At 37.2% G+C, this 454,850-nt stretch overlaps 4 protein-coding genes, 5 long non-coding RNA genes, 2 other non-coding genes and 3 pseudogenes across 23 annotated transcripts, besides 11 other annotated features; 5 read left to right on the top strand and 9 right to left on the bottom strand.

Annotated features, from left to right (window-relative positions):
• Positions 1-15,126: 15,126 nt before the first annotated feature.
• Positions 15,127-119,616, bottom strand: ABCA9 (ATP binding cassette subfamily A member 9). Of its 11 annotated transcripts, none has more exons than XM_017024013.2 (40): positions 119,599-119,616; positions 91,670-91,778; positions 89,922-90,129; positions 85,811-85,975; positions 85,136-85,239; positions 84,128-84,354; positions 76,299-76,440; positions 75,885-76,070; positions 74,365-74,512; positions 72,747-72,915; positions 69,808-69,866; positions 69,174-69,284; positions 68,279-68,454; positions 67,969-68,088; positions 67,615-67,753; positions 67,016-67,106; positions 64,853-64,992; positions 62,381-62,500; positions 61,027-61,225; positions 59,052-59,218; positions 58,295-58,428; positions 56,892-57,029; positions 52,615-52,722; positions 48,701-48,874; positions 48,398-48,511; positions 36,534-36,653; positions 33,655-33,723; positions 32,814-32,905; positions 31,476-31,596; positions 30,452-30,569; positions 29,666-29,757; positions 26,803-26,963; positions 25,692-25,767; positions 25,524-25,618; positions 24,695-24,814; positions 24,348-24,488; positions 23,201-23,280; positions 16,774-16,829; positions 16,590-16,652; positions 15,880-16,043 (listed from the first exon to the last, which is right to left on the bottom strand). In XM_017024013.2, the coding sequence occupies exons 2-40, from the start codon at positions 91,763-91,765 to the stop codon at positions 16,002-16,004; spliced, it is 4,881 nt and encodes a 1,626-aa protein (XP_016879502.1). In that variant the 5' UTR covers positions 91,766-91,778; positions 119,599-119,616; the 3' UTR covers positions 15,880-16,001. The 11 variants fall into 11 exon arrangements, 10 of the variants coding, with proteins under 10 accessions (XP_016879500.1, NP_525022.2, XP_016879502.1 ...); XM_024450529.2 differs by lacking the exon at positions 119,599-119,616 and adding an exon at positions 102,648-102,742; XM_024450530.2 differs by lacking the exon at positions 119,599-119,616 and adding an exon at positions 102,235-102,470.
• On the top strand, positions 45,353-58,962 carry ABCA9-AS1 (ABCA9 antisense RNA 1). The gene is made up of 4 exons (NR_126414.1): positions 45,353-45,432; positions 52,622-52,742; positions 52,891-52,992; positions 58,743-58,962. It is a non-coding gene; the product is annotated as an ABCA9 antisense RNA 1 (long non-coding RNA).
• Positions 52,223-52,423: a silencer, noted in NCBI's record as "peak2963 fragment used in MPRA reporter construct". NCBI's record gives its function as "represses an SCP1 promoter by STARR-seq MPRAs in K562 erythroleukemia cells {active_cell/tissue: K562}" and the evidence as "EXISTENCE:reporter gene assay evidence [ECO:0000049][PMID:32103011]".
• Positions 99,778-100,731, top strand: LOC124904051 (uncharacterized). Its single transcript, XR_007065889.1, has 2 exons — positions 99,778-100,154; positions 100,327-100,731. It is a non-coding gene; the product is annotated as an uncharacterized LOC124904051 (long non-coding RNA).
• Positions 119,341-182,534, bottom strand: ABCA6 (ATP binding cassette subfamily A member 6). Its single transcript, NM_080284.3, has 39 exons — positions 182,384-182,534; positions 181,247-181,387; positions 177,935-178,139; positions 176,731-176,889; positions 175,278-175,381; positions 174,280-174,506; positions 170,249-170,390; positions 169,258-169,443; positions 165,527-165,674; positions 163,878-164,046; positions 158,537-158,595; positions 156,015-156,125; positions 155,401-155,576; positions 154,257-154,376; positions 153,861-153,999; positions 152,822-152,912; positions 151,440-151,579; positions 148,335-148,451; positions 146,667-146,850; positions 146,101-146,267; positions 143,474-143,607; positions 141,436-141,573; positions 138,559-138,666; positions 137,267-137,440; positions 136,879-136,992; positions 131,782-131,901; positions 130,104-130,181; positions 128,806-128,897; positions 127,992-128,112; positions 127,257-127,374; positions 126,264-126,355; positions 125,667-125,821; positions 125,071-125,146; positions 124,900-124,994; positions 123,851-123,970; positions 123,512-123,652; positions 121,705-121,784; positions 119,849-119,904; positions 119,341-119,713 (listed from the first exon to the last, which is right to left on the bottom strand). The coding sequence occupies exons 2-39, from the start codon at positions 181,340-181,342 to the stop codon at positions 119,612-119,614; spliced, it is 4,854 nt and encodes a 1,617-aa protein (NP_525023.2). The 5' UTR covers positions 181,343-181,387; positions 182,384-182,534; the 3' UTR covers positions 119,341-119,611.
• On the bottom strand, positions 134,739-136,145 carry SEC24AP1 (SEC24 homolog A pseudogene 1; annotated as a pseudogene).
• On the top strand, positions 140,181-140,295 carry MIR4524B (microRNA 4524b). Its single transcript, NR_049834.1, has one exon. It is a non-coding gene; the product is annotated as a microRNA 4524b (primary transcript).
• Positions 140,203-140,271, bottom strand: MIR4524A (microRNA 4524a). The gene has a single exon (NR_039750.1). It is a non-coding gene; the product is annotated as a microRNA 4524a (primary transcript).
• Positions 144,287-144,581: an enhancer, noted in NCBI's record as "tiled region #12590; K562 Activating DNase matched - State 5:Enh". NCBI's record gives its function as "activates a minimal TATA promoter and a strong SV40 promoter by Sharpr-MPRA in K562 cells {active_cell/tissue: K562}" and the evidence as "EXISTENCE:reporter gene assay evidence [ECO:0000049][PMID:27701403]".
• Positions 158,702-158,891: an enhancer, noted in NCBI's record as "active region_12652". NCBI's record gives its function as "activates an Ori minimal core promoter by ATAC-STARR-seq in GM12878 lymphoblastoid cells {active_cell/tissue: GM12878}" and the evidence as "EXISTENCE:reporter gene assay evidence [ECO:0000049][PMID:35858748]".
• Positions 182,427-182,721: a silencer, noted in NCBI's record as "tiled region #12537; HepG2 Repressive non-DNase unmatched - State 3:PromF". NCBI's record gives its function as "represses a minimal TATA promoter and a strong SV40 promoter by Sharpr-MPRA in HepG2 cells {active_cell/tissue: HepG2}" and the evidence as "EXISTENCE:reporter gene assay evidence [ECO:0000049][PMID:27701403]".
• Positions 185,593-185,793: a silencer, noted in NCBI's record as "peak2964 fragment used in MPRA reporter construct". NCBI's record gives its function as "represses an SCP1 promoter by STARR-seq MPRAs in K562 erythroleukemia cells {active_cell/tissue: K562}" and the evidence as "EXISTENCE:reporter gene assay evidence [ECO:0000049][PMID:32103011]".
• Positions 188,646-285,487, bottom strand: ABCA10 (ATP binding cassette subfamily A member 10). Of its 2 annotated transcripts, NM_080282.4 has the most exons (40): positions 285,168-285,487; positions 269,220-269,499; positions 267,784-267,924; positions 265,964-266,168; positions 263,172-263,336; positions 262,431-262,534; positions 260,184-260,410; positions 256,856-256,997; positions 256,454-256,639; positions 255,343-255,490; positions 242,139-242,307; positions 237,703-237,761; positions 235,024-235,134; positions 234,453-234,628; positions 234,132-234,251; positions 233,749-233,887; positions 233,202-233,292; positions 231,815-231,954; positions 230,997-231,116; positions 228,320-228,518; positions 226,116-226,282; positions 223,314-223,447; positions 222,792-222,929; positions 216,045-216,152; positions 215,246-215,416; positions 214,920-215,033; positions 205,603-205,722; positions 204,713-204,793; positions 197,471-197,562; positions 196,444-196,564; positions 195,658-195,775; positions 194,874-194,965; positions 194,470-194,648; positions 194,110-194,185; positions 193,944-194,038; positions 193,001-193,120; positions 192,682-192,822; positions 190,623-190,702; positions 189,672-189,727; positions 188,646-189,564 (listed from the first exon to the last, which is right to left on the bottom strand). In NM_080282.4, the coding sequence occupies exons 4-40, from the start codon at positions 265,995-265,997 to the stop codon at positions 189,466-189,468; spliced, it is 4,632 nt and encodes a 1,543-aa protein (NP_525021.3). In that variant the 5' UTR covers positions 265,998-266,168; positions 267,784-267,924; positions 269,220-269,499; positions 285,168-285,487; the 3' UTR covers positions 188,646-189,465. The 2 variants fall into 2 exon arrangements, with proteins under 2 accessions (NP_525021.3, NP_001364250.1); NM_001377321.1 differs by lacking the exon at positions 285,168-285,487 and having other exon boundaries at positions 269,220-269,463.
• Positions 220,313-220,513: a silencer, noted in NCBI's record as "peak2965 fragment used in MPRA reporter construct". NCBI's record gives its function as "represses an SCP1 promoter by STARR-seq MPRAs in K562 erythroleukemia cells {active_cell/tissue: K562}" and the evidence as "EXISTENCE:reporter gene assay evidence [ECO:0000049][PMID:32103011]".
• Positions 253,620-254,540: an enhancer, noted in NCBI's record as "H3K4me1 hESC enhancer chr17:67209122-67210042 (GRCh37/hg19 assembly coordinates)". NCBI's record gives its function as "activates a minimal SCP1, AML or CMV promoter by ChIP-STARR-seq in naive H9 embryonic stem cells {active_cell/tissue: H9 hESC(naive)}" and the evidence as "EXISTENCE:reporter gene assay evidence [ECO:0000049][PMID:30033119]".
• Positions 273,383-273,583: a silencer, noted in NCBI's record as "peak2966 fragment used in MPRA reporter construct". NCBI's record gives its function as "represses an SCP1 promoter by STARR-seq MPRAs in K562 erythroleukemia cells {active_cell/tissue: K562}" and the evidence as "EXISTENCE:reporter gene assay evidence [ECO:0000049][PMID:32103011]".
• Positions 273,614-275,651, bottom strand: PRO1804 (uncharacterized LOC100133319). The gene has a single exon (NR_130736.1). It is a non-coding gene; the product is annotated as an uncharacterized LOC100133319 (long non-coding RNA).
• ABCA5 (ATP binding cassette subfamily A member 5) lies at positions 284,950-367,772 on the bottom strand. Of its 2 annotated transcripts, NM_172232.4 has the most exons (39): positions 367,691-367,772; positions 354,953-355,069; positions 353,731-353,935; positions 349,901-350,062; positions 348,919-349,007; positions 347,364-347,593; positions 345,308-345,449; positions 343,357-343,545; positions 341,778-341,925; positions 337,830-337,998; positions 335,294-335,352; positions 331,855-331,965; positions 330,501-330,676; positions 329,816-329,935; positions 328,252-328,390; positions 326,860-326,950; positions 326,537-326,676; positions 324,592-324,711; positions 318,280-318,481; positions 314,598-314,767; positions 311,801-311,928; positions 311,252-311,389; positions 308,582-308,695; positions 305,374-305,544; positions 302,274-302,387; positions 301,764-301,898; positions 300,977-301,051; positions 300,345-300,436; positions 296,796-296,922; positions 296,372-296,489; positions 296,182-296,273; positions 294,954-295,129; positions 294,433-294,508; positions 294,212-294,306; positions 292,386-292,505; positions 291,111-291,260; positions 290,544-290,623; positions 288,901-288,956; positions 284,950-288,283 (listed from the first exon to the last, which is right to left on the bottom strand). In NM_172232.4, exons 2-39 carry the CDS (start codon positions 355,052-355,054, stop codon positions 288,176-288,178), a joined length of 4,929 nt encoding a protein of 1,642 aa, NP_758424.1. In that variant the 5' UTR covers positions 355,055-355,069; positions 367,691-367,772; the 3' UTR covers positions 284,950-288,175. The 2 variants fall into 2 exon arrangements, with proteins under 2 accessions (NP_758424.1, NP_061142.2); NM_018672.5 differs by lacking the exon at positions 367,691-367,772 and having other exon boundaries at positions 354,953-356,272.
• On the top strand, positions 359,329-359,766 carry SNRPGP4 (small nuclear ribonucleoprotein polypeptide G pseudogene 4; annotated as a pseudogene).
• Positions 367,459-367,548: a silencer, noted in NCBI's record as "silent region_8905". NCBI's record gives its function as "represses an Ori minimal core promoter by ATAC-STARR-seq in GM12878 lymphoblastoid cells {active_cell/tissue: GM12878}" and the evidence as "EXISTENCE:reporter gene assay evidence [ECO:0000049][PMID:35858748]".
• Positions 367,679-368,058: a silencer, noted in NCBI's record as "silent region_8906". NCBI's record gives its function as "represses an Ori minimal core promoter by ATAC-STARR-seq in GM12878 lymphoblastoid cells {active_cell/tissue: GM12878}" and the evidence as "EXISTENCE:reporter gene assay evidence [ECO:0000049][PMID:35858748]".
• Positions 368,139-368,278: an enhancer, noted in NCBI's record as "active region_12653". NCBI's record gives its function as "activates an Ori minimal core promoter by ATAC-STARR-seq in GM12878 lymphoblastoid cells {active_cell/tissue: GM12878}" and the evidence as "EXISTENCE:reporter gene assay evidence [ECO:0000049][PMID:35858748]".
• On the top strand, positions 372,483-399,600 carry LOC105371878 (uncharacterized). Its single transcript, XR_934949.2, has 4 exons — positions 372,483-372,549; positions 375,847-375,965; positions 383,939-384,132; positions 399,519-399,600. It is a non-coding gene; the product is annotated as an uncharacterized LOC105371878 (long non-coding RNA).
• Positions 395,772-395,922, bottom strand: LOC124900401 (uncharacterized; annotated as a pseudogene).
• Positions 399,568-403,568, bottom strand: LOC105371879 (uncharacterized). The gene is made up of 3 exons (XR_934950.3): positions 403,051-403,568; positions 399,746-399,855; positions 399,568-399,657 (listed from the first exon to the last, which is right to left on the bottom strand). It is a non-coding gene; the product is annotated as an uncharacterized LOC105371879 (long non-coding RNA).

Here is a 454,850-nt window from a genome sequence, read left to right on the forward strand (position 1 = left end):
TGCTCCTCATTTGTCTTCTGCCATGATTGTGAGGCTTCCCCAGCCATGTGGAACTGTGAGTCAATTAAACCTCTTTCCTTTATAAATTACCCAGTCTCAGGTATGTCTTTATTAGCAGCATGAGAGCAGACTAATACAGATACCATCTCACACCAGTCAAAATGGCCATTTTTAAAAAGCCAGTAAATAATAGATGCTGGCTAGGCTGCAGAGAAAAGGGAGTGCTTATACACTGTTGGTGGGAATGTAAATTAGTGCAGCCGCTGTGAAAAGCAGTTTGGAGATTTCTTAAATAACTTAAAAAAAGAATAACAGAATAATCATTCAACCCAGCGATGTCTTTACTAGGTATATACCCAAAGGAAAATTAATCATTTTACAAAAATGACACGTGCACTTGTATGTTCATGGCAGTGCCATTCATAATGGCAAAGACTTGGAATCAACCTAGGTGCCCATCAACAGTGGTTTGGATGAAGAAAACTTGGTATATATACACCATGGAATACTACACAGTCATAAAAAAGAATGAAATCATGTCCTTTGCAGCAACATGGATGCAGCTGGAGGCCATTATCCTAAGTGAACTAACACAAAAACAGAAAACCAAATACTGCATATTCTCACTTATAACTGGCAGCTAATCATTGAATACACATAGACATAAATGTATTTTAACACATTATTATTCCCACTTAGATTCTGTGTAATATTTAACCATTTAATTACATCAACAAATAAAAGCCTTTAGAAATTGATGTATCTAGCACAATTAAGGGGTAATTTGTTTATGATTACAGGAGTCATTTCATTTACACTAATTTGATGTGAGGAGACAATCAAATTCCTTTTTTCCTATAAGAAAAACTTAATTCCGGGAGGCTTAGGCAGGAGAATCTCTTGAACCCAGGAGGCAGAAGTTGCAGTGAGCCGAGATTGCACCATTGCACTCCAGCCTGGGCAACAAGAGTGAAACTCTGTCTCAAAAAAATAAATAAATAAAATAAAATAAAAAGTAAAACTTAACCCTCACATTTTTTCTTTAAAAACATTACACTATTGAAATAGAATAGAATTTTGGACCTCAATGTTTCTATGCTTTTTGACAATGTAAAGATTATATCAAGAATAACATTGACTCCTTGTGCACATGTGTGAAACTATGTCGAGCTGATGTATCCAGAAAAGAAATTGCAGCGATATTGGGTATAGAATTTCCAATCTCAACCTCCTTCTTGTTGTGGAATAGAAATTTAGTTCCACCTTCTCTGTTCATAATACATAAGAGTAGATAATCAGATATGAGGTGATTAAATATATAAACTGATTTCACAGTTACCATGGAAAGACCATAATATGTTTGGACGAGGTGGGGGAAAGAGTCTCCCTCTGAACTGAGATTTGAATAGGCTTTAGATAGACTAAAAACCCATGGCCTGTCTTCTTCAACTTCCCATCATTGATCATCTGGGAGAATCAAAATGGCCTGGATTATAAAGTGATTACAATTAGTAGGGCAGGCATACTAAATAAAAATGGGGTGAGTGTGCTTGGATGGGAAAAACTGGGGTGCAGAGAAATATTTCCTGTTTTGGAGGCTTCGTTCATAGCGAGCCTGAGGATGCAGATGATATGGAACATGAGCCCCACCAGGATATACATCCTCCTGCACAGTCTTCCCTGATCAGTGCTGTCTATTGCCCTAGGCACCATCCTCAGCCACTCTGTGTTAGGCACTTAGGACAGTTCTGTTCAAAGCATGATTGCTTTCTGGTCAGTGAAGAAATAGTAAAGAAATGAGAGTCTGCTTTTGAAGCTTTTGTAGCAACTTAACATTTCTGCAATGTCGTGGTACATGTTTTATATTTTTTAAAAGTATTCATCTGCAGACTAGAAATAAAAGAGTCCTTCAGCACAGATAGTTTGAGAGATGCTACTGTAGAGTGCCCTGGGAGGATGGGATTCTTCTAGACATTGACGGCTCCCTGGAGTGGTGCTGGAGCTTGCTGAGATAGGGACGCGGGGATTGCTGTGGAACAGCATGTTGTGAAAACAGGCACAGATGGGCTGTTGCCACGTACTCAGTATTTGGCAGGCCCAGGCACCCTGCCCCGGGGAGACAGAGCAACAGCTGTCATTTCCAAAAATGTGACACAAATATGACTTTCGTTTTTTATTGTATGTGTATGCATGTGTGCATGCGCATGTGTGGTTGGTGTGTGGGTAAATAATATTGGTGAGGGAGTTAGCAGTGCAGAGACGCAGAGATGAATCTAATGAATTTATATTTGGAGGCCCTTGAAAGGAGCCCTGTGCATGCATAATCAGGAAGCAGAAGTGCAGTCGTAGGCCAGTCCCATCCTCTGGTGGAAACAGCAAATTACAGCCTTAGCACTTCTCACCTGTAGCAAAAGAAATGTATGCTGCACCTGGGAGGGGTAGGAGAACTTCTTAGAATTTGGTGGGTTTATTAGTCAGGGTTGTGTAGAGAAACAGAACCAATGAGATAAATATGTTAGATAGATGATAGATAGATAGATAGATAGATAGATAGATAGATAGATAGATAGAGATGATAGATGATATAGATAGATGATAGATGATAGATAATAGATGATACATAGATAGATATAGCAAATAGATCTATAGATATGACAGAGAGAGAATGAGAGAGATTTACATTAAAGAATTGGCTCACATGATTGTGGGGGCTGCAAATCCTACATCTGTAGAATTTGCTGGCAGGATGGAAATTCAGGTAAGAGTGGATATTGTAGCCTTGAGTCGAAAGTCCACAGGGCAGCAAGCTGGAAACTCAGGCAAGGTTTCTAGGTTGCAGTCTTAAGAAGAATTTCATATTCTTTAGGAAACCTCAGTCTGTGTTCTTAGGGTCTTCAACTGATTGAATGAAGCACAAACATTATGGAAGGAAATCCGGTTTACTCAAAGTCTGCTGGATTAAGCATTAATCCCAACTAAAAAACGCCTTCACAGCAACATTTAGACTACTGTTCAGCCAAGTATCTGGGCACCATAGCTCAGATAAGTTGACGTATAAAATTCACCATCACAAGGGAGGAATTTATATATACACTTTATTGCAGCAAAATCTTTACAGTTTAACGTTTTGTACTTTTCCCAGAAGGAAACGTTTCAGTGCAGAGTTGAATATCGCATCTTTCCGTAGCTCATACAAATCCCATACAACTTTGATTTGCTGAGCCTCTCCTGAAAACTGGACAACTTAAGTGTTCATGAAAGGTTTTAATTGCTTAAGAAAATAGACTGTTTGTGTGAATTACAAAGAAAAAGGGATTTTAGAAGGAACATTGGTACTCCGGGAAGCAGGTTGGGGCAAGGCTTGCATAAGTGAATCAGAAGTTTTAGGCACGAAGTCAGCACCTCTGTCATGGCCTATGTCAGTTGAGTCTTTACCTTTGCCTCGTGCCTGGCCTTCAGACCCTGTGAGCCCGCTCCGGGACAGGGTTACGGCCAATCCAGCAGAGATTCTGGCAAAGCATCCCGGGAATGAGAGTGAGAAAGGCCCAAAGCAGTCAAGGCCCAAAGACAACCCTCGACCCCATCTCTCCAAATGTCAGCCCTCAAGATCTCAGGCTCTCTGGACCTCAATCTCCATGCCACTTCAAAGGCCCCAAATTTCAGCCCCAGCAGCTCCAGCTCATAGCCCTAGGTCTTCAGAGATCACTCCAGTAACTCCCAAATATCACCCCAGGGATCCAGTTCTGACAGCCAAGACCACTCCTCTCATAAAATAATCGCAGATATTAGGTGAAGATCCCCAAAGCCCCAAGGAAACCCTAAATCTCATCCTGAGGACACCGATCCCACCAAAGCCCCGAGGAAACCCCAAATTTCATCTCGAGGACACCAGTCCCACCGTTAGGAACCGGGACCTCAACCCACAGCACCCGGATTCCGAGAACAGAGGCTTCGGGGCCAAATGGGCTGAATCCAGTACCTCACTCCCACGCCCCCGGGTGGACAGCAACCCTCCTCCACCGCGTCCCCTCGTGGGTTTTAGGTCCTATATTTGAGGGATGTGGCCTCCTCCTTTTATATCATGTTGGCCAAGAATGATCTACACAGTCATCATGGAATATTGCATGGAGATAAGGAGTGGCTGTGCCCCTGCCTGAAGGGCTCATCCCATTCATGAGGCAGGATGACCCTCAAGGCAGTGCTACTCACTAGAGTCAAAGCTCAGGTAAGGTGTTTAGGGGCCAGTTGCAACATGAAGCACATTAGCCAAGGCAGTCTCAAAGAGTATTGCCAGAGGAAGAATCTACACCTGGCTGTTTAATGAGGTTGAAAGGCAAATCTAGGTCAAGCAGGCCAAGTAAAGAGGTCAGCCCAGCACTTTGGGAGGCAGAGGCAGGTGGATCACCTGAGGTCAGGAGTTCGAGACCAGCCTGGCCAACATGGTGAAACCTTGTCTTTACTAAAAATACAAAAATTAGCTGGGTGTGGTGGCACGCGCCTGTAATCCCAGCTATTCAGGAGGCTGAGGCAGGAGAATTGCTTGAACCAGGGAGGCGGAGGTTGTGGTGAGCCAAGATCAGGCCACTGCACTCCAGCCTGGGTGACAGAGTGAAACTCCGCCTCAAAAAATAAATAAATAAATAAATAAAAATAAAAAAGAAGTCAGAAAGCCCATGAAAAACATTTGGAGGGAAGAAGTTAGTCCAAGAATAAAAGCATTAGGTCAGGGCGTCTAAGATCCCCAAGGATTGGTCCTGGCTGTGTAGACACTTAAAGAGATTGTGCAAGGCTGGACAGGAGGGTGAGCTGGCCAAAAAGGTGATCTGCTAACTGTGGAATCAACCACCGCCCAATGTCCTGGATAACTGAGTCTGACTCGCAATGGTTAGGCTTACCATTGTAAATCAGTCTTGAAGTATAAACAAGTTCATTAAACTACCCCTCCTGTTTACATTTTCTTTTATTCCCTGATTCATGTAATCTCTGTAGCTCATATCTAAATAAAAAATAATAACATGGACTTGTTATTATGCATGTCGTGGTTTACTTCTAACTGTAAAGTTTCTGATTATTCTCCTGTCATGCTGATCTTCATGTCAGAAGAAAACGCTTTGCTATTCACCATGAGTGCAGAAAACTGCTTACTAGAAACGATTCTAAACAGCAAAGGATGTATATTTGAAATAATAGGGTTGTAATGAAAAAGTACATATTTCTCAATCTCATTCAATACATTGTACCCGTAGAGTAAAAGATATAGAAAAGCATCTTATGTTTTAAAAATGTAAGTCTGAGAGTGAAAAACAGAGACAATAAAAACCTTTCTCTAAATATTATTGGTGGAAAAGTCTCAAAGCAATAGAAAGTATATATAAAATGCCTGTGAATTTTTGTGCAATAAAATCATATATATATATGTGTGTGTGTATGTATATTTGTTTTTTTTGTTTTGTTTTGTTTTTTTTTTTTTTTTTGAGACGGAGTCTCGCTCTGTCGCCCAGGCTGGAGTGCAGTGGCGGGATCTCGGCTCACTGCAAGCTCCGCCTCCCGGGTTCACGCCATTCTCCTGCCTCAGCCTCCCAAGTAGCTGGGACTACAGGCGCCCGCCACTACGCCCGGCTAATTTTTTGTATTTTTAGTAGAGACGGGGTTTCACCGTTTTAGCGGGGTTGGTCTCGATCTCCTGACCTCGTGATCTGCCCGCCTCGGCCTCCCAAAGTGCTGGGATTACAGGCGTGAGCCACCGCGCCCGGCCAATGTATGTATATTTGTAACTCAGATTTGTAAATGCAGCCACATTCATATCCACACATCAAATGCACCAAAAAGATTCACTAAGTTCCTCATAGTCAGTCCATAAATTCCCAGCTTCTTCACATATTCGCATTTTTTGTCTTAACATGATATAATAGTTAAAAAAATTTAAAAATTAATAATTAACCAAGTTTTTTTTTCTTGTAGACTATATCAGCCATTATTCAGAAACATTAATTCATTGTTTTAAAAATAATTTCTCTAGAGATGTTTGGCACTTAGTATATGAAATCATTTATAATTGAATAATACAAACAAAACAGAAAAAAGAACTTACTTTTGGGACATCTGAAGAAAGTGACCTACAAACTCAGTTTATCCCTGAGTCTCATTATTTTTAGGAAAATGGTCTCTATGTCATCTCTATGTTATGTTTGACTTGTCTTGCTTGAGTCTGTTTTCCAGAAAGATTGTGATCCTTGGCCTGTTGAATATGAAATTTACATGATCACTCTTGGGAAAAATTCCTTTTTTAGTGACTGCAAGCCAGGTCCTGTGGCCGAGAAGCATCAGCTGTACTTGGTTGACTGACTGTATTACTCTGTTTTCATGCTGCTCATAAAGACATACCTGAGACTTGGCAATTTACAAAAGAGGTTTAACAGACTCACAGTGTCAAGTGGGTGGGGGTGCCTCACAATCATGGCGGAAGGTGAAAGGCATGTCTCACATGGTGGCAGACAAGAGAAGAGAGCTTGCGCAGGAAAATTTCCTCTTATAAAACCATCAGACCTCATGAGACTTACTCACTATCACAAGAATAGCACGGGAAGGACCCACCCCCATGATTCAATTACCTCCAACCAGGACCCTCCACAACATGTGGGAATTATGGGAACTACAATTCAAGATAAGATTTGGGTGAGGTCACAGCCAACCATATCACTGACTTTCATCATATTATAAAGAACTATCTTGCAGAGAGAATCTGCTTTCCATCTCTAATAATTTGTTTATTCTGGATATTTCACATAAATAGAGTTATATAATATTTGTTGCTGGCTTTTTCATTTAGTGTAATGTTTTCAAGGTTCATCTGTGTTAGAGTATGTACCTTTGCTTCATTCCTTTACATCACTAAATAATATTCGATTGTATGGATGTGCCACATTTTATTTGATCTCTTATCAGTTGACAGACTGTTGGGTTTTTCTACTTTTTGGCTATTACGAATGATGGTACTATATGAACATTCACACACAAGTTTTCATGGGTATATGTTTTTATCTTTCTTGGGTATATACCTAGGTGGGGGATTGCTGTCATATGGTAACTTTATGTTTAACATCCTGAGGACCTGCCAAACTTTGCCAAAGTGGTTGTACCATTTTACATTCCTACCAGCAATACATGACTATTCTAATTTATCCACATTCTCACCAACAATTGTTACTTTCTGCCTTTCTGATAACTGTCTTAGGAGCTGTGAAGTGGTGTCACATTGTGGTTTTGATTTGCATTTTCCTAATGTCCAGTGATATTGGGCATCTTTTTATATGCTTACTGACCATTTGTACAACTTCTTTGGGGAAGTATTCTTAGAGGTTTTATTGAAGTGGATGCTTTTTATTTCATTTCCTTAACTAACCACCTAGCTAAAATATTGAGTATAATGTTGAGTGGAAAGCAGACATCCCTTTATTGTTCTTGATCTTAGAGGAAAACATTCATTCTTTGATCAGCATGTTTTTAGATACAGATTTTCCAAAGGTTTCCTTTATTAGGTTGGAAAAATTCCCTTCCATTCCTACACTGTTGTTCTTATCATGAAAGAATGTTGAATTTTGTCAAATGTTTTTCTGTTTCAATTGAGATGACTATGTAGTTTTGATACTTGTTTTATTTTTAAATTTTTTTTATTTCCATAGGTTTTTGGGGAATAGGAGGTATTTAGTTACATGAGTAAGTTCTTTAGCGGTGATTTGTGAGATTTTGATGCACCCATCACCTGAGCAGTATACAGTGAAGCTAGTTTGTAGTCTTCCATTCCTCGCCCCCTTCCCACCTTTCCCCCTTGAGTCCCCAAAGTCCACTGTATCATTGTTATGCCTTTGTATCCTCATAGCTTAGCTCTTACTTATGAGTGAGAACATTCGAAGGTGGGTTTCCCATTCCTGAGCTACTTCACTTAGAATAATAGTCTCCAGTCCCATCCAGGTTGCTGTGAATGCCATTAATTCATTCCTTTTTATGGCTGAGTAGTATTCCATCATATGAGTATTCCATCATATGATGGAATATATGCCACAGTTTCTTTATCCACTCGTCGACTGATGGGCATTTGGGCTGGTTCCGCATTTTTGCAATTGTGAATTGTGCTGCTATAAACATGCGTGCACAGGTATCTTTTTCATGTAATGACTTCTTTTCCTCTGAGTAGATACCCAGTAGTGGGATTGGTGGTCCAAATGCTAATTCTACTTTTAGTTCTTTAAGAAATATCCACACTATTTTCCATAGTGTTTGTACTAGTTTACATTCCCACCAGTAGCATAGAAGTGTTCCCTTTTTACCAAATTCACGTCAGCATCTATTTTTTTTTTTTATTACGGTCAATCTTGCAGGAAGAAGGTGGTATCACATTGCGGTTTTGATTTTCATTTCCCTGATCATTAGTGATGTTGAGCATTTTTTCATATGTTTGTTGGCCATTTGTATATCTTCTTTTGATAACTGTCTATTCACCTCCTTAGCCCACTTTTTGATGGGATTGTTTGTTAATGCATCTGTTTTCGTCTGATATTTATTTTATTAATGTGATGTATTATATTGATTGATTTTTTGGATATTAAACCACTAACATTTATGAGATGGATCCCACTTGGCCGTTGTGTATGATCTTTTTTGTATGTTGCTGAATTATTTTTGCTAGTATTTTGTTGAGGATTTTTGCATCTATACTCATAAAAGATATTGATCTGTAGTTTTCTTTTTCATGTGATATCTTTGTATGGTTTTGGTATCAGAGTAATACTAGCTTTATAAAGTGAGTTGGGAAGTTGAGAAGTATTACTTTTCTTGTATTTTTTGGAAGAGTTTGAGAAGAATTGGTATTAATTCTTATTTAAATATATATTTGGATTTATCAGTAAAGTCATCTGGGCACGGGCTTATTTTCTTTAGGAAGTTTTAAAATTACTAATTTAATCTCTTTATGTTATAGGTCTATTCAAGTTTTCTATTCTACTTGAGTCAGTTTTGCCAGCTTGTGACTTTATATGAATTTATCCATTTTACCTAAGTTAGCTGATCTGTTGGCAAACATTTACTCACAGTATTCCCGTATAATCATTTCAATTTATATAAGATAGTGATGTCCCCTTCCACCTCCTTTTTTTTTTTCGAGATGGAGTCTCGCTCTGTTGTCCAGGCTGGGGTGCAGTGGCATGATCTTGGCTCACTGCAACCTTCGCCTCCCGGGTTCAAGCAATTCTCCCGTCTCACCCCCCCCGAGTAGCTGGGACTACAGATGCCTCCCACCAAACCCGGCTGATTTTTGTTTTTTTTGTAGAGACGGGTTTCACCATATTGGTCAGGCTGGTCTCAAACTCCTGACTTCAGGTGATCCGCCCTCCTCAGCCTCCAAAATTGCTGGGATTACAGGCGTGAGCCACTGCACCTGGCCCCATCTCCTTCTTTAGAAAGCCACCACCCACCTGCCAGGCTGTACTGCCATATCCCCCTTTGCTGGTGCTCTTGCAGAGCTCTCCAAAAGGACTGTAATCCCAGGTATAGCCCTGGGTCTGGTGGCCTTTATTCTCTGCCTGCCAAGCCTTATTGATAAGGGCTGGCCCTCAATTTGTGACTTAACAACACACAATCAGTTATCGGATCCATTTTCCCAAGGGGGAAATCTTTAAAAAGCATGAAAACTAATACACTGTGGGCTAAACCTTATACAACAGGAAAATAGAAATAGGATATTGCTTGGAAGATAAATTTACTTTTCTTTCTTTCTTTCATGGACTACATCTGCAAGTACCCACTTGCAGCCATTCCAGAGAAATCCTATGAAGTGAGTGAACATACTGGCTTAGCAACCGGCTTGCTTTTTTCTCAGCTCATGATGGAGCAGCAGCCAGCCCAGCAGCGCACATAAAATCTGTTTCATATCTTTCCTTACCTTCTTCCCCTTTTTCTTACGCTCACTGCCCTAGACTTACACCTTCCAAATGAAGTTGAATTATTAGCTAAGGCTCGGCTTTCTCTGGTTGTCAGATGGGTGGGGTTGAACAAAGTGGAAGGCAAAGATCTAAGGATGAGAAGACTACATGCGGATAAGAGCTCTAGTGCTGATGGATAATCTGGGAGTCTTAGACTTTTAATGATGATTTCAGTAAACAGAAACTTGATGTGGTTAATTAGAAAGGGTTTGCTTGCTTTTGCTTTTTTTTGTTTTTTTTTGTTTTTGTTTTGAGACAGAGTCTTGCTTTGTTGCCCAGGCTGGAGTGCAGTGGCACAATATCGGCTCACTGCAAGCTCTGCCTTGCAGGTTCAAGCAATTCTCCTGCCTCAGCCTCCCGGATAGCTGGGACTACAGGTGCTGGCCACCATGCCCGGCTAATTTTTTGTATTTTTAGTAGAGACAGGGTTTCACCGTGTTAGCCAGGATGGTTTCCATCTCCCGACCTCGTGATCCACCCGCCTCGTCCTCCCAAAGTGCTGGGATTACAGTTGTGAGACACTGCACCTGGCCTGCTTGCTTTTTTAGTGGGAGGTGCATAATCAATTCCAATTACTGTCTTTGAGAAGATTGTTCCTTAGTTTGTGGTAGTGGAGTGGGAGCAGGAGGGAATAGCTGGTTTGGCCTGCAGCACATGAAACTCCAGGTATCTGCCTAGAATCCTGCTGTGGTCTAGACTTTCTTTGGAAACATATTTTAAAGTCATAGTTCCTTTATTTTATTACTTAGTGTTCATAAACCTAACACATGTTCAGCTGAGCTTTAAGAATATCAGTCTTCTGATTAGCAACGTAGAATACCTACTCTCTAGGGTGTTGAGAAAGATTTTCAATTTGAATAATAGGAGTAAAATTTAATCAGAATCCTAGTTGAGAAAAATGTAACATGGGACATTTTTTAAGAATGTAGAGTTTATTTTTTCTAAGCCAAAACAACATTACCTATACAATTTTCATGTGTCTTGAATCCCCAAGGACATTAATCCTGTAGTATATTGACAGATGCAAATTAAATACATATACACACTGTTCTATCTATTGCATTCGGCAAGCATGATAAATGATTTTCTCCAGCAATGCTCAGCTCCGACTGGAAAAGTGGAAAACTGCAAGACTTGAGTTTGGGAGTTTAGGATGGGTTTGGGGGAAGGCAAAATGTGACCTTGAAAATATAGTTTAAGTGACAAAGAAAGGAGATGAAGTTAGTTAGGGTTGGAAGGCAGGTCAAAGTATGGATGGGCCTTGAAACTGTAAGTTCTCTTTTGATTATCTAAAATGAATGACATAATTAACAAGACAGAGTTTCAAAATAGTGAGATAATAACCAAATATTTAGCAAATGGAGCTACTCAAAGTGTTAGAATAACACATGAGTTTAGCAGAAGATAAATAATAAAAAGGACAATATGAAATCCACATTATCTGATAGAAACATTTTTGCTTAAATTTTCCATCCTTTTTTTTTTTAATAGGACAGTCTTTTCCACCATTTTCAGCTCATTGCTTCCTGAACTCAACCATGTCAGTCAATGGGCTCCACCTTAAAATTTGTTCAGCATTAAGGATCCTAAATGAAGGACTGGGCAGTGTGGTTCTAGGAAAGCATGAACCTATACAGGGAAGGGTAAAAATTCAAACTAAGCCAATCATAAAAGAGACTCTTCTCCTGGTCAAACTCATTATGATTTACTATGCATCTATTAGTGAGGGAAGAACTGTAAGCCATTATCCAGCCTCTAGTTACAATCTTATATTTTATTATATGTAAAGAGATATTAAAACTGAGTTTATATTCTATAGTGCATTTCCCAAAAATAAGTCTGCAAAAGTTTACTGTGACCTGAGATAAACGTCTCTCTATTCTCTAAGAGCAAGTAATGAAATTTGTCAGGTTCTACATTTGTAAAACAAGCAAATCACAGTAGGATCGCTGAGGTCCTTTATTTTTATTTTTTAAAAGACAGAGTCTCACCTATTGCCCAGGCTGGAGTGCAGTGGTGCAATTATAGCTTCCTGCAGCCTCAAACTCCTGAACTCAAGCCACCCTCCCACCTCAGCCTCTCGAGTAGCTGGAACTACATGTTCATGCCACTGTGCTCAGCTAATTAAAAAGGTGTTTGTGTGTGAGTGTGTGTGTGTGTGTGTGTGTGTGTGTGTGTGTGTGTGTGTGTTGGTAGAGATGGGATCTTGCTATATTGTCCAGGCTAGTCTCAAGTTCCTGGCCTTAAGCAATTCTCCCACCTCAGCCTCTCAAAGTGCTGGGATTACAGGTGTGTGTCCGGCCTTCGAGGTCCTTTTCCACCAAGAATTCTAAGATTATTGTGTAGCGCTGGTTTAAATGCACTCCCAGGGTTCATGTGAGGAGTCGGTGCTGAGTCAAGGTCTTTTTTTCCCAGTAAGCTAACACATCCACTTCAGCATTAACCTTTCCTGTCAAGACAACCCAAGGAATGGCTTTTTACGGTGCCACCCCAGAAAGAGAGACTTCATTTTATTTTCAACAGTCTTTGCCACACTTGCTTTGTCAGAAGTTTTGCTGATTCAGTATATACTACAGTTTGTTGAGGTCTTTATTTTCCCTCACAGAAATAATCTACAGATTATTATGTGACATCACTGAGGCCCGTGCCGTCTTGAAAATATTCAAAGGGACGTGAACGTCAAACAAAATGTATTCCAATGTCTATAGATATTTCTATTAATTACTGAACATTTGTATTGCTAATTTACTAGATTTGTTCTCAAAGGACAATTTTTGCAGGTTGGCCGAATGTGCTAAGCACAGAACCCAAAATTTCTAAATAAAGGAGATCAACTGTTCTGAATTCCTCATTTTTTTACTAAAGATAAAATTATCGAGCAGTTGGTTTAAATAACATATAAATCTAGAGGATTAGGGGAGATTTTGGAAATTTCTGGAAATATTTTGGGTTGTCACACTTGGGGAGTGGTACTGCCATCTGGTGGATAAGAGAGCAGAGATGCTGCAAAATATTTTACAATTCACAGGACAGCCTCCCCCACCACCACTCCAACAAAGAAGTTTCCAATACAAAATGTCAATCGTGCCACTGTTGAGAAACTCACATCTCATATAAGAATAAACTAAGTATCATTAAAATTATTTCTTTATAATCCTTGTAATATTTTCATTTATTGAGGCTTCAAAATAAGTTATTCTTACCTTCTATTTCAAATACTCCAAACATTCATGCAATATAACTTTTAATCTAAGTGGAGATATTCCTTCCTAGTTTTTTTATATTAAGTTAAAGGATAAACTCATCCAAAGGCATTGTGTCTTGGGTTGGATTGTGTCCGAAGAGGGGTTTGGAGGAGACATTAAAATATTTCCACCAACTTATGATAAGAGTTTCATTTCAAGACAGTGACTTTTTTTTTCTTTTTGATGGAGTCTCACTCTGTCGCCAGGCTGGAGTGCAGTGGTGGGATCTCAGCTCACTGCAACCTCCGCCTCCTGGGTTCAAGCGATTCTCCTGCCTCAGTCTCCCAAGTAGCTGGGACTACAGGTGCGCGCCACCACACCCAGCTAATTTTTGTATTTTTAGTGGAGACAGGGTGGTCTCGATCTCTTGACCTCGTGATCCGCCCGCCTCAGCCTCCCAAAGTGCTGGGATTACAGGTGTGAGCCACTGCACCCGGTCAAGACAGTGATTTTAGCACAAGATTTCCACTCTTTTGCTTTGCAATTTCCATGAATATAACTCAGTAAATCAAAACAAGAAGATAATTTATTTTAGCACTAGTAATAGGCAAGTTACTATTGCTTGGCTAGACACTTTCAGGTTGGTGCAATGTGAATACACTGAGAATGAAGGAAGTATCCACTAGCCAGAGAGTCAACACAGATAAACACGTGGGAAGACAGTAGGAAGGATCACTCTTGCAGAGTTCTGCACCAGGTAAGGAATGGCAATAGGAAGCATGGAACAGTTCAATTGCAATTGCATCAGTGCCCTGCATGCTTGAGAGATTCTTACCCTAGGTTTTTGCTTTCATTGTTTTCTTGGCATGAACTACTGTACTAGTCGATGTAATGCTGACTATCTGTTGTAACCAACCCCTAAATCTCAACAATCTCTATATCTTAATACCTCACAGTGGTCTGTGGCAGTTCAGGGTTTTCTTTTTCTTTTGTTTGTTTTCTTTAAGTTACCACAGTAGAGGACACCCACCTTCCTTCCCCATGACCCTCCCATCTTCAAAAACAGACACAGAGCAACAAGTCTTCATGTTTCAAATCTCTATGACTTCCCCTTCTGCCACTATTCTAAGAAAGCTCTCTACGTTTAAGGCATCAGATGATTAGATCAGGCCCACACAGATAATCTTTCTTTTCCTAATGTCAAAGGTGTCATGAAATATAACAGAGACAATGAAGCAATATTGTGTCATATTCTTAGGGTCCAGAGATTAGGGAGGCAGATCTCTACTGGGCCATTTTGGAAATTCTGCCTCTCACAGTGCCAAATATAAATAAGAATATTTGTTGGTAATGTTATTATGAAGATTGCATAAAATAATCAATATATGTACAGAACCTAGTTATAATGTGTATTCTTAGTCTAATAAATAATGATAATATTGCCATGATCATATTATGCTTCCAAGTTTACTATTTCACTTTCTTTTATAGAACTGTTGGATATAAATCCTTTGCTTAACACACTTTCACTGAGATTATTATTGGCATTTTTTTTTAGCTTTGGGAACATACTCTTAGAATACTGAAATGATGTGTTTCTTCATCAGCTCCCAACATATAGCACATTGACACTTTCTTGTTGAAAACTGCTTCACTGAAGTCCTGAGTCTGAGTGTGTCATTAGTGCGGATGAACCCAGTCTTATAAAATCAAGTCTTATTTAAGGCATAGGCCTTATATACAATGATAATGGCACAGTCTTTGGAAATTTGGCTCACTGCAAGAAACACTTACTCTATTACTGATGTACGTAAAGTGAACTATAGTTTTCAATGGGTTGACTTGTATCAACTCATTTGTGACTTATAAAAGTCAAGTGACTCAGTAGGATCAGTATTAATGTCTCTTTTTTAAAAAAAATAAGAAGTCTGGGGCCCTTGGCCCAAGGTCTCAGACGAATATTCTTACGGGTTGATGGAAGTGTTTTATTTTCAAAAACTAGAAGAATATAAGAACTAAAATCAAAGCCAAGGTCTTTCACACAACTTCCTTCAAGTATTCAATTAGATAGCAATAATAATAGTATTAACAAGAAAAACTCACCTAAATAAGAGTATACAAGTTTATTTTAAGGTGTTCATAGGGTTACCAGTTGGATAGGTCATAATAATATATAGAGATATGGGAAATTAAGACCTATGAAGTTTTAATTATTTGCATAAGAGTATGCCCTTGCATCATAAGAAAACATATAAAAACAGAAATATGTTTCAAACTTGTGTATAACATATATATACATGTTCAACTTGATCAGGTTCTTACTGAAATTATTTATTTATTTTTATTATACTTTAAGTTCTGGGATACATGTGCTGAATGTGCAGGTTTGTTACACAGGTATACATGTGCCATGGTACTTTGCTGCACCCATCAACCCATCATCTACATCAGGTATTTCTCCTAATGCTATCCCTCCCCTAGCCCCCATCCCCCCAACAGGCCCCAGGGTGTGGTGTTCCCCTCCCTGTGTCCATGTATTCTCATTGTTCAATTCCCACTTATGAGTGAGAACATGCGGTGTTTGGTTTTCTGTTCCTGTGTTAGTTTGCTGAGGATGATGGTTTCCAGCTTCATCCATGTCCCTGTGAAGAATATGAACTCATCCTTTTCTATGGCTGCATAGTATTCCATGGTGTATATGTGTCACGTTTTCTTTATCCGGTCTATCATTTGTGGGTATTTTGGTTGGTTCCAAGTCTTTGCTATTGTAAACAGTGCTGCAATAAACATACGTGTGCATGTGTCTTTATAGTAGAATGATACAGATTTCAAATTTCCTTTATAGGCACAACAGACAAAACATGGACTCACAATCTAAACTCTGAAAAATGACAGAAAAGGAAAACCAGTGAATTAAGAACAAGTATTTAAAAAGGGAATTATAAAAAGCAAATACTGTGCTGCTGGGTAATCAATTGACTCCCCTTACCCGGAAGTCAATAGGGTGTCTTAATTTATACTTTAATCAAAAAAATAAATAAGAAAATATTTAATATTTTGAAGTTCAGAGAAAGAAAATTAAGCATTCTCCATGACATCCTCAGAAATGTAGACAATTCTATAATAAATGCATTTTTAAACTTAACACAGTAGGAAACATGGGATTTGGTTGCTGGCACAAAGGCTGCATGGTATGGCTTAGGCTTATGCCCTATGATCGCCCTCACTGACATCGCCTGTTGTCTCACTGTAAGAAATACTACTGAGGATAATTATTGCATGAGTTTCAAATGCATTTTGTACCACCTCTGATATAAGGCATATTAAGGCTATAAAATATTATCTTTAAAAGAGTCACAGGATTAAAGAAAGATATAGGGTATTTGGAGCTTTAAGGCTCTTCCTGCAGGAGGAGTTTCCACTTCACCGAGGGATCAAAGTCCTCTTCAAGATCACCCAGCTCCTGCTCCTTGGAGAGCTCCAGGAAAACCTAAAAGGAAGGAAAGAAATAAAGAGAGGAGAACAATGCCATACTGCCTCCTGCAGCTCCAGGCGAATGCATTATACATGTATATTCCATGGATGATATAGAATCACTAAAAATGACCCACCTGCTCCAGGGTAGACTGTGAGAGGCTGTACTCCTCCAGGTCGAAACTCTGTTTAACTGCATAAGAATGAGCATACATTAGGAATTCTATTTTTTTTTTCAGTGAGTTTTACCAAGTAACAAACCAAAATACATACAAGTAGATCTTAAACATAAAAGATAAGGTAATAAGTATTCTTAGACTAAATATGGGAAAGCAAACGCGATATAGTCATATAACAGGAGGAAACTCCATCCCTTTCATCTAGAGTATTGGTAGAGGCACCACAAAACTAGAAAGCAATATCAGAGGTTCCAGAGCATCTGTGCAGAACAAGCTAAGAGATGGTACCCTCTGTGCTAGACGATGACCACGTACCCCTCTGTACCAGCCCTCATTCTTGTCTACTCCAAAGGCTGATGTAACAGATGTCTTCTGGTGGACATCACCAATGGCAAGCCCATTAGGAAGGACAGGGGAGACAGGAGGTCAAGGCATTTATTCTTTCACTTCCTCCCTGACACCAAGTGTGTGCCTTGTTTCTCTCAAGGTAGTAAGTTCTACATGACTCTACCCTCAAGTTCAGGTCATTGCTTCCTCTCTTAGTCCCTCTGGACCTAAGAATGGTAACACTTCTATTGTTTCTCGTCTCAGGTAGTTACACTGTTCCATGTACCTTTGCAAAGAGTCTTCTGATAAACAAACGTTCCTTGAATTATCCTATTTTGAGTTTACCATCTGATACCAATTTGGACCATGACTGAGACCTCAACCATGTAGATACATAAGAAGAGGAAGATAATGAATGGAAAAATGAGACTGGAAGGCAAATATTTCTTTTGGACAGTGTCAGACTGCTGTGGCATTTTCTTTCTTCTTTCCTTGGACATAGGACTAGTCCCTATCTTATATCTGGAAACATGTGAAGAAGAAATACAGTGGGTGGCTGACTTCCCTGCACTTGTAGAGTTTAGAGAAGCAAAGATGCTTGTGTGTTTCTCATGGATTTCAAAGGGGAGGTATCTTGAGAAGATCACCTGGAAAGGGAAAGGGGTTTCAAGGAAGGGACTCAGGAGCTGCCAGGTGGTCACAGGAGCCGCCAGGTGGTCACAGGAGCCAAAAGCAGGATGCATCACCCACCCCGGGGAGCTGTAATCAGAGGTAATAGATGAGGGGGGGAAAGAAAGTCATCAAGGAACCCATAAAAGTACCCAATGAAAGAAAGGGCCAGCAATTCTTCATTTCTATACTGGAGACCCCAATGTGATATCATAGCTCTAATGATCAGATCAAGCTCTGATGCAATATTATCTCTTCTTTTTTCCACTTACACTACACCCTGGAGAGGCCCAAAACATTCGTTTATGAGTCATGGAGGAAATAGAGAAAGAAAAGACATAAAATTGACCATTTCACCTTCTAAGCTATAGGTCTTCAAATTCGAAGCAAGTCTGACCAAGAAGGGGCATGTGAGGCTAGGGTTTTGCTGGAGTTTACATTACCCAGCAGAGATTGGTGGTAGGAAAGAATGAAACTATGCAACAAGGTAAAAGGATTGCCATGGAGCAGGCATTTGGCTTGGACGACACCGTGCCTAGCCCATTCAATAAGTGTATTGCACCTGAGAATGTAACAGTGTCCAAGAACATTTGGAGGAAAAAATGCTAGCTTACATCTCCACATTTTGTACTTTGTGTCGTCTTCACATATTGGAGCAAGAAACTCTGATAAATACTTTGTTTTTCCCCCTAAATGAGAACTTCACTTTTAGCAAATTAAGTACTGCAGGAGGAATTTGAGGTGGGAGGGAATGCTTTTGAAAGCAGAAGCATGTTGATTTGGGGTGGAGAGTTCTGTAGATGTCTATTAGGTCTGCTTGGTGCAGAGCTGAATTCAATTCCTGGATATTCTTGTTAACTTTCTGTCTCGATCTGTCTAATGTTGACAGTGGGGTGTTAAAGTCTGCCATTATTATTGTGTGGGAGTCTAAGTCTCTTTCTAGGTCTCTAAGGACTTGCTTTATGAATCTGGGTGCTCCTGTATTGGGTGCACATATATTTAGGAAAGTTAGCTCTTCTTGTTGAATTGATCCCTTTACCATTATGTAATGGCCTTCTTTGTCTCTTTTGATCTTTGTTGGTTTAAAGTCTGTTTTATCAGAGACTAGGATTGCAACCCCTGCCTTTTTTTTGTTTTCCATTTGCTTGGTAGATCTTCCTCCATCCCTTTATTTTGAGCCTATGTGTGTCTCTGCATGTGAGATGGGTTTCCTGAATACAGCACACTGATGGGTCTTGATTCTTTATCTAATTTGCCAGTCTGTGTCTTTTAATTGGAGCATTTAGCCCATTTACATTTAAGGTTAATATTGTTATATGTGAATTTGATCCTGTCATTAGGATGTTAGCTGGTTATTTTCTCGTTAGTTGATGCAGTTTCTTCCTAGCCTCAATGGTCTTTACAATTAGGCATGTTTTTGCAGTGGCTGGTACCGGTTGTTCCTTTCCATGTTTAGTGCTTCCTTCAGGAGCTCTTTTAGGGCAGGCCTGATGGTGACAAAATCTCTCAGCATTTGCTTGTCTGTAAAGGACTTTATTTCTCCTTCACTTATGAAGCTTAGTTTGGCTGAATATGAAATTCTCTCAATAAATTAGGTATTGATGGGACATATCTCAAAATAATAAGAGCTATCTATGACAAACCCACAGCCAATATCATACTGAATGGGCAAAAACTGGAAGCATTCCCTTTGAAAACTGGCACAAGACAGGGATGCCCTCTCTCACCACTCCTATTCAACATACTGTTGGAAGTTCTGGCCAGGGCAATCAGGCAGGAGAAGGAAATAAAGGGTATTCAATTAGGAAAAGAGGAAGTCAAATTGTCCCTGTTTGCAGATGACATGATTGTATATCTAGAAAACCCCATCGTCTCAGCCCAAAATCTCCTTAAGCTGATAGGCAACTTCAGCAAAGTCTCAGGATACAAAATCAATGTGCAAAAGTCACAAGCATTCTTATACACCAATAACAGACAAACAGCCAAATCATGAGTGAACTCCCATTCACAATTGCTTCAAATAGAATAAAATACCTAGGAATCCAACTTACAAGGGATGTGAAGGACCTCTTCAAGGAGAACTACAAACCACTGCTCAAGGAAATAAAAGAGGATACAAACAAATGGAAGAACGTTCCATGCTCATGGGTAGGAAGAATCAACAACGTGAAAATGACCATACTGCCCAAGGTAATTTATAGATTCAATGCCATCCCCATCAAGCTACCAATGACTTTCTTCACAGAATTAGAAAAAACTACTTTAAAGTTCATATGGAACCAAAAAAGAGCCTGCATTGCCAAGTCAATCCTAGTCCAAAAGAACAAAACTGGAGGCATCATGCTACCTGACTTCAAACTATACCACAAGGCTACAGTAACCAAAACAGAATGGTACTGGTACCAAAACAGAGATATAGATCAATGGAACAGAACAGAGCCCTCAGAAATAATGCCACATATCTACAACTATCTGATCTTTGAGAAACCTGACAAAAACAAGAAATGGGGAAATGATTCCTTATTTAATAAATGGTGCTGGGAAAACTAGCTAGCCATATGTAGAAAGCTGAAACTGGATCCCTTCCTTACACCTTATACAAAAATTAATTCAAGATGGATTAAAGACTTAAATGTTAGACCTAAAACCATAAAAACCCTAGAAGAAAACCTAGGCAGTACCATTTAGGACACAGGCAGGGGCAAGGACTTCAGGTCTAAAACACCAAAAGCAATGGCAACAAAAGACAAAATTGACAAATGAGATCTAATTAAACTAAAGAGCTTCTGCACAGCAAAAGAAACTACCATCAGAGTGAACAGGCAACCTACAGAATGGGAGAAAATTTTTGCAATCTACTCATCTGACAAAGGACTAATATCCAGAATCTACAATGAACTCAAACAAATTTACAAGAAAAAAACAAACAGCCCCATCAAAAAGTGGACAAAGGATATGAACAGACACTTCTCAAAAGAAGACATTTATGCAGCCAAAAGACACATGAAAAAATGCTCATCATCACTGGCCATCAGAGAAATGCAAATCAAAACCACAATGAGATACCATCTCACACCAGTTAGAATGGCGATCATTAAAAAGTCAGGAAACAACAGGTGCTGGAGAGGATGTGGAGAAACAGGAATACTTTTACACTGTTGGTGGGACTGTAAACTAGTTCAACCATTGTGAGAGTCAGTGTGGTGATTCCTCAGTGATCTTGACGTAGAAATACCATTTGACCCAGCAATCTCATTACTGGGTATATACCCAAAGGATTATAAATCATGCTGCTATAAAGACACATGCACACGTATGTTTATTGCGGCACTATTCACAATAGCAAAGACTTGGAACCAACCCACATGTCCAACAATGATAGACTGGATTAAGAAAATGTGGCACATATACACCATGGAATACTATGCAGCCATAAAAATGATGAGTTCATGTCCTTTGTAGGGACATGGATGAAGCTGGAAACCATCATTCTCAGCAAACTCACTCAGCATGTTCTCACTCATAGGTGAGAATTGAACAATGAGAACCCATGGACACAGGAAGGGGAACATCACACACCAAGGCCTGTTGTGGGGTGGGGGGAGGGGAGAGGGATAGAATTAGGAGATATACCTAATGTTAAATGACGAGTTACTGGGTGCAGCACACCAACATGGCACATATATACATATGTAACTAACCTGCACGTTGTGCACATGTACCTTAAAACTTGAAGTATAATAATATAAAAAAACTAAAAAAAAAAAAAAGGAAGGAAATCGTGTTGTGGATGAATCTAGAGGACATTTTGCTAAGTGAAATAAGCCAGGCACAGCCACACAAATAGTGCATAACCCCACTTATATGTAGAACCTAAATAAGTCAAACTCAGAAGTAGAGAGTGGAATGATGGTTGCCAAGAGATGGCCAGGGGTGGGTGGAGGGAAGGGAAGGCAACAATAGAGGGTAGGGAGGATAGAGCAATATTGGTTAAAGGGTACGATGTTTCAGTCAGACAGGATAAATAAATTCAGATTTATTGACTGTATAACATGATGACTGTAGTTAATAATAATTTATTGTATACTTGAAACTTGCTAAGTGGGTAAATCTAAAATATTCTCAGCACAAATAAATGTTAAGTATGTGATGTGAAAAAAAAAAGAAAAAAGAAAGCAGAAACATGAGCAGCCTTTTTTAAAAAGCCTCTAGGGAGGCAGCCTTCCTGAAACATCAATCTCTGCTCCTAATCCATTATAAAATACTTCCTGTTGATCTCACTGCGGAATCCTTCCAACTGGAAAGATGCCAACCAGCCATTGGGGCATAATGGTCAGTGTGGTCAATGTGAAAAACGGCCACATAGACCACAGGGTGAGGTTGACCAACAGGATGAGAAAGTGAAACAAAAACCTATTTGGGTGATCCTAACCCTGTCTCAAGAAGAATCTCATTAAAAGCTAGGATGACCATCCTGGCCAACATGTTGAAACTCTGTCTCTACTAAAAATACAAAAATTAGCTGGGTGTGCTGGTGTGTGCTACTCGGGAGGCTGAGGCAGGAGAATTGCTTGAACCCAGGAGGCAGAGGTGCAGTGAGCCGAGATTGTGCCACTGCACCACTCCAGCCTGCCAGCCTGGCGACAAAGGAAAACTCTTTCTCAAAAAAAAAAAAAAAAAAAAAAAAAGCTAGGATGCTTGAGGCCTCTGATGAAGGCAGGTAACAAGCCAGAAAGTACAGCTCAAGAAGGGGCATGAGGTTTCATACACTAACTCATCAGATTTCATACACTAACATGACAGGGAAAAACCAAGCCCCTGATACATTGATGCAGTATGCAAAGACCAAAATCCAAGGGCCTAAAATGACTTACAGATTAACACACCTAAACAGAGACAGGAACCTCCTTATCTGCATCTATCAATAGATGGCTATAAAACAATACATAGAGGCAAAAACCAAATTCATATGTTTCTGTTTGTATGAGTTTGTGGATAATCTACCGCTGAATGTACATGGTCTCTTTCTCCCAGAGCCTTGTTCAATTACAGTAGGGTACCTTGGCCCCAGCACTAATGACGTTTTGACTGATCACTCTTTCCTGTGATGGCTGACCAATGCACTGTAGGGTAGTTAGCATCATCCCTGGCCTCCACCCACTAGAAACCACTTGCATCCAACCTCTCTGTCCGCACTTGTAAGAACCCCAAATCTTCCCAGACATTGCCAAATCACCCCTTATGGAAAAACACTGGATTAGCAGTCTTAGTAATGTATTAATGATATAACAGCATAATTCTATGTTTATGTATTTTTAAAATACTGGTTCTATGTCAGATTTAGGCTTATCTGTTTCCCAGAGTTTTGTCTCTAAACAGTCACTCTTACCTATCTCTAATTTGAAGAAAGCCTGTGATAAAGGTCGCACATCCTCAACAGGCAACTTATAGACCATCAGGGAGGAGAACCTGCGAAGAGAAGACAGTGAGGCTGAACTCCAGGTGTCAAGGTTGAAACCCCGATGGGTACAAGTCTAAAAAGGGAAACAAGGCTAGGCATGGTGGCCCATGCCTGTAACCACTGCAATTTGGGAGGCCAAGAAGGGAAGATTGCTTGAGCCTATGAGTTTGAGACCAGTCTGGGAAACAGATGGAGATCCCATCTCCACAAAAAAACTTAAAAATTAGCCAGGAATGGTGGTGTGTGCCTGTATTCCCAGCTACCATGGAGGCTGAGGCAGGAGGACCACTTGAGCCCATGGGATTGAGGCTGCAGTGAGCGGTGATTGCACCACTGCACTGTAGACTGGGCGACAGAGTGAGATCCTGTCTCAAAAAATGAAAATAAAAAAATGAAAAGGAGCAACAATATCGTCAACAATCTGTCTAAATAGTCACATCTGTGCGGTGTTAGAGAGACACTCATAATGTAAGTGCTCTTTGATCAACAAGAAGTCAATCTACTAAGAGGAGGAATGAAAGACAAAGGGAAGGAAATTAACAGCCCCTATGCCTTATGAAGGGAAGAAGCAGAACTTCTTATCCTTCTTCTTAGTGAGAAGAGAGTAGCATTTCAGTAAAAAGAACTAGATTCTACTCCTGTCTCCACACTCTGAGCCTCAGTTGATTTCACTGATAATAATATATAGAAATGTTAAGAGACACCATTCACTGAGCTTTGACTGATGCCTGGCACTCTGGCATGGGCTTTATGCAGGTGATTTCCTTTAATGAGGGATGGTTTTACCCTCTAGAAGGAACCCCTGAGATGACCTAAGTGCATGCATGCATCAGTATTTGGCATGTTAGAGCCCCCATGCATGCTGATTCTCTTACAAGGGTCAGCTTTCAAATCAGCACTTTGTTCTCTTATTTCCCTCTTGTGTGAGCCCTTGGAATTGAATTTCTCTTAAGTAAAGTACTTGCAATTACCATAGAGTTAAAGAACGAGAAGATAAAGCTCTTATTCCGTCATCATAGCAGAAATATGGAAACAAAAACCAAGGACTGTGATAAAACAAAACACCTGTGTCTACCTTTCCTGCTGAGCAGCCTGGGGGAAAAGCCTCAGGATCTCTGCATGGAGGGGCTCCATTTGTGCCAGGTTCTTCAGCTTCATCTCCAGCAGGTAGTCTTTGCCAAATTTGCTTTTCAGGTGTTGGATGGAACCAATACATCTGAAGGTAACAGAAGGATAAAGTCAAGCAAGAAAAGAGAAAAATGTATGGCTTGTGATGTTCAGCCTCTGGAGGCCAGAGTAAGGCCACATAGAGTTGGAAGCAACCATGCTAGCTCCTCACGATGGGTAGCCTGGTGCAGGGAAATAAACTTTGCTCACAGCACACAACCTAGGGGCTGAGCGCCGGCTTGGACAGGCACTCACCTCAGCCTTCCTGACACCATGATGGCCACTCGGTCACACACCGCCTCAGCCTCTGCCATGTAGTGGGTGGTCAGGAGGGCGCCCCTCTCCGTGTTTCTAAAGGTGGCCCGAATCACCTGCCTAAAGTTAAGTCAAGAGAAAACGTGAACTCATGGGAATGCTCAAGGTATTTGGAATTTTAAAAAGAAGTTTCCATCGACGCAAAGATGAAACATGCAGCGAATTCAGACTAGACAAAAAAGGGGTGTGTGTAGGGATGACAGGCACGGAAACCAAACTATTGGATAGAGTATATAATTCAGAACGTAGAAAATGATATTGGGTAAGATGCTGTTTATAAAAATACTAAGTTCAGAAATATTTATGAGAATGCAGTAGGAACAAAGAAAATTAGGAGAATTTACTAAAAAGCTTGATAATCATGACATACTCCCTATAGGTACAAGATGACAGAATTCAGAAACTTCCCAAAAATAATTTTAAAATATATTGAAGATTTGGAATGTTTCTTTTTTTCCTCCATAGGAATTGTATATCAGGTGATGTTGCAGAAAGATTTAAAGCTTCATTATAGATTGATTTGGCTGTATAAAAATGTTCCATGTAGGCACAGACACAAAAATTATTCGAGCAAATATTAGGGTGAGATAATATAGCTTTTTCTTCTCAATAAAAGCTGGTTGTGATTTGAAATCAGATAATTTTTTTTCCTAAAATATTGCTTTTCCTGATACTGTGTCTTTTCCTTTCTAAGTAAACAATGATTTTGCAGGCCAGTTTTCACAGGATCAATACACTCATGCAGAGGTTGCTCATGATAGCACCTCACCACATTTGCTGCTGCCCCTCGGGGTCCATCCCGGTCGACGGCTCATCCAGAAGCACCACTGACGGGTTCCCCAGGATGCTCAGCACAAAGCACAGCTGCAACGGGAGGAACAGCCCCTCTGGTTCCCATCTACGGCACTTGCAGAGCAACAACAAGCCCTGCCCGTACCTTTCGCTTTATTCCCTCTGACAAGGTCTTCACGGGAGCCTTCAGCTGGTCCTGCAGCTTGAGCGCATCCACTAACCTGAAGAAAACAGAGTCAATCCACATAATCCCAACACTGGCGAATGTACATGGGAGAATGAGCAAATCAGGAGAAACACGACGGTGGGGGAGGTGTTTATGAGTGGTCAGAGTGGTCATAAAATTTAAACCACCTAGGTACTTTATGAACCTTTCATAGTCATCAAACTCATATTTTCAATGATGTCTTTCCATATTAAGAATAATCAGGCTGGACCGGGCACAGTGGCTCATGCCTGTAATCCCAGCACTTTGGGAGGCTGAGGCAGGTGGACCACGAGGTCAAGAGATTGAGACCATCCTGGCCAACATGGTGAAATCCTGTCTCTACTAAAATTACAAAAATTAGCTGGGCATGGTGGCGTGCACCTGTAGTCCCAGCTACTCAGGAGGCTGAGGCAGGAGAATCGCTTGAACCTGGGAGGTGGAGGTTGCAGTGAGCTGAGATCGCACCACTGCACTCCAGCCTGATGACAGAGCAAGACTCCGTCTCAAAAAACAAAACAAACAAAAACCAAGAATAATCAGTCTGGGTGCAGTGGCTCACACCTGTAATCCCAGGTGGCTCACACCTGTAATCCCAGCATTTTGGGAGGCCAAGGTGGGCAGATCACCTGAGGGTCTTGAAAGACCAGCCTGGCCAATATGTTGAAACCCCGTCTCTACAAAAATACAAAAAGTTAGCCCGGCATGATGGCGGGTGCCTGTAATCCCAGCTACTAGGGAGGCTGAGGCACAAGAATCGCTTGAACCCAAGAGGCGGAGGTTGCACTGAGCACTCCAGCCTGGGCGGCAGAGCCAAACTCCGTCTCAAAAGAAAAAAAAAGGAAAAAAGAAAAAGAAAAAGAAATCAATAAACATTTTTCTCTCCAGGCTCAAAGTGAGAGAAAACAACACTGAACAGAGTTCTAGATGACCAAATCTTCTCCCACAAGCATGGGGTCATCAATTACAACCTCCCTGTCTTCATTTTGTGTGTATGTTATTAATACAACATCCCCTCCAGCAAAGGGGAGTGCCCCCCAGTCCCAGGTACCGTGTGATGGCGATCATTGCGTCCCCTTTCCTGAGACCTTTCACGGCAGCGTACACCTCCAGGTGCTGCCTCACTGTCAGGTTGGGCCACAGCGCATTCTCCTGAGGGCAGTACCCCAGGAAGCCCAGGGGTTCCCCTCCACCGCTCCCTTTCAAAATCACCTATGCAAAATAAGTTCATTCTTAGATTCTATCCCAAATGTCACGTATATGTATATGCATGTAAGCCGTACTTCAGAGATGCCCTTCTCTTCACACACACAGGTGCTAAGTGCACAAATGCAAATCAGTAATCACTTAACTTTGGGGAAAAGGTGGTAAAAGCCCACTTTAAAAGGCAGACATTCCATGGTTATCCATTGTAGTGTAGACTTTACTACCAATTCCATGACCGTGATTGAACTCAAGATTGCTGATTTGAGTGTCTTTTACTTGGCTTCATTCATTGATCCAAACATTCAAAGGAATAGATACTTGTTGAGAATTCTGTTTCGCCAGTGATAGTTATAATTATAGGATTTATCTTGCAATAAGGCAGTGGTTCTCAGCCAGGGGAATCCTCCTCCTAGGGGATATTTAACAATGTCTGGAGACACATTTGGTTGTCACAATTCATGTGTGTATGCATTGGGAAAACAGTATTACTGGCATCTAGTAAGTAGGGGCCAAGGGTGCTGCCAAACATCCTACTATGCACAGAACAGCTCCCCACAGCAAAATGACATTATCAAGTCCATAATATCGAGGTTGAGAAATTCTGAACTAAGAAATAAACAAAAAACTTTTAGCACTGTATCTAGCCCGTAGGAACCAATATACACATGATAGCATTTATTATTTTTATTAGCCAGGCTATGCTTTACAATAATAAGAACATCTAATGTGTCCTCAGTGCTTCCTATGTGCCAGAATCTAAGCATATAATATATTTTTAATTACATTATCCTATCCTTACAGAACCCCTGTATGTGTTAGGTGTTTGTTTTATCATTGATGTTTTACATACAGAAAATTATCACAAGCATGGATTATGAAACTTGTACAAGGTCACAACAAGGTAAATCTCGGACTTGAAGCTGGGATCCACCTTCAGAATCCAAGTCCTTGACCTTGATGCTATATTGTCTCCCCCCAGTACAAAGGAGAGAGCTAGTTAACCTTGCCTCATTGAGCTTTCATTTTGGAGAAAGAAACATAAAATATAAGTAGTAAGTAAACACGTAAGTGAACAATTTATAACCTCTGCCTTGTGCTTTCAAGGAAATAGATATGCTAAAGAATAACAGGGAGGATTTAATTTAGCTGACAGTGTAGTTAGGAAAAGGCATTTTGGGGAGATAAATTTTTAAGCGATGAGAAGGAGACAGCCAAGCACATGAGGAGCCAACAGAAGGGCACTCTAGCCACAGGAAGATCAAACCCAAAGATCCCACAGCGAGAAGGTGCCTCAAGGCCAATGTGAGCAGGCGGTCAACAGACCACATCATGCTGGGCTGGTTGCAGCCATGGTAAAGATTTTGGATCAATTCTAAGTGAGAGGTTGTACATGGGAGATTGACATGACCTCATTTGCGTTTTTTTTTGTTTGTTTGTTTGTTTGTTTGTTTTTTTGTTTGAGATGGAGTTTCTCTATTGTTGCCCAGGCTGGAGTGCAATAGCGCTATCTCAGCTCACCGCAACCTTGGCCTCCCGGCCGGGTTCAAGCAATTCTCCTGCCTCAGTCTCCCGAGGAGCTGGAATTACAGGCATTCACCACCACGCCTGGCTAATTTTGTATTTTTGGTAGAGATGGTGCTTCTCCATGTTGGTCAGATTGGTCTCTAACTCCTGACCTCAGGTGATCTGCCTGCCTCAGCCTCCCAAAGTTCTGGGATTACAGGCAGGAGCCACCGTGCCCGGACCTCATTTGCATTTTTAAGGACTGTTCTTGCTGCAGTGTGAGGCAAGAGTGGAAATGGAAGGACAGGAAACCTCTGTAGCATTGAACGCCACTGTGCGACCTTCCTTCATAAACACTCCCTCTGACATTGAGCTCATGTTCAAGGTCAATAGCATTTCCTCTTGGAAGTTGTGGTCCTTTGGCTTCTGTCCATCATTTTACCCAAACTTGGCCTAGACATACCACTAAATGGTACTCATATATTATTCTAGCTTTTGTTTTGCAATTTAGATAATTATCCATTTTTTTTTCATTAAATCTGATTTCTCTTGTCTTAAATCCTGGATCTTTTACCATTAGCCCAGAATCACCATTGTCCTTCAAGAATTTCAGTGTATCTGCAATAATACCCTCAACTGCTCTATCACTACATTACATCATCAGGGCCAAGAAATGTTTCAATAATTGTAGGAAAGTTTCTGTGGTATATACCTTCTTAAAGACCTATGAGGTTTTACTCGCTAATGGACTCTTATTGTTACACAAGTCACACATAATCTTTAATTATAGCATATAGCTAGAGGACAGTCATTAAATATGAAGACTCATGGCTCTGCAACCACATAGGCAGGAGTTGTCATTATTCTGACAGTGGTTTCTGGTGTCATGCTGGGTGAGGGCATTAAATTCGACAAAGTTCATGGGATGCATAAATCAATAAAGCAAAGATATCTGACTTTAAGGAAGATATATTTCCTTTTAAAATCTTTATTTTTCACTCAATAAAAGGCATAGTATATATGATATGTAGCCCTTCTCAGAAACAAACTGTTTTTGGAATTAAGTATATAAATTTTTAATCAATCTTCTTTATTCAATGCATAAATCACACTAAGTGATTATGGATCAACTACATAGTCTATTATTGCCATCAATATTCTTTGTAGGTAGCACTAATGACCATATTCCTGTACGTTTTACTGACCTGTCCTGCAGTTGGTTTTGTGTCTCCAGTTATCATCTTAATAGTTGTACTTTTACCAGCTCCATTGTGTCCTAACAGTCCTATAACTTCACCTGAAAGAAAGTGGTATGCTCAGAAATATACAAATAATTGCAACAAAAATAAAAGCAAATACCATTTGAGGGCTGTGTGTCAAGTGCTATGTGAAATGTGCTATATATATTATTTCCCTTATTCCTCTCTCTCTCTCTCACACACACACACACACACACACACACACACACACACACCCCTGAGCATTATAACTAGCTTCATTTTACAGGTGAGGAAGCTAAGACTTAAAGAGGATAAATAAGTTGCCCCATGTCATACAGACAGTAAGAGGCTGAGCTGGAAGTTGTAACATATTTTGATTTCAAAGCCTGTTGTACGAACCCCCCACTTTCACGAAATGGGCTGTTTTGGGGGAATGGAGAAAGCACTGTTATGCCTCCATTGGCTCCCTTCTGTGTAGTATTCGCTGCAATAACATTGTTACCTAAAAACTATACCATCCTTCTTAACAGAAAGACCGCCTCTTTTCATTGTTGTTGTTCTGTTTGTTTGTGTTACAGAACAGACATAACTGTCTTCCTATGTAAAGAAAAAAAGGTCGTTATCATTTCAACTGAGGCTTTTAAGCAGGAGGAGCAGGCTTAGCCTGCTGCGTTTGTCAATAGATGTCCCCAGATTCAGATACTCTTATTCCCTGAATAATCCAGTCTTCAGATTCAAGATTGCTCTACTAATGGAACTACTGTTTCCAACCTTTTTTAACACAAAAAGAGACATTTCTTGTGGCAATTTTTTTCTTCCTTTTAGAAAAGCAATTTTTCTTTTTGCCTGCATATTCCTTCCGTAGACAGCTGGCAATGATGACGGGTGTCTGTAAAGACAAGTAAATAACAACGGGACTTTATTCGCATCTTGAACTGAGAGGGTGTTCCACACTCTTGTCACCAAACCTTTCCTTATAAAAAATCATGAATCAAACCACTTCTTCCCCTAGAAACTGCCATTTTCAAGTGAACTCTTACAGTCTACATTCCTGCAAGGAAAGGGCATTTGCACCATATCCTGGGATTTGTTCTTTGGAGAGCAGGAATAGAGACAGTCACTGAACCAACAGATTTGATAAGACACACACTCCCATAAACAATCATGCACACAAACACACACGCACCGCAGACAAGCTCTCTCTCAGTGACTTGCAGTAAGCTTCACTTTGGTTATAAAACACAAAATCTTACTTAAGTTTTGTAATGTTTAGCTGTACTTATCAAAACCACAACCCTGAAAAATAAATCAATACAAGTCAATATCTGTGTGTGTGTATGCACATGCATGTGTTTCTTGAGACAGAATCTTGCTCTGTCACCCAAACTAGGGTGCAATGGTGCAAGTATATCTCACTGTAGCCTTGAACTCTCAGGCTCAAGTGAGCTTCCAGCCTCAGCCTTCTGAGTAGCTAGGACTACAGGCACATGCCACCAGGCTCATCTAATTTTTTTATTTTTAATTTTGTAGAAATGGGATCTTACTTGTTGCCCAGGCTGGTCTCAAACACCTGACCCTAAGTGATCTTCCCACTTCAGCCTCCCAAAGTGCATTGTGTGTGTTTTCTTTGCTCTCTTACATTTGTGGGCCTTGCATACCTGCTGAAGTCAAGTAATAAGCTGTATGTGTAAGAATGAAAGAACCCCAAGTGTTTTTCGAAAACTAAACTTAGAAAGTTTCTCACTTTATCTGTCAGAAAAAAAAATAGTTGACGAAGAACATTTCTGAGTTCTACCTCATCAAAGTCTCGCACAGCCATAGCATTCACTGTTCTCATTCTTTCCATCTGGATATCTTCCTCCTCTCCTTCAGGCTCTTCTGGGTTTGGAAAAATAGCGTTGCTTCTTGGAGAAATTCTGAAATCAAAACAGTGTGATAATGATAAACTTCGGGTTAAAAATCTTGTATCAAAATTAATGAATTTTCTCTATACTTCCAATTTTTGGAGTAGATTCATTCAGAGCACAACATCCTCTCTATTCTTCTACTTGCACCATCCGCCTTTCAAACACCCTAGTTTCCTTCAGTGAGTAGAGTAATGATATCCTTATATCATCTTCGCTTTTTACCAAAGCTTAATCCTCCCTGTTGATGGTGACAGTTTTCTTTCAAAGAAGAAAGTGGTATACACCCTCTGGCAAAGGATTGTGAAGCAGAGTTGCATGAGGAAAGGAATCTAGGAACTATAGTTTTGACAACAGATATTTTGGAATTCTGAGGTCTTTGTGAGAGCCATGAGTCCAAAGATTTGGAATCAAGGATGTGTCCCAGAGAATCCAGGATATCTAATCACCATACCAATGCCTAATTAGTTACTGAGCACAGTCACTTCTTGGGAATGTGTGACAGAATCACTCTTTCCTCTCTGCTACAGACTCGTTCTTGCCTTCATCATCCCACCATTGATTCCTGCTCATTCTTTTATCTCTCCCTCATGCCACGCTCTGACATTCTGGTTGCCTGTTGGTTTCCTAAAACATGGCTGTCATCTTGTCACTCTTCTCTGCTACCACAAACATTAGACTTAAGCTTGGTTTATATTTTATATGGAAGGCTAAGTGTTCAAGACACATTGGTGTCTTGGTTTCACATTATGTAATTTGCAAAACCTTTCCTATACTTTTCTGTTTCAAGATCCTCCAATATCTAGCCTCACTTTCATTTTTCATCATCCCCCAACATAAGCCTACAAAGGAGCTCCTGGTGCCTTCATCTCATCCTTGGTTTTATTGCACAAACTATTCTTCCTTCCCGGATTGGATTAACTTTCCCAATGCTTATCTATATTTACCCATTATTTTAGAGATTCCACCTCTTACACATAACTTTCCTCTATAGTAAAATTATGGTCTGCCTTAATTTTCCAGTGTCTCGTGTGTGCTAATATGGTTTCTCTCTCTAGATTGTAAGCTCAGTATATATTCCTATATTATGGGTTATAAGAATTTTGTATATCACAGTCTTTAAAAACCATCCTGTGAAGTGTCTTTTACTTAATTAATTCAGCACATTAAAAAGTCCTTAAAGAATGAATATCAAAATGAAACATGAAATTCGATTTGATTTTCTCAACCTGAACACAGGATCCTTTCTCATTAGTTTCTTCCTGCAGTTCATTTCTAGGCATCGCAGAATGAAAAGAAAAATGAGAAAATGAAGGTAAGGCTAGGGAAAAAGAAAGACAATCACAATTAGTATCACTATAAATGCAATGATTTCAATATTGGAATTGATTTAAAGAGTTTGATTATATAAAAATTCGATTTGATAGCATTCATTTTTACAAGGCTGAAAGACAACCTGTAATATTCTTTGAAACTGTCAAAGTTAGCCTCACTGCTATTCAGAGAGAGCCTAACAGAAATATAATAGTAGCAAGTGAAACCAGTACTACCCATGACAGATAATTATTGTAAAGATAGGAGTCCAGGGCCAGGAGCGTTGGCTCACGCCTGTAATCCCAGCACTTTGGGAGGACGAGGCAGGTGGATCACATGAGGTCGGAAGTTCGAGACCATCCTGACCAACATGGAGAAACCCCATCTCTACTAAAAATACAAAATTAGCCACACATGGTGGTGCATGCCTGTAATCCCAGCTACTTGGGAGGCTGAGGCAGGAGAATTGCTTGAACACGGGAGGTGGAGGTTGTGGTGAGCTGAGATAGCGCCATTGCACTCCAGTCTGGGCAACAAGAGTGAAACTCTGTCTCAAAAAAAAAAAAGGGGGGGGGTCCAGGTTAAAAGCCATCGTGTGTGTGTGTGTGTGCACGCATGCATGCATGTGCATGTGTGTGTTGCTTCAAATGCCTAAAATGTCCAAACCTTCTTAATTTGATGCAATTCAGAGAAACTCAAAACATACAAAAGTTGTGTTCCCTCATGCAAGAATGTTGAAAAAAAAAGTCTTCTTACTATTAGCAGTGCCAGGTATACAATTTCAGATTCTGAAGCTCCTAAGTAATCCATGGAATCAGGAGAAATCTGTAAAATGAGCAGTAAGTGTATTCAGGTGAACCTTCTTTATTTATTCATGGAATTTATCCCACTTAAGATAAACTGATGCCTATTCAATGGCCTTACAACCATTCGACCTGATGCTCCCTTGGGTATCATGTAAAAGTTAATTTCGGACTGTGCAGTATGTCTTCTTTGCTTCCAGTGTGTCTCTAGGCCGGGATGCCTTTGTATGTAACACTGTGAGTCAGCAGGAGTTGCTCTGTTAGGAGAATCCTGGGCTGGTGCTGGCAGGATCCTTTGAAGCAATGCCAAGTCTGTCTTAAGACAAACCCTCTCCCCTAACCTTACCTGTATTTCTGTCTTCATTTGTGCTCTTCCCTCGATTATGCCCCCAAGGGCCCTGGAATCTTTATATTGCTCTTGCCCTCTTACAGCCACTTTTGAGAGTAATTATGACAATCTTTTCAAACTGAAGACAAAGTTCTTCCCCTAGAGTTTCACACGTATACATATAAGTGCATTTTTCCAACATTCCCCACTCTTTTGCAAATAAAAGGTAAAAGGACAATTTTGTTTCTTGAGCTATATTTACCAACAAGTTTCCTGAGCAATTTTAAACGCTTTGCAGTAGATTTCTAACTATCACAGCCATCCACCATCTAGAAAAGATGACTTTTCCACATTGGATGATGTGCACGACCTTGACATCATTTCAAATGATTTTGTTTTCTTAGGTGCCCCAGTTGCCCACTTTCAATAATTGCACCTCATCCAAACTGAACCTCTGGCTCCCAGATCTCTACTCTCTCTGCTGATACTATATTTTTTTTTATGGGACAGAGTTTTGTTCTGTTGCCCAGGCTGGAGTGCAGTGGCATGATCTTGGCTCACTACAACCTCTGCCTCCTGGGTTCAAGCAATTCTCCTGCCTCAGCTTCCCGAGTAGTTTGGATTACAGGCACCCAATACCATGCCCTGCTAATTTTTGTATTTTTAGTAGAGATGGGGTTTCACCATGTTGGCCAGGCTGGTCTCGAACTCCAGACCTCAGGTGATTCACCTGCCTCGGCCTCCCAAAGTGCTGGGATTACAGGCATGAGCCACCGCACCTGGCCTCTGCCAGTACATTTTAGTTTTTTGGCATCCTTATGCTAGTGTTCTTACTCCATAATTTGGAATTGGAGAACCTCTAACCCACCAACTCCTTTTCCACTGTCCATAATCACCCTCATGTCCTTAACTTCATTTTCTAGCTTAGAATCCATTATATCTTCAATTCCTTTTTATATAGAACTACTGCTCACATATTCTTTTCTTTGTCAAATTTGCCTGCCAAGTGTCCAACCCTGATTGAACCCAACTCTCTGCCTTTCCTAAACTGCATTTAAAAGCAGGCTGTAATAAGAGAAACTCTCTACTTTGCTGACTTCGCTGAAAAGTAGGGCAGAGGGTCTTCGGCACTGTCTGTCCATCCTAATGACCTACGTTCTGAAATAGTTTTTCACATCTTTTTTTCTCCAAATCCCAAGCCCCCTTGGCCAAGTTAATGACTTCCCCTCTTACTTTCCTAAAAAAGGTAGAATCAGTCAGAAGAGAATCATCTCATCTTTCTACCAGCAAAGCCACTAAACTCTCTGCCTCCTATGTTCATATTCTCTGATTATAATTTCATATTAAGCATGTGGAATGTCCCTGCTTTTATGGACAGCACCCCCTCCACTTGTGGACTTTACGCTATTTTTTCTCACCTATTCATGGACTTGACTCATGAGGTAACCTCTATCTCTCTTTTCCAGCATGAGTTTCTCTAACATCAGCATAGTATTTTCCTTCTTAGCACAGACAAAAATCTACCCTCCCTATTCATTTATTCTTGAATTTTTCTGCTACGCTTTTTGCCACATCTCCTAGAAATATTTGCCTGTACTCACAGTCACCACATCCTCCCCTCACATTTTCTACTAAGTTCACTCTTACTGTGCTTTTGCATTGACACTTTCATTAAAATCGACCTTGTGAAGCTCACCAATGACGTTCGTGTAGTCATAGCCAATGGTCTCTTTTCAGTTGTCATCTTTCTAGAACTCACAATAGCATTTGATGGTTTAATCACTCCCTCCTTCTTGAAATGTTCTTTATTGCCATCTGGCACACACCCTTATGAGCGTCTGAGAAGAGCCTCCAGCACACAGAAGGCTACCATTTTTGTTCTCTTATCTCCCTGGCTCCATCTCAAATGGATTCGCTGGCTCCTCCTCTTCACCAACTCTAAGTTTTGGAGTTCAAGATCATGTATTTGCTTTCCAATCTCTAAATTTTGGAGTTTAAGGTCATGTCATTGGCCTTCTTTTTATTTCTATCTCTACTCACCGCGTAGGTCATATTATTGTCGCATGGCTTTTCATACCATTTATAAACTGATCAATCTCAAATATCTAGCTTTAACCCCCATCTCCACACACCCTGACACATTGAATTCCTGACTCATGTATCTAACTGGCTACTTGACATTTCTCAAACCTAACATATCCAAAACTTAACAAAAAAGGGGCATCTCTTTGGCCTCCCAGTAGGGTTCCCAGCAGTGAGAGTTATCATGAGAACTAAACTTCCACTCTCCTGGAGTTGCCTTTGACTTGTCATAAACCAAAGCTGGCTTCCTACTGAATCAGAACATGCCCCTTATCCATGCGTGGCAAGAGAACTGACTTTCCAAAGACAGAGACTTTTAAACTTTGCACAGCTGAGGACTCTATCTATATTTTTGCAATATTCATGGCTTTCTCAAATGACCACACATTTCATGACCCTCAGACAGAAGTGGAACTACTTACCTCAGAAAAAATGAATAGAGAGCCAATCAATGTGAAGGGAGGTATTAACATGGTGCCAAAAAATAGCCCTAGAAATCCATATTCATTTAGATCAGTAGCAACTATCGAGAAGATGACCACCTAAAACAAATGCACAGTATAGCGTCATTAAAGTGTACCAATCTGAATTTTAGGATGTTTTCTAAGAGGGTGGGAATTCATTTATAAACGTTGTTATTTTCAATTTCACTCCCCAAACCAGTATTTATATCATTTCTTTCCTTTGCAACATGGAATTTCATCACAGTTTTGTATGGGATTTATTATTAATTTCTTAAAAGACACAGTGATGCTTCTCAATCTCAATGGCATACAAATCAGGTGAGACTCTTGCTAAAATTTAGATTCTGATAAAGTGATTATTTATTGTACATTACTCTGCATTTTTCTTTTTTTCATTTCACAATAGTTCATAGACATCCTTTTAGGCTTAGGCAAACCAGCTATTTGTTTTCTTGGCAATTATTTGTTTGAATGGATGTGCAAAATTCAACAACTTTGCCTTCAGAAAACATGTTTTTAATTTTTCTGCTCCTATGAATGATGGTCTACATAGGTCTTTATGTATGGACACTTTTAGTCTGGAAGGAGAGATTCTGAAAAGTGTAACTGCAGGTTAAAATTTATGTGCACTTAAAATTTTAACAGTTGCTAACATTTTGTGTAAAGTTTGTGACATCTATTCTACAAACCATGAATTAGAGTACACGTCACACCACACATCATTGACACAGGAGGTCATATTATTTATTGTAGGCATCGTTGATTTTATTGCTGATATTAAGTAAATAACTTTATAATTTTACCATTTAATATGACATTTACCATTGGTTTGGGTAATTTGTCCCTCTTGTGTTACTATTTTCTTTATATTAGGTCTTTTTAAGGAACTATATGGTCTTTACTTGACTTATATAGTTTTCTTCCTTTAGCTGCTAATACTGAACCATTATTGTGTTCTGAAATAAATCATACTTGACTATTTTTAAATTATTCTTTTTTTCTTCTTCTTTTTGATGGAGTCTTGCCCTGTCACCCAAGTGCTGGAGTGCAATGGCACAATCTCAGCTCACTGCAACCTCCACCTCTCAGGTTCAAGCGATTCTCCTGCCTCAGCCTCCCAAGTAGCTGGGATTACAGGCACATGCCATCACGCCCAGCTAATTTTTGTATTTTTAGTAAAGACGGGGTTTCACCAAGTTGGCTAGGCTGGTCTCGAACTCCTGACCTCAGGTGATCCACCCACCTCGGCCTCCCAAAGTGCTAGGATTACAGGCGTGAGCCATTGAGCTCGGCCAAATTATTCTTTTGCAAACTTATTTCTGTGTTTGCTTTCTTTCTATTTAGAGAGTTGTCTTTAATTTTTCCAAGTGAATTTATCAATGGGTTTTCAAAGCTTTTTAAAGTTTTATTATTAAATTTATGCTTGCTTTACAAAAGGAACTCTTCAACTTTATGAATTTTTTCTATTAAATATTTAAGTATTCTATGATTCCCAAAGTTATTTGATCTTCCTAAATGTTTAAGTGAATTCAGTGGTCCTTATCAGTGCTTTTGCAATTTTTCTTTTCTTGAATTCTTTATTTCCTGGTTGTATTAATTTTAACCCTAAGTGGTTCCTCTTTCATGTGGCTGTAATTTGTTCCTGGGTATTTTTTTTCTTTTTTTTTTTTTTTTGTTAAAAGGATTTTATTATTTATTTATTCATTTTTTGGAGCAGTTTTAGCTTCACAGCAAAATTGAGTGGCAGGTTAAGAGATTTCTCATATACCCACTGCCCTCATACAGGCACAGCCTCCGCCATTATTAACATTCCCCAACAAAGCAGTACATTTGTTAGAATTGATGAGCCTTATTGACACATCTTTAACACCCAGAGTCCATAGTTTACATTAGAGCTTACTCTTGTTGTTGGACATTCTATAGGTTTGGACAAATTTTTAATTATATGTATCCACCATTATAGTATCATACAGGCCTAAAAATCCTCAGTGATCCACCTATTCATCCCTCACTCCCTATGACCCCTGGCAACCATTGATCTTTTCACTGTCTCCATAGTTTCGCCTTTTCCAGAATGTCATTTAGTTGTAATCATACAGTGTGTAGACTTTTCAGATTGGCTTCTTTCACTTAGTAATACGCATTTAAGTTTCCTCCATGTCTTTTCGTGACTTAAGAGCACATTTCTGTTTACCCAAAATAATATTCCATTGTCTGGATGTAACACAGTTTGTCTATTCACCATCTTGGACATCTTGGTTGCTTCCAAGTTTTGACAATTATAATTAAAGCTGCTATAAACATCATTGTGCAGGTTTTTGTGTGGACCAACTAATATTTTTCAGTAGGGCTTTTAAAACGTTTACTTCCACATTTTATATTTGATTATGTCTGACCTTTCCTAGAACTGCAACTTGGTAGATATAATTTTGGAAGAGAGAAATTCCATTTCCTTTCCCTCAGATGTGTGAAAAGTGACACATGGAATTGTAGGAGATAAATCTGAGGCAGTTGGAAGTTTTCTCTTTTATGATTGGTTTTCATTTACTTCTTGGGAGCCTTTATTTGGAAGTTTCATATCATAATGAATATTGATCATTCCATAACAGTTCTTTCTAAATTTAAGAATTTCTTCTATTATATTTTTATACATAGAATTATTTTAAAAGAATTATACATATGTGTAACAATGGATTTGCTACATAAAAAATATTAATTATTCTTTTGTTGGATTGGTTTTGTATTTACATCTTTTCTTATTGTTGTCTTGCTGATTATGGGGATTATCTTAATCCTTTATTTATATATGTAATTAGATTTTCAGCCTTTTTCAGAATTCATTATTAATTCTGAAATTGTGCTGATGGTTAGTGTGTTTATGTGGATCTAAAATTTCTTTTTTTTTTGTATTCAAGATGTTTTATCATTGTGACTCTGAGCTTTTGTCTTATTAAATGTGTATTCTTTTAAAAAATCTATAGAGAATGCTTGAATGGAAGTTTTATTTGTTCTGCATTGTTTTGGAATACTTTATTAATTTCTTTCTTATTGGGAAGTCATGCAGCACCTTTTTATCTTGGACATGTATAACATATGTAGGTCTACTGAGATCTTCTATTTGCTCTGATAAAGTGCTTATTATTTCTGAACAGGCTTTCTTTCTTGGCTGATATTGGTTTATCTTTTTATTATTATTATTATTATTATACTTTAAGTTTTAGGGTACATGTGCACATTGTGCAGGTTAGTTACATACGTATACATGTGCCATGCTGGTGTGCTGCACCCACTAACTCGTCATCTAGCATTAGGTATATCTCCCAATGCTATCCCTTCCCCCTCCCCCCACCCCACAACAGTCCCCAGAGTGTGATGTTCCCCTTCCTGTGTCCATGTGATCTCATTGTTCAATTCCCACCTATGAGTGAGAATATGCGGTGTTTGGTTTTTTGTTCTTGCAATAGTTTACTGAGAATGATGGTTTCCAATTTCATCCATGTCCCTACAAAGGACATGAACTCATCATTTTTTATGGCTGCATAGTATTCCATGGTGTATATGTGCCACATTTTCTTAATCCAGTCTATCATTGTTGGACATTTGGGTTGGTTCCAAGTCTTTGCTATTGTGAATAATGCCGCAATAAACATACGTGTGCATGTGTCTTTATAGCAGCATGATTTATAGTCCTTTGGGTATATACGCAGTAATGGGATGGCTGGGTCAAATGGTATTTCTAGTTCTAGATCCCTGAGGAATCGCCACACTGACTTCCACAATGGTTGAACTCGTTTATAGTCCCACCAACAGTGTAAAAGTGTTCCTGTTTCTCCACATCCTCTCCAGCACCTGTTGTTTCCTGACTTTTTAATGATTGCCATTCTAACTGGTGTGAGATGGTATCTCATTGTGGTTTTGATTTGCATTTCTCTGATGGCCAGTGATGATGAGCATTATTTCATGTGTTTTTTGGCTGCATAAATGTCTTCTTTTGAGAAGTGTCTGTTCATGTCCTTCGCCCACTTTTTGATGGGGTTGTTTGTTTTTTCTCGTAAATTTGTTGGAGTTCATTGTAGATTCTGGATATTAGCCCTTTGTCAGATGAGTAGGTTGCGAAAATTTTCTCCCATGTTGTAGGTTGCCTGTTCACTCTGATGGTAGTTTCTTTTGCTGTGCAGAAGCTCTTTAGTTTAATTAGATCCCATTTGTCAATTTTGGCTTTGGTTGCCATTGCTTTTGGTGTTTTAGACATGAAGTCCTTGCCCATGCCTATGTCCTGAATGGTAATGCCTAGGTTTTCTTCTAGGGTTTTTACGGTTTTAGGTCTAACGTTTAAGTCTTTAATCCATCTTGAATTGATTTTTGTATAAGGTGTAAGGAAGGGATCCAGTTTCAGCTTTCTACATATGGCTAGCCAGTTTTCCCAGCACCATTTATTAAATAGGGAATCCTTTCCCCATTGCTTGTTTTTCTCATGTTTGTCAAAGATCAGATAGTTATAGATAAGCGGCGTTATTTCTGAGGGCTCTGTTCTGTTCCATTGATCTATATCTCTGTTTTGGTACCAGTACCATGCTGTTTTGGTTACTGTAGCCTTGTAGTATAGTTTGAAGTCAGGTAGTGTGATGCCTCCAGCTTTGTTCTTTTGGCTTAGGATTGACTTGGTGATGTGGGCTCTTTTTTGGTTCCATATGAACTTTAAAGTAGTTTTTTCCAATTCTGTGAAGAAAGGCATTGGTAGCTTGATGGGGATGGCATTGAATCTGTAAATTACCTTGGGCAGTATGGCCATTTTCACAATATTGATTCTTCCTACCCATGAGCATGGAATGTTCTTCCATTTGTATCCTCTTTTATTTCCTTGAGCAGTGGTTTGTAGTTCTCCTTGAAGAGGTCCTTCACATCCCTTGTAAGTTGGATTCCTAGGTATTTTATTCTCTTTGAAGCAATTGTGAATGGGAGTTCACTCATGATTTGGCTCTCTGTTTGTCTGTTGTTGTATAGGAATGCTTGTGATTTTTGTACATTAATTTTGTATCCTGAGACTTTGCTGAAGTTGCTTATCAGCTTAAGGAGATTTTGGGCTGAGACAGTGGGTTTTCTAGATATACAATCATGTCATCTGCAAACAGGGACAATTTGACTTCCTCTTTTCCTAACTGAATACCCTTTATTTCCTTCTCCTGCCTAATTGCCCTGGCCAGAACGTCTAACACTATGTTGAATAGGAGTGGTGAGAGAGGGCATCCCTGTCTTGTGCCAGTTTTCAAAGGGAATGCTTCCAGTTTTTGCCCATTCAGTATGATATTGGCTGTGGGTTTGTCATAGATAACTCTTATTATTTTGAATGTCCCATCAATACCTAATTTATTGAGAGTTTTTAGCATGCAAGGTTGTTGAATTTTGTCAAAGGCCTTTTCTGCATCTATTGAGATAATCATGTGGTTTTTGTCTTTGGCTCTGTTTATATGCTGGATTACATTTATTGATTTGCGTATATTGAACCAGCCTTGCATCCCAGGGATGAAGCCCACTTGATCATGGTGGATAAGCTTTTTGATGTGCTGCTGGATTCGGTTTGCCAGTATTTTATTGAGGATTTTTGCATCAATGTGCATCAAGGATATTGGTCTAAAATTCTCTTTTTTGGTTGTGTCTCTGCCCGGCTTTGGTATCAGAATGATGCTGGCCTCATAAAATGAATTAGGGAGGATTCCCTCTTTTTCTATTGATTGGAATAGTTTCAGAAGGAATGGTACCAGTTCCTCCTTGTACCTCTGGTAGAATTCGGCTGTGAATCCATCTGGTCCTGGACTCTTTTTGGTTGGTAAGCTATTGATTATTGCCACAATTTCAGATCCTGTTATTGGTCTATTCAGAGATTCAACTTCTTTCTGGTTTAGTCTTGGGAGAGTGTATGTGTCAAGGAATTTATCCATTTCTTCTAGATTTTCTAGTTTATTTGTGTAGAGGTGTTTGTAGTATTCTCTGATGGTAGTTTGTATTTCTGTGGGATCGGTGGTGATATCCCCTTTATCATTTTTTATTGCATCTATTTGATTCTTCTCTCTTTTTTTCTTTATTAATCTTGCTAGCGGTCTATCAATTTTGTTGATCCTTTCAAAAAACCAGCTCCTGGATTCATTAATTTTTTGAAGGGTTTTTTTGTGTCTCTATTTCCTTCAGTTCTGCTCTGATTTTAGTTATTTCTTGCCTTCTGCTAGCTTTTGAATGTGTTTGCTCTTGCTTTTCTAGTTCTTTTAATTGTGATGTTAGGGTGTCAATTTTGGATCTTTCCTGCTTTCTCTTGTGGGCATTTAGTGCTATAAATTTCCCTCTACACACTGCTTTGAATGCGTCCCAGAGATTCTGGTATGTTGTGTCTTTGTTCTCGTTGGTTTCAAAGAACATCTTTATTTCTGCCTTCATTTCGTTATGTACCCAGTAGTCATTCAGGAGCAGGTTGTTCAGTTTCCATGTAGTTGAGCGGTTTTGAGTGAGATTCTTAATCCTGAGTTCTAGTTTGATTGCACTGTGGTCTGAGAGATAGTTTGTTATAATTTCTGTTCTTTTACATTTGCTGAGGAGAGCTTTACTTCCAATTATGTGGTCAATTTTGGAATAGGTGTGGTGTGGTGCTGAAAAAAATGTATTCTGTTGATTTGGGGTGGAGAGTTCTGTAGATGTCTATTAGGTCCGCTTGGTGCAGGGCTGAGTTCAATTCCTGGGTATCCTTGTTGACTTTCTGTCTCGTTGATCTGTCTAATGTTGACAGTGGGGTGTTAAAGTCTCCCATTATTATTGTGTGGGAGTCTAAGTCTCTTTGTAGGTCACTCAGGACTTGCTTTATGAATCTGGGTGCTCCTGTATTGGGTGCATATATATTTAGGATAGTTAGCTCTTCTTGTTGAATTGATCCCTTTACCATTATGTAATGGCCTTCTTTGTCTCTTTTGATCTTTGTTGGTTTAAAGTCTGTTTTATCAGAGACTAGGATTGCAACCCCTGCCTTTTTTTGTTTTCCATTTGCTTGGTAGATCTTCCTCCATCCTTTTATTTTGAGCCTATGTGGGTCTCTGCATGTGAGATAGGTTTCCTGAATACAGCACACTGATGGGTCTTGACTCTTTATCCAGTTTGCCAGTCTGTGTCTTTTAATTGGAGCATTTAGTCCATTTACATTTAAAGTTAATAGTGTTATGTGTGAATTTGGTCCTGTCATTATGATGTTAGCTGGTTATTTTGCTCGTTAGTTGATGCAGTTTCTTCCTAGTCTCGATGGTCTTTACATTTTGGCATGATTTTGCAGAGGCTGGTACCAGTTGTTCCTTTCCATATTTAGCACTTCCTTCAGGAGCTCTTTTAGGGCAGGCCTGGTGGTGACAAAATCTCTCAGCATTTGCTTGTCTGTAAAGGATTTTATTTCTCCTTCACTTATGAAGCTTAGTTTGGCTGGATATGAAATTCTGGGTTGAAAATTCTTTTCTTTAAGAATGTTGAATATTGGCCCCCACTCTCTTCTGGCTTGTAGGGTTTCTGCCGAGAGATCCACTGTTAGTCTGATGGGCTTCCCTTTGAGGGTAACCCGACCTTTCTCTCTGGCTGCCCTTAACATTTTTTCCTTCATTTCAACTTTGGTGAATCTGACAATTATGTGTCTTGGAGTTGCTCTTCTCGAGGAGTATCTTTGTGGCGTTCTCTGTATTTCCTGAATCTGAACGTTGGCCTGCCTTGCTAGATTGGGGAAATTCTCCTGGATACTATCCTGCAGAGTGTTTTCCAACTTGGTTCCATTCTCCCCATCACTTTCAGGTACACCAATCAGACGTAGATTTGGTCTTTTCACATAGTCCCATATTTCTTGGAGGTTTTGCTGATTTCTTTTTATTCTTTTTTCTCTAAACTTCCCTTCTCGCTTCATTTCATTCATTTCATCTTCCATCGCTGATACCCTTTCTTCCAGTTGATCACGTGGGCTCCTGAGGCTTCTGCATTCTTCACGTAGTTCTCGAGCCTTGGTTTTCAGCTCTATCAGCTCCTTTAAGCACTTCTCTGTATTCGTTATTCTAGTTATACTTTCTTCTAAATTTTTTTCAAAGTTTTCAACTTCTTTGCCTTTGGTTTGCATGTCTTCCCGTAGCTCAGAGTAATTTGATCGTCTGAAGCCTTCTTCTCTCAGCTTGTCAAAGTCATTCTCCATCCAGCTTTGTTCCGTTGCTGGTGAGGAGCTGCACTCCTTTGGAGGAGGAGAGGCGCTCTGATTTTTAGAGTTTCCAGTTTTTCTGTTCTGTTTTTTCCCCATCTTTGTGGTTTTATCTACTTTTGGTCTTTGATGATGGTGATGTACAGATGGGGTTTTTGGTGTGGATGTCCTTTCTGTTTGTTAGTTTTCCTTCTAACGGACAGGACCCTGAGCTGCAGGTCTGTTGGAGTACCCTGCAGTGTGAGGTGTCAGTGTGCCCCTGCTGGAGGGTGCCTCCCAGTTAGGCTGCTCAGGGGTCAGGGACCCACTTGAGGAGGCAGTCTGCCCGTTCTCAGATCTCCAGCTGCGTACTGGGAGAACCACTGCTTTCTTCAAAGCTGTCAGACAGGGACATTTAAGTCTGCAGAGGTTACTGCTGTCTTTTTGTTTGTCTGTGCCCTGCCCCCAGAGGTGGAGCCTACAGAGGCAGGTAGGCCTCCTTGAGCTGTGGTGGGCTCCACCCAGTTCGAGCTTCCCAGCTGCTTTGTTTACCTAAGCAAGCCTGGGCAATGGCAGGCGCCCCTCCCCCAGCCTCGCTGCCGCCTTGCAGTTTGATCTCAGACTGCTGTGCTAGCAATCAGCGAGACTCCGTGGGCGTAGGACCCTCTGAGCCAGGTGGGGGATATAATCTCGTGGTGCGCCGTTTTTTAAGCCCGTCGGAAAAGTGCAGTATTCGGGTGGGAGTGACCCGATTTTCCCGATTTTCCAGGTGCCGTCTGTCACCCCTTTCTTTGATTAAGAAAGGGAACTCCCTGACCCCTTGCGCTTCCCGAGTGAGGCAATGCCTCGCCCTGCTTCGGCTCGTGCATGGTGCGCGCACCCACTGACCTGCGCCCACTGTCTGGCACTCCCTAGTGAGATGAACCCGCTACCTCAGATGGAAATGCAGAAATCACCCGTCTTCTGCGTCGCTCAGGCTGGGAGCTGTAGACCGGAGCTGTTCCTATTCGGCCATCTTGGCTCGTCCCTCCTGGCTTATCTTTTTCTCTGAGTAATATTTTGATGTAGGGCCTTGCTTTCTATCAGTACCTTTGAAGCCTGGAGGCCTAGATGCATACAGCGTCCTCAGCTTAGGCTGTGTGTAGCCTTATTGCTTTCTCCTTTAGGTCATGTCCAGTGTTCTGCACCAGTTTTCACCCTACCTAGTAGGCAGTGAATCTCATTGTCAAGGGGTGGGCACCCTATTAGACGTTGGGCCACAGTCCAATTCAGTCCAGAGCCCTGTAAAATAGCAAACCTCAGCATCCCACCTCTCCAGGTGAAGCATTCTTCTCTCAAGGGTTTTTATTTACCTGTGCTAGGATGTTAACTCAGTCACTCATGTATACCTTTTTAGAGCCAATTATTAGCATTTTATCAACTAAGTTTTCCTCATCAAAATTGCTTGTTGAGGATGGAAGTAGACTTAGGAAAAGCTCCGTATCAGGGACTTCGTTCCTTGGCCACCACATTTCCACTTCGGTTTTCTTTGTTTCGTTCTACCCTGCTCTACGAACAAAGAGGTTCTCTGTCTACATACCTAATCAAATATAACTTGTATGATGTTTAATTTAAATTTCTACATGCTGGCTTATTTTTTTTTCCAACTAATCTTCTAGTTCTGAAACAGGTGATTTAAGTTCCACTTGGATCTTTGGAGAGGATTGTGTGATGTATTTTGCTGTTGTGTATTATTTGCTAAACAAATAAGGAGACTTCCATTTTCTGCATGGATTTTGCATTTTGTCAACATATTTCTTTCCTTATTTAAGACTTTAGGTCTAGAACTTGACTTCATCTGCTATTTGGGCAGCCATTTCTAATTTCCTCATTTTAAAAATGCCTGTTAAGTCATTGCCCATGACTTAGATGTGTTTATTTTAACAAACATATAGCTAATTTTTTTAACCCAGTCTGGAAGTCATTGTCTTTTCTTCTTATTTTCTAATTTGTATTTACTCATGGTATTTTATTTTAGTTTCTTTCAAATGTGAGGCATCCCCCATATCATCCCCTGGAATTCTCATACTCTGTGGGTGGTTCCACCTCTTTGAAAAACTGTTTGGCAAGATCAACTAAAGTTGAACATAAAGTTGAATACATTGTGACCTAGTAATTCCACTGCTAGGTTTACATCTCAAGATATACACACACATGCAACAAAAGACATACAAGAACAAGAAAGTTCATGGCAGTGTTATTTATAGCAGTTCAAAACAAGAAGCCACTTGAATGTCCATCAACAATGAATAAATAAATTATAGCACATTCATCAGTAGACTATTACAGCAATGAAAAGGAATAAACTATTCTGGTTGTTATCAAATGCAACAGCATGGATGATTCTAAATAACCTATTGTCGATTATATACAGATATATAATTATGCCTTCTACATGATTCCATTTTTATTAAGTTCAGAAACTGGCTACATTACCTATGTTAATATAATAGGAGTAATGATTTTTACAAGGAGGAGGGAAATTGGAAATGGGATGGAAGGGGGCTTCTAGGGTTCTAGTATTGTTCTATTTATTGATGTACCTGGTAGTTTTGGGGAAGTGCTCAAAAAAACTACCAGACACATCAATAAATAGAACATTACTAGGTGTGCTTAAAATGTGTGAACTTTTCTATAATGTAGGCTATACTTTTCAACTAAAATTTATTTTGAAAAGATCTCATTGGATATTATATAGAAAATAGTTCACAGGAGGCAAGAGTAGAAACAGAGAGACCAGTTACAGATATGTTGCGCTACTCTAGGTGACAGAGTATGAAAGCATAGGCAATGGATAGAGCAGTGAAGTTGGGACACATCAGGCAGACTGGGAAATGTCTAGAGTTTAAATGACATGCATGTGGATTGAATGAAGGAAAAAATGGGGCGTGATCAAGGATGATTCCAAACTTTTAGAATGAGAAAATAGCTAGGTGGATTCTGCTGCAATAATGTAATCTATTCAGAAATGATGAAGGCCAGGCACGGTGGCTCACGCCTGTAATCCCAGCACTTTGGGTGGGTCATGAGGTCAGGAGTTCATGACCAGCCTGGCCAATATGGTGAAACCCCGTCTCTACTAAAAATACAAAAATTAGCCGGGTGTGGTGGCGCACACCTGTAATCCTAGCTACTCAGGAGGCTGAGGCAGGAGAATTGCTTGAACATGGGAGGCGGAGGTTGCAGTGAGCTGAGATCATTCCACTGCACTCCAGCCTGGGCGACAGAGCGAGACTCTGTCTCAGAAAGAAAAAGAAAAAAAGAAATGATGAAGAATAAGATTGAGGTGACAATTACATTTCCGGTATGTGATCACTAAGGTCTTCTTTAAATATTCAGGTGAAATTGCAAGTGAATTGCTAGAAGCAGAAGTCTCTACTCAGGGGAGAAGTTAGACCTGGAGATATGTTTGAAGAGCATAGTTTATAGATAACATACACTCACTCATAGAGTAGACTTTAAATAGTACTTTGATTATCTTAGAAGAATTAAAATTTTCTAGAGAGCAATAATAATTTGCCACTCTGCTTAGCACAAAGATTAAACATGTTCTTGGATTTATGAAAAATGGTAAAATAATAGGTAGTATATGCATACTCACAATTAAGAAGAAAAATGACCAAATGCCACTATTTTTTCTCCCATTGCGAAAAATGAATGAAATCACATATGTCAAGAAAACAAGAGATGAGACATAGCCAATACTACACAGGATCTGAAAACAGAAATGTTAAGGTCCAATAAGGTAAATACTATCTAGAAGAGTACTCATATTTACTCTTCAATTTTCCAAAACTATGCAATAGCACAGGTAATTTGAAGTTCTTTGGTTTAAGATTAATGATATTACTGCATTCATGAAAAAATAGTCTAATAAAACCATTTCAAAATTGCTGCCACTTACTTGAATTAACAGGTTTTGAATTATAAATATAATCTCCTCTGGGCTAAAAATATAATCCATTATTTGCATTAGCAGGAGGATCAAAAAGTACAGGGAAACATCCACCAGTGCTTGGCCAAACCAGTATGCAGAAGGGTAGAGGCCTGAAATCCGTAGCTGGGAATGAGCTTTTTTCTGATAAAGAAATAGAAGAATCATCAAAAGGTTCTGAAGAGCTGAAGTTTGGGAAATTGCAAATATACAGTCATGAAAGCATTCATTTTTGCTTCGCCTTTTAGAAATATTATCCTGATTTAGCAAATGATACCACCACTCGCCACACCCTTGTTCAGAGGCATTGATAATGCTGCAAGCCACGTCATTATTTCATTGTCTAAAGGGAAAACGCACCAACATAACTAGCTAATGTTATGTCACAGAATGATTGGGCATGGCCTCAGTGAGAAGACATCTTTTCTTTGCAAGACTATTCTTTCCTTCGACGTGAAAACTTGCACATTGCACAAAGGTTCAACAGAAGTAGGATTACCATTTCCTGTAAGACACTTAAAATTTATGCTGAATGTAAACAGTGCATTTATCATTGGCATTTTATTTTGGGTCTAAGAAATGGTCCTCTAGTTGATTTCATTTAAAAACTGTTTAGGTTGGAATCGGCAAGACTGCCTTTAAAATGTTGCACTATTCTTATTGTCTTGCCGTAAGTCATATTTTTCATCATCACACTGTGAAAACTGGTGAGTGGATTTTGCTATTGTGACCACTATAAGTCACATTATTGCAGTGATTGTCATAACACAAGGTCTTGAAAATGTGACCTGGACTATTTTAAACAGTAAAGCATAAAGGCAATTAAAATTTCAAATCTAAAATTGAGTCTATATAAGGAGATTCATTAGCAAAAAACTGGAATGCAAATAATTCTGGAAAGGAGAGTACATCTGGAAGGAAGTAGGAAAGAGGATGATAGTGAGGACCGTTAGAGAGCTTGCTATTTTCTATTCATCAACTTATTTAATATATATTTACAGAATGTATACCGTATGGCTGGCTTCATATTGGTCACGGGGCACTTATAAATTTAAGTTGCAGGGGAAGAGGAAATAGAGGCAATAGGCAAATAAATATAGTGATAGCTACCTAAGTAAAATTGTACATGTGTTAAGAAGAATTCAGGGTTGTATTACAGCCTTTCAAAGAGAAACGAATTGTAACTCGGGGGTCAGGTCAGAGAAGGTTCCCTTGTGAAGTCATGAGTTAGGGTATGGGCAGTGAATAGGATATATCTGGGTGACCGGTCAGAAAGCACTGTGGGCAGAGAGAACAGCAGGAGAGAAGACCCTTCCGTGGAAAGAGGCTGATGTTCTGGGAAGCTAGAAAGAAGCCAGTGTGGCTGGAGCATGGTTATCAAGGTGTCAGTAGCATCAGATTAAGGGAGTAAGATACACCTGGGCCCAGATCACTCATGGCTTTCAGACAATGGCAAGGATTTCAATCCTGCTCCTTGGTATGACGAGAAACCATTGAAGAGATTTAGACAGAGAATTAACATGGTCAGCTTTGTGTTTTTAAGGTATTACTCTGTCACACTGGATGAAAAATAGAGACGACTAATATGGACTTATAGGGTGGCTGTTGTGCTCATCCAGAAGAGAGATGATGATGGCTCTGGCTGGTGTTTTGTAGGAGAGATGGAGGAAAACTTTCTAGAAAGATTCCATAAATATTTCAGAAGTATATTCCGTGACTTCACCATTAGCCAGCTATGAAGATGAGAGAGAAAGAAAGACATTGACATCGTGGGGTTGCCAGTTAAATTTGAATTTTAGATAAATAACTTTTTGAGTATAAATATGTCCCATGCAATATCTGGAAAATACTTATACTAAAAAAATTCATTGTTTCTCATATTAAATCTTAACTGGGTGTCTGTAATTTTATTTGCTTAATTCTGGCATCCTAACAAAAATAGCTCTTAGGTTTCAGTCAAGAGTAAAAGAATGAAAGGTGATCCATTATTTATAGAGATGAGTAACAACGAAGTACGTAAAATTTAGAGAAAAACATTCCTGTGCTGATGATGTTTATTCCTAGTTGACAGGAGACAGTTAATTAAAAAAAAAAAAAAGCAAAGGTTCAGATAATGATAAGTACCATGCATAGATTTTTAAGATAAGCTCATATAATAGTTATGGGAAATCTATTTCAGACTGGTTAAGCAGAGAAGGGGTCTTGGCTGAAATACTTAAATATTTGCGCTGAGATCTGAATTACAAAAAAGCCAGCTGTAGAAAGAACAGAAGAAAGAGCATTCCAGCCAGAAGAAATGGCCAATGTAAAGGCCCAGATGATATTGGCATATTTGAGAACCAGAAGGAAAAGTGGGGTAGCTAGAGGAGGAGAGTACAAGGAGGAAAGGTAGAGAGATAAACAAGAGACAAATGAGGGAGGGAGGGCTCTGCCAGACAACATAAATAATTAGAATTTAATTCTACCTGCAAAGAGAAACTGCCGGGGTTGTTAAATAAGGTAATGAGATGATCTAATTTAAACTTCTGAAAGTTTGCTCTGGTTGTATGAAAGGAATTAATTGCAAATAAGGAAACCTATGGGTAACTCTTGCAGTGGTTTAGGCAAGGAATGATGATGACTTAGACCACGAAGAAAATAGTGGAGAGGGAGAGAAATGGATGGGTTTGAAGTAGAACTTAAAAGAATTTCCAATGGATTAAATAAAGGAGATAAAGAGACAACGATAATGCGAAAATTTTATGCTAGAGCAACTGTAGACAATAGTGCCATTTGCTAAAACAGGAAAATCATGAAGTGAGCACAACTGGTTAGGAAAATAAAAAGTTTTATTTTGCCCATGTGTGAAATATCTATTACTCAGCTATATGGTAATATCACATAGGCCACTGTACATATAGAAGTCAAGAATTCTGGAACTAGCTGAAAAGGGCCCTAGAACTAAAGCCTGGACATTTAGACATCAAGCATTAACATTTATGGGAAAGTTACTATATGGCAAGTATGGTTCTAAGTAACTCATTGGTATTATATCACCACATCCTCACAGAAACCTATTTCAAATAGATGTAACTAGTATCTCATTTTATAGACGATCAAAATGAGGCATAGAGTGATTAAGTAACTTTTGAGATTCATGCAGCTTGACAATGGAAATATTGAGATTTGAACTCAGAGGAGTTTACCCCAAAAAAAGTGTGAGAAAGAGTGACAAGAGCAGGAGGAAAAAGACAGTGAATGTGTGGTCTTATAAAAGTAAAGGAAAAATAGTATTTTGTGTTTCTTATGGGAGAAGTCACTAAAGATAGGGACAGTTTAAGAGCAGAATAAATAAAAATTAAGTCAAGCCCTTCAAAAACATGTCCTGAGCATCAGTGGATGATGACAAGGACATGAAGACATGGGAGAGTAGCAGATAGACTCTGTTACAGGCTCCTCGAATTTTATTTTTTAAAAACTCACAAAAATGGAGCTTTAAATGGACAATATTTTCCAACAACAAGTCAAAGTGCTGTGGTGAGTTGGTCAGGGCTTTTAAACTGAGTAGCTTTAGCACCATCTGGAAAGTAGAAACCACCATTGAGAGATGAGATGTGATTATGTCTGTGAGTAAGTCTTATAAGTCAAATTTTAAGTGATAAACATTTGAAAGTTGTCATTCCCTGTTAGCAGATGACATCTAAGCTGTCCTTCCTGAGGTCTCACATTTGTTTCAGAAAGATAGCATTTTCTTCATATTTGACAATTATTATTAAAGTGCTTGATTATTCATTGCATCAAGTACAAAAATTAGATTTACCACTTGCATGTAAATTTATAGTCGTAAGGGTGTGGGAAGGGTTCTCTAGATATAAAAAACATGTGAAGACTTTAACTCTTCTTACTTTGTAGTCACCAATGCTGCTCATTGCAATGTATGGAGTGAAAGAGGCTGCCATCGGTATCCAGAAGAAGGTGTTACTTCGGTACCCATACTCATAATCCATATGCTCCTGAAATCATGTGGAACATGGTGAGCTGATGGCGATTGGGCATCTGTTTCATCTGTACTTTCTTAACTAAATCACTCAAATAAATGAATTGAGCTGATCACTCAAAGTGCTTCTCAAGGTCCTATATGCAACTTCTTACCCACATTCATTTTCAATCCTGTATTGCAGCAACTAGGACCTTCTGAACACGTAGCCTGATTTACTTATGAAGAAGCAAATTCAACCAAGTGATACGAATTGTCTAAGGTCATACAGTTAATAACTTGTAAGGTAGGCATGAAACGTCTTTTCTCTGACTTTATGGTTACAATCTTACATGCATTGCTTATATACATCAAGGCTGATGTTTTAAGAGACAATAGAGATTGTGGACTGTCAGTGGAGGGGCTAGGAGAAAAATGGTCAGCACGCCCTCCATGTTAGGCACTATGTTAAAAAAAAAAATCAAAACCCTGTACATATTAAAGAGGATCTTGAGTTTTGCTACAAGCCTTAATTTTGAAAAAAAAATTTAAAATTTGTGGGTACATAGTAGATGTATATATTTATGGGGTACATGAGATGTTTTGACACAGGCATGCAATGTGAAGTAAGCACATCATGGAGAATGGGGTATCCATACCCTCAAGCATTTATCCTTTGCGTTACAAACAATCCAATTATACTCTTTTAGTTATTTTTAAGTATATGATTAAATTATTATTGACTAGAGTCACCCTGTTGTGCTATAAAATACTAGGTCTTATTCATTCTTTCTGTATCTATTTTTTGTACCTATTAACCATTCCCACTCCCTTTCCCAGCCTCTGGTAACCATCATTTGACTACGTCCATGAGTTCAACTGTTTTAATTTTCAGATCCCACAAATAAATGAGAACATGCAATGTGTGTCTTTCTGTGCCTGGCTTATTTTATTTAGCATAGTGATCTCCAGTTCCATCTACGTTGTTGCAAATGACAGGTTTTCATTCCTTTTTATGGCTGAATAGTACTCCATTGTGTATATGTACCTCATTTTCTTTATCCATTCATCTGTTGATGGACACTTAGGTTTCTTCCAAATCTTGGCTATTGTGAACAGTGCTGTAACAAACATGAGAGTGTGGATATCTCTTTGATATACTTATTTCCTTTTGTGGGGGTAGCAAAGGTGAGATTGATGGATTGTATGGTAGTACAAACCTTAATTTGATCTATCATCAGTTACCTCACTACATTGCAAGTCATCTGGTATGATGAGTTTTGAAGTTTCTTTACTTCTCTGTTCTCTTACTCCCTCCTAAAACTCAGCACCCCTCTGAGACATTACAGCATATAAAACTTGCTTGTCTAAAGATGTGTTTGTGTAGATAAGGCCCTGGGAGGGGAAAAAAGGGTGCCAAAGACTACATCCCCCATCTCATATCTTTGCCTGTGGATACCATTGTTGATTTTCCTGATTTGGAAGACCTCTGGGGGAGGAAAAAATCACAATTCATCTTGACAACCAGCTTCCTTACTCATGACTGGGTTCATAAATGACATATTATGTCTGTGTTAGATCATATCCACCCACAGTCAGAGTTTGATGTGACTCAGCCTGACAGGGTCCTTCCTAAGCTGAAAGACACTGGATGCCTCCTGGGTAGTTTGGCCGGGTGATGACTTGCAGGAATGGCTGGATGGGAGTGCTGTAGGACACTCCGATAGATGATAAAAATTATTGAGAGGGATCAGCAGCAAGACCTGAGCTACAGTGAGCCTGGTACTTTACTTTAGGATCAAGTGGAATAGGCTTACAAAATTGTAACAGAGAATGCCAGGAGCTGGGTGGGGAAACCAGAGGTGGCAATTCAAAGAGATAATTTGTCTACCTATGAACTCAAGGTCAGCTGGGCTGGTGGGTAGCCAATATTCTGTAGTGAAGACATCTTTTTAAAGGTGGGAATTCAGGTCACTTGCTCATTCTTGGGAACATCCTATTCTTTGTCATCCAGATAATTGGCTAGCCTACTCAAATATAATAGATAATGAAACACAGTGACACCTCAGTGGGCTACAGTTTCCTCAGCTGTCTAATAATAACACAAGTTGAGAATCCCTAATCTGAAAATCTGAAATCTGAAATGCTCCAAAATTCAAAACTCTTTGAGTGCCAACATGACACTACAAGTGGAAAATTCCATACCTGACCTCATGTGAAGGGTCACATTCAAAACATAGGCACACAACACAGAGTTTATTAAAAACATTGAATAAAAATATCTTCAGGCTCTGTGTAAAAGGTGCACATGAAACAAACGAATTTCATGTTTAGACTTGGGTCCCATCCCCAATATATCTCATTATGTAAATGCAAATATTCCAAAATCTGAAAAAATCGAGAATCCGAAACACTTCTGGTCCCAAACGTTTCAGATAAGGGATGCTCAATCTATAATAGGAATAGTAACAACTATTTCAAAGTCTGCTTGGGACATTTAAACATGCTAATACATATAAATTACATGGGAAATATCTGGTTTTGTCCAAGAAATTTTTGAAGGAAGCAGGACTGCTGAAACGTGGCTTGAAAAAAACAATGGTATGATGTGCTTTGGAGAAGACAGGGCAATCTCCTTCACATCCCCAAACCTCTGTAGCTTTCAGGCAGCATGCAAGAAGCACTCAACAGCTCTCATAGCTCTTTCTGAGGAAGCACAGAGGTTAAAGCAAGGCAGAAGTTGTTGAATTACCTGGAGGATGGACACATCAAACAATGAACAATGTAGACTGGAGAAAGTTTGACAGTATGGACTTTCCTGCAGCAGCCTAAAGAGACTCTGCAACCCTGGGTGTGTCATCACCTACAGAAGGGTCTGGGGCCAAGCTAAACACCACCCCAAGACAATTACATGGGTCACCTGGGCTGTGGTGACCACATACGTAGAAACTGCTAGCAACTAGAGAAAGCATGATGTCTCCCCAGCACCAGTTCCATAGGAAGAGCTCCAGCTCTCCATTCTTCCATTCTGCCTCCAGCATAGCAGTGCTTTACTCAGAAGGGGAGGGAAAGGGGATTGTCTGAGAGCTAGGACACCCTCCCTTTTCTATTCCATGTGTTAGACTGCAAAGGGAAATGGAAGAGCAAATCACACCACAACTACCCACCCTCTTCCATGCCCCTTAGGCCACAATTTGACCCTGCAAAGTTTAAATTGAATAGAAAATTGAAGTTTGGGACTGCACTAGAATGATCCTTCATAACAAAAAGTAACCAAGAAGCTATAGAATATGGCCAGGGTGTCATTTTCACCAGACGAAGTGTGTTTCAACATAACAAGATGAAAGAGGTGACCTGAAGACATAGAAGTGCACACCCACATCTCTACCCCAGATCTTCTGCCTCTGGGCATCTAAGCAGGCCTGAGAAATTAGATTTTAAACAAGAACTGCCTTAGTTCTCATTCAGCCAGTCCCCAGATCTAATAAAGCTGAACATTATTTAATGGAAACTTCTTTTGATGCATCCCAAGAAAAATAGTTTTAATAGCAATAATAATGAGAAATATAATTTACTGAGCACCTGCAGTTGTCCTATTTTAGGTGCCTCATCACTCGTTCCTACAATAACTGGTCCAACTTAGCCAGGTGCTCACATTGCCTCATTTACTTCTTAAGAAACTTTTGTGATAAAGTCTTTAATCTGTTTTTTGTAAATTGATGACCTATAGCCTGTAGAAGTCAAGTTGCTTAAGAAGGTCACATAGTCTGACCTTTAAGTCTGTTTCAACAATGTCCCACTACCTAGGGCCACAGATGGTGACAGATCTAGACCAAAAGTCATAATGAGTTGTATTTTTCTGTTGCTCTATTGACACCAAGTCATCTGAATAAGGTTATAATATTGTGTGGTCAATTCTAAATTGTGTGTGTGTGTGTGTGTGTGTGTGTTATAATGTTGCGTGGTCATTTCTAAATTGTGTGTGTGTATGTATATTACATATACAGTGATTTATATATATATAAAATATTGCACACAGATTTATATGTGTGTGTGTATATATATATATATATATATACACACACACACACACACACAAGTTTAAGAATAGATTCACAAAAAGTAATATAACATTATTTTAGCATTTCAAGAATTTTCTTGAAAACTTATCATGGCACAGTATAAATGAGATATAATTATACTTACTTCAAAAAATGTGCTTCTGTCAGTCTGAATGTGTTCTGACGAATTAAAAATTCCAAGTAGTCCATTGCTAATGACATCCAGGAGGACAGGAAAGCAATTCAGCCGTTTTGTATTACATGCTATTGAAAATCTGTGATCCTGAAATACAACAAGTACCAATTCGAAGTCTTCATAAAGCAAAGACAAAATTTAATGAGTGAACATGTTAGAAAATCATTCAAGTTACTGATAATATAATAAGTCCCAAGCACTGAATGTGATTAATATCACTATCACTCATAATATTTGATTAATTCTTAAGTATACTTAAAGAATCCGGTATTTTGGTTTCTACCCACCATAACATCAACCATGTGGCTATTTATGCCCAAACATCACAAAACAAAATACTTCAAATGATATTTAGCAGCAACACTACGAAACTCCATAGTGCAACCTCAGTTTAACCTGGCTATAGACTTTGTTTCAAAATGTGACACATTCATTTTATAAGTATATAATGTTTGGATACTTGAGAAATAGGAGGCAGGCAGAAAGTTGTAATGAAAGTATAGGTTTTCATAAATCCTGTGCTTACTTGTAAAGTCTCCCTTAAAATAACGTGTGTGTGTGTGTGTATAATGTGATTATTTTTCCCTCAGAGAAAAATATAAGTAAATTCATTATCCATATTGCCCAAAATGTGGGCAAGCTTTGAGAACACATTTTTGCAATCATAAATAAATCAAGTGTATTGTATTTAACCTAATTACCTAAAGCAATGTTTATTGATGTTAAAACTATTTTACTGAGCATACTGAAAAATAAACTTAAGATATAATGAGAACTATCTTGAAGGTAATTTCTTACTTTATTTTTGGCATGGAGTTTATTCCTGAAAATTAACTGTGACAAATTACAAATGGCCACACTTCGTGACACCTAACAGCTATGATTTATGCATTTAACATAATTATCTCATCTTTTCAATTTGCCTACTGTAGAGATCTCTGACTCAAATTCCTACAGGGTCTAGGCAGGTGATATGAATGAGCAAAGCAGTATGCAGACATAGAAATCAGAAAAGCAAAGGCCAAGTCTACATTGGGCAGTTGTTCTCAGTTCCAACTGAGAATGAGATTTAATTTAATTATTGGAATGGAATCCAATTGATAATAACGATCTAAATAAATTATTATAGCAGTGCATTCAACTTAATCAGGAATAAAATCAAATAAATTTCATTTCATATTGCCATGCTGAAGGCTATGGGGAAATAATTGTAGTCCAGCTTCTTCTATAAAAATGAGAACTATCCCATTTGTTTGTGTGAAATTGGCCTTTCATTCAGCTGATATGAATTATTCAAATTGTACACCCATAGTCCACCTTTGGTGAAATGCAGCAACTGGAGTCCAGCATACCTTTTCATCACCTGACACAATGATAGCACCATTGTAAGATGGGTCATCTGTGCCATTTCTAGTTCCAAAGGCATCCACTTCTATAGCTATGTTCTGTCGCCTCAGTGAATGTAAAAAGTTATCAATGGTTGACCCTACATGAAGGCAAAGATTAAAGGAAGCAAAAATGAAATAAAACAATAGTCAAGTAATATTAAAAATACATTACATCACACAAAGCATATCACACAAAAGGACTGTCTAAGGCTTTTCTTAAAAAAGCAGAATTGATGTTCTGGTACAACAATCCAGTCTAACATCATAGGTATGACAAGGTTACTTTATCTAGAGCCTAGGCATTTCATTATAATTTCTATTAGTATAGAAATAAGAATTGCTGTTAACATTATAATCCTTGAAGCTATTAATAGTCTATCTATCTTTTTAAATTTGAAACATTTTTTTCCAGAGCCCAGCACAGCACAGATTTACAAAATGATACACAAAGACCTCAGAGGTGAGTCAATGATTTACCTCCCTACCTCCTCTTTAGTTGCTTTGTGCAACAAACATTAAGGTTAAGTAAACTTGCAGAATCTATTTCTAAAACAAACTCTCCCATGTCGTATTTTTCATTTTTTAATTTATTTTCTGTTTGGCCTCATATATGCTTTCTAAAACATACAGAGTTTATTTTTTTCTTGGCTGTTCATGTTTTTTGGGGGGAATCTCTCAACAAGAACAACATTTAACAGCTGCATTTCAGCCCCATGTTCACCTGTCTTATTGATGACCAGTAAATGGGTCAGAGGATCCTGTGGTTGTTGTCCTGGTGAGAGGAAGTATGTATTTGGAGACAGTTCCCACGGGTAACTTTTCTGATATGACTCGTAGAATAGATGTTCCAAAAGTTGAGGGATAAAGCTAATACCAAAAAGCAATAATCTATGCAGAGGAAAATGTAAAAGAAAAAAATAATTTTAGCAACTTTTGTGGGTTTTTAAGTTTGAAGGTATAATGAATATAATAACAGAAATAAATTATAATCAATAACCAAACATTTGAATCATACTTTGCCCCACTTCCTTGTTTCTAAAATGAGATGGGTCATATGTATCTACCTTTAGTCTTTTGCTCTCTCTCAAGTGCCAAGCAGGACACCTTGGCTTCGGGTTTATGAAGTCTGTGGATTATGACTCTTAAATCTCTCTTCACAATCCCTAACTCATTGCCTTATTTCAGTCATGCATTTCTTTCTTTTTCTGCACTACTGAAATTGGCATATCACTAACACCCATACTTACTACACTCTGAACTTTATCCCATCCTGTTTCCAATTTCTGTAAATTACAGCATTTTCTCATTCCCCTGGGCACCAAGAGCTCAATCATTTTCCACCCATTTCTCTCCCTTAAGTTTATTTTCTAATATTTGGAAATTCATATCTATCATAGCATCTTTATTGCTTGCCTCCAAACCTTGTTCTCTCTTCCTCTTCTTAAGTTGGGCTTTTATTAACTCCTTCCTGACTCTTCAATATTGTTCTAAATGTTTGTTTTCATTGTCTCCATATTCTACCATTACCAAACAATTTTGCACAATTACCCAATTAAGCTTCTTAACATTTTGTTGACATTATGTCAATTACCTATTGAAAATAAAAAATACAGTCTTAATACTTCCTTAGTATTCATAAAATGCAAACTCCTTAGCTCTTTGAATATATTTCAAAAATATTTTTACTTTTTCATACACTTTATGTTGCAATTAACTCAGATTAATAGTTCTTTAGATTTCTCATGTATCCCCATATTCAGTACTACTCCCTCAGCCTGAATTTCCATTCTCCTCTCTCTTCTTCAAAATCTCCCTGAGCTTTCTATTTTGACATAATCTCCCTCCTACTAAATGCCATAGTTCACAGGATTGTCTGTTATTTACTATATGTCTAATCACCCTCAAGGGTGGACTGTCATGTCTGATTTCTTTTGATATATGTTATAATCACTTAATAATAGAGTGTTGCATAGAGGTGCTCACTAATATTTTTGGATGAATGAATGTTCTCAGTGAATGAGTGTTCCTGATGATAAGGCTGAAGCTCTGGGGGTACATGTGAACCTTATAGTGGGTTCCAGATATGATCGTGAAGCCAAGGCAGACTCTTTTATAGAGCCTCAAGACTGTAACATGGAAATTGTGCCTAAGTTTCCAGTCTTCCAACTACAACATTAACTCTAACCCAAGTTTCCAGTCTTCCAACTACAGCATTAACTCTAACCCAAGTTTCCAGCCTGGTGTTCTGCCTTGTGGATTTCAGATTTGCCAAGCCCCACAATTACATAATGAAATTCCTTAAAGTAAGTATGTTTATATATGTATATCCTATTGGTTTCATTTCCCTGGGGAACCCTGACAGCTACAGATTTTGATACCTTGGGAAAAGAGGAAATGGGTCTTTAGGATGGGACCTAAGTACTAATATCCACGTGCTTTTGAAGAACTACTTCAACCCATTGGTAAAAACAAAATCTGTGTGAAATTTAAAAAAAGAACAATCCCAACCCGTATCTGTTTTAATTATATATCCACATGATTAAAAATGGTTTCTTTAATTAAAAAATGATTTCTTTGTTTAAAAGACAATGTGCATTTACTGAAATTTATTTTATCTGAGTTTCTTTTATGTTTTGCTCTCTTAAATTTATTTTTAGTTCACAGACAAAACAAATCTGAAACACTCAGATACTCACATAGTCCACAGGCTTTTTCTTTCTTTCTTTAACTTTAGGAAGCGAACTTTTGCTATTGCACAGACCTGCTGCCTCCAGAGCGCCACGCCACTGATTGTTTTCCTTGTTTCGTGGAAGGAAGACAAAACTTGTTCCAGCTCAACAAGGCTTCCTATATCTTTTGCCCCATCAGTTTGTAATTGTCCCCAAATTCCAATATCTAAAACATAAGATCAATATTTTATAAAGTGCCATTTTAGTTATGCATTATTTAGCTTTTCCTATGATAAATTTTCCTACAAAGGTGTCAAAGTTACCCTCTTGGGCCAAGATACAAGTAATCTAATGTATGACATTATTAGAGCAACTATTGAAGAAATGGGAAAGAAGCAGAAAGTATTGATATAATAAAAGAAAATCTTGTGTTTTCTGATTTTAAACGTCCTCTGTCTGCAGCTTTATAGGACTTTATTTATTCTAAGGAAATCAATGAAAAAAAACTCATTAAGAAATCTATTTGTTGTAAAAGATAAACCACTTAGTATTTCTGACCAAGGTAGGAGAGTTAGTATATACAGAAACCCCTCCTCTACCCTTCAAGAACATAAAAATGGGAGAAACGATATTTTTAAAATATAACCATGGTTAAAAGCAAGATAAAAGTTACCTGTTTTGAGGTGAAGCCTAGAGAAAATGACTAACTCTGGCTACTAGAAAGCTATAAAATATGTACATACATTAAAATTTAGTATAACACTAAAAAAGTAACAAGTATATAACTTCAAAAATGAATAAGAGAGGAAAAGGAGGATTAAAGAAAAATGCTTGATCAATCCAAAAAGACCCCCAGAAAATTGCAAAAATGAAAATAAAGAGCACAGTAAAGAGTAAACACCATAAGATGATAGTGAACCAGTAAAAAAAATTATCTTAGCAGCAATAAGAGAGAAAAGACAGAATGCTTCCCAAGGAATAAAGATGAGACAGAGAGCAAACTTTCCAAAAGCAACAACTAAATCCCAGATACATTGGAATAATATCACTGAAATGCTACCAGAAAAGTAGCATTTCTGTGAACTCTAATTTTCTTTTCTCTATAGCATGTATATTCAGGTAATATCATACCATATATTTATTGTTTGCTGCATAAGGAACTAGTGTTGTACATTGCTATATTCCACAGAGATATATTTCTTCTCTAAGTTTTCCCAAGACAAGCCTGAATCATAGCACCAACAAAAGTATATAATCTCATCATTTGGGCATATTTTCAAGATAAAATACTGCACACAAAGATAAAATCTTTCTTTCGTCCTTCCTTCCTTCCTTCCTTTCTTTCTTTCTCCCTTTCTTTCTCTTTCTTATTTTTTCTTACCTGATTCATCAATAGTTGATTTTCCTTCTAATTTCAGAAACACCTCATTCAAAGTTGTTATGGAAACACCATAATCCTCAATGCCTTGGTTAGAACATCTATCAAGATCCCTGTAAAGTTCTAAAAGTGGATACAAAAACAGATTATAAGAATATAATTTATAATGAGAACCATATTTCTCAAAAATGTAAAATATTGGTAATAGGCCAAATGTACTAATCAGAAACAAAATTGTGATACAGATGATCTCATTTCTAAAATGATCCATATAGTATGTTACTTTTCATGTCTTTTTGAGATCAAAGTCTAATCTAAACATTTATTTTTTCACTCTTAGGAAACTACCTATGTGTTTTTTGAAAAACATATTTTAATATATTTTTTAAAATTTATTTTTGTTATATTACAGGGAGTGTTTAATTCTCAATTTCAACTAATTAAAAAAATATTTTCCAGAGAATAGAGATTTGTGCTTTCTTGTTGAGATTAATTATTAGAGAATTATAATAACAAATGTAAAAGAACTAATGTTTATAGAAATAATTAAGTATAGACTCTTTGATAGTTTAAAAACATGTAAAATTTCTATTTTTTTTTTTTTGAGACAGAGTCTTGCTTTGTTGTCCAGGCTGGAATGCAGTGGCTCAATTTTGGTTCACTGCAACCTGCACCTCCCAGATTCAAGTGATCCTCCTGCTTCAGCCTCCCGAGTAGCTGGGATTACAGGTGCACAACACCACGCCTGGCTAATTTTGTGTGTGTGTGTGTGTGTGTGTGTATGTGTGTGTGTGTGTGTGCGCGCGTTTAGTAGAGATGGAGTTTCACCATGTTGGCCAAGCTTGTCTTGAACTCCTGACCTCAAGTGATCCGCCTGCCTCAGCCTCCCAAAGGGCTGGGATTACAGGCATGGGCCACCGCGCCCAGCCCATAAATATGTAAAGTTTTTAAAAGGACAAAATATGTATGTAACTTTGCACCTCCTCTCTCTGTCTCTCTCTCCCTCTCTCTTTCAACTTCTGACCATGGTGTGAAAATTCAGGAAAACTGAAAGGTGGATAAAAGATAAACTAATTCAATATTGGGATAAATTAAAGACTTCAATCTTAATTATGTGTTGGACAAAGAAAAATAGAGATGTAGTCAAAATTTCTAATGAGTCCTTAAACTTACCTAAGGGTTAATTGTTTTTCAGTCTTTCTCCAAATTTCTCATCCACTTTGGAATGCATTTAATAAGCAATCAGCTAAAACTTTGCTGTGTGATCTTCACAAAGATTTCTGTTTTTATAAGGATACATATCTCAAAGATATTGTGTATGCACTGTGAACCATTATTTCACTTATTCTAAGAGATATATTTCATCATCTTTTAATATATCTGAAATAATAATGGATCTTAAATGATAGTAGATCATATTTTAAATGGTAGCATTATTTCTTTGTGTTTCTTTCTTAGTGGTACATCCTGTAGTTGAGGGCTTCTTACACCTGATGAAATACCATAGGTTCTGCATGTCAGGTATTGTTCCAGTGCTTTATTTATATTTAATATTTCAATACATTTGAAGGTATTAAATCATTTAATCCTCATAACAACCCTAGAGTACTATTTTAATTTTCTTTTCACAAGTGAGGAAACTGAGATACAGAATAGTACTATAACCTGTTAAGGATTATAGAGCTAATAATAGCATAGCTGGTGTTTGAATCTAGACTGGCTCTAGCATTGAGTTTCAATCTCTGCACTTTATTGTCTGGTTCTGTGTTTCTTTATGGACCAAGGTTATGTCATGCTTATTGATTCAAGCATGCAGCAATGGCCCCGGTATAATTTCTTGAACTTGATATGGCAAACACATTTTTACAGAGTAAACTTAAGAAGCATTCTACCTCAAAACGCTTAGGAAGTGAAACAGTGCATTGGGAGATACCATAGAAAAGTAATAACACCAGTAGTTCTCCAAGCTTCTGTGTTTGCAGCAAAGTTGTACATTGAAGTGTTTGGCAGAATGCACGCCAATCCAAGTTATGTTCAATAACTTGGATTATATCAGTATGTGCTGGTGTTTCTAAAACAACCTATTTATTGTGTACAATTCTTTCAGCTCTTCTTCGATAGTCTGCCACTGTATTTATATACCTGTTCCTGCCCTGACCACACTCTCTCATTCATTACTGAAACAAATTTTCCAAATAATTCTTATTTTATCTTGCTGCTAGCCTACGCCTCTTAATTGCACTTAATTGACTTGAAGCATATTTAACATCTACATGCCTTGGTTTACTCATAAGTAGCATATGGATAATACTAAGGGGTAATATTATAAGTGACCTTGGAGTTGGGAATATTAAATGAGTAAACGCATTGTGCCATTCATCTAGCAAGCATTAAAACTAGCCATCATTCTTATCACCACTGTTATTGTTAATAACACCATTCCAAAACCATTCTGTCATCTTTACATTTTGTTACCTGGAAATTTGTTTGTCCTTTCCAAAGGCAAAATATATACAAGTTTTTCTTCACTTTGTGCTGTCAATTTGGCATCAGAGATGTGCTGCTTAACCAGTGATGTTATACTCTCTGGATCACACCTTTCATTCAGATGCAAACTAACATTTAAAAAGAATAAAAGTTATTTTTATCCAACTGTGTCTATAAAACAATTTCCTAATTATGTAGTATGTGCTTGTCACTTTATTAATATTTATGAGACAAAAAAATGTGTAGTTTACTGGACAAAGTAAGATGTAAAACTACTAATAAAGTCCAAACCATTAAATCTATGCAACATGGCAGAAGAATTAGTATAAGGGATGATTAGAGTGGGAAGAGGTAACTCAAGGACTCTTATTTGGAGAAATGAGATATTAAGCCAGATCTTGCCTGGGGTGAGGTAAAGGGAAATGTTTAATTTGTCAGCATCTACTCAAAAACCCAACCTCCCAACCTTGAGCTTTCCCTTTGTAGTAATGTATGAGTTCTGCCGAAACTCAGACTTGAGCATGAGAAAACAAAAAATGGAGGTGATGTGATACAGTCATTAAGAATGTGGCCCCATGTCATGCTAATGCAGATTCTGCTAAAGCTAATTTTATCATTTTGGGGCCCAAAATTTATTCAAGTGAAATCTGGCCTGTCTTTATTAAGAATATATAAAATTACTCATGAAATTATTTGATTTTTGAAACTCCACTGTTAATCACATACATTGAAAGGTGCTGAGGTGACAGAGTGGTGAGAAGATCACAATTGACTGATGATACAAACCTAAAAAATCAGTTTGAAAAAAAGGCTATTCTGTACTTACAAGGTATAGTACTTACAAGTGCTATCAAGAATACCAAATAGGAAGAATGCAGTACCTTCTCTAAAGAAGCTTCCAACATAAAAATAATATAAAGCAGCATATGACAGAAGATGTGAGGGAGAAGGAAGTTGAGTTAACTCAGTTGAGCACTTTGCAGCTTGTCAAGTATTCATTCACTCAATATTTCTTAGCCTTAACTGCAAAGTAGGTATTATTACTGCTATTACATAAATGAAGTTACTGAGGATCAAAGAAGTTAATTAAGTTGCCTAAGGCAACAGTTCAAAATAGTGCTTTCAGCGTTCCAGAAAAGAGGATACTCATTAAGGAGAAAATACTTTCAGAAATGGTTAAGACTTGGACATGGTTAAATGGGTTGAAGAAGAACATGTTTGACAGATATCCTCTCTCAAGCAGAAACAAGACAACTGAACTATGAAACATAGCTAGAGAATAGTGAGTATTCAATAGAGGGTATTGATTCTACTAGATTGTAACAAGTAGTAATGATAGATTGGTAGATTTGTAACAAGTAGTAATGATAGATTGGTAGATTTGATCAGATTAGCCACTTTGAGTAAAAAATGAGGGGATCCATTTATCCATCAGGATGAAGTGATTTGAATCATTTTTTAAAAAATATCTACATTGCAATGCAAAATATAGGAAGCCATTCATATCACACCTGTAATTTTGAAACAAAGACTATCATTTACAAGTCGTGGAGATTGGCAGATTGTTAAAACTATCTGAAGTGGTATTTTCACTTGTCAAAGGGGAATAACAATAGTATCTTCTTAAAGTTATTTAGAGGATTGAATACAATAATATGAATATTCTATATGTAAATATCTTAGTAAGTACCTAAAACATAGCCAATACTTAAAAAGTAGTAGACATTACTCAGTAATGATAATAATTATTATCAGTAAGAGAAAAAAACCACAAAAGGATGGTGGAAAGAAATGAAGTCAGGGAGAATACAGGGTATTGAAATTGTCAAGATGAACAAAAATAAAACATCTAAAATATGAGAAGAGAAAGGGTCGGAATATCAACAAATTACTCTTAGCAAGCAACACGTTGTGAAAATATTTTTCAAAAATTTTATTTAAGCCTAGATTAATCATCCTTGCATGCTCAATGTCTATAATCTCATATATCCTGCATTCTAGCTAAAAAAGCAATTATGCCTTAGTTCTACCATAGCTCCCTTGAAATGAACTTAGTGGTTATAGGGCCTACTTTTACACATTGATGCTGATACCACCTGCCTCCAGCATTTTCAGCATCTGTCAACACGTCTCCAACATTCAGGGCTGTACCTTAAATGGTAGCCTATGCCCCATTTCTTCTTAAGGAACAGAGAAGAGCCTGCACACTTCAGCTTCCCATTGGATATGAACACCTTCCTGTCTAGTTAGAAATAATCAAAAGATAAGTTACATGAAGGACTTATTTCTTTACTATTCACAAAACACAAATCTATTAACAATGTATTGTAGCAGCATGACACACTAAAATAGATATACTCTAATTCTGGCCATACGTAAACCACTTTTTTTTGTCATCCAACAGCTCGAATGAGTGATAAATTATGTCAACTTATTCTTTAGCGTATTGAGAAAAATTATACATTTAAAGGATCTGTTTCAGTTACACTGACATCAAGACTGCCTAAAACAAATTGTATCTTAGAAAGTGTGATATGTATTTTACAACCAGAAAGCTGCTCTGCAATGGGCTCAGAATATTTCCATGGGGCCAAGTACTCTGGCATGCAGACCCACAAATGAGTAAGAGCAAAATTCTCCTGTCTTGGGCCATGGCAGTTCCAGGGAGACACAGCTGTGGAGCATACCTGTTCATATTCCACACTGTCTCTAACCTCTCATGAAGATACATAAGAGAAACAAAAAATTACCCGCCAGAATGTCAGCCTCATCTATAAACTGGGTGCTGAAGAGAATTACTCTGTCTGATTTCCCCTCTTTCAGGAGATTCCATATTCGGTGCCTTGAAAGAGGATCCAATCCAGCAGTCGGTTCATCCAATAGCAAAACCTGGACAGGAGGAAAGTCCTAAAGTAATTCCACCCTTTCGGATAAGATCCTTTTAAAAAGCACTGTACTTTTAAAAGTATTTGGGAGAAACTTGTTAGTACTTAATATTTCATCCTAAAAGTTCTCTTACATTTATCATTTGAAAATTGTTTGACCTAATAAAATAATTTTATAGTCTTCAATCTGATTTCACCAGTAATTTTTGTTTGACTTACTTGAGGATCTCCTAAAATGGCAATCCCAAAAGTTAGTTTCCTATTTTGTCCACCACTTAAGTTTTGAGCAAGGATGTCTTGAATATTTTCCATTTCTAATTCCTGTACAACTCGTTGTACCTAATCAAATAAAGAATATTTAGTCCAAAACCCAGAAAGTTTATTTTAAAAACACTATCATTTTTCTGTTCTTTACAAAGGGCCTTTTTGCCTGAAATTTAGATGAGGAATTATGTATAACTTAGCACAATATTTTCTAGATAAACCGTCTCTTTTTTATGGCTATGTGACATCTAATATGCTCACATACCTCTTTCTCCACTTCATGTGGCAAAATCCCTTTTATTTTAGCAAACAGCCTGAGGTTTTCTTTCACAGTGAGAAATCCAAATTGCACATTGGATTGTGGACAAAATCCAGTGAACTTGCTGATATTTTCTATATCAGCCATTCTTGAAAGTGTGTGATTATAGACAGTGACTGAACCTGAAAGCAGAAGGCAGAGAGTGACCATCAGGAAAATGTGTCATGCTTCATTGAAGATCTTTTAAAATGGAAAACACTGTATGTCAATTATTAGATTCATTTCAACATTGTTTACTTGTAAGGAATATGCAATGAACTGATTAAAAATGTAATGTTCACAATAACATCTGATCTAGCTGGAATGCTACTTAGTAACTTAATAACCATAAAACTATTTATGACATATTTAAAACACGAACAACATTTTTCTAAATAGGTATAATACAATTCAATAAAAGAATAAGAAAAACTTCTAAAATTTTTCTCTTATATAATGAGTAATGAAACTATTGAAGTTAATTAATAAAACCAATTACATAATTTTTTTTTGGAGATGGAGTCTCACTCTGTCGCCAGGCTGGAGTGCTGTGGCACGATCTAGGCTCACTGCAACCTCCGCCTCCCAGGTTCAAGTGATTCTCCTGCCTCAGTCTCCTGAGTGGCTGGGCCTACAGGCACCTGCCACCATGCCTGGCTAATTTTTATATTTTTAGTAGAGACGGGGTTTCACCATGTTGGCCAGGATGGTCTCCATCTCTTGACCTCATGATCCACCTGCCTCGGCTTCCCAAAGTGCTGGGATTACAGGTGTGAGCCACCGTGCCCAGCCCCAGTTAAATAATTAAATGCATATTAATGTGTTTGTCCAGGTACTTGTCCTTGGATAACTGTCTTCTTACCTGATGTTGGAACTGACAACCCACTAAGTATGTTTAACAGGGTAGTTTTTCCAGCTCCACTGTGACCAAGGAGGGCAGTGATCTGGCCTTCATATATGTCAAACACCACACCTGGCATGATTTTAAAAAAAATTACACTCAGAGCCTACATATTAACTTTACAGTCTCTGAAACTGTTGTAATTTTTTGCAGCATGAATAGATTGAGCTAGCAATATTCAAAATAAAATTCATCTTAAAATTCTTTCTTTTAAAACTGTATTTCAACATTTTGTAGTGATAGTATTGTCAATATGTTATTATGCAATTAATTTTTTTGATAAAAGCAGTTTTGTCAATAAATAGAGGCTAACAATAATACAATTTTAGAGCTGGAGAATAAGATGAGCTGAAACAAAGAATTTCATAATACTATCATATATCTTTCAAACCCACACGATTTTTAATGATACATTTTAATGATACTTTTAAAAATTGTTTTATGGGTTTTTTTTTTACATTGAAGGAAACATAATGTGTTCAAATAAAGGAGAGACATATCTGGAATATCTGTGCTTAATCCCTACCAAGAAATTACAACAGTAAGGCAGCCACTAAATCAAGCAGCCCCATTAAATAAAATATTATTTTATTACCTTTCAAAGCTTCTACTCTCTCACACTTCCCTGCATATTCTTTTTTAAGATTTTTGATTCTGAAAAAAAGAGGGAAATGTTTTCAGAGAATTGTAAAAATGTGCAGAGGATTGATAAGTCAAGTCTTTGAGGCTTAATCAAAGCCTCAAAGAAAATCTGGGATTCTTTTCTTGTAAAGCCTCAAAGAAAATCTGGGGATTATTTTCTTTCACACAGGCACTGGCAGAAGCACCCAGGGCAACTAATTAGAAGCAGAATCCCTGATCTTTCCAAAATGAACAGGCTAAAATATGGAGGGCACAGCTTAGCACACGGAAATATATTGTTAGAAGAATTGTGGCAAATGACTGGATATGAGGAAAGCTGAAGATAAAATCAGTGGTGAGGAGATACTATGGTGGAAAAAAGAAGAGAAAAAACACACCATAATAGAAACAGTAGGGCTTTGGAATCTAATCATTAAATGATTCACAACTGGTGAAGTCCCAGTTGTGCTACACACCAGCTCTGTTACAAATGCTGTGTACTCAAGACTCATTGAGTTCAGTTATTCAGCAGTGATATGGGGATGACATTAATTATCACACAGAGTTGGAATGTAGAGTAAATAAGATAATATACGCAGAACACAAAATACTTGGAACCTAGTAAACTTCCAAAGAAGATGAGAGAGGAGGAAAAAGACCAGGAAAATGATTTAAAACAAAGAAAGATTCTTAAAAGAGGGCAAAGAAAAATATTTTATCAGGAAAAATAACTAATGGGTACTAGACTTAATACCTAGGTGATAAAATAATCTGTAGAACAAACCCCCATGACACAACTTTACCTATGTAATGAACCTCCACATGTACCCCTGAACTTAAAATAGAAGTTAAAAAGAAGAAAAAAGATTTTAAGTGAGTTCAAGGACTACTTACTATAAGCCAGATCCAAAGCATTTTGTCTACATTTTTACTTACATTATCACAACAAACCAGCAGGTAGGTTGTATTCGCCTGCTTGGGCTGCTATAACAAAATACCATAGACTAGGTGGCTTAAAGAACAGACATTTATTTCTTATAGTTCTGAAGGATGGGAATTCCAAGATCAAGGTGTCAATAGATTTGGCTTCTGATGAGGGCTCTCTTCCTGGCTTGCAAAGAGCTGCCTTCTTGCTGTGTCATCACATGGCAGAGAGAGGGAAAAAGTGCAAGCTCTCTTGTGCCTCTTCTTATAAATACACTAGTTCCAGCAGGAAGGCCCCACCCTCATGATCTCATCTAACCCTAATTACTTCCTAAGACTTTATCTTCAAATACCATCATTTTAAGGGTTAGGGTTTCAACATATAAATTTTGAGGGGATATAATTCAATTTATCGAAGAGGTACAATCCAGTTAAATACAGAAGTAACTGAAGAGACTGGGCATTCAGATGCAATGACTTTCAAGTTGAGCACGTATGGATTCAAATACTGTTTCTCTTTTTAAACTTCGTAGCCTTGGGCAAGTTGGTTTTTCCTAGTCTCTTTTTCCCTATCTTTTCTTTTTAAAACAATAATAGGTATCAGCTTGCTTTATTCCTTCATTTCATCTAAGCAATAGAAATGATAAATTTTTTCCATATGTTTTGATAGCATTTAACTTTCATGTTTAGATTGTAGATTATTAGATTAGAATCTATACTGTGGTTGGTATAATAATACCTTTTAATTGACATTTCACTTTTCTGCCTTCTATACTGAGAGGTGATTATGAGTCCAGCTGGCTTCACCTCTGGGATAGAATGGTGCAGTCTTCAGAACTCTGTGCACTGGTCTGTTGGGTGCCGCACCAGCCACAGTAATGACGCAGGACTGGCAGTCTTGAGTAGCCATGCCACAGATAAAATCTCCTACACTTTCCTAACAGTCAGCTATGTGAGACCCTGCTTCCAATCTCCACCCGTTGCTAGGGATAATTTTTCTAGACCATAAGACTAGTCTTATTACCCACAATTTGCAAATCTTCAATACCCTCCTCCTTGCCCAATGGATAAATTAAAACCCCTTATTTCATCATTCAAGGCTTCCTATGATCTCTCTGATAGGACCTAATTCTGTTATAGGCACTGGAAAGAACATAAAACTTAGAGTTCCAGCTTAGAAAGATGTCATGATTCTTGAAAAGATTGCTATGTTTACATGCTCATAAGGAATGAGCAAATGCTGCTCTTTGTTGTATGTTCATATTGGACCTATGTTCAGAGACTGTATCATAAATGTCCTGAGTTAAAATATTACTGAAAGAGATATATCAGAAAGGTATTACTGAGGAGTGAGATGAATACAACATTGAATGATGAACAAAATTTGAGCAAAGATCTGGGGTATTAGAGATTTCTAGCTGTTTGGAAATCAAAGCAACCAGAATTGAATAAAGCATGTCCATCATCTAAGAGGGAAGATAGGCATGAAACTAACAGTCCTGACTTCTGATGTTTCCTTCCCATCTCTCTGGAGTGTCCTCTTCCCATGCCTGCATCGCTTGCCTCTTTCTCCTCATCTAATTATAAGCCAGGAAGGGAAGATGAGAGGGACAAATTGAATTAATAAAAAAGGGGGTTGAGAATAATAGCAAGGGAGACGATGGCAGTGTTTGTCACAAAGAGAACAACTCAGGGGAGAAAAACACAAAGAGGAGAAATAAGAAAGATAATGTGGAAAATGGAAATTCAAAAATTATTTACTTGTGGACGGTTGTTACTATACCATGAAATATTAGTAAATGTAAGTGCTGAGAATGTGAGAAAATAGAGTGCTATGAAGGATGAGTATAGCCTTTGATGAGTGCAGCAGGCTGGCTGTAGGTGGGTACAGAGGGCACAGAAGGCGATCTTTGCTCCTAGTGTGTCACCTGACAGATCCCCAGTCTCTGCCTGTTCTCCATTGGTGCCTCCAAGTAATTTATTGGTTACCTGATGGCTTCTTTCCCACAGAATTCTGGAGACACTGGTTCAAAACAGTCATTAGGTGTAGGATCAGAATCTGTTTCATTCTCAAGGACCACATGATTAGCCCTTCCGTGTTGAAACCAAAAACAGGATTTCAGGAAAAACAAGGGAGAACATCGATGTCCATATTCAGCTATGTGAGCAGGAGGCAATTGAATACTGGGTCAGTCATCGCTTCAAGGATTCCATCAGCATATCAGTGCAGCCCCTTTGACATTAAACCTGAACCCACATTATCATATTAAGGTCTGTATTAATTACTGTTTTAATGTGCTTTTGACACACACAGAACAGTGAGGAGAAAATAACAGAGATGGCTAATATGACGTTTTTAACATGAGAAGCATGTAGCATTGTTAACTAACTAAAAAGCTCCTCAAAATGCAGAGAGATGTCTCAGGAGGAATTTAAATCTAATTAAGAACAATTTTCTATCTAGCTGTACTTATGTGTCCTTTTTATTTTTTATTTTTTAAGATGGAGTCTCACTCTGTCACCCAGGCTGCAGTCCAGTAGCATGATCCCGGCTCACTACAACCTCTGCTTCCCGGGTTCAAGCAATTCTCCTGCTTGTGATTTCCTCCATTTGGATTAGATAAGGTCAATACACCAAGAATAATAGTAAATGTCATAACACTAATGATACATTCCAAAATTTCTTACTTGGGAAGTTTTAAAATAATCAGCGAGTCATTATTCTGTATCAGTACTCCCAGAAACGTGATGAATAAACTATTCAGAAGGTCTCTTCCTTCCCTTCATTTCCCAATTTCCCTTTCTGCCTCTTCCTTAGCACTTACCTAGTATATACGAGGAATTGACAGACAGACCCCAGAGATGCACAGATGAAGATTTTGTTTCTCTATAGGAAAGATTGTACATAAGGGCGGCATGGTAGCTCATGCCTGTAATTCCAGCAGTTTGGGAGGCCAAAGGGGCAGATCACCTGAGGTCAGGAGTTCAAGACAGCCTGGTCAACATGGTGAAACCTCGTCTCCACTGAAAACACAAAAATTAGCCAGGCATGGTGGGGCATGTCTGTAGTCCCAGCTACTCAGCAGGCTGAGGCACGAGAATCACTTGAACCCGGGAGGCAGAGGTTGCAGTGAGCAGAGATCGCGCCACTGCACTCCAGCATGGGTGACAGAGCGAGACTTCTCAAAAAAAAAAAAAAAAAAAGGAAAGAAAGAAAGGAAAGATTGTACATCGACTATGCAATTATAATATTTTTACTAATAACCCACTATTGTATATCAAGTGAGTTAAATGGGAAAGCACTTAGAGATTTCTAAGATCAAGTATCAAGCACCAGCATTCTTCATCTAGTTCTGACATAAACACTAATAGTATCATCATCCATAATCTCTCACAAGTGTCTCTTTTTAAAAAGAAACACTCTGGAGTGTTATAGCAGAGCCAAGTCTTAGAAAGTGATTCTATAAACAAACTATAGAATATCATTAGGCTTGTTGTAGAAATTTTGAAAAACTGCTTGCTAATTTTTATTTAGTACATTGTAGAGTTGTTTTAAAGACATGCAATTATTGAAATTGTGTTAAATTACAGCCATGTTAGTACTTACCGGGCAAAATTTTGTCAAAATATAATGTCAATACCAAATACAGAAGGGTGTCAAAAACCAACATGAAAAGAGTAGCTATTATGAGGTATGGATTTTGTGAAGAATCCAAGTGGGCATTAGAATTCACATCATAGTCCAAATGTATAAGCTGAAAAAGAAAGATACAGTGAATTTTAAAAGAATTAATATGGCATTAAGAATTATTATTGTTTTATTTCTGCTACAACTGGGTTTGCAAAGATAAATAAGATATAATCTTGTCTCTACAGAGCTCTGTCTACTATTATAGAAGACAATTTTAATAGCAATGAAGTGATGTCAATTTGGGAAATGAATGGAAGTTAGTACTAGTACTGAGTACTAAGAAACCCACAGGCAGCCCCAGGTACATTTTCTAGGAGGAAGTACAAACTCAAGAAAGGTGATATTTGAGCTGGACCTAATATAGTTTACAAAACTCTGTATGTCAGTACAAGAAGTGTTTTTAAATTTTTTGTTTATTTGTTTGTTTTTTGAGACAGGGTCTCACTCTGTTACCCAGGCTGGAGTACAGTGGTGCTATTTCAACTCACAGCAGGCTCAGCCTCCTGGACCTAGGTGATTCTCCCACATCAGCCTCCAGAGTAGCTAGGACTACAGATGCACTCCACCATGACTGGCTAATTTTTTTTTATTTGTGGAGATGGGGTTTCACCATGTTGCCCAGGGTGGTCTTGAACTTCTGCCACAGGAGATCCACCCATCTTAGCCTCCCAAAGTGCTATGATTTACAGGTGTGAGTCACAGCATCAGTCTTTAAAAATTCTTTTTGATGGCTGCACATTTTCCATTGTATGGATGGACTGTAATTTATTTAACCAGTAATCTACCAATGGACATTTACGTTGTTTTCAATCTTATTACAGACTGTGCTGCAATAGGACTTTTTTGGGCTTAGAATGAGAAAAAAGGAGGGCATTCTCAACAAGGAAGTCCATTTCAGAGTGAAAACATGAAACAGTAAAATACTTCAGTAGTTGGGCAGAAGACAGAAGAATAATGTCTTAACTGGACTGCGGTAGGATACAATGAGTTTATATCTAGCAGAACCTTTCATTTAGCATATTATAGTTATGATATCATAACTAAAATTAACTTTTCTGAGACAAGGTTCAGTTTCATGTAGAAATGAGCAATTAAAAAATAAAGATATATTTATTCCAAATTCCTGGTTTTTAAATGCTTGTGATAACATTAAGGGTCATGTTTCCTGAGCACTGAATGAGACAAATGTTCTCTGGGACAACCAATTAGAAGTAGAAGCTGAAACATCTCAATAATAAGGGTATGATCCTATATTTAGTGACTTATGGGGAAACTAATTACACTGAGAGAGAAAAATTAAAGTCACTCCTGTCTCATACATGTTTATTTTTACAAAAGTTATAGAATGGAATGCTTAGAGCATGTTGTGTGAATTATTAAGAGGGAATCTGTGTAGAACGGTTTGTAAAAAGTGAAAGTGTTACCTTAACTCTTACCTGGGCCATCCCAACAGTGAAGGCAAAGGGGCTAAGAAGACACAAAGTCCATTCCAAAAATGCAGGAAGACGTGTATACAATGCTGGGAATCCCAGGATCCCCCAAAAGACAATAAGGAGAAACACAACCAAGCCCGTAAGGAAAGGTTTCTTTATCAACACACTCATCAGGAAAGCTAAAGTTATCTGAGAAAAGAGAAAGACTTCAGCTGGTATATAATTCTGTGAGAACAGTAGCACAAAAAAGGAATTTTATATTATAAAAGTATATTTTATATTTTTCCACCCCTAGACACTGTTTCATGCAAATACTACAAAGAGAACAAAAGAGGTGAGACCAGAATTAGTGATAAATTATTGGCAGTAGAGAGAGAGAAAGAGAATAAAAGACTTAGATGAAATTAACCAACTCACCAAAGACAGGCCATAGAGGAGAAAGAGGGTGAAGACCATCACAAAACCAGTCAGGACGACAATTTGTGCAGATTTTACAATAAGAGCCATTAAAGTGGCCATGATAAGGATGAAGCCAGCATACATCAAACCCCAGGAAAGCCTAGCAGAGAAACAAAGCCGTCAGTTAGAATGTTGTTACTTCATCACTTCCTTGATTCATTTATTCAGCAAATGATTTGTGAAGCTCACCATTTATCAAGGGTAAAGGAAAAGAAAATGCAATAGCTAACTTATCTCCTACCCTCAGGATCACATAATATAAAAGAAGGTAGGCAATAAACAAGTAGAGAGGAAAATTGATAACTAAATTGCAAAATAAGTAAAGCTGGATGATACAATGGATGTCACTGGGAGAGGTTTCCAGAGAGAGCTTTTCTGGGAAGACATCTATGCTGATTTCTCAGCTCTGGACAAGTTTTTCAGTAAGGTTATTGTATAAATAATATGGACAAAAAAGTAGATAATGGAGCAGGGTTCAGCAAACTTTTTTTCTAAATAGCCACATTGTGAATATTTTCAGCTTTGCAGGCTGTACAGTTTCTGTTGCCATTGTAGCACAAACACAGTCATAAACAATATGTTAGTGATGTGTGGCTGTGTTTCAATAAAATGTATTTATGGACAACAAAATTTGAATTTCATATACATTTTCACATGCCACAAAATATTATTGTTCATTGAATTTTTTTCCCAAGCATTTATAAATGTAAAAGACATCTAGCCAAACTAAGCTTCATAAGTGAAGGAGAAATAAAATTCTTTACAGACAAGCAAATGCTGAGGGATTTTGTCACCACCAGGCCTGCCTTTCAAGAGCTCCTAAAGGAAGCACTAAATGTAGAAAGAAAAAACCAATAGCAGCTACTGCAAAAACAAGCCAAAATATAAAGACCAACGACACTATGAAGAAATTGCATCAACTAATGTGCAAAATAACCAGCCAGCATCATGATGACAGGATCAAATTCACACATAACAATATTAACCTTAAATGTAAATGGGCTAAATGCCCCAATTAAAAGACACAGATGCCAGTATCCAATTTGCCGAATTGGATAAAGAGTCAAGACCCATTTGTGTGCCGTATTCAAGAGACCCATCTCAGGTGCAAAGACACACATAGGCTCAAAATAAAGGAATGAAGGAATATTTACCAAGTAAATGGAAAGCAAAAAAAAAAAAAAAAAAAAAAAAAAAGCAGAGGTTGCAATCCTAGTCTCTGATAAAACAGACTTTAAACCAACAAAGATTAAAAAAAGACAAAGAAGGCCATTACATAATGGTAAAGGGATCAATGCAACAAGAAGAGATAAGTATCCTAAATATATAGGCACCCAATACAGGAGCACCCAGATTCATAAAGCAAGTTCTTAGAGACCTACAAAGACACTTAGACTCTGACACAATAATAATGGGAGACTTTAACACCCCACTGTCAATATTAGACAGATCAATGTGACAGAAACTTAACAAGGATATTTAGGACTTGAACTTAGCTATGGACCAAGCAGACCTAATAGACATCTACAGAACTCTCCACCCAAAATCAACAGAATATACTTTCTTCTCAGCACCACATAGCACTTATTCTAAAATCGACTACATAATCGGAAGTAAAACACTCCTCAGAAAATGCAAAAGAACGGAAATCATAACAAACAGTTTCTCAGACCACAGTGCAATCAAATAAGAACTCAGGATTAAGAAATTCACTCAAAACTGCACAACTACATGGAAACTGAATGACCTGCTCCTGAATGACTACTGGGTAAATAACAAAATTAAGGCAGAAATAAATAAGTTTTTTGAAATCAATGAGAACAAAGACACAACATACCAGAATCTCTGGGACACAGCTAAAGCAGTGTTTAGAGGAAAATTAATAGCACTAAATGCCCACAGGAGAAAACGGGAAAGGTCTAAAATTGATACCCTAACATCACAATTAAAAGAACTGGAGAAGCAAGAGCAAACAAATTCAAAAGCTATCAGGAGACACAAAATAACTAAGATCAGAGCAGAACTGAAGGGGATAGAGACATGAAAAACCCTGCAAAAAAAATCAATGAATCCAGGAGCTGTTTTTTTTAAAAGATTAACAAAATAGATAGACTTCTAGTCAGACTAATAAAGAAGAAAAGAGAGAAGAATCAAATAGATACAACAAAAAATGATAAAGGGGATATCACCACTGATCCCACAGAAATACAAACTACCATCGGAGAATATAATAAACACCTCTACGCAAATAAACTAGAAAATCTAGAAGAAATAGATAAATTCCTGGACACCTACAACCTCCCAAGACTAAACCAGGAAGAAGTTGAATCCCTGAATTGACCAATAACAAGTTCTGAATTGAGGCCATAATTAATAGCCTACCAACCAAAAAAAGCTCAGGACCAAACAGATTCACAGCTGAATTCTACCAGAAGTACAAAGGGGAGCTGGTACCATTCATTCTGAAACTATTCCAAACAATAGAAAAAGAGGGACTCCTCCCTAACTCATTTTATGAGGCCAGCATCATCCTGATACCAAAACCTGGCAGAGACACAATAAAAAAAGAAAATTTCAGGCCAATATTCCTGATGAACATTGATGCAAAAATCCTCAATAAAATACTGGCAAACGGAATCCAGCAGCACATCAAAAAGTTTATCCACCATGATCAACTTGGCTTCATCCCCGGGATGCAAGGCAGGTTCAACATATGCAAATCAATAAATGTAATCCATCATATAAACAGAACCAGTCACAAAAACCACATGATTATCTCAAGAGATGCAGAAAATGCCTTCAATAAAGTTCAACACCCCTTCATGCTAAAAACAGTCAATGAACTAGGTATTTATGCAACATATCTCAAAATAATAACAGCTATTTATGACAAACCCGTAGCCAATATCATACTGAATGGGCAAAAGCAGAAACATTCTCTTTGAAAACCAGCACAAGACAAGGACGCCCTCTCTCACCACTCCTATTCAACATAGTATTGGAAGTTCTGGCCAGCACAATCAGGCAAGAGAAAGAAATAAAGGGTATTCAAATAGGAGGAAAGGAAGTCAAATTGTCTCTGTTTGCAGACAACATGATTGTATATTTAGAAATCTCCATCGTCTCAGCCCAAAAACTCCTTAAGTTGATAAGCAACTTCAGCAAAGTCTCAGGATACAAAATCAATGTGCAACAATCACAAACATTCCTATACACCAATAATAGACAGACTGCCAAATCATTAGTGAACTCCCATTCACAATTGCTACAAAGAGAATAAAATACCTAGGAATACAACTTACAAGGGATACTAAGGACCTCTTCAAGGAGAACTACAAATAACTGCTCAAGGAAATAAAAGAGGACACAAACAAATGGAAAAACATTCCATGCTCATGGATAGGAAGAATCAATATTGTGAAAATGGCCATACTGTCCAAAGTAATTTATAGATTCAATGCTATTCCCATCAAGCTACCGTTGACTTTCTTCATAGAATTAGAAAAAACTACTTTAAATTTCATATGGAACCAAAAAAGAGCCCACATAGCCAAGACAATCCTAGGCAAAAAGAACAAAGCTGGAGGCATCACACTATTTGACTTCAAACTGTACTGAAAGGCCACAGTAACTAAAACAGCATGGTACTGGTACCAAAACAGATATATAGACAAATGGAGAGCCCTCAGAAATAACACTGCACATCTATAGCCATCTGATCTTTGACAAACGTGACAATAACAATAAATAGGGAAAGGATTCCCTATTTAATAAATGATGTTGGGAAAACTGGCTAGCCAAATGCAGAAAACAGAAACTGGACCCCTTCCTTACACCTTATACAAAAATTAACTCAAGATGGATTAAAGACTTGAACATAAGATCTAAAACCTTAAAAACCCTAGAAGAAAACCTAGGCAATACCATTAAGATATAGCCATAGGCAAAGACTTCATGACTAAAACACTGAAAGAAATAGCAACAAAAGCAAAAATTGACAAATGGGATCTAATCAAACTAAAGAGCTTCTGCAGATCAAAGGAAACTACAATCAGAGTGAACAGGCAACCTACAGAATGGGAGAAAGTTTTTGCAGTCTATCCATCTGACAAAGGTCTACTATCCAGAATCTACAAGGAACTTAAACAAATTTACAATAAAAAAACTAACAACCCATCAAAAAGTAGGCAAAGGATATGAACAGACACTTCTCAAAAAGAAGACACTTATGCAGCCAACAAACATATGAAAAAAAGCTCATCATCACTAGTCATTAGAGAAATACAAATCAAAACCACAATGAGATACCATCTCACACCAGTTAGAACGGTGATCATTAAAAAGTCAGGAAACAACAGATGCTGGAGAGGATGTGGAGAAATAGGAATGCTTTTATATTGTTGGTGGGAGTGTAAACTAATTCAACCATTGTGGAAGACAGTGTGGCAATTCCTCAAGGATCTAGAACTAGAAATACCATTTGACCCAGCAATCCCATTACTGGGTATATACGCTAAGGATCATAAATCATTCTACTATAAAGACACATGCACACGTATATTTATTGCAGCACTATTCACAATGGCAAAGACTTGGAACCAACCCAATGCCCATAAATGCTAGACTGGATTTAAAAAATGTGGCACATATACACCATGGAATATATGCAGCCATAAAAAAGAATGAGTTCATGTCAATTGCAGAGACATGCATGAAGCTGGAAAACATCATTCTCAGCAAACTATCACAGGAACAGAACACCAAACACCGCATGTTCTCACTCAAAAGTGAGAGTTGAACAATGAGAACATATGGGCACAGGGAGAGGAACATCACACACTGGGACCTTTCAGGGAGTAGGGAGCAAGAGGAGAGATAGCATTAGGAGAAATATCTAATGCATGTGGGGCTTAAAACTTAGATGAAAGGTTGATGGTTGCAGCAAACCACCATGGCACATGTATACCTATGTAACAAACCTGCACATTCTGCACATGTATCCCAGAACTTAAAGTATGATAAAAAATGTAAAAGAAATTCCTAATTTGCAAATTGTACAAAAACAGCTGATAGATTACCAATCCCCAATATAGATAATTAGATATAGATACACATTTATACATACCCACAGGACACAGATAGATACAGACATATAGACGAATATGAAGATATCTTTTCCCTTACTATCAATGCCAAATAAACAGGAAGAAAGTTCTTTAAAGGAGAAAGAGAAAAAGCTTTCTAATCACAGATCTGAGTTAGTTCCAGTTTCTCCTGCTACATTGTAACTATATAATCCTGAGAGGTAGTTATTTAATCTCTTCAAACTTCAGTTTTTTCTGGTGGAAAACAGGAAAATTAAATGAAATTATTTATTTTATGGGTTTAATATGGCAACTGGCTTATAGTGTGTCCACAATGAACAGTTAGTTTTTATTTAAAGTAGAAAATGCCATCATGTTTTGGGATGGCTTATTTTTAAGGGCTAATTGTAATAACTCCCTTTGCACAGTACACTTTCATTCATCTGAAATTGTTCATCTATATTCTATAAACTCTCCTTAGTTCCACTTAAATGCTGTACAAGTAAAATGCCTTAGGCTTTTCTTATGAGAGGAAAAAAAATGCCCTGATTTTTAATCCTTTCTCACTGGATTATTATTTTTAAAATCATCTTGGTTATTTTTCTATAATTCTTTGTATATCATTTTTTAAAAAATAGGCTGGGGTGGCGGCTCACACCTGTAATCACAGCACTTTGGGAGGCCGAGGCAGGTGGATCACTTGAGGTCAGGAGTTCAAGACCAGCCTGGCCAACATAGTGAAACTCTTTCTCTACTAAAAGTACAAAGATTAGCCGGGCATGGTGGCACTCGCCTGTAGTCACAACTACTAGGGAGGTTGAGGCAGAAGAATCACTTGAACCCGGGAGGGGGAGGTTGCAGTGAGCCAAGATCACGCCACTGCACTCCAGCCTGGGTGACGGAGCAAGACTCTGTCTCAAAAAAATAAAAAAAAAGAAAGAAATTATCTATCTATCTATCTATCTATCTATCTATCTTGACCAAATTTTTTTAGTACTGAGTTAACTCAATTTTGATACAGAAAAGGACATCAGAGAAAAACTTTCATCATAAACCAAAGAAGTAATTCATCTTCTCCACTTCTCCACCCGGTATATTGAACACTTGTGTAGAAAATCACATAAACTTTATTTTTTTCTACTCAGTAATGTCTAATATTCTTTGAAAGCCTATGTAGCATACGCCCAGAACCCTTATATGCATTCTACATATCTTATTTAACAGGGAGATAATATCACAGTGTGTAAAGGGCAAATTCAAGATTCAAGCCATTTCTTTCTGACTCCAGAACTCAGGCTTTTACTGCATCTGTCTCTAATGCATCACTTGGCTAAACTCTTGAAACTATCTTGCCATTAATTGACAATTCAACCCTTGTTTCCTAACTTGCCTCTACTGTCATCTCTGGCCATAAAGCTCCCCATATCTCCATCAACTGACACTTAATATTGAGTGTTTATTCTTAACCACCATGTAAAACATTTTAGATACATTTCTTTCTTTTAATTCTCAGGACCAATGAGAGGTGCATATTATTATCTACGTTTTACAGAAGAGAAAACTGAAGTTTAAAGAGTTTAAGTAATTTTCCAAGATGGTAGCTACTGAATGCTGAGATGGAGACAACCCGTGGCTTCTTGCCTCCCAGGCTTACCACAGTGCTCTACGGCCTCAGCTAAAATATCTCAATGTTTAAAGAACATAAAAGGTTTTCTTTTTGCTCAGTGTCATAAAAGTGATGACTCATCCAACACTGGGTCAAAAATCAATCACCATTCCTAACATAAGGTATCTGAAACATGTATTTTACTGAATATTGGAAACCTCACGTGTTTGTGTATTTGGGTTCACCCATATATGGTAACTAGTGACCAAGTAATCATCTGGCGCCCTGAGTATTGGCAAACATCTACAGGATAAGGCTGTCTTTAAGTCAAATAAATTTGGAAAGTTTCAAGTCACCAAGTCTGCATGGTCATCTGCTCAACTCATTTATAAACATACTACTTTATGAAAGTGGCAACATTTGTATTGCTTTAGAGATCTAAGGCAGCAGTCCCCAACCTTTTTGGCACCAGGGACCAGTTTCATGGAAGACAGTTTTTCCACAAACAGGAGTGGGGAGATGGTTTTGGGATGATGCATGTGGATTACATTTATTGTGCACTTTATTTCTATTATTATTACATTGTAATATATAATGAAATAATTATACAACTTACCATAATGTAGAATCAGTAGGAACCCTGAGCTTGTTTTCCTGCAACTAGATCCCATCTGGGGGTGATGGGAGACAGTGACAGATCATCAGGCATTGGATACTCATAAAGAGCCCGCAACCTAGATCTCTTGAGTGACAGATCATCAGGCATTGGATACTCATAAGGAGCCCGCAACCTAGATCTCTCACATACACAGTTCACAATAGAGTTTGAGCTTCTGTGATACTCTAATAACGTGGCTATTCTGACAGGAGGTGGAGCTCAGGTGGTAATGTGAGCAATAGGGAGTGGCTGTAAATATACATGAAGCTTTGCTCACTTGCCTGCCACTCACCTCCTGCTATGTGGCCTGGTACCTAACTGGCCATGGACCAGTAGCAGTCTGTGGCCTGGGGCTTGGGGACCCCTGGTCTAAGGAGTCAACCAGCTAAGTTGTTCTGTTTGTTTATGCTGTATAATGGATTGGAGTCATATGATTTACCAGAATGCTGACTCTCGGAGTCCCATCATTGTCATCAATGACGTAATGTATTGTCTTTCTTGTGTAACATTGACTGATACATAGTATATAAATGTAGAAAAAGAAATAATGCAAAAGAAAATGAAAAAATCAGTTGCAACTCCTCCTTGGGCAACAAAAGGTAATATCTTCATATGTACACCAGTAACTGACATCAGCTGTTCCATCACTGAATGATTTGTTGCGATCTGAAGAAAGATATCAATGAACAAATTGTTATCATCAATCTAATTCCAACCTTAGGCTTTTTCTCTAAATTATAAGGAATCACGTACATTCTACATTTATGTATTTTATGTTTATATGCCCTTCATGATCTGGCCCCTTGTGGTTCCTGGAACACTTTAGGTTTTGTCGTGACTCCTTAGAACATCATCAACCTCACTGGACAAAACGCTACTCCTGTTTTAAGACTAGCTGAAATGTCACTTCAATTAGCAAATTTTCCCTGATGTTTCTTATCAGAGTATATCCTGCTTCATTGTTTGCCTAGTACACCATTTTAAATTCCATGATAGAATCAGGCATGGTGGCATGGTCTGTAATCCCAGCTACTTGGGAGGCTGAGGTAGGAGGATCACTTGAGCCCAGAAGTTTGGGGGCTGCAGTGAGCTATAATCATGTCTGTGAATAGCCACTGCATTCCAGCCTGGGCAACAGAGTAAAACTTTGTCTCTAAGAAAAACAAAGTTAAAAATAAAAAATTCTATGATAGAATCTAAACTCTTATTATGACTATATATCCATGTTTCTATCTCCCCCTATACCAGTATCCCTGGAGAAAAATGCCTGTGTTCTACTTATTTTCTGATCCCCAGTACTTAGTACAATGGTTTTATTATGGAAGTTGTTCTGTATATTGTGCCTTATTAATGAAGTGAATAAATGATAGAATAGGATAATCCATTAAATCACCATCCAGCAAAATTCAAATGCAATGTGGTTAGATTCCTTTAACTTTATACTCACTTCTATGATAGCAGCATTAATGGCAGCTTGAAAAGCTACAAAGCCTTTCTCCCAGAACTCTGAACCTTCACACTTCATTTTTTCATTCACTGCTTGACAGTGAGCTTTAGAAGAAGAACACATCCATTATTACGGAATGATACAATCTTGGCTACAGAAAAAAACAAAATTTCAAATGTTTCAAAATGCAAAGTCCATGATAATATAGTGGATGGTAAGTCTTCTCAGTTGAGAGTTGCAGAGCACACCCAAACGGAATATAGCAGAATTACTTTACGAATATTTTTAAGACCAGTTCTCAATGATTTTTCATTATATTTTATAATTCTTTCCATTGGTCAAGATTGCTTTCCTTGAGCTTGGATCTTCTGTTGCTTACGTCAAGAAAGCACTAAACTTTAAGAAAATGTTTGGGAATCAATGAGCAAGATCATTTTGTTCAGGTTTTTTTTAGGAGCAACTTAGAAATAAGAGTAAATATAATTTCTTAATAAAACAATGTACTTAAGCACATAAGCTTCATTTAATAAATATGAATCTCCTTTATGTTCAGAAATTAAAGCTCTATGTTGTGGTTGTATATGTTTGTGTAGTTTCACCTCTGCTATCAGGTATGCCCCCTTTGTGGCTACTGATACAATAGCAAAAAAAATTTTTTTCTTCTTCAAAAGTTACCTGAATGGTCTCTGTGCTCTTTCATCATGGGGATTCTATGTCCCCAAGAAAACTTCAAATGGTAGGAGAAGGTATCAGTAAAGATGACTCTCACTGCGTCTATTGAATAGTTCAAATCCAATTCATCCATGCTTTTTTCATCAGGCCACCCCATGATTGTTCTTCCTGCCATGTGAAGAAAACAAAAGAAATAGTTAAGCAAGAAAATCTCTACCTGGCCATATTCAATTATGTTGAGGTTATTTTATGTTAAAGCTATTCCTTCCTAAAGGCAGTGCTGGGCCTAAATAAGACATGGAGGGGAGGGGGGTGGGAATTTCTGATGTTCTAGATAAAATCAGAAATTTATGGCAAACATTTGTATTGCAAATATAACTTACCCTTCCAAATAAATCATTTAAACAATGTATCATTCTGTTCTTACATTGCTATAAGAAAATACCGAGACTGGGTGATTTATAAAGAAAGAAGTTTAATTGACTCACAGTTCCCTATGACTGGGGAAGCCTCAGGAAACTTACAATCATAGCAGAAGGTACCTCTTTCCAGGGAGGCAGGAGAGAGAATGAGTGCAAGCAGGGGAAATGCCAGATGCTTATAAAACCATCAGATTTCATGAGAACTCACTCACTTTCATGAGAATAGCATGGGAGAAACCACCCCCATAATCCAATCACTTTCCACTAGGTCCCTCCCTTGACTCATGGGGATTGTGGGGATTATGGGGATTACAATTCAAGATAAAATTTTGGGTGGAGACACAGCCAAACCATATCAAACAATAATTTAACGCACAATGAATTTCAAAAAATTATTGCTATTGGAAATTCCAACGGTATTGGAAATAATCATTGGTATTGGTACTGGTATAAATATTGATATTGGAAATACCAATACATCAATTTAAATTCATATACAAACAAACCTATCTAAAGTTGGAATATATGCTGCAATTATAGTACACATCTTCATTTGGAAGTGATGTCAATGTAGCCAAATTTCCAAAGACAGAATAAAACTGTTGCATTTAGATAGTGTTTCCTTAAGAGACTTTGTTTATTCTAAAATATGTAGTGTAAATGGCTGACTGTTACTGATCTAACCCAGGCCATTTAACCCATATAAGCGCACCCTCCTGGTGCAATTCAGCAAGTTCTTTTGTCCTCGGTATTTCCTACAATCCAGCAGCTAGATCCAGAGGCTTAACCAGACTCAGGTCTAATCCTTTTTTGCCAGCCGATAGGTGTTGATGTGTTGTTTTATGAGAGGCTTATAATTTCTAGTTGTTTCTCTTTTTGAGATATTCCAGCTGTTGACCCTCAGTGCCTAGGTCCATTAATTCAATGGGAGTTTCAAAATGGTGATGTTTTATTTCTATCATTTCTTTTTCATCTACTAATATAAAACATTTATAAAATAATATTTTCTATTATCTATTTGGTTGTGCAATAGTTCACGTGGGATATGTGCTTGTATTTTCTCTTTATTTGCTATTTTCCATAATAAGAACTCATCACAATAGGCTGAGTATCTCTTATCACACACTCAAGACAAGAAGTATTTTGGGTTTCAATTTCTTTTTGGATTTTATAATATTTTCATACACATAATAAGAAATCTTGAGGATGCAACCCAAGTCTAAATGTGAAATTCATTTATGTTTCACATACACTTTATACACATTGCCTGAAGGCGATTTTATACTATATATATATATATATATATATATATATATATATATAAAATTTTATATATATAGAAAATTTTATATATATATATATAATTGTTGTTTGTTGGTTTGTGTTTTTGAGATGGACTTTCACTCTGTCACTGAGGCTGGAGTGCAGTGGCACGATCTCGGCTCACTGCAACCTTCACCTCCTGAGTGCAAGTGATTCTCCTGCCTCAGACTCCCAAGTAGCTGAGATTACAGGCACATGCCACCACACCCAGCTAATTTTTGTATTTTTAGTAGAGATGGGGTGTCACCATGTTGGCCAGGTTAGAACTCCTGACCTAAGATGATCCGCCCACCTCAGCCTCCCAAAGTGCTGGAATTACAGCACACTCAGCCTATACAATATTTTAAATGATTTTGTGCATAAAACAAAGTTTTTACTGCTTTTTCACTGTGACCGATCACATGAGGTGTATTGGTCTGTTTGCACACTGCTATAAAGACATAGCCAAGACTGGGTGATTTATAAAGGAAAGAGGTTTAATTGGCTCACAGTTCTGCATGGCTGGGTGAAGCAGGAAATATAAGAAAAACAAGTAAAGAGAAAACAAGTCCTTCCCTGACCAGGCTGACTCACTCCAAAGTGCAGCTGGAGCTATGATAACATTATCTGCAAGGCCAGGCAGGGGCCCCAGAGAAATGGATTCCAAGAGCAGGGAGGAGAAAAACAAGTTCTTATCAGTCTCTGCCTGAAATTCTCTCCCCATGCTATCATTCTTTGTTCTGCTCTTATAATTACTTTTGTAACTATTTCTGCAAGTTTGCAAGGATTTTGTAAGTTCCTGTTTTCCCATTTGTGCAGGATGGCAAAGGTCACAAGACATGCCTAAGTTGCAAAACCTGTCACAGTTTGATTAACTGCCTTTGTTCTGTTCTCACTTTCCCCATCCTGCAAATTTCACGCCACTGGCTAGCCACCCCACTTCAGTTGCATGAATAAAAGTCAAGCCCTGTCTTTGTTCGTGGCTCAGCCTCTGGATATTAATCTGCTGGGCCAGTGGCCACCTAAATAAAATCCTCCTGTTCCACCCATATGGTCTTTCTGGTCTCCTGATTCCTGCAACGTGGGGAGACCTCAGGACACTTACAATCATGGCAGATGGGGAAGCAGGCACCTTCACAATGTGGCAGGAGAGACAGGAAGCAAAGGGGGGAAAACCCCTTATAAAATCATTAGATCTTGTGAGAACTCACTATCATGAGAACAGCATGGGGGAAATTGCTCCCATGATCCAATCACTTCCCTCCCTCAAAACATGGAGATTACAGGTCCCTTCCTCCACATGTGGGGATTACAATTCAAGATGAGATTTGGGTGTGGACACAGAGTCAAACCTATCATGAGGTCAGGTGTGGAATATTCCACTTATGCATCATGTCAGGCTCAAAAGGCTTCAGATTTTGGAGCATTTCTGATTTTGGGTTTTAGAATTAGGGGTGCTCAACCTGTATCATCCTCTAACGGTAAAACGGTTAGTTATATTTTTCATTTAATAACTTGACGAAAGCATGGACTTACGCCACATTGGCTGCTGAGTTCTTTTGGCATAACCGATCAGGTCTTGATGGCTAGTCTCTAAGCTATCTGGAATGACAAGGTTCTTCACCTTGTAAATGTCCTGCCCTAGACCTTCTCTTCCATAGTGTGACTCCCAAGTTTTAAGGACACATGGGTGAGAGAATGAGACTATTCCATACTTACTTATTTGGTCTATCACACTTTACACATTTAACAGCTTCAATAGCATTCCAAAACTATACTAGTAATAAAATTTCTGAATATGGTTTCAGTTGCGATTCTCAAATTGGCCCTCTCTGCTTTCTGGTGGGTAATTATGAACTCTTAAAGAAGTTTCTTCAGGACCATCAGATACCTTATTGTTTCTCTTTGTTCTCTTCCTACACCCACAGGAAAAACCACGCCAATCTTGTGGCTTTTAGAGCTTTGTGTCCCACCCACATATATACTTTGTGGTACAAGGAAACATGTCACCTCTTTTCATTGTAAATATTGCCCATGGGTTTTCAAAATGATGTATAGTTTCTCTCTTAATATGTATGTATTTGAAAAATCATGCTGTCACTACAGTCCAATGTTTCCAGAATCTTTTCACAAACATACATTTAAATAACCCTGGACTATCTCATTTTGATATGTACAATTATGAAGATAACCCTTTTAATATGGAATTTCCTAAATGGGACACTAGTGAACAAACTACAAAAAATTTTGAGACTTGGAAGGAATATACGTTAATGTTGTTAATAAACTCTAGAAACTTGAACATTCAACATAATTTATGAAGGAAATCTCAAAATGAATTTGTGCCTTTTGCAAATAAGGAAATTACTATGAACAACCAGGGAACATACCTTTTAGGAATGGGGCTGAAGCCACTTTGTTCATTATCTCTTGGGTAGTTTTGGATTCAGGTGCAAATGCAATAACATAATTAGTATCATTAAAACTATCTACACGTCCCAGATCCATTGAAGACATTTGAGGAGTGTCATGAACTTGATGTAAATTGGAGAAAAATAGGTACAGAAACAGTACCAGAAGAAATGAAAAGAGCCATTCCTATATAGCAATAAGAGAAAAAGGAAACAAACTGGTAGATGTTATACCACAGATCAATCATCCACAAACAGTTTGAAATACTTAATTCTGTTATTTGGCTTGCATTCCATTTATTCTTTCTCCTAGTTTTTAAATATCCTGATTTTCTTTGTCCATTAATCTGCATATATTAAAATATGCACATTGTCTACCAAGACAGAATTGTAACATCAATTCCAGTTATAATTGAGAATCTAAGTTTACCACACTCTAGTGCAAGTGATAAAGCCTGTATTACTTTATGAATGGCCCAACAGTTTAGTCATGTTAAAATTTTAGTGACAGTGATAAATAAATAGTAGGTGATGTGGAATAGGTAACTAGCTTCCATCAACAGGAGCAAGATCATATCATATTTTTACCTTCTGTTGCTGGTATGTGGAAGAAGATAGTCCCAAAATGTTGCTCATAAAAAAACAAAGTTTTTTTGAATGTGGTCATCGTGACCACATTCGGGAATTGGAAATACAGCACAATGCAATTGAAACCCAGTGATAAGAACCTAGTTAATTATTTAGTTATGATACTACACATAAGTCCTTTTTAAAAGAGTTATATGTCATCTTCATCATATGATCCTTTTTTAGCTATGTGTGTTGGTCTATATCTGTTTCTATCTTAATAGAAAAATAAATATAATGTTTATATAAAAAAGAGCTAAAAGTTTAAAGGTAAAACATCTATGTAGGGCGGGATCACAACTTTTACATTTATATAATCTTTTCCCTATGCAGGAATTGTTGTATACTTTATTCCCTGCCTATCCAAGCATTCAATACATATTTGTTGCATGAACACACACACACACACACGAACACACACACACACACACACACACACACACACGTTCATAAGATCAGATGTTAATATAAGTTTTGAACTATGAGTATTCTATGGGTGATTTTATTATATTTTTCTGAGTTTACTAAATTTTTTGCACAAAGCACATCTAATCATTCTTATGATCAGAAGAAAATAAGTACTATTTTAATAGAAGTAAAAGATCACAATACTATTTTCCCATTTATTTACATGATTATTATTTCTTTCAAACTGACATTGTCTGTGTCTATAATGACATTGTGTAGAAGTGCTACAATTTGCCTTTTCATTGTTTGTTAGATTTTGGATTCCCTGCTTCTTTTTTACTTTGTCCCTGAACTTCTATACAAATGCGTTCATGAGATTCAAATGAGCTCAGCGGTTAAGAATTGTTATCTCTGAAGTATAAAGATATGGCTTTATTTTTCAAGGAGTTTCTGAATATGAATTTTTAAAAAAATGCCTCTAGTAAGACATAAAACAATAATACATAATGTAATTTGAAAAAATAAATTTTACCTGAACAAATAGCAAAGCCCAGAATTTGAAAAAAAATCTAGCTTGTTAATTAGACTACACATATGTGCAATGTTAAATAATGAAAATAAAGTGTTTATGTTGCCTGATAAAATACTTTTTCATCCTCTAAATATGAGAACACATAGACTCTGAAGCATACCAACAAGGTCTGTCTTTTCATTCTCCATTTTTTGAGACAGTTCTTGCAGAGAAGAGCCCATGTTTGCTGACCCACGCTCATGCGTCTCTTGCTCATTTTGACCTGTTTCCTTTAAAAAGACAGAAAAAAAATGAAGTACATGTGAAGGTCTAAAGTAGAAAACATTGTGCAATCAAACATAAAAGAAACATTGTAACAGCTGTTTCCAGTTGCATTCCTGGAGAAGAAGAAAGCCAAAAGGCTAAAATAAAAACATGTGAGGAAATGTTTAAACTCAATATTGAAAGAAATAAGAATTAAAACAACTATCAGATATTATTTCTCCATCATTGGATTGAGAAAAATCAGAAGAGTGAATAGTGTCGATCGTTGCTATCTCCTCAACTGTGGGTGTTGTTAAATTGTCTAATGGGGAGAAAGGAACTTTCCGCCTTGTTGTTGGGGGTACAAACTAACCCAGTCACATGGGTGATTCATTACTAATTCATTACTACTTAGCAATATCCTACCATCAATCAGTTCTGCTCCTGGATATGCAGCCCATGGAGATTCTCACATGGGGTCATGAGGGGACCAGTGCAAGGATGTTCTTTATAATGTAGATTATTGTGGCATGGTGTTAATAAAACAAATTTTGATGGATACAGTCCAAAGATTACTATGTAGGATTCAGGAGCACTGGATTGGCACACACCCATCCACATGAAGACATCTTAAAAATATAGCTCCAGTTCAAAGGAAGAAAGAAAGAAAAAGAAAAGATTGAGCATTAGGTCAAAATATCATTGATATCAATTCACATTACATGTGATACACATTTTCCAAAAATATTCAGGAACTAAAGGATCACCATCCCTAATACAATAAAAAGGTTATCTTTGGAAGTGGGAAATAAGAATGGAGGTTGGGTGAAAAGTGGGAATTGGAAATTAAAGAAAATAAGTAACCAAAACAAGATAGGAGCTTTGTTTGAATCAATTATTTTGTGTGCCACGAACTTAAGAGATTGATTAACTTTTACCCGGGACATCATGTCCAGCTACCAAGAAAAAATTACAGGCTGCATAAGGTGGCTCATGCCTGTAATCCCAGCACTTTGGGAGGCTGAGGCAGGAGGATTGCTTGAAGCCAGGAGTTAGAGACTGGCCTGGGCAACAAAGTGAGACCCCATCTCTATTTTTAAAAAATCAAAAAATTAGCTGGACATGGTCCTTGTAGTCCCAGCTACCAGCTACTTGGGAGGTTGAGGCAGAAGATTGCTTGAGCCCAACAAGATTGAGGCTGCAGTGAACCATCTTCATGCTACTGTACTACAGCCTGGGTGACAGAGAGAGACTCTGTCTCAAAAACAAATAGAAAAAATTATAACACATACTAGAAGGTAAAAAAGAAAAAACAGTATAAGGAGAGAAAGTATCAGAATCAGACTCAGATGTGGCAGAAATGTTGCAATTATTAGACTAGGAATTTGAAACAACAATGATTAAAATACTAAGGGCTTCAATGCATAAAGTAGACAATATGTAACGAGGGAGAAAAAAAAGTCCACACCTGTTTCTCTGTATAAAACACTTCTGATAACAAATGCTTGGGTTTTCCCCACAAAGAAATTCTCCAGTTCTCTGTGGACACCAACTGGGTGACCTAAAATTCAATTCACTTCAATTCTGACACTGTCTACTTGGAGTTACAGCAGATCCCACAGATTAAGGACTCAGTCCCAAAAGACTGCCCCCCACTTCAGATGCCAGTCAGAAGCCTGGGTCTTTTGTACTTCTGACTGACTGGCTATATATTAGGGGTTCCCATAACCCGCTCCTTGGGTTTGATAATTTGCTAGAGTAGCTCACAGAACTCAGAAAAACAGTCTAATTGCAATTACCAGTTTATTACAAAGGATAAAACTCAGGAACAGCCAAATAGAAAATATGCACATGGCAGAGTGTGCAGGACAGGACACTGAGCTTCCATTAACTCTCTGGGTGCACCACATTCCCAGCACCTTGAGATGTTCACCAAACCAGAAGTTCCCCAAACTCCTTCAGTTAGGGCTTTTGTGGAGACTTCTTTACATGGGCATGATTAATAAAATCATTGGCCATTGGAGATTAACTCGAACTCAATCTCCTCTCCTCTTCCTGGACATCTGGGGATGGGGCTGAAACCTTCTAATCACATGGGTGATTCCCTGGCAACCAGTCCTATCCTGAAGCAATCTAGGGGATTTCAGCCATCAGATATCTCATTAACACGAAGATACTCATTTCACTTCAGAGATTCCTGGTCTTAGAAGCTCTGTGTCAGGAACAGGGACCAAATATTATAACTAACGCTATTCCCATCACCCCTATGACTCAGGAAATTACAAGGGTTTTAGAGGTTTTGTGCCAAAACTAGGGGGCAGAGACAAAATATATATTTCTTATAATGCTGCATCATGCAGGAACGATGGGCAAGGTAAGAAAGGAGATAAAACTTCTAAGAGAGAACCAAAAATAAATGCCTAATATTAAAAAATACTATCAGAAATGAAGAATGCCTTTGATCTTTGATGAGCTTATTAGTAGACTACACACAGCTGAGAAAAGAATCCAAAACTTTTTGAAAAGAAAACAAAAAAAGACTGAAGAAAAAACAGAGCAGAATATTTAAGAACTATGGGACAATTGAAAATGTGTAACATATGCCTAATGGGAATACCAAAAAGAGAGAAAGAAAGGAACAGAAGAAATACTTTAAACAGTAATGACTGAGAATTTCCCCAGATAACGGCTAGACACCCAACCTTAGATTCAGGAAGGTCAGAGAACACCAAGCAGAATATTTGCTCAAACAACTACACCAAGAAATATCATTTTCAAACTACAGAAAATCAAAGATAAAGAAAAAAATCTTAAAGAAGCCAGAGGAAGAAAACATCTTTTCTATAGAGGAGCAAAAATAAGAATTTTATCTAACTTTTCTTCAGAAATTATGGAAACAAGAAGAGAATAAAGTATTTAATGTGCTCAGAGAATAAACCCACCAACTTAGCATTCTACCCTTAGTAGAATGTACTCTGTGATATTAACCTCAAAAGATGAAAGAGAAGTACTTTCTCAGACAAACAAAAAATGAGAGAATTTGTTGCCAGTAGACCTGCCTTGCAAAAATATGAAAAGAAGTTATTTCAAAAGAAGTAAAATGATATGTCACAAATTTATATATAAGCCTGGACACAGTGGCTCATGCCTGCAATTACAGCACTTTGGGAGGCTAAGGTAGGAGAATGGCTTGAGCCCAGAAGTTCAAGACCAGCCTGGGCAACATAGGGAGACCCTGTCTCTACAAAAACAAAATTATTTAAATTAGTGAGGCATGATGGCTTATGCCTGAGGCCCCAGCTACTAAGGAGGCTGAGGTAGAAAGGATCACTTGGGCCTGAGAGGTGGAGGCTGCAGTGAGCTGTGATGGTGACCCCGCACTCCAGCCTGGGCAAAGAGTGAGACCCTCTCTCAAAAAAAAAAAAAAGAAAAGAAAAGAAAATTCAGATTTACATAAAGAAAAAGCATGAGAGAAAGAAAGAATAAGTGAAGGTACAATAAAAACTTTTTCTTATTTTTAACTGATTTGAAACATAATAGAAAATAATAGCAATGTATTCAATTGTGTATACTTATGTTTATATATGTATATAATGCCATATATACAATATATGTATTACATTCATATATAATGTTCCTGTATGCTTATCTGTAAGTGAAATGAATGACAGTAATGATATGAGGGACAGGAGGGAGGAGGAATTGGGGTTATTTTGTTATTATAAGATACGCTACCAATTAAGTGGTATAGTGTTATTCGAAAGTTGACTTGGATTAATTGTAAATATATATTGCAAACTCTAAGGATTTAATTTGCTTTTCTTTTGGAAAATTCATGAAAGAAAGTAAAAACAAAAAACAAAAAAAATGAGTCTAAATGAATGATAATCTAAGAAAGAAGGAAAAATGAAATTATATTAAATGCTCAATTAAAACCACAAAAGGCAGAAAAAATGTAGACCAAAAATAGAATTGAAGACTAGAACAAAGGCAATAAATAGAAAATGGTAACAAATTTGGTAGATACTAATCCAATATGTCAATAATCACTTTGATCATCAATGGTCTAAATGCACCAATTAAAAGACAGAGATTGTCAGAGTAGATGACAAAAAAGATGTAATTACATGTTGTCTACATGAAACCAGCTTTAAATATAAAGACACATATAGATTAAAAGTAGAGGGATAAATATAGATGGACCATGCTAACAATAATCAGAAGAAAGCTGGAATAACTATATTAATTTCAGATGGAGTAGAATTCTAAAACAGAACAGACTTTTCATTCCAAAGAAGGAAAATTATCAGGGATAAAGTGAGAAGTTACATAAAGTTAAAGGGGTCAATTTTCCAAGAAGTCATAGCAATCTTTAACATGTGTGTGCTAACAACAGTGTCAAAATACTGAGAGAACTGCAAAGAGAAACAGATGAATCCACTCTTATAGTTGGAGACTTCATCACCTCTCTTGGCAGAAATGGACAGATCCAGCAGGCAGAAAATAAATAAAATCAGAGTTGAACTCAACAATATAATCAACCGATTGGGTAAAATGAACATTTCTACACACGATTTCACTCAATAACAGCAGGAAATTCATCCTTCTCATGCTCACATGGAACGCTCACCAAGATAGACCAATTTTGAGCCATAAAACACACCTTAGAAAATTTAAAGGAATAGAAATCATACAATGCATGCTCTTGGGCAATGGTAGAATTACACTAGAAATCAGTAATAGAAAGATAACTGGAAAATCTCCCAAATACATGGAGGTTAAACACACTTCTAAATAACATAAAAGTCAAAGAAAAAAATCTAATGACAAATTAAAACTTATTTTGAACTAAATAAAAATGAAAACACAGCTTATCAAAATTTGTGGCATACAGTGAAAGCTTTGCTTAGAGAGAAATTTACAGCATCCAATGCATACATTAGTAAAGAAGAAAGATCTAAAGCAAACAATCTAAGCTTACACCTTAGGAAATTAGAAAAAGAAAAGCAAATTAAATCCAAAGAAAGCAAAATAAAAGAAATAGTAAAAATTATGATAGAAATCAATGAAACGGAAAACAGGAAATCAATAGATAAAAATCAGTAAAACCAAAAGCTGGTTCTCTGAGATCAATAAAATCAATAGGCCTCTACCAAGACTAACTAAGAAAAAAGAGGGAGAGAACACAAGTTGCTAATATTAGAAATGAAAGAGGGGGCATCACTACAGATCTCATAGACATTAAGAGGACAATCAAAGAATATTATGAACAACCCTAGGCTTACAAATTTGATAGCCTAGATGAAACGAATCAGTTCCTTCAAAGAGACAATCTGTCAAAACTCACACAAGAATAAACAATCTGAATTAACCTTTATCTGTCAAAGAAACTGATTTAATAATCAATAATCTTCAAAACAGAAAGCATCACTGGTGGTTCCCCAGTGAATGGGTTCACTGGGAAATTCTATCAGACTGTTAAGGAAGAAATTATTTCAACACTCTACAATCTCTTCTAGATGCTAGAAGCAGAAAATGAAATACAATTCTGAATCTTTGTTCTGTATCTTTCAACTCCTCGTCCTTCATCCCCTGGGATATTTACAAAAGCCTACTTCATAAGGTGAAGCCTAATTAGATAGGATATACTGTGTAAGAGATAATGAGCAGAAGGAACTAGAGTAGAGTGATGGTGGTAATAACTATTTTGGAATAGTTAAATATGTGGTGATGAAGAGGCACAGAAATAAAAGCCAGATCTATGTCACTTGGTCAATAGAGATTTTCCTATGAAACATCCCAAGAGGTAGGAAGACTTGGAACTCATAGTTTTAACTAGTGTTCAATGGTGTGAAAATGCATTTTGGGGAGACGGTATGGGCATAAAAATGTAATTATTGTGGAATGGACTGTTGAGTCAAGGAATAGGTTTGGTGTATTATAGACAAACTTTATTCTTGCAAAGTAGATGGCCCGCTTTTACTGTTGATAGAAAAGAGCACCCAAACTAATCTTCACATCTATGATGGCTATAACCTTCCTATACATATGTGGATAGGTGGGAGGTGGAGTTAGGGAGAATGAATCAGCCAAATAGAGATAAACAAATCACATAAAATTGTCCTTGAAGGTACTTAAACAGATACCTCATTCTACCATTGTATTATTGAAATCAATATAGGGATAATCATTTGTAGGCACCAATGTTGCTCTGCTATTTTCAATGAGAGACAATCACCCATGCCTGCCTGCTTATGGGCTCAGCCTTGGCCTTGAGGGTAACCCACATAAGGGCCTAGGCTTACAAGAGTGAAAGAGAGAGAGAGAGAGTGGCCTTTAGGCTTGCACACAGATCCACCAGTCAGCCAGACTTTCACTTTCTAAAACATGGGCCTAGGCTTTAGGAAGTCTTTATAGGCTTTAGGAAGTCTTTATAGAATTGTTTGCAGAGAACAAACAAAGAATTCAGGATATGTCTGTCCAAAAGCCATTAACTGACCTACTACAACATAATGAAGGTAACTTACTTCAGATATGACAGTTTCAGTTTGGTAGTGCGGGTACAATGTAATTATTTATACTCTTTCATGTTAACACAGCTCAAAAACTATAGTCACCCATTTGTATTTGTGGGTTCTGCACTTGTGGATTCGACCAACTGGCGGTAGATAATGCTCAGAAAAAAAGGATGGCTAGGTTTGTACTGAACATGTAGAAGCTTTTTTTTTCTTGTCATTATTCCTGAAACAATAAAGTATAACAATTATTTACATAGAATTTACATTGCATTAGGTATTGTAAGTAAGCTAGAGATGATTTAAAGTACGCAGGAGAATATACATAGGTTAAATGCAAATATGACACCATTTTACATAATGGTGTCGTATATAAGGGAGAATAACAACGATGGTCTGAAAGTTGTAGAGCTTTAGTGAACATGAACTATTTTAACTGATAAAGAAAACGTAAGACCTAATCTTAGCTAACAAACCCAACATTCTAGGATGGGAAACTCACCCAGGAAATGATTCAAAGGTAGTAGTTCAAGTCTTGGTATAGTGGAGCACAAGGCCAGTTGACTAATAAGGCCTGTGTTTTCACATCAATGGTATCCTCTTTTGGTGCCATGTTGAACAGGAGTGGCAATCATAAGGTTGCTATTGCCCCTTCAATGGTTTTATTAATGAGGGTGCTCCTGGATCCTAGGTTCATGGTTCATCCTGCCATATTCATGGCAGGAGCAAAGCCATGAATATGCTGACCCCTTCTGGTATTCAAGAGACAGCTCAAGTGGGAAGACGATTTATTCAAGTCAGCCTCAAGGGGGTAGTACCAGAGATGGAGCCTATCCATGGTCTATTGCAGGGAATACTGTGCTGCTACTGAAGTCTGAAGGGCAAGGTGTATTAGTCTGTTCTCACACTGCTAATAAAGACTTACCTGAGGCCAGGTACCGTGGCTCATGCCTGTAATCCCAGCACTTTGGGAGGCTGAGGCAGGTGAATCACAAGGTCAGGAGTTCGAGACCAGCCTGGCCAACGTGGTGAAACCCCATCTCCACTAAAAATACAAAAAATTAGCTGGGTGTGGTGGCGAGTGCCCGTAATCCCAGCTCCTTGGGAGGCTGAGGCAGGAGAACCGCTTGAACCTGGGAGGCAGAGGTTGCAGTGAGCCGAGATTCCGCCACTGCACTCCAGCCTAGGTGACAGTGTGAGACTGTCTCAAAAAAAAAAAAAAGACATACCTGAGACTGAGTAATTCATAAAGGAAAGAGGTTTAACTGACTCACAGTTCTACATGACTGGGGAGGCCACACAATCATGGCTGAAGGCAAATAAGGAGCAAAGTCACGTCTTATATGGTGCCAGGCAAGAGAGCTTGGGTAGGGGAATTCCCCTTTATAAAACCATCAGATCTCGTGAGACTTGAATACTATCATGAGAACAGCCCAGGAAAGACCTGCCCCAATAATTCCATTACCTCCTCCTGCGTCCCTCCCATGACAGATAGGGATTATGGGGACTATAATTCAAGATGAGATTGGAGTGGGGACAGAGCCAAACTATATCACAAGGCATAGTTGAAGAGAAATGTGATTGGCAGAATAATGGTCCCGTTCTAATCCTGGAATTTGTGAATATGTTACAGTACATGACAAAGGGGAATTAAGGCAGTAGATGGAATTAAGGTTGCTAATCAGCTGACTTTGAAATAGGGAGATCATCCTGGATTATCTGGGTAGACCCAGTGTAATCACAAGGGTGCTAAAAAGTAAAACAGGGAGGCAGACAAGATCAGAGTGAGGCAGTAGAAGAAGGGTTCATTCTGCTGCTACGGCTTTGAAGATGGAGGAGGAAGACCATGAACCAAAGAATGCAAGAAACCTCTAGAAGCTACACAGGGTAAGAAAACAGATTCTCCCCTACAGCCCCCAGAAAGAGACACAGCCTAGCCAACCCCTTGATGTTAGCCGAGTGAGAACCACATCACACTTCTAACCCCCAGAGCTGTAAGATGATAACTCTGTTTTGTTCTAAACCATTAAGTTTGTGGTCATTTTTTTTTTTTTTACAGCAGCAATAGAAAGTTAACATGGGGGCAGGGTTGGGGGAAGGAGTCCGAGAGCCTGAGGCCTGAGAACAAGACAGGAAGACATTGCTGGACATTTATTTTATGACGTGCCTCATCAGCAGAACAAAGAAGGGCATGGACTTATGTTTAAAAACTGTCCAGAAGTGACCAAAGAAATTCACCAGTGATGCAGATGAGCTCCTAATAATCATGCCATCGGAGCAGGCTGTGATAGCCTGGAAATCCTGCCTGAAACCAAACTGCAACATTTCCAACTAAGAAATCAAGCGGTGATAAACCTCAGTATCTGAAAGGGTTAAATATTGTGCCCACGTGACTACTGTTCTTTCTTTCTGTGAATTAATGTGTGTGCCAGAAAATATTTGTGAATAAAAAACAATTACATAATCTCATTGTCATGAATGTGGTTATTTATCTCTGAGCGTTAAGACTGATTTTTCCCCCCACTGAACATCTTAGTGTAAATATCAGAGAAAAAATATACTACCCACCGTAATAATATAAAACATCTAATTAGCTTAAATTGTTCTGAATAGGAAATTGTATAATTTAGAAATAATAAATTGGTTATAAAAAGCCAATCATTTCCCAGTCAGATAAAATTCCTGTTATTCACAGAACAAATTTTTCTAATTTGTTGCACTGGGCAACAAATTAGATCAAAATTTTAAAATAGTTACTATAATAAACAAGATCAATAAAAATCTTTCCTTAAGTTTTCTTGATGAAAATATTCTCAAGCCATTTAAAAACAATTCAAAACTCAGAAAATTATGCATCCTGCAATGCTTACAATTCCTCTGGCAGTAAAATTAAAAACAAACAAAGAAGAGTAAGTAATTCAAATAAATTTGGAAATAGTTCATACTTGTAAAGAAGCAACATAACGTGACATTTCTTTTGATTTATTCAATAGCCTATTAGATAATGTATGCTATTTGTCCAAAAATGTTTTAGTTACGGGGTAAAAATTTAAATTCTTAGTTCTTCATTTGGTTATTTAGACATACAAAATAAAATAGATGATTTAAAAAGTCAAAATGACTCGTTAATAACTTACTGCTTTTAATGGTTTCTACCTAAACGTCTGGCATGCCTATTTATAGTCTTATGTTATATTTCTATATGCAAAATAACCACAATTTTAGAGGTTAACTTACTCTCAGGAAAGCTGGAGGAAAAATCTAGAAACACAGTTCATCCATGGGTCTCTGCATGTTCTGGAGGAGAATTCACATTCCTTTTGGGTCACTACTACATCATGCTTTTAATTTCACATTCATTGTGAATAGTTCTGTTTTATACAAATTTCCCAGGAGAATCTGGTCTCAGTTCAGCTAGCCTGCCAAAATATCTTCTGCTCACGTGGTGATTTCTTTGCTGTTTTCCATTTCTTTGTTTCCTGCTAGTTACTCAGCAGGGAGTTTGTAGTTGCAGATGGTTGGCTGGACATATCAAAACATTAGGAACTATCAAACCAAGGAGAATCTAGCCTTTCTCAATCGGTCTTTTCATACAAGGCCCTAATGGGAGAGTTGACCCCAACACAATGATTTAAACAAAGATAAGTAAGAAGCCAATCCAGAGAAGAGTAGAGCAGAACAAAGTGAAAAATACATAAATATATATGTTATATATATATATATTTTAAGTGACAAGTAAATACATACAAATTGGGTTAGAAACTATTTAAAACCTTCAACAGATTCTTAAAACTTGAATCCAGAAATACGGCAATAAAGCAATGTAATTTTCTTCAGGGTAACAAAAGAAACTCTGAGTTTCCATCTGCATCTCAGTTTCATTGTGTGCATACTAATTGTAGCATCTTTCATCTTTCATGGTACTGAAGCGAGCAGAATCTTTAGAGAAATCTCACATAACAATTACCTGTGCTCTCAAAGCCTCCAGGCTTGTCATCTCTGCAACGGTTCCCATGAAACAAACTACTTTCTCCACCAGTAACTACTGAATTTTAGTATGTCCTGCTTTCCAGTATTGTTAGAGAAACATTTTTAACTGGTAATAGATGCCATTCTGTCTATTTTTGAGCATCTTATGTAAGTAGAAGAAAAGACTGTTCCAAAATTCTTATAATTCATGGAGTTCATCTTTGGCTGAAGAAGAGGGGGGAAAGGACCACTATCATTCTGCTTACAGCCAGTAAGTCTGTTAAATTCTTCAGTACTGTAATTTCTTCCTGAACATACAGCTGAAAGGGAAACAATAAATGCATGCAATTCTTAAATCAGCCTCTTATCTGTGTCTCATGGACCATGATAACCAAATGAAATCTTCCTTACCCATTTCCCATTCTCTCAATATTGATTCAATTATATTTATCCTTTTTCTAATTATATGCGATCCAGAAGTTGCTCAGCAAGCAGTCTGTGGAAGTAGGCTGAACTCCTGAATCCATGAGACTGTCAAACTTAAAAAAAAAAAAAAAGACTTCTGATTGTTTCCATATGTCTACAGAAAAGGTTATAGGTTGGTTGATTTTCTGCAGAAAATACAAAATTATCACATTCAATACATTTAATAACATCGCCAACATTTTGTGCACAGAGAATATAATTTAGGAAATTTTTTTTCAGTAACTTGTTTCCTAGAAGAACTTTGTACCTAGGTTAGAGCTTATGAGTTCTGGACCTAGTTGATTTTGACTTTCGGTTCTAAATTCTGTTTTCAATGTTTCCTTCAGTGTACCACACTGTAATCTCTGTGGCACTATAACAGAGCAAGCTCCCTCTCATTGATCTTCTTTTTAATATTTTCTAGATTAAACAATATTTAATATTTATTTATTTATTTATTTATTTTGAGACGGAGTTTCCCTCTGTCACCCAGGCTGGAGTGCAGTGGCACAATCTCGGCTCAATGGAACCTCTGCCTCCCAGGTTCAAGCGATTCTCCTGCCTCAGCCTCCACAGTAGCTGGGACTACAGGCACCTGCCACCACGGCCAGCTAATTTTTGTGTGTTTTTAGTAGAGAAGGGGTTTCACCATTTTGGTCAAGCTGGTCTGGAACTCCTGACCTCAAATGATGCACCCACCTTGGCCCCACAAAGTGCTGGGATTACAGGCAGAAGCCACTGCGCCCGACGTATTTACTCTTATAAAGAAGTTTTTGAATCAGTTTACCAATTCAAAAACAATCCCATGGGAGTTCAAAAATGAAATGACACTGATTTTATACCATAATGTACACTTTTTTTGGCAACTACATATAGCATTTATTGTGTCTAAGACATACTTAAATATTAAAACATTTAATCCACAGAATAATCCCATGAGGTAGGCATTATTCTAATCAACCCATTTTACGGACCAGAAAGGTGAGGCCCAGGGAGTTACATAACTTGCCCAAATTCACACAGATGGTGAGTAGCGGAAACTGAGTTAAAACTCAGACAATCTGTAGAGTCTATGAGCTCAAATTACAAATGCTATGCTGTCTCATTTGCATATATCTCTGTTTATTCCATTATTCTTACTTTATGTGCACATATTTTACAATTTTCCTTGCCTTTTGCTTCATTTATTTTGCGGCAGTATTCTCCAGTGCCAGAAACCTTATAAATTTCATGTGATGTGTTTTGCACCAGACTACAACATTCTTCTTGGAATCTTTGCTGGCTATTTGTAAGGAGGACTTGTCACCCCAAGACCTGTGTGCAGCCCTTCTCAACACTGTGCAAAAACAGAAAAACCTGATCTGTAAAGAGAGAAGGATGAAGCGGTCCAGCTGCCTGATAAAGACTGAGAATGTCTGCTTGTTTTCCAGGGGCTTTTATCTTCTTGCTTTTCATTCTTTCTCAGATCTGGCTGCACTGCCTGCATGTGAGTTTTGTCAGATATCCTCCAAACATTTCTCTTTGTTTTTTGTTTTGTTTTGTGTTTGTTTTTTTTTGTGTGTGTGTGTGACGTGATCTCTGCTCACTGCAAGCTCCGCCTCCCGGGTTCATGCCATTCTCGTGCCTCAGCCTCCCAAGTAGCTGGAACTACAGGCGCCCGCCACGATGCCCGGCTAATTTTTTGTATTTTTAGTAGAGACAGGGTTTCACCATGTTAGCCAGGATGGTCTCGATCTCCTGACCGCGTGATCCGCCCGCCTCGGCCTCCCAAAGTGTTGGGATTACAGGCGTGAGCCACCGCGCCTGGCCCTCTTTGTTTCTTAAAAATGTAATAAATTCTACTTGGTCTTGTTTTGTGCTTTTTTTGCCTTGAAATATCCTTTGTGTGATATATTCCTGCCCTCCACTTTCATTTGCAATTTGCATTTCTCAGATATATTTTGACAAACTTTTATTACATGCCTAAAGGATGCCTGTTGAAGTAGTATAATTGCATTTCTCTTTTTACCTTATCTGCAAATCTTCTACTATCCATGGGCAGGGCAGGGAAGGGGATGTAAGTCCTTTGGTTACCCAATCCTTTTCTTCCAGTCATCTTATTTTATGGTCTCTTTAAATTACGCTTTCCTGTTATTTCCCATTTATCCATTTCTGTAGTGATTGTGTTTTCTCTGTTCCTTTTTTCAGGTTCCCCTTTTCCTTTTTCCCCAACTATCATCTATAAAGTTCTGGATCAGTATTTTGTTCTACTAGTGATAACCCTCAAATGTTAACAAACGTATCAGGATCTACATTACTCTGGCAATATAAAAAATCAGCCTATGTCTCTATACATCTTTCTCCCCCATCTTCCTGCTCCTTATAGGATACACCCGTTAGCATATTTGAACTTAAAACATTAGCTCTACTTCTTACTAATTGCAATGCAAGGCAAGTAACTTACCTTGGAGCCCCAATGATTTACCCAGGAAGCTTTAGTTTTCTCATCTGTGAGATCCAGAGGACACAATAGTATCTAACAAGGGTGTTTTAGAATTTATAAATTTAGGTTTGGGGTGGAGGGGAGATGGTAGAGATTAAAGGAAATAACATATGTAAAGTATTGAGTGCAGTAGCTTGCAATGAGGGATGACTCACCAAATGCTAGAGACTCTACTCTCCACGGCTGTGTCAAAACTAGACATTATAGGTGTTTGTAAATTTTACCAGTCTGATTAATAAAAAATAGTACCACCTTGATAACTTATATTTCTTAGTGGTGTCAAGCATATTTTAATATACTTTTTGGCCATTTGTAAATTTTTTTTTACTATAACAAATCTGTTCATTTTCTCTATCTGTATTTTTGTTACTCTGTCATTCCATTATTGTTTTCTGTTTTTGTTTATAGCTCTGACTGAAAATGTCTTATATTTCTCACTTTAAAAATAGCATGTTATTGCTTTCTCATCCAGATATGATGATAAAGTGCTTTTGGTACTCGTAAGTTTGAGGTTTTTTTGTTTTTCTTGTGAAGACATCTTAGGGTTTTCTCTTTAACCACAAGTGTAGGGAATTTCATGACAGTGTGCTCAGGTATAGATTTTTGGGTTTTGTCCTACATGGCACTTTGTGTTCACTTGCAATCAAAGAACTTGTGTCTCCTTTTTAAGTTCTGGGAAAATTTTAACTAATACCTTCATCAAATATTGCTTTCCTTCTAGTCTCTCTATTCTTTTCTCTTGGAAGTTTATTAGATATTGAGCAATGTTGTCCTTGTGTCTATCCTTTGCTTATCTGCCATCTTGAAATGGGAAAGCAATCTATTTCCACATCACATATAAACAATCTTTCTGACATAGAATTTTTATGATATCATTCCCACTACTGCCTTGACTGTGTCCTGATCTCTTTGCAAATGTACAAGAATTTTTTTTTTAATTATCTGGTCCTTTCTTCTCTTTCCACTCTTCCCTTGCCTTGTCTCCTTCCTCCAACTCAAGCCAGATACTTCTACATGATTTTCTTTTTTAATAAGTACATCATGTTCTCATTTACCTCTCTTTGCTCTCCTGTAACTAACTCCGGTTCACAAGTGGACTTCTCTGGTGACTACAACTATCTGCTCAGCTCCTACTTTTCCTTCAGGTTTCAGCTCTGATCTCTCCTCCCACAAGGTGCCTTCCTTGCTGATACAGTTTGGCCGTGTCCCCCCGGCAAATCTCGTCTTAAATTATAGTTCCCATAATCCCCATGTGTCGTGGGAGGGACCTTGTGGGAGGTAATTGAATCATGAGGGCAGTTACCCTCAGGCTGTTCTTGTGATAGAGAGTGAGTTCTCATAAGATCTGATGGTTTTATAAGGGGCTTTTCCCCCCTTTTGCTCGGCACTTCTCTTTCCTGCCACCCTGTGAAGAAGGACATGTTTGCCTCCCCTTCTGCCATGAATGTAAGTTTCCTGAGGCCTCCCCAGCCACCATGAACTGTGAATCAATTAAACCTCTTTTCCTTATAAATTACCCAGTCTCAAATATGTCTTTACTAGCAACGTGAGAACGAACTGATACCCTTGCCCTCATTGCATATGGGTTCCATGCCCCTTCCAGGTGCCCCCACAGCACGCTGTGGTTACTGCTATTGTAGTATGTACCTCACTGTCTTTTAGGCTAAATATACTCATTTCTCCCACACCATAGATTGTAAACAACTGAAGGGTACAAAATCATCACCGCTGTGTACCTCACAGAGCCTGGAACATGAAGGTTGCTCAATACATATGTTTTAAGTTTTAAATGTATAATATTGAATGTGAGGTAGGAAAACAAAAGAAAAAAAGTATCTTTTTTTTTTCAAGAAGCTTAGTTATAAAAGAAAGGTTGTAGGTTGGGTGGTAGTTTAAGTGAGTTGTTTTTGTCAAGAAAAGGTTGTTATTTTGTTTTTTAAAGACAACATTTAAAAAGGGAAAGTGAGGAGGAGAACGCTGAACACGCAGGAGAAACGCAGTAACAGGTGGAGTGCTGCTTTTTTGGAGGGGCTGCGTAAGACGGTATTGGATCAGATGGGACAGGTTTTTTTTTTTCTCTGTCACAAGAAAAAAAGGAAGTGCCAGTGAAAGCTGAGAGGATTAAAAAATGTGACAACACGAAGTAAAGATTTCCGTCCTCAGGGTTAAGATTTTTCTGTGAAGTAGGAAGCAAATTCTAAGAACAAACCAACAGATGTGCTGGGCACTTGAGGATACTGTGAGGAGTCTTCAAATAGGTATCAAGGAGAGTGGAAGATTGCCTTAGACATGTCAGGAACTCATAAGTCCTGCTGCCTTAAGAAATGCTCCTTGAAACTAAAGGAAAATTTGTAAGGTTTATCTCTGAACTGATGGCTCAAAACAACATATTTTTAGAAGTTATTTATCATTAATTAAAATCATTGATGGATCAGGAAAGGCATCGATAGCTATTGAAACTGATAAATAGTGAGTGACTTAAAGACTTGACAGAAAAATGCTTTAAATGTACAAGAGAAAAGCCGTACTTATGGAATAAACTGAGTTACTCATACCTAAGACACTAGCACCAATACAAAAATAGCAATAAAAAAAGAATTGACATATTTAATGCTAAATTTTGTAATATTTTTGCTATTTTTGTATGAATGGAAATTTTCTTAATATATAATTAAATATGATTTAATATTTTTTAAATTTATATTCTTCAACTTTGAATTTATAAAAGAAAGTCATTGTGCCCTGTAATCCCAGTACTTTGCGAGGCCAAGGTGGGAGGATCTCTCGAGTCCAGAAGTTCAGACCAGCCTGGGCAACATGGTGAAACCCTGTCTCTACAAAAAATACCAAAAAATCAGCCAGGTGTGGTAGTACATGCCTGCAGTTCCAGCTACTCTGGAGGCTGAGGTGGGAACATCACTTGAGCCCTTGAGCCTGGGAGGTGGACGTTGCAGTGAGCTGAGATGGCGCCACAGCCTTCCAGCCTGGGCAACAGAGTAAGCAGAGTGAGACCTTGGAAAAAAAAAAAAAAGAAAGAGAGAGAGACAGAGAAAGAAAAAAGAAAGAAAGAAAGAAAGAAGAAAGAAAGAAACAAAGAGAAAGAAAAGAAAGAGAAAGAAAGAAGGAAAGAAGGAAAGAAATTGGGTTATACAGGTTTCTTTTTTATTCTTACCCTATATAAGACTAACTAGTAAGCCTGGGCTCCTCAAACATCACCAACAATTACAATTACATTACAAGTTATAGTCAGAGTTCAGAAGCCTCACAGAGCTCACTGGGTTTGAAAGAACTAAACATTGCTGCCATTGCATTTCTTGTCAGCTTCTGTTGGGGGCAGTACATAAAAACAAAGAGTTTATTTTGTTATAGTAGATGCTCATCTCTGTGCAGGAAACCTAAACAGAAACACTGGGAAATCTTGGCTCCTTATCTTATAGGCCAGGAAATCTAGGCCCCACTCCACAATATCTGGGGGGCACTAATTCTTTCTGTATTTGTTTTAAGATGTTTGATTAAATTAATATATGTTAGATTTTGCCTAGGTCTTTTTTCTCCAGAGAAATTATTTACTGTTACATAGGAATCTCAGGTGTTCAGCCTTTTTATAAACATTCAACGGAAACTTCAAACAAAAATGTATTTGGTCATCTAAAATTATTGTTTCCAATATACAATCATTATTCCTCTGAGCCCATCCTGGGAGTATTTTATGCAAGTTTTCTAGTGTATTTAGCATACAACTTAAAAAACCTTAAGAAGATATCAAGCCAGTTACTTTTCAATTTATTTGTACCAAAATACCACACAGTGGGATTTTGTAAGATAATAGCAAAATCTTTATTGCTATTTCTATTTCTATTGTTGAACTATGCTAATGTGAATGCTCCTTCAACAAGGAAATAAATAAAATGGTTAAATAAGAAGTAACAAAAACAGAGATCACATTTAAAGAAAAATAAATACCCAGATGCCAGAAATGAAACAGGAAAACAAAGCTAAAAGGAGATTGCTATTTTAAGCCAGTAAGTTTTAAGGTGGTTTGGCAAAGGCTGATTGACAAACCAGCTAAAATATAATTCATGTGTAAGCATAAAATAGATATATCTTTACCCCAAAAAACTGAGATTTCTATTTTATGGACATCTCTGAAAGAACTACTAATAAATATCCTCCAAGAAGAAGAAAAAACTGAATCCAGAAAGAAGTAGGTGAATGCTAGCAACTAATAAATATATTAGTGAACTAAATAAATATTGATTGTGCAAACTAATGATGATAATGACTAATGTGTGCAGGGGGCAGTGTTAAACACAATGGACAACTCAAGTATCAAACAGCAGTTATATGGGAGGAGAGAGCCATGATCAGAGCTAAGTTCCCTAAAAATCTTATAGTTTAGGAAGAGGACAAAGATATGATTAACTTTAAAACTGCATTCTTCAGTAAGGTAGCCACTAGCCCCATGTGAGTATTTAAATGTAAATTTTAATTAATTAAAAATCAATAAAATTTAAAATTCAATTTCTTCACCTCCAACATGTAAAGAGCGTGGAAGTCATTATTCGCTTTCTTGCAGTAAGAAAAAACCTAAGCAAACTGAAAATCAGTGATATTTCTTGGACCCATCAGAGATTGAGGTTTCAGGGCAAACTACAACCCTAAAATCCAGAGAAACAAGTGAATACAGAGAATCACAGCCAAGATCAGCTTACCTGGAGCAGAAATCACTAGAGCCAGAAATTGGTAGGACGGAATGCATAAATGGTAATTTTGATGAATTGCTGGAGGTTGAGTGTGGCCTGCAGCCGGGGGAGACATTCCTGGGGTCAGTCCCCTTAAGGGGAAGAAACAGGTGAGTGTAACTGGAGGAGGGCAAAGCCTGTGGGCCTCAAGGATCCATTCACCACTAGATCTGGTACCAAAGCAGGGGAGGAGGGTCTGACCTCCCTTTCCTTCTATCCTCAATCTGTTGCTGCTACTTCCTGTTGGATTAATCAAACCCAGCTGGAATCCAGGCATCAAAGAAGAGAATTGGTGATGCAGTACACAGTGGTCAGCTTCTTTTACAAGGGGTGTGTTAGGGAAATAGAGAGTAAAGCCTGCACTAGATCTCTCTACGACAGCGTTGAAATAGTTTAGTTCTTTTTCCATTTTTCTCTTGATCCCTTCTTTTGTTTTATTCTGATCTTCCGTTTTCAGAATCATTAATCTGCTCCTAAATATAATCTTAATAAAAACCCATTAATAGCTTGAAAAACAACCATATTATGATATTTTTAGCAAACTATGTCCATTTTAAAACTTTTAAAACCTTTATACTATATCTGATGTTGGTTATTCGGTATCTTGTAAACATTTCCATAACACTTAAGAAAACTTATAGTTTATCAAAAACACAAGCAAAGATTTCATTATATTGTTATTGAAAGTGGTTATATATATTGTCATGTTATTCATTTGAGCAAGACAGGAGAATTTATTGCTTGGGTTTTAGAAATAATTTAAATAAATTCAACTATCATTGTAAAACAAATTTACATTTATAAAGCACTAATGGTTCCAGAATGAACAAATTATAGGTTATTTATCACAGGTTTGGAAATGTAACTCTTCAGATACAATTATATCTGTAAAATATACAGATAAAATATTTAATTACATAAAATGCTTATATAATAGATAAGAAAAAGATTAAAGCATAAATATAAATGATCAAAAAAATACAAAAATTAAAAAAATAAAATGCAGCTCCCGGGCAAGATGGCCAAAAGAGAACAGCCCTGGTCTGCAGCTCCTAGCGAGATCAACGCAGAAGACGGGTGATTTCTGCATTTCCAACTGAGGTACCCAGTTCATCTCACTGGGACTGGTTAGACAGTGGGTGCAGCCCATTGAGGGGGAGCAGAAGCAGGGTGGGCCGTTGCCTCACCCGGGAAGAACAAGGGGTCAAGGAACTCCCTCCCCTAGCCAAGGGAAGCGTGAGGGACTGTGCCTTGAGGGATGGTGCACTCCGGCCCAGATACTATGCATTTCCCATGGTCTTCACAACCCACAGACCAGGAGATTCCCTTGGGTGCCTACACCACCAGGGCCCTGAGTTTCAAGCACAAAGCTGGATGGCCATTTGGGCAGACACCGAGCTAGCTGCAGGAATGTTTTTTGTACCCCAGTGGCACCTGGAACGCCAGTGAGACAGAACCGTTCACTCCCTGGAAAGGGGGCTGAAGCCAGGAAGCCAAGTGGTCTAGCTCAGCAGATCACACCTTCACAGAGCCCAGCAATGTCAGATCCACTAGACTGAAATTCTCACTGCCAGCACAGCAGTCTGAAGTCGACCTGGGGTGCTCGAGCTTGGTGACGGGAGGGGTGTCTGCCATTACTGAGGCTTGAATAGGTGGTTTTCCTCTCACAGTGTAAACAAAGCTGTCAGGAAGTTCAAACTGGGTGGAGCACAACACAGCTCAGCAAAGCCACTATAGCCAGACTGCCTCTCTAGATTCCTCCTCTCTGGGCAGGGCATCTCTGAAAGAAAGGCAGCAGCCCCAATCAGGGGCTTATAGATAAAACTCTGATCTCCCTGGGACAGAGCACCTGGGAGAAGGGGCGGCTGTGGGCACAGCTTCAGCAGACTTAAACGTTCCTGCCTGCTGGCTCTGAAGAGAGCAGTGGATCTCTCAGTACAGTGCTTGAGCTCTGCTAAGGGACAGACTGCCTACTCAAGTGAGTCCCTGACCCCTGTGCCTTCTGACAGAGAGACAACTCCCAGCAGGGGTTGACAGACAGCTCATACAGAAGAGCTTCAGCTGGCATCTGGCGGGTGCCCCTCTGGGATGAAGCTTCCAGAGGAAGGAGCAGGCAGCAATCTTTGCTGTTCTGCAGCCTCCGCCAGTGAGACCCAGGCAAACAGGGTCTGGAGTGGACCCCCAGCAAACTCCAGTAGACCTGCAGAAGAGGGGCCTGACTGTTAGAAGAAAAACTAACAAACAGAAAACAATAGCATCAACATCAACAAAAAGGACGACCACGCAAAAACTCCATCCAAAGGTCACCAACAGCAAAGACCAAAGGTAGATAAATCCACGAAGATGAGGAAAAACCAGTGTAAAAAGGCTGAAAATTCAAAAACCCAGAATGCCTATTCTCCTCCAAAAAATCAAAACTCCTTGCCAGCAAGGGAACAAAACTGGATAGATAATGAGTTTGATGAATTGACAGAAGTAGGCTTCAGAAGATGGGTAATAACAAACTCCTTTGAGCTAAAGGAGCATGTTCTAACCTAATGCAAGGAAGCTAAGAACTTTGATAAAAGTTTAGAGGAATTGCTAACTAGAATAACCAGTTTAGAGAAGAACATAAATGACCTGATGAAGCTGAAAAACACAGCACGAGAACTTTGTGAAGCATACACAAGTATTAATAGCTGAATCGATCAAACAGGAGAAAGGATACCAAAGATTGGAGATCATCTTAATGAAATAAAGCATGAAGACAAGATTAGAGAAAAAAGAATAGAAAGGAATGAACAAAGTCTCCAAGCAATATGGGACTATGTGAAAAGACCAAACCTACATTTTATTGGTGTACCTGAAAGTGACGGGGAGAATGGAACCAAGTTGGGAAACACTCTTCGGGATATTAACCAGGAGAACTTCACCAATCTAGCAAGACAGGCCAACATTCAAATTCAGGAAATACAGAGAACACCACAAAGATACTCTTCGAGAAGAGCAACCCCAAGACACATAATCATCAGATTAACCAAGGTTGAAATGAGGGAAAAAATGTTAAGGGCAGCCAGAGAGAAAGGTCGGTTTACTCACAAAGGGAAGCCCATCAGACTAACAGTGGATCTCTTGGCAGAAACCCTACAGGCCAGAAGAGAGTGGGGGACAATATTCAACATTCTTAAAGAAAAGAATTTTCAACCCAGAATTTCATATCCAGCCAAAATGAATTTCATAAGTGAAGGAGAAATAAAATCCTTTACAGACAAGCAAATGCTGAGGGATTTTGTCACCACCAGGCCTGCCTTACAAGAGCTCCTGAAGGAAGCACTAAATATGGAAAGGAAAAACTGGTACCAGCCACTGCAAAAAAAAAAAACAAAATGTAAAGACCATCAACACTATGAAGAAACTGCATCAACTGATGGGCAAAATAACCAGCTAGCATCATAATGACAGGATCAAATTCACACATAACAATATTAACCTTAAATGTAAACAGGCTAAATGCCCCCAATTAAGAGACACAGACTGGCAAATTGGATGAAGAGTAAAGACTTATCAGTGTGCTGTATTCAGGATGCATCTCACATGCAAAGACACACATAGGCTGCTCAAAATGAAGGGATGGAGGAATATTTACCAAGCAAATGGAAAGCAAATAAAGCAGGGGTTGCAATCCTAGTCTCTGATAAAACAGACTTTAAACCAACAAAGATCAAAAGAGACAAAGAAGGGCATTACATAATGGTAAAGGGATCAATGCAACAAGAAGAGATAACTATCCTAAATATATATGCATCCAATACAGGAGCACCCAGATTCATAAAGCAAGTTCTTAGAGACCTACAAAGAGACTTAGACTTTCACACAATAATAGTGGCAGACTTTAACACTGCATTGTCAATATTAGACAGATCAACAAGACAGAAAATTAACAAGGATATTCAGGACGTGAACTCAGCTCTGGACCAAGCAGATCTAATAGACATCTACAGAACTCTCCACCCTCCATCCAACAGAAATTACATCCTTCTCAGCACCACACAGCACTTACTCTAAAATCGACCACATAGTTGGAAGTAAAACACTCCTCAGCAAATGCAAAAGAATGGAAATCATAACAAACAGTCTCTCAGAAGACAGTGCAATCAAATTAGAACTCAGGATTAAGAAATTCACTCAAAACTGCACAACTACATGGAAACTGAACAACCTGCTCCTGAATGACTACTGGGTACATAACAAAATTAAGGCAGAAATAAATAAGTTCTTTGAAACCAGTGAGAACAAAGAAACAACATACCAGAATCTCTGGGACAGCTACAGCAGTGTTTAGAGGGAAACTTATAGCACTAAATGCCCACACAAGAAAGCAGCAAAGATCTAAAATTGACACCCTAACATTACAATTAAAAGAACTAGAGAAGCAAGAGCAAACAAATTCAAAAGCTAGCAGAAGACAAGAAATAACTAAGATCAGAGTAAAACTGAAGGAGACAGAGACAGCCTTAAACTCCTGGGCTTAAACTGTCCTCCCACCTCAGCCTCCTGGGTAGCTTGGACCACAAGCACATACCACCCGGCTAACTTTTACTTTTTTTTTTGTAGTTTGTAGTGATAGGGTCTTGCTATGTTGCCCAGGATGGTCTTGAACTCGTGGTCCCAAGTGATCTTCCCACCTCATCCTCCCAAAGCATTAGGATTACAGGTATGAGCCATCATGCCTGGCCTCTTTTCTTATTATGCTATAACCAGGTATTGTGATTTATCACCTGGTTTTCTTAGCTCTTGTGAAGACCTTTTTGTGGATAGTTATTCAAATAGATGTTTTTATAGAAGGACAATCACTGGTGAGAACTATTCTACCATCTTGCTCCATTCTCTCCTTGACATGGTGATTCTTTTATTCAATTTTATTTAATTTCTATATTTTTCTCTATTATACAAATTTTCTTCATTGACTATAAAAATATTTTTATTTTTATAATTTCAACTTTTATTTTAGATTCAGGAGATACATGTGAAGGTTTCTTACATGAGTATATTGCATGATGCTGTGTTTGGGATACAAATGATCTAGTCACCCAGATAGTGAGTATAGTAAACAATGGTTAGTTTCTCCTTGCCTCCCTCCCTCGTCTGTTAGTCCCCTGGGGGACTATTGTTGCCATCTTTATGTCCATGAATACTTAATATTTAGCTCCCACTTATAAGTGAGAACATGTGGTATTTGGTTTTGTTCCTGCATTACTACGATTAGAATAATGGCTTCTAGCTGTGTCCATGTTGTTGCAAAGGACATGATTTTGTTCCTTTTTATGGCTGGGTATTCCTTTTGATTCCAGGGTATATATGTACTACATTTCCTTTATCCAATCCACCACTGACGGGCATCTCGGTTGATTCCATGTCTTTACTATTGTGAATACTGCTGTGATTAACATATGAGGTCATGTTTTTTTGGAAATTTATCCATTTCCTCTAGGTTTTCTAGTTTGTGTGCATTTTCCTTTGGTTATATACCCAATAATGGGATTGCTGGGTCAAATGGTAGTTCTATTTTAAGTTCTTTGAGAAATCTCCAAACTGCTTTCCACAGTGGCAGTGTTCCCTTTTCTCCACAGCCTTGCTGGTATCTGCTGTTTTTTAATTTCTTAATAATAACAATTCTGTCTGGTATAATAAGGTATCTCATTGTGGATTTGATTTGCATTTCTCTGATGATTAGCAATGTTGAGCATTTTTTCATGTTTGTTGACTGCTTGTATGTCTTCCTTTGAGAAGTGTCTGTTCATGTTTTTTGACCACTTTTTAATGGGATTACTGGTTTTTTGCTTGTTGAAATAAGTTCCTTATAGATACTTGATATTTGACCTTTGTCAGATGAATAGGTTATGAATATATTCTCCTGTTCTCTAGGTTGTCTATTTACTCTGTTGATAGTTTCTTTTGCCGTGCAGAAGTTCTTTAGTTTACTTAGGTCCCGCTTGTCCATTTTTGGTTTTGTTGCAATTGCTTCTGAGGACTTAGTCATAAATTCTTTCCTAAGGCAGATGTCCAGAATGGTGTTTCCTAGGTTTTCTCATAGGATTCTTACAGTTTGAAGTCTTATGTTTAAATCTTTGATTCATCTTGAGTTAAATTTTGTATATGGTGAAAGGTGGGGGTCCACTTTGATTATTCTGCATATTGCTAGCTAACTATCCTAGGACCATTTATTAAATACGGAGTCCTTTCCCGATTGCTTATTTTGTCTGTTTGTCAAAGAACAGATGGCTATTGGTGTGTGGCTTTATTTCTGTGTTCTCTATTCTGTTCCATTGGTCTATATGCCTTTTTTGTACAAGTATCATGCTGTTTTGGTTACTGTAGCCTTATAGTATAGTTTGAAGTCAAGTAATGTGATGCCTCCAGCTTTGTTCTTTTTGCTTATGGTTGTTTCGGCCATTCAGGCTTTTTAATATAAATTTTAAAATATTTTTTCTAATTCCATGAAAAATGACATTAATAGTTTGGTAGAAATAGTGTCAAATCTGTAGATTGCTTTGGGGAGTATGGCCATTTTAACTATATTATTTCAATCCATAAGCATGTCATATTTTTCTGTGTCATCTATGATTTCTTTCAGCAGTGTTTTGTAATTCTTCTTACAGAGATCTTTCACCTCCTTGGTTAGATAAGTTAGATGTATTCCTAGGAATTTATTTTTTGTGTGGCCATCTATTTGGATACTTTCTATTTCCTTTTCTTGCATCATTGCTCTGGCAAGAAATTCAGTACTATGTTGAATAGGAGTGGTGAAAGTGAGCATCCTTGTCTTGTTGCAGTTTTCAAGGGGAATGGTTCCATCTTTTGCCCATTCAGTATAATGTTGGCTATGGGTTTGTCATTGATGTTTCCTATTATTTTTAGGTAAGTTCCTTCAATGCCTATTTTGTTGAGGGTTTTTATCATGAAGGGATGTTGGATTTAATCATAGGCTTTTCCCACATCTAGTGATATACTCATATGGTTTTATTTTTAATTCTCTTTATGTGGTAAATCACATTTATTGATTTGTGTATGTTGAACCAACCTTGTATCCCAGGAGTTAAGGCAAGTTGATCATGGTAAACTAAATTCTGATGTGCTGTTAAATTCAGTTTGCTTACATTTTGCTGAGGATATTTGTATCTATATTCACCAGGGATATTGTTCTGTAGTTTTCTTTGTTGTGTCTTTGCCAGGTTCTGGTATTAGGGTGATGCTGGCTTCATAAAATGAGTTACGGAGTAGTCCCTCATCTGTGAATTTTTAGAATAGTTTCAGTAAAATTGCTCAGCTCTTTTTTGTAAGTCTGATAGAATTCAGTTGTGAATCCATCTGGTCTGGGTCTTTTCTTGGTTGGTAGATTTTTCATTACTGGTTCAATTCTGGAACTTGGTATTGGTCTGCTAGGGTTTCAATTTCTTCCTGGTTGGATCTTGGGAGATTGCGTGTTTCCAGGAATTTATCCATTTCTTCTAGATTTTCTAGTTTGTGTGCATAGAGGTGTTCATAATAGTCTCAGAGGATCTTTTGTATTTCTGTGGGATCAGTTGTAATGTCGCCTTTGTCATTTCTGATTGTGCTTATTTGGATTTTCTCTCTTTTTTTTCTTTTTTAGTCTAGCTAGTTGTCTATCGATCTTGTTTATCTGTTCAAAAAACCAATTTTTGGTTTCACTTATTCTTCATGTGGATTTTTGGGCCTCAATTTTGTTAGTTCTGCACTGATTTTAGTTATTTCTTTTCTTCTGCTAGTTTTGGGATTTTGTTCTTGTTCTTCTAGTTCCACCAGGTGTTATGTTAGAGTGTTAATTTTACATCTTTCTAACTTTTCGAAGTAGGTATTTAGTGCTATAAACTTCCCTCTTACCACTGCTTTTGCTGTATTCCAGAGATTTTGGTATGTTGTATCTCTGTTTTCATTTATTTCAAAAAATTTTTTTTAATTTCTGCCTTAATTTCATCATACCCAAAAGTCATTCAGGAGAAAGTTTTTAAATTTCCATGTAATTCCATGATTTGGGGAGATCTTCTTGGTATTGCTATTTTTATTCTTCTGTGGTCTGAGAGTATGGTTGGTATGATTTCAACTTTTTAAAATGTATTGAGACTTGCTTTATGTCTGAGCATGTGGCCAATCTTGGAGTATGTTCTGTGTGCAGATGAGAAGAATGTATATTCTGTGCTGATCAGTGAAGTGTTCTATAGATGCCTGTTAGGTCCAATTGGTCAAGTGTCAAATTGAAGTCCAAAATTTCTTGTTAGTTTTCTACCTCAGTGGTCAATTTAACACTGTCAATGGGGTGTTGAAGTTTCCTACTACCATTGTTTGGCTCTCTAAGTCTTTTCATACATCTAGAAATCATTGTTTTAAGAATCTGGGTGCTCCAATGTTGGGTGCATATATATTTAGGATAGTTAACTCCTCTTGTTGAATTGAACCCCTTATTATGTACAATATGTGAACACCAAAAAATCACAGAAGGAATACTGCTTGGTCTTTGAATTTTTTTTTTTGGTGATATTCAGAATGAAATAGCTATTTTTAAGGGAAAGAATAAAGTAATATGTTAAACTGACAGGTATTTTAAAAATTAAATAATATAAAAGATATGTGGAAAATATATAGATACACCTACATGCACATACACTTATATAAGGGAGAAATGATTTTAAAAAATATCAAATCCCATAAAACTATTCAAAGATGACAAGGAAAATTAGCACCCCCTGAAAACAATAAGTTAATGTTGTTAAGAGTATGCAAAATTTAAAAAATCTGAACAAATACTACTGTGACTCCCTTTATTTTCAAAAGGTATAATGGAACTACTTTTCAACATGAGTGCTTGTCTACTTGTGTGTCCAAGGACCTCCTAATACTTGTGAGGTTTTTTGGTTTTGTTTTTGTTGTTTTTTTTTTTTTTGACAGAGTCTCACTCTGTCACCCAGGCTGGAGTGCACTAGCACATGGCTCACTGCAACCTCTGCCTCCCGGGTTCAAGCAATTCTCCTCCCTCAGCCTCCCGAATAGCTAGGACTACAGGCAAATGCCAACGCCCGGCTAATTTTTGTATTTTTATTAGAGATGGAGTTTCACCATATTGGCCAGGCTAGTCTCGAACTCCTGACCTTGTGATCCACCTGCCTCGGCCTCCCAAAGTGCTGGGATTACAGGCGTGAGCCACTGCACCTGGCCCCTTACTTTTGAGTTTTAAAGCAATTTCTGGAACACTTTCAGAAGACTCTTGAGTTGTAGTTGGTTATAAAAGAAAACCTGTATACCTGTTGTATCATGAACTGGTGTGAAGTAGTCATGCAACTCTTGGCTACTGAATATACCCTTCACATATTTCAGCAAGAGAATGTTTTGTAAAAGGTAAAAAAGTCATATTTTTAAAAAATTCTAAGTTTATATAGTTTTATTTCCACAATACCCAGTGCCTGACTCTTTGGGTGACTTTACTAATATTTTGTATTGCCTTTATCACAGGTTTGCTATCACCCCTATGTTTGAGAGGAAGAATAATTTTAAAATTTATGTATTTGTTAACTAAATTTACAAAATATACCTGATGTTAATTTTAAATGATCTTTAAAATTAAACATACTATTAATTATTACATAAAACATGAGTTTATAGGAGATCAACAAAAAATTACTAGGTTTGAGGTTTTAAGGTTCATCTGAATGAGGGAGGAGTTTCCATCTCATTGTTGTATCAATTTCTTCATCAAAATTTCCTACTTCCTGTTCTTTAGAAAGCTCTAAGAATACCTAATTAGGAGACAAAGAAGAAGGAAAGAAGGAAGAGAGATTATCAAGTTGTTGGTCTTCCAAATGAACAGGAAAATGCATGTTGCTTTCATGTGAAATTTACCAGATGATACAAAGTCAAACCACTTGACTTACCTTCTCCAGTGTGCACTGAGAAAGGCTGTATTCTTCCAGGTTAAAGTTATGCTTCACTGGAGGAAAAAAAAGACTAGTATTAATAGTAGATGCTTACAATTTATTACCAAGAATTTTTTCAAAATCATAAAGAATAAAAATGTAAATCATTAATATAAATAAAGCTGAATAAGCCAATGCTTGATGTAAGGATGAAATAATGAAAGCCATACAGAATTAATATAAATATATACTATGTTAATATTGATGTTATTTTCTCATATTATGTTTCAATAATATTTGTTTTGGTATTGCGTGCGTATGTCTTTGGAAGATACATATGTTCTTTGAAGAACTACATCATTGATCAAAATATTCTTACACATGAGGAAGATCCTATCCCATCCTCTTTAAGAGAACTCAAAACTCCCTTCAGCCAGTTCATCTGTTATATCACCTCTCTGCTGGACTTCCCCACCAAAAAGTCTGCATGACAGTTGTCACCAGATTCACATATCCACATGTGCATACTTCACCATTTATACGCTAAGAATCTGCTACATGTGAGGCACTCTTAGATGGCAGAAACAGAACAGTCAAGAAAATAGACAAGTACTCCTGCCTTGATATAGTTTGCATTTTAGTGGGAGGAATTAGTGACATTAAATACACAAGCACTGCATATATGATAAAGTTAATGATGATAGTGGCTTTAAAGAAAAATAAAGTTGGTAAAAATAAATAGGGAGCGCTAGGCACTCTTTTTTACCGGATGGTCAGAGAAGGCCACACTAATAAGGTAATAATTGAACCAACATCTGAAAATGGGAGGAAGAAGCCTGGATGTTTAGGAAGGAGAATTCCAGGAAGAAGGATTAGCAAGTACAAAGTCCTGAGGCAGGAGCTTACATGTCTGGCAGCATTTAGGAAGAACTAGAAAGTCATCTATCTAGCATGGAAGGAACAAAGCAGAGATATATATTATGATATATATTATGTCAAACACAATGAGCTAGGCACTGTTCTAGGCACTTAAAATATTTACTCATTTAATCCTAACAACATGGCCAAGTGGGCACTAATAGTATCCATCATTGCAGAGACGAACCATCTAGATATGCAGGGATTGAGTACCTCACCCAACGTCACCCAGCTAGTAAGCAGCATGCCTGGGCTGAGAACCCAGAAAGATGGGCTCTAAAGTTTGAGCTCTTCACCATTATGCTGTGCTGAGAAATTACACCCAATGGTCTGCTGTTGGGAATGACGGGGTTGAAAGCAGAGAAAATGATGACAGGAGAGAGAGTGTGGACAATTACAACCAGCAAAAGGAGTTACACACAATGCAGGGGACGGTCAAAGCTATCATTCAAATAGGAAGGCCAAATACACCTGCACAGACACAAGGAGGTTGATGGATGGATGGAAACTTTCTCTGTTGCTTCTATTTTATTAGTGAAATATAAAGCAAGGGCATCAACTGAGGGATAAAAGTGGGAAGGAGGTGGATATGTAAGGAAAGAAAGGGAGTAAAGTAATAATTTGGGACACTTGGTGTGAATGGATTATATACATGTAGGCAAAGCAGGCCACACAGAGGGGCTTTTAGAGGGGGATGCCATGGTTTCACAGTAAGAACAGTTAAGCATGTGTGTTTCCTGCAGCTTCGGTCCCTGCACTGGAGATTAACCTCTTTTCACAGAGTCAGAGTAACCTAAATTGGGATTAAATCTCACCATTACCTACAGTTAGAATTCTTAAAAATCATGCCCTACAGCCCTATTTTAAAAAATTGTTACACAATTAGCTTCCATTAAATTATTATTTTAGTATTAGTTGATTCTTCAAAAGATTTATTTGAATGTGGTCACTCTTACCTGCTTCTAATTTGTGAAAGGTCTGTGATAGAGGGTAAACGTCTGCCACGGGCAGCTTATAGGTTAACAAAGAGGAATACCTGAAAACAGGAAGATGTCGTTTTCAGCTCTGAGTTTCAAGGGGAGAAAATGAGCATCAGAATAAATATTGATATTACCAACAATTTTCTTCTTAAAATAAAAGTAATGCAAATTAATGTATGGCTTAAATATGAAATCACAGCATTGTTTTGAATTGCTTTTTGGTATCTGGCTGTTGCAGACAGCTCTCCTGGTAATAACTCAGCATAATTATATATGTGCTCAGCTTATGCAAAACCTTTGCGTGTTGAAAATCAGGTATTCTGAACTATTCCCTTTGATTAGTTCGAATTAGGTTGGGAATTAACCCCAAAATAAATGTTCATCTTTGTCATCAGAAAGCTAATTCATTGTTTTGTTTTTTTTAATGAATGAATTTTTTCTTTATTTCTTACATTTCCAGCAATTTGCTTTACATTTACAATGGAAAATATAAACACTTAAACAAAAGTAAATTCAGGACTATTTTGTAAAACCATAAATAGTGGCAAATCTTGGAGATGGAGGTTGATATTGGCGAAAGATCTGTAAGGAAGACATATTTATTCTGAAGGCTTTTTCTAGGCCCTAGGGCAATCTAGAAGTAAGGAAATCAATAGAGCTTGGGCTGCCAACCAAAAAACCTCGGAATCTCCTTGATTCCCCCTCCTCCCAGAAGTCTAACTTGTAAAGAATAATATGAGGTTGGGAGAGTTGGAGATTGCAGTAGAGGAAGGACATAAAACACTTTAACAAAATACTTCCTGACCTCTAAGGAAGAGACGTAATTGATTTGGGGCATCTTGCTTCCGTGTGCTACTTCTGGCTGTAAACCCTCATGCCCTATTCCCAGCTTATTCCCAAACAGGGGTTTGGTGCTCCCAGGTGGCACTAAGGTTGACCAGATGTCCAAGATTGGCCCTTTTCAGACCAGCCACTGCTCTTTCTGTTTTATCATTTTTGATCTTCCCACCTATATCAGAACCACTTCTCTGATTTGTGACACCAAACGTCTGGGAATGGGACAAAGTTACATGTTCTGATATCTATCTTAGAAAATTTAATTACATTTACACTGTGCTAAAATAAAATAGTAGCTTTTATGTCCTATTTTTTGATGTACTTATCTCTCCACGGGAATTTCAAATTCAGTTTCTGCTCCACCTTCTTGCCCTCCCCCAAATAACATACAGACATACACAAACACACACACACACACACACACACACACACACACAGATATGTGGGCATGCACACACACATACACACATACCCCTTTCCACTCTCTATTTTAAGGTATGAAAATTCCATTAAAGAAAGACTCTTTGATTATCTCAATTGCCATTTGTTTCCTATGGGGAAAATTCACCCTAAATATTTACATCTTTTAAATTTTAAATATTTATATATGTTAAGCGTTTATGAGGAGGCCCAGGAAGGACACCATTGTGGTCCTGTGTGGGTTTGAGTCATTAGAAGTTCCTTCTCCCAAGTCTTTCCAAGTACCCCTCTGGAGCTGGGGATCAGCCTGGGATGGCCAAGGAGAGTGTGCCTGGTCTGCCCCAGGGGACACAGCTTCCTGGGTAGGTCTCAATCTCTTATAATCTGGAATACTGAACAAATCCTTTTCTGAGGTCCCTAACTTTTATTATGAAGCCAAATCACTATGAAGTTCTCACACAGCAAAAAGGAAACCACTGAGTGGATAAACCCTCCATATTTCTCCATAATCAAAAGCCCGTCTCACCTTTCCTGCCCTGCAGCCTGTGGGAAAAGCTTCAGAATCTCAGTGTGGACCAAAGTCACTTGAGACGTTTCCTTCACTTTTAGCTCTAGAATGTAATCCTTGCCAAGTTTGTTTTTCAGGTGTTGGATGGAGCCAATGCATCTATGGGCAAGAAAGAGAATATGTTGGAAAAAATATTGCCCTTAATTTTTTAATGTTATTCTTAAATTTCAAATGTAGAAGAAAAGGTGTCACCAAGGAAGCCAAACGGAAGGGCTCCAGCCACACACAGGGATTTTTGCCCTTTCCATGGGAAATCTCATTTTGAGCATCAAATGCAGGCTTCGGAGAGACACCCACCTAAGCCTTCCAGACACCATGATGGCCACACGGTCACACAAGGCTTCCGCCTCAGCCAGGTTATGGGTGGTCAGGAGGACACCTCTCTCTGTGTTTTTAACGACTGCCTGGATTGCCTGCCTGCAGTGAGCAAAAAAATTAACAGTATTTAAAATAACTAAGTGCAGAAGAAAAAAAAGATAAAATACAATATATGAATCATATTCAGATCCTAATGCAAAAAAATAGTGCAATGTAAGTACTGACTAGGTTTTTGATAACATAAATAACATTTTTAAGTATTTTTAGATGTGCTAATCATATTGTAGTTGAGTTATCTTCTGAAGATACTAACTGAAATATTTATAAATTAAAGAATATGTTGCTTTGTATTTCCTTCAAAATAATTGGAGGGTGGAGAAAGGAAGTGGGTGGAGATATAGATCAAAGGAGATTGGTTCTATTGATACCTGCTGAAACTTGTCCATGGGAATAATGGATTCATAAGCGATTCTCTACATTTGTATAAAATTACCATAACAAAGTTTTTGTTAAAGTTGGAAAAGTATCGGACAGTGACCAATATGAAACTAGATTGAAGATTTTATTATTCCAAAGGGTAAATCCTAGATGGGAAAAGTAAGTAAAAGAATAAACCCGAGAAAAACTGGAGGAACAAATTTGACAGGTCACATTAAAAAGGAAAAAAAACAAACAGGAAAATTGTGTCAGGAAGTTAATAGTCTCCCAGGAAACAAAGTAGAAGGGAAAAAAGAAGAAACAGTTATAGACATCTCAATAATTAAAAGGCAAAATATTTTTGTATTTTAACAGTCCACATTAAAAACCTAAAACCCCAAGAAAATGTTGGGTCTTTTTAACCTGAATACCACGTGAACATCATGCAGATTAGATCATCTACTGGTTAAATATTTGTTTTCCTGATAATATAAATTATTTCCACTGAATCAGGAACTAGTGGGTTTGAGGGCTGATTTTCCAAGACCAGTTAAAATATGCAACCTTCCCTAATGTGCATGCTCGCAGCTCTGGGGTATAATGATGCTCACCACATTTGCTGCTGCCCTGTGGGGTCTATGCCCGTAGATGGTTCATCCAGGAGCAAGACAGGTGAGTTTCCCAGGAGGCTCAGCACAAAACACAACTGCAATGTAGAAAAACACCCCTGTTTGCTGCCATACCACACCAGCTCTCCATAGAGCATCACACACCGCACGTACCTTTCTCGTGATTCCTGCTGTTAATTTCTGCACAGGAACATTCAGCTGCTCATGCAGTTTGAAAGCACTCACTAATCTGACAGAAAACAGAATGAGAATATCTGGTCAAGACAAGGTTTTTGGAAAATCCAAGCACACAGAACAGTAACAGCATTAGAGGGAAGTTTAGTAATATTATTGTCAAAATCCTAACTCATAATTTTAAAAAAGAGATTGGTTTATTTTGGAACATGAAAGACTTTTTTTTTTTTTTGCCTCATAAACAGTTTTAGGAAAAACTAGAATTCTGAATGAGAAACTGACAATGGATGATTATTTCATTTCCAGGTTTTTTAAATTAGAAAACTGAAATGGATGACGATTCATGGTGATTCGTTCACTTATTCCTTGTCAATTATTTTATATAATCATTTTTTAAAGATCTCTCATTCAGGGATGCAGGAAGTCAGGTCTTGTCCCTCATCCCTGCTCTGCCACTGACACTCTGGAAAGGTGGAGATAGCATATTGACTCTCGGTTCTTTATTAGTGAATTCATCATCAGTGCTACAGTCTCCCTGCATTCTGACACAAAGGAATCGCAGGTCCCGTCTGTACCTTGCGATGGCGAGCCTCGCGTCCGCTTTCCTGAGCCCCTTGACGGCAGCATACACCTCCAGGTGTTCCCTCAACGTCAGCATGGGCCACAGCACGTTCTCTTGAGGGCAGTACCCCAGGTGGCCCAAAACTGAACTGCAGCCTTTCAGTTCCACCTAAAAAAATAAAAGAGCTTTAGAAAGGCATGCAGCCTTTATTCCAATAGCGTAATTACTCCAGAAACTGACATATATAAGCGTCTAAATTGTTTAAGCATCAAATAAATACTATAGAAATTACTTCATATATTTATTACAGAAAATGATTTAAAGTACAAATATAAAAATATAGTTTTACATGCAGAGAAGAAAAGAGACCTAATAAGCTCAGGTAGTTCTTGAGAAACTGATGAGTAAAAGGTAATTGGTTTCTGGTAAGATTCCAAGTCCTGTTATAAACACCTGATGCCCAGTAAAAATTTAAAGAGGGGAAAAATAAAATTTATCCAAAGGCAAAAAAAAAAAAAAAAGAAAAGAAAAATAGTATAGTCTTACAAAGATATAATCTATACGTATCATGAAATTCCTGTTTTGGAAATGGAAACCATTTCCTCACTACCTCTCCAGCAGTTGGCTTTGTGATCCCAGATATCATTCTAATAGATGAACTTTTTCCAGCACCATTGGGTCCTAGCAATCCCAAAATTTCACCTGAAAGAAAGAATCAGACTATCAATATTGGAAGTGAAATACTGAACAACATAAACCTTTTGCTCCAGTGAAATCTTCTGAGATTTCTGCACCCTTCAGTTAGTACCATTTTGAGATTGATAACATATATGTAATCCACGTCACCAAAGCATGTTCTTTATTTTCTGTAATTATGCCAAATGTTACTGCAAAGCTAATGAATTTGATGTCAATACATCTGTCCTTTTCCCCCCAGATTACTTGTTTCAGTTGGAAATGTGTCCAACTGTTTTCCGTAATAGATGGCCGATGCACTGAGTACATGTATGAATGATTCTCAAACTTGAGAAGTTAGGGATATTTTCTTCATCCCAAATTCAACCACCTCTGTCCAAGTTACCATCATCTTTCATCCCAACTGATATAAAAGCCTCTGAACTTGTCCCCCCCAACCCAAACTGACAAACAAACAATAGCCAATCTGTAATCTTTTCAAAATATAAATTAAATATGACACAAGTCCGCTAAAAACTCTCCAATGGTATTATGCTAACTTGTATAAAACACAAACTCATTGCTGTTTTCAAAAGCTGTACCTAATCTGGCGCTGCTCAGCTCTATAGCTTTATCCCTTCCATTTATGGATGCATTCACTGGCCTCTTGGCTAGAGACACAACGTTTCCAAATGTGTCTGAGTCCCTGCCCTCACTGTTTCCTCTACCTGGATGCTCTTTGTCTAGTGGCTTCATAATTGTATTTCCAGAGTCTAAAACACTCCCTGGCACACTAAATATATATATATATATATATATATAGAATAAATGAATGAATGCTTCAGCGAGTAAAACTGTGCCTATGACATAGATGTTCGGTAGGTAGTTCTAAAAGTAATGGTAAGTTTTAAAAGGGATTATTACAGACCTTCTTGAACACAGAAAGAGATATTTCTTGCTGCTATTTTCTTCTTCCTCTTTGAAAAGCAACTTTTCTTCTGGCCTGCATATTCTTTGTGTAGACAGCTGGCAATTATAACAGGTTTCTAGAAGAGATGACAGCATGATTTTCCTCTTAAATTTCAGAGACTTTAGGTCTCTGCTGGAACCTTTCATGCCTTATGTCATAAGCCAAACCATATTTTGAGTTGAGAGTAATTCATGCTGCTAAATGTAATATGCATTCATTAATGTAGAAAATATTTCTTGCTTCTAAATAGACTGAGTTTCATGGAAGCAGCTTATTGTCTTGCCAGAAGAGGGGTGGCTAACCTCATGGAACCATCACATCTAAGTCAAATAGAGTAAACCTTAAAATCTTAATCTCTATTTAGCATTCTTCGCATTCTTCGACAAATCTAACTTAAATTATTTAACTCATGAGGTCTTGTTGGTTTTGCAATTATAGCCCTAATTATGAAAGCCCACTTTTCTCAAAAGAAAAATTAAAACCATTAGGTTTTGTGTTCTTTTTAGCTTCTAGGACACTCTGAATAAGCGGAGTGCCTTGATTATGCAGATACTTCTTTGGAGTGTCCTGGACGCATAATACAGAAATGCACCAAACTCCAAACTCTCAAAATGAAACCCAGTGTATCAAATCCTGCTCTTGACAGTTCTTGAATATCTCCATTAATATCCATTTTGCCCCTTGCTTTTTTACCTCATCTAAGATTGAAGTGGTCAGAGCAGTGGCTGTTCTTATTCTTTCTGTTTGAATATCTTCATCTTCATCTATGGGTTCTTCTGGATTTGGCTTAGCATCTCTACTTTGGGGGGAAATTCTATGGAGAAAATGAAATGTGTTACATGTGGTATTCTAGCTGTTAAAAGATGTGTCAAAAATCAGCATTCCTGTGATTTTACTACTGTCCTCTTCTCTAATGTGCAGGTGATGATGTGATGATGACTGTCAATATTGCTTCTGCTTTTGCCAAGAACTCCTGTCCCACTAGCCAGAATCCTTTTCTTAATGTTGTTGCCATTCTTCTGGTAAGAATCTTTGACCCTTTCAAATCTGTCAGCAGGTACTGCTCCTTTCTCTTTAAAATTCATGTCACTCTCATTTTCTCTACTCAGTCTGAGCTCATCTTCATCACACCAGATGTTTTTTCAACATCATTTACTGCTCACCCTTTCTACAGCCCTCCATTTTTAAAACACTCAACTATGTTGCTAAATCGATTCCTTCCCATCTTTTCTTTTCAAGGATGCACAATTATCTCAGACGAGAGAATGGCATATTTGGGTCCTTATTAAATTTTGGATGGAGTGAAGGTTTCTTACAGCTGCTTACAGCCAGAACTCTGCCTGGGAGTTCTATCTCTTGGCAGTAAGGCAGCAATCCACATTCCCTAATGACAATCAACATGTGCTTCCACTGTAAATGTAAATCTGTATTAACAAGATGATAGCACAGACACCATCTAGGAATGTTAAAATATGATATTAAGTATAAAGTTAAATTTCACCCCAACCTGAAAACAGGATCTTTTCGCATTCTTTTCTTTCCACATTTTAGTTCCATGCATCTTAGAACAAAAACGAATAGCAAAGTCTGAAAGTAGGGCTATGAGCAAAGAAATACAGTTATATTTAGGCATAAGTTCACAAATATTATTTAAATATTTGAATTAAGTTGGTGGTGTTTTGTCTTTGGGTAAATAGTTGTGGATCATTCTCATAAGCTGGGGGAGAAATGTAGCTATACATTCACAATCCAGGTTAGTGAAACCTGTTTCCTTTCTTCTCGCCACCCATATTCAGTTTGTAAGTAAATTCTATCTACTCTATCTTCAAAATTATCCATAACCCAATTATTTCTCACCCCTACTCATGATACTCCCACCCAGGCCTAGGTCATTATAATGTCTCACCTGGATTGTTGCAACCCCTTCCTACTTGGGCTATCTCTGCCCCTCTTGTTCTAAACATCTGTTCTCAATACAGTATCCTGAGCTACTTTTTTAATACATAAGCCTGAACTTATCACTGTGCTTAAAACCCTCCAATGACTCCTCCTCCATCACTCAGAGTAGAGTCAAAGCCTTTAGAGTAATCTAGATTACCCTGTGTGACCCTTTCTCCTGACCTCTCGCTTTATCCCATGACTTCTGTGGCCATCTTTCTTATCACTCTCTTCCTTGGTCATTCAGTCACAACCACACTGGCCTGGCTGACCCTGGATTGAGCCGGGGTCACTCTTGCCACTTCCTACTGAAGTGCTCTTCTCGAAGCCTTTCCTGACCACCCATCTGACACCACACATATTATCCATTTAGTTTATTATCCATGTCCTTCCACCAGAATATAAGCTCCATGAGGGCAGGGACCGCTGTCTTTATTTTCTCCTGTACCTAGAAAAGTACTGACACATAGGATTCAAAGACAGTAGTTCCCTTCAGCCTAAATACACCAAAATAATCATTTTCCCTTTCACTTTTATTATTCAGTTCTTGCCTTTTTAATCTATTATTCAAAGGAAGTAAGTTATATTGCATCTCTATTTTTTACAAGCTCTCTCAAATTTAGAGGAGGGACAGTAAACAGGATAAGCAAACAAAAAATTAATTTAATATTAACTTTTGGACACATATAGCCAATCCAAGCATGTAAAAAGTAACTCTAAGGTTTAGAAACATGTCTGAAGGTAAGTGCTTTATCTAAGATCATATAAAAACACTTTCAAAATGGCACACTTTGGACAAGATCAAATTGTTATAGTGAATGACAGTCATCCAAAAGAATGTGTGCTGAGGTGGAAAGCCCTTCTTACTATGAAGCAGACTAGAAAATCAGTGGCACTCAATTCAAAATTTGCCTCTGGAAATTCTCTGTAGTGCTCCTGGTCTCTCTGAAAAGACAAAACAAAACACACACACACTAATGATAATTCATCTGCTTTATGATTTGCACTTAAATAATATAAAATTCACATATTGAATATTTTCCTCATAGATCTCAATTTCTTTGTGTGCACTAGTGACAAAGTAATTCCCCACAGAAAAGAGAACCTCCTACTCAACTCTTACTGTCTCTCAATAAGCAAGTAACCTATGTCTGTTCCTCTCTTCAATTCTTTGTTTAAAAAAATTTGGTTTTAACATTTGCAGAAAGCATATGTTATTACTGAAGCATATGTTATTACTGAAACAGTAATATGCTATTACTGAAAGCATAGCAGAGAGAGGTGCTGGCACTGGTAAAATTTCTGGGGGTTGACAATATTTTTCTTAAGTGCCACAGACAAGCCTTTTCAGAGCCCCTTCTTATCCCAATGGTGACTATTTTCCCATAATGATAATTAGTTCCAGCACGTTATTCTTTCTTCATCAATCAGTTCATTCAGAAAGTTACTCATTCCTCCTATATAATACATGACAGATCAAGATGAATGTATTTCACCTTGCAGGTCTACTTAGGAGGAAAATGCTTTAAGCAAAGGGATTAGTTTCTAATCGAGAACTTCAGGCATTGCTCAGCCAATGGAGATGTATTTTTGCAAATGGAAGGCTTTTCCAGTTCGCCAAGGACACCCCTGATTACAGAAGCCCTCTTTACTTTCCTTAAAGCCATTTCATCCAGAGTGGTACAGAGCTCCAAAAAGTGTGTTCTCCACTTAACTTTCTTGCCCTGGCCTCATCGTATACTTTTCTCCACTTGAACCACATTCAGTTTCTTTAATGCCTCCTGGCTTTTCCTGCTTCAAGGCCTTTGCTTTCCTCTGCAGAACATGCTTACCTCCTGTCCCATTAACTAATTATTATTCATCCTTTAGCCATGTATTTAAATATAACGTCCCCAGAAGAATTGTCTGACTCGCTAGAACACACCAGCTGTGCCTTGTGTGTCCTCCCTTGGCCCTTTGCCCTTGTCCTTTGTAACATTTAAGTTTCTTGTATTAACTTGAGTAAGTTTGGTCTGCCTTTGCCTCCACTAAGCTTTGGGAAAGTCAGGACTGTGCTATCTTGCTCATCAGGTGTCCCCAGTTACTAGCACAGTGACTAACAGAGAATAGTATTTGATATATATTTTTGAATGATTGAATGGAATCGCATATGAGTTTATCCTCAGCGGCTAACAAATTACCTGTCAAACCAAGCACATTTTTCCCCCAATCTGGCATTACCCATATTTGAATGGCATTTGACAATGCCTATATTTTGCAAAGTGAATAGGACAAAAGTTTAAATGTTTTATTGAGATTTAATTTTGCATCTGATAAAATTCACTCATTTTAAGAGTAGAACTCAAGGATGTTTAGTAAGCTTACAGAGTTGTGCAAGCATCACCACGATTCCCCTTTTGAACATTTTCATCATCCCCCCAAAATCTCTTATGCCCATTTGCTGTTACTCCCCAGTTCCACTACTTTCTGTCTCTCTTGATCTGGGAAAAGCACTTTAATAAGCTACATATTCAAAATTAATGACACAGTTGGTAACATTTCTTACCACTTCCAAAAAAGTTTTAAATCCAAGCAAGGTATATGAAGGAACCAATACCATGGTGGTAATCAATATACTTAGGTCAAAATGATTGATTAAAGTGATGGAAAACATGATGGTGGAGGCCTACAAGGCAAGTTCAAATATATTGTATCAGACATACTCAACCCATTGATATTTTGTAAAACATTTAAGATGCAGGTGTTCTCATGATGTATATCATAATGTTCCCATATGCAGATATACCCATTTGACAATGATAGTTTCTCCTTTTAGAGACAATAGGGAAGAAGCTTTTGTTAACAAGAATACATTATGATCCCCAATAGAAAATTCTTAATAAAGACTGGCGACTAAGGTGAAAGCTAAAATGACCAAATAGACTTCTTTTTTTTTTTTTTTTTGAGACGGAGTCTCGCTCTGTCGCCCAGGCTGGAGTGCAGTGGCGGGATCTCGGCTCACTGCAAGCTCCGCCTCCCGGGTTCACGCCATTCTCCTGCCTCAGCCTCCCGAGTAGCTGGGACTACAGGCGCCCGCCACTACGCCCGGCTAATTTTTTGTATTTTTAGTAGAGACGGGGTTTCACCGTTTTAGCCGGGATGGTCTCGATCTCCTGACCTCGTGATCCGCCCGCCTCGGCCTCCCAAAGTGCTGGGATTACAGGCGTGAGCCACCGCGCCCGGCCCCAAATAGACTTCTTGACGTGTATTATTAAATTTAATCCAAGACAAGAGGATAGAGGGATTACCTTTTTATGGCTAAGGTAACAATATTGCTAATGAATAAAAACCTGTATATGTTGAAAGTTACATGGCTATTATAAAAAAAAACCAAACAATCCATACTGTCTCTCAACCAGACTACTGTGGAGCTTTCTCATTGTCCTTCCTGCTCCATTTCTTCCCCATTCCAAACAAATGACTTTTCTGAGATTGTGTATTTTTATTGTGATGGACTTATTTTATTTTACAATTTTTTTTACTGGCAAATGGGAAGGAATAAGGATAATTTTGTTTGTTTGTTTTAAGAATCAATTGATCAGCCAAGTATGTATTGAGCACTACCCTTTCTTTCCCAGATCTTATTAATGTACTGATTATAATAAAAATAGAATCATAATTGCTAAATTCACTGAATATTACATAAATGCCAGGTTTTAATAATCTAGCATGAATTATTTAATCCTCACAACTCCATAATGTAGTACTTTTATTATCTCTCCCTTTACAAATGAGAAATCTGGGGTTCACTCTTAAGTCCTTCAGTTCACTTAGCTGACTCCTCTTATTCTACCAGACCTCCATATTTCTACAGTTTCTTTCCTCTCTTCTCATCCACTGGAACAAGAGAGGAGTCTAAACTTTGACAGTGTGAGAGGATACTCCAGAACTCCGTGTGCTAAGATGTGCTACTATACCTCCACCACACAGCATAATAGGCTGAAAAGATACTTCCTTATCAGGCAGGGGTCTAGGGTACCAGTAAAGCACCACAACCCTGGGGGTATGGAATTCCACTGGACTCTAGAAACAAATTAACTACTGACTGTGGCTTCACTCAATGATGGAGAAACATTGCCTACACTGTCCTTCCAAATGGATCCCAGATCACCAAAGGACAACTGCATTGAATATCAACATACTATACCTTCTGACATATGATCCTGTGAGGAGTAAACAAATTGCCTTAGTCCTAGGACTAGCATCGTTTAAGTTGATACTAGCTGTACAATGATAAATTCTCACAACATATATTTTCAACACATATTTAGAAATAAATTATAAGTTATTTGTATGCAAATGCAAATTTTAGTGCAAACTGCTTGAGGTCTTTGTGAAGAGGTATAATTTTAAAACTTTTTAGCCTACTGAAATCAAGATGTGTTCATCAGCACAAGTTCTGAATCAGTATTGCCAACCATGCTACTGTCTCATATTTTTTAACATGAGGAATGACATAAGGTCTGAGACTTCAAGTTTATTCCTGAGCCTGTCACTACTTTTTGTGTTTTTCTGAGCAAGTTACTAAATTTTTTCCTCTATTGAAGTAGGAAATTAAGAAAATAACAGAATAATGGCATAAGTAATAATAGTGAAAATTATAGTAACAGAAAAATAACAATAGCTCATAGAATGAATTGCTGTATTAACCAAGGCTGAAAAGAATTTAAGTTGCGCACCCCCACCTCCGCCGAAGTTAAAGTTAAAAGAGAATACTAACTGTCCCAAGAAACATTAACCATATCTACTTCCCACATATTCTGTAAGTTCTGTAAGTCCCTGTTTTTCTTGCTGTGCAGCTGCAAGGTCACAAGATAAGTAAGTGAAAGTTAAATTGCAACTCATATTTTTCCTAAGATGCAAGTCATGGCATAAATGATAAACAGCCTTTGTTCTCACTTCTGCAAACCTGCTTCCTGCTTCAAGTTTTTCCCGCCCCAAAATGCTTAAAAGTTGCTCGCTTTCTTTGTTAGGGGCTCAGACTTTCAGGACACATGTCTGCTGAGCCGATATACACCTAAAATAAAAGCTCTCCTGTATCCCGATCGGTCTCTCTAGTTCCTTAATTTCCTGCAACACTATAAAATTTGGTAAATCATACTAGACAATTTTGAATTTCTTTCAAGTCTGACATTCCACCATTCTAGAAATATGTAGATTCCTTTCAGTGATAGAAAAATGAAATAAATAAATATACTGAAATAGATAAGCATAAGAAGGGCAAAGGAAAAACAATCAGAAATTACAAATATATAAATACATATTTTACTATTACACTGCGGTGTAATTTTGTTTTTATATTTTGAACAGTCTTTGTTTTCCAAAACGTACCTTGCCTCTGGAATATTGTCTTGCCTTATTTGAATCCATAACAACTTAAGCATAAATGGCAGCAAAGGATAAAAGGCATGCAATCATACGTGTATGTGTTTTGATTTTAAAAATACAGTGTTTCTCAGTGTCATGTCTGATTTTCTGCTGTGATCTTTTATTTGTGATAATTTTTTCAAATCACAGTGAGAACACCTTAATCACCATGTTAGTTCACAAGCCTAAGAAGTGGTTCTGCATTATCATCTTTCCTTAGAAAGAACAAAGTCAAATTTCTTCTTTTGTTCATCTATTCACTTGCTGCCGTATATACAAGGGGCATTCATAATATGATAATGCAGATTCTGTCTTCTGCCATTTTTTGAAGGAAAGTTCCTCTCACTGGACTCTCACTCCTTACTCCACAATGGGAAAATGGTTTCTGCTCTCTAAGCCTAGAGATGAAACTTATTGTTTTGGAAGATTCTGGCCTATTAAGTTCTAGAAGTTCTGTCACAGTCTATGGAATTGATGCACAGATTTGAAATCCTGGAACTTGGCTGAGAAAATCTTGTCTATAATGTTTTCCAACCCAAAGCATCACTATGGAGCCTGCAGCCATGAGGAAATTAAACCTGCTCAGCTTCTCCACTAAAAGCTAAAAGGCAAGGGCTGAGGTATGTTTCTATCACTGATGCTGAATGCTCTCTTGTCTGAGAAATTTCCAGCTCTATACAAACTGGGATAAGTTGTGAGTATACGGTAAGCCAGGGGCAACTATTTCATGAGGCACATAGCAAAAAATGTGTCCATCTAGATGTGCATTTGTTCCAGTTTGGAATGATTTCTGTGTAATAAGGGTCAACACAAGGAGTGGCAAAAGCCACAAAAGGAAGCTTGATTCCAGCATGCTGTTTACTTAGGACTGAAGGACAAGCTGCTGAAAAAGCATCTATGAGGGGCACTCACTAGGGCATCTGCAGCATCACTCAGGCTGGCAGGAGCAGACCCATGCGCAACCACGCTGGACAATAACCCTGACATTTCTTGGCTATCACCTCCAAGGTAGACTTCGTTCAGAGCTAAAACTACTGGCAAACACTAAGAATGAATGTGAATTCTTTGTTCACCTTTGCTAGACAGATACAAGAGTGCTGACTGAAAAGAAACCAACCAAGTGTCAGTAAGACTCTCTTCTACAGACATCTGATCTAGCACCTGAGATTACACTGGACAATGGCAGTAAGTCTGTTGACTGAACAAAAAATAGTCTCCATGGAAAGGATAAATGGAAAGACCTTTTGTGCACCAGATCCTCATGGCTGCCTCAAAGCCAGTTTTTCCGAGTAAGGTGAGCCTAATGTTCTTTCTGTAGCCTCTGTACTTCCACTGGATTGTGCTGATGGTGGTAAGAGATATAGTTATAGACACTGTTTGCTGAATACAAAGAAATATAGCCCAGAGAAGTCAAACCCAAGTGCTGTCCACTGAGAAGGAACAACAGCTACCTGCTGGCCAAAAGAGTCCCAGACTAATTTCTTGTAGAAGTCAGTGGGTCGTATAGGTTGGTGCAAAAGTAATTGCGGTTTTGACATTACTTTAAATAGCAAAAAAAACGCAATTGCTCTTGCACCAACCTAATATTAAATATATCATTTCTTATAGATGATCTTTGGTTGGGTTCTTCTCATGGATTCAAGATTCCCATTCCAAGAGTTGAGAGCTGTTTTCCAGACAGACATTCAATCACCAGTTGAGGATATCAGTTAAAGGAGGCCTGAAGTGTAGGACTCAGGGCACTCTGGTGTCTCTAGAATTTCAGCAAACATTTCCAGCAAAGTTTTCCATGATTTTGGACAAGCTCTTTACTTTTATACTAACAAGTAACCTGGCATAAGTATAAAACATCTTTAGTATCTGAAACTATTAGCAGCTAAGGTTAAGAGAGACCTTCTTGAAGACTGTAGAGATGGGTTGTAATGTCAACTGTTAGGAAGCCAATTTTCTAGTGTTGGCAGGAAGCCCTGTATTCTGGAGACATAAACTCAACAGGACGTTTCAGACGTCAGGTCTTCTGTAAGATTCTCCATAAATTCTGTTCAATGGGTAGCACCTGATTTCTTTAGAAATATTATTGATTCAGTAACAGTGTTACACTTCCCTCTCTTTTCTATGGTGTAATTTTGAAGTATTAATTTTCCCTACTGTCTTAAGGCAGACATCTGTATTTAAGATTACATTAGAAGTTTAAAAAATAACACTATTTCTCTATTTGTATGTATTATATACTTACAAAAAAGAAGTAAAATGACCAAAGGCCACTGTTTTTTCTCCTTTTGCGAAAAATAAATGATATCATATATATGAAGAAGACAAGAGAAGCTGCATAACCAGGAGTAACTATAACCTGAGCATAAAAGAAATAATAACATAGTCAAAAAATCAAATATTACTGAGGGAAAAATTAGATTACAACTTTTAAAAAACAAGTAACCTGGCATAAGTATAAAACATCTTTGGTATCTGAAACTATTAGTATTTATCATACATGCACTTTGCATGTTTTTTGTTTTGGTTTATTACAAAATATGAATTAAAACATCTTAACTACTTAAAATAACAATGTTAAAATTTATTATTAATTACTTTATGAAATTTGGTTTATGTACTGTGTTACTTACCAAAGCAAACACAATTTGGCTTGTAATAAGAAGGTACTGCATGTTTTCTATGTAGAAAATTAAATACATTAAAAGGAGAATTAAAATGAAGAAGCTGACGTCCACTAGTGCCTGCCCACACCAGTAAGCAGAAGTGTAGAGGCCTGAAATCCATAGCTGGGACTTAGCATTTTTCTGATTAAAAAAAAAAAGAAAGAAAGAAATGTATATAGATTCAATTAAAATGCAAATCTAAAATAAACACAAACACATTGGAAGAATTTTTAAGATAAATATAATCTAATCTTCTAATATTAAAAAAAATTATGCATATACTGCTTAGTAACATGAGGCTTATAGAGCCAGTTCCATGGTTTACAAGGTGTCTATCAAAAATAAAATGTATACTGTGATAGGCCTGACTCATAACACAACTTTAGCTCATGAATAATGAAAAGTGGACCTCATAATGTTCAAGGCATTAAACTCTATAAAAATAAGTATTGGCCAGCATGGTGGCTCACGCCTGTAATCCCAGCACTTTGGGAGGCCAAGGCGGGTGGATCACAAGGTCAGGGGATTGAGGCCATCCTGGCTAACATGGTGAAAGCCCATTTTGACTAAAAACACAAAAAGTAGTTGGGCATGGTGGTGCAAGCCTGTAATCCCATCTACTCAGGAGGCTGAGGCAGAAGAACTGCTTGAACCCGGGAGGCGGAGTTTGCAGTGAACCGATTTTGCACCATTGCACTCCAGCCTGGGCAACAGAGTGAGACTCCATCTCAAAAAAAAAAAAAAAAAAGTATTATTTTGTGACCTGGAGGACATAATACATTTACCTTTACCTAAACATCTTGGAGAGTTTCTGGCTCAGGATGGTGAACGTTGATAGATTTAACTGCTTTGTCTGAATAATGGGCATAATCGAATACAAATATAACATAAAATTGCAATTTCCAGAGTGGAAAAGGAATTCAAGTCTTAAATTTGGCCTTTGATTTCAACATCAATGATTTCCTTCTTGTGGCTGGGAAATAATGTGGTCAAAAGATTTATAATATTTCCCTTTGAAGGTTTAGACTAATTGGAGTCTCTGAAAAATCACTGTACTTTTCAGGTGACTTTGGAATAAAAAGCATTTTGAGTTTTTAGAAGTAAATTATCTGACTTGCCAAGAATAAGGTTTAGCTACAATATCTAAATTAAACATACATTCAAATGTTTTTGTCAGAAGAAAACATTTTGAACACATAGCATTCAAAATACAGATATTGAAATTCCTGAAATTTCTTCTTTTCCCTGCTTTTTCTTACCTTGTAATCACTGATGCTGCCCATGGTGATATAAGGAGAAATGCTACATAGAACCAAAAATAAGAAAAAGGAACCATCCGGCAACCCAGTCCAGAGTCCTATGTGGCTCTGAAAATATAAAGGGTAGCTTAAACTAGTGAATATTTGTTAAATGAAACAAATAATTATAGCCACAAAAATGCACTTTTTGAAATGTTGAAAAATCAAAGTAAAGGTGTAGCTCATTACCATCTAGGCACGAAGGTGGGAGGGAAAGTGACTCTGATCTTCAACTCAAAGAACAAAGAGAAGTCAAAAGTCATTTAGGACCTACTTCTGGGGATATTTCCAAAAGAATTGAAAGCAAGCTCTCGAAGAGATACCCTCACATTCATATTCATACCAACAATACTCACAAGTGGAAGCAACCCAAAAGTCCAAATTAATGGATTAACAAAATGTGTATGTATATACAAACAATGGATACTATTCAACCTTAAAAAGGATCACTTGAGGTCAGGAGTCTGAACCAGCCTGACCAACATGGTGAAACCCCATCTCTACTAAAAATACAAAATCAGCCAGGTGTGGTGGTAAATGTCTGTAATCCCAGCAACTTGGGAGGCTGAGGCAGGAGAATCGCTTGAATCTGGGAGGCAGAGGTTGCAGTGAGCAGAGATCGCCCCATTGCACTGCAGCCTGAGCAACAAGAACAAAACTCGGTCTCAAAAAAAAAAAAAAAAAAAAAAGAAGGAAATCCTGTCACATGCTACAACATAGACGAACCTGGAAAATATGCTAAGTGAAATAAACCAGTTACAAAAAGACAAATATTCCACTTATATAAGGTTTCTAAACTAGTAATATTCATAGAAACATAATAGGATGGTTATTTCCAGGGGATGGGGGAGGGGGAAAGCTAATTGGCATCGAGTTTCAATTCCGCAAGACGGCAAAGTTCTGGAGATGCATTTCACAACAATGTGAATATACTTAATACTACTCAACTGTACACTTGCAAACAGCTAAAATGGTCAATTTTATATCATGTATTATTACCACAACAAAAAAACAATAATTCAGAAGTTAGGACCTCTGATGAACATATAATTCAGGCCTGAGTAGCACGTCTTTCTGAGCAAACCCAGAGATGGAAACCTCAGTAGCTGGGTGGATGTGTTCTGAAGCACAGAACCAAGAAGAAAACTTGTTGCTGCTTGTCTTAACTTCAGGGAAAGGAACTTTAAATCACTACCCCCAAATCAGCATCCACTTGAGGCTAGGCCAAGTGGACACTCTAGCAGCATCTAGGACCACCTCATGGATATAATTACAGGATAACAGCATGAGCCTGTCTCAAAATAATTCCACAATTATTTAACTTTATTTAAGACTTTGAGGGCTATGTCTATAAATTCTGTTTTTCATCATAGGAATGAGGGAGGAAAGGTGTGTGCCATGGGGAAGTGGGAGTGGGGAACAGGTTTCTAATAGAGTAGCTATGGGCTTCAGTCCATTTTGATCCTGAGCAAACACAATGGCATTAGGAAGCTAATAATTCAGAAGTTAGGACCTTTGATGAACACATAATTCAGGCCTGAGCAGCATGTCTTTCTGAGCAAACCCAGAGATGGAAACCTCAGTAGCTGGGTGGATGTGTTCTTTTGAAGGATAGCAGCATAAGCCTGTCTCAAAATAATTCTGCAGTGAGACAGGTTCATGCTGCTATCGTTCCAAAGAGGAAGGGTAATCACTGTCTCTTTCTGCTACTCCTCTGGTTCCACTTTCTGGAGAATTCCCTTCAGACACCCCTTCCCTCGAGTCATCCTGTGCAGCAGACCTGTTTACGTGATCAGTCGGTCATACTCAACTCACGGAGGTATGTGTCTGTCACGAACATCTCAAGTACTGTATATTTCATCCCCATTGTTCCCATGGCTTACAGAAAACCTGTGCTTGCATATACTCCCAGCACCACTGATTCAGTGAAGCCAAAACTGAGCTTCACACTTTTGTCACAAAATGGACTTCCCTTTGGATGGCTTCATTTCTAATCCTGCTTCTTGATGTTTCAGACTTCTGGTGTGAAACAGTTGGAGTCAGCTTTGAGACACCCCTGTTGGTATCAGGCAGGGTCTAACCAGAAAACCATGACTACGTTAAGTTCTTAGAGTGCAATTCCTTATGACATGGTTAGGTGGGTGATGAGCATCCCACAAAGATGGTGAAGTGAGAAGCAAGCTATTGTTGCTTCTGGGCTTCAGGAACAGCAGAAGGAGGTGATGTGACTGGAGCCCAATGTAGGGGGTCCTCTGCTCTTCTGTCTCCCACCACTGCTTTCTAGTGTCCAAACTGTCTGAAGCCAGACTATAGCCAACTGACACAGAATCCAATGCAGCCTGTGTGTATTAGGCTCCCTCACAACATAGAGCAACTATGAGTAGGTGAATAAATAAATCAACAGATAGCCCCAGAACTGGCAGATTCTCCTTCATATTAGTCTGTCTACTACACATTTAGTCAATGGAGGGTCCACTAACTAATTATAATAGATTTATATGTAACCAGGGTTACAAGTTCTCCTGATTTCCAAGTCAGTGTTTTCTTTTTTCTGTTTCTCTTTCTCATACACTTCCACAATCAAGTATGTACAACTTTTCAAAACATTGCCTAGAAGACTGACAAAATATTGAAAAGTATTCCCTCACGATAATTATCTGATAACTTGGCAGGAAAAAAAAATCCTGTTTTGTTTGCTATAACCCATTGAAAATATTAGGATAAAATAATAATTTTCAGGCTTAACAATCACTTATGGATATTTAAAAGCTAAAGAGAGAAAACATAGGCTATTTGTCCAATTCTTAATTGTTTAGACTCAGTAAATCCAATACTTACAAGAGGAAATGGGCTTGACTCAATTCGAATATGTTGTGTGTGATTAAACATTTGAAGTAGCCCATTGCTGATAATATTCATAAGAATTGGAAAACAGTGCAATCTCTTGGTATTACACACAACTGAAAATCTATAATCCTTAAAACAGAAACAAATAAATAATGTTAATGCTAAATTCTTAAAGAACAAAGGCAAGGTTTATGTATAAAAGATCCTAACAGTGCCACATGCTTGTTGTGTGTCCATCTTCAAGTGAACTAAACTTTCTGAGCTTTACCTTCCTCATCTATGAAAAGGAAATACTAAATGGGTTGTTATAGGGCTTAAATGACACTCTATTCATGTACATTAAGCTCTAGCACAGAGTCAGCATACAATCAATATGAATTTTTATTTGTATTACTAATTTTAGATAATTTTGTCTCCATTTTGCTGATGGGGAAATTTCATTTAGTAGAGTTTAAAAGTCTCCCTGACAAGGAGATGCTGTCAGTTTATGATGAAGAAGCAAAGGAAGATTGGGCATGGTGGCTCACACCTGTAATTCTAGCACTTTGGGAGGCCAAGGCGGGCAGATCACTTGAGGTTAGGAGTTTGAGACTAGCCTGGCCAACATAGCAAAACCCTATGTTTACTAAAAAATACAAAAATTAGCCAGGTGTGGTGGCACACATCTGTAATCCCAGCTACTTGGAAGGCTGAGGCAGAAGAATCACTTAAACTCAGAAGGCAGAGGTTGTAGTGAGCTGCGATCACACCACTGCACTCCAGCCTGGGTGACAGAGCGAGACTCTGTCTCAAAAAAAAAAAAAAAAGCAGCAGCAGCAGCAAAGGAATGCTGGCCTTCTGGATAGGAGATAAGCATGGAGTTCATTAAATATTCATCCTTACCCTGCCAAAGAAGCATTTCCCCACTTCCTAAAGCAATCTTTATATTTATGTACTTCATGTTTAGGAAAATGTTCATTAATCTATTAGAAGGTTTATTGTTTAAATCTTACCACTAGTTCATGTAGTAAATATGTGAGGTATGTAACGTAGTAGCTGACAAAGTAATTTCCCAAAACTGGCACAAAGCGATTACATTTTTTATAGCATATTTAGTTTATGTAGAACGGAATTCAGTAATACAACTTCAAAGGCTTTTCTTTTTTAAAAATTTACTTTGTAGCATGAAATAAAGAGGGAGCTTCACTTAATTAGGCCCCTTGCTTTTATTAGAATGCAAATAAGACTGAAGAGTTCTTAACATTAAGATGTATTTTTAAACCGAGCACGGTAGCTTATGCCTGTAATCCCAGCATTTTGGGAGGCCAAGGCGGGAGGATCACCCAAGGTCAGGAGTTCCAGACCAGCCTGGCCAACATGATGAAACCCACTCTCTACCAAATATTCAAAAATTAGCTGGGCATGGTGGTGCCTGCTTGTAATTCCAGCTACTCTGGAGGCTGAGGCAGGAGTCACTGGAACATGGGAGGCAGAGGTGTAGTGAACCAAGATACTGCCACTGAGCTCCAGCCTGGGTAACACAGCAAGACTCTGCCTCAAAAAAAGTATTTTCAATAGTCTTGTTCTCTAATGAATCTCTATGGCTTGACTCTTTTACCCAAATCGACATATGCTAAGGTAGCAGACTGAGAATACTTTTTTCTCAGTTATTTCGTGTAGATATTATAGTATTTAATGTATTTTCTCAATATATAAAAACAAACTTTATTCAGGTAGTTAGCTACTGAATAAAATTCCTTAAATCCATAATTATATTGGTTGATAATTATAAGCTATAATATTTTTATTGAGTTTAAACAGTACAATTAAATTTAGATCCTTTCAAATGTAAAAGTTATCTAATTCAAAACAAAACTAAGATAGAAAATGTTTTACAAAAACTTAGGTAAACTTCACAGTTTATTAAATAACAACCCAGAATGTTTTTCTGAGTCAAGTTTCTGTATACTAGCTTTAATTTCTGCAGTTTTAAAACAGCTAAAATGTAGTACTTTTTGTTTTTTTCATAAAAGCAAAAAGGCAAACATACCTTTTGTTTACCAGAAACTATGATAGCTCCATTGTATGAGAGGCCATCAGTACCATTTCTGTTTTCAAAGTCATCTACTTCCAAAAGTATATTTTGATGCTTCAGTGATTTTATAAAATCTTCAATATTTGATTCTAATATGAAGTTAATAAGAGAAGGCCATAGAAAAGTAAGAAAATACATATCAAACTTTTAAAATAAGTCATATACATAATTAAAGTTAATATTTATGGAATACTATGTATAAATGTCTTTCTTTGGGTATCACAATAATAATATTGACCCACACTGTACCATCTTCTATTTAGCAAATCTTATACCACAATGAATTAGCTTTATAAATCTGTTTAATGCAAATTAACATGTAATCATAAAAATAAGCTAATTCTATTGTATGACTTTTGGTAAACAACAACAACAACAACATTTGAATTGAATAATCTGTGGAGATACAATAATTTTATGAGGAGTACTTCAGATTGTCCAGCCTAAAACAGCCAATGATAACACTCTTCTCTCTTCCTTGTTCTTCCAAATAATGGACAAGTAAATATATATGTGTCTGTATAACACATACATATGTTTTACTTTATTCTAAACATTTACGTACATATTCCATACATGTATGTTGTATAAATATAATCTTTCTTAGGAAATGAAAAAGGATGCCATCATCAGATCAAACTTTTAGATATGACCCTGAAGAAGAAAGCAGATGAGAACGTCTGACCGTGAAATACGAGCTGAGAAAAATTCACAGCCTAGAGCACACCAGAGCAAGCAGCTGAAGGTAAAACCAATTTCCAGGATACCTGAACTCAGAGTGGATGAATGCAAGGGGGTAAGGTATGCTCTGAAGCTATAGTCAGGGTCGTGACGTATACCTGGGAAAAGATGACCCGTCAGGCCCCTCCCCACGTTCCACACAGAACACACAGTAGCCGCAGTTGTCCCCAGGGTAACAGTCCCATATTTACTTACTGAGAGACCTTATCTGAGGAGCACAGCTGGGCAAACCTGAAGTAACTGCAGACAATAATTTGAGCAAGATGGAATGAATAAGAGGAAAAGAAGGACTTTTTTTTTTTTTGCCTTTGAAATGGGAGTTTATAGTGGGCTCTGGGATTGGAAAAATAAGGCCAAACCTTAGATGAATTAGGATCCCCCAACCAAGTGATACAGGAACATGCACATAGAAAATAAGCTTTCCATGCACCTTGAGCAGCCACACACCCCACTCCACCTCCACAGTCACTTGAGGTGCAATGCCATATGGTGACCCACATTCACCTAGGCAGACAGGGATGCTCACATTAAAAGATAAACGTGTTACCAATAATTGGCAGATTTTGAGAAAAGAGGAACAAAATGGCACAGAAGCTTCAAACTTAAACCATAAAATACCTAAGTACAGAGACAAAATAAATATATTAACACAAGCCCACTGCCCTCAAGAGTGACCAAAGAGGAAAAGAGAGACCTAATTTACTTATCTTATGAGCTCATAGGTAAAGAAACCTTTCTAGATCTCAGAAATTAAACATACAATTAGCATTTAAGGTAGTGAGGTGAATAAAATTTACTTTCCAAAACCCAAATGGAAAACAAGAATGAGAAACGGAAAGGGAAAGACTGTCTTTGTTTAAAGAGCATACACCGCAGGCCTGAATCGCAAATCCATGGGAAAATCAAATGAATGAGGAACTCAGCAAGGGAAGACTCTTACTGTGATTTTTTTTTTGTTTCTTTGTTTGTTTGTTTGTTTTAACATCTGAGGTACTAACATAAAAGTTCCTTCTTCAAAGTTAATTAAGCGGTTAGGAAAAAAACAAAAAAACAAAAAAACAATTACTGGCCGGGCGCAGTGGCTCACACCTATAATCCCAGCACTTTGGGAGGCCAAGGAGGGCAGATCACTTGAGGCCAGGAGTTCAACACAGCCTGGCCAACATGGCAAAACCCCATCTCTACTAAAAATACAAAAAAAAAAAAAAAATTAGTCAGACGTGATGGCACGTGCCTGTAATCCCAGCTACTCGGGAGGCTGAGGCAGGAGAATCGCTTGAACGTGGGAGGTGGAGGTTGCATTGAACCAAGATCACACCACTGCACTCCAGCCTGGGTGACAGAGCAAGACTCTGTCTCAAAACAAAACAAAAACAAAACCAATTACCCATTGTTTGGGATAACAAAATAAGGCATCTTCCTGTATCTTGTACTTAATGAAGGGGCATGGGGAATAGATAGGCCATCTTCACATGGTAACCAGTGTGTATTGCCTTTGTGGTATAGGTTAGGCTGCTGTGTAACAAAGGGATCTCAAAATAGAACGGGTGTGCCAATATAGAAGTTTATTTGCCATGTAATAGCTTAGGGTAGTCAGGTAGAGAGACGTCTTTACTCTTCCAGGTTATACAGTGACCCAAGTTCTTTTTCTCTTGTCCTCATCATCCCTGTCATCTCCAAAATCAGAGTAAATCTGCACTGTTCCTCATAAGGTGTTTTCTATAAATGAAGTTTAAATACCCATTTTCTTCTCTTATGATTCACTTCCCCCCCCCACCTCCTGTGCTATTCAACAATAAAAATAACTTATTTCTGGATTTAAATTTTATTTTTCTTTTCACCTGTGTTATTGATGATCAACAGGCTGGTACGGGGTTCCTGGGGAAGTTGTCCAGGAGAGAGAAAATACAATTCGTTTTTAAATTCCCAATCGATCTTTTCATTTAACATAGCATACATTATATTTTCAACAATCAAAGGGAATATTGCGATTCCAAATACCAATAATCTAAACAATAAAGAAAAATTAGCATATTAATCTCCAGGAATTTTATTTATTTAGTAAGACATTCCACAAGTATTTGTTGAGTGCCAAGCCTGCCTTATGCCAATCATGATTCTAGGTGCTAAAATTCTGAAGATAATACCCTAGCATGCTACACAGTACCAGAAGGCATTACTATATAAACACCAGGTTATCAAACCATGAAAACAAAACACACCTGCACGTATAAGCTTAATCGAGTGTGAACATACAGGTATTCCCACTGTCAGAAAAATTAAATGCTGAATTTATCCACCCCGTGGCAGGAATGTCAGATATTGCGTTCTAGTTTTAAATTATCTTCTGGTTTGAACCTCTTTTGAAATTCATGATCTAACAAAACCACAGTACTCTCCTACTCACAGGGTCAATAACACTTTAGTTTGACGTTTTAACTTTAAGAAACGGAGCCGTGCCATGGCAAAGACTTGCATTCTCCAGAGGCCCATGTCACTCACAGCTGTCTGCATTTCAGAGAAGGAAGAGTGAGCCAGCTCCATTTCATTGAGGCTTTCTGAGTCTCTTATCATCTCCACTTGTTCGAAATCTATAAACACACACATACACAAACACACATATTATAATATTAATGCCATCCTGGAGGCATCACAGATTTTCCTTAGTAATATTAAAAATAGTATTACATGGCCAGGCATGGTGGCTTATGCCTGTAATCCCAGTACTCTGGGAGACCAAGGTGGGTGGATCACCTGAGGTCAGGATTTCAAGACCAACCTGGCCAACATGGCTAAACCCTGTCTCTACTAAAAATACAAAACTTAGCTGGGCGTGGTGGCAGGTGCCTGTAATCTGAGCTCCTCAGGAGGCTGAGGTAGGAGAATCGCTTGAACCTGGGAGGGGGAGGTTGCTGTGAGCCGAGATTGCACCACTGCACTCCAGCCTAGGAGACAGAGCAAGACTCCATCTCGAAAAAAAAAAAAAAAAAAAGTTTTACATTTGTTTTTATTTTTATAACCAATTCAAAGGAATTATTTAGACAATATTTTTCAATATTTATTGTTTATACTTCACCACTGCCATCTATATTTTCTTTCTATAGTGAAGTTTTATAATTGCCAATGGTGATAAAAAATTAAAATTTTAAATAAAACAAAGTTTTAGATTGCTTGTGGTTACAGTGCAAACAATATAAGAAACATGTTATGATGTCCATATTCTATACTCAGTGAGAAAATACACTGAATTCATACCAAAAGAATAATTCACAAAAATGGTGATCTCATTGTGCCCAATCTTTGAAAAGCAAAGAAATTCCCAAGAGTATCATTCCTCTGAGGGATTTTTAAAAAATCTTCTGCATAAAAATAGCCAATCATTACACCTAAATATCTACTACTAAGGTATCAATCATTTAGTAGTATAGGGGAAAGATCATCAGCTCTGAACTACCAGATCTGTACATGTATCTTACATCTGTGATTGGGGAAAATCACTTAACTGCTCATAGGTCTGATTTTCTCATTTGTAAACCAGTGCCAATGACACTTCTTGGAAAGGTTATTATAGGAAAGATAATGTTGAAGGCATATATATCAATGTATAGCCATACATTAATCTAAGTGTCTGGCATAAGAGGAGCTCCATAATGACAATGATTATTATCACCCATTAAAATATACAAGAGTGGATACTGAGAATTCTCCCCACTAAGACTTTAGTGGAATTTTGTATATTAACAAGCTAACAGCAATTTTTATTTTTAAAAAATATATTCAGACCTCATTCCCCTAATTAAGAGCCTTTCACAGCCTGAAGGTATCTAAGAAGCAGGGAACATCTGAGGATAGGAAATAGTTTCCAAAAGGAAACTTGGTAGATGCCATGAAGGGATCTGTGATCAGTCTTAGTAATGACGCTAAGAAATAATGACAGCCCATCTCAAACAGCAGAGCCAAATTTGGAATGAAATCACATTTCTTAGTGTGAATCACCCATAAGAAATTATAAATACTAAATTGACACATGATCATTTGGGAATTGGTTTTCTGTGAATTATACAAATGGCTTTACCTTGTTCGATAGTTGACTGTCCTTCCAGTTTCATAAAGACTTCATTTAGAGTTGACATGGAAATGTCATAACCTGTCACTCCCTGGTCAGAACACTTATCCAGATCACTGAAAAGATCTAAGGCAAAAAAATATGAATAGATACTTTGGAAAACCACATTGAGAACTAAACCAAGTAAATTAATACTTATTTAAAAGACAATACATAATATTGTTAAGAAAATTATGTCCTTGGAGTATCACAGTAGTCAAAAGCAAAATTTCATGAGAATGCTCTCCTTCTCTGAAATGACTAAGGAAGACCTCTTCCTCCATCCTCAAACTGTCTCACTTCATCTTCCATTCTCAGTTTATGAGCTTCCTGCAGATTTCTCTGCAGAAATCTGAACAATCAGAAAGACCATTATCTTCTCACCTCCACACTACAAACCCACGTATATCTCTACCTATATTCTGGGTCTTCTCTCTGTATAAGTCTTTCAATGCTTTCTCAATGCATTTAAAATAAAATTTAAAGTCAATAACACAACCTCTGAGGCTCCAAAAGAGCCTGTCTCCATCTATCCACACAGCCTTACCCACCTCCATTTGCCATTCTGCTCCCTCACTCATTGCCCTCCAGCCATTCTCCTTTCCCCTTGACTTGGAGTGCCCTTGACCATTTTCTTCTTGTGGCCTTCAGTGACCACTCTATATAAACCTCAGCCAGACACCAGTCATCACTCTAACTCACTGGCCTTGTTTATTATTTTAGTGTACAATTGTTGAAAAATTTTGTGTATTTTGTGTGTCTACTTTTCCCTATCTAGTTAGATGTAGGCTCCATGAGAGTAGAGACACATATCTCTTATTTAATGTGGTATTTCTAGTTCCTGGAGCAGTGCCATTTATATAATAGTTTCCCAGTACACATTTATTGGGTAACTCTTCTATGGAGATACTTGCATGAGACTGCAGGATTCTAGAAGACTCTTAGATGCTACTTTCTAGTTTGGGTGGGAGGATGGGCCAATGACATTATTGAGAGGAAAGAGGTGGATGAGACTGTAGCAAACACTGTGTTTCCCTATGACCCGCACATGGCAGCAATGGACCTGGGAGTCCCATGTCCGGAAATGGACATAAGCATGCCATTAGACAGCAGAGGCCTTGGGTCTGTGTAAAGAGGCTGCCATGGGCCAGGAGGTCAACACCAGAGACTCTGGCAAAGTAACATATTCCAGTGGTAGTACCAACATATAATTCCTTATTCTCCATCTCTGACCAAAAATGAAAGTGGACCAGTTGCACCTCACAGGGCCTTAGTCCAAGAACAAAATAACATGGCATAGTCCACTGATCTGAGAAGAACACCATCTTCTATGCTACTACAAGGACATAGAGAGCTGCCACATTGGGGAGTGAAGCTAAAATCTGGGAATTCCTGAGTATTTGCCTAATGAAACCGAATTATGCAAAAGAGCTTATTTAAGGTAGGTCTATAGGGAGTTATACCTTTAACAAACTAGATGTTTAAACCAAAGGGAAGCTGTTTAAATCAAGAGACTGAAATATATTTCCTCATTTGTAAGATAGGGCAAGTTATAGCACCCATCTCATAGAAAGAACAGTTGTGAGAACTAAAGGAGTTAATATATATGAAACCATTAGAACAGTGCCTAACACGTAGAAAACATTACACAAAGAGCAAGTAATCTTTAGGATTTCTTATCAAACAAAGTCTGAATGGGTGCTGCTACCCAGTTGGCAGGGAACCGAGGGTTGAACACTTTTGTAGACTATGTAAGTTGTTTTTCTCTGCAAAATAGTACATGCACAATTAAAATAGAGTAATCCTGCCTTATCTACAGTTTCATTTTCCACAGTTTCAATTATCCACCATCAACTGCTGTCTAAAAACATAAAATGGAAAATTCCAGAAATAATTCATAAGTTTTCAGTTGTGTGCCCTTGTAAGCAGTGTGATGAAATCCTTCGCCATCACACTCCATCTTGCTCAGGCTCAGGACGTGAATCATCCCCTGTCCAGCAGAACCGAGCTATACCCACCTGTCACTTAGTAGCCCTCTGGGATATCAGAGCAACTGTCACGGTATTGCAGTTCAAGGCACCCCTATTTTACCTAATAAGGTTCCCAAAGTGCAAGAGTAATGATGCTGGCAATTTGGATATGCCAAAGAAAAGCCATAAAATGCTTCCTGTAAGTGAAAAGGTGAAAGTTCTCAACAAGGAAAAAAAAAATCTTATGCTGATGCTAAGATCTAACGTAAGAATGAATCTTCTGTCTGTGAAATTGTGAAGAAGGCAGAAGAAATTCATGCTACTTTTGCTGTTGCACCTCAAACTGCAAAAGTTACAGCCACAATGCGTGTTAAGTGCTTAGTTAAGATAGAAAAGGCATTCAGTGTGTAGGTGGAAGACATGAACAGAAATGTTTTCCGATCGATGGCAATTAGGTTTGGTTCTATCCACGGTTTCAGACATGAACTGGAGATCTTGGAACTATCTATTCCTTGTGAATAATGGGGGGCTACCTTACAAAGAGAAACCTGTAGCAGAAACCTTTATGCCCCACCAACACCTCTTCTGCATTCACCTGTACACGGTAAATCTGCTTATTAAAAACACCTACCTGAGGTCCTTTTTCTGTACTTGGAAGTATTCTAAGCTCATGTTCAGAGTAAGCCAGAAGGATGAGAAAGTTAATGCTCTCGTAGGCATCCCTTAATCAACAATGGATAGGGAACAGTGGGTAAGAACCCCAGCTTACTCACCCCTCTGGTGACAAAACGCTGAGCCCACTTACTTCATTTATTTCCCTCCCGTGGGCATTGCACCTCAATTGCCTACCACAGTAATCTGCTCCAGAATTCAGACTTCCCTGGCTGCCTTCCCTTCCCTCTCTCCTGTCCCCATTATCTGCTGGTGCTTCCACGAAGCAACTACCCAATAAATCAGTGGCACTCAATCCTTCCTCTTGAGTTCTGCTTCTCAGGTGGCCAAAACTAAGAAAAAGTCTAAATTCATTGGACAAAGAAAATTATTTTAATAATAATGTGAACATTTTTTCCCATATTTCATTTCATTGTAATCATAGTTGAGTTACCTGGAAATGTATTTGTCCTTTCCAGTGGCAAAGTATATACAAGCTTTTCTTTGTTTTCTGTTTTTAATTTAGCATCGGGGATGTGATGAGTAATGAAGGATGTTATTTGTTCTGGGTTACATATTTCATTCCTATGTAAACTAATATTTAAAAGAAAAGATAAGTCATTTGCATTTTCTCCACCACTATCACAAAAGAAGAGCTTTAATTGAACACCTAGCTGTTGAGCACAACTTTACTTGGCTTTATGGAACAAAAAGATGAGTAAATACTAACATGATAGTAATCTATCAGTTTGAAAATTTTATAATCTATATATGGAAAATGTATAAGCTCAGAACAATTACAAAATATACAAACAAATATATAATGTAAATGGAACTATATAGAGTTTTATATGTATAGTTATAGATAAATGTAGGAAGCTGAGAATGTTAGGAAGAAGAGACTTCTTAGGGAAAATAATTATTATACCAGACCATATCATTAGCTAGTAGAGAAAATCTGGCCCACATGCATGCTTTGTTTGGCCATAGGGTTATTTTAAACAATTATTTTAGCCTGGATATACACCAATATGGTTTGGCTGTGTCCCCACCCAAATGTCATCTTGAATTGTAGTTCCCATAATTCCCACATGTCATAGGAGGGACCCAGTGGGAGGTAACTGAATCATAGGCAGTTACCCTCATGCTGTTCTCATGATAGTGAGTTCTCATGAGATATGATGGTTTTATAAGGGGCTTTTCCCTGCCTTCAGTCTGCATCTGTCCTTGCTGCCACCATGTGAAGAAGGGCGTGTTTGCTTTCCCTTCTGCCATGATTGTAAGTTTCCTGAGGCCTACTCAGCCACGCCGAACTGTGAGTCAATTAGATCTCTTTCCTTTATATATTACCCAGTCTCGGGTATGTCATTAGCAGCATGAGAACAGACTAATATATACACTTTTTTGTTAGCCACAGTTATCATTACTTTCTGCCCCTAGATTCTCTCCTTGTTGATACTGGCTTCTGAAATTATTTGCCTTTTTGCCCTATGAAAGAATGAAAACATATTTCAGAATTCTATGGATCAGCTGAGGAAAATGTGGGTAGGAAGCAGGTAGAGGTTTAGGCTGCACAGAACAGCTACCTAGAAAAGTGGCACATGAAGTAGTCTTGCTGTGAAAAGTCAGGCTTGGTTTATCATGTTGAAATGTTGCCAATGATTAACATTGTAAAGACACAGGAGGAAGGAAAGTAAAAAAAAGTATTCAGGAAACACTGATCAATCCAGTATGGTAGAGATGAAGCACGAGGCCAGTTCTGTTTCATAATTGTCCACCTTTTTCATATACCAGTATTGCAAACACATAAATCCAATCTATTCCCAAAGTCTTTACCTTAGGTGATATCCAAGACCCCACCTTCTTTTCAAAAACATAGAAGAACCTGCACACTTCAGTCTCCCATTGGACATGATCACTTTTCTATCTGAATGAAAGAAATCAAGGGAGAAAAGATATTGGGGGTCATTTCTTCTTTCTCTAGTAAAGAAAGACGAGGAGCCAAGGCTCAGAAGTGCAAAGGAGAAGTATTCAACAGGGTATAACTAGATCTAGTGTGCATTTTAACATTTGAAATACATATTAAAATTGATGCATTTAAAATGAACTCATGATATTATTCAGCCATAAAAGAGAATGAAACCATGTCTTTTGCAGCAACATGGATGGAACTGGAGTCTATTATCATAAGTGAAACAACACAGAAACAGAAAGTCAAATACTGCATGTTCTCATTTATCAGTGAGAGCTAAAAAATGGGTACACATGGACATACAGTGTGGAGTAATAGACACTGAAGACTCGGAAGGGTGAGAGAGTCAGAGGGGGATGGGGAATGAGAAATTATTTAATGGGTACAATGTATATTATTTGGTGATGAATACACCAGAAGCCTGGACTTCACCACTACATAATATATCCATGTAACAAAACGGTACTTGTACTCATTAAATTTATACAAATAAATTAAATTTAAAATAAAATAAGCTCATGAACACCAGTCTATCTGCACCTTCCAATACTTTCTGAAAAAAAAAACACATAAATTACATGGTATACTGTATACTCTGATGCTAAAGAATAAGTGTCTATTTTTCAATTAAATATATATAAAAAAAGATTTGAATGTTTAAATTAATTGACAGCTGATCTAAAAAAAAAAGGTAATCAGAATTTTTCATTAGTTGTCACTACCTAGCAAATGTACAACCAGAAAGGAATTCCACAGTGGAACTAGACTCCTGTCGTCCTCCTGACTGCTATAGAATGTAGGAACATCACCATAATGAGAGCAGGGCTCTTACCCTGGGAATAGACCTCGCTTCTAAATTCCCCAATTGCATCATGGTAACACTGAGATAAAACCAACAATTACCAGCCAGGATGTCAGCCTCATCCATGGACTGGGTACTGAAAAGGATCACATGATCTGCTCTACGCTCTCTCAGGAGGCTCCACACTTGATCTCTGGAAAAGGGATCCAATCCAGTAGTTGGTTCATCTAAAAGCAAAATCTACAGAGAATGAAGATATATAAAATATGTCTCTCTTTCACATTAACTGTATCCAGAAGATAGCATGAAAAACAATAAATACCATAAAATAATAACCATCCAGCCATTTTTCTCCAATATACTTCTATTTATAGTTAAACATAGCAGGTTCTCTCTTGATGCATTACAATGAAAGCTCTACCACTTTTAGTGGTAAAAGAACTTGACATTTTGCAGACATTCGACCTGCTTCCTTCCCCATGCATAATCTCACTTACTTGAGGATCTCCTAAAATGGTAATCCCAAAAGTCAGCTTTCTTTTCTGTCCTTCACTTAAATGTTTAGCAAGGTTATCTTGAATGTTTTGCATGTCCAATTCCAATAATATTCGTTGTACCTATATGAGAAAATACGCAACTTTTAAAATCCAAAATGAAGAAGACATTTATGCAGCCAAAAGACACATGAAAAAATGCTCATCATCACTGGCCATCAGAGAAATGCAAATCAAAACCACAATGAGATATCACCTCACACCAGTTAGTATGGCGATCATTAAAAAGTCAGGAAACAACAGGTGCTGGAGAGGATGTGGAGAAATAGGAACATTTTTACACTGTTGGTGGGACTGTAAACTAGTTCAACCATTGTGCAAGTCAGTGTGGCAACTCCTCAGGGATCTAGAACTAGAAATACCATTTGACCCAGCCATCCCATTACTGGGTATATACCCAAAGGATTATAAATCATGCTGCTATAAAGACACATGCACACGTATGTTTATTGTGGCACTATTCACAATAGCAACACTTGAAAACAACCCAAATGTCCAACAATGATAGACTGGATTAAGAAAATGTGGCACATATATACCATGGAATACTATGCAGCCCATAAAAAATGATGAGTTCATGTCCTTTGTAGGGACATGGATGAAGCTGGAAACCATCATTCTCAGCAAACTATCGCAAGGACAAAAAACCAAACACCGCATGTTCTCACTCATAGGTGGGAATTGAACAATGAGAACACATGGACACAGGAAGGGGAACATCACACATGGGGGCCTGTTGTGGGGTGGGGGGAGGGGAGAGGGATAGCATTAGGAGATATACCTAATGTTAAATGACGAGTTACTGGGTGCAGCACACCAACATGGCACATGTATACATATGTAACTAACCTGCACGTTGTGCACATGTACCCTAACTTAAAGTATAATAAAAAATAAAAATAAAATCCAAAATGATTCATATTATGCAATTTTAACCACTCATTAAAGCAGTCGATATTTGTTATGGGACCTCTTTGCCTAAATTTTATTCATAACAGGGCAAATAAATCATTGAAGAGAATTCTGTGGTCATGATTTAATTTGGTAAGTGGTTGGCAGGTCAGTTAATCCAAGCATGCCCTCCTACCTCTTGTTCCACTTCCTTTAGATGAATCCCTTTTATTTTAGCAAACAGGCTGAGGTTTTCCTTCACGGTGAGTATGTCAAATTGAACATTGAATTGAGGACAGACGCCAGTTATCTTTCTGATTTCCTCCAAGTCTTGCATTTCAGAGAGATTTTTATTATAGATGGTAACTGATCCTAAGAATAGAAGTTAAAAATAAAATTGGCAAGATAATACATTCTATTAATATTCATAGATCTCATTTAAGAAAATATTGGCATATGTTCACAAATGTCTAAAATGATTTGTGAACTACTATTCTTGACATAAATATATGCTTATAGAACTGCATATATGTGAACACAATTTGTGAACTACTAATTATTCTTGTTACAAACATATGCTTATAGAACTGCACATCTACCCTGAAATATCACACAATGGAATAAAGATAATAATTTTTATAAAATTGCAGAAATATGAAGTATATTCAAAATTATGTAGCTCTTGGAAACAACTTTAGATAAACATTATTTCTCTTAAGCCATCAAATTTAAAATTTAAAATGAGAGGCATATGCTTGACCTCATTCTATTATAAGACATCTTGCCTTTGAGAAATTTCTTTTTACTCACCTTCTGTTGGAACAGACAATCCATTAAGAATATTTAGCAGTGAAGATTTGCCAGCTCCACTGTGACCCAGGATTGCCGTGATTTGACCTTCATATATGTCAAAGAGCAAGCCTATTTTTAGAACAAATTGTTAACAAATTATTAACAGTATAAACAGAAAGGCATTAGACAGGCCTGGTCCCAACATAGAACAAGGCTATTTAGTTTAGTGGCATATTTCTCAGCATTTCAATACTTTAAAATACACAATGATCAATATTTTCCTAATTGCCAAAATAATATGTGACAGAACTATAATAATTAAAATAATATGTTACTGGTGCAGGATATAGTGACCAATGGAACAGAACAGAAGTCTAATATGGACCAAAGAAAATATAAAAATAAAGATTAATAAAATGACCTTTCAAATGTATTAGAAAGATGGTTTATTTAATAAATAATATTGGGACAACTAAACAAATACATTAACAAATTTTATGTTTGTAATTTTTTTTTTTTGTTACAGGATCTCATTCTGCCACCTAGACTGGAGTGCAGTGGAGCAATCACAGCTCACTGCAGCCTCAATCTCCCACGCTTAAGCAATTCTCCCACGTCAGCTCCCTGTAGCTGAGACTATTGGCCCACGCCACCACACTTGGCTAATTTTTGTATTTTTAGTAGAGACAGGGTTTTGCCATGTTGCCCAGGCTGGTTTCAAACTCCTGAGTTTAAGCAATACACCCACTTCGGGATTTACAGATGTGAGCCACCATGCCTGGCCTGTAATTTTTAAATGCAAAGTATACGGTGTTTTCCAGGGTAAGAGGGAAGTGATACTGGCTGTTGGGACTGACCCACAGTAACTGGAAAAATTAAATAGAAGCCTCAGTTTCGTCATCTGCAAAGTGAGAGATATATTAACATGTCTTTCACAGGCCTAAATGTAAAATGGTACATGTAAATCACTTAGCATAGTTTCCCGCACACACCAAATCCTCAATGAAATCTAAGTGTTTATTGCTATTGTTGTCGTTGTCATTATTATTCATTATGTATTGCTTGTGGGAGTATGACTTTTTATGATTTTAGAGGGAAATAATTTGAAATATGAATCAAGAATCTTGAAAGTATGCTTCCTTTGAATAATTCTGCTTCTAGAAATTTATATTCAAGAAACAATTTATGACATTTACAAAGATTGAACAAGGCTGTTCATTCTAGTATTTTTTATTACACTAAAAATTGGAAACAAATTGAATCTCATACATTGGTGTGTTAATAAGTTAGTCGTGGTATCCATATAATGGAATGGTACTTAGCTTCTGAAAAGTAGGCCATAGATAAAAGATTTCAAAAGTGTGTCCCAAAGGTGTTGCAGATGTGCTCCAGAAACTAACTCCATGAGGAAGGAAGAGGAGGCTAAGGGATTGCAACTTCTTCCCTGATTTCCCAAAGAGCAGCTATACTTGGTTTGAATTCATAATCATATTTTTAATGTGTTGATGTCCAATGCTTTTAATTTTTTAAGGTGCTGCTATTTTTAAAATGAACAAAATTCTTAAAGAAGTTTTTTGTTTAGACAAAAAGAAGTTCATGACTTGATGAGTACAAAGGTAGTTCAAAATGTGCTCCAAAACTTTAAGTAATCAATTTAAAATTATTTCAGTATCTCCTGAGCTAACATTAAAGAAAGAAATCACAGCTCTAGATGGTATTTGATGAGAGAAACCTAGAGAGAGAATAAAATTGCTCATACAAATACATTAAATTCTCAAAGACCTAATCTAAAAGCAATGAATAAGACTGAATTAGAGGATGCTGTATTTATTAGAAAATACACGCAATATAAACACAATGGTCGGAGAACTCTACACTTCTGGAAGGTTCATGGCTCTTCTTTTTCAGCTTTTAAGGCTTCTGTCTTTTATAAAAATCATTTTTATCCCTCCTAAAAATTATTTTTAATAAAAGTAAATAGTCCTCCATGAAATCTAGCTACTCACTTTGATGTTTGCTTAAATGTCTGTTATAGAAAACTGTATGTTAGAATATTTTGTATCAAAATGTGTTTTTTCATTTCAAATTATAACTTAGGTTTGTTATAGGATATTGACTTGTGAAATTTAATTCATAGTCAATGGTTTTACTCATCTTGCTTTAGTTAACCTCACCAGTACATATAAACTATGTAAATTCACCGGCTAGTATAAAACCTTTATCAGATTTCAGTCTAGATGTTCTTTCCTCACAGTGACAATATATAAAATATTGTTCATAGCAGATTAATCTTTAAAAACAAAGAGAAATTACATCTTTCATTGTATGATACCACTGTTATAAATTAATAGATTCATGAAATATCTGGAAGAATTTTACAGCATATTCTTAATCATGATTAATGTCCAAGTGATAGCGTTATTTATATTCTTTTTTCTTTTGCTTATCTACATATTTCAAATTTTTTCACATTGAATGTTTCCCTTTTTTATAATAAAGAAAGAAGTGAAAGAATGAAATTTTTCAATGTTTTTCTTTACCTTTCAATGCTTCCACTTTTCCAGATTTTCCTTTATATTCCTTCTTAACATTTCTGATTCTGAAATAACAAAAAGGGTGCTTACTTAGCCAACACAGAAGTGAAAATAGCACGGGCCATTTATAGCCCTAGTCATAGTGATAACTGCAGCCAACCACTTTATGTGAAATAAGGGATGGCATAAACAGTCTATTCAGAAAGAAAAAACCCTATTTTTGATTACTTATTTCCCCTGAGGTAGAAAATAGAGGAGTCTCTCTCAAGTTACAATTAAACTACTAGTATTTTGCCTAGAAAAGTAGAATGCTGTGTAATTATCCTCACTTTCTTCCTCTAGCTTTAGAACAGTTGGTTCTTCCCCCTGTTCAAGATCAGCTCATTTACCTAGGGTCTTGAACTGGCATCCTGCATCGTCTCCAAGTCTTGCTTATTAGTTTATGAGTCAGACACTCTGTCACCTGCATCTTTTATAGTGTTCTCTCTAATAGTTCCTCTTTGAACTCACCTCTACTTTGGACACAATTTAATTTCTCTCCTCCCTGTATTGTACAAAATTCTCAAAATAAACTTGCCATTGTAAACTTGCCATTTTCACTTCCTGACCTTTAATTCCTCTTCAATTGCACTCTGATTTCTGAACTCACCACTCCAGTGAACCACTTCATAATGAAATCATTAGTGACCTCCTAATTATAAAATACAACAAATACTTTTCCATTCTTACAGTGGATTATGAGTCACTGTTGATGACTTTCTCTTTGTTAATGGTGACTTAATTGCTTTGCTTCTTATTTTTCTAAATGTTCCTTCTCTGTTTCCTAATAAAGTCCTCTTCCTTCATCAGACACATCAGCTTGATATTCCACAGGGTTCTCCATGTATATGATGGATCTTCTCATTTGAGACTCTCTCCAGAAGTTTTCTCGTTGGATTTTTTGTTTTAGCATCAACCTAATGCTGACCCCACCCTTTTCATTGATCTTTAGATTCACACATCTAATGGTTTGCTGCATAGATAGTCTCTCTCTCTGTCTCTCTCACACACACACACACACAGACACACAGCTCTTAATCAGTGGTTGTTAATTGTGAATACACATTAGAATTCCAAAGGGAACTGATGCCTGCAAACAACATCTGAGATTCATATTATATTCACATTAATTACTTCTCTGCAGAGTTCACAGAAAAAAGATTCACATTAATTGATCTGGGGTGATGAGTTTTTCTTGGCAGTGAAGGCTGAGGATTGGGATATTTTAAATGTTCTTCCAAATGAGTCTAATGTGAAGCCAGGTTTGAGAATTAACTGCTCTAAAACTGCATATGCAGAACAGACTTCACTGCATTGTCACCTAAACCCATTTCCCCATCACGCAGGATCTTATTTGGCAGCATGGACATTCAACTACTCTCTTCCTGATTCTCACTCAGATTCATCACCCATCCAACCTGGTATCATTTTTGTAAAATTTAACTCTAAAATAGTTCAAGTCTTGGGTCCCTTTTAAGTCTTCAACTATTCTTCTCTTGTTCACTGCCTCTAGTTCCTTTCCCTACTTTCAGTTTATTCCCCTAGAATCCATGCTTCACACAGGAAACAGGGTGATTTATTTTAAAATCCATTTTATTTACTCCTCAACGTTCCTCATCAGCCTCAGAGGGAAAGTCAAGGCTACTTTGTACCACATGAAGCAGCCACTCATGGTCTGTCCAGTGACATCTTTTGGCATCCTCGGCCTCATGTTTTATGTGTCAGGATCACCAAACCACCATTTATATCCTGCACAAAGCTTAGTGCTTTTTGTCTTTTCTGCTGGGTGTGTCATACACATATACATATATACATGCACTCACACACACATATGTACATATGCACAAACACACCTTTTTATCTGTCTTATTCTTAGAATGTTCATTGCAACATCATTTGTCAGACCAAAAAATTAGAAACAACTAGAATATTTTTCAATGTCAGAAAAGATAAATAAAAGTGGTAGATTCATATCTTAGAATACTTTTATATAAAAATTAAAATCAATGCATTAGCCCATAGTTATCACTATGAATACACCCCAAAAAGCAAAATGCTGAGTGTAGAAGCAATATGTAGAAACTTAAGTACAGTCTGATACCATTTATAGATTATATCAAAAACACACAGAGCTATATCACATATATCTATATCACATATTGATTAGGGCTATAAGTGTATGGTGCAATATGTAAATATATGAATGGAAAGTGATAACACCAAATCCATTATAAAGGTAAATTCTGACGAAGGATGGAGAAAATATTTTAAAGAGATCAAAAGGGACTTTAAATAAACATATAATATATCCATTAAAAATACAAAGCAAATATGACAATAATGTTTATATCTGCTCAACCCGGATGGTGAATATGTCAGCTTTAAAAGCCTAAATTTCTTCAGTAATTTTTAACTTTTTAAAACAAAAATAGACGTTCTCTTCGATTTCCCTAAACTAGGGTAGTTAACACTTCTATTGACTAAATAACAGTAGTTAATATCTCTATCCCTACATTTATCAGATTGAATTTCATGTACCTATTTATTTTGTTCCCTGTGTTGTGTGCTCCTTGAAAGACAGTTTATTGTTCATATTTGCTGCCCTAAAGATTAGTAAAGAACCCAGCAACAATATGTTTGTTGAATGAATGAATGAAGCAAAGTTAAAAGATGATGAGTCTCACCAGGTATTTTATTTCAGCATTTCTTTGTAAAATGGAATCCCTGTTGAAGTGAAACTTTAATGTTTTGTTTTAATAAAGAAAATTCCATTTAGGAGGAGCTGTTGTTTCTGGATTTTAGACATGAAATCAGTCATTTACATTTGAGGCAGACATTCTACCTGTGTTCTGGGAATATTGCCTGAATGGTCTATAGTTACAGGAATGCACATATGTGTACACAATTGCCCCCAGAGAAAATGTGACTTGGGAGTTATGAATGAGGAAGAGCCAGTTGTGAATAAAAAATGTATATTTTTACAAACCCAGAATCATGATTCTGGTTAGAATTCTACAAACTTTCATCCATACCCCTGATACATAGAGCTTAAAGATTACATACCCTGTAAGCTCTATGTATCTTAGGGGAAGAGTTCCTTTGTATATAAAGCATTTCTATATAAAGAGGAAGAGTCAATTTTTATATAAAGCAGAGACCACATAGGAAGAAAAAAATCAATGGCTTAGTGCCTTTTATATTCATACAAAATAGAATTCACACGTTGGAATTGATTGAAAAAGATTTGACATTGTCTACAGGTGGGGAAGAGTAATGATGCCACTAAGAAATGATCACTGTGAAGAAAGAAGAGATAAAACTTGTGGATTAGAAACTGCATATACTGTTGGATGGTCAAAAGGCAGTTTTAGACTGCCTTGCAGCCCCAGACCTGCTTTAACACTCAGTGAGTGTGTACCACCTTGCCATTAAAGAGCTACAACATTGACCGCCTAAGCCTACTTTCTTGCTTTGGTGTGGATCTGGGGTGAGGTGCCCCACAATGGAGCCAAAAGCTTTAGTGAATAGTCCTTGCATCAAATGACTTTCTTTCCCTGGTTTGTCAGTAGCCTCAGGTCTCCACCTGAGCTAAGAATCCAGACCAAGTGACAGGTGTACCCAGTCAACACTGTATACATTGGCTAGGTTTGGAGGCACAGTGGGGATGTGGGAGAAGAAGGGAGAAGTTGGGGGAAGGTGGGGGTGGAGCACATTTTACTTTCTTTCCTAGGTCACTAGGCAGCAGTAGAAGAACAAAGAAAATTTTGAGGTCTTTGTAAGTAAAAGATTTTGTTAGAAGATTGGATCTGAAAATTTTTATAATTTGAATAATAATATAATACAATATTATTTTGTGCCCTCAACTGGTAAAGAAGGATTGATGACACTGGAACTGAGTTTTATGGAATTATTCCTCACTTGGCCTTTCTTGTTTGGATAGAAATTTTCTATGGAGCTGGTATACTCCTAGCTAGAGCAGAGGAAGCGCTGTTGCCCCTCTCAGAAAACTTAAACGGAAAATTGGTTAAGAACTAGATGGAGGAAGCTTAGGTATATGGGTTAGGCCTCTTTGTCTTGGAAATATTTCACTTCCTAGATATGGTTCTCTATTTATTCATTTTTCTTTGCCTCCTGACATCTCAATAGTATGTTAAGAGCATAGACTGTAGAGCCAGACTATCTGGATTACAATTCCAGTTCCCCACTTGCGAGTTGTGTGATATTGGGTAAAAGGCTTAAGCTTTCATTGCTTCACTTTTTGTATTCTCAAAATGGGGAAAATAAAGATACCTACCTCGTAAGCTTTTTGTGCGAATTATGTGCAAGTCAGGTACATAGTCAGCACTAAGTAAACATCTGTTAATAAATAAACGATTGCTATTTAAAGCGCTGATCCATTAACTTTGTACCAAACTTTGTAGAAAAATCTACAAAGCTATTTTGAAATCCATGATACTTGGGTTCAATCCCAAAACTGCTGAGTTAGAATCCCTGGCTAAAAACAGATATTCTAAATGCTCCTCATGCAATTCTGTGATATACCAAGTCTCATAACAACCCTACAAAGTCAATATTAATCTTGTTTCATAGAAGACACTGAGACTCATAAAATTTACTCATTTTTCCAAGAGTACACATCAAATGAGAGAGGAGAGTATTAGGATCTAAGAATTTCTGATTCAGAATTTCTTACTTCTTCCAACTTATCATATAAAACCAGATGAAACCATGGAGAGAGGGGTTCACAGAATGAAAGGAGCAAGTATAAAAGAGAGGTGGGCACAAGAGAAAGAGGCAGAAAGGGGGACAAGATGAAGTGTGGCTGGATAATATGATACAGAGCTGATAAACAAGGAGGATTTTCCTTTCAAGTAACAGAAGAAATTGGTGGTGATGGAAATGGAGCAGTTCAAAGTGACATTGACAAAAACAAATATCTTCTCCTTCAATATTTTGCCTCAAGCTCACCCTGATGCTCTCGGTTAATAATTCTTTAGCCTTATGTTCTCACTCATAGGTGGGAATTGAACAATGAGAACACATGGACACAGGAAGGGGAACATCACACACCAGGGACTGTTCTGGGGTAGGGGGAGGGGGGAGGGATAGCATTAGGAGATACACCTAATGCTAAATGACGAGTTAATGGGTGCAGCACACCAACATGGCACATGTATACATATGTAACAAACATGCACGTTGTGCACATGTACCCTAAAACTTAAAGTATAATAATAATAAAATTAAAAATAATAATAATTCTTCAGCCTTGTGCTCATGCATTAGTATTACTTATAAGTGTGATTACCTGATGGCTTCTTTTCCTTGGAATTCAGGAGCTACTGGTTCAAAATAATCATCAGAGGGATGCTCAGCATCGATTTCTTTCTCAATAACCTTAGCATTAGTCCTTTGGTGTTGGAAACAAGATGATGAATTCAAGAAAAATAAAGGAGAATAATGGCGCTCATCTCCATCTAATTAACCAAGAGGCAACAAAATATGATCAGTAATAGTAAAAGAATGCGCAAAGAAGCCTTGCTAACAACAATGCAGAATGCCTTGAAGTTTTAAGCATCATAGAGACATTTTTTCTTCTAAAACTCAATTTATTATTAAGAAGAAAACTTGATGATGAAGTAAACAATGGGAATTCAAAGGAAATAACATATTGCAAAATTAAACAATATAATACAGCTTTCAACAAAGTATAAATAGAATGTGATCAAAAAAAAGAAAGTCAATAGGAAAGTGAGGTTCGAATAAAATATTAGGTGTATGACCAGCTGAGTTGGACTCCAGCTTTTCCCTGATCAAGACATTAGTACAGATCTTAGAGCCTCTGTTGTCTACATCTGTAGAAAAGGACACCCAACAAGGAAACCATTATATGTCCTTTTTTTCCAGTCTTAACAATGGGTTGCATTATCCTTAATAGGCTCATGAAAAACAGATTTGTATCACCCAATAAACATATTTATTAAATTTTTTTAAAATGTGATCTAAAAGGTATTTAGGAGAATGAATGAAACCAAATATTTGGGAAGACACAAAGCCTTAATACAGTGCATAAAAATAATTGTAGACATGTTTGTCAACTTAAATAATTTGACCACAGCAACATAATTGAACATAATATTGAAATCTATATATTCCTGCTTAGGCATGAATACATGGAGAAACTGTATTTGTTTAGAATAAATTTATAGTGATATTTTAAATATATTTTTCCAGTTTAAAAAACAAAGTTGAATTTATTATTAAGGGCCTTCACATATCAACCAGAAGTCACAGAAAGACAGGAATATATACAAGTAAATACATAGAAAACCTATAAGACAACCTTAAATAGTGGAAGGAACATATAAAATAAGAGGATAAACAAGAAGATTGTGCCAGAAAAAAAGCTTTCTGATTCTAGAATGTGTGAAAAAATTCTGGGCTTACGTGACATTTTTGGTTGTTTGCAAGATAATTTAACTGGGCGATCAATATACTTCTGTAAATATGAACAATATATAAAACATTTTGAGAATGATGCTGAACAAATATTCATGAGAAAGCTCTTCCACAGTATAATGGCCTCCCGAGAGCCAAACCACCATAAGAACTAATTTCTTTTATCTTGTTTTGACATAAATCCTAATATGACCCTTTCAAAACACTTTCAGGGATCCATGAAAACCTAACATTATTTAATTACCACACAATTACAAGATGTATTATAATTATTGTTGTCATATAATTATAATATATTGCTATAGTAAAGTCATAAGAAGAATTGTTTTTACATAAAAATTTCATTAGACCATTAGAACTATGAAGTAGAAATAATGAACTTATTAGTTTGAAATGGGAAATATTTAATATTCATTTTAAAAGTCTATATAATCTTAAAAAATATATTCAATGTAATTAATAACTGTAGAGGACAGAGAAAAACTCACTATTACTTACAGGGTAAAATTTTGTCAAAGTATAATGCCAATAGCAAGTAGATGAGACCATCCAAAAGCAACATAGAAAAAGTTGCTATCATTGTATATGAGTCTCCTGAAGGGTCAGGAAAAATTACACCATTCAAGTTATAATCCAGTTTGATAATCTAAGATTCAAAAAATAAAAATAAATGTTTAAAATAAATAAATAAATAGCTTGGCATAGCAGGAAAAAGTATTAATTTATTAACTAGCTTTTTCAAGAGGCACTTAGTAGTTACTAGTCAAATATATAAATAAGTAAATAAAGGTATTGGTCAAAATATTTCTATTTTACAATGAAAAATAATTAGAAAGAAATATTTATTTAATAAATACAATGTTCTAAGTATAATAATTTAAATTATAATTCATTTGTTTGTTTTCAGAAAATCATTGCAGTATTACAAATATCTATTCTGGGCAACAAAGGAGATATAAATTTTGGAAAGAATATAAGAAATTCTTGGACGCCTTTAATTAGATAAAAAGAGAACTTACCTCCTTTTCTAGTTATTATTTCAAATAAAAGTTTGTATTTAGAATTTTGCCACATAATAACAGCGACTATGTTCTAGGCACTGTCCTAAGTGTTTTGTATATTATCCCATTTAATCTTCCTTAAAACCCTATCAGATAAGCAATAAGGCTTATAAAAATAATAAGATTTTAATCTGCACTTTACATATGATAAAACTAAGGCACAGCGAAGTTGAGTAGCCAAAAGTGGCGAAGTGAAATTAGAACAAAGAAAGTCTTACTCTTAGGGCCAGTTCCTTACCCTGCACACTCTACAGCTTCTCAGTCTATGTTAAAATGTTAACATTTTCATGATAAAGTTGAATTTATTCTAGGAATCCAAAATTGAGTCAACATTTGAAAATCAATCAATGTAATTCAACATCAAACATTAAATAGGAAAATAATGTGATCAATATAATAGACACAGAAAAACCATTTGGTAAAATGTAATATCTATTCATAGTAAAGAAAATATCTTCATAAACTAAGATGAATCTTCCTTAATCTGGTGAATTACATGCACTGAGACCAACAATAAGCATCATACTTAATGGCACAATGTAGAAAGCTTTTATTTTGCCTGCATTTCTATTCATTATTGTACTAGAGGTCCGGACCTGTGCAGGAAAGTAGGAAAAAGAAATAAAAAGCATAAGGATTGCGATGGGAAAAATATAAGCCATCATTATTTGAAGACAACATGATTATATATGTATAAAACCCAGAAAAATATTGGGTTTAGTAAGAGAATATAGCAAGAATGCTGGATAGAACGCCAATGTACAGAAATCAGTTGCATCTCTCTACATTAACAACAAATGTTTAAAAATAAGAATTTAAACATAGATGCTATTTATAACAGCATGAAAAATATCAAAAGCATCAGAATGAATCAAATAAAAATGTGTAAGACCTCTACAGTGAAAACTAAAACAGGCCAAGTGCATGGATCACACCTGTAATCCCAGCACTTTGATAGGCTGAGTTGGGAGGATCGCTTTTTTGAGCCCAGGAGGTTGAGATTAGCTTGAGTGACATGGTGAGACCAACTCTCTACAACAATTAAAAATTAGCCAGGTGTGGTGGTGTATGTCTATAGTCCTAGTTACTTGCGAGGCCGAGGCGGGAAGATCACTTAAGCCCAGGAGGTTGAGGCTGCAGTGAGCTGTGTTTGTATACTCCAGCCTGTGTGACAGGGCAAGACCCTGTCTCAAAATAAAATAAAAATAAAAAAAGATAATTATTAAAGAAAATCAAAGATCACTGAAATGAATGCAAAGATATATTATGTTCATGGCTGAAAAAAAGATGACTATTTTCTTCGAACTGATCGAATAATTCAACTGCATCACACTCTTAATGGCTTTGCACAGGCACATAAGTGTGTGATTATGTAACTTGATAAGCTAATTCTAAAATTTACATAATTGCAAAGAAATTAGAATAGACAAGACTCTATTGAAAAAGAGATTAAAGAGGTAAAACTGTTACTGCCAGATATCAAGACATATGATAAAGCAAAACAATTAAGACAATGAGGCCACAGTGCAAGGATAGGCATTTTGGCCAATACATGATTGGCTGAGTTACGATAAAAGAAAGATTGCAATTCATTCAAGGAAAGGATAGTCTAGTTGATAAATTGAGCTGGAGAAATTGGATATTTGTGTAGCAAAATTAATATTGCCTCTACCTATACACACACAAAAGTTACACTGAAGTGGATTTTTATCTTAATGTAAAAGCTGAACCAGTCAATATTCTAGAAAAACAGCCAGAAAATATCTTTGTAAACTTGGTGTAGGCAATGATTCCTTACATTGATTTTTACAAAAAGCATTCTACATAAAAGAGAAACTTGAAAAATTGGACCTTATCAAAATTATGTATCTCTGTTCATCACAGTTACCATTAAGAGAGGAAAAAAGCCAGCAACAAATAATGGAAAAATGTCGGATGTTCAACATGTATAAGGAATTATCATAAAGCAATTGGGAGAAGATAGAAAACTCAGAGGAAAAATGGGCCAAAGAACTGGATAGGTAATTTATAAAAAAGAAAATTCGTAATCCACTAAGCATATACAAAGGCATTAAACGTCATCAATAATCGGGGAAATGCAAATTAACACTACAATGATATATCATTGCATAACCATCAGAATAACTAAAATTTGAAAGATTGACAATACTAAATCCTGGTGAAGTGTTAGAAAAACTGGAATTCTGAAACACTGTTGATGTAAAACTAAATTGATGCAACCACTTTGGGAAAATATTTGGTGGTAGCTACTAAGATTAATATTTGTATACTCTCAGCCCCACTATTCTGTTTGTTATATTAACGTAATGAACAGAATGAAATGTCCATATTCAGTAGGAAATGTGTACTAGAATGTTTGTAGCAGCTTTATTAAAAATGCTCAAAAACTAAAAATTATCATAATCTATTGATAAGAAAATTGATAGTATGTTAACACAATAGGATGCTACATAACTCTACACTATAGCTACACAGAAACTATGCTGCCACCTAAAAACGTCATGTTGAATGAAAAAAGAGATTTTCAAAAATACACTTTGTGCAACATCACTCCTATGAAGTTTAAAACATGCAAAACCAAAAATTTTCTTTAGGAACACATACTTAAGTGGTAATGAAAAGCAAATAAGTGAATATCATAAAATTTTTACCTTTACGAAGGAGGAGTGTTCTGAGGGGTTTGTGACTGGTGGCAACATCCTATTCCTTGATCTAGTTCATAGATACTTTAATTTACTTTATAATTATCTGTTAAACTATACTTGTGTTTGGAAAGTTTTTCATATTCATAGTTTATACAATAAAAGTGGGTTCATATATAACAATTTTAATAAACTAGCAGATATTTTCATTATGTTAAATGAATAGTAATAAAAGTAAATATTTGTATATAGGAAAAAAACCTAGAAGAAAATACTTCAAAATGAAAATATATCTGAGCGGTAAAATCTGAAGGATTTTTTTAAATTTAAGTTTCTTTGTGAGGTGACTTTTTTTTTTACAATGTAATAATAACATTTTAAAGCTTAACTTTAGAAAAATTGTTTAGAATAAAAGCTCTTAGTTTGAGTAGTGCTGATCCTACAGCGTATGAAGTATCTACTTCTTTTGAAATTTCAGTAATAAACCAATTAACTAGGCTCTTACCTGAATCATTCCAGTAGTAAAGGCAAAAGGGCTACAAATATTCAAAATCCACTCCAGAGATGAAGGAAGTTGTTCATAAAATACAGTGAATCCCAGACATCCCCAAAAGAGGGTAAGGAGAAACACAACCAAATTGGTGAGGACAGCTTTCTTTAACAGCACACTCATCAGGAACACCAAAGCTACCTGCAAGAGAGAGAAGACATTCAGCTGTTATAAAAAATATTTAGCTCACTGAGAATCATTGGCAGCCCAATCAAATAAGGATTTTTATATCATAACATAAATATTTATCAGTGAGAAAGTGGTGAAAATATTAAGGTATAATGAGTCTGTTCTTTCCTCAACTTCTCTTGAAAAAGGATCCTTGTTTGTCCTACTCAAATGCCAGGCTTTTGTTGCTAGGAAAGGGTGGGGGAAAAGCTGGAATGAGAGCTGAGGATAGGGTAGAAATGCAGACTTGGGTCTAAATTAATGTAATGAAGCTAAATTAATGTAAGAAGGAGCATCTACATACTTTCTGCAGAAAACAACCTGGAAGATGGAAATTAGAGGTTCTTGTTCAGAGAAGGCAGAGCGGAGTGAAACGAGAAGTAAGTATGAGACAGAATATTAGAGGGAGAAGAGATATTGTGATCAGCTACCATGTGATGAGCACCCTTAAGGGAAAAAAAATTGGGTCCACCCCTCAAAAATAACCTCAATAATTATACAGAAAAGACTTTGATATTTTAGAGTCAGCATTGTTTTTTCTTTTTGATACATCATTTCATTAGTTCAGACCTTTATGCAAAAGGCAAGTCAAATTTTATTTGGATTACATAACTTTTTCACTCCATAGAAACTATTTCAAGTACACACAAGGACACACACATGCACACACACAATGGACATGAAAGTAGTGATTGCAGTAACCTACTAGGGCATTAATATTAGCTACATATAGCTAAGATCTAAAGCAGAGAAAGTGGTAATAAATGTATCAACTTACCAAAGATAAGCCATATAAAAAAAAGAGTATAAATATGACCATGAAGCCAGTCATGACTATAATTTGGGTGAATGTTATGATAATTGTAACGAATATGGAAATAATAAAGATGAAGCCAGCATAGATTAGACCCCAGGAGAGCCTAAATAAAGACAAAAAGTTATATAAATTATGTTAACTTATTTACAAAATATTTAATATATACAAAAGCATCTAAAGAACAATGTAATGACTACCCTTGTACCTTCTAGATTAATAACTATACTGTTAATCCTACAGCAGAAGCTCATTGCATATCCTTTTTCAATCGCAATTCTCCTTCTTTATAATTGCCATTCATCTTCGTTACCTTTACCATATATGCATACAGAGATGATAGATGCTGAACACTGGTATAGGCACCAACCAATAGAAAGGATGCCAAGGCCAGGCACGGTGGCTCATGCCTGTAATTTCAGCACTTTGGGAGGCTGAGGTGGGCAGATCATTTGAGGTCAAGAGTTCCAGACCAGCCCGACCAACATGGTGAAACCCGTCTCTACTAAAAATGCAAAAAAATTAGCCAGGCATGGTGGTGCATGCCTGTAGTCCCAGCTACTCGGGAGGCTGAGGCAGAAAAATCGCTTGAACCTAGAAGGCAGAGGTTTCAGTGAGCTGTGATCATGCCACTGCGCTCCAGTCTGGGTGACAGAGCGAGACTCCATCTCAAAAAAAAAAAAAGGATGCCAAAATTAATTAAGTGACTGTAAGCACAGCTGGGCCATTGTGCCTCGTTGGTACCTACGTGTTAGGCAACAGCTCTGTGTGCATGTATTGTGTAAATAGTATGACTATTGTATTAAACAGTATCAATAATATCATATGTATGTATTATTCTGCAAGATGTCTTTATCAATCAACAATATTATACACTGCTGTATAATATTTCATTATGAGAATATGACCCAAAATTCTGCTGCCCATGGAAATTTAGGTTGTTTTCCATTTTTTTCTATTACAATGCCAAGAACATTCTCGTACTTGTCTTTTTTGAGAAAAATGTACAAGAGTGTTTCTAAGCATTTTGTAACTTCAGCTTTGTTAGATATTGCCATACCGTCCTAATTGTAGAATTGGAAGCAACTTAAAAGCCTCTGATCAATCAAGTAACTCTATAAACACTGGGGCAGTTGATAATTTGACTATCCATGGGGATCTCAGCAGGCAGCACCTCCAGTCTCTTTCGTAGTAGAAAATTGAAATTTCACAACTCTACTAAGCCCATTCTATTCTCTCTAATCCTATTCATGATTTCTTCACTTACATTTGTATAAAGTATGCTGCACCCTTAAATATTTGCACGATTTTGCTTTAGAGGTGCTAGTGTTGATATTTTTATGAAGTGGTTATTAAGAAAGAGTATTCAATCTTAGATCTAACAAGACTATAGAGTGTTTTAGCCCACGTGTCTCATTTTACAAATAAGGAAACTGCAATCCCTATTATTTGTTAAGGGGTTTATCCACGGTCACAGAATAAATCGGTAACAAAGTTCATGAAGTTGCAGGCCTTATCTCTGTCCAGAGATAAGTTCATCTACTTAACACTGACTAATTAAATGAGAATTCAATAGCTGAAGCATATAGCACAAGTATTAAAACCAGGACTTTGCATCAATATGTCCCAGTAGAACATGTTCACACCAGATTTACTGGTTATTTGACTTCTTTTTAAATTTCATGCCATTACAATAATTAAGCCTGTGTTAGAAACATCAGCACTTTTAAAAAACATATCACATTCTGTAGAACCTACTTCCTGAATTCAGAAGGGAACTACTTTAGGTAGGAATTGAAAAAACACAGGATATGAAAATTACAAATGAAAGAAATTACCTAGAAATTGCCACTACTTAGAAAAAGGAACCACTTGCAGGGGTGGAGTGGAAAGTCAGATGTTAATAAGTGTATAAAAACTATCTTGCTAAAAAACAAAGCAATTCAGACACTATACTTAAAGAATAAATACTGATTAAATTTCACATTTATTACATTGGTAAAAAAATTGTCATAAAGTTTATTTCCACTAGATAGCCTGCACTTAGTAGAAACATTTCAGAATCTTTTTTCTTCTTAGTTTTAAGGACGTATATATGAATTTATTTTGCTAAGTTTTTAGGTCACATACATACTAAGAATCACTTATCCTGAGAATGAATTCACACCCAAATGTTCCATACCTTTCTGACTTTAATATAGAGTTGACTCATGCCTCCCTGGTCTCAGGTGACTGCAGGGACACTGTCCCATAGGACATGCCCTGGACAGAAAGAAGGCCCCTTTTACAGGGGTTCCCTCCTAACAGACTCCATGGGAGGCTCTAAGTCCATTCTTTTGTATTTCCCAAAGTTCCACTGCAAAAACTTCTTCTCTCTTTTTTATTTGAAGACACAGGTTCCTCTTTTTCTATCTTACAATTTATGTATATTAGAATTAAGATTCTCTCCATTAATAAAATATATTTTATAGAAAATTAAAAATTTACTGTACCATAGTTTTATTTCAGGTAACACGTGGCTCCCAAGGAATTGTTCAATACATAATTTCTCATCCATTCCAGGTAGTTCCAAAACCATAAAGAGTATTTGCTTGATATGGGGCATAGATAGAAAAACATCTCCCAGGATTTAATATAACAAATGTTATATTTCTTTTGGGGTATTATTTTTCCTTTTTTACTTTTTCTAGACAGACAGTATGGATTTTGTCATTGATAGTATTGCAAAAGCCTTTTGGAAGCTTGGAGCTTGTATGATTTGCATTCCTATCTGCTAATCTTACTTACTGATTATTTGCTAGGTGTTTTGTTTTTGTTTTTGTTTGTTTGGTTTTGTTTGTATGTTTGTTTGTTTTTATGGAGTCTCACTCTGTCGCCCAGGCTGGAGTGCAGTAGCACGATCTCAGTTCGCTGCAGCCTCTGCCTCCCAGGTTCCAGCAATTCTCCTGCTTCAGCTCCCAGGTAGCTGGGATTACAGGCACGCGCCACCACACCTGGCTAATTTTTGTATTTGTAGTAGAGATGGGGTTTCACCATGTTGGTCATGCTGGTCTCGAACTCCCGACCTCAGGTGATCCACCCGCCTGGGCCTTCCAAAGTGCTAAGATTACAGGTGTGAGCCAGTGTGCCTGGCCTATTTGCTAGGTCTTTATTTCTACTCCTAATTATTTGTCTTTATTATGACACAAATACATATCTATCTACCTACATACATATATACATACATGAGTGTGTGTGTACATATATGTGTGTATGTATGTGTACACATGCTCATGTATGCATACATATGTAATGTATGTAAATATGTATACATAGCACATATGTATGTGTACACGCACTCATGATTTCAAAATCACTTTAAATTGAATGTGGAGTGGGGGGCAAGATATAAATATCAATATATATAGCAAATGCCCTTGCTAAGGTCTTCTTACATGCCAGCCTTTGTGTTGTATGTCCTAGGAATATTATGTGGGCTCTCTCATTTTATTCCAACATATAGTATTTACTTGCTCCAAAAAATCTATGCCTTGTGGCCAAACCCCTGAACACAAGTCAACTTTTACAGGATTATACTCTCTTCAACATGAGAAAGTCTGGAGAAATCAACTGTTAACTGTAAGAAGACCAGGCGAGAAAACAAGCTGCAGTCAGGGCACCTGGGTTAGAGTCTCAGCTCCGGCACTCACCCTCCATCTCACATTGGGCAATTCTCTTATTCTCTTTGAACTTCATTTTCCTTGCTTATAAAATGAATGACAGTCCCCCTGTATCAGTGTTGGCTTAAGACATTCACGGCACAGAAAAAGTGCTCAGCACATTATAAGCACTATTTTGCATGGCAAAATTTAACAGACTAAGTAAAAAACTCAGAACAAAAGAAAAAGTAGCCAATGCATCAAGTTTAAACCATGATGCTCTGAAACAATAACACTTTTTCACTGCTTCTTAATTTTCCTGTTTATTAATTTGCACTACTTGAATTAGTCACTCACCAGAATGCTGAATCTTGGAGACCCATCATTTTCATCAAATTCTTAGACTTTTTTCTCTCTTTTGTTACATTGAGTGATATAAAATATACAAGTGGGGAGAAATGAAGCAAGAAGAATAAAATAAACATCTCATTGTGAAGAAGATTTTTAGTTATGAAAGGTAATGTCTTCATAGTTATAGCAGTAACTGACATCAACTCCTCCATCACAGGGTGATTGGTTGTGATCTAAAGTAGAGTTTAAACAAACATAATTATTATTTAAAAGATAGAAACTGGTGAACTATGAGTAAGCTCTGTGTATTTTACTTATGTCGGTTCTCCAATTTTTCTTACTGTACTGTAGTTATGCAAGATGTTCCCAGTAAAGGCAACTGGATGAAGGGTACATGGACTTCTCTGTACATTACATTTGCAGCCTCCTGTGTCTTTACAACCACTTCAAAATTAGTTTTACAACCAATAAAATTGGTTTTAAAGTTTTAAAATAGATATGCAATGTGTTCCTTGGTCTGAATATCTGCTTCATTATATAACCACAGGAAAATCTGATTATATATCATTGCTACGGTTTGAAAGTGGCCCCTCCTAAATTCTTGTTGCAACTTAATTCCCATTGTGATGGTATTAGGAGGGAGAGCCTTTGGGGTAGTGGTTGGGTCATGAGGGTGGAGCCCTCATGAATGGATTAGTGCCTTGTAAAAGGCTAGAGGGAACTAGCTGAGGCAGTTTTTGCTCTCCATTCTTTCATCACGTGAGGACACTTAGACGGTGCTATCTATGAGGAATGGACCTTTACCAGTCTTTGAGCCTGCCAACACCTTGATCTTGCACTTCTCAGCCTCCAGAAATAAATTTCTGTCCTTTACAAATTACCCAATCTCAAGTATTTTGTTGTAGCAGTACAAACGGACTAAGACAATTATCTTTCATCAAAAATCTTGAGGTCTCTGGAAGTAGCTGACATTAATTAGTAGAACTTTTCAATCAAGCACTTACTTCTATAATGGCAGTATTAATAGCTGTTTGTAAAGCCACAAATCCTCTATTCCAGTATTTGGTCAATGTACATGAAAACTCACCATATCCATCCCAGCAATGAGCTGTAAGCACAAAGAAAAGCACAGCCAACATTATGGGACGAGGGCAGTTGGAGAATATGAAACAAGTATTGAAAAGAAAACAATCTAGAGGAGACTCTACCAGTAAACTTTTTTGGTGGTGGTGTTTCGTTTTTGTTGTGGTTGTCTTTTTTTTTTTGGAGATGAAGTCTCACTCTGTTGCCCAGGCTGGAGTGCAGTGGTGCGATCTCAGCTCACTGCAACCTCCACCTCCTGGGTTCAAGTGATTCTCCTACCTCAGCCTCCCAAAGCTGGGATTATAGGCACAGGCCACGTTGTCTAGCTAATTTTTGTATTTTTAGTAGAGACAGGCTTTCACCATGTTGGCCAGGCTGGTCTCGAACTCCTGACCTCAGGTGATCCGTGCACCTCGGCCTCTCAAAGTGCTGGGATTACAGGTGTGAGCCACCATGGCTGGCCCACCAGTAGACTTTTAACTACATAGAAAAAGGAAGCAAATAAATGAAAGTTTTTAATAAAGCAATTTTATTCTTGCAGACCACAGCATGCTTAGAAAGTCTTAGAAAATAAAAAGGAGATGAAAGCAAACACTCTGCTCCAGCCATAATGGACTCCTTGTTTCTTGACATTCTCCATAGCCTCTTGGCAATCTATTCCCCGGGCTATATCTGGAGTGTTCCCCTAATTTTGGAAACCGAATTACACTTTTGCCGTGATTAAAGTGACTCAGTGGCTATTCCTTGCCTAGGTTTACAAGATGCCACAGGAGGTAGCACTTGAGTGACTTCAGCTTCACTCTCCCATTACATTCCTTTTCATGTTCCTTGTTCAGCTATACTGCTCTTCTTCCAGATCTAGGAACAGATGTCCTTTCTCACCTCAGGGTCTTCACAATTACCTTTCTTCTATCTGAAACACAATGCTTCTAGCACCTCACACCTGCTATTCATTCTGGTCTCCCTTTAAACATCATTTCCCCAGGTAGGACTTCTCTAATCCCACTATTAGGAACCCCTGGTCTAAGTGCCCATGAAACACTTTTTCTTGTACTTGTCATTAATTGTTCAATGTCTGTCTTTGCTGCTAACCTGGAATCTCACCTGAGGCTGGGGCCTGTCAGTCTTGGTTACTCATGTGTCCTTTGACACATGCATCTGCATGCTCAACACATATATGTTGGATGACTCTACAATTTTTGCAGTCATCCTGTAGTAGGAACATACGATTGACCTTGAAATAAGTTCAGCAATGAAATGGGCTTTCCCTGTTTTCTCATGTGTCATTGAAAGCATCTCTGTTGCCCAACCTCCTCTGTTCTTTATGTTGAAAACATGAAAAATTCCATAATGATATTTGATATGGAAAGTCACCTGAGAAATCTTCTTTCCAAAGTGGACTGTTATATCCCTGGAAAAATATTAACTTATAAGAGAAAGTTTCATTAAAGATGATTCCCATAGCATATGGTAAATTTTCCAGAAGTATTTCGTCCATGTGTGTTTTATTTGGTGCCCCAATGACACTTGTTCCTGTGAATTACAAGGTAAAAATAGACATAGAAAATTGTAAGAGTTTTGCCACAACATAATGTGATATTCAACTGTTTCCCCATATAATTTCATTAGACTTAAATTAAAATCATTTTCCATTTAAATCAATTTTAACCCAAATGCAAGGGGGGAAATTTAATGGTTTAGATTCTACAGTCAGAAGACATGCATAAGAATTACATGTTTTATTTTCATAATGACAAGTATCAGGGCAAGTTTTAGGTACATAAAGAAAAAATTGTGCCAAATTAAGTATGCATAAGAGAATGAGAGTACAAAAACAGAATTAATTGTTGTAGTTACTATACAGTCAGGGATTCCTTATTTCAGATTTACTGAAGCAAAGACAATTTATATGACCTTTGCCTTCTGCAGAAAACAAGATTTTTTAAAAGTGACTCTATTTTCAATAGCCAGGAATTTCACTTGTCAGGAATGGAGGATTAAAGAGTAAATAGCCAAATTGCACCCAATTTGCCCATGAATGAAATATGCATTTTGCTTATTTTGGTTACATCATAATGATCTCATTTAGAATAAAGACTTTTAAAGATGTTTACTGATTGTACTATATTCAGAACAGAATAATCATCAGATTATTCATTTCTGCTTTTCAAAGTTATGAAATTATTGTTCAATAACCATGACCTATTTTATTTATTTAGATGTTTTTTTCCTGAGATACAAATCTTAATCATTGTATGCCATGTTAAAAACACACACAATTTTCAATTACTATATTCCTTCTAGATACTATCCTGCAAATCTAAAAGTATAAATCTGGGTTTAGTTATATTCCAGTAGAAATATGGACCTCCCTAAACTGGACTCCCAACAAGCTGAAAATATTTCAAAGGCTAGTTGTTGTGAGAGAAAGCAATAATCTAACCAGATTTGTATGCTATTTTAGTACTTAAGTTATTAGCATAATATATGACTTTAACTTCAAATTAATGTGTAGACAACTTATCAACAGTATATAGACATCTATCAGTAACTCTTTTTTTGCCATGAGTACACCTACCTTTCAAAAGAGGAGCAAGTGCTGTTTTATTCATTATCTGCTGGGTTAAATTAGATATTGGTGTATACACAACCATTAAAGAAGAGCTATTAAATTTATCTACCCTTCCCAGATTCTGAGGAGCCATTCCAGGAAACTGGACATTTCTCATGGAACTGGAAAACAGAGCAATACACAGTCCTAGAAGTATTGAGAGGCCCCATTCCTGTAATGCATATAAAAAGAAAAATAATGAATTAAGGTTGCATTCACTTAAAGATCTCAGTTAATACAAAATACTGTTGAAAACAAATTCCAATTGTGCTATACAGTTATGTTCTCTCTGCTCTCCAAGCCTCAGAGCATGGAGAATCAAATGAAAGATAAATACTGAGACAGTAGCCACATTTATCATTCTCTAATACTAGAACAAAACTTTTGCATTAAATCATGAACTCCTGCAGAAGCCGTCATAGAAACTAATGGAGTGAATAACAGGATGACAATCTCTATATGCATGGGCAGCTGACTATAGAATTTATAAGACATGGAGTATCCTAGATAGAGTTTATGGTGGCAAATAGCAATATTTTTGCCAGTTGTCATATCCTTGTATTGTAAACTAAAGAAAATGAAAAGGAACTGGCTGGTGGAGGCTACTACTATTGCTGTTCACCAATGTCAATCATCATTACCTCTTTGGCACCATGCTTGACTGCATTCTCAGCCTACTGAAATTAAGTGGAACCGAATGATTTCCTGGACCACAGGATATGGGCAGAAGTGATATGCACTACTTCCAGGCCTCGTTCATGGACATATACAACTTTCTATATTCTCACTGTCCTGGTCCCACTATTTCCTGATCTTTTGACTGAATGCATAGGATCCTCTAGAGGTCTTCAAGGTCCAAGATGGTGGCAGAGGTCCTGGATGAAGCCTAGGTGCCTGAATGATTGTGTGGAGAAGATTTCTTCACCCACCCAACCTACTTTACTTCCACTCTCAACTTTCATTAGACCATGAGGAGTTAAAAATAAGCATTTGCTTGTATCCTCTTTTATTTCATTGAGCAGTGCTTTGTAGTTCTCCTTGAAGAGGTCCTTCACGTCCCTTGTAAGTTGGATTCCTAAGTATTTTATTCTCTTTGAAGCAATTGTGAATGGGAATTCACTCATGATTTGGCTCAGAACATTCCATGCTCATGGGTAGGAAGAATCAATATCGTGAAAATGGCCATACTGCCCAAGGTAATTTATAGATTCAATGCCATCCCCATCAAGCTACCAATGACTTTCTTCACAGAATTGGAAAAAACTACTTTAAAGTTCATACGGAACCAAAAAAGAGCCCGCATCGCCAAGTCAATCCTAAGCCAAAAGAACAAAGCTGGAGGCATCACACTACCTGACTTCAAACTATACTACAAGGCCACAGTAACCAAAACAGCATGGTACTGGTACCAAAACAGAGATATAGATCAATGGAACAGAACAGAGCCCTCAGAAATAACGCCGCATATCTACAACTATCTGATCTTTGACAAACCTGAGAAAAACAAGCAATGGGGAAAGGATTCCCTATTTAATAAATGGTGCTGGGAAAACTGGCTAGCCATGTGTAGAAAGCTGAAACTGGATCCCTTCCTTACACCTTATACAAAAATTAATTCAAGATGGATTAAAGACTTAAACGTTAGACCTAAAACCATAAAAACCCTAGAAGAAAACCTAGGCATTACCATTCAGGACATAAGCAGGGGCAAGGACTTCATGTCTAAAACACCAAAAGCAATGGCAACAAAAGCTAAAATTGACAAATGAGATCTAATTAAACTAAAGAGCTTCTGCACAGCAAAAGAAACTACCATCAGGGTGAACAGGCAACCTACAAAACGGGAGAAAATTTTCCCAACCTACTCATCTGACAAAGGGCCAATATCCAGAATCTACAATGAACTCAAACAAATTTACAAGAAAAAAACAAACAGCCCCATCAAAAAGTGGGCAAAGGATATGAAAAGACACTTCTCAAAAGAAGACATTTATGCAGCCAAAAGACACATGAAAAAATGCTCATCATCACTGGCCATCAGAGAAATGCAAATCAAAACCACAATGAGATACCATCTCACACCAGTTAGAATGGCAATCATTAAAAAGTCAAGAAACAACAGGCGCTGGAGAGGATGTGGAGAAATAGGAACACTTTTACACTGTTGGTGGGAATGTAAACTAGTTCAACCATTGTGGAAGTCAGTGTGGTGATTCCTCAGGGATCTAGAACTAGAAATACCATTTGACCCAGCCATCTCATTACTGGGTATATACCCAAAGGACTACAAATCATGCTGCTATAAAGACACATGCACATGTATGTTTACTGCGGCACTATTCACAATAGCAAACACTTGGAACCAACCCAAATGTCCGACAATGATAGACTGGATTAAGAAAATGTGACACATATACACCATGGAATACTATGCAGCCATAAAAAATGATGAGTTCATGTCCTTTGTAGGGACATGGATGAAATTGGAAATCATCATTCTCAGTAAACTATTGCAAGGACAAAAAACCAAACACCGCATGTTCTCACTCATAGATGGCAATTGAACAATGAGAACACATGGACACAGGAAGGGGAACATCACACTCTGGGGCCTGTTGTGGGATGGGGGGAGGGGGGAGGGATAGCATTAGGAGATATACCTAATGCTAAATGGCGAGTTAATGGGTGCAGCACACCAGCATGGCACATGTATATGTATGTAACTAACCTGCACATTGTGCACATGTACCCTAAAACTTAAAGTATAATAATAATAAAAAAATAAAAAATAAAAAAATAAACATTTGCTGTGTTAAGCCACTGAGATTTGGGCTAGTCATCTGTGATTAGCCCACCTGCTTGATGCAAACTGACTTTCAGTGGTGTTAGTTGATCATAATTCTTAAAAACAATTTTTGTGTAGAAAATTCATGTCCTTGAAAATAAATCCACAAAATTAAAATGTCTCCATTTCTTCTGACAACATTTTTTTTGTACTTCTTGGCTCTAAGTGTATAACATTTGGTAGTAGCTCTAGCAGTTGCTGTAATTTACCATATAATTAAATGTTCACTTAATCTCTTTTTATATGAGGAATTCTTTTAGTCTTTAATAATTTTATGTTATTCTTCAGTCTCTCAATTCAACAAATACAACTAGAGAGAACTGGTAAAATCAATAAATCCCATCTACTAATTAAAAGAGAACATAAGAGAATCAGTAGGTAATGAAACACTGTAAGAGTGCTAACCGTGGAAAGAGACAAATTTTTAAACATACCAATAAGCTCTCTCTTTTCATCCTCCATTTCTTAAGAAAATTCTTGCACAGAAGTGCTTTGGTTTGCTGATACACGCTTTTCTGTTTCATATTCATTTAGCCTATTCGCTGAAGGAGAAAGTAATCATGGTGGAACACAACCTAGAAAAAAATAAGTGTAATAAGAAAAACCTTGATCATAGTGTTGAGGAAAATATTTACTACCTTTAAAAAGTGTAAACATGAATTTAAAATATTATTTCAATAATTTATGACTGTAAAATTTCACCTCAAATATTTCACCTTAAGCTTTTTAGGGGAGTGGGTGATGGTGGGAAGGCAGAGTGATTATTATCACAATTTTGCAATAACTTGGAGTACTGAAATGGAAAAGCTGTAATTCAACTTCAGAACCTATAATTTCACATTTTTGGCCTTGTATGAGAGAACTTTAAGTACATGAATAGAGTGATTAAATTAATTTCATCCTGTTAATAGCCATTTCTTGTTCTTTACATTGAAACAGAAATCTCAGAGCTAATCAAATTAACATCAAAAGTCTGATTACTTAAATTTGTCTGAATAATAAATTACATCCACTAGATACAACCTCAATAAAGTGTTTTCTTGTAATTTTACCTTCAGATTGAATCAACTTTTATGAAAAGAGATAGGTTGTAAATCATAATCCAGGCTCAAACTACTTGAAACTTGATTCTGAGATACAGGAAGAATAAAGCAATTTCTCTCAATTTTCTGAATTCAGAAGTCCCTGAATAACTAATGAAACTACAAAATTAGCTTTAAAAGAAGCAAAAATAAATCACACGGGAAAGTAATTTTGCCCAAAGATTTGCAAATCAAGAAACACAATTTTTTTCGTTTCTGTAACCTCAAAATGAAATTCTTTCATATTTTTACATCAAAATATTCAGATAATTCTCCCTCAGCTAGCACAGAAGCAAATTTTTTCCATTTTTCTATGTCTTACTGTTACAATCTACACAATAAAAAGTGGTTGGGAAAAAGCAGAAAAATTTAGTCTTAGGTCTTTAACATAAAACACATAAGAATTGGGAAACATCTGAAAAATAGATTGATTTTAGCAGTGTCCACCCACATATTTGGCACAGCACAACAAAATAGAGCTTTACTTACTGTCAGGAAAATAATAAAAAGCACTCTAGAAACACTGTCAAAACCAGTTCTCTGTTTGTCTAGGTAACGATTACAACTTCTTTATTGCTGCTTCTTCATTTTTTCTTTAAATGGGTGCCTACTCCAGCAGCTCTTACACAGCCTGGTTTCTGAAAAGGGGTGTAGCCAGACCAAGCTGTACATGATGAACTTGTTTTGTTTTCTGTGTCTCTTTCTCCCTAAGCCAATTATTCTGCAAGGAAATGACTGTTCCGTGGTTGGTTGGGAATAAAATAAACTCTGTGTTTGTTCACTTAGCCTTTCAACTACAGGGATAAGGGGGAAAACGGTAAACAAGGAAAATGGAACTAGTTCTTCAGAAATGATGAGACCAAGATGGAGGCAGGAACAAGAAAGAGTAAAAACAATAACTAACCAAACAAAGCAGTTAAATTTGTATAAGAAATCTGTATCTATTTTCTTTTCACTACTGATGAATAAACACAACTGCCAGTTAGTTGTATATTTAACTAATTCAGACTAAGTTAGCAGAGTATTCTGGAGCTGATTTTTTTTCCTAATAAAGCTAAGCAATCCATAGTACGCCTTGGAGAAACTCCTAGGACAGACAAATGAAGAATTTTTAACAAATTTGTTGCTCCCACCCTCTTCACAGTGGATACAGGATTTCATAATACTTATGAACAAAATAAGCCAGTGGTTTGCCCAGGTCTACAAAACATATAAAAAGATTCAGATAAATTTTTGTGCACGAAGACTACAACAAACTGAAACATGTTTAATTCATATAGCATAGTCTGTCTCTCTCTGCTCTGTAAAGAGTTGCAAACTTTTCTTGACCTGCCACAGTGAATGGCAAAACAGGAAATCAAAGTCCATGAATTGGGAAATCTCAAATATTTGACACGGCTCCCAATCCACAGATGTTAATAATCATAAAGCTGAGAAACTTTCTGGAGCAAAGCAGATAATTTAAACAACAATGACAACTACAGCCATGATACTATTATGTGTATATGTGTGTGCCTGTGTGTATATATATAAAATGTATATATATATAATGTATACATATGTGTATATATATAATGTGTGTGTGTGTGTGTGTGTGTGTATATATATATATATAAAATTTCTCTCCTTGGCAATTACTTCTGTTTTTAAAAATAGTCAACAGTGAAATGCCACTTTTTTTACATTGAAAATTGGCACAAACACCGTTAATAAAGGTGTTCTAAAGTTCTCATGGGGTGTGGGAAGGGAGGTCATAAACACTTAACATTTTGTAATAGTAATATAACAAAACTCAAAGTTACTTTTAAACCACCTGGAATACAGTTAAGGCTTTTATGAATTTTTTTGTTGTTATCATTGTTTTAGACCCTTTATACTTTATTTTAGGAATCATTTTCATTCTGCCATTCTTATAATTGTATTAAAATTCACAGCTACAATATCAATGATAATTATTTAGATTAAATATATTTATTAGTTTCATTTCTTACCATTGTTTCTTGTGTATGCTTTCTTTTCCTTTTTCTTGACCTGTTTCCTCTTACTTATTTTCATTTTGGGAGGCTGTTTTCCTTACGTAATGTGACAATTTCCCCACAAATGGTGATCTAATATACTAAAGTGCCCAGCCTCCAGCTAGAAGGGCATGGAAGTGGTGGGTAAAATATATCCCCAAATTGAATTTCCAATATATAGTCAAATTCAAAAAAGGAAGAAAAAAGATGAAGAATGTAAACAACAATGGAAGAAACAAAAAAAGACAGAAAGACATGTTTCCAGGTGTTAAAACTGAAAAGGAATTTAAAGTTTCCCTTAAGTTGTGAGTGGCATTTCAGACACTCCATCAGTTCAAGGATATACTGGACTGAAAACCAAGCCTCAGGTGTTTTAATGACCCTCTGGCCTGAACTTGGTCCTTGAAAGGTTGGTAAGCTGGAGTTCATATTCCTGCAGGAATCCAGAGGGTTTATAGGACTGTCCGGTGCTAAAAACAGACTAGGAAAATTTCACCTACAACCTCAGGGGAGAGCAAAGCTGTATTCTCTGCCCAATTTCTGGAAGACAGACAGACAGATAGTAGATAGATAGATAGATAGATAGATAGATAGATAGATAGATAGATAGATAGATCGCCCATAGAAAATGAAACCACAAAGTATGTAGAGCATGTATCAGGTACAAGAGACAGGAGAAGGATCTGAATTTATTCTCCCAGTATAATAACCTGTCCAGAGATGTATTACAGGAGTTAGTGTAAACACTCTGGAGCCAAACTTGTGTCCAAATTCTGGCTCTGCCATGTACTAGCTGTGTGACCTTGCACAATCCATTTAACTCTCACGCCCTCAGGTTTTTTACCCCCCAAAAGTGGAAAAACAACAGTATTAATATATATATAAGGTTATTGTAGGGGTTAAATTCATCTATGTAAGTACATAGAAAAATGAGGGAAAATTGTAAAAGCTCAAAAAATGTTATTTGCTGTTACTTCCCCTCCTCCTCCTCCTCCTTCCTCCTCTTCCTCCCTCCTCCTCTTACTATCCTGGAGTGTCACAGAGAAAACACAAAAATTCCATAAAGATACATCCAAATTTCAGAACACAAAGCAACAGAGGTAAAAGAAATATTCCTCCCAGAAGATAAACTCATAATCAAAAGTCTAACATGAAAACAAATCAGTAGGACAAACAAATGAGACTATTAGAAAACTTAAGAACTAAGGGGGAAATTATTGTGAGCTAAGCAAGCTCTCTCAAATGTGACTAATACAAAATTCTAAGTAGTAGTATTTTTAAGATCTTCCCTTTTTTTTAATAATTATGTGTGTTTCTTTGGGGAACTTTGCTGATTATCGCACTTGGATTGATCATTCTGTAGTCTAATTTTTCTCATCTGGCCAATGATTTTTTCCCATTAATGACCAATATTAAAGAAGTCTAGATTCATCAGCATGGTGCTTGGACTCTGTTGGCCATTGATTAGGTCAGTAATAATTTCTCCTTCCTTCTTTTTCTCTTTTTTCTTTTCTTTCTTTCCTTTCTTTCTCTTTTCTTTTCTTTCTCCCTCCTCCCTCCTCCCTTCCTTCCTTCCTTCCCTTTCTTCTTTTTCCTTTTTTTTTTTCCTGACAGGCTAACCCCTTTTTTCCTTCCCCTTCATTTCTCTTTGTAAGACAGATACAAGGTTCACCAGAAACAAAAGTCCTCTTCACTTCAGTTACTACCACAGCCTGGAGATGGTTTTGGCTGAGTAGCCAGGGTTCTTGGTAGGACTTTTTTCTTTCTGGGTGACCCCCTAGACTGGTTGCAAGTGAAAAAAACACAACAACAAAATGAAACCACATGGTAGAATGATCATGAGGCTGAGCATTTTCTTCCTTGACTAAACTCTCTGTTCTGTTCAGTGATATTACAGGCTTTCCCTTAGCTGGATCATGATTTCATAAGTCCCCCAGCCAAGGTCGAAGAATGCAATATGGGCTTTCAAATTTCTCTTCACTTTCCACCTTTCCCAATCTAATCACAGATTGGAGCAGTATGTGCTAGCTCCTGGCATCTTTCTTTAGTCTACTAAATAATTATTTGGGATGCTAACAATGTTATAATAAGAGCCTGGGACCTTTCTTAGTTCCATTTTAGCTGTATATTTCTGCCATTTTTTTTTGTTTATAGAAATGGGCACTTCACTTGGCATTACTGCCAACAGTCTCTAATTTCTTCCTCTCTGGGGAAATTTCTGGACAGCTAGGGATGGAATGCATTGGTACAACTCCACACAATGACCCAGACATTCTAGGAATATATTTGAAGTGATTACATAGATAATTGCTGTAATGGTTAATACCCAGTGTCAACTTGATTGGATTGAAAGACACAAAGTACTGATCCTGGGTGTCTCTGTAAGGGTGTTGCCAAAGGAGATTAAAACTTGAGTCAGTGGGCTGGGAAGGGCAGACCCACTCCTAATCTGGGTAGGCACCATCTAATCAGCTGCCAGCTCGGCCAGAATAAAAAGCAGGCAGAAAAACGTGAAAAAGCTAGACTGGCTTAGCCTCACAGCCTACATCTTTCTCCTGTGCTGGATGCTTCCTGCCCTCAAATATGGGACTCCAAGTTTCTTCAGCTTTGGGACTCGGACTGGCTTCCTTGCTCCTCAGCTTGCAGACAGCCTATTGTGGGACCTTGTGATTGTATTAGTTAATATTACTAAATAAACTCCCATATATATATATATCCCAGATATATATATCTCCCATATATATAAACTCCCATATATAATAATATATATGAGTATATACACATATGGAATATACACATATGGAATATACACATATGGAATATATATACATGGAATATATATACATGGAATATATATATACGGAATATATATATACGGAATATAAATACACGGAATATATATACGGAATATATATATACGGAATATATATATACGGAATATATATATACGGAATATATATATACGGAATATATATATATACGGAATATATATATACGGAATATATATATACGGAATATATATATACGGAATATATATATATGGAATATATATATGGAATATATAATATGGAATATATATATGGAATATATAATATGGAATATATATATGGAATATATAATATGGAATATATATATATGGAATATATATATATATATATGGAAAAATGTTGCATGTGTATCTTTGGCAGGGTTCTCTAGAGGGACTGAACTTCTGCAGCATTGTTTCTAACAGGAAAACTGAGAAACAACCTGTATATCTTTCAATTTATTCTCAACTAAAAAGTTTTGGTACATCCAAACACTGAAATACTACATACACACTACAAAAAAAAAAAACTGACTTAAACTGACATAGGTATACAATAAACAAGGAAGGTGTGATGTTCGTAGTATGATGTTAAGTAATTATATAATAGTAGATATAATATTATCCTGTGTGTATATGATAGAAAAATGTATTAGCTAAGAAAGAGTATTTTCCAGTTTAGATTGTATAAATACTATAATTTTTATGGCAAAACATATAAGATTTTAAAAATTATATTTTTTAAAGTTAAATGAATGGAATTCTCCACTTTGACAATTTTTAAGTGTACAATTCAGTGACATTAATTGCATTCACAAAATTGTGCAACCAGCACCACTGTCTAGTTCTCAAATTTTTCATCAACCCAAACAGGAATTCTGTAACCATTAAGTGATAACTCCCACTCTCTCCTCCCCCTAGCCGCTAGTAATTTTTAATTTCTTTCTGCCTCAGGGAATGTGCCTAATTTATTAATAGATATTCCATATGAATGTAAGCATACAATATTTTTCCTTCTGTGTCTGATTTCAAGCAAATTTTGTTTTATTATATTTTTGCCACAATAAAAAAAATTAAATGGATTGAGACACTGAGAATTTATGGGCAATAACTCTATATTCATTTTATTTGCAACAGTTGTTTTTTTTTTTTTTTGCCCAATCTAACACAATCCTGCTAAATTTTCTGATTCATTTGCTTCTGTATTCATCCAATCAATGTTTCATATTGCTCTGCTGCAAAATCTGCTTGTTGGAAGCATGTGAAAGTCAGCAACTGCATGTCAGCTCTGCTTCCATCAGGCCTATCTTCTTACCGCTGCTTCTGACTTTAGGGTGGTTTCTGTGGCAGTGGTCCTCCTGTCACTTTTGGAACAAGACACATTTTGCATTGAAGTTGTTGCTTGCCTGACGTCCTATCTTCCCAGGTGTTTCACAGGACACTTTTAGGCTGACTTTTTCAGTTGGGATTCTGAAACCACAGGTTGTACAAGAAGCGTGGTGCCAATATCTGCATCCAGTGAGGCCTCACACTGCTTCTACTTGGCAGAGGTGAAGTGGAGCCAGCATGTGCAAAGATCACATGGTGAGAGAGGCAGAGAGAGGGAGAAGATGCCAGGCTCTTTTTAACTACCAGTTCCCCTGGGAACTAACAGAGTGAGCACTCACTCATAATTGCAAGGACAGCACCAAGCAATTCATGAGGGATACATCCCTATGACCCAAACACCTCCCACTGGGCCCCACCTCCAACATTGGGAATCAAGTTTCAACATGAGATTCACAGGGTCAAATATCCAAATGATAGCAGATGGATAGTGACTTTTTTTTACAGGTCAGAGAATAAAGTTATATGGATCTTACAGAAGAGAGAGAACCATCAGTTGATATCTTAACCACTTACCTTAAGACTCTAATGAACAAAACATAAGAAAAGTCCATCAAAGTTTTATTTCTAAGAAATAAACTTGCATATAACCCGAACGTAACAACTCTGGTATTACATCAATACAGCTATAACATTAATGCAGCAATTATATAACACAAAAGTGCTATAATGACATGGGAAATGTTCATGAACTGTGAGGTGAAAAGATACAGAAAATGACTATGCCTACTGATACTACCTTTGAAAAAGGATCCATAAAAAATACATTGAATATAAGTTGGCTAAAGAAAATATTAACTGCGGTACTTTCTTACAGATTATGGCTATCTTCTTCCATATAACTTCAATATGTACTAAAATTCACATGCATTTATTTTATAATCAGAATGTCATTATAATTAAATGTTATGCTGTGCCATTTCATCAGTTTATCAGACCTTCTTATAGTCAATGTCACATTAAATTAGAATCCGAGTAAATAATGTTTAAAAATAGCTGATACATTTGAAGTTCAGGCTAAAAACCTCATATTTTTATTTGTAAAATGTTCTCAGTGTTAGCTTTATTGATAATAACCGATAACCAACCTAATATTGTATGATTTTTAAATTATTTTTAAGCACAAAATAGACCCATGTTGGGGATGAATAACATGTCTGATTTTGTTAATTTTGTCTACTACTTTTCCCTATATTTCCTTGTTTCCTTCATCCTAAATTTTTAAAAATGAAAACTGTAATCATTATTGAATGTTTATTAAATGTTTTCTTTTGTTAACTGAAGTAAAAGGAAACATTCTTGTAGAATTATGGAAACTAACAATGTAGTAGGACCTAAAATTGAATGTTAGGAGGTTCTTCATTTTAAGGGTCTTCCTGTGGGAGAAGTTTCCATTCAACTGTTGTATCAATTTTATCATCAACATTTCCCAGCTCCTGCTCTTTACAGAGTTCTAAGAATACCTAAGTAAGAGAAAATAAAAAAGATACAAAAATGTCAGGGTGTGTCTGAAAGATGGATTCACACAGAGGTCATCTGGATGGTGCTCACTCGTTCAATGAAAACCCACCTGCTCCAAGGTAGCCTGAGAGAGGCTGTATTCCTCCAGGTTGAAGGTCTGTTTCACTGCATGTAAAGAGACTGACATTAGTGGCTTATATATTTTTCACCAAGTGTTTGTAAAGTCATACAATAGAGACAGTAGCTTCAAATTGTTTAGATACTGTAAGATATAGGCCAAATAATTACATTTTCTTGAAGGATAAAGAAGAGTGGTGATATGGCTAATAAAAGATAGCCATGCATGAACATATTCAGTTTCCTATAAACTCGAAAAAGCTCCTTGTGTCCTATTTTAGTATTATCCTTTTGATTCTTTACATATATGCTTTGGACTCCAAATCAGTTGTCGAGAATAATTTATTCTATATTTGTAAATCTACAGAGGAGTCCACTCCATGCTGGCTCCCTTTTCACACTTGTACATTCTGCGTCAATAGCCATAAATACGCAGTGTCTCTGGAACTAGTTCAGAAGCCCCTCTTCAATAGTGACTTGTTACACCTCACCCCTCTGTGTTTTCTTTCGCTGACCTTCACTCAGTCCTCCAACTGTTGCCTCTGTACATTTGCTCCTGGTACCTTGGCTTTTAGAAACATAGAGACCTCAAGAGCTCCCCTTGATATTCTTTGGGACAACATTCTCATAATTATCCTTCAATTCTATGCACGGGTGTCATGGTAAGAAACAGCCCTGGTACCCCAATTCAATCCTGCAGGATAGAGTAACCTGACTGACTTGTGGCTGGGCTTCCTGGTCAGCACAGGAAGAATCAGGTGGAACAAACCAACATCTAGGACCATGACTTCATTTCCTTTGAGATTGTTATGACTATCCTGGTAGGGATTTTTCAAGTTTTGATTGATTATTTCATTGTTCTACTTCAAATTACATAGTCTATATTCCACATGAAAATATGCAACCAATACATAAAGTCTTATTTATATATACCCAAACTTACTCGCCTCTAACTTGAAAAAGGCCCGAGATAGAGGGTGGACATCCTCCACAGGTAACTTATACGCCATTAAAGAGGAATATCTGTCAGGAAGAAGAGTGAGATTTATTACTAAGTTTCAGTGTGATAATACGGGGGAGGAATTAATAGGCAAAGTAAAATAATTTTTCAATGTGTTCTTTAAATAAGTGTCTGATTTGATATAGCATGAATCAGTGTGAAATTACAGATTCAATCATAAAAAAAGTTATAACAACAAAAATCTGGTTGCCTCTAATTTTATGTTAAAGATAAATTCTGAGAAATAGCTCTGATTAAGAATCTTTCCCACTCAGCCTGCACTTTGTTATTGTGCTATATTTCTTACTTACTCTCAAAAAGCAACCTTTCTAGAATGTTTACATTACCTTTCCCCTCTCTCATAGGAGAGATTGAGATTTAATTTTCAATCTCTCCTATAAAAATTAAAATATGTTGAACTCTCTCCTGCTAAAAAAAAATTTTTTTCTTGACCTTCAGACCCCCTTTCATGTTGCACAATCCAAGGAACACTCTTCAGTCCTCATTTTGCAAACTTTTCAAAAGCATTAAATAAAATTGTACACACCCTCCTTAAAACAAACATACTCTTTCTCTCTTAGCTTCTGAGACAACCACACTTACGATTTTCCTTCTAACTCTCTAGGCCTGCACTGCTTAATAGAGTAGCTATTAAATCCATGTGGCTATTTAAAGTAATTAAAATAAATAAAATTGAAAATTCAACTCCTCATTCACACCAGCCACATCTGAAGTACTCAGTAGCTACGTATGTGTAGTGACTACCATCCTGGACAGCACAGAAAGGACATTTTCATTATCACAAAAATTCTACTGGCCAATGCTGTTCTAGATACTCCTCAGTCTTTGTTGGTATGGTTGTGGTGGTACTGTCCACACAGGAAGATTTATTTTCTTCCTCAATCCCATCTCAAAGCTGAGAGCTCCTGGGGTTCATCCGACTTCCTATCTCTCTTGTTGGCCTCAACATTCTCCTAGTTTAATGGTCTTCTATATGGTAAAAAAAATCCCCCACTTTGTTTGTTGCCAGACCAGATCTCAATGACCTCTTCCTTCTCTTGTGAGCCACAGGTCTACATCTCTTACTTTGGCATCTCCACTTGGATATCTCTTTACACATCAACTACATGAGCTTTTGTTTCATCCTTGACATTTGTAGAATTCATTCTTGACCTAAGTTCTTTAAATGTGCTGTTTCCTGGAAACAGTGTCTGTTACTCCCACTCTTCAGCTGACCAAACCCTGCTCAGTCTTAAAGTCCTACCTCAATGTCATATCCTCATTTATTTGTATCTTCATTTGCTTAATATCTTCACCTCCAAAAGGAAGAACCTTGTCTATTTTGTTGACTATTCAATACACAGCCGGCAGCAGATAATACGTATTCAATAAATATAACAAATATTATAAAAATAAATGAGTAGAAATGGTATACAAGAAAATTCTGTTCATCTTTCAATTAAATTCAGCCTCATTCTGCTATTCACAAGGGTTTGATTACCATTACTTGTAACACATGGTTGACCACATACAACTTTAAAAGAAACATTGGGAGGATCAAATGATTTATAATTGAATAATTTAGGATAGAGTCAATCCTTCTCAAGCATGGAAGTCTGTGTTACGGAGCTCTTGATGCAATTTATATTCAGCAAAATCCTGTAGGTGAAAGCATTGTTTTCATTGTCTATTTTTTAAAAATCATTAAAAAGTTGATAGTTTAATTTGTCTGTACTTTGTTCTTAATCTCCAAGCCATTCCACCATTTACACACATATATGAATGCACACACACACACCATTCACCTTTTCTGAGGTCTAAAACACTCACTGAAAATAACTGTTTAGTTTTTGTAACGCATCCTAGCAATCCTCAAACAGGTTGTTTTGTGATGAATAAGTCCACTCTGCCTTTCTCTTCCGGTTTAGACTAGCACAAAACTAATTGATGCTAATACTGGAAAACACTCATACTTGTCACTCAAACCGAAAACATCCTTTACCTTTCCTGCCAAGCAGCCTGTGGGAAAAGCTTCAAAATCTCTGTGTGGAGAGCTTCCACCTGGGTAGGTTCTTTCATTTTTATTTCTAGTAAATAATCTCTACCAAACTTGTTTTTCAGATGTTGAATGGAACCAATACACCTAGTTCAGGGGAAATAAAGAAAAAATACTTGTCTCTTAATTTCTTCCTCGGTTCTCACTGTAGAGGAAGGTGTTTAATTACAGGTTAGGGAGCTGTAGAGCATCAGCTGTTCATAGCAAACTGAAACTCTCTCTATAAGAACATGCTAGTCCCATGCTGGTCAGGACAGGCACCCACCTTAGCGTTCCTGACACCATCATGGCCATACGGTCACACACAGCCTCAGCCTCTGACATGTAATGGGTGGTCAAGAGGGTGCCCCTCTCCTTGTTTTTAACGGTAGCCTGAAGTATCTGCCTAAAGATAAAGTAAGGGATTGTTTGCATTTAGAAAGTAATTTGGGGAAATAGATAAATAGAAAAAAGCAGGAAATCTAAAGAGAAAATGTTATGTTAGGATGCAAGAAACCTGTGCAACATGGTGAAACCCCATCTCCACAAAAAAATTTAAAAATTAGCCAGGCATGGTGGCACATGCCTGTGGTCCCAGCTGCTTGGGAGGCTGAGATGAGTGGATCACTTAAGCCCAGGAGGTCGAGGCTGCAGTGAGCTGTGATTGCACCACCGCATTCCAGCCTGGGTGATGGAGAAAGACCCTGTGTCAAGTAATACAATTAAGTAAATAAATAAATAAATAAATAAATAAATAGGCTACAAGAGAAAATCTTTGCCATAGAGAAAAAGAATAGAAATTGTGTTATATTGCCTAATGATAGTACCATATTAATAGGCTTCATAAAAAAGAAGAGTATTGGTTAAAATAATGCACTATTGGGGAAGAAAAGTAGGAAAGTTGGAGTAAAAAATACAGAAACATCATACTATATGACTTTCAATAACTGAAAAATGAAATGGAAAAATAAAAAGACAGGGGGAAGAGGAATAAGAAAGAGAAATCCAAACAAATATAATCAAGAGTTTATTTGGGTCTTAAAATATCTATTTTTTCCCTCCTGCAGGAATTTTGAATGCTATATTAGGTTTCACTGAATTACATAATAGAAGATGTGCACATCAAAGGTTAATGGAGCAAAATGTAACAAAGAAACAAAACAAAAACAAAAACAAAATATCCTAGAGGTATTCTCTTGACTCTGACACTTAATATTCACTCTCCTTACCACATTTGCTGCTGCCCCTCGGGGTCCATCCCGGTGAACGGCTCATCTAGAAGCACCACTGATGGGTTCCCCAGGATGCTCAGCACAAAGCACAGCTGCAATGCAAGGAACAGCCCGTCGGCACCCAGCCATGGGTGCACAGGGAAACCCCGAGCCTGGCCCATACCTTTCTCTTTATTCCCTCTGATAGAGTTTTCACAGGAGCCTTAAGTTGTTCCTGGAGCTTAAGAGCTTCCACCAATCTGACAAAAAACAGTGTGATTATACATGAAGTATATGGCAAATGGACCTATCTAAAACAACTGTAGGAAACTCTAAGCACTATTATTCTAGATAGTAAATTTAAGCTTCCTTAACGTTTTCATAAATGCTAAATCTTATGATTTGGTTCTTATTCAGGTATTTGAATCATTTTATTTGCATGAAAATTTAAAGACATTGTTTATAATTTCCTTTTAATATATAATGAAGAAATGACATATTTTCCCCTTCCTCCTGCTACAAATTGTGAGACTTCTCTCTGTACCGTGAAATACTGAGAGCAGCATCTTCTTTGCCCAGTCCTTTCACAGCTGCATACAACTCCAAGTGCTCTTTCATTGTAAGCTTGGGCCACAGTGAGTTCTCCTGAGGGCAGTACCCCAAGAACTTGAGGCTGTTGTCATGCTGTTGCCTTACTGATGCTCTGCTGCCTTGTAACACCACCTGCACAAGACAATGAATGTCAGATTCACCTTTGGTTTTTGCTCCAATCCCCCTTCTACTAAAGGAGATAAAAGTGGCCATTAAGCTACAATATTTTTTGAATACGCAAGAGAAATTTTATAAATTCTTTCATCTATTTTTTAAAAAGATATTTGATTTACTGATAGGAATAATAGAAAGATGTCATCAATATTTAAAATAAAATTTCCTTCACATGTCACATACCACTCCTGCAGTTGGCTTTGTGCACCCAGTTATCATTTTAATGGAAGTACTTTTACCAGCTCCATTGTGTCCTAGTAATCCCAAAACTTCACCTGGAAGAAAGAGTCACCATCAATATTTGAATTTTCAAGGTTGACTAATCTAAAATTGCTTGGTTGGTTGCATAACATTTTGAAACAAAATGACTTTTTTTTTTTTTTTTTTTTCAGAGACAGAGTTTTGCTCTGTTGCCTAGGCTGGACTGTGGTGGTGTAATCATTGCCTGCTGCAGCCTTGATCTCCTGGGCTCAAGCGATCTTCCTGCATCAGTCTCCCAGGTAGCCAGAACTACATGCATGCACCACCACACCCAGCTAATTTTTAAATTTTTTGTAGAGATGGAGTCTTGCTATGTTGCCCAGGCTGGTCTCGAAATCCTGGCCTCAAGCCTCCCGCCTCAGCCTCTCAAAGTATTAGGATTAGAGGCACGAGCCACCGTGGCCACCTCAAAATAACATTTCTGAAACAAATGCTTAGTTAGCACCTTGAAAAATCTCCTGTATTACAACATTAATACAGAGAATCAGGGTCTTCTTAATCCAAGACTGGGTTTCTTGCCATTTGAATTGGGACATGATTTTGAAGTAGAAAAGACTTATCTGCTGACATGTGAAGAAGTTTTATAATTACACATTAACCAGGATATATGAACAGTCTCAATGAATAAAAATTTGTCCCCTTTGTAGTCTTAAATCTAGAGAATAAGGAACATTATAATAATAATAAAAGGAACAATTGTTCAAACCTTTTTTAACACAAAAGGAAACATTTCTGATGGCTATTTTCTTCTTTCTTGTTGAAAAGCAACTTTTCTTTGTCTCATAATATTCCTTGTGTAAACAGCTTGCAGTTATGACTGGTTCCTGGAAAACATGACAAAGCATGATTTCCCTGTTAAATTTCAGATACTTTACGAATTGATGTTTTATTTTCCATTCCCTAGTCTATAAACCCAACTAAATTTAATGCCAGGCTGAAGAGCTTTAGCCTCTTTTTTCAAATAAAATACCCAAATGTATGTTCATAAATAAGGGCTACTTAATCAACTACTAATAAAATTAATTCCTAATCAAATACATTCCCTTTGCATTATGCTAGCAGCTATCTTTGCCCTTTCAACAATTTCATTCCCAGTTTATTCCTTATTGATTTCCATGCATTGTAAATTCATTTGCTCTTGTTCATATGCTATTCAGTTATTAATATTACAAGCATACTATAATATAAAATGTAATTGCAACTCTTGAAAAATGTGCGATTTTGCTAAAATTGATTAAAAAATTCGAGAACTTGTTGATTACACTGATGAATGAGGAGCTGGAAGAGTAAGACCCACAGAAAACTGAAGAAGAAAAAATTAAAAGAATGAGGACAGGGTAGTTACTTTTAAAGAGAATAATTTGAATATAAGCTATAAATAGAAATATTAAAGAAACTAAAGCAGCTTTTCAAAATAAAAACCAACATCTCATCAATTCTAGAGGACAAACTATCTGAGCATTTTATTAAGGGTCTAATCCCTGCTGTTCACCTCCTCCAAGTTTGGAGCAGTGAGTGCATTTGCTGCTTGGACTCTTTCAGCTTGAACATCTTCATCTTCTTCTTCGGGCTCTTCCGGATTGGGATGAGTTTCTCTACTCCGTGGAGAGATTCTACAGAGGAAATAAAATAACATAAAAATGCAATTTTGGCTGTACAACTGTTAAGAAAATGTAAACCCCTATAATTAAATTATTATCCTTTTTAAAAAAGACTATCACATCATTAATTTATTACCTACAAGATTCTTCTTGGCAGTAATAACACCTCCGGTAGCCAAGTCCCTTGAAATATTCTTTGACTATTTCTTCTCTTTAAAACATTGTATCCTATCTGTCAACTGGCTCTGTCACTTCGTTCTTTTAAATCACTCAAATGTAGACATACGGGTCTTTTAGTCTGTCACCATCCAGATCATGACCACATTCCTCATAAAAGATCATCCTAACTGGTTTTATATGGAACCAGTTTTTACTGTACCTTCTCCTTAGGGACCCATAATGGCCACAACCAGGAGAAAAGCAAGCTTTGATGCTTAAACACTACTTACAGACATGTACAGGACAAAAACTTATCTTGCCTAAAATCAGAACCTATGACTTAGAAACTATCCCTGCATCCAATCTAATTCTGTTTTCTTTTTCTGAAAATAGCACTGTGCAATATGCTTAGCCAAGTGTTGGGTAGTAAATCCATTTTAATAAACTGATGTTAAATGTACTGCAATAAAGACTAAATATTTAAGATCACAACAGGAGGATTACTTGAGGTCAGGGGTTTGAGACCAATCTGAGCAATATAGCAAGATCCTGTCTCTATTTTCAAAAATAAAAACAAATAAAATTATAAATTTAAGAAGATTAAATATTTAAATTACATTCAGATCTCAATTAGTATTCTCCCAACCTGAAACCCTGTTTCTATTTTCAAAAACAAAAACAAATAAATAAATGAAATTATAAATTTAAAAAGACTAAATATTTAGATTATATTCAGATCTCAATTAATATTTTCCCAACCTGAAAACTGGGTCTTTATTCATTATTTCATTTCCATACTTCATTTCCAGACACCTTATGACAAAAAGGAAAATAACACTCTGAAGGTATGGCTAAAAGAAAAGAAAAATAATCAGAATTAGCATCACCATGGCATTCACACTCAATGGTGAATATTTGTCCATTTTTTTGTCACAGAAGATTTGATCATTTTCTTGAAGATTTGATCATTTTCTTTTAAATTTGACAAGCAACTTGTAAAATACTTCTCATGTGGAAGAAAGGTTTATTCAAACTCACCCTCCCACTGAGAAAGAATTAAAAAGCCCACATTAATTTTTTTAAAAACTTTTAAAAAGCATAGAAGAGCTAATAAAATAGTATGGGCTTTTAAAGCCAAATCTAAATGAATACAGGAGATAGGTTTAGCCCCAAAGCAACTCTTGTCCTAGAGTTATTCTTTATCCTTGAAATACTCAAACTTCCGTTTTCATGCCATGTCCAGGAGCAGAAGACAGAAGAAACTGTTGAAGCAGAGAGTCTTCCCCAAGTAAGGGGTAGATAGGTCACTCTTTCTCTAATAAAGGATGGACCTCAAAGGGTTATATTTTTAGTGAGGGGTGAAAAGAACCCTCAGGATATTGCTAACATCATTGCCTTGAGTGCTCATCATGGAAGGAGAAAGTGAAGGTGGAAATACAAGCCAGCTTTTACACAGACTTGGAGCCCAAATTCACATCGCTGGATGGTCAAAACAAAACCTCAAGCCTAGGACATGGTTTAACATGGTACCAGACTGGTAGTGTCCCTGTGAACTTGACAGAAGCAAACAAAATGTAATAGTTATCCCAGAAACAGACTCTACATATATAGGCAACTGATATATGAATAGAAGTAGCTCTGAATATCAATGGGAAAGGCACAGACTTTTCAAAACAGTTGTCTCAACTGCTGGGACAACTGGACATCCTTAAAGATAGAAATAAAACAAGTCCACAGGAAAAAAAAAATGAATTTTAGATGATTGAAGACATAAATGTGAAAGGGAAATATAAATATTTTAGAAAATAATATAAAATAATATCTTCTTGACCTTAGGGAGGGGGGGATTTCTTAAACATTACAGAATATAAAATAAAATTTATTAATTTTTAATGGTTTTATTTAAAATAAATTAATCATTCTTAACAGAGGCTCACAGGCTTTGAGAAGATTCCAGATTCATTCTTGATAAATACTAGAAACAAACAAAAGACAAAAGCTCTCAGTAACTCAGGAATTGAGGGATTTAGTAAGATAAATAGTTTATATTTTTAAAAGTTACTATGATGATAATGGTTAAGCACTAAGAAAATTCTCAGTAAAATCAGAAACAATGTAAGGACGCCTTCTTGCAACAGTGTTAGTGTTAGTGGATGATTTTTAGAGATTCAAGCCAATGTCATAAAGCAAGAATATATAATGCAGTATATATTTTCAAAATAAAAATATAATTATTTCATAACATGGTTGTTTCACCGGAAAATGCAAGATAAGAATCTGAAAAAAAAATTGGAAATAAGAAAATTCAGTAAGGTAAACTGATATAAGATAATTGTACAAGAATTTTATATTTTTGTATAGAAACCTAGCTAGAACGTGCAATGGGAACAAAATTTTATGGCAAATAAATAAATACATAAATAAATGTAACTGAATATACACAAAAGGGAAATAAAGTAAAAATATAAAATAAAATACTAAAGTATATAAAATAAACCTTAAATGCAGATAAACCTTTAAACATAAATATTTTCAACTCACAAATACTGCTCTAGCAAAATAAACATTAACAATAATGTCCATAAAAGTCCACATACCAGTTTCTGGCACTTGACTGCATTCTAATTTTCATCAATAAAATTGAGTAGGAAAATAGAAAAGTTTTGAAAAATTAGGATGATAGGACATATGTATCATTTTGAATTGATCAAAATATATAAAGCTACCATAATTAAAACAATGTAGTCCTGACACTGATGTAAACAAATGGATCAATGGGGAGAATATCAACACAATCAGTCCATAGATATAAGCAAATTTAATACTGATAAAGATGTCATTTCATGTTGGAAGACATAAAATGGAGTATTCATAAATGGCATTGAGATAACTAAATGCCCTTTTTTGGAAAAACTTAAAATACAAAGGTTAGTCTATATCTAAAAACAAATCATAAAATATATCCAGAAGATTAAACATTTAAGTATTTTAAGAAACAGCAAAAATTATAAAACAGGAAAGGGTGACCCACATTCAGAAAAAAAAATTAGTTAACAGAAATTGGTTTTGAGTGTTATCAAAGATGTAGAAAAGCTACTATACATTCACTAAACTAAATAAAGTCATATTTCAAAAATTAAAGTAAAATATGACTCAAATACAGACTTTCTATTATATAATTGATCTGAAGAACAGAAAGAAAAATGATGAGCAATAAATAAACAGAGCCTCAAAGATTATCAAGCATACCAAATATATGTAATGGTAGTTCCAAAAAGATAGGGGAGAGAGAAAGAACAGAAAATTTTTTTTAAGAAATGATGGCCCAAAACTTCCAAAATTTGTTTTAAAAAATATTCATATACACATTCAAGGAGCTTAACAAATCATAGGTAAGATAATTACAACAAGATCCATATCTAGACACATCAGAGTCAGATTGCTGAAAATCAAAGGCAGAGAAAACAGTAAGTGGGAGAGGATTCATCACTCAGAGAGAAGCAACAATACAATTTCTTCTCTTCAGAAACAATGGAGGCCAGGAGAAAGTGTGATGATGTAATCAAAGAACTGAAAGAAAAAAAGTATCCAAAAATTGTATATCCAGTAAAATAATTTTTCAAAATAAAATCATTCCCAAGTTGTTCCAAATTGCCTTAATGTGGCCATCATTACATTAAAAAGGGAGACAATAAAATAAATAAATCAGCTATAAAATTTTTATTTTAAAATAGACCAATGGAATAGAATAGAAAACCCAGAAATAAACCCTCCCATATATGCTCAAATAATCTTCAACAAGGGTGCCAAGACCACTCAATGTGAAAAAGACAATCTCTTCAACAAATAGTGCTAAGAAAACTGATGTCAATATGTAAAAGAATGAAGTGGAGGCCTTATATTATACACAAAATTAACTCAAAATGGATCAAAGACCTAAATGGAAGACCTAAAACTATAAAACTCATAGAAAAAAACTTAATAAAATTGGACTAGACAGCGATTTATTCAATACGACACTAAAAACACAAACAACAAAACCAAAAATAGACAAATGTGTTTGCATCAAATTAAAATATTCTGTGCATCAAAGGACACAACTGACATGGTGAAAAGATAACCTACAGAATACAAGAAAACATTTTCAAATCATATATCTGATAAGGAGTTAATATTCAGAATATATTTTTAAAACTCCTACAACTCAATAACAACAAAAATTCAAATAACCCAATTTAAAAATGGGCAAATAATGGCCGGGCACGGTGGCTCACGCCTGCAATCCCAGCACTTTGGGAGGCTGAGGCAGGTGAATCATGAGGTCAGGAGATTGAGACCATCCTGGCCAACATGGTGAAACCCCCTCTCTACTAAAAATACAACAATTAGCTAAGTGTGGTAGCATGCACCCATAGTCCCAGCTATTCAGGAGGCTGAAGCAGGAGAATCACTTGAACCCAAGAGGCGGAGGTTGCAGAGAGCCGAGATTGCACCACTGCACTCCAGCCTGGTGACAGAGCAAGACTCCAGAAAAACAAACAAACAAACAAAAAAACCAAATAACTTGAATAAATATTTCTCCAAAGAAGATATATAAATGGCCAACATTAAATGTCAATGAAACGCAAATGAAAACCACAATGGCATACCACCTCACATCCATTAGGATGACTACTATATAAAAAAATAAGTGTTGGTAAGGATGTGGAGAAATTGGAACTCTTGTACACTGTTGGTGAGACTGCAAAATGGTGCAATTTCTATGGAAAACAGTATGGAGGTTCCTCAAAAAATAAAACTAGAACTACCATATAATTCAGCACTCCCACTTCTGGGTATTTATCCAGAAGAACTGAAAGTAGCATCTTGAAGAGAGATTAACACACCCAAGTTCATAGCTTACAATAGCCAAGAGGTAGAAGTAATGCAAATGTTTATTGACAGAATGAATAGATTTTTTAAATTATGGTATATACATATAATTCAATATTATTCAACCTTAAAAAGGAGTGAAATCTTGACATATGTCTCAACATGGATAAACCTTGAGAACATTATACAGAGTGAAATAAGCTAGTCACAAAAAGACAGATACTTTATGATTTCATGTATATAAGATATATAAAGTAGTAAAATTTATAGAAGCAGAAAGTAGAATGGTGATTACCGGTTTGGGCAAAGGGGAAAAGGGAAATTGTTTAATGGCTATACAGTTTCAGATTTACAAGATTAAAAGTTCTGGAGATTCTTCTCACAACATTGTAAATATGCTTAAAAAACTGAACTATATATTTAAAAATCATAAGGATGGTAAATTTTATGTTACGTGTCTTTTTATTACAATTTGAAAAGCTGAAAAAACTTATATGTGAAAAATAATTGCAGTTGTTTTTACCACCACAGGTCACTGACTAGAAACAAATAGGTAAATAGCCATGAAGTATAATGTGGTGGGATGTGACGAAAGCCGCTTCTAGGCCTGGCCGTTAAAACAAGGGGACTTCAAAAATACCATGAAAAATTCATATGATGAAAAACCTATGTGTGGATTTCAAATTTGGGGGGCAACAAAATAAACTCATCCTAACTTCTTATAATATGTTTGAACAGGATCTGGTTTGAGGTACTAAGAAGGGTACATTCATTTGAAAATAGGTACATTCATTTGAAAAGAGCCCCTATCAGAACATGAATTCTGCTAAAACTGAAGCAAGAACAAACATCAAGTGTATGGAGAAGCTTGGAAGGAAGAATGGTGAAATCATCGATGCTGTAAAAAAGTTTATGAGGGCAATGGCCCAAAGAAATTAGCAACTTACAGATGGTTAAGTGGTTTTAAGAAGGAACAAGACAATGTTGAAAATAAGTCCTATAGCAGCAGACCATCCACATCAATTTGAGAGGAAAAAATTCATCTCTTTCATCTCCTAATTGAAGAGGACTGACAATTAACAGCAGAAACAATAGTCAAATCACAGACATCTCAACTGATTCAATTCACATAATTCCGATTGAAAAATTAAAGTTAATCAAACTTTCTACTTAGTGCAGGACAAAACTGTTGTGCCCAGGTTAGCAGAAGACAAGAGCAGAGCATTCAATGGAGATTTTAAACACATGGGATCGAGATTCTGAAGCAATTTTTTTGAATAACTGTTTACAGGAAATAAAACATGGCTTTACCAGTATGATTCTGAAGACAAATCACAATCAAAACAATGGCTACCAAAAGGTAGAAGTGGGTCCAGTTAAAGCAAAAGTGAATTAGTCAACAGCAAAGGTCATGGGCAACAGTTTTTTGGATGCTCAGGGCATTTTGTTTGTTGACTTTCTGGAGGGACAAAGAATGATAACATCTGCTTATTATGAGAGTGTTTTGAGAAAGTTAGACAAACATCCAGGAAATCTTTACTAGAAGGTCCTTCTCCATCATGGCAATGTTCCTGCTCATTTCTCTCATCAAACAAGGGCAATTCTGTGAGAGTTCCTTTGGGAAATTATTGAGGGGTATCCACCTACAGTTCTGATTTGGCTCCTTCTGAATTCTTTTTGTTTCCTAATCTTAAAATATATGTAAATGGCACCCATTTTTGTTCAGTTAGTAACGTAAAAGATACTTCAATGACAAGGTTAAATTCCCAGGATCCTCAGTTCTGTAGGAATGAACTAAATGATTGGTATCGTTGCTTACAAAAGTGTCCTCACTTTGATGGGGTTTATGTTGAAAAAATTACATATATACATATACATATACATATACATATACATATATATATATATATATGAGACGGAGTCTCTCTCTGTTGCCCAGGCTGGAGTGCAATGGCACAATCTCAGCTCACTGCAACCTCCATCTCCTGGCTCAATCGATTCTCCTGCCTCAGCCTCCCGAGTAGCTGGAATTACAGGCACATGCCAGCACGCCCAGCTAATTTTTGTATTTTTGTAGAGATGCGGTTTCACCATGTTGCCCAGGCTGGTCTTGAATTCCTGACCTCAGGTGGTCCACCCACCTCGGCTTCCCAAAGCGCTGGGATTACAGGCGTGAGTCACTGCGCCTGGCCAAAATTTATATTTTTTTATTTTCAACTTTTAGTTCCATTTTCCCATGAGGATTTTGGAGTCCCATCTTGTCTAATGTTCTAACCTTTTCTTCCACTGCAAAGGCAACCCTGAAGATTGAGGGGTGTCAAAAAGCACAGCCACCAAATGGAGGTGCGCAGCCAAATACACAATAGAATTTATTTGAAAAATAAATCCCTATTAAGTCTTGAAGGTTCCAGGGTTTGTTTGCTGTGTCAGAGTTGCAATGAACATATATTCCCCAGCTGGACAACTGTATGCCTTTAGAATTCAATGGTCAATTAAAAATGACTATATATGGAACATCTCTGCATGTATTTACAAAACAGGAAAAATATACATTCATTATACAAAGACCCAGGTAAAAATGTATAAAAGTTTATAAATCAAAACAAATTTAGAGGTTTCTTCCTTGATAAACTGCTGTTCTGCTATTAAAGAGGAAACAAGAGGTGTGCAAACAAGAGTATGTTTCCTCCTTCTGCCTCATTTGCCATAATACACAGAAATAACATTTATATTCGCTTTCATTGTCTTTCCCCACTATAAAATTTCATTTAATCTTTCTCCTTTCCTCCTCATTATTCAAATTAGTTGTTATTAACACATATTTACTTGATTCTGAGCCATACACCATATGCTGCATTTCTTACATACTGCCTCAAATTGTCTTTGGATACATATCAACAATGTCTATCACAATAACAGCAACCAAACCTTTAAATGTTCTAGTATGTATTATATTATCTGTGAATCTATTTTAAAAATATCTTTAGTTCTTGCTGCCATTATATTGGAATGGAAAATACAGAAAGAGTGGGTATTTTAAGACATTTAAATTTGGCATACCTTGAATAAGATTTCACGGGGCTATGAATCTTATGCAATATATATATTTAGGTAGAAAATGTTCCTTACTATTAAGGTTGTTAAAAGAATGGTTTTATTGACTTCATTTATTCTATTGTCCAGACTGTCCAAGTTTCTCATAAAGTCGAGCTGAAAAAAAACCCACCAACAGTTAAATGCAAGTTTCTCTATAAATATAAAATTTACACATTAAATACACCCACATTATACTTGATGTTCTATGGGACAACAGTAAGTATTCCATGAATTGAGATGAGAAGAGTTGTTTTCTGATGCTAAAGTCTACTGATGACCTGACATCTTTCCTTAGTTATGAACTCCAACACTGTTTATTTTCCAATTGTATGTAATAGGGATTTCCAAGTTTCTCTTTAGTGGGAGTGACAAAGTACAGAACTATGAAGTAGGCAAGATTTGCCCACAGTTCCCCAAAATTCTCAGTGGTATTTAGTTTCTGTCAGAAGTGGTTAATAGAATCATGTTTTCTTTCCCTCACTCACAAGTCATACACTCCAAAAGCAATTTATTGACACTAAGTAGTATGCAATCAATAAGTCCAATAAGATTTTAGACATTGATCAACATTGAAATGAAAAACTTCTATCCCCTGGCAAGATGGATTCACCACAAGAGAGCATGTTTTATAACAATGGAAAAGTTTTAGTCCTGTCTCAGAATCACCTCTGGAATTCATAAACCACGGTTGGGCTTCCTGCTGTATTTCTGCATGGATTGACCCTCTTCCTGCTAGTATGAATAGTGATCTCAGCAAATTTGACAGCTTTCAATTTTATACAGCTTTAAAATCTTATTTTTAGAATTTATCAGCATTGAATAACTTCAAAATTTTATAAATGCACCTGTTCCGACAATGGGTAAGGATTTTATTAATGGGCTACAAGGTCAAGACTGGAGACACAGTAGGTAACACTGCTTACCTGGATCAATAACATGACATACCCCAGCAAAGTGAAGGAAGGTATGAAAATCATGCACAAAATTAAGTTGAGTTTTTCATATTGAGTTGATACCATAATTGTGGATACACATATTAAGATCTAGAAAAAAATCCAGAAGTATTATAATTTTCTCAGTTATATTTGATATCTTAAGATATTTCCTGTGAATAACCTGTTTTCCTGGGAGATACTGCCATTTTCAACTTTTACCTCACAGATAGAAATATTCTTAGGATATCCTCTTTAGGAAGTCTCAAACTTTCACTGCAACTAAAACATAGGATTACAATAAGGTCTGTCATAAATACCTTAAAGATTTTGCAATACCCAGTAGGGATAAACAGCAACAATAAAAGAAGGTGATGTAACATTATTTATTTTGTCTATTATAATAAATCTTAATATGTTTTCAGTACAAGGATACAGTGAAGAATTAACTGATGATATGACTTGGGAACTTAAAAGGCAAAATAAACTTTGAGGTTGGTGTTTATTGCCATATCTAAGCAGTCAGAGAAATGTAAGAATTATCAGTCTTGATATCCAAGGTAGGAATATTGAACAGTTTAGAACATTCCCAGAGGTAAATTATATGGTTGTCACTTTAAAGGGCAGCCCATATCCCCACTCAGACTGTTAGTCGTTTCCTAAAATGGCTCCCTGGCTCCAGTTCTTCTGCCATTCAAAATTCATATGACATTCCAAAGAGTATATACAGTTAACTCTTGAATAACATTAGTTTATTGTAGGTGGATTTTTTTCAATAAATATGTTAGAAATTTGGGGGAAGATTTGTGACAATTTGAAAACCTCACAGATGAACCACATTGTCTAGACATATTGAAAAAAATTAAAGAAAAATTAGGTATATCATGAATGCATAAAATATATGTAGATATTAGTCTATTTTGTCATTTACCACTGTAAACTATAAACAAATCTATTATGAAAAGTTAAACTATATCAAAACATGCATAGAAACTCTTACATACCATACATGTTGCCATTAGCAATCAAGAAAAATGTAAACATAAAGATGCAGAATTAAATCATGACTGCATAAAATTAACTGTAGAACACACTGTACTACTGTAATAATTTTGTAGTCACCTCATGTTGCTACTGTGATGAGCTCAAGTGTTGTAAATATTCCCTTAAAATGCTGTGTGAGGCTAATCATCTTATTCTCAAGCAAATGGCATATCTCAGTAAAAAGTGGCTTCTCATGGTTCTTGCAGATCTTTCATTGTGTTTAGTGCAATACCATAAACTTTGAATAATACCGTAGGACCTAGGAATTGCCACTAGTGATTCCAGAAGTTCTCCCAAGAAGCAGAGAAAAGTCATGAGATTACAAAAAAAAAAAAGGTTGAATTGCTTGATATGTACCATAGATTGGGGTCTGCAGTTGCAGTTGCCTGCCATTTCAAAATAAATAAATCCAGTGTAAGGACCATTGTAAAATAAGAAAAGGATATTTATGCATCTGTCACTGTAGCCACACCAGCAGGCACAAAAACCTTGCACTTTTTTTGAAATACTTTGAAATCTCACATTGATGATCCAACTTTTATACCTATAGGCTTTAATACAATTTGAGAAAAAGTGAAGTCATTATATGACAACTTAAATAAAAGGTTAAAGATCTAAGGCTGGAGAATGTAATGCCCTCAAAGGATGCTTTGTTAATTTTAGAAAGAGGTTTAACTTAAAAAATGTCAAGATAACAGAGAAAGCAGCTTCCGCCAATCAAGAGGCAGCAGACAAGCTCCCAGATGCTATTAATAAAATCATTGAAGAGTAAGTGTATCTGCCTGAACGCATTTTTAATACAGATGGAAGTGCCCTCCCTATTCTGGGGGGAAAAGTGCCACAAAGGACACTGATTAGTAGAAAACAGAATCAAGCACCAGGATTTAACGTAGAAAAGGATAGGCTATTTGTGCAAATGCAGTTGGGTTGATGATCAGTACTGCCATTATCTATAAAAGCTGATAACACTCAAGACTTGAAGGGAAAAGATAAACACCAATTGCCAGTCTTTTGGTTATACAACAAGAAGGCCTGGACAATGAGAACCCTTTTTCTGGATTAGTTCCATGGATGCTTTGTCCCTAAAGTCAGCAAGTATCTTGCCAGTAAGGAACTGCCTTTTAAAGTTATTTTGCTACTGGACAGCACCCTTGCTAACCCAGAACCATGTGAGTTCAACACTGACGGCAACAAAGCGGTCTGCTTGCTCCCAAACACATCTCTAATCCAACCTCTAGATCAGGGGTCATAAGAACTTTTCAGGCTCATTACACACAGTACTCTATGGAAAGGATTGTCAACATCATAGAAGAGAACCCAATAGAGAGAACATCATGAAAGTCTGGAAGGATTCCACCATTGGAGATGCCATTGTTATAGAAAGAGCTGTGAAAGCCATCAAGCATGAAACAATAAATTGCTGCTGAAGAAAATTGTGTCCAGATGTTGTGCATGACTTCACAGGATTTACAATAGAACTAAACACAGAAATAAAAAAGAGATTGTAGACAGGGCAAATAGGGTGGGGAGTGAAGGGTTTCAAGACCTGGATCTTGGAGAAATTCAATAACTAATAGACACCACACCAGAGAAATTAACACAAGACAATTTGATGGAAAGGAGGGTTTCCATTGCCAGATGATGAGAAAGAAGATGTAGAAGAAGCAGTGCCAGAAAAAGAATTGACATTAGACAATCTGAAAGAAGGATTCTGATTATTCAAGGCTCCTTTTGACTTATTTTATGACATGGAATCTTCTATGATACAGGCACTGAAACAAAAGCAAACAGAGGGAAAAGGATTGGAGCTATATGGAGATATTTTTGGAGAAATAAAAAAGCAAAAAGTAAGACAGAAATTATAATATATTTCTGTAAAGTTACACCATGTGTGTCTGTCTCTCCCGCCTCCCCTTCCACCTCTTCCACCTCTTTCACCTCTGACACCCCTAAGACAGCAAGACCAACTCCTGCTCTACCTTCTCTTCCTTCTTGGCCTACTTAATATGAAGACAACAAGAATGAAGACCAAGAATGATAATCCACCTCTACTTAATGAATAGTAAATATATCTTTCTTATGACTTTCTTAATAACATTTTCTTTTCTCTAGCTTACTTTATTGTGAGAATACAGTATATAATATATATATACAAAATACACGTTAAGCAACTATGTTATCAGTAAGATTTCAGTCAACAATAGGCTATGAGTAGTTAAGTTTTAGAGAGTCAAAAGTTACACATGAATTTTCAATTGCATGAGGGTAGGGGGTTGGTGCCTCTTACTCCGACGTTGTTCAAGGGTCAAATATATTTTGATTTGAACAGGAATCATTCTCTTTTATATTCCATTGAATTTAAGTCCTCTGATTGCAGAAAATTTGCTTTGTTCATGGTTATATCCCAAGCAAAGTATCTGGCACATAGGAAGATACAATCAATATGAATGAATGAATAAATATTGGGAAGGGCAAACAATAAGGAGGATTTCTATTTCTCTGTTTTTATTCACCAAATAATCAAAAAATATGCATATTAACAGTGCAGTTGATACAAAACACTTTGTTAAATAGTTACTGTAGTTACAGGAATAAAATTGGAGGAAGAAAAGGAAGATTACACGGTTTGGCTCTGTCTCCCAACCAAATCTCATCTTGTAGCTCCCATAATTCCCATGTGTTGTGGAAGGGACCCAGTGGGAGATGACTGAGTTATGATGGCAGGTCTTTCCTGTGCTGTTCTCATGATAGTGGATGGGACCAACAAGATCTGATGGTTTTCAAAACAGGAGTTGCCCTGCACAAGCTCTCTCTTTGCCTACTGCCATCCATGTAAGATGTGACTTGATCCTCCTTGCCTTCTGCCATGATTGTGAGGCTTCCCCAGCCACATGGAACTGTGAGTTCTCCATTAAGCCTCTTTGTAATCTTGGGTATATCTTTATCAGCAGTGTGAAAACAGACTAATACAGAAGAAGAGGATAATAATTCCTATTGAGTACTTCATGAACATTTACTATTTATCAGATATTTTAATGAGCAGTTTACCAGCACTATAATAGTTTATGCTCTTTTAAAATCTCAATCCTAAAACACTAGAAAGTACTACTGTTATTATACATATATTCTGATGTTTAAATAACTGAACCTCAAAAGAACTGAAATAATGTGTTCAATTTCTTATAGCTACTAAGTGCCAGACCACTGAGGATTAAAACCTGGGGCTATCTAACTCTAGAGCCAAAATTCTTAATCATTATACTTTCCTAAGGGATATTGTATCAGTCAACTGTCCATACATCAAGTCAATATATAATGTACTGGATACCATGAACTTATATATACAAAACAGATGTTTCTAAAAGCCTAAAACAGAGAAGCAGACATTTGTGAACTGGAAGATTCACTATGTAAAGATATCATTTCTCCCCCAAAGTAATTTATAGATTCAATGCAATCCCAATTAATATCACTTCTTGTGGAATTTGACAAGAAGATTCTAAAAAGTGCACGCAAATGCAAAGAATCAAAAACAGCCAAGATACTTAAAAAAGAACAAGGTGGGAAGGTTTGCTCTCTCAAATAAAGCTACCATAATTGAGACAGCATGGTATTGATGTACAAATAGAAAAACAGATTAATGGAAGAAATCAGAAAGGCCAGGAATAGTCTTGATTGATAACAAAGGTAGCACTGCAAAGCAGTGAGATAATGATATGGACAAGTGGATATATAAATATGATACGTATCAAAAAGGCATATAAACAGTGTTTCTTCCGTATGTACAAGAAAAATTTTCTGAAGGAATAAACAATATAAACTGAAATAAGCTCAGGGTTTCATCAGCTTATTTTATAAACATTGTGTATACTTCAGAATCTCCTCAAAGATTTCGTGGCCATAGTATTTGTAATTATTAAAGGTATTGCTCTAACAAAATATATAGCAATATATCTTCAGTATTCTATAAAAATTAAGTTGGATTTTCTGGCCGGGCACGGTGGTTCAATCCTGTAATCCTAACACTTTGGGAGGCCAAGGTAGGCGGGTCACCTGAGGTCAGGAGTTCAAGACCAGCCTGGCCAAGATGGTGAAACTCTGTCTTTATTAAAAATAAAAAATTTAGCTGGGCATGGTGGCGCACACCTGTAGTCCCAGCTACTCAGGAAGCTGAGGCAGGAGAATCACTTGAACCCGCGAGGTGAAGGTTGCAGTGAGCCAAGATCGCCCCACTGCACTCCAGCCTGGGCAACAGAGTGAGATTCCGTCTCAAAAAAAAAAAAAAAATTACGTTACATTTTGTAAATCTAACAATGCAAGTGAAGAATGTATCTTTGACCATCTTGCTTCTTTCACCTTTATTCCATTCCTTTTTGTCTTCTTACTACACTAATTACCACATCTATATTGTTTTACTCATCAAAAAAAAAAAAAAAAAAAAGAAGTCTTCCATTAACCATTCCTTCTGGCAAGCAATGATAGCAACAACAATGCCTTGTAAGGAGTAATTAAACACTTCCTGTTTCTGCTTCTGCATTCTATATTTATTCTTCCATCTGCTACAAACTGTATTCTGCATTCACTGCTTTATAAAACTGCAGTCTCAAAGTTAGTTGTAGACATCTGTATGTAGAGATATGATGTAACAGATACCCTAAAGGGTCTTACCCATACTGTACAATTAAATTTTGGGAAATTGAAACAACTGTCCCTTACATACACTGCTAGTTTCAAGGGAAAAAAAAAAAGTGAGGAAATTCTTCAAGGACAAAAACAAAGCCTGAAACCCACCTTGGACCATTAAGTAAACACAAAATCTGCTTGGGCTGAGGACAAGTCCCCATATCAGCCCATGAGTTAGGAAGATATGATTTGGGTTCTCTTTAAAGTCATTCCCTGCAAAGACCTTTAAGAGACTAAAATGAAACCCTCTTGATGGGAATTCCTTGTAAATCCCATATTGAGGCATGATACTCTAAGTTGGCTTGTACAATCGTAGATGGATTCTACACTGCATGTCTCACAAAAGTAAGTGAAAATCTTTTGGGGATGAAAACATCCCTAATACAGAGTCTTCGGAGTTCCACACTTTAAGGTCAACCAAGTATGAGCTCCTCTCCCCGACAAAAACTTATCAAACATATAAGGCAATAAGCACTAGATGACTTTTGAGACTAGAATTGTCAAACGACAAGTAGAAATGTTGTTTTCAATGAAATGTTGAAATAAATCAAATATGAAATATAGAACAATAACAAGTAACAAAAGATTAGGAGAAATAACTAAGCATATTTTAAATAGAACCAAAAAGAGTTTTGGAAAACAAAATTGAAATTTTAAGTAGTCAATGAGTAAAAATAATTTAGATGCAGATGAATTTAAAACAAGTGAATTGGAAGAAACGTCTGAAGCTTCCCCAGAAGGCAGCAAGGACAAGGACATGGAAAATTTGAATGAAATGCTAACAGATGTAGAGAATAGTATGAAAAGCTAATATTATCTCAGTAGAGACTTTAAGTCAGACAGGCAATATCTGAAGTGGTATTGGCTGAGAATTTTCCTAAACTGAAGACAGAAATGAATTCCAGGCATCCCAATTTATACAAAAATAAAGATAAATAGAAAATCACACCTAGAAACATTGTAATGAAAGCTAAAGTCAGAGAAGGTTAGTCAATGAGAGAGCCTCTGCAAAGGATAGCAACTGACTGATAGCAGACATCTGAACAGTTAAAATGTAAGCAACAAGAGAGTGAATTTTCAAAGTGATAAGAGAAAATGACTGTCAACCTAGAAATGCATAAGCAGCTAAATTATGTTTTAAGAATGAGGGTGAAAAAAGATTTTTTTTAAACTACGAGAGTTTATAGCTAACTGACCTGTTAAAGGAATATATAAATGATGCATTTTGGGAAGCCAAAAAAAAAAAAAAAAAAAGATTGATCTCAAAAGGGAGGAAAAAAAGACTAAAATCCAAGTATGAATAGTGAACAAATAGATTGATTTAAAATGTACACAAATCTTTTTTAAGTTCTTAAAATGTTAATAAAAATGCTTATTTGAGGGATTAAAAAAAGAAAACCAAAACACTAGACAATAGCATGTAAGTAGGGTAAGAAATTATTAATAATAAAATCCTCAAAATATGGTGTTGGAAGTAATTAAGATATTTATTAACTTTAGGCTTTGTTAAGTTTAGCACATAAAAAATTTTTCAGGGGTGTTATGGGCTGAATTTTGCCTCCCCAAAATATATATGTTTAAATTTTAACCCCCAGTAGCTCAGAACATGACTATATTTAGAAATAGTCTCTAAATGGGTAATTAAGTTTAAAGGATGCCATTGCAGGAGTCCCTAACCCAATGTGACTATTGTCCTTATAAGAAGGGGAGATTAGGACACAGACGCGTCCAAAGGGAAGACCATGAGAAGACCTGGAAGAAGATGGCCCTCTATAAGCCAATGGGAGAGGCCTCAGAAGAAATCAACCTTGCCAATAGCTTGACCGTGGACTTCTGACCTCTAGAATTGTGAGAAAATAATTCTGTTCCTTAAGCCTCCCAGTCTGTAGTACTTTATTATGGCAGCCCTAGCAAATTAATACAAAGTAATAAAATATAGATTATGACTTTCAAACCAAAAAAAAGAAAAATATGGAATAAAAACAAATTCAAACAAACAAAAAAGGGAAGAAAAAAGAGAAATCACATACACAAAGCAAAAAGTAAAATAGTGTAACTTCAAGAATATCAAAAATCACAATAAACTCATTAAATTAAAAGCAGGTTAAGTCTGAATTAAAAAACAAATAAAATCCAACTATATTTCTTTTACAAGAGACAGGCATTAAAGCATAAGAACAATAAAAGTTAAAAGTAAACACAAGTGGCAAAAAAGATTTATCAAGCAAATACTGAACAAAAGAAATCTGGTGTACCTATATTAATATGAGACACATTTGACTTTATGGCCAAAAACCATAAGAATAAATAGGGCTGGTGTATAATCATTCCAGACTTCAATGCACCAAACAAAATAGTTTCAAACTATACAAAGCAAAATTGGATTAAATTAAAAAGTGAAACTGACAAGCCTACCTTTACAATGGAATTAGAAGAGAAAAAAATAAAGATCAATGACTAATGCCGATGGTTAAGAAGACATTACCCTTGGTTATGATATTTGACCATTGTAGTACAACCATTGATAAAACTGGCCCAAGGAATTATGTGATTAGCTGTCACAGGGATGCGATTTGGAAGCTTAGAAGCAATTTAGTAGCCTTTAGGATTTCTGCTGACATACTGAATTCTCCAACTGGTTGTGTTTGTGATATTCCTGCTTATACTAAATCCAACTTTTAAATACTACTCACAAAGGCCAACCAATGTAACTGTAACAGCTCCAGTGAAGTAAAACTTTGGTCCTTTTACCCTAATCCCTTCACCCTGTCCACAGAAAGAGAAAGGAAAATCCAGAAGAAGAAGAAGAAAAAAAGAGAGAGTCAAAGTGTAGACCTTGCTCTCTTTCTCACCGCTGATCCCCAAACTAAGGGCGTGCCTAAGATGAGCCTGGGGAGAGAGTTTTACATTGCTTAAGAAAGTTATGATTTGGACTTGACCAACCTTTTAGATTTTTTTTAGTTCTTTAAGTGAATCTTACTTAACAAAATTGGACTGTTTTAATGTTTGAAATGGTCAGAAAGCTATAGTAACTGCTTAAGATATCAGCTAGTGATAGGGAAGGAGATGCAGTAGCATATGCCTGAAGTAATAAGTAAATTATTTATTAAGAAAACAGTTTCTTATTTATTTTATTCATCTATATAGCCCCCTATCATGCTTGTTGTTTGTTTGTTTTTTAAGGAAGGAGAATTATTTAAGAGAAAAACATCACTGAGTTGAGAGGCCTGCGTTTAAGTCTGATTCTTTTCAGTTTTTCCCACTCTGTAAAATGAAGAAATGTCCTGAATGATCTAGTCTTTCAGCTGTTACATGCCATGGTTCCTACATATATTTTACTTCTTTCCAAAGAAACAGAGTTCTAAAAAAGAAACCTCAAAGAACAAATGGGAAATAAAGGAAATAAAATGAACAAAACATTCTGAACCCATAAACATGGTACAACAATAATGAAAGTACAAAAGAAAAACAAACAAAAAACCCTCCATTCTCTTCTAAGCAAAGTATTTATACTTAAATTTGCATTTAAAAAAACTTCAAGGAAATTTAATATAAATGTGCACGCATGTATATATACTTACAATAAAAAAGCCAAAAGACCAAAAGCCATTATTTTTTCTCCACTTGCGAAAGATGAATGAAAGCACATATGTGAGGAATATAAGAGAAACTGCACAACCAATTATGCATACCACCTGCAAATAATGAGGATCAATGGCAAGATTAGAAATGGCAGGTCATAGAGGGAAAGAGGAGGGGAGATAATCAGGTCATAAAGCTGCCTAAGGCAATTTTCTTATTTTCTTGCATATTACATGCCTTTTGCTAATGACAAAACATTCATGAAAATGAATTTTCATTTTGATTCTACTATTATAATTGGCTTGTGGAAAAAATGATCACTTACCAAAACAAACATGAGTTCCCATGAAAGCTGGAATCCCAGAAATATGAAGTAGTAAATTAAATGTATTGAAAAGAGAATCAAGAAGTATAATGGAATGTCCACCAGAGCCTGTCCACACCAGTATGCTGAAGGCCAGAGGCCTGAAATCCATAACTGGGATTGAACATTTTTCTGACAAAGAATAGAAGGGATAGAGGAAGGGATCTTAGTTTGAAAAGATTTTGTGGTTATGTAAAAAAAATTGTTTAATAAATTTTAGAAATAGTATGTTATAGTGTCTGTGTGACAAAAAGCATCCTCCTAAAAATCTAGCATCTCCAATGGAAATGTGTAGTTATTGGTTCAACAGAAAAGTCTCAGCTATTTTTAAAGTTAATTTACCCATTGATACAGATTAATGAAGATGACTACACTATATATTTTTAAAGCCCAGTTTATTAAAGCGTAGTTAAATAATTGGAAACACTGTATGTCTGACATTTCATGCTATAGTTAAAAATCTAAATTCCCTTTGGAACTGTGAAATAACTGCATGGATCAAACAGTACCACATCTTCATCCCTGAAGTTTATTTAGCATGATTTCCCTTACAGCTGTGGCAATTTTATTGTGCTAAATGGTAAACTTTCTGACCTCTTTGAAATCATGTGTTTACTATAATCTATACTGATATTAGATTGTAATGTATGTGTAAAAACATTAACCAAAGTACAACTGTGTGTGTATAAAACAATAAAATTGCAATTACTACAGTCAAATAAAATCAATCTCAATCTAATTTCCTCTCTCTCCCTCTTACTTTATAATCGCTGATGCTGCTCATGCCGATAAAAGGAGAAACGCAGTTTGTGATCAACAACAAAAATATGGACCCATCTATAAAACCAAGATCCAGCACTATGTCATCCTGAAAGATGAAAACACATCAGTAAGCTGTTGCAATTGTTACAAATTATACAAACATTATAAGATACGTTTCCAGGAAATAAAGAAAAACTCTAGAAGCATTCACCTGATTTAAGAAGCAAAGAGACAAGCAAACATGTTTTGTTAACCTTAGTGGCAGGTTCCATTCCCAGGAACAGCATGATATAAAAGAAATTCAAAATCTCAATTTTATATGTATATACGGTAGTCTCCCGTTTCCACAGGGGATATATTCCAAGACTCCAAGTGGATGCCTGAAACCTGGATAGTACCAAACCCTATACATAATATGTTTTTTTAATCTGATAACTGAAATGGCTACTAAGTGACTAATGGGTAACATATACAGTGTGGACACACCAAACAAAGGGATGATTCACTTCCTGGGTGGGAAGCAGGACAGGGCAAGATTTCATCATGCTACTCAGAACAGCATGCAATTTAAAACATATGAATTATTTATTTCTGGAATTTTCCGTTTAATATTTTAGAACTACAGTTGACCAAAGGTAACTGAAACATCAGAAAGCAAAATCACTGTGAAGGGGGACTATTGTACTTAGAGGGCATGAGCAGTTTCTCTTTTACATTTACATCTGATATTTTAGGGAGCTACAGTTATCATATCTGAAGCACTGAGTTAAGTTGTCATTTGTTCCAGTTCCCTATTTCCAAGTTGGCCTCTAATAGTGATTGTTGTGAAGCTGGACTTATGCTTAGGCATTATGCCTAACTACGTGCAAGATACAATTAGAAGAGAGCAAATCTTCCCTGCCTACATAATTTGACTTCTAAAATTGTTTAAATTAAACAATTGTCAAGGCATTGAGGGGTCTTTAAGTTTTTTTCAAGACACTGTAATTTATTATTATTATGACAAAAAAAATCTAAAGAAAAGGAGTGCAGAAAAGGTAAGTTTTTGTCATAAATGCAGGTGCAGGTGGAAGGGCAAAAAAGAAGCAATGAAAAGGTTGTTCTAAGAGTATTAGTAAAGATGTGGGAAGAACCAGATTACCAGGGGCTAAATAAATGCACAATCATCAGTGTAAGGGAAGGGTAACACTTATGACTCCATATCCCTGCTTCCCAGTATCACCCCTGGGAAAGGATATTACCCATGTTGTTGATCCTGTTGCTTAATATTAAATGGGCCAATGTCATTGGTTGATGCACATATCTGTTTTCCTCTCTAAGAATCGGACAAGACTTCATCATGCTACTCAGAACAGTGTGCAATTTAAAACTGATAAATTATTTCTAGAATTTTCTATTTAATATTTTTCAACCATGGTTGACCAAGGGTAACTGAAACCGCAGAAAGCAAAATCATAGATAAAGGGGGACTACTGTACTTAGAGTGTACAAGCAGTTTGGGTCCAACTAAAGAGATACCTTTTTTCTCCTTTATATCCTGCACTCTCTACTTGGGTGTACTGCTTAATTTTGCTACCCTAAATCTCTGCTTTTCTTTGCTCCCCCATCTCTCTTCTGCATATCCTCAACTTCATCCTAATGATTCCCAAAGTATGCATTATCTCCATCTACTTCTCTGGGTTCCTTGCTTTTAAAATATTCTACAGAAAGTATCTACTTGGGTATACTCTGCTTTATCTAATATACTAAGTCAAAAACTAATACTAGCATCTCCTCCAAATAAACTTTCCTTTTCAACTTCCCCATTTCTATCAGTAGTTTTGTGACTGTTTCAATTTCCTAAGCTACAAAATTGTCTTCTTACATGCATACCTCTTTTTTATACTTCTTTCAATCTGCCATTTAATGCTACTATTCTATGAAATTCACATGAGTTTTTCTTTTGTCACTTATTCCTCTTCCTGTATGCTGGTCCAGACACTTTTGTTAGCTTCTGTTGGTCCTTGACTGGCATTTGAATATTAATATATGGTAGGAGGATCAGGGGGTCCAGATACACAGAAGGTCAGAGCTAACCAGTGAAAGTCATTATTAGGCAGAGTTCTAATATAGGCATTTGAATCCTTCACCATTGGGATTCCAATGCCATATTAGAACTTGACTTGTGAATGTCCAATTACGTTCCTTAGTATATTTCTATTTATAACTTAAGTATATCAACTTCAGAGGCATTAGTGAGAACTAAATTAAATAATGTATAGTGAGGCCAGATGTGGTGGCTCACACCTGTAATCCCAGCACTTTGAGAGGCTGAGGCGGGTGGATCACCTGAGGTCAGGAGTTTGAGACCAGCCTGGCCAACGTGGTGAAACCCCATCTCTACTAAAAATACAAAAAAATTAGCCGGGTATGGTGGTGCATGCCTGTAATTCCAGCTACTTGGGAGGCTGAGGCAGGAGAATCACTTGAACCCAGGAGGTGGAGGTTGCAGTGAGCTGAGATCTTGCCACTGCATGCCAGCCTGGGTGACAGAATGAGACTCCATTTCAAAAAAAAAAAAAAAAAAATATATATATATATATATGTTATATATATATATAGTGAAATAATAATATTTTTATTTGCTACATGTAGCATTTGCTATATGGGAGGTGCTCAATAACTAAGAATAGTTGTTTTTAAGATGAAAGCACTAGAATTTAAAACAGACCAGGAAGCAATATCAGGCAAGAACCAACAAGTAGCTAAGGAACAGATGACACGTAGCTTAGTGAAGTACACATTTCAAAGTCTAGAAGGATAATAAGAAACAAAAAGGGCATAATTTTAAAATAGTGGGAAAATGAGGTTATTAAGAGAAGTCATGACAGCTTTAGAAGACACCTTCAGCAATCAGAGGCAATGTACAGCCAAATCTAGACGCAAGTGAGCCTCACAGAATTGTGGAGATAGTGACTCTTCTATGCTAGTGGTTCTCTAAGTGTGGTCCCAGACCAGCAGCATCAACGTCACCCGGTACTTACTGGAAATGCAAGTTCTCAGACCTCACATCTGATCTACTAAATCAGAATCTCTGGGGATGGTGTCCAGTAATCTGTTTTAACAAGCCCAGCAGGTGATACTAGTGTATGTTAAAGTGGAAGCACCTCTGGTCTATGACTTCTGCTGGCATATAAATCAGCCCCAAGATTTGAGGTGTCCCTGAGAAAGGATGTTATTAAATCTGAGTAAAAGGGAAATTGTGACTGAAAATAAAAATAAATTATCCTCCACAATGGGTGAGCAGTAAAATATACTATACTAATCCCTATTCTTACTATAATTGATCATTTTGTTTGGTTATGCATGAGTAAAAGAATGAATAATTATTGTTTTCTTTAAAAAGAAAATACCTGTTTCTGGTGAAAATGCAACAACTAGAAAAAGACTGAAATTCTTAACTTTCCTAAAGAAACACAATTTCCATTTGAATATTTTAAAAGTTATTCATGAGGGACTAAGAGAGAACTCACCTTCCCTGGATCCACAGGAGACAATTTAATATCCAAATTGCTTCCTTGACAAGCCTTCCGAACATTAATTTTGTCTAGATTTATATACATTGCAAGAGAAGAAGGTTATGTATCTATGCATCATCTCCTCTGTTTTCTGATTCGGTTTAGCAAAAAAGTAGATTAAAGAGCTCTATCTGTTGAACCCAGGAGGCGGAGGTTGCAGTGAGCCGAGATCACACCATTGCACTCCAGCTTGGGTGACAAGAGCAAAACTCCATCTCAAAAAAAAACAAAAAAACAAAACAAACAAAAAAAAAACCTCTATCTGAACCTCGTCAAAAGGGAAAAATAGAACCCCATGTAAGAGACCTACCTAACATGTTGGAGCAATCAACAACGAATGTATTTGATGTCTGGAGGTAATATGCTAAGACAAATATTCTGTGAGTTCATGAGTAATAATCTTAGTAAGCAGATTCAGAAACTAAACTCAGGTAACTGATGGGTCCCTCTGGGGCCCACTGGCCACATGAGACCCATTCAGCTCTGTGCAGGGTGAAAGGCTACCTGGAAAAGATAAATGTGTGTCATACTGCATCTGAAGCAAAAGCCTCAAGAGTAACTTCTTTCCTCAGCTCCATTTCTATTTACTCCACCTAAGGATTAACATAACATTCCCCAAAACACTGGGGAAAAGAAAGGAGGAAGGAAGAAGCAGAACAGTCAAAAGGAAAGGTACCCTCTATCAGACTGCAGGTGATAAGGAGGTCAACCCATGCTACTTTCTGCATGAGCAGAATTTCTTTATCTTGATATTCTCTACGGAATTCTCTTTAGCAACACCCAGAGGCCCTGGCAAGCTTCCTGCTACCATTGAGGGGAAAACCCCAAATACCATCTTTCTTCCTCCAGAGCTGGCTCATGCTCAGCCAGACCTATTTTCCCTACAGAGAAAGCTTTTTTATTAAATGCAGGGTGAACTACAGTGGTTTGCACTCAGTAAACCCAGCATACATTCAATTCTGAAAAATCCGAAAGCCCTTTAAATCATATTACTTAAAAGTTGCAAGATAATTTTTATGTCTTTACAGTAATGAAGAGTTTGTCCGACAAAGGCTAACTGTAACATGCTTCCACAGTAATGATAATAATGGCTCATGGTTGTGCGATACATTAAACACTTTTAAAAATAATATCTTAGTTGAATGTTACGTCTACTTTATGAGGTAGAAAAAGCAAGTATTAAAATAAAAAAATTTTAAAGACAGGACTATTACAGATTATCTGCTTGCAGTTCCCATCTTGCAGAAGAGAAAGCTGTGCCATAATGGTAACAAACGGTGCACAGCATAACCAGTTATCCAGTCTACCCACTCATTCATCCATTCAACAAATATTTATAGAGCTTCTGCTCCGTGCAATGCATCATCCTTTGTGCTAGAAATAAGTCAAGTATAATTATTACTTTCAAGAAGTTCATATTTGAAAAACAATGACAAACTGAGTCTGAACTCAGTTCCACTGAAAAATAAATTAGGAGGGTCTTTAAGCATTAAAGCATCTGCTGAAAAGTCCTGGAGGATGTTAGGAGATTGATTAAAAAAAAAGGGAAGACAACATCGATTCTATATTAAAAGTAAACAATTAAGGGTAAATAAAGGCATGATTAACTCTGGAAGTACTGGGAAATAGATGAAATTATATTAGATCTCACTCTTGAGAAATTACCAGAACTAAGTTTTGATTATATTTTTCTTATTTTTGCTCTGAACTGGTAGCACATTGCTATTACCATCCAGAGAGACACTGTATTGTTTTATATTAGATAGTTTCTCTACTTACAATTAAATCACCCTATCTCATTCGCAGAAAACTAGAGTTTGCATTATATGGTATTAATTTCTTATTATGCAATTTTCCAATAAAATTTCATTATCTAAAACCACTATGCATATTCTTGCTAACATCCACATGATTTCTATAATTTTTTCCCTTTTTTATCTATCATAATCAAACACACCAGTTAAGAATTTGACAATTTAGAAAGAATAACTAAATTGCATCTGATCAAAAATTGCACTTCACACCCCAAGTTATAAAACATAAAGAAGCCAAACCAAAAAAAAGCACTGCAGAATTTTAAATGACAAAGAACAATAGAACTGTTAAAAAATCATAATTTTAGAATTGGACCATATTTTATCATAAATCCCTTTGGTGGAGATATACATATACATATGTGGGTGTGTATACATACATACACACTCTTTTGCATTTGCATTAATCAGCGTATATGTCTTATATTCATCTAACTCTCCAGGGAAATCTGACACTCTGACATAAAATTAAGGATTTAGGTTTAAGATATCTCTGATATTCTTCATTTCCAACCAAATCCATTCACTGATTTAAGTAAATACGCATTGAGTACCTAGTAAGTTGTATATGGTAAACCAAAGTCAAAATTATGAGTTTTCAACAGTCCTATGATTTTTTTCTCTTTTATTTTAAATTTTGCAGTGTCCTTTTGGATCTTGGCTCTTCTAATGTTCTGTGTTGGACTGTGATTCTTAATCAGACAAGATTTTAAACTAGAGGGGTGAGGCCAGCCATAAAACATAACTCTACAGCATACCAAGTGGTAATAAATGTAATGGAAAAAATAAATCAGGATAAGGGATAGGAAGTGATAGGTTACATCTAATTTACTAAGTAAATAATTATATATTTAAATTTTTCCATAAAACTTTTGAATTTTAAAAATTTAATTAGACTAAACATAACAGTACTTGAAAGATTCTTGATCTTTCAGAATAAGTAATAGCAAACATGTATTTGAATGTTTCCTCTTTCCTTTATAGGAACGTAAGCTCCATATGGGTGAGATTTTTGTCTATTCTGTTCATGCTGTATTCTCAACATCTAGAAGTACCAGAAAATAGTACACTCAGGAAGTAGTTATTGAATAAATTTAAATGTGTATATATATTTATATGTAAATATATATATATATGTATGCCATGCTATGTTCTAGGTACTCAGTAAATTCATTTAATCTTCACAATAATTCTATAAAGTAGGTACTATTACGCTCCCTACTTTGCAGATGAAGACACAAAGGCAAGGAGTAGCTAAGAAACTTGCTGTTAAGTGGCAGAAACAAGATTTGAACTCACATGGTAGGCTCTAGAGCCCTCATCCTTTATCCCTCTGCTGTGTTGCCTCTTATATAAGTCGAATACTCTACTTACACGAGAAAATGAAGTGCTCTCCATTTGAATAAGCTCCGTGAAGTTAAAAATTCCCATAAGGGCATTGCTAACAATTCCCATAAGAACAGGAAAACAATTCAATTTCTTGGTATTACACGCAACAGAAAATCTGTAATCCTTGAAAAAAAGTACACAAATATAAGTTATAAATTCTTATAGTAAATATATTTATTGTATACTTTGTATATTACCAGAGTGGAATTAGAATGAGAAGGAGACTATTAATTTTTCTTTGACACTTCTGCCTTCTTTGAATTGGTACAAGAATGCATTATTTTTGTAATTCAAGTGACTTGTTTTGTAAATGAAATGGATTAACATTTACTAACATGAAAAGATGTCAAATATTTATATTTTATGTGACAAAGAAAGTTTCAAGCCTCCTCTAATATGATGCCAATTTAGAAAACATACTTAAGTTTCCTATAGTTCTAAGTATTAGGACGTGGCAAAAAAAACAAAAAAAAACCAAAAAAAAACAGTGCATAGAAGCAAACATACCTTCTGGTCACCAGACACTATGATGGCTCCATTGTAGGAGGGATCATCTGAGCCATTTCTGTTTCTAAAGTCATCTATTTCCAAAACTATATCCTGACACTTCAGTGAATGCACGAGGTCTTCAATATTTGATCCTAACATAGTGGAAGGAAGGCAACAAGAAAAAAAAAAAAAAAGCAAGAAAATCAAAGTCAAAGCTTAAAATAATAATGATTGCCAATCGTGTTAAGAAAAACCCAGAATAGCTTAGTAAAGAGCCTTGCTCTTTAGGAGTACAATACTATTCATTCTGATGCTACCACATTAAGTTCCATTTACTATCTTCAATGTGACGGACTCCTTTATTCTTTTCAGAAATATATTCATTTATCTTATAATTCTCACCAGGTGAAAAGAGTTTATGAAAATAAGATTGCATTTCTCACAGGAAGAAAATTTGCTAGGAGTGACTTTTATAAACTTTACCAGAACCCTGTAATATTTGTAATTATGAATAATACATACAAAATATACCTCATGACCCAGGCTTGTTCTAGTGATCCTGTCAACCTTAAATGGCACTAACCTTGCCATGATATTTAAAGTACTAGTAACCCATTCAAAACATCTTTATGGAATTAAGTTAACTTGATATTTGCCATTGTGCCCATTATTTTTCTTGACTTGATTTCCATCATAGATGGAAAGGAAGTCAAGTTGGTCACAGGGAGAAGTCAAGCTATGATGCAGCCTCCACATCTGAATCAACCACCCCCGCACCAAGGGAGCTCTGGATTTAAAAGGACCCATCAGGGAGAGAATCCACAGATCCTTTGAAAGAGGCGGCTTGCAGCTGCAGGCTCCATGAGACAGCTGAAAAACTGAGTGCCCTCGGTGTGAAAGGGCAATGTGTGTCCCCAAACACACATCCTCACTGGGGAATCCGAAGGTTGAGATCACGGGAGGATTTTACCTTACCTGGAGCTAAGACGAATTTAGAAAGCCAAGCGAAATATAGGGGTAGAGGAAGCAGTGGGAGGAACCCTGTGGGCACTCTCAGCCCCCAGGGAAGCCATTTTTGACTTTGTCTCAGAGGGGTCCTTGGGGAGGGCTGCCAGTGGAATTGGGGAAAGACCACAGGAAGAAGGAAACTTCCAGCTGAACTTTGTAATAATTTTAACCAAATGCATAGTTTCCTGGACAGAATCTTGGGGAAGGAATGATCAGGGAGTGCAGATTCAAGCACAGAAGCCATGGCAGGGGGAAGGCACATAACCGGAGAGCCCTGCTTGCTTTCTCAAAGGGAGTCTTGTAGCATGGGGTGAGTTCTCAGTCCTGCTCACCAGCTGCCTGGAAACAAACTCAGTTCTGTTGTAGGGGCATTGAGACCACTTTGCGGGCTGTGTGGGAACTGAATGAGGCCTGTCACTGCCGGCTTTCCCCTACTTCCCTAGCGACCTGTACGATGCAGCAGAAGCAGCCATAATCTCCCTGGGAACATAACTCCATCGGCCATGCCCCACAGGAGCTGCTGCAAGCCCTGTCCAAGTACAGTCTAAGCTCAGACGTGCCTAACCCTGCCCTCACCTGCTGGTCTTTCTCCACCCGCCCTGGTAAACATAATCTCTTGGAAGTTCTATGGCCCTGACCCACCACCTGAGAAACCTGAATACTTATCCAGGCGACCCTAGGGCAAGCTTGCATCCTCCCTATACTACCATAGCTGATGCTCTCTTGAAAGTGCCACCTCCAGGCTGGAGGCTGACCAACACTGTTCCAGCACACTAAACAAAACTACAACCAAGGACCCTCACAGAGTCCACTTCACTCCCCTGCTACCTCCACCAGAACAGGTGCTGGTACCCACGGCTGCGAGACCTGAAGATGGATCAAAAAATAATAGATGTTGGCATGGATGTGATGAAAAGGGAACACTTTTACACTGTTGGTGGGAATATAAACTAGTAAAACCACTATGGAAAACAGTGTGGAGATTCCTTAAAGAACTAAAAGTAAGTCTACCGATTGATCCAGCAATTCCACTCCTGGGCATCTACTCAGAGGAAAAGAAGTCATATGAAAAAGATACTTGCACACACATTTATAGCAGCACAGTTCACAATTGTGAAAATATGGAACCAGCCCAAGTGCCCATCCATCAACAAGTGGATTAAAAAAGTTATATATATATGTATATGTGTGTGTGTGTGTGTGTGTGTATATATATACACACACACACATACATATATATAACTTTTTAAATACACACACACACACACACACACACACACACACCTTGGAATACTACTAATCCATAAAACGAAATGAAGTAATGACATTTGTAGCAACCTGGATGGAGTTGGAGACCATCATTCTAAGTGAAGGTAACTCAGGAATGGAAAACCAAACATCATATGTTATCACTTATAAGTGGGAGCTAAGCTATGAAGGTGCAAAGGCATAAGAATGATACAATGGATTTTGAGGACTTGGGAAAGGGTGGGACGGGGTTGAGGGATAAAAGACTACACATTGAGTGTAGTGTACACTGCTCAGGTGATGAGTCCACCAAAATCTCAGAAATCACCATTAAAGAACTTATACATGTAACCAAACACCACCTGTTTTCCACAAACCTATTGAAATAAAGATAATACAAAATAAAAAATATTAAAAAAGAAAATTAACCCATCAGTTTCCTTCATTTGAAAATGGAGCAAGCTGGATAGACACCATTTTTGTTTTCAATTGTCTCTCAGGTATGTGCTTTCTAAAGATCTTTGATAATAAAAACTCACACTAAATTTCAGCCCCATTTCTCACCTGTATTATTAACGATTAACAGGCTGGTAAGAGGCGTCTTCGGGATTTGTTCCAGAGAAAGGAAATACATACTGGGTGAAAACTCCCAACAATGAGTTTCACGAGTTACTTTATACATTATCTTCTCTAGAATGATGGGGATAAAAGCAATTCCAAGTACTAGTAACCTAAGTAAAACAAAATTATAACATGAGTCTGAAGCAATTTTCCTCTGGTTATTTAAGTCACAAAGATGCTATATAAGTGCTAACTATGGAAAGTCCACATGCATATGTGGTGTTTAGTTAGATAAAATGAAACATACAGTGACAGTAATCTGAAAATCAGCACAAAAAAATTACATACTTTGTATCACATTGGAAGATATTCAAGGGTAACAGAGCATCAAGAGAAAAGGTGGAATCCAGGGGCAATCCTCTGCAGGTATGCTGGTTTACCAGGAAAACACAGGAAATGATTTTATGAGATAACAGGGGCCACAAATTGCCTGCTTGGGTACTTTTGATGAGAAAGAAGCCCTATTTTACACTGCAGCCTCAAGCTTGCTATGTGCACAATTGCAAGTAAAATTTTAACTTTCTTCAATTGTTAGTTTACAAATATTTTAATTTTCAGGAAACTAAATGCAATATTTAAAACACTATTTTTATATCCTAGAAGTCATCCCACCAACTCAAATTGCAAGTGAAATGCTTCCAAGCAATCTTTGTTTCTCTAATAAGCCATGAGTCCACTCTGCAATGACTACTTTCCCATCAGACTTCATACTCTACCTCCTTCTCCCTATCAGCCATATATTTCATAGAAAAAAAAAATGGAGTCTATAGGACAGAAACTCCTTCATCTTATCGCCGCCAAAAGAAAAGAAAACACATACACAGATTCAGTCATCCTCTCATTCTTTTATTCTGTTGAAGTAGATAATAGATCTTTGCTCCTAACAAAAAGATCAGTCCTTGTCAACATTGCGATGAATCCAAACTCTCCACCCTCCGTCTATCTCTCATTCATTATAAAATCAACTTTCTTCCCGACTTCACATTGCCTTTTAGCTTCTGCTCTTTCTACTCCGCTCCACAGTCAAGCACCGCAAAAGAGTTGTCTACTTTCAGACCTTCTCTTGCTAAAACCTTTAATAACTTCCCTTTTGCCAAATCCAATGGATGCTTTGTTTCTCAACTGTTATTAACCCTCCATATTTTCTAATCTTGGCTTAAACGTAACAATTTCAGTAAGACCAACACCAGCAAACCTATTTAGAATTGTAATGTACCTCCAACTCCTGTCATCCCTCCCTATCCCCTTTTCTACTCTAGTTTGTATAACCTGGCATATAAGTTATTTAGTTTTATATTCAGTATTTTTCATCTTTTCCACCCAACCAGATGTAAACACCATTAGAGTAGGGATCTGTGCCTTTTGTGTTCACTAATATAACCAAAGCTCCTAGAACAATGCCTAGTATACTATAACAGGCTTCAATAAAGATTTGTGATATAATGGAACAAGTTTAAAGGCCTTATCAATTTTGTTCACTACAGTAGTAAAACTGTGCCCCAAAGAGTTAAAGAAATCAATGACTAGCAGAAATTATTGAGTTTGTAGGGTGTCAGATTGAAAGAAGAAAAAAAAAAGAAACAATTTGCTGAAACACTGAAACTCCCTCAGCTTGTAAGATAATAAAACTGGCTGAAATCAGCTGAAACCAATATGGCCAATTACAGTCGGTCCAGAATCATCCTGCCGACTTCACAGCCTGAATTTCCACCATATATTTCATACCAACTGCGCTTGAATTTGCACAAGGGATACATGAGGAGGCATGAAGAGATATCTGTACATGCCTGAGGACTTTCCAGACCTCTCCTTTTCTTCTACCATGCTAATCCCAGGACCCACCCCCTAAACCTTTGCTAATAAAATTACTGCCTTAAAGTCAGCACAGGGAGACAGATTTGAGCTGGTCTCCTGTCTCCTTGTGAGTCAACTAGCAATAAAAACCTTTTCTTTCCTCAAAAATCCAGTGTCACAGTATTGGCTTCTAGCACATGAGGCAGTCAGGCCCTTTTCCTCAGTAACAGCAGGATAGGTAAACATACAAAAAAACTGTTAAATGAATGAATAAATTAATATATTTACTTTCTTAATATTTGAATGTTTTTTCATATACTGACCAAATAGATATAAAGTAATCTGATACTCACAAACACAAAAGAGCTCTCCTTTCACGCCTTAACTTTAAGAAGCGAAGTGTTGCCACTGCATAGATTTGTCGTCTCCAGAGAGCTGCACTACTGACAGCCTTTCTTGTTTCAGGAAGAGAACAAAGAACCTGTTCCATTTCAGACTCATCTCCAGTATTTCTTGTCACATGTATTTTCTCTTGTTTCCCAATGTCAAAATCTACAATCATGTAATAAAACATTTTAATAGGCTATGTTATCTGAACTTTCTCTTTAAAAACTTTGAAAATGATGTTAGACTATTTGAAACAGCACTTCCAACAAGTTAAGCTACTGATATCCATAATCAAAATTTACGTTAAAAATCTTTCCTTCAAACATATGTAATGGATTCAGTTCCAATGAGACAGTAAATTAATTTTTGAGGATGATTAAGGCTTCCTAACAAGCATTTATTCTTTCATACCAATAACAGTAGCTCTTCACTAATGGATACTTTTGCAGAGCAAGTTTTATGCAGAAGCACAAAGACAAATTTATGTAGCTGAGTTTCCAACAGGCCTCCTCTGTCATCTGGAATTTCCCCTACAGGATTAGTTCAACACTGATGATTGACATCTCAGTAACGAGTTCAAGACATTGTGCTTTCAAATGATGGAAAGTTCATGGAAAGGCCTCCTGTTTGAGTCCCACATATACCACACATTTACTGTATAATTTTGGCTAATCACACAACTTCAAATATCAGTTTTCTCATGGGCAGCTTGATGTTATTATGGGAATTTAAAACAATATAATTCAAGGACTGAGTACAATGGCTGGTATCTAGTAGCCTCCTAAATTCTTTTTTTTCTTTCCAATTTTTATTTTTGGTGCAGGCTTGCTACATGGGTAAACTGTGTGTCATTTAGGTGCAGGCTTGTTACATGAGTAAATTGCGTGTCATGGGGATTTGGGGGTTTGGTGTACAGACAATTTTGTCATCCAGGTAATCAGCATAATACCCACTAGGTCATTTTTCAATTCTCATCCTCCACACTTAAGTAGGCCCTGGTGTCTGTTGTTCTCTTCTTTGTATTCGTGTGTATTCAATGTTTACTTCTCACTTGTAAGTGAGAACATATGGTATTTGGTTTTCTGTTCCTGTGTTAATTTCTTTAGGATAATGGCTTCCAGCTTACTCCATGTTGCTGCAAAGGACATGATCTCATTCTTTATGGTTGCGTGGTATTACATAGTGTACATGTAACACCTTTTCTTTATCCAGTCCACCACTGATGGGCATCTAGGTTGATTCCATGTCTCTGCTATTGTGCATAGTGCTGCAATGAACGTATCTGTATATGTCTTTATGACAGAATGATTTATATACCTTTGGCTATATACTCAGTAATGGGATTGCTGGGTCAAATGATAGTTCTATTTAAAGTTCTTTGAGAAATCTCTAGACTGCTTTCTGCAGTGGCTGAACTAATTTACATTCCCACCAACAGGGCATAATCATTCCCTTTTCTCCACAACCTCATCAGCATCTGTTATTTTTTTACTTTTTAATAATAGCTATTTTGACTGGTGTGAGATGGTATCTCGTGGTTTTGATCTGCATTTCCCTATTCATTCATGATACAGAGCATTTTTGATATGCTTGTTGATTGCATGTATGTATTCTTTTGAGAAGTATCTGTTCATGTCCTTTGTCCATTTTTTAATGGGGTTGTTTTTGGCTTACTGATTTAAGCTCCTTATAGATTCTGGATATTATACCTTTGTTGGGTGCATAGTTTGCAAATATTTTCTCCCATTCTGTATGTTGTCTGTTTACTCTGTTGATAGTTTCTTTTGCTGTGCAGATGCTCTTTAGTTTAATTAGGTCTCACTTGTCAATTTTTCTTTTTGTTACAATTGCTTTTGGAGTCTTCATCATGAAGTCTTTGCCAGGACCAATGTCCAGAATGGTATTTTGTAGGTTTTCTTCTCAGGTTTTTATAGTCTTAGGTTTTACATTTAAGTATTTAATCCATCTTGAGTTTATTTTTGTATAGGGTGAAAGGTAGGGCTCTAGTTTCAATCTTCTGCCTGTGGCTAGCCAGTTATCCCAGCACCATTTATTGAATAGGGAGTCATTTCCCCATTGTTTGTTTTCACTGGCTTTGTTGAAGATCAGATGACTGTAGGTTTGTGGCTTTATTGCTGGGTTCTCTAACTTGTTCCGTTGGTCTATGTATAGTAGCCTCCTAAATTCTTCTAATTTTTATTACAAAGTAAACTAAGGAAATAACATCTTATTTTATTACTTCTTATTAATACATTAATTAGAATTAGTTTATTAGCTAATTAAGAGCACATTTTTATAAGGAATGGCAAGTAAGAGGCAATAGCAGAATTCATCGCTATAGCAGAGAGCTTTTGATAATAAGGAAGAAGTGGTCATTGCAAAGAGATGTGCCTGTCACTGACATGGGAAGCAGACAGATGTTGGAAAGCAATTTGCCTAGCACCAAGGCTGATTATACTCGATATAAAATGATTATAATACTGGACAATGCTAGTATTTTCTATCTAGTGGACAATGCTATTTTCTATCTAATGCATATTATAGGTAGAAATCCACATAAAAATCTACAAATATGAATTAGAACATCATCTTTTTCTCTTCTCTTTTTTTTCTTAATTTTCTGCTAGACACACATTTTTATACCTGGTTCATCAATTGCTGATTTTCCTTCTAGGTTCAAGAATACTTCATTCAGAGATGTCACTGAAACAGCATAATTCCTTATGCCCTGGTCAGAACACTTATCAAGGTCACTGTAAAGATCTAAAAAGCCAATAGTAATAAGTCAACGCAATTAAAATTATCAATGAGTATATTAAAATACTAATTTCTAAATATTACTCAAAATAGATGTCTACAAATGTTTTCATATTAAAGCAATCACAATAATCCAAGGAAACCTTTTCTGTAAGATATTCTCTTGTCATTCAAATCAGTTTTAATATTTTACATTTCCATTTTGTTTCATAAACTTTAAAATTCTTGTATCATTATTGCTGTGTGTGTTTGTATAAGCATGTATCTGTATGTCTATCTAAAAATTTATTAAGTTATACCTTATCCTTTGTATTTTCTAACTTTTCTATACTAACCATTTTATATATATAATAAAATTATTATAATTTTCAAAGACTCTATTGAACTGCTTACATATATTTTAAAAGATAAAGTCTCATTTCATCTGTATTTCTAACAGAAACTGCTATTTCAGAAAAGAGATATTTCAAAGTTTAATTTTGACAAAGAGTGCAAATCGGGGTTTCTATATTCATGGAAATTTTAGTTGCTATAATACGTCCCTGGTAACATAGATCATCATATTGGAAATAGGAACAGATTACTTATGAATAAATATTTTCATTTGTATAAGCTTTAGAACTCGATTCATAGAACAACAGAAAATGCAGTCAGCACAATCGTGAACACTTACATATATTCTATGTGATTACACAGTAAGTTACCTGGAAATTTGTTCGTTTTTTCCAAAGGCAAACTATATACAAGTTTTTCTTCACTTTCTGTTGTTAACTTGGCATCAGGAATGTGCTGCTTAATAAGGGATGTGATTTTTTCTGTGTCACACATTTCATTCCTGTGTAAACTATTATTTCAAAAGAGCCATAAGTCTCTTGAATTCTTTTCCAACACCACCACTCATGAAAAGATAGTTTTCTATTAAACAGCTTATATGTATTACAGGCATATTCTACTTAACTCTAGTAATTGGTTCCTGCAAATCAGATACTCCACTTCAAATTGCTAATTCAACTTCAAAGTGCTAATTGGTAGCCTATTTTGCATTATTTCAAATGGAAAAATTATAGTACATATCAACACCAATTCCTTTAAATGTAACTAAAGCACAGTGACATTTTAGCATACATACACACATACACAAACACACATACACACATGCAAATACATGTGTATAAAAGTTATTTTATGTGTGTGTATATATACATATATAAAACTATCATTATTGTGCTACATGTGTGATATACATAAAAAACAATCATGATAGGATATAAGATACATGAAACATTGCTTCTGAATAACTGGAAAATTCATAAGGTTTTTAATAAACAGTTGCTTTCTATGCATTAAGTGGTTTCTCTTAATGTCAACAACTTCTATTTGCAGAGCTTGTTTGTGAGTATTTGATGCTTTCTAAAATGTTCCCATGTGATATTCTGCCATTCTATCAATTAGATTTGGAATATAACTACAGAAATTTAGGCCAAATTGTTTTGCTAAAAGTAAACAATGGCTTATTGAGGACATAAAGATAATTTTTTTCTATACAAATATTGGCTTAAAAATGTCGTATAGGCCGGGCGCGGTGGCTCATGCCTGTAATCCCAGCACTTTGGGAGGCCAAGGCAGGCAGATCACGAGGTCAGGAGATCGAGGCCATCCTGGCCAACATGGTGAAACCCCATCTCTACTAAAAATACAAAAAATTAGCTGGGCATGGTGGCGCATGCCTGTAATCCCAGCTATTCGGGAGGCTGAGGCAGGAGAATCGCTTTAACCAGGGAGTTGGAGGTTGCAGCCACTGCACTCCAGCCTGGCAACAGAGCGAGACTGTGTCTTCAAAAAAACAAACAAACAAACAAACAAACAAAAAAGTTGTATTAAGAAGTATACTTTGTTTTTTAATTAGCATGCTTAAAACCAAGAGATAACCAAGAAAGGAAATGTTAATGAGGAAGACATTTTGAGCTGTTTATTGCAAAACAGTTTCTACCAGAAGTTAAGTTGCCTTTCTTATATTTCTAAAGGCTTCTACAAAATGTCACCCTCATATTAATATGCTCATTTAAAAATAACTACACCTAGAATACATACCTTAAATGATATCCAATACCCCACTTTCGCTTCAGAAACAAAGATGATCCTGCACATTTCAACTTCCCATTAGACAGAAATACTTTCCTATCTGAGTAGAAAGGAAGATTCAAAAAATTATGTGAAGAGTAATTCCTTATATGGTATATTCTCTACTTTGGATACTAAAACACTGAATGAAATTTGTAATATCAATACAACTGTAATATCATTAAGCCCCTGGGTGCAGTATCATTTCTAATCCCCATGCCTATTGTGAAACAGGCCTCAGAAATTCACTGCATTCCCCATAGCTAATCCAGTGCCTCAAAACTTTCCAAGGATGGCCTGATTCTTCACCTCTTCCTTTGTCCACATACTTTGCCATGTAACTTTGCAGGGTTACACCCCATGTGACCTGTTGTAGCCAATGGCATGTGGAGGCTTGAAATGGGCTTCTGCAAATAAACTGCAAACAAGATTTTCTTCTTTTGAAAACAGGCTATGAAAAATAACTCTCATGTTAAATCCTTAAATAACTAGTTGGAATAAAGAAGCCAAGAATCACCAGCCAAGATGTCAGCCTCATCCATGAATTGGGTACTGAAGAGGATAAGTCGGTCTACTTTATGCTCCTTCAGGAGGCTCCACACTCGGTGTCTTGAAAAGGGATCCAATCCAGCAGTTGGTTCATCTAGCAGCAAAACCTACAGAGGAGGAAACGTATGAAAGCATCTTCCTCTTCACAGTGAGGATCTTCAGAAAGCACCATGAAAACAAGTATGATTTCTAGACTCAAATACAGTCCTCCACCAGATCCCTAACAAGCTTGCATGGTACTTTATTATAAATTTTCCCTCACATTTGGTAATTACAGTAGAAGTTGGACTTTAATAATAGTTGTATATCCTTCAATCTAAATTAATTGTAAAAATATATTTTTTCTCTCACCTGAGGATCTCCTAAGATGGCAATCCCTAGTGTTAGTTTTCTCTTCTGCCCACCACTTAATTTTTTAGCAATAATGTCTTGAATGCTTTGCATGTCTAATTCCATTATAATTCTTTTTACCTATCAAAGAAAACTCTGTGTTAACAATATCAAATATTTTACTTTAAGGAGTTTTTACTCTCTAAAAATGAAAAGGATTTAGTCTAGAACTTCGTTGATTAAGCTTTACCTATCAAAGAGTAGAGTAATAGCTGAACAAAAAAAATATATAGTCAAAAGTAAATTATTTCCAAAGCCATCAATCTTAATGTGTTCCTGTACCTCTTGTTCCACTTCCTTTGGCTGAATCCCTTTTATTTTAGCAAATACCCTGAGGTTTTCTCTCACAGTGAGGAAGTCAAATTGAAAATTGAACTGTGGACAAAATCCAATATTCTTTCTAATTTCTTCCATGTCAGTTATTTCAGAGAGTTGAGTATTATAAATAGTGGCTGATCCTATAAATAGAAATTTAAAAGGCTTTACTGCCAGAATGTTAATTCTATGCAGAGTGATAATATATGTTAGTATTTAGATTTTGTTCAAAAAACTTGTTTTTATTAAAGAAACTTCACATTTTCCAATTGCATAATTAATACATTGAATAATTCAGATTACTGTTAACGTAAATATCTGTGTCCACAGCAATGCAAAATATACATGGAATGTCAAATAATAGTGGAATAGAGATACAAATGTTTTCATGAATTTATGTGCATATGAAATCAATATTTCCTGCTCTAAATTATTCAACTGTGTAACAAGTCCAATTTAGAGAAACATTTTTTACATAATCAAACCAATTTACAACTTGCTTTTTCAGCCAACTTACTTTATAAAACTGTTTTCTCACCTTCTGTAGAAACAGACAATCCACTAAGAATGTTTAGCAGTGTTGATTTACCAGCTCCATTATGCCCAAGTATTGCAGTGATCTGTCCTTCATATATGTCAAAAAATATGCCTGTTTTAGAATAAAAAGTGGAAATTAGATTTTGGATTATATGCAGATGGAATGGACCTTAAAATTGGAAAAGTAAAATATATCTCAGCATTTCATTTCATTGGTATTTTAATACATCCCCTATAAAATTATACATTTAATTGTATAAGTTATGTATTCCTGAAGACAAAGCTTCAATTTGGAGAAATTGGATCAAGACTGGGAATATAAATTTCTACCCTCTTGCTTCCTTCAAATCCTTTGAATGTCAAAGAATCTATACACTTAATATTAAATAATAAAACAAAGACTACTAGAAATAAAAACAAAACGTAGTTTATTTGCTTCCTAGGCAAAGGAAAGAAGTGTGGCTTAAGAAATTGTCTCCCTGAGGCTTGCAGAGCTGGAAACAGAAGGGCTGGGTATAGAGAAAAGGGGAAGAGTTTATTTCATATTCGGAGGGAGGTAGAACTGATAAAGAAAACATTGGTAAAGTATCTCCTGGTACTGGTCATCATTTTGCTTTATATCACAAAAGTGTGGGCATGATATTTAGAAATATCTGCTGGGATCTAAGACATGTCACAGGCATTTTCACATATATGTGCCTAAGGCTTGACAACTTTTTCTTTAATGTTTGAAAACTTAACTCCACCGGAAAATAAGAATTCAGTTAGCATGCTGGAAATTTTAAAAGATTCTCTGAAGACAGAAAACAGAGGGAATTAGATTGTCAGAGCGTCAAAAATCAGGCAAACCACAGGCCAAAATAGACGATGAAGAGTTCTATGAAAGTAAAACCAGTTTCACTAATACTTCGAGCTTAGTTTGATAAAGTCAGGTCAAAGATTATAAACCGGTATAAACAGTGTATTCCTATTGTTGAAAAAATATTTTATATATAAATGTATATATACAAAAAAGATAATATATTATTGGTAATTATCCCTCATGGCAGAAACATATTTTAATTTTTTTGTTTTCTCTTTATTCTCTAATTTTCCACAATAATGATATTTTCACATCACAGAAATGTTTTTGTGTTTTAATTTGAAGCATTATCAAACAATGAAGTTTTTCTTTTTTTTTTTTTTTTTTAGTATTTATTGATCATTCTTGGGTGTTTCTCAGAGAGGGGGATTTGGCAGGGTCATAGGACAATAGTGGAGGGAAGGTCAGCAGATAAACATGTGAACAAGGGTCTCCGGCTTTCCTAGGCAGAGGACCCTGCGGTCTTCCGCAGTGTTTGTGTCCCTGGGTACTTGAGATTAGGGAGTGGTGATGACTCTTAAGGAGCATGCTGCCTTCAAGCATCTGTTTAACAAAGCACATCTTGCACCGCCCTTAATCCATTTAACCCTGAGTGGACACAGCACATGTTTCAGAGAGCAAGGGGTTGGGGGTAAGGCCATAGATTAACCGCATCCCAAGGCAGAAGAATTTTTCTTAGTACAGAACAAAATGGAGTCTCCCATGTCTACTTCTTTCTACACAGACACAGCAACAATCTGATTTCTCTTTCCTTTCCCCACACTTCCCCCTCTTCCACTGGACAAAACCGCCATCATCATCATGGCCCGTTCTCAATGAGCTGCTGGGTACACCTCCCAGAGCGGGTGGCGGCTGGGCAGAGGGGCCCCCCACCTCCCAGACGGGGCGGCTGCCGGGCGGGGGCTGCCCCCCACCTCCCTCCCGGACTGGGCGGCTGGCCGGGCAGGGGCTGCCCCCCACCTCCTGGAGGGGGCGGCTGCCGGGCGGAGATGCTCCTCACTTCCCAGACGGGGTGGCTGCCGGGCAGAGGGGCTCCTCACTTCTCAGACGGGGCGGCCGGGCAGAGACGCTCCTCATCTCCCAGACAGGGTGGCGGTCGGGCAGAGACACTCCTCAGTTCCCAGACGGGGTCGCGGCCGGGCAGGGGCGCTCCTCACATCCCAGATGATGGGCGGCGGGGCAGAGGCGCTCCCCACATCTCAGACGATGGGCGGCGGGGCAGAGACGCTCCTCACTTCCTAGACGGGATGGTAGCCGGGAAGAGGCGCTCCTCACTTCCCAGACTGGGAGGCCGGGCAGAGGGGCTCCTCACATCCCAGACGATGGGCAGCCAGGCAGAGACGCTCCTCGCTTCCCAGATGGGGTGGCGGCCGGGCAGAGGCTGCAATCTCGGCACTTTGGGAGGCCAAGGCAGGCGGCTGGGAGGTGGAGGTTGTAGCGAGCCAAGATCACGCCACTGCACTCCAGCCTGGGCAACACTGAGCACTGAGTGAGCGAGACTCCGTCTGCAATCCCAGCACCTCGCGAGGCTGAGGCTAGCAGATCACTCGCGGTTAGGAGCTGGAGACCAGCCCGGCCAACACGGCAAAACCCCGTCTCCACCAAAAAAATACGAAAACCAGTCAGGCGTGGCAGCACGCGCCTGCAATCCCAGGCACTCGGCAGGCACTCGGCAGGAGAATCAGGCAGGGAGGTTGCAGTGAGCCGAGATGGCGGCACTACAGTCCAGCCTCCGCTTGGCATCAGAGGGAGACCGTGGACAGAGGGAGGGGGAGGGGGAGAGGGAGAGGGAGAGGGAGAGGGAGTTTTTCTTTTTACCTTGCAATGCTTCTACTTTTCCAGTCTTTCCATTATATTCTTTTATAACATTTCTGATTCTGAAAGAAGATGAAGTAATTTTCATGTAAATGCATTTTCTAGTATTAATAACACAGATTACAGTTCATAACTAAGCCTGAACTTCACAGTAAAGGGTATCACTCTCAGTGGGATGTAAGGAGGGCAGTAATAAAAGCCCTCCCCTGACCACTCCCAAAAGAGATTTACACAGACCTGCTAATACTCTTATCAAACTTGGCATTTCATATATTCCAGCTATTTCTCTAAGTTATCAAATAAATAAGGGAAAGCTAAAATTGAAAAAAAAAAGAAGGAAAGAAGGAAGGGAGCGAAAGAAAAAAGGGAGAGAGGCTTTCCCTCAATCCTGAATCCCTCTCAATCATTATCTTTCACAGGCAAATTTGTCAAAATAATAATCTTTACTCCCTATTTCCATTGCTTTATCCCACATTTATTTCCCAACCTAAGACAACATAGCTTCTCACTATACTACTCCACAAAAAACTATTCCCAATGAAATTCACCAATGACCATTCTAGTTACCAAATCTAATGAACACTTTTTAGTCCTTATTTGATATACTTCATCACTGTTTTAAACTATTACTCACTCTTTTGTTTTCTTAAGTCTCTAACTCCCTGGCTTCTACACTTTGGTTCCACATCTTCCTCTTACTATTCCGTTTTGGCGTACTTTATGGACTCCTTAAATTGGATTTTATACTTGGCCAACTATTTTTCTTATTCTCAAACCTTTGCCATACAATCTTACCCACTCTCATGGCTTCAACTCCTACCTAAATTCTAATGATTCCCAAATTTGTGTTTTAGAGATTTCTTCAAAGTTTCAGATATTCTGCTTTTTACTATATATCTACACTTGGATATCAAACTGAACGCATTATATTTTCCTCTAAACTGGCCCACTTCCATTCTCTATCTCAGTTAGAATTTCTACTATCTACCCAGGAACTCAAGCTAAGAGCCTGAGAGGCATCCTTAACTCTCTCTCTCTCCCTTTTTCACCCCATCCTGTGACCTACAAAATTATTACAATTTAACTTCAAGAATTTATGAATTTAACTTTATAAATCTATTTGAATTTATCTCTTTACTACTTTTCTTGTGCCTTCTTGCCCAGGCTCTTGTCATCTTTCACCTCAACCAGGGCTATGACCTCTGTGCTTTATTTTTAATTGTCCCTTGTCTATCAGCAACAGTCTCTTTCCTTCTGCAATGCGGAGGACATATCAGAGACTACATTTCACGGAACCCTCTTTTCAGTATCAGATTTTGCTAATGAGAAGAACTTGGGCAAGATTTGGAGAGCAGAAATGAAGCAAGGTCATTATTCTCGGGTCACGTGAGCCAAGCATATACGCAGGCTCGAGGTTTGCAGCAGCTTCTCAGACTTCTTGACAAGGACTGCTTTGCTACTGCAGATTGAGATAACTGGTGAGAGATTTCCCAGAAAATCCCTGACATTTGCAGCAGTATACTGACAAACTTCTTGAAAAACACCCATTTCTGTGCATCAGGCTAAGGTCCTCAGTGGCTATTTCCTGACTTTCTGGTTGTAACTTAACCTTCTCTCCTCTAACTCTTGTACATTTGTGAATCCCTAATCCCTGTATTAAACTCCTTTACTCCCACAATATTTCCAGCAACTCACTTTTCCTGACCAGACCTAGACTGGTAAAATATCGTAAATATTTCCATTTCTCCAGTTGTGTCACCCTCAAATCCATTCTTCATAAAGCTGCCAAAGTGATCTATCAAAGTTCTGGTTACCTAATTTGCCTCCTTAAAATCATTCAGTGATTCCCCACACTATACAGGATAGCCTAATCTCCTTACCTTGGCAAGCAAAATCTTCCATGATCAGATTTGGTGCCTACCTCTTAAAGTTAACCTCTCTCTTTTCTTGTACTTTAAGGTCAGAAATGTTAGTTCCTTGTGTTCCCTATACATACACACTGTGTCTTGCTCTACTAGGTGGCTTATGCCATATCCCCTGTGTGGAAGGACCTTCACATACCCCACCATACTTTATATGACCAAGACCTTTCTCTTTCATAAGACTCACCTTAAGAGTCACCTCCTTTTGACTTTCCCCACTACACTACACTAGGTTGGATGATCCTTCTTTATTTCTTTTAATTCTCTGTGTTCAGCTCTACTACTTATCAGTTATCTATTTTAGTATCTATTTCCTTAGACTCTGTACTTCCTGAGGTTAAAGACTATCATTAATCTCTGTATCCTAATTCTAGCAGAGGGACTGATTAATGATGAATAAGTTAAAAAAGTAATTAATTTGTCAATAGGAACAGTCTGGTCCAGAATGATCAAAGAGTTCCTGGTTTCAGGCATGTTAGGCCACTTCCTATAGGATGTTCCCTCTATCTCTAGGTACATATAGAGGGAATATCAAGGTGGATGACACTGTATGCAGGTTTAGACAGGCTAGAACTGTCACAATTATCTGAGAGTACACTCAATTCATATTAATGTCATAAGGGCAAATTAGACCCAAGACCACTGAATAGGATGACTAGCATCAACCACTTAGGAGACCTAAATAACCGCTCTTCATACCATACAACAACACCCATCTCCATTGTTCACTGGATTAATATGGATCAAACTCATGATCCTGGGCATTTATTGAACCATGTCCTAAAAGACGAGCTTTCGGCCTGACAAAAGAGGAAATAATATAATTTAGTCCTAATTTAATTTGTTATGTGCAACAATACTAAATTTTCTGTTGTCAACGTAATTTCTATAAGAATTAATACCAAAGAAAGTGATAAACTATAGCTACAGAATAGCTATAAAAGTTTTCATGCAGGAGATAGGACTTGAAAGACTACTAAAAATTATAGAATTTGAGAAATTTCCTCAACTCCAGGGAATAGAGAACTTTCACCTTGATCTTTTCATATTAGGTTATAGTATTCTCCTTTTCCTGTTGTCTCCTTCCTCATTTCCCACTGCTCCCAGATAATTTCACCAATCACCTTTTACGTATCTGTTTCAAAATAACGTGAACTGAGATAGGTCTAACTGATTTAGTATATTTGGGATATTCCTAACAGCTAATATTTATTGAACACCTAGCAATAGGCCATGTAAAAGCTTTACATGTGATAGCTCATTGACTCTTTATGACAAATTGTGTATTATTGTTATGCTCATTTTTAAGATGAAGAAACTGAGGCATAGGAGGTTAATACTTTAGCTGAAATTAATAAGGGGCAAAGCCAGGATTCAAACCAGTTGGTTTAAACCTACAGACTACATCATAATCACTATGATCTACTGTCTCCTGAAAATATACTTTTAAAAAGATAACTTCACACAAATAGAATGTCACTTAAGAATACTGCCCAAAAATCTTGAATAAAATAAGTAAATACCTAGGGAAGTATGCACTAAATTATAGAGGAATGTTTTACTGATGGCTCTCCCTGCTTTATTTCTTATTTGTTTACTTTCAGTCAATCAAACCAGTTTGAATATACAACTAACATTTATGCAGTTTCTATTATGTAACAGGCATATATGCTTAATTATCTTATGGATTATTTATATTATTAAAGATGAAAGAGAGGCATTCTATTCTATTTATTTATTTACTTCTGAGACAGGGTCTGGGTCTGTCGCCCAGGCTGGAGTGCAAGTGGCGCCATACTGGCTCACTGCAAACTCCACCTCTTGGGCTCAAGCCATCCTCCCACGTCAGCCTCCCCAGTAGCTGGGACTACAGGCATGCACCACCATGCCTGGCTAATTTTTGTATTTTTTGTAAAGACAGGGTTTCACCATGTTGCTCAGGCTGGTCTCAAACTCCTGAGCTCAAGTGATCTGCCCATCTGAGCCTACAAAAGTACTGGGATTACAGGTGTGAGCCCCTGCACCTGGCCATATATTCTTAGAAATGAATGAAAAAGCTGCTTAGCTAGATCATATAGTTTAACTGAAAGTCACAAAGCTATTAAATTGTGAAGAGACCTTTTGACTTCAAAATTTCAGTCCCTATACTCCCTATGGGAAGATAGTCTAAGTTTGAAAAACGTGTATAATATATACTTATATACTGCATATGTATACATATACATAACATAGCCATGTGTGTGTTAGAAGACAAAGCAGAGAGGGAGTATAAGTAGTGGGAGATGATAATATGGAAGACAGAAGATGAGAGGCAAGAAAATGATAGGTCTCTTAAATTTTACTGTTGATAGTATCAACAGTATTCACTTTGAAAATGGTGAATGAGAGGAATTTAGGATGATGGCAGAGAAATAATAAAAAGAAAAGAACACATAATCTATATCAACATTTGACCTGCAGCTTCATTTACTAAGCTTTTACCTATAAGTGTACATAGTCATGTAATTTCTTAGTTACCTTATGGCTTCTTTTCCATGGAATTCTGGAGACACCGGTTCAAAAGAATCATCAGAGGAATGCTCAGGATTTATTTCATTCTCAAAGATTTCATGATGAGTATTTTGATGTTTGGACCAAAATGAGGACTTAAGGAAAAATAATGGAGAATCCCCATGGCCATCTTTATCTAATTAATTAAGATACAATTACATATTGCATCAATTATACCACACCAATAAAAAGGGACATCTGTCCTTTACTTGATATCAATTTTGAACTTAAGTTATTTATCTTGGGCATTTATATTTATAATTTTTTTTTTTGAGACAGTCACGCTCTGTTGCCCAGGCAGGAGTGCAATGGCACGATCCTGGCTCACCGCAACCTCCGCCTCCCAGGTTCAAGCGATCTCTCCTGCCTCAGCTTCCCAAGTAGCTATTACAGGCACCTGCCACCACGCCCGGCTAACTTTTGTATTTTTATTAGAGACAGGGTTTCACCATGCTGGCCAGGCTGGTCTCGAACTCCCAACCTCAGGCGATCCGCCCACCTCGGCCTCCCAAAGTGCTGGGATTACAGGCGTGAGCCACCGTGCCCGGCTATAATGTTAAAAATAAAGCATTACAGGTGCATTAAAGTTAAGACAGTGCTGTGGCTTTCGATAAGTTATCAGCTATGATTGACAAAAATAAAAGAGCTCATGAAAGGGAATACAGTTCTAGCTGTAGGGAATCATATCAAACATCAAGAACTTCACTTTTTGGATTTCCAGACATTTGGATGCTAAAAAAAGGGATGTGTAAGCTGATCCTGCCATAGCATATGAAGATATATTATTTTGATAATATAGAAAAAAACAAATATTGAAAATAGTGAGTATATAATTCACTGTAAAATAAAAGAGAACTTTTTTCCAAGTCCTAAGAATACAACAAAAGCACAAAAATGAACATATTAAGAATGTTAAGGTAGACGTAAGGCTGGACAACTGTTGTCAAATAGGAAAAGGACATAGAAAGGAAGAAAATTAAAATTAAAGGATCAGATGTAGGAAGCATGGGAAATTTTTTTAATTCATTAGAAAAATTAAATAAGCACAGATTAAATTGTTTCTGCCACAAGTCTTCTCATGTTTTATTTTATATAAATTTTTTTCAACCAAATACATAGATAATTCTTTAACGTTTTATGATCTGGAATTATACAGGGATCTTTATCAAGAGATAGTTCATTTCATTCTCAGGTAGAAGGGGCTCTATGTATAATCAATTAAAAATGGCTTGACAGTTAAATGGACATATCTATTAGAGTAGAGAATACAAGTGCAGATCTAAAGAAGGAAAGAAAATAAATGAGATGGTGTTTTAATGATATATCCACAAAATAGGAATTTATTGGTGGTAAGAGGAGGAAATTTAAAAGATTTTTCAGAAACTGTAGGATAATTAAAACAATACAGAATTTTCACATGTAATATTTCACTGCAAGCTGTTACTGAAAGCTAATATAATGTAGGGGGATGGAGCTGAGCAAAAGAAGAGCTAAGGAAGAAGAGACACAACATATAAACTTCTTGATGTATGAAAGCAAAAGATGTTGATGACATGTAGAAAAATATATGGGAAAGAATGGAAAAGTTATAGATAGAAATTCTTTGACAAGAGAAATGTAAATAGTATTGCAGTTTTAGAGATATTATGTGGGAGAGAAGAAATGTTCAAAGATGAAAATATGTAAACAGATCTAGAGTTGAACTAGCCAAAAAGAGAAATTACACTATGAAAAAACAAAGAAAAAATTTTAGAAGGGGAAACAAATTAAAATTCAAAAATGAATTCATTTTATTCATAGAAATTATAGTATTTTTAAAAACATATCAAAAATCAAACTAATGTTTTATATTCTTGTTTTGCTACTACTGTAGTTATTGCCTGTCCTGGTCAGTGCCTCACCCCTAGTAGCCAAAGCCGGAAACCAGTGAGCCATCCTCATCTCTTTTCCCTCTCACTTCCCCCAACTTCTACATAATTAACCACCAAATCAAATTTCTATTTCCTAAGAACCTCGTGAATCTGTTCTCCCCTCTGCATTACAATGACATCTTAATTTGATCCTCTCAAACAGATTAGTATCCACCTGCTTTGAGCCCATTCTTCATGCAGCTGCCAGAGAGAGCTTCCTAAAAGGCAAATCTCACCAGTGAAAGAGCCTACATACACTACTACTTCAGTCTGTCTCCATTTTTTGCACCAGTCGTTCTAATGCTTTTGGATTTTTTGTACAAACGATAGTTCAAGAAACAAATATGTTGTGTTAAGGATAGTTTAAAAGCCTATCTGCTATGCTATAACCATCACTGCAAAAATAAAATGATATTTTTACTACAAAATACAGATAGAGAAAAGCTATGATCTCACAATAGAGAAGACAATTTCAAATTGAAGAATTAAGGTATATAAATAAATTTCACATTCTTTCTCTTATCTGACAAGGTGAAAATTTTGTCACAGATCATCACCAATACTTGAGTTGCCCAAGAGGACACAATCCAAAATTCTGTACATTCCCTATCAAGTGAAAATTATCACCAGGCACCTATAGAGGGGCTTAATTGGAGACAAGCCTCAGAATCTCAGGGATCTTTACATGCTATATTGTCCTGTGCCATGTACATTTGGAAAAATCTCCCGGTAATTATTGTAAACTGGTTAATAATTTCTACATCACAGACTCCTACTATGCACCAGCTCTGCCAAACAATTTTTAATTTCCCTTATGATATACTATTTCACGTTGCTGGGCATACATGCTGGTGACTATATGGCTGGATAACTGTTGTCAAATAGGAAAGGATATAGAAAGGAAGAAAATTAAAATGTGTTGCTGGGCATACATGCTGTTGACAATATGGCTGTGGACAAAATGTGTTTTCAAGACTCTTTAAGATGATTTGTTTTTAAGACTCTTCTCCACAAGATAAACTTACCTATCCTCTAAATGCAATTTGAGGTGTTTCCTCCATGCCTTTTCTAATTTGACAACCCTAGAACTTACCCTCTCATGGAACCTTGTGGTATCCTCTTATTATACTTCTTACACTACATTTAACTACCAATTTACATAAGTATTTCCAATGCTAACTGCAAAAGCCTTGAAGACTCAGACTGTTTAACCCATCATAGGCTTCAATAAGCAGTTACATTTTAAATGGATAAGTAGATTAAACCTGATGTCTAATTGGTACAGATACCATTAGCAATTCTTGGCTTGTTTTGGTTCAGTAAAAGAATTATAAGTGTAAAAACATTTACATATAATCTGGTCTAAAAATAAAGATTTGAAAGATGCTTATAAAAATTTAGATTGACCAGGCACAGTGGCTCACACCTGAAATCCCAGCACTTTGGGAGACCAAGACAGCTAAATGGCTTGAGGCCAGGAGTTTGAGACCAGCCTGGATAACATGGCAAAACCCCGTATCTACAAAATTACCAAAATTAGCTGGGTGTGGTGGTGTATGCTGGTAGTTCCAGCTACTGGGGAGGCTGAGGTGGGAGGATTGCTTGAGTCTGGGAGGCAGAGGTTGCAGTGAGCTGAGATTGTACCACTGCACTCCAGCCTGGGTGACACAGTGAGACCCTGTCTCAAAAAAATAAATAAATAAATTAGATTTAAAAATACGTATTATACCCAAATAAAGGTAAGTGAAATTTAATCAAATGTAAGGACTTTAAAAAAGAATTTTAATTTGAAGCTGAGAGAGAAAAAGAGTTCATTCTTGCCTTACTTCATCAAATATTTATTGAGAGCCTCCTATACACAACGTAGCCTCTAGATGGAAAAACACACTTTGTTCATCCTGAATAAAGTTCAAATGGAAAGGCACATATATGCATTTATTTAATTTGCTGGGAATTTATTGAGCATCTACTAGGTGCCAAACACTGTTGTGATGCATCAGTGTCATAAAAAGCAAATATCTCTTCCCTTGTGGGGATCTACATTCTAGGGAAACAAAACAGAATAAACAATAAAATATTCAATTCTATTAATATTTAAAAAGAAAGAGCATTAGGTCAGAGTTTCAAAGTTCTAGTCCAAATTCTGCTAAGTGTGTTCTTGGCCAGTCATGCAACTTCTCTAGATCACTGTTTTGGCACCTCTAAGATGTGTGTTCTGGACTAAATAATGAACTAAAAGCTGATTATTAAAATTATAGATTATACAAACAGGAATTGAAAAGAAAAAGTCAAATTCAATTTTCCCAGGTTTAAAGATTACTTGTGCTTCTGGGCAGTGGGGCTGGGGGAATATTGGAAAAGAAAAACAAGATGACTATGAATAAGTGAAGGACTTAAAGAAACATGAAAATGTTGCCTATTAAAAGCTAATTAAAGTCTAGAGATGAGGAATTTGTGTTACCATATTAATTATCAAAAAGCTCTCAGTTCGATGTAAAACTTGTAATTCTAATCACAACAGAAGATCATGAAGCGGAAATGGTAAAAGCACAAATGTAATATCCCTAGAATTACCATAAGTCTGGAGTTTCTATCTTTATAGCTAACTGTTATAATTGAGCTTCATAGTAGACAGAATTTGAGCATACAATGTCTGTGAACAAAGAACATTATTGTTCTTATTAAAGCTTAAAAACCCATCATCATGTTGTAGAAACTTACATTAAATTTAGGACCTCCAGAAATTAGGTAGATACAAATGACACAGAAAATGTGATTCTAGAATAATACTTTTCTTTTAAACAATATATTCTATGTAAAATTTGTCCCCCGACATGATCAGAGGTATCATTTAAAGGAAAAAAATGAAGTTGGTACAGCAGACATCAATAAGGTGTGGAATAGGACTTCCCAGCACTTGTTCCCCAGCAGAAACATTAACTTGAAATGACTATCTACACTCAAAAATACCTTCACAAGCGCTAAGGAAACCAGCTGACAGAGTACAGCACCTGAGTGTAGTAGATCAGAAGCAAGAAAAGATGCATTGAAGAGGGCAGAAAGGACAGTTTTACAATACCTGTGCCACCCCTTCCCAACCTGTCAGGCAGCACAGCATGAAAAGAGATACTCACCACTTGAGGAAATGAGAGATTGTTTCCTGTCTGTGCAAAAGCATTTTAGTTTGATGTAGACTCTGTCTCACACCATATACAAATTGGTCCCAACTTGCAAAGCTTCAACTTATGATTTTTCAACTTTTCAATAGATTTATTGGGATGAAATGCCATCATAAGTTGAGGAACATCTGTACAAAAATCAACTCAAAATGGAGTAAAGACTTAAAAGTAAAACCTGAAACTGTAAAACTACTAGAAGGAAACGGGGGAGAGGGGAGCTTCATGACACTGGTTTGGGCAATGATTTTTTTGGATAGGACCCCAGAAGCATGAGCAACAAAACAAAAGTAGACACATGGGATTACATCAAACTAAAAAGCTTTTGCACAGCCAGGAAAGGAATCAACAGAGTAATTAGAAAATATTTGCAAATGATACATCTGATAAGAGGTTAATATACAAAATATACAGCAAACTCAATAGTAAGAAAAAATAACCCAATTTGAAAACGAGCAAAGGACCTAAATAAACATTTCTGAAAAGGAGACATAAAAATGGCCAAGAAGAATATGAAAAAGTACTCAACATCACTAATCATCAGGGAAATGCAAATTAAAACCATAACGTGATAGCACCTCACATCTCTTGCAAGGGATGCTATCGAAAAGATGAAAGGTAAAAAGTGTTGGCAACGATGTGGAGAAAAGGGAAGCCTTGCCACTGTTGGTGAAAATGTAAATTAGTACAACCATTATGAAAAATATGATGAAGGTTCCCAAAAAGGTAAAAATAGAACTACCACATGATTGAGCAATTACACTTCTGGTATACATCCTAAGGGAAGGAAGCCATTACACTGAAGAGATATCTGCACTCCCATATTCGTTGTAGCATTATTCACAATAGTCAAGATATGAAAACAACAAACCCAGTGTCCATCAATGGATAAATGGATAAAGAAATTGTGAGATAGATATATATATATATACAATAGAATACTATTTAGCTTGTAAAAAAAGGAAGGAAATTTTGTCATTTGTGACAACATGCATGAACCTGGAGATACATTATGTTAAGTAAAGTAAGCCAGATACAGAAATATAAATACCATATGATCTCATTTATATGTAGAATCTAAAAAGTGGAACAAACTGAAATAAAGAATAGAATCTTGGCTACCAGGGCCTGGCAGTGGGTGGAGAGAGAGCAGGGATTGGAGAGGTTGGGAAGATGTTTGTTAGTCAAAGGATACAAAGTTTTAGTTAGATAGGAGGAATAAACTCAAGAGACCCATTGTACAACATGTTGACTACAGCTAATAACAACGTATTTTGAAAATTGCTAAGAGAGTAGATTTTAAGTGTTCTCACTACAAAGAATAAGTATATGAGGTAATGGATATGTTAATTAGCTAGATTTGACTAAGTTCACAATGTATACTATTTCAAAACATCATGTGTACATGGTAAATATATCAAGTTTTTGGCAATTAAATTATTTTTAAAAAGGTTTTGTGGTCAATAAAGTATAGAGACAGTGAATTACTAATTAAATTTTATAAGAATGTATTAGGAGGCCAGGCGCGGTGGCTCACGCCTGTAATCCCAGCACTTTGGGAGGCTGAGGTGGGCAGATCAAGAGGTCAGGACTTCAAGACCATCCTGGCTAACACGGTGAAAGCCCATCTCTACTAAAAATACAAAAAAATTAGCTGGGCGTGGTGGCAGGTGCCTGTAGTCCTAGCTATTCGGGAGGCTGAGGCAGGAGAATGGCGTGAACCCGGGATGTGGAGCTTGCAGCGACCAAGATCGCGCCACTGCACTCCAGTCTGAGGGGACAGGGCGAGACTCTGTCTCAAAAAAAAAAAAAAAAAAAAAAAAGAATGTATTAGGAAAAAAATTATGTTTACTACAGAAAACCAAAAATTTAGTATGGCACAGAATTACAAAACAGAAAAAATTTAACTTTGGCAATATACAACTTATTTCTTCCTCTACCCACTACAAAAAATTCTCATTTTGTCTGCTAGGTTCCTGGGCTTTGGGGGCTAAAGAAAATTAATTTGATTTATATTATAAAGGATAACGAATGATGGACAAAGGATAAAACAAGAGATTCCAAAAGGAAGAAAGCAATGAGAAAGTAGAGTAGAGCCTAAACCAATTAGTTGAAGGACACTTTTAAGAATTTAGATGCCAGGCACAGTGGCTCACATTTGTAATCCCAGCACTTTAGGTGGCCAAGGTGGGAGGATCCCTTGAGGCCAGGAGTTTGAGACCAGCCTGGGCAACGTAGCAAGACCCCACCTCTACAAAAAAATTTTTAAAAAAATTAGTCTGGTGTGGTGGCACATGTCTGTGGTCCCAGCTACAGAGGAGGCTGAGGTGGGAGGATAGCTTGAACCTAGGAGGTCAAGGCTGCAGTGAGCTATGATGGCACCACTCCACTTCAGCCTGGGTAGCAGGGAGACCCTATCTTCAAAACAAATAAAAAGAATTTAAAGAACAGGGTGTTTTTAATGCTCTTGCCATATGTATAAGTGACAGAATGAGTGCATACAGAAGTAGACAAGGTTTGGGATTTCAAGTTCCATTTTGCCTGTTTGAAAAATAACATTAAAGTAATTTTTTAAATTATCAAATATGAGAGTGCTTTCACTGTGATCTGTAACAAGTTAGGGCAACATGTTAAGATAATTTTATGTGGGTTATGTATGCTACATGCTGCTCTTTAGTCAAAAGAAGAAACTTTATCTAATTAGAGAATTCAATTCATTTCTTCACAGGAATAATTTTTCAAAGTAATTTTGAAGCCAATTTGCCACATACATAAGAAATTACTCATATGAACATGTTACATCACGAAATTGGAAAACTGTATTATTTGCCAGTAAGAAGCATAGGGACTAAACTGTAAACGATAGTACAATAAAGATTAAGCAAATATAAAATAAGTCTAGAAGAAAGCTATAAATATTTTTCAAATAAAATACCTGAATTAGAAATCAGATGAACATACTAAAATAAGTAGGGTTTGAAAATAACAGTAATAGTCAGATTCTGACATGTAAGAAATTATGTGTGAGGAAAACATAGATTTTTTATGGAGCTAAATAAGTACAGTCACGTGTCACTGAACAATGGGGATACCTTCTGAGAATGTGTCATTTTGTCATTGTGCACTCTACAAACCTAATGATATAGTCTACTACGCACCTAGGCTATGTGGTAGCCCATGGCTCCTAGACTACAAACCTGTACAGCATGTTACTGTACTCTATACTGTAGGAAATTGTAAGACAATGGTATCTCTATCTTATCATATCTAAACATAGAAAAGGTACAGTAAAAATATGGGATTATGATCTTCTGTGACCACTGTGGTGTCTGTAGTCCATCATTGACAAAAACATTGTTATGCAGCACATGACTGTACATTAGGTTTTAGGATTATATGTGCACACACTATCTACAAATTTTATAGTCATTTAAAAGCCATCTGTAGAGCTTATGCTATTACTTTATTATTATTATTATTATTATTATTTCAATAGTTTTGAGGGAACAGGTGATGTTTGGTTACATGGGTAAATTATTTAGTGGTTATTTCTTTTTTTTTTTTTTTTTTTTTTTTTTTTTTGAGACGGAGTCTCGCTCTGTCGCCCAGGCCGGACTGCGGACTGCAGTGGCGCAATCTCGGCTCACTGCAAGCTCCGCTTCCCGGGTTCACGCCATTCTCCTGCCTCAGCCTCCCGAGTAGCTGGGACTACAGGCGCCCGCCACCGCGCCCGGCTAATTTTTTGTATTTTTAGTAGAGACGGGGTTTCACCTTGTTAGCCAGGATGGTCTCGATCTCCTGACCTCATGATCCACTCGCCTCGGCCTCCCAAAGTGCTGGGATTACAGGCGTGAGCCACCGCGCCCGGCCTTTAGTGGTTATTTCTGAGATTTTGGTGTACACATCACCTGAGCAGTATACACTGCATCCAATGTGTAGTCTTTTATCCTTCAACCCCTCATCCTTCCCTCCAAGTCCCCAAAGTTCATTATTCACATGCTTTTGCATCCTCATAGCTTAGCTCCCACTTATAAGCAAGAGCATATGATGTTTCGTTTTCCATTCCTGAGTTAACTTCACTTAGAATAATGGTCTCTGACTCCATCCAGGTTGCTGCAAATGCCATTATTTCATTCCTTCTTATGGATGAGTAGTATTTCATTATATATATGTATATATATACAATGGCATATATATACATATATATATATGCCACATATTTATGCCACATATATATATATATATATGCCATATTTCCTTTACCCACTCATTGATTGATGGGCATTTGGGCTGGTCCCATATTTTTGCAATACCACTTTACTCCTGCAAAATTGCCATAATTTAAAAAATCAAAAAAGAATAGATGTTGGCACAGATGTCGTGAGAAGGGAACACATTTACACTGCTCGTGGGAATGTAAACTTGTACAACCACTATGGAAAACAGTACGGAGATTCCTTAAAGAGCTAAAAGTGGAACTACCCTTTGATCCAGCAATCCTACTACTAGTTATCCACCCAGAGGAAAAGAAATCACTACATGAAAAAGACACTTGCATATGAATGTTTATTGCAGCACAATTTGCAATTGCAAAAATAGGGAACCAGCTTTAAATAATGCCATTATTTCATTCCTTTTTAATGGCTGAGTAGTATCCTATGGTATATATATATCATATATATACATCATATATATGATATATATATATATATATATATATATATATATATATATATATATATACACACACACCACATTTTCTTTATCCACTCGTTGGTTGATAGCATCTAATGTTCATCAGAGATATTGGTGTGTAGTTTTCTTTTTTTGTTATGCCCTTTCCTGGTTTTGGTATTAGGGTGATCCTGGCTTCATAGAATGATTTAGGGAGGATTCCCTCTTTCTCTATCTTTTGAAATAGTGTCAATAGGATAGGTATCAATTCTTCTTTGAGTGTCTGACAGAATTCAGCTATGAATCCATCTGTTCCTGGACTCTTTGGGGGCGGGGGGGAATATTTTAATTACCATTTCAATCTCACTGCTTGTTATTGGTCTGTTCAGGGTTTCTATTTCTTCCTGGTTTATTCTAGAAGGGTTGCATATTTCCAGGAATTTATCCATCTCCTCTAGGTTTTCTAGTTTTTGCACATAAAGGTGTCCATAGTGGCCCTGAATGATCTTTTGTACTTCTGTGTTATCAGTTGTAATATCTCTCATTTCATTCCAAATTGAGCATATTTGGATCTTCTCTCTTTTCTTGGTGAATCTTGCTAATGGTCTATCAATTTTGTTCAACTTTTCAAAGAACCAGCTTTTTGTTTCATTTATTTTTTGTATTTTTTGTTTCAATTTCATTTAGTTCTGCTCTGATCTTGGGGATTTCTTTTCTTCTGCTGGGTTTGGGTTTGGTTTGTTTTTGTTTCTCCAGTTCCTTGAGGTGTGACCTTAGATTGTCTATTTGTGCTCTTTCAGACTTTTTGATGTAGGTATTTTATGCCATGAACTTTCTTTTTAGCACTGCTTTTTCTGTATCGCAGGGGTTTTGATAAGTTGTGTCACTATTATCATTAGGTTGAAAGAATTTTTAAATTTCCATTTTTATTTCATTGTTGACCGAACAATCATTCAGGAGCAGGTTATTTAATTTCTGTGTGTTTGCATGGTTCTGAGGGCTCCTTTTGGAGTTGATTTTCAATTTTGTTCCACTGTGGTCTGAGACAGTGCTTGATATAATGTTGATTTATTGAGACTTGTTTTGTTGCTTATCATATGGTCTATCTTGGAGAATGTTCCATGTGCTGATGAACAGAATGTATATTCTGCAGTTGTTGGGTAGAATATTCTGTAAATATTTGTTAAGTTCAGGGTATACTTTAAGACCATTGTTTCTTTGTTAACTTTCTATCTTGATGACCTGTTCAGTGCTGTCAGTGGAGTATCGAAGTCCCCCACTATTATCGTGTTGCCATTTATCTCATTTCTTAGGTCTAGTAGTAATTGCTTTTATAAATTTGAGAGCTCCAGTATTAGGTGCACACAGATTTAGGACTGTGACATTTTCCTGTTGGACTAGTCCTTTTATTATTATATAATGTCCCTCTTTGTCTTTTTAACTGTTGTTGCTTTAAAGTCTTTTTGTCTGATATAAGAATAGCTACTCCTGTGTCCATTTGCATGGAATATCTATTCCCACCCCTTTACCTTAAGTTTATGTGAGTCCTTATGTGTTGGGTGAGTCTCTTGAAGACAGCAGATACTTGGTTGGTGAATTTTTATTCATTCTGCTATTCTGTATCTTTTAAGTGGCACATTTAGGCCATTTACATTCAATGTGGGTATTGAGATGTGAGGTACTATGCTATTCATCATGCTGGTTTTCTAGAATGCTGGTTATGCTAGCAGTGAAGTTGCCACGTGGACAGACTCAGGACCTCTGGTTAGCCAGGGTGTTGCAAGTGGTAGAATTATCTGTTGTTTTCTCCTTCTTTGGTGCAGGATTGTTCTGTTATGACTTTGTGTAATGGCTTGAGTTCATTGGCCTCCAACCAGGAGGTGGAACTTTCAAGACAGCACCAGCTGCTGTAGCGCCCTACAGTGGCCAGGATAAGTACTCTGGTTTCTCAGGCTATGGGTGGGGCCATAGAGCTCCCAAGAGTTTGTGTCTTTTGTCTTTAGCTACCAGCGGTGGGGAGAATAAAAACAATCAGGTGGGGGCAGGGTTAGGCATGTCTGAGCTCAGACTTTCCTTGGGTGGGGCTTGCTGTGACCACTGTGGGCGACAGGTTTGCGGGTGGGGGGAGGGTCGTTCTCAGACCAACGGTGTTATGTTCCCAGGGGAATTATGGCTACTTCTGCTGCATCATACAGATAGCCAGGAAAGTGGGGGAAAGCCAGGAGTGACAGGCCTCACCCAGCTCCCACACAGTCAGCAAGGCCAGTCTCACTCCCACTGTGCCCCCACAACAGCACTGAGTTTATATTCAGGCATCCAGTGAGCAAGGCTGAGATCTTGCCCCAGGCTATAAGCCTCCCTGCTGAGAAAGCAAGCAGGGCTCTCGGGCCTGGCTGGGCCCTCCCCATCTGCCCACACCTTTGGCTGTTGCTTCTGCGCTAGTACCTACATTTCCTGTTCAACCCCCTAACCAACCCCCACCCTGGCCCCTTCCGATTCTGCTCAGGAAAATTCATGCTCAAAGTTATTACAAAATTCAGCTAGGAGCTTCCTTCACTCTGTGGCCCCTCCCCTATTTTATTACCTTTAATAACATTATAGAAAGCATTCTTATTGGGCTGATGTTTCGACAAAAGGGAGAGAATAAGAAATAATCCATTAACTTCATATTGTGTTTCCTTCTTCATATTTTTGAGATTCGGAAGAACAACTATACTTGAGCCAAATATTAACAAGAACCAATTAATGAACTATTTTACATAAGTGAGTTCAATTTAGGCACTAAAAAGCATCATTATTCAATAGGTGATTTAAGTGTTTTCCTCCCTCTCTCAAACTAAAACACATACCGACACACATACATCCTACCTTTACGAAAGACAAAAACCAAAATAAATACAGTTCTTTTTAATTAAAATGATTTTTAAAAATGATTCAGTTCGGCCGGGCGCGGTGGCTCACGCCTGTAATCCCAGCACTTTGGGAGGCCGAGGCGGGCGGATCACGAGGTCAGGAGATCGAGACCATCCCGGCTAAAACGGTGAAACCCCGTCTCTACTAAAAATACAAAAAATTAGCTGGGCGTAGTGGCGGGCGCCTGTAGTCCCAGCTACTTGGGAGGCTGAGGCAGGAGAATGGCGTGAACCCGGGAGGCGGAGCTTGCAGTGAGCCGAGATCCCGCCACTGCACTCCAGCCTGGGCGACAGAGCGAGACTCCGTCTCAAAAAAAAAAAAAATGATTCAGTTCATACCTTTAAATAGTAAAATGGAAATGAGGAAATTCTATTGTTTTGAAATTTTTTCTTCTCTACTATCAGAAATGCTTCTTAAGTTACAAATAAACAGATATTAATACATGTTTTAAGAAACAGAATTGCTTTAAATTTAACTTTAACCACACTATTAACTTACCAGGTAAAACTCGCTCAAAATATAATGTGAATATCAAATAGAAAAGAGTATCAAATGCCAAAATGAAAAAAGTGGCTATCATTTTGTATGAATCCCCAGAGGGATCAGGAAAAATAACACCACTTAAGTAATTATCCAGGTGTGTAATCTGAGATTTAAAAGAAAAAATAAAATGTTAGATGAACTTATAAAACTAAATAAAACAATTTTTTTTAAAAAATAGTGGTACCTAGAGATATGTAATTAATATTTTAATACCTTTTCAAATATGCATAGTAAATGTGCTATTAGTATTGTTGCTTTTTAAAAAATGTAAGTATTCTCACAAAATTTTAAAATGCTATATATGAAAGTAAAACAAAAAAGAGAAATTAACTGCATCATTAATCATGGGTATTTTAACAAAGAAAATATGGAGAAGTGGACAAGCAACCAAATATAACATACTTTGGGAAGGAAAACTTGAAGTGGGCAACATAATTAGAGCCCATTTAAAGAAACATAAAAATTCTAAGTATAAGATATTGCAGAAACATTCAATTATTAAATAAGTACTGAAGACTTGAAGAAAAAACTAGAAAGATAATAATGATAACAGTTAACATTTAGATAGTATGTATCTGGCTCTGTACTAGTGCTATATGTATATAATAGCACAATTAATCCTAAAAATTTACCCCCATGAGGTGGGTTCTACTGACATCCTCATTCTGCAGAAGACAGGCTAAAGAGATTAAGTGACTTGCCCAGTGTCACCAGCTGGTAGGCAACAGAGATGAGACCCTTATCCATGCCATCTGGCTTCACTCGTTATTCATAACCTCACATTTTACTGCCTCTTTAAAGGGGGACACAAACCAGATATTTCTCAGTGGTCAGATAATGGGCAATTATTTTTCTTCTTTAAATTTGCTAGGATTTTACAAATGATCTGCCTGCTTTGTTTATCCATTTGATAAAACTTTTTTGTTGTTCTTATTTAGTTTCTCAACAGCAGAATTTCTTAAAACACAGAGTGGCTGATTATTAAATTTCATGAGGCACCAAATTCTTGAATAAGAACATATTTTGAAAATCTAATAATAAAATCTTGAAATAATTATGTTCTTACCTGGGCCATTCCAGCAGTGAAGGCAAAAGGGCTAAGAAGACTTAATACCCATCCCAAAGATAAAGGAAGTTGTCTATATAACACAGTGAATCCCAGACATCCCCAAAATACAGTGAAGAGAAATCCAGCCAAACCAGCGAGCATAGGTTTCCTTATTAAAACACTCATGAGGAAAGCCAATGCTATCTGAAGGAAGAAAGAGGTCTGATTGGTATATTTTTCCTTGAAGATTCATAAATAGCAATATTCATCGATTTCTCACATTGTCAAAAATTTTCTCAAAACATATAGAAAATAGGATAGAAAATATAGTGATTACACTAATATCCCAAAGAAACATTATTTGCTCATGTATCTGTAATCTGAAACAGGTTAAGAGGTAATATGCTTTTACCAACTCACCAAAGAAAGGCCATATAAGCTATAGAGTGTGAATATCACCATGAAGCCAGTATGAAATACAATTGGGATTGATGTTATGACCAGAGCCATAAAAATGGACATAATGAAGATGAAGCAAATGTATGTCAATCCCCAGGAGAGCCTATAGTAGAAACAAGGTGTTAGTTCAACTGTCACAAACATAAATGTTTGGAGAGGTAATGTGCGAAATGGTTAAGAGTAAAAGCTCTGAAATCAGGACTAAATTTATTCTAAATGGGTGGCCATACACATTTTGTGACTATTAGCAAGTTATTTATCTTCTCTCACTCTCATCTGTAAAATGGAGTTTTTCATGGTAGCTATTCATATGGTTGTTCTGAGAAATAAATGAGATAATGCTTTTGAAGATGTTAGTTTAGCATGTGGCACAGAAAGTAGCCATTACTATAATTACCTCTATAGCTGTAGAACAAATTTTATATTTAATATAATTAAATATACTTTTATTCTTTCAGTTAAATGACTATATAAAATGTCAGTGGAAAAACAACGACAATCTCCCCTTTAAACTTCCTTATACTAAAGCTTTCTAAGGTATACCATTCTTCTGAATGTTTAACAGAAATCTTTCCAATTTAAGTAAAGCTCATTTCATTTTTTATCCTTGTATGGCTATGGACATTAGACAATGTATTATTTTTAAGAATCAGAATACCATAGTGCTATTAAGAAATGTGAAACTAAAATAAAAGGAAAGGTATTATGATGCCAGGCACGGTGGCTCACGCCTGTAATCCCAGCACTTTGGGAGGTTGAGGCAGGTGGATTGCCTGAGTCAGGAGTTCGAGAACAGCCTGGCCAACATAGTAAAACCCCATCTCTACTAAAAATACAAAAAATTAGCTGGGTGAGGTGGCGGGCACCTGTAATCCCAACTACTAGGGAGGCTGAGGCAGGAGAATCACTTGAACCCCAGAAGTGGAGGTTGCAGTGAGACAAGATCGTGCCATTGCACTCCAGCCTGGGCAACAAGAGCGAAACTCCATCTCAAAAAAAGAAAAAAAAAAAAGGTATCATGATGATTATAGTTGTATAACTGTGATTGAATGTCGGAGTAGCCAAAACATTGTTGCTTTTGAAAATCTCTGGAAGTAGATGGAAAGGTATGTTTTAAACAACCACCACATGATCCAGCAAATATACCACTGAGCATTTTTCCCAGAAAAATTAAAACTTATGCTCACACAAAAACCTGTATATGAATGTTAATCACAGCTTTATTCATAAATGCCAAAAACTAGAAACAACCCATATCTCCTCCAAAGGCTGAAGAATTAAACAAACAGAAATACATCCATGCCATGGAATAGTACTCAACAATAAGAAAAAACAAGCTATTGATAAATGAGAATTTGGCATACTTGAGCCTTATTTGGGCAAAGCAGTACAATCTACTGAGTTAAGTAGTAAATTTGTGCCTGATCAGATAGAAAGTAGAAGGGATAATATACAAGAAGTGTGAGGGCTTTACAAGAAATATAGCAGTTTTACCTTAATACTTGGGATACTTGCATTTGGCAATGGGTTCTTATAAAAATTTAAAGACCAAAATTCACAAAGCTATATATTTTTAAGAAAATTATATCATTTTATTATTTAAAAATCTATTTTCCTTGTCTTTGAAAAGAGGAGAAAGAGCTTGTCTAAGACACCCTCCCCAATAACAGATGCAACATATCAATTAATAAAAAAATTATATCCAACACAAAATCTGCTATCTTGTACCCTTGTATGGTTTTATATCAGGGAAGAATCATTCAGAAATTTAGATTAAATGTTTGAGGTAATGGATATTCCAATTGTTCTGATTTGATCATTACACACTGTATACATGTATCAAGATACCACATGTACCCCACAGTATATACAACTATGATGCATCAGTTAAAAATAGCAAAAAAAGGAAAAACAAACCTGAATCCAAACTTAGTATTTACCTACCGTAAAGCTAATAATATGGTATGCATTTCTGTAGGCCAGTTTCACAAAAGGCTTTTTCTATCTCCTTTTCCCCCTTGTCATTAAATTTATTTTATTAATATTTTTGAGTTTTGTAGCACAGTCTCTAAAAGAGTGCTGTTTTCTTAGGTTTGATTTCTGGCTTTATTGTTTATAAGTTATAGGTTTTAGGGAAAAATCTTAACTTTTCTCTGCTTTATTTTTCTTACCTGTAAAATGTGGATAATAGTTCTGTCATCCCTAGAACACGGTAAAGTACTTAAACAATGTTCATTATTATTTCTATAATTATTAGACTATAATACCTCATTATTATTAAATATTTATTACTATAATTGTATACTATCTCAAAGTCTAGGGGAAAAGGGACAATACTTAAAGGAATGGATGAATGCATAGATATATATATAAATGCATAGACTATATAGATGGAGAGCATAGATATATATATAAATGCATAGACTATATAGATGGAGAGAGATGTCTTTTACCATGCACTAACAAACACCGAACACTGTTTGTGCTGTGTGATTTAAACATATTGCCTCATTTAATCCTGATACCGTTTGATGAATTCCAACCAAATAACATTTTTACAGACTATGTGACCGGGCCTCAGTGACACTGTGGTAAATTCCTTTATTGCCCAAAATTATTTGAACTTTTTTCTGCTCCTCACTGTTATGAAAAGCAGCATAATTTCCCATGTCACTAAATGTGAGGTTGTCACTTTGACTAGCTTTGACCTCATGGTGGGCAGAACACACTTCTTCCCCTCTTGACTTTAGTTCTGTCCATGTGACTTACTTTAATGAGATTTTATTATATATGATGTGAGCAGGAGCTTGAAATGTGCTTGTGCAGAGAGACTTGCCCCCTTGTGTTTCTGTGATTGAATGAGAAGACCATGGCCAGCTAGCCTACTGGCCCAAGAAGGAAGTGAGTCACAGGAAGAACACCTGGATCTAACCTGTACCTTGAATCCAAGCCTGGCCAAGCCCAGACTAGATCTGCCAAAGTCCACCCATACTGCAGACAAATGAGAAAGAATAAATAATTGCTGCTTGAGGTCGTGGGGTTTGGGGTGGTTTTTATGCGGCATTTTTCGGGCAATATGTAATGATCACATATTTTTCTTCAACTCAGGGAAACATAAGCACAATCCTTACTTACTTTCTACTGCAAGCATCTTAAACTCTAATGCAAGTAAGGTGATTAAATTGAATACGTGCAAGAAAACTTGTGAGTGCGTCCAATTTTTTAAGAACCTAGTTAGTTTCTCTAATAATTAATGTATGATATACAGTAAAGTAGCAACTTAACTTACCAGAATGCTGACTCTCGGAGACCCATCACTGTCATCAGTTTCTTAAATTTTCCTCTTTCCCTTGCAACATTTAATGATGCAAAGTATATAAAAGAAGAGAAAGAAACTAAGCAAGTAAAATGAAACCATTCATTCATAATTTCTCCCTTAGAAATGAAAGGTGGTATCTTCATATTTATTCCAATAACTGATGTCAACTCCTCCATTACAGAATGATTTGTTGTGACCTAAATTGGGACATTAGCAAATTTATTATGTGAACTATAGACAAAATATATTAGAAAACTATACACTTTTTATTTTCGATTTCAATATTTACATATTCTCATCATTTTAAAGTATGAACTATTAATATCAGAACAATCTTAATAACTTTTGATACCAATTGACATTAATTATAAGAGTCATTTGAGAAATTACTGAAGGTCTGTCATGCATAATATACTGTGCTACGTAATGGGGAAACAGCAGCAATTCAAACAGAAACACTCTTCATTCTCATAGAGATTTACATTTTGTAGCGCAGCAGAAGAAAGGAGAGATATTAAATAAATCATTGCATAATAAATTGTTTAGTTACAATTGAGCAACTATGTTCAAAGAAAAGTGTAGGAAAATCAAGAAAGGCTTCCCTAAAGAAGTGACATTTTTACTGAGTGTTGAAGGCTGTGATCTTTCCTAAACAAAGATTGGGGGAGGGGGGGTGGTTGAGGATGGAGAAGAAAACTGTGAGCAGAGTAAACAGTATATGAAAAGGAAAGAAGGTGTATAGTGCGTTGGAGCACAGAAAAGAGGTTCCTGCCACAAAAACAAATAAATAGACTGTAGATAAGGCTGAAGAAATAAACCACTCCCATAGTTTAGGCAAGATATGATAAAGATGTGCCCTTGTGCAGGTGGCAGAACTGAAGTACATAGATTTGAGCTTAGAAATAAGAGGCCAGGTAAAAGATTGGATGTGATGAGTGAGACAGAGAAAATTTTCTCTGATAATCCCCAGTTCCTTTTACTCAGCTAGGTGGTTTTAGCATTCACTGAGATAGGGAAAATTTTATAAGACTCAGTCACATTTACAGAAAAACATCCATGTTCATTTTTGCGCATACTAAGTTTGAATTGCTTGAGACATCAAAGTAGAGGTATCCAGCACACAGTCAGATACATGGAGCTAGAGCAGACGTCTAGCTCTTTTAGTCCCTAGCTCCTTTAGAGGTCAGCAAACTTTAGTTCCCAGACCAAATCTGACCCACCACCTGTTTTTGTATATAACATTTTATTGAACACAGGCACACTCATTTGTTTGTGTTATCTACAGCGGCTTTCATACTACAACAGCAGAGGTGAACAGTTACAACACATTTGGCCCCCAGAGCCTAAAATATTTACTGTGTGGTCCTTTACAGAAAAATGTTGCTAGTCTACAAGTTAGAGTTCTTGGAGTCATCAGCATATAAATTATAATGAGAAGTACGGGAATAAATGAGACCATCTAGAGAAAACATATGGGATAGAAAGAGATGCCTGAGATAGAACTTTGTGGAACTACAGATAGAAAGATGTAGGAGTGTAAGGGGAGATAAGTTGGCAAGAAGACTGAGAGGGAAAGGCTAGAAATGGAGAAGGGAAATCAGGTGAATCTATGTTATTTAGTTGAAATATCAAGTAAGGTGAGGAATAAAGAAGCTGTTAATTGACATGGAAGTTGTTATTTACCTTAGAAAAAGCCCTTTTGATGGTGTGGTAGGGATAGATAATATTGAGTTGAGTTGAGTCAAAGGAGGACAACCCTTTCAAGAAACTTAGCCATTAATAGAAGGAAGTTAGGGTAGTTGTGTGAAGAGGAAAGTGGATAAAGGAAGGTCTTGACCATAAGTGAAGAAATTAATTTTAAATCCTGAAGAGAAGAATCTAGCAGAAAGGCAGAGATTGAAAAGAGGAGACAAAAACAAAAGTCCATAGTTGAACTTTGCTGATGAAGTTGGGAGGGATGGGATCCAGACCATGAACTGAGGAAAGACATTAGGGATGAAGAAAGAGAATGTGTGTAGGGGGTCATAGGTCTGTAGTTTTACAGGGTTTATGTTAGAAGTTGGGAGATATTCCCATGTGACAGCTTTTGTTTTCTCTGAGGATGACAGGCAAAGTATCACCTCCTAAGAGTGTAAGAGTAAGGTAGGGGATGAGGCAGATATTTAAAAAGAGGGAAGAATACAGATTTAAAATATAGCTTTGAAGTTAGGCACTTACTTCTATAATTGCAGCATTAATTGCAGCTTGAAAAGCTACAAACCCTTTTAGCCAGTACTTTGCCAAGTAACAAAAAATTTCACCATGCATGGCCCAACAGTGTTCTTTAAGGAAGAAGAAAAACATGTCCATAGTTATATAATGGAGTCAACTCCTGGAATTAAAACTTTAACTTTGGCTCAAAAATCAAAATATCTAAATGTTAGCTCAAAGCCTATGATTATATGATATAGAGGATTTTTAAAGTACTCTACAGAATTGGAGAAAAAAAGAACATATGATGGCAGGGGCAGTGGCTCATGCCTGTAATCCCACCACTTTGGGAGGCCGAGGCGGGTGGATCATTTGAGGTCAGGAGTTCGAGACCAGCCTGACCAACATGGTGAAACCCCATCTCTACTAAAAATACAAAAAAATTAGCCTGTAGTCCCAGCTACTTTGGAGGCTTAGGCAGGAGAATCACTGGATCTCGGGAGGCAGCGGTTCCAGTGAGCCAAGATCGCGCCACTGCACTCCAGCCAGGGTGACAGAGGGAGACTCCATCTCAAAAAAAAAAAAAAGGACATATGAGTAGTTGCCAAAATAATGAGACTCATCCTAAGTTAAAGACTGATGATTAAGTTCAGAGGGAAATGTATATTAATTCTTTACTTGGTTGTATTAATATTCCTATCAGTCATTCCAAACAGGGGATTCCATGAAGTATCAAAAAAAAATTATAATCAGTTTTTTTATAGTTACCTGTGTATTCAGAGTGCTCCTTTATAACTGGGATTCTATATCCCCAATTAAACTTCAGGCGATATGAGAAAGTATCACTAAATATAACTCCCACCATTTCATGGTATTTTTTTGGAAGTTCTATATCCATGGTCTCTTCATCTGGTGTCCCAATGACTGTTCTTCCTACCATGTATGAAAAACATAAATAAATAATCATGTAAACTTATTACTAGAGGACACAAAAACAAAATACAGTTGCTTGTTTTATATAAAATTAGTGGTATTATATATTATTTCTGGATAGCTGCCTCTTAGTAAAAGGCTGAGTGAAACTATTGTTTTAAGTTCAATGCAAATACATGAAAAGACACAAAGGACACATTGTCTTTTAAAAATCTGCAGCATATTGCTTTTAGTGTGATCTCATTTTGGTAAAGAAAACTGAATTTATGTGCCTATGTAAGCATAGAAACATACTCTATATATGACCATGTGCATATTTGCCTTGAAGGATATACACAATTTGAATGAGGGGTAGGGGAGGAGAGGGGGTAGGGGAGGAGAGGAAGTAGTGGTGAAGATGAAAGGAAAAGCTCTCATATTTTTGCTTCATACAAGTTTGTACTATTCAACTTTTTTTAAAGTAGATATTACTTTAGTGACTAAAATAATTTAAGAATTAAAAGGAAAAATATTTAAAGTAAGCAATACAAATACTCAGAATTTGGTGTTTTCTCTTTTTCTGCCAAGATTATAAACTGATATCACATGAAAATAGTACACTAGAGGTAAATTGTATACAAAAAATCAGAGTACAAAAATAAAAAATATAGTCTACCTACAGATTCTCTGAGGTCAAGAACACTCTCTAAGAATTAAGTGTATAGTAATCAGTGCATAAATGAATGAGTTTACAATCTGCAGGAGTAATCCACCCACTAAGTGTTTAATAGATCTATTACTAACAGAAGCTTTGAAAATCACTGGTCCAATTAGTGCCTCCTTTTTCACGTTTATGTATTATGTTCTAAAAATTTTATTAACTTTGTATCTCACTCAGGGTGAAATCTACATTAAGATGAAAAAGCTGTTTATTTTATGCTGTAGCCATACCTTTCAAAACTCCTCATCCTTCCCAATATAGAGTCAGGCGGTGAAACTTTTATGAGGACAGTGCTAACATCACTGATTTTCTCTAGGGGTATAAAAAATACTGTCAAGGCCAAACCATGAATATTTATGCTAAAAAGCAAGAGTTAGATAAATGTAGAATAAGACAGTGAGAGAGGAGCTGTGGTTGGAACAGGCGAGCATGGTAGCTGGAATGAGATATTTTATATAAGAAAGAGACAGAGTCCAGTGGTCCGTGAGACTAAGACAGAAAGTGGCTATTAGCTTACACTGTGCATACAGGAAGAATAGTCCCTGAGGCTTCAGTAAATGCTTCATGAGTTCAGAAAAAATGAGGTAAATGACTACACAAAGGAAGTGAATAGAGACAGATCAGGGCAGAATCAACACTGTGGTCAGGCAGAACATGTAAACAATGCAAGTAAGGGAGGCCCACCAAAGTCAAAGCTCCAGAAACTGCAATGAAGAATTACAAAACAGGGTAAAGCAGCCAGGGATAACAATACCCATTCGAAAGCTTGGATAGGTTAGGCACAGAATATTAGCAACTCACATAAAATAATTAAAATTCAGAGTTTGGAGGTGTCCCTTGGCATGGCAATCCAGACACCAAAAAACTAAATAAAAGTTTCAGAAAGACAAGAAAAAGCAGTGATTAGAGCTGAGACGTTAACAGATTGGATAAAATGTACAAAAGGATGAAATGGCCAATGTTCAGAACCCTGGCAGAATGAGGGCTAACAACAAGAGAAATTTGATAGTAGGCTAAGATTGCTGAAGAAAAGAACATTTTATCCTGATACTTTCCCTATGCAGGAGCAAAGGCCTCTATGGAGAGTCCAGAGACCACAGCTGACCACCAATAGTTACTCCTAATGGCAGTAGAGATATAAAGGATGGTAGGCAAAGGTCTCACATAGTAAGTAGGACTCTCAGGTGTTCTTATTTCTTTATGAGATGCATACATCAAATTAATGCAGCATCCTACATAACATAGAGACATCTATTTTCTGAGTCCAGATATGCAGAAAAAGTCTTATGGGAAAAAAAAAAAAAAAGCCTCACTACTCTAAGATCAAGGGCTGTGAATTTGTTGACTTTCAGTAGCCAATACCTGATTTGATTTTAAATAATTTTAAATGCCCTGAGCTGTACATTTTAACTATTTTTATACACCAAACAGTAATGCTTTTTCAACACCATTGCTAAGCTTGAGTTTGAATTTCAAACACCTTTGATTTATAATTCCTATATACTGGGAACTATATTTATTTCAATCTCAATTGAAAATAATTAAATCCTTAAAATTTTTTGAAACTCTTTAAATTATAGAATACCAACCCAAATATAAAGTTTTTTAAGTTAAGTTTTGGAAAAGTGAAATTTGTATCATCTAAAATGGGTCCAATCTTTTTTTCCTACTGCAACAATATGTTCTAGTATAAAGGGCAAACGGTATGCATATCATTAAAAACAAACAAACAAACAAAAGTAAATCATTTCATCTGTTGCCCACCTACCCTTAGCTTCACACCAACCCCTGTACTGCATATATAATGAGAATCTTTGCCTCAGTTGAGAATCACTGACACACAGGCTAGGTAAGTAAATTCAACCTGCAAAAAGAACTTGAAAATTAAGTCACATAATACTGAAACATTGGTTATTGGACAACACACCTTTCATAAAGGAAGCCAAGGCCATCTTATTCATTATCCTTTGTGTTATGTTACTGACTGGTGTATATGCCACTACCAGGCCAGAGTCATTAAACTGATCCACGCTTCCCAGGACTTTAGGAGGTTGTTCAGGAAAACGGGTAGCTCTGAAGTGTTCCGAAAAGATGCACAAATATAGCCCTAGAAACAATGTTATTGTCCATTCCTCCAGCACACAAAAGAGAAATGAGCCATGTTATAACGTGGTCCAGACCAGTGAGAAACATCCAAACACATTTTTAAGGCAGAATGTATTGCCATTGAGCATGACTTCATTTCAGTCTGTAATTTTTTTCTGCCCAAATTAATATCTACCTTTTAAAGAAAAAAACACCCTTTCAAAAATACACAACTTTTGAGATAATATCAACAATTGCAATCAATCTTAACCCAGTGATTTAGCACCCCTATTAGTGGGACTGCCATTGATTTTATGCCCTCATATTTGAAGCAACGTAAGTATATGGCATCACACAGAAGATACTCTTGCCAAAAATATTTAACCAGAATTGGATCCTGCTTTTAGATCCAGCTCACTGCTTACAAAAAATATAGATGATAAAGGGATGACTTAAATGACAGCATGGAGAGGCAATCAGATAAAAAGAGAACATGGAATATTCAACAGGATAACTAGTTTTGTCTCATTGGTTCCTGAACAAATCAACCTTAAAAGACATTTTGGGGGAAATTTGGAAAATTGAATTTGGCCATGGAACTAGATGATATGGAATTATTTTTAATTTTGTGTAGTGGGATAGTGGTAATGTAGGGAACCAAGTTCTTAATTTTTTGAGATACTAAAATATTTAGCCATTACATATATTTTAGGGAAGAAGAGGAGACAGAGAGATGAAGCAAAGATGGCAAGATGTTAACAGCTGTCAAATCTGGATGGTGGATGTATAGGTGTTCATTGTACCAATATTTTCACATTTCTGGATTGACATACTTTTTTTAAATTCTAGTGAGTAATAAATATAGATGTATCCTTCTTCAATATACGAAGCAAAATATTTGATCGAACTGCTTCGGAAGCTATTGCAGAAATTTAAAAGGATGATATAAATCCTGTTAGCTCCCACTGAAATGGTACTGACTATTTCTGAACAGACTGCAATCTCTACATGGTCAAGGCAGATCCAGTTATATCTCATAGTAACACAAAGCAATGTCTTAATATTCATGTCAGCATACAAGAAACTCAACAGAATGCAAAGGTATTGACAATCTGTGATCTTATTCCATGAAACCATTCTATGTTTACAAAAAGCACGGCTTTGAAGAGATTCCAAAAAAGTTTGCAGATTTTTACTCATAGATATTTTCCCAGCCTTACCAAATAACATGACATTAATCGAAATGTCCCCAAATAGTATCAGGGTTTGCCCACGTAAAAATCTATTTTATTTTGCCTAGCTTATCTTTCCCCTGGCTGTCCCTGCCCCCAACACAGAAGTTAGCTAAGAGTAAATCAGAATGACTCTGAGATTTGAATGCATTAATTATGTGGAAAATGGCTGGTTCTATTCTGCAAAAGATTATTTTTCAGGAGCTGTCAGATGAGCTTTTTAGTTAATTTCACATTTGACACAAATATTATCCTATTTTGCAAAATATATATCGTTTTGCAGTATTTAGAATCTCAAATCAACTAGCCAGTATGATAATTAAAAATCAGAATTTATAAACAAGAAAAGTAATAAAAATGGCATAATACTATATGGTGGATTTTCATTTATTAATTATGGATATATATATATATATATAGTGAATCATACCAATAAACTCTCTTTTTATTCTCCATTTTTTAAGAAAATTCTTGTACAGAAGAGCCTGAATTTGTTGACGCACGCTTATCTCTTTTTTAACCATTTTGTCCTGTTCATTAACAGGGTAAAGTAAATATTGCAGAGCAATAGCTAGGGGAAAAAAGAAAAAAAAAAAGTTCAGTTACAGAAAGCCTTTGAACATTTTGAAAGCATAATTTTCAGATGTGCCAACTAAATGCCTTATATGACACTGTAGCAACATATTCAATCAGGATTTTAAAAAAGAATATAAAGTATTAGTAATTATAAAATGTCTTCTCAGTTGTTATTTCTCTCCAGGCTTTTATGGCTATGAGGGAGATAAAGGAGATAGTATATAAGACCTTTCTCCTTTTGTCTCAGAAGTCACTTTTTTTCCATGAAATCTTAACATTACATCCACCTAAAGTAAATCCCTCAATAAGATCTTAGTAATTTTTAGAATCCAAAAAACACTTTCTCTTTACTTGTTAAGAAAAAGAAGTTTAACAGGAAGAAACCACTTTGCAGTTCCTTGTCAGTCAGCAATTTGACCACAAGCTGTCTTATTTTGAATTGCACATCTGGGCACATGTATTTGATATCTTGTTAACCACTGGGCAAAGCAAAGTCGAAAACATTACGGCCATTCTTAGAATCCCAAAAAGCTAATTCCTCTTTTTTAAATCTCCATTTATGAAGTAAATATGTAAGATACATACAGATTAAAACCAAAAATATTGGCTAATATGACTAGAGTAATTGATTTGTAATAATGATCCTTATTCTTTGTTTTCAATTTGAAAATCCAGAGCTGATCATTTGGTGTCACAACTATGACTACTGAAGTCCATTTGAATAAATGTTGATATTATATACAAATTACAATGTTCAGAGAGAACTTGCTATATTTCCCCTTTTTCATAAAATAAAAGGCAAAGCCAGCAAAACCCAATATAATCTCTAAATTCTAACTTAAGAAAGTAGAAACATTAAAACACCAATCTTCACTTTATGGATACAGAGGTCTACTTAAACAGCTCCATAAGCAAACCACAAAAACATTTTAAAAGAACAAAAGAACACAGAAAAAAGGAACTTGCCCTAATGCTCACACATTCTAAAGAAGTAAAACCATACAAATTCTCAAAAGGATATTCAAAGCAGTGTCAGAGAGAGAATTTATTGTCTGATAATATTTATATACACCTCTGAATCTAGCCATCTTTCATTTATCACACTAAAATGTTACATAAGTTTTTAAAATAAAATAACTCACTAGTACTATAACATAAAGCATAAAATAATTTAGAGCATCTGAATAATATAATTTTAAAAATTTCAATCAATATGTTTGGCTTTGGCTATATACTTTATATCTTTAAAACCTTATGCAAAGTGAAAATGTAAAACAAATTTTAACTTACAGTTAAGAAAATAAGAGAGAAGTATTTGAAGCACTTGGATCCACTGGTCTCTTTTTGTCCAAGAAAACAATGAAGAATCCTTCAAGGACTCCTCTACAAATGGTTGCCTCTTTTAAAACTGTTTTGATTCAGCTTGGCTTCTGAAAAGCCATGGTCTGTGTGTAGAACATGCCAACAAATTCTGTTGGTTTTTTCCCTATGTTTTTCTCCTTGTCCAGTTACTCTTCAGAGAGTGTAATGAATTGTTGGCTGAGCGCATCATTGGTATTTGTTTATTGCTCTTTTTGGCATACACACAAAAAAAGAGATCAAATTCAAAAAGAAAAACCCACATATTTACAATTGCATGGATAACTACATATTTACAATTGCATGACTTTTAATAATTAAAAATTTGACAGCCAAGCTAAAAAAGGAGCAAATTAAAGATAAAGTTGAACAGAGAGAGAGAAAATGAGGATTGCTCATCTCAGAAATCTGAATCATTCCAATGAGAAAGTTTCATCTGAAAGTTAACTGCATTTCAGTTAAATGGTTCCTTGTATTCACTAATTCCTATGTACTAGAAAGTGTTCTAAGGGTTTAAATGAATTCTCCCATTTGATACTCAAAGCAAACCTACAAAGTTGGTACTCTACTCACATCCATTAAACAAATTTGAAAGGTGGGGCTAACAGGTGAAGTTATTTGCAGATGTTTAAATAAGTGTGAAGCCAACAGATGAGTCCAGAATAGTATCTGGACTCCAAGATCCCTCACTCTTAACTACCACTATGAAAATGGTGCTAATCAAGACAATGATATCTGATACCCATTTAAAAAGTGTAGTGGTATAGACTAGATGGCATAACTTTAATGATTTTGTTACTTTTTTTTCAGCTACAACTAAATTGGATATTCTCAGAATGGCAAATAATGCCTCTTTATCAACCCTGAAAATCTTTTTATGTGATTTTAACTATAATAATACACTTCTTGGTATGCATACAGAAGCTAATGCCCATTCATGAAAGTGACAGAGACAGAAAGGGTAAAGGACTCAGAGACTCTTCAAATGATTACCATTTTCATTAGGAATATGGAAATAAATGGTTCCTTTAATTGTAAATGTCACTAACAACAAAGGAAGCATACTTTAATTGCTTTCCTTTGTTGTTAGTGACATTTCTCTTCCTATTCAGGCAAAATCATTACTAGAAGTAAAAGTTCATGAAATAGAAAACATGAAACTTAACCTGGTTCCGATCCCAGACATTAATGGTAATATTCACTTAAATGGGTGGGGAAAACAATTAAAATCATACTATAATACAGACATACACCCTTCTTAATCACCAAATTTTTAAAATATTTTTTATTTCCATAATTGCTGTGATTTGAATGTCTCCTCTAAAATTCATGTTAAAATTTAATTACCAATGAAACAGCATTGAGAAGTGTAGCCTTTAGAAGTGGTGATTAGGTCATGAGGGCTCCACCCTCATAAATGGATTAACACTATTATCTTGGGAATGGGCTCCTGATAAAAGGATGAGTTAGGCCCAATTCTCTCTCTCTCTGTCTCATGCACATGCTTCCACCTTTCACCTTTCCACTGTGGGATGACCCTCACCAGATATCAGTGCCATGCTCTTGGACTTCTCGGCTTCCAGAACTGTGAGAAATAAGTTTCTTTTCTTTATAAATTACCCAGTCTGCTGGGTACAACTAAATCTGTGGTGTTCTGTTATAGCAATAAAAAACAAGCTAAGACAATAATTTTAGGGATTTCAATCTCCAATACGGTACAGTTGGGAGTCTGAGACCTGCATTGCAGACTTGTCACTCATTGTCTGTGTCCCTTGGAGAGGTCATATAAAATCCTCAGGTCTCTGTTACACATTTATAATAGGATTTGGACCCTTTTCATTCTTAGCCTTTACATATTTATAATTATACAGTTCTGCTACAGAGTCAGAATGTTGAAATACTCCAGATTTAGGCTTATGCACATCCACGTTACATAATACCAACTAGCACCTCCTCATCAAACTCTTCCTTACTCTTGAGTCCTTGACCCCTGAAAGCACGATGGCTTTCAGCAGGTAAATGTACTATATTAATGAACAATCAGAGGCAATTTGGCAGAAGTTTTCCTCCACATACCTCTATTTCATTCTAATTTCCCAGAGGAAACTCAGCCAATTTTTTCTAAACTCAACACCACTGCAGAATCCTTCGATCAAATTCTATTACCTAATCTAAAAATCTAGCTCTCTTGGTTATCTCTTTTTATTTTATTGTTAATTTCTATTACAATCTCTTCTCTCCTTCCATCTTTCTTTACATATGACTGGCAATTACATATGAGAAAATATTGTCACTGCCAGCTTTCTTAAGCTACCTTATCTTATAAAATATCTTATAAACTAGCTCATCTTCTTACATTCCCTGCCCAAATTTCCATTGTATTAGTTTCCTAGGGCTGCCATAACAAAGTACCACAAACTGGGTACCTTAGAAATTGATTTGCTCAAAGTGTCAGAGTCCGGAAGTCCAAAAATCATTGTCCTATCTGAAAAGCCATGCTCTCTCTCCCAGCTTCTGGTGATTGCCAGCAACCCTTGTCATTCCTTGACTTGCAGATACGTAACTCTAATATCTGTGTTGTCATTACGTGGCATTCTCTCTTCTATGTGCCTGTGTCTTCAAATGGCATTCTCCTGTGTATTTGTCTCTTTCATTCTACTAATTTTGAGTTAGTTTGCTCCTGTTATTCTAGTTTCTTGAGTTGCCATGTTAGGTTATTTGAGATCTTTCTACTTTTTTGATGTAGGCAAGTATTGCTATAAACTTCCCTCTTAAAACTGCTTTTGCTGTATCCCTTTGGTTCTAGTATATCATGTTCCCCCTTTTTGACTCAAGAATGTTCTAAATATTTTCCTTTTTAATTGCTCCATTGACCCATTAGTGGCTCATGAGGATGTTGTTTAATGTCCGTGTATTTGTACCATTTCCAATGTTCCTCCTGTTATTGATTTCTAGTTTTATTCCATTGTGGTCAGAAAAGCTACTTGATGTAATTTTGATTCTTTTAAACTTGATGAGACTTGTTCTGTGGCCTAACATATGACCTTTCCTGGAGAATATTCCATGTGCTGTTGAGAAGAATGTGTATTCTGCAGCTGTTGGACAGAATGTTTTATAAATGTCTGTTATATCCATCTGGTCTAATATGTGGTTTAATTATAATGTTTCTTTGGGATTTTCTGTCTGGATGATCTGTCTATTCCAGTTCCTTACAATTATTTATTGCAGTATATTTGTCCTTTTAGATCTATTTATATTTGCTTTATATATTTCGGTACTCTTATGTTGAGTACATATGTATTTATAATTATTATATCCTGTTGCTGTACTGGCCTCTTTATCATTATATAATGGCTTTATCTCATTTTAAAGTTTTGGTTATTTTATCAGATATAAGTATAGCTACTCCTACTCTTTTTTTTGTTTCTATGTGCATAAAATATCTTTTTCCATCTCTTCATTTTCAATCTATGTGTCTCTTTACAAGTGTAGTGAGTCTTTTGTAGGCAGCAGATAGTTGGGTCTTGTTTTTTATTCAATCAGCCACTTTATGTCTTTTGATTGAAGAATGTATTTCATTTATATTCAAGTTAATTATTGATAGATGAGGGCTTACTGCTGCCATTTTGATACCTGTTTTCTAGTTGTTTTGTGGACCCTTTCTTCTCTTACAATCTTCCTTTGTGTGTAAATGATTTTCTCTAGTAGTGTTTTGATTTCTTGCTTTGTATTTTTAATATATCTATTATAGGTTTTTGCTTTGTGGTTACCGTAAGGCTGACAAAAAAACATCTAACAAGTTATTTTAAAATAACTTAACTTTGATAGCAAAGGAAAAATAAAAAAACTGTACACTTAATTCCATTCTCCTCCCACATTTTGAATTTTTGATGTCACAATTTTTAAATTTTACATTTTATATTGCCTATCTCTTAGCAAATAATTTATTATTTTTAATAGTTTTGACTTTTATTCTTCATACTAACGATATAAGTGGTTTATGCTCCACAATTACAGTATTAGAATAACAATCATGTTAGCATTCTTCTCTTTAGATTAGAACTCCCTTCAGCATTTCTTATAGGACAGGTCTGATAGTAATGAATTCCCCTCAGCTTTTGTGTGTCTAGTAAAGTCTTTATCTCTCCTTCATTTCTGAAGGACAGCTTTGCTGGATACAGTATTCATGGTTGGCAGTTTTATTTTCCTTCAGTACTCTGAATACATCATGTTCCACTCCATCCTGGCCTGTAAGGTTTCTGCTGGAAAAGTCTCTTGTCAGGTGTATTGGAGTTTCCTTATATGCTATTTGCTTCTTTTATTTCTCTATTTTCAGGGTCCTCTATTTGTCTTTGACCTTCCAAAGTTTGATTATAATATATCTTGGGGTATTCTTATTTGGGTTGAATCTGATTGATTAGCTGTGATCTTCCAGTTCCTGTATATTTATATCTTTCTCCAGGTTTGGAAAGTCCTATTATTATTTCTTTGAATAACCTTCACACTGCTTTGTCTTTCTCAACTCTCTCTTTAACTCCAACAACTGGAATATTTTCTCTTTTAATGTTGTTCCATCAATTCCATAAGCCTTCTTCACTGTCTTTTCATTCTTTTTTTTACCTCCTCTGATTATTTCCAAACAGCCTGTCTTTGAGTTCCCTAATGTTTTTATTCTATTTGATCAGTTCTGCTCTTGATGGTCTCTATTTCATTTTTCATTATGCTCCCTGTATTTTTCAACTCCGGCATGTTTGTGGTTTTTTTAATTATTATTTCAATCTTCATTAAATTATCTGATAAATTTCTGAATTGTTTTTCTGTATATTCTTGAAGTTCATTGATCTTCCTTAAAACAGCTATTTTACATTTTTTGTCTGAAAGATCACAATCCCCATCACTTTAGGGCCAGTCCCTGGTGCCTCATTTTGTCCAGTTGGTAAGGTCATATTTTCCTAAATGTTCTTGATGCTTGTGGATGTGTGACAATGTCTGCACATTGACGGATTAGGCATTTATTCTAGTTTCCCCAATCTGGCTTTGTTTATATCCATTCTTCTTCAGGAGATCTTCCACAGACTCTAAGGAGACTGACTGTTGTCTTCCCTGAGCCCAAGACCAGTACAGCTGTCTCAGCATTAGAGCATTAAAGGGCATGCTAAGCCCAGGTTTGCTATGAGTCTTGGGAGAGCTCTGAGATTTATGCAGCTTTCTAGCCCAGATAGACCTGGGGAAGACCAAAGAAGGGTACCCAGGTTGTATGAAAAATCTGGCCAGAAACCTAAACCCAGAAGACTGTTCTGGTAGCTAAGATGGATGTCCATCTCCTACAGTCCCTGGACAGGTGAGGTAGTTCATTGATTGTAGCAGGTGAGGCCAGGGCTGAGACTGGGGACCCTTGGATCTCCTGCAGAAGGCAGCTGGCAAGCCTATCTTATTGGCTCAGATGAGTGTGCATCTCCCAGCAAGTCTCTGCACAGATGGGCTAGTTCCCTGACTGCAGAGGGGTCAGAACTGAGGCTGGCTTCCCTCAGGATCTATTATGGGACAGAGGCTGGAGAGCACAACATGGAAGTTCAGACTCCCAGGATGCAAGACATGGGCGAGTCTCACTCTAGGTCCTTGTGTGAGCAGTTCTGAGCTGGGACTTTAGCAGAGAAGGGCTGAAGTCAAGTCACAGGGCAACTTTCAGATTCATTGTCAGCAGTCAGAGGAGGCTCTCTGTTGAGGCACTAGTGTACATGATTCTTTCTGGACTCCTTGGCAGATGGTTTTGGTTGTAGGCTCAAGACCAAATGAGTTTTTAGCCAAGCTCCTTGGGGAATGGAACCATTTCCAGGCTTGAACCCAGAAGCAAAATCAGCAGATCAGCCACTAGGGTGCTAGTCTGCACTCTCAAAACAACCTCTAGGTCTTGGGATCCACTGGGGTTTCACAATCTTATACCTGAATCCTGAGGCTCCTGCACAGAGACTTTGGTCTGTGGTGGTGCAGAATTATTGTTGTTATGGGGGGTGGCGGGTAATGAGTGGGTTACCTTCTATTATGTCATCTTGCTGGCATCACTCTCCCCAGTTAATTTTGATGCTGCTGGTCAATGAATTTTTTGCTCTACAAAATTTGCATAGAGCAATGAAACAATGGCGTTCACAGAGTAAACCTTCAATTAATCTTAATTACCATTTTTAATGCTTAGTTCTTATACGTCAAGTCTCTTCTAACAATTGGAATTGTTTTACTTCTTAAATATTCCAAATAAAATGCCACTTGTTTTTTGCTCATCTTGATGCTTTCTCCCAGTGGGAATTATCAATTAAATTCTTAAGTAATGATTTGTTTAAGGAAAAAAATTAACTAATTTTTCTGAAGGATGTGACTATCACTGGTTTTCCCTTTTGAAGCAAAAGAAATGAGAAGTAAAAAATTAGATTTGAGACTATGGTTACATCTTTATTTAAAAAGACGATAAACAACACCATTTCTGGAGGTTTCCTTTAACCATCTCTGCCCATCTCCCTCCAAGTTATCCCAGTTATCAATAAAATTTACTTTCAATATTAGAGATAACTAGATTCTGTGCCATTTGGAGAGTGCCTGAAACGTTTCCTATTTTGTGGCTCCTCAAAGAGACCAAAGGAGGGATTTATAACCGGTGATTACAATCTAACTTCAGGTTCTTGTCCTGTCCTATCTAAGAACCATTCCTGTCCTTTTCAACCTCTAGCTGTTCTGCCTTCTTTAAGTTTGTTGAATGGCTAGGAGTATCCTCTGGCTCACCCCTCTTACTTTGTTCTAACCTCTTGAACTCTATTACTGCCTCACCATTTCTCAAATGAACTAGCACTTGGGTGACTCTGGCTCAGAAGAGTTCTGCTCTGGCTTCTTAGTTCATTCAGTTCTGGCTTCTTAGACTGCCTTGCTGTCACTGCCACTACTCAAGCGGCCTTACCCCACCCCTTTCTGGGACCAGAAAGGTATCCCTTTGGCACAAGCCTCTGCTGCCATCTGGTGGTCAGAGTTTCACTCTTTTTCTGTCCCATTTCTACTAGGCACCCACCCACACCTTGCATTGTGCTGCTTCCACCTGGCAGGATTAGAAACTGTATCTCTCATGGTTACTGAGATTTAAAAAAAAGAAAACAAAAAAAACAAAAACAAAACCTTAATTTTAAAGTTAGAGATGCAATACTTTTAAATAATCTTGACACTGTCACATTTCAGTGTAAAATTCATTGTCCCCCAGCACAGTTACAACTCTGAATTTAAATTGTACATTGTAAATTCTTTTGAGCTTTAACTAGGCAAAAGAAAACTTCCAGTGGCTTTCTATACAATTCAGTTCTCAACTTTTGTCTCAGTTGTCTGCTGTATAGGTTTTGTATCCTCAGCTGCATGGGAATAACCATGAGGACAAAGATAAGATCCTGGGTTTGCATCTTACAATACCTATATATATATGGCCAAGTCAAATAGTAGTAGGATTTTTTGAAAAGATTCTTTCTTTGAACTTCAAAATGTAAGCAAAGCTATTCAAACTTGTGGATCGGCCACACTGTCTTTATAAACAGTTTATTTTTATCCAGGGCACCTACTTCTAATATTTATAATGCAGGCTTGTAAATCCCCCCTGCCCAAAGTGAGTAGTCCCAAATTGGGAACCCCATTGAGAAATGACTTAAGAATAGCAAATAAGTAACTTCACATGTAAGAAGATAGTTCACATAATATTCAAAGACAACCTAAGATTAACTGAAAACAGCACTGAAAGAAGACATGCATTCAAATATGCACAAAGACCTTGAGAATAAGTCTGCAGACAGAGTCTATGAAACTGATAGAATGTATTTATTACAAGATTAGAATCGAAATTTTCTCCCTACTACCTCAATCTGAGTGAACCAGAATCAAGAATCTACCTCCTTTCAGCACTGAGTATGAAACATTACTTGTGTATGGAAAAACTACAGAAAATAATTAAAACAAACTTTTCCACTGACGCCTTTGGATAAATGAATCAATTTTCAACCCAAATCAATGCATTAAATCAGTATTTTCAAATGGGAGTAATTTTGTCTTCCTCCCCCTACCCCCACCCCAACCCTCCCTCAGGAAATATTTGGCAAAGTGTGGAGACATTTTTGGTCTTGGGAGAGTGTGCTACTGGCATCTGGTGGGAAGAGGCTAAGAATGTTACAAATACCCTGTAACACACAGGACAGTCTCTCACAACGAAAAATTATCCAGCCCAAAATGTCAATAGTACCAAGGTTAAGATACCCTGTATTAAACAATAGCAAATCACTTCAGTGCAAAATAAGTTTCCTAAGGAGAAATCCAGTATATTTTGGATAGTGAAGAGGAAATGGCAAAAGTTATTATTTTCTGGTCAAATATTAATGGCATGGGATTTTGATATACTCCTTCTGTAGCACAATGTCTAACCAAGGCTTCCAATATACTAGCCACTTCTTACTCATTTAATTCATGATGTCATCAATGGAGTCGACAAGTCTTACGTTCTATGAAATGACCAGCTGATCCAGGTCTCTTTTGGAATTTATTGGCAGAGAGAAAGAAAACCCTAAACGTAGCCTTAGGGCAGAGCAAAATGTATACTTTTGTACATTCCAGATCAATGCAAAATGTTTCTGATTGGAATGGAAAATGGGCCATTTGCCAAATCAGTGGCTGTATACCACATGACAGAAGCTCTTCTTAATCAGCTCTGGCAAAGATAGCACATCTGGTTAATCTACTCAACTGAAGCCAACAGTTGGCTGAATTTGCTCTAGACTAATATCCTCCTCTAGAACTGGATTTTTGCAGGACCAAGATTAGTATATTTAACACGGAAATATTATAAAGACCATCCCCCTCCCACTTGCATCTTTAGGTCTTTAAGGGTGGCACTAACTTCTTCCATTCCTTTCCCATTCCCTCTCCCAAAATGAAATGTTTTTATTTCCTATCTTGACTGCGGCTAGTACAGTTTTCTCACTGTAATTTCCCCAAAATTCATGTCCTTCCTAAAAGCCTCAGTAGGTGACTGTATTTAGAAAAAAGATCTTTGCAGATGTAAAAAGACAAGGTAATATTGGAGTAGGGTGGGCCCTAAATTCAAAATGACTGGCAACCTTTGAAGAAGACACAAGACATTCACAGGGAAGACAGCTATGTGACAAGATTGGAGATAAGCATCTGCAAGCTAAGGAACATGAAGAATTTCCAGCAACTGGCCGGGCACAGTGGCTCACACCTGTAATCCTAGCACTTTGGGAGGCCAAGGTGGGTGGATTATGAGGTCAGGAGTTTGAGACCAGCCTGGCCAATATGGTGAAACTCTGTCTCTACTAAAAAATACAAAAATTAGATGGGCATGGTGGCAGGCACCTGTAATCCCAGCTACTCGGGAGGCTGAGGCAAGAGAATCGCTTGAACCCGGGAGGCAGAGGTTGCAGTGAGCTGAGATCACGCCATTGCACTCCAGCTTGGGCAACAGAGTGAGACTCTGTCAAAAAAAAAAAAAAAAATTTCCAGCAACTACCAGAAGCTAGAAAAGAGGCATGGAACTGATTCTCCCTCTGAGTATCCAAAAATGAACCAACCCTGCTGACATCTTGATTTTAGACTTTTGGCCTCTAGAACTGTAAGAGAATAAGCTTCTGTTTTTTTAAGCCACTCAATTTGTGGTACTATGTTACAGCAGCCCTAGAAAACTAGTATACACACTATGATAGTTCTTACCCCATAGGTCAAGAAAACAATGGGGGTTATGCCAACTCCCATGTATATCTATTCCAATTACAAATCAGGGACTAGAGACATGACAGATAGGTCTACAGACTAGTGGATTCTCTATGAACTAGCTCTAGGCTAGGATTTTAGTTATTATCTAGAACTCAAATGCCTCTTACTCTGTCAGAGAGGGCATGATGATACTTTACTTTGAGTCTTTGGACTTGTGTCAACTTTGACCCTGTGGTAAACAGGCCTTAAAATGATTGGGCATTCTGTTTTCTCCAGTATATAATTACCTGAGTTAAAGGCTATAGATTACTTTGGAGGAGGTCTGAGGAAACCAATACCATATATCATTTGCAGGGTCCCTCCTCCTAGGGACCCAACTTCTCTTTCAATTGGTTGTGGGTACAAAAACTGGCTCAGATCCAGAAACCAGAGAGGACTCATGACCTTCTGTTGAGGCAATTGTCTTCAACCTTCTGATCACCCATCATTGATTTAATTGTAAAGAATGAGTACTCCATTGATGATCCATTCATTTGGCCCCTACAGATGCAATGTTCTATTAAATATCTCCATAACTGTGGATCACTGTCCCCATCCCCCACAGCCTAGCTGTTGTCAAAGATAACATGGCCTAAAAACTAAAGCAGTGAAAACAAATTTTATTTGGTAACTACTGACAGTAGGGGAAAGAGCTGAGCTGCCTTCTGATCTGTACAGAGGTGATTGGGGTGTTTAAAAAGGAGAGTGGGAGTAGGGAGGTTGTAGGGGCTCAGCAGAGTCAGAGAAATAGAAAAGTACAAAGGGTTGGTCAGTGTGAATGTGATTAGGTCAGCTGTGTTTCTTAGCTGGCAATTATCAGTTAGGATTCTATCCTCTCACAGAGACTGGAAGACAGAGGCCTTATCCTTCTTGATAACTATTTTTAAAAAGAATGGTTCCCAGGTCGTTGGAGAAAGAAACATGTGAGCTGCAAAAGATACATATTTATAATTGTAAGCTCCTTTTAGTAAATAAATGCTCTAAGAAATCAGATCAGGGGCCTGTTATCATGTGTTGGCTACAACAAAAAGTAGATTTTTCTGGTAGTATTGAGCTTTCTCAGACTGTTATTTAAATGGGGGTAGGGACCTGCGATCACCCTACAGACACTGCCTTATGCTGCTAGAGGCCGTGCTAAAATTTGGTCAAGTCTCTCAGTGTCAGGCTTTCGACAGAGTTGTTCTGTGTTGAGAGCTCTGCAGTTCTTTTTACAGTAATTGTGTCCCCATGGTTTCTTAGGTTTCTAATTGTTGAGTGCTGCCACCCGGCCTCTATTAGTCAGGATTTTATCACCCCCATTGCTCTCTGTGAGCCCAGTGTTATCATGGTATCACTTACCATCAGCTCACAGGACAGCCACCTCTAGCTGTATAGTGACGTTGGCGTGCCCTTCAATAGTACCTTCCTTGTTCGTTTGAATTTAGTCATCTACTGTGTTTTCCAAACTCATATAGTACACCCACGCAGGATGCCTGGTTTTCTGGGTGTTTTCACCCTTTTCTTGCATCATGTACCATGGCTTTTCAATATTTATACATGACATTGGGTGGGCAATTGCTTTTTCCATGCAGGAAGCATCTTAACAGTGTGTTCTTGCTAAGAACCATCTCTTGGGATTCTTGCCAGGACATTAAAAATCCTTTAGGCCAGAAGAGTACTCTGAATAAACTCTTATCCAACTTTATGTTCTGCATTGTTTGATCATGCACCCTTAAAATCCAGTCCCATGCACATTCTCCTAGCTCTTATGGGTAGATGTGGCTAGCTCCTGCAGCTCTTGTGTGATACAGTACATTTCTTCCCTCAGAAATACCAGCACAACTTTCGCCAAGTTACTTTATGTCTTAATCCTTGTTATTGGCCATTAGGAAGGAAGTTAGGAGCAGATCCTGGAATGGGGCTTGTATTAGTTTGCTAAGGCTGCCCTAGGGAGTTGAAAAGTGTGACCCGTTTGATGGTAGCACTCTCAGAGGCAGGAGAAATAAGTTCTTTATTTCTGAAGGGGAATATAGGCAGTTCATTTCAGCATCCACAGGAGCCTGAACAATGGGCCATTCTATGGTCCCAGAATAGAGGAAATGGAGGGTTTGGAGTGGCTAACCTAGTTTCCAAACTAAAGCACTCTTCGGTTGGTACAGTGAAATGCAATTTCTTTAGTAAATAGTACCATGTGGTGAGATTTTGGTGGTCTGTCTTCTGACTGTGATATTAACTTGTTTCTGTAGAACTCTTCAGCTGCCTGACTTCTCTACATCATCAAGCCTCCAAGGGATGGGCCCCTTCCAAAGTTGTCTTCCTCTTTCCCAGCAGTGCTTTCCCAAGAAATCAATCACAAACTCAATTTCACTTTACAATTTCCTTCTTTTCAGTTCTTCAGTAGCTAAGATTTGTGCCACTGGGTCTCAAATCTGTTCTCAGAATTTCCTTACTCTGGGTAAGACCCCTTGCCTTCTGGCAGTGTGCTTCAGTTAACATTACCTATGTTTCACTACTGCTAGGGCCTTGCTGTACCATCAATACCCCCTGACTCTCAGCTTGTGAATGGGTTCCAAAACTAACACTGCTCCCAGTATTTATTTCCTTTGCTCACTGGACATCTCCACTTGGATGTCTAATGAGCATCTCAAACTTAACAAATACAAAACTGATCTTTCCCTCAAATCCTCAAACCTAAACTTCCACGGTCTTCTTCATCCACTTGATGATACTAGTAGAAGATACGTTCAGAGACATAATTGCTGATAATTCTACTCTTCCAGAGGCTCAGACAAAACAAAAAACAAAAAGCCCTTGTGTCATTGACTCCCTTTCTCCCATACTCCATGTACTATAATCTCCACCTTCTCAATATTCAGAATTAGACCACTTCTTATTCACCTTCCTGATTCAACTCACCATCTCTTGCCTCATCAAATGCAATGGCCTCCTAACAGGTCTCTTGTGCTCTGTCCCCTCATATCTGATTATTTTCAACACAGCAGCTAAACTGTTCCTTTCAAATATGCCTAATGTTGCCACACCTCTACTCAAAACCCTCCAATGACTTCTGATCTCATTGAATGTCAATAAAATGTCCATAAGGGCCCTTTCGATCCCATCTTCCACTAGTGTCCCCCTTAATCAGTTAGCTAAAGCTTCACTGGTTCTGTTTCTCAAATATGCCACTCACACCTTGCCTCAGGGCCTTTGTACTTGCAGTACCAACTCACCTTCTCAGTGTAGTCTTGCCTACATGAGATCAGTGTGCTTTCATCTGCAGCACCAAGAGTCCTTATCTCCCTCCCCATCATCTAACATACTATGTATTTTTTTAAAGTAGGTAATTTGTCTTACTATAATAAAAGCTCAGTGAGGGCAGAGACTTTTGTCTATTGTTTCAATAATGTATATGCCTAGTGCTTAGAAAAGTGCTTGATTCTTAACTGACATACAATAAAATATTTGTGAATACTGAATAATAATGAAAAGCAGTCTTTCTTTGAAACTTAAAGACTTTAGGCACCATCATAGACGGCTCTAAAAACTATCTAGTGTCTTAATTTGGTGAAGGTAAATTCAAAGGATGCCTACTTACTAAAGAATTAGAAGATACAGATAAGGCCTTTTAAAATTAGCAGATATGATAACACTAGAAGCTGAGATTTCTTACCAATTTGTAAAGCTTGATGTATAATTTTAATCTCATTCTATCACAAACTTGATTTCATGTACACTGATGTATGAGAATTTAAATGTAGTCAACAGAAAACCAATATCAACTACATCATAATCACATAACAATATCAATAGTATAATTTGGCCAAAGAAATTACTAGCCAATACATATACATCACAACTAGCACTCAACATCTTTTCCTACAACTATATGACAAAGATATGTTAATAAATAAAAATTAGATAAGGTGAACCAAAACAATAATGGTATTATTCTGTCAGTAAAATGACTATAGTATTATGGTTAATTAGACATATAAGAATTACAAAACAGAAAGGAAAGTAAAATTGCAACCCAGGTGAGGAATTCATTTTCTTTCTTTCTGTTTTTTTCTTGAGACAGAGTCTCGCTCTGCCGCCCAGGCTGGAGTGCAGTGGCGCGATCTTGGCTCACTGCAACCTCTGCCTCCTGGGTTCAAGCAATCCTCCTGCCTCAGCCTCCCAACTAACTGGGATTACAGGCACGTGCCACCACACCCAGCTAATTTTATATTTTTAGTAGAGACAGGGTTTCACCATGTTGGCCAGACTGGTCTCGAACTACTGACCCTCAGCCTCCCAAAGTGCTGGGATTACAGGTGTGGGCCACTGCACCCGGTCTGAGGAATTCATTTTCATTAATTAAGCACGTTATACTATAGTCACAACACAGAAGCTGGAAAGTCCTATTATCATGAATTTGGATGAAACGTAATAATAAAACCTAAAAAACATCTTGTTTTAGCGGAAAATACTGGGTTGCAAAAACCTGAAACTTAGATTGGGTTAACTCACAACTTAAAGCTCAAAAATCAAAGTTTGAACATAAAAGAAGGGCCACCTCAACAGTTGCCAGTTTAGTCTTAGAAGGCAGATCCAGGTTCTATGCTTATATCATTATTTAGTTTAGTTGATAGATACCCCTTGATCAGTCCCAATTGTTAACTGAGAAACCTAATTAGCATCCATCTCTTGGTCTCAAATTATCAAAGGGATAAATTTTGATAGTGTGAGATAGCTCTTTTATTGGCAAATGTGTAACTCTGCAAAGGTATATATGTAGACACGGTGAAAAAATTACTTCTGATTAGTGTACTGATACTGTATTTATTTGAGAATCTTGCACACACATCACGTAACAACAGGGATATGTTCTGGGAAATGCATCATTAGGCAATTTTGTCACTGTGCTAAGGCAATAGCCTATTACACATCTAGGCTATATGATACAGCCTGTTGGTCCTAGGCTACAAACCTGGACAGCATGCTACTATACTTAATACTGTAGGCAACTGTAACACAATAGTAAATATTTGTGTACATAGAAAAGGTACAAGAAAAATACAGTATTATATTTTATCATCTTACTATGTGGCCCATTTTTGACCAAAATGTTGTTATGCAACACATTACTATATTTATGCAAGTGTGGCTGCAAGCCTTATAACCAGGAAGTTTTGTGTATTTTGCCTATTTTTACGATGCTTGAAGGCCAGGTACAGTGGTTCACACCTGTAATTCCGACACTTTGGGAGGCCAAGGCAGGAGGATCCCTTAAGCCCAGGAGTTTGAGACCAGCCTGGGCAACATGGCAAAACCCCATCTCTACAAAAAATACGAAAATTAGCTGAGTGCAGTGGTGCATGCCTGTAGTACCAGCTACTCAGGAGGCTGAGGTGGGAGGATCACCTGAGCCTGGGAGCTTGAGGCTGCAGTGAGCCGGGATTGTGCCACTGTACTCCAGCCTAGGCAGCAAAGTGAGACCCTATCTCAAAAACGAAAGAAACACCAAATGATGCTTGAAATTCTTGAGAACTTGATTTTTTAATTTAAAACGGTAATTTAATTTGCAAGAGTTGTTTAGGCACTTGGGAAGAATCTGTTCATTAAGTTTAAAATATTGCCTAAGTGTTTGTATGAATCAATTCATTCAAAAATTCTAAGGAAAGTGATAAATATGTAAGTAGTGTTAAATATCTGAGAGTAACTGAACCTGTTATATGTGATAATGTGTAAGTTAAAGTGATTGCTTTCTATTTACAAAAAAATACATTCAAGACAAAAAGATCTATAAACATACCTAGTTTATGTTTAAAATCTGAATGTAAATTAAAACAAAGTAATTGTCAATGTTCCTTCTGCACTTGAAAACTAGCCTCAGATACTTAAAAAAAATTACTAACAATTTTAGTGCCAGGTTTTTGCATCATTTTTAATATGAGCTACTCATTATTCAATTATCAGCACTAAATAACAAAGAATTCACTTCAGTATACAAAATGACTTGTCTTAAATTTTCAACTCTTAAAGCTTATTATTAATATAATCATATTTATTTTTCTTAAAGAGCAGCATTGAGAATTGCTTACATATATTATAAATAAAAAATAATTAAACTTTTACCTGATAAGAATAGCTGATATAAAAATTATTCATCTGAGAATAAATTCTTTCATTTTAGGAAATAAGCTATTTCAGGAAAGAAAATAAAAAATCAATGTTAGCAAATTAAAAATACATTAAGGATAAACATTTCTATTTCTCAAAAATTAATGCCTATTTACATGTTACACAAAAATACAGTATGGTATTTTAACAAACTCAGGGCACAATTAGAATGAAGTTTTGAGTAACTAACAGAACAACAATAAAAACAATAATAACAACACTTATCCTAAGTAAAATTAATTGTGCTCCTATAAAACGTTGTTAGTACTACTAGCAAAGGATTTGTCATATTATAGTTAGTTATATAAAATAATAGCTAGTTATATAAGTTATATAAGTAATATATTATATATATTTTATGTAAGTTATATAAGTATCTATCTTACAGATCTCCACGATCTTACAGGGCCAAAACTGATAGTCATCCGAGTTCTCTCCAAAGAATCCATTTCTGGAAACATAATCACTTAAAATATTTGTTAAATTACATTACTCTAAAAATGTTTTAATGATTAAAACCAAAATACTGACCTAAGATAATTTGTGCAAATTTAAAAGAAAAAAATTATTTTAAAGAAAACCCACTGTCTTTACTGAAAACAAACTAGAAAAAAAAATTAAGAGCCCACAAAAGTAAGATGTAAAGTACACTCATCATGTTTTTTCTTGCCTTATTAGTCAGTAAACACTCACTCAGTAAAGCTCAGCTTTTACTTTCCTTTGAAAATTTGACCATGAATGGGAAATATAAGGTTGGTGATGTTGCTTTTGCCTAATATGTATATTTATTTATTTATCTGTACTGACATAGAAAAAAGTTTTGAGATCAGTAATTTAAGACATTTTAAAATTAGTATGTTCATAAACATGAACTGTACACTGTAAATAAATATATTTCACTTTTTGCCTCCTTTGCTTTCCAGCTCACTTACCCTTGTTTTCCTAAGAATTAAGTTATATTTCTCCTGAGTCAGATTTTGTTACTGTGAAAAAGGGAACATAATTTAATTTAACAACCAAAATATATTCTGAGTATATAAAAACTAAAAAAAAATTTGAATGTCTTTTAAAATTGTTTACAAGAGCATGTATTCATATACATTAAAAGCAAAGTAACTAAATGAACAAAATAAATAACATGATTGTGACTACTCAACTTTCACTTTGCAGGAAAAAAAATTTACTTTGCACCAATTACACATTCACAAATGTAAAGTGAAAGTTACCAAATCTACGTGCAAAAGCAGGTAATTTTCTTCATTAGTCATGCTCTATCTTCAGATGACATAACTTTCTTAGGATGGTCAGGTTCTAAAAAAAACTATGCTTTTTCGTGACTGCCTTAGTAAACTATAGATATAATTTTGTTGCTTTTACTAAACTTAAGTATTCAAGGTTACACATAATTACAAAAGCACATCCCAAAAAAGAGGTCCCTGGGTATTTATGTGAACATTATATATACTTTAGGAAAGTGTATAGCAACTGCCCCCAGCAATGGGGGAAAATATCAGCCACGTACTTTGTACCGAGAAAGAACACTTTTAAATCCACTGCTAGAGCCTAAAATCACAGATGTCTTATTACACAATAAAGCTAAAAGTTCATTAAATTTTGCCTACATTAAAGAATGAATAATGCCACTGAAAGGTTTTGCTTATTTAAAGTAATTCAGTACCAAATCCTTCTGTCATTGCTGTTGTTGTTGTCTAATACAATAATCACACTCTCAATATATTTGTTTTATGAAGTTAATACTTTCATTTGGTTGAAATGTAATGTCAACTAGCATTATTTACACTATTTTATACCTTGAGCCAATACATGGGTTGTACAAGGAAGTATTTCTAAGAAAATATTAGCCATGCCTTTAACTCTATCAAAAATGAAATTCTGGTTCTTATTAAAAAGAAATAGGCGCACTGCACTTACAATTCTTAATTTAACCCTTGAAAGAGTTTATTCATATCCTACCATGTTCCAAAGTCAATGAGGTAAGTTACTAAATAAATCTACACACTGATCTACTTACAATTTTATAGAAGAGATTCACTAAAGTTTACCAATAAAAACAAATACCCAATAAAATATTTTATTCAAGAACAAAATTAAATGTGCCCTTTGCAAGGAAGATGACAAAAAATTTATATGTTCCAAGAGTGATGAAGGAAAAGGTATGGCTTAATTCTACCACCTCCATAGATAACTGTCATTCTAGCCACAGAGTCAAAGAATCAGACTATTACGTAAGATTCTACACACAGTCTTCCTTTAATTATAATAACTAAAACCTTCTGAATTTTACTTTAAATTAAAGAAATGTAATTTCACATACCTAATTACCTAAGCCTAAAATCATGTACTAGAACAAGGGCTCATTTCACTTATTATGATCAATGACTGCCACCTAGTGGATATAACTTTCCTCAAATCTCTATATTGAGATTTCCTAGTGCTTACACTTCAGCTTTTACGGATGACAACTTCCATTCAAAGTGGCTTTTTTAGAAATTAAAAAGGAGAAGCAAGAAACTTTCACATTGCTTTATGTATCTTTTCTATGCATTAGTTATGAATTAGTTTTTTATTTAGATTGGAACATTACGTACTTATTTAAGAAGATGGCATAAACTTAAAGATAACTTAAAAATAAAACTATTCTATTACAATTCCTTTAAATCACAAATTCAGAAGCACTGTTTCTGAATGGTGAAAAAGATGACATACAAACTATATAGTTCAATATACTTCAATACAAACATGCAGCTTCACTTAATTATACATACGTTTTATTTAAAGAAAAGCAAAACACACAACCACAGCATTTCAATTAAGGAGCTTAGAAAAATTTCAAGTGCGTTCTTGGTTCTCCAGTTACCATTCCAATAAAAAACTTTTTAAACCAAAGTTAAAATTAAGTGAAAAAGAAAGAAGTCCCAGTAAGCAGACCGAACAATACAAATTCAAAATACTACTCTATCTTCTTGTGTTCGTTCCCACCAAAGTGTGCTGTTTAAAGTTCCACAACTATTATCTTCCTCCTCTTGTTCTTTAGTGAGTTCTACAAAAACCTAGGTGAAAAGAAATAAATGAATACAGTATGCTGTATCTCAAGTACCTCAAAGAACTTTTAACTAAATCAGAAATGGTACAAGGCTATATCTAGTTATATCAACAAGTATCAAGAGATTTATTAACATTAACATTATTCAAACAGATTATTTTCAAAAGTTACATGCAAAGATGAATACTATTTTAGATTAATAGATATGTTTTTTAAAAAATAATTCATAACTACTTAAACAATGTAATTTCAAATACACTAATGTGAAACACCACCATCATGACTCACTTTCTTTACAAAATGAAAAAAACAGATATTCAAAATCAGCAAATGAAAGTTAGCTTGATTTAAGCATTCCATATTGCACACATGTATCAAAACATCACTGTACCCAATAAACAGTGTGATTTGTCAATTTAAAATAATATCAATTTAAAAAATAAAATTTAAAAAATTAGTAAGTGAAGAACCTAAGGTTGATTAAAATTATACCAAGTTTAAGATCATTCTGTACCAATTTGTCACTGGTTTACGATATCTCTCCCTCTCTAATATAAACCAAAACAATCGATATCAGATACTTTCTTCTATAAAATAATTTTTAAAAATTTAACTTTATAGTACCTGTTCCAATGTTGCTTGAGAAAAGCTATATTCTTCAATGGCAAAAGCATGTTTAGCTATTAAAATATAAAAATAGTATTTTACTTATCAATATCTGAAAAAAATGGCAATACCTACCAAAGTGGCTAACAATGTTTTAAAATATCTCTGTAATCAACCCACTTAAATTTGAAGCTGCCAAAACATGTTATTTTTCCCGCTTACTTCCTTTCTCTTCCCCACACCTATAATTCCTCTATAGCCCTAAGTACTGTATGTTGAATGTTACTTGTCTTATTTCACTTTTTCTAAGTTCTCCTCCATTATCTTTTTCCTGGTGATTCTTTTCATGTCTTCTTTTGATCCCTGCTCTCTTATCTCCCATTCTCCAACTCCACTGTAGCCTATTCTGGCTTCTTGAACTAGATTCTGGATATTGGTCCTATCTCCATAAACCTTTTGTTTTGTTTTGTTTTGTTTTTAAGACAAGGTCTTGCTCTGTTGCCCAGGCTGGTATACAGTGGCCTGGGCAACACAGCAAGTATACAATCATGGTTCACTGCAGCCTCGACCTCCCAGGCTCAAACAATCTTCCCACCTCAGCCTCCTGAGTTAGCTGGGACTACAGGCACATGCCACTATACCCGGGTAATTTTAAAAAATATTTTGTAAAAACAGAGTCTCACTATGTTGCTCAGGCTGGTCTTGAACCATGGGCTTAAGGGATCCTCCCGCCTCAGCCTCCCAAAGTGCTGAGATTATAGGTGTGAACCACCATGCCGGCCAATAAACATGAATAAACAATGAACATCATGCAGGCCATATATTACAGACCAAAAAATAATTAATTAGTGTTCTTGGCAAAAGTAAACCCATTAATCCATAGCTGCAACAAGAATATATACAGTATCAGGAAATCTTTTTGTATTCAGTAATCACATAAAGAACAATCATAAAAATCCTGTAGTTATTTTGAAAATTATTAATAATAAACCTTATACATAAATATAGGTTGTTTCACAGTTTATAAATGCCATAAAATAATCTGCATATGAATACCTGATTCTTCCAGGAGGTGATCTCCCTCAACTGTCACCAGCATATATATATTTATCCTACATACCACTTATTTTTTAAATGCCAAGATTCTATAAGCTTCCTTAAAATTTTGGGGACTGCCCACCCCTCGCTACACTCAGAATTCTCTTTGCCACTGGAGTCTTGATAGTGTTGCTACTTCTATGGACCAGTATGAAGTAAGGATTCAAGAAACTCAGAGCTCTTGCTGCTGGACTAACTGCAAAGACTCGATAATTAAGCTGACCCTTCTCATAGATGCAATGTGATAAACTGTGTCAATGCTCTCTAAAAATTGTAAAAGGTTTACATTACAATAGAGTTTATCTACAAAATCCCTATGACATTAGTGTTTACCTGTGTCTTAGATTAAATGAATAAAAGGTTATCTTCTTATCTGCCATAGTTTCTAAAATAAACCGAGTCCCCAGTTTTAAACTTTTTAAATAAAATTCTTTCATAATTTGAGAGCTACAACATAAGTGCTTTTCAACTACTTACCTTCTTCCAGCTTAAAAAAAGATTGTGAAAGGGACTGAACATCTTCCTTAGGAATTTTATAAGCCAAAATAGAAGATACTACTTACCTTCTTCCAGCTTAAAAAAAGATTGTGAAAGGGACTGAACATCTTCCTTAGGAATTTTATAAGCCAAAATAGAAGAAAAACTGGAAAAAAAGATAAAATATGGAAAAAAATTAAAAATTACTACTATTATGTTCTAAAGCTAAAGTTCAACATGTTTAAAATTCAAAATTAAATTCAATAACTTATTTTGGTATTTAGTTGGATGAAAATTGTTTAAAATAATAACATTTTCATGCAAAACAACTCTCATTACTACTAAGAATGTTAAAAAAATTTAAATACTACTGAATATTGAAAAATCTAATACTAAGGCAGATATAAAACACCAGCCATCAGACTTCATTAGTCCAGTATTGGTGATAATACAGAGAGAGATATATAAATTATCTATCTACAGATACATATATTTCATATATATGAAAAAATATACATATATATTCACACACAGAGATATATATATATATGGTCTATGAATGAAAAGATGATTTTTCACTTAATCCTTAATATAATAACTTTTTATAACCTTTGCTCTATAAAGAAATATAACCACATTCTTTAAAATTTTACCTTTCCTGACGGCTTGCATTTGGGAAAATATACTGAATTTCTCTTTGAAGGCGGTCTACTTCTAGGTTTTCTATCCAGTCCTTCAATTTAATTTCCAAAAAGTAGCCTTTTCCAAATTTACTCTTTAGATGTTGTACTGTTCCGATACATCTGAAGTAATTTTTTAAAAGAAAGCTCAGATATAAAATGACAGCTTCAAAGAATAATCTCTCACACATATAACTACATTTTAAAAAAATATACCTTTATATTTAGAGAAAAATTACAAAGAAAATACAGCATCCCCATACACTCTTTATCCGGTTTCAGTTTCCCTAATCTTATCATCTTATATTACCATGGTAAATTCCTCACAACTGAGACACCGACATTGGTACATTCCTTGTCACTGAACTCCATACTTTATTTAGATTTCACCAATTTTCTATTAGTGTCCTTTGTTTATTCCAGGTTCTATCCAGGATACCGTAGTGTTCTTGGCTGTCACGTCACCTTAGTCTCTAACTGTGGGTGACAGTTTCTTACTCTTTCTGTCTTTTTCATGATTTTGACAGTTTTGAGAAGTACTGGTCAGGTGTGTGTTAGAAGGTCCCTCAATTTGGGTTAGTCTGATATTTTTCTCATGACTACACTTGGGTTATGGGTTTTGGAGAGAATATTACACAGCTGTAGTACTTTTTCCATCATATCATATCAGTGAATACATGATATCTGCACAACATCGTTTAGTTAAGGTAGTATTTGCCAGCTTTCTCAACTGTAAAGTTACTATTTTTCTCCTTCTGTCGTTCATTTTTTACAAGAAACTGGCTAAGTCCCGTCCAAACTTGGGGGATAGGAGATTAAGCCTCCTCCCTTGAAGTGGGTATTATCTACATATATTATTATTTGGAATTGTTCTGTAAGGAAGATGTACCTCTTCTCTGACACATTTCTTTACTCAATTATTTATTTATGTAAGTAGAAACTCATATGTTTATTTCATATTTGTGTTACATAATTAATCCAATATATAACAATTTTTTGAAATAACAAGTACTATGCCTAAAAATAATATTCCAAGTTATTGAAATATTAAGTGAATTCAAATTCAAAGTAGACAGCCATATTTTTAAAAAACTCAACATACTTCCAAGTCAATCTATCAAAAGCTAACTCAAAAACTAAAATATTTAACATTTAAATTACTAACTATTGCCATGTTTTTGAAATGATGACTTTCAAAATCCAACCCCCAACCTCTTCCCCTGAATGGCACGCTATTTAGACATCAACCTTAACTGCCCAGACACCATGATAGCTACTCGATCACAGACAGCCTCTGCCTCCTCCATATAGTGAGTGGTCAGAATAGCAGCCCGCTTTCTGTTTTTAAATGCAGTTCGAATTGCTCGCCTATAAAACATAAATAAAACAAAAAGAGAGGAACACATCTGTTTGTTAAAAAAAAATGGGTTTTTAAAAATCCAACCGGTTGGTTAATTAAGTTAATTAAAACTTACCAAATATCAATTGCTATGGCTATTACATCCTGCCCAACTATGATTTTTTTTTTTTTGAGACGGAGTCTCGCTCTGTCCCCCAGGCTGGAGAGAAGTGGCCCGATCTCGGCTCACTGCAAGCTCCACCTCCCAGGTTCACACCATTCTCCTACCTCAGCCTCCTGAGTAGCTGGGACTACAGGTGCCTGCCACCACACCCGGCTAATTTTTTTTTGTATTTTTAATAGAGACGGGGTTTCACCGTGTTAGCCAGGATGGTCTCGATCTCCTGACCTCGTGGTCTGCTGCCTCAGCCTCCCAAAGTGCTGGGATTACAGGCGTGAGCCACTGCGCCAGGCCATGACTTTTATATTCTAATTTATTTTCCCTTCATTTTGAAAGCTTGTCAAATGGAAAAAAAAAATCTATGATTTCAAATGTTAATATGGGCTAAAAGTATGACAACAAATAAATTTTAAAATTGATGCCTTTTCATGTTATAACCAAAACAGGCTTTGAATCATAAGAAAACCGTAACATGCATCCAAACCAAACCTTACATTTTATAGACATGGAAGTTGAGGCTTAAAGAGTTGTTCAAGGCCAGGCACTGTGCCTCACACCTGTAATCCCAGCAGTTTGGGAGGCCGAAGGGGGCGGATCACCTGAGGTCTGGAGTTCGGGACCAGCCTGGCCAACATGGTGAAACCCTGTCTCTACCAAAAATACAAAAAATTAGCCGGGCTTGGTGGCTCTTGCCTGTAGTCCCAGGTACTTGGAAGGCTGAGGCAGGAGAATCGCTTCAGCCTGGGAAGCAGAGGTTGCAGTAAGCCAAGACGGCACCACTGCACTCCAGCTTGGTCAACAGAACAAGACTCTGACTCAAAAAAAAAAAAAAAAAAAGAGTTGTTCAACTAATTAGTACTTTACAGGCACTGCATAATGACATTTCAGTCAATGATGAAACACATTTCCAACAGTGATTCCATAAGATTATAATACTTTTATAATGTATCTTTTCTGTGTTTAGATACATCTAGATACACAAATACCATTGTGTTACAACTGCCTACAGTATTCAGTGCAGTGACATGCTCTACAGATTTATAGCCTAGGAGTAATAGGCTATACCATATAGTCTAGGTGTGTAGTAGGCTATAACCACCCAGAGATTTATATAAGTACACTCTATTATGTTTGCACAACGACAACATCACCTTTCTCAGAATGTATCTCTGTCATTAGGCAATGCATGACTGTCCTAGAAAGAGTCTCAACATAAATTTAAGACACTATTATTATGGAAAAGATCATTTGTATGCTAAATGACTAGAAAAAAACTTAAAAACTATTCAGAACACTAGAACTCTTTATCTTAATAATGACTCATGCTTATTTCTGTTTCGGAATATGTAAAATATTATGAACACTTCATGAAAAATATGCAAAGTTTTAAAAGCTTAAGGAAATCTCTAAATCTATTTAATTTTTAATTACTAGTGTATCGTTTGAATAGGATTTAAAATCAAGATGTACATATAACTAACATTAAACTATTATAATAAAAGAAACTGTTCTATTCTAAAGTATCATGTACTGTGTCACAAGTACCATACTCACCACATGTGCTGTTTGGCTTTGGGATCCATACCTGTAGATGGTTCATCTAGCAAAGTAATCTGAGGATTCCCTAGCATACTTAGAGCAAAACACAACTACATGGAAAGAAAAAGATGGGTGGGAAATTAACAAAGGTTCACTATAAGGAATCTATCAAGACAATATCAGGTACTAAACTATCAATAAAAATACAGGCATTATTTGGTGTTTAATGAAAGTACCTTTCGTTTGATTCCTGCAGGTAGTTTCTTTACAGTCTTCTGAAGATGTTCTTTTAAATCAAGTGCATGTGTTATTCTGCAAAATGAACAATACAAAATGAGAATACCATGATATATATAAACACAAATACCAACTGGGTGTGATCCCTGATGTTGTTTTCTCTAGAATAGTTACTTAGTCGAAGCTTATTATAAGTAGGTAAGGGCAAAAGTCTCCAATTTACATCATTTTAAATAAATTAATATCTTGATAAAATGGTTCACTTTGAATTAAAATAAGTTTCATGATATCTATAGGTATATTTATCCTGTAACTAGAAATTAAAAAATGACCTTTTTATAACTATCATAATTTACAGCTATCAGTATATTTTCATATATCATAAAGAATATATGAAAAAGTAATAAACATTTTCTATAAAAATCATTGTCCACAGAAATGCTTGTTATGAAATTTTAAAAATATGAAATGCAAACCTTTCCTCTAAGTAACAAAAGGAATCTAAAGACAATTATTTTACCGACTTATGACTTCTTTCATGTCACTTGCACTCATTCCTTTGACAGCTCCATAAATTTCAAAATGTTCCTGCAATGTAGTATCTGGCCACAAAGGGTTTATCTGAGGACAGTAACCCATACACTTCAGTGAATCATCATCTTCACTTGTCTCTGAAGAATAATCTCCTAAAAATACCTATAGAAACACAAACCAATTTTTATTATTTTGCTTAATTTACACTGTGAAGGAAGTGGCAAGTACATTAATTAAAACCCCTTCCTACAGCCAGACTAATATCAAGTCAGATTTGTACTCCTTTATTGTCATTATTATTATTATCACTAAGTAACTGAGACTACAAACATGTGCCACCATGCCTGGCTATTGCTTTTTTCTTTTTTGAATTTTAGGAGGGAAGATGTCTCACTACGTTGCCCAGGCTAGTCTTGAATTCCTGAGCTCAAGTGATCCTCCTGCCTCAGCCTCCCAAAGTGCTGGGATTACAGGAATGAGCCACTGCACCCGCCCAGATGTTTTACTCCTTTTTGATGTTTGATGATGGAAGGACATATAAAGCTAAGTCAGAGTTCAGAGACTTGGTCAGAAAGGGTAATACAGAGTTGGATGAAAAAGCAAGATGTAATTCTAATGATCAGGGAGCTTCACTGGAAGGTGACATTTGAGCCAAAGAGGTAAGTGAATTTAGTATATGTATTTCTAGGGTATAAGGTATAGCCAAACAAAGAAAACATCTTGGGCAAAAACCCAAAGAAAAGAGTATGCCTGGCATTTTCCAGGAAAGCAATGAGTTAGTGTGGCTGGCATAAAGTAAGCAAGGGGAGAGAAGCAGGAAATGGGATCAGGGTAGTTTTGTGAAGTATCCACAAAGTGGTCAGTGACATGCTTATAATAAAAGACTAGCTGATGGCAGGTCAAAACAAGCTCCCATATCTCCTGAAGCTAATAAAACTGTCTTCCATTAAGTTGGTAGACAAATAACTCACGCATGTAAGCATTACAAAAGCAGAAATACTGTATATGCGTGTGTCTACATGTGTCTATGAAAATTTCACCATGCACATTATTTTTACAGATAACCCAAAAGATCATAATTTGATCAGGCTGTACAAAAAATTCTAAAAATATACATAAAAATTGAATATAAAATCCGAATTTGTCACTAAAAGTTTATGTTAATTAACAATATAAATCACATTCAACATATCCTATACTCTTATATATCATACCTGGCCTGAAGTTGGTTCAATATCACCAACCAGAATATTAATAATTGTGCTTTTGCCAGCACCATTTGGACCCAATAGTCCTAAGATCTCTCCTAAAGGAATTGAAAGAAAAAAAAATCATAATCAAATCATACTAAAAGTAGAAATTACTCTTCTAGAAAAGTTATGTAAGGAAAAATTAAATACCAGCCTTTTTTCACACAGAAAGAGATGTATTTAGTTGCCACTTTCTTTACTTTTCTTGAAAGAAGAAAATCTTTCTTGTCATCATATTCTTTATGCAAATTGCTGACCATAATGGATGGTTTCTAATAAGAAAAATTGTATTTAAAAAGAAAGTTATAAAACTTATCATGAAATGACAGGCTGCACATACCTCATATCCATATTACAAAAATTATATTGGCTAATAAGGGGATACTGTACAAATAAATATCCATTTATGACTGAAATTCTGGCTTATTCAAAAGTAAGTAAACGAAGTATTTTTTTCCAAGAAAGATTTTTTTCAGATTGCTTCATATGCAAAGAAAAATATTTTTCAGATTAATTTCTATATACCGGGAATTGATCATTTCATATTTACTATGACTTAGCCATAAAGAATAAATTACCTCCTCACAACACTGGCAACCCATCAGCTCTTTGACCTTTAGTCTTTCAGCTTTGACATCTTCATCTTCATCCTCATTGTCTGGTGGTTCTGGAAGCTTCCTATTTTTAGACTTCGTTGAAAGGTTTCTACATATATATAATAAATATAAAAGACAGTAGGTTTTCAAATAATTAAAATAGTAAGAAATTCAGATACTAGGTAGAGAAAAGACTGAAAAAATACACTAACATAAGATCTAGGATTATCTCTGAAAGGTGGAATTATAAGCGATATTTCTTTTTTTTTCTTTCTTTCTTTCTTTTTTTTTTTTTTTAAGACAGGGTCTCACACTCTGTTGCCCAGGCTGGAGTGCAGTGGTACGATCTCAGGTCACTATAACCTCTGCCTCCTGGGTTCAAGCGATTCTCCTGCCTCAGCCTCCTGAGTAGCTGGGATTACAGGCACGCGCCACCATGCCCGGCTCATTTTTGTATTTTTAGTAGAGACAGGGTTTCACCATGTTGCCCAGGCTGGTCTCAAACTCCTGGCCTCAAAAGATCCACCTGCCTCAGCCTCCCAAAGTACTGGGATTACAGGTTCAAGCCACCATGCCCAGCCACAAGCATTATTTTTCAATGACTGATAACATTTGGACGATATTATCTAAATTCATTCATTTATTCAACAATATTATTTATGACTAGTAGGTGTCAGGTATTATTACACAGAAAGAAAGATGAAAAAACATGAACCTTGCCCTCAAAAAATTTACAACCTGAGTATAAATGAAATTGCCCAGAAAGAGTAGATGTAGAGGGTTGACATCAGAACCCACAGTAACACCATTTTTAGGGATAGACAGAGGATGAAGTGCTTGCAAAGGCAATTTTGAAGTACAGAGGCAAACAGAAGACATAATGGAAAACAAAGGAACAAGAAAAATGTGGCCAGGCGCAGTGGCTCCTGCCTGTAATCTTAGCACTTTAAGAAGCCGAGGCATGCAGATCACTTGAGGTCAGCAGTTCAACACCAGCCTAGCCACCATGGAGAAACCCTGTCTCTACTAAAAAATAAAATACAAAAATTAACCAGGTGTGGTGGCACATGCCTGTAATCCCAGCTACTTGGGAGGCTGAGGCAGAAGAATCGTTTCAACCAGTGAGCTGAGATCATGCCACTGCACTCCAGCCTGGGTGACAGAGTGAGATTCCATCTCAAAAAAAAAAAAAAAAAGAAAAATGTGTAAGGAGAACAATGTCAATCATATTAAAGCCTGCAGATTAGTTAAATAAGTTGAGCCTATTAGACAATGAAAAGACAAAATCATTAGTTATCTTATTGAAAATAGTATCAATGGAAAGGTAAGGGAAAACCCAGATTGCAGGGAGTTATAGGAGTGGATGGAAGGTGAGTAACTGGAGATAGAAGAATTTTGGCTATGAAAGGAAAGAGAGATATAGAATAGGAATTAGGGATGGATTCATGTTCAAATGAGATCCATGGGTTCTTTCATATATGAAAGAAAGGTGACCCTCCCCAACCCCAAAAATATACCACTGAGATCCAGAAAGGAAAGAGAAAAAGAGAAAAAAATACACTATTGAGATCTAGAAAGGAAAGAGAAAAAGAGAAAAAATACACTTTTGAGATCCAGAAAGGAAAGAGAAAAAGAGAAAAAGAAAATTGAGCAATATTCCAAGTATATAGAATAAATGAAGATTTGGGTAATAGGATGGACTGCTGCTTCCTCTAGGACTGGGAAAAGGCAAAAATGATGGAAGATGTGAGTAAGTTTGTAGAAATTTATAACTTATAATTAAGTGCTTCTATTTTCTGAGATAAATGACAAGATTATTTACTGAGAAGTAGGAAGTAAGATAAGGTGATTTGAGGAATACAAGGAATAAAGAGAAAGCTTTGAATAACTATTGAAAAGAAAGAGATAAGAAGGTGCTAACTAGGAAAATGTTATTCGTTACCAAACAGTATTAAAATATAACTACCATTCAACCCAGCAATCCTACTACTGGATATATATCCAAAGGAAAAAAAAAATCATTACATAAAAAAGACACCTGAACTCATATGTTCATCATGGTACTATTCACAATAGCAAAGTCATAGAACCAACCTAAGAGTCCATCAACAGTTGACTGGGTGAAGAAAATATGGTACATATACACCATGGAATACTCCACAGCCATAAATAGAATGAAATTATGTTCTTTACAGCAACATGGATGGAACTGGAGACCATTATCCTAAGTGAACTAATTTGGAACAGACAATCAAATACCACATGTTCTCACTTATAAGTTCTCACTTATAAACAGACAATCAAATACAACATGTTCTCACTTATCAGTGGATACACATGAACATAAACATGGAAACACTAGGACTGTGGACTCCAAAAGGGGGTGGGGATAAGGGTTGAAAAACTACCTATTAGGTACAACGTTCACCATTTGGGTAATGTTACAATAGAAGCCCAATCCCCACCAGTATGCAATATACCCAGCTAACAAACATGCACATTTACCCCCAAATCTAAAATATTTTTTTTAAAAAACCAGCTGAATTTATATGGAATAAATATGTAGTATTATCAAATGGAACTTTTATGTTATTTTTTCCAGCATATAATTCGATTCACCAATAATTATAATTTTTAGTGGACAGTTCGAAAAGACAAAAGTTGAGGATGCTGAAATGATAATAAAGTGATGAATCATGTAAGCAAGGCTGGATAGAAGAAAAAGTAAAAACAAATTAGCTAATATATTTGGAAGAATATGTAAAAAAGACAAACAATAACAAGCATTGGCAAGGATGTGGAGAAAATAGAACCCTAAAACATTCCTAGCGGGAGTGTAAAATGGTATTACCACTTTAGAAACAGTCTGGCAATTCCTCAAATGACCCAGCAATCCCATTTCTAGGTATCCACCCAAGAGAAATGAAAATATATGTCCATACAAACAGTTGTATACAAACTAGCAACATTGTTCATAATAGCTGAATTCATAGCAGCATTGTTCATAATAGTTGAAAAGTAAAAGCAACTCATTAAGATATATAAAAAGTGCTACACACGACTACATGATAAGCCCTCCAAACATTATACTAAGTGTAAAACCATATGCTAGATACTAATTATAGTGCCCAAATCCTAGCAATTTTTCAAAGATGTTATCTGGCAAATCTGATGATTTTCCAACATTAAAATAACATGCCAACCAACTATGGTAAAAAGCAAACAGATATAAAAGTTAAATACAAGGTATTTAAGAGAATTGTTGGTCTTTTGACTCAAGTTTTCCAAAGCATATTTCCATTGTCCAGTTATATAAAGTGTTCAGAACAGGCAAATCTGACAGAAACAGAAAGTAGATTAGTGGTTACCTAAGACTGGGAGCTATGGGAATAGGGATAAGAAAGTGGCTGTTAATGGGTACAAAGTTTCTTTTTGGAGTGCTGGAAATGTTCCAAAATTATGTTATGGTAATGGTTACACAGTTCTGTAAATATACTAAAAACATTTAAAATTTTTAAAAAATCAACTGACCTGAAAAAGGGATCTTTTCTTATTGATCTGCCTCCATATTTTTTCTCATAGTATTGTAAGAGGAAAATCCACAGTACACACTGCAGGTAAGGCTAAAAGAAGAACATGTAGCAGCTCATGACTAAAAGATTTGTTGTTGTTGTTGTTGTTTTTTCCTTTGCCAACAGAACTAAGACTACATACATCAAGTTCCTTGCCATTACCAAAAGAAGTAATCACAACTTTTTTATATTTTACATGATAAAGATAATTAAAAATAAATTTTAATACAAACCAAAGCAGAATTATTTTTAGCAAATTATTCACATATTTTCTGCCTCTGTATCATTCATTTATTGTCAGCTTCATAAAATATAATCGAACACAAAAACTTTGTTTTTGCTTCTAAGACAGAACTGTAATTAAACAGAATTAATAACATGTAAAAGGCTAAGTATATTAAAGTGAACATATTCAGTAAATGAAAGGTACTCCCCACTGAAATACAGATTAGCTAGCGTTAACTAACATGCTTAACTTTTTATGCACCTTCTTTTTCATGCAACAGGATAAAAAACTAAACATAGTTAAAACCATAGGACCAAACCATTCTTAAGGTACATGCTAATTCACAAAAACACTTTATTTCTTACCGATATAACAGCTACTGAAAGCCTATCCCATGGATTATAGGTGTCCACATTTTTTCGTACATTCTTCCAAGAAATCTAAGACAAAAAGATTTGAAAATATATACGCTGCAATATGTAGAAATATTTGGATTAAAATGAAAAAATGTATTTTGTTTAGCAAACGTGTACTTTCTATAATAAGTTAGCTGTTCATATTAGTAAGTTATGTTTTTTACTTAAAATCTTCCCTGTCCCAAAATATTTCTGAGGATCAGTATAAATTAAACACATTGAACTGAGACCTAAAAAGGGAAGCAGGGGTAGTAGGATTAGTAAGTAGAATTAATTAGCAATTCCAAACCAAGAATTCATAACAATATTTTTTCTAATCACATGGAAATTTCTTTCAATTATCCAGCCTTAATAAAATCAATCTGGTTTTTGTCTCTATTTTTTCTTGGAGAAAATCTCTTACACTTTATTCTTTCTCATCCCTTTATAGTGAAATACGTTATTTAATCACTGATAAACTCCTAAAAACAAATACTGACTGAAACCATGTCACACTTCTAATTATATACATCATTTTGAGCATGAGAGAACCTGTAATGAACATAGCCCTTTTCCTTTGAGAATTTACAGTTTGACAAGAGCTCACAATAATTTATGCTGCATTAATAATATCTAAATCAAGTAGTAGCCATTAGCCCAATGCATTTTACTGTTTTCTATACAAGAACTAACATCCCCAAATTAGACCATATTTATTTTATGTTTTTTAACATATTAAAATATTTAGCAGAATTACCTTTATGAAAGAAATCAGGCAACCTAGAAGTGGATAGATTGGAATGATGATACAAAAGGCATAATGAAGAATAGTTGCAATTGTGTATCCCATAAAGAAAGTTATTTCAGTGATTGCAATACAAGCCAACGCTGCCTAAAGAAAAAAATAAATAAATAAAAGTGACAAAGTGTTTAGAAACTTCTTACAAATTGGTGTCTACGCATTAAACTATTTTTTCAATCCTCTAATAAAACATGGAACAAGAGATGATATTTAGCCAGCAAGCAACAAGAATACCACTTGTTTGTAGCTAGTATCCTTGATACACTAGTTGCTAAATCTCTTCCATATTGTTCCTACGTGGAAAGGATGATTCAGAAGACAAATGTACACACAAAAAGAAGCTGCCAATTACCTATCTAAATTATTCACTTACAAAAGACATGTAACATTTTTAGTATAATCAGGAAAGAATTCATGTTAATTAAACTGCTATGGAAAGTTGAAATAATGTAAAATGTGACTTACCACAGAATAGATAAATGACCAAAATTCTTTGGTATTTAAAATTTTCTTAAAGGTGAAAGAAGCAATATAAGTGAACAGAATAACTGATGGAACATAACCAATAAGGCAAAAAACCTGTAAATCAGAAATATGTTTCTATAAAAATATGAATAGCTTGCAATACACATGACATGAAATACTAGCCATATTAAAATATGAAATTATTAATATAATCCTAAATAAATCATTTAAACTGAACACTACTTGTAGTTTTTTGTACCAAGTAAAATACTATCTCTCATTATTATAAAAAGCAAGTATAGCTAGCTACAACGTTCTCTCTCTCAAATATTAGCTACTATTTTAATATACAGCACTTTATTTTTTAATGTGTAAGAAAAACATTATTATTTTATATGGCAGAAACTAATATATAAGGTCATTATGATCTCTGACAAAATCGGTAAATTTACTTTCAGCATCAACCTCATGTAACTCTGTTTTCCCTTTTTCCTAATAAAGTAATCAATGAAAGGGCCTGCTGTCAGTCATTTACATGTGAACATGAATGCAAATCAGTCTCTTCTTTGATATTTTAAGCTATATTTTATTTTAAGTAATTTCTAGTTTTACTTTAGAATCAGGGGATACATGTGCAGGTGTGTTACATGGGTATACTGCATGATGCTGAGGTTTGGGGTATAATTCATTCTGTCACCTAGGTACTGGACACAGTACCTAACAGTTAGTTTTTCAACCCTTGCTCCCCTTCCTCCTGCCCCCGTCTAGTAGTGCCCAGTGTCTACTGTTGCCATTTTTATGTCCATGTTTACCCAATTTAGCTCCCATTTATAAGTGGGAACATGCAATAGTTGGTTTTCTGTTCCTTTGTTAATTCACTTAGAATAATGGCCTCCAACTGCACCTGTGCTGCTGCAACAGACATAATTTCATTCTTTTTTATGGCTGCTCAGTATTCCGTGGTGTATATGTACCACACTTTCTTTATTCAATCACTGGTCAATGGGCTCCTAGGTTGATTCCATGTCTTTGCTATTGTGAATAGTGCTGCAATGAACATACTCATGTGTCTTTTTGGTAGAATGATTTATTTTCTTTTGGATATATACCCAGTAATGGGGTTTCTGAGTTATAAGGTAGTTCTGTTTTAAGTTTTTTGAGAACTCTCCAAACTGCTTTCCATGGCTGCTGAAGTTTACATTCCCACCAAGAGTATATAAGAGTATATAAGCATTTCATTTTCTCTGCAGCCTCGCCAGCATCTGTTGGTTTTGACTTTTTAATCATAGCCATTCTAACTGACATGAGATGGTATCTTACTGTGGTTTTGATTTACATTTCTCTGATGATTAGTGATGTAGAGCATTTTTTCATACATTTGTTGTCCATTTGCATGTCTTCTTTTGAGAAGTGTCTGTTCATATCTTTTGCCCACTTTTTAATGGAGTTTTGTTTTTTGATTGCTGAATTGTTTAAGTGCCTTATAGATTCTGGATACTTGGCCTTTGTTGGATGCATAGTTTGTATTTTCTCCCATTCTGTATGTTATCCATTTACTCTGTTGATAGTTTCTTTTGCTGTGCAGAAGCTCTTTAGTTTAATTAGGTGCCACTTGTCAATTTTTATTTCTGTTGCAATTGCTTTTGAAGACTTATTTACCCATAAATTCTTTCCCAAGGTCCAGAATGGTATTTCCTATGTTTTCTTGTAGAATTCTTATAGTTGATGTCTTACCCTTAAATCTTTAATCCATCTTGAGTTACTTTTTACATACGGTGAAAGGTGGAGGTCCAATTTCATTCTTCTGAATATGGCTAGCCAGCTATCCCAGCACCATTTATTGAACACAGAGTCCTTTCCTATTGCTTATTTTTATCAATTTTGTTGAAGATCAGATGGCTATAGATGTGTGGCTTTATTTCTGGGTCCTCCATTCTGTTTCATCGGTCTACATGTCTGTTTTTGTACCAATACCATGCTGTTTTGGTCACTGGAGCCTTTATAGTATAGTTTGAAGTCAGGTAATGAAATGCCTCTGGCTTTGTTCTTTTTACATGGATTCCTTTTTTTTTTTTTTTTTGATAAAAAGTCTCTCTCTGTTGCCCAGGCTTGAGTGCAGTAGCACGATCTTGGCTCAACACAACCTCTACCTCCCCGGTTCAAGCGATTCTCCTGCCTCAGCCTCCTGAGTAGCTGGGACTACAGGCGCATGCCACCACGTCCAGCTATTTTTTTGTATTTCTAGTAGAGATGGTGTTTCACTATGTTGACCAGGATGGTCTTGATCTCTTGACCTCGTGATCCACCCGTCTCGGTCTCCCAGAGTGCTGGGATTATAGGCATGAGCCCCCGCGCCCAGCTTATGTAGGATTCCTTTAGCCATCTGGGTACTTTTGGGGTTCCATATGAATTTTAGAATAGCTTTTTAAAATTCTGTGATGAATAATGTTGGTAGTTTGATAGGAATAGTGTTGAATCTGTAGATTGCTTTGGGCAGTATGGCCACTTTAATATATTGAGTCTTCTAATCCATGAGCATGAAATTTTTTTCCATTTGCTTGTATCATCTCTGAATTCCTTCACCAATGTTTTGTAGTTCTCCCTGTAGAGATCTTTCATCTCCTCTGTTAGATGTATTCCTAGGTATTTTAATTTTTTGTGGCTATTGTAAATGGAGTTGTGTTCTTCATCTGGCTCGCAGCCTGCCCATTATTGAGATAGAGAAATGTTAAGCTATATTTTAAACTATGGAATAAAAGAGCTTATCCTTTGTGAAATTATTTTCAGGCATAAGAAAAACGAAGGAAGGCATTTTAAGGAAGGAATATATTAAAACGTTCCTGATTACACCCAAGTAGGTGGTCTACATGAAAGATCACTTTAGTTTCAAGAAATTATTTTAAAATGGTGGTAAGTTATTGTTTTTAAAAGTCACTTATCATATAAAATGATTACATGTATTAAATACCAGACACACTTGCTCTATTTTCTTTAACAAATTAATAACCAAATTATGCAATAAGTCAACTGTCATGTTTATAACAGATTTTAAATAACATTCTATCTATAAATAGCATGAGTACAACTAACGTTAACTTACCACAGCAAGGAACTTTACAGTATAAAAATATAATCCATAATGAAATGCCAATAAGCTTCCTAGCATCAAAATAAGAATGATAAAAAATAAGGGGATATCAACAACAGCTTGTCCAATCCAATATGCAGATGGCAAAAGACCTGAAAGTTTAAGTTGAGTATAAGCTTTGATCTAAAAAAAATGAAAAACAATTTATTATAATTTTAGACACTTTAGAAACACACAAATAAATTAGTAAATTATTGTAGATCTCTTAATTTTACATCAGCAAAACCAAAAAGGTTACATTCCAGGCTTATAGGTAATAAAAGTCCCCCTCACACTAAATACAAATTCCATTTAGCCTTTAATTTGGCTCATTATTTCTGAGATGTAACAATTTCAACAAAATTTTTAAGAATCAGAATACAGTAGTGCTGCCAAGAAACTGAGATTAAAATAAAGCAAAAGGTGTCATGGCGGTTGGGGTTACAGCTATACAAATAATAAATAGCCAAAACATTACTACTTTTGAAATACTGTGGAAACAGATGGGAAGACATGTTTACACAGAAAAAGAATTCTCAGTTTTAAAAATGAACCTTTCATAAATAAAAACACTAATAAATTGCCAAGTATCCTTTGGATTTACATAAGGCTTTCAGCTTAAGTGAAAGCTTTTGAAATGTTCAAAGCCTTTTGTGTACACTGGTATAGCATATAAATCTAAGGTGTTATTTACGTCACAAGTTTGTTAATGGTAAACTCAAATGATCATAGTTTTCCTATCTCATGTTCTCATTTAATTTGAAATTTCTAAAATATTTCATAAATCCAAATACCTAACAATTTTATTTAGTTGATTTTTGTCATCTATAAAAATATCTACTCCTAATAACTGAAGGTATTATATGAAAGAGCTGTCCACAGAGATAAAGGAAGCATGAAATATAAAGATTAGTTAAGAAGAGGAGAAATGAACAAAATTGGCAAGTTTTCTGTTCAATGAATTATGAGAACATGAGACACATGTAAATTCTAATACAAGAATAAAAACATAAGCTAAGGCAAATGCAATTATTTTGGATAATTCAAACTTTTGTCATTCACACACTGCTGGTAGGGATAACATAAAATGGAACACTCATCTTGGAAAATAATTTGGCAATTTCTTATAAAATTAACATGTATAATTCAGCAATTGCACTCTTGGGCATTTATCTCAGAGAAATGAAAATGATGTTTACACAAAACCTGTATGCAAATGTCCACAGCAACTTTACAAAAGCCAAAAACGGAAAACAATCCAAATGTTCTTCAACAGGCAAATGGTTAGAGAAAGTGTGATGTATCCATACCATGGAATATTACTCAGCAATGAAAAGGAATGGATTATTGATAAATACAAATAGGATGAACTTCAAAAAAAATGCTATTTGAAAAAAGCCAATCCCAAAAGAAAACTTATTGTGATGCCATTTTACATTTTTGAACTATCAAAATTACAGAAATAGAGAACAGAGTAGTGGTTGCCACAGGTCAGAGAGGCTAGGAAAGAGCAAAAAATGGGAATCTTTTTGGTGACAGAAATGTTCTGTATCTTGACTGTGTCAATGCCAATACCCTGTTACATTGTACTATAATTTTACGAGATGTTATTATTGGGACAAAATGTAAAGAGTACACAGGATCTCTCTGTCATTTCTAACAAACAAACATGAATATACAACTATCTCAAAATAGAAACTTTAATTAAAAATAAGTTAGTGGGTGCAGTGCACCAGCATGGCACATGTATACATATGTAACTAACCTGCACAATGTGCACATGTACCCTAAAACTTAAAGTATAATAAAAATATATATATATATAAATAAAAAAATTAAAAAATAAATAAATAAAAATAAAAAATTTATATTGGAAAAAAAATGTTTCAGTTGAAACAAGAAAGAAAATGCAAATGTCCAGTAAATTTTATTATTGTGCAGTGGGTTATGGATTTCTATATTCCTTATACTTTTCTATAATTTATACATTACTACAATGAGTATATTTAACAAAAATTGAATATTATTTTAAAAATAGAGATATGTGTTACTTTTATAGTAAACAAATAACAAAATTTTTATTAGAATGTATTTATTTATTTTATTTATTTATTTATTTATTTATTTTTGAGATGGAGTTTTTGCTCTTGTTGCCCAGGCTGGAGTGCAATGGCATGATCTCGGCTCACTGCAATCTCCGCCTCTCGGGTTCAAGTGATTCTCCTGCCTCACCCTCCTGAGTAGCTGGGATTACAGGCATGCACCACCACGCCCTAATTTTTTTTCTATTTTTAGTAGAGACGGGGTTTCTCCATGTTGGTCAGGCTAGTCTCGAACTCCCAACCTCAGGTGATCCGCCCACCTCGGCCTCCCAAAGTGCTGGGATTACAGGCGTGGTCCACCACGCCTGGCCTACAATTTATTTTTTTAGAATTTATTAAAATAATGAGCTCATTATTCATCACAGTCTGTAAATTAATTTAGACAAATTTGTTTTTACTGAATTAAGATCATCCATGAAGAAGATCAGAATTTTTATTAGAGCAGTAAGATATAATCTCAGCAGAGTGAAAAAGTGGGAGGCTTTGAACAACCAAAGACTGTACAAGATCGCTATATGCCTGAAGGAAAACAAAAGGGAAAGGCGTAAAAAGAAAGTGAAAGAATACCAAAGAACCTCTGTATACTTAGCAATTTCTCCAAGGCCCTAATGATGACAATCACTTTCATCTATTTTTTTTCCATTAATAAGAATTTAGCACCTTGACTACTTAATACCTCTGTTAAAGGATAAAAGGGACGGGCATGTTAGTTTGCCAGTTAAGAACATAAAGATCACAGTCACTTCCCAAATCCACAATTTAAACAAGTTGAGTCAACCTGAGCAAGTCATATGAACAATCCCATCTTTGATTTCCTGATCTATAAGAAATCAGTAACAAAAAACTTACCTCACAATGTTGTGAGAATTAGAGAATATAATTTTTAAAGCATGTAGCAAGTCTCAAATAATAAATATTAATTATCACTTATTACAATAAGAAACTATAATAAATGTATTTATATTCCATTTACTTATTTCTGAAATAACAATTATACTAAGCCTTGCAATCAAGCAAATAGGTTATTTTTATATGACACTTCTTATTAGCAAATTATATATTTTTAACTGAGTCATTACCTTATGATTCTCTGCATTTTCCATGGCAAAGTAAGGTGGCATTGCAGTAACAATGATTCCAAGCAAAGCTGCTTGAAAATACAGCTCAATTTTAAAAACTATATCAGTAATTTCCTGAAAGACAACCACAGAGTAACAAATGGAACTGAGAATCATTTTATATCTTAAGATATATCTTAGGATATATCTTATATCAAAAAAAAATCAAAACCTCAGAAAGAATGTATTAGAATATCTAACCCAGGCATAGTCTACATGAAAGAATGAGTGGCAGATGTATTAACAGGTGGTTGTGGACAATATTACCAACTCTGCCACTTATTAATAACTATCTGATCCTAAGCAAATCATTTTACTTTCATTTTCCTGTCTACAACACAGAATAATCAGGCATATAAATTACGCTTCACAATTTCATAAAAATGAATGATGTATTTGAAAAGCAGTTAGTATGTCCACCATAGTGGTCCTATGAAATAATAATAAATATCTAAGAATGATATTTGTTGCTCTTGTCTTTTTAATTGGGAAAAGCTATATCCAAGCTCAGCTTCCTATGGAACTAGAACTTCTTCTCCCAAGCAGAAGAGGAATTAACTCCCACAGGCCCCAATGTCGTTAGCTTCCCCAGGGATCCAGGTGCAGTCAGCTAACTTTCCCAGACAATCAATAAACAGCTAGCACTTCAAATGCAGATTACCCAAGTCCAAGGATACTATATTATCAGCCACCCTCACCAAGGTCAGTTTCCTCCCCTTGTTCTATAAGAATACAGACCCGTGGGACAGAGAAGGTACTCTGCACTGGAATAGAATCCGCAGTGCCTAGCAGATACCCTCGCACTGGCACACCCCTCCATGGGATGACATAGAGACAGAGTACATCACTGTCTTGCTGAAACCTAGCCTTCTGAGTTTTCCTATTTAGCAATTAAGTCAATTCCAAAGTTCAGGTCATATGACATTGCAGAATTTGTCTGAAACTCTCGTAATATGACAGTGGAGGCTCAGAAAGAACCCACAAATATGTAGACTAGTAGTGCAAGAAGTGGAAATGAATGAGACTACAGTTGGATCCAATCATACAGAATCTAATGAAGAAACAAATTTGAAATATTAATACGACTATATATGAATAGTTAGCTTCAAAAACTCCCATGTATTTCTTTCGAAATATAGTATGATTATATGTCAGTGTTGTTGAAAATTGTAAGTTGTAAAATCTTGTGTAATAGTTATGGATACAGACATATGTAGTAACATCAAAAAAACACGTATGGGAATTACAAATTGTGAAATTGTGAATTGCGGTTACTCCTACGGAGGAGAGAAGGAAACAAGATTGGAGAGGGGTAACATGAGTTTTCACCTGTGTCTTAAAAGTTTTACTAAAAACAAATATTATGCAATATTAACATTTGAAATATTTGGATAGTAGGTGGTTCGTTTTCTGTACGTTTGAAATATTTCATAATATGAGATACCTCTCCACAGACACTGCTGCTGGAAATGGAAAATGATGCAACCATTTTGGAAAGCAGTTTGGCAGTTCTTCAAGTGTTAAACATAGAGTTACTAGATGATCTAGCAATTCCACTCCTAATTATATATCCAAGAGAAATAAAAACATATGCTCATACAAAATCTTCTACTCAAATATTCATAAGCATTACTCATAATAGCCAAAAGGTGGAAATAACCCAAATGCCATCAACTGATGAACAGATAAGTAGAATGCAGTATTTCACATAAACATTCCATACATTCCACACAATGAAATATGATTTGGTAGTAAAAATAAATGAAGCACTGATACGTGTTACAAAACAGATGAATCTTCAAAGCAGTATGCTAAGTACAAGAAAGCAGACAAAAAAGACTACATACTGTATGATTCCATTTATATAAAATGTCTAAAATAAGGAAATCCATAGAAACAGAAAGTACATTAGTGGTTGCCTAGGGTTGGGAGTGGGTATGAGAGGAAATGAGTGATTACTAATGAGTATAAGGGTTATTTTTTTTGGAGGGGGGTGATGGCATATTTAAAACTGACTGTAGTGATGACTGCACAACTCTATAAGCATAATAAAAGACACCGAAGTGTATACTTTGAATAATGGTCAGGTTGATTGGGCATTATATTTCAATGAAGCTGTTTTTAAAAGTATGAAAAGAAGAAGATAGAAAATATTGTTACAGATATTTGTCCATTTATTTTTTAGCATATGAAAATCAAAAGGATTAAGAGAAAATATGTTGGATACTTTTCTGTAATCTTGATTCTGATATGTACAATCCAACAGTTCTATCTAGAGGAAAAATGGTTGCCTGGGTGACTTCTCAAGTTTTTTTCAATACCCAATACCTGGATTTTAGGTAAAAAATATTCATTTAAAAATTATCTTATATTTTATTCTATGATCAATATAGAACACACTTATTCCTTATACAAATATTAATACCAAAACAGAATCTCCTTTACCCTGAAACATACTTCTACTGGGGAATCCTAAACCTTAATGTAAACCGTTTCTCACTTGAGTTTTAAGAAGTCTAAGAGATCTCACAAGATAAATTTCTACATATTTTGTTATTTTTGCTTAGTTTTTAATGGTTATTATATATATGACATGCATATGGAAATTTATCTGTATATACATTGGCTTACTTGAAAGAATGGGGTACTCCAGATCTGGATGGTTTCAGTCACATTTAAATGATAAAGATAGTAGTTACTAATGATATTCACTAATATAGGTAAAGAATAAACCATAGTACTGTTGAAAACAGCTGCAAAAACATAGTCCTACAATTAAAAAAAAGACACTTATTACATACTGTATATAAGCGGATATATTATTGATATGTACCAAGCTTTTCTCACCAACAAAGCTAATTCTCATACAGAAAAACTGCTTCAACAACTCACAGAAATAATACTCAATGACAGATAAAGACAATCTGGTTTGGAATGTACAGATATTTTAATATTTTAAACAAGCATATAATTTTTTAAAAAACTAAATTTCTGTAACTTTATATATTGGTCATCTGTGAAGTAATGAAATATATCATAAATAAAGACAGCTAGTTATTTCCAAAAGTAAAATCTAATTTCTAACTCATAAGGTCAAATCAACAAATAATTAATTTTAGAAGAAACGTTTTAATCTTGCATAACTCCCAAATGGATATTCATTCACTGCATTCATCTTACCTTTTCTGAATGCATCACATTTAAAGCCGCACTATGGGGAGCCACGGATACATAGTCACTGTCATTAATCATCGTCACCATTATGTTCTGGCTTGTGAAAAAGCTAATAAGATCACTGATATCTGAGTCTGGTGTTAGAAAATAAGCAAATAATAAAAAATGAGTCTAAACGAGGCTTTTAGTAACACTGGGAAGATAATTCTATTTTTAGAGAAATATTTTATTTTCATTAGCGAATACGCAAGTAAGTACATTGGCTCTGAAGCCAGTCAGCCTGGTTTTAAAGTTGAGTTGTAACATTAAACTATTCGTCCTTCAAGCAAGTTACCTAGATGTTCTGGACCTTAAGTTCCCTCTTTTGTAAAGTGGGTAAAATAAGTATATCTGCCTTATAGGTAGAGTGATCATCCTGAGAATTAAATGACTGAATATATACACAGAGTTTAGAACCTGACACATAGTAACTGCGCATATTTTAGCTGCTGCTGCTGCTGCTGCCACCACTGCTGCTGCTGCTACAACTATTATTAACATTGAAAAGTTAACCTATAACACATGAAATTTGGTTAAATAATAAGAATAAAAATCTATCTGACAATTTTAGGTAACAAGATAACCTGCTAAGTTCAGAAAGGTATAGGTGTGGTAACATCACTCCCTAGAGAATTTTTTGTAGGCTCTGGGCAGACATGTCAATTGCCTTAACTACCTTAAAATATTCAAACACATAATCACATCTCTACATTCTCTAAAGTACCTGGAGCCAAGAGTAAGATTTTAAATCCTGTCGGGATTTAAATCTATACCAACATGTCTGCCGAATAGATGCAGTTTCTCCTCCATCATAACAAAAATCAGGATTCAGGGAAGGACAAATGTGACTTTAGAGAGAAATTTAAATCAAACAAAGCAAAACATTACTAGTAACTGAATAGTATGGCAGGGTGGATCAGACACAGCACTAGATCTCAGTGTCATAGAGAATGGTGACACTACTTTACTCCCAACCTAGTACCTTAACTGATCTCTTATCTCTAACTTGCAAGACCAGCTATGTACCCTGAGAAGAGAGACACATTATAAGTGAAGGAACCACAGCACAAGAGATACAAAAAGCTCTGCAAGGTGGGTAAGATACCACCCAATATATATACACACAGAGGCCAGTGGTTCAAAAAAAAGTGGTTTTATTTTGGAACACACACAAGGCTTAGGAAAATATGGCATGCATAAGCAAGCAACTCTAAGAATAATAAAAAATTAAGAGACAAACTGAAAATACTAGAATTTCTGCAGATCAATGAGAATTAACTCAAAGCAAAAAGATATGATTTGAATCCAAGTTCCTTTAAAAAAAAAAGAAATATTTGAGATACATGTACAATTCCCTGGACACATATAAAAAATGTCAAGATTAGCACAGTGTAAGGATTATATATTAGCAATATAAAATGTATTTTAAAACCAAAACGAGAATTCATAATGAAATTTCCTAATGAAAGAAAAAAAATTGCAAAACCTAACATTTTCCATTCGAGTAATTTTCCATTAATTTTCCATGCTCCAGGTAATTTTCCATGTTCTCACTCATTTATCCATCAATAAATACATCTTTACCAGAAAGAATGAAGGTTATGTAATATAACACGCACCAGATTTTAACAGTGATTATTTTAATACTAATTTATAATCATTCCTAGCCATGCTTATTATTTTAATACTGGGCAAAGTCTTTTTTGAATTAGTGAATCAAAAAGGAATGATACTAGAATGTAGGTGAAGTGTTAGAAAGGTTAAACCCCAAAGAGTCTGCTACAGAATAGGAGATGTTATAGGAACAACTGATCACATATGAATAAAGTTTGTATTAGCTTTTAATATTTTGAAAATCAGAACACTATGTCAGTTTTTTGTTTTGAGCTTTGCTCAAGTCTGTATGTTTAAATTTTTTTCATATTTGACAACTACATGGTAAGAATACTAATAGCAAAGCCAAAAATATCCATTACAAATCTAATATATTCAATTAGAGATATTTATATTTAAGTCTTATTTTTCTTAGTTTTAACTAATTCTTCAGACTGTCCTTGAAGAATTAAAACACTTCTATGCAGACACATACCTGTATAAATATTATGTACTACAACTCTTTGTAAAGAGGGTTTTTCAACTTTTGAAGTATATTTTGCTCATCATGGACTTATCAGCATAAAACATGCTAGTAAGAATAACGTTATTATTAAAAAAGGAAATTCTACTATTATACAAAGTATAAATTTTTTTAACTATTTATTTATTTATTTATTTATTTTGAGGCAGAGTCTCCCTCTGTTGCCCAGACTGGAATGCAGTGGTGCAATCTCGGCTCACTGCAACCTCCGCCTCCCGGGTTCAAGCGATTCTCCTGCCTCAGCCTCCCGAGTACCTGAGACTACAGGCGCGTGCCACCATGCCTGGCTAATTTTTATATTTTTAGTAGAGACGGGGTTTCACCGTGTTAGCCAGGATGGTCTCGATCCCCTGACCTCAGGTGATCCACCCGCCTTGGCCTCCCAAAGTGCTGGGATTACAGGTGGGAGCCATCGCACCTGGCCAAAACTGTCATTTATTTGTAAACCAAAATTTACTGTAATATATTCTTCAGCATCAATAAGATACGTATTGAACTATAATTTAGATTTCATGCAGACAGACCATGCCTTTACCTTAAATATAGTTTTAAAATCCAGACCTTTATCCACCCCTCAACCCCATGCTCCATGCCAACACTCGTTCACAGACCTTCACACACTCTCACCAGCAGAATTTTGAAGAAGCAGACTTGTTTTGTATTTATGTGGTTTGTCTCCAGGTTTTAGAAAATATAAGTCTGGAACAAGTTTGATGGGAACCACAGCATTTTTAAAAGAGTGATGAACCAAAAACATAAAAATCTGAACTGTGAAAAAAATTAAAAGCAGAAGCAACCTGAAAAGAAAAAAAAAACAACACAGCTCAGGGTACAAAGGTACATTAATATGAAAATCAATTAAAACTCTCCCTTCACATTGATATGGACTTTTTTTGTTTTTATTTGAGACAGGGTCTGGTTCTGTCACCCAGGCTGGAGTGTAATGGCATGATCTCAGCTCACTGTAACCTCCACCTCCCAGGCTCAAGCAATCTTCTCCCCTCACCATCCCAAATAGCTGAGACTACAGGCACACGCCACCATACACAACTAATTTTTGTTATTTTTTATAGAGATGGGGTTTCGCCATGTTGCCAAGGCTGGTCTCAAACTCCTGAGCTCAAACAAGGAGCTTGCCTGCCTCAGCCTCCCAAAGTGCTGGGATTGCAGGTGTGAGCCACCTTGACCAGCCTACATTGGTATAGATTTAAACTCTAGATAGTTAAAAGATAATCACTGAAAAAAACAAAGAAAAAAAACTGAAAAAAAAAAATAAGAAATCGTATTCCCCAAAATGATCTTATGACAATACTGGAGAGAAAGCCAATACTGTACGACAAAATTAAAAGTTATAAAAGTGTATTTTAGATCAGTGATGCCCTTAAATTTTTCTAAGAGTATGTAAACACGTAGTTATAACTGTTAAAACACAAGACATTATGTCTCAAATATTTGTCTCTACTCCTGAAGGAATTACTTCCTGTCCTGTCTCTATCTTAACCATTTACTTTTTTTTTTTTTTTTTTTTTTGAGATGGAGTCTTGCTCTGTCACCCAGGCTGGAGTGCAGTGGTGTGATCTCGGCTCACTGCAACCTCTGCCTCCCAGGTTCAAACGATTGTCATGCCTCAGCCTCCCAAGTAGGTGGGACGACTGGCATGTGCCACTGTACCCGGCTAATTTTTGTATTTTTAGTAGAGACAGGGTTTTGCCATGTTGGCCAGACTGGTCTCAAACTCCTGGCCTCAAGTGATCCAGCTGCTGCAGCCTTCCAAAGTGCTGGGATTTCAGGTGTGAGCCACTGCACCCAGCCCCATTTACTTTTCACGTAACAAGAAAAATATTTTAGATATAGAGAAGCAAATAAAAATACAATTAAACTCTGAATGGCTGATATCTTTGAAATCTCATCCTAATCGCAATTTTATCATATTAATTGCCACTGCTGCTCTCAGGAGGCAAAGCAAGGTATACTACAATGCCCTTTTATCTGAAGAGCAGCTACTTATCTGATAAAATATCTATATATCACATGTAATAAGTGTCCTAACAAGCAGTTGGAGAGCTTAGATTATCATACTTCAGCAATTTATAAATTTCACATACCCCGTAATTTTTTTAAAAAAATTCTTAAATTGTTATATCTAAGATTTCAAAAGCATATGGCATTGATCAAGTTCCATAATAAGTTAAGAAGTGATTTAGGTTAAAAAATATTCACAATTAAATAATATTTGGAAACATGAGGTTAAACAAAGTTGAAGGAATTTCTTTACCAGAGAACATCTCATGTTTTTTATGCTAATGAATAACTCTTTAATATAGGGAATATAAGAGTAATATTTTCTAAATGTATTTGACCATGGAACACATTTTGTTATGGATTGAATGTTTGTGCCTCCCCAAATTTGTATGTTGAAGCCCTAACTCCCATATGATGGTATTTGGAAATGGGACTTCGGAAAGGTAATCTGCATCAGATGGCATCATGAGGGTGGGGTCCCCATGATGGGATTAGTACATTTATAAAGAGACACCAGAGGGTGCATGCCAGTGTACATGAAGAGGTCATATGAGCACACAGTGAGATGGTGGCCTTCTGCAAGCCAGGAAGACAGCCATCACCATGCTGGCACCCTGATCTCAGAACTGCAGCCATCAGAATTGTGAGAAAATAATACTCTGTTTAAGTCACCCAGTAAATGGTATTTTGTCATGGCAGTCAAAGCTGACTAAGGTATTTTAATTTTCTTTTTTTGGGGGGGCGGGGGGGCAGGGACGGAGTCTCACTCTGTTGCCAGGCTGGAGTGCAGTGGCACGATCTTGGCTCACTGCAACCTCCGCTTCCCGAGTTCAGGCAATTCTCCTGCCTCAGCCTCTCAAGTAGCTGAGACTACAGGCGCCCACCACCACACCCAGCTAATTTTTTTATATTTTTAGTAGAGACGGAGTTTCACCATGTTGGCCAGGATGGCCTTGATCTCCTGACCTTGTGATCCGCCTGCCTTGGCCTCCCAAAGTGCTGGGATTACAAGCTTGAGCCACCGAGCCCAGATGGTATTTTAATTATTTTTCTGAGTGTATTTTATGAGAGTGGTGTTTAGAAAATGTGGCACATATACACCATGGAATACTATGCAGCCATAAAAAAGGATGAGTTCATGTCCTTTGAAGGTACATGGATGAAGCTGGAAACCATCATTCTCAGCAAACTAACACAGGAACAGAAAACCAAACACCACATGTTCTCACTCATAAGTGGGAGCTGAACAACGAGAACACATGGACACAAGGAGGGGAACATCACACACCGGGGCCTGTTGGAGGGTTGGGACTGGGGAGGGATAGCATTAGGATAAATACCTAACGTAGTGATAGGTTGATGAGTGTAGCAAACCACCATGGCACATGCATACCTATGTAACAAACCTGCAAGTTCTGCACATATATCCCAGAACTTAAAGTATAAAAAAATAATAAAATAAATTGAAACATGCTGATTTAAATAAACATTTTTCTTTCAGTAATGCCGACCAGGGAATAAATCAGATACGTGATTGACATTTGTTTGACACTGAATTTGGTCAAAGAAGAGCATATAAATTTAGCATATTCCAAACATATAACAATATTCTTAATCTTAATGATTAAGCCTTATTACTACTGACATTTTGGACTTAACAAGATAGGTGTGTGGTATATGAAAGTGGTTAATGTTATTTCCAAATTATTCAGTTCCTAGTACCCTAGGAGAACCTAACTGAGAAGGGCTAAAGCTAACTTGAGATGTCATTTTGATCCCAGATCTACTAGCTATGTAGCCTTCTTTATTTTTCAGTTTCCTCATAGGATAAATAGAGGTAAAACTCATTTTTCCTGCTACTTACAAAAAGTGGTTATAAAAACTAACTAATAGACGCAAAAAATAGCGAAAAAATAGAAACGCAAAACAAAATTTAAGATACAATGGGGAGTGTATTAATATATTCAAGGAAACTTGAATCTGTGCTCCCAGGTGAAAGAAAGAAAAAGATACAATGACAGTAATTAAAAAATTATACAATTAGGGAATATTTGTTATTTCCTCACTTTATAGATGAGACAATAAATGCTAGTTTAAAAAGTGTAAGACAGGGTATTCGATGAAATTATTGTAATTTTTTTCTCTAACATTGTGAAATTACAGTGGTAATCTTTCGAAACTATATAAATTATTTACATATGTTAACATTTTAAAAATTAAGATGGTAAAACCAATGTGTATCCTTAAAAAGCAATCCATCAGGTATAAGGGTGATAATTATACTTACACTGATCTCACTGATTTACTTTCACGTTTCAAGGTAAAGAAATGAAACTTTGCTATTGTATACATCTGTTGTTTCCAAAGGCTCATGGTGCTCACTAGAGCAGCCTTGGTTTCAGAAAGAATAAGTAAGCTCTGTTCCATTTCATCAAAAGATTTTGAATCCATTTCTTCCTCCAGTGGCTGCTGAGTAAATACACTATAATCTATTTGCCAAAACAAAACAAACATTTCAGTATGTTCATTAAAAAAGATACAAACTTTCTGAAGCAGGAACATTTAAAGAAGCATTGGTCTGGCAGTTATGTGGAACAAATGGAACTCTCTTATATTCTGGCAGTATCTATTAAAGCTGAACATATGTATATCTTATGACCCAAGAGATCCCCAACAGGTATAAACCCAACAGAGATATGAATACAGGTTTCACCAAAACACATGTACAAGAACATGAGAATGTTCTTGTTCTACTAAGAACAAGAACACTATTCTATGGAATAGTGTAAACCAATGAAAATGAACAAACTACTGTACCCATAACAACATGGCTGAACTTCACAAATGTCATTTTGAGTGAAAGAGGACAGATGCAAAGGAGACACATGGTATAATTCCACTAGTTCAAAATCAAACTGGATACATATCCATATTTAAGATCTTATTATCTCTGTATCTGTATAATATCCAACTTTTATGTGAACTTTTCCTCTCTGACCACAACTTAGCATCATATCCTGATCATACACGAGACTTCTCTCTTATCACCATGTTTGAGAGTCCTCTCCTGGCTTTACATTACTTCTCAATTAAAATTTAGCCTCAGGCTCAGTTTTCAGCCAAATTCTGCCCTTCAACTTCATCTTTAGTCTTTGGAAGGTTTAAGAGCCAATGCCTACTTCAATATAATTTCCTGGGATTACTGAGGTTGTACATGATCAATGACAGTGTGATCATACAGATTATTAGCACAACACTTAAAAGGTATAACAAATTCAGTAGTGTGAATAAGGTATGTCATTCAGATTTCATTTTAATATTTAATATTCATTTAAATTACAGTTAAACATTCCAAATGTATTTGGAATAAAAATTTATTTACGTACTTTATGTTAAAATTCTAGCATATAAACAGAGCCAAAGACAAAAACCACATGATTATCTCAACAGATGCAGAAAAGGCCTTTGACAAAATTCAACAACCCTTCATGCTAAAAACTCTCAATAAATTAGGTATTGATGGGACATATCTCAAAATAATAAGAGCTATCTATGACAAACCCACAGCCAATATCATACTGAATGGGCAAAAACTGGAAGCATTCCCTTTGAAAACTGGCACAAGACAGGGATGCCCTCTCTCACCACTCCTATTCAACATAGTGTTGGAAGTTCTGGCCAGGGCAATTAGGCAGGAGAAGGAAATAAAGGGTATTCAATTAGGAAAAGAGGAAGTCAAATTGTCCCTGTTTGCAGATGACATGATTGTATATCTAGAAAACCCCATCGTCTCAGCCCAAAATCTCCTTCAGCTGATAGGCAACTTCAGCAAAGTCTCAGGATACAAAATCAATGTGCAAAAATCACAAGCATTCCTATACACCAACAACAGACAGAGAGCCAAATCATGAGTGAACTCCCATTCACAATTGCTTCAAAGAGAATAAAATACCTAGGAATCCAACTTACGAGGGATGTGAAGGACCTCTTCAAGGAGAACTACAAACTGCTGCTCAAGGAAATAAAAGAGGATACAAACAAATGGAAGAACATTCCATGCTCATGGGTAGGAAGAACCAATATCGTGAAAATGGCCATACTGCCCAAGGTAATTTACAGATTCAATGCCATCCCCATCAAGCTACCAATGCCTTTCTTCACAGAATTGGAAAAAACTACTTTAAAGTTCATATGGAACCAAAAAAGAGCCCGCATCGCCAAGTCAATCCTAAGCCAAAAGAACAAAGCTGGAGGCATCACGCTACCTGACTTCAAACTATACTACAAGGCCACAGTAACCAAAACAGCATGGTACTGGTACCAAAACAGAGATATAGATCAATGGAACAGAACAGAGCCCTCAGAAATAATGCCGCATATCTACAACTATCTGATCTTTGACAAACCTGAGAAAAACGAGCAATGGGGAAAGGATTCCCTATTTAATAAATGGTGCTGGGAAAACTAGCTAGCCATATGTAGAAAGCTGAAACTGGATCCCTTCCTTACACCTTGTACAAAAATCAATTCAAGATGGATTAAAGACTTAAACGTTAGACCTAAAACCATAAAAACCCTAGAAGAAAACCTAGGCATTACCATTCAGGACATAGGCATGGGGAAGGACTTCCTGTCTAAAACACCAAAAGCAATAGCAACAAAAGACAAAATTGACAAATGGGATCTAATTAAACTAAAGAGCTTCTGCACAGCAAAAGAAACTACCATCAGAGTGAACAGGCAACCTACAAAATGGGAGAAAATGTTCGCAACCTACTCATCTGACAAAGGGCTAATATCCAGAATCTACAATGAACTCAAACAAATTTACAAGAAAAAAACAAACAACCCCATCAAAAAGTGGGCAAAGGACATAAACAGACACTTCTCAAAAGAAGACATTTATGCAGCCAAAAGACACATGAAAAAACGCTCACCATCACTGGCCATTAGGGAAATGCAAATCAAAACCATAATGAGATACCATCTCACACCAGTTAGAATGGCAATCATTAAAAAGTCAGGAAACAACAGGTGCTGGAGAGGATATGGAGAAACAGGAACACTTTTACACTGTTGGTGGCACTGTAAACTAGTTCAACCATTGTGGAAGTCAGTGTGGCGATTCCTCAGGGATCTAGAACTAGAAATACCATTTGACCCAGCCATCCCATTACTGGGTATATACCCAAAGGACTATAAATCATGCTGCTATAAAGACACATGCACACATATGTTTATTGTGGCACTATTCACAATAGCAAAGACTTGGAACCAACCCAAATGTCCAACAATGATAGACTGGATTAAGAAAATGTGGCACATATACACCATGGAATACTATGCAGCCATAAAAAATGATGAGTTCATGTCCTTTGTAGGGACATGGATGAAATTGGAAATCATCATTCTCAGTAAACTATTGCAAGAACAAAAAACCAAACACCGCATATTCTCACTCATAGGTGGGAACTGAACAATGAGATCACATGGACACAGGAAGGGGAACATCACACTGGGCACTATTGTGGGGTTGGGGGAGCGGGGAGGGATAGCATTGGGAGATATACCTAATGCTAGATGATGAGTTAGTGGGTGCAGCACACCAGCATGGCACATGTATATGTATGTAACTAACCTGCACAATGTGCACATGTACTCTAAAACTTAAAGTATAATAATAAAAAAAAATAAAAATAAATAAATAAAAAAATAAAATTCTACCAATTAAACCATAAACATATATTTATTTAATGGCAAGAATAAAATACTACACAATTGAGGTTTATTTTAAACTCAAAAACATTCAGAACTTTCAACACAGAAAAATATTAACAGTTAATGCAAATATTAAAGAGAATGTACTAGTGAGATAACTTTAGGAAGAACATTATAACTTTTGGGCCAATACATGTATTTTTTAATTTAGATAATAATATAAAAAGAAATCAGATTATATAATATTAATTTTATGTAGTGGTTCAGTATATTAGTACTCAAGATATTAAAACAAATTTGGGAGACTTGCTTCTTTTTTTAGTTATTTAATTCCATTAAGGCCACGCACTTTCAATATAAAAGTTTTATTGTGGATTCTTCCACAATTTGTGAGGGTGAACTAAAAGCAGAATGCCCACTTCATCATTTAAAAATTTCAAAAGAAGGAGAAACTACAAAATCACATACATTAATTTTCAGATAAATCTTCTTTGATCCAGACATAATAACAAAAGAAAAATTAAGAACTCAAAAATATATGGCTTCTCCTCACTGCATTTGAAAGTGGGCATCTGGTATCATAAACGTAGGACTACAGGAGCAACTTTACAGTTAGCAATGCTGACAAATTATTGTTCCCACACAATAAGGCCAATCTTTTAAAATTTGACTACCAAACCATGAATAATTAAATTCTAGTAATATTTTAAGTTCCAGATTTATTTTAGCATAATATAAGCAAGTTTACTTCATGATGATATATTCAGCTTGATTCTTGACTTTGGTATCACAATGATTTTAATCATCACCCACTCGGCATTCATGCAAAATGTGTATTTGCAGCATCTCAACTCTTTTAACAACTGTGAACTAACATCCTGGTTTCCTTTGCTCTCCTCACCTGCCACTACAAACATTTTGCTAACCTTCGATCATAAGAAAGTTTCCTCAACTCATGTTCTTACCGTAAACTGAATAGATCCACCTTGCTCCTTACTGCATCATGAAATTGATCTGTCAAGATCACCACTCTTACAGTCTACCAAATCCCTCACCGTCCTCTGTTACCAAAACTACCTTTTTTGTCCTCATCTTATTCTTCACAGCAATTGACAAATAACTGACCACTTCCTCTTTCCTAAACACCATTTTTCTAGGTTTTTCCATTTCCACTCTTTCATGAAAAAGTAGAGTAATAATTGCTCATTCACGGTCAGCCCTCTTGGCTCCTTCTCCACTGCTCACCCAGGAGGCTTGCCCCTCAATTCTTATCTACACTCCTTACCCAACTAAGAGATTTCATCCAATTCCATAGCACCATCTACCTGTGAGTAACTTCCAAATCTGTATCTTCAGCCGTAACATCTTCATTTAACTCCAGATGCATCTCAAACAATATACTCAAAATTCATGCCTCGGCCGGGCGCAGTGGCTTACACCTGTAATCCTAGCACTTTGGGAGGCCAAGGCGGGCGGATCACCTGAGGTCAGTTCAAGACCAGCCTGGCCAACATGGCAAAACCCTGTCTCTACTAAAAAATACAACAACTAGCTGGGCGTGGTGGTGGGCGCCTGTAATCCCAGCTGTTTGGGAGGCTGAGGCAGCAGGAGAATCACTTGGACTTGGGAGGCGGAGGTTGCAGTGAGCCGGGATGGTGCCACTGCACTCCAGCCTGGGTGACAGAGCAAGACTCAAAAAAAAAAAAAAAAAAGGAAAAAACTCATGCCTGCATTCCTTCTTTCCACAAACCTATTCTTCCCCTATTTTCAGGAAATGGCAATCTCATTCCCAGTTATCAAAAGCTTAGGAATTATTCTTCATTCCAACTTCTCCTGAGCCTCTAACACTCAATCTATCAGCAACTCATCACCACTACCACCAGTATAACCCAAATATCTGTTCTTTCCCTTTTTTTTTTTTTTTTTTTTTTTTTAAACAGGGTCTCCTTCTGATGCCCAGGCTAGAGTGCAGTGGTGCAATCATGGCTCACTGCAGCCTTGACCTCCTGGCCTCAGGTGATTCTCCCACCGCAGCCTCTAGAGTAGTTGGGACTATAGGCACACACTACCATACCTGGCTAATTTTTGTGTTTTTTGTGACAAGGTTTTGCCATGTTGCCAAGACTGGTCTGGAACTCCTGGGCTCAAGCGATCTCCCTGCCTTGGCCTCCCAAAGTGCTGGGATTATAGGCATGAACCACTGCGCCCGGCCTCCCTATTTTCACTGACACCCTAGTTCAAGATAGTATTAACTATAGCAGTTTCCTAACTGGTCTTCCTACTTCCACACTTCCTTTATAATACTCTTATCATTCAACAACCAGAACGTGTTTTTTTAAAAATTCAAATCAGATCATGGTACCTATTTGCTTTAAAACTCTCTGATAGCTTCCACACTACAATAGGAAAACAAATGAAATTGTTTTCCAGACGTTCAAAGGCAGAACATGATCTATCCCTTTGAGTATCCTCCTGACTTTGCTGTGTAATAGCTTCACTATGGCTCCGGCCATGGTAGCCTTTTTTTATCCCTCAAAGACATCCAACTCATTCCTCAGTTAATACCTTTGCAGTTGCAGTTCTTTATCTGAAAATTTCTGCCCTAAAATCTTCACCTACTTGATTTTTCTCATTATACAGGCCTCAGGTCAAGTATCATCTCAACAAAGTCCTTCCTGATGATATAATCTAAGTTCGCTGCCTTCTAAGACCACCCCATTATTTCCTGCATTACTCCTATCACTATCAGTATCTCATTACTTATTTACTTATTTCTACCCTTTATTCTAAAAAAAATATAAAATTACATTTATATAATTTTTGTCTTATTCACCATCTGTCTGATTCATTGCCTAAAATGTTTTGTTAGTTCTGTTTTTACCTGCTTGGTCAATTTCTGCTTCAACTTCTAGCTTTAAAAATACGTCTTCCAAAGTCGTCATGGAAACACCATAAGAAATGACACCCAAATTTGAATGACTGTCTAGGGCAGAAAACAAACCTAAAAGAAAAAAATGAAAGAATAGTATATCTTTAAGCATATTATCATAAATTATTGTAAAATATCCTTTAAAAATAAGTTCATGAACAGCCTGTGAAACATATCATGACCCATCTCTACAAAAAATAAAAATAAATTAGCTAGGCATAAATACTGATGCAAGCCTGTAGTCTTAGCTACTCAGGAGACTCAGGTGGGAGGATCACTTGAGCCCAGGAGTTTGAGGCTGCAGTGAGCTGTGATTGTGGCACTGAACTCCAGCCTAAGTAACAGGCTTAACATTCTTATAAATTAAGGACCTCAAAGAAATTTTATATATGGGAATATATCTATTATCATATCTATTACCATATTATATCTATATCATATTATAAACTAACAAAAATTTTACAGTATTTGAAATTAAAACTGAGAATGTTACTATATTGAATAATAAAATAAATATGTACATTAGAAAACATACAGTAATCATTTAAATACTTATTCATCTTTTAAAAAATAAAAAAGTAAACCTATTACGGGTTAACACAATTTTATTTTTAAAAACTGCATCTTTTAAAACAAAAATAATGAGAAGAGAATATTGTTTTACATTTCTGCAAATCTCTTTAATGTCTGTCTTAACAGAAGACAGATGGGTTCTCATATTTGTTTCTGTATTCAATCTGTTGTGATAGCACATATTATGCAGTCTCTGGAAAACACTGTATAATCATGAGAAGCTGAGGGTCAATAAGGCAAATAACATTTTGGTATTATTAGAAAAAGTGCTGACATTATGAATTCCCTTAAGAGGTCTTACGGTCCATCCTACAGGAGATCCCAGAAGACACTGTGAAATCCAGTGAAATACCGTGACAATTTTTCAAAGAAATGTAAGAGTCAACAACAAAGTATGGTGGTGAAAACCATGAGTTCTGGAACTGATTTGCCTGGGTTCAAAACTCAGCTCCACCACTTTCTACCTGTGTTACCTTGGGCAAGTTCCTTAAATCTTTTTATGTCTCAGTTTCTTCATTTGTAAAATGAAAGCAATAATAGTATTTATCTCATGTATTTCTTGAAATATTGGGATAATGAAATAAACTAATAATTGCAAAAGGCACAGACCAGCATCTGGTAGAAAATAAGCACATATAAATGTTACTAAAGAATAGGAGATAGGTGGGTATAAGTAGATAGAATGATAGGCAGAGTGCATTAAGTTGGCAAGTGTACTTCAGTCCACTTAATTTGTGATTTCTTTTTAAAAAAAAAACAAGTATTTTTCTGATTATGAGATAAATGCTATGAAAATTCTGCACAATGTACTTACATCAATAACATCCTTTTGTCTATCAAGCAATTCCTAAACAGAGGAAGGAGACTGAGTTTGAGTTCCTCATTAAAAAATTAAAAAATAATGCCTCAATTAAAAGAATTCAAGGATTTATCATATAATTCATTATGAAATCATGAAACTATAAAAGAACCTGAGAATGTATATAAACTATATACATATATGCCTTACTCTCAGGAGGCCTACAAGCAATTTCTTTTTTTTCTTGACAACAAAGTAAACACAATTATTTTTACGTTTTTTAACATTTTCTTAAGTATTTAATATATTAGTTACAGTTTCTTGCATGGTGTTTGTAAAAAAAAAAATTTTGCTGTGTTTTTTCTGGCTTTCAAAAACAAAATAAAGCAGAAACAGAATATTAACTCTGGCCACCTGGGAGCATGGCAATACTACATGGAGAAGGAAACAAAAAGGAAATCAATGAAACCTATTCCCAATATAGGATCCCAGTTCAAACACCAAGAGACTTAAAGTAAGTAATACCTGAAAATTTGTCCATGTCCTTGAAAGGCAAGCTATACACAAGTTGTTGGTCATTCTGTTGTAATAAAGTAGCTCCAGGTATATGTTGTTTAACCAGTGAAGAAAGAGATTCTGTGGCACAATATTTGTCTATGTACATGCTAGAGAATACCAAAAATCACAATTAATGATTATACAATAAACAGCCAAAAGTAAATTATGAAGGCTTTAAATTAAATTTAGTACCATAAATGATGGTCAAAGCATATAACAGCAAGCCTCCAACATAATAACAGTATAGCAAGAGTATAATATAGAATAATGTCAATAAAAATGAATGATACCTCAGGCGGTAGCCGATCCCCCATTTACTTTTGAGGAACATTGAAGAACCAACACATTTCAGCATTCCTTGTGATATCACAGCTTTCCTATCTGCAGATAAATATTTACATTTCAATTTCTAAAGTATCAACAGCATTAATAATTGGCATTTACATTTTATGGTTTCTCATATGAGAGTCATCCACATTATGATATCATTAATCATCACAAAAAGTCTTATGAGGATGGTACTAGATTATCATCAACTATTTTTCAGATATGAATACTAAGGTAAAAAGAAAATACATTCCTTATATATGTTTCATACAGCTATTAAGTAACAAAGCCAGGAACTCTACTCAAGGAGTCTGACTCTAGAGTCTACTTACCATATGTTATTCCAAATATATTTTTCCTAAAAGGCTTACCAATACAAGCACTTTCACAATTTCCTTTATAACCAAATGTAGAAACAACTCCAAAAATCAACAAAAGTAATAAGAAGAACAAATGTTAGTTTGTTGGGTTTTTAAAAATAAAGGTACTACTGAAGACATGAATGACTTGCCCAATTTTATTAGATTATATTATAAGCAGACAGAAGTTGCTCAAGAATTTCAAACTTCTATATCTGTCATAGCTATTAAAAGTCATGTGTTGACTTCAACTTGGATTCTTTATATGTATGTATGTGTATAAAATTGTGCAGAAAAGAGTTAACATAGCAGGTCAGAGGCTTCTATCCTTAGAAAGGCCTGCTTACAAGGTTGGCCCTTGGCTGTTAGTTGAGAACTTGGATTTGGGAGGGTTCCTACTATTCTCAAAACAGGTAAGAGTGGCTCAGTGCCTAAACTGTACAAACAATGTGGTTTATGCCAAACAACTTCTTTCCTTCTGAGAATCTGGAACTTTGGTATGTGCTAGGCAGAAGATGTTTATGTGATCAGCACCCAATAAGAATCTTGAACACTGAGTATATACTAACTTTCCCAAGTAGATATTTCACACATGTTGTTACAACTCAATGCTGAAGAAATTAAAGCACATCTGTCTACTCCACTGGGAGTAGGACTCTTGGAAGCTTCTACCTGGTTTCCTCGAGACTTTGCCTCATATACCTTTTCCCTTTGCTAACTTAGCTTTGTATCCTTTTGCTGTAATAAATCATAGTCATGAGTATGACTATGTGCTGAGTCATATGAGTTCTTCTAGGACATCACTAAACCTGGGATGGTCTTGGAGATTCTCAACACAAAAATGTATCATTTTAAAATTTTTTAGAACTTTTTTTGTGAAGGAAACATACCACTAGGTAAAAGCTTCTCTATTTATACCTCAGGAATTAGCATCTCTATATCCATCTTCCTTTTGGCCCATGATCTCAGCCTTCGAAAATAAAACAAAAATCTCACCTGCAAGAATGTCAGCTTCATCCATGAAATGAGTACTGAACACTGTCACCCGATTGGCTTTTCTGTATTTTAAAAGATTCCATACAATATGTCGAGAACAGGGGTCCATTCCAGCTGTTGGTTCATCTAGCAGCAGTATCTGTGTGAAAAGAGGTGAAGAAGGGCAGGGAATCCTCAGAAAAACTAAATATTAAACAGGCATGTGGACACTAAAAAACTGCCCCATTTCAAATTATTATTTTCAATCAGAAATATATTAGATCAGATTTTTTCATTCATAATTGAGTTCACATAAATTTTTAAAATTATAAATTTGACATGTGAATATTTTCCCAGGTTTAATTCTAAAAGACTGCCTGTAATACACAAGACAAAAGTATAACAACAGTCAGACAAACAAACTAAAAACAAAACATTAAGTATATTGCTATTATCCTTAACAATTAAATTTGTAGATGTAACACTTGCTTTTTTGGAGAAGAATATATGGTTTTATAGTAGTTCAAGGGAAGCAATTTGTTTCAAGACTATTTTTAATATAAAAAAGAACATGGTGGTGGTGGCTGAGAGGAAGACTAATGAACATAAAGCCAGGATCCAGAATCATTCCCCAGCTGCAACAGCAAGGGGGAATGTGGCAGGATGGTGGGGATCAATAGGAGATCATCCTAGCTGCATGCATGCACCTGTCAGTTTTGATGCCCTGTGTAAAGTGGTACATCAGTTGTTTCTCTGTTTCTATGACAGAGAACAGCATAAAACAAATACATACAAAATCAAAGCAGGACAGTGATAAACTGAATCACTCCTTTGATTTTGTTCTATTTCTTAACTTTTGTTATTAACTATAACAAATATTTTTTAAACTATAGAGAACAAGAGAGTAATACTATTATAGCTACCATTCCAATTCAGCAATGTTATTTTTTGGCCACATTTTCTTCAGATCATTTTTTAAAGAAATAAAACATGGAGGCCAGGCGTGGTGGCTCATGCCTGTAATCCCAACACTTTGGAAGGCAAAGGCGGGAGGATCGCTTGAGGCCAGTTCAAGACCAGCCTGGGCAACATAGCAAGGTCTCGTCTCTACAAATTAAAAAAAAAAAGAAGAAAGAAAGAAAGAAAGAAAGAAAGAAAGAAAACATGGCAGTCATAACTAAAGTCTATTCTTCCATTCTCCTTCCTAAAAGTAACCAGTTATCATAAAGATGTTATAACTCAGAAAGGAAAGGGTGGAAGGGGGTGAGGAATAAAAAAAACTACATATTGAGTACCATGTACAGTACTCAGGAGATGGGTGCACTAAAACCTCAGAATTTACCACTATATAATTCATCCATGTAACCAAAAACCTTTAGTACCTTGACAGCTACTAAAATTAAAAAAAGTTATACATCTTTCTGACTTCACTTTTAAAATCTCATTACTATGATTATATCCATAATAACATACAGCATTTTATGTACACTTAACCTTTACATAATGTATTATATCTTTCTACAACCTGCTTTTTAATTCGACATAATTTAAAATGAGCTCATCTGTAAAAGTAATATTTATTTACCTTTGGGTTCCCAAGAACAGCAATTCCTAATGACAGCTTTCTTTTTTGACCACCACTTAATTTTTTAGCTTGGTTATCTTTGATAGTCTGCATGTCTAAATCTAGTAAAACCTTCTGCACCTGTAAAAGTAAAGCATGAACAATGTTATTTTAAAAATCATACCATTTATATAATTATCAATATTACTTTTTAAATATTTTAAGTTTTAATGTGTTAGATATTTAAGTAACATAGGTTTTTAAATAATTTTAATATCAACTTTAAAAATGATCCTTTAGCATGGAACTGCCTTTGACATATACTCATATATAATTATGAAAACAACAGGTAACAAGATTCTTGAGGGAAAGGTTTTAATTTTGTGCCTTCTTGGGTGGTAGGGAAGGAATAAGAGATCACTGTGATGGCTCTTAATGTATGTGTGGAAGTGGGAGGGGGTAGAGGAGATGAGAGCAAGAGAAGGCAGGAATAAGGCAGGCAAGCATCCTCCAGATGAAACAAACTTTTATGTGTGCTAAAACATTTACTCCAAATTCTGTCTAATTCTTTGTAATAGCTTTCTGTTTGCTGGCTCAGAACAAGTGTTATATTTAGATTTTCAAGCATATTTTTATTGCACAAGTCATTACAAAAGGTTATTGATTACAGGAAATAAAAGTAAAGATTTCTATATGAATAGCATACTTCTTGTATTATATTGTTGGCTGGTATCCCTTTGATTGAAGCCAAAATTGATAAATTTTCTTCTACTGTCAAAACATCAAAGTGTATATCTAACTGTGGACAAATGCCAATCATTTTTCTTGCTTCAAACATTTCATCTATTTCTGAGACTCTGTGTCCATATATAGATGCAAACCCTAAAAGCAAAATATATATTTAAATGTACATTAATTATTTTATAATGTGTATGTTTTCAAGTATCCTGATAACTTAGTTATTTGGTTATAACAGACATATAAGGTAAAAATTAATATAAATTTACAAGGCACAACACACCCTTCAATATTATTGGTGATCCGCATCCACTTATATTTCAATCTCATTTTCCATCACTTACAGGTCATATAACATAGTGGGAAAAGCAAGAAAGTAAAAGCTTGACACTAAACATAAATATCTATTGATACACTATTTACACTTGTATTCCAGTAACAATTTTCTAGACACTGTGCAATAGTGGAGGGATTAAAGAACTATAAATTTTATCCTAACTAGCTGTGTGGTCATGGCCAAATTACTTAATCTCTTTAAATTCCAGCTTTCCTTTTTTATACAGTGAACACTAATATATTCATTGTTTTAATAGTGAAAATTAAAACAATCATACATTATGAAGAATCATGAGGAAAAATCATAAATTCTTATACAAATGTAAGATATTATGACTACCATCAAAGAGTGATACAACTAAGGACAAAGAACAAAATCAAACTAATTTTAAAAGTTAAATAACATTTAAAGAGTTGAAATGCAGATTCAATACAATTCAGCCCTTTTGTAAAGTAAAATATTTATTGTACTGCCACTCTATTTGGTTACTGTCATAATATGGAGCTACTATAATGAATTCTCACCTACCAAACAATCACATATCAAAATTATACTTTTGAGGTATGCCTTTAAAATTCTATTTTAGAAGATAGTATGAACATTTACAATTATTTCCTGCTGAACTATTGCTGTATATTTAGATATTTGTGTTTATTTTCTCAACCTCAAATAGTCTATAGTTCTGATTTAATTTCCAATAAGTTACTCATTTATCCTCCCTTGAAAATGATGAATAAAAACACATACATACACATCTACGTGTGTATATGTATAGAAATATGTACAAAATTAGATCCTTTTTACTTTATTAAACATGATAGAATCATTTTTATCTTCTACTAAAAACAACCACATGTGTATAATCAAGAAAAAAAGAAAACACCTTTACAGATACAGAAGTTGGTCCCATTGACAAAAATTATTCAATACACATTTAAAGAATATATATAATGAAGTTTTTTTTTCTTTAAGACAGAAAACTCACCATCAGAAGGTGGGCAGAGTCCACAAAGAATATTCATCAATGTACTCTTTCCTGTTCCACTGTGGCCAAGTAAGGCAGTAATCTGACCCTCATATATGTCAAATGACAAATCTAGTTCAGGAAAAAAGAAGACTCAAATGTAATTTTTATGTCTGTTCAGCTATGCATGATAATTCATAATATTTGAGCAATCTTCAAGGCACTATATCTATAAATACATATTTAAAGTTACCAGCATATTTGATAGCAGGTAAAACAGCTTCTTTGTTACAGTCAACGATATAAACAGTAATGAAAGTAAATAAAAATAAACTTTATTTGTTCATACAGTAAGATTTAAGAGTATACAAAATATTTGGGAATTTTCTGTGTCCCAATTTTTGGGAATTACCAATGGAACCAATGGAATTAAACAAAAATTTGTTCCCAAGGATATTTATAGGCATTTAAATAAACTGGCAAAAAAACAAGAAATTAACCAATAGCATAGAAATGGCTTGAAAGGTTAGATTTAATGAAGCAATATCACTGAATGGATATGTAAAGGAATGAAGGAAGACAGGAGATGGGGACCTGAAATGATGAAGCAGAAATGGCTTATCAAAAAACTAGGCTGGCCAGGCACAGTGGCTCGTGCCTGTAATCCCAACACTTTGGGAGGCTGAGGTGGGAGGATCACTTGGGCCCAGGAGTTCGAGACTAGCCTGGGCAACATGGCGAAATCCCGTCTCTACAAAAAATATAAAAATTAGCTGGGCATGGTGGCACCTGTAGTCCCAGCTACTCGGAAGGCTGAGGTGGGAGAATCACCTGAGCTTGGGAAGTCAGGGCTATGATAAGCCAAGACTGTGCCACTGTCCTCCAGCCTGGGGGACAGAGCAAGACCCTGTCTCAAAAACAAACAAACAACAACAAAAACTAGACTAAGAAGGCTAACATATAAAACAAGAAGGAAAAAGTCTCAGATCCTAACGCCAATAATCTAAGTTAAAATAAGAAAGGGAACTCAACAACTAAACGTTAAGTGTTCTGCCCCATGAACGTGGTATTTCTATTTATTTAAATCTTCTTTAATTTCTCTCAGCAATGTTTTGGACTTATCAGGATATGTCTTTTACATTTTTGTCTTATTTACCTGTAAGCATATTTTTTGATGCTAAATGCTATTTTTAATTTTAATTTCCAATTATGTGTTGGTAACATATAGAAATACAATTGATTTTTCCATTATTTATCATGTATCCTATCATCTTGCAAAACTCACTGTTTAGTTCCACTATTATTTTTTGTCAATCTAAAAGATTTTAAAAATAGATTATTGTGTCAACTGCAAATAATTTTACTGCATCCTTTCCAATCTGGATGCCTTTTATTTCATTCTCTTGCTTCTTTGCATTAGAAACAATTAGTTGTAATTGTTATTACAATTATAATTATACTTAACTAGTTGTACCAATAACTTACATTGGAGGTTATATATAATCTCCAATGTTGAATAAAAAGACGTGAAAAGCACTGTAACCATAAAAGAACAGATTCATAAATTGGACTTCATTCAAATTAAGACTTGTGTTTGTCAAAAGACACTGCTAGTAGAATTAAAAGGCAAGCCTCAGACTGAGATCAAATATTTAAATACCTGTATCTAACAAAGGTCTTGAAACAAAAATGTGAAAAGAACTTGAATAGGCATTTCATAAAGGAAAACCTCCAAATGCCAATAATCATATAAAAAGGTGATTAATAACATTAGTTATTAGGCAAATGCAAACTAAAACCCTATTAGTATACCACTATACCTACTTTCTTCTTAATAAATTAATTTGCCTCCTAGAAGACATTTGGTAAAGACTGGAGACATTTTTGGTTGTTACAACTGGGAGAGGATGTTTAGCAGTGTGCCAGGGATGTTTAGCAGCGTGTCAGTCAGTCTCCAGAACCAACAGAATACACACACACACACACACAATGGAGCAAGTATGAGTGTGGGGTTGGGGGATTAGGGAAGGTTTATTTTAAGAAATTGCTTCAGAAGATTGTGGGGTCTAGTAAGTCCCAAAAATCTGTAGGGCAGGTTGAAAACTCAGGCAAGAGTTAAAGTTGCCATCTTGGGTCCAAAATTCATAGGCTGACAGGCTGGAAACTCACGCAAGAATCTGTTTCATTCTTGAGGCAGAACTCCTTCTCTCTTTGGTGATCAAAGCCAGGGATGCTGCTTGTGAAGGTTAATTTTATGGGTCCCCCTGGCTAGGCTATGGTGCCGTTATTTGGTCAAATACTGATGTAGAAGTTGCTGTAGATGTCATTAACTTTTATAATCATCTGAGTTAAACTTGATTAGTCTTGATAATAATGGTAAACCTTATCCAATCAGTTGAAGGCCTTAAGAGAAAAAACAGGTTCCTTGGAAGAGTCCTGCCTCAAGAATGTAACAGACTCCTACATGAGTGTGCAGCCTGTCAGCCTGTCTACAAATTTTGAGCTCAAGACTGAAACTTCAACACTTGCCTGAGTTTCCAACCTGCCTTACAGATTTCTACATTTACCAGGGCCCACTATCTCATGAAGTAATTACTTAAAACAAACCTCCCCTAATCCCCCACCCTACAATCATACTGGTGTGTGTGTGTGTGTGTGTGTGTGTGTGTGTGTGTGTGCGTGTGTGTGTGTTTGTGTGTGTGTGTATTCTATTGGTTCTGGGGACTGACTAACACATTGACACAATGCTAAACATTCTACATTAAAGAACAGTTCTTCACAACAAAGAATTATCAGGACCAAAATGTCAGTAGTGCTGAGGTTGAAAAACCCTACGATAGGCCAAATGAATTTTTCAAAAAGTAACTAACATGTATTGCATATACATGCAAAATAATAAACTGAAACAAGGACATAGCCTTATTCAAATAATTGAGTATTTTTCATTTTAATAGATACTACATTTTACTTTTACAAATGTCATGTTGTTAGTTTTATTTTGAATATTAATCACATAAACGAAAGTATCTCAAAAAAGCAAGACAGGGGCTGGGCGCAGTGGCTCATGCCTGTAATTCCAGCACTTTAGGAGGCTGAGGCGGGCGAACCACCTGAGGTCAGGAGTTTGAGACCAGCCTGGCCAACTTGGTGAAACCCCGTCTCCACAAAAATACAAAAATTAGCTGGGCATGGTGGCGTACACCTGTAATCCCACCTACTCAGGAGGCTAAGGCAGGCGAATCACTTGAACCCAGAAGGCGCAGGTTGCAGTGAGCCAAGAGAACGCCACTGCACTATAACCTGGGTGACAGAGCGAGACTCCATCTCAAAAAAAATAAAATAAAATAAAAGCAAGACAGAAAATCATGGTAGAGAAGTTTAAATTTCCCACAAGCTATGCAAATTATTTTTCTAGTTGTACTTTAAATACTATGGCCTGAATACTAGGAAAACTACTTACTTCTCAAAGCCTCCACATTTTCACCCTTCTTTCTGTATGTCTTCTGAATACCACTAATTCTGAAATATAAAGTTTTATATTTTAAGTATTTAAAGCAATTTATAAGTATGTGTGTTTATTTACCATGCATATTTTTATCAATGCTATCACATTTTATAAGAATAATAAAATAATAATAAAGTACTTTCCTACTAAAACAATGAACCAAATAATGTTGATAATGAAAATACAATTGACACTTGAAAACACAGGTTAGGAGTGCCAACTGCCACACATAGTTGAAAATACACATATAACATTTTTAATCCCCTAAAACTAATCTATTAATAGCCTACTATTGATAAGAAGTCTTGCAGATAACATAAACCGTTGTTTAGCATATATTTTGTAGGTTTTACATGTTAAACACTGTATTTTTATGAAGTACACTAAAGAAAATGTTAAGAAATTATAAGGAAAAAATATATATTTACATTATTATACTGTATTTATCAATGCCGTCAGTTCACATCATCTATTTATAAGATGAACAAGATGCACAGTCTATCTGAAATGACAGGTAACCGCACCCACAGACCTCAATCTATGGTACATACAAGCAATTCAACTTTTTCTTATAATGTCATGACCTTTCTCTGCTTCTTGAGAGCACTTCCAGCATCACTAGTGGCAATTCCTATGGATCCCATGATGCTATTCAAGGCTTACGGTATTGCACTACACATAATAAAAAATAAGCAAGAACCCTGAGACATTACTTTTTATCATGATATGCAATTTACTGGAGAGATGAACAGCTCACAAGGAGATAATTGAGTCACATGGCATTCGAAGTATATGCTTGGAACACACAAGCTCACCATAACAGCAAAAGAAGGTGCTACAAAATTATTGCAGTGGTACAGTAATACTGTAGTTAATATTATGCAGCTATGATTTAATACTGCATCTTCACATTTGTTTACATTTCTCTCAACTGGGCATTGGCATAATGTAGGTCTGTCAATATTGTGTACATTAAGCTTTGATAAAGCATAACTTACTATAATCTGTGTATATTTTATGGTAGCAAATGTTAAAATAGACTAATATCTATAAATATTTTATGCATTCATGACATACCTAACATTTGTTTTTGGTATTTCTAGGCTAACAGTTCATCTGCGAGTTTTTTCAAATTGTTACAAATCTCCAAAAAAATTTTCAATATATTTACTGAAAAAAATCCACATATAAGTGAACTGGTGTAGTTCAAACTTGTATTTTTCAGGGATCAACTATAAAATTATTTTAAAGAAGGTACAAGAGAAAAGCATAGTATTCCTTTCCATTGTAAGCGTCATTGATTCATTTTTCATGCCAACCCAACTTCTAAAACTAAGTGAAGAATCTGATTTAAGCAATTTATGGATTTTTTTTCATTTCTGATTATCAAACACTTGTTACATCAGTGAAGGGGGATATAAACCAGATGTCATTTCATGTCAGCACAAATTTCAAACCATTAACAAATGTGAAGTGATTTTCTTATTCTACCTTATTTTTTTCATATTTTTTTAAGGAAATGATTTGTTAATCAGTTAAAATTTACCGTTAAGAAAGCAGGCCACTGGCCAATGAATTACATCTTAAGTATTTTGACTTTCTCTGGAATTTTTACATTTTTCTTAAATTTAAAAAATATTATGCTTCACTTTTTTATTTCATTTTATTTTATTTCTTTTCTTTCACCTAATTTTATTTCTAAATTTGGTACTGACTGACCTAACAAGGAATCGTAATGAATTTCTTTGGTTCTTAAAAATTAAAGTAATGAAATGTTCTAATTATGCCTCAAACCCTAAAAATCTATGAAATTAACAGATGACAATTTAATATGCTGTATAAAACAATGTAGCATGAACAAAATTATATAGTTAATATTTATCATGTTTCAGTCTACATAATGGGAAAAGCTTTAAACATTAATTGTATAAACATCAGGTTTTATTACTTTTAAAATTTTCCATCCAAACATAAAATTTCAGGGGACAGGTGTGGTGGCTTACGCCTGTAATCCCAGCACTTTGGGAGGCCGAGGCAGGTGGATCACCTGAGGCTACGAATTCGAGACCAGTCTGGCCAACATGGTGAAACCCTGTCTCTACTAAAAATACAAAAATTAGCCAGGCATGGTGGCGCATGCCTGTAGACTCAACTACTTGAGAGGTTGAGGCACAAGAATTGTTTGAATCTGGGAGGTGGAGGTTACAGTGAGCCGAGATTGTGCCACTGTGCTCCAGGCTGGGCGACAGAGCGAGATTCTGTCTCAAAAAACAGAAAGAAAGAAACATAAAATTTCAAACCTAGCACCAACTTTATTCTAAATGGTTGCAAAGAAAATAAGAAAAAGAGAAAAGTAGCCCTTATTAATGTTTTAAAATCATGGCATATGTACCAAATCTAATATACCATATTTACATACATATTTAAAGAATAGGATTTAAATGTTTCATCAGCAGTTCTTATACCTAAATTGCCAAAGATTGAACCATACCTTATGGCTTCTTTTCCTACAAATTCTGAAGAAACTGGCTCAATAATTTCACTAAAACTAATATTTCCATTAACATTGCCCTCTGATAACTCCTCATAATTTCTTTTGCTCTTTGACCAATATGAAGGCTTCAGAAAATATAAAGATGATCTCCGTAAGCCAAATTCCCCTGAAAAATAAACATTAAAAAACTGAGTTACCATAATTAGTTTTTAAATCATAAAGACAGCATTTCAAACATATGACAACCTGCATCTAAAGTTTAGGTACCATTCCGCAACATATATATATTTCCAAACATCATGTTGTACACAATAAATATATACAATTTTCATTTGTCATTGAAAAGTAATAAGTAAATAAAGATTAGCTGTATTGTATTAAATCAATATTGTATGAATCAAAGTTTTATTGATAAATAATTCTAGTCCATAAATAGTTTCAGAATTGCTGAGTGGGAGGTAAAGGTGAATAAAGCACATCTTCTATGCTAAAGGAACTAATGCCTTTATGAGTACAAGTAGATAGCAAATGGCAAGAACACAACACAGGCTGAATGTGTTGAAGACTTGAATGGGCACCATCTTAAATGATCTTTGAAAATAGGTAGTAACTAGAAAAGTGGATATGCTTCATGGAAAAGACTACAGAATTATGGAGAGCAACAAAACAACAGGATAGAAATATGAGACTTAGAAATGGTATACAATGAGGCCAGGCATGGTGGCTCTCACCTATAATCCCAACACTTTGGAAGGCAGAGGCTGGCATATTGCTTGAGCCCAGGAGTTTGAGACCAGCCTGGGCAATATGGCAAAACCTTGTCTCTGCAAAAAATACAAAAAATTAGTCAGATGCGGTGGTGCATGCCTGTAGTCCCAGCTACCTGGGAGGCTGAGGCAAGGGGATCACTTGAGCCCAGGAGGCTGAGCCTGCAGTGAGCTGTGATCGTGCCACTGCACTCCAGCTTGGAAGACACAGCAAAACCCTGTCTCAAAAAAGACACAGCAAAACCCTGTCGGAAGGAAGGAAGGTAGGTAGGAAGGAAGGAAGGAAGGAAGGAAGGAAGGAAGGAAGGAAGGAAGGAAGGAAGGGAGGGAGGGGAAAGAGAAAGAAAGAGAGAGAGAGGAAGGAAGGAAGGAAGGAAGGAAGGAAGGAAAGAAGGAAAGAAAGGGCATACAGTGGTAACTGCCCAGACAACATGTTCCATTTTCTCCCTTTTCCCTCTCAAAATACCTACACTCCTCATTTTTTTCAAATATCTACTCTTCTTTTAGATTGGCCACATTTCAAAGGGATCTGATGCCAAGTACAGAGGATTCCAATTGATTTTATCAGTACTTGGCATTCCTCTGGGAACTGTTACTGCTCCAACAGCAAGCAAACAAAAACATAAATGTAGGGAAAGGACACCCTATTTAACAAATGGTGCTGGGATAATTGGCAAGCCACACGTAGAAGAATGAAACTGGATCCTCATCTCTCACCCTATACAAAAATCAACTCAAGATAGATAAAAGACTTAAATCTAAGACCTGAAACCATAAAAATTTGAGACGATAACATCAGAAAAAAGGCAAAGACTTCATGACCAAGAAGCCAAAAGCAAATGCAACAAAAACAAAGATAGATAGGACTTAATTAAACCAAAAAGCTTCTCCATAGCAAAAGAAATAATCAGCAGTTGACAGATAACCCACAGAGTGGGAGAAGGTCTTCACTATATATATATGTTGACAAAGGACTAACATCTAGAATCTATGAGTCACTCAAATCAGCAAGAACAAAACGAACAATCCCATCAAAAAGTACGCTAAGAACATGAATAGATAACTCTAATAAGATATACAAATGGCCAAGAAACATGAAAAAATGCTCAACATCACTAATGATCAGGGAAATTCAGATCAAAACCACAATGTGATACCACCTTACTCCTACGAGAATGGCCATTATCGAAACATCAAAAAATAATAGATGTTGGCATGGATGTGGTGAAAAGGGAACACTTTTCCACTGTTGGTGGGAATGTAAACTAGTAAAGCCACTATGGAAAGCAGTGTGGAGATTCCTTAAAGAACTAAGGTAAGTCTACCGATTGATCCAGCAATCCCACTCCTGGGCATCTACCCAGAGGAAAAGAAGTCATTATGTGAAAAATATACTTCCCCACACATGTTGATAACAGTATAATTAATTCACAATTACAAAAATATGGAACCAACCTAAATGCCCATCCCAACAACTGGATAAAGAAAATGTGATACACACACACACACATACACACACACACACACACACACACACACAAAGGAATCCTACTCATCCATAAAAAGGAACAAAATAATGCCATTTGCAGCAACCTGGATGGAAATGGAGACCATTATTCTAAGTAAAGTAACTCAGGAATAGAAAACCAAATATTGTATGTTCTCACTCATAAGTGGGAGCTAAGCTATGAGGACACAAAGACATAAGAACGATACAATGGATTATGGGGGCTCAGGGAAAAGGTGGGAGGGGGGTGAGGGATAAAAGAATACACACTGGGTACAGTGTACATTGCTAGGGTGACAGGTGCACCAATATCTCAGAAATTAACACTAAAGGACTTATTCATGTAACCAAACACCACCTGTTCCCCAAAAATCTATTAAAAAATAATAAAACCTCAAAAAAAGGGGTGAAGTGCTCAGACAGACTTGAGGTATGTAACTAGATGAGAGATACTGCAATGGTCTAGACTAGTGGTCCCCAGCCTTTTTGGCACCAGGGACTGGTTTTGTGATAGAAAATTTTTCCACAGACAGGGAGCAAGGATAGTTTCAGGATGATTCAAATGCATTACATTTATTGTGAATTTTATTTCTATTATTATTACATTGTAATATATAATGAAACAATTATACAACTCACTATAAGGTAGAATCAGTGGGAGCCCTGAGCTTGTTTTTCTGCAACTAGGCGGTCCCATCTGGGGGTGATGGGAGACAGTGACAGATCATCAGGCATTAGATTCTCATAAGAAGCATGCAACCTAGATCCTTCACATGCGCGGTTCGCAATAGGGTTCATACTCCTATGAGAATTGAATGCTGCCACTGATCTGACAGGAGGTGGAGCTCAGGTGGTAATGCAAGCAATGAGGAGCAGCTGTGAATACAGATGAAGCTTCACTCACATGCCTCCTACTGTGCAGCCCAGTTCCTCACAGGCAGCTAGTAAGATCTGTGTCCTGGGGGTTGGGAACCTCTAGTCTAGACTAGTATTACACAATACAACTTTTATAATGGTCAAAATGTTCTACAGAACATCTAGATTGCACCATGCAATTTAGTAACTAACAGCCATATATGGCTACTGAGCACTTGGAATGTGGCCTGTGCTACTGAAAAAAATAAATTGTTAATTGATTTAATTGTAATCAATTTAAATTTTAAAAGCCACACATGGCTAGTAGTTACCATACAGGACAGTACAGGTGTAGAATACAGACACAGGTAATGAGGAATACAAGTGGAAAAGGAAATATGCTCAATACTTAATATTACTATTGAATCTACAGGAGTTTGCTATATTGGCTATAGATGTGGACAGGAGATAAAGAAAATGGTAGGAGTTACAAGATCACTTCATAGTTTTAGACCTTAGAGGGTAAAATAAAATACTTCAATTAAAAAAGACTGATATAAAGAAGGACCAAGGTAAGATCAACTAGAGACTTAAGGCTTTCAAAACTGCTCTCTTTTTACACGATCTCTTTATGTTCACTAGTGGCTATAGCCTAAGGTACAAAATATACTTATTTAAAGTCAAATTAAAAGCTTTAACAATGAATATGACTTAGGGTACCCTGGTTAGGAAAAAAAATCTTAAAATTAAGCTGACCCTATGTGGGCAAAAAAGCCTAAAAATCTTTAAAGTAAAATTCAAAAACCATCTGCATACCTGGAATGACTTGATCAAGATAGACAGCCAAGAGGACATAGAATATACTATTAAGTGTGAGCATGATAATTGTAATAATTAGAGGATATGGGCCTGCAGTCAAATTTGAAAATGAAGCACCTTCATTAAAATCTTCTAAATGCATGACCTGAAAAATACAAACACTAACTTTATTACATAAAAATGACAAAAACAAGCAAAAGCTAACACTACTTAAGAGTTATTTAGCATATCCAGAGTGATAGTAACCAACTGGGCCTTTTAATAGATTAAACACTTGACCAAATTAATAATATAAATTTATAAGGAAAACAATAAAGACTTTACAAAAATGTAAGTTTATCAAACCAATTCCTTTCAATCATGTTTTTAATGTTGTGCTTCTTTAACTGGGATATATTCACTCTAGGGGCATTTAATTCCAATGTAATTACTAACAAATGAAATAAAAACAAACTGCAATATTAATAATAACAAATGCAAACAAAAGGGTTATGATCCATATGAAAGCCAAACAAATTAAGTATTAGGGAATAAAATTAGGTTAGCATCTTTCCAATAGAGAAAAGCAAGTATTTTGATTAATTAACACAATTATTAAAGTATTCATAGTAGATATTTGTGATAGCATGGAAAGAGAAATGTACTGGAGGTTGAAGCCTCATTTAGGTCCTAGCCCTGCCATTAAGTGAATACGCTTTAATTATACTATTCTAGGCTTCAGTCCTCTCATTTATAAAATGAAGAAGATAAATTCAATGACACTGAAAGGCCATCCCACTCACAACAAAAACCTATGAATCTATAATTCTTCGTTCCTAGAGAACGCGGACTCGGGGACTCAATGAACTCTCAAAATGTATAACAATCATTCTCAGGTCTCAAAAAAGTAAAATGATTAACTCAATATTTAATTATATCTCATAAATCAGAACTTCTATCCAACCAACATGAGTAATTTCTTATATTTAGTAATTACATTTTTTTCTTTGTACATTAGCCAAATTCATGTTCCACTACAAAGCCATTTCTTATAAGACTTCTTCCATTTAGAACCTAACTACTCCTGTAAGGACTAATAAAAATAATATTTGTAAGTCTGAATGTTATTTTGAATGACAATTCCATGAAGCCTGGGCCAACAAAATCCACCAGGCCTACTTATTCCACCACTACACTCACGGTAAATTTGTTCTGCTCCACACACAATTTTCTCCCATGCATTCTTCTGAGATAAATGTACAAATGATAGCAATATAACCAGGCCATAGGCAATAAGAATTACTTGACATTTAAACACATTACTATCAAACTGAGTTTCTGCAGTGAAATAAATCACTGAGATACACTGAAGTAAAAAGTAAAAAATTTATAAACAGAACATTTAACTAAAAACTTAAAATTGGACAAACATAAATAAAACTAGATATAAAATATACTCTAGAAATCATTTCTTCCTCATGCTAAAATTTTAAAATAATTTTTTTGGTAAATCAAAGGTAGTATTCATGGTAGTATAAGAAGCTACATAAAACAGAAAGAAAATATTTAGTGAATGCAAGATTAATATATTACCTACCTGTGCAATACCAATCACAAAAGTACAGTGACAGAAAGGACTGAAAAGCCACACTAACGATTTGGGAAAACTTTCTATGAGGATTATCATAAGGCCAATAAATCCAAAAGCCACAGTAACAAAAAATTCAACTATTCCCACATGTTTTGATTTTTTAAAAAGAGGTGTCAGCATTAAAGCAAAAAATACCTATAAAATACAAATATTAAGGTTAGTGCAATGTTCATATATACCAGTATGAAAACAAAATTAAAGTTTGCTTCTGAAAGAACAAGCTATTTTCATGAAAAATGCATTCATAAAAATACAACTATAATTTCTAAATGCTATGGTATTTTATTTTCAAACAAATAGTGATATACCTTTTAAAAATTTAAACTAACAAATATTTTTGTGTTTTTGTTTTGATTTTGTTTTTGAGACAGGGTCTTGTTCTGTCACCCTAGCTGAAGTGCAGTGGTGCCATCTTGGCTCACTGCAACCTCCACCTCCTGGGTTCAGGTGATCCTCCCACCTCAGCCTCCCGTGTAGCTGGGATTACAGGCGTGGGGCACCACGTCCAGCATTTTAGTATTTTTTTTGTAGAGACAGGGTTTCACCATGTTGCCCAGGCTGGTCTCAAACTCCTTGCCTCAAGCAATCTTCTTGCCTTGCCTCCCAAAGTGCTGGGATTACGGGTGTGAGCCACCACATCTGGTCTTAAACTAACAAATATTAAATACTGTATTTTTATCTGTATCATAGGTAAACATGACCACCTCTACATTACAGAAACCATAAATAGCCATGTGTTTCTGCAGTAAGATGCATAAAATATGTGAAAAAATAATAAATCAACAAAAATTTTAAGTACAAGACCCATATTTTAAACTTAATTTATTCATAAGATAAAAAAAACAGTTTAAAAAGAAAAAAAAAACCAGAAGGCCTGCTGCAGTGGCTCGCTCATGTAATCCCAGCACTTTGGGAGGCCAAGGCAAGTGGATCACTTGAGCCCAGGAGTTCAAGACCAAACTTGGACACTTAGGAAGACCTCGACTCTAAAAAAAAAAAAAAAAAAAAAAAAAAATATATATATATATATATATATACATACATATATATATATGTATATATATATATACATACATATATATATGTATATATATATATACATATATACATACACACACACAAAAATTAGCAAGGTGTGATGGCACACACCTGTAGTCCCAGCTACTCAGGAGGCTGAGGTTGAAGGATTGAGCCTGGGAGGTCAAGGCTGCAGTGAGCCATGAGTGTGCCACTGCACTCCAGCCTGGGCCACAGAGCAAGACCCTGTCTCAAAAAAGTAAAATTAAACATTTAAAAAAAAACCAGGCAATTACATATGGAAGTATGTTAGTTATTTGCAATTTATTATTTTAAAGAGCAGAAATGATAGCCAAAACATTTAACAACTGATACAGGGTGGGCACATAAACCAATCAGAATGGAAGATGGAACCACTTAAAACAAAGGCTGGTCATTAAAACCTCTCATTCAGCCAATATATCAAATGAATATCAAGACTGCTAAAGAGTTACATTTGCAAAGATGTATCTTTAAAAATCATCATCCTGGAGCATAAATTAACTTGAAAGAGTAAGGATTCCATGAAGACAAACAAAAATAGTCCAATACTTGACAGTCTTAATTATATACATCATTATATAAAGACAACAGATAGAGGAGTTGTATGTGAAATACATCATATGACAAAAGCTAAATCTAAATCTAAAACTATTTTGTAACATTACTAAAAATACAGGAATACAGTGATGCCACATCATTTATTTATTAAGTCACTTATCAATTAGTAAAATCTGTCTTTCATGGCAAATTGACTATAAGTAAACTGAAGAAAAAGACTTTGCTATGTTATCAAACATTTTGACAGTTCTTTATTCCTATCACAAGTTAAAATACTTACAGATGATAATCCATAAAGGAAAAAAAGCAGAAATATCACAATGCTGCTACTTTGAGGAAATAACAAAGAAGCTGTCGCAATGACTGCCATAAGAAGGGACATAAGAAAAATTAAACTTGTATATAGAAGAACCCAGGAAAGCCTAAAATGAGAATACAGATATAGTTATGGTCAAATGCATAGGCTTAACCAGTTAAAAAATCATTTTAAACAAAATTTTTAGATTTTAGCCATTTTATTCTTAAAATTAAGTCACTGTTCATTTCTGTGTATGCTTATGTACTAAAAATTAATAGTCTTGTAAGTAATTAAAAATAGTATTGGTTAAGTGATAGGTAAAAGTGTAATCTGATAAAAAATACTATCTTCCAGAGTTAAAAAAGCTTTCAAAATGAATAGTAATTCATAATTAATTTAAATCTAATATTCTCAAAAGTTCAATAGCACACAATGTCTCTGATTTTCTTAAAATGTAGGAGTTTAATGAGTCAAGATAACAATTTTCTTTATGGCATGTGCTACAATTAAACCTCTGATGGCTTCTGTAACTATAAACAATAAAGGCTACCTTACCTCACTAATCAATGACATAATTACTACAATTACACAATGTGAAATCAACAAGATCAGTAATGAATTCACTATTTTTGCTCAAGACTTCTTTACAAATCAGAGCTCAATGGAATTGCTGCAGTATTAAGTTTTATTTTACATATTTTTCCAAGTTAGCTCAGGATTTAATGATGTCATGAAATCACTGAGTTAAGGCTAAAAAGGTAGCGAAATTATCAAAATTGAATCCATCATTTTACTGAGGCAAAACTGAGACCCTGAGAGAATGATTTGCCTAAATTCTTCCAGCTACCGGTTCTCCATAAAATACTTTAATAACCCAATAAATTTTAAAAACCAATCCTTTGGCCAGGCACAGTGGCTCATGCCTGTAATCCCAGCACTTTGGGAGGCCAAGATGAGAGGATCACTTGAGGCCAAGACTTTGAGACCAGCCTGCACAACATGGCGAGACCCCCGTCCCTACAAAAAAATTGAAAATTAGTTGGGCATGACAGCATGCACCTGTAGTCCCAACTACTTGAGAGACTGAGATGGGAGAATCTCTTGAGCCTGGGAGTTTGAGGCCACAGTGACCCATGATCATGCCACTATACTCCAGCCTAGGTGACAGAGCAAGACCCTGTCTCAAAAAATAATCCAAAACCAATAATTTCTAAAATAACAAATGAAAGAAAAACAAGCAAAGGAAATATGTTATATACAATAATTCCATTATGTAAAGTGTTAATGATTAATTGTTACATTGGGCTAATTGGAATAAAATTTTGTAAAACAGACTATAACAGCTCACATGCACAGTATTAACCTTCCCCCCAGAATGAACTTCATTACATAGTGAAAAGAGTAAGGAAACTACACTTAGATTTATAAAAATGCATGCCTTTGTAAAATTATCACTGTACAAAAATGCTGATACATTAAAGGTCACTAGTGAAAACATGGTTTTCTCATTTCTTTCTCTAAAATTATTTCCATATTCATCTTAATTCACCCAAATAACTAAAACTTTCGAGGGAAAAAAAGTCCATATACCACATATACAGACTTTAATCACTATAACTAAATTTTTAATATTATATATATGCTATATTATGGAAGAACTGTAACAAGCAATTAATTTCTAATGTTCCAAGATTTCACATTTCCTGAACTCTGAAATACACAGAAATATACGTGGAGTATATTGAAATACACTGAAATATACACGGAGTGTGCCCATGATTCAAATAAAATGTGAAATAAAATTTAAACACGTATTGTCAACACAAGCTTTGACATTCTTCATCCCTTATGTTAAATGAAGCCAATTAGTTGTTGAAACTTCTTGACTAATCTCAAATTCCAAGACTAAGGCAATCATTGTAAGAAAACAGGATAAGCACATCATCAAGTTAGGTAAATATCAAAATTACAATTTTGAAAATCTGTATATTTAATACAATTTTTAATTATATTAAGTAATAAATTTTTAATAACATACCAAAAGGCAGTATCATGAAGTCCCATTATCTTTAAAAATTCTTTTATTTTTTTTTCTTTTTCTGCTACGATATGAATTGCCAAAAAGTATCCAAAAGGTGAAAATGCTATAACTAGGTATATTAAAATTACTCCTCGGGGAAAGGTATCTATTTCTACAACAGCAGTTTCTCCCATAATAACAGCTTTAGTTGACTCCAGCTCCTTCCAAAGAGAAACATTGGTCTTCAACTATAATTAGAAAATGTAAATACATCAAATTAATTTAGTTATGATAGCAGCCCCTAGTAAAACGGGACAGCTATATCCCTAAATTTGGTCAGTAACCTAGTACAAATACAATCCTCAAAAAGCTCCATACCTGAAATAAAGTGAGTGACCCCAATATCATAATTCTGAGTAGAATATTGCATTCAATTTATTCTAAAAGTATACCATAAAGTTTAAAGTTTAAAGTCAGTAAGTGTATAAATTTTGATTAAATAATTTGTCAAATAAAATAAAATTGCACAATTATCATCTTAAGCAGACAATTATATGTATCTTAGTAAAAATATACATCTTCAAAATTTAGGAATTTAGGAGTGATTATTAGTGCCATCATTCCTATGATTGTTTAAAAAATGTTCTTCTAAATACCATGCCCTTCTACTGCTTTAAAGTCTATATATTTAGCACATATAGACCAAATAATAAAACTATTTATGCCACATAATACTTCTAACATTCCAATTAATGCCTAAATTGAAATCTATCCTGCCTATTCATCCAGTGTGGTCTGTGCTGTGGATGGCTAAAAACTTTGGCCAAAATACAAATAGGTGATACAACATCATCAATGTAATAGATCCGTATTTCACTATCTTTACCTTAAATTTCTGTATTATTGAATTTGTGCAATATTACACGTCCCTAATATGTTTATACTGTACTACAAAAGTTTACAAGACAATTATACATAAATCATCTCATTTGGTTCTTACGACAATGCTGTCAAGTAAAGTACTATTATAATAGTCATTTTACTACATAGCAGTGTAACAACAGAGACAAGACTCCTGTTCAGATTTTGATTCCAGCTCCATCATTATTCATACATACTTTAAACGTATTGTTTAGCAGACAAGATGGTTGATATACATTTTGAAATTACAATATTTTGTAGCATAGTAAATTTTGTAGCATAGTAAATTCAATTAGAAAGGGCAAATGGAAAAAAAAGCCACAGATCCATACAGAACATGGAAGAATGAAATATGGTTAATTTGAATAGTTTGAATTCTAAGGTAACTTCATCTACTGTTATCTAGCCCAGACACAAAAGTAAGATTTTTAAAAATAAATTTCATGGCCAGTTTTTCTGCTAAAATATGAAACACAACAAAAAGTACCAAATCAGAAAATATGACTTTTTTATCTTTTTTCTCAAAGGAGTTGTAGTAGGTTACATATTTTGTACATTTGACAGTAGTCAAACCAAATACTATTGTAAAGAATAAGGAAATATTTATTTTAAAATGGCATAGTTTTTGTATTTCTTCCTTTATCATATTTACCTGTATAATGGCAGCATCTATGGATGCTTGTAAAACTGTGAAACCTGAGGACCAGTACTGAGCAGCCTCACATGATTTTGAACAGCCAGCTATGGGGGGAAGAATATGAGATCTAAGATTCTGTACAACATGCAAGTGCATCGTTTTAAAGATATTATATGGAGAGATACCTACCAAAACAATATAATCAATCAATCTTTACAGGACCAAAGAAATAAGCTACTGACTTTCAAAGGTAAACAATACTTACAAGATTTCTGATCATTTACTTGAAATTTTGAAATAAAAGTTATATGTGTTAGAATACTAAATAGTAAATGAATAAAAATGTAAAGAAAGAAATTAATTGTAGTTATTTAAAACAAGTTACTTTTTTGTTTTAAAGTAAATCATTCTACATGACTTAGCTCTAAAGCACTTCCAGAAGCAAGGAAAAGTCAAAGTTAAGCAAACAGGAAAAAAGAATTTTCAGAAGGGCTTTTTGAAATAAAGTCACAAATTCAGTATTTAGCATAGTGACTTTAACATTGCTCAATAAATGTTTGTGGTTGATAATATTTCTTCATAGATTTAAACAACCAAAGGTTGTTTCCCATGTTTCAAATATAAAACTAATCAAGTTCACTAGTAGAAGACCTCAAGATTTTAAAGATTTGTACATACCACAAGTAAAAACAATTACATGAAAAAAAGAGATTTAGAAAGTCATATAACCCAAAATGCAATTTTGCTTTATGCTACTGTATTTAATATATATAAATGTATTAAATCAAAATGGGTATATATAAAAATGTTTTATGTGTAGAAGTAGATAGGTATTTATAAATAAATATTTTTATGCTATACTTCTCAGTTTTCCTATTGGAACAAGTAAGAATAGTTGAAAATGCCAATATTGAACTATATAAAATTTTGACTATGAACTGCAAGCAGCAAAGATATGCATTTAATTGATCTTCAATGATTATGTAGGGCTATTTACCTCTTGAATCCATATAAATAGAAGATACTGGAATCATATCAGGAAAAAAACGAAGTTCATAGGACATGGAGTCTTTGAAAACCACACCTACAAAGTTGCTCGGCTTAGAGAGACTGGATGTTAACATTTCTTTTTCATTTGTATATTCTTCAGTAATTATGACTGTAAGATATCATAACAATATAGTTAGCTCACAAATTAAAATACCACAATACAGTAGATCAAGTTTACAATTATTTTGATGAATGGAATATTTTATAAACACTTTTGCTATATTTACTTCTTAAAAAATGAAAACAGTCCAAGCACAGTGGCTCACACCTGTAATCCCAACATTTTGGAAGACCAAGATGGGAGGATTGCTTGAGCTCAGAAGTTCAAGTCCAACCTGGGCAACATGGTGAGGTTCTGTCTCCAAAAAATAAAAAAATTAGCCAGGTGTAGTGATGTGTGCCTGCACTTCCAGCTACTTGGGAGGCGGAGGTGGGAGGATCATTTGAGCTAGGAGGTCGAGGCTGCAGTGAGCCATAACTGAGCAACTGCACTCCAGCTTAGGCAACAGAGTGAGACCATGTCTCAAAAAAAACAAACAAACAAAAAGAAGACAATTCTTCCAACAAAATAATAATAATAAAATGGTACAATGTTGCAGACACTACTCAGCTGTCATTTGATTACAGAAATGTGTCAGTGTTATACTTATGTTATAAATATATGAAATATAGTATAAAACAATATGCAGAACTCATATTTCTTCAAGAAATTGCTGTTTCTCAAAACCTCAATTAATTATACTAATTTCAGGCAGCAATAAAATTATAAAAATTATTAGTAATGCAGTTCATTTATCTATCTCGAAGTTAAACTAAAAAATAACTTCGTTATTTTATTTTATATTTTTTTAGAGACAGGGCTTTGTTCTGTTACCCAGCCTGCAGTGCACTGGATCTTGCACTCAAACTTCAGGGGTCAAGAGATCCTCCCACCTCAGCTTCTGGAGTAGAGCTTGGTCGATAGTCACTCATCACCATGCCTGGCTAATTTTTTGTTTTTAATTTTGGTAGAAATGAGGTGTCACTACATTACCCAAGCTGGTCTTGAACTCCTGGCCTCAAGTGATCCTCCCACCTGAGCCTCCGGACTAGTTGGGATTACAGGCATGAGCCAGTGCACCTGCACAAAAATAACTTTTTAGTAAATATATGAATTTTTTATTTTTAAATATTTCTTATAAAGAAAATTCCACAATCCTTCTCAGAAACTAAATAGGCATTTTAGTAACTATGACACAACTCCTCCTTAAATAAAAATTGTCATTCAAATCCAATATTGCTTGTTCCTTTCTTAGAAGATAAGTGGAAAAAATACTGTAATCATTCTTTCTCATCAGATAAGACTAATTTTTAAATATTTTCTTGTAGTTTTGTTTACAAGCAACTAATTTTCACTACAGAAGCTTCAAACATGTGGTGAAATGGAAAGAATATAGAATTAGTACTTAACGTCTTCATGTATTAACTGTGTGAGCACAGACAGGCGATTTGAACTCTTCAGACTTTAGTGTCCTCATCTACAATGCCTAGCTGATGACACTGGGTTGTTGTGAAGAACAAGTGAAGTAACAAACATCAAAACGCTTTGTAGGCTGGATGTGGTGCCTCACACCTATAATGCCAGCACTTTGGAAGGTGGAGGCAGGTAGATTGCTTGAGTCCAGGAGTAGATTGCTTGAGACCAGCCTAGGTAGCATGGCGAAACCCTGTCTCTACAAAAAATACAAAAATTAGCCAGGTGTGGTGGTGTGCACCTGTAGTCCCAGCTACTCAGGAGGCTGAAGCGGGAGTATCACTTGAGCCCAGGAGGCAGAGGCTGCAGTGAGCTGAGATCACAGCACTGCAAACCAGCTTGACAGTGAGATCCCATCTCAAACAAAAGAAGAAAAAGACAAAAAAAAAATGCTTCATAGATTCTAAAGTATTACTTAAATGTTAATTAATAGATTTTCCAGGCCTTTTAAGAGGGACAGGGAACTCCAGGATTTACATGAATAAAGAGGGTGTTAGTTCAACATCCTACCAGTCATGTTATGTATGTATGCATAACCCATTTTCAGATAGTTCTGTTGTTAAAAATACAGAAGTCTAAAAAAATTTGTGTATATGTATACACTATTTTGGCATCTAATACACACTGACTTAGTTGTTTTTTGTTTGTTTGTTCTTTTTTTGTTTTGTTTTTTGTTTTTGAGATATTGAGTGTTGCTCTGTCGCCAGGCTTGAGTGCAGTGGTACAATCTCAGCTCACTGCAACCTCCGCCTCCCGGGTTCAAGCAATTCTCCTGCCTCAACCTCCCAAGTAGCTGGGACTACAGGCACCCACCACCATGGCTGGATAATTTTTTTGTATTTTTAGTAGAGACAGGGTTTCACCATGTTGGCCAGTCTGGTCTCAAACCCCTGACCTCAGGTGATCTGCTCACCTCGGCCTCCCAAAGTGCTGGGATTACAGGCGTGAGTCACCATGCCTGGCCTCATATTTCTTTGGTTTATATTCTTTCCTCCTACTCAGAATTACCAATGAATTTCATTTCAACATTTTTAATCAGCTTTTTGAGCTTGTACACTAAATTCTCATGGTAATCTATACTACTTGTACCTAATATGATACACTACCATATAACAAGAAGTGTATTTAATCAAAATATTAAATAGAAATAGCCAGAGAAAGAAACCAATGGAATAAAAGTTACCTGGCTTCTGACTGTATAATTAACACTTTCCATTCAATGACATAAAATCCAATAATGCGATGACATATAAGCTAATTACAACTATCCCATATGGCAAAAAATAACATGCTAATCTGTCATTTTCTACAATTTAGCACTTCCTTGTTTAATCATTAATAGCATAAGAATTTCTGTCACTTTCTCCAGCTTTTGCTTTAGGTTCTCTCACAGCCACTTTAAGTTCAGTGGCACTTCACTGCTTACACTGTTTTCTAGTTCATTTCTTTGTGAGAAGTGCACATTGAGAAAAAAGACTTAGGTGGCACTTTAGGTGGAGGCCAAGGGAGGAAGATCATTTGATCCCAGGAGTTTAGACCAACCTGGGCAACATAGCAAGATCCCATCTCTACAAAAAATATATATATAAATAAATAAAACAGAGTTAGGGACTTAGCCATAGTCATAGTTGTAGTCTCCAAAGTTAGGTACTTCTTCAGTTTACACCATACACTTCTATAAACAAGCATGGTAAGCTGAAAAGGTGACTGCTTTACAGTCTTTATCACATATTTCTAGCTTCCTTTTTAAATTTTTTATTGTTATAGATGGGGGTCCCATTCTGTTGCCCAGAGTAAGGAGTGCTGGAATGAAGTGGCATGATCATAGTTCACTGCAGCCCCAAACTTTTGGGCTCACGGGATCCCCCCACCTCAACTTCTTGAGTAGCTGGGACTACAGGCACATGCTACCACATTCAGCTAAACATTGCTAGCTTCATAATTATATGAAAGTCAGAATCAAAATGAAATAGCCCATCAAAGCTTGTATCTTATACAAGTATACTTAAACTATTTTATAAATGGTCTAAGAATTAAATATAAAAGTACATAAAATATGCTTCCTACCACCAAGAATATAAATTAATGTTTCACAAGAAAAATAAGGCAACAGAATTAAATAATTTTAGTATTTTTATAAAACTGACTTTGGTGGAGGAACACATCTCTAAGTGTTAAGACTGCTATTCATTCAATAAAGCAAGCTGATAAATATTGAAAAGGCTTAATATTATAAACAGAATATATATATAAGCTCACAATACCATCAGGTAGATGATCAGTAGACACTTTCTGCATGATGCTGCTTGTAATATTAGTCACTGGAGTATATCCAAGAATTAGATTAGAAAGAGTAAACTTGTCCATAGGATTGAGTTCTATATTAGGCACTTCTTCATATTTCTTATTTGGATGCATCATGCTAATTAATATTAACCAAAATAAAAAAAATAGTGGAAAAAGAATTTCCTACAATAAAAGAAACAAAGTAATTACAAAGTATAACAATGGCAGCAAAAATCATCAAGATTTCTTGGCAAATAATATAATACTAAGAAAAAACAGGAAATTTGGTTGTCCTTTCTTATGAATAAAATAAAAGCAATTCTATCCCAAAAGAATTTTGTGTTGAACACCTCATCCAACCCAACATGCATATTATTTTTTCCTTTGTATTTAGTTTTACTGAAATATTTTAAAATTCAAGTCACAAAATAAATTAAGGTGACATAAAAGATAATATTTAAACATCTTAGATTATTGACATAAAACATAATAAATTTACTCATATAATTTTATCTAAAGCAATTTACCGAACATCCCTATATGGATTCACCATAAAAATGCCTTTATTCAATTCTGAATTAGAAATCATACTTTAATTATACCTAAATGTATACTACCAAAACCATACTGAATTAAATTCTACGGTCAGTTTTAGTAGAAATGAGCTATTATATCATCTTGCTGTTTAATTGTTTTACCAGTTTCAGGGAAGATGAATAATATGTTTTCATCCTTTGAAATTATTACTAGCTGGTTACCCAAGTTCTTCCTTTCTTTTACCCTTATCAAAAGTAATGTATGCTGTGGGTACAAATCTGTGTCATAATATTAATACTCATGGGCAACTCAATCTAGAGTCCATAAAATACGAGGTTGTGGGATATAAAACTCTGGAATCAAAGTTATTGTGGAATGTTAGTTCATGAAACTTAGGAAACACATGCCTAAAAGCTGAAAATGAAGCACAGATGTTAGAAATTAACTAAATGTAGAAATTATTATTAAAATTTTTAACATTTAGAAAGCATTAAGTAATTCAGTTATTTTTCTGTGGCTAACATGGCAAGCTTTTACTTTACAAGCAAAGAAAAATAAAATTATAATAAAAATATATTTAGCAAAATAAATCATCACTTCAAGATAGAATATATCAAGCAAAATAAACTGCAAAAAAGCATAAGAAAGAGTTATTTAACTTACCTGAACACTACTCTTTTTGGTTCTGCATTTAATTAAGTAATTCTTCAGTAGAAGTGTTCTGGTCTGTCTCCAAACTCCTACCTCCCTAATTGCAGTGGACATGTTTTCTGAATAAACCTATTAAAGAGGAAAAACAAACAAACAAACCCGGAGCCACGCAGTAAACTGCATGTAATTTTTAACGGCAAAATAAGCAGCTGTTTCAGTCCCAGGTAAGATGGATTAAGCATACTCCAAGCTGTCTCTCTTAGGAAACTGGACAGAATGCATGGAGCAGCAATCTGTCAGCTCTGAAAAGTAAACAAGGCATGTGAAATAGGGTAGACCAGAATTTGAAATACCACCATATCAACAGTGGTACTTTTTCTCCTTTGGTATCTCCCGAACCGCCCACAGAGGCAGCTCCAGAAGAAGCCTTAGCTTTGAATTGAGGAATGGGCAAGGGAAGTCTTAATGCTCAGGGAGAATGTAGAAATAGCAAATCTTTTTTTCTTTTCTGAATTCTCCTGTATCCCCACATGCAAGCAATCCCATGGTAACAGGGCCAGACTACAGTAACAAAAGCCTAGTGCAGCCAACACTCTGAGGCAGGAAAACCTTTCTCTCTATTCAATGGAACTATCGTTGTAAGAGGATGAGGCCAATCCCTTTTGCTTTTCTTCTCTACCTCCTACCATTGGGCCCTGGATATGGTGGTTGCAGCTGCACAAGTGTGTAACACAATGGAGAAAATAAACACTAGCTCTCTGGCTGGAGGATAGAAACAGCAGCCACAGGGAAGCAAAAAGTAGAAGGGGGAACAAATAGAAAGAGAGCTCAGGAAAGCACTCTAAAAAGTTGTTTTTAATTCCTGTAATAATTCCCAAGCTGGACATACATAAATCCAATCCTATTAGTGTGACAAAGGCTTGAGAAACTGAACTAACAGACAGACCACTGTCCAAATCCAGACTGTTCACTGCAAGGCACACACAAGACAGACCAAAAAGGTACTGCAAAAGTTTTTGAAAAATAAACTAAAATGACAACTACAGTTCAAAGAATGTGGGTAGAAACTTATGACCTGAACCTAACCTGGTTGACAGCCTGCTAAGAGAAAATATCAACATTTTCTGTAGGTATTAACACAAAACCCAAAGTCTCATACAATCCAATATTACACTGCAAATGAAGCATGTAGAAAATAGCTGACCGGGTGCGGTGGCTCACGCCTGTAATCCCAGCACTTTGGGAGGCCAAGGTGGGCAGATCACGAAGTCAGGAGTTTGAGACCAGCCTGACCAACATGGTGAAACCCTGTCTCTACTAAAAATATAAAAATTAGCTGGGTGTGGTGGCACACACCTGTAATCCCAGCTACTCAGGAGGCTGAGGCAGGAGATCTGCTTGAACCCGGGAGGCGGAGGTTGCAGTGAGCCAAGATTGCACCGCTTCACACCAGCCTGGGTGACAGAGCAAGGATCCGCCTCAAAAAAAAAAAAAAATAGCAACTCTACTAAGAAAATAAAATCAAAGATACCAATGCTGAAATAACACAGACTTTGAAATTATCTGATAAAACTTTTAAAGCAGCTATTTAAGGGCTTCAGCAAACAATCGAAAGTACTCTTGAAAGCAATGAAAAATAGAAAATCTTAGCAAAGAAACAAGACATTAAGCAGAATCAAATGGAAATTTTAGAACACAAAAACACAATAAGAAATAAATACAAATGGAAACTTTAGAACAGAAAAACACAATAATAAATAAAACTCATGGAGTGGCTCAAAATCAGAATGAACACAACAGAAAAAAAGTCAGGAAACTTGAAGATTATCAATAGGCATTATCCAATCTGAACAACAGAGAGAAAAAAGATTTTTAAAAAATTAACAGTGCTTCAGAAAACTGTGAGACAGTCTGGGCACACTGGCTTACGCCCATAATCCCAACACTTTGGGAGGCCAAGGCAGACAGATCACCTGAGGTCAGGAGTTCAAGACCAGCCTGGCCAACATGGTAAAACCCCATCTCTACTAAAAATACAAAAATTAGCCAGGTGTGGTGGTGGGCGCCTGTAATCCCAGCTACTGGGGAGGCAAAAGAATCGCTTGAACCCAGTAGGAGGAGGTTGCAGTGAGCCCAGATTGTTCCACTGCACCCCAACCTGGGTGACAAAGTGAGGCCCTGTCTCAAAGAAAAAAAAAAAGAAGAAAAAAGAAAACTATAGGACAATAACAAAAAGTCTAACTTTCATATTATCAGATTTATAAAAGGAGAGGAGAAAGAGTATTAATGCTAAAAAAAAAAAAAAAAAATTAAAGACTTAATGGCTGAAAACTTCCAATTTAGCAAGGGATATAAACACATAAGTTTCAAGAAAGTTGGTGAAGCCCAGAAAACATAAAGAAAATCCATGCCTATACACATTATAATTAGACTGCTGAAAATTAAGACAACAAAAAATCTTGAAAGCAGTCAGAGAACAATGATGTATTACCTACAGAGAGTAACAATTTGAATGAGAGCAGACTTCTCATAAGAAACTGCGGAGAAAGTGGAATACATTACTGGCGGGAAAGCAAATGGTTCAGATGCTGAGAAAAACAGTTTTACTATATGACCTCACAATTCCACTCCTAGGTATACACCCAAAAGAAATGAACATAAGGACTCAATTGAGTACATGTTCACACACGTTCACAGTAGTGCTATTCAGAATAGCAGAAAGGTAGAAACAGCCCAAATACTTACCGACAGATAAATGAACAAACTGTGGCATATACATACAATTATTATTCAGCCATAGAAAGGAATGAAGTGGCTAGGTGCAGTGGCTCATGCCTGTATTCCCAGCACTTTGGGAAGCCAAGGCGGGTGGATCACTTGAGGTCAGGGGTTTGAGACCAGCTTGGCCAACATGGCAAAACCCCGTCTCTACTAAAAAAAAATATACAAAAATTAGCTGGGCATGGTGGTACGTTCCTGTAACTCCAGCTACTCAGGAAGCCGAGGCAGAATTGCTTAAATCTGGGAGGCAGAGGTTGCAGTGAGCTGAGATTGCACCACTGCATTCCAGCCTGGGCATCAGAGCAAGACTCTGTCTCAAAAAAAAAAAAAAAAAAAAAAAGGAATGAAGTACTGCTATATGCTACAATTAAAATGAACATACAAAACGTTATGTCAAGTGAAAGTCAGACTAAAAATGTCAAATGTTATATGATTCCCTTTATAGGAAACTTCCAGAAAAGATAAATGTAGGGACAGAATGCCAACTGGTGATTGTCAGAGGCCAGGGAGAGTAAAGAATGAGGAGAAACTGCTTACAAGGTAAGGAGTTTTACCTTGGAAATAAATTTTACCTTAATAAATTACTTCAAAAAATAACATTGAATGATCTAAATCATTGTACCTATCACAGGTCCAGTATCCCTCTTCCAGGGTACATTTACCCTTTGAAGATCCTTGAAATCCTTTCTGCCTGTGGACCTCTATTGGAGCTATCTCGATTCTTCAGAGGTTTCATTCCAGCTGAACTCAAAATAGAAGTGGTCAGAGTCTCAACTGCAATGTCCACTGCCCCTATTCAAATACACTCAACCCAGTAACCTAGGATCTCTGCATACTAAGAAGTATTGAGAAGATAGCAGGGGAAATAACAACAACAACAAAAAAATCCTGTTAAACCTTCCAGAGAAATTGCTGTGCCCTTGTTTTAAATAAACCTATCTAGTGAGGCCACTGCTATAACTCTCCTCCAAAACAAGGACCATCTGTTGCAAGCTGGAAGACTGTCTACACCTAAATAAAGAAAACTCACAATTTTTTTTTTTTTTTGAGATGGAGTCTCACTCTTTTGTCCAGGCTGGAGTGCAATGGCACAGTCTCGGCTCCTGGGTTCAAGCAATTCTCCAACCTCAGCCTCCCAAGTAACTGGGATTACAGGCGCCTGCCACCATGCTCAGCTAATTTTTGTATTTTTAGTAGAGATGGGATTTCACCATGTTGGTCAGACTGGTCTCAAACTTCTGACCTCAGGTGATCCATCTGCCTTTGCCTCCCAAAGTGCTGGGATTACAGGAGTGAGCCACCGTGCCTGGTCCATAATTTTTGAGAGGCAGTTTGTCTTTTCCAGTAAATATATATAATTAAAGTTTGGCTTAAATGAGCATCTTCTTTATATGCACAGAAGGAAGACTGGAAAGAACTGTTTAAATTAGCAATGGAATTAAAGACAACTTTTATTTTCTTCATGCTTTTTTTCTATGTATTACTTACATAGTAAAAAAAAAGCAATTAAACAATTAGACATACTGTAAAAATACTAAATGAGTAAATTAAAAACAGCAAAACAAAAGCAGTCAAGAATAGAAGATACATTAAAATAAATTCTTCCAGCATTCCATTCCAAGGCATCTGTGAACCTGTGGAGTAGACACCATGAGCAAAGCTTACACTCCCGAGTTGAAAAAATTGATGGACAAAAAGTTATCATTGAAAATTAAATGGTGGCAGACATGTCCAAGGAATATTGTGGGGATTTGATCCCTTTATGAATCTTGTGATAGATTAATGTGTGGAGATGGCAACTAGTGGGCAACAGAACAATATTGGAATGGTGGTAATGCGATGTAATGGCATCATCATGTTAGAAGCCTTGGAACAAGTATAAATAATGGCTGTTCAGCAGAAAAACCCATGTCTCCCTCTCAAAAGGGCCTGTTTTACTATGATGTAAAAATTAAGTCATGTATATTTTCATATTAGACTCTGTTAAATAAACTTCTGTAATGGTCAATAAATAAATTCTTCTAACAGTCTCAACTATGTTATATCACATTTAGCAAAGAGTTGATAATAGGAGGGAAGGAAGGAAGAAAGCTGTACTCATTCAAGCATTATTTGCTACAATACAAACATAGAAACACTAACCTAATGCAGCATGAACATTCTCAAGTTACTTGCCAAAACACATTGATTTTGTGAATGCTACTAAATTATTAATCCACTTTGAATGTTGGATGCTTAACTCTTCATTTTTATATAACAGACTCATAGAGTAGATGGATTCACAGAATTTTTTGTTTTTTTGAGAACTGCTTCCTGAACTCAAGGTTGAGTCTCTAAGGGCCTTGTCTAAAAAACCTGCCCACCCACTCCACCTCTCATCACAGCTTTTTAAAGCAAAACTAAACCAACTCCCCAAACACCATCCCAACGCACACAAACCATCACCACCACCACCACTACTCTTGAGCTGTGTCAGTTAAAATTTCTCTTGGCAGAATTAACTAAGAGACCCACAGACTGGATGGAAGTCAAGGAAACTGAATTACATGAATGGCAACATTTAAGAAAGAAAGTTTACACATTCTTACTCTAAGCTTTCTTCTAATGTACCACACCTACTGTGCTCACAACTCGATTTTTCTTCCTTGGAGTATGTGAAATGTCCTATTATCTTCCCAATATATTTTCATTTTCACTTAAGCTAACCAGTATCAGATTCTATTTCTTGCAAAAAAGCATCTTAACCAATATTACAAAGGCACCAAAATTAACAAACATAAGAACTAATAATGCCCAAAGTAGTATAGGTTAAGAGTATGACCTCTGAAGCCAAACCAACTAAACATGAATCCTGCCTCTGCTACATACTAACTTCAAGACCTTGGGCAAGTTATTTAATGTTTTTGCGCCTAAGTTTTATTATCTGTAAAATACAACAATAGTAGTACCTACCTCTTTGGGTTGTTAAAATGACTAAAAGAATTAATACATGAAAAGCTGAAAATGGTGGCTTGTACATGGCAACTAATTATACACATTGATCACGATTGTGTATAAAAGTATAACTAATATCCTTAAAAGAGTAATAGAGAATATCATATTCTTGGAACAAGAGAAAGATAATTAAGAAAAAAGCAATTACAGAACTTAGAAATGAAATAAAAAACTGATAGAAATAAAAAAGCACTAAAAGATGGGGTGAACTTCATTTAAAGACGAATTAGTGAGCTAAATTGAAGCGTGAGTCAAAGAAACCCTACAGAATGAATTGCAAAAGGACAGAGAGAAAAAAATGATGAAAGTATTAACTCTGTCATCAAATTATACCAATGACTCAGTATTATGAATGACCTCAACAATCTGATTTTTCTTATACTCAAAAGCTTTAGTCTAATCATATGAAAATATTAACTTTCAATAATCTTGAGCTTCAATTCAAGTTATTGAAACAAAAAAAAAATCTCTTAAGCCCATCTGATCACTGGTTTTCTTCATAGTATGAAATACATGGTTTAGCTGTTTGATTGAAAAGAATGAAACATTCTTAACATTAATTCTTCATAAACCTTTAAACTTTAACGTTGATCTAAAACAGAAACTTCAAAGCTATAGTCAGGTCTTTGTAAACTAACCCAACAACGTACCTATTCACCCTCCTCTTTGCCTGCTGCATCCTCCAACCTGCCAGTCCACAGTGTCTAAGCAGGCCCAATTTGAAAAGGGATATGGCGAATAAATAAGCAAGGACTGGTCTGCATAATAATGTAAACACTAACTCTACCCTATAAATTCTTTGCAAATGATGAGGTGCTGGGGAAAATATTTGGCTTCCTTTTCAGGTGTCGAGACCACATTGTCTCTCGACAATTGGTCGAGAGATTATACCTGTCCTTTGGGGAGAAGACAGAGAAACAAGATAGAATAAAAAAAGGGGTGATTACAACTCTCACTGATATGGTAATCACAAAGGCCCCTCTCTTCACCACATCCTCCACTGTTTTGCAGGGTCTGGAATCCCAAAGGACAATACTGACTAGCCTAACAGGGAGTTAGGGTGGGAAAACTGGGATGAAGGAAGAATGTGGGAAGGCAGTACTTTTCTATATTGACGAACACCCAAAACTAAAGGGTTAATATCTTGAGATGGGAACAACTCTTGTGGATGAAAGAATGAGGTTTCCAGAAAGAAAGGTGGAGATCCACACAGCAGAGGTGACATGAAAGCGGTGTTCCTGACAGAAGCATATATCTGAAAACAGGGCTGCAAAGTTACAAATGAGGCATGACCAAAAAGGGGACATCTATGAAGGGTTTGACTTATCAGGTGCCTTTTCTTGGGATACAAGAAACCCCGTATTTAGCATGGAGCTATACATTTCCTCTTTCTATACTAGAATTCCAAAATTTTATAGCTTTATGTGATGGTTTTTGGAAGAATAAGAGAAAAACGCAGTAAAAAGATGCATGGCCTGCCTCAAGTTTAACTGTTTAAGTTTAATTGCCTCTAAATGGCAATATCTAGGAGTTCACTCACTAGCAGCTGAGTTAATACAAGACCAAAGCAGAATTTGTATGGTTCCAACTCAAAATCTTACCAATGAAATACTTTAAAACACTCTTTAACAAAGCCAATTCTTAGCTGTTAAAAAACAGTGGCACAAAGAGAAATACGGGTTCAAAATCTAAAAAAAAAAAGTTATTTTCCATACTTCCACAGCATACCTGAGAAATGTGCTAAGTTTGTTGTAGGGCTTTAAATAATAATTAGGTGAGTTTTAAACACCTAACATCTCTAAAGATTTAATCAAATTTAACTTTCCTAGATAAATAATTTACTAGATAAAATAATTTATACTAAATCCAATAAGTTGCAAGAAAATGGAAAGCCTACTAAAGCCCATCTTCCTTTTCTAATGTATTAATTGACTTAAAGACCAGGAGTTGCATAATCCAAAGTTCAATATCAAAAATTCACTTCTTAATTTATCTTAAAGTACTGGTTACTACGGCCAGGCACAGTGGTTCACGCCTGTAATCCCAGCACTTTGGGAGGCTGAGGCGGGAAGATCACGAGGTCAGGAGACAGAAACTATCCCGGCCAACATGGTGAAACCCTGTCTCTACTAAAAATACAAAAATTAGCTGGGTGTGGTGGCGGGCACCTGTAATCCCAGCTACTCAGGAGGCTGAGGCAGGAGAATCACTCGAACCCGGGAGGTGAAAGTTGCAGTCAGCTGACACTGTGCCAATCCAGCCTGGCAACAGAGCAAGATTCCGTCTCAAAAAAAAAAAAAAAAAAAAAAAAGTGCTGGTTACTACGTTCCAAGTCCTACGAAACATATTCCACATCACTAAAAGTAATAAAAATGTACATAACCTTTAGAAATAATTGTTAGAGAAAAATTATTTAGGATGCATGAATTTAATTAATTAAAATAAGAAATTTGAAAGCTATAAAGTATTTTTTAAAATCTAAGGTAGTTCTACTATTATACCTACTGCCTTTGTTAAAAGCAGTGCTTTCCTTAGAAGAGCCTCTCTCTTCCCCCACCTCCCCCGCAAAATCCATCACTTATCTAATGATACCATTATCTCCTTCAAATATTTTCAGCTAGTAAAACAACTCACTGCACAGCAGAGGAGGTACTAAATACCTGTGGAATAAACAATCCATTTATTATGTAGCAGGTAAAATAACTTTAAATTTTTTAAATTATTTTCATAGAGACCTGATTAAAAACATATCCATGTTTATTTCTGTGAGAAACAAATTAAGATTATACCCTATAAAATAAATAAGTTGAGTCATCCTGATGTTTAGAGCCATCCTGATAAGAAACGTGGTCACCTTCTTAGCATCCTTAAAAGATTTCCAGAAAGGCTAGCTGAAAATACATTCCCTACCTCCAACAAATGACTGTTAGAGGTTACTTCTCATCCACCTAAGCAGATGTAACAGAAAATGGATAGTCTGTCTACTTGGGGCTTCTAAACGTTGTTCGGCACTGAAGGTTGACTTTGGAGACTGGGTCATGAAGCTTGACCTCTTAATTACTGACCTTTTGTTATACATGAAATTCCTTCCTTATTTTCTTGTTCCTAGATCACACCAGATGATGCCAGGGATAAAAGACCGCTGACTGTGATAAAAGACCCTTTGACCATTACATCCTTAATGTGAAATGTTAAATATACCCTTCCCCCAAAAAGAAACACTGCCTATAACTAATTGAATTGCTCTAACTATGCACTAACCTCGTACGAAAAATGATGTAACCCTGTTAAGCATCCCCAGGCCTTGCCTATGTAAAGGACCCTCAAACCTCTCCACTTTGGAGCATTTACCTCATCCTTCAGGAGTCTGTGTCCTCCTGTGTGACCATCCTCAAGTTTTATGCTCAAATAAACTCAATTTTTAATCATATTGCCTAAATGTCATTATTAACATTGACATGGAGCTGATTATCACTCCTTTGTTTTACCTCTATACCCAGTAAACATAACTGTAACTGCAGTAACTATACCCTGTCACCATTATTTATTTATATATTTTCATCTTGAACTTGACCATGAGATCCTTGATGAAAAAAACAACAGTCTTATTTATCTTTGTTTCTCCACCACCAATGGAAATATTAAACCCAGTATCATCTTACCACAGATTCCTTTATCAAGGCTTCCTGAGAGTCCTTAAAGATCAAGGATGTGCAAACTATGATGAAAGAGGTGGGGGCTAAATCCAACCCTCAGTCTGTTTGGCACAGCCCATGAGGAACACTGCTTCTGCATTTTTAAAAGGTTGAAAAATAATAATAATATCTTGTGACATGCAAAAATTATATGAAATTCAAATTTCAGTGTCTATAAATACAGTGTTATTGGAACACAGCCATGCTCATTCATTTATGTATTATCTATGACTGCTTTTGTGCTACAACAGTAAAGTTATTGAGACAGAGACCATACTGTCTGCAAACCTAAAATATTTACTATCTGGCACTTTACAAAAAACGTTGGTCAACTCCTGTAAAAAGGAAGAAGAGGGGAAGTGAGAAAAGTGGCATATTCACTTAACATTTACTGAAGGATTTATGCATCCAACATTATGAGGCAAAAAAAATAAAGTTAGACACTGTCACTAACTTTGCAGAGAGATAAAATTTAATATAATGTGATAAGAGAGAAAGAGCCTGGAAAGGAGTGGAATGGAATTTCCAGGCAGAAAGAAAAGAATGGTAAAGCTAGACTCCCAAACAAAAGGGCTTGACTTTTGTGAAGAACAGGGATACCTGCCATATGGCAGAGGCATAAGGCAAAGTGAACCGGAGCAAGGGGTGCAGATGTATGTTCTAGATAACACGGTAAAGGCAGGCATTGGGAATGGATTATGAAGTTTCTGGTATCCAAAATTAGACACCCTAATTTGTGCACTCATATCTTTCCTCTACTGTACTTTTCACAACTGTGAGTCATGTTTAATTTCCTAGCAATCACATATTCCACTAGTCCATCACTTTCCCAATCCCCAAATCTCCAAAGCTTCCATCTGTAGGATCACCCTCAGATTATGACCTTGAATCCTACTTTACTGAGAAAACTGAAGCAATTAAAAGAGATTTCCAAAATCCACCACAAAGTAATGTTATACATTTCAACAATGTGCCATTTCAGCCTAAACTGAAGACTGATTTCATTACAACTCTGAAACACAAGAAATTAAATGCAATCTGGTATTAGCTACACTTTTAAACTAAGATATTTTTGGAATGAGAAATTAGGAACATATCTGGCACATGAAACAAACTCCTGCCTAGCTACATCATTTGCTTCTCAATCAATGAAATAAAAGCACTACAAAATATGCCTTTTAGCTTAAAAAGGGATAAATTATAAATGCTCTCATCTTCTTTATTGCTTTAAAATTTACTGTAAGGTGGTGCAATAATAAAACAAAATGCAGTCAGGTGCAGTGGCTCACGTGGCAATCCCAGTGGGAGGAAGGCTTGAGCCCAAGAGTTCAAGATCAACCTGGGCAACATAGAGAGACACTGTCTCTACCAAAAAAAAAAAAAAAAAAATAGCCAGGCGTAGGGGCACACAACTGTGGTCCCAGCTACTTGGGAGGCTGAGGTGGGAGGATCACTTGAGCCTGCGAAGTCAAGGCTGCAGTGAGCCAAGATCCTGCCACTGCACTTCATCCTGGGTGACAGAATGAGACCCTGTCTCAAAAAAAAAAAAATGCTAGTTGTCAATATAATTTAACCTAAATTTTATCACAGTGTTTCTTGCTGAGGGAGAAAATAACAATGCAATGGTACACAGAGGACAAGTCATCCAATAAATTTTCTTATGCATAATAGGTCCTTAAAAGCTTGCCCTTAAAACTATTTTTAATCCAACTAATTTACATACTAGAAAAGTTATGACTTAGTACAATATCATAAAATTCTTTTATGCAATCACCCTCTCAACTAAACTCAAGGACAGAGATTATAAATTGTATTCATATCGGTACTCTTGGCACATAGTATGGTATCTGGAATGTAAAAGACATGCAACAAACCAGCCTGGGCAATATAGCAAGACTTCGTCTCTGAAAAACAAATAAAAAATTACCTGGGCGCAGTGACACACGCCTGTAGCCCCAGCTATTCAGCAGGGTCCCTAGAGTCCAGACGTTCAAGGCTGCAGTGAACTTTGATCGCACCACTGCACTCTAGCCCGAGACGCTGTCTCTTTAAAAATAAAAGACATGCAATACACATGGAATGTACTAATAAATTTGCTCTTATAGTGAATGTAAGATTTCCCTACACTAAATCTGTTTGAAAGGAAATATACTCAAACAGCACATATGCAAAGATTAACGCCTCTTTAGTTTGATTTTAACACAAATACCCACAAAGCCCTAACTGCCCTAATAATGTTCCCTACTATGGAGTCTTCCCTAAAACACATACAATATTGCTCTCCCGGCAAACACAAAATATACTAAATAAAGCACCAGAATTAGGGTCTGGCAGCCCGGGTTGGAATCTCAACTCCATCCTTTTACTAGCTGAGACCTTAATAAGTTACTTAACCTCTTTGAGGCCCATTCTCCACACCTGCCCAACTGGAATAACCCCCTCCAATCCTACAGGGTTGCTGTCAGAATGAAAAGAGCTAATACCGAGCCTGGCTTAAAGCTGTAGTCCAGCAAATACTCCTCTTCCCTTAGATTCCTTCAGAACGCCCTTGTAGAAAGTAAACGTGGTTATTATCTTCATTATTTTCGGACTTATTTATTTAAAACGTAAATCGAAGCCTGAGGAGCCCAGGGGAAAACCTCCTTCAGCTTAATAGCTCCAGCCTGCCCAGCTTTCCGATCCAATTAAGTATTTCCATGCCTGGAGCTCCTATTCGTGTTTTAGGATCAGGGAATTTCCCTCCCAAACTGTGTCATGAGATCTGCGCATTTTCTTCTCACTGAAACTCCTTTTAACACGCAAGGTAATGATCCGCGCGTAACCTCGCAGGGAAGAGCAAGCGCTCATTACCCAGCTGTTCAGACGGAAATTTACATCAATATTTGTTTTCCTTCTTTCCCTGAGGTTGCTGAGGGTGGAACGACAGCGTCCAGGCAAAGGCAGTGTCCCGAAGTCCCACGGCCGGACCCGGTCCCAGGGGAGCCTCGCGGAGCCCCCGCCGCAGGGCCCCGACCCCCTCACGTCCGCATCCTGGGCGCTCCCACCGCATCCCCGAGGCTGGCAACCCGCGCTTCCCGGGAGCTGAGGGAGGTCTGTTTCCCTCAGCTCGCCGCCTCTGCCCGCTTCCGAGCCCGCTTCACCCCACACCTCAGACGCCGAACTCCCCTTCTCTCCCCGCCGTCCCTCGCTGGCCAGCCCCTCCTCGTCCCCTCAACTCCCCCAGGGACGGCTGTCCCAGGCTAGCCTCAAGCGCCGCCGCCGCCCGCGACGCCCGCCTCACCTCAGGGCCCGAGCCGCAGAGCTGTCAGGCCTGGACGCGCTCAGTCTGTTGACTCAGTGCGGGTGACCCAGCTGGGATCTGTGCGAGGGCGCGGCCGCGCGCACCCGCGCGCTCCTGGCGCAGGCAGAGCTGGCGGCGCCGAAGTCGCGCCCCGCCTCCTGCAGAGCGCACCTGAGGGCGGGGCTCCTAGAAAGCGCCGCTCCGCGTACGGGCGCGCTTCAGACGCTCGGCCCCGCGCGTCCCGGCGCACGCAGGCAAGCAGCGCGCCCGGAAGAGGAGAGCGGCTGAGGGTGGGGCGAGCGGTGGCGCGCCGCTGCCCAGGGCCCCTGAGCCACTAGAGTCGGGCCTCGTGGCTCTTCCCCAGGGCCTCCCACGCCTGGGTTCTGCGGGGATCTCGCCACGCTCTTTCTGGAGGCACGGGCAAAAACCACGGCCTCGTGTCTCAGTGGTAAACCTGCCGCCTCTTAGCGGGTGACCTTGGCCCACGGCCCTCTCCTCATCTGCCTCGCCCAGTCACGTCTCCTCTTAAGCATCCTTGCCGTCTGTCTCCTGGCATTTGGATGGGCCTCTCTGAACGCGTTTTGAGTCCTCTGCAGCCCCGCTTCCTCCCGCCGCGGCATCTGGAGTGCTGTGGCCCCGTTTCCGTAACTCTTGCCTCCCCTCCCCAGCCTCCTCATTGGCCCTCACACCCCGACCTGGGAGGTCCTCCCACTGAGGGTGCTTGTAGTTCGCGGAGTGTCCTCATCAAAGACTGGGAATGCGGCAGATGCTGAATTTTCCAAACGGCCTGAGACACATGACATCTGTGAGAGACTGGATACTGCACTTACTTTGCTAAAAATATAATCTAGTGTTTTGAGCTTCATTACTCAAAGTGACCTAAATGGGGTCAAAAGTTATTAACACTAACATTACGTATTTTCCTCTCCACATTTCTGTATAGTCACATTCCCTTGCACAAAGACTTTTTTTTTATTCTGTCAATCCTGTGTACATCATGTTTTTTTTTTTTACTTGTCTTTGTGTTATCTGCTTCTCGAATTTAAACCAGGTCTCCCCAACATGCACTCTGCTTTCTAAATTCTTAGGGGAAAAACAAACAAACAAGGAATCAAGTTTTACTTATGGAATATGAATTAAATAGAAAATTCAAAGAGGTTCGTCAGAATCCTTGATGATTAAAACAGCGGTCCCCAACCTTTTGGGCACCAGGGACCAGTTTCATGGAAGACAGTTTTTTCTGGGGGAGGGAGGATGGTTTGGGGATGATTCAAGCACATTATATTTACTGTGCACTTTATTTCTACTGTTACTACACTGTAATATGTAATGAAATAATTATACAACTCACCATAATGTAGAATCAGTGGGAGCCATGAGCTTGTTTTCTTGCAACTAGACAGTCTCATCTGGGGGTGATGGGAGACAGTGACAGATCATCAGGCATTAGATTCTCATAAGGAGCACGCAACCTAAATCCCTCACATGCGCAGTTCACAATAGGGTTCTCGCTCCTATCACAATCTAATGCCACTGCTGATCTGACAGGAAACGGAGTTCAGGCCCTAATGCCAGCCATGGGGGGCCCCTGTAAATACAGATAAAGCTGCACTCACTTGCCCTCCGCTCACCTCCTGCTGTGCTGCTTGGTTCCTCGCAGGCCACAGATCCCGGTAGCAGTCTCTGGCCTGGGGATTGGGGACCCCTGGATTAAAAGATCTAGCAATGGGGATGGGGGAAAGGGAGATAAGTATATTCAAAAAACTACACCAGGAAACTAAAGAAGGCATGTAATGAAAACTATCCCTGATATATTCTGTCTCTTTTGGAAACATCTAGAACATTTTAGTTACAAATTCTCAATGGCCTAGGATTTGGGGCCAAGTAAAGAAATATACATGAAAGATAAACTTGGTTAACATGTTACTGAACCATACTTTCACCCCAACACTTCTCACTAGTAGCCTTAACCTGCCTTAACTTCAGAAGTCTACTCATTTCTACTACTATTCTAGGCATTTATTTCTTACATTTCTTATCCTTGTAATGTTCTCTGTCATTCATTCTGTCTGCTCATGCTTTTACTCTTGTTTCTAAATGACATGACCAAAACCCAATTCTCCAAAAATCTCATCACCCTGGACAAAATGATCTCACTCTCCTCCCAATTGCCTACATACTACCATCTTGTTCACATCATTTTATTTACTTACCATCTCTTCAATTAAATTGTAAATAGTCTTAGGTTAAGAGCTTTTTCTTGACTTGTCTTTTTCTTTTCTTTTCTTTCTTTCTTTATTTTTGTGACAAAGTTTTGCTCTGTCACCCAGGCTGGAGTGCAGTGCCATGATCACAGCTCACTGCAACCTCTACCTCCCAGGTCCAAGTGATCCTTCCATCTCAGCCTCCTAAGTAGCTGGGACTACAGGTGCATGCCACCACACAGGCTAGTTTTTGTATTTTGTTGTAGAGACAGGGTTTTTCCATGTTGCCTAGGCTGGTATCAAGCTCCTGGGCTCAAGTGATTCTCTGTCCTTGGCCTCCAAAAGTACTGGGATTACGGGCCTGAGCCATAGCACCCAGGCGAAAGCTTCTTCTTATACCGATTTAAATTTCCAAGTCCTATGCATCATAGTATACAGTAAATATTATTAATGCTTCCAATGAGAAAACACATATAATAAGCAAGAATATTCAAATATTTTCATTTCCCCCACAAAATGTCACCACCCACTCAACAAGGGCTACCTACTCATAAAAGGGAAGATATCAAATTCCCCTTATAGGATGAATGACAAAATTATGATGGTGATATTGTTTGGCTCTGTGTCTCCAACCAAATCTCACCTTTAATTGTAATACTTCCCACATGTCAAAGGTGACCAGGAGGAGACAATTGAATCCTGGGGACAGTTTTCCCCATGCTGTTCTCATGATAGAGGGTGAGTTCTTACAAGATCTGATGGTTTTATAAGGGGCTTCCCCCTTCACTCGGCACTCATTCTCTCTCCTGCTGCCCTGTGAAGAGGTGCCTTCTACCATGATTGTAAGTTTCCTGAGGCTTCCCTCACCATGTGAAACTGTGAGTCAATTAAACCTCTTTTCTTTATAAATTCCCTAATCTTGGGTATGTACTTATAGCTGCCTGAGAACAGACTAATACAGATGTAATGCAGTTGTAAGAATAATTTAACAGAGGGAATACTAAATAAGACCTATTAATAAAAAGATTGCCACAAATTGATGTATGGACCCTGACATATTTTACTGTCTGTTTGAACAGGTTATTTATCAAACTATTTGTACCTTGTAAACAATGTAGCCATATAATCTCAATCTAAATTTCCATAGTTACCAGGTCCCAGTACTAAGTAAGCAGCTTCAGGGAAGATGTTCCTTTCTGAGCTTCCGTATCTAGGAAAGGGAAACAAGCCATACTGATGGGTTGCCATGGTGGCAATTCTAGTCCCCACATCTCATTAATACATTTCTTAGACAAATAAATCAGATGGGAATACATAAATCATGGGAGTTGTAGATTGAGATTTCACAAGTTGCCTAGCTGTACAAAATTAATGGTGAACCGGAATTTTGACAGTATTTAATGTAGAGTAAGAGAATAAGGCTTGCTACCCTAGATACGAACCTACAACCTACCCTCCTCCTGCTGGTGAACAATGAATTCTATTTGTGTTACTTTTTAATTTGCTAGACATCAAAGCCTTATTTAATGGAGTCTCTATGCCATTTTTGCCAAAATTAAGAGCAAAATTGTTAAATTGTTACAGCACCTTTTTTACTATCAACTTAGTACATTAATTTGCATGATTAAAATACATTGAAAATTACATGACTATTTTTTAAAATCTGTGATTATTAAATGCTATTATTTGTTTTTAAACATTTAACATTTCTACAAGGGTAAAAAAAGGTTTCAAGAGAAATGATGTGGTTTATATATTCAGAGTTTAGATTCAGTATTCGCTATTTCAAATTGGTACGTTTGTCTAGAATGAGTTAAAACATATAAAGAAATGCAGCCTTGGCTGACAAAGTAGGCAGGGAATCAAGCAGCTTTACCAGTAAATAGAATTCCAAACTAGCATATCAAATGTGGCTGAAATTGTTATTAAATAGCTCAGTAATATGATTAATTGATAATTGTTGGAGGGTTACAGGGGAGGGATTGGAGAAGAGAATGACTTCTAAAGGTAGTTTTAGTTTGATTTTTATTATTACTACTAATATTATTATTACTATTGTTTTTATTACAACAAAAATAATTTTAAGTATTTTACCCTTTTTGTTTCTCCAAACAGAAAAATTAGTCAAAGAGACTGATATTTGAAGAATGTACAGCCAAATTTGTTGTTTAAAACTTAACCAACCAACAAGTATTTATTAAGTGTCCAGTATTCTTGTTTGGTAAAATCTCCCAACTTTCTAGGTGAACCAAACGAAAAAAGGTAAAGAAATCAACAATTGTTCTGAGAGTTTTTTAAAAAATACTATAAAAGCATCAAATAAGGAAGATAATATTTCTTCCACTGTTAAATTATGTGGTGCAAATTATAAAATGCTGTAGAGAAATCTTTGAGAACTAGAGATACCTGTTAACTTCAAGAGGGAAAAATGGGAAGATTGGTTTAATTAGAGTGAAGAATTATAATAGAGGGCAGAGAGAAATAAACCTTCATAAATTTTTATAAACACAGTTTGTAATTTACCTAAGAGAATAATGTAAACATTAAAGAGAAATTTGACTCAAGTTTTCTTTTCTTTTCCTTTTCAGTAAAGAAAATGGACTTTACGTTGGTAAAGGTGAAACAACATACAAAGAGGACTGAAACTTGAGACAGGTGAGGAGGTAGTAAGAAAACACCCATCTGTTTCAAATAAGTTCATGTTTCCAGGGACAAATTACGTCCCACAGCTGTTTACAAGTAACCTAAGATCTATTGCTGGTGAGTTCTGAGAAACTGTAAAAAAGGAAAAAGATGATAGATCACTTGCTTAAAACATGGTGAAAAGGTAGACATTGAAAACTGTAGAACAGAAAAGTAAAACTCCAGAGTCCATAGTTAAATGTATTAGAATTTGGTGGTCACTCGGAACCAGACTGACTAAAATAAGACAAGTCACACCACACTTCTTTATTTGATCTTTGAGAGAAGATGGAATGTTATGGCCATGATATAAATTAATTTCAGCAAAGCATTTAATCCAGTCTTTCATATCTTTGTGGATGTGCCTAAAATAGGGGCCTGATTTAATTATGATTAGGTAAATTCAAAATTAGTTGGATAACTGTACCCTGATTTTTGTTCATATTTTTCATAAATTACATAGGTGAAGAAATCATTGTGGTCAAATCAACAGGTGAAACAAAAACTACATAGCATAGCAAATATGACTGAAGACAGAACCAGAAAACAAAATTATTTTAACAATTTGAACTGTGAGCTAAAACCTAAAAGATAAAATTTAACATAAATATATGAAAATGTCTGCATTCAAGTTGAAAAATACAATAGCACAAGTACAAAGTGGGATGGGTTGTAGCTTAGCCATGCGAAAAACATTCAGAGGTTTTAGTGTCTGCCAAGATCAATGTGAGGATAGCCTGAAGTTATACCTCTAACACTTCCATTTGAAAATACTGCCCTACCTTCCTCCTCCCTTTCATCCCCTTGCCAATATTCCCCTGGAATAGGCAGAATAATGATCCCCACCCCCACTCGTCCTAATCCCTGGAACCTGTGAATATGTTCATTTATGTGGAGAAATGGATTTAAGATTGGAGATGGAATTAAGGTTGCTAATTAGCTGATCTTAAAATCAAGGAGATTTTCCTTGATTATCTCAGTGGATGCAATATAATCACAAAGGTTTTTAAAAGTAAAAGAGAGAGGCAGAAGAGGAGACTAGAATTATGTGATGGGAGAACTCAATCCACCACTGCTGGCAGTGAAGATGGAGGAAGGGATGTGGATGGCCTCTAGAAGTTGGAAAAGGCCGGGAAACGGATTATCCCTTAGAACCTCCAGGAAGGAACAGAGAGCCCTGGGAACACCTTGACTTTATCGCAGAGAGATCTGTGTGTTGAACTTCTGTTTGTTTGTTTGTTTGTTTGTTTTTGAGATAGGTTCTCACTCTGTCGCCTAATCTGGAGTGCAGTGAGGAAATCATAGCTCACTGCAGCCCCAATTTTCTGGGCTCAAGCGATTCTCCTGCCTCAGCATCCTAAGTAGCTGGGATTGTAGGTGCATGCCACCCATCCAACTAATTTTTTAATTTTCTGTAGTGATGGGGGTCTTACTGTGTTGCCCAGGCTGGTCTTGAATGCCTGGGCTCAAGCCATTCTCCTGCATCAGCCTCCCAAAGTGCTGGGATTACAGGCGTGAGCCACTGTGCCCCACCTGTATTGGACTTCTAACCTACAGAACTGTAATAATAAGTTTGTGTTGTTTTAAATCACTAAAGGCTGTGGCAATTTGTCAGGGAAGCAAGAGAAAAGCTAGTACACTTTTTATATTGTATTTTCCTTCTCTGCATTGCAATGCTGTGCTTATTTAGCATCCACATGTCCTTTCTTCTCTCTTGTCTCTCTAAGGAAGCAACATGATGCCATAGAAGGGACAATAACTATTACTTAGATGTTGTGGATTTAGAAACTTAGTAACTGATGTGACTCCATGATCATATATTACTCATGGTTAGTTTCCATAATCACTGTTTCCTAATTTGTAAAACAGAAATCTAAAATAGCTTCCTTCTTTGACTCTGTGCTGCTTCAAAGAACTTATGAGATGAGGTATAGGAAATAATAAAATCCAACTGTTGAGCATGTAATATGTGCTGCATACTCTTCTATATGCTTTATGTGTAGCCTTTTATTTGATCTCTGCAATGATATGTGAGCTGTGAACTATTATTTTTTCTTCACCGAGGTAGAGAAGTACTCTGAAAACTATAAAGTACCAGAAATTATAAATAAATGGATGTCCTGTAGGGAATCAATGTACAATGAAGAAAAAAAGTTTTTTCAACTAATAATTTTCTGGAAACTTTTTGTTTTCTTAAACTTTACTGATACTAGCTTTCGATATTTGTACCTTGAACATTTCCATCACAGTTATTCTCTTTCTTCATTAATCTGTCCATTCATTCTGTAAATATTTGTGAATTACCTATTACATGTCAGGTACTATCCTAAGCCTTTGGGATAGAACAGTGGATGAAACAGACATGGCTCTAGCTGTTTAGGATTATTGATTGCAATGAGGGCTATAAAATGGGAAGTGACAAAGAAGTGTGGTCAGTAGCATCATGGGAATAGTGGTCCATAGAAGGACATTGGTGATTCATCTAATACAGACCTGGGGTGTCAAGGAACATTGTTTAGAGGAAGACATATCTAAAGATTTGAAGGCTAAGTAGGAGTTAGGCAAAGTGGAAGCAGAGAAAATTCCAAAAGAATAGTTACCTTCGCCGGGCACAGTGGCTCATGCCTGTAATCCCAGCACTTTGGGAGGCCAAGGCGGGCGGATCACCTGAGGTCGGGAGGTTGAGACCAGCCTGACCAACATGGAGAAACCCCGTCTCTACCAAAAATACAAAATTAGCTGGGTGTGGTGGCGCATGCCTGTAATCCCACTTACTCAAGAGGCTGAGGCTGGAGAATTGCTTGAAACTGGGAGGTGGAGGTTGCGGTGAGCCGAGATTGAGCCGTTACACACCAGCCTGGGCAACAAGAGCAAAACTCCATCTCAAAAAAAAAAAAAAAGAAATAGTTACCTTCAGTATTTCTGCCTCTTCGTCATTTACATTGACTTTCTTTTTCTCTCTCTCTCTCTTTAAACTCAAGTAGATCCTTCTTTAAGTTTTATTCCCAAAATATAATTTGATATTAACTTCTTGTAAAATTTTCAAACATTTCATATTTAATAAGCTCTTTATAACCCATGTTTGTCTGATCTCACATTCTTTTAATCCAATAATCAAGCAATGTTTGATTAAAGGGTACTTTATTTCCCTATTCAAGTAGAACATGGCCTTCTGTTATTAGCTAATTATAATATAAATAAAATTCAAAATAAACAAGCAAATGTTTCCTGTATAATTTCATTCTTGTGGTTGCTTTCCTTTGCCACTAGATGGTACTTGTATGCCTGAGAGACCAAAATGCTGATTCCGTTTACCTTCCTGGAAACTGTAAAACTAACCAATCAGAGGATCAGGTCATTGAGAAGAAGAAACTTGCCCAACCTAAGATGTAAGTGATCCCGGTTTTTAAATTTATCCTTAAAAATTAACCCAACATTATCTTTTCTCTTTAGATAAATATGACAGTAAAACATTTTAAATTAAATTAGCTTTAATTTTTGCCCATTTTTTACCAACCCCCATACCCCTTTTTTTTTTTTACATTTCTTTACTTTTACTTTCTAATGATACTGCTTTTCTAACATCCTAACCTGGAAAATTGGATTACTTGTTCCTTATTGGAGGCCCTCCACCCTCCAAGCTCCTTGTCTAAGCTAATGCTTTTCTTTCTACTTTGAAAAGCCACTACCTCCCTTCTGACCCCTCCCTCATAGTTTTTATTTTCAGAAATCCTAGTCATTCTTCAAGGCACATTTCAACTAGTACCACTATCATGAAGTTTTTCCTGTTACTATTACTTGAAAATGCCTTCTTCTGATTCCTTTTCCATTCTTCTAACAATTTTAGTAATTTGTTTGATAATACGTGTAATGTATTATTCTAAAGAGCTATATGCATCTCCATAGCAATTAGGCTTCCTGCATTGTGATTATTTATGAAATTTACTTAATCTCTGTACTATACAATGTTTGCCTCTTGAGTGCAGAGACTGTCTTAGTAGTCTATATATCCTGAAATATTTTACATATTATTATTTATTGAATTGGGTTTAATGTTAATATCCATAAGACTATTGCAAAAAACTCTAAGAATAACAAAATAATACGGTGATTCTTAATGGTAGTCTCATGTGTGAGTTGGATGAAATTCATTAGCAAAACCTGTGGAATCAAATCATCTTTTCCCCATTTTCCCTTTTTTCCCATGGCATGAGACTCCTGCCTTCTCCAAATATATAGAAATAATGAATAGAGTATGAGTATTTTAAAATATAAAGCTGAGTTTAAAACAGAGACAGCAAAGGCTTCAGATACCAGAATTGAAGAAGAAATTCAAAGTCACAATAATAAGGTCCAGGAGCTGAGGTTTAACCCCATTTGGGACTAAAAGATGTGGTCCTAAAGCCACTTATGAGGATCTGGAACTAACATTCCTACATAAACTAGAACCCTAAAGAGGTTTTCACTTTTTGAAGCCTTAGAAGTCTAGGATGAGTAGGGGTGAGAGTAATGGTTCCTGTGAATATTGAAAGCCTCTGCCAATGGAAATCTAATTTTACCTTATCATTTGAAAAGAGAATCCTAAGAAAGAGCCAGGCCCTATAGAAGCAAATATAAAATCCTTGATGAGGACATATACACAACTCAGGAAACAAAAGAATCCCACAGAATAAATGGCTTTCAGTAAAGGTGAGCTCTCAATAAAATTTGCACACTACACAAAGAAACAATCTACCAAAAGGCATATGAGAAGACACAACAAATAGAAAAATCTGTGCCCCAACCACTTGAGTTAATAAAGCAATCTGACCACTAGGTGCAGTGACACACACCTGTAATCCCAACACTTTGGAGGTCCAAGGCAGGAGGATTGCTTGAGGCCTAGATTTGAGACCAGCCTGGGCAACATAGTGAGACCCTGTCTCTATCAAAAACAAAACAAAACAAAACAAAAAAAAACCTGGAAGTGACTATCAAAGAAAAATCCATAAAATGATTAAAAACATAAAGGAAAATAAAAATCAAATGAAGGAAAAGTATAAGAAAAAATAAAAATATTTGAAAAAAGGAATTTATTGATCTATTAATAATTTTGATACTTATTGAACATCTGCAGAGTTCTAGCACTGTTCTGGGTTCCAAAGATAAAATAGTGAATAAGATACGTGAATTTCCTACTGTCATAGAGCTTATTTCTATTAAAAATAAAAAGCTCTACATATGGGTTAAATAGATGGACTAGATACAGTGAAAGAGATAATTATTAAATTGGAAAATAAATCTGAAGAAATTATACAGAGGATTAAAAAATGGAGAGTATAAAAGTGAAGTTATATCCTTAAGAGTATAATAACAAGATCTAACACATATTTAATAGAAGATCTAAAAAGAAAGAAAAGAAATAAAATGGAGGGGAGGCCTGATTCAAAGAGAAGATAGCAGAGAATGTGTGAGATACAAAGATAGATATGAACCAGAATGCAGTAAGTCCTTAACAGGATACATGTTTTAAAAGAAATCAATATCAGAACACTTCTAGTTAAAATTAAAGAGCACCAAAACAAGAAAAACAATTCCTAAGAACAAAGCAAGAAAGAAAACATACCTATAGGCTGGGCATAGTACCTCACGCCTATAATCCAACAATTTGGAAGGCCGAGGCAGGAGTATTACTTGAGCCCAAGTGTTCAAGACCAGCCTGGGCAACATGGAGTCTCCAAAATTAATAATTTAAAAAATTAGCTGGGCTTGGTGGCCCATGTCTGTCATCCCAGTTACTTGGGAGGCTGAACAGGAGGATCACTTGAGTCGGGGAAGTCAAGGCTACAGTGAGCCATGATCTTGCCACCACACTCCAGCCTGAGTGACAGAGTAAGACCCTGTCTCAAACAACAACAACAATAACCTACCTATGAGGAAACAAAAATAAAATTGACAATAAAAGTGCCACTAGTAAAAAGAAAGATTAAAATAAAATTTTTAAAGGGCTATGGGAAATTCTATTCTCAACTAAGCTGTCAAAATGAAAATGAGAAAAGTTGTCGGATAAAGACCACTAGAGTTTACCATTCACAGACGTAGGCTGAAACGACTACTGACAGATGTACTTCAAAAAGAAGGAAATTGAATCCAAAAGGAAGAAGCAAGATGTAAGAAGAAATATTGAACAAGGAAACTGAATAAAATTTGGAGAAACTAAGTATTGACATATAAATAATGTATTATAACCAAGAAAATTAAGATGCTATAACATGAAAGAAGAGGAAGTCAGGTTGAAAATACTCTGTTTCTAAATTCCATTTTTTGAGAGGAGGCTACAGTTATTATTAATTTTGGAAATTGTAAATTGGAGTATGCATGTTAAAAATTTCAAGACATCTGTCATGTGTATTTGCTACATTATTTAAGAATATTCAATTCAGGGACTAGAAAATGAAAGAAAGGAAGAATTAATTAAGAGATACATATATATGTTAGATATATAAGGTAAGTAGAGTATGTGTGTACTGAGTGCATAAATAAGAAGATATGGAAGGACTGGGTAAGCACCAAATATTCATGAAACACCCAAGGCACCAAATATTAATGAGGACTCATTTTGGCTCCATGTATCCTCTGCTCAAGACAGATAAAATCCATGGGTGCTCAACAGGTAACAGTGGTGAGTTACAACTATAGCCAGGCGGACCAGTCCCTGAGTCTTTCTTGCAGAGAAAATATAAATTGGCTCTAGGCACCCTCCATCTGCCAAGTCTTCTTTGTTTATCTGCAATTCTGGTCCTTATAACCACAATGTTAGCAGGAAGAATTAATATAGAAAAATAGAAGAGAGGACATATAAACATTTTATAGAATAGGCTTCAGTTAACTCAATCGTATACTAATTGCACCCTTTCCTAAGTACATTATTAACCTACTCTGCCCCTTTCCCCTTGCTTCTTGCTGTATCCTTTAAATTGATTCAATAAACTGTGATCTCAGCATCTTACTTGGGTCCATGAGCCTGTCTGGGCCAGCCCTTTGGTAAAGGACTTGGAGACACCATTGCATCAAGGTAATCTCCCACTAACATACCACTAAAAGGTAGAGATATGTAACTTGTAAATTAGTAAAAGATAAAAGGAGAAGAAAAAAATCACTCAAGTGGAAGGCAAGAAAGGCCTAAAAAATTAAGAAATGGCATCTTAAAATCAAACTTGATTACCTTTTGTTTTATTTCAAAGATAGACAACTCATTTTTAATTCACCTACCTCATCACATAATTTCTTATTGGTTGTAAAATACGTGGTTAAGAAGGATTCTAAAGCGAAGTCCCATTTTAATAAAAAAGAGTGCCTTCATCTGTTGGCAATATCTACCCAAAGGCACTGGAAATGAGCTGAAATCATATGAGGAGTACATACGTGTCTTTATTAATCCAGGTTTTCTAAGCTTAAAAAATCACCACCAATTCCCAAAGCTCTCAAAAAGTCAATTATATTTTATTTTAGTTTTTGTAAATTTGATGCTTTTATGCCTAATCTTTTCATATGTTTGAGAGAAGTTACTTCATATACTACTAATTCAAATACGAATATTTATAGTATCTGTAACAGTGTGAAAATCATAAGATAGTATTTTTAGTTACTACATAGGAAAGAAAGTCCATCAATATGCCTATAACTGGCAAGAAATTTCAGCCATTATTCAACTGAATTCCACACATGGTCATTGAGCTCTTACTGTGACATGCACAAGGAACTCTACTAAAGGATGCAAAATTTAAAAACATAGTCCCTGCCATCAAGAAATTTAATAGTGAAGGAGATATCCATTACATAGTCAACTGTAAAACAGTATAATGTCAGTAGATTCTACATCTAGCTGGGTATTAGGATCATCCAAGAAGCTTTTGTTTGTGTATTTATTATTTTTGACTGTCAGAACCTGTCCAAGATCTGAAAAAAGAATCTCTAAGATATGAAATCTGGAAATGTATAGATTTAAAAGGGCTTCCATATGATTCTGATACTTAGCCAGATTTGTGAACAACCATGATAAATGTTATGCTATTAATACTTAGAAGAATGTGGCTTATGTTACTTTATTGCAGTTGTTTTATGACCCTAGTTCTCAAGGAAAGGGAACGTAATATGAGTACATTTCCTTAGGAGGATAAACTTACAAGGATAAACTTGCAAGATAGAATATTAACATGGGTTCAGCCCTGGAGTGCCAGAGAACACTATGAAATCATTTGATGACAAGAGGGAATAGAGGTACAAACTCACCCAGCATGTTGGGGGAAGGGACAGGATACGAAATATAAACATGACCCATGTCCAAATTGTGCCATGAGGCCGGTCCTGTTTTTTAACTTTCTCTATGTCTGCACTTAAGCCTGAGGACTGACTTGGAAGAGCGCTTGTTAAATTGGAAACTTTAATTAAAAAAAAATCATATTTGTACACTTCTGGTTCCTAGATTGTCAATTATTTTCAAGTAACTCAACTATTATTTTTGGCATATTTTTTGTGTCATTTTCTAAAAAGACAGTCTATCTAGTCAGATAAGTTTTCTAAGTAGGATTCCTTGAGTTTACCTATTTTTGTGTAGACCTTTTATTTTCTTGTGAAGATTTTTATTTTTCAAATAATTTTTTATTTTTATTTTTACTGTTGTTTCATGATGTTAAAATGGCTTGTATTCATTCTTTTACAAACTAAGGAAAAGAAGAAAAGTGTGAATTAAAGTAAAGGAAACATTTTAACTCTAGCTGTTCTGATACACATTATGTAACATATGGCTTAGGATAGACTGATAGACCAAATAGACCAATTGACCCAAAAATGTGCAACAGGCCAAATACCACTGATATTTAATTCTTACATAGTAATTCAAAAGGATGCCCTAGGCATTGTCATCCAGTCGGGGGCAGTGGGTTGAAAAGGCACAAAGGGAGAAAAGACCCCCTTCTTAACAGTCCAGACCCTGAAGTGACAGTTATCACTCAAGCCTGCGTTTGTTTTATGAGAAACAGCTATGTGGCTCTACCTAGATGCGAGACAAGTGCCAGTCTTGGCTGTGTGGCCACTTCCCAGCTATAGTTCCATATTATGGGAGGAGGATTACAAATCTCCAGTGACAGCTAGCCATATGTATTCTCTTTCTTGAAAATGTAAGAGAATCTACTTTTGAAAGTGTCTAAGCCTGGCACCTCATAGGGGTTATTTATTGACAACACTATTTTTACTCCATTGTTATTGGTCTTCTTAAAAATTTGTGGAAATTCAGCCGGGCACGGCGGCCCATGCCTGTAATTCCGGCACTTTGGGAGGCCAAGGTGGGAGGATCATAAGGTCAGGAGATGGAGACCATCCTGGCCAACACGGTGAAAACCCGTCTCTACTAAAAATACAAAAATTAGTCAGGCGTGGTGGTGGGCGCCTGTAGTCCCAGCTGCTCGGGAGGCTGAGACAGGAGAATCGCTTGACCCGGAGCGCAGAGGTTGCAGTGAGCTGAGATATTTATTTATTTGTTTATTTTTGAGACAGAGTCTTGCTTTGTTGCTCAGGCTGGAGTGCAGTGGCATGATCTCTGCTCACTGCAACCTCTGCCTCCTGGGTTGAAGCAATTATTGGGCCTCAGCCTCCCAAGTAGCTGGGATTACAGGCACCTGCCACCATGCTGGGCTAATTTCTATATTTGTAGTAGAGACAAGTTTTTACTATATTGGCCAGGCTGGTCTCAAACAACCGACCTCAAGTGATCCACCTGCCTCGGCCTCCCAAAGTGTTGGAATTACAGGCGTGAGCCACTACCCCCAGGTCTGTTATTTTTCTTTTAGATCAGGGACTTGATAACATCTAATTTGTCTAAAATTTGCCAAGATATGATTCTGGACACTCTTGATAAAGCTGTGAGTTACTATATTTATGTCACATTTGTGTTTTATTAGAGAAAGTTATATCTTGGTGGGAAATACCAATACATTCAATTTTCTAGAACCTTGCTGAAGTGTAGGGACATGGAATTGCCACACCTCTCCTAAGGTATCCTTTGGTACCATTTATCCTGGGGTGAACATTTAGGTTAGTGGAAAGAAGAGGAACACCATCTAATTTTCTATAGGAATCAAAATGTTCTTTGAATGACACTCAAGTCTTTTCTAAAAGTCTCAACTGACACTATGCAAATATTACTTTCCAGTATAGATTCAATTTTATTAGAACCTAATATAAGGAAACATGTTTGTTCTATACAATTAAAAAAAAAACAAATGAACACAGAAGAATAATTAAATTTGAACCTAATTTTATTTCAAGTAAATTACAGACACTTAGTTGCATCTTTTCTGTTCAATTTAGAGCACACATTAGACATTTAAGAAATTAGAATTGTTATACCCTGTTACTGGAAAGGAGTCCTGATCCAGACCCCAAGAGAGGGTTCTTGGATCTCGTGCAAAAAAGAATTCAAGGTGAGTCCATAGAGCAAAGTGAAAGCAAGTTTATTAAGAAGGTAAAGGAATAAAGCAGCCCTGAGGGCGTCAGGTTGCCCATTTTCATGGTTATTTCTTGATTATATGCTAAACAAGGAGTGGACTATTTATACCTCCCCTTTTTAGACCATGTAGGGTAACTTCCTGATGTTGCCATGGCATTTATAAACTGTCATGGTACTGTTGGGAGTGTAGCAGTGAGGACCCCCAGAGGTCACTCTCATCACCATCTTGGTTTTAGTGGGTTTTAGCTTGCTTCTTTATGCAACCTGTTTTATCAGCAAGGTCTTTATGACCTGTATCATATACTGACCTCCTGTTTCATTCTATGACTGAGAATGCTTTAATGAATGCAACCTAGTGGGTCTCAGCCTTATTTTACCGAGCTCCTATTCGAGATGGAGTTTGCTCTGGTTCAAACACCTCTGACCCCTGCACTTCTAAATTGAAAAAAAAAAAAAAAAAAAAGTATCACTGAATTGAGTTTTTTTAGAACCATGAAGATTTTTTTTTTCTGAAATGTAACATTTTTCTATATGAAGAACTGACATTTTAATTCCATACCCTACTCACTCATCACTCTGCTCAAATTATCATTCCAATTCCTCAACTCAGTGGTTTGTTGTTGTTGTGGGTTTTTTTTCTATTTATAGTAGATGAAAACTAACATTGATGTTATAAAAATAACATTAAGATGCACACTCAAAGCCCATAAGAAAATCTTTCTGGGTTGAGGACATTTCTGGCTGGGTTTTCAGACAACAAAAGTCTGTTGACTTTTGAAATATCCTTTGTTTGACATTGGATTGTTCTCTTTTGCCTGCTTGATCAGAACAGGTGAATTTAATTTTCTCTTTTCTTTGTTCTATTATGAACTGCAGGCACCTCTTTAAGAGGACCCAGTAGGAGAGAATTGCCCTTGAAATGCTAAAATGGGGAAAACAGCTTGAGAATGTTATGAGGCAAGACAGACTGACGTGAAAGATATTTTCATCTCCGTGCACTTGGTGCCAACTCAAGGCCAAGTTAGGAAAACAGTCCACGATGTACTGTAAAGTAATACTGAATGGAACAGGTGAGTTAAGAATGGAGTAAGAATGGAAAAGTGAGTCAGACATAAAGTCACAACACCCTGAATTTGTCCTCAAGATAATTATCAGTGGCATTAATTGGCAAATTTCTGTTACTATTTAACAGTAAACTAATTAATGCTACAAATATTTGCATATTGTGGAGAGAACATTACAATGTTCTTGGTGTAAAACCTAGATGGGGAAGTGGAATTTAGTTTCAAACTCCAACCTATCTCTTAAATCACTTATTTCTATTTCAAGCTGAAGGAGAGAAAAATTATTTTGCATGAAACCTATGAGAATTTAGGGTGCTTATCAGGAAAAGGGGAGTGTTCTGCTAGTAAAGGCTTTATTTAAATTTACTAAGAGAGAGTGTATTTGCTGCTTCTATGGCAATTTTTCTGTATGACTACTTTCTAACAAAAATGAAATCTTTCTGTCCAAAATAGGTGAGTGCTTTAAATGAGAGAGCCTATATCATAGTCTTTGATTGTTGATCCTGTTTTTACATGGCTTTGGAACAATCTCAGGTTCTTAATTCTTAGCTTTTCCTTTACATAACTATAAAAATGGAGATGATAAAATGCTGAAAAGTTTTAAATGTTTGTATGTGTTTGTTTGCTTTGTTTTGGGATTCCCGAGTGGACATTTTTATCGCTATGAAATATTACTACACTGGGAACTTGAAAATACAGGGGCAGATTCAGGGGGCAATGCCATAAAAATGAAGACAATTCTGATGAAACAAAACTTTAAAAGTATGAACTTTTAAACACTTTAAAGATATATATCTTAGAATTAAGTTTAAAAAAAATTTTTTGAATGTTGATGAGGGTACAGGGCAATAGAGGTTCTTATATACTGCCAGAGTGGTGCATACTGGTAACATCTTTCTCGAAAGTAATTTATCAACATGTGTCAAGAACTTTAAAAATGTTTTTAAGCCAGGTGTGGTGGCTTATGCCTGAATTCTAGCACTTCAGGAGGCTAAGGCAGGTGGATCACTTCAGACCAGGATTCAAGACCAGCCTGGCCAACATGGTGAAACCCCGTCTCTACTAAAAATACAAAAATTGGCAGGGGGCAGTGGCTCATGCCTGTAATCCCAGCACTTTGGGAGGCCAAGGCGGGCGGATCACCTGAGGTCGGGAGTTCGAGACCAGCCTGACCAACGTGGAGAAACTCCGTCTCTACTAAAAATACAAAATTAGGCGGGAATAGTGGCGCATGCCTGTAATCCCAGCTACTCGGGAGGCTGAGGCACCAGAATTGCTTGAACCCAGGAGGCGGAGGTTGCAGTGAGCCGAGATCATGCGCCTGCACTCCAGCCTGGGTGACAGAAGGAGACTGTCTTAAAAAAAAAAAGTGTTTTTATTTATTTGCTTAGGCTGCCATAACAAAATACCGTAGACTCAGTGGCTTAAACAGCAGAAATTTATTTCTCACAGTTCTGGAGGCTGGTGTCCAAGATAAGGTGCCAGCTGATTTGATTTCTGGTGAGGGCTCTCTCTCTGGCTTATAGAAGGCTGCCTTCTTGCTGTGTTCTCACAGAGCAGGGCTGCAGGGAGAGAGAGAAATATCTTTCTTTCCTTCTAAGACTTTAGTCCTTCCTATTGGTTAGGGTCCTATCCTTGTGACCTTATTTCCTAATGACCTCTCTCTAGATATAGCCACATTGGAGATTAGTCACCCACATAGGAATTTGGGTGGGGAACATAATTCAGTAATGTTCTTACCCTTAGATCAAGTAATTCAACTTCTAGCAATCTATCCTGTGTGCATAGTGTAAGGTATGGGTGGGGAGGAAGGGGAGAGAACTGAAATGTAGCCCTAGATGTGAGCTTATTTATATTCATCATATTCTTTATTTACAATTTAAAATAGAAAAACAACACAATGTTCAAAAGATATTTTGAACACAATACACAATACACAATACACAAGTCTGTGTTTGTACCCTAACACGCTCAAAAAATAGTTGAGTGTGTTGTGGCACAACATAGAAAATTAGACAGCCAAAACTTTTAATTTTTTTAATCATGGGAAAATGATTACATTCTATTTTAAAATGTAGGATAATGGCTGGGTGTGGTAGCTTACGCCTGTAATCCCAGCACTTTGGGAGGCTGAGGCGGGCAGATCACCTGAGGTCAGGAGTTTGAGACCATCCTGACCAACATGATGAAACCCCGTCTCTACTAAAAATACAAAAATTAGCTGGGTGTGGCGGTGCACATCTGTAATCCCAGCTACTCAGGAGGCTGAGGCACAAGAATGGCTTGAACCCAGGAGGTGGAGGTTGCAGTGAGCTGAGATCGAGTCACTGCACTCCAGCCTGGGCAACAGAGTGAGACTCTGTCTCAAAAAAAAAAAAAAAGAAAAGAAAAGAAAAGAAAAAAGAAAAAAATGTAGAATAAAAAGTTATTTATGTACTGTGACAGCCACAATGTAAAATATATGTATAGATGCATAGAGAAAAGCCTTAGGAAATATATTACAAAAGATTAACAGTGATTATGTCTGGGTAGCAGGATTATATGAATTTTTATCACATTTTTTGCAATAAGCATACAGTGTATTGATAACATTAAAAAATTTTTTCAAAGTGAACAAATATGTAAATGTGGGGTAAAGTCAAAATAGGAAAGCTAAATGTGTATGATTATCTAGGAAACCCACCAAGTATCTTAATGATGAGATGAAATGAATTTTCTAATAAAATCTCAGGTAAATAAATTTAGGCTGTATTTATTTGTTTGTTTATTTATTTATTTTAGCTCTATTGTTCTTTGTAATCCCCAAAGGGTTTCCTTCCTTATTCTGCCCATGTTTACAGGTTGGAGATAGAAAAATAAGGAGAATGCTTCTGTTTACAGTGTGTAAATTGAATTTATTGTTCTTTTAGATAGGGCTGCTGAATGGAACACACGAAAAGCCATTTTTTTTTGTATGTAACTTTTTTTTATGCCTTGCCTTATTTCCAACATAGGGGTCCTCAAATTTTCTTTACAACAGAGTTGAATTTCAGGCTTCAGTGGAAGTAACGATGAAACCTGATCTTCTGCTATTAAAGAATCTCCTCCTGCTGCTCTCTATCCTTAAGCTTGATGAGATCCCTTTTGAAAATAAATGTTCGGGCTGGGTGCAGTGGTTCATGCCTGCAATCCCAGCACTTTGGGAGGCCGAGGCGGGCGGATCACCTGAGGTCAGGAGTTTGAGACCAGCCTGGCCAACATGGTGAAACCCCATCTCTACTAAAAATACAAAAATTAGCCCGGCGTATTGGCACATGCCTGTAGTCCCAGTTACTCAGGAGGCTGAGGTTGGGAGGATTGCTTCAACCCAGGAGGTAAAGGTTGCAGTGAGCTGAGATAGCGCCACTACACTGCAGTCGGGTTGACAGAGCGAGACTCTGTCTCAAAGAAAAAAGAAAAGAAAGGAGGGGAGGGGAGGGGAGGGGAAAGGAGAGGAGAGGAGAGGAGAGGAGTTGAGGTCATTATTACAAACAATTCTGCCTGAGGGGAGGGGAGGGAAGAGGAGAGCAGAGGAGAGGAGAGGAGGGGAGAGGAGTTCATTATTACAAACAATTCTGCCTGACACTGAAACATGACTTTTGTTATTGTGGATTGGTTTGTCTTTCTTTTCTTTTTTCAGACAGTCTCGCTCTGTCGCCCAGGTGCAATGGTGTGATCTCGGCTCACTGCAACCTCCGTCTCCCGGGTTCAAGTGATTCTCCTGCCTTAGCTACCTGAGTAGCTGGGATTACAGGGATGCACCACCACACTCGGCTAATTTTTTTTCTATTTTTAGTAGAGATGGGGTTTCACCATGTTGACCAGGCTAGTCTCGAACTCCTGACCCCATGATCCACCTCCCAAAGTGCTGGGATTACAGGCGTGAGCTACCGCAACTGGCCTCAGGTTTACTTTATTTTTTTTTTATTTTTATTTGAAATAAAGTCTCACTCTGTCACCCAGGCTGGAATGCAGTGGCATGATCTCGGCTTACTGCAACCTCTGCCTCACGAGGTCAAGTGATTCTCCTGCCTCAGCCTCCCAAGTAGCTGGGATTACAGTCATGTGCCATCAAGCCCGGCTAATTTTTGTATTTTTAGTAGAGATGGGGTTTCACCATGTTGGCCAGGCTGGTCTCAAACGCCTCACCTCAGGTGATCCGCCCGCCTCGGCCTCCCAAAGTGCTGGAATTACAGGTGTGAGCCACCATGCCCGGCCCGGTTTTACTTTAGAATGTCCTTGGACAACAGCGTAACTGCCTAATGAATTCTTCCTACCCATTGCACTGACAAAACCAATTCACTGAGACCATGGCATTGCAATAAAAAAGAATTTAATTGACATGAGGCTGGTCACACCCCATGGGAGACTAATTTATTACTCCAATCAATTTCCCTGAAAATGTGAGCCTGGGCAACATGGCAAAACCTGTCTCTACAAAAAAATACAAAAATTAGCCAGGTGTGGCGTGCACCTGGAGTCCCAACTACTTGGGAGGCTAAGCCTGGGAGGTAAGGCTGCGGTGAGCCCGGATCACACCACTGCACTCCAGCCTGGGCAACAGAGTGAGACTCTGTCTCTAAATAAATAAACAAACTATAAGCTAAATGTCTCTCAAAGTTAGCTTGGCCTAAGCCCAGGAATAATTAAGGGCAGTTTGGGGATTAAAGGCAAGATGCGGGTTGGTTAGTCCTCTCACTGTCATAATTTTCTCACTTTTATAATTTTTGTGAAGGCGATTTCAAGAAGTGGAGTCTATTCAGTTAGTTGGGGGATTTAGAATTTTATTTTTGGTTTACACTTTCCAAAAAGCCCAGCTCTGAGAAGTAAAAGTCTAGGCTTTCAAATATGTGTGTGTGTGTGTGTGTGTGTGTGTGTGTGTGTGTGTGTGTGTGTATTCAGACAGGGTCTTGGTCTGTCACCCAGGCTAGAGTGCAGTGGCATGATCCCAGCTCACTGCAGCCTCAAACTCCTAGGCTCCAGAGATCCTACTGTTACAGTAGGTAATTAGTCTGATATGAGCAGAGGAGGAGAGGCTCCTCTCCACATCAGGAATGTCAGGTGACCATCAGGTGATGGTCAGTCAGTGGTTACACTGTCTCTTTAAAAGAATAATTAGTCGCAGCTGGTGGCAGGGAAAGGCAGTCGCCCAACAGATAGAAACACCTGAAACTGGTGATCAGCATCTTCCTGATAAGATCTCAGGAGTTGAGCAACTGGGCTCAAGCATGTGCACTAAGAGGCAAAATAGCAGAGTTTAACTGGTATATGACCTTTCTCTGGAAATGCTTGACTGGTAAGGGAAGAACACCTTAAGTGAGCATGTGTACAACTTCAGTAAACACACTTCAAGTGCAGCCCCTCCAAGTGCTAGCAGGCCACTGTGCATGCAGATCGCCCACCCCAAAGGAAGAATCAGGGGAGAAGTAATGCAACCCTGGAAGTATGCCAGTGTGTAAGATCCCAAGTCAAAGGCCAAACTGCACACTTGAATCTCTCAGGTTGCCTGCTTGGCCTTCTTCCAGTGTATTTTACTTCCTTTCATTCCTGCTCTAAAACTTTTTAATAAACTTTCATTCCTGCTCTAAAACTTGCCTCAGTCTCTCACTCTGCCTTATGCCCCTCCATCAGATTCTTTCTTCTGAGGAACAAGAATTGACGTTGCTGCAGACCTGTATGGATTCGCCACTGCCAACACTCCCACCTCAGCCCTCTGAATAAGCAGGACAACAGGTGTGCATCATCATGCTCAGCTAATTGTGTGTGTGTGTGTGTGTGTGTGTGTGTGAAGACGACTTTTCACTATGTTGCCCAGACTTGTCTCAAACTCCCGGACTCAAGTGATCCTCCTTCACTGGCCTCCGAAAGTGCTGGGATTACAGGCATAAGCCACCATACCCAGCCCCTCAGAAATATTTTTTTATTTGTGTTTTTCAAAAGCTTATTTTGGAGTACAAATGCCACCAATTTGACTATTCCATCTCTATGTTAAGTATACTGGGTAGTTCGAATTTCATAATATAATTTACAGAAGATGGGAACAACCTCAGTAAATAACTCAAAATTTATCTGTGTGTTCAAGACCACACTCATTTATTCAACCTATATTTGTTGAGCACTAACTATGTGCTAGACATTGTCCTAAACACTGATGGGTATACTTCAAAAGATAAAAATACAGTTGGTTTTCACAGCATGTAATAAGTTCCCTGAAACATTTTGAAAGAAAAGTGGTGACCCAAATATATGTTGTACTACAATAATTCATTGGTGGTTGAACACCAGATAATGTACTCTGGGGACCTAGGCAAAGAATATGAGCATATCACCACCTGAATAAAACCATGAATTAGTTACAAAAGCAGAATCCCAATCGATTTCCAGATTGGCATCAAGGTAAACCAAACAGTGTTACAAATCCAACTCAGGCAAACAAGAGATTAATGAGCTAATAAAAAAAAAAAAAGCAAGCAAGTCACAGACTAAGAGGAAACCAATGCATAAAAAAGTTCAAAATAGGGCTGGACGCAGTGGCTCACACCTGTAATCCCAGCACTTTGGGAGGCCAAGGTGGGCAGATCACGAGGTCAGGAGTTTGAGACCAGCCTGGCCAACATGGTGAAACCCCGTCTCTACTAAAAATACTAAAATTAGCCAGGCGTGGTGGCTAATTTTAGCTAGCTGTAATCCTAGCTACTCGGGAGGCTAGGAGAATCACTTGAACCCGGCAGGAGAATCACTTGAACCCTGGAGGTGGAGGTTGCAGTGAGCTGAGATCACGCCACTGCACTCCAGCCTGGGCGACAAAATGAGACTCCGTCTGAAAAAAAAAAATTCAAAATAGAAGGGAGGTGAAACTGGCATAATTCTCTGAGTGTGGATTTAAGTATTCACCAATCTTGATGAATACTTAAATATAATGTTTGACATTGTGTCAGTGGCCTCAAGCCTAATCATGCTAGTGTAATAATCTTTTTTGGCTTTTGCATTTTCTTTCTTTCTTTTTTCTTCTTCTTATTTTTTGAGATAGAGTCTCCCTCTGTTGCCCAGGCTGGAGTGCCGTGGCACAATCTCGGCTCATTGCAACCTCCGCCTTTCGGCTTCAAGTGATTCTCCTGCCTCAACCTCCCGAGTAGCTGGAACTACAGGTGTGCTCCACCATGCCTGGCTAATTTTTGTATTTTTGGTAGAGATGGGGTTTCGCTATGTTGGCCAGGCTGGTCTCAAACTCCTGGGCTCAAGTGATCTGTCACCCTCAGCCTCCCAGTGTGTTGGGATCACAGATGTGAGCCACTGCGCCTGGCTCCTTTTGCACTTTCAAGACAGTTATAAGCAACTTATATAAGTTATAAGTTATTTTAGAACAAATTAAGTAATACTTATGCACAGTCTGAATAACAACGAAGTTCTAAGTCACATTCGTTTCTCTTTATTTTCTCTTGGCTTTCTTCTATTTGCATGGCCTCAAGTATCACCTCAATACTCAATCTGTAACCCGTAAGAGCAGCCCAAGCAAATGACTTGGCACATCTTCCAAATTCTAGTGATGCATCACCAAATGCTTGCTGGCCATTTTCCCCGACTGTTTTGACATCTCAAACTCACGATGTCCCAGACATCACCTTCCTGGAAATGTATCTATCCTGCTGTAATCATATGCACCCCCTTCATGGTGCATGTGATCACCATGGCACCACCCCCATCCCTTTTCTTCTAAACTCCTTCCTCTTCCAAGTCTCCCAGATTCAGAACCTCAAAGCTGTCTTTGATTTTTGTGTCTGAATCACTATCCTTCTAGCTTACAATTCCCATCCAGGCTCAGATTCATACTAAATCGAGGTAATCAGTGAGGTAGTCTTTACATATGTTTGATTTTTATTTGTATATGCTATAGAGAGGCATATCTCTGGGTCATATTCATGACCTCTTTTTAATGCCTCTTTTTATTTTTTTTGGCCACTTTAAGAAGATGTAGAAGAGATGTATGTGGTTGCAGCAAGTTGTTTTATTTGTATTCATGAGTGCTGCCAGTCTGCTGAAAAATGCTTGTCGATGATGGACTGTTCTCAGTTATCCATTCCCTAGTTTTCTCTGTGAAAGAGAAATTGGTCACCTTTCACTCCAGCCTGGGCAACAGAGCAGGACCCTGTCTTAAAAATAAAATCGATTACTTTTATTGAACAGTATAAAAAAGAGGATAACATTCCATCAAGTGTAATAGTGACAGAAAAATAAAACTGTGCTTTCCTTTTCCAAAAAAAAACCAAAAAAAAAAAAACCAGGTATTGTCCTAAAGCAGCAATCCTCAGTGATGTAGACTGAATATTTGTGTTCTGCCAAAATTCATATGTTAAAATCTGTTGCCAAAATGTGATGTGATTACGAGGTGGGGTCGTTGGAAGGTGACCAATGACCGAGGCTGGAGCCCTTATAAAAGAAACTCCAGGCTGGGGGCAGTAGCTCACACCTATTTGGGAGGCCAAGGTGGGTGGATCGCTTGAGCCCAGGAGCTCAGATACCAGCCTGGCCAACACGGCAAAACCCCATCCCTACTAAAATGACAAAAATTAGGCAGGTGTGATGGCATGCTTGTAGTCCCAGCAGCTTGGGAGGCTGAGGCAGGAGAATCACTTAAACCCAGGAGGCAGAAGTTGCAGTGAGCTGAGATCATGCAAGCACACTCCAGCCTGGGCGACAGAGTGAGACTGTCTCAAAAAAAAAAAAAGAAACTCCAGAGAGATCCCTTCCTTTTCTGCTCTTCCACCATATGAGGACACAGTGAAAAGACAGCTGCCTGTGAAACAGCAAGCTGGCCCTGATCAGACACTGAAATCTGCCAGTATCTTGATGGTGGACCCCCCCAGCCTCCAGAACTGTAAAAAATACATGCTAATTGTTTATAAGCCACTCAGTTTATGATATTGTGTTGTAGCAACATGAACTAAGACAGTACTTAATTATGCTTTTTCATATTCTGGAAACAACATTTTAAGACAGTGATTCTCTTTCAGGGTATCTGTAACATCCAAATAATACAAACATAATAATACTGAAGGAAACCAGAATATGCCACCCCAAAATATGCTGCTTTGACATAAAAATTATTTTCAGGCTGACGGCATTACAAAGCAGCAAACAGAAGAAAAGCTATCTCTATCCAACCCCTTTTCTCCCTTAATTTTTCTTTACTGGAGACAACCCTAGACTCTTACCAGCCCAGACATGGCACCAGAGGAATCTGCAAACAAACTTTACTGCACTAGTTTCCTCCCATATATTTTACCTTCCCACAGTTTCTAAGCCACTGCTTTGAATTACTTTTCATTGAGATTTCTCTGCATGATGTGTGTTATATTCATCAATAACTTAACTTTTCTCTTGTTAATCTATCTTTCATTATAGAAATCCCAGCTAAGAACTAGGAGGAGTTTAGGAAAAAATTAATTAGTTTTCCTCCTGACAATGCCAAGATAGAATGTTAATATGCAACATGTTCATCATTGCTATTTTAAAATCAATCAATATTTAAAATTTTCTTTGTTTCAATTACCAAAACATTAAGTGTTGATAGTTATAATCCACATAGACAAAAGTTCTTTGAGATACTCAGTAAGTCCTACAAGTACAAAGTGGTACAGAAACCAACAAGCCCAAGTGTATTAATATGATTTTATTACATTAGTATTATACTATAGTATTATATTACTAGACTTTGAAATGGGCATAAAAGGGTACCAGGTGTCATATTATGCACACCTTTCTGGGTTATCTCTTGTCATTATCTATGAGGTATTTTATAACTCTGTAAATTGTAGAGAGCTAAGAATAATACACATGATTTCTGACCATAGAAATGCAGATGAATTGTGTGCTGGCAGAAAGCAACTGATTATTGCCCTATGGATATTGACAACTTTCACCAGTTTTGCAGCTATTTTAAAATGTATTTCAGCATTCCTGATTGCCTACGTATCGTTAGCATTTTAGATTTTCCTTTGAACCACATGTCTCTTGATAAACTAGGAGTTCTTCATTGATAAGAGTTATGTATTCTTTATTCCCTTATCATCTAATTGGTGCTATAATCATTGGGGGGAGTTAAATAAGGTCAGTCTAACTGGTAAGTATTTGAGTATGAGAATGTTAATACTTGCCTTATTTTTTTATAGGGTTTCCTTTATTTTAGTAATTTACTTTCCTGCAGTATTTGTCCTTAATTCTATATAAATTTTTTACAGATTATACAATTAATTAGCTGAAGTGAAACAACAAAAGTTAGAAAAAGCAAAGCAAGAAGATTGTACCCAAAATAGAGCAAGGGAAAAAATTTATAAGGGGAGCAGGCAGATGGGGAGAGGGACTTCAGTGTTTCAAGCCTAAAGCATACCACAACTGAAACTGTTAAATTTAATTTTTATTCGCTCTACAGAAAACACTAGAGAAACTTTGAGCCAAAAATACATGCTGACTTTATACAGTGTAAAGAGTTTTAAAAATTATGTGTACTACTAGACAAAATTATTTAAAGTCAATACCTTTTTCTTCAAGGAATTTCACATCTTGTGATTCCTTCCCTGCTCATCAAGGTTACCTTAGTTTCTCTAAAGATTGAGTCAAGATTTATCTTCAAGATAGTGCTTTTCAAAAGAATTGATGCATAATCCACAGTTGTCCTGTCTGCCCACAGTTCTTTTATTTTGGTTCATTTTATCTCCACTTGAATATGGACATACTGATGCCACTTTCAAAAATTCTCTACATTTTAAAAAATAAATGGCTCTCAATTTCTGACATCCTCTCTAAACCCAAATGAGTTCAAATCATATTTGTTCATAAGTTGTCACACTGAAGAATAGCATGGGATATACCACTACCTTCAAATCCAGACATTATGTCCTCAAGATAAAAGGCTTAACCAAAAAAAAAAAAAGTCCATCTCGATGTATTATGCCAACATGAAACTGGAATAGTAAATCAACATAGCTGAAAATTTCCCCATGTCGTATGCTTTTTATTTTTTATTTTTGTTATTTATTTGTTTTTTGAGACAGATTCTCACTGTGTCACCCAGGCTGGAGTGCAGTGGCATGATCATGGCTTACTGCAGCCTCAACCTCCTGGGCTCAGGCGATCCTTCCACCTCAGCCTACTGAGTAGCTGGGACTACAGGCACATGCCACCATGCCTGACTAATTTTTGTATTTTTTATAGAGGAGGTTTCATCTTGTTGCCCAGGCTGGTTTTATGCTTTTAAATGATCAGCTCTACAGGCTTGGAGCCAACCTTTATGGTTATCAATACCCCCATAACTTTAACCTGTCTTAGGTATCAGACTATTCCTTTTTTATTTTTTCCTTGCTCTGTCGCCCAGGCTGGAGAGCAGTGGTGTGATCACAGCTCACTGCAGCCTTGACCTCCTAAGCTCAGTTGATCCTCCCACCTCAGCCTTCTGAGTAGCTGGGATCACAGGTGTGTGCCACCATGGCTGGCTAATTTTTGCTTTTTTTGTAGAGACGAGGGTCTCACTATGTTACTCAGGCTGGTCTTGAACTCTTGGTCTCAAGCAATCCTCCCACTTGGCCTCCCGAAGTGCTGGGATTACAGGCACCAGCCAGCACACCTGGCCTAATACTCCTTCTTATATGTGTCAAAAATCATACTAAACAATTAGTTCTGGGTTGCAAATGAGGATTTGTTTTTTTGCGTCTGTCCATACATTTTTGTTAATATTTGTCCTCTTTTGGGAGTTTTAATTCCTTTATTCCTCAAACAGGTGCAACCCATAACAGACCTCCTGTATTAGTTATTTCCTTCTCCAACATTTCTCTTTCTTTTTTCCTTTTCTTGTGTTATTCATCAATTCCACCCCCAAAATCCAATGAATTGAGTTAGGCAGGGCACGTATTTGTGTGTGCATATAAGGAGATTGTGGCAAAGGTCATATATGATACTCCTTTTTTTTTTTTTTTTTTTTTTGAGACAGAATCTCGCTTTGTTGCCCAGGCTGGAGTGCAGTGGTGTGATCTCGGCTCACTGGAACCTCAGCCTCCCAGGTTCAAGTGATTCTCCTGCCTCAGCCTCCAGAGTAGCTGGGATTACAGGCATGCACCACCACGCCTGGCTAATTTTTGTATTTTTAGTAGAGATGGGGTTTTGCCATGTTGGCCAGGCTGGTCTCAAACTCCTGACCTCAGGTGATCCACCCTTCTCGGCCTCCCAAAGTGCTGGGATTACAGGTGTGAGCCACCACACCCGGCCATGATATTACTATTAAGCATACAAAACAAGTATGGAGTATACTCTTGTAGTGGATAAAAGGTATACAGACATAGAATACAGATCTCCTGCCCCCAGAGTTTATTATTACCTGGAAGAGGAGAAAATACATTTATAGAAATAATGTGTTGCAAGGAGGAAATTCTATAAAAGTGATACTGATAGAATGACATAGGCCTTCTGAAGAAGAAGAGAATCCTTCCTGCTTGGGAGGTAAGAATAAATTCAGGGTGAACTATTGCATTACGAATTTCTCATCTTGAGATTCTAATTAAGTTTAAAAAAAAAAAAACACACAACTAGCTCAGGCATGGTGGCTCACACCTGTAATCTCAGCATTTTGGGAAGCTGAGGCAGGAGGATCCCTTGAGCCCAGGAGTTCTGGCTGCAGTGAGCTATGATTGTGCCACTGCACTCCAGCCTGGGCAACAGAGCAACAGGCTGTTAAAACATCCTCTCTGTCACACACACACACACACACACACACACACACTACATAGAATGGAAGTTTTCTTCACTGGGGAGATCTTATACCTTACCAAAGGTTTTCAGTTGGGAGAATATTTTTTCAATAAACATAATAAAGTGGTATTAATAAGAAATGCACAGTATATGGACTATATATATATATATATTTAAGTTTTGTCAAGTTTTAATAAAATGGTTAAGAGTATCTGGTGTGGAAACAAACTCCTGAGTTTTAATTCTAATTCTACCACCTTCTGGCAATGTGACCGAGGGTAGATAACTGTTCAATATCTGCAAAATGCAGATTATTATAGATGTTGTTCTTCAGTTGTGAGCACTAGATGTGATAACAGTGCATTCAAAGCAGACTCGAAGGCCGGACTCGAAGGTGGTGGCTCACTCCTGTAATCCTAGCATTTTGGGAGGCTGAGGCGGGCTGATCGCTTGAACTTGGGAGTTGGAGACCAGCCTGGCTAACATGGCGAAACCACATCTCTACAAAAATACAAAGATTAGCTGAGTGCAGTGGCACGCACCTGTGGTTCCAGCTATTCAGGAGGCTGAGGTTGGGGGATTGCTTGAGTCTGGCAGACAGAGGTTGCAGTGAGCCAAGATCACACCACTGCAGTCCAGCCTGAGCAACAGAGCGAGTCTAAAAATAACAATAATACAGTTAAATTAAAAAATAAAGAAAAACCCAAAACAGACTCAAAGAGAAATGTTATTTTAGAGTCAATAAGAGTAGTAGCAGCAGGAATACAAAGACTTGAATAAAAAGCTAGAAGTTGCCAGATTTTTTGGTCTTCTAACTTATTAGAAAATACATTTGTTTGGATAAACATTGGAATAAATAAATACATTTTTTACTAAGTAGATACCTGTTAACTTTCTGCTGAAAATTCATGACAAGCCAATAAAATTCTGCACTGGAAAACAAACAAAAAGCAAACATAAAAGGGCTAACCAAACTCATTTTAAAAACATACATTCATATTTGCATGATAATGCATAAGAGCCAAACCAGTTTAATTCAAATTGCATAACAATTTCAATAAACATGATGTTTCATGTATATAAAATAAAATACATATTAATTGCCATTAGATGCCATTACTAGCTTACCCCATTATGTATTAAGTTCATATAACAAGTGTAAAACTTTTAGAGAAATCCACACTTTGACTTTCATCTTGGTTCTGTAAATAACAAGACTGCTATATAAACAGTTGTTTTGAATAAACATTAGAAATACACAACTTTCCGTACTGACATTTTTTCTAGAATTTTTGGCATAGTAAGTCATTATTTTATATCATAGCACAATAAAATAGTTTCTAAATAAGGCCTGAGGTTAATTTTCCCACCTTTGCATAGAAATTACATTCTATACTTGGTCATGCCGTTCTCTGTTGTGGAAGGTGAACTATGCTGTAAAACTAACAGGGTCTAGTTTAGTGAAAACCAGACAGGCTTCCTGGCCCACCTGTGCTGACTGTATAAAAGCATGTCCTAAGCTGAGAGCACAGATTACTCAATGGTTCATTCAGGCATAAGAACTCAGCAGCCACACTAGAGCAATATTTTGACATAGCCTAGAAAAGCACTGCCCTCTGTGGGTAGTTATAGAAGGGTTTGTTAGGACGTGTTGGAGCCAGATACTATGAACTCCCAAAGCTGATAGCCAGCTGAACTGATTGCCTCGTGTGTTTGCTTGGAAGAGACCAGCCACCTGGCCACATTTGCTCATTAGCATCTACAGTGAAATGAGTGCCACTAAGGCCCACATTCAACCCATGGTTGCAAGTGAAAAGAACCAATGCTCTTGGGTGAAACATCTTTTGTGTTCTCCAGGATGCTGGTGATGGCCCCTGGCTTGACTGGAAATTCATGATCCCCAGATAATTCAGAACATCTAAGCCACATAAAACTACCAACTATGTTGCTTGCAGGTATCATAGATGACCAGGCAGACTATCCTACCTGTGCCTAGGTGGTCTGCAAAAAATGTTGCCTTCACAGCAGTGATCGTGAGCCAGCCCACATTCATAGATTCATAGAAGTCTAAGTCCTGGCAAACGTAGCTGCTCTGTTTCTGAGTCAAGTACCTCTGTTTAGAATATCATAGCTTCAAACTAGGGTACACCATTCCCTCTGTACTGTCCACACTGTTCGTAAATAAGGGAATTTAAGGTTTGCCAGCATTATCTTGATTCATTTCAATTCATTTTATTCATTTATTTAACAAATGTTTATTAAGTGCCTACTATGTGCAAAGCACTGTACTAGGTGCTAAAGGTAGAGCAATGAACAAAACACACATCACACACACACACACACACACACACACACACACACAGAGTTTCAGTGGAGGAGGGAAAAAAATAAACAAGATAAAAAGTAAAGCATATGAAATGTTACCCCATGTGAAGGAGAAAAATAATTAAGTTGGCAAGAGAGATGCTGTGGTTTCAATGTCCCCCCAAATTCATGTGTTGAAACTTAATCTCCATTGTGGTAGTAGTGAGAAGTAGGGCCTTTTGGGAAGTGGTTAACTCATGAATGAATTAGCACCTTAGAAAAGGGCTGGAGGGAGCTAGCTGAGACCCTTTTGCTCTTCCTCTCTTCACCAGGTGAGGGCACAGCATTCATGTCCTGTTGCCCTTCCCCCCTCTGTCATGTGAGGATGTTGTTGCAAGAAGATGCTTTTACTGGAACAGACCCTCAAAGAAGCTGCCAGTGCTTTGATCTTGGACTTGCTCGCCTCCAGAACTGTGAGAAAAAAAAAATTCTATTATTTATAAATTACCCAGTCTGTGTTATTTTGCTCTTGCAGTACAAACCAGGCAGACCAACCTACCTGTGCCTAGGTGGTCCGCAAAAAAATGTAGCCTTCACAGCAGTGTTCGCAGAGCCAGCCCACATTCATGGATTCATAGAAGTCTAAGTCCTGGCAAACTGACAGAAGAGCTATGGCATTGGGAGAGTGGGAATCTAAATTTTAGATGAGATAGCTAAGGATACCTCAATTAAAATGTGACATTGTAGGCAAAGATTTCATGGCTAAGACTTCAGAAGCATAGACAACAAAAACAAAAATAGATAAATGGGACTCTACTAAGCTAAAAAGTTTCTGTACAGCAAATAAAACAATCAACAGAGTGAAAAGATAACCTGTTGAATGGGAGAAAATGTTTGCAAACTATTCATCCTACAAGGGACTAATATCCAGACTATACAAGGAACTGAAACAACTCAACAGTAAAAAAAAAAGCAAGTAATCCCATTAAAAATTGGGCAAAGGACATCAACAGACATTTCTCAAAAGAAGACATACAAATGGTCAACAGGCAAATTTTTTTAAAAAGTGCAACGTTACTAATCATCAGGGAAATGCAAATCAAACCCACAATGGCATATCATCTTTCCCCACTTAGAAAGGCTATTTTTTTTTAATTAATTTATTTTTTTGAGATGGAGTTTCGCTCTTGTTGCCCAGGCTGGAGTGCAATGGCACAATCTCAGCTCACTGCAACCTCCTCCTCCTGGGTTCAGGTGATTCTCCTGCCTCAGCCTCCCAAGTAGCTGGGATTACCAGCATGTGCCACCACACCCAGCTAATTTTTGTATTTTTGGTAGAGACGGGGTTTCTCCATGTTGGTCAGGCTGGTCTCAAACTCCCAACCTCAGGTGATCCACCTGCCTCAGCCTCCCAAAGTGCTGGGATTACAGGTGTGAGCCACCGCACCCAGCCATAGAATGGCTATTATTAAAAAGACAAAGAAATAACAGATATTGGTGAGGATGCAAAGAGCAAACTCTTACACACTGTTAGTGAAAATGTAAATTAGTACAGCCACTATGGAAAACGGTATGGAGGCTTCTCAAAAAAATAAAAACCTGAACCACCATAGGACCCGGCAATCCTACTGCTGGACATTTATCCTAAGGAAAAGAAATCAGTATATCAGAGAGATACCTGCATTCATGTTTATTGCAGCAGTATTCACAAAAGCAAAGATATGGAATCAACTAAGTGATCATCGTCAGGTGAATGGATAAATAAAATGTAATATATATACACAATGTAATACTTTTCAACCATAAAAAATTAAAATCATGTCATTTGCCTCCAACATGGCTGGAACTGGAGGTCATTATGTTAAGTGAAGTAAGTCAGACACAGAAAGACAAATTTTTCATGTTTTCACCCATATATGGAAGCTAAAAAAGTTGATCTCATGGATGTAGAGGACAGAATGGTAGATACCAGAGGCTGGGAAGGTTGTATGAGTTGAGGGGAGGGGACGAAGAGAGGTTGGTCAATGGGTACAGCTGATAGAAGGTGTAAGTTCTAGTATTAGATAGCAGAGTAGGATGATAATATTAATAGTTATCAACAACTTATTGTATATTTCAGAGTAACTAGAAGAGAGGCTGGGCACAGTGGCTCATGCCTGTAATCTCAACACTTTGGAAGGCTGAGGCAGGCAGATCACTTGAGGTCAGGAGTTCAAGACCAGTCTGGCCAACATGGTGAAATCCTGTCTCTAAAAAAAAAATGCAAAATTAGCCAGGCATGGTGGCAGGCACCTGTAATCCCAGCTACTCGGGAGGCTGAAGCAGGAGAAGCACTTAAACCCTGGAGACTGAGGTTGCGGTAAGCTGAGATCGCTGCCACTGCATTCTAGCCTGGGTGACAGAGCGGGACCCCATCTCAAAAAACAAAATGAAACAAAACAAAAAACCTGTAGCTAGAAGAGAAAACTTGAGATGTTTCTAACACATAGAAATGATAAATACTCAATGTGATGGGTACCCCCAAATACCCTGACTTGATCGTAACACATTTGCTGCAACAAAATATCACATGTACCCTGAAAATATGTAAAATATTATGTATACATTTTAAAAATGTGACTTTGGAGTTGAAACTTGAAGAAGATGAGGAAGCCAGCTGTGTGAATTTCAAGCCAGCCAGCTGTCTTTTCTGGCAGGGAGAATAGTAAGTGCAAAGGCCCTGAGGAGGGTGCATGTCCATTTTGTTCTGAGAACAACAAGCAGGGCAGAGGAAGTGGGAAAGAGTGACTGATGGAAAGAATGAGAATGAGGTCAGAGAGGTAATGAAGTGAGGGCAATACAGGGCTTTGTATCAGACCCCATTAGAGCTGCACCTTACATGCTATCAGCCATCCTTTAACTCCAGCTACTGCTTAGGCAATTAGCAGCACAGATGTAATCCCACAGCACCTCTTCTGATGGCTATTTATCTCTTGCTCCTTCCCCACTGTGGCATGGAACACTTGCATGAACCCCTTAGCCCTGTGCATGCCAGGAATCCTTATGGGGTATGGGAGCAAATGGATAATTACATCCTTCTTCTATCCTTTGCAGGACCATTCTGAGGGAATACAGAGATAGCTTGTTGAGATTCCTCAGAGGGACCCAGCTCCAATTTTGCCCATTGTGGAGGTCAGCTCAATAACACACACTTGGATTTCCTTTCCTTCCTTCCTTGTTTCACTTTTCAAACAGTCTTCATTTGGGGAATCATTTTTAACCATAAACTACCTGCACACAGCCCTATACCAGGCTCTACTTTGGGTGGGGAGGAAACCAGAGCTAAGACAACTAGTAGATCATAGTAAGAACTTTGGCTTTTTTTTTTCTTTTTTTCTTTTCTTTTCTTCTCTTTTCCTTTCCCCTTCCTTCCTTCCTTCCTTCCTTCCTTCCTTCCTTCCTTCCTTCCTTCCTTCCTTCCTTTTCTTTCTTTTCTTTTTGGCAGTGTCTCACTCTGTCACCCAGGCTGGGGTGCAGTGGTGCCATCTGGGCTTACTGCAACCTTCATCTCACGGCTTCAAGAGATTCTCCTGCCTCAGCCTCCCAAGAAGCTGGGATTACAGGAGTGCACCACCACGCCCAGCTAATTTTTGTGTTTTTAGTAGAGGCAGCGTTTCGCCATGTTGGCCAGGCTGGTCTCAAACTCCTGGCCTCAAGTGATTCACCCACCTCGGCCTCCCAAAGTACTGGGATTACAGGTATGAGCCACCATGCCCGGCCAGAACTTCAGCTTTTACTCAAAGTGAGATGGGAGCCACTGGAGAATATTTGAGCAGAGACGTAAGGTGATCTGACTTCTACTTGAAAAGGATCACTCACTCTCACCTGCTGGGTTGAGGACAGACTGCCTTAGAAATGGCACAGTCAGGGGGACAAGTTAAGCTACTGCAATAATCCAAGTAAGAGATGATGATGTCCTGGACTAAGATGGTGGCTGTGGAGGTGGTGATCAAAGTTAACTTCTGAATAAATGTTGAAGGTGGAGCCTATGGATTTGCTCATGAATTGGATGTGGGTTAGTACCATAGACAAAATGTGTTCCCTAGTTTCCAATTCATATGCTGCAACCCTAACCCCCCAGTGTGATGGTATAAGGAGGCAGGGCCTTTGAAAAGTAATTACATCATGATAGTGGAGTCTTCATGAATGGGATTAGTGCTTTTACACAGAACTCTGAAATGGTCAGAGTTCTTTCCTTTTGCCATGTGAGGACACAAGGAGAAGATGGTTGTCTACGAGCCAGAAAGTGGCCCTCACTAGACACAGAATCTGCCAGCACCTCAATCTTGGACTTCCCAACTTTCAGAAGAAATATTAACAAATGTCTATTGTTGAAGCCCTGCAGCCTATGGTATTTTGTTATAGCAGCCTGAGCAGAATAAAACACTCTATATTCTCAAGATCCACTTTGGAATTTTATTTTATTTTATGAAATGAGATAAGATGAAATGAGACAGGGTCTCACTCTGTTGCCCAGGCTGGAGTACAGTGGCACCATCTCACCTCACTGTAGCCTCTGCCTCTCAGATTCAAGCTCCCATCTCAGCCTCCCAAGTAGTTGAGACTACAGGCATGCACCACCACACCCTGCTAAGCTTTTGTTTATTTTGTGGGGCACAAGGTCTCACCATGTTGCCCAGGCTAGTCTTGAACTCCTGAGCTCAAACGATCTGCCCTGGGCCCTCCTCTCCTCAAAATAGTGCTGGGTTTACAGGTGTGAGCCACCACACCCGGCCCACTTTGCAATTTTAATGATAGTTTTTCTTCTCCTACAGACCCAAAGTTTTCAATATAAAATTCAAATTGCGGTGTCTAAAATTCAATTTGGTACTAGAGAGGTCAATCAAAATCACAAGTACAGTGAAAAGGCTTCACAGCAGTCCTTCCTACGTGTATGTTTTCTCCAAATGTAAGATGTACCTGGAAAGAAAATCTCACTATGTTGGAAAAGCCTATGCCCTTGCCAACAGAAATAATTTTTAAGCCAAACATGTATTAGCACAAAAGCAGGCAATCTCTATTCCAAAGGAAGGTTGCAACACTCCTTTTCTTTGTACAACAGATGTGTGCCAGCCTTTAGGTTATAGAATGGTTAAACAATCTTTCTCCCAAACTACTGCTGACGGATCACTGACTAATCAAAGAAGAAATGCTTCCTCCAAGTTAGAGTGATTATTTCACTCTAACTTAAGGGTTATAACTATAGGGACATAGAACAGGTAAGTCCAAAGAACAGAGCTGTATGACTCAGGAGCCTTTGCGTATTTTTCACAATAATAAGTTATGGTATCTATTTATTGTATTACTATATTGGTAATATTGGTATTTATTGTATATATTATTTATTGTATATGTTATTCATTGTATACATTATTATATTGGTAATATTGGTATTTATTATATATTATTTATTATATATAATATACAATTATTGTATACAATATATTGTGTATATTATTGTATATTATATATTGTATATATTTATTGTAGATATTATTATCAGTAGTATTTACTGTATTGTTATATTGGTTATGCTAATCTGAACAAGCAGATCCATGAGTCTGCAATACTTACACACTTGTTAAAGTGTCTGAATGTTAAATGAAGTTGCATTGATTGCCTATATTTGTGTTTCAGCAGCCCAAGTACCTGAGAAAAATGCCTCTTAACTCTAACAAAAATTTTTTACACATAAATCAAATCTGAACATGACATTATTATTTTTTTTTAATTTTTATTGAGACAGAGTCTTGCTCTGTCACCCAGACTGGAGTGCAGTGGCGTGATTTTGGCTCACTGCAACCTCCACCTCCCAGGCTCAAGCAATTCTCATGCCTCAGCCTCCTGAGTAGCTAGGATTACAGGCATGCCTCACCACACTCCACTAAATGACTTAATTTTCAATTTAAATATTGTAGAACTCAGTTTAGCTATCTGTTGGATTAAATGTCAGGCACACTGGCCAGGCGTGGTGGCTGATGCCTGAAATCCCAACACTTTGGGAGGCTGAGGCGGGCGGATCACCTGAGGTCGGGAGTTCTAGACCAGCCTGACCAACATGGAGAAAACCTGTCTCTACTAAAAATACAAAATTAGCTGGGCATGGTAGTGCACGCCTGTAATCCCAGCTACTCAGGAGGCTGAGGCAGGAGAATCACTTGAGCCCGGGAGGCAGAGGTTGCAGTGAGCAGAGTTTGCGCCATTGCACTCCAGTCTGGGCAACAAGAGCGAAACTCCATCTCAAAAAAAAAAATAAATAAGTCAGGCACATCCTTAATTTACTAGATCAGCCTTCACATCTGTAATTGAAGTAATAATCTCTTTGTTAATGTTATCTATAAGGCAAGGGAATACTTTGACTTAATTAAAAAGAAAATGTCTGTGAATGAGTATATCTTCTCAGAAAAAGCTTCCTTGCTTACGCTGCAATCAAATCAAAGAAACACTGAGTTTGTCAGTAAAACCCAATAGAGAACATATTTGTAATTTAAAAATGGTTATAATTGTACAAATGATCATTATGTAATTAAGCAATATGAGTTCAGCACATTTGCCCTGATGGAAAAAAAAATAGCTTTTCTTTTTTTTTTTTTTTTGAGATGGATTCTCACTCTGTCACCCAGGCTGGAGTGCAGTGGCGCAGTCTTGGCTCACTGCAACCTCCGCCTCCCAGGTTCAAGCAGTTCTCCTGCCTCAGCCTCCTGAGTAGCTGGGATTACAGGCGCGTGCCACCACACCCAGCTAATTTTTGTATTTTTAGTAGAGATGGGGTTTCACCATGTTGGCCAGGCTGGTCTTGAACTCCTGACCTCAAGTGATCCTCCAACCTCGACCTCCCAAAGTGCTGGGATTATAGGCTTGAGCCACCGCACCCTGTCAAAAATAAGTTTTCTGATACCAAAACAATCTCTGGTTTTATCCAGCCCTATGACCTTAGGAATTTTCCTAACTGATGTTTGCTTCAGTTTATTCTTATCTTAGATGGGTAATTCATTAAGTGTAAAATATTTAAAGGTAATTTTAATACACAAAGTTTTTAATTTTTTGTTTCTGTTTATTTTGATAATTCTCTAGAAAGCCCGAGTTTCCCTGTTCTTCTCTTAGCCCTGCCAGCAGCCAGCTTTCTGATTTGGGGCAAATTATTTAACCTTGGATACTTTCATCTATAAAATGTGAGGACTGATCTTCATCTATAAATTGTGAAGACTGATTTGTACTATTTGGTTGAAATCTAATTTCTGTGATTATTTGCTTTTTTTATTATTATTTATTTTATGTTTATTTATTTTATTTTTTTGAGACATCTGTCATCCAGGCTGGAGTGCAGTGGCACGATCTCAGCTCACCGCAACCTCCGCCTCCCCAGTTCAAGTGGTCCTCATGCCTCAGCCAGCCTCCCAAGTACCTGGGATTACAGGCATGTGCCACTACGCCCAGCGAATTTTTGTATTTTTTGTAGAGACGAGGTTTCTTCATGTTGGCCTGGCTGGTCTCAAACTCCTAGACTCAAGTGATAACCTGCCTCGGCCTCTCAAAGTCCTGGGATTACAGGTGTGAGCCACCGTGCCTGGCCTATTTGCTTTATTTAAAGATTATCATTTGTTTTCCAAAAATTAAAGATCTTGTATATATTAAATTGATCTTTTATTTTTATGTATCGAGTTTCTTTCTTTCTCTCCTTCCCTCCCTCCCTTCCTTCCTTTTCTCTCTTTCCTTCTTTCCTTCTTTCTTTCTTTTCTTTCTTTCTCTTTCTCTTCTCTTTCTTTCCTTTCTTTCTTTCTCTCTTTCTTTCTTTCTTTCTTTCTCTCTTTCTTTTTCTTTCTTTCCTTCCCCTCCCTTCCTCCTTCCTTCCTTCCTCTCTTTCTTTCTTTCTTTCTTTCTTTCTTTCTTTCTTTCTTTCTTTCTTTCTTCCTTTCTTCCTTCTCTCTCTCTTTCTTTCTCTCTTTTTCTCTCTTTCTGTCTTTATAAAAAGACAGGGTCTTGCTCTGTCACCCAGGTTGAAATGCCATGGTATAATCATGGTTCACTGTAGTCTTCACCTCCAGAGATCAAGACATTCTCCCACTGCAGCATCCTGAGTAGCTGGGACCACAGGCACGTGCCACCATGCCCTGCTAATTTTTTTTTTTTTTTGGGTTGGGGGACGGAGTTTCGCTCTTGTTGCCCAGGCTGGATTCCGATGGCGCGATCTCGGCTCACCACAACCTCCACCTTCCGGGTTGAAGCAATTCTCCTGCCTCAGCCTCCCAAGTAGCTGGGATTACAGGCTTCTGCCACCACGCCTGGCTAATTTTGTATTTTTAGTAGAGACAGGGTTTCTCCATGTTGGTCAGGCTGGTCTCAAACTCCCGACCTCAGGTGATCTGCCTGCCTTGGCCTCCCAAAGTGCTGGGATTACAGGTGTGAGCCACAGTGCCCGGCCTTCCAGCTAATTTTTTAATTTTTTGTAGAGATGGGGACTTGTCATTGTGGCCAGGCTGTGTATTGAGTTCTAAAATCTATAAAGTTAGAACAACAGTGAAAGACTTCTTTTGTCATATGGTGAACCCCAACATTGGGGTTCAGCCTGGGAGGCTGCATGGGTTCTTGGCTTTGCATAGAATGGAATTCAAGAGTGAGCTTATGAAATAAAGTGAAAGCAAGTTTATTAGGAAAGTAAAGGAATAAAAGGGTGGCTAATCTATAGGCAGAGCAACCCTGAAGGCTGCTGGTTGGCTATTTTTATGATTATTTCTTGATCATATGCTAAACTAGGGGTGGATTTTTCATGACTTTTCCAGGAAAGGGGTGGGGAATTCCTAGAACTGAGGGTCCCTCCCCTTCAGACCATGTGGGGTAACTTCTGGATGTTGTCATGGCATTTGTAAGCTGTCTTGGGGCTGGTGGGAGTTTCCTTTAGTAGGCTAATATATTATAATTAGCATATAATGAGCAGTGAGGACGACCAGAGGTTGCTTTCATTGCCATCTGGGTTTTGGCTGCCTTCTTTACCGCATCCTGTTTTATCAGCAGGGCTTTCGTGACCTGTACTTTGTGAAACCAGTCTTGCTGAACTCCTTTCTTACTTTGAAATGGACAAAGAGTACTGAGTGTCCTGTCTAGAACACCCTTTGGGCTATCTCCACCTTTCATTGTCTTTGAGCTATTTTATAACTCCGTAAGATATAAAATACAGATAGTGATACAAATGATTCTTATCTGCAGAAATGCAAATTGTGTTCACTGATATGCAATTGAACATTGCCTTTGGATATTAACTTGTTTTACATTTACATTTATTTATTCACTCCAGCATTCCTAATACCTATACATGTGTAGTCTTTGAATTCTCCTTTGACTCAGTTCTAACATCTTATTCATTGCCTTATTAATTAATAAGTTAAATAAAATCTTGCACGTGTTCATTTTATGTTTGTATTTGAGTCATGATTTTAACCTTTCTAAAAAGTATCCTTTATGTACACATAATCTGGGAGGAAAAGAAAAAATTATCCTTTTTTTTTTTTTTTTTGAGACAAGATATTGCTCTGTCACCCAGGCTGGAGTGCAGTGGCATGATCATGGCTCACTGCAACCTCCACCTCCTGGGCTCAAGCAATCCTCCCACCTCAGCCTCCAGAGTAGCTGGGACCACAGACACATGCCACTACATTTGGCTAATGTTTGTATTTTTTGTAGAGACAAAGTTTTAGCCATGTTGCCCAGGCTGGTCTTGAACTCCTTGGCTCAAAGGATCCCCTACCTCGGCCTCCCAAAGTGCTGGGATTACAGGTATGAACCACTGCACCCAGCCAGAAATTATCCTAAAATTTACCCAAAACAGATTACTGTAAGGATGAAATAAGATGACACGTAATAATCACTTATAGCACACTGCCTGAGACATAATGATAGAATTATTATTTGTATTTAATCTACTGACCAAATGAGCTTTCATTCTGGTTAACAAGTATCATCTTCACAGCTTTCTTTTCTTTCTTTCTCTCTCTTTCTTGCTTTCTTTTCTCTCTTTCTTTCTTTCTTTCCTTTTTCTTTCTCTCTTTCTCTTTCTCTTTTTCTCTCTCTTTCTCTCTTTATAAAAAGACAGGGTCTTGCTCTGTCACCCAGGCTGAGATGCAGTGGTGTAATCGTGGTTCACTGTAGCCTTCACCTCCAGGGATCAAACCAGAATTAAAAATACAATAACATAAAAGATTTAGCTGAGATGGTTTAAAAATAGTGAAGACCACAGTAGACTTAAGAGAAAGACTTACATTTCATTAAAATACATATATTGTGTTATCAATGTTCAAGTATTGATATCTCACTTAAAACCATGTTTTGATTTCATATTAAATGCTTTTGAAATCCGCAAAGGGGCTAGCAGAGATTTATTACTACCTGAAGTGCCTAGGGGTGCAGAGGCTCAGGAAAAACTCCTGGAAATATATGCAGTGGAGTTTGAAGGGAACCATCTTCCCACTGTTCACAGTTCTCTCACTTACAGAGATCACTCACTTGTTGCAGATTAATTAATAATATGGCTTTTGTCACCATGGGGGGAAATATAAGGGGAAAGGGCAAATAAGAGTCAAAGTAAGGGAGTAAAAATTAACTTCCAGGCTAGGTGCGATGGCTCACACCTGTAATCCCAGCACTTTGGAAGGCCTGGGCAGGCGAATTGCTTGAGCTCAGGAGGTTGAGACTAGCCTAGGCAACATGGCAAAACTCACCAAAATTTAAAAAAAATTAGCTGGGCATGGTGGCACACACCTGAAGTCCCAGCTACTCAGGAGGCTGAGGTGGGAGGATCACCTGAGCCCCGGAGTTTGAGGCTGCAGTGAGCCGTGATTGTGCCACTGCACTCTAGCCTGGAAGACAGAGTGAGACCCTGGCTCAAAATAAATAAATAAATAGATATAAAAATAATTGTCCAACTGTCATATTTTTTAAAAGTCTCCAAGCCTAACTTATCACAAAAATAAACAGACTTTGCAGTGCAGATAAGTGAAGAATATTTTCTTTCTGTATGTGTTTCTATATTATTCCATTGAGCAAAGAAATCTGAGCTGGCTAGCATTCAAGATATGGTTTGGATAAAGAGGAAGGCTTCCTGATTACAAGCTTATAACATACTCCAACAGGTTTTCTAGGAACAAGATTGGGCTTCATTGAAATACATTAAATAGGTTGTAAGATGAAATGAGAAGGGTGAAAGTGGCAATAGAAATGTCTTCAAAGAACATCTCTCCTGAATACTAGGATGAGCAAAATAAACATGCAAACTGCTGACAAAAAGAGTTGAACTCTGTAAAATATTTGAAGAGATTTATTTTGAGCCAAATTTGAGTGACCATGGCCCATGCCACAGCCCTCAGGAGGTCCTGAGAACATGTGCCCAGGGTGGTCGGGGCTCAGCTTGGTTTTATACATTTTAGAGAGGCTTGAGACATCAAATACATTTAAGAAATACATTAGGCCAGGTGCAGTGGCTCATGCCTGTAATCTCAGCACTTTGGGAGGCCAAGGCGGGATGATCACCTGAGGTCGGGAGTTTGAGACCAGCCTGACCAACATGGAGAAACCCCGTCTCTACTAAAAATACAAAAAATTAGCTGGACGTGGTGGCGCATGGGTGTAATCCCAGCTACTCAGGGAGCTGAGGTAGGAGAATCACTTGAACCTGGGAGGCGGAGGTTGCAGTGAGCCAAGATCGCGCCATTGCACTCCAGCCTGGGCAACAAGAGCGAAACTCCGTCTCAAAACAAAACGAAACAAAACAAGAAAAGAAAAAGAAAGAAATACATTGGTTTGGTCCAGAAGGTGGAACGACTCAAAGTAGTGGGGGGCTTCCAGGCAATAGGTGAATTTAAACATTTTCTGGCTGACAATTGGTTGGGTTTGTCTAAAGACCTGGGATAGACAGAAAGGGAATGTTCAAGATAGAGACTGTGGAGACCAAAGTTCTTTTGAAGTTTTATAGTGGCTGCCTTTAGAGACAATAGATGACAAATGTTTCCTGCTCAGATCTTAGTTAATCTCTTTAGGATTGGGAGGATCTGGAAGAAAAAGATCTAGCTATGTTAATAGAGATTCTTTACAGATACAAATTTTCCCCTACAAAGAACAGCTTTGCAGGGCCATTTCTTTTTTTCTTTTCTTCTTCTTCTTCTTCTTCTTCTTCTTCTTCTTCTTCTTCTTCTTCTTCTTCTTCTTCTTCTTCTTCTTCTCCTTCTCCTTCTCCTTCTCCTTCTTCTTCCTCTTCTTCTTTCTTCTTTTTTTTCTTTTTTTTTTGATGGTGTCTCGCTCTGTCGCCCAGGCTGGAGTGCAGTGGCACTATCTCGGCTCACTGCAAACTCTGCCTCCCAGGTTCAAGCGACTCTTCTGTGATTCTCCTGCCTCAGCCTCTGGAGTAGCTGGGACTACAGGCGCGCCCCACCATGCCTGGCTAATTTTTGTATTTTTAGTAGAGACACGGTTTCACCATATTGGCCAGGCTGGTCTCGAACTCCTGACCTAGTGATCTGCCTGCCTCGGCCTCCCAAAGTGCTGGGATTACAGACGTGAGCTACTGCGCCCGGCCAGGGCCATTTCAAAATATGGCAAATAAACATGTTCTGGGGTAAAATATTTTGATTTTTTTCTTTGTCTTGTAATGTTATGCCAGAGTCAGTTTGGAAAGTAAATCATGATATATAGAGTTAACTAAAATCCATCTGAATTTATGACTTTTTAGGGCATGACTCCCCAGACTCCTTAGATAGGAACTTGGGCAAGATAAAATTTTTTTTTTATTTTTTGCCCCCAAAATCTTTTGAGTTTAGTCCCCAAAACAAATAAAGAAATGCAACCAACATTTATTAAATACTGACTAGGTGCCAGGTACTATTACAGCCAGGAAATTCTCTGTCCTTGGGAAGCTCACCTTGGGAGGGGGTGAGGATCAGAGCAGGAGAGGGGGACAGGGAATGAAATGAAGTAAATGACATGGTGTATTGGAAAGTGGTAGGTGCTAGGAGAAAAATGAAAACATCAAGCAGGGAAAGGGCTGAGGGCTGCAGTTTTAAATAGTTTGGTCAGAGGTCAGTTTGAGGTGATGTTTGAGCAAAGACAAGGAGGGGAAGGAGCAAGCCCTAAGCATGTGGGGTGGGGTGGGGGGAGGGGAGAATGTTTCAGGTAGAAAACCCTGAGGCAAGTAAACGCCCCTGCTTGAAGAATAGGAGGTCAGCTGGCCTCAGCAGAATGAGCAAGGTCAAGAAAAGTGGACAAAGGCAGAAAAGTAATGGGGTAAGGATGGAGGCAGATCCTTGTGGGCCCAGTGAGCCAGTCAGAAGTCTTTGATTTTCAATCTCAATGAAATAGGGAGCTACTGGAGAATTTGAAACCATGGGGCGATATCACCTGCCTTAAATTTCTAAAGGATCACTGGGGGGAGAAAAGGCATCAGCAATTGTGATCCAAAAGTGAAAGGGGTCAACAGAGAAAGAGATGGACAAGTCTATAACGAGAAACAGAGAAGTGCTTGTCTCTAAACCTTGTTCCTATGCCGCCCTCACCCCAACCTCCTACTGCCAAAAGGCATATTGGAAAGAATCCTCCCCCAAATCTGGGGACAATCAAATTGAGTTGGTTCATTTGCTTTTTTTCTCTTTGAACTGAAGATTAGTAAAAACTATTGTTGAAGGGGCAGGGGCGAGATAGAGGAATGAACAAGGAGGCTCAGTCTCCAATGGATATAAAACTCAGGGCCACACAAATCGAGTGGAATGACGCAAAAGGTGAATAAACAGATGACATGCACTGTAGAAAAAGAGACAAGAAGTCACCTGTACTATATCAGGACAAACACGAGGTCCAGGTAGAGCCATGCGAATCTTAGCAAAAGCAATAGCTTGGTAACAATATAAGTATCCTATGGGCGAAGAGGGAATGTAGCATGAAAGAGGCAAACAGCCACCTTAAAGGAAATCATAGGTCAACAACAATATAAAAAGGGATAATATTCACCCAAGGAAAAGCATTACAAGATTCAAAACAACGTAATTACACCACCAAATTTAAAAAATCTGAAATAACAAATAACAAAATATATACTATTGAGAATTGAATTACTGACATAGAGGAAAGGCTTTAGATAATCAACGTAAATGAATATAAAGAATATAGAGAATGAAGCAATAAATGAAGTCGAGAAGATTCAGGACACATGGCTGGGCACTGTGGCTCACACCTGTAATCCCAACACTTTAGAAGGCCGAGGCCAGAGGATTGCTTGAGGCCAGGAGTTTGAGAACAGCCTGGGCAACATAGTGAGATCCAGGTTCTAAAAAAAAAAAAAAATTTTTTTTTTTAAAAGAGAGATCCAGGACACAGACTAAAATAATCCAATAAAAATAATTTCTTTCCCTGAAATAGAGACCCCATCAGATGGTATAGGAGATGTATTTAAAAATAGACTTCAAGAGAATATCCTATACATCTAGAAAAAACTTCATCTCTCAATTTACAAGGACACAGTTTTTTCCTAGGAAAGTCTGATAAAGAAGGCTCAAATTCAACATGATGACTGAATCTCAATGATAGAAGAATTCTCTAGGCATCCAGGTAGAAAAAGCAAATCACCTTCAAGAGGACAGAGAAAAAGTTGGTGTTAGACTTCTCTATAACAGCCTTTGGAGTCCAAAGATGATAAAGCAAAGTCCACAAACATGCTACTCAATGCGGAGTCTGCAGATCAGTAGCATGAACATTACCTGGAAGCTTGTTAAAAATGTAGAATCTCAGGCCCAGTGCCAGACCTACTGAATCTACATTTTCAGCAAGCCCCCAGAAAATTCCCTTTGCATATTGAAGTTTGAGAATTATTAACCTACAAAGCTTTTATGGAACGAAGGTATTGCCAGGAATATTCAATTGCAGTTATTGTCATTCCATTTATAAGATCATATTCTCAAACATGAAATGACTTAGGGAATTAGCCCCCAGGTGCCCTTCTGAATGCTTGACAACAAACATTCATGTCTCAAAAAAGAATTCAAAAACAAAGAAGCAAGAAGTGAAAATACTGTGATAACTTTGAGTTCATCTGAATATAGAGCAAAAACAGCCATGACAGTTGTAGTCAAGGAAGTTAATGTGAATGCAATAAACTGGATGAAGTAAAAATGATATAACAGGGAAGAGAAAAGAAAGAATATTTTACTCTTTCACAGAAGACAGACTATACATACTGTCTAAAATCGAAGCATATTATGTTTTCTAAAAAGCATAATGACTCCAATATCTTAATGTTTCTATTGTTTACACTTGTTCCTTAAAAAAAAAATTAACCGCCGGGCGCGGTGGCTCACACCTGTAATCCCAGCACTTTGGGAGGCCAAGGCGGGCGGATCACGAGGTCAGGAGATCGAGACCATCCTGGCTAACACGGTGAAACCCTGTCTCTACTAAAAATACAAAAAAAAAAGTTAGCTGGGCGTGGTGGTGGGTGCCTGTAGTCCCACCTACTCGGGAGGCAGAGGCAGGAGAATAGCGTGAACCCGGGAGGCGGAGCTTGCAGTGAGCTGAGATCGCGCCACTGCACTCCAGCCTGGGGAACAGACAGAGTGAGACTCTGTCTCAAAAAAAAAAAAAAAAAAAAAAAAATTAACCTACAGACAAATTTTAGGAAATGAGTTCATCCGTGGTGAAAAGACACAAGAAATTCAACAATTTCACTTCCTTTTATTTTTGTTATACTAAATTCAAGAAAATTTAACATTTTAGTTATCATTTTTATAGGTTTTTTTTTTTTTTTGAGACAGTCTCTCTCTGTCGCCCAGGCTGGAGGGCAGTGGCGTGATCTCGGCTCACTGCAGTCTCTGCCTCTCAGGTTCAAGCAATTCTCCTGCCTCAGCCTCCCAAGTAGCTGGGATTACAGCCATGTGCCACCATGCCCGGCTACTTTTTTTTGTATTTTTAGTAAAGACTTGGTTTCACCATGTTGGCCAGGCTGGTTTCAAACTCCTGAACTAAGGTGATCCACCTGCCTCGGCCTATCAAAGTGCGAGGATTACAGGCGTGAGTCACCACACCCAGCCCATTTTTATAGTCACAGCATTTATAGTTAACATTTTTACAAAAGCATTTTGATCTTTCTCTTTTTAACCCTCCATCCATCCATCATTGATCTTTTTTTTTTTTTTTGAGACGGAGTCTCGCTCTGTCACCCAGACTGGAGTGCAGTGGCATGATCTCGGCTCACTGCAAGCTCCATCTCCTGGGTTAATGCCATTCTCCTGCCTCAGCCTCCCGAGGAGCTGGGACTACAGGAGCCCGCCACTACGCCCAGCTAACTTTTTTTTTTGTATTTTTAGTAGAGATGGGGTTTCACCGTGTTAGCCAGGATGGTCTCGATCTCCTGACCTCGTGATCCGCCCTCCTCGGCCTACTGAAGTGCTGGGATTACAGGTGTGAGCCACTGCGCCCGGCCCATCATTGACCTTTTATCAGCACATATGCACAAAGAGTTGCATGTGCATTCGTGGTATCTAGAATGATGTTTAATGTTGACAACACAAGTATTTAAATGTTCATATTTTTATATTTCTTCCTTTTCTAACTTATTTCAAAAGAACATGTATAATTTAAAAAATAATATAGCAAAACAAATATGAGAAGACATAAATAGTAGTTAATTAGCCAGGTGAGGTGGTTTGCATCTGTAATCCTGACTACTTGGGAAGCTGGGGTGGGAGGATCCCTTGGGGCCAGGAGTTCAGGGCCAGCCTGGGTAACATAGCAAGAACCTGTCTTTTAAAAAAAGAAAGCAAGAAAGCAAAGAAGGAAGGAAGGAAGGAAGGAAACTAAAAAAAATTAGCCGGACGTTGTGGTGTGTGGTCAAGGCTGCAGTGAGCTATGATTGCACCACTGCACTCTAGCCTAGAGGACAGGGTGATAACCCATCTCTAAATAAATAAATAAATAAAAATAAGCAAATAAATAGTAGTGGGTTTTTTTGTTGTTGTTGTTGTTTATTTTTGCTGTTTTTGTTTGTTTGTTTTTTTGAGACAGGGTCTCACTTTCTCTCAGGCTGGAGTGCAATGGTGTGATCATGGCTCACTGCAGCCTGGACCTCCTGTGGCTCAGGTGATCCTCTCACCTCAGCCTCCTGAGTAGTTGGGACTACAGGCCCTCTCCACCATGCCCAGCTAACTTTTTGTATTTTTTTTTTTTTTTGGTAGAGATGGGGTTTTGCCATGTTGGTCAGGCTGGTCTCGAACTCCTGGACTCAAGTGATCCACCCGCCTTGGCCTCCCAAAGTGCCGGGATTACAGATGTAAGCCACGGTGCCCAGCCAATAAATAGTAGTTAATTGTAGGTGGCAGAAAAAAAAAAGTTGATTCTCTTATTTGATTTTTTATCTAATTTTTATTTTAAAAAAATTTAGCCAAGCTTTATGTCAGAGCTGGGCTTCAGTCCCATGGCCTTAAGTAGGGGAATGGAGAGGCAGAAGTCAAGGCCAAAGCACATCTAAAGTAGGGGGTCTTAGAAGTCTCTCTCCCTCCATATAATAGCCAGGATTCCCAAAGGATACACTCTCGGGGTAAATTAAACTACAACTGACCTATCCAGCATCCCAGCCACAGAGTTGCATTGGCATAAATATTCCCTTGGTATGGAAGAGAAGAAAATGGGATAGAGATAAAATTACTATTCTTTTTTTTTTTTTTTTTTTTTTGAGATGGAGTCTCACTCTGTCGCCAGGCTGGAGTGCAGTGGCATGATCTCAGCTCACTGCAACCTCCGCCTCCCGGTTTCAAGCGATTCTCCTGCCTCAGCCTTCCAAGTAGCTGGGACTACAGGTGCATACCACCACACCCTGCTAATTTTTGTATTTTTAGTAGAGACAGGGTTTTGCCATGTTGGCCAGGATGGTCTCAATCTCTTGACCTCATGATCTGCCCTCCTTGGCCTCCCAAATTATTGGGATTACAGGCGTGAGCCACCACGCCTGGACAAAATTATTATTCTTGACATGATAAGGCTACAAACCAGCAGATCTGCACTCTAGGTATGCCCAACTGAGATGGGATGGGGACTCCCAAGCCTTGAAGTTGGTTTGAGATGGTTCCCAATTGGTAGTTCACTCAAGTACTTGCAGATAAAATAACAGATCTCTCAGGAAGAGGCTACCATCATCATAAGCACTGAAGAATCCTCACAGAGTTTTTCAAGGACAATGGCCAGCGCTCCATCAATGATGATAACCCAGATACAGGTAACAAGGCAACATGAACTCAAACCAGCAGAAACAGAGACAGCAGAAACAGTCCCACAAATGGCCACATACAGATTATAAAACAAATATCCTCAATGTGCTCAAAGGAATAAGTGACGAAAGCTTGGGCATATTTGCAGGCAGCATGAACCTACAAGACTGACCTTGAAGATTAGAAAAATAACCAAACAGACCCAGACTGTCTCAAAATAAAAAATGTAATAGCTAAAATGAAGACTCAACAGATATGTTAGGAAACAGATAAAACAAGGTAGTGGAATTAGTTAATGAGAAGATTGAAGTAATTACTCAGAATTTCAGCTCAGAAGAAAAAAATATGCAAAATACAGAAGACAGCTTAAGAGATGTGGAGAAGCCTAACACATTTGATCAATTATAGAAGGAAAAGGGAAAAGTAATGGAGGCAATATTTGAAGAGATAATGGCTGAAAGTGTTCCAAAATTGGTGAAGGTACCAATCCACAGATTTAAGTGGCTTGGTAAATCCCAAGAAGGCAAATAAGAAGATAAATACGATCATATGCATCAGATTGTTTTAACCACAGTGAAGCTGGGGTAGCCATATTGATATCAGAGAAAGTTGACTTTAAGACAGAAAGGATTAGTACACTAGGGATAAAGTGGGTTGCTTCATTAGGATTAAGCACTCAATTTAAAAGGAAGGTAATCATTTTACATTTTATATGCAGCTAATAATACAGCCTAAAAACATATAAAGAGCCAGGTGCGATGGCTCACGCCTATAATCCCAGCACGTTGGGAGGCCGAGGCGAGCGGATCACCTAAGGTCGGGAGTTCGAGACCAGCTTGACCAAAATGGAGAAGCCCCGTTTCTACTAAAAATACAAAATTAGCCGGGAATTGTGGCGCATACCTGTAATTCCAGCTACTGAGGAGGCTGAGGCAGGAGAATCGCTTGAACCCAGGAGGTGGAGGTTGCGGTGAGCCGAGATCGCACCATTGCAATCCAGCCTGGGCAACAAGAGTGAAACTCTGTCTCAAAAAACAAACAAACAAACAAACAAAAAAATATATATATATAAAGAAAAAAAAGAACCAAAAGAAGAAGAAAAAAAATCTGTAAGTTATATTATAAAAACAAAACGAAAACAACTGTTTCAGTAATTGATGGAACAAACACATTAAAATGTCGGAACAGAGAGATACAGAAGATTTGAACAACATGATTAACAAAACTTGAACTAATGGACATTTATAGACCATGGCTTGCAACCACAGTGGAATGCACATTCTTTTCAAGAATTTACATAGACATACATGTACCCAAGATGCTCTTATATAATTTGGAACAAGGCATGGACATAACACCATACACATATACAAGGATGTTCATAGTGTAATTATTTATAAGAGCCAAAATCTGGACACAACCCAACTATGTATCAACAGTATACTGGATAAACAAATCCATAAAAAGAATATTATTAAAAAAACAAAATGTGCTGGGTGCGGTGGCTCATGCCTGTAATCCCAGAATTTTGGGAGGCCTAGCTGGGTGAATCACCTTAGGTAGGAGTTTGAGACCAGCTTGGTTAACATGGTGAAATGCCATCTCTACTAAAAATACAAAAATTGGCCGGGCATGGTGGTGGGCAGCTGTAATCCCAGCTACTCAGGAGGCTGAGGCAGGAGAATCGCTTGAATTGGCGAGGCGGAGGTTGCAGTGAGCTGAGATTGCACCACTGCACTCCAGCTTAGGTCACAGAAGGAGACTCTATCTCAAAAAGAAAACAAAACAAAAAAACCCAAAACGAACTATAGTCACACATGCCAACATAGAAGTATTACGCAAACATAATCTTGATTAAAAGACACAAAAGCAAGATACATAAAAAGAGATATAGCATGCTTTCATTTATATAAAATATGATAAAGGGCAAAACTCAACAGTTGTATTTAGATTCTTAGAGATATAAAGAAATCCAAGAGAGCGATTTCCCTAGAAGTCAGAATATCATAGACTGGGCGTGGTGGCTCACACCTGTAATCCCAGTAATTTGGGAGGCCGAGGTGGGTGGATCACTTGAGTACAGGAGTTTGAGATCAGCCTGGGCAACATGGCGAAACCCCATCTCGACTAAAAATACAAAAATTAGCTGGGCGTGGTGGCACATGCCTACAATCCCAGCCACTCTGGGAGCTGAGGTGGGATGATGGCTTGAGTCCTGGAGGTGGAGGTTGCAGTGAGCCAAGATAGCGCCATTGCACTCCAGCCTGGGCAACAGAGTGAGACCCCATCACAAAAAAATAAATAAATAAATAAAAATAAAGGTCAAAACATTAGGATAATGAGTACCTATGGAGTGAGGGAAAGGGTTGTGATTAGAAAGTTACCATAGAGGAGCGGCTTCTGTAGTGAGAGCAATATTTTACTTATTAACGTGGATAGTGGGTGTTCATTATAATTTATAAAGTTGGCTTTATATGTTGAACAAAAATTTCTGTATGTATATTATGTTTCTTTTTTTGCATTTAAATAGCTGATCTATTTTTTATTTATTCTAAAGTATGTCTGAAGAATGGGTCCAACTTTTAACATTTTTTATATAGCTATCCACATATCACTATATTTGGTACTTAAAAGTTGATCTTTCCCCCATGAGTTTGCAATGTGCTGGGTTTTTTTTGTTTGTTTGTTTGTGTTTGTTTGTTTGTTTTTGAGATGGAGTCTCGCTCTGTCGCCCAGGCTGGAGTGCTGTGGCACGATCTCAGCTCACTGCAACCTCAGGTTCAAGCAATTCTGTCTCAGCCTCCCAAGTAGATGGGACTACAGGCGCCCACCACCACACCCCGCTAATTTTTAAAATTTAAAAATAATTTGTATTTTTAGCAGAGAGGGGTTTTCACCATATTGGTCAGGCTGGTCTCGAACTTCTGACCTCAGGTGATCTGCCCACCTTGGCCTCCCAAAGTGCTGGGATTACAGGCGTGAGCCACTGTGCCTGGCACAATGTGCCTTTATTAAAGTATACTAAATTAAAAATACAAGTGGATCTAATTCTGGATTTTCTATTCTGTTCCACTGGCCCATCTACTCATGCGCCAATACCAAGATGGTTTAATTAGAGAAGATTTAGTGCCTAGATTCTCAACTTCAACACCATTGACATTTTGGACCAGATAATTCTTTGCTGTTGAGGGCTGGTCTGTGTAATCTTTGGCCTCTACCTACTAAAATCCAGTAGTGCCCCCTGTCTCTACCCTTACTCCCACTCCTGGCTATGACAATGAAAAATGTCTCCAAACACTGGGGGGCAAAATAGTCCCTGGTTGAGAATCACTGCTTTGGAGTATATTTTAATATTTGGCACTGCCATCTCCACCCATTGCTCTATTTTGTCTTCTTGGTTGTTTAATTCTCCCAAATGCGTTTTATACACCACATGTCTAGTTCCAGGAGAAAACATAATAGAATTTTTAATGACATTGCATTGAATTGATAAGTTAATGAAGAGAAAAGTTCTTCATGATATTGAGTATTCCTATCCAAGAACATGAATGTGTATATTTATTTAAGTTTATCTTTGTGTCTTCCAGGAAGGTTTTATAGTTTTTCTTATGTAAGCTTCTGATGTTTCTTGTTAGTTTTGCTATTACTGGGTAATTTTGCGTTGTATTCTGGACATTATGGATTCTGCTATTTTCCTCCAAGTGTTGATATTTATGTTTTAGTTGGCAATTAACTTGGTTCAACTCACTGACTCTGTGTGGGAGGTACCTCAGATCTCAGTTCAGACTGCCTTCAGCTGGTTCTGTTCTTGCACGATCCCAAGGTGAGCCAGAGACTTGGCAGAGTTTTTACACAGACTTTGGGATCCTCCATCTCTCATTTTATCTTTTCTGGGATTCTCCCTTCCCTCTCTGAATGCTCTGATTTTCCTGAGCCCTTTCTTTGATTCCTCTGACCAGAAGGAGTTCAAAGCACGGATCTTTGGTGTATTAGTTTTTGTTTTTTTTTTTTTTTTTGAGATGGGATGTCACACTGTCGCCCAGGCTGGAGTGCAGTGATGCGATCTTGGCTCACTGCATCCTCCTCCTCCTCCTCCTCCCAGGTTCAAGCAATCCTCCTACCTCAGCCTCCTGAATAGCTGGGATTGTAGACGTGTGCCACCATGCCTGGCTAATTTTTGTATTTTTAGTAGAGACAGGATTTCACCATGTTGGCTAGGATGGTGTCGAACTCCCGACCTCAGGTGATCCACCTGTCTTGGCCTCCCAAAGTGCTGGGATTACAGGCATGAGCCACCGTGCCTGGCCTCGTGGCTAGCTTTATGCAGGTTGGATTTCTCAAGTATTATTAGACATTATTAGACCATATCCTATCACGACCTCTTGCACACAGTTATAAACTGGATACAGCAGAATCCTTCCTGATTTGAGCTGATGTTCTCAGTGAGTGCCTGTCAGTGACTTAGGGATCCTTTTTTACACAGACTTTGGGATCCTCCATCTCTTATTTTCTCTTTTCAGATACCACATTTTTTTCCTCACTTCACCCAAATAAATGGTGATTCCACACAGACCTTGTAGGTTTGGGTGGTATATTCGTTTTCTAGGTCTATTGTAACAAATTTCCACAAGCTGCAGGGCTTCAAATAACAGAAATTTGTTGTCTCACAGTTCTGGAGTTCAGAAGTCTGCAGGGTCATGCTCTCTCTGAAGGTTCCGGGGGAGGATCCCTCCTTGTCTCTCTTCTAACTTTCAGTGGTTGCCGGCGACCCTTAGCATCACTTGGCTTGAAGACACATCACTCCAATTTCGCCTCCATTGTCACATGGCATTCTCCATATGTGTCTTCTCTGTGCTCAAATTTCTCTTGTCTTAAAAGGACACTAATCATTGGATTAAGGCCCACCCTGTCCCGCATGATCTCATCTTAACTTGATTGCACCTACAAAGATCCTATTTCCAATAAGGTCACATTCAAAGATACTGAGTAGGATTTGAACATACCTCTTTGAAGATACAATTCAACCTAGAATAGGTGTTTTCCCTCAATGGAACCTACTGGAGGAAGAGGGCATGGGGATAACGTGTAGAGTTTTGTTATGGAGTCCATTCAGGGATTTTCCGTCTATTTTCCTAGGTGGTTTTTTTTTTTTCTTTTTTGGTCAGGAATGGGGAGATTTCTAAAAGGTGAAAGCACTGGATACCTAAGGAATAGAGTGGGTTGAATAGGGTTTGTAGTGGAAGAAGAGGGTGTTGGTTTAAGGGAATAAAAAATAGGCCGGGTGCGTTGGCTCACGCCTGTAATCCCAGCACTTTGGGAGGCCGAGGTGGTCGGATCACGAGGTCAGGAGATCGAGACCATCCTGGCTAACACGGTGAAACCCCATCTCTACTAAAAATACAGAAAATTAGCCAGGCGTGGTGGCGGGCACCTGTAGTCCCAGCTACTCGGGAGGCCGAAGCAGGAGAATGGCATGAACCCAGGAGGCGGAGCTTGCAGTGAGCCGAGATCGCGCCACTGCACTCCAGCCTGGGTGACGGAGCGAGGCTCCGTCTCAAAAAAATAAAATAAAATAAAGAATACAAGATGGTGGACTGAAAACAAGTTTGCTTTAGACATTAGTATCACCCAAGACACATCTAAATTGTACTTCTACCCTAAAACAGGCTGGAAAAATACCTATTTTAAAATTAATGAGAAATCTGGAGAAAAATTTTTGTATTTTAAATTTTTTGATCGTGCAGTGGCATGATCTCGGCTCACTGCAACCTCTGCCTCCCGTGTTCAAGCGGCCCGCTTGCCTCAGCCTCTAGAGTAGCTGGGATAGCTGGGACTACAGCCATGTGCCACCATGCCCGGCTAATTTTTGTATTTTTATTAGAGACGGGGTTTCACTATGTTGGACAAGCTGGTCTCGAACTCCTGACCTCAAATGATCTGCCTGCCTTGGCCTCCAAAAGTGCTGAGATTACAGGCGTGAACCACCAGGACTGGCTGAATTTAGAGGAAAACATTTTAAATATACATCTTAGACTCCATATTTCTAACTATAATATTTACTTTATATATAGGAAAAATATTTTACTTGTGTATAGAGAATTGAATGGCTTGTATAATATCACATAAACTGTAAATTAGAATACAATTCACTATGCTCTTTTATGCAGTAAATACATCACATTATCTCAGAATGGTGTTGCTTATTTTACATTTATTTCTTTTAAAAAATGGAAAACTGTCAGCTGTGGTGGCTTAGCCTGTAATCCCAGCACTTTGGGAGGCCCAGGCAGGTGGATCGCTTGAGCCCAGGAGTTTGAGACCAGCCTAAGCAACATGATGAAACCTTGTCTCTATGAAAAATACAAAAGTTAGCCAGGCATGATGGTGCATGCCTGTAATCCCAGCTACTTGGGAGGCTGAGGTGCGAGGATCGCTTGAGCCTGAGGAAGTGGAAGCACGCTAGCCTGGGTGACAGAATGAGACCCTGTCTTAAAAAAAAGAAAGAAAAGTAAAGAAAAACTAAAATGATATGAAATTTTTAATAAATGGAAAAAACTCATCCTGTTTTTCCTACTATTCTTGGACCAAATATATATATATATATATATATTTTTTGGCCTATCATCTTCCAATGTTTTTTCCATTTTCACTAGTATTTTTGTATAGTTGCAAGAAATCATGGTTCTTGACTTTTAAATAAAAAGTAAATAAGAGTAACAATTATGTATAATTAAGGAATTCAGTTAAAAGAAACTTAATTGCTTTGCATTTCACTTGAAATAAAGTCCGTAATACCCAGGGAAATTTCTAAGTCTTGTCAGCTTCTTCTTGGAATCTTCCCTCATGAGTTGCTGATAATGGTCTTACAACTGGTCTGTTTTCACAAAAGCATGTTATGTCATTAAACACCAGTCTGCTGTACACCGGCTCAAGCTAACAACTTGAACTCAAACATTATTATCAGTCAATGTATTAATCTTAATAAGTTAACAATTATAAATGAGCTAGATAATTTCTGTGACCAACCATGATTCCTAATACATAGATTACTATCAAAAAACATATACATGTGGTGAAAAAGAGTACCCTCAATTCAGCTATAAATGCCTGTGAAATGAAATCATCTAGACACATAACACAGAAGCAGAAGTGCAGAGTAAAGAATGAAGTTTGGCTTTGGAAAGGACTGGGTTCAGATATTAAGTCCTCCATGTGTTGACTACTGAAGGTACTTAAACCTCCCTAAAGCTTCAGCTTCATGGGTGAAGAAAATAGAATTTATTTCATAGGGGTCTGATTTTTGGAGACAGGGTCTTGCTATGTTGTCCAGGCTGGTCTTGAACTCCTGGCTCAAGTGATCTTACTGCTTCAGCCTCCTGAGTCATAGGGTTCTTGAGAATGTGATAAAATTAATACAGTGGCCAGGTGCAGTGGCTCATTCCTGTAATCCCAGCATTTTGGGAGGCCGAGGTGGGTGGATTACTTGAGCTCAGGAGTTCAAGGCCAGCCTGGGCAACATAGTGAGAATTTATCTCCCATTTCTGCAAGAAAATACAAAATTAGCCAGGCGTGGTGGCATTAGCCTCTAGTCCTAGCTATTTGGGAGGCTGAGGTGGGAGGATTGCTCGATTGAGTATTGAATTATTCAGTTGTTGAATAAATATTCAAGGAGTAATAGGTCATATAGAGATACTATTCTATAAAGTATGCTTCTAATTCATCTGGCCTGACTATGGTTGCTTGAATTTTTTTTTCTTTTCTTTTTTTTTTTTAGACAGAGTCTTGCTCTGTCATCGAGGCTGGAGTGCAGTGGCAGTGATCTTGGCTCACTGCAACCGCTGCCTCCTGTGTTCAAGCAATTCTTGTGCCTCAGCCTCCCAAGTAGCTGGGACTACCAGCATGTGCCACCATGCCCAGCTAATTTTTGTTTTGTTTTGAGACTGAGTTTCACTCTTGTTGCCCAGGCTGGAGTACAACGGTGCAATCTTGGCTTACCGCAACCTCCGCCTCTGGGATTCAAGTGATTCTCCTGCCTCAGCCTCCCGAATAGCTGGGATTAGGGATTACGGGCATGTGCCACCATGCCAGGCTAATTTTGTATTTTCAGTAGAGACAGGGTTTCATATTGCCCAGGCTGGTCTTGAACCACTGGCCTCAAATGATCTGCCCACCTCAGCCTCCCAAAGTCTTGAGATTACAGGCATGAGCCACCATGCCCAGTCTTGAATCTTGATTGTAACCATCACTGTGGTCTATTTGATTGTGGTATTTACCTTTAAAAACACTTGAATAGAACTTTCAACTCATGGCTTCATCAGGATAATAGAAATTAGTGGTTATAAATGATACAACTTCATATAGTTTAGTACACATTTAATTTATGCATATAGGCTGGGCGCGGTGGCTCACACCTGTAATACCAGCACTTTGGGAGGCTGAGACGGGTGGATCATTTGAGGTCAGGAGTTCCAGACCAGCCTGGCCAACATGGTGAAACCCCATCTCTACTAAAAATACAAAAATTAGCCAGGTGGTAGTGGCGTGAACCTGTAATCCCAGCTACTCAGGAGGCCAAGGCAGGAGAATCACTTGAGCCTGGGAAGCAGAGGTTGAGCCTGGGAGGCAGAGTGAGCCGAGATCGTGCCACTGCACTCCAGTCTGGGCAAGAGAGTGAGACCCTGCCTTAGAAAAAAAAAAAAAAAAAGAAAGAAAGAAAAGAAAGAAAGCCTTTAGTAGAATTGATTCTATTTTATTTGGCTCTTGAAACATGTCAGACCATTTTGTGGGGGAGGGCATTCAAGGAACAAAGACAAGCTAAAAATGTTGAGAACACATTTTGTTCCCAATAGTCTAGTTAGAGGGAAAGGCTCTTTGAAGGAGAATGGCAAATAGATTTGGACAGGAAGTCAGATTATGACAAGTCTTATATACCATGCTGAAGAGTTTGAATTCTCACTGCAGGTGTAGGTGTGTAAGATGATGAGCCACTGGAACACAGCTTTACATTGCCATTTAGAGTACGTTTGCATTGCAGCAGCTACACAGATAATAGATGGGGACTGGGTGACAAGAAAGGGCCCCTAAAGTAGTATCCCTTCACTTCCTCTTACTCCTCTCAATCTGCAGTGCAGTCCTTGAGCCTCACAAATCAATTCCTCTGTGCTACAGCCATGCATTCTCTTTATGGCAGGCATCGTACTCTACTGTGCTTGTTTATTTATGCACTTGCATCCTTAGTTAGATTGTAAATTTTTGAAGGCAGATGCCATATTGCACTCACTTTTGTACACTCAGGATCTAGCCTGACCTCTAGAAGATAGTAAGTATTCAATAAATTCATCATTGCATGCATCCAGTAATCATTTGGTGAGTTTCTACTATGTGTTTCCTAGGAACTGCTATAAGCACTGAGTGTATGACAGTGAACAAAATAAAGAAAAATCCATACCCTTGTGGACTTTGCATACTAATTCAGAGAGACACACAATAAATAAGCAGGTAAACAAATAAATAAACAAGTAAAATTTTAGTATATCAGATAGTAATAAGGGTTACAGTAAAAACGAAATGAGGGAGGAGAGCAGAGAGTGCATTTTGAAATAGGATGGCCAGAGAAAGCTTCACTGTGAAGGAGACATTAGAAAACAGACTTGAAAATTGAGAGCTCAAGCTTTACGGTATCTTAGGGGAAAGATTGTAGGCCAAAGGAATTGACAAAGCAAAGACCTGAAAGAGGACAGTGCTGGCCTGGTGCCGTGGCTCATGCCTATAATCCCAGCACTATGGGAGACTGAGGCAGGCGGATCACGAGGTCAGGAGTTCGAGACCAGCCTGGCCAACACAGTGAAACCCCGTCTCTACTAAAAATACAAAAATTAGCTGGGTGTGGTGGCGCACGCCTGTAGCCCCAGCTACTCGGGAGGCTGAGGCAGGAGAATCGCTTGAACCCGGCAGCTGCAGTGAGCCGAGATCGCCCCACTGCACACCAGCCCGGGTGACAGTGTGAATCTTTGTCTCAAAAAAAAAAAAAAAAAAAAAAGAAAGAGGACAGTGTGAGGTTTTCAAGAAGTAGCAAAGAGGCCAATGTGGCTGCAACAGCGAGTCCTGTAAGGCTGCTTTGAAGATCTTGTAATGATTTTAGCTTTTATTCGGAGTGGAATGGGAAGCCATTGGAGCGTTTTGAGCAGAGGAGTGCATAATCCGAATGACTAATTCAACATAATAACTTTGGCAGCCATTCAGGAAGAGTCTGAAGAAGAACACATATTCTTCTGGGCAAGAAGAGGTTGTCTGGACCAGTGTGGTTGAAGAGAGACGTGCTGGATAGTTTATATAGTTTGAAAGTGGTTTTCACAGGATTTCTGGCCAGGTGCGGTGGCTCGCGCCTGTAATCTCAGCACTTCAGGAGGCCAAGACGGGCGGATCACGAGGTCAGGAGATCGAGTCCATCCTGGCTAACACAGTGAAACCCCGTCTCTATTAAAAATACAAAAAAATTAACCAGGTGTGGTGGTGGGCGCCTGTAATCCCAGCTACTCGGGAGACTGAGGCAGGAGAATGGCTTGAACCCAGGAAGCGGAGCTTGCAGTGAGCCGAGATCGCGCCACTGCACTCCAGCCTGGACGACAAAGTGAGACTCTGTCTCAAAAAACAAAAACAAAAACAAAAACAAAAAACAGAGCAAAACAAAAAAACAGGATTACTAATGGCTAAATGGGAAAGTGAGAGGGGTGAAGAATGTCTCTAAGTTTTCGCATGAGCAACTAGAAACATGGAGTTGCTATTTACTGAGATAAATTGGGTGACCATTTAATTCACTGTCAAATTACAACACTGTTGAGAATGAAAAGGGATGCCATACACTTGGGAAAACACCTGTAATCCAGGACTATCTTAGAAAACTTCTTCACCCTTGGGCTGTGGTTTTCAATCAGGGATGACTTTGCCCGCAATGGGACATTTAGCAACATCTGAAGATATTTTTGCTTGCTATGACTAGGGGACTGCAGAGCACAGTCCTCTAAAACAAAGAATTAACTGGCACAAAATGTCGATAGCGCTGAGGCTGAGAAACTCTGCCCTAGAACTAGGAAAGAGAATGAGAAGGCTAGGTTTGCTGAAATGAATGGAGATAAAGATCATTAAAATTGAAGAGAGAAATTACAAGGATGCTTATTCTTCATTCATTGATCATTTCTACCCAGCATACTTTCAAAAAGATATGAGGCCATTTAGCAAAAAAGGCATCTAGTCATGAATGTAACAAAGTATTGATTAAGCAATTATACATTTAGAAGAATTTATAGAGCCAATCAGCCTTAAGATTACAACTAGGGAAGGCTGGGTGTGGTGGCTCACACCTGTAATCCCAGCACTTTGGGAGGCCGAGGTGGGTGGATCACCAGGTCAGGAGATGGAGACCATCCTGGCTAATATGGTGAAACCCCGTCTCTAGTAAAAATACAAAAATTAGCCAGGCGTGGTGGCACTTTCCTATAGTCCCAGCTACTTGGGAGGCTGAGACAGGAGAATTGATTGAACCTGGGAGGCGGAGGTTGCAGTGAGCCGAGATTGTGCCACTGCACTCCAGCCTGGGTGACAGAGCGAGACTCTGTCTCAAAAAAAAAAAAGGTTACAACTAGGGTTTTACTGGGAACTTCACTCACTTTCCTTCTTTCTTTCCTACTTTTTTATTGCATAAAAATGACATAACATAAAATTTACCACCTTAACCATTTTTAAGTATACGTTATAGTAGTGTTAACTATATGCACATTGTTGTACAACGCATGTCTAGAAGTTTTTTGTCTTGCAAAACCAAAACTCTATACTCATCGAACAATTCCCCTTTTTTCCTATGCCTAGTCTCTGTAAACTACCATTATACTTCTGATTTCTATGAATTTGACTGCTTTAGATACCTCATATAAGTGAAATCATACTGTATTTGTCTTTTTGTGACTGGTTTATTTCACTTAATGTCCTCACAGTTCATTCATGTTGAGATATGTGACAGGATTTCATTCCTTTTTAAAGCTGAATCGAATCCCAATTGTATGTATATACATTTTCTTTATCTACTCATCTCTAGATGGACATTTAGGTTGCTTCCACCTCTTGGCTATCCGGAGTAATGCGGCAATGAATATGGGCGTGCAAATATCTCTTTAACATCTGTTTTCAATTCTTTTGAATATATACCCAGGAGTGGGATTGCTGAATCATATGGCAATTCTATTTTTAATTTTTGAAGGAAACCCCACACTGTTTTCCATAGTGCCTACACCCTTTTACATTCTCATCAACAGTAGACAAGAGATCCAATTGGTCTACGTCATCACTAACAATTATTATTTTCTGTTTATTTTTTTTTGTAGCGGCCATCCTAATAGGTGTGAGGTGGTATCTCATTGTGGTTTTGTTTTGCATCACTTAATTGTGGTTTTGTTTTGCATCAGCTATCTTTTCTTTTGCCAGAGGCTCAGTTCAGCTACAACATCATTGGTTCTGATAGCTTCTTGGATTCTCAAAGTATATAGAAAAGGGGGCTAAGGGTAACTTTAAGCAAAATGATTGCCATGATCGCCACACCTCTAAATAGAGTGATCTGTAATTGGTTTTACAATCAAAGTTTTTCCTATCAGTGACAAGTGGGTAAAGCTCTCAGGAAGAATAAGATCATCAAGTCAGATGGCCAAACTCATTCCTTTTTTTTTTTTTTTTTTGAGACAGAGTCTCACTCTGTCGCCCAGTCTGGAGTGCAATGGTGCGATCTTGGCTCACTGCAACTTCTGCCTCCTGGGTTCAAATGGTTCTCTTGCCTCAGCCTCCTGAGTAGCTGGGATTACAGGCATATACCACCACGCCTGGCTAATTTTTGTATTTTTAGTAGAGATGGGGTTTCACCATGTTGGCCAGGCTGGTCATAAACTCCTGACCTCAGGTGATCTGCCTGCCACCTCAGCTCCCCAAAGTGCTGGGATTACAGGCATGAGCCACCATGCCTGGTGCCCAAACTCATTCTTATCCCCACTTCATCTTCCCTGCAAAGCAGAATGAACAAATGGGTGTGTGAATGAACAAGTAAGTGAATACATGAATGAATAAATAAATGAAAACACCTTTAACATTGGTAGCAGAACTCAAGAGACTGACTACCAGATCTCTGAAACTATCCTTTTCTTCTTTATCTGCCCGGACCATCTGTGAAGTTATAACTGAAACCTCACAATAGCTGACCTCAAAGCTCTCTTTTAGTCTCAGTTTAGGTCCTTGTATTTTTTTTTTTTTTTTTTTTTTTGAGACGGAGTCTTGCCCTGTCGCCCAGGCTGGAGTGCAGTGGCGCAATCTCAGCTCACTGCAACCTCCGCCTCCCAGGTTCAAGCAATTCTCCTGCCTCAGTCTCCTGAGTAGCTGGGATTACAGGCGCCCGCCACCACACCCAGCTAATTTTTGTATTTTTAGTAGAGACGGGGTTTCACCATGTTGGCCAGGCTAGTCTCAAACTTCTGACCTCAGGTGATCCACCCGCTTCAGCCTCCCAAAGTGCTGGGATTACCGGTGTGAGCCACCACGCCCGGCCAGCTCCTCGTATTTTTATTCCCCTCTCCTTTCTTTTCTCCAACCAAATTTAGTCATTGAATAAGACAACTCCAACAGTTGGATATACCTGATTGAACATGGTAGTCCGTTAGCTGCTGGAATCTGAGATTGGCATGCCAGCTAACTATTAGCTATAAAGCAAATTATTTATTTTATTTATTTAATTTTTTGAGACAGAGTTGCACTCTTGTTGCCCAGGCTGGAGTGCAGTGGCGCAATCTTGCCTCACTACAACCTCCATTTCTCGGCTTCGAGGAATTCTCCTGCCCCAGCTTCCCCAGTAGCTCGGATTACAGGCACGTGCCACCACACTGAACTAATTTTTGTATTTTTAATAGAGACATGGTTTCATCATGTTGGCCAGGCTGGTCTCGAACTCCTGAGCTCAGGTGATCCGCCCACCTCAGCCTCCCAAAGGGCTGGAATTATAGGCGTGAGCCACTGAGCCCGGCCAGGTTTTTTTTTCTGGTAGAAATTTCATGAAGGCTTAGATCGGCACCTGCCTCTGCCTCTTCCTCCTTCTAGTTTATGCTCAGGTACACGAGAGCATTTACGGTCATTACATAACATGGTACAAAGCAGGGGTAGGGTGTTTACACATGCGGAACTCTGCCGTGCATCTGAAATGTGACAGAGACGAGTTTAGGCAGAACTGTGCCCCCAAAGATAGGAGAACTTCAGGGGAAGTTGGTGGAGAGAGTAATCAACCAAGATCTGTGTTCTGTTCATTCGGGTTAGATTTTATGAAAAAGAAAGAGAGCTATAAAATATCTGTGCTTCTTGGCAATGCATGGGTTTCTGTATTTGATTATTAGTCGGGTAGCTATGAAAATGTTAACATGAATATTATTTCTATATATGTTGCATGTGTTCTACAGCACAACACCATTGGCACAATTACAGAGCAAACAACTCCATGTAAACATTAATGGGAATAACAGAAGGAACAAAGATAACGCGGCTACTTTTGAACTTTGGAATCTCCTACGTTGCTAGTGCATGCTTAACAGCATGCAATCATCTTGGGTAGAATCATGAGGGTCCAAATGTGTGGCAATTCTACCCTCAGCCCGACACATCCACTCAAAGTAAAACAAAATAAGCAAAATGGCTATCATGTGCCAAAAGGATTAATATGTCATCCTTACTGGACCCTTTTCCTTACTTCCATTTGAAGAAATCAGGTGGCTCATTGCAGTCACACACTGATTCATGTTCCCATCCTGAAACTCAGACGAAAGATAAGAAACAGATCAACTGAATACCTGTTTTTCCAAGGATGAAAGATACTCATGTTCAGAAGCTGAGGTCCAGATCCTGCTTTCCCTCCATCTTCCCCAACACTCACTGTTTAATTACTGTTGTCGATGCTTGTTAAGAACTGCCTACATCCACTTTTGGAATCTCAGAATAAAATTCACATACACCGTGGGCATACTTCCTGAGACTCATCGTGGAGATGCTGTAAACCTAGCACATTTCATTATCTAAATGTGACAACATGAAAATAATATTTTTTTTGCATTTGTAACATTCAAGAATGCTCATAACCTTCGGGGAAATAGGTCTTTGTTCCTGAGTATTACAAATGCATGGCATAAATTGTCTGTTCCGATGTACAGAAATAGAACTAAGAGTGTGTACATATAGCATCTTGAAAAATGATTTCATATTACTTGTTATTCTGCTTCTAAAGCATTATACAAAATTGATTGAAGAGGAAACTGGAATAGAATATCATCCAGCACGGATGAAGGTTTCTGCTTAGTTCTTCATCCCCCTCATGACATTTGTAAAGTGCAGTTATTATTGTTATGTATTATTATTTTTATTTCAATAAGTTTTTGGGGGAACAGGTGGTGTTTGGTTACATGAATAAGTTCTTTAGTGCTGATTTCTGAGATTTTGATGAACCCATCACCCGAGCAGTGTACACTGTATCCAATATGTAGTCTTTTATCTGTCACCCACCTCTCACCCTTTCCCCTGAGTCCCCAAAGTCCATCTTATCATTATTATGCTTTTGTGTCTTCATAGCTTAGCCCCCACTTACAAGTGAGAACATACAACGTTTAGTTTTCCATTCCTGAGTTACTTCACTTAGAATAATGGTCTCCAATTCCATCCCAGTTGCTGCAAATAAAGTGCTGTTTTTAAGACACAAGGCTCAGTTCATTTTCTGGAAGGCACCCCAATAGATATTTGCTCAGCTCTTGCTGCAGAAACTTTTTTTTTCTTTGAAAGAATCTCAGTCACTGTAAACATGAAATCTTAAAAATACTCAATTTTCGGCTGGGCTCGGTGGCTCATGCCTGTAATCCCAGCACTTTGGGAGGCCGAGAAAGGTGGATCATGAGGTCAGGAGTTTGAGAACAGCCTGGCTAACATAGTGAAATCCCATCTCTACTAAAAATACAAAAAATTAGCCGGGTGTGGTGGTGAGCACCTGTAATCCCAGCTACTTGAGAGGCTGAGGCAGGAGAATTGCTTGAACCCGGGAGGCGGAGGTTGCAGCGAGCCGAGATCACGCGACTACACACCAGCCAGGGCGACAGTGCGAGACTCCGTCTCAAAAAAAAAAAATTAATTTTCTTCACTTATGATCTACTCAAAACTAGCACTGATCATAAATTTCTTAAAAATGTACTATTTAAAAGTTAAAGTTAGATTAAACTTAAAAGATTTAAATTAAAAGGGGTTAAATGTAACATTTTTAGTCAAGTCAAAAATTTAACTTTAGAGTCTATAAGAACCCAAGAATATGATAAAAATATTATGGAAAGAAAGCAATAGAGCATGCTACCTGTAGGTTGGGCTTTAAAGTCTTTTTGAATATATTAAAGCTTCAATATAAGTCTATGAATATCTTTTTGAAATCCTGCAGATTCTTACAGGATAGCTTTCACATCTGGATTTCTCTTAATATTGATAAAGGAAGAAGAGTTATTTTCTATGTATGTTTTTTAACTCATTATGATGGAAGGTAAATATTTCAGCTAATACAAAATTATCTAATTTTTCTTTGTTTTCTGGTTCTTCTTACCTCTAATCCCAAACAATCCATGCAGATCATTCTGGATAGATAATAAACAATTATTTTAAACAAATATTCAATGAATAAATCTTTAATAAGAATTTCTCCATTTTAAATAATAATAAAATATCCTTAATACATGCCTAAACCTCTCTGTTATTTATTCATCAGGTATCCAGGCCACTAGGGAAAACATATTTTAAAAATATGCCTAACAGCTAGGTGCAGTGGCACACACCTGTAGTTCCAGCCGCTCTGGAGGCTGAGGCTGGAGGACTGCTTGAGCCTAGTCGTGTGAGACCAGCCAGGGCTACATAGCAAGACCCCTATCTCTAAAAAATAAATAAATACATACAATGCCTAACATAAATTTTTTAATTGAACCAATTGGTTAATTAACAAGTTAACTAGTGAAAAGGCAGCAACCACTAGTAATGGTTACAAGGAAAAAATTAATAAAAAGGTAATGGGGTAGTGCACGGTGGTTCATGCCTGTAATCCCAGCACTTTGGGAGGCTGAGGCAGGCAGATCACTTGAGGTCAGGAGTTCAAGACCAGCCTGGCCAACATGGCAAAACTCCGCCTCTACTAAAAATACCAAAAATTAGCCAGCTGTGGTGGCAGGCGCCTGTAGTCCCAGCTGCTCAGGAGGCTGAGGCAGGAGAATGGCTTGAACCTGGGAGGTGAAAGTTGCAGTGAGCCAAGATCATGCCACTGCATTCTAGCCTGGGCAACTCAGTCTCAAAAGAAAAAAAAAAGTTAATGGGTGTAAGAAATACATAGCCAGAATAAATAAAATGGAAGAATGTTGAATCTTAAGGTCCTAATGTACTCAAATGGTTGGAAAGACCAAAATAATGTCATCTATATCTGTATCTATCTATCTATCTATCTATCTATCTATCTATCTATACACGCATATATGTGTATGTGTGTGTGAATATATATACACACATATATACACACATATATATACACATATATACACACACACATATATATATACACATATATATACACATATACGTATATATACACACATATATATACACATATACATATATATACACACACATATATATAGAGAGAGAGTTTTTTGAGACGGAGTCTTGCTCTGTCGCCCGGGCTGGAGTGCAGTGGTGCAGTATCAGCTCACTACAACCTCCGTCTCCCGGGTTCAATCGATTCTCCCGCCTCAGCCTCCTGGGTAGCTGAGATTACAGGCACCTGCTATCATGCTCCGCTAATTTTTGTATTTTTGTAGAGACGGGGTTTCAGCATGTTGGCCAGGCTGGTCTTGAACTCCTGACCTCAGGTGATCCTCTCGCCTCGGTCTCCCAAAGTGCTGGGATTACAAGCGTGAGCCACCACGCCTGGCCAGTATAAACACCGATCCTTGAAGCTGAGCAACTCTTACCATCTCTCATTAACCACCACTACGCCCCCTGCTGTTCACTTTGTTAATCTACGACATTATATGGCCGAGGGCCTATATAATGCATGTCCAGGCTATTCAGCTGTCCTTTAAATTCATTCCACACTGTGGAATGGAATTGTTTTCTCCAGATGGCCTCCATTTCCTCTTCACAAGCATCCAACAGTGTTTTGATTTCCCTCAATAAAAAAAAAATTCTTCTCCCTTCCCCTTTCATTAGACTAAGCATTTCTATTAATATTTCCTCACATTGGTGTTAACAGTTCTCTAATTTCAGAGCTTTCTTATCTCTGGTCTTAAAATATTTTCTTTTATCTGCCAGGCGCGGTGGCTCATGCCTGTAATCCCAGCACTTTGGGAGGCCAAGGCAGGCGGATCACTTGAGGTCAGCAGTTTGAGACCAGCCTGACCAAGATGGTGAAACCCTGTCTCTACTAAAATTACAAAAATTAAGCTGTGTGTGGTGGTGCACGCCTGCAATCCCAGGTACTCAGGAGGGTGAGGCTGGAGAATCGCTGGAACCTGGGAGGCGGAGGTTGCAGTGAGCCGAGATCGGGTCACTGCACTCCAGCCTGGGCGGCAGAGTGAGACTCCATCTCAAAAAAAAAAAAAAAGAAGAAAAGATTTTCTTTTATCATTTGGTAGGACACATGTTCTTACATCCTAATTTTCTTCCATATCAAATACTATATCTTTGTTCTCAAGAAAGAAGCCAATGTGTGGAAATTTAATACCAATAATAATAGCCAAAACCTCAATAGCTAATAGCTCTTAAGTACATATGCACCAGGCACTATTTTGTACCCGGCACTCTTTTTAGTGCTTTTAGTGTAATTAATTCACTTAATCTTCTCAACCACGCCATAGGGTAGGTACTATTGTCATCAACTTTTTGCAGGTGGGGAAACTGAGGCATAGAAAGTGATTTGCTTAGCTTGACATGACAGAACTAGCAATTTGGGAGCTGGGAGTCCAACCCAGGCAGTGTGGCTTCAGAGCTTGTGCTTTGATCCCCTCACAACTATGGCCAAACTATATAGCTATAGTGTAGTCAAATTACATCTATGGACAACTGAAGAAGATAATGGAAACCAGAATGGGTGATGGAAGCAAGTGCCAGCATTGTGTCAATTTATCTGCTTCTACGGAGTACAGTACAGGAAAACAAAATCTTCCAAGCATATGTTCTTGGTATTTGACACTTTACTAAATCTCTACCAAAGTCTTCAAATGGAAAAGCGGAGCTCCAAATTCACATTCGCTTGAATTTTTATTGTATATAATGCTTCACGGTATTTATAGCCTAAATCACAATGAATAGTATCCCATCAGCTGAAACGTCTTAAGTCTTAACCATCATCTAACTGTTCAGCCGAATGAAAACAATGATGATCATAATTGGAGCTGAAATAACAGAGAAGCTCATTTACTCTGAGATATGAGGCAGGGACAATTTCCCATGAAATGAACCTAATTTTTTCCCTTAATCTGAAATTGATTACTTTGCTTTTTTGGTATATTAATTTGGTGTTCAAGGTATAAATTATAAGAAGATCAAATATGCTTTAAACTGAAACTCTTATTTTTCTTTGTTAATATCTGACCATATCTACTAACTTACATGAAATAGTTGCTTGTAATTTAATATGATATACTGTCATCTGGATATTTGCTACTTTTTCCAGCCTAAACTGGTTTCAATAAAGCACTTGACTTTAAGGAATACTCATCGTATCTAATCTTCTATTTTTTTTTCCTTTTTTGAGATGGAATCTAGTTCTGTTCCCTGGGCTGGAGTGCAGTGGCACAATAATGGCTCACTGTAACCTCCTCCTCCCGGGTTCAAGCAATTCTCCTGCCTCAGCGTCCCGAGTAGCTGAGACTACAGGCACGTGCCACCACACATGGCTAATTTTTGTATTTTTAGTATAGATGGGTTTTACCATGTTGACCAGGCTGGTCTTGAACTCCTGACCTCAAGTGATTCTCTGCCTCAACCTCCCAAAGTGCTGGGGTTACACGTGTGAGGCTCCGTGCCCGACCTGACTCTTCTATTTACATAAACTTTAAAAAAGATGTTATTTGTAATTGACACATAGTAATAGTACATGTTTATGGGAAACGGTGTGATGTTTCAATACATGTGTACATTGTATAATGATCAAATCAGGGTAGTTAGCATGTCAAGCACCTCAAATCTTTATCATTTCTTTATGATGATAACTTTCAAGATCCTATTTTATAGCTATCTTGAAATATATACTATATTAACCTTAAAGATACATAGGATAGGTATTAAATACTAAAATCCCTTCCCAAATCATATGTGAATGGGAGAAAAAACTAGCAAGCAGCCTTAGAATAATTTTTTTATGCAACATTTGTAACAAATGGTGTTGTAACATTTGTTATAATAAATGGGTTTCAAACATAACGTATGAAACATTTTATTTAGAAGGACACTTGAAAATCTCTATCAGCCAATAAATTCCATATTTTAGAGTTACCTACTGTCCTTCAAAAAACCATGGCTATTGGTTATGTAAAGACTTGAATGTAAAATAACTAAACTTCTTTGTAGAACACAAGATTTATGTGTCTGGGCTGTGAGATGTACTAATATGTTGGTAACATCCAAATAGCTTAATCTTATTTTAATCATATTTTTAAAACAAGTTTTGCTCTGATACTTAATTTTAAATATAACAGAGAATAGTCAGTAATGATTTGTTTCCTTTTACCTTGATATTACTTCTAGATCAACGTTATATAAAATCAGGCCACTTAAAATTGTGACAATGATTCTTAGTTTGCAAACTAAAACAGTGTCTTTAGCCTACCAAATGAAAAGCCGAATCAACTTGACTCCTCCAGTGTTGATGAACAGATCAACAGTATCTATAGATAAAGGAATAAATAGAGCAATGTAATTTACATTGAGGCTGCCATTTTGCTTACATTTTGTGAGTTTTAGTAATTTTATTTTACTTATTTATTTTATTTTATTTTTTTTTGAGACAGAGTCTTGCTCTGTCACCCAGGCTGGAGTGCAGTGGTATGGTCTCGGCTCACTGCAACCTCTGCCACCTGGGTTCAAACAATTCTCCTGCCTCAGCCTCCCAAGTAGCTGGGATTACAGGCATATACCACCATGCCTGGCTAATTTTTGTATTTTTAGTAGAGACGGAGTTTCACTATGTTGGCCAGACTGGTCTCAAACTCCTGACCTCATGATCCACCCACCTCAGCCTCCCAAAGTGCTGGGATTACAGGCATGAGCCACTGCATCCAGCTGAGTTTTAGTAATTTTTAAGGTCCTAGCTAAGTAAGTAGTTAGATGTCATAAGCAATGTATATTTGCTATTTGATACTTTACTATCTCTATCAAAGTCTTTAAAACACAAAACTGGGACCTAAAATTAGTAGTACCATACTTTCTTTCTTGATTCTATAAGAATCAAATATATATTGTGGACTGACTTCAGTTTCCCTAGCTTCAAACTGGGAGGCACTTTGGTTGGCTACCTCATTAAAATGGGGTCAGAATGAACGCAGGCATGCCTTGTTTTATTGTGCTTTGCTTTGTTGCACTTTGAAGATACAGCATTTTTTTTACAAATTAAGTTTTGTGGCAACCCTGAGTGGAGCAAGTCTATTGCCATCATTTTTCCAACAGCATATGCTCACTTTGTGTCCCTACATCACAGTTTGGTAATTCTTGCAATGTTTCAAGCTTTCTATTCTTATATCTGTTACAGTGATCTATGATCAGTGATTTTTGATGTTATCATTGTAATTTTGGGGGGACATCTTGAACCACCCCTGTATAAGACATTGAACTTAATCATAAAAGTTATGTGTGTTCTGATGGCTCCACCAACCCACTGGCCATTCCAGTCTCCTCTCCCTTTTTTCTGGCTTCACTATTAACTGAGACATGACGGTATTCAAATTTGATCAGTTAAGAACCCTATCATAGCCTCTAAGTGTTCAAGTGAAAGGAAGAATTGCAGATCTGTCGTTTTAAATCAAAACCTAGGGGCTGGACACTGTGGCTCAGGTGTGTAATTCCAGCACTTTGGGAGGCCAAGGCGGGTGGATCACCTGAGATCAGGAGTTCAAGACCAGCCTGGCCAACATGGCAAAACCCTGTCTCTACTAAAAATATAAAAATTAGCTGGGCATGGTGGAGCGTGCCTGTAATCCCGGCTACTAGGGAGGCTGAGGCAGGAGAATCACTTGAACCAGGGAGGCAGAGGTTGCAGTGAGCCAAGATCGCACCATTGCACTCCAGCCTGGGCAACAAGAGTGAAACTCCATCTCAAAAACAAAGCAAAATAAAATAAAATAATAAATAAATAAAAACCTAGAAATAATTAAACCTAGTAAGGAAGGCATGTTGAAAGCTGAAGTAGGCCAAAAGCTAGGCTTCCTGCACCAAACAGTTACCCTAGTTGTAAATGCAAAGGTAAAGTTCTCAAAACATATTAAAAGTGCTACCTACTCCAGTTCCAGTGAACACACGAATGATAAAAAAAGTGAGTGGTTCACGCCTGTAATCCCGGCACTTTGAAAGGCTGAGGTGGGTAGATCACTTGAAGCCAGGAGTTCGAGACCAGCCTGACCGACATGGTGAAACCCTATCTCTACTATAAATGCAAAAAAAATTAGCCAGGTGTGGTGGTGCGTGCCTGTAGTCTCAGATACATGGGAGGCTGAGGCAGGAGAATTGCTTGAACCTGGGAGGCAGAGGTTGCAGTGAGCCAAGATCGTGCCACTGCACTCCAGCCTGGGCAACAGAGTGAGACTCCATCACAAAAAAAAAAAAAAAAAAAAAAAGAAGAAGAAGAGGTGAAACAGCCTGATTGCTGATGTGAAGATAGCCTCTGAGTGATCTAGATAGAAGATCAAACCAGCTATAGCACTCCCTTAAGGCAAAGCCCAATCCAGAGCAAGGCACTAACTCTCTTGGATTCTATAAAGCTGAGACAGGTGAGGAAGCTGAAGAAGAAAACTCTGAAGCTTTAAGAGGTTGGTCCATAAGGTTTAAGGAAAGCAGTCATCTCCATAACACAAAACTGCAAGATGAAACAGCAAAGGCTGATACAGAAGCTGCTGTAAGTTATCCAGACCATCTAGCTAAGACCATTGATGAAGATGGCTACACCAAACAACAGATTTTTTGTATAGATGAAACAGCCTTCTCTTGGAAGAAGATGCCATCTAAGACTTTCACGGCAAGAAAGGTGAAGTCAATGCCTGGCTTCAAAGCCTCAAAGAACAGGCTGACACTCTTGTTAGGGGCTAAAGCAGCTGGTGACTTAGGTTGATGCCAGTGCTTAGTCACCATTCTGAAAATCCTAGGGCCTTAAAAATTTTGCTAGGGTTGGGTGCATTGGCTCATGCCTGTAATTCTAACACTTTGGGAGGCTGAGGTTGGTGGTGAGCCCAGGAGTTTGAGACCAGCCTGGGTAACATGTTGAAACCCTGCCTCTACAAAAAAAACAAAAACAAAAATTAGCCAGGCATGGGGGCTGGCATGCACCCGTAGTCCCAGCTACTTGGGAGGCTGAGGTAAGAGGATCACTTGAGCCCAGGACGTTGAGGCTGCAGTGAGTTGTGATTACACCAGAGTGAGACTGTCTCGGGGAGAGAGAGAGAGAGAGAGAGAGAGAGAGAGAATTATGCTATATTTACTCGGCTTGGACTCTGTTAATGGAAAAACAAAGCCTGGATGACAGACAGCACATCTGTTTATGGCATGGATTACCGAATATTTTAAACCCACTGTTGAGACCTACTGCTCAAAAAAATACTTTTTTTCAAAATATTACTGCTCATTGACAATGCACCTGGTCACCCAAGAGTGCTGATGGAGATGTGCAGAGATGAGTGTTGTTTGCATGCCTAACACAACATGCATTTTGCAGCCCACGGATCAAAAAGTAATTTTGACTTTTTAGTCTTATTATTTAAAGAATACACTTTGTACGGCTACAGGTGCTATAGACAGTGATTCTTCTGATAAATCTGGACAAAGTAAGTACATTGAAATCCTTCCAGAAAAGCTTCATCATTCTAGATGGCATTATGAACATTCATGACTCATGGGAGGAGGTGAAAACATCAACATGAACAGGAGTTTGGAAGAAGTTGATTCCAACCCTCATGGATGACTTTGAGGGGTTCAAGACTTCAGTAGAGGAAATAATTTCAGGTGTAGTGGAAATATGGAGAACTAGAATGAGATGTGAACTCTGAAGATAGGACTGAATTGCTGCAATCTCACGATCAAACTTGAATGGATAAAGAGTTGCTTCCTCTGGAGGAGCAAAGAAAGTGTCTTCTTGAGATGCAAACTATTGTTAGTGAAGATGCTGTGAACATTGTTGAAATGACAACAAAGGATTTAGAATATTACATCCACTTAGTTAATAAAGCAGCAACAGGGCTTGAGGGCATTGACTTCAATTTCGAAAGAAGTTTCACTTTGGGTAAAATGCTGTCAAACAGCATCGCATGCTACAGAGAAATCTTTCATCAAAAGAAGCCTATTGAGTCACACATTTCATTGTTGTCTTCTTTTAAGAAATTGCCACAGCCACCTCAACCTTCAGCAACCACTACTTTGATCAGTAAGCAGCCATCAACGTCAAGGCAAGACTGTCCAGCAGCAAAAAAGATTATGACTTGCTAAAGACTCAGGTGCTCATTAGTATTTTTCAGCACCAAAGTATTTTTTTTGTGCTGGGCATGGTGGGTCACTCCTGTAATCCAAGCCAGTCTGGAGGCTGAAATGGGAGGATTGCTTGAGCCCAGGAGTTTAAGGCTACAGTGGGCTATGACCATGCCACTGCACTCCAGCCCAGGTAATAGAGCGAAAGCCCATCTCTCTAAAAAAAAAAAAGGGCTGGGCACGGTGGCTCACGCCTGTAATCCTAGCACTTTGGTAGGTCCAAGCGGGTGGATCATCTGAGGTCAGGAGTTCGAGACCAGCCTGGCCAACATGGCGAAATCCTGTCTCTACTAAAAAATGCAAAAATTAGCTGGGCATGGTGGCACATGCATGTAGTCCCAGCTACTCAGGAGGCTAAGGCAGGAGAATCTCTTGAACCTGGGAGGCAGAGGTTGCAGTGAGCCAAGGTCGCACCATTGCACTCTAGCCTGGTTGACAGAGTGAGACTCCGTCTGAAGGAAAAAAAAAAACGGTTTTTTTTAAAAAAAAGAAAAAGTATTTTAAAATTAATGTGTATACTTTTTTATGAGCACAATTCTATTGTACACTTAATAGACTATAGTATAGTGTCATCATAACTTCTATGCGCTGGGAAACCAAAAAACTCGTGTGACTCACTTTATTGCAATATTTGCTTTACTGCAGTGGTCTGAAACCAAACCCTCAATAGCTCTGAGGTATGCTTGCATTACGATGTTCACAAATCCTTTAAAAATATTTTACACAGCATATTTTAAATAACTACTGTTAGAAGCCCCTATTGTACAAAAGAATGGATTTTTTTTTTTTTTTTCACGGAGTCTCACTCTGTCGCCCAGGCTGGAGTACAGTGGTGTGATCTCGGCTCACTGCAACCTCTGCTGCCCAGGTTCAAGTGATTCTCTTGCTTCAGCCTCCTGAGTAGCTGGGAATACAGGCGCCCACAACCACGCCCAGCTATTTTTTGTATTTTAGTAGAGACAGGGTTTCACCACCTTGGCCAGGCTGGTCTTGAACTTCTGACCTTGTGATCCACCCACCTCGGCCTCCCAAAATGCTGGAATTACAGGCATGAGCCACCGCGCCTGGCCCCAAAACAATGAATTTTTAAAAGTTAAAAGCCAGGCATTATTTTTTTCTTAAAGGATTATCTAAGTATTAACAAAATTCATCCAAATGTCTATTGGAAACCTGTATAATCCTAGATCTCATACAAATAAGTTTAAGAAAATTATGCACAAAATTTCCTACATTTTTCTTTGAAATTTCCACAAGCATCCCAAAATTTATTCATCGTGCCAGATGGTGTTACCATACTCCACACAGTTTCTTTATATATAGTAGCATCCGATTTGGCAATATGCCCCCAAAAATGTTTAATAAATTCATTTTGATATTTATTTGGGTCAAAAAACAAACCAGAACCAAAAGAATAAATAAGGACCTATAAAGTGGACATCTTCAGTTATCTTTAGCAAACGTGCAGGGTTTCTAGGTTCTCTTCATTTTCCATCTAAATGCCAGTAAGGTAAGGCTGCCAGAAAGGGGTTCCAGGACACACTTCCAAAGAATTCTGGTGGCCGTAAAGTACAATCTAATGTCTCTGCCGTTTTACTTCTTGTACTGTCTGATACAGAATCATTAACAAATGTACAGTATGTAGCTCATGCTGCTGTGCTACGAGGTTAGCCATCATCTTTATGGATAACAGGAAGCCCAATTTATAAAATGCCATTAGTGTTCATTGTACTCTCAAATAGCTACTTTCCAATACTACACAGCCACATAATACTGATTAAATACTACCCAATCGTGTGATATGTTAATTAAAAAACAGTTAGAACTAGGCTAGGTGCAGTGGCTCATGCCTGTAATCTCAGCACTTTGGGAGGCTGAGGTGGGCAGATTGCTTGAGCCCAGGAGTTTGAGACCTGCCTGGGCAACATGATGAAACTCCGACTCTACAAAATGTGTGTGTGTATATATATATAAATTAGCCAGGTATGGTAATGTGCATCTGTAGTCCCAGCTACTTGGGAGGCTGAGGTGGGAGGATCACCTGAGCCCAGGAGGTCAAGGCTGCAGTGAGCTATGATTGCACCACTGCACTCCAGCCTGGGCGATAAAGTGAAACCCCATCTCAAACAAAACAAAAAAATGAAACAAAAATCCCAACAGATAAAACTGATTGGTTTTTTGACTTTGGTCTACAGATACAATTATTAGTCTACCAATCTCAAAAGAGAATAAATATTTAAAAACCAGTAGTATTTTCTACTTATCTGCCATATGTTGTTAATTATAAAACATTCACTCTAGATGCAAATCCAGATGAAACAGCTTAAGAACAAGTTTATTTCTTATATTGAGGATCTGATTATTTCTACACAATTGTAGTTCAGACAACTTCATTTTCTGTGGACTTTTAAACTTTTTCTATAACTTGCATATGTCACTTACCTAAAAAATTTCCCAGAATATTTTATAGTTTTTAAAAAAGTGCAGTAGTTTAGTATGACCTGAATTATTCAGTTCTGTGACTGAAGCTGAGAACCATCTATTAATATCAATGTGAACAGACCAAGGAGCCTTGAAGGGTACAACACTTTGTCCTATATCAGTGTTTCTAACTCATCCTCAAATAGTACAGCATTTATTGAATTGTCACAGTGTATTGGCCAAGGTACAGGGTGGTAAGGAGATAAACAGATTTGCTGTGGACTTTGTAAGTCCTGAATTGAGCTTGTCCCATTAACAACTAATATAAAATGAGCCAGAATGTTGCTAGATGACTCTTAGCCTGAAAAGGACACATTTCCAGGGCACTTAGGAAAAGTTACCTAGCTTAATACTAGATTAGATCGTTTAAAGTTAGGAAGTAGGAATCAGAAGACACATTTTTACATCTGCGGTCAAGATGGTTTCAGGTCACAGATTTTTCCATCTTGCGAAAGTAAAGCACCCTGAGGTGATGATGACAAACTGGGCTGTTGGGACAACCCATTTCACAGCGTCATTGTAAGGATAAAATGATATGGTGTGTGTGGAAAGAGACCGTAAACTGTAAAATATTACAAAAATGTTATTAACATTACTCATGGTGTATAGCAGGGTTTCTCAGAATTTTAAGCTTCTCTGACCAGAAATCATACTTTTACATTTTTGTAACCTATACCCTATCATTATTGTAAGTCTTAAGAAAAGGCTTAAGACTTAAGACTTAAAAAATGAAATATAATAAACTGAGGTGTTTCCCTCTTATTTCTTTTGGTCCCTGAGATTAAAAAGCAGATTTGTGAGATATGTCTTTTACAGCTGGCATTTCTTAGGCTGAATTCTATATTTTGATTTTTCCTAGTCCTTCTCTAAATACATAGACCGACTACTTAAATGTACCAGGACTTGGACATCCTGAGAGATAGGTAAGAAAAGTAAAATAGGTGGAAATTCAGATATATACTCAAGGAAAACTGAGAAATCCTTTTGTCTGTTTATAAAATTTTATTTATTTATTTTATTAACTTTTTTTTTTTTTTTTAAATAGAGACAGGGTCTCGCCATGTTGCCCAGGCTGGTCTTGAATCCCTGGGCTCAAGCAATCCTTCCACCTCGATCTCCCAAAGTGTTGGGATCACAGACATGAGCTACCACACCTGGCCAATCCTTTTTTCTTATGTTGCAAGATTCATGACTTATGACGCATTTGTCAGTAACTCGAGTTTATGGAAACATGCAGTCAAGACCAGTTTGTAAAGCAGGGATCTACACATTTATCCTGTAAAGGACCAGACAGTAAATATTTTAGACTTCAGGGGCCGGATGCTCTCTGTTGCTAATATTCAACTCTGGGGAAACACAAAAATAGCCATAGACAATACTTAAATGGATGGGCATAGCTGTGTTTCAATAAAACTTTACTTATGGCAGGGCGTGGTGGCTCATGCCTGTGATCCCAGCACTTTGGGAGGCCAAGGCGGGTAGATCAGCTGAGATCAGGAGATCGAGGCCAGCCTGGCCAAGATGGTGAAACCCTGTCTCTACTAAAAATACAAAAATTAGCTGGGCATGGTGGTGGGCACCTGTAGTCCCAGCTACTTGGGGGGCTGAGGCAGGAGAATCGCTTGAACCTGGGAGGCCGAGGTTGCAGCAAGCTAAGATCGTGCCATTGCACTCCAGCCTGGGTGACAGAGCAAGACTAAAAAACAAACAAATAAACAAACAAAAAAAACTAAAAACAAAAACAAAAACAAAAAAGCCTTTACTTATAATAAGAGCCAGTGGGCTGGATTTGGACCATAGGCCACAATTTGACAACCCTCATTCTAAAGGAATTCTCTCTGCTCTCTCCATAACTTAATAAATGTTCACTACACACCCCTCATGTCACTGGGCATCCATCGATCACCCTGAGCCCTCTGTAGCATATTACCTTTGAAAGCTGAAGCGGTAGCCACAGTGAGGTTCTTCAATTCTTTACGTTTGAAAAAGAAAATACAGTATAAACACGAGATTATGAAGACATCCTCTCGGGGAGAAGTGATAAAGTGAGAAACTAGGACTCTGGGTGACCAATGTGCAATTCTTTCTCAATGACCCCATACAAGACAAGCCAGTAATTAGTTAAATATGAAATTGATTAGGTGAGTTCCAAAGGAGTTCCGAATCTAAGTGTAACTGAAACTTTACACAGAGAGCACAGCCATTTATTTGGCTTTCTGTAGAGCTCTGGTGTCTTCAGATTTTCTGAAGCCAGGCAGGGCAGGACAGGCAGAAAATGAGTGAGTGTGGTAAGAAAGAGAAAAATATACACAGATGTGTGATATGTATATATATATATATCCAGATATATATATCCATATATATATCCAGATATATATATCCATATATATATCCAGATATATCCATATATATATCCATATATATCCATATATATATCCATATATATATCCATATATATATCCATATATATATCCATATATATATAGATATATATATAGTTGGCTCTCCATATACAAGGATTCAACCAACTGTGGATCAAAAATACTCAGAAAGAATTTCCACCTGGACTGAACATGTACAGACTTTTTTTTCTTGTCAGTATTCTCTAAGCAATATAGTCTAACAACTATTAACATAGCATTTACATTGTATTAGGTACTATACATAATCTAGAGATGATTTAATGTATATGGGAATATGTGTGTAGGTTACATGCAAATACTATGTCATTTTGCATCAGAGATCAATGGATTTTGGTATTTGAGGGAGGCCATGGAACCAAACCCGTGGATACCAAGGGACAACTGTATCAGGAAAGAGAAATTGATTGATTAGGGTAGAAGAGAAAAATATATGCTGTTTGTGAGATTAGACACCATTCCAATTTTCTCTCTTAACAGAACTTGAAATTTTTTGTGTGCCCTGTATTACTCAATCTAATGATTCAGCATAGTTCACTACTTGCCAGTGCTTTAATACACAGATGATATGCTGACACTTTTAAAGGGTGAATGCTAGGCTGGAATAATGTCTATTCTTACTTTCCCAGAACCTACATCTTGTTGTCAATTGGCTCATGCTAACATGCCTGTCCAAGATGCAATGTGGTTTGGAGGAAAAGTATGTAACAGCATCACACTGGGGCTCTAAATGGCTATTTAATTACTAAGAAATGTTGAACATTCAGTTTATACATTTTTTAATTCAATGAGAATGTCATCCAATAAGGACTCTAGATAGTTCGTTGGCATTTCCATAAGATATATTAGGCACTGTTAATTATAAAGATTTGTTGACAGTAATTTGAAAATCTAGAATCTTAATACGAGTTTCAGGAAAGTATTAGCCAAAATGTTTTTAATGAGATAATTAAATAAAAATTCTTAGGCCGGGTGTGGTGGCTCACGCATGTAATCCAGCACTTTGGGAGGCCGAGGCGGGTGGATCATGAGGTCAAGAGATCTGGACCATCCTGGTCAATATGGTGAAACACTGTATCTACTAAAAATACAAAAAAATTAGCTGGGTGTGATGGCACGCACATGTAGTCCCAGCTACTCGGGAGGCTGAGGCAGGAGAATCGCTTGAACCCAGGAGGCAGAGGTTGCAGTGAGCTGAGATCACACTACTGCACTCCAGCCTGGCGACAGAGCAAGACTCCATCTCAAAAAAAAAAAAAAAAGAAATTCTTCTTCTTAGCAAATCTTTATGCTGGTGTTTCTTTAACTTTTAACAAAGAAGGCTAAGATAAGCTAACAGATAATCAACCTATTTTAGATGAATTCATTCAGTAGATAATAAATCCATGCAAACATCAGATAAACAAATATTGGTTGAGCACATATTATATGCATGACAAATGCCAGACCTGGGGCTACATGATGTTGATGAAACTGTCCCTGCTTAAGCTTAGAGTCAAGGGCCAAATACAGACAAGCAAGGTCTTCCCAAAGGAGTAGGTTAGGAAGGTGCAGGGAACACACCATTTTGTAGAAAAGGTAAAATTTGTAGTTAAGTAATGTTACTGAGAGATAATATCAGATATATGGCGCATAAGAGCTAATAGATGCCACCAGAATTTAAAAGGGTGGATACTCTTTAATGGGACAGAGGGATGTGATCAAGGACATCTTCATGGAAGAGATGAGCTAGAACCTCAAATGAAGAACAGAGTTTAGAAAACAGAGATGGCAGTGGAGGCCAGAAAAAGGCAAAGTCATAGAACAAAGTCATTGGACAGTATGCACTAAGGTATAGAAGTGGTGCCATGTCAATTCATGGCTCATTGGGATAAGTAATCCTGTTTGGACTGGATTGCTTAAACAAAGGAATCCTATGGTGGATGAATGAGACATAAGGCTAAACAGCTATAGCCAGCCATATTGTAAGTTGAATCACACTGAGATTTCTAGAATTTCTGCTGGTAATCATAGTTCATTGTGACACTTTAGTGCAGTAAAAAAAAAACAAAACTGTACTTAAAAATATTTTACCATCACAACTTGCCATCCAGTCCCTTAAATGAATCCTCCACCTGCTTCTCCCCCATATACTTCACTATATATAACACACCTGTATATGCAATGATTTTCTAGGGTCTGGAAAAGTAGATATTTAGACTTGAGTTCTTAGCTTGAACTTTGGTAGCTTCCTTTCTCTTGTTTCTGACATCTAGTAGACACTGTTGGAAAACATTCATAAATGTCACGTGCAGATTTGTATTACTACTTTGAAGGCAGTATTTCAAATGGTAATATAAGTATTTCTTGTCTCATCTTTTTTTTTTTTTTTTTTTGAGACGGAGTCTCTCTCTGTCACCCAGGCTGGAGTGCAGTGGCCCAATCTTGGCTCACTGCAAGCTCTGCCTCCCGGGTTCATGCCATTCTCCTGCCTCAGCCTCCTGAGTAGCTGGGACTACAGGAGCCCACCACCATGCCTGGCTAATTTTTCTGTATTTTCAGTAGAGACAGAGTTTCACCGTGTTAGTCAGTATGGTCTTGATCTTCTGACCTCATGATCTGCCGGCCTCGGCCTCCCGAAGTGCTGGGATTACAGGCGTGAGCCACCACGCCTGGCCTGTCTCATCTCTTAAGAGACGTTGTTATGAGAGTCATCAGTGGCTTGCCAAAGCAAGGGATCAGGAAGATGTTTAGCCAGTGTATAAAATAGAATGTGTGATCACAATTCCCTTCTCTCTTTAAATCATTGTGGTTTTAATCAAACAGGTGAGTTGGGTTTAGAGACATGGAATATTAAAACTGGAAGAGGCCTTAGTCTGAGTCTCCTTATTTTATAGTGGAACTAAAAGAGGCCCAGAAAGGTAAAATGACTTGCCTTAGGAGACACAGCTAACTTTTTCTACAGCCGGAATTAGAATCCAGATCTCTTAGATTCTAGTGTTTTTCCTATGTCAAAATATCCCATTACTAAATCTCATTAGCTTTAAATTAACTTAAAAGTAGAGCATTTAGGCCAGACCAGGTGGTTCATGCCTGTAATCCCAGCACTTTGGGAGGCTGAGGCGGGCGGATCACCTGAGGTCAGAAGTTCGAGACTAGCCTGGCCAGCATGTGAAACCCCGTCTGTACTAAAAATACAAAATAAGCTGGGCATGGTGGTGCACACCTATAATCCCAACTATTCGGGAGGCTGAGGCAGCAGAATTACTTGAACTTGGGATGCGGAGGTTGCAGTGAGCTGAGACTGCACCACTGCACTCCAGCCTGGGCAAAAAGAGTGAAGCTCCATCTCAAAAAAGAAAAAAGAAGAGCATCTAGTAACTTTCCATGGTATGTAGCAGGGTTTCTCAAACTCACACTATTGACATCTGGACCAGATAATTCTTTGTTGTGGGGCTTTCTGTATGCTATAGTATGATTACCAGTATCCCTGTATACCAATATACCCATTAGATCCCAGTATCACACTCTCTCCCCCTATTGTGATAACCCAAAATATTTCCAGACTTGCCAAACATCTCTTGGGAGGCAAGATTACCCCCAGTTGAGAAACACTGATATTCAGCTATTAAGTCACAAGTACTGTTCCTGGCCTGTGGAATATATGTGACACCTCCCCGACCTCCTCCTCCCTGCATATGCCTCTAGAATAATTCCTTCAGATGCCAGTCTGACCTAACCTAAAGGCCTCCCTCCAAGGATCTCACACCTCGAACCTGACAGCACAAGGCTCTTTCCAGGCGAGGTGCTCAGGTTTCCCTGCCAGTGGTAACTACCTTGTTGGAATCCAGGGTGATGTGTTACAGAGGGTGGCTGAGAAAGTCCAAAGGACGTGCCCGCTGAGTCTTCAAGGACAAGTCAGAAGGAACTAGGAAGAAAATGGAAAAGTCTTGCTAGACAGAGAGCATGTACCAGGCTGAGGGCGGCGGCTCACGCCTGCAATCCCAGCACTTTGCGAGGCTGAGGGGGGTGGATCACTTGAGGTCAGGAGTTAAAGACCAGCCTGGCCAACATGGTGAAACCCTTTCTCTACTAAAAATACAAAAATTAGCTGGATGTGGTGGTGCACACCTGTAATCCCAGCTACTCAGGAGGTTGAGGCAGGAGAATTGCTTGAACCTGGGAGGTGGAGGTTGCAGTGAGCAAAGATCATGCCATTGCAACAGAGCAAGACTGTCTCAAAAAAAAAAAAAAAAAAAAAGAGAGAGAGAGCGAGCATGAGAGCATGTACCTAATGGCAAGGAGTGAGAAAAGCTGCCTTCTCCTGACTCTAATGTCAACATACGATGAGAAATGAAGCTGGAGATAAAGCAGGGCCCAGGTCTTGAGGAACCAATTATACCATGCCATGGAGTTTGGAATAGATCCTGAGTATATTTAGAAACTGAGAGGAGAGTGCATCTGACTTGCATTTTAGAAAGATCTGAAGTACAGAAAATTACAAAGATTGGTGCCTGTAATCCCAGCACTTTTGGAGGCTGAGGCAGAAGGATTGCTTGAAGCCAGGACTTTGAGACCAGCCTGGGCAACGCAGCAACTCTGTCTCTACAATAAAAAATAACAAAAATTAGCTGGGCATGGTAGCTCACGCTTGCAGTCCCAGCTACTTGGGAGACTGAGGTGGGAGGATCTCTTGAGCCCAGGAGTTTGAGGCTACAGTGACCTATATGATCAGGCCACTGCACTCCAGCTTGGAAGACAAAGCAAGACCCTTGTCCCTAAAAACAAACAAACAAACATAGCTGGGCTTGGTGGCATGCACCTATAATCCCTGCTACTCTGGAGGTTGAGGTGGGAGAATCTGGGAGGTGGAGGCTGCAGTGAGCTGAGATCATGACACTGCACTCCAGGCTGGGCGACAGAGTGAGACTCTGTCTCAAAAAATTAAAAAAAAAAATAAAAACAAACAAACAATTAAAAAGATGGGGGAGGCCAGGCGCGGTGGTTCACGTCTGTAATCCCAACACTTTGCAAAGCCAAGGTGGGTGGATCACTTGGGGTCAGGAGTTTGAGACCCCCTGACCAACACGGTGAAACACTGTCTCTATTACAAATGCAAAAATTAGCTGGGTGTTGTGGTGAGCTCCTGTAACATCAGCCATTCGGGAGGCTAAGGCAGGAGAATCGCTTGAACCTGAGGGGTGGAGGTTGCAGGGAGCCGAGATTGCGCCACTGCACTACAGCCTGGGTGACAGAGCGAGGACTCATCTCAAAAAAAAAAAAAAAAAAAAAAAAAAAAAAGATGGGGGATTTAAAACAGAAGCATGGGCCACCTGAAGATGAACACTTGATGTGCATATAAAAGGAGACACCTGCCAGAATTCACTCCTGCCTTCTTACGCCACAATGGGGAGGATTCTCCTCCTAGTACCAATGATACCACGAAGACTGGCAGGAAGAAGAGCACAGGTACCTCCTCTTCCACCACCCACGTATGTGGGAGAGGAAACTTTTGAACACCAAGGCAGGAAGAAGAACTTTTTCTTCTGGGAACCAAGACTTCACAGAGAGGTTGAGTTCCCTGTCATCCCAATTTCCTACTTGAAATTCAGGATACATTTTTCCCAGAAAGAAATATGATACAAAATTTTGCTATTTTTAAACGGATGATTCAGCCAATTTATGGATGAGAGGTGTTTTGTGTATGCATGTGTGCTTGTGTGTGTATATTAGCTGCTGAACATATTGTTGGTGCTATGGGAAAATGAATTGCAGATTGACTTTCAAGCTACAATCCATTTGCCAGCTGTGGACTCCGCACGCCTATGCAGAGAAAGTAAGAGCAGTAATGACAGTGGCAAAATGCACCAGACAAGTTGTGATTAGAACTCTTCCATAAAGAAGGGAGTCTGGGGCTACTTAAGAGCAATGCAGCTGACCACATAAAATGCAAATTGAAGCAAGCTCTAGGTGGCTGTTCAGGCCCTGCCTGGGCTAAGCCAGTTTACAGAAAGCTCCAGCAGCTATCCCAGGGCCTGGCTCCATCAGTGTTTGGGAAAGTGAACTAGATTTTCACACGTGTCTCCTGGTTAAATGAGACTTAGGAAACCATGCTGGTTTGAGGGGGTGCTGAGCTTGTGTGTATACGATAGGAGGGAAGGGACAACATGGATTAGCCTAGAAGGACAATAAAAGAGTTAGAAAGTCCTTGCACCTGTGTTCACAGACCAGCAATGCCTTCCTCTTAGGGGCAGAAGCTAATATGGAGATTAGATTGCCTTCACTAATTGTCAAGAATGTCAGTAAAGGGGACCAACTTAAGTAAATTAATGTTAGTCTCACAACCTATTGCATATTTAAGATTTGATTTGCTGGTTTGCAGCTGAAATAAGACGGCTTCCTTCCCTCTAATGCATCCCTTATGCAGATGGTCCTGGCTTCCAGCATCCTAAATACAATTCCAATAGTTTTCATTAGTAATCATCAAATCTAGCTGAATCTTCTTTCAAAGTGCCTCTTTTTGCCTTTCACTACTGACCTAACCTATCTCTAGCCTCTCCCAGTTCCAACCCACCTTGATTGCTGAGGGCAAATTTACTTTCTTAAAACAATGCTTGGATTAAGTTACGCCCCTTTGCAAGACCCTTTCACCTCCCCGCAAGTACCTGCAGAATAAAGTCCAAACCTCTAGCCCACCTTTTAAGGCCCTGTGGAGTCCTCACCTGTAAATCTCCCCCGCCCTCACCACTCCTGCACACAAGGCAACAAGGTCTCCTTGGCAGCTTCTGAGTAAGGTTGTCCTTATTTCTGCCACAGTGCTTTGTCCACACCTCCTTGAATTCCTCAATTCCTCCCTCTGTCTTAAAAGAACATTTCTGAGTCTGTCTGCTCCATGAAGTATAAGTCCGAGCTCATTTTTGCCCATGCCCTGCTCACTCCTCTCCATTCCTTGCAGTGAATTGTGCTAAGCATCTCTGGCTTCCTTGTGAAAAAGGTGATGCCGTTCTCCATCAGGGTGCTGTGTACCCACTATGTGTGAGCGGTACAGAATGAATGAACATCCCAGGGCCCTAGAAAGGCGCCTGGCACATCCTGGACACTCAACAAGTATCTTTTAATTTTAATGAATAAATTCAAGATATTCGACTGTATTCATTTTCCACCCACTTTCCCCCTAGGCCAGGGACTCTCCTCCCAGGTGAGAAAAAATCATCTAGATACCTTAATTTTGATAAAGTTAGCGTTGATGTATAAAAAGCAGAACTTCCTCTGTAACCCTGTGAGAAATGAGAAGCCTCCAATCTTCTTCCCCACACCTACCCCCTACTGAGTTTCGGGTTCCTTGGAAATAACTGACCTGGATTGTTTCTGACAAAATAAAACTTTGCATCTTCTCCACAGAGCAAAGGTAACCTTACCTCCAGCCAACCCAATCATCCATACATTTTTCTTACTAGAAAAAATGTTTTTAAAAATGGAGGTGTGGCCGGGCGCGGTGGCTCACGCCTGTAATCCCAGCACTTTGGGAGGCCGAGGTGGGCGGATCATAAGGTCAGGAGTTCGAGACCAGCCTGGCTAAATGTTGACACCCCGTCTCTACTAAAAATTAGCCGGGCGTGGTGGCGCATACCTGTAATCCCAGCTACTTGGGAGGCTAAGGCAGGAGAATTGCTTGAACCCGGGAGGCGGAGGTTGCAGTGAGCAGAGATCG

This window comes from Homo sapiens, chromosome 17 (genome assembly GCF_000001405.40).
Source record: "Homo sapiens chromosome 17, GRCh38.p14 Primary Assembly".
Lineage (NCBI taxonomy): Eukaryota > Metazoa > Chordata > Mammalia > Primates > Hominidae > Homo > Homo sapiens.

Bases quoted from the DNA above. Each gene is read 5' to 3' on its own strand.
- ABCA9 (XM_024450529.2), bottom strand. The intron at 48,875-52,614 runs GTAAGAAGAGTT...TTTCTTTATCAG, and splicing joins GCAGCATTGGTGACTACAAA to AAAAAAGCTCATTCCCAGCT. The intron at 16,653-16,773 runs GTGGGTCATTTT...CCTTCCTTTTAG, and splicing joins CACAGTCTACCCTGGAGCAG to GTTTTCCTGGAGCTCTCCAA.
- ABCA6 (NM_080284.3), bottom strand. From the start codon at position 181,342: ATGAATATGAAACAGAAAAGCGTGTATCAGCAAACCAAAGCACTTCTG. The intron at 156,126-158,536 runs GTAAAGAAAAAC...TTCTAAAAATAG, and splicing joins AAAAGTGGAAGCATTGAAAG to GCTTGCTCTTTGACATATAT. The intron at 125,822-126,263 runs GTAGTGAGGAAA...TTATTTTTTTAG, and splicing joins CAAAGCCAACTGCTGGAGAG to GTGGAACTGAAAGGCTGCAG.
- ABCA10 (NM_080282.4), bottom strand. From the start codon at position 265,997: ATGAATAAGATGGCCTTGGCTTCCTTTATGAAAG. The intron at 256,998-260,183 runs GTAAGTTAAGTT...TTTCTACTATAG, and splicing joins CTCCGAGAGTCAGCATTCTG to GCTCTCCTGGGGATTGACAT. The intron at 215,034-215,245 runs GTAAGTGATCAT...CATTATTTGCAG, and splicing joins GGGAACTCATGTTTGTTTTG to GTGGTATGCATAATTGGTTG.
- ABCA5 (NM_172232.4), bottom strand. From the start codon at position 355,054: ATGTCCACTGCAATTAGGGAGGTAGGAGTTTGGAGACAGACCAGAACA. The intron at 328,391-329,815 runs GTAAATAAATAT...CTTTTCACACAG, and splicing joins CTGTTCTTGGGAACCCAAAG to ATACTGCTGCTAGATGAACC. The intron at 311,390-311,800 runs GTAAGATGAATG...TTTTAATTGTAG, and splicing joins ATGTGATGCATTCAGAAAAG to GACTATGTTTTTGCAGCTGT.